Source organism: Columba livia, chromosome 11 (assembly GCF_036013475.1).
Source record: "Columba livia isolate bColLiv1 breed racing homer chromosome 11, bColLiv1.pat.W.v2, whole genome shotgun sequence".
Classification (NCBI taxonomy): domain Eukaryota; kingdom Metazoa; phylum Chordata; class Aves; order Columbiformes; family Columbidae; genus Columba; species Columba livia.
This window is the reverse complement of record NC_088612.1, coordinates 18,954,967-19,479,261: the sequence shown is the minus strand read 5'-3', so window position 1 is coordinate 19,479,261 and position 524,295 is coordinate 18,954,967. Positions and strand designations below refer to the sequence as shown.

General features: G+C 44.7%; 22 protein-coding genes and 3 long non-coding RNA genes across 81 annotated transcripts; 11 read left to right on the top strand and 14 right to left on the bottom strand.

Annotated features, from left to right (window-relative positions):
• Positions 1-24,825: 24,825 nt before the first annotated feature.
• PPCDC (phosphopantothenoylcysteine decarboxylase) lies at positions 24,826-40,815 on the bottom strand. Of its 4 annotated transcripts, XR_010475473.1 has the most exons (8): positions 39,515-40,815; positions 38,378-38,544; positions 33,982-34,077; positions 31,568-31,696; positions 29,484-29,652; positions 28,429-28,519; positions 27,809-28,129; positions 24,826-26,073 (listed from the first exon to the last, which is right to left on the bottom strand). XR_010475473.1 is itself a non-coding variant. In XM_065077061.1 (6 exons), exons 2-6 carry the CDS (start codon positions 38,528-38,530, stop codon positions 25,988-25,990), a joined length of 633 nt encoding a protein of 210 aa, XP_064933133.1. In that variant the 5' UTR covers positions 38,531-38,544; positions 39,515-40,815; the 3' UTR covers positions 24,826-25,987. The 4 variants fall into 4 exon arrangements, 2 of the variants coding, with proteins under 2 accessions (XP_064933133.1, XP_064933134.1); XR_010475472.1 differs by lacking the exon at positions 27,809-28,129; XM_065077061.1 differs by lacking the exons at positions 27,809-28,129; positions 28,429-28,519.
• Positions 40,816-40,965: 150 nt separating this feature from the next.
• Positions 40,966-48,580, bottom strand: SCAMP5 (secretory carrier membrane protein 5). Its single transcript, XM_065077060.1, has 7 exons — positions 48,426-48,580; positions 46,974-47,050; positions 46,597-46,725; positions 44,745-44,901; positions 43,921-44,022; positions 43,625-43,742; positions 40,966-42,953 (listed from the first exon to the last, which is right to left on the bottom strand). Exons 2-7 carry the CDS (start codon positions 46,978-46,980, stop codon positions 42,759-42,761), a joined length of 708 nt encoding a protein of 235 aa, XP_064933132.1. The 5' UTR covers positions 46,981-47,050; positions 48,426-48,580; the 3' UTR covers positions 40,966-42,758.
• A 5,539-nt stretch (positions 48,581-54,119) lies between these two features.
• Positions 54,120-57,430, top strand: RPP25 (ribonuclease P and MRP subunit p25). Its single transcript, XM_021283353.2, has one exon. It carries the CDS (start codon positions 54,522-54,524, stop codon positions 55,167-55,169), a length of 648 nt encoding a protein of 215 aa, XP_021139028.2. The 5' UTR covers positions 54,120-54,521; the 3' UTR covers positions 55,170-57,430.
• Positions 57,431-58,591: 1,161 nt separating this feature from the next.
• Positions 58,592-64,801, top strand: LOC102098993 (cytochrome c oxidase subunit 5A, mitochondrial). The gene is made up of 5 exons (XM_065077056.1): positions 58,592-58,862; positions 61,648-61,764; positions 62,506-62,627; positions 63,819-63,939; positions 64,639-64,801. Exons 1-4 carry the CDS (start codon positions 58,607-58,609, stop codon positions 63,930-63,932), a joined length of 609 nt encoding a protein of 202 aa, XP_064933128.1. The 5' UTR covers positions 58,592-58,606; the 3' UTR covers positions 63,933-63,939; positions 64,639-64,801.
• Positions 64,802-65,339: 538 nt separating this feature from the next.
• FAM219B (family with sequence similarity 219 member B) lies at positions 65,340-71,302 on the top strand. Of its 2 annotated transcripts, none has more exons than XM_065077058.1 (6): positions 65,340-65,440; positions 68,355-68,457; positions 68,703-68,793; positions 69,210-69,287; positions 69,567-69,615; positions 70,129-71,302. In XM_065077058.1, the coding sequence occupies exons 1-6, from the start codon at positions 65,387-65,389 to the stop codon at positions 70,285-70,287; spliced, it is 534 nt and encodes a 177-aa protein (XP_064933130.1). In that variant the 5' UTR covers positions 65,340-65,386; the 3' UTR covers positions 70,288-71,302. The 2 variants fall into 2 exon arrangements, with proteins under 2 accessions (XP_064933130.1, XP_064933129.1); XM_065077057.1 differs by having other exon boundaries at positions 65,341-65,440; positions 70,132-70,514.
• Positions 71,303-71,475: 173 nt separating this feature from the next.
• On the bottom strand, positions 71,476-74,695 carry MPI (mannose phosphate isomerase). The gene is made up of 8 exons (XM_065077054.1): positions 74,591-74,695; positions 74,155-74,282; positions 73,707-73,907; positions 73,483-73,624; positions 73,134-73,316; positions 72,854-73,027; positions 72,500-72,708; positions 71,476-72,246 (listed from the first exon to the last, which is right to left on the bottom strand). The coding sequence occupies exons 1-8, from the start codon at positions 74,604-74,606 to the stop codon at positions 72,028-72,030; spliced, it is 1,272 nt and encodes a 423-aa protein (XP_064933126.1). The 5' UTR covers positions 74,607-74,695; the 3' UTR covers positions 71,476-72,027.
• Positions 74,696-75,148: 453 nt separating this feature from the next.
• SCAMP2 (secretory carrier membrane protein 2) lies at positions 75,149-86,639 on the top strand. Its single transcript, XM_065077055.1, has 9 exons — positions 75,149-75,307; positions 78,768-78,848; positions 79,505-79,594; positions 80,306-80,423; positions 81,066-81,194; positions 81,722-81,881; positions 82,405-82,506; positions 84,309-84,426; positions 85,164-86,639. The coding sequence occupies exons 1-9, from the start codon at positions 75,251-75,253 to the stop codon at positions 85,308-85,310; spliced, it is 1,002 nt and encodes a 333-aa protein (XP_064933127.1). The 5' UTR covers positions 75,149-75,250; the 3' UTR covers positions 85,311-86,639.
• A 45-nt stretch (positions 86,640-86,684) lies between these two features.
• On the top strand, positions 86,685-90,787 carry ULK3 (unc-51 like kinase 3). 2 transcript variants are annotated; one of them, XM_005515465.3, is made up of 16 exons: positions 86,685-86,844; positions 87,066-87,206; positions 87,396-87,516; positions 87,597-87,701; positions 87,792-87,935; positions 88,024-88,106; positions 88,205-88,360; positions 88,437-88,542; positions 88,644-88,684; positions 88,793-88,895; positions 89,015-89,079; positions 89,200-89,278; positions 89,359-89,399; positions 89,474-89,521; positions 89,596-89,650; positions 89,816-90,787. In XM_005515465.3, the coding sequence occupies exons 1-16, from the start codon at positions 86,743-86,745 to the stop codon at positions 89,830-89,832; spliced, it is 1,407 nt and encodes a 468-aa protein (XP_005515522.2). In that variant the 5' UTR covers positions 86,685-86,742; the 3' UTR covers positions 89,833-90,787. The 2 variants fall into 2 exon arrangements, with proteins under 2 accessions (XP_005515522.2, XP_064933124.1); XM_065077052.1 differs by having other exon boundaries at positions 89,474-89,650.
• Positions 90,788-94,363: 3,576 nt separating this feature from the next.
• CPLX3 (complexin 3) lies at positions 94,364-96,635 on the bottom strand. The gene is made up of 3 exons (XM_005515436.3): positions 96,269-96,635; positions 95,836-95,923; positions 94,364-94,593 (listed from the first exon to the last, which is right to left on the bottom strand). Exons 1-3 carry the CDS (start codon positions 96,427-96,429, stop codon positions 94,369-94,371), a joined length of 474 nt encoding a protein of 157 aa, XP_005515493.1. The 5' UTR covers positions 96,430-96,635; the 3' UTR covers positions 94,364-94,368.
• Positions 96,636-104,226: 7,591 nt separating this feature from the next.
• On the bottom strand, positions 104,227-114,299 carry CSK (C-terminal Src kinase). The gene is made up of 13 exons (XM_065077051.1): positions 113,852-114,299; positions 108,678-108,754; positions 108,200-108,313; positions 107,666-107,778; positions 107,157-107,376; positions 106,731-106,824; positions 106,589-106,654; positions 106,362-106,461; positions 106,128-106,218; positions 105,801-105,874; positions 105,506-105,701; positions 105,234-105,320; positions 104,227-105,161 (listed from the first exon to the last, which is right to left on the bottom strand). The coding sequence occupies exons 2-13, from the start codon at positions 108,690-108,692 to the stop codon at positions 104,979-104,981; spliced, it is 1,353 nt and encodes a 450-aa protein (XP_064933123.1). The 5' UTR covers positions 108,693-108,754; positions 113,852-114,299; the 3' UTR covers positions 104,227-104,978.
• A 7,393-nt stretch (positions 114,300-121,692) lies between these two features.
• On the bottom strand, positions 121,693-125,587 carry LOC102094392 (cytochrome P450 1A5). The gene is made up of 7 exons (XM_005515438.3): positions 125,435-125,587; positions 123,966-124,832; positions 123,409-123,532; positions 122,757-122,846; positions 122,545-122,668; positions 122,355-122,441; positions 121,693-122,133 (listed from the first exon to the last, which is right to left on the bottom strand). The coding sequence occupies exons 2-7, from the start codon at positions 124,809-124,811 to the stop codon at positions 121,827-121,829; spliced, it is 1,578 nt and encodes a 525-aa protein (XP_005515495.2). The 5' UTR covers positions 124,812-124,832; positions 125,435-125,587; the 3' UTR covers positions 121,693-121,826.
• Positions 125,588-129,486: 3,899 nt separating this feature from the next.
• Positions 129,487-134,595, top strand: LOC102094567 (cytochrome P450 1A4). The gene is made up of 7 exons (XM_005515439.3): positions 129,487-129,642; positions 130,536-131,402; positions 131,633-131,759; positions 132,027-132,116; positions 132,205-132,328; positions 132,674-132,760; positions 133,495-134,595. Exons 2-7 carry the CDS (start codon positions 130,557-130,559, stop codon positions 133,799-133,801), a joined length of 1,581 nt encoding a protein of 526 aa, XP_005515496.2. The 5' UTR covers positions 129,487-129,642; positions 130,536-130,556; the 3' UTR covers positions 133,802-134,595.
• A 1,050-nt stretch (positions 134,596-135,645) lies between these two features.
• On the top strand, positions 135,646-161,365 carry EDC3 (enhancer of mRNA decapping 3). Of its 3 annotated transcripts, none has more exons than XM_021283356.2 (7): positions 135,646-135,793; positions 138,586-138,767; positions 140,180-140,493; positions 146,761-147,096; positions 154,818-154,971; positions 156,537-156,754; positions 157,830-161,365. In XM_021283356.2, the coding sequence occupies exons 1-7, from the start codon at positions 135,770-135,772 to the stop codon at positions 158,162-158,164; spliced, it is 1,563 nt and encodes a 520-aa protein (XP_021139031.1). In that variant the 5' UTR covers positions 135,646-135,769; the 3' UTR covers positions 158,165-161,365. The 3 variants fall into 3 exon arrangements, with proteins under 3 accessions (XP_021139031.1, XP_064933116.1, XP_064933117.1); XM_065077044.1 differs by lacking the exon at positions 135,646-135,793 and adding an exon at positions 136,306-136,446; XM_065077045.1 differs by lacking the exon at positions 135,646-135,793 and adding an exon at positions 136,352-136,446 and having other exon boundaries at positions 138,564-138,767.
• A 185-nt stretch (positions 161,366-161,550) lies between these two features.
• On the bottom strand, positions 161,551-169,302 carry CLK3 (CDC like kinase 3). 3 transcript variants are annotated; one of them, XM_065077048.1, is made up of 13 exons: positions 169,209-169,302; positions 168,545-168,693; positions 167,788-167,995; positions 165,613-165,706; positions 165,264-165,330; positions 164,422-164,538; positions 164,039-164,205; positions 163,790-163,884; positions 163,320-163,449; positions 162,795-162,877; positions 162,367-162,446; positions 162,141-162,231; positions 161,551-161,945 (listed from the first exon to the last, which is right to left on the bottom strand). In XM_065077048.1, exons 2-13 carry the CDS (start codon positions 168,691-168,693, stop codon positions 161,760-161,762), a joined length of 1,467 nt encoding a protein of 488 aa, XP_064933120.1. In that variant the 5' UTR covers positions 169,209-169,302; the 3' UTR covers positions 161,551-161,759. The 3 variants fall into 3 exon arrangements, with proteins under 3 accessions (XP_064933120.1, XP_064933121.1, XP_064933122.1); XM_065077049.1 differs by lacking the exon at positions 169,209-169,302 and adding an exon at positions 168,972-169,102; XM_065077050.1 differs by lacking the exon at positions 165,613-165,706 and having other exon boundaries at positions 169,209-169,285.
• Positions 169,303-173,181: 3,879 nt separating this feature from the next.
• Positions 173,182-174,481, bottom strand: LOC135580585 (uncharacterized). The gene is made up of 2 exons (XR_010475471.1): positions 174,389-174,481; positions 173,182-173,650 (listed from the first exon to the last, which is right to left on the bottom strand). It is a non-coding gene; the product is annotated as an uncharacterized LOC135580585 (long non-coding RNA).
• Positions 174,482-174,589: 108 nt separating this feature from the next.
• LOC102095118 (uncharacterized) lies at positions 174,590-197,451 on the top strand. Of its 2 annotated transcripts, none has more exons than XR_010475469.1 (5): positions 174,590-174,872; positions 179,972-180,143; positions 182,715-182,861; positions 183,993-194,640; positions 196,054-197,451. It is a non-coding gene; the product is annotated as an uncharacterized LOC102095118 (long non-coding RNA). The 2 variants fall into 2 exon arrangements; XR_010475470.1 differs by having other exon boundaries at positions 174,600-174,872; positions 183,993-184,777; positions 186,316-197,451.
• HERC1 (HECT and RLD domain containing E3 ubiquitin protein ligase family member 1) lies at positions 185,544-296,207 on the bottom strand. 12 transcript variants are annotated; one of them, XM_065077001.1, is made up of 78 exons: positions 295,910-296,207; positions 261,130-262,085; positions 259,769-259,864; positions 259,260-259,454; positions 257,325-257,636; positions 256,548-256,644; positions 256,216-256,359; positions 254,731-254,858; positions 253,773-253,917; positions 253,507-253,678; positions 252,377-252,511; positions 250,592-250,757; positions 249,885-250,010; positions 248,487-248,708; positions 247,623-247,775; positions 247,325-247,457; positions 246,647-246,838; positions 245,542-245,763; positions 244,505-244,678; positions 242,686-242,800; positions 242,474-242,594; positions 241,891-242,062; positions 239,515-239,821; positions 238,377-238,497; positions 238,061-238,112; positions 230,356-230,627; positions 229,976-230,191; positions 229,770-229,890; positions 228,583-228,820; positions 227,433-227,626; positions 226,662-226,817; positions 226,321-226,427; positions 225,971-226,081; positions 225,713-225,889; positions 224,502-224,741; positions 224,221-224,304; positions 222,618-223,138; positions 220,266-221,041; positions 219,037-219,235; positions 217,951-218,111; positions 216,302-216,418; positions 215,903-216,134; positions 215,119-215,243; positions 214,669-214,889; positions 213,212-213,480; positions 212,638-212,690; positions 211,254-211,454; positions 210,492-210,666; positions 209,508-209,778; positions 208,580-208,793; positions 207,585-207,844; positions 206,905-207,032; positions 205,848-205,975; positions 204,433-204,633; positions 203,436-203,566; positions 202,208-202,407; positions 201,613-201,727; positions 200,931-201,077; positions 200,290-200,391; positions 199,304-199,477; positions 198,691-198,984; positions 197,881-197,946; positions 197,587-197,712; positions 196,888-197,026; positions 196,227-196,408; positions 195,485-195,640; positions 194,897-195,019; positions 194,217-194,319; positions 193,376-193,545; positions 191,904-192,042; positions 191,461-191,630; positions 190,926-191,095; positions 190,598-190,763; positions 189,276-189,352; positions 188,592-188,844; positions 188,212-188,364; positions 187,097-187,402; positions 185,544-186,198 (listed from the first exon to the last, which is right to left on the bottom strand). In XM_065077001.1, exons 2-78 carry the CDS (start codon positions 262,057-262,059, stop codon positions 186,013-186,015), a joined length of 14,646 nt encoding a protein of 4,881 aa, XP_064933073.1. In that variant the 5' UTR covers positions 262,060-262,085; positions 295,910-296,207; the 3' UTR covers positions 185,544-186,012. The 12 variants fall into 12 exon arrangements, with proteins under 12 accessions (XP_064933073.1, XP_064933072.1, XP_064933075.1 ...); XM_065077000.1 differs by lacking the exon at positions 295,910-296,207 and adding an exon at positions 277,954-278,111; XM_065077003.1 differs by lacking the exon at positions 295,910-296,207 and adding an exon at positions 277,954-278,111 and having other exon boundaries at positions 207,585-207,841.
• Positions 284,366-288,653, top strand: LOC102095240 (uncharacterized). The gene is made up of 3 exons (XR_272662.3): positions 284,366-284,565; positions 287,005-287,136; positions 287,538-288,653. It is a non-coding gene; the product is annotated as an uncharacterized LOC102095240 (long non-coding RNA).
• A 253-nt stretch (positions 296,208-296,460) lies between the features above and the next one.
• DAPK2 (death associated protein kinase 2) lies at positions 296,461-344,857 on the bottom strand. Of its 7 annotated transcripts, none has more exons than XM_065077033.1 (12): positions 344,699-344,857; positions 338,642-338,739; positions 320,490-320,711; positions 313,548-313,686; positions 311,546-311,675; positions 310,377-310,425; positions 309,694-309,720; positions 307,582-307,734; positions 306,234-306,279; positions 300,292-300,381; positions 300,037-300,117; positions 296,461-299,541 (listed from the first exon to the last, which is right to left on the bottom strand). In XM_065077033.1, the coding sequence occupies exons 2-12, from the start codon at positions 338,716-338,718 to the stop codon at positions 299,467-299,469; spliced, it is 1,089 nt and encodes a 362-aa protein (XP_064933105.1). In that variant the 5' UTR covers positions 338,719-338,739; positions 344,699-344,857; the 3' UTR covers positions 296,461-299,466. The 7 variants fall into 7 exon arrangements, with proteins under 7 accessions (XP_064933105.1, XP_064933104.1, XP_064933103.1 ...); XM_065077032.1 differs by lacking the exon at positions 344,699-344,857 and adding an exon at positions 343,517-344,579; XM_065077031.1 differs by lacking the exon at positions 344,699-344,857 and adding an exon at positions 343,517-344,587 and having other exon boundaries at positions 296,461-300,117.
• A 338-nt stretch (positions 344,858-345,195) lies between these two features.
• On the bottom strand, positions 345,196-378,508 carry TBC1D2B (TBC1 domain family member 2B). 9 transcript variants are annotated; one of them, XR_010475466.1, is made up of 16 exons: positions 376,848-377,272; positions 370,263-370,416; positions 366,432-366,597; positions 364,251-364,408; positions 363,261-363,487; positions 361,962-362,354; positions 360,866-360,976; positions 359,599-359,792; positions 358,615-359,109; positions 356,957-357,074; positions 356,332-356,517; positions 355,073-355,194; positions 352,311-352,546; positions 346,211-348,589; positions 346,054-346,107; positions 345,199-345,402 (listed from the first exon to the last, which is right to left on the bottom strand). XR_010475466.1 is itself a non-coding variant. In XM_065077015.1 (14 exons), exons 1-13 carry the CDS (start codon positions 377,190-377,192, stop codon positions 352,351-352,353), a joined length of 2,865 nt encoding a protein of 954 aa, XP_064933087.1. In that variant the 5' UTR covers positions 377,193-377,272; the 3' UTR covers positions 345,196-348,589; positions 352,311-352,350. The 9 variants fall into 9 exon arrangements, 5 of the variants coding, with proteins under 5 accessions (XP_064933087.1, XP_064933089.1, XP_064933086.1 ...); XR_010475464.1 differs by having other exon boundaries at positions 345,197-346,107; XR_010475467.1 differs by lacking the exon at positions 346,054-346,107 and having other exon boundaries at positions 345,200-345,402.
• Positions 378,509-393,133: 14,625 nt separating this feature from the next.
• Positions 393,134-439,833, bottom strand: CIB2 (calcium and integrin binding family member 2). Of its 12 annotated transcripts, none has more exons than XM_021283324.2 (8): positions 436,306-439,817; positions 435,100-435,270; positions 434,353-434,479; positions 422,733-422,767; positions 410,455-410,566; positions 400,444-400,591; positions 400,154-400,349; positions 393,134-394,249 (listed from the first exon to the last, which is right to left on the bottom strand). In XM_021283324.2, the coding sequence occupies exons 2-8, from the start codon at positions 435,147-435,149 to the stop codon at positions 394,228-394,230; spliced, it is 690 nt and encodes a 229-aa protein (XP_021138999.2). In that variant the 5' UTR covers positions 435,150-435,270; positions 436,306-439,817; the 3' UTR covers positions 393,134-394,227. The 12 variants fall into 12 exon arrangements, 11 of the variants coding, with proteins under 11 accessions (XP_021138999.2, XP_021139001.2, XP_021139000.2 ...); XM_021283326.2 differs by having other exon boundaries at positions 435,100-435,261; XM_021283325.2 differs by having other exon boundaries at positions 435,100-435,250.
• On the top strand, positions 439,713-453,630 carry IDH3A (isocitrate dehydrogenase (NAD(+)) 3 catalytic subunit alpha). The gene is made up of 11 exons (XM_065077036.1): positions 439,713-439,846; positions 441,856-441,918; positions 444,073-444,156; positions 445,501-445,615; positions 446,178-446,365; positions 446,622-446,755; positions 447,462-447,564; positions 447,643-447,707; positions 449,449-449,533; positions 450,019-450,171; positions 452,001-453,630. Exons 1-11 carry the CDS (start codon positions 439,820-439,822, stop codon positions 452,082-452,084), a joined length of 1,101 nt encoding a protein of 366 aa, XP_064933108.1. The 5' UTR covers positions 439,713-439,819; the 3' UTR covers positions 452,085-453,630.
• Positions 452,449-493,784, bottom strand: ACSBG1 (acyl-CoA synthetase bubblegum family member 1). 10 transcript variants are annotated; one of them, XM_021283331.2, is made up of 15 exons: positions 493,095-493,784; positions 491,559-491,590; positions 478,913-478,995; positions 470,132-470,349; positions 469,370-469,458; positions 468,887-469,007; positions 467,705-467,785; positions 464,746-464,895; positions 462,454-462,630; positions 461,761-461,942; positions 460,515-460,748; positions 459,721-459,938; positions 457,054-457,193; positions 455,796-456,042; positions 452,449-455,105 (listed from the first exon to the last, which is right to left on the bottom strand). In XM_021283331.2, the coding sequence occupies exons 4-15, from the start codon at positions 470,261-470,263 to the stop codon at positions 455,029-455,031; spliced, it is 1,848 nt and encodes a 615-aa protein (XP_021139006.1). In that variant the 5' UTR covers positions 470,264-470,349; positions 478,913-478,995; positions 491,559-491,590; positions 493,095-493,784; the 3' UTR covers positions 452,449-455,028. The 10 variants fall into 10 exon arrangements, with proteins under 10 accessions (XP_021139006.1, XP_064933096.1, XP_064933097.1 ...); XM_065077024.1 differs by having other exon boundaries at positions 460,515-460,745; positions 493,095-493,761; XM_065077025.1 differs by lacking the exon at positions 491,559-491,590 and having other exon boundaries at positions 460,515-460,745; positions 493,095-493,706.
• Positions 493,765-499,738, top strand: DNAJA4 (DnaJ heat shock protein family (Hsp40) member A4). 2 transcript variants are annotated; one of them, XM_065077034.1, is made up of 8 exons: positions 493,765-493,990; positions 494,085-494,222; positions 495,843-496,023; positions 496,957-497,061; positions 497,798-498,025; positions 498,105-498,335; positions 498,859-498,959; positions 499,058-499,738. In XM_065077034.1, exons 2-8 carry the CDS (start codon positions 494,091-494,093, stop codon positions 499,274-499,276), a joined length of 1,197 nt encoding a protein of 398 aa, XP_064933106.1. In that variant the 5' UTR covers positions 493,765-493,990; positions 494,085-494,090; the 3' UTR covers positions 499,277-499,738. The 2 variants fall into 2 exon arrangements, with proteins under 2 accessions (XP_064933106.1, XP_064933107.1); XM_065077035.1 differs by lacking the exon at positions 495,843-496,023 and having other exon boundaries at positions 493,871-493,990.
• A 776-nt stretch (positions 499,739-500,514) lies between these two features.
• On the bottom strand, positions 500,515-507,687 carry SKIC8 (SKI8 subunit of superkiller complex). Its single transcript, XM_065077038.1, has 11 exons — positions 507,532-507,687; positions 507,254-507,297; positions 507,132-507,159; positions 506,672-506,777; positions 505,632-505,804; positions 504,384-504,532; positions 504,171-504,264; positions 503,343-503,436; positions 502,577-502,669; positions 501,882-501,960; positions 500,515-500,797 (listed from the first exon to the last, which is right to left on the bottom strand). Exons 2-11 carry the CDS (start codon positions 507,263-507,265, stop codon positions 500,708-500,710), a joined length of 918 nt encoding a protein of 305 aa, XP_064933110.1. The 5' UTR covers positions 507,266-507,297; positions 507,532-507,687; the 3' UTR covers positions 500,515-500,707.
• Between the last annotated feature and the right edge of the window lie 16,608 nt (positions 507,688-524,295).

Below are 524,295 nucleotides of genomic sequence, written 5' to 3'. Positions count from 1 at the left end.
CCCCCACACAGCACAAAGGGTCGAGCCCAAAGTCTGCTTGCCAGCGTTAACATTCAGCGTCGATCCAAGGAGTCGTGTCTGAACAGGTCCACGCAAACATTCCCCAACTAATAATTAACCCTTGTAAAAGGCCTGCAAATACGATTAACCCAGTGACACAGAAGCTGTGAGATTAAGTGAGTTGCCCAAGGCCACAGAGTGAAGTGGTGGCAGAAGTTCAGCTCCCACTGAGAGAGAGAACTCAAACTTTCCAAGCGAGAAATAAAGATTTTCACTTTTCAAATTGCCTTTTCTTCCAATACAGTCCAAGTTGCTCCTTCTGCAGCATGGAGGTGCCTCAAAACGCCATCGTCTGAACAGGGTTTTGTTGGAAACCAAACTCTCCAAGCACCTTCGGATGGCAGGTGGCAAGAGAAAGGGGAGGAAAAGGGTTCCCTTGAAGGATTCCCAAGAGAATGAGCTTTACATTTGCTAAATGTAAAGGCAATGCAATGATTATTGATGGGGAGTGGGCTATATAGATTGTTTCAGGAAGGGATCTAACCCAGCCACAGCTCAACAAGAAATATGAAGCTGCTCAGAGTGTTTTTGGCCCCGATTCATGACAGGATTGTGCCTTATTACAAATACAGGTGATTAAAGACCTTATTGAACAAGGCCCAAGAAGCCAGTGTTTGAATTCTCCTCTCCTTGGCCTCACAACCATCGTTTTTCCCTTATGGCTTTATTTAATTTATAGCAGTTTTGTGGCAGCAGCAGTTGATTCGTGCAAAGAAAACAAGTAGCTGGGAGGAGCCGGCTCTGAATTTCCAGTCCCTTGACTCTGATGTTTACACAATTGCTTTGTCTCGAGTTCATCGATCATGTGCTGCTGTATTATTTTCTTTGGTCAATTGTAATGCAATTATAGAATAATGATTATATATGTAATTTTTAGATGTTCTTTATTAGTATGTAATATATAATAGTTATTATGTATTAAAATGAGCAAATGGGCGGATAGTAAAGCTTATTATTTGGAGTTATGGTCATTAAAAGAAATCAGTGTTAATTTTTATCTGGCTGAACAGAATCGCGGTTCACTTGAGGTGGCAGATAATCCTTTTAAGCTTGAGGTGTTTAATACATTGCTTAACTTTACACCAGAAACATCCTTCCTCGTCTGTATTTGGACACATCTCTGCTGCCAGTCATTCAGCTGGACTCCTAAAACCAAACCTCACTAAAACCTTCTCCCTGGTTTTTGGTCTGATGGGGCTTTGTTTTTATAACCTGTAATTTCTGCAATATCCTTTTCCTCTTGAACAGGCTTTTGAAACGCTGTGACGTGTGGTGTGAGTTTTCCACAGCAGCGTCCTCTCAGTTCTAGAGGATGTTTTCGTTTTATGATTACCTATTCTAAAACACATTTTTTCCCATACAATCTCCCTCTTGAAATAACTCAGGGTCTTGCATTTCCCCAGAGCAGAGAGGGGGGTTTCTACCTGTCCTCTGAGCAAACACCTGCTCTGTTTTCTTCTTTCCGCTGTGAATTTCCTTCTCTCTCGACTTCCTGTGTGATTCATTTCTTCATTAGCAGCCCAAATGGGCTGAGCAGCGATAAATCTGCCCCTTGCTGAGGCAACAGACCTGCTGGCACCATGAGCACAGGAGACACCTGCATCAAAACAAACCAATATTTTTTAGTTTAGTTTAGTTTAGTTTAGTTTAGTTTAGTTTAGTTTAGTTTAGTTTGTTTTGTTTCGCTTTGTTTTCTTTCATTTTGTTTTTTTTTTTTTTAATTTTACTTCATCCTATTCTATTCTATTCTATTCTATTCTATTCTATTCTATTCTATTCTATTCTATTCTATTCTATTCTGTTCTGTTCTGTTCTGTTCTGTTCTGTTCCGTTCCGTTCCGTTCCGTTCCATTCCATTCCATTCCATTCCATTCCATTCCATTCTTCTATTCCACTCCATTCCACTTCTATTCTATTCTATTCTGTTCTATTCTATTCTATTCTATTCTATTCTATTCTATTCTATTCTATTCTATTCTATTCCATGCCATTCCATGTAGAAGATTTTTTGAAAGAAAGAGCTCACCATCTATATCAGAAAATATCTTATGAACAATCCTGCGCGTGACACACCGAAACTCAGCAGCAGAACAAAGCTCATAGATAGTGAGGAACAAAGAAGCGACCTGAGCTGGTTAAATCTTACCTCTGCTGAGGTGATAAGATAATGAATGTCGCCAGAGCGCCGGACAATGCATGGACAACTGCGAATGACTTATCACCTTGGGGGTTGGATGTGTGATTGCTTTGTATTAACCAACCATATGTCTGTTGCTACGCCTGAGTCTGCTGTAGAGAATATAAAAACCGTGCCAGTATTTTACTCAATTGACTTTGACTGCACCTCATATTGAGTCCACGTCTCTGTCCATCTCCAATCCGGTCATGAGCGCTCAAAGGACCTCGTTGCAACCCCCTTTTGCAAGCTTTAACCAAGCTCACTCTCCGCATCTGGTAGAAGAGAATGGTTCATGGTTTACCGACGACAAGCAGCCCTGGAGTGCCGTCTCTGCGGTAAGCAGAGTGCGTTTTTATAATTTTACGCGTACTCAAATCGGAGTTGCAGGGGAAAAGCACCTTTCCCAAACTAAGGCTTGTGCCGAACGAGCTGATCACTCAACCCTGCTGAAGACCGCTTTTGCCTAAAAGCATAAATGGAGCTCGAGGCAGCGGCACTGCTGACGTCTGTTCTCTCTAAGAGAGGTATTGAATCATCACAGAAAAAGTTAATTGAATCATCACAGGAAAAGCTAATCACATTGACTACATTAGTCCAGAAATGGGGACACTTTAAAGAAATTCCACTTTTGTTTTCCCCAACGGAATGGACATTATTGGGGGACACTATGTGGGATAAGAGTATCAGAGGGGAAGAAGAGAAAGAAATCAAAGCTCTGAGAGATTTGTGGAGAACCGTGTTAGAGACATTAAAAGTTATAAAGACAGAGCAAAGTGCTGCCATGGCGTCTGCGAAAGCATTTGCCCTCGAACAGACCTGTGCTGATCAAAGTTATCAGCCGAAAGAGAAGAAGGGTCTGTGGTCTACTCTGTGGGGTCTGCCTGCTATTCGGGGTGGTCGAGGGGTCCTGGCTCAGCCAATATCTGCGGCTGCGACTGCCGCATGGGGACTGGGGCCACCCCGCCCCCAACTTATCCCTGCAATTACATGTGGAGGGATCCTGTGAGCTTCCTTTTTACATCATTGGACTCACTCCAGGGAGTAGAGCATTTACTGCAAGTTATTACCAATAAGCTTGAACAACTTGACTTGCGAATATCAGATGCAGAGAAAAATAAGAGACAAGTTGGGTATCAAAAACCAGGTTGCCTTCCACAAACAATGCAACCAAAGGTACCCATAGAATCTACTGACCAGCTACAGCCCCGACGTTCAGAAGCTACCAGACAAATACTGCATTGGATTTTACCGCTGACTTATTGTGCCTCATGGACTGCCACAATTTAATGTGTTTATTACTAACTCCAGCACAATTCCTCCTGTGAGAATCGGCCTGGTATCAACGAGCGCAGCAAGCAACAGCCAAACACACCAGTCCAAATGACCCATTAACCAACGTGGTACCCGATGGCTATACAGGTCGCGGACAGTACGCTACAGTAGAAGTTCAACTGTGACTCGGTGCTGAAGTTCACCGGAAAGCTGCACAACTTGCCCTAGATGCTTTCTTAACTTTACCAGGACCCTTAACTCCCTCATTCAGCGGAATATGCTAAGGCACTACAGAGAATTTTTTGCATTTTATCGATCGACTACATGAAGGAATTATGCAAAACCAGTCGCTGCCATCAGAACAGTGACTGCAAAAAGCACATGAATTAGTAGAAGAGCAACTCATTGCAGGGCATGTTAAGCCTTCTACTAGTCCATGGAATACTCCCATTTTTGCAACCTCAAAAAACCAACCAAACAAACAAACCACCTGTAAGGGGTTTAAATCTTCCTCCATACCAGGGTGGGTTCAAGTCCCCGCCTTGCTGCAGCATGTTTATAAGTGTTACGTGTGTGGCCTGATCAGTATAGAGTGCACATTAAAGGGGGTTCAAGTCTCTTTTGAGAATGGGAAAATATCCTTTAGACATAAGCTGTTGACCAAGTCTGAGACTAGGACTGGATCCAGCCGCACCTAAATTCCTCTCTGAAGGAGTTTAGAAAGCAAGGGGGTCCTTTCTGAACCTCGTGACTCAACGAGAGGGTCTCCCTGAATTTTTTAGTGATGGAAAATAAAACTCGGCATAGAAAAGGGGACGCCCTGGGCCGAAGTATTGAAAAATTGGGAATTTTAGCTGCAGTTGGGAGTAATTTAACTAAGGTGCTTGCAGAGCTGGTCTCTGCTCTCTGTGTCACCTCTTGATTCCCTCCCCAACTGTCTTTGTTGTCCTTACTGCTTTTGCTGGGCTTTACCCTGGCATTGCTAAAGTTTTTAGTTGGTCTGTCTTTTAAAAGAATGTGGAACTAACCCTACAGACAGGGGGAAACTGCCTGGTGATTCTAACTGAGATTATAATAATCAAATGGACATAGTTGCCAAACAGTGGTTAAAAATCTGATAAAAGCTTTCGAGCTTTTGAGGAGATACAAGTAAACTGAACTGAAGTGCAGGAACATAGACAGAAGCCAGAGGAGCACCGATTGGGGGAGATTTTTGGAAGGCTTTGTAATGAACGGGTAGCAAGTGTGTTCGTGGATCTATGGAAGTATTTCAGAGAGCATGTGCCAGGCTAGCAGGAAGAATTTGCAAAAATTCTGAGTGTGGTCATGTTTGTGTATGATGGTCGGGAAGAGAAGCGGAAAGCTGAAGGAGATTGATTTGTTAGCAGCAGCTTTAGCTAGGAATTTGCAAGTGAAAGATAAAGATTGGAAAACAAACAAACAAACAAAACAATAACAACAACAACAAAAAGCAGAAGATTTAGACCCAAGTCGGTGATAAAAGTGAGAGAATGAGAGAAAATGGAATGCTATTATTGTGGAAATCTGGGATATTTACCCCGAGGATGGCAACTGTTAGAAATGACTAAAGAAGAAAACTCAATACATTTTGGAAAATCAGAGGGGCTGAAAATATTTTTGGTGTTTCTTCTTTTTGGGGGGGAAACTTGTTTAAATCGCAAAAGGGCATATAATTGGTAAAGTAGGAGGTAATGAGGTCTAGTTTTTAGTAGAAACGGAAGCTACCCTATCCCTTCTAAATTCTACCCTAAAATAAAATTAAAAAATCTAAAACTGAAGAAAGAGTTGTAATAAATGGGGTAGCAGGGGGGAAGGAGAGACGATTATGAATAAATTCCTATTTCTGATAATAAGAATTAAAAGTGTATGGGGAAGGAATACAGTAGTGGAAGATTCCCCAGCTCATTTACTAGAGAAGAATCTTTTACAGACTCTGGGTGTGGAAACACAGTTACTGCCTGGGGGCTGACAAGGAGAAAATTTGAAAGCTATTATATTACCTGGAAGTTTGTGTTGGTTTTGGCTGGGGTGGAGTCAATTTTCTTTGTGGTACGTAGTATGGGTCTATGTTTTTTGATTTATGCTAAAAACAGTGTTGATAGTACAGAGATGTTTTCGTTATTGTTGAGCGCACAGAGTGGAGGGTTGTTCTGCCTCTCACACTGCCCCACCAACAAGTGGGCTTTGGGGGAAGCCAGTGACACACTCACCTAAGCTCTTAGACACAGTGTCTTGAGGTTGGCCAGAGTGTGTGCAAACTACAGCAGTAACCGCTCTTCTGATGAAAGAAAGCAGGAAATTAAACCCTGCTGCTTTCCTGTGGAGAGATGACAATGGGCTGCACCTCTTCACAGATGGGTCCTCAAGGGTAATTCAGGGGAAAGACACAATGGGTGTGCCAATATTGAAGGTGTGAGCGGTGAAATAAGAAACGAGAAGGTTGCCTAATAACTGCTCAGCTCAAACATGCCAGCTATAAGCTCTCAATCAGGCACTGCAAATGTTAGACGGAAAAGAAGGTACCATCTGTAATGGTTCTAGATATGCATTTGGAGTAGTGTACACCATTGGGAAAATCTGGAAAGAATGTGGTCTGATTAATTGTACAGGGAAAGAAGAATTGGTTCATGAAGAACCAGTTGGACAAGTGTTACGTAATCTGATGTCACCAATAAGAAGTGTCTCTAGTACATATTAATGGACATCAGAGGGGAAATTCCTTTTGTGTCAAGGGAAATTGCTTATCAGATGAAACGGCCTGAGAAGCAGCCTTAAAACCTGAAGTAATAACTGTAAGCTATCTCATGCTTGAGGTCCTGGCCCCGCAGGAAATTCTAGTTTTCTGATGAAAAATAAAAAGAAGTCCTCCAAGAATTAGGAGCCAGGGAACAGAATAGTAAATGGGTACTCCCAGATGGTTGGGAAATGTTAAATCAGATGCTCAGGGGTAGTGAAAAGCAATGGATAGGAAAAAACAAATACGGGACGAGATCCAGATATCATGCACTTGCTATCAACACGAGTAATTGATTTGACAAATATGATTCCTGGCATGACCATCTCCCTATCGGCCCAGAACCTCAGGAAATAGAGCTTGTAGATTCCTCAGATGCCTCCTTTTTCTTCTTTGTTAGTTCTTCGAAATATCCCTGTAATGAAGGGACTCAATATCCATGTAATATTACTATTCAAACCCCTATTTATCCAGTTGGAAATGTGTCAAGATGGGAGAAATGGTGCAGCAGACTTAGCTCAAACAAAAGTAGCCCATTCCCTGGTACCACTTTTCCGAGAAGATTGCCAACCGGATTGTTTCTTATTTGCGGTAATAGAGCGTGAAATGGGATTCCTGTCCGACCCATTGGTGGTCCATGTACAACTGGCCACTTGAGTCTGGCAATGCTGCATCATCATCCTAATAAAACTCATCCAACACGCTGGAAAAGAGAGGTAGCTACCACTTTAGAAAAAGACTGTGATGATGAAGTAAAATCATGGAATTATTGGGAAACCTTTGCTGCTTCACTGTTTCTCCCAGGTTTAGCTGCCAGTAAAGAGCACTCTAATCTAGAAAAATTGTCTTGTTGGGTCGTTAAGCAAACAAATATGACTAGTAGAATTTTAGGAGAAATAGCAGATGATTCAGCACAGACCCAACATGCAGTCTTACAGAATTGTATGTCGATAGATTTTTTGCTTTTAGCTCATGGGCATGGTTGTGAGGAATTTGACAGTCTCTGTTGTATGGATCTGGAAGAACAATCTAAGTCCATTCATGGGCAAATAAAAAGGTTAATCGACCATACTAATAAGATCAAAGAAGATAAAGGATTTTTTTGTTCTTGAGAGTCTTACAAGTTAGTTTGGCCTGTCAGAATGGATCAAGAACATGCTTCAGAGTATTATACTTATCATAATTGTAGTTGTAATAGTAATAATGTTATTATCTTCTGTATTATCATGTATACAAAAAGGCTTAGATCGTGCTATAAGTCAAGCTTGGATTGTCCAAAAAGAAAAAGGAGGAATTGTAGAAGATTTTTTGAAAGAAAGAGCTCACCATCTATATCAGAAAATATCTTATGAACAATCCTGCGCGTGACACACCGAAACTCAGCAGCAGAACAAAGCTCATAGATAGTGAGGAACAAAGAAGCGACCTGAGCTGGTTAAATCTTACCTCTGCTGAGGTGATAAGATAGTGAATATCTCCAGAGCGCCGGACAATGCATGGACAACTGCGAATGACTTATCACTTTGGGGGTGGGATGTGTGATTGCTTTGTATTAACCAACCATATGTCTGTTGCTATGCCTGAGCCTGCTGTAGAAAATATAAAAACCGTGCCAGTAGTTTACTCAATTGACTTTGACTGTACTTCATATTGAGTCCACGTCTCTGTCCGTCTCCGATCCGGTCATGAGCGCTCAAAGGACCTCGTCGCAACCCCCTTTTGCAAGCTTTAACCAAGCTCACTCTCCGCAATTCCATTCCATTCCACTCCATTCCATTCCATTCCATTCCATTCCATTCCATTCCATTCCATTTTTTTAATTTAAAAAAATACATTTTTAAAGACACAAGCACTTGGGAAAATGGCCTTTGGGGACCAGTGGGTGGTGATTCCCAGCTCTGACATACCCAGGGCACGGCCAAAACTCTTTACCCCTCCAGCCACCCGCATGGCCCGTAGTGGGTGAGCGCCCAGGGGACGTGGGGACCCCACTGCTGGGCAGCAGCACAGGCAGCCCCGATGTGAGACTGGGGAGGTGAGGGTTTGACCGAATTAGTCAAATTTTGGCTGTGTGGTTTTCAATTTTCTTTCTGAGGCTTCGCAGCCCCGGCAGCGCTGGTGTCTATCTCCGGGTTCATCGCTCGGGTGATTTGATCTGTGGTTTGCCGTGCTCGGGCTCAGGAAACCTGCTGCCTGCAGATTGTCGCTGCCTCCGGTGTGCCAGCCTGGGACGGGTCCCCAAATGTCATGAACAAGGGGGGTGAGGGGGCTCAGGGTGGGGGTTTGGGCATCAGGCTCCCTCCACCAGGCAGAGCTTTGAGCTCATCGCTGCTCCCCAGACGTGCCACTTCTCCTGTAGCCCAAAAAAGGACGGTTCTTGCCCCAGTTTGTGCTCTCCAATTTGTGCTAATTAAGCCCCTCAAGGGAGTTAATCCCCCTTAGAAGTGTGATACAGGCCAGAGGTGACTCTGGGTCATGGCAAAGACATGGTGAGGGGGCAGATCCCCACCCGTCTCTTCTTCCCTTGGCAGATCAGTCCAGAAGCATCTTGTCTTTATTCGTTTTCCCTCCTCTTTTCTGTTTGCTTCCCATGAAGTCGTGCTCTAGCTTCTGGAGAGCTGGTAGGCTTTGGCTGATCTCTCGGTGACAAGGAGAGATGCGATTTCAAGATCATCCGCTGCCCACAAATATCACAGCTACCAAGTTTTTAAACGTAGCATCTTTCCAAAAAGGCCTTGGGTTTTTCCCTTAGTACGTGGGCAGGCTTTGGAGCGGGACCGGCTACTTACACAGCAATGAGAAACTCCCTCTCCCCTCCTTGAATCATCTAGTGACACCCAAATCACTCAAGGAAGCCCAAGCAGAGAATGGGAGATGCCTGCTGAACATGTATCCCTGTGGATGCCACCCTAGGGGACGCCGGGAGGTGGCCAAGGAGCTCCCCACCGTTTCAGGGGCTCAGCAGCAGTTGTTTTCTCAGGGAAGATTTTATGTCCGTTTCTTCAATTCGTGCTCAGCACCAACAGAAGCGAGCGTGGGAAGGTGGCGATGGGCTGGCTCCCGGCCGGGCTGTCTCCAGCGGCAGCTGCCTGCCCTGCCCATGGCAGCTCGGGGGGCTCCCGGTTGAGGTTTTTCGGTTTGTGCAGCTGCACATCACCCCTGCCACAGAACACGGAGGCATTTTGGGCTCAGGAGCCGTTTCCGAGGGAAGTGGGGATGGGTCCTCTTCTGCATCCAGAGCACATCCCGTGTGGGATAAAGGCCGATCCCCTGGGCCCATCACTTTGTCCAAGGGGACAAGAGGTGGCTTTAACTCCACCTCACCACACCCAGGGACTTTTCAGTCTCATTAACAGCCCTCGCTCTGGAGACGTCCTTGGAGGCAGCAGCGTCCTTGATGAGGCTCTAATTATTGAGATAATTGGAGTAAGAGAGCCGCACAGACAGTGTAAATTTCTTCTTTGCCTGTTGCCCACGCCCAGAGGAGAGGGGATTTTTTGGAAATGCCCCGAGGGGGTTGTTTGGTGGCAGGGGACAGCTTTACAGCTTCTCCCACTCCTCCTTGCTCTGGAGCTCCTTCCACTCAGGGCGAGATGATCTTTTAGGATGATTTAAGGAGAAAATAAGGCACAGACACGTTGCCCAGCATTCTGCCAACTTTAACGCCTTCGAAACTTTGATTTACACTGCATCAGGGCCTACAGTTCTTTGTAAATAAAATAAAACAACACGCACAGCTCACTGCCCCAGGAAAGCAATAAAGACAAGACCCAGTAAACCATAGATGCAGTTATCTCATTATCTCTAGATAATTATCCATAGATAATGAGATATCCGATCCACAGCAACAGCGGAGTGGGTGTAAGTTCCCAAGGGACTTGGGAACTGCCTTCCCACCCAGAAGATGGGCAACACCTACGTGATGGCAGTGGAAGTGCCATCACTTCTCTGTCCAGGGTGGGGTGGGAGCAAACCCAACTGGCCAAGAGGGTTTCTCTATGCTAAACCGTATCCTCAGCGAGCTGCTCTCAAACGGGCCTGGAAAACAAAATTGATCCTGTTCTCCCAGGGGGATGAAAACAGAAATAACCCAGCAGATGAATGAGCAGCAAAAAACAAACTGCTGAGGCTGGGGATAGAGTCTGGGAGCTGAAAGCTCTCCAGCTCCGGGTTCCTGCTTGAGTTATTGCTTCTGCATTCACACACTGTTCCTCCACTTAAAAAGCGCTGGTGTTTCTTTTCTCTTTTGTTTCCCAGTAAGGGAGCTCCCGCAGGAGGTTCTGCCCTGAAAGACCCTTGGGGAGGACTGCAGAGGGAGAAGCCGAGCAGCCCCCAGGACACCGGGTGCTGCCACTGCCGCCTTTCCCCAGGTGATGGAGCTTGCAGTGGAATTATTTTATAGTCCTGCAAAACACAGCCTCTCCCCTATTTTACTCTTTTCTTTCTCGAGTGCAAAAACAAAGCCACCATTTGGCAGTTGGGGAGGCGATGAATTAGGGCTCTTGACAGCTCCCCGTGCCCTTGGCGGAGGGGAGGTTTCCTGCAGAGGGGCTGGCAGGAGCCCGGCTGCACCCCTGCCAAGGGCCCTGCTCTGAGATCCTGCCCAAAATCCTCCCGCTGGGATGTTCAGGCTGATGAAACCCATCCAAAGCCAAGGAAAATCACTCTTGCGTCATGACGTGGGCTCGAAAGCCCGCGGCACTGGCGCTGAAGACCGGCAGTCAGACTCGTTCGACCTTGGTGCGTTTGGATTCTTCAACCTCGGGAAGTCCCAGGGCTGGGGCAGCCTTGGGGATGCTCCAGACACACTCCTGGCTCCTTCAGAGGACAGGACAGAGTCACCAGGATGGTTCACCCGCTCCCTTCCTGTGGGAAGGAAACAACCCCAAACCCAGCGACCCAATAAATATCCAAGGCAGCTCCATGGCACAGCTTCTCCCCAGCACCAGGGCTGTGAGAAAAGGGCTTTTGCAGGAATCCCACACCCATGATGGAGGTCCCCAGTTCAGGGTTCCCCTCGGAGCTTCTCCTGCTTCCACCGCCTCCTGCCCCTCCAGCCCACAGATGCAGCCTCCTGGGTTTGTACCCAGCTCCCACCACCTCCAGGGACACCCCCAGCTTTCCCCAAAGGCTGCTTGGGAGGAAGGCTGGCAGCAAGCTAAGAAACTGCATCCTTCGAAAGTACAGACCTTGGAAGACTGTTCCAGCTGCCATCCTGTACCCCACAGCACCCTCCATGTAGGTGCTTTGGGGTCACGGTGATGCTCAGGAGCTGCCCTGCTGCCAGACAGAGCGGTGTGGAGTCCTGCTGCATCCTCCAGCAGCAACACCCATCCCTATTGACCTGCTGTCCTGGAGGGGAGTGGGCTCAGATACCAGTGGGCATTAGTGGCCAGGCTGTGTGGGGCTGTGGGGAGGTGGGGGGGGCTGTGCAGTGGCTGTGGGGTGCTGTGCACACCTCCTCAGGGCAAAGGAGCTGGAGAGGGGTGTCTCTCCATTGGACCCCCATGGGAGCACCTATGGGGTCCCCTGCACAGGGTGGCTGCGGCTGCACTCCCAGGCAGGGGCAGGAGGAGAAGCACCCGAGGCTGCAGGGGCCCCAGGCTGGGCTGCGGACTCCAGCTGCCGGTCCCTGACGAGCACCATGATGTAACTCTGGGCAAACCTTGCGAGAGATCAGCCTGAGGAAGCTGCTGTTTCTTCGTCAGATTTGTTTACCTCTTTTTTTTTTTCCTTCTTTTTCCACGCTGCCTGAGGTCACGAGGGTTGAACCTCAGCAACACAAGGACCTTCCTCCCCTTCTCCTCCCTGATCACTCCCAAAGAGAAACCCTCCACCTCTCTGACGCTTTCTGCGCTCTCAAGACCTACTGGGGATTGCATTTCTTGCCAAACTTGTGGTTTGGTTGCCTCTGAAATGCCACCTATAGCCACAAATGAACTTGATGCAATGACTAAGGAGGCAACCCTGGCTTGCATGGCCCCTGGGCTATTTTTGCTCTCAAAGGAGCTGGGAGAGGACAGGTGGACCTGTAGGAACCACAGGACACAGGGATGGAGGCAGAAGTCAGTTGTGTATAATACAGTCCCTGGGGCCTGGGCATTGCGCTCCCCAGCCCAGGAGCTGCTCCCCAGCAGCTTCAGGACATCCCAGACTTATCTGCCGCGTTCCCACCTCCAACGTGTCCTTGCCCATCTGCTTCTTTATCTTGCAACGGCAATAACTGGTGAGATTAGGGGGTGAAAGTGCCCAGGAACTGATCTGTATGGAAGAATCAGCTGGCAAGAGGGGAAAAAGAAAAGTTCTTATTTTCAACTCTACCCAGTTCTCAACTCCAGGGCAGTTTGCAGCCCGTGCAGCAGACCCACAGGGTGGGAATTGTTCAGTGGGTTGGGTTTGGTTTGGAAATGGTTTCCAGCAGCAAACACTGAGGATGCCGAGTTGTGTCTATGCCATGGGGGTGGTACAAATGCTGCTACACCTACCTAAATCCCAAGAATGGTCCATTTATTTATTTCTATATGTTTCCCCGTCTGAGAATGGCTGTGAGACTCTGTAACCTCTGGACCCCATTCTCCATCATTTATCTCTGTGGTCATTCAGGCCAGTCTGCAGCCATCGACCTGGGAGCTGCACAGGTCACTGGGCACACAGAGATGCTCCCAAAGCCTTTGCAGAGGTCATCTCTTCTTCTTCTGCCTCTTCTCCTCCCAGACTGCATGGTGCGTCGTGAGTGTTGCTGGTCCCAAGCAACCAAAACAGAGTGTGATAGAGGTGAAAAAAACCCTCAGAGCTGGTGGGAGAGAGCTGCCTTGGTCCCAGCACCACCTCTTCAAGGAGCTCCACGCAGGAGGGGATGTCACAGGAGACTAACCGGAGCCACATGGTTTTCCTCTTCTGTACACATACGAAGGCACGTTGCAAGAAGAGCCAGAGGCCACGAGTGCATTGCAAAGAGCAAGTTTTATTTTAGTTACCTCTCCACTGGGGGATCTCCGAATTCGCACCTGAGCTCCCAGGCAGAGGTGACACCAGCAGGGACGCAGGCGCTGGTCAGTAAAACAATTAGTGTGATGTGTGTGCTTTTTCTACAGACAGGTGCAAGTCACTTGGGCGTATTTACATTTAACTAACCTCCTCGCCAAATCTATCGCTATGTTCCATACACATGTCCTGGGTGGTTTGGCTTGAGGTCTCACCAGAGGAGAGCCTAAGACCATCCTACCATCCTCTCGACCTGCTGGGGTGGGTCAAGGCTCATCTCCTCCAGCCTGCAGAAACGCAGCGTAGTCACCGAGGTGGGACCGGGAAGAGGAGACTTCTCTGTTTACTCACATAGTTTCGAGGTGAATAACACAGACATAGCCTGGCTCCGGCTTGGCTTCGGTGGGGCTGTCAGAGAGTAAGACCTTCCTCACCCAGCTCACCCAGCACTTGCGTTCTTAGGATGGGCAGAAGAACCTCTTAAGTGGAAGGACATGGCCCATCCCAGCCACAAACCCCTCAACACCAGGCACAGCAGGTCTTTGTCCCCTTTCCCTCTTGCTCCCCTTCGTTTTGGCACGCAGGGAGCTGCTCTGATGCCCTCACAACGCAGATTTTCCACTGATAGCCAACCCTTGTGGTTGGTCCTGTGACCAGCCCCTACTGAGTCATTCCTCCTGCTGAGAAATCCCGGTGGCTCCAGCTCCCTCTGGCCACCTTGGGAATGGGGACATCGTTTTCCCTCATCTCCATTAGCAGCAAACGACCCTCCCCTGCTCCCAGCCCTGCTCAGGGCTGCAAGACATGACCTGGGGCTTAGACCACCCTTGGCCAACTTGCCCCCAGGTCTTGGACCACAGTGTCAGCACGAGAGAGCAGATGTGTCCCAGCTGAGCCTCAAAACCCACCTTTCTGGTGGGTTTTCTTGCTCCCATGGGCTTTTCTTCTTCCTCCTCGTCTGGAGCAGACAGACAGGGGAAAACATAAGACCTTGGCGAACAGAAGTTACTTCTGCACCCCTCATAGCACCCAGCAGAGTGAGCTGGAGATGGTCCTTGTGTCCTGGGGGGCTTTCTCTTCCAGGCATGGCTTTTTGAAGTCCTCCTCAGCCTTCTGCATCATGCTGCCCCACGGCAAAGGGCTCCACACCTTGATGGTATGGATAAGCATCTCCTTTGGGTCACTTTGAACCTGCCAGCTGCTGGATGCATCCGATGGCCCTGTTTTTTACTAGGAGCTAGCTGCTGGGGGAAGGATGCCTGTGGGATCTGGGGAACCTCCCATACTTGCCAGGGTGTGAGGAGCTCTGTCTGGGAACACCTTGTGCTCTCAGCTGCTGGCGAGGGGTGGTGGGGATGGTTCCCCACGGTTATTGCCATACCAGTGGAGTGAGCCGGATTAGTGCGGGGCGATTGGGAAACAGACCCTCTCGCCTGAGGTTATTGTGCATGCAATTACCACCCTGGCACACCGGGACACCTTATTGCCCTCAAAAACCTCGTTTTGCTCATCAGACTAATGATTTTTTTTTGTCTGGGGCAATCAGAGTCTCCTAAAGGGACCGCTTTCCACCTCCCTCCCATTGCCACATCCCGTCAGCATTACAGCCTTTGGTGAGGCTTGGCTGTGAGAAGAACCACGTTTTTTCCTTCTCCTCCCCAAGGCAGGCTCAGAGCCATCTGCTCTGCAGGGAGAGCGAAGAAAAATGTCCCCCAAGCCCACAAAAAGGCCATTTTTTCCTCCCCTTTTTGTCTTGCACCCAAGTCGGGGTGCAGGGAGCTGTCAGAGCAGGAACACTTGGGGTTTAGGCACAACGGGTGCCCAGCAAAATGCAGCTGGCCTGTCCCATATATAGTGCTGCAGCATCCGAGGAGCCCACGTGGAGCCAGCGAAGCTGCCAGGGAGCTGGAGATCAACCTGGAGCCGTTCCTCACCTTGGCAGCCAGCCAGGCTCTATCGGCCAAGTGTCTTCTTTATTCCCTTCCAGGCTATTGTTTTCCGTGCCCAGGTGTATTTCCACAGCACAGAGGTGAGTGGAAAATCACTGGTGACGAGCCGGTGCCAGGTCCCCACCCTGGCAGAGGTGAGCTAAGGTTGCACATTCATTTGGGGATCTCCTCACCGCGGGATGCTGCTGGGGCTGTGACACCTTAAAGCAGAAGTTAAATCATTTAGGAAACAAACTAGAAAGCTATTAGAAAAAGAAATAATCTATTTTTTATTAGAAACACTCCTCTGGAGAGATCTGCATGTCGCAGCTCATGGGAGAAGGTTTTTTGCAGCCTGGGACTTGCTCCTCAGAGGTAACGCAAGAAACTACAAATACATCCCAAATGGCACAAAGCAACAGATGAACCAAGATAAACAGAGATAAAGGATGCGCATCAACACCAGCAGCCCAAAAACCCAACCGAGGGCCTTGCGAACAGCAATGGCAAAGAAATGCTTCAAAGCCGAGGAACAAACAAGCCGTCAAGTTTCAACCTGCAACCTCAGGTTTTGCAAGAGGCTTTTCAAGCAAGCAGATGGCTGGGGTTGCTATCAGGAAGGGGGTATATATACTTCATATATATATATATATATATATATATATTTGAAACCCCAAATACCCCACCCAGAGGGAAGATGACAAGAGAGCTTGGGGTGACAGGGACCAGCTGGTCTTAGTGCAACGATTTGTGGATGGATGAATGGGTGGATGGATGGATGGATGGATGGATGGATGGATGGATGGATGGATGGACGGTTACAGGAGAAGGGAGCAAGCCCTGAAGATCTCCTTTCTGCTAACCAGGGTGTGATTCACAGACCACAAGATGCTGCTCCTCTGAGAACACAGGGGGAACATCACAACCCTTCTGTCATGGGAAAACCCTGATTTCAACACACAAACCAAGGAGCTGAGACCTGGGTGCTCCTCTCAGCTTGGGCGCAGCATCCTCATGACCTGGGAGCACCCACCCCCGCACGGTTCCTTGTGGAACCTGCACCCACAGCCTTTGATGCCTCCCAGCACCTCTCCATGGGCATTTTCCCCATTCAAGGGGAAGGTATGGGACCCCCTTGGGCTCTTTGCAAGGGCTGAGCGGGCACCTCCGGGCTCAGGGATGCTCGTTCGACCTGGTTTCTGTACCGCATTGCCCCGGGGGTAGCAGAGCCAGGGCCAGCGGGAGGGATGGAGCATGTCCTGCTTATATCCAGGTCACTGGAAAACCCCCTTGGCTGGGACAGAAGCAGCACATGGACATCACATATCCCAGAGGGCTGGGCTCAGCCTCTACCCTCCGATCCTGTGCTCCTCACCTTCCTAATTTTCTTCTGAAACTACCCATTTTTGCTGGTATTTGTGAACAGTTTTGGGGGAGTTTGCTCTTCCAGCCAGGAAGGGCAAGCCCAGGTGGGTCACTGTGCCCTGCTGGTTTTGCCTTCCCCAGTATCACCATCATCTTCCTCGCCCTCAAAAAGTGTAGGCAGCACCTGGGGAGCTCCTCCTCCAAGTCACCTGGAAACACATCTTGGTACCACCTGTGAGACGCAGTTAGAAGCCCAAGAACAGAAAGAAATCCCAGAGAATAAATCAATACACTGGTCCCCAACACGGTTTTAATTATCATTATTAATGCTGACTTTGATGGGGGGACAGAGAGGAGAAGTGCTGGCCACATCTGGCTGGCGAGGCCGAGGAGCAGCAGCAACTCCGATTTGCTTGGCGAAGCAACGCGCCTTCAACTCCAGTTGTCTGCAGGGAACAAAGATTGAGAAACAGATTGATTGCGTAAAACAGATGTTAACACATTTGCAGCCCAAGAAATATGAAAAAAATACCCCAAACCCCCACATTCCTGCAGTGACACCCATCAGCTCCTCCCAAACACACGTGGCTGCAGCTGGGTCGGTTCAATGGGCAGGAGCTGGTGGAGGAGTGAGCAAGATGCCTTCCTAATTTCTGGGGGCTCTTGCCAACCCCAGCTCATCTTGGGCATGATCCCCCCATTATCTGTGGCTTCCCCATCACCCCCGAGGCTTCTCCTTCGCCCCATGGATCCAGCTGGGTGGCTGCTCCTTATTGGCATGGGACAGGGAGCACCGCTGCCCTTCTCCCCTCCGCATAAGTGTGCTGGGCGAAATAAGGATCCGCTGGCTCCAGCACTGGGGTGGGGAGGGAAAGAGGCTCCCCAAAACCATGCAGGTGCCTCGCAAGGACCATCCGGCATCAGACACCCGCTCTGGTGTCATCCCGAGGGCACCTCGCACCGCAGCCACCCGCCTACACGGCTGTCGGGCACCCATCGCCCGGGCATGCCTGTGAAAGCTCATGGGAAGGCAAAAATTAACGTAAAATGAGATAAAACCAACAGAGGAGGTGTGAGAGAAGTGTTGTGCATCACTGGTCATTTCTAAAGCCCTTCATCCCCGGCAGGATGCTCAGGAGATGGGGAGCCCCAAAACCCAGCTGAGGGGTTCCATCTCCACCACCTCTGCAGCCAGGAGGGACCCTGCTCCTGTTTTCCATCAATGGGGCAGATGTTGGGGTGGTGAAACCCCACCTGGTGACGCTCCCCACGAGGGTGTGACAGATGAGATGCTGCTCCAGGGTGTTTTGGTGATGCCTGAAGAGGGTTCACGGGGAAGCACCGGGGCTCACCAGAAGCTGGAGCCAAAAGGCAGCTCCCCCGCACGCCGGGCAGGCTGGGATGTGGCCGGCCGGGATTTTCGGCAGCTGAGTGACACAGCAAAGCAAACATTAGCAAAGAGCTCGTGAGTCGTGTAAACAAACAACCAATTAAAAGATGAAATAAATCTCCCAGGTACATAACCTTTCCATTTAAACACCGGCCAGGCCTGGAAGAGCTCCAGAGCATCTGACCCCGTGCTGCCTGTGATCAACGTGCCGAGCTCCTGCGGTACAAAAGCGGCTGAGTTTCAGGGAGTGGCTTTAACTTTTCTGCCATTTGTCCCCCCTAATTATATTATTCTTTCTTTCTTGCCTTGGTTTAATTCAGAGAGAAAGCCCCTGGCCCCTTTCTTTCTGTGTCCCCTTCCACACGCAGGGCAGGACCAGGCAAGTGGCTGCCTCCCTCCTCATCTGGGTTCCTCCAGCTCTGGAACAGGATTGGCCATGTCGAGCTGTTAATTATGGGATTTAAGGCTGGTACATAGGAAATGCGAGGGCCAAATTAACCTAGCAGAGTGGGAAGAGAAAAGTAAGGCTTTAAATGGAGAGCAGACATCCCTGGGGAGAGTTCAGCATAAGGTTTTCCAAGGATGAGGACGCTGCTTCCACAGCGGGACAAGCCCTGACTGTTTTAAAGCCAGAAATGGGCTAAAAATGATGGATAAAAGTGTGAGGGATGTTGATCTTTTTTCCCCCCTTGTCTTTGGGACATGTGCATCTTCACCTTAAAGATTCAGGGTGGTTTGGCCTTCATGCCTTATGCTGGCTGGACAGAGCGAGCAAGGAGCTGTTGTCTGAAACAGGAGCCAGGAAAAACAGCGAGGAAAAGCAGCGTATTTTACAAAACTCACGGTCAGGCAGGATGAGCTGGCAGCACGGCTTCACAGCTGTGCTGTCCCAAAGCATCCTCACCAGAGCTGCTCCCCGCTTGCCATCCCCGTGTCCCCATCTGTAACCAACAACTCCCAGCGCCACAGGGCCAAATAAGCATCGTTCATTCCATTGGTAGCCAAAGGCGATGCTCAGTAGCCATGTGCTGGGAGGTGCGGGCTTCTGGTCCCCTCTAAGGTGCTTGGCATGATGCTTACTGGGGGTGTTCAACAATAAATATATAATAATCCCTTAAAGGAACAAGAAACCATCCGGGTCCGCATCCTCCATCACGGAGGTTCAGCAAACAGTGACACCCCCCTAAAGATTCACCCTGAAGATTTCAGGGTGACTCCTGTGCCCTGCAGCTCAGCTGACAGACCCAGGGACCAGCGCTCTGAGCCCCGCAGCCGCTCCACCCTCTCAGCATCCAACCCCAGACCCCTCGCCCGCTCTCAGTTCATCCCCGTGCAGCCGCTCTGCTGACTCAGGACAGCGGGGAACCCGCCCCAGCCGGCTTCGGCACAGCCTCTAATCCCAGGTTTAACTTTAATCCCAGTTTCGGGTCCCACAGAGGACAGCGGGCTTCTCCCTGGGCAGAAACACCCCAGCCAAGGTCACGGCCAAGCCACACTGACTCTTTCCAGGGATGGTGGGGGGGGGGAATGCACTATTTTAATGAGGGTTGCTAATTGGTCTTAAATCCGCACACCTGCCCGCTTTCATTGCATTGCATGGAGGCTGCAGCGACAAGGACTGCTAAGGGGAGCACATCACTGCTTTTCGTGACTGGACATTTATTTCCCGCACCAGCGTGATGCCAGAGTCTCTCCACAGCACCTGCACGTGGGGTTGTGGCCATTCTCCTCTTTTATTTTTTGAGAAAGAAAACACTTGCTCGACTCCAGACTGAAAGCTGTTCCAACCCTTAGTGACAGTATTTCATCTTGAACAAAAATAGCTTCTATTGAGGCGCTCGATGTACCAAAGCGCTCCGCTCTGCCCTGCCACCAGGCCTCTGCTCCTGCACGAAATATTTGGGGGGGCAGGGACCAACGGGAGATGCGGGCTGCTTAAAATACTAAAGTACCTCTCAGCTTTGGTCCTCCCCAAGCCCCTGTGGTGGACGGGACACCCACCTCCAGCAGCACCAACCCCACCTGCCCCAGGCAGGAATTTATGAGCAGAGACTGGGGGGGGAGAAAAATAGACTGAAGCCAAGAAAACCTGCCCAGACAGGGAAGTGAAAGGCCCAAAGATAGCGCTCCCACTCTTTCACATCGGGGCTTTCAGTAATCACAGCTGCTTTCGCTTCTCCTTTGCCCCTCCGCCTGTTCCTCCACCGGTGGGTTTTGGTTCCTCTCCGCTCCCCTAGCACCTTCCCCCTTTCGAGGCCGAGCCTGCAAACCGCTTCAGCTTTTATCTCCAGCTTCTAAACCACAGGGGTGCCGCCGGTTCCCATGGCCCGTGCTGGGCTGTGAGGCACCGTCCCCTGCGAGGAGCTGGGGACACGGCGGGGCTGGGGGACGGAGCTGCGGCCGTGCCGGGACACTTCCCGTGCGGTGGTCCAGCTCGGATGGATGCTCTGGGGAGCACGGATGCTCTGCGGAAGAAGAGAGGGGTGAGAAACACGAAGCAGAGCAGAAAGTGGATCTCTGCTTCTCCATGGCTTTTCTCACATCTTTGACTTCTAATAAAGCCCAAATAAACACAACTAATTTATTTATTTATTTATTTATTTATTTATTTATTTATTTATTTTTAAAGAATCGGCAAACAAAGCCCACAAAGGGAAGTGCAGGGCTTTGTTCTGCTTTTGGTAATTTTAGTTCCGACACATGCAAATGCTGGCGAAGGGTCAATATTGACTTTCTGCTGGAGCAACCGGCAGGGTTCATTGACTGGAGGCTGCGGCTGCCGCAGCCTCGCTGAGGGCCATACCCTGCCCGCATGCTGCCTGCGCCCTGCCCTCACCCTGCCCGCACGGCGGGAGTTATTGCCCTTGCTGTGAAAATCCTTATGTTTAAAAGTAATTTAACATAAATGCAAAATGCTGCAGTGAATAATGTCCCCATTTCAGGCCAGGGCTTTCCCCACCACCACCACTGAAGGAAGCCTTGACTGCAGCAGATTTGGGGGACCTGAGCCCAGGCAAAGCGAGCTGTGGTCTCCTGCAGCAGCGATAGGTCGTTTCCAGCTATTTTTTTGGGCACATGTTCCCATTTTGTCCCCTTTTACGCCCGATCCCCCATCCTGGGGCTTCTGCCAGCCACAGGCTGGGCTCTCTACCGGCCACATTCCTTTGGGTTGACGTGGCTTTTCTTTCTTCCCCCATCCTTATCACGCCTGAGTTCCTGAATCATATTTCTCCAAAGCCATAAACAACCCAAGCAAGCCGTGTAAATCAAGCGAGACTGAAAGCAGAGCCAAGCACGGGGGTTCGGGCCGCTCTGGGGGTATGGCTCTCCTGGGGAATGGCTCTTCCAGCCGTGCAAAAAAGAAATCCCTTTTATAAAGCTTTTATCGCTGTGCTTGGTGCCCCCAAGGCCAGGAATTCTGCTTTCCCTTGTCTGGGCGGTGGGAAGACGAGGCGGCACGCTACCTGCCCCGGCACGCTCGCCCGCCGTGCCAGCGGTGCTGGAGGCAGGAGGCGGGGGGTGTTTTTTGGCTGCCTCTGCCACGGGCAGAGCCGGTGCCGGGGTTTATCCGGTCCCAGGGATGCTCAGGCCCCGTATGGGGCTGGCACCGGCTGTCGGTGATGTGTTGGGGGCTCGGAGCGCACTGGGCTCTCCCAGCATTCAGACTGGGGTCTCTTTGCAGTCGCGTTGATGGAGCTGGATTTCCGCAGAGCCCATCTCGCTGTGCTCCCTCCAGAGAACCCAGGGGCCTGCGGTCAGGAGCAGAGCAATCTTATCCTACCTGCGATGACTACATGCCTAAAAGTCACCTTTATTTTTCATCTCCCCGGCCAGCATGAAGCCTTCCTGCCAGGCCTGCCCCCTTTATCCTCCCTTTTCTTCCCAGAGAGACAGAAAAGCGAGGTACAACGTCAAAACCAGGATTTCCATTACACAGGCAGGAGAGAAATAAATCCCAGCGTCCATGTGACAGACAACATAACATCCCCGAACAAGATCCCAAACAGGGTGAGACCCAGCAGGGCACAACTGCCCTCACGGGATTATTTCTCCGCCGCCTCCCTGCATCTCTGAGCATCTTCAGCCCCTGCATGACTCTGACAAGTACAGAAACCCCGAGCAGCACAGCCTTGGGGAAATTCAACCTTCTAATTAAGCTCAATTACTCCTGGAAACAATTTTTAAACTATTCACCGAGGTTGCTGGCCAGGGCAAGAACACTGCACCTGCAAGTTTAAATTGCAAGGTTGTCACCACCAAAGCCAAACTATCAGCGCAGCTGGTGCCAAGGAGTCTGTGCCGAGTGGTGCTGGGTCCTTTGGCACTGGCCTTATCACAGGCCAGGGCGGCTCGAGAGGCAGAAAAACTGATGGAAAGCAAAACTGCAAGGCTCTGGAAAGGCCCCAGCTCGTCAACGGGCAGGTTAAAATCAAAGAAATACGATTTTATAGTGACCTCTTTCCCATGCCCGGTGCTCACTCATAGCAGGGCGGCTTTGGGTGGGACACAGGATGAACCCCAAAGCTGTCTGTGACACAGCCAGTTACAAATAGGTGGATCAGCACTTCCTTTGCAGCAATTTGGAGCCTGAGACCTAGAAACCACCTCCCTTTGCCGCTAAAAAAGTCCTTGCCCATTACCCAGAGAGAGGTAGCGAGTCGTTAGGCTGAGGACAAGGAGCAGGGCAAGACTTTGCCAGGCTCATCCAAGGTCCAGCTTTGCAATAGCCTAACAGCAATCCCACACTGCCAGAGTCCTGCAATCTCTAAATAATCCATAACCAGTCTTGCAATCACTGTGTAAACCTCACAGAAGCAGGATTCACTTCTCAGGGCTTTATTTGGGGCTTTTAAATTCTGTCCGAGCAGGGAGAGCCCACCTGTACCAGCACCCCCACCTTCTCACTTGTCACCACCGACTTGTCACCCCTTGTCAGCCGCCGCCCTCTCCCAGCACCCGGCCCCGCTGCGGTCGGGGAGGTAAAAAACGCTTCCTGCCACCCTGCGCTTTCGAAGATCCGAAGCAGGCGGCATCCCCGCCTCGCTGCAGGCGGGTGTCAAATCCGGAGCCCCGGGTGCGAAGCCGCTGCACGCTGGCTCTCGAAACCAGGAGCAGCACGGAGACGTGACCGCTGAAGGTCTAAAAGTGGGGAGGTTTTGTCACACTTTTTTTATTTTTAAACCAGACTTTTTCCGCCATCTGTTCAGGTGCCTTTGCTCCTGCAGGCTCGCAGGACAAAGGTGTGGGATGGGACAGGGACGTGGGATGATGCGCATCCCATCCCGAGTGACAGCGGAGGGACCGGAGATCCGGGGAGCTGACTCCTGCCCAAAGCACCACGCTTGGAGCCAGGAGCATCCGGACACAAAGCATCACCACGGCATCTCCCTCCTCCTCCTCGACCTCGGGAAGGCAAGCAGCAAAGAGATCACATCATGTTTGGGATGGGGGAGAAGCAGCTGGAGAAATGGATGCTCAGAGTCACACCCGAGGCCAGGCGAGGAGGAGACGTGCTGCCTTCGCTGAGCTTTTGTCCCGGCTGTTGATCGCTCCCCAGTCAGTGCTGAGAGAAACAGTTTTAGGCGTGAATGAAATCGCAACGCAGCAGGTTTCATGGGGATGCTGCCTCGGTCATCGGAGACTTTCCTGGGAAAGCAAAATAAAAAAAATCAGCTTGCGGCTTAAAAAGAAGAGCTGAAGGAAAAGCAAAAGCCTCCTGCACGAACCTGAAGCACAGACAGCGAGGGATAGAGATGTCGGCATGTCGGACGGGGCTTCTTTTCCTGCCAGTTTCCCACACCGGGGCTGGCAGCTGCTCTTGTTTCACCCCTCTGCCTCCCCAAAGGCATTCAGCTGTTTCTTCTCTTTGCCCTGAAAGCAAGGCAGTTTGGGCATGGGTTTATCCCAACCTGGAACACTATCATGACCTGCTGCCAATCAGAAATCGCAGCAATTACGCCGAGGATCGTCTAGCGGCACAATTAGTGCATGTTTCTGCAGCAGTGATGAGACAGACAGGGAGCCGTGTTCTCCACGGAGGAGTTATGTGGGTTTTTCGGCCACTGTGAAGTGCTCCTCATTCCCTCAGGCTCTACTCAGCCAGACCTTTCTACATATTTGCAGGACAAATAATTAACTCCCTTTATTCCAGGATCTGTAAGTTCTTTGCAAGCCTTAACTTAAGCCTCTCAACGAGGCTGAGAGGCAAATCTCACTTCTTAGCAGAGACTGGTGCCACGATCGCCAACACCAGATCTGTGCGCTATCAGGCGACCTGGCGTAAATTCTCAAAACAGAAAGGCCACGTTACCTCTTTCCACTGAGTTATCAGACCTTGGGCTTCGCAGCGTGTGCCGTCCACTTCTCTTGCCCGCTCTACAGTTCCAGGAGAAGCCAGACGATGCCTGCCAACATTTCTGGAGCCAGCGAACCAGATTTGTAACAGATGAACGCTCTTATCGAGGACTTGGTATGAAGAGCTTGTCAGATTTTTCTGCATTGCCAAGTCATGGACAAGGAGGAAGGATAAGCAACCGCGGCCACGTGAGAGACCGCCAGCAGAGCCAAAGAGGAGCCCAAGGTCGAGTTATGGTTGCAACTAATGGAACACCTATTTCTCTGTGAGGAGAAGCAACTTTCACTACAAAACTCACAGAAACCAAAACGCATTTCTTCTGCTGCCTTCAATCAGCCTCCAGGAAGATCTTCTGATAAGGGAAAAGCTTTCACCACACTGAGAACATGAACAAACACCAGGAAAATGCAAAGTTCATGACCACGGTACCACCACCCTTTGTGAGAGCCATGAGCTCTGCTCCCACAAGGCTCCTTCTGACTCGATCCCCAGAAGCTTTGAATCCCCGGCTCTCTGTTGGTGAAAGAGCCAAAAATGTGAAAGTTCAGAGGCTTTTATTTGTGTGGAATGGATAAGGAAAGCAAACACACCCCGATAACCTATTACCTAGTGCACAGAAGTCTGAAGGTTGCCCCCATAGGCGAGATGCACGTTCTGTACTGAAGGCCTTAAATTTGCCTGGGTCTAGTTAAAAAGAAACTTTCTTTGTGCTCTGCTATAGCGACGTGTTCCACAGTCCCAGTTCGCTCCCATTCCCCCCCAGAGTGGGATCATGTTTCCAAGGAAAGGCTGGACTGGGAAATCCCCAGCTGATCTGGCCCAGGAGGTCACAGGATTTCCCAATTTTTTCATGCCAGTCAGTTAATTTTCAAGCCAAAAAGGACCGTCATCAGCAAAGTTTGACTTCGCTCCCTTGGGAAACACCCACCCTGGCTTTCCCTTGAGGGCCCAGCCTGCTAATTTCCTGACGGGAACACCCAGACAGGCAGGTGTTGGTTTGGGTCACAGTTGACATTCTGCATCCCTATCCAAGTCAACAGACACAAAAGCGCAAAGGCTAAGCTGCTTTTAGCCATTTTTTTCCCCATTTCTGAGAAAATGAGCTTGCAGACACAATGATTTAACAATTATGTCAGGCACAGCTTCCCCCCAGAGCAGCTACAAGAGGCAATTCTTCAGAGATGGAATTAAAAGCGGTTTTTTTATTAAGTTCCTGAAGGGAAAATGCTTTTTGGACAGTGACTCCTGCTGGAAAGGTGAAGCCAGGCAGCTCTGGAGCCGACAGGCTGGAAAGGGCTGGCATAATCCCCATCACCATGACTTGCACAGCTCTCACCTCTCTAGCATCCCTCGAGGGAACCACAGGAGCAGAAATCCATTGGCAGCTCTTTCTGCAGCCTCCTCAGAGACGAGCACATGTGAAATACCTGCGGCCGAGTGGCCTGGGGGAACGTTACTCCCTCTCTACAAGACACCACAGAGTTTCCCCACACTAAAGAAACGTGTTCTTGGCTTTGGTTTCTGTAAGCCTGCAGTGATGTACCACATTTCAAGTTTGGCACCAGCTGGAAGACGACCGTTTCACTCCTTCGGTTGAAGAGCACACGACGGGTCTGCGCGCCGTCTCGACTCAGCTTCCTGTTGGGTTTATCTTCAAATCATCAGGGAGGCACACAAATACAATTTACACGCCAAACCATTAGTTCTGCGCTGGCAAGTCCCGTTCTCCAAGGATCTTTTTCACGCTCTCCACAATGGTCCCCACTTCTGCCATGGCACCTCGACCTACATAGCGAGAGCAAAACCACACGGTGAAATCCACAGCACAAGGCACGTGCTTCTCCTACCCCACCTCTTCGCTTCTCCACACACCGCAATACTGTGGAAAATTAAATGTACAATGGTGGTATGGCACAGCAGAGCTCAGCGACTATCTCCCCACGTGTTTCCTTGTGACTCGCCCAACAGAAAGTAACTGTGGGGGACAGAGGATCTGCTCGGTCCAGCTGGTTCTGCAGGGGTTTTGTGGTGTGGTTGAATGCGATCGGGGAGGAGAACGAAAAGAGTATTCGTGCTGACTTAGTCTGGCTCCTAATTCAGAAGTCTAAGCAGAAGCACAAGCTCCTCAGTCAATGGAGAGAGGCAGGAAACCTTCAAAGGCAACTCATGACCTTAATAAGCACCTTATGTTCTGAATCATCCCCAGAGGTGTCTGCACATAACCCATGGCCGCACAGGGAGCCGCTGTCTCAGCTCACACTGACCTGGGCACAAGGGGGTAAAAGTGCCCCAAAATACCCTATTTCACCTCCTTTCTCCTGGGTAAACATTGTCCGTGTTCAGTATCTTTTTGAAATAGTCTTTGCCTATAGAAAAGATTTGCCAAATTCCTACCATTCCCATGACTTTGCAGTTAGGCCCACGTTAGAAAAGCTGTTCTGGATTTGCACCCATTTGAATCTTGGAAGGAATTCTTGGAGAAGATCGAGTGCTGGACAACATAATGTAAAAGCTTTTCTCTCCCACTTGCTCAACATCTTTGGCAATTCACAGCTGGATTTTTTAGGTTTAGCAAAGCAAAATCTTGTAAGCAACTTGTCTTAAAGCACAGCTCATGCCTACAGGTAGAATCTTCCAGGCTCTAGAAATCCAGCCAAGGATGATGAAGATACCAGCAGTCTGGAAACGTTTTTGCAAAAGCAAATTGCTACAGGCCCATTAACCTCTCAACATGGACATTATCAAGGCCAATAGCCAGCAAGTTACACTTAACTATCCAATCAAGGAAACATTTTGAATGGCGACTTGATTTAATTTGTTATTGTAACTCACTTTTAGCTGGACTCTATGTCTAAAACCCACCCATTTACTATAGAAGAAAAATAAACCAGGTAAAGCTTGTAATGCAGAAATTCGGTGGCAGTCAGGATCTGGCCCATTTCAGGTGACACCAGCCACACGAGTGGATGAAGATGAACGTCTTATACAGCAAGATAAACCACAGTATCAACAGACAAAACTGATGCAAACTGAATCTCCTTTCTTCTGCACCAGATGCGTGAGCTTTGCTACCCACTGGGCAAACTCCTTTGTGGATGAAACCCGCAAAACTGAAATTAGTGTGGAAGAGGAGGCTTTGAGATGAAAGGCCTGAAAAAAGAGAGGAAGAGTGGAAAAAAGTCCATGGTGGAAACCATCTTGTGTCTTCAGAGACGTGGAGTCCACTACTGTTGTGCTGGTTTTGGCTGGGATAATTTTCTTCCCAGTAGCTGGTGTGGGACTGTGTTTTGGATTTGTGCTGCAAACAGCGTTGATAACACAGGGATGCTTTGCCATGATTTTCCTACCTACCACCAGGAAAGTCCTGGAGCTTGCCAACAGGAAAATCTTGTTGTGAGTTGACTCACAAACACAAGCGGAGTCGAGTCAGACATGGCTACGGCTGCCCCAGCTGTCTATACCATCCTTCTACACACTCCTTCAGGAGCTTATTCTCACAGTAGAGACAACTGAAGCATACCTGAAACAGCTCCCAAATAACCGGCGGCGGAATGAGGTCACTCCCAATAAACACCAGTTTACTTTGCCACTTTGAGCTGCAAACCACAGCAATTCACGTGCTGCCTCACGCGGCTCACACCCCCCTGTCACAAGGGCAGCAGCCCCCAGGAGAGGGGCAGGGCAGCGCAGGGCAGAGCAGCAGAAGGTGGAAATCGCGTTCACCATCCAACTCGACATCCATCCATGCTGGTGAGTCAACTCATGTGGCCCTTTCGCAGCCTAGATCCCCGTCTGTGAAACGGGGATGACAACACCACAGCTCTGCCGCAGGTGCATGAACCTGAAGGAATAAGTGCATGACCCATGAGGAGGCAACTCAGCTGCTCACTGCAGCAATAATGATCCTAGATATGGACTAAAAAAGATGAAGGGAACAAAATAAAGGATAAAAAAAAGCTATGCCAGATGGCTTTTCCACTTCTGCCAAGATGTCTGTGCAGAATGACCTCTTTTGGGCGTTTTCCCTTAACATTATTACAAGTACATAAGAAATTTGATATAATCAGGTCTAAAATCCCAGCTGACGCATAATTGTTCGGGATATTTCAACTGATGCCTGAGTTACTTGACTACACTTACCTAACTGTAAATATTTCTTGGTCTTCAGCTCCAAAAAAAACATTCTCCAGGAGCACTGCATCTTCCTAAGAATTCAGAAACTGAGCCAGCCCTAGAATTTAACCATCAAGAATATTTTAACATCTTGTCTTCACTACAGGCTGTGCATTGAACTACCTGACAGAGCAGTTAAAATCCTGCTAGAGTTGGGGTTGTTCAACAAAAGTGTGAAGGTAATAGCACATTTACTGTTATGGCCAGAACTGGGGGACATTTGACAATTTATCTAGGAAAATTTTGACAAAAAGCAAATCCATTCGATCAAATTCCTTGTAGAAAAAACCTTCTCAAAACATCCCAAAAGTCAAAATACCTCCGGTTAAAGCAGCTCTTAAAATATGAATGAGTCCATTTTAGTAGTACTTCTTAGCACTGCAAGTTAAACTGAGCATGACAACTTTCTCTACCCCCCTCCTTCACTTCACAGGCAAGTCTGATGTCAAAACCCCAAATCAGAACTCCATTGAGAAGCTGAAAAGTAACCCAGGCAACAAACAACAACAAATGTTAAATGCACATCCAGCTACACGCTCAGCCATGTCTGCAAAGCCCTTTTTCTCACTGCCTGCTCTCGGGTCTAAGATATTATCCCCATGAGCAGGCATGAGGAACTGAGGCATGATGCAAACAGCCCCCAGTCACAGCAGAGGGCAAGGTAAGGACACCCAAATCCCAGGCTGATAACGCTTACCGCAAAGCCTGCCTTTTCTTTGATCTCCTCTCTTCCTGAAAGAGCATTCCTTTTAAATATCAGGCCTATCTAACGTCTCGTTTGAAAGCCTGGCTTGCACGGTCTCTTAAGACTGCGTAGAAATGAATGAACAAGAATAATAGATAGCAGCTAGCACAAGGCAAAGCTTCAGGTTGTTTCTACAAACCCTGGCAGTGAGACCCTGCTCCCTGCAGTCCAACATCTTGAAGACCACATGGCGAAAGAACGCACGTTCCTTCAGGAGAAGAGCAGCACTCGTGCAGGAAAACAGTCAGAAAATGTGCAAAAGGACAAAAGGACTGACCTTCATCTCCACACACCAGTTTCTTCACCACGCAGGGGATCTCTGTGTAGCCAAAGCCTTTCAGCTGCTCCACCTGCTGAGCTGTGAGGGGATGTTCCCACATGGCCGTGTTCATGGCTGGGCAGAAGAGCAGAGGTTTGCTCAGATCCCAGGCGCGGATGACACAAGTCTGCAAGAGAAGCCAAGAGGTTTAGCTTTGGGACGGGCTGTCTCTCCTCATTCCTTCTCATCACTTTGCTGCACGGAAGTGCTTTCCCAGCCCGCGTGTCAGCCAAAAGCCTCAATCTGTCAGTGCAGCTGGAATATAATACAAATTAATAGCAGCCCTGCGGATCTGCCTTGTATTATATTCCAGCACAGCTCATCTGTGATGGGCAAGAATGAGGAGGGAGGCTACAAAGAGGATAGATCCCATCCTACTCCGGCTTGGGGCCATCACTGGAGCAAGCCAAGCTGGAATACACCACGTGCAAACTGCTAGCCCACGTGGGAGAGCGAGAGCAACTGAGGGGTGGCCACAGAACATATCAGCTATAAAGAAGGCCTCAGGCAATGCTTCAGATAAGCCAGTTGTAGAGCTAAACAGAAGAAGCTGGCAAGTGAGTCTTTTTTTAAATGATACGCCAACTGGATCCGTAACTGCTCACAAAGGAAGTACTGCTGCTTCCAGGCTCCCAACAGAGGATAACGTGAACACATCTGGGCTGCTGCAGAAGATGCTGGCAGACCACGAACCACTTGGCAGCTCCTGCAAGCTACAGGGTATCAGAGGTTCCAGATCACTCAGTGTTACCTCATCTCCTTCAAAAGAAAAACATTGGTTGCTCTTAGTGCAAAGCCCATCAGTTTCCCCAGGCCCAGTAGTATTTAAATCATGCAAAGGGAGCTTCTCAGGTTGCAACTGTCCCTGGTGCAGGGTCTCTGCTCAGACCACACAGTATTTATGAGAACTCTGCCCATCTTTTTTCATGTCCTGTGATCTGAACCCTTCCCGGCACTGGGAAGTGTGCTAGCATTTGTTCTAACTTGCCAACCAGCACCTCCAGCGCTTGTTTTCCTTGGCTGGAGCTCTTCCCTCAACATGGCTCACCAAAAAGACCGGCAGGATTTTGTGTGAAGCCATGTGTTCCTAACATCCTTCCTGAACTCCTCCCTCTGCTACCACCATCACACATCTATGGGACCAAGGGGACCCAGATGGACAAGACATTGCTTGTTGCCCTCACAGCTCCTTCTGGCTTCTCACTGATGCTGTTGCTCTGGGTGTATTTTGTTCACCCATTTGCCTCCCTTCCCAGTTCTAGCCTCTCTGCATTACAGAAGGGTGATGCACCACAGAAACACTTGCAGATCTGCAGCTTCCTGGCAGATCTTTTGAGTAGTTAATACTTATGACTTCTAATGAAGACTTAATAGCTGGACACAAAGCATTCAGCCGCACTGAAGGTCCCCATCACCCAACAGAGAAGCACATTCTCTTTTAGTACCCTTTCTGATCAGCCTTTGAGCCAGAGCAGTTTTAATACCAGAAAAACAAGCCTGAACAAGCAAAATCCCCCATAACTGAAACTGGAAAGTAAGTAAGTGTGAGCATGTTTGAATTTCTGTGCTATGCAGCGAGGTGAGGGCGGAGGTGAGGTAGCAGGAAGTAAACAATATTATCTGATCTCACAGGTGTCTTTCCAGATTACATCTAAAAAATGCAGAGAGGAACTCAAAAGTGAGTGCGAGTGTGTATGCGCACGTGTGTGTGTGTGCACATGCATGACAGAGAGAGGGGAGGTAGAAAGAGAGAAATAGCACCCGTCAGAAAAAGCAGGAAAAGAACAAAGCGGAGACTAGGAAATAATGGGAGAGAGTGACGGAGCTGAGGAGTGGAAAGGGCTGTAGGTCGGGGAAGGAAAGAAAAACTGATTGAGAAGGAGTAGGGGACCATACCAGAGGAAGAGAGACAGAAGCGTATGAAGTGGGAGCAGAATGTGCAAATCTGAATGTTCTCGATGCTGCAGAAGCACAAGAGTTTCCATGAAAGAAAGGTCAGACAGTCTGACACTGGGAGGTGAGAGAACTCTCCGGTTACTCACCAACAGGTTGTCACAGATGCCGTTCGCCAGCTTTGCCAGCGTATTTGCATCAAGAGGTGCCACCAGCATAAGGTCAGCCCACCGTCTGAGCTCGATGTGCAGGACTGGGTCCGAACGGCCGTTCCACAGCTGGGGGTGAGAGCAGATGCGGATTAGTGAACCCTCGCAATGCACACTGTGAACAACGGGAACTTTATCAATCCCTCATTAGTAACCACCATATAAACCGCAGGGGAAAGAATTACACTCCCATCAAGCAAGATCTGAGAGCGAGGGGAACCAGGGACTGCAGCCACAGTGCTCACTTTTCTGATTTTCCCCCTTCTCCAGAGAAATCTGCGTGTTTAGGAAGCGCAGCTAACGGACAGCACCGATATGCTGTCCACAAAGGGTATCCTTTCCCCACAGAGACAATTCACATATCCACCAAGCACAGACTTCAACTCACAGGAAAGATCTTTCCCCATTCTTATCATCCCCCAGCTTCAGAATTGTTCATAAGCGCTCCCTCAACACGTAGAATATCTCAGCAGGGAAACGAGCTCCATCCTGTCAGCCAAATGAAACGAGACAGGACCAAACCAGTGGTCACGTTTCCTGAGGAACTCATGGGATTTAGAAACTTCACATTTCTTTGAAGTGAAGCTGTTCTCTGCCTTTTAACGAGGTATAGACCCCTAACTGCAAAACCACTTCCAATTAGGAGGGACACTCCTCAGCAGCAAAGTAAACCCTCGTAACTACAGTAGGGAACAGTCCTGTTGGCTTTTTCTGGGCTGGATGAGGTTTAGCCAACTGGGGTCTTCTCTTGGCTCTTAAGTGAATATTTCTATTTTCAGTGGAGCTCTAAGATGCTCAAGGGAACCCTGGTCTTTTCTTAAGAGCACAGTTAACTTGGAAAATGTCAAGAGAAACAGCAAACAGCATCAGGTGCTTAATCCTCAGAGGACACACACAACCACAGGCCAGCAAGAGGTGCACCAAGGCCACAAACTGTTCCTTCTCTGAGTCACTGGAAACCACAACAAAAAGACAGCATCCGGAAAGCTGCTGGTTCCTGACACCTTTCCCAGCTCCTCCACTCGCTTCTATTTTTTTCTAGAAGCACTGAAAACTGTAGTTTTATCTTCAGAGGAAAATATCTCGCAAACAAATGCTGTGCGGGCTTATTTCCCCACCCTCTGTCAGAACGGCGTGTTATAAGGGCTTCACACCTGCTTTCCAGCGTGCCAGCAGTCCTCAAATCCCAACCTGCTCCTCTTCCAGCACCCCACAGAGGGTTCCTCAGAATTAAGTGGCTGGAGACCCAGTAGATCTCCAGCAGTCTCCCAGACCAGCCAGAAAGCTTCCTGGCCATTGCCACTAGCATGTCTCTCTCCTCATAAAAGTGATGCTCATGTGTGAGTGGATTGGTAAGAGTAGTGGTAAAGAGTAGATCACCTTGTTCTCAGATTGGTACAGTGAAGTAGGCACAAAATGTATAGAAAAATAAATGTTGATGTTTATACAATGAACCTCTTCATACCCAGGGACTCTGAAAGCATGTCAGCAAGACTGTAATCAAGGGAAAAAATAATTCACAGCCCTGACAACTGAGCTATCCCTTGCTGGAACGGCTCTTTCATGTGGACACAAGAGCACAGACACAGACACCTCTGAGGCAAACACCCCTTCCACCAAGAGAACCTTTCTAATTTCCAGCCACCCATCACAATGGTGCACAACATCTCCAGGTACTGGCCTTCCTCTGCCCCGCGACACCGGCACAAAAAACCCCCGTCAGACACCAGGCTGTGCTTTAAAGCAGTGTGGGTAGTTTTGTGAACGTCAGCGATGTCCGTAGTTTCAGAATACGTCGTGCTAAGCAGAATTAAGCTGTTGACTTGGTGACAAGTGTGACTCATGACAAGCACCCAACATCCTCACCACGACTCTGCAGTGGCTTTTCGTGACATTTCCTGATTCTTCTCTCAGAGCCGCGGATAGCGGCGGAGCCCAGCGTGGTGAGAGACCACTTCTACCCTCACTGCCTGCTGCAAGTCTGCTGGGGATGGACAAAATCCTGCTGTGCAGCCAGGGCAGCCTTTCTTTTCTTCCTTGTTTGCAGCACGGTTGGAACCACGCTCTTTGAAAGCCGTATCCTAAAGCATACGTTACCAGAACAAAGAAGCGAGTCTTGGCCCAGGATTAAAAAATAAATAAATGTGGTCTCCTGCAAAGAAACCTAGAGGAACGCTTCTGTTCCTCTACGTGAATCTCCCAGAGAGCCTGCCTTTTTTTTTCTGAAGCATGACCCGCTGGCCTTCTGGAAGCAGGAGGCATGAATGCATAATAAAACTACTTGAATTACAAAACACGTAGCTAGTGGGGACAGGACAGAAGCCCTTGCAGTCTCCAAAGGATGAACAACTCACCCGCCACTCATCTTCGTCACTGTAGAGGGTGACAGGAATCTCCTCGGCTTTGTAGAAATGCTTTGCTCTCTCAGTAGTGACCACCTTCACTTCGAGCTAATCAGAAAAGACAGAGCAATGGTTAGAGTTGAGGACAATCCTGTAAAGCTGGGTAGAGGCAGAGGGCTAGCGCAACAAAAATTTCGAAAGCTATGTAGATTCTCAGAGGACCTTCACAGTTGAAAGGTCAGGCCACTGCAGGTGTTCACAGCAGCCAATGACTCATTTCATGTCACCCTAAAATGGGCAGGTGATTAAGCCACCACCTGCCAAACACGTTCACATGGCCAGTTCACAGCAGGGACAGCGGAGAGGACAGGGAAGGTCAGAATGAGACGCAGTTCTGCACCGAACTTCAAAGAGACAGTGAGAGGCAGCAGACCAAAGCTCTGTGAAAGATGCCCTTTAATCTCCAAACACACCCACCAAAAGTAGCCAGCGAGCACCCTGCTCCGTGGATTCCCTTTGCCGCAGCGCAGAGGAGCGCCGAGGGGCGGCATGCCTGGACAGCATCGGCAGGATCGCCCTTCCCGCACTCGGAGCCAAGAGGCAGCACTGTGCCAACCATCAAACCAGCAGCCCAGTGGCTCCTCCAACAGCAGGAGAGACTGGGTGAAAGTATACGAAGATTCTCTCCGGAACCTTAAATAAACTTGCCTGCCTTAGTGAAAGCCAGTGGAACCTTCAGTTATATTGTGTATCCTGGTGAAGCCCGATCATCTCCATTGGATGTTTCAGAGGTGCTACGATGCCCTATGATGTGAGATCCTTTCATTCCCTCCTGCAGGAATCTGAACAAGTGGGAAAGGGGAGAGAAGTTTCCCATTTTCCTTGTTATTGGCCACCTTCAACCACTGTCTGCTCCTTCACGAAGCTGACAGCACAACCCACTGCATGGTTCTAGCAGCCCAACAGAGAGATGGGGAGAAACCAGCCTCACCAACATCTCCTTCCCACCAGAAAACTGAGGCCTGAGGAACAAAACTGATGAAGTGCTTGGTCTGCACGCTCTTGAAAAAACAGACTGCCAAAAACCTCTGACCTCCAAGCAGCTATCTTCCACAGCAGCGGTTGAAGTGACAAAACATGTTAACCTATCTCCCCGACACCATCTAATATCTGACGGGGAATGGAGCAGAGTTGGTTATCTGCACCTGACGTGACTAGAATAACAGCTGGGAGCAGGGGAAAATCCCCGCCTTAGCATACCGTGGTCTTTGGCAATTTTTCCCATTTCCTGAAGAAAAAGTAATGGGAAAAATATAGCTGCGCATGATGCCAGCATTTGCTACTATACATTTGGTCCTTCGTCTCTTCTAAATATCTGATCTTTTTCAAGCAACCCTAGTTTGGAATCACAGCTGAGTTTCTAGCAATTTCGAGTGCGAAGATCATACTCACAGCAACCAACCACCTTCTTTCCATATTCACCTCACAGGAAGCTGTTTGGAGCCAAGCAGCAACACCCACAAAGGTGCTAACGCTGCTCTCTGCTATGCCACAGCCTTTGGGGAGGTATTAAGGTGAAAGATACTATTTATTTGGGGATTTTAAAGAGCAGTATGTAGTTTAAAGGGGCATGTTCTGCTCTCTGAAATGGTATGAGTAGGCCAGGTCTGCATCAAAAGTTTTCATCAGTAACGATTGTTAGTGGTATTCTTATTTTACAGTTAGTCATAACAATACAAGGATTTTTAGGTGACCCAACCCCATCAACCTTATGACATGTTTTGTAACTTGCTACTTCAATTGCATCATTATTCAAAATCTAGACCAGAAATATCTAAGGCTAAAGGATACACAGAAACCCCAAAAAGACACTCTGCTATTTCTTCCCATTGTTTAAAGGTAGTTCAGGAACATGGAATAGTGGGCTATCGAGTACAGCACCCAACGCACCACACGCTCTAACATACCAGAGGGATATGCTCAAGGCTTCTGAGCAGTGGTCATCCCACCACTCCCCCAAGAAACTCCATTAGTTAGAACTCTGATGGTTAAATATTCTCCCTAACTAAGGTTTTCTGCTGGGGTGGGCTCCTGGATCCCTTGTTCTGAGTAAATCCTTCGAGTCCCTCCACCTACGCTGGAAGGAGATCAGTGTTCTCAAGATCACTTTAGCCTACACAGGTTTTTTTTCTTTTTATTTACCCGGCGCACCTTTTGTTTGCCTGTGGTTATACCTCTGCTCAAACAGTGAAGTCAGCCTAGCCACACTCAAACTCCTTTTCTGGAGACAGTTTAGACTAGTTAGGCGTTCTTTCACTTGGACCATTTCAGGCAATTCTCCAGACAAAGCTTCACTGCTCAACTGCTCTCCTGTGTTCACACAATATTGTTGGGCTCTGGTAGAGGATTCTGCCGTCATTGCTGTTTCTGCTGAGGGTATCCTGCCAATTTGATTTTTGTCATTGAATTCCTACCAGGCCATCTCAAAATCCCAGGAATCAGCCTGAGACAAGGTGCGTAAGCCTGGCACAACCAGGAGAGTTACCCACAGTGTCCTGACAAGACCTTGGGTGCTGCCTCCCCACAACACCAGGTGTGAGGGGAATAACCCCAAAGGCATACGCTGCTGCCCTATAAATTTCCTAGATCTTCAAAGAGGTTAAACAAAAGGCAAGAAGACATAGTCACATCCCTTACCACCCTCAGGGAGATGTTAAAGTTTAATGAGGGCAACATCACACCGGCAAGCTGTTCATCGTAGTCAAAACATCAATTAAAACAAGCCACTCTGCTTTCAAGCCTCTGACCACATCTCCTCTGGCAGCAAAGCCTTCCCGCGCTCCTGCCCTGCTTCCACCGACAGCTTGTTCAAGTTCTGCTCCATCAGTAAGGAAGCTGATGCAATAGGCTTGAGCAAGACTTAAACTCAATGGTAAAATTAAACTGATTCAGCAGGCCTTGAAATCACACCAGAAATTAGTAAATAATTTTAATTAGTAAATTAAGTACCCAAAGCTCCTGGGCTGGATGTTTTACCTTCACTTTTTATGCAACTAGAGCTTAAAACTGGTGGCCACAAAGCCTGCAATGGATGTCACAGAACCTATGGGCCTTCACAGAGAATTTAGGTCCAGCCCTCTGCAGTTCTTAATTAGCAACCAAACGCTCAGAGAGAAGGAACATGTCTGACCCAGATTCCTGCAGCGGATCATTTCCATCCTTCCCGTCACCTGTCAAGGACATTCCGAGCACGAAGAGCAAAGGAAAAGAGACAACAGGCAGACAGAAGATCCCTGGCTCTGCTCCGCTCACTCCCCTTCCTTGGTAGCATTTTTTCTTTGGCCCTCTTACTTCAGACAAGGACTTTTGGCCCCACTAATCATTTCGGGTCAAGTAATAAATTAACTGAGGCCCCTCTTTGCAAACCGCAGTGCCAGCCCAACTGGCAGAACTGGTACCTAACAGCTTGCTGCATCTCCAGTACCCTTTCCAGCTTGGTTATCAGCATCAGAGGCTTCAGAGTTACTCAGGGTCTGTAGCTCTTTTGACTCTAGTTTAATACATTCATAGATCTCAGGTAACGCCTCCCACATCATCCAAAGCAATAATCATTAAATAATCTAACCAATCTATCTGGATATGTAAGTGTACGCTCCTGCTCCTGCCACCTTCACTCCTCTGCTCCAAAACAGACGCTTTGTTTCTTAAAAGCTAAAAGTCTTCTCTAACTTTATTCTACAGCAAACCTCTGCACATTTCCCTCTCTGCTAGTGGCCTCTACCGGACACCTGTGTTACTCCAGAAAATACAATGTAGTTAAAAAAAAAAGGCACAGACACATACAGCGGTTTGTATTTTCTATTTCTGTTTTTAACAAGCTCTGTTTTCCCTTTGCTGGTCACACAGCAGCATCCATACTTGCCAACTCCACATCTCACCTATGGAAAACAGCAAGGTCCTAATTAAAAATTTCAAATTCCAGAAAGCATCCACCTGTGTCTGTAGCCAGATCTGAGAACTTGACTGACAGGACGTAGTCCAAAAGAAAAACAAAACATAAAAAACAACAAGACAGGACCTATTCAGTCATTTTTGAGAGAATGCGGCAAGCTGAGCTGAATGATAGTGCTTTGATATTCCAGACTTTAAATGTCTGCTTATGGAAACAGCCAGGAACAGTTGCTGCCCTTAAAACCTGATTTAAAGCTAACTCTTAAGTATAAAGAAGTATGAAATTATAGGAAAAAGTATAAATAAAAAAGTATTAATCAGGAGTATCCATCCCACAACACACTGTCAAACTAAAGGGCTCAAAGCCAGAAGGAACTTTTCACTTTAGATTTTCCCGCAAAATGAGAAACAGGATTACCATCAACTTCCCGAGACTTCTACCGATCAATTTACTCACCCTGGGGATTTTCAGCAACTCGGTGACGAGGAGAGGCAGCTTCAGGGCAGCCACGCTTCCAGTCACTCCCACCAGGACACGGTATTTCTCCTGCGGCGCAGACGAGCTCTTTTTGGCAGGAAACTCTGGTTCTGGCGGAGAGAAGGGCTCCATGTTCCCAGCAAACTCTACGAGCAAAGAAAAACCAAAGACCCGTGGCTAACGGTGCCTCCGACGTCTCCCCGAGGGCACAGATCTAAGCCTGGACTACACCAGCCCCAGAGTAATTCAGCCCGAGGATGAAGCCGCAGCCTCTGCTCTGCAAAGCTTTCAAGCACCAGCAGGTTTTCAAGCACAGCAGCAGCCGACTGCTCCTGTTTAATTACAATTTTTTCTCAGATACCAGCAAACAAAAGGGTAAAACGCATGCAGGGAGAGCCACAAAAGCATTCTGGTGCAGCCCACGGCCCCCAAAACAGAGGCACGCTCTCACACGTTGAACATGGTGCAGAATTAACAAGAAATGCGCCTTTCCCACTGATCGCTGAGAAGACACGCGACCCCCAGCTGAGCTCGCCTCCCTTCGCACTCTCTGCTGGGGAATAAATCGGGTGAGAAAAATCTGAAAAGTGTGTTTCTAGCAGAGACATGACTCTGGGATTCGGTACAGCTTGTTACCAACGTCCTCATAGTTTGATGAAAATTACTTGGGCCCCCGAGGTTTCTCAGTGTGTTTATTAGAAATTGCTGAGCAGGAGCAGGACTTCAGCTGGAGCTTCCAGCTGCTGATTAGCAAGAGTAATTAGAGGCAAAGAAACCCAGCGTGCATACTGGCTAGGTGATTTCAACGCTACTGCAACACTTTACATGTTTATCTATATCTAATTAAAATTAAGTTAATGCCATCACAGCAAGGAAAACATCGTCTTCATGATTATTAAATAACAATTAGATCACTTTCCTCTCACCCAAACGCAGCTCCGGGGAATCAGTTAAGAGTCGATTTGGAAAGGAAGCAGTTTAGAGGCCCGCTTAGTTATTTTATTAGCTTTAACTCCGCAGTTACACCGAAAACGGCTTCAAAAGGCCGCTGAGGCAAAGAACAGAACCGAGGAACCCCGGAGATATCCCAAACGTAAACGAACGACGTTTCTATACCAGAGACAGGCCGCAGGTCGGGAGGGCGACACCGGCCTGAGCTGCAGCCCCGCTGAGCGCAGGGCCCTGGCCGCGGCCTGCAGCCTCCGCCCGCCGTCACCTAGCAACGGCGCCGCGACCAGGAAGCCGAAGGGCACGCTGGGAAACAGCGCCCGCCCTGCCCAGCGCTGATTGGTGCTGGCTGCGCATGTGCGGGGGTGGCGGGAGGAGACCCAGAAGGAGTGTCGTGGCGGCGGCGCTGCCTGTTCCCCAACCCCGGCCACCCCTGCCCGCCCCGCGGTGTGTGGGGGGCAGAGTGCCCCAGGGCTGCTCCGGGATCCCCCCAGGAGCCAGCGGGCAGCTCCGGTGGCAGCCGAGCACGGGAGGCTCCGCAGCCCAGGAGCGAACGTTTTCCTGCGGGATTCAGACAGAGTCTGAGAGGAGCCGCGTTCATTGTCCAGAGCAGAAACCCGGGACAGCGGGGCGTCCCCCTTGAAGAAGGAACGCTGGTTTTGAAAAACTGGGGACCTGGTGCCTGACCCCAGCCAGGGGGAAGGACTGAGAGACATCAGACTATGAATCCTTAATATAAAACACAGTCTCTTCGAACTAATTCCAGAATGCAAACTGAGTCCTATATTTAAAAAGTTAAGCTAGGGGGAAGGGTAACCGAAGAGCCAGAAATCCATATTTTAAATAAATCTGTAAGGGGAGGGGATTGTTAGAATTGGATGAATGAGATCGGTAAACTGAGGCAGGGCCAGGTGGTCTGTAAAATCTGAAGTACCCAATTAATGGGGAACGGGAAGGAATTTACAGTCAGGATTAGCATGATATAAGCAGGGGCTTTTTGCCTATCCCATGTGCCTGCCTTTAGGTAGAACACCCAGTCTTGCAAAATCGTTAACATGTTTTGCTGAGAGACGAGGGAAGGCTGAGGGAGCTGGGGCTCTGGAGCTTGGACTGAGGGGTGACCTCACTAATGTTTACAGGTATATAAAGGGGGAGTGTCAGGAGGATGGAGCCAGGCTCTTCTGGTGACAACCAGTGACAGGACAAGGGGCAATGGGTACAAACTGGAACACAAGAGGTTCCACTTGAATATGAGAAGAAACTTGTTCCCAGTGAGGGTGGCAGAGCCTGGCCCAGGCTGCCCAGGGGATTGTGGAGTCTCCTTCTGTGCAGACATTCCAACCCGCCTGGACACCTTCCTGTGTAACCTCATCTGGGTGTTCCTGCTCCATGGGGGGATTGCACTGGATGAGCTTTCCAGGGCCCTTCCAGCCCCTGACACTCTGTGATTGTTTCCTACACCCTGTCCTTCCCAGGGTGCTCTCTGGGCATCTCCCTAAGGTCGGCGAGAAATAAACAGCAGGAAAAGCAAGAGACAGAGGGCTATGGGAAACAAACAGCTCCCGCTCATGTGTTCGGGAGCCGCACCGGGGAGCCAGGTTAGATGCTGAAGCGATGTCTGTTAGTTACAGCTTGTTACAGTTATTATTGATGCATCTTATTGTAAATGCAAAAGGTGAAGTCACTTAAATCCATCATTTCTCAGACACAGATGACAGAGCACGTGATTTGGCATAGTAAGTTTTAGGCTAGCTATAAATGAATTGCACAATATTTAAACCTGATTAAGTACATAATAGGCTCAGCAAAGGATTACTTTTCTCCTTAACGTTTTATACACATATATACACGCACACACAGACAGGCATTTTTATCAGTTTAGTCTTGCCAAGAGACGACTGCCTACTGCAGAACGACTGAAGTGATACCCTTTAAAAGGAAACTATTCTTGGGGTGCTTTGCTGGGAAAGAGAAGTTGCTCTTTGGGGGGAATTCTTGGGGGTGGGAGTCACAGACAAGCATCACCAGAAGGGACAGGCTGGGGACTCGTGCAGCCCTGGCGAGCTGCAGGCACAAGCTTGAGAAACTCGAGCCACAGGGATGGATCTGCTTCTGTTTGGGCTGCTTTTCTAGGACTAGGAGAAAAATTTGTCTTACTTAAAGTGCATTTAGAGTCTGAAAAGCATCCGGGAGAAGGAACTTTCCCCCTCCTGCCCCGCAGTGTCCATCAGCCCCCATTTCCGAGGTGATCGCCTTCCCCAGCTGCCACAGTCCATGGGGTGTTAGTCTGAGCTCAGCTGCCTCCTACTAAGGCCCAAGATCATTATTTAAACCAGACCTGGGCAGGGATTTCTGCGCCAGTAAAAAAAACACAGCCACGTTTCACTGCACTTTTTTAGAAGCACAAGCCAGCGGTAATATCCTTCCCAGCAGCCCTAAAGAGCCCCAAAAGCTAACGTGGACAAAACTCAGCCTCGCTGTTTACAGTGAGACCAGTTCTATGTGTTTGTGCACGGGGTGGCACAATTTGATCCGGAGCCTAATGCAAGAATAGATCCTCCGAGAAACGCTCTGCCCGTTTTGTAGCCGCTTTTCCAAATAGAAGCCTTTAAAAAATGCATGGAAACGCTGTCCTGGCTCCCCAACACACGCGCACACGCACACAGAGCGCGCCGGGGCTCCTGCCCACTGCCACGCACAAAAATTGGTCTTTCACATCCAAATGTGAACTAATTTAAAACACGGCGCACTGAGAGAAGTTGTAGATCCTGAGCCAAGGTGTAGATTAGGAATCTCTTGGCTTCCAGCATATCAACAGCAGGTTTCAGCGTTGGTTGGTTGGTTGGTTTGTTTCCCTTTTTTTAAAATGCTAAATCAGCCAGCCACCTCCTAGTTAAAAAGCAAAAGAAAAGGGAGGATTCCCAGGATTGCTGAGACAGTGGCAAGTGAAAGAGAAAACTCACACACGTCGGAAACCTGTGGTTCAGGGCTTGTTCCAAGAGGGGAGGTGGGTGCTGGTTGCTATTTTTCTCTTCCCCTTTTGGGGGGATTTTGGCTGATGTAGTTCTAACATACACCTATCACCACAGGAATTAAAAAACCGCCACCACACACTGTTTCACAGGGAAAAAGAAGACACGTGAACATACACTTACTACCACGCACAACAAGAGCCCTGCAGGTCAACTCACAGCCTCTTCAAGATGAAAAATGAAAGAGAAAAGAAGAGATAAGACAGTGACGGGGGGAAGGGAAAAAAAAATAAATCCAAAAGTATCTCGTTACAAAGAATAGGGAAAGGAACCGTTATGGTACACTCTGCCTTTCTGAAATAGCTGCACAAACTGGGCTCAGCCGTCCTCCTCCTCCTCTCTTCCCCACGATCTCTCGCCCGAGGCCAGAGTCCCGCTGCTCACATCTCGTTGGAGTAGGTGTAGTTGGGGGTGGCCGAATACGGCGTCTCGTGCTGCATCATGGCCCCCTGCGCCGCCCCCATGGCCGCGTTCTGGGCTGCCTGCTGCACGTGGGGGTTCTTCCAGGCCCCCGTGGTCCACTCCTCCTGCGCCTTGCTGAAGCTCCCGCCGCTCCCCCGGTAAAATTTATGCACCTGGAAAAGAGAAACAAAGCAGAGGTGCTGAGCGGCCGCAGCTTGCGCTGAGCCCCACTTCAGTATCTGGGGATGTAGGATTTGGGGGTGCAGGGTGTACAGGGAAGGATCTGGTGGTGAAAGATTTAGGGGTGGGGGTTTTGGGGGATTTCAAGGAAAACGCGTTTGGATTTGCAGGATTTGGGGAGGCAGAATTGGGGGTGCAGGGTTTGGGGGTTCAGAACCTGGGGGTACAGGGTTTGGGGTGCAGGCTGTTGGGGGAAGGATCTGAGGGTGCAAGATTCAGGAGTGCAGGGTTTGGGGGCTCAGGGTCTGGGTGTGCAGGGTTTTAAGGTGCAGGATTTGGGGGTTCAGGGTTTGGGAGGGCAGGATCTGAGGGTGCAGGTTTTTGGGGTTCAGGCCTTTAGGGTACAGGGCTTGGTGAGGCAGGATCTGGGGGTGCAGTGTTTGGGGGTTCAGGGCTTTAGGGTACAGGGCTTGGTGAGGCAGGATTTGGGGGGAAGGATCTGTGGGTGCAGGGTTTTGGAGTGCATGGTTTGGAGTATGGGCCGTGGGGAGTCAGGATTGGGGGGCACAGGGTTTGGGGGAGCAGGATTTTGGGGTTCAGAAGGGTTCCCTGATGCAACACAGCACCTAAAAATGCGGCACCCCCCTCTCCTCCCCGCCCGTACCATCGTGAGAGCGATGAAGGAGAAGACGGCCATCACTGTGAATAAGATGGTGGGGATCAGCATCACCACGGCCGAGCCCACGTTGGTCCCGAAGAAGGAAATCGCTGCGATCCAGCCACTGCGGGGAGATTAAAACAACCAGCTCAGGCTTCCCCCGCTGGCTCAATGCACCCCAGCTCCTCAAACCATCTCCCCAAGCAGAGAAAGCACTAAGGATGTTCAAACACCGCAAGCCCACAGCACCAGCGCAACAGTGACTGTCCATGCGTGTGACACCAGAGCAGCATCTCCCTTACCAGACGCCCCAGCCCGGGATTCCCACCGCCTGGATGATGCTGATCACCAGCTGCGCCATGAAGGTGAAGAAGAAGGCCATGAAGCTGAAGGAGCTGTCCGTCCTGCAAGAGAAGGCTGGGTCACTCCCTGCGCTTCCATCCCCATGGAGATGCTCCCACATCTCAGACCCTCGCAAGGCAGAAGCAGCCGTGGTTTAGTGAGAGGAGGGTGAGAAGCGGAGCTGCCCACGGATTCCGGAGCAAAACTACAGGCAAAAGAGGAACTGTGGGAGGCTGAAGGTGCTGAAGGGGGCACCTGGGAAAGCCACGGGGCACCAGGCCCTCCCCGCACCAGGCAAGAGTGAATCTGCGTTGGGACACAGCTCTCAACGCACACCACCCACCGTCAGACTCAACCTTCCCGCACAGGGAAGAAATACACCCCCAGTTTTGTACATTTGGCGATACTGCTCTGGGAATCGACCTCGGCAGCAAGAGATAATCAACATAAGCACCTCGAGGGCTCGTGGAAAAACAGAAGCCTCAAGGACAGGCAGGAGGGGAGGGAAAGTTGGCACCCCAACTGTATCCTCACCGCTGCCCCGATGCTGCTCAGAGACACATACCAGGTCTTTCTATTGCCTGGTTGGGGTTTTGGACCTTCGCAAATCCCAAACACTCTTGCTTTGAAGGTTAGAAAGTCACACTAAAGGGCTGGACAGAAAGAGCAGAAACTCCCCCAAATATTCAGGAAATGCCCCAAGCTAAGTGCTAACTGTTTAGGAAGGAAAACAAACAACAAAAAAAAAGACCACGAAAAGCCGGGCTCAGGCGTGACCACTTACTTGAAAGCTTTGTAAATAGGTCTAAACCAGCAGACATAGGAGCAGGGCGTAAAGAGAATGAGCCAGAGAATTGCCAGTCCAAAATTAACAGCTCCGCCGCCTCCAATCAGCCATGCGAGGCAGCCCACGAGATTCACCGCCAAGGTGATGCTGTTCACTGCAAACACACACACACACACACGCACAGAGGGAGCAGAGTAGCGCGTGTACGCGAGGACGTCGGTGCGATACCGGAGACCCCGACCCCATGGATGCCCGTGCGGGGCTGAGCTCCAGCAGTGTGTTAACCTAGACGGGTTTCCTTTAAATTAACTTAAATTAACTGGGCGGCCCCAGGCTCAGCCAAAGGGGGTCTAACCTCAGCTGAGCAGCAAAATGAAAAATATATATATATATACATTGCTCAGAGTTGTTATGCCTTAAGCAGGGCCGGGGCTCTGGGGACAGAGAAGGGCCATGTCCCCCCGCTGCTCACGAGCTGGGGCACGTTTCCACCAACAGAAAGCAACTCGTATGTTTGCTTCTCCCACCACTGCTCAGGGTTAAGCGAGACAAGGGCTGCTACTATGAAGCCCAGCTTAGCAGACACAGGACAAAGCCGAGAAGGCTCATCTGCATTCTGATGCCTCCGATTTTTGAGAATGATTCATTATTTCTTCGAGAATTCCAAGCCTCCCACTGCCGCCTGCGAGAGAGCTGCAGCTGGCAAGAGAGGGAGCTCAGCTGGCCGGGCTGAGCGGGCGCTCAGCTCCCCGGAGCCCCCAAGGACACCAAGGGGACCTGTCAGCCTCTCTGTGCCCCTGTCTGGCTGGGTGTTCGCGGGGGAGTTGGGGAGAAATGATCCAGGGAGGAACTCTGGAGAGAAACGGGTTCAGAGAGCTGGTGCTTGCGCTGTGGGAGAGGCTGGAGCAAGAACCGAGCTCTGTTAAATTAAGAACGGCCAGATTGGGACGGGGAGGGGTTTTAACATCCCCAAGACAGCTTCTCTAGGGAAACACAACATTTTTTTCCTCCCACTTCATAGAAAAGCTCCACTAACCCTCCTGACACAACACGGGAAGTTACCCGGCACTAGCTCAACCCATAACGTGCCTACAAAGCACAGGGTGCGCCCTACGCGCTGATACGCTTCCAAAGTTCGGGGAAAACGCCTAATTAAGGAACTAAGTTCTTTGAAATAAAAACAAAACGCTGGTGCCGGCTTGCCCTGAGTACGTTTCCACATACATCAGGGTGCGACCTGTCCCTCTGGCTCTTCTCCTCGCACGGGGTCGGTAAGGAAGAGAGACCCAGGCTAGTTTTAAGAGTTAGAAGACAGTGACAGCTCTGTTAGCACAGCACGGCACACAGAGGCATGCAAGAGGAACAGGCAAGAACAAGGCGCAAGGCTTTGGGAGAAGCCCTGTGCTCCCCTGTTTTGGGGAGCAGGCACCCTGGCCCTCCAGTCCAAGCAGCATCTCCGCCTCAGGCTGCTGCCAGAGGACTCACAATGGCAGAAAAAGCCCTTTTCCCCAGCCTGGCTGCCAAAAAAAGCCAGAGGAGGCTTGGCAGCTCTTTTGGGGGACACGGTCGGCAGCCGAGCGAGTCAGTAAATCTTTGGGCAGGAGGACGTGCGGGTGCTGAGCTCCAGTGCGACACTAAGGTCACCAACAGCCCTCAGGTGCTGAGCCAGCTCCACACCCTGGAACCGCCTTGGACCCTGGAACCGCCCAAGGGATTTTAACAGGGGACACTGAGGCTTGGAGGGGCAGAAGGACTTCCCCAGGTCTCACTCTGCTCTTTTGACCGGTGCCTTCCAGAGGAGAACCCTTTGGAGAGGGAAACGCGAACCCACCCGAGCCCACCGACTCACACATCCAGAGGTAGTAAAGCCGCTTGGCCATGGTCCGATGCTGCGGCGGGATCTCCGCGTCGAAGTCCTGGTAGAAACATGGCTTCAAGGGGATGAACTTGGGCAGCGGAGGGAAGTTGTTCACTTTTTCTGCAAGAAAAAGGTTTCGCCGCCTTTGGGCACTGCATGGAGCTGAGCGCAAATCAAGGGGCTTCCGAATTAGACTCGTTCAGCCCCAAGAATTGAGGGAGGAATTGGGGATTTCCCCTCACAACCACCCACACGGATAGACACAAATTTAGCCCTGCAGATCCTGCAAACGCGGACACCCGTAACCCACCAGGGACCAAGGAGGTGACATTACAGCCCCAGGCCCTTTTGGAGACCCCCCTCCGTACCTGCCATGCTGGCACACACTCAGCCTCTCCGTTCCACAGGAAAAATTAGGGATAAAAACCTGGCAGCTTTACCAAAGCTGGAGGAAAACAAGAGAAAAAGTGATGTGAAGTGGTCAGGGACCTCCCCAAAGAGCCTTCACCTTCCCCCCAGCTCCAAAATAGCTCAAGGACAGCGCTGTAAGAGGCAGTTTGTTTTATTTATGCGGACACTCTACACTATTCACACATCCGGGCTTACGCCGGCACCTGGCTGGCAGCAGAATAAATCCCGGCCCCTAGGGCCCGAGGCTTTATGCACCGGGTAAGGCAGGAGATTAAGAGAAGATCCAGCGATGTGGGGCAGGGCACAGGCTTAACCTCCCACTCCCGCCTGACCTAGATCCAGCCCTGGGAGATGCAGCCCTACCGGAGGCAGCCGTGGGCAGCCTGAAATCCTCAAGTTTGTTCCTTGGCCCAAAACCAATTTTTTTTTAATATTGCTTTTTGCAAGGAGAACCAGCACAGGGAACTACCGGGCTGCCTCCTGACGGCTTTGCAGCTCCCATCTCTGCAAGCCCGAGCCAGAAACCAGGCCGGGAGGGAGCAGGGAAATAGCTGAAAATATCAGCTGGGAAGAGGAAAAAGAAATCAGCAGTGATTGTCAGTAGTGAGTCACTTGAGTGCTGGCTTGACGATTACTCATATCGTTTGGCACCTTGCGCGGTGTCTTGCAGGTGGGAGAGGGGGGAGCTCAGCATCCCAGGATGGTCCCAGCCCGTGCCCTGCTCAGCTCTGTCCCAGCAGGGAAAATTAAGCAGAATGAAAGCAGAAATTAAGCGCTGAGGTTTTAAATACGAGCACCAAGACGGCCATCCTGCGCGTCCCCGCGGGGTCTGCCCTCCCCCGGGCACGTTTCTCCCGACACGGGGTGCCTGAGGCTCTCGGAGGGGGTTTGGGGGCCTCTACCAGGGCAGCCCCCCCCACCAAGCGTCACGCAGGACACGGGACGGGCAAAGCAACGGCGACACCCGTGGGCTGCCCACGGGCGGCTCCGCCACCTGCCTGCTGGCGTCTCCGCAGGCAGCGCTCGGCTACGCGGCCCCACGCACGTGTGCCGGGAGCGGGGACGTGTGGCCGCGCGTGTCCTCCAGCCCACACCGGCCCCGGCGCTGTGCAAAAAACAGGGGCTTTGGCAAAATTTGGGTGGGTTTTATTTTTTGTGTTCTGTTTGTTTGCAATGCACCACCGAGGAGAAACCCCAACAACCCCCGCGCGGAGCGATGCTCAGGGAGGGCGAGCAGAGCTCGGTCCCGGCGGGGCATTGCACCCACGCGTGGGCGCCTCCACGCCGCGCACCCACGCCCCGCAGTGGGGTGCAGCGGGGGGGGGTGATGCAGAGGGCGGCCGCCCCCTCGGGGGCAGCATCCGATCGTGTGTCCCCCCACACACACACCCCACGGCCCCGGGACTCACCCGAGTGACGTGACGTGACCCGGCCGGTCCCGCGGCGGGTGGCGGCGGCGGCGCGCCCGCCTGGCGCTGCTCCTGCCGCAGCGGCCCAGATCTCGCGAGACTACGGCGACCGCCGCCGGCCCCGGCTACGGGCGGCCGCGAAATCTCGCGAGAGTGGTCGGCGCTGTCCAGGGTCCTGGCGCCGCCGGCGGGGAGAGGCGGGGCCGCCGGGAGTGGGCGGGGCCACACAGGCTTTGGGGCTCTATGGGGTGGGAAGGGACCCAATTTAAGGGACCCCAGGTCTGCCCCCTAGACTAGGGTCCTGCGGTGTTGGACACCCTGCTCTATGTGTCACAGCTGTCACACTGTCCAGCATTTTGAAGCTATTACTACTTTTTAATCCACCTTAATAATCCTTTAACCAAGCACAACGGAGCTGCAGCAGCAGGTAATGCACCCACGTGTGTGCACCCCACAAAACACACAGGAGATGGCCTTGCAGGGCACGGGCTGTTTGCAGTCCCCTGCAAGAGAGGTCAGGGAAGTTGGTATTTTAATGAGAAAACAGCCTAAGAAAAGTCAGGTGCTGCAGCAAGCGTGCTGGTGATACAACGGGAATTATCTGTCCCTCTGGGTCACCACCAGCTCAACCCCCAGGCCTGCCAGAGGAGCTGCCCTGCTGTTATTTTTCCCATCTCAGCCGTGCAGCTGCAGGGCTGCTCCCTGGGATGGCAATAATCCCATGTCACTGTTTCCGAGAGCAAGAAGTTTCCCACTGTCCCCCCGACCCCTCCTGGGTCCCCACAGTGGTCTGCCTCACACCCAGTGCTGCTCTGTACAGTAATTAATTTCATGAAGGCCAGAAGACATGTTGATTGCTTTCCCAGGTGATGCTAAGATTGGGAGGCAAAGGACAGGGGATGGATTGACTCACAGGTGGTCTTATGATGGGAACAAAAAGCTCCTAAAGGGGACATAAAACCCGAGTCACCCTGAGGAGGCCAAGCAGCATGAGGAGGACTCCACAGGCAGTGACTCTTGTCCTCAGTGTCATCACAAGGAGCACTTGGACCTCCTGCCTTGGTGCTTGGGAACACGTCAGTGCAGTGCCATGAAACTGGTTTTATCTGGCAACTAAACTGCCCTCCTTTCTGGGGGTACAGCCTTGAGCTTCAGCACGCTATCGTAATTTATTGGGCATGAAGGGTCAGCAAGGACAATGTCCCACCATGGGAAGGGATGAAGAGCAGGGAAGCAGCTAAATCACCACCAGTGAGCCTTGGTCACCAAACATCCCTGGCAGATGAACAGCATCACTCCGCGGGGATGCTAGGAAGGAAACCTGGCAAAAACAGGGAAAACACCTATTTCACAGATGGTGAAATAGGGGGAAGCAGGAAAATAAGCATGCCACAGATGACCCCGTATCTGAGGGTGCAGCTGTCCATTCTAAGCACCTGCTGGGTCTTGGGCCCTGAGCTGCCAGTCCCTGCAGAGAGCAGAACCCCCTTGCATCCTTGTGCAACGGTAGGAGAGCAAGGAACAGGACACCAAACAGCAAGAGGTGAGGGTATGTGGCTGTGGATCCCCACTCTCACCAAGTGCCACTGCTCACCCACAGGCAAAACCTCACAGGGGTGCTCTGAGACTTGGGGAGTTGTGCTGGCCCTGCCTGCATGCCCTGGAATTTGGGGTGGCCACACACCCCAGCTCCACCCCCTGGGGAGGATTCCTCAGCAGACTCAACTCAGTCCTGATTTTACCATCCTTACTTCTCATTTCTTGGGTTTCCTCTGATCAGGATTTGCTCCCTATCTGGTTCTCTGCCTGTCTCAGGTCCCCCAGCACCTTCATACCTCAGTAAGACTTTGGTGATGGCCACATGCAGCACTGTTCCTTGCCCTCAGCACCACTGCTTTTCCACCTGCCTGCAGGTTTTACAAGAAGAGAGAGTCAAAACCAAAGGGGTGTGTGCTCCTCTTGCTTGCAGGGGCTGTTCAGGAAGCCAAGGGGATAACTAGAGTTATTCAGTGCCCACCCCACACTACTTGAGCTGAATCTAGATCAACAAGCAAACAGAGAGCTTCAAAGCCAAGCAGACAAAGTCAACCTCCAGGTCAGGTTCAGTCCATAGGTTAGAATCCAGACACAAAGACAGCTGCAGCTAACCTAGAAACCAGCCCCAACAGAGCTCAAAGTAGGACCGAGCACCCTGGGCTGAGCTTAAATAGAGTTCCCGGCTGTGGGCAGGATAGGGGTGAGGTGTCCCAGATGTGGCTGATCAGGATCATTAGGGTTTATTAACACCCTTAGGGGCCTTAGAGTGTTTCCTTGCTCATTGTGCTGCAGGTCTGCAGAGACTTGCCCTATGAAAGGTGGTTTTCCCTTTTTCTTTTGCTGCTTGTTTAAAGTAAGGGATATCTTGAGCTCTGCTCTTTTCTGTTTAAGGTAGGGATGTGGGGTTTCTTTTGTTGGCTTAGCTAGTAGGGAGCTGCTGCCACCTTAGGGCTCCTTGAGCACCTGGAGCTTAGGGTTGTGTGTGCTGGGAAGCAGCAGGTCCCGGTACCTGGTTAGGACTGGGGCAGGGGATACCCACAATTGCAGCACTTTGGGGGACCATCTGTACCCCCAGGCTGGAGCTCTAATCATCTTGGGCATCAGCCTGCAGCCGAGTGCAATGTGATGAGAGCCTGAGACCTGAGCCGGGCCGATGTGACGCAGAGATGGATGTTGGCGCCAAGACTTTCCTTGTATCGGATGCTTCAACTTTCCGAACTGCTCCCATGAATGGACACCTCAGATGAAAGAAAATATAGAGAGGGCAGGTGGAGGATAGGGGCTCGGGTTACTGCTCCTCTCTAGCTGTCCTGCTCTCCATTAGGAATATGTCTCTGGGTTTTTTCCCTCCCCTTTTCCCAGGTTTGGCCAGGTCCCCTGTCAGCTCTGGCTCTGCACCATCCCCTGCAGCTTTCTTCATCCCTGCCACTGCCAGCCCTCCTCTGCCAAATGGTCCTTCTAAGCTCATGCCTGCTGGCGGGGGGGGCAGGGAAGAGGGTCCTGCAGGGATGGGGCACCCCCCAGAATGGGACCTCCAGCACTGCAGGGTGCTGGCAGCACCTGGCACTGGGATGTGGGATGCTCAGAGAGAAGTTGCAAAGGGAATGAGAGGAAGAAACCAGTCTCTGGGTCCCAGTGTGACCGGAGTGGGTGCTCAGGGAGGACAGACATGATATGCAGGGTGTACTTGCTTTATTCATATTTTTTCTCCATTCTCGCCTTTGCCATCTGTCTCTTCTCCATTTTATATGATTCCACATCCTCTCTCTCTGTGTTTTTCTGCTGGTCGCCCCATGGCTGGGGCTGCCTGTGCCTTTGTGTCCCCCCCATCCCCGCTCTCTTCCCTCTCACAACCCCTGCTCCCTGCCGCTGAGCTCATTTCAGCTATTCCTTCACTTGAAATAACCGATCCACTCTGTTGTCCTCCAACAAACAAGCTGACAGGCTAATGAATGGCTTCAGAAGGTAATTAGCGATGGAGTTGCTAATAATGAATTGCATTTACATTTTAAGCACTGCAGAGGAAAAGCAAGACCCTGTCATTAATGCCCCCCCACCGTAGCCTTAGCCATGGGGGAATGCACCCTCCGCAGCCCTTGGAGGGATGCAGAAAGCCTCGGCTGTGATTGCACCTCCTCTGCCTCCATTTCGGAGGCTGCAATAAGCAGAATTTGTTAAGCAACAATTAGAGGCGGTGGTGGGGAGAAGCTGCTGCTGCTTCCATTGTCTGATGGGTGAGGAAGGTGCCCTGATGCCACAAAAAATGGGTCATGGGAGGCAAGAGCTGGTCCTGGGCCAGGAAAGAAGGGCTGGATGGTTCACCCTGCTCCAGGGATTCATCCGGTGCCAAGCAGCCCTCGGTGGCCGCAGAACCCTCCTGTGCTGCCGGCAGCTGTTTGCACACTTGAATAACCACTCGGAGGGATTTCTCGGCTCCCTCAACCACGCATGCCCTGCAAACGGTTGCTAAAATCCTTCTCGATTATGTTCCTAAGGTTTTAGCATCTTTTGAAGGCAGCAATTTCCCTGAGAGGCTTAATCCATCCCTGTCTGCCTGAGGAAGGAGCCAAGTGCCTTCAGCAAGGATGCTACAGATAGTCATCAAGTGGAAAGGGGGAAAAACCAATGTTGTTTTGTCTCATATGAGTGAGGGATTCATGGTGGAAGTGCAGTGAGCAGGCATGCTCGCTACCACTGGGCTTGGGGGATGCTCAAAGCATGAATCCAGCGTTGGGGGTGAGCCTGGGAGTGTTCTGTGCCCTGCCTCAGTTTCCCCTTCTGTGTCAAAGGGCCCGGCAAGGTGTCAGCTGGGTCAGGAAAAGCTGCTCTCTGTCCCCTCGAGTTTTCCAGCACAGTGGGACACTGTGTGGATGGAGTGTACCATCCCATGTGGGTGACACACTGGTGCTCTCCTCCCATCGCCTGCAGAGACACCCCAAACCCCAGTTTGGTGGATGGATTGGGGGGTGTTGGACCCTCCTTTTAGGGTAGCGGTACCCACAGAAAGCTGCTCTGGGACCCCTGGGATGCAGGGGGTGCATCCACTCCCTTGGCCGGGAGTGGAGAGCCACATCGTGCCCTCACCTGTGTGGCCATCGGATCGATTGATTTATTTATGTATTTTTTCAAGCCCTGCTCGGAGTGAAAACAATCCAGGGGCCTCTGGAGGCCGATAAGATTTGACTGCAAGTCAATACTCGGCATGTCTTTCCACTGTGCAATGATCCCCCCAGTCTGCTGAGTGGAAGGCTGGGGGTGCCAGGGGCAGGCAGGGGACAGGCAGGTGACAGGAGCAGGGACATCGCCTCTGCCCGGGGCAGAGACTGGGGGCAGAAAGGGGACAGCTTCTGGCCTGCAATAGGTATCTCCAGGGTTGTATTGCAAGGGGCTCAGATAGTAAATATGATGGTGACCCATGTTGGGGACATGAAGATGAGCAAGGGACAGGGTCTGGGAAAGCAGTGGAGAGCGGGGATGGGAAAGGAGGAGGAGGATGGAGGTAAATTGCCCGTGAAAACCAGCTCTGCCATGACATCTGCTACTCGGGGCTTTTGGGATGGAGACGTTTTCCCGTGGGCAGAGCAGGGGCTGAGGCTGTGGGGCCCAGGGGGAGCAGAGTCCTGGCGTGCTCGGTGCATGTCCCAGCCCCGCAGCCAGGCACAGCCGCTGTGCCATCTGCCAGGATTTGTCCTGCCTGCGTGTCCCAAGTAGCTTCTCTGATGGCTGATAAGGGTTGAGCTCAGGCTGCTGGTGTTCTCCAAGTACCTCCTGCATCTCAACATGCAGCATGGCCAGGACCCCTTATCCCTCTGGGGATGCTGCCAGGGAGGCAGGGTAACAGGCAGGGTGACAGGCAGGCCCGCTGCCCACGCTCTGCTGACATTTGCAGTTAGCAGTTGGTGTCCTTGAGCGGAGCAAGCACCCAGAGAAGGGACCAGGTTCTCTTTAAGAGGGCAGGACTCCGGGAGCATCATGAAGGCAAGAGTGAGCTTCTCCCTTTGCCTGTCACCTTCCTCCCCTTCACTCCCCTGCCTGCTCTGGGCTGGGCACCTGGGCTCCCTGCCCTCCCCTTCACCTTCCCCGGCTCTGGGTGCTGGCAGGGATGAAGGCAGGTGCTGGGATGGGAGGCTGAGCGAGAGGAGGAGGAGGGGAGAAAGGGGAGAGAGAGGAGGGAGAGGGGGAGGATCTGCTAATTACACTGAACAGCTCTGGGGGCTGCTGAAGTCCAGAATGAAGCAAAGAGCAGCAGAAGCGAGCGCTGCAGTGGGAGCAGAGGAGCCCGAGCATCACCGAGAGCCAGAGCCAGTCGTTCTCCCTGCTGGGAGCGACCGGGGGCACCCGGAGGATCCTGCAGCCCTGTGTCCCCTGGGGGACATCCTCCGGCACAGCCACCGAGCCCCCTGCCAGCTCTGGGCAAGGAGAGGGGAAGGGGCTGGCAGTCCCGGGGGTGCAGGGTTAAGCTCAGCCATCCGGCGGGCTGGGCTGGAGGGCAGCGGAGTCAGCCCCACCATGGTCCCGGGGCGCTAGGAGCCCAAGTGGATCCCTGAGAACGGGAGAAGGATGGCTGCAGAAGGAGGGGGAGCCAAGCCCGTTGCCCGGTCCAGGATGGAGAACTTCCGAAAGGTGAGGACCTCGGAGGAGGAGAGCCCCTTGCCCTTCCCTGACCTGCCCCCCGACGTGGTGGAGATGAAGGTGAAGGAGGGCAGCAAGATCAGGAACCTGATGAACTTTGCAATGGCTCAGATGGAGCTGAAGGGCAGGCGGCAGATTGTCTTCAGCGGCTCTGGCAGGGCAGTCACCAAGACCATCACCTGCGTGGAGATCATGAAACGGAAGCTGGGAGGTCTTCACCAGGTCACCAAGGTGCGCTACAAAACCCTGTGGGAGGTCTGGGAGAACCAGGACCCGCTGCCCGGCGGCACGGCACAGAGCATGACTGTCCACAAGAATGTCCCCTCCATCTGCATCCTCCTCTCCAGAGACCCCCTGGACCCCAACCAGACAGGCTACCAGCCCCCGGAGCCCCAGAACGGGCTGGGGACACAGCCTGGAGATGCAGAAGACACATCCAGCTCCTCCACCAAGGGGCTGAAGCGGCCCCTGCCACCTCCCCATGAGGAGCTGCTGACCAAGAAGTTGCAGGTACAGGCACCCAACAGCCCAAGGGGCTCGGGGACCCCGGACCACCAGCCAGAACACCACCACTGACCCCACCACCTCCTGCCCTGACCGCTGTACACCGGGTGTAGAGGCAGGAAAACACTCCCTGTATAGGCAGGGAATTATATGCTGAAGAAACTCTGGGGGCTTTTTAGCTGCTTTGCTGTAGATAAAGGCACGGTGCTTGTTTTGAGGTCACTGATGTGCTGTAGGGTCCCCCACCTGCTGCTCCAGGTGACCCCCATGCATGGGGGCTTGCAGCTGGGGGGGCACCATGTCCCCAGATTTGGGGTGGGGGTTAAAGGGTTAAACCTGCCAGCCCTTGGTTATGGACTGAAGCAGGGAGGCATGTGTTTTGGGGAGCCGCTAGCCCCACATTCAGCCCCCAGAGGCAATGTCCCCTGCAGTGACCCCACGGAGCCAGAGCGCCTGCTGCCTGTCCCCAAGGGCTGCCCGGAGTGGGGACGGCGGCTGCACATCATCGCTCCCCACTGCGGAGTCTCAGCCATCAGGAGCGACAGTTTCACCCCAAGCCCGTTGGAGTAACACCTCCATTATCAAAAACACTGCAATTACGCCCAGAGAGGAGCTGTCAGGTTTATTAATGCTGGGCTCAGTACCCCATGGAGCCGCGATTCATCCCGAACAAAACACACCAACGAGCAGACCAGTCGCTCTCTCCCTGGGGGACAGCAGAAGAAAAGAAACCAATCCTTCTCCTCCCCACATCAGATACTCAGGTCTTTGCTCGCCCAGAGGTGTTTGCAGGGACAGGGGCTGGGGTGAAGCCCCAGTGTCAGGAGCTGGGGGCTGGATGTGGTGTCTGGAGTGGGATGGAGAGGTTTTGGGGTGGTGGGCTTGGCTGCAGAGCCCTTTGGAGCAAATCCCTTGTTCCTTCAGTGGGTAACGAGGAAACAAATGGAAAATAAAAGCTTTTTAGATATAGTTGAAATATGTTTATGGGAAAATGGTGGGATCATCTCAGCTGCGGACCACAGCACAGCAAGGTGAGACTGTCGCTGCTGCTGAGCCAGGATGAGGAGATCCCGGCCAAACCCTGTCCCGAGGGGGAATGGGATGTGGGAGGGTTTCTCCTACATGCCCTGGCCTCGCTGGCATGGCGAGCCTGCCAAAGCCCCTGCGCTGGGGACCAGGGATGGGTTTGGGAGGCCAAGCAAGCCCCGAGCCCCCTCCTCGCCCTCCGGGGATGGTGAGAATCCCCTCTTTTGACAAGGGCTTTGAGCGGGCATGAAAGGAGACAAGGGGAGTGAGGAGGAGGAGGAAGCAGGGGCTGTTTTGTTTGGCAATGACCTTGTTCTCTCCCTCAGCAGCAGCTGCTTCTCCGGGCCAGAGGCTTGTGCTTATCTGCCCTGCCACAGATTGAGTCGCTTCACTTATCTGCTGCCCTGTAATTGAATATTAATTTCCAATTGTGTGTGTGTGTGTGTTGTGTTTTTTTTTTTCCAATGACTATTTTTTTGTAGGTTTAGGGCTGGGAGAGCTCTGGGCTCCATCCCACCCAGCGATCGTCATACCATCGTCCCCTCGCAGGTGTGGGCGCTGTTTGGGTTCAGCCCTCTGCCGGAGCACCAGGTGTGGGCTCCTACCCCACATGCACTTAAAATCATTTTAATCAATAAAATCTTCTGTAAATACACTTATCAGAGCCTAAAGACTGCCCTGAGAATGAACAGCCCTTCACCTCCCCAGTGCTGCCCCACTGCTGCCATCTCACATTGCGCACAGCAAAGAGAAAAAAATGTATCATTCATTTCTTATTATTTTGTTGATGTGCAAAATTATTTTTAATCTATTTTATATGTGGGCAATTTCCAGTCTTCGAGGCAAGAGGAGCCTGGGGATTTAGCACTCCTCACTTTGTTGACTGTGGACCAAGGATTTCCTGCATGAGAAGATGTTTAGAAAAATGACTGTAAACCAAAAAAATGAAGCATTTAAAATAGTGTGATGACACCTGGCTCCACAGGGTCCTAAGTTGACATGATGATCTTGTGCTACGGCGCTGAGGCACAGCCCCAGGTGTCCAAAAAGAGCAATTTTGGGGTGATTTTTTGATCCTGGTGGCTGGTTCAGCCCTGACCTCCTGCTGGCCCATGGGGCGATGGGCACCGACAGTGGCACCTGTGAGGTTTGGGGACAAGTGAGCAACTATTTGATGCTTTATTTTCCTGATTGTGTGCCCTCACACCTTGCTTGCCAGTCACATTCAAATAATTTTCAGAAGACAGAATTAATTTCTTTGAAGTGTCTTTGGCTATGTTCATGTCAATAAAATCAGTGCTTTACAAGCGTTTGTTAAATGCTGTTACACACAAGAGGGACTATTCTACCCTCTTGTAAAGCTAAGTACCCTGGGACAAGATTAAAATGTCAAGTGTCTGCACATACTGAGGCCCTGTTTGACATGTGTAGGGTCTCATGTGCCTGGGGGAGGTTGGAGTTCACAGTATTTTGCACGTTCAGGCCTTGGTGCGCCATCCTCAGATGTCTGGTGTCCTGTCCAGTCCCGTGTCACCAGCCCATGTCACCCATGGGGAGAGCACAGAGGTGTTTGCTGCCTCAAGCTGCAACCTAAACAACATCTAAATTCATTGTGTGAATTTCGGCGTTGTTGTATGCAGGGACAAGAGTTGGAGTTGATGATCCTTGTGGGTCCCTTCCCGCTGTGGGAAACAATTATTCTGCAAATATAATCATCTCAGGCAGGATCTCTCAGCAAAGCAATCTTTTTAATAACGATATTGCAACAATGTGTTGTACCTAAAGGTCGGCACACATAATAGGGCAAAATGCTCCTGTTAATATCCCCCAAAATCCCGGCTGCCATTTCCCTCCCCTGTTCCCCACTGGCTGGTACTTCAGGGTTTACAGACCACCCGACCCTGCCTCTGTTTATATAAAGTAATACATAAAAAGGGGAACCCCTATCAATCTATTTAAGATATGGATTCCTGGTACTTTAGCTACCTTTCCCCCTAAATTAACTTGTAAATGCAGGTGTCAGTATATATTCTGGGAAGAGACTGTGTTTTACGTTAAGGATTCAGTCTGATGTCTCTCCGTCCTTCCCCCTAAATTAACTTGTAAATACGGGTATCAGTAAGTATACAGGTATCAGTATATATTCCGGGAAGGGACTGTGTTTTACAGTAAGGATTCGTAGTCCGACGTCTCTGGGTCGTTCCCCCTGCCGGGGTTAGGTGCCAGGCACTCAGTTGTGTAACAACAACGGTTCTTGGTTAAGCGTCCCTCACACCGCTCAGGACACGTGTGACAGGGCAGGTGCATGGGGCAGGGCAGGCGGGCAGAGGGAAGGCCCCGCCTCGCCTCCCTGCGGGCCCGATCCACGAGGGGACACGGGTGGGAGCCCACACTATGGCCACAGTGAACGGCGCCCCGGACGCCCCCACAGCGGCCGCCATGGCCGCTAACGCCTCCCCCGCCCGCCCCGAGCCCGCCACAAAATGGCGGCCGGCACCGCCCCGCGGCTGCCGCACCAGGCCCCGCCCCCTGCGGCCTTCCCGCCCTCACGCCGTGTGTCCCCGCGGCGCCGCCGTAGCCGCTGCCGCCTCCCGCCGTCCGTGCCCGCAGCGCGCGGTCCGGTGCCCGGTGCCGCCGCCGGTGCCGCTCCCGCCGCCATGCAGGCTGCCGCCGCGCTCCTCCGCCGCTGCGCCCTCTCCGGCCTCCGCGCCGCCGTCCGCCGCCCCGCCGGCCCCGCAGGTGAGCGGCCGCCCCGCGCCCCTTCCCGCCCGCCGCCACCCCGCCCTGGTGCGGCTGGGAGCCGAGGGGCCCGGGCCCGGCGGGTGCTCGGCGGCGGGGCCCGGCCGGTGGCGCCGTGTCCTTGTAATGACCCGGCGGCGTCACTCGAGGGCAGGCCGCGCCTGCGGCCTAGCGCGCCTCGCCTCCGCCGGGCCCGGCCGCTGCTGCCCCCGCCGCCCCGGGCCCCCCGCGGTGTCCCCGGCCCTGCTGCATCCCGGGGGGACGGATTGCACCCTGGGGGGTGGAGCGGGGGCCGGCGGCGCCCTCCCCGGGCCTCCCGCGAAGGTGACATTGACGGAGGTCGCCGGTGACCTCCACAACCGGCACCGGGGACACCGGAGGCAGCGGGCCTCCCCCGGGCCTGCGCTCGCTTTCCCTCTTAGCACCCCGGTTAATAAGAAAAGGAAGAAAAAAAAAAGCCATGGACAGTGCAGCACATGCTGGCCAGAGCTCAGACACCGGGACGGCGGGGCAGCCGGTGCCTGTGCGGCTCAATTAGTAGCTAATTAACAGCAGCGATCACGTTTAAAAGGCTCCGAGACCTGTATTTGCCTCTCCTGCGGCATATGTAAATTAAACCGCTGCCATAGAGAGCGCATTGCTGCATTTGCTTCATAAATGCAAGCTAATAAGTGGTGGTCGGTCTGTTTGCATGCCGGGTTTCCTTGGATACTTCTTAAAAACGTATTTTATTATTTTTTTAAAATCTATTACAATTCCGTGCTCGCTGTTCCTTTGTCCCCCCGTGGCTCCTGGCCCTCGCTCCCCTTCGCTCAGGGCCGGGCTTTGCGTTCCCCTTCTCCAAGGTCTTGTCTTACAAAGCCCGGTTTAACACATCTGACCCCGTTCGCCTCTGCCGCTGCCCTTGGGGACGGTGTTTCGGCAAACCGAATGCACTGGGTTCATCTGGCCAGCCCACGCTCTGCTCTTCTCCCTGCAGCTTTATTTTTTACAATATATAACACCCCTGGGCTTGTCGTTGCCAGTCTGGCCTTTTCCAGTAAATGGATGCACCTCTTGATAGGTGTTTTTCTTCTGTGGTCATTAACAGGGAAGATTTAACACGTGTTTGTGTAGTATTAGATGATTATAGGCTCCTCGGGCTCTCGAAGCTTGTTAAGTTGTGTTGGAAACGCGCCTCTGCAAGCGTCCGTGGCGTTTGCCCGTTCCCTGGGTTGGGAGTCTCCGCACGGGTGGTTTGACTGTCACGCACGTCGAGCATGTGGCCGTGACCTTGCTGGACCCCGCTGAAACGTGAGGCGCCGGCGGCTTCTGCTTCGCTGGGGTGGCTCACGGGCCGGAATAGAAATGTCAATATTAGCAGGGAAAAGGGGGTAAAGAAATGCAGCAGCGATTCAAAAACGCCTCCTGGAAATCCAGAGTTCAAATTCTTGTGTCCTTTTTATTTATTGTTCTTGAGGATCCTTCTACTCTAACCAAGTCATTCCTTTGTTTAAGGCTAAAGGGAATGGTTTTGTTTTGGCCTCAGTGGAAAGAGACGTTAGTTTTTTTGACTTAAAGGTGGCGTGGCAGGGTTTTTAGCAGTGTCCTCTCGCTCCCCGCACGGGCACAGGCCATTTACAGGAGTGCTCTGGCTCGGAGCTCAGCCGGGCATGGGATTTATTGGAGAAAGCAGCGTCAAGGGTCTGGTTTGGAGCTGAAGAGGGAATGGGGAGTCTCCCTACACAACAGCAGAGGAGCATCAGCATTCTGGCTTGGCTTGCTGTTTATTTTTCTCTTACCTGATTATGTAGATCAAACAGGGAAGAAATTAGTTTATAATCACATCAGCCTTATTTGCCTGTTGGAGTACAATCCACTTTAGTGCCTTATTAATTATCAAATATTAATGCGATTATGACCCTTAAATCCAGGAGTTTTGGCTTGATTAGATACAGAGACAGCAGTAATTTTATTTTCTCCTTCAACTCTTCAACAGCTTGTCGTAGCTCTTGTCCATTGTGCTCTTGAGAGACTTGGGCACGGGTCATTTTGCATGGATTCCTAAAAACACTTTGCAACGAGCGTTCATCAGCTCCAGCTTCGTGAGAGAATCGAAGACCTGCAGCTCTTTGCTATTGAGTCATCCCATCAGAGTCTGTTGGTTGGGAAATCTGCTTTGCCTGGATTACGAGATCAGTTAGGGAGCAGTTTCAGGAGTAGGAAGTTAGTCCAGGGTAAACCAGTGGATTCATCTGAAGTGGATAACAGTATAACTAAAGGGCACAGGGGTTTATTTCTGGAAGGAATGGCTCTGCAAGACTGATTCATGTAGCTAAACTCACGCACGGACACGTCCTGTGGTTTTGCGAAGGGTCGAATGCGGGGAACAGAACAGTCGTGGTACTTCGAAGTGTCTGATGAAGTACATCTACATTAGGTTTGTCGGGCTTGCTTGGCTCTGGACAGAGCGAAAATTCCCGTGTCTTACAGAAACAGGGATCCCAGAAAACCTCTCTGAAGGACCAGTTATATGGAATGTTTTTCTCTTGCCTTTCCCTCTCTCATTAAATAATCCTGCCCTTACCAGAGGGTCTGAGAACACTTTGAAAGTCTGATATAGAACAGAAAATAACACTTTGTCACAAAAGAAGCAACTGGTATTTAATAAGGTATGTTCATCCCATGCTTATCCAGGCTGTAGTGAGTTAAATATAAATTTTGTGGCTTTTGGTGTCTTGGTCAGGAGTAAAGTGCAGTTATTTTCTGTTTTTTCCAAAGCCTCTTCCTTTCTTTTTGCATTCAGCTGTACTGCCTGCCCGCTGCTACTCTCATGGGTCACAAGAATCAGATGAGGAATTTGATGCTCGCTGGGTGACGTATTTCAACAAGCCAGATATCGACGCCTGGGAGCTCAGGAAAGGTATGTTGAATGACAAGGGAAGAGTAACCTGGAGTAAATATAACTGCTTTGTAAGAGGTTTGTGTACAGAAATAACAACTTATTTTTACTTGGCTGTTGGAGAGCAGAAATAGTGAAAACGGGGAGTTTGGTGTAGGAGAGCAATCCTGTAAATACCCAGACTGGGAGGAACCGTGCACACAGAAGGAGGGAGGGGGGATTACAAGGCAGAAGGGGTCCAGGCTTTGTAAATTTTAGTGCCCCAGAATACGTATTTTAACACCTGAGCGCGAGGGAGAGAAACCTTTGCTCTGAGGAAAGTGTATGTGAGCTCAATTGTTGCGTAGTGAATAACTGCACACATTTTTCTTTGGACTTCAGTTTAATGGCTTGACCATAACTCATTGTGGACTGTCTGTCTGGTTGTCTTCAGTTGTTATTTGCTGTGGACTTGCCAGCTCCTATTAAACTACCCCAATTAGGGTTTATAAACGTGTTTGCATAACAGCCAGAGGGGTCATTCCAGCATCACCCGGATGACTTATGTGTTGGGCTCTTCCCTTGGAAAGGAGAGGAAGGGAAGAGACGGCAGCTTGAATTCTAATTTCATTACACCTGTAGGAATGAAGTCATTTGGATTTCTTAATGATTCCATAACCAGTGTGCTGTGGTGCAGACACTTTGAAAGCGTGGATGAAACTGCCCTTTGGCAGCACAGTGAGCTGATGCCAAGTTCCTCTTGGCGTTTCCTTCTTTTCGTAGGCATAAATACGCTGGTGGGTTATGACCTGGTTCCGGAACCAAAAATCATCGATGCAGCTCTGAGGGCGTGCAGACGGTTAAACGACTTTGCCAGCGCTGTCCGCATCTTAGAAGTTGTAAAGGTGAGTGGGACGGCAGCCCAGAGCAGAACTGCTGCGTTTGCGTTGCTGAGAGACCGGCAGTGCAAGAGGTTTCTGTTCCTTGACTTACCTTAGCGGTGCAGAGGGAAACCCGCTGTTTCCTGCCGCCAGAATCAATAGCTTTGCTGTGAGCACGTGCTTAGTGGCTTGAAATAATTGGTTTGAGGTCAAAGTACTTACCAGCGCAGCTTCACAGGTGTTACGTTCGTACTTTCATATTTTACTTTCCTGATGTTTACTCTGAGGGGGATGTCTCATTTTTCTTCCTTGTTATTTTTAAATATGCGTTACTAGGAATATCTCAAGCAAAGTAAGCTCACTGGCTTCTTACAGCTGGCTGGGAGTAGTAACTCGGGAAGCTGCATAGACTTGAAAACCAACATTAAACCAGCACCTTGAAACCCCAGGTCCAGCCTTCACTTATCAGGGAGTTAAAATGGATGGAGATTTCAGTCCTAGAAGCAGCAGTTATGCTCCTCAACCTGTTTCTTTGCCACAGCAGAGGGGGACTGGCACGGAGGTCTTTGCTGACTATTAAATCCAATTGCTTCAAACTCTGCTCCACAATCAGTTGCTTCTCAGTTTGCTATTTCTGCACTCTTCTGTAGAGCTGAAACTCTTTCAGTGGTTTTAGAGATGTAAGACCAAGGGAAGGTTCTTCATGTTTTCCTTATCTCTTTATCTTTTCTTTCCTGTCTGTTTGTCCCCTCAGCTAGGGGACAATCCAGTTTCTCAGAACGTGAGGACAAATGTGTGCTTTTCCTGGAGCTCCACCTTAATATAACTTAAGGGATGATGTTTTTCCCCTGATTTCCAGCAAGTTTAATTTTCTCCCAGGTCTGCCCAAAAGCTGATTTTATAGGGTTTTTTTTTTCCCCTTTTACTGATCAAATGTCATTTGCATTCCATTTATAAACATGTGAGCGGTTTTTGGGGTGGTTTGCAAAGCTTCCCTCGTTCAAGGAGCTTGGCTTGGCCTTTAGTTTTGTGTGGTGTGACACACACATCGTGGGTCACATCGGTTAAGTGTGGGGAAAGGTGCCAAGTGTTAAGAATAATCTGCAAATCCCGCGAAGGGCAGTTCAGACCCTTTTGCGAACAGGCACCCAGCTGACGTGCGGTGAACCTTGACAACAGCTGGCTGTTGAATTAACACTCTTCCTTTTCACCTAGGACAAGGCAGGACCTCACAAGGAAATCTACCCTTACGTTATCCAGGAACTTAGACCAACCTTGAGTGAACTGGGCATCTCCACTCCAGAGGAACTGGGGCTGGACAAAGCATAAACTATCGGTAAGGGATGCAGGCACCACCCAGCGCTGTTGCTCAGGAAGAAATAGGGTGGTTGACAACCACACCAAACCTCGCAGAAATGTCTTTTTCTGTAATTAAACGCTAATTTGGAGGGCCCTTTGCTTCCAGAATAAATAGATCAGCTGTAGCCCAGCCAGAGCTTAACTGCGCAGAATACTGAAGAGCTTCCGTAGATAATTTCAGAAGCCTCGAAAGCCACGTTTTATTGTCTTTTTAGAGCTGAACTTCTGAGTACTTCCTAAACTTGGAAAAAGCAATAAAAAAGGCATTTACATAATAAATACCAGGCTCTTGCATGAACTGCAGCACATGAAGGCGTTGTTACCAGCTTCTCTGGTTAATGAGGATCTGTCATGAAGTATAAGTGAGACCTAATGTGCTATAATCCCAGACTAAAATGAAGCCCTAAATAAAAGTCCTCATGGAAGTCAAGTTATGTACCGTCTCTTAACTTAGTTCTTTCTGGAGATGGCCGCTGTCATATTCCAGCCTTTCTCTTTTTTTAGTATTATGCTTAGAATAGAGCTGTCAGGTGTCAGACTGCAAATTTGGAAGCTGCGCAGGGTTAAATTGGGCTTTGAGTGTAAAAGCAATGAAAACAACGCACTGGAGACTTGATGGAAACTTTGTGGGGGTAATGGGCTGTTTTAATGGCTTTTCTGTTGTTTTCTGTTCCAGGTGCATTACTCGAGCATTTTCCTGATGCTACCTGATTGTACACAGTCGCCTGGAGACACAAATGTTAAAATATTACCTTATTTGAGAGAACTTCTTCCTTTATTGAGTCACAATGTACGTGATGTGGCGTTGGACCTAATAAAGGAAAAACCGGTTTGACTGATGTGGTTGCAGTGGCTTGTGTGATTATTTTTTGTGTGCTTTTGTGGGGCAGTGGTGACCTTCTCGCATGCACAGATTTGAGGAGGAGGAGAACAAGGACTCACAAAACTCTCCCTGCCCTGGGAGGAGGAATTTCCCTGTGATGAAGTCGGGGCTTAATGAAGCTGCTGAGGTGGCTCCTGTCTGCAAGGGCTGCGCTTGCCATGGTGCCTGTGCAGGCTGTGAGTCTGTTCTGGGACAGATGTTGCTTCAACGAGCCTGTTTGCCACCTCGTTCTGGTGCAAGCAGGGATTTTTTGGCAAAAAAGGGGAAATCCCTTTATTGAAATTTAGAAGGAAATTAAAACAGAAAGCAAACATAACCAAGAGGAGTTGGGGCAGGGAAGGGGCTCCGCGTTGCGCAGGGGGCTCACAGAAGGGGCGAGGCGGGACGTCCCGCTGTCCCCGCGTCCCCGTCCGCTCCCGGGGCCCGCGCTCCGCATGCGCGGCGGAGGGGCGCGCCACTTCCCCGTCTCCCATTGGCTGGGGCTCCGCCGCTGCGCGCTGCCATTGGCGGGCGGCCATGGCGGGGCGGGGCAGCGGCGGCCATGGCGACGGGCGGCGGAGCCGGGAGCGCTCAGGGCGGGCGGCGGGGAGCGGGGGTACGTGTGGGGTGCGGGGCTGGGCTGTGTGCATGGGGGTGGCGTGGGGCAGCACGGGATGTGTGCATGGGGGATGGTATGGGGCAGTATAGGGTATGTGCATAGGCGGTGTAGGGCTGGGTACGTGTCTGGGGCAGTATAGGGTATGTACATAGGGGCTACAGGGCCGGGTATGTGTGTGGGGCTGTATGACGTATGTACATAGGGGGTATAGAGCTGGGTATGTCTGTGGGGCTGTATGGGATATGTACATGGGCAGTATAACTCTGGGTATGTGTGTTGGACAGTATGTACATGGGCGATATGTAGCCAGGGCGTATGCACAGAGGAGCAGTATGGGGCAGAGCACGAGCAGGAGTGCAGGGGCTCTATAGGGAGGTACAGCACACACAGGGGTGCAGGGGCTCTATAGGGAGGTACAGCACACACAGGGGTGCAGGGGCTGTATAGGGTGGTACAGCACACACGGGTGCAGGGGCTCTATAGGGAGGTACAGCACACACAGGGGTGCAGGGGCTGTATAGGGTGGTACAGCACACAGGGGTGCAGGGGCTCTATAGGGAGGTACAGCACACACAGGGGTGCAGGGGCTGTATAGGGAGGTACAGCACACGGGTGCAGAGGCTGTATAGGGAGGTACAGCACACAGGGGTGCAGGGGCTCTATAGGGAGGTACAGCACACGGGTGCAGAGGCTGTATAGGGAGGTACAGCACACAGGGGTGCAGGGGCTGTATAGGGTGGTACAGCACACAGGGGTGCAGGGGCTGTATAGGGAGGTACAGCACACAGGGGTGCAGGGGCTGTATAGGGTGGTACAGCACACGGGTGCAGGGGCTGTATAGGGTGGTACAGCACACAGGGGTGCAGGGGCTGTATAGGGAGGTACAGCACACAGGGGTGCAGGGGCTGTATAGGGAGGTACAGCACACGGGTGCAGGGGCTGTATAGGGAGGTACAGCACACAGGGGTGCAGGGGCTGTATAGGGAGGTACAGCACACAGGGGTGCAGGGGCTGTATAGGGAGGTACAGCACACAGGGGTGCAGGGGCTGTATAGGGTGGTACAGCACACACAGGGGTGCAGGGGCTGTATAGGGTGGTACAGCACACGGGTGCAGGGGCTGTATAGGGAGGTACAGCACACAGAGGGGTGCAGAGGCTGTATAGGGAGGTACAGCACACACAGGGGTGCAGGGGCTCTATAGGGAGGTACAGCACACAGGGGTGCAGAGGCTGTATAGGGTGGTACAGCACACAGGGGTGCAGGGGCTGTATAGGGTGGTACAGCACACAGGGGTGCAGGAGCTCTATAGGGAGGTACAGCACACGGGTGCAGGGGCTGTATAGGGTGGTACAGCACAGGGGTGCAGGGGCTGTATAGGGTGGTACAGCACACACGGGTGCAGGGGCTGTATAGGGTGGTACAGCACACGGGTGCAGGGGCTGTATAGGGAGGTACAGCACACAGGGGTGCAGGGGCTGTATAGGGTGGTACAGCACACGGGTGCAGGGGCTGTATAGGGTGGTACAGCACACAGAGGGGTGCAGAGGCTGTATAGGGAGGTACAGCACACAGGGGTGCAGGGGCTCTATAGGGAGGTACAGCACACAGGGGTGCAGAGGCTGTATAGGGTGGTACAGCACACAGGGGTGCAGGGGCTGTATAGGGTGGTACAGCACACAGGGGTGCAGGGGCTGTATAGGGAGGTACAGCACACAGGGGTGCAGGGGCTGTATAGGGAGGTACAGCACACAGGGGTGCAGGGGCTGTATAGGGTGGTACAGCACACAGGGGTGCAGGGGCTGTATAGGGTGGTACAGCACACAGGGGTGCAGGGGCTGTATAGGGAGGTACAGCACACACAGGGGTGCAGGGGCTGTATAGGGTGGTACAGCACACGGGTGCAGGGGCTGTATAGGGAGGTACAGCACACAGGGGTGCAGGGGCTGTATAGGGTGGTACAGCACACGGGTGCAGGGGCTGTATAGGGAGGTACAGCACACAGGGGTGCAGGGGCTGTATAGGGAGGTACAGCACACAGGGGTGCAGGGGCTGTATAGGGAGGTACAGCACACAGGGGTGCAGGGACACGGGCAGAAGTTCGCTGCCCGCCCGGTTAATCCCGCTGGCTCGGGCAGCCCCCGCTCCCCATGCAGTTATTCCCGTCTGTAAGGCTCTGCCCTGCTAATTCTGGTTTAAGACACTGATGCTAATCCTGGCTGTGCTCTGATCACCACCCCAGGTCCTCTGCCTTGTTTCTTCATTATCTGCTTCCTTTAATTCCCTGTCCCTCCTGCACCAACTCTCTGCTCATTTTCTGACCCTTCCTCTATTTTATTTATTAGTTACTGTGTTTGTAGAACTGTTTTTTCTGCCCATTCCCATTCAGCAGTTCCAGGTCTCCTTGAAGATAAATACTTTACAGACAGGGGAGGCTTTTCCATAAAGCCCTGACTCTCAGACCCAATTATGTGACACTGCTTTCATTTTAATGATGTGGTTTCATCATTGCAATGGGGAGAAGCTTGAAAGGCTTAAAACCCGTGGAGAAATTAAAATAAAGTATCCTTATGTTCTGTTTTATGAACCTGCTAGTTAAACCTCCCCTGTTGCATCATCTCCCAAGTGTTATTGGAGTTAGGCTTGCAAGGAAACTGCCGGTCGCCATGTGCGCTTTTAATTTAGCTTCACCATTCCCAAATAATCCCTTCAGCTGCTATTAGATCTGCTTATTCCTTTTCCTCTCCCTCCTCCGGCTGGGGAGGAGGTTTCCCCCCGAGCCGGTGTGGTGGCACATTTCCCCACTGATACTGAGTCCCGAGAACAACCAGATGCTCTGCGATGACTCCGCTTGACTTCATCCCCATAGAGAGATGCTACCAAATTTGCTTCTTTCCCTCTTTTTTTTCTAGCTGATTCGGGCTGAAAGCAAAAGGCCAAACAAGCCGATGGATGCGGTGGAGAAAAGGGGGCCGTACATCATGAGCAAGCCTCCCTCCCTTCACGCCAAGCTCCGTAAGTGACGTTTGGTGTTGTCCCAGGGGCTCTGATGGGGTTCGGGGAGACATCTGCACCCCCCCGCCCAAGGCAGGAGTGACCGAAAGAAAACAAACCACATTTAAAAACCGGCAGGCTCTGCGTATGGAAAGCACTGCAATGCCCCCGTGCTTTCCCAAGGACCTACCTGCAATGCCCCCCCTCCCAAAAGGAAAAAGCAACCCTTGGGTGTTTGTAGCTCTGTCCGTGTGCTTGTTTTGCAGAGCGGCAGCGCGAGCTGGCGAAGGCAGCGCTGCGGAGACAGGGGCTGCTGGGGGGACCCGCGCCGCACCAGCCGAAGCCGGCGCCAAAGAGGTCTGATCCCGTTTCTTCTTCTCCCAAAATGTTGTTTGTTTTGTTTTCCACATTCTGGGGGAACTCGGGGGATTGAAAAGTGAGTTTGGGACCTTAGTCTGCTGGCTCTGTTCCGGCCAGCAAGCATCTGATATGGAATCAAATAATAAGAGAAAGCCCTTCCCCTGCAAAAGTTATGAGTTGTTCTACCAGGGGTCACACTGCTGTTTCTTGGTTTTGCTGTTAAGGATTTAATCAGGTAGCCTAGAGCATGGATGGAGTTTATTCTCAGGCCGTGGTGGCCCTGGACAACGGCTGGGTGGATAGGGACATTTGGGACAGGGATTTCTGCCCTGGCTCCTCAGTCCGTCAGCTTTGTGTCTGCGTTTTCACACCAAAAATGTCTGTTGTGAGCTCGCTCTTCTGTTTTCCTGCAGGTCAGTGAAGTTTAACAAGGGCTACACGGCGCTCAGCCAGGCGGTGGATGAGAACCTGGTCTCCCTCGACTCGGACAGGTGGGGAGCGGGCGAGTATCCCAGGATTTTGGGTGGGGGCGTGTTGCAGGCTCACAGCGGGCTCTTCGTGGGGATTGATTTTCCTTGTAGAGCATCCCCGATTGCACTGGGCACCTCTCAGCAGCGAAACACTCCTCTTGTCCCAAATTGTGCCCAATTTAACAAATCCCTTGGGGTTACGCTGCCGGCTCCCCTTTTCCCCCCTTAGATTCCCTTGTCTGCATCCCAAGCAAAGACTCGGCTTCCCGGCTGGCTCTGACCGTTTCCTTCTTCTCTCAGTGACGGGGAGCTGGGATCCAGATGTTCCTCAGGCTACTCCTCGGCCGAGGCAAGTCCAGGGGTTTCATCCTGACAGCGCGGTCCCCGTTACATCAGGGTCCATATAGGGGCTGAAATGAAGCATCACCCTATGGGGTGTGTATGTGCATGTCCATCCCGCAGAGCTCTGCTTTGCGAACTGTTGCCCAATGTAGACAGGCATTTAAGCCATGCATAAATCTCCCTTTTGTAAGCCCCAGCTGGCTGTCACTGCTTTACCTTTTGCATCTAAAGCATCATTTCCCCCCACACCCTGCAGTGGAGCTCTGTCCTGCCAAGGGGTCGCAGCCTGCAGGGTGTTTTGGGGTGCATGGGGTGTGTTGGGGTGCTGCAGCCCAGGAAAAGTGCTTTGGTCTTTTGCTTTAGACTTCTCTGGTCGGGTTGTGCTGCTTCTCCCTGTGCAAAGGCACTGGAGGGAGGATGTGATGCCCTTCTTGCTCACAGCCCTACCCTCTGCAAGACCTACATTTTAACTGAACTGGGACTAATTGTAACCAACTCCACCTCCTTTGTTCCCCCCCAGCAGGTGAACCAGGACCTGAGCCGGCAGCTGCTGCAGGACGGGTACCACCTCGATGAGGTCCCCGACGATGAAGATCTGGATCTCATCCCCCCGAAACCCGTCACCTCCTCTTCTTGCCCCTGTTGTTTCGGAGAAAATCTCTCCTGCGTGATCCAGTAGACGCCGCTCAGCTAGGGCCGTGCAAGAACAGGTCACAAGCCAGCACTTTCTTTGTCCCGTGGGGTGGCTGTTGGTGTCCGTGTCCCATGCTGGGATGGGGACACAAGGACTGAATGATGCTGCAATGTCACTCGTGGTGAGCAGCACCAACCGAACAACCCCAGAGGACTTTTCCTTACACTCAGCAATATCAGGGAGAGGTGGGACGGTGATATTTAGGTGGCCTGGATGGGACTGGCTGGGGTGGGAGGGAGGAGAAGCAGAGCCCGGGCACCTCTATGGGGTATAAAGGGAAGGAATTGGGAGGTGCAGCAGCAAATGCTCTGGGGTTTGCCTGACCTCCTCTTTTCCTCATTTAACCAGCCACCTCGAGGATCAGCCCTCCCTGTGAAGGGGTGGTGGATGGTGGGGTCGTATCCCGTGGTGTGGGACAGGGCTGCGAAGCCCTGAGACCCCTTTTCTATTTATTTTAGCTTTAGTTGCCCCTCTTCCCCGGTTGGCTGAGGCCAAGCCAGCGAGGTTGGGGTGGGCTGGCAGAGAGCTGCTTCGTTTACCAGTCTCATGCTGCTTGCGATTAATTGCAGCCGGGTTTCCTTCTCCCAAAGCCTGGGCTCATCTGAACCAAAGATTGCAGCTCTGGTGAAGATGGGGGCAACCCAAGGGGCTGGGAGCTCCGCGCTTTCTGCCTCTCGAGGGACCTGTTAAGTCTGAGGGCTCTGGGTTTGGAGCTAATGGCTTGTTCCAGTTCTCCCCAAAGCTTCAGGCGAGGGGCAGCACAGACCCCTGTGCCCGCTGCACACGGGTCTCGGTGCAGATTCGGGGTGGCCGGGGAGTCTTCCTGCTGTGAACCTTCAAAGCTGCCTTAAGTCATGGTCCTGCTCTACTACATAGAGGACAATCAGCTTCTTATACAGAAACCTTATTTAAATATTTCATGTCTAGACATCTGAACTGTTTTGGTTATTTTTTGTATTTTCTGTGTTGAAGGGAGCACTCAATAAACTGGATCTCATTACTCGGATTGTGTATTGGTGCCGTGGCAGGGGGCTGAGCCCCACTAAGGAGAGCTCCCTCCCCACCCTGGCACGTTTTTGGAACAATCTGGTTTCCCTCATCCCATTTTATCCTGAGATGCCACAGCTCCAGTCCCTGAGCCCTGCAAGCATCACAGCCTCTCCTCACACCACATTTCCCTGCGCTGAAGACAAGGTCACCACTTTATTCACGGCACCGGAGGCTCTCCAGGTCCATCACCCCACCACGCAGCCCACTTTTACAGCCGGGGAAGGGGTGATATGGCTCAGAAAGAGCCTACCAGGCACCCGGGAGCAGCAGAAAACTTCAGCGTCACATTCGCAGGAGGGAGCAGCAGCTCCTGGAAGCCAGAGGTGCTCCAGACCCAGGGTGCAGACCTTGGGCCTCCCTGCTGCTTCTTGGCAAGAAGGAAGTGGGTTAAAAAATAATAAAAGGAGTCGCCATGTGGCATTAGCAGCACCCAGAGGGGATGATGCTGCAGGGACCTGGCTACCGAGCTGCGAGGGGAGATGCTTTTCCTCTGCCCGCTCTGCTCTGTGCCACATCCAAGGAGTCGATTTGTGGAATTGCTCTCTACACATCAGGTGGGGGCTGTTTGGGGGGATTTAATAGATGGAGGGGAAACTTCCAAGTGAGATGGCTTTACCCCGGCCAGTTTCTATCTACTCAAACGTGGAGCGCTGGGGGAAGCGTCCCGGGTCCCGCTCAGAGGAGACAGCAGGCTCGGAAGAGCAGCATCCCGTCGGGCGAGGAGAGCTGGAGGGAGATGCTCTCGTTGGCAGAGATGAAGAGCACGGAGCCGCGCTGTAGGGTCATTTCGGATGCTGCGGCCGTGGAGGTGCCCACGGCTGTCCCTTGGATCACCAGCAAGATGCTGGCGGAGTCCACGGCGGAGACGAGGTACAGCTTAATTGAGGCGGGGATCTGCAATGGAAAGGGTGACCACGGTGTGAGTGAACCCCTGAGCTGTAGGCAGGGGACAGGGGAAGGAGAGGATCCTGCAGTGCTGCTCAGGGGTGCCACCAGCATCCCCAAGCATCCCTCCATCCTCCCTGGAGCACGAGATACACATGTGAGCAAACCCAAGCAAGAAAAGCCCCCCAAAACCCAAGATGTTCTGCTGCAAGATGGGGAAAAAGCTGACATCCCCCGCTCTGTGTCCCCTGTCGCCACTCACCTCTATCCTCATGATGGCAAAGTCTGGCACGGGGGGGTCGTAGAGGTAGACGCTGGGGTCGAGCGGGCTCTGCGCAGCCGGGAAGATCTTGGAGCTGCTGGGCGCCGGCGTGTAGTTGAGCATCTCGCACAAGGTGAGGACGTCGATGAATTTGGGGGTGAGCCCGGCACGCACCGTGTTATCTGAGCACGCCATGCACTCCACGCAGTCTGCGGGGACCAGGCAGCGCTGTCAGCACCCCCCAGCCCTTTCTCCCATCCTGGGGGGGGTCTAATCTTGTGCAGGAGACCGTGGCCACCGTGGGGGACAGTCCCTGTGGGGTCCTGGGTGAGGACAGCCCACCGTGACGCTCACCTCCGTGCAGGTAGGCGTGGGGCTCGTTGGCCCCCAGGAACATGGCCTCCCCCGGCTCCAGCCGCACCAGGTTGAGGAAATAAATGGTGAAGCAGCCGATGTCCCCTGGGTACTGCGAGTGCAGCCGCAGCAGCAGGTCCCCATTGCTCCCTGACGTGTCCTTCCCTTCTGCTGCTGCATGGGCAGAGCAGGTGCAAAGCTGGGGGGTGCCCCATCCCCTCCCCTTAACGCAGCCCCCCCAAAACTGCACTGGGGGGCTGCGGCGGGGGGGAGGACCCACCTTCCTGGGAGATCCTCTTCACCAGCATGTTCAGCTGGTCGACGAAGAACTTCTTCTCGCTCTTCATCAGGCGGGTGAAGCAGACGCGGAGGGCGGCCGAGACGCCGCGGGGGTCGTCGCTCCCGCTGCGCTCCAGCTGCTCCGCCGCCACCTCCCCGATCAGCGCCCGCAGCTCGGGGACGGCTGCCCGGGGGGTCAGCACGAGTCACCCCCCGTGGCTGCCACCACCCGGGAGCCCGGCACCCCCAGCCCGAGGCACCAAAGCCACCGTCCCTACCCCAAACACACCACAGGGAGGGAAGGTGGCACTGGGGTCCCACCTCGTGACCGCCCCCCTCGCCGTCCTTACTTTGAAGGAAGGAGACGATCTCCTCCACCGGCCGAAAGCCGCACAAGCCCTCGAAGGGGGTGAGCGCAATGGCCATTTCAGGCTTGTGGTTTGCGTCGGGGTAGTGCTCGGGGAACTGGGCATGCAGCTTCGCCGCCAGCTCCTGGAGAGGGGGTAGAGAAGCTGGGTCACCTCCCCAGGGACAAGGGGTCCAGCCAGGGCTGCCCCCCCGGGGGTCCCCCTACCTTGTTGGGGTGCGCCTGGATGGAGAGGGCGGTGTTGACAGACAGCACCTTGAAGAGGAAGGGCAGGCGGCCCTGGAAGGTGTCCTTCACCTTGGCTCCCAGGCAGGCGGGGTTGTCGGCAATCCACTGGCCCAGCGTCTTTTGGGGGATGCGGTTATCCCGGATGAGGGCATCGCCCCGGGGGTGCGCGCCCATCCACAGCTGTGGGAGACAGACAGACAGACGGACCTGTGAGCTGACAGCCAACTTTTCTCCAGGCTGTTTTGCCGTGAATGTGGCCAAGGGATGTCCCTGGGGGGCTGAGTCACGCCGGGCTCCTCTCCTGCTCCCAGGGCTACAGGGGACAGGCAGGGGACCTGCATCCCTCCCAGCCCCGGAATGGTGAGAACCATGTGGGTTGGGACGGACACGCGGCCAGGCCAGACACACGGCCAGGACGGACACTCACCTCTGCGTAGGGCAGGTCGGGCTGGATCTGGACCAGGGGGTCGCCGCTGGCCAGCAGCTGGGCCACCTCGCTGGCCAGCCCCAGCTTGCCCCAGGAGTAGCTCTGCACGGCACAGGACAGCGGGAACACTGCGGGGAACCCAGCGTTACGGGGCACTAACAACCCTCTGCCCCCCAACCCTCCCGGGCAGCCCCGAGGCCCCCAGTGTGGGGTGCGAGGTGGTCCGGGCAACACGGGCTTTGTATTTTGGGGTGCGGGGAGTGTTTAAATCATCATATGGGGGTCTCCAGGCTGCGAGCGGGCGGCGCGGCGCCTCTGCCCGTGGCCGCGGGGGTGACCCGCCCGCCCGAGTGTCCCCACCGCCCGGGGCGCCCCGCCATAGGGACAGTCCCGCGTCCCCCGGGGGTGTCCCCGCCGCCCTCCGGGCCGCGCTCACCGCGGATCTCCGCCATGGCACGGCTCGGCAGGGCAGGCCGGGAGCCGTAGTCCCGCGGCGGCGGCACCGCCTCCCCGGGCCGGGCAGGGCGGGGCAGCGCCGTACGCGCACCCTATGGCGGTCGTGGGGGGGGCGCACTCTATAGCGTCCGGAGCACCGGCGCTGCCCGCCCGCTCGGACCTCTGCGTGGGTTGTGGGGTGGCTATAGGGGTCGCGATAGAGGGTATTCCATAGGGTTGTGATATGGGTGATTTGGTATTGGCGACGTTATATAGGGAACGGGCTATAGGGGACAGGTTATAAGCCCTATAAGGACACCCCCTGAAGAGCCTACCCCTCCTCCACTCCTCCATAGGTGTCTCTATAGGTGAACCCTGTAGAGTGCGGCCGCGCCTATAGGGTAAACCGCGCCTATAAGGTTAACTGCACCCATAGGGTAATCGCACCCATAGGGTTAATGGCGCCTATAGTGTTAACCGCATCCAAAGGGTTAACGGCGCCTATAGGGTTAACGACGCCTATAGGCGCTGCCCGGAGTTGTGACGTCACGCGGCCCGGCCCTGCGAGTCAGATCACGTGGCTGGCGGCGCAGGCGCCGCGGCTGCCCCGGAAGTGCCTGGCGCGGCGGCAGCGCGGAGCGGAGCAGCGGGGACCGCGCCCATGTCGGGCTTCGACACCAACCCGTTCGCCGACCCGGTGGACATCAACCCCTTCCAGGTGGGCACCGGGACCGGGCGGCCCCTTCCTCCCCGGCCTTCTCTCCTCGATCGCCGCCGAGACGTGGCGTTGAGTGAAGCATCGCTGGCCAATGGCGGCACCGCTCTTCCGCGCTGTGGCCAATCAGCACGAGGAGGCGGGGTTGGGGGGGCGTGCTGGGGCTGGGACCCCCGAGTCCCCGGGGCCGGGGTGTCCCTGGGGGTCCCCGCGCCCCCTCCCCGGGGACGGTGCGACCCAGATGGGGCTCCTTCCCGCCCCCCGTTTCTCCCCTTTCCCTTCGGGGAGGGGTCCCACATCGCCCCGTGCCCTCAGCCCCATCGCCCCTCGCCCCCCCAGGCTTTGGGGAGCGGGGCTCGGCGCCAGCAGGCAGCCCCTGTCTCACTGGATGCCAAAACGGTGCTTGAGTTGTCGAAATATTAAAAATAATCCAGCCTGAAACCTCTCCTGGCTGTCCTGCGCGGGGGTCTGACCGGCTGCTGGGCTCTGGTGGGTCTGGTTTTATCCTGTCATAGTGCTGGCTCTTAAAACCGAGCCTACGAGGCCGAGCGCATCCTTTGGCCGTGGTTTCAGCGGCCAGAGCCTTTGGGGTTGTCAGAAGTTTCTCCTCTGTGGGACTGATGGGGAGATGGTTGGAATGGCCTCTGGGACCCGACTCGCGTGGAGATGGAGAGAAAATGGACATTTGGCGTCGGTGCTCGTCAGAGAGCGGCTGGACCCTCGCTGCCTGCCCGGGACGGGATCCGCAGGATTTCCTGACCTCTGGGTTCGCAGCCGAGCCAAAGCGAAGCTGTTTGTAGGTGGGGCTCAGTGTTTTGAGGAAACAAAGTGAAATCAGAAGGAAAAAAAAAAAATATCACTTTCAAATTAATGTGTTCTTATGCATCTCGGGGTTTGGATGACCGTGTTCCTGTGATATTCCTTCTGTGGGGGGAATATAGGGTGACTCACGCATACCGTCACTGTTCCTTTATTGCTTTGGCACTGAGGAAGTAAATATTCTGCTTTATGCACATTTTAGCTGCCCCGGTATCTGACTGAACAGGGCCGTGCTCGCACTTTACTCACTGTTTAAACAAAAAAGATTGGAGGCGATTTACAACAGGTGACTGTGATGTCAGGCTTACTTTGTAACGAGGACAAGTGTACGTTGCACTGTGGATGCCTCTGCGGTTGTGTGACGGCTCCTTGGAGCTACAGGTGGTGCTTGTGGCAGGTTTTATATCCTGGGCACAGCCCCGGGGTTGAATTTCCTTGTTGTGGATCCTATTATAGCGCTTGGTACCCTGTGAATCCTGAGTTAACTGGGGATCTTTGCCTTTTAAGGAGACGGTTTCATGGCGTTCAATATGCTTGGTGTAAAGTTTGTTAAAAATATCTCTGGCTCTTCTTTCTGTTGCTTATTGTAACCAGAGATTATTAACTGCCTGCCTTTATTCATTAACCTCCTATAAGTGGCAGCTACCTCCGAAACTTTGATGCAAGCTTCAGACAGGGCTGGAAACTCCCATCTTCTTTAGAGATATTGATAATAAAGCCCTGAGGTTTCTCTCTGTGCATCTCCCAGGCAGTGCTGGCTGCAGGACTGGCAGGATTTGGGGCAGTTACTGGGATATTTAGAAATTAAGTCCCAGCTTATTCCACTTAGATATTAAGTTTCAGGTGATTCTTGCTTGAATCCTCTGGCCTTGATCACGTCTAGAGAGGCATCTTGTTTTGTTGCTTTAACCTGTGGGAACAGAAAGAAAAAGAATCACTGACTTGCGAGCACAAGCTGTAAAATGTGATATTTGTGGGCGATTTCTCATTCAGTTTCCCCTCCTTGCTGTCAGTCCGGGCTTGCGGAACTGGTGCCTCCGTATCGCCCTCGGTTTTACAGCTGCTGCTTTCCTCCCTGCCCCATCCAGGGCACAGAGACACGTGTCCAAACACACTTCAGCTTTGCTGCAAACTCCCTCCTTGTCTATTTTAGACACACTTGCACAATAGCAGGAAAGCTAAGCTAAGCTCAGCTGCCTTGCCTTAAAAAAATTACTTAATTATGCAGTATGGTTTTTTTTGCTTTCCTCTTCTCATACCTTTAAGGACGTTTCTCTTCCTTGTGCGCTCGTCTCCTGCTGGACTTTAGTCAGGCTGGGACCTCGCCTGGGCTGGATTAAAGGGTGTCGCGCTAACACGCGTTGACTGACTTTTAAGCTTGTGTCGACAGCCCGTGTGTCTGCAAAACTCTTTAAAGCCTCCGGAGGAGTGAATAGTGAAATAAAACCCACGCCTCAACTCCTTGCAGCTCCCGTTTCCAGTGTGGCGATTCTATGGATGCTCCCCGTTGGGGAGTTTTTCTTCATCCAGCATCATCCAGCACCTTGTGTGAGATCCCTGGGTCGGGGGGGTGATTCACAAACGAGTGTTGCGTGGGGAGCGCTGGCTCTCGAGGAGCTGCGCGGTTACTCATTAACCGTCCCGTGGGCACCGTGCTGGGCACAAGGCTGCGCTCAAACCCCGGGAACGGCTGCGGCGGGTTCCAGACCAGCCAAGGGAGGTTTCTGCAGCGTGCGGTGCCGGGCAGGCTTGCACGCCTCGATTGCTTCTCACCCCATTAACCACCAAATCAAAATGACTGAGCTCAACACACTGGTTGCTGCGGGAGAGAGGGATAAAAAGCCACTCTTTCTTTCTTTTCTTCTTTTTTTTTCTTTTTTTACTCCCACCTAGCTGTCGGGTTGCCAGGCTGTTCTCGCAGTAGGATTTCCGACTTCAAAAAGTGCCTTGTTTTCTTTAATAACTGAGGAGAGAAGCGCTCTAGAGGTCAAGCTCTGGCTAAGAGGAATCTTTTTATGGAAACCAGTGTGTATAAAAGAGGAGATGAAAATAGTGAAGTGCGTTGCAGGTGAGGGAAGAAAGGCGTTTTTGGCAGAGCTGCCGAGAGCCTTTTTTTCAATAACCAGGCTATTTGGTGGAGGCAATTGGGAGATGCTGTAAGTACAGGTAAATGTGGCTTGTATTGTACCCGGACACTCATTTTATGAGGCTCCGCTGTGCCCTGAGTCCTCACTCACGTTGTGGGGCGAGGGAGGTTTGGCAGATGGTCCTGGGTGTTCACAAGCTCTAACCACGGGGTAATGAATCCGTGTCCCTGGAAACGAGGAATAACTGGCTGTAGGTAAGTGGTTATAATCTGCAGAAAGGGCTTTCTGAAAGCATGCTGTAGTTCTTCAGATGGACTTCTTGGCTGAACAAGAGATTATTAATACTCCTGCCCACAAATCTTGCCTGGCTGATGGTTATCTCCTTGGTTATTTAAATTAATTGCCAGCCAGGGCCATGCCCCTCCAGCAGGGGTGCGTTTCACCCCATCCCGATCCCAGCTAACAAGGGGATGACAGGCAGGCAGAGCGGGTGATGTACAAGCTGATGATGACCCGTGACCGCTGCTGATCTGTCTTTGCTCTCTGTCTCCTTGCAGGACCCCTCGGTGACACAGCTCACAAACGCCAGCCAAAGTGGCTTGGATGAATTCAACCCCTTTTCCGAGAGCTCCCAGCTGGTACGTGTTATGTGTCTTTGCACTGGGCCTCTTGGTGGTGGTTTTAGCTGCATAGAAGGCCCCTTGGTAGGTCCAGCTTAAAAGAAAGAGTGAGGCTGGTTTACCTGTGGACGGTGTAGCTCATGGTGTGTGTGACAAGCTGCAAACAACTGCTCCTGCACTGGAGCACTGAGAAACACCCAGCCTGAGCTCTCTGCTCACACGGAACAGCTTCTCTCAGACTCGCTGCTGGCTCACAGTAAAGGTATATGAAGTGTAAGGTATATGAAATGTGAAGGGGAAGATGTTTCGTGGCAGGACACGTCAGTATTTATTTGGGCTCTGGGCTGGGAGCTGAAGTGCTGCAGTGGTATCGTGGATGGGTTGCTGCAAAGAGCCTTGTCTCTGTTTCCTGGCTGCTGCTGTGTGTGAGGCGGGAAAAGGAGAGCAGGAAACCAGGGTAAAGCAACATTTGCAGTTCAAACTACTGATCAAAATCCCTTTTCTTTTTCGGCTTTGCCTAACACCTGTCATCCTCAGGTTCCACTCCCCTGGTGCATTAAGGAGCTAATAAACTTTTGAAAATGCAGATTTCCTTCCTGCTAATGCTTTCTGTTTCTTTGCTAAAAGATGGACTATGTAACATTTTTGCCTTTTTGCTTGCGATTTATACACAGACAAATGCGGCACGGACGACACCAGCCACGCAGCCCTCTGGCCACTCACAGCCAGCGGTTTTGCAGACGTCCACGGAGCCCACTCCCCAGGTACGGCAGCCCCAGAGCTGGGCTGGAGAACGTGGGGAGCTCCCGGGGGTCTCTGCAGATCTGTGGGAATAGGAGGGGAGCAGGATTCTCTGGGGCTGGCTGTGGGAAGCTGCAAGTGATCTTTGAAACTTGCATTTATACCTGCCCCGCGAAGCGGATCTCTACAGGGAGTACATACAGGCGATTCTTTTTACGCCTTTTCCCTGCTGCTCTGGTGGCAGAGCTCGCTTTGCTTTGTGTCCTGTGGGCTCTGGCTTCCCTCTGCGAACACCAAAACGGGTCCTGCTGATGCTTTGAGCTCAGTTCTGCTGATTGCTCAGGCACGCTGGGTTCCAGGAGCGTAAATGCAGACGAGCTCAGCCAGGCCGGCAAGTTCCTGACTGCCAGGGACCACCTCATGCAAAGAGCAGAGAAGCCGAGGCTGTAAGGAGAAAGGATCAGTTCTCAGAACAGCAAACAGAAGAGATGCTTAAGAGGTGCGGAAGGCAGCTTAGGGGAGTTCTGCATTCATTGATTTTGTCCTCCAGCAAGCGAGGCAAAAAGCTTCAAAATATTTCAGCTCAGCCGTGGATGTTCAGCTTTCCAATTGTCCTCAACCCTTGCTATCGCGTTGCCTTTGCTTCCCTCCCAGTTTGGCGTCTGGCATGTTCACTGGCGCTGTTGCCACTGCCATGGTGAGGGCAGGACTTACCTTTTCTCGCTCTGCTTTAGGCTGTGGCCGCGGCGGCGCAGGCTGGGCTGCTTCAGCAGCAGGCGGAGTTAGAGAGGAAGGCAGCAGAGTTGGAGAAGAAGGAGAGGGAACTGCAGAGCAACGCAGCCAGCATCAACCGTGAGTGCCGCTCCCCGCAGCGAGGGCCGTGCCCTGGGGAGCCTGGCTTGTCGGGATTTGAGGGGGGCTCAGCCTGTCCAAGCGTTCGCAGCTTTTTACAAGCCGTGTGTCTTTCCTCTCGCCCTTCCCAGCAACACTCTTGCGACTGTATCTGTCATCCCATAGCCGACAAAGTGGGAAACAAGCTCAGAATTGACATGCTGGGGACCAGCTCTGCTGGGTCTCTGCCCTCGAGCGTGCTCTCGGCATCCACATTTGGCCACGTTAAGTTCTTCAAACACCAGTTTCGTGTCGCTGTTGTGCCACGCTGCCTTGTTAAGGCTTTTCACTGAGAGCAATAAAGCTTTTTGTAGCAGTATTTTCCCCAACCTTGATTTTTAAATGGCTGAATATGGCTTTGCAATGCCAAGTGGCAATGGTTGTGATGGTCCTTTGTCCATCGCAGGGGAATTCTGCCTCCCACCGAGGAAAATCCTCGGACCAGGCTGATCTCTGCTGTGCTCCCTGCTCACACCTAGTTACTCACCAAGACCGAGCCTCTTCCAGGCTTTTCATGTCAATATATATGAATGGCTGCTTGCAAATTGGGGCATGAAAATGAATCTTTCAAGTGAAGAGCTGCTCCTGCCTTTTTTTCCGCAGCGAGGCAGAACAACTGGCCGCCTCTTCCCAAGAAGTGTCCGATCAAGCCGTGTTTTTATCAGGATTTTTCAGCAGACATCCCAGCTGACTACCAGCGGATATGCAAGATGCTGTATTACTTGTGGATGCGTAAGTAATGGCTTGAACAGCAATAAAAACTCTTTTGAAGAAGATTCAGTATCAGATGCTGAGCTTTGACCTATGGTAAATTCCATCGGTGTTGCCTGCAAGGGTAAAATAAAGTCTTTCTTCCTTTTTTTATGAAGGCAAATGTGAAGGACTCCAAGTTTATACTTTGGGAATAGCTCATTCATGACAGAATTTTTATTGATGTTTAATGGGGACTTGAACAACTCTCCCAAGACTTTGAAAGAAAGTGGATAACACAGTTCAGAGATCGCGTGCTAAACAATCTCAACCATATTTGTCAAGCTTGGTGCTCTTAAAAGATTTAAGAGTTGGTTGCAAGCAGCAGGATGAGCTGAAGTTCTATAGGTTAAGCTCCGTTTTCCTTTCAAGGAAGAGAAGGAAATTAGATGGCCCGAAGTCATCTTAATTTCTGAAAGCTCCATATGTTCAGTGAAAGATTAGGGATGGGAATTCTGAGTTCTCCGAAAACTTACTGATGTTTTGTTTCTCTCTCCCATCCCGAACAGTGCATTCGATTACCCTGCTCCTAAACCTGCTCGCTTGCCTGGCGTGGTTCACAGTTGACAGCAGTAGAGGAGTAGACTTTGGTCTCTCGATCCTGTGGTTTGTTTTATTCACCCCTTGTGCCTTTCTCTGTTGGTACCGACCAATTTACAAGGCTTTCAGGCAAGTATGGTTTTCTTTTATAAATGGCAAATATCTCTTAGTGGGAGGAGCTTTGGGTTTATCTCTTCTCACCATACATTGCCTGCCGGGTTTTTCCAGTTCTTTGCACTGTTAAATAGATCAAACCCACTTGTTCCTAAACCTATTGCAAGTATCTGATAGAACTTGCTTATGGTGGTCTTTTCTCATCTTGCAGTCCAAGCCTAGCCAATCATAGGGTCCATAGGGTCCTACTTTTTATTAATTTCTGATAAACTGGTTGGTACATTAATGCGTTGAGCACACTGCGTGTTAAGGAAGCTGCCCTCACCCCATTTTGCACTGGGCAGAGGGGTGGTTTTGTGATACACAGTGGCTGTATTGTAAATGGTGTTGCTGTGCAAGTTCCTCCTGAAATCACCTCCCCTGAGCAGCTTTGCCCGGTGAAAGGGGTTCCCTGAAATTGTTTCCCTCCTCTTAGAGCAGGGACTCTGTGCGAGGATTGCATCCCCGGGTCTCACTCCTGCTGCCTTCTCTCCTGCAGGTCTGACAGCTCCTTCAGCTTCTTCGTCTTCTTTTTCGTCTTCTTCTGCCAAATAGCGATCTACATCATCCAGGCTGTCGGCATTCCAGGCTGGGGTGACAGGTGAGCTTGGCTTGGCGGGCTGTGTCGCAGCCCCGCACGGATGCTTTTTGTCACCAGGGCTGTGCCTGTCAGAAGCTTTGGGGTCCATTACTGCTCTGTTTCTGACAGCTGTCTGTTTGTTCTCTAGTTTTCCTCTCTCTCCTGACACACAGCTTTGGCGGGTCCCGGCTGGGCTGGCTCTCTGTCCTCCAGTCCCAGCAAAGGCACGAACTTCTGCTGCAGGACAGTGCTGAAAGGAGTAAATGCAATCATCCCCTGCTGCCTTCCCAATCACTTAATATGTATAATATTTACCTCTTCTTGATGCTGAGCCTCTAGCATTGATAACAACTGCTCTGTGTTAAAATGGAGCCATCCCCAATAGAACCTGTAGCCTCTGACCTGGAGTCTGGGTAGGGTTTAACTCCGCGCTGCTGCCAGCAGCCTGATTCTGTCCCCAAACTCTTCCTGAACTTCTCTAAGCGTGTCGTCGGTGGGTTGTGCTTAAAAAACTGAGCAAAGGAGGTTTTATCCTCCCATTTCCTTGATGGTATTGTAGGGAAGGGTGAGTCTGGGCTTCTGGAGCGGCTCTTGTCCCTGCAATGAGAGCACTGGCTTGCCTTTTGCCTTGCTGCCTTGGCTGCTGATCAGATCCCCGAGTTGCTGTGAAGGGTGGAAAGGTTAACAGCGAGCGGTTTTCCTCTGGAGGGGGAGCCTTCAGGTGATGAGCACAGTGAAATTGCTGTCTATTTTTGCCCGCTGCCTGCAGAACCAGCTCCTGGGCAAAGCTGTCCCCGTGTTCCCTCCCCTGCCAACTGGTGCTGCCTTAGTCATGGGGCACAGGGAGGGGCCGCTCCTGGTTTTATTTTGACTTCGGAGAGCGTGCGCTGAGCTTTCTGCTACATTTCCTCAAGCCAGACAGCATGTTTATTTTTGGCCGTAGAGCCTGGTGTGCCTTTCCGCTTCCTTGTAATGAGCAAGAAGTTGCACATCAGATGGGATGGTCGGACTCGCTGCATCCCCTCTGTCCTGGCAGCACAGGGCTTGCTTGGCTTAGCAATTGCAGTGATTCCTTTCTTCAGTGCTGCAGAGGGTCTTTTTGTGCAATCATAGAATCACTTGGGTTGGAAGAGACCCTTGAGATGAAGTCCAACTGTTACCCCACCCCTGTCACTGCCCCATGTCCCTGAGAACCTCATCTGCGTCTGTCCAACCCTCCCGGGATGGTGACTCCAGCACTGCCCTGGGCAGCCTGTTCCAATGCCCCACAGCCCTTTGGGGAAGAAATTGTTCCCCAGATCCAACCTCAACCTCCCCTGGCGCAACTTGAGGCCATTTCCTCTCATCCTATCGCTTGCTAATGAGGCATCTTGGTATTCTCACCCACAGCCAAGCACATATAACTTCCAGCATCGTTCCTGCCCCGTCCCTCAACAACTGCCAGTTTTCTCCTAACTTTAGCCCTTCCTTCCTCTTCCTCCCCATCCCAATACTTACATCTCTGGCCAGGCAGGGCTGTCACGGTGACAGGTAGTTTCTAGGCTCCAGATCTGCCAGCTGACCTCTTCCAATTTTGTGTTACCAGCTTTATCTTTACTCTACTTGGCTGAATTTTGAGAAGATATTCATGGAAATGACTCGATTTACAACGAGAATGGAAATTCTGGCCCCAAACCAAGTGCTGGGATAAGCTCTGGATCCCCGTTTCCACAGTTCGGGGTTGCGCTTCTCTGGAACCTTCCCCCAAAGGCTCTTGCGCAGCCGTGGGTGCTTCACCTCCTCCTGCGAACCCAAAGCTCACCCTGTTCTCTTCTCTTTCGCAGCGGGTGGATCGCGGCGCTGTCGGAGCTGCGCGGGAACCTGGCCGTGGCCGTGATCATGATGGTGGTGGCAGGATTCTTCACGCTGTGCGCTGTTCTCTCGCTCTTCCTCCTGAAGCAGGTGAGCAGCTGGGAGACGAGGCGAAATCTGTGGGTCAGGGGGGCTCCAGCTCCTCTTGTCCCTCTGGGGATTCGTTTGCTTTGGAAGATGGAATCAGGGCACTGTCAGGTCGAGAGCTTTAATAAAAGCATTTTTTTGCTCATGCTTCCTGCATTGGTGCCAAGTCATTTGAACGCTAAGGGTGCTTGCAGGGGGGAAAGTGGCCTTTTGGGAGGGAACAGGAGGCATGGACGCTTCAGTAAGGCACACCATGGACTGTGAGCATGAGGGACCTCAAACACAAGCTCCCCTTCCTCCTGATCGACTGCACGAAGGTTCTTTCCTGCAATTGACTGCAGAAGTGTAGCTTTGGGGAAGGCAAGGACAGACCGAGCTGTTGCTTCCTCCTGCTTTTCTCCTAAATTGTATCTTGAAGGCAAGTACCTGATGCTTACAGTGCCAGGTCCTGCGCTGCGCGTGTCTGTAAAGGTCAAGGTTAATGCTGGGGGTGCGGGGAGAGTTTTTGCCTGATCCCAGCTGTTTTGCTGAGAGCTCCACATTTTACAACAAATGAGGATCTCCTGAAATCTGCGGCATCGCGCTGGGCGAGATGGAGCCCGTGGCTCCAGCCCGTCCTCTCGAGCTGCTTAGCGATGAAGCCAAGGGAAAAACAAGCTGGCAAGCGAGGTGCGTGCAGCAAGTCCACAACTACATGCTGATTGTTTTGGGTTGTTTTTTCCTCTTTTTCTGTTTCCCAGGTGCATTCCCTGTATCGGCGCACGGGAGCCAGTTTCCAAAGGGCCCAGGAGGAGTTTTCCCAAGGCATCCTCAGCAACAGGAGCTTCCAGAACGCGGCCGCTGGGGCGGCCTCCTCAGCCGCACAGAGCGCTTTCCGGGGAAATTAGCTCTTCCCAGGCTGCCTCCCCCTCGCTTCCTCTGCCATCGTCACCCCAACCTTCTTTGTTTTGTTTTGGTTTTGTTTTTTTTCTAAAGATGCACTTTTTGGGGGTACCGTGTTAGCTCTGTGATGCTGGTTCCAGATGAGATCTGGGTTTTTTTAGCTTCAGCTGGTTACGTTTATGATGGTTAGTTTTCCCTGTCTTATTTTAGGGTGTGGGGAGATAGGGGAGACATTCTCTGAAGCAAATATATTTCCCTATCCAGGACATACCGAGTGTTTGTCTCTCTTCCCTCCCTTGCCCTGTCTATAGCAGGAAGGTGAGGGGAAGCAGGTTCTTTATTTTTCTCTCTCTCTTCTATTGACCTTTACTATGAAGAATTTGATTATCTGCTGTTTGTGGGTGGGTGTAAGTTGCATGTAGTCTATGTCTTTAATTTTGAGAGCAGGAACTGTACTTTTGGTTTATTACACTTAACACAATGCTGCATTTTGACCTGTTAACTGCTCAGCTTCCCAAGAGTCGGGGTAGTGAGGCATGAAGGAAAACCTGGGAGCAGGGGGAGTTAGAGAGGAGGGGAAATGTCTTTCTCCGTGTCCCCCCATGGCAAACCCCCCGCTCTGCTGCAGCCGATGGGGGCTCCCGTGCACGAAGAGGTGGAGAAGGGATCAGTAGGCGCTGAGTCTTCACCGTGGCCTTAAACCGGGGGAGGGAGGGGAAAAGGGATTTTTCTTGGCCTCAGCAGGACCCGTGGCACTGAAGACTTGGGCTCAAACACCACGCGATGTCCTTCTCCAGCTATCCTTGAGAGCCTGCCCGCCAGAGCGTGAATGGGTTTTTCTCCAGGGACAGCTCCTTCCTGCCTTCCTCCTCCCACATATTATCTTCTTCAGCTGGGAAAGAACTGCTTTGGATTTTTTTTCCCCAGCTAGGAAGGAGCCAGTTTGATGTGTTTTTAGATTCGAAAGCCGTGTCCCGAGGTGCAATGTCCCTGTGGATGGGGACAAGGTGCCTGTTCATGTGCCCGTTGTGGCAAGGTGTGATGGGGACGGTTTCCTCACCCCCCCCCCCGCCCTCCAGCACCGTTCGCGTATCTATGCAGGAGGGGCGTTACTTGCAGATTTAACTTCGTGTTGCCCCTTGTCCCCTCCTGCCCTGGCGGGGTTCATTCTGTGTCGCTGGCCGGCAGGGCTGTTGTCTGGGGATGTCTCCTCACATAGATATCTGCATTTTTACACCCCCTTCCTCCTCTGTTATTTTTTTCCCCCACATCTGATCTTTTAATGTAAAAGAAAAAAAAATTAATAATAAATTGTATATGTGCTCAAAAGAAAATCCCCGTCCTGCCCGCGGAGGGGGCGGGGCCAGAACGGGGGCGGGACCGGGGGCGTGGTCAGCGGCGCGCCGGGAAGGCGGAAGCGGCGGGGCCGGGGCGGGCATGGCCGGGGCCGCCTGGGCTCCCCCGCGGCTGGACGGCTTCATCCTCACCGAGCGCCTGGGCGCAGGCACCTACGCCACAGTCTACAAGGCCTACAGGAAGGTAGGGCCGGGGCCGCTGCGGGGTGTCCCCCCCACCCCGAGGGACACTCCCTTTTTGCAGCCCTCCGTGTGCGGCACCGTATGGGACCTGCTGCCCCCAGCCTGGGGTCTGCCCCCTGTCACCCGCTTGCCGGGGGTTCCCACGCCGCTGGCAGGCTGAGGAGGGACCCGCAGGGTGGCGGGTGGAGGCGCAGGGGGCTCCAGGGCTGTGTCCCCTGGCAGAGGGACACACGGGAGGTGGTGGCCATCAAGTGCGTGAGCAAGAGGAGCCTCAACCGGGCCTCGGTGGAGAACCTGCTGACGGAGATCGAGATCCTGAAGACCATCCGCCACCCGCACATCGTGGAGCTCAAGGACTTCCAGGTGGGACTGGAGGGTTGCTGAGCCAGCACTGGTCCGGCTCGGGTCTTGGGGTCCCTCCTGGCTCCCCAAGGGTGTGTCAGTGGGGCTCGGTGCCAGCCGCTGGGCAAACCGGTCCAGGCAGAGCCTGTGTGGGTGGGATATGCAGTGGGAGCGGCTGGGACAGCACGGCAGTGTCCTCTTGCCTCTCAGTGGGACAGTGACCACATCTACCTGATCATGGAGTTCTGCGCCGGGGGGGATCTCTCCCGCTTCATCCGCTTGCGCAGGATCCTCCCCGAGAAGGTGGCGCGCATCTTCCTGCAGCAGCTGGGTAAGGACCCCCTTCCCGGGGGTTTTGGGGACCGGGCTGCTGTGGTGTCCCCCCTGCCACGTGCCCATCTGCCCGCCCAGCCTGCGCCCTGAAGTTCCTCCATGACCGCAACATCTCCCACCTGGACCTCAAGCCGCAGAACATCCTCCTGAGCGCCCCGGAGAACCCCCAGCTGAAGCTGGCAGGTCAGGGCAGGTCCCCAGCGAGGGGCTGGTGGTGACAGTTCCTTCTGCCCCCACCCCTCCCTGATCTCTCCCGTCCCTCTCCCGACACAGATTTCGGGTTTGCGCAGTACATGTCTCCGTGGGACGAGAAGCACGTTCTGCGGGGCTCCCCGCTCTACATGGCCCCCGAGATGGTGTGCCGCCAGCAGTATGATGCGCGGGTGGACCTGTGGTCGGTGGGCGTCATCCTTTATGGTGGGTTTTCACCTTATCCCCTGGGGCTTGGCTGGGGGCTGGTTTCCCCCTCTCCATCCCCACCCGCTGCTCCCTTTTACCCCCACAGAAGCACTTTTTGGGAAGCCACCCTTTGCCTCCCGCTCCTTTGCTGAGCTGGAGGAGAAGATCCGCAGCGACCGGGCTGTCGAGGTAACATGGGATGGCACAGAGCTGGGGGGGTTCTCGCAGCCCATCCCCGTGTGGGGGCTGTGTCTGGGCTGGTGGTCTCAGCCCCTGTCCCCCCCCAGCTTCCCAACCGGCCGCCGCTCTCCCCGGAATGCCGGGATCTCCTGGGACAGCTCTTGGAGAGGGACCCCTCGAAACGCATCTCCTTCGAGTGCTTCTTCACGCACCCCTTTGTAGATATGGAGCACGTCCCCGGCCCTGAGAGCTTTGGCAAGGCGGTGAGGGGGGTGCTGGGGTGCTAGTCCCTGGGCATGTGTGGTGGCCAAGCCCTGAGCCCTCCTTTGTCTCCCCCAGACCGATCTGGTGGTGCAGGCGGTGAAGAAGGATCAGGAGGGGGACGCCTCTGCCGCCCTCTCCCTCTACTGCAAAGCCCTGGAGTATTTTGTGCCAGCTCTGCACTGTGAGTCCACCCAGGAGGGCTGTGTGGGTGCTGGGGTGTGAGCAGCACCCCGGAGGGGCCAGTGGGTGCACCCCCCTGTTCCATTGCTCTCCCCCACCCAGATGAAAGCGACGCTCGCCGGAAAGAAGCCATCCGGGCCAAGGTGAGCCAAAAGTCCCTTGGGGAGGTGGGGGGCAGCATCCCTCTGGCTTAGCACAGCAAGATGCACCTGCCGTGGCGGGGATCCCCTCACCCCCCATTTTATGATCAGGTGGGTCAGTACATCTCCCGAGCGGAGGAGCTGAAGGCATTGGTCACATCCAGCAGCAAGAACCTCCTGCAGCAAGGGAACCCGGCCAGAGAGCTCCTTAAAGGTAGTTGTTTTCTGGGGACCCCCTAGTGTCAGAACAGGAAGGGGGCACCCAGCAGGATTTGGGGCTGAAGGGTGGCCCCCCCTCCTTGGGGTGCTCCTCATTGCAATTTACGCTTGCAGAGATGGCCAAGGACAAGCCTCGGCTCTGTGCTGCACTGGAAATGGCTTCTGCTGCCATCGCCAAGGTGAGTTGTGGATTTGGGGGGCCCCTCTCCCCTTGAGTGGAAGGGGAAAGAGCAAATGTGGGTGGGGAGGGAGCCAGCGTATCCCCCCAGCTGCAGCGTGGCCCCCGGGGTCTCTTGCAGGAGGAGGAAGGCAAAGATGACGGTGACACCCTGGAGCTCTACCAGCAGAGCCTGGGCGAGCTGCTGCTGCTCCTGGCTGGTGAGTTGTGGCTGTGACAGGGACAGGGACGTGTCCTGCACCCGTGGCTGATCCCTGGCGTGTCCCCGTTCCCTCTGCAGCGGAGCCGGCGGGGAGGCGACGGGAGCTGCTCCACGCGGAGGTGAGTGCCAGCCTGGGGACAGCGGTGTGTCCCCGGCGCCGTGGCCTTGAAGGGATTTCCATTCTCTCTGCCAGATCCAGACTCTGATGGCCCGAGCTGAGTACCTGAAAGATCAGATGAAGGTACAGCTGCTTGGGGGTGCTCTGGAGCGCGCTGTGGGGGTTGCAGGCTGGAAAACACTCCTCTCCCCTGGCAGATGCGGGAGGCACAGTCCATGGGCAAGGAGGCACTGGCAGAGCCCGTCCGGAGCGGTGAGTCCCCTCTCGTCCCATCGCAGGCGAAAGGGGCCGGGGGGAGCGTCCTTGCCCCTGGGTAATCCTGATGCTCCATGCCCTCCTCTCCCCCAGCGTGGGGTCACCTGTGAGCCCACCCGGGCTGGGTGACAGTGTGTGACAGCGCTCTGTCCCCCCGCACAGTCTGTACCTTGCAGTGATGAGCAGGAGCCAGCCGGCAGGATGCTGTCACCGCCCCGGCGCTGCCATGCAAAGATGCCGTCAGCTTTCATCCTGGCCATGGTGGGGTAACCACCTTGGGGGGGGCTCATCCCCGGGCTCACATCCCCAGGTGGGTCCATAGGGCCATCTGCCCCTCTCCCTGGACGCTGGTGTCACCTTGTCCCCTCCCAGCCCTGCCTCGACCGTCTGCTGCCACAGCCTCCCCTGCCTGCAGCAGGCAGGTTATTCCACTCTAATTCCCTCCACTGGCTGCACCGGCCTGGGTATTTTTATCCTGGCACCGGGCTCCGGCAGAATATCCGCCCCCCCGCCAGCCGCATACGGCTCTTGCCTTTTCGGCTGGATGTTTCTTACACTTCCCAAATTCTTCTGGAGCATATGTGCAGCCCAGACCCACAGCACCCTGCCGCCAGCAGACAGGGGGTCAGGGACGCTGCCTGCTCCTGCCCGCTGTGCCTTTGTCACCCCGCGACTACCTCTGAGCCAGCCTGGAGCGCTGGCCCGGCCCAGCGCGACCTCCCTGGAGTGTTGGGGTCAAGGCTTTTGCTTCCCAAACCTGTCCGTGCTGGAGTCTGGCAGGTGCCGAACCGTGAGCGTCATTTGTGTCACGAGGTGTTCCCAGTGCTCAGCGCGCTCCTGGCTGTTGAGTAAAGCAGATGAGCAGAATTCAGTCACCTTCAGGGACAGTCGCACGGCTGTGAACAGCGATACCTCCCCGAAGGCAGAGCCGGGGCGTCCTGCCTGCTCTGCTCCTCAGGGCTCTGACAGCCCCCATTTCTGAGTTCTATTCCTGGAGCTCCCCAGCCCTGCAGAAGTCACTTATCTGGGGTGGTGAGGTCCACCTGTCCTGTAAAGCAAGGGACTTGCCTCACAATCTACTGTATTTCAAGGGAATGTAATTTATTGTCTTTATTAAACACTTGGTTTGGTTTCTCCAAGTCCTCCAGTCTCAGGTTTGTGTCCCCGTATTCCCTGGGGACACCAGGCAGCCAAAGCGAGGTTTGACCTTGTTTTCACTTCAGATATTTTTGTGTGTGTGTGTGTAAAACATGGAGCAGAACAACATGAAAGATTATGTAAAATCACATTTTTCTCCAATAGATTTTTGTGGCGGGTGAGGAAGTGCTGGGTTGGGCAGGGAGGGCTGGTGGGAAGACAGAGGGGCTGGGGCATATGGTGAGGAGATTTTTGGGGGAGCCTGAGGATGGGCACAGCTCTTCCTGAGGTTTCTTTCCCCTTGGATGCTCTGCCATAACATGGGGTCTTTACCCCTTTGCTGGCTGATCTGCGCCGCTGCCAGAGAGCTTCCCAGGCAGATGTAGCAAGGCATTTTTGTGTCCTTTTTACTATTATTATTATTATTCTGAGCAGAGATTATATCCTGAGGCTTTAAAGAGCTTTCAGACCCCCTGCCCTCCCCCGGCCCGTGGCGAGCGCAGCGCCGCCGGGGATGGCTGAACCGGCTGGCTGCGGCAGCCGGCGCGGATAATCGCATCTGCCTTCACGCTCTGCCGAAGACGCAGCCGAATCCGCAGCCTTTTGAGGCAGGGAAAGCTCCGGCTGCTTCCCCGGGGGGTGACAGAGCTCGCGGTTCCCCAGCTTCGGCTTGGGGTGGGTGCTGCCCAAATGTCGCTGCCTGCAAAGCGAGCAGCGGTGGCCTCTGTCAGATGGGTTTGTCACCCTCCTCCTGCCAGCTTCTGGGTTACTCGGTGATGTTGAATTTGAGCGCACACTGGGGTTTAAAGAACAAGAGGGTTGGGGAAAGTTGGGTCACTATGCGGAGCCTCCTGGGATCTTTAATCTGGATTAATCCCCGTATCTGGACCAGTGACGCTGCAGTGGGATGGACGGGGCCATCCCTTCCTGCAGCAGCTCGCAGGGAGATTTAATTGCCTGCAAAAAGAAAAACGCAGCATTCAGAGCGGAGATCCCCCATCCTTCGACGGCGGTTTATTTGCTTCAGCACTTAAAACAATTGCTCATGTAATGCTTTGGGGAAGCCACTCGCATCATCCTGCGCTCACCAGCAGAAAGGAGACCTGATCCTGCGGCTGTGTGATGGGGGGTTGTTCCACATCTGGTGCACGAAGCTCTGCCCGACCTCAGGGCAGTTATTTCGAAGCTCATCTGCCCTCAGAGATCCTCCAGCACCCAGTTAAGGGCTTGCTTGGACAAATCCCCCCTAACCTGGTCCCATAGGTTAGGGAATTATATAGAGATTTATGGCATAGAAGAGGAAAAAATAGATTTTCTGCTTTAATCCGCACTAATTCCTCGCTCTAAGATTTTAGCCCGTGTGTTGATGCCTGGAGCGGTTGTATGGCGTGCAGGCAGGTGGGATGACTGGGGACCCGACCGTGGGGGTTGCTGGCAAATGGGATGTGTCTCTCAACGGGCAGGGGACGGGCAGGAGAGCTGCCTGCTCCCCCTGCACCCCATCCCAAATTCTGCTTCCCAGTACAGGCACCAGACCAGTGATGGGAGCAGGGTTGTGGGCTCAGAGCATCCTTGGAGCTCCAGGCGCTTCACCGGGAACTCTTCACAGAGGCTTAGCACATCGTGGAGCCGAGCGGGGCGAGCGCGTGCTGCTTGTTTTTCACATGCCCGGGGGTCATGGTGCCTCCTAAAATAAACCCGCCGAGCTTCACGCGGCCTTTATGTGACGGCACGTGGGTCGGGAGTGAGTGTGGAGTGGAGCTGTGGGGAAAGTAATAAAAGGTGGGTCCGAGGGTGCAGACGGTGTGTTTTCCTGAGCTGCGGCCAAGGGGTTGAGCTGCCTCTGTCTGTCTGTCCTGCTGGCCAAAGAGGTGCCTGGTTTCTTCTCAGAGGTGAGACAACACCTGGCTTGGGAGGGTATCGGGAGTTTCTCACGACTCCCTGGCCCCAGCATGCTATTTCCAGGGTGCTAAGGGCAAAAAGCAGTCTCCTGGCTGTCCCAGGCATGGCCTGATCCAGCATCCCTGCTGCAATAATAATAGTAATGAAACAGCTTCCAAGCACCCTCCCCTGCATTTTCCTGGATGACCCACCGCCCCTGCAAAAGCAGATTGTGGTTAATCGGCTGTGCTGGGATTTGGGGCAGTGAATTCCCAGCCCGTGCCAAGTCTTTCCAGGAAGCCGGGCTGCAGGAGCCCACCGCCCGTTGGGATGCTGATGGGCTGGAGCCGCTTCGGCTCCAGTCACACCTGTACTTATCACGGTCTCGTTCCTGCAGAGATGTGTCCTTGCTCGGAGCAGCGTCACGGCCGCCCCACAGCGCCCGTGAGACTGAGGCGGGGAGCCGGGGAGTGATCTGAAGGATTTTGACTAAAATAGCCCCAAATCTGTGAAACCTGGGGCTTGTGCTTGCTTTTAAACCCGGCTGCTGACGAAGGGCGACTCGTAGCATCCCTTCGGTACAAAACATGGCAAAACACCCGTCCACAACCAGGCGTGATGCTGCCTTCTGGGTGATGCTGCAAGAGGTTTCTCCCTTGAGTTCCCATCACTGCTCCCCCCTGCCCCTGATCTATCTACACCCCTCATACCTTGGGGCACCCCAAAACCTTTCTCAGGAAAGTACTGCTGGAGGAGAGAAATAAATGCATAGACATCTCCTGGTATTTATTCCACCGGTTATGACAGTACCATGGCACGGGGACAGCATAGGAGGTGGAGAGTCACTCAGCACAGCACACAACTACAGCACAACGGAGGAGAAGGAGATTTTCCCTTATCACTTTGTTCTTCTCCTGGAAGGAACAAGCACACGAGTGGACCCCAGCCCGGGAGAGGGAGCGTTTGCCACCGCCGCTCCGGGGAAGGGGTGGTGTGGGCTCCAGTGGGCACCAGGGAGGGTTTTCTTTCTCTCTGGCATTAATTCAGGTTTTAGCCCCCTGGCCCTCAGCACCCCCCTTCCCTCTGGGCTGGAGGGGATCAGGTAGCAGGTCCTTCCTGCTGGCTCCTACACTCAAGGGCAAAGCGCTTGGTGTTTCTTTTACGGATGGGATGTTATTTCTCATGTGATGGGTATGAGATGCGAGGAGCGGGGCGGGGGGGGAATGTTTCTCATTGTGCCTTGTCCTTGCAAAGCAAACTGGAGCCTCCCTGTCATTTCTAGGAGAGCTGTGTAGGCAGAGACACGGCGTATGGCCACCGCGCTGCTGGAAAGCCTTCGCCTTCGCGTTCAATAACACTCCAAGGTCACTCGGGGCTTTCCTTCACTGCAACCCCCCCAGCTCTGGCTAAAGACACCTGCTGCCACGGGCACAGGGGGAGGCATTGGGGACGGGGGACATGCTGGCTCTTTGCTCTGACCTCAGAGTGGAGAACGAAACAAAAACCACACATCAGGGACATGAGGGTCAGGGACTCGAGGCTTCACATGGCTCAGAAGGAGGACCCGACTCACACAAGGCAAGGGTGACAACATCAGTGGGGTCCCTGCCGCGGGCGACAGCCACCGCTAGACCCTTCACTACGTCCCCTCCCTTCTCACCCATCATCACGTCGATGGGGAGGGGGGGTCAGCCGGGTCACATCACGGCGCATTTCTCGGCCGATTGCTTCAGGTCCTCTAGCGTGGCTGAAGCTTTGTCTTTCAAGGAATCAAGGTCCAGGTTCTGGATGTTGCTGAGCTGGCCTATCACTGAGTTCTTCTCTTCCTCCTCCTCGTTGTCCTGCTCGATCATCTTGGCCAGCTCTTTGGGCAGCTCCACGTCACCCCCCACCAGCTGGATCTGGTTGTCATCTGTTTCGTTCTGAAACGGGCCAGGAGAAGGTCAGGCACGGATGCTGTGAGGAGCAGTGGAGGTCTGGGGGGCACTAAAGACATGTGCAAGCTTCACAGCGGGGTCTGCATGGGCTTTGGGCTCTCTTCCGATTTTAAGGTCTGTGTGGGTTGGTCCCTGGGGCTCCCAGTCATCCTGGTGCTGTGGGTGGGATGGTGACCCAGAGGGGACATGGCTGAGCAGAGCCCAACACTCTAACCGACACAGCGAGAACTGAGGTGACAACTCAAGTGTGCCAGCATCAGTGTAAATTGGCTTCCAGCTCGCATTGGAGTGGTCGGGGAGGTTTAGGCACCCAATTAAGCTACACGTATGCTTAACGATCGTGCCCACCGGAGATCGGGGTCAGCTCTGCGCTGGAGAGCCACAGGGAGACTTTGCTGCCAAGCGGGATCAGTAATGAGCAGAAGAAACTTGTCGAGAGATTAGAAGGGACATCTCAAGCATGAGAAAGCAGCGAAAGGATTGGGGGACAGATCTGAACAAATCCTTGTTTCCCCTGGAGAAGAAAAAAAACAACCAAAACCTCCAAATCTTTCTGCCTTTTCTTGCTTTTGGCAGGGGGAAAATACATCCTCCAGCTGTTTATTTGCTGGCAATGAAAGGGACGTGAGAAGCAGTGGGGTGGGCATCCAGGCTGTCTGAACACCGTCAAACAATCTGAACAATATCACTTGGCTTAGCTGACCTTTCTCAACTAAAATTAGCCCAGCTCCAATTTAGAGTATTCACCACTGAGAGACTCGCACTGAATAAAGGGTGGGTTTGAGGGCAGAAGAGCTTGTGGCAATTCCAAGAATGGCTGAATTATCCCTTGATTGAATTGTTTCCAGTGAATCATTCATTGGGCAGAAAGTCGAAAATAGGAATTTGGCTGGGAAACCCTTGCCAAATAATGTGGGGAGAGGAGCTGGCTAATCCAGCTGGGAAGGTGTAACTGTGGCTCCGCTCCCGGCTGCAGGGCTGGGAGTCTGGGGTGAAGGCGCCTTTCCCTCATCCAGCCGGATTTGGGGGACAATAGAGCAAGATCAAGCAAGGCAGAGGGTGTGTGTTGGGGGTCCAACTGTTTGGGGCTGGTGGCTTGCAGTGCTCAGGAGTGATGGGAAGGGGCTGAGATTTGGGGGAAGGATGCTTTTGAGGGGAACTGGTTTGCACTTGGGCTTTGTAGCTTAAACCCCCACCCAGCCGAGGGAGCCCAGTGCCCAGCCGTACCTTGGGGAGCCTGTACTTGTCTCGGAAGTGGGACCTGACCGTGGCCCTCTCCGCCTTGCGCTGGGCAAACTGGGCATCTCTCTCCATCCTGCGAACCACACAGGGCAGTTACCCAGGGTTGCTGGCCCTAGTACCTGGGTGTGATCATCTCTATTCCCCCCACCCCAAACCCAGGTACCCTCCATCTCCCCAGCAAAGTCCCAGTTCCCCACAGTTTCTTTCCTCCTGAAAGGAGGAAACAATCCCATCTCGCATGCGAGGAAGAGGATTAAGGGATTAGGGGGTTCATTAAACTCCCTCATAGCCCTGCTGCCCCCAGTGCTGTCTCCCCCCCAACCCTCCCATGCATGGGGGCTGCGGAGGGAGCGACCCATCACCCGCCGTGACCTCGGAGGTCCGACCCATCCCAGTACCCAGTGCTGGTCACACTCACTTCTCCTCCACCAGCTGCCGCTGATATTCCTCATACTCCTCGCGGGTCATGCCCTGCGCTTCGGCTGGAGACTTCTCTCCCTCGCTCTTCTCTTCGCCACCCAGGCCACCCGTCAGGTTCTTCAGCTGCCCCCCCACCATGCTCTTCACCATGAATGCCATGGTTGTGGTCCCGGGGGACCGGGGAGCCTTGTGGTCAGGGGAGCACAGATACCGGGGAGCTGGGGTGTGGAGTTAGGACAGACCTGGGATGCTGGGAGAACTGGGGTTAATGGGGAGATGGGGACCTGGGGTGCGGAAGAGTGGGGAAGAAGGGGGTGCTGAGTTATGGGGAGCTGGGCTAAGAGGGAGCCAGGGACATGAGGTATACTGGGTGCTGGGGTGCTGGGAGTAGGGAGTTACTGGAAACCTGGGGTGCTGCAGGTATGAGTTCCTAGGGAGCTGAAGCACTGGGTTATTGAGGAGCCAGGGTCAGCAGAACCTAGTTCCAGGGATGCTGGAGTACTGAGTTCCCAGAGAGACAGGATGCTGTGGAAGTGAGTTCCCGGGATGTCAGGATGCCGTGGAAGTGGGTTCCTGGGATGCTGGAGTACCAAGTTCCCGGGATGCCTGAGTACCGGTTTACCGAGAAGCCGGAATGCTGTGCAGGTGGGTTCTCAGGGTCCCGGAGTACCGGGTTGCCGAGGAGCTGGGATGCTGCGGAGCCGAGTTCGAGGGGTCGGGCTGTCCGGGCTGCCGGGGATCAACGTTGCCGCTTCTCCCGGCCGCCCATGTCGGGGCCGGGCAGCGCGGGGAGCGGAGCGGCGAGCGGGAGCTGCAGCACCGGCGCTCGGACAGCTCCGGTGTGCGCGGGGCGAGCGGCGGCACCGCCTCCCGCCCGGCCCCCCCGCCGCCCCCCGCCCCGGGCACGGAGGCGGAGCCGTCGCCGTTCCAACCCACTCAGGGGACACGGAAGGTCCCCCGACCCCCCGGAACGTTTGAGAAGGAAGGAGCCCCCAGCCCCGCGGTCCGCCCGCACGGCCGGCCCCGGGGAGGGCTGGAGCCCGGGGGGTGCTCCGTGAGCCCTGCCTGACCCCCCCGGGGGCTCTTCTCCTCCTTTCGGGGGACAGCAGCGATGATGCTTGGCTGTGTGAGCCCATGGAGGAGCTAAACCGCAGAAACATCTTTTTTTCCCACTCCATTCCCCATCCCCGGGGTCCGGCTGGAGGCAGAGCCGGGACTCAGCACTCTGTACAAGCCATATGGACCAGCCACGAGTGGCAACTGTTGTTTGCTTGGAGATGTAAGGGCTGGCATGCCCAAAAGCTTGTTCCTCTCTTTCCTAGTGGTATTAATGATGTTAATTAATTTGAGGAATAGCTGCTAGCGGTGCCCACAAGCACTGCCTTGCTGATGTACCAGAACCGGCCCAGGTCATGCAGTCATCAGTCACCTAAATCAGGAGGCCGAGGACAGAGCAGGCATTGATTTCATTGTGTAATTCCCTCGGCCCCTCCAGCTTTCCCTGCTCCCATCCTGCCCTCACTCCCACTCCTGCTATTTCCTCTGACTGCAGCCGTATCGCGGGCCTTGGGGAGTGAGCAATTAATGGCAGCAGAAATGCACCTCCCTTCCAGATGGCCAGTCTGGCTTTAACATGAGTTTCTCCCTTTTTTCTTCTCTGCTCACGAAAAAAACGAGTGCGGATCCCAACCCCAATCCCAGCTTGCAAGAAATCATTTCATTTCCGAAATTTAAAGACAATCTCCGCAGATTAAAATGATGGAACAGCTGTGATGTGATAGAGAAAAGTGAAAGAGAGAAAAGTGGGAGGGAGGACTGGCCCATCTCCTCCCTTCCCTCCTTGCCCAAGGTAGCACCAAGTAAAAATTTGTCTTAAAATGAACTTTTTTTTTTTTTAAATCATGTATTTTGCTTGGATAACATTCCAGGCAGCAGTTAGGCAGTGACCACTGTTGTTACAGAGCTGAGCCCACTTTTGGAAGTGACAAAGGGGATTTGTGCCAGTGAAGGCTTTGCAGGGCTACAGCTGAATCCCTGTGGAGCAGAGCCCTGAAGGAGTACTACCTACTGTTTGAAGCCATGGTTTTCACTTTTTACAGCAATCTGCAGACCTCCTAAGTGTTTTCCCTCAGACAGCCCATGGAAAATGAAATTTAACCCAGAATGAGCTTCCACAGCCGGCTTGGAAACAGGCTGAGAGCCCCAGGCGCTCTGCAGACCTCACATTGCCAACAGAGTGTGTTCAAGTTTTGGCTGTCAGTCAGAGAAGAATGGGATGAAAAGAGAGGTAGAGAGGAGGAGAAGCGTCCCTGCGTGTGTCCCAGAGCCCCTTTGCCCTTGGACACCAGACCATTTGAGCCTCGGGTCGGTTCAGAGCAGACTTCTGATGTGGCAGGTCCCGGGAGCTTTGCTCGCTCCCAATTCCTAAGCATTCACTAATAGTAAGAGACTTGAAGTCAGGACCGATTTTTTCCAGCTGGGTTAGACGGGTCAGCTACCACGTAGCCTCCCTGTCTGTGAAACCAGGAGGAAACAGCTCTTGATGAGCAAAAGTGCTTGGCCAAAGCAGCCAGGTGACAATTAGCACGTGCTTAGCGGCTGTGGCTGGGACTCCGTCACTTGTGGCAGGGACGTTCACTCACCAGGAGCTGGACGTGCCCCATGGAAGGGGATCATGAGGTTCAGCTGCTCAGCCTCTTGCAGCCCAGGGTGGCTGGGGAACTGGTTTTATAGGGATTGAGCAAAAAGCAAGGTCTTGGAGCTGCTGGCAGCTCTCCCATCCCTTAGGCTCTTTGGCCTTTGTTCTTTCCAGAGAGGCCAGTGTCCCATTTTGGGATGGGAGAGGGCGACCAGAGGATACAGAAGGCTGGTGGTCAAGGCCACAGCAATGCTTCAAGGTGGTTGATTTCCCACTTAGTTTTCTTTGGGCAGCTGAACTGTTCCTTATCGCTGAAATATATTCCAGTAAGAATGACTCATCCTTCCTCCCAGGACTCTAACCTGCAGTAATGAGATGTAAATCCTTGCATGACCTATTATATTAGCTTATGCTATATCACACATCTCCGTGGATTAGAGGAGAGTGAGATGAAACATCCTCCAGCAGCAGCCAGCCTCAGACAAGCCGGTGGGAGTTAAGAGGATCCTCTCTCAGCATTGACACCTGATTTGAATAGGATGCAAACAGTCCCGTTCCCTTTGCTGTGGTGAGGGATCATTTCAGCTCTTTTTTTTCCCCAGATAATGGGAGAACTGGCTCCAAAGCCACACCTGGAAGTTTCAGGGTTTCCTAGGATGCTCCAGAGATCCCTGAAGAGGACCAGAAATGGCCAGTATTTCCTGGAGTGGCTGGTTCTCGGAGTTATCCCATAGATTGTACAGCAGAGGGGAAGGTGCTGTGACCTTGAGTTGCAATGCAGCAGCAATAAGACCATCGCAGGGCAGCGATCTGGTCCATGTCAGCCTGAAATCCGGGGGAGCACAAAGGTTTAAACCTTTGAAGACCCCGAGGAGGTGAGTTGATCCTGGAAAGACGTGTGTGTGCGCGCAGGAGCCGCGACGGCGGAGGAAATGAGAAGGCGTTTCTAAATAAAGCCGGCAGCCTCTCTGCCGGGAGAAGTCACGCTTACACTCGGCGGCTGATTGTCACTTCTTGTGATGGGGACAGGCACTGCAAACACAGGGACCGCCCCTCCGCACTCAGCCCTGACCCTGGGTGCACAGGAGCAGTCACCTCTGCTCTTCCCACTGTGGACGGGGACACTCCAACGGGACAGGGACATCCTTATGCGCTGGGGCAGCCACCTGCTCTGAGCACAGGGATAAGGCACAGTGACATCCACCCTGTGATGGTGACACCTGGAACAGGCTCCAGAGCTGAGCGTTCCCTGGGCAAGGAGCTGCTGCCAGCCGGGGGGTGGCTCTTGCCTTGGGGACACTAGGGGACATTCTTTGAGGTCTCCACCAGCAAAAAAGCAATAGAGCAGCCACTGATGAAACCTCAATACTACTTAATCTCTGCTGAAACATTTTTTTTCCACAGAGCCGATGGTGAAAGTATATTGTGTATCCTCACAATCAGCTTCTCCATGTAAACTGCTTAGCAGTAAGAAGGTAACTGTTACTCCACGACGGTTATTAGGAAAAAGCTGAAGTGCTGAAGCATTGGGATGTGGGGGGGAAAGAGGGACCTCGAGGGGGACAGTGAGGGTCCCATCACTGCTCTGGGCTACCACAGGCTTCAGCTGGCAAAGGGAAAGTGAAAATATCCTGAAGTCTTGAGCATAAAACCCCTTCAAAGGGCAGCGAGTTCTCTTTTGCCCAGTTCTCATTGGGGTAAAAGTGCCACCGTGTCATTAACATAGAGAACAAAGGAAGTTTAGGGTAGGGGTGTTGTAAATGATCAAATAAAATGACTTCCTTTCATGTTACTTGAATGTAATTAAATAAAGCTGGAGTTTGTCTCAGCTGAGGAAGATGAAACACGAGGCAGCAGTCAGCTTTGGATGGAAATGAAAGCAAAGCTGCCTTTTCGTGACCCAGGGAAGCCATTTCAATGTAAAGCCTTCCTACTCCTATAGAACCGAGCCTTTATGTTCAGAAAATCTGTCATCATCGCCTAAGGATGAAGAAATCCCATAGAGGGAAGTTATTCCTGCTCTTATTTGATATTAAGCCTTAATTATCCTCAGGGAGAGCTACATATCACACAGGCTCTGTGTCACATATTGCGTCATGTAATGCATTTTTATTTTTTTAAACCTTAAACCTCTAATATGGGTGGGCACACACGCATACACACACATCTGTGTGCACTACACATTATTCTGTTCAGCTGCCAGGGTTTAATGTCAGCCCCTGGCCGGGATCGGGCCATCCCCATTTATTTATGGGCAGGAGATGTGGCAGCCGGGTGCCCTGACCAACCTGTCCCCCTCCTTGCCTGGGGGTGTCCTGGCAGAGCATCCCCTGGGAGATCCCAAATGGGCCTGGGAAAGGAAGCCAGGGGTGGAAATGCTGCTGAGCTGGCCCCCGCTTTCCTCTGAAGCACCATCGTTGTGTCTGACTAGATTAAAAATTAGGATTTGGGGAGGATTTGGTGTGGGTGGGATGGGAATGGTCCTGCAAAGGCTGTGTGCAGGGGGACATGCAGCCCCTGCCCCAGGGGCTGGGGCGTTTAGGGGTGCCATGGGTACCTTATCAGAAGAGGAGGGTAACCGGGCAGGGAGCAGGTCACAGCACAGAGCAGGGGGTGAAGGTCTGGGAGGAGAGATGCGGTTGGGGGGTGAGGAAGAAGAGGGAGGCGATTGGGGTGGGGGGGGGGGCACCCAGTGACACAAATACAGCTGGACAGACACCCAGAGCATGTAAACAGGCACATGGGGAGAGCATGTGCTGCTCTGCTGGCGGTGACGGAGAGCACGCCCGGAGCAAAGGCACACGCAGCCGCCACACGCGCAGCCGCTCACACGCACAGCGTTCCCACGGGGGCCTGCCCAGCCTTCCCTTCCCGGAGCGCTCCCAAAGAAAAACCAGAGAGCGGAGCTGGAGCGGTGAACGACACCGAACGGTGCTGGGAATGGCTTTGTACATCACACTGAAAATAGTCCTCATGACAAAATAATATCACAAAGGGAGAGGAGGCGCAGGCAGCGCAGGGATGCTGGCAAGGGCTGCCAGGGTTTCGGAAACACGCACGTCAAACACGGAGCAGAAGGAGCCTCGTCAGGGCATAATTAGAGCTGGTAATTAGCTTCAGGCAACACTGAGGGAATTAAGTAGTGGGCAATTTGGTTTGCAGCCCTGGGAAACGGGCAGCAGTGAGCAATCGCTGCAGCTGGAATTGCGCTGGGAACAGCTGGGAGCTCTGGTTTGCTTTGGAGCGAGTCTGAGTCTTTATTTGTTTAGAAGAGGGAGGCTCGATGCATTTCTGGGGCTTTCTGGGCAAGGGGGATGCTGAGCCCCATTCTAAGCAGGGATCTCAACCAGGGATGCAGAAGGGAGACACATGAGGGCTGCCAGAACTGGAAGCTGAATTTTCAGGAGCTTTTTAAAGCCTGTGTCTCTGTCATCTTTGCATGGGGTGTAGCAGCACTGCAGGGAGAGGCAAGATGCACGGCCTGGCATGGGCACCCTGGTGTTGGGCAGCACTGGCCGTGCAGGCAGCAGCAATCGCTCCCTGCCCGCTGCTGCTCGTGATGATTCACATCGCAAACTGGAGGCAGGATGGGAGCTGACACAACTGGGCCCAGTGCCCATCTCGTTGCTGAGGGGAGGAAGAGGAGGAGGAGGGGGACACATTGTGAGCCGGCACCCGACAGCCATGGTTATCCCCTGGGTGTCACACAGGAGCCGGCAGATTGTCCCCTCTTCCCACGCGAGTGGCGGGGAACAAAGCTGGTGCACAGCCTGCTGGTGGGTTCATAGCTGATGAGAACAGCCCCAGAATCCCCAGGGATATGTCCCCTGGTGCGGTACAGCCTGTCTTGGGCTCTGCATCACAGGGCAGAAGCCCAAAGCCGGGGGCATCCAGAGACAGAAGCCAGGAGCAAACAGCCCTGTGTGGGGGAAACTGAGGCACAGGCACTGGCAGCAGGAGGGGCTTGGCAGGGTTAAGTTCAGCTCTTGCCCTCGCATGGGGTACAGGGAGTCGTTCCCCCTGGATCTGACATCTGTCCTTTCTCGGCATCCTCCAAATACAGCCCAGGGGATGGTGAGGATGTCAGTGCAGCACCAAACACCCCCAGGCTCCCCTCTCCTGCCCACAGACCTGGTGATCGGCACCATGGTGCCATTTAGAGGAAAACCAAAGGTGTGAATGAGTTTGGGGTGAGGTTTCATCCCCTTTTTCCCAAGGCTGGTGGGGTCTGTCGGCCAGCAGCAACCCCAGGTGAAGGGAGCAGAGGGGATGCAGTGGGGACCAGACCAAACCTCCTCTCTGCTTGCTGATGTCTGCCGTGACATGAAGCTGCTGCTTATTTCTCAGGATTTCAAAAGCCATGTTTCTTACAGGCTTTGCCTGGAAATGACTTTAATCTTCATAAGCCCAAAAAGTAAAGCTGCTTATACCGCTGGGGCCTGCACTAGGAGGAATGGGGGAGGATGTGGACAAGAGGTGGGGGGTTAGTCTGGGGGAAACGAAACCCTAAGGTGCATCAAGCCCCGTCACATCTCTGTCCCATCTCCTCCAGACATTGGGACATCCGGAGGCCTCAGGAGAAGGGGTCAGGAGCACTCAACCTCTGCTGCCATCTCCCCCTGCACCGGGGGCTCTCAGGGGCTGTGTCACTCTATCTGCCATCCCAGCCAGACCTGAGCAGTGCCTGCTGTCCCAGCATCCCCTGTTTTTATCTTTGACCCCCCACAAGAAGAGTCTCAGCCCCAATACTGGCCCAAAACGGATCGAGAGCTCCCTCCTCCCCACCACGACCCAGGCAGCCACTGAAGCCGGTGCCCCGCGCATCACTTAACGCTGAATAATTCCCTGTGGATGAAGGGAACTATTTTAAACCTGTGTGCCAGACACCACCTCCACTCAACACCCTTCAAGAGAGCAGGGATGCTGTGGGGACACCTTTGGGTTCAGGACATGAGGGGTCCCATCTTTAGACCCTTCACTGAGGCAAAGAGGGCAGGGAACAAGGTCTGCAAACTCCAGTGATCAGCCCCAAAACACATCCCCAGGTCTTCCCTACCTGGTCCAAGCATCTCCAAGGGTCGAAGATAAAGCCTGGCTTAAAGAGGAGCATTGCCATCACTCAGCAGCTTCATCACTGTCACAGCCTCACCAGTTCTCATGGCTGGGATGGAGCCAAGTGGTGCCCAAGGTGCTCGTCTGACCTATGTGGGGATCCTGGGCAGAGACGGGGACCGTCCCCACCTTGCACCCTGCCCGGGGATCCCAGGACCCCAGGGTGCCGTGTTCCCCCCGCAAGGGACCAGAGCCAGAGACAGATGGGCGTTGAGGCGCGATGTGCCGCGTCCGTATGGAATGGTTTGTCTTTATTACAGATTTAATCTCACAGTCGGTAGCATTACATGAGAATAAAGCACTGGACAGGACTGGAAAAAAAGGCCTCTGGAGACAGCATGCAAACATTGCAACGAGTTTAAAGCAAAACAACCCAAAAGAAAAGCGTCTCGCGGGGACGCGGCCGCGCTCTCCTGACCGGGCAGCGAGTCCAGCGTCTCCCCTTTAACCATCACTTCTGTCGCTGGGGTTTCCTTTTCATGTGTCCGTTTCATTGGCTTATTTATTTTATTATTATTCTTCTTTTATTAAGCTTCTTCTCTCTCTTTTTTTTCTTTTTTTTTTCTTCTTTTAATTACATTAAAAAATAAGATTCGTACTTTAGTAAAACACCCAGTGCTCAGCTGGGCCCTGCTTGAAATAATAAAAAAACAACCAAAAAAACAACAAAACCCCCCAAAAACTAAGAAAACAACAAAAAAACCCCCACCCCAAATTCCAAAAAGAAACGAGCCTGGGAGACCAAAAAAACCCCCCAAACACCTGACTGAAAAACAAACAAACAAAAAAGACCAATTTGGAAGTTTGGAAGCAACCAGGAGAACGGGGTGCGGGGGAACACCCCCGGGGCTCCCTCCCAGCCGCTCCTGGTGCCGGGGCCGGGCAAGGGGGACGCCCAGAGCCCGGTGTCCCCCCAGCGTGGGTCCCCTGCGGCTGGCGGGGTGGGGGAGCCCCCCCCTCACAGGTAGAGCTCCTTCTCTTTGATATGCACTAGCTGTTCGCGGAGCTGGTGGAAGGACGGCCGGTGGCTGGGGTCCAGGGTCCAGCACTTCTTCATCACCTCGTAGACGACAGCAGGGCAGCCGTCGGGAGCATCCATCTTATAGCCCTTCTCCACGCGGGGCACCACGTCCTTCAGGGGCTGGGGGGACAGGGGAGGGGGTCAGCCCCCCCGAAACCAAGCCCTGAGCGGAGGGGGGTGGTCCTCACTTACGATTCTCGGATAAGGCACTCGCCCGAAGGAGTAGATTTCCCAGAGGAGGATCCCAAAGCTCCACACGTCCGACTTGGTGGAGAATTTCTGGAGAGGGGGGAGAGCAGCCCTGTCAGCAGGCTCAGGCAGGTGTGGGGGACAGATCTTCCCCACCCTCAGGGCATCTGGTTTTGAGGGTCGGGCAGTGGAAACTGGGGCTCCATCTCTAGGTGGGCAACCCGTGATGTGCCCAAATGTGGGTCCTTGTACCCTGGGACCCTCTGCTTGCTCACCTTTTCTCTAAGTGCTTCTGGTGCCGTCCACTTCACCGGCAACTTCCCCGTGTCCTGCGTGGATGAGGCTTCCTTGGTCAGCCCAAAATCGCTGACCTTGGCAATGTTGTCCTCCGAAACCAGGACATTCCTCGCTGCCAGGTCCCGGTGGACAAAGTTGTTGGCTTCCAGGTACTCCATGGCTTCACAGACATCTCTGGTTGGGGCAGGGGGGAGAAGTGGCTTAGCCAGGCAGCCCCAAAATGCTGGGGGCTGCAGTGCAGGGCGGTGAGCATGGCCAATGTGTGGTACTTACAAGGAGAACTTGAGCAGGCAGTCTGCACCCAGGACTGACCGCCCGCGCGACCGCAGGTAGTCTACCAGGCTGCCCTGGAGAGACAGAGACAGATGGTGGCACCAGGGCCAGCGTCACACCCACCACCCTGTCCGATGTGGGGCAGGACCCAGGGACAACATCCCTCCTTTGGGGCCAGTGATGGGGTATGGAACAGCACCCTCAAACACCGTGGTGGCCCCAGGGAGATGTCATCTAAAATAGGACAACCCTGGGGTGAAGCCCTGAGAGCATGGGGGGACAAAGGGGGCAGAATGAGAGGGCAGGTGCCCAGGGTGGGGGTCTCACCTTGGCCATGTACTCGGTGACGATGTAAAGGCCGCTCTTCTCCTCCACGATCACCCCCAGAAGCTGCACCAGGTTGCTGTGCCGGAGCTGCCTGCGTGGTGCAGGAGGGCTCAGGGTTTTGGGGAGGAAAGAGGCTCCCATGGGCCCCACAGAGAATCAGGGACAACCCGCTTCTGCTCATACGCAAAGAGGTCCCCCCATCCCATGCACTGTGTCCTCCCCAGTGACACTCACGTCATCACGGACGCCTCCGCCAGAAAGGCTTGCGCTGTGGCGTCATTTTTAATGCACTTCACGGCGACTTTGTTCCCCCGGTAATCCCCCAGCATCACATCTGTGGGAAACAGAGACAGCCACAGGAGGTGATGAGGTCACCACGGTCTCCCAGGGCCCCACCATCACCTGGGGGGGCCCCCACCCCCCACTTAGGGTCACTGCAGTGCTGGGGCCATGGGTCTCACCTCCAAATTCCCCTTTGCCAATGATCTGCAGCAACTTAAGGTCCTTCATGTTGAGGGCCCAGCCGCCTGCGGGGGGTAAAGGGAGAGTGAGGGGGGGCCTGGAGGAGTCCCCAGGGGTCAGGGAAGGGTCATGGACACTCACTGCGAGAGAACTCGTCCTGCGCTGCCACCGTCCCCTCCATCACCTTCGGTTTGATGAGGCGGGTACAGAGCCCGTCCGCATCTGTGGTGTAATGCTGGGGGGGAGATATGGGGGTGAGAGGCAGAGCTGCCCTGGGGCTGACACCCTCGGGTGGGGAGGACCCGACAAGGCCATGCCAGGCTCTGGGACCCCACCAGGTGGCAGCACAAGGCCTCAGAAAGGCGAGGTGGGGGCTCGGAGGGGTTCCTGTCCCTCTGTCCCCAGCACATCTTGCCTTGCCCCGTCCCCCAGGGATCTGTCCCCAGCAGCCCCATGGGGTCACAGAGAAGGTCTCACCATCTCCTGAGCTCCAGACCCTACAGCCCCCCACAACCTCAGCCCTATGGTCCCCAGGCTGGGGACAAGGAGAGGTGGCAGCTCCCTCACCTCCACCAGCTGCATAAGGTTTTCGAAGTAGACCTCCTCGTCGATGCTCAGCTTGCTGGAGGAGTAGATGATGCGGTAGTGCTCCACCTTGCCCTCGCAGCTGACGCACAGCGTGTAGTCCCCGGGGTAGTTGGTGCTCTCCCGCACCAGGAACAGCCCCGTCTCGGGGGGGTACAGCAGCCGTTCCGCCTGCTCCCGCGTGATCTTCCCGTGAAACCACCTACCACGGGGCGCACAGGGCAGCTCAGGGACCAGGGTTGTCCTGGCCCAAGGGTCGGACCCCTGTGGGGCCGGGTTTGGGGGTGACGGGTATGTGGGACAGCTCTCATCCCCACCCAACCAGGACACAGCTCCTGTCATAGCATCCTGCTCCCTCCTGGTCCCCAATGTGGGACTCGGATCCTCCACACACCCCTGGGGGCCTCCCCTCTAGTTCCTCCAGACTGGGGGTCACTGGTGGCACTGGAATGTGGCAGGGACATCCAAATGATCCACCCGCAGATACTCACGGCATGAGGCTGAGCTTGATCCCAGCTTTCACTCCTTCCCGCTTCTGCACGTAGTTAGCGGGGATGATGCCCTCGCGGCCCACCTTGTTTTTCGCCTTGTACCAGTTGGGGTCCTGCAGGGACAGCAGCGATGTCATGATGAGCCTGTGGCCCCTGGGAAATGCAAGTGCTGGTGGCCCCATGGGGGTCACTGTGATCCCCCCCCGGCTGCTGGGCAAACCGCAGCCCCCTGACCCACAGCCCCTCGCTTTTCCTCCTCCCGGAGCTGAGCACAGCATCGTTCCCCAATCGTGAGCCTCATCCCTCCCTCCACCTCCCAGGAGGCACTGACATTTCGGGGAAATTTTAACTAACAAGGCTGTGAGTTAATTAACCGAGCGCATGGCCCGATTCCTGCCCTGCTGGCTCTGCGGGACTTCCATCGGGACGAGGGGATCCCACTGGCATGGCAAATGCAGTGTTGTGCGACACAGAGATGCTCCCAGCATCCCATGGAGATCCTGGGATGGGGCCGGGGGGCGGTGATGGCCATACCTTGGTGACAGCGACAATGGTGAGGACATCTCCTTTGCTGAAGGGCAGGTCCTGCTCGGCAGTACCGTGGAAGTTGTACTTGGCGATACATTCTGTACCGGACGGCCAAACGGCCTGGACGGGGAGAGGTGGACGGTGTCAGAGCCCGGCTGGGCACATCTCCCACCCCTGGCCCCTCAACACTTGGGACCAATCCCCCCACGGGCATGCGGGGCTCCCGTCCCTCTGAAGCAAACCCAAATGGGATTTTTGGCCGCACTGGGAACTGAGAACGGTGTTTTTTTGCTGGGACGGGGACAGGGAGAAGGGGGTGCCACACAAAACTGCAGGTCCCCATGGCTCTCGGCTTCTGCAGGGGCACAGGGGATGGGGACAAGTGTCCCCATGTCCCTCCTGAGCCCTGGGGCCATCTCTGAAGCGGATGGAGAGGCTGGAGAGCCCGCTCCATCCCTGCCTCTCCTCTCCGCCCAGTGCTCACCTGCATCCCTGACATCTTCTCAGGAGGTTGGGGGGGTGAATCTCACAGCGGGGACACGTCACTGGGTACCATGAGACCTGGAGGGGGACAAGACAACTGAGGAGCAGGCAGGGAAAGGAGGGCTGTGCAGGATGAAGCAGATGGAGCAGCCCCCCACGAAGGATGCTCCTCAGGCCGCAGGAGCATCCCTTCTATCATCAAGAAGGGAACGGGGCCTGTCCAAGGCGCTGCCTCCAAAATGTCCACAACCTGATGTGAAAGCGGGAGCTCCGGGTCTCCTGAGGGTCCCCCGCAACCGGGGACCGGACCAGCACAGAGCTGCTCACCTGGGTTATCAGGTACTTGCAAATAGAAAGCTTCTTCAGAGGGGAGACTCTACATGTTGTGCTGCCACATCAACATCAACAATCCAAGGAAAAAAACAGTATATACGGAGGAATGGCGGTGCCCATGGATGGGGAAGGAGCAGAGACAATCTCCAGGCCCATTCCCCAGCCCAGGGCAGCGACTGCACCGTGGTGACCAGCTGGGAACCAGCACTGTGAAGTTCCAAACCCTCTGCCTTGCAGAATCTCCCCAGTCTCATCTCACAAAGCCTCCTCCATCCATCTCCGGGGGCTGCCAGCAAGGCAGCTCATGGTCCCTGCAGCACCAAGGGGGAAAATGGGGCACAGGGCAGTGAGGGGATGCAGGCAGCCAGGAGCAGCTCCCCCAGGCCCCAGGCTCACACCTCACTGAACATCCCATTCCCCTCCCTGGCACCCCGGGGGCTGCACAGCCAAAACCCCGCTCTCCCACGGCGCCTGGTGACCCACGCGTGGAAACATCCAGCCCCAGGACCTTCCCAGGCCTGGGATCCAAAAGAAATAAAATAAATCTATTTCCTGCAGGATAAAACCCATCTGACACACAGGAGCCCCCGCCAGCTCTGAAACCCCAGGGGGTGCACTGACGGGGGTGCTGTGTTCCCCCCCAGCAGCACCCCGCAGCCCTGGGCTGGGTTGCATCCTGCCCCGGTGTGTGGGAGGGGAACAAACCCGGCTTTATTCTCGCCGCTTCGACCCTCGGGAAGGGATGAAGTCAGCAGCACCAGCATCAAACCCGGCTTTCTTGGGCCGGGGCAGCGGGGTCACAGCGGGATGGGGGTGCGGAGAGGGATGCACAGGATGCAGGGGGGGCATCTCCCCCACACACCCCAAAATCGCCCGTGGGTTCAGTAACTCATTGCATCGATTCGGTGCTACCAGTGGTCACCGGTCCCAGCCCTGCTGTCAGCAGCGCATAATATTCTGGGAAGGAGGAACCGAAACAAGGGGCAAGGCCGGCAGAGGCAGGAGGAGGAAGAAGATAAGGGGCAGAACTGTGGGGAGGAAGAGCACGAGTGCAAACATGGCCCCGTTTCCACCACAGCCATGACTGCACCCCTCTGGAAAAGGCGTCACGCTGCCACCACGTCCCTCACCGTCCCCCAGAGCGGGGACACATCACAGGTTGCTGCATTTTTGGTATCGGAGAGGAGAAAGCGAGGCTCAGACGCTAACCCAAAGGACCGAGTTTGGGGACCCGAGCGCTGGGGTTGCCAGTGAAGCCATCACTGCAGCATCTGGGCCCCATGTGTCAGGTCAGTGCTCTTCCTAGCCAACTCCAGGGCTGTTGATGAAGAAAAGCCTCTCGAGGTGGCACCCAAACCCAACCTGATGGCACCAACGAGCCTGGGGACGCTGCCATGGAGGTGGCCAGGACTCCAGGGAGGGATGATGCTGGACCAGAGAGCATCAGCTGAGAACACTGCTCCCCGAAATGGCCCTGGCTCAAACTCTCTTCGTTTCCAAGCTGATTTTTGGTTACAGTCTCAATTTACACCTGGCATGGAGCAAATATTTCAGCAAAGGGTCTGGATACTGCCCATCAAAATGCAGCCCAAGAAAAACAGGGAATAAACTACCCCCCTTCATCACTCCTTAGAGGAACTGCGCTAAAGCCTGGAGGGAGCTGGTATAAGAAGAGGTGCCCCATTCCCCATCCGACACCCCCTGGGATGCCGAGCAGGAGCCAGCCCTGGGTGTTGCTCAAGGAGCTGCTCATCCCCAGAGCGCTGAGTCAGCGCTTCCCAGCGGCTGGGCACTCCAACACCGCTATTTTAAAAGAACTAAAAGAGAAAAAGCAGCAGGATGGAGGCTTCATCTGAGATGTGACTCCAGCTGGAAAATCCTGGACAAGCTTTGCCCACCGGAGCTGGGTCGGGATGCCGGGAGCATCACCTGGGTGCCCACGGGTCCATCCCAGGACCGCAGCCCATCTGGCGTTTGGAAAACCCATTTTCCACCCTGTGTGAGAGCTGGATCTTTCCAATCCTGATGGCCAGTTGTTTGGGCTTTCAGCTCACGAATGTCACCAGCATTTATATTTTATAAGCGCAGAGAAGATACAAAATTTATAGCCTGCCTTTGGGCCTTCGAGCCATTATAAAGAGTATCTTTTCTCCACGCGCTCCAGCCGGCTCCAGCTTCCTGGGACCATGGAAATTCATGGCATCGGGCGGTGGCATTGTTATAAATATAGCACAAGAAATTTGCTTATCAGTTTGACGGGGGGAGGCGGTTAACAGCACTGGGAACTGCCCTTTGCAGAACCCCGGACGCCCCTTCTGTATTTCAGCACAGCCCTTCTTCCTCCCGAGGGCGACTTCTAAGCAGCAGCCTGATTTTTTTCTTCTTTAATCGTTACCTAATTTCTGCCTCATAGCCGAGGCTTTCCGAAGAGGAGGAAAACCACACGCCCCCAAAAGCACCGAGCTCCGGGGCCGCTGCCAACCGGCCCCCTGAAGGCACCGCTGCCTGCGGTGGCCTCATGTGACAGCCAGCGGTTCCTGCCGAGCGCGTCACCCGTTGTCACCCAGGCCGGCCCCAGCCTCGTGCCTGCGTCTGCTTCCGCCATCCCGGCTTCTCCCTGCGGGATGCTGAGGTGGGAGAAGGATGCAGCGATGCCGGTGTGGATGTGGAACCTAAAGGCAGCATCCCCTGCTTTCCCCGCCAGGAAAACATCGGCATGGCCCCTTCTCTCCTCAAGCAGAGGTGCTTCCCCAAAGGGGGTGCGTAGTAGCAGAAGTCAGCTTGAAAAAAATAAAGAATAATGAAAAGAAAGAGGCAGGGAGCCACCCAAGCAATTCAGCACAGCCAAGCGCCAGGTTGGGCTGTTTTCTGCCTTGCCAGGGGAAGGTTTCACTCCTCCTGGAAACTCCCCATCCTCAACGACAGGGTGGGTTGGGGGAAAGATGCTCCATTTCCATCTCAAACCCAATTAGCCAGAGGGTAACGGGGAGCAGATCCTGCCCAGTATCAGTTAGGACAACCCTGTTTTAAATAAAGTTTAGTTGTAGACAGTAGAAAAGCTTAATTCCCGTCAGAAAGAGGTGTGTGGGCACCATCCCCATCCACCTCTCTCTGCTCATCCATCTCACCCTCACCAAAGCATCTCAACGATCAACAACCTGAGTTTCTTTAAACTTCGACAAAAAACCAACCCCAAAACAGACAACATCCTCATTCTCTCCAAAAGATCTTATCGCCTGTTATTACATGTTACATCTATGATTACTCTAATCGAAAGAAAAACGTTCCTCCTTTATCTCATCAGCGAGCTGGCTGCGCTCACAACGGAGGGTTTTGCTGCTGGTCTCGCAACCCAGCCTCAACTGCGTGCCCCGCCATGGGAAAGGGGGATGGCTTCCTTTATTCTTCATTTTTTTTTTTCTTCTTTTAAAAAGAAAAAGAGAAGATGTTGCTGTTCAGACCACAGAAGGCACCTGGGGGATAGTCAGAGGCAGGTGGAGGCCTGCAGAGATGCTCCCGGCCTCCCCATCGCCAAGGGGTTTTCCTGGTCCACCTCTTTCCTACAAAAAAACCTCATCGAGGTGATTTTGCCCCCTTGTTACCCCACAAATTGCCCCAGCATCCCAGTCCCTGGTCCCGGAGGGTGTCAGGGTGTCCCCAGGGATGGGCACGTGGCGTGCAGGGGAGCGGCTGCTGGGGAAGCTGCCCCAGCGTAAGTCTGGGGCACACCAGGATGCAACTCAAAGCTTTTCTTGCAAATACCCACCCAAAATGGAAAAGATAGGGGGAAGCAGCAGTTGCAGGGCAAAGCACACCCCAAAACTCCCTGGGTTCACAGGGGATAAGCCCAAGGGGCTTATCCCAGCGCTGCTCCCCATCCTGAGGCTTTGCTTCACCACTACCCCTTTCTCCCAGGGATGCTCCTGAAACCTCCTGCATCCCTCTGCCGCACTGCCATGGACCGCCCCAGCCACTCTCCACCTTGCCATGATTGGGACGAGCTCCTGCGTGGGTCTGGTGGGAACAAACCCCACAGGAACGTGGGGGGCAAAATCCCCTGGTCCCGGGGGGAAGGCAGCCGTCCCCCTCCTCCTGCTCTCGCACCTTCAATTGTAATCTCTTTTTACTCTTTTTTTCCGCACAATGGCACAGCCCGTTTCACTCTCAATAAACCTACGACCAACAGCCACTGCTATAAATAACCCGTCACCGCCTTATTGACCAAAAAAAAAAAAAAAAGAAAAGACAAAATAAAACCCCATTGCTGCCAGCCCATTTTGACGCCCGAACTGAGCTCCCTCCTTCCACCCCAACCGCTCTCAAAAACCCCGCCAGCAGCTCCCGGTACCCAAACGGCCCCGGCCTTTGTATGGGATGGGGATGGAGAGGGAGGAAGAGGAGGCAGCCCCCTCTCCCGGGAGCCGGTCTGGGGGAGGCGACAGAGGCGACAGTCTCCTCGGGGGAAGGGGATGCTGCGGGGTCCCTCGCTCGCTCCATCCCCGGAGCTGGAAGGATGCAGCCCCCGCGGCGGAGGAATGATGGGGTCCCTAGGGACAGTGGCTGAGCGGGAGTAGAAGCGGCCCGTGATGGGGTCACCCAGCGGGTCAAGCGGCACGGAGGCGGCCGGCCTCCCCCGCATCCCTCCCGCAGCCCCCGGCCCGCCCCGCAGGCCCCATTGTCTGCGCTACGCCGCGCTCCCAGCCCCCGATCCGCATCCCCCCGCAAACACAGAGGGATACGGGCTGGGGGGGGGGGTGGGCGAGCACCTCCCGATGCCGTGTCCCCCCCCTCCCCGGGCAGCGGGGATCCCCGGTGCGGCGGGGGCCGGGGAACGGCACTCACCTCCCTCCGGGCAGGGGGCTCAGCCCGCCGCCGGCTGCTCCATGCGGCGCTGCCGGGGGCCTCCGCGCTCGGCTGGGCCGGCGGGGGGGCGCGGGGGGGCGGAAGGGGCGGAGGAAGCCGGAGCCGCCGGAGCAGCCGCCGCCGCCGCCCGGCGGGGCCGATCCCGGTGCGGCGGGGAACGGGTGCGGCGGGGCTCGGGGGCGTGGGGGTACGAGGGGAATAAAGGGGAGAGAGCGGGCGCGTCCGCCGCGCACCTCGGGCCGGACGAGGGGCGCGGGGTCCGCCCGGGCCTGCTGGAAGGAAGCGGCGCCCGGAATCGGAGCGCCCGGAGCAGCGCGCCTGCGCCGGCACGGCCCGGGTCGGTACGGAGCGGCGCGGGGCCGCCACCTGCCGGGGACCGCCGCACCGCCACCGCGACCCGAACTGGCTCCGGGACTGTGACCCGCACCGCCACCGGGACCCGAACCGGGAACTGCACCGCGACCCGAACCGGCACCGGGATCGGGACCCGCAGCGGGAATCGCACTGGGACCCACAGCGGCACACGGCCCCGCGCCTTCGCTTGGGTTCCTGCATGGGCCAGGGCGCCTGCTCGGTGGGTACTTGCGTGGGCACAAAGTAGTACTAATACTACGTAGTAATACAAAACCAACACCAAATAATAGTGACCCAACAATAAATAATAATAACCCATTAATAAATAATAATAAAACAATAATAAAATGCTTAAATATCAAAATAATATGACATGATATCATGATGTATGTGATATAATATCTAGATGCTCTTCAAGGTCCTTTCCAAGCCAAAGCATACCGTTCTATAATATAATCACTACAATGACGGTAATAGCAAAAATTATGATGATGCTAATAGTGGTGAGGGTGGGGGCTCCGGCTGTGGCAGCGGGGACAGGGAGCAGGGGTAGTCTTCGTTTGGGCACCTCCCCATGTCTCCTTCCCGGGCTTCACTGGCACCTTTGGGAGGCCATGGGGTGAGGGCAGCACCTCACTGCGGGCAGCTGCCTGGGCTCTGGCCTCCCTGAAAATGTGGTTTTGGTGTCAGGGGCTGTTCCAGCAAGTGAAGAGGATTGAAGGAGTGATGGGAGAGGGGAAATGGCATTTGGACATCATGGCACGTTTCCTTATCCCCCAAGGTGGTCAGGTGTCTGCTGCATCCCCAGCACATCCATCCCTGGGGAAGAGTGCAGGCTCACGAGTGCTGGGCCCAGGCAGCAGGTCCGGCGGGGACCAGAGACCCCCCGCTTTCTTCCACAGGCTGCTGAAACACCGAAGCGCGATGGTACCTCACAACATGGAGGTGCCTGTCACTTCCTGCCCTGGCGCTGCCGCAGCCATGTACGGCAAAGCAGGAAGCCCAGGCGCTCACCTCCCTTCACTTTTTGGCTACCTCTTGCTTCTCCCCATGCTTCAGCATCCCTCCCACTGAGGTATGGGTGACCAGAAACCAGCCCAGCCAGAGGGGACAGTGCCAGCAGCTCCAGTAGCCCAGGGAAGAATGCCATTGCGTGGGAAGAGATTGTGGCTGACTTCCCTGCATTGAGTAAGATACTCCCAAGGGTTGGGGTGGGGGCAGGAACCTTTCCCACCTGCCTTCGCCCCTCTCCTGCTAGATAAGGGGCTTTGGGGGCTCAGGAAACAAGCCTGAGTCCTAGGATGGGAAGGGAGGATGCTCTCCCTGGAATGAGGGGACCAAGAAGACTTGATGGAGAAGTCTGTGAGGGGGACTGCAGGGAACAGGGAAGGTGAGGGGACACAGAGAAGGAGATTCCAGTGGCTCAGGGGGTGGATTGCAAAGCCCGTCTTATATTTGGGGAGCATGTCCTTGCTCCTGCAACGCGTGGGAAAGAGCCTGGGACCCACTGCTGGAGTCAGGCACCCCAGGACCTTCATAGCCCCAAGCTTCCCCTGGGGACTCGCAGGTTTATTCAGCAGCGGGGAGGTGAGGAATGGGCTCATCTTTGCGCAGCCCCTGAGCAGAGTGGTTCTGGGAGGAAACGAAACCAGCTCCTGCATCTGTTTGCACCAGAAATGCTCCCACAGATGCAAGCCCAAACCCACCCATGCGCGCATCGCTGCACCCACCCAGGCTTGCACATGCATCGCTGCACCCATGCACACTCACAGGCACAGGCCAGGGACCTAGGAGAAAGAAGGTGAGACTCAGTTTTTTTCCCTCTGGGTATTTCCATCAGCGGGTGGGAATTTCGAGCAAGTTTGTTGCGTGACAGTAGCTAGAAGTCTGGAAGGACCCTGAGGCTGGGCCATGCAGGAGATCCAGAGAGAAATCCTCTGGGCGCGGCTTTGTGCAATGTCCTAGATGGGATTTCTCCCAGGAAGGGTCTTGGCTTGAGGGTGGGTGATGCCCTCGCTGGAAGGATGGGTGTGGAGGAGAGGTGGATGGCCACCTCCTTGCCTTGCACCAGGAGAGGGGGCCCTTCAGCTGGTGGGAATCAGCAGGAAAAGGAAAAGCAAAAAAAATGCAAGAGAGGAGGAGCTGAGAATAAAATCCCGACCAGGCGATCTTCCTTTGCTTAACGGAGCAAAGCATGGGCAACAGCCCGCCCTGTTGATCTGCCTCTTCTCAGCAGCCACGGGCTGATTTAGTCTCTGTTGAGCAGCAGGTTTGGTGCCTCCGAGGGATTCAGGCAGCACAGGCTGGATGAACAGTGGGCAGGGAAAGGGGAGGGTTACTGCCTTGGATGTAGGAGACAACAGAGAATCCACAAGCACGGGCTAGGAACATCAGAGGAAAGCTGGCCTGAAAGCTCTCAGCTCATTCCACCCTCCAGAATTTACCTTCGAGCTGAAAAAACCCCAAAGGGAACCAGGTTTGACTGGTTCTGTGCCTCCCAGAGCTACAGGGGTGATAGGGAATGAGGGATGCTCTGCAGGGGGGTTGGTTCCCTATAGATCCCCCTCCCCAAATGTGCCTCCCCCCAGAAAACTTCGAGCGGGGGTAAAACCCCTCGCTCGCCCTTGCTCAGCAGCGAGAGGCACTCGTGGAGCTGCTGTGACAGATGCCACGGGAGGGCGTTCATGGCCCAAACCCCAGCGGGAGGGGATAAAAATGCTTCAGAAGTGCCAAAGTGAATTAGGATCCTGCCTTCCCCGCAGCACTGGCAGACAGCCCTGGCTCTCTGGGGGGCTTCTTGCTGCTGGTGCTGGCCCCAAAAACCTTCATTTCAAAGGTTCTTCCAGGGATCCCTTGTTCCCAGAGTGGTTTTAATTAAAGCAGAAGGGGAGCAGGTTGGGGACGTTGCCTCTTGCTGGGTGGCTTTTCACCTCCTGTGTGGGATCAGGCTGGACGCCCTGCTCTGCCTGTGTCCCCCCATCAGCATCGGGGTGGGGGGGGGCTCAGCACTAGCCCTGTTTTACCCACCCCAATGAGGTTCAGGGAGCTGATTTTAGGGGCACAAGGGCAGAATGGTCAACTGGGACCTCTTATTATGGGGCCAGTCAGTGGGTGGTATATGGAGGGAGACAAGAGCCCATCCCCTGTGCAACCCTCCTGGATCTAATCTTGCTCCGTAGCAGCCAGTGCTGCTCTGTCACCAGCACACCCAGCACCAGCTTTGGGGACACACAGGTGACTGCCAGCCCCGGCTGCGTCCCAGCTGTCCATCCTGTGTTCTGGATTTAGGAAGTCCTTGAAACCCCACAGGCTTTTGGCTCACACTGCCAGTGCTTGCAGGACTTGGTGGCCCTGTAGGGATGTGTCTCCAGGGCAGCTCCTCATCACAAGCTCCGGAGTCCCCTGTCCCACTCTTTTCCTTCCCATCGTGGAAAACCATGCCCATGCCAGGGTTGGCAGACAGCCAGATTTAAGGCTGTTCCATTTCTCCAGCAGCCCTTTGTGTGCAGGAAATGGTTATCTCTGCATCCTCATTGATCCCTTCTTAACCGAGGGACAAACTCCATCCTTGCCTGCCTTCATGTTCTCTGACTAATAGGTACCTTGTACCTCTAATAACATGGGGCAATCGATCGGCCCAAACACCATCTCCTTTCCAGAGTGAAGATGGCGGTGAAGGGTGGGAGGAGGAGGAAGGACTCGTACTGCTTTGGAAGCCCTCACAATGTAGAGACAGAACCACTTACCAGGTTTAATGTGTCCAGCTCTGTCATTTCAAGCTCTGCTCCATCCACAGGTCCAGTCTGGTTTGAGCAGATGACCAGCATCCTCTCCAACCCACTGCAGAAGGAAACTTCACCAAGGGAAGGTCCCAGCCAGATCCAACACCCAGAAGCTGCTCAGACTTGGAGCCTAAGCAGAGATTTTCTCCCCCAAAAGGCAGAAACCATCTGCAAAGCAGCTGCTCCTGGGGTTCAAAGCATGGGGGACCCAAGCATTGTTCCAAGAGTTGAGCTGCAAGGAGAAAGGTACGCTTGGGGCTTTCCTTCTCCATGGGTAGGAGCTCCCAAGGCCTGATGGTGCAGCAGAGCAAGCAGGACTCTGGGACAAAGCCCACCAGATTGAGAGGATCGGGTCTCACCAGCTCAGAAGGAAGTGTCCCCAAGGCCACTGGCAGAAAGAAAGCACACATGGCTCAGAAATAGAATTTAAGGTGTGATTCAGAGCCTTATTGTAAGCTCTAGGGCATCAAGAGATGATATTTTTGATGTCAAGGGGCTGTCACGGGTGTTGGGGACAAGCAGCAAAAGGGAGACACCCAAGAGTTAATCCCTGTGGGGAGATGATTCCTGATAACAGATCTCACAGGGAGAATAAATAAACAGCCAAAGGAAAGAAGTTAGAAATACAGGATGCACTTTTAACAGGGTGGGTCAGTAAGTGTTGGAGCAAATCCCCTTTTCCTTCCATCCAGGAGGAAGAGCCACAAGTGATTCCTCTGGCCTGTTTTGGGGCTGGATATGGACTTTTCTGGTAAGGAGATGCCACCACCCCAAATGCTGCAACCAGGCAGGCGTCTGGGCTCAAGGGAGGAGGTGTGCGGCTGCCTGGACCTTTCCCTGCAGGAATGAGGGGACTGGAGGCATCCCTCAGCTTTGGAAGTGGAGCTGGAGCCCAGCTGCGTGGCTGATCTGTTGGGTCATTTTAAAACCCCCAACAAAACCAGTTGGACATGAAGTGATAAAAGCTCCCCCAGCTTATTACAGTCCTGATTTCAGTAATGAAACTGTGGCACTTGCAAGCTACCTGGGGAGTAATTGGAGGGCTTAACTGAGGAAGATTGTTAGGTGAAATACAAAGATAGGGGAGCCGGAGTCCCTTACCTGCTGTAAGCACTTGGGGCTTTCATGACAATGATCGATGGATTCATTTATCAGGAAGCAGTGGGGGAGAGGAGGAGTTGAAGAGCTGAGATCCTGCACACCCAAAGGGAGCAGGATGTCCCCATCTCTTCCTCGCAGAGGGTCCCTGGGTGGGGATATCTGGGGGTGCAGCTCTGAGCAAAGAGCAGTGCAGAACTGGGCCACCTTGTCTGATGCTCGGGCTGTGCTCGCCGCTCTCCTCCCTGCCTGTTGGGACCTGCCAAGACACCCGACAGAGAAAACATCTGGTGAAGGAGCCCACGCAGCTTTGATTTTCCAACCGTATTGTGCAGGAGAAGGTGGGATGCCTAAGTTTGGAGTCCAAGTGGCTGGGACTGAAGGGACAGTTTGACTGCAGTGTCCTCAGCAAGAAAGGGGGACCTGGGGTCACTAGGCTGTTGAATGGGTCAGCAGTGTCCACAGGGGAGGCAATCAACCCTTCGTAAATGCCTCTTGGGAAGACCTTCCACCACCAAGGGGTTATTTCACCTCAGTAATGTTAATATTAATCTGCTTATCTGCCCCAGGGCTATAAAACTTTCATGTCCCCAGGGAAAAAAAAAATCCCACTGTTCTTTCCTTATATCCGCACTTGCTTATTGCGAACCTTATCAGCAAACACAGGAAGCCTTCAGGGCAAGAGAGTCACGCAATGGCTCCAGCAAAGTGGACCTCTGGTCCTACACTAGTGTTGGCATTGCATGTTCCTGCTGCAGCTGGAGTCACCGGGCCAAGTCCACAAAAGCTTCTCCGCCCCATGGGGTTGATGTAACACACTGCTGCCGAGTCCCTGTTGGTCCCAGTGCTCTGGGTTAGGCACTGAGAGATGAAGATCCATGTATAGGATTGTTCCACCTTCCCTGTGCAGTAAATGAATGCTGGCTTTGTGATGTCCCCTGTGGAAAGGTGGTTCATGACTCTGTTGCCTTGACACATGGTCCTTGTCATAGGTAGTGGAGATGTTATTTGGCTGATGGACCTCTTGAGCTGTCCTAAACCATCCCTTCACCTTTCCTCCAAGGTCTCTGGTATACTGCTGCTCAAACCACGGTTTGGACTTCCTAGTCCTCAACCTCTCTTTTCCTACAATATTCAGATTATGACACTAAGCAGTGAAGGCAAAGCCAATGCGATATGGAGTGAAGCTCTTCGGGTGCTTCAGTTAGTTCAGGTGGGTCTGAGGCTGTGTCATCTCAGTGTTTCATCACAAATTGGTGACCAGGCAAGACCTAGACATACAGAAACAGTTACTCCTTTTAATTCAGGCTTGTTTAGCAGGTCTGAACACCTCCTTGCTCTAGCTGGAATCTCCCTGAAGTCTTGGGCAATCAATTCCCCCATTTTCTTCCTTAACACTCTCTTTCTGCCTCTTCTTGGAAGTTTTTGTGCAACACATGATGAGTGATTGATATTTGGACATGAAAGTTCTCATCGGTCAGGGTCTGAGGCTATGGCTGAGCAGATGCCACCCATGGGAACAGATTCAGGAGCAGTGCGTGTTGCACCAGATGGTTGTACTTGTTCCTCTATCATCGCTTGCCAGGTACCGGGTGGCTAATGTGGCTTTGCGTGCAAGTTGAAAAAAAGGAGGCACCTGGTTCTACTGGCATGGGTTGACTGGCAGCCAATGTAAACTCTTGGGTTTGAGTTGGAGAATGTCCTGTTCTCCTTGTGAAAACACCCTTGCTCCAGTCTGGAATATCAGCAGCTTGACTTTCTCAGTATCAAGGGGTAAAAGTGTCCTTCCTTGTAGCCTTCAGGGCCAGCGTTGACTCTGGCGGATGAGGCTTCAGGTGGCTGAAGTCCTCCAGCACGCTGGGAGGCTTTCCTCCAGCTCACTTCATTTGGAGGATCCCTCTCATTTTTCTGAAGAAAGGAATCTGAGCAGCAGGAGGACCCCTGGTGCAAGGTTGACAGATTCTCAAAGAGGCTCCAAGGTGCTTTGAGCTCCTCTACGGACAAAGACAAACCTCTTCCAAATGGGATCTTAGAGTGATGTGACAAGTCAGCTAGGAAATTAAAAATAGAGTGTAGAAACAAGGGAACAGGCTGTCCTTAGAGGAGTTGGAGAAGTATTAGCATTTTTCTAAGATTTCCAAGGTTTGGGTTTTTTTCCCCTGCACACGTATCTTCAGTTAAGGTAAATTTCAACCAGGGAAAATTTATCCCCTGAATAGTTTGGAAATAGTGATACTGGCTGGACCTCAATAACATCATCGTCATCTCCACCCAAGCTTTGGGCATCGCTTCAGCCGAGATCTTAAACATCAATGGAGGCCGTGGAAATACGGCATGGGTAGGCTGTCCTTCAGCTATCAGATGGTTCTAAAAGGATACAGCCCAGTACTATTCAGATGGTCTGGTTTGGGGTACATTCCCTTTGCTGTAGCAAAACACAGTTTGCACACCTCATAAATGTGCTTTTTGGTACTAAGACTAGATGTGGTGGAACATCCAACATTTGATGGAATATTCAAACCCCAGAAATGCTGGGAAAAGGCAAGAAATGCTACAAAGTGAACAAGCTAAGACTGGAGTTTCAAGGGCTTCAGTTTATTATATCATCCCATAAAGTTGTACCAATCCCAGCTTTGCTTACAAAGATACCCATCTTTGCTTACAAAGATACCCAGGTCTTTTCCCCCTGGCGATATCCAGGCAATGGAGAAGCCCACTGCTCAGCTCATGCTCTTCATGGGGAAGCGCAGCTTGACCTGGAAGTGCTCACATCTTTTGTGCTTCAAGGTCAATCCATAGAGCGGCGTCATGTCCACCTTCTTGCCGTTGCAGACACTGAACTCCAGCTGCTGCAGCAAGGTGGTCAGGAAAAGGAAGACCTGCCACCTGGCAATGGGTTCCCCAATACACTTCCTTTTCCCTAAGCCGAAAGCCTGCACTTTCTCCCCATCCACTTTTTTCACTTCAGTTCCTTCAGCATTGAGGAAACGCTCAGGGTTGAAGGTCTGTGGATCCTTCCAAAGTCTCCTGGAAGGGAAAACATCAGATGCTAAGACGGTGTCTTCTGGCCACAGGTGTAGCGGGGACACTGGCAGGTGGAGCTGTCAGTAAGGATATCCCTGAATTTAGTATTTACGTCACCTGCCCCTTTTCTCTTAAAGCAGGTTGACCCCACTTCTGCTCCAGAAGATCACTGGTCAGGAAGAGGCCTGCCTGTTGCTGCAGGAGGTACCTCGGAAGGTACTTACTCGTCATGATTCACTTGCCACTGATTGATGAACACGCAGCGGTCCTTGGGGATGTAGTAGCCATTCAGCACCGTGTCCCTGGTTGTGCTGGAGAGAGAAAAGACTCTGAAGGGTCTGGAGGCAAAAAGGTTCTTCTGCATCCTTAGAGGGCTACTAGTTTGCTCCTGATGCTGCTGAAGTAAGGACTTACCTGTGCGGGATGGTGAAGGGCAGGAAGGAGGAGTGCCTGAACATCTCCAGGATAAAGGCTTCTGTGTAGGGCAGCGAGCCCCGGTCCGACAGCCGCGGTCTCCTCTCCCGGCCGATGCGCTGGTCTACAGGACAGAGAGAGGGGAGAGTTGGTTGGGGTCAGCCCCTGCCAGAGAGGTTTTGGTCCCGGAGGCAGCAGGTTCATGGACTCACCTAGTTCATCCTGGATCTTCTTCTGGATGTTGGGATATGTCACAAGATACATGAGGCTCCAGGATAAGGCGGTTGTCACTGTGTCGAAGCCTGGTCAGAGAGGAAAACAAGTAGATGAGGTTTGTACAATATGCAGGGCACATGCCTTGACTTGCTGCCTAACCATCAGATGAAGCAGGCTTGGGTAGCTAAGAAGGTGGAGGACATCTTGGCGCACAGTAAAACTTGGGTTTCTATCCAATTGGAGAAAACTTTGCTAAAATATTCTGCTCTCATGCACCCTGATCCACCCTTGGATTATGTCAGGTTTGTATAACTTCTCTGGAATTGAGGGAGTTTCCACAGAGTAACTCAAAGATGAATCAGTCAGTAGACATCTCCCTCAAGCAGGAAAAGCCACACTGTTGTGTGAAGCTTGACTGAGCTATAAGCCGTGCCCTTCGCTTTTCCCTGGAGCCTCTCTCCAGAACTGATGGCCCATGCTGCTCTCCAGGGGTGTCCCTGGAAGGTCCAGGAAGACCAGTGAGCAGGAGAGCAAGTGCTTAGAACCAAAGTGGCTGCCGGGTGTTGGACAAAGATGGGTGAGACAGGGCAGCATCACGAGGGGCCTGCAAAAATCTGCAGTAGCTGAGGGACCGAGGGGAAAAGATACCTGCTCCAAAGAGGTCATTCACAAGGTTGACGATCTTCTCCTTAGGGATCTGCGTGGTAGCATTTCCTTCTTTTTTGTCTAGGCACTGCTGAATGAGGGAGTCAGTGATGTCTCGGACATTGTTCTGAGAGGAAGAGAAGACAAGTCATGGCAGCAGAACCATCAGAGGGATGGGTGTTACTGAGCAACAACTTGACACTGAGGGAGCCCAGGTTCTTAAGGGGTCTGGAGAATATAATGTTTCAGCCCCCGTTGTCCCTACTGTGTTTGTCATCTATGAAAATGAGGAGATGGTTCTCCAGGGAAACTGTGTCACAGATCAGATGTTCAGTCATCAAACTGCCCCTATCACACAGGGCCGTGGAGGAAGACTGCAGTACTGGGCTGCACATGGAGAGGCTACAAGTGGGTGACACTTCCACTGGAGTTGCTAAATGCAGCAATAGCTGCAAGAACACAGATTGACGCTTGGCTGCAAGAAAAGCAACTCACTAATAGAGAGGGGCAGAGAGCCGGAACACATCTCTGGTGCAGATGAGGGACCAGCAAGCTCTTACCTTGTCATAGGTCTCATAGTGCTCTTTGAGAATCTTCTGCACGAAATCAATCATTCGCTTGTTGAAATCTTTAAATAAAGTCATGGCATGGCTGGGAAGGTACTGGAGCACGGGGATGAAGTCAGCAGGGTTGCCAGCAGCAGCCACATTGACGAACTTCTCGCTTTCATTCACTACTTTAAGCAGCTCTTGGTCATTGTGGTCATAACGCTTGCCAAAGCACATGGCACAGATGATGTTGGCCACAGAGACCACCAGGTACCGAAAAGGGTCAAATCTCTTCTCCTCCTCCATCAGCTGCAGAAACTTGGTGATCACGTACTCAGCTTCCTTGGAGACATGCTCCTCCAGGAGGCAGGTGGAAGAGGAGGTGGGGCTGGGGGCGATGGAGAAGGTCTTCAGGGCATTCTGGGCCAGCTTTCTGCGGGCTTTCCACACCTCCCCTGAGTCGGGGCTGAAGGTCAGGCTCTGGCCATCTGTGACATGACGGAAGGTGTAGAGGTCAGGGCGCCCCATGAAGTCTTCTCCTTGCTTCACCAGTGCTTGCCTGATGGTGTCCAGCCCGCTCAGCACCAGGACGGGCCGAGTGCCGATCCTCACCTCCATCACATCCCCGTACTTCTTGCTCAGCCTGGTCAGAACCAGGTGTGGATCCTTCCTCAGCTCCAGCATGTTGCCCAGGATGGGGATGCCTCTGGGTCCGGGGGGGCTCTTCAGCCCCTGGGGCACGTGCGGCCGGCGGGACTGGGTGAGCAGGAAGACCAGGCAGAAGACAGCAGCCATGAGGACAACCTCAGTGGCCGAGATAACGCCTTGGCTTCCCACCAGCGACATCACAGCCTTCATTGCTGCCGGTGTGCAGGAACCCTACAGGAGTTAACCAGAAGAGCCAGGATTAGTGAAAGGTTGAGTCCTGCAGATGTTGCTGGTGGGAAGAAAAGGCTCCAAGCACCCTTAAGCAGTTCATGGGGACGGAGCTGCCTGTGCAGCACTTTGGGGCTTTCAAGGAACAACAGTTGGAGACCTACATAGACTCCAAACATACCCACTGCTTAAGGGGAACCTCAGAATCCCCCAGACCTCTAAGTGAACCCCTTCCCCTGCAGAAGACCCCAGTAGCCTCTTGCACAACCATGGCTCCTTCCCAGGGGAGACAGTCCATTTGCAACAAGATACAGAAAACTGCAGCTCAGAAAAGAGCAGGGAGGCAGGTGGGGTGGAACAACAACCCCTCAACGAAGCTGGCCCCATCTGCATCAAATCGGTGAAGTTTTATGGCCAACAGTCTGGATTTGCTGGGTGGCCACCAGTGCGTGGGGGCACAGGGAGCAGGGGTGCCACAGGACACACGGCTCATTGGTGGACAGCAGGGAGAGTCTGGTGCATTAATTTCTCTTTCAGACTCAAATATGACCTTCCCGGTCCTATATCCATGTTCAAAACCAAAATAGACACAGGTTGTCTCCTACCTTGAGGTACTCGGGGTAGACAGGGATGGGTTTTCTGCCAGTGGATCCCGGCAAAGATGGGCAGAAGGTGTCTGGCCCAGGGAGCAGAAGGGACCCTCTTTTCCTGCCTGGACCTTCTTCTTCTGTCTCCTGGACCCTCCTGTCCAGCCAGCTGGAAGGCCATGGCTTTATATGTGCTCCTTTCGTGCCACAGTCATGTGCTTATCTCGGGGGGATCATAGAACAAGAGCGCTGGGAATAGGTACCCATTAACAAACTAGGCTGAGCCCAGCTGGAGCCAGTCCAAGAAACCCAGGCAGCTGTGTCCTCAGCTCCAACAAGCTCTGGGGACGAACTTTGAATTCTGACAGGGCTGCCCAGGATGGGGAGGCAGAAGGAGGTCCCTAAGCCCAGCCCTGGGGAGGACAGGGGAGATGGTCTCAGCCTTGCTGCTCAGTGGGTGCCATCATTTCCCCCAAGGCTCGTCCTTGGACTGTTCCTAGCACCCACTTGTCACCTCCATGGCCACTCTGGAGGAGCTGGGAGCTGCAGGCTCCACCGCTTCCAGCACCAAGGGGATGTGTTTGCAGCAAGGCATCTGCTCCCACAGTCCCCTCCGTCCCCCGGGAAATCATGTGGCAGGTCCCCGTGCCTCAGGACTGGTGGTGGCAGGACCTTCTGGCCCCATGGCAGAGACAAGCTCAGGTTAACGATTGCCTAGGCTTGCGTGAGAAGGCATCTGGCTCACTTCCCCCGGCTCCTCCGTGGCAAACAGGCAGTGAGGGCGAGGAGTGGCGGGGCCGAGGGGAGGAGGAGAGCCAGAGAGATAGAAGAGGTGAAAGGAACAGCACGGGGCAAGGCTGAGGCAGTTCATCCTCCTGAAAACATGGTGTGACACCCGGCAGGAGATGCAGGAGTGAGTGGGGCTGCTGCTTGAGCTGGGGCAAAATTCAGGGCTTTGGGAAGTGCAGCCGGGATGGGCTGGAGGAGCAGGAATGAGCCAGAGCTTTGGGGTTTGGCCCTAGGTTTTATTCACTCTTTGAAAAGTACAGTGGGAATTTGGCCCAGGTAAAAGCTGAACTAATATTTATTAAAGGCTTTCAACATCTGGTTTAATCAGACTCATTAATAGCAATGACACCGTTCATTAATGCTTGGCAAGAACAGTTACAAAACCCTGGATGCTAATATTCGTCCTGCTAATTGCCAGACACCTCACAGCCCTACCAGCCCCAGCTTTGCCTGGCGATGCCTACTGGTGAGGAAGACTCTGGGGACCACTTCTGGGGAGGCTGGCCAGTGTTTCACAGGAGTGGGGTGATGGAGGTCTGGATCCGGGTGGTGTCTCCCATCCCCATGGAGGCAGGGACACAGACTGACTCCCACCAGGCAGCATTTTGGACCTATGTGGCCATGCACTTAATGGGGAATGCACACCAGCCTCTCTATAATATCCCAAAGTGCTGGGAGATGTTGGGGAGGGTCCTGGGGCCACACCAGGACCCCCAGAGGGGTGCACAGGACCCACTTGCCCCGCTTCCACCCCCCGACACCCGCTTCCCACTTCCCGCAGCGTCCTCTGTGCTTGCTGCCAAGCCCTGCTAGGGCAGGGTGCCTCCTGATGATGAGAACAGCGTTAAGAGCTGCTGCCTTGCGTGCCAGGCAGCCTCACGCCCCAAACACATCCTCACCCAGCGCTCGGCTCCCACCCCGGCCACCGCCCCTCCCTGAGCCCTCGGCTCCCGCGGCTGGCCCGGAGCGGGGGGCAACCAGTGGGTCCCCTGCCCTTGGTGAGGTGGGCACACATGCAAGGGATGCACCTTGCTTCCCTGTGTGTGTGGCAGAGGATCCCGGCTGCATGCGGGTGTGTTAGTGTATACGGTCGTGCCAGCACGTGTGTGTGCAAGGATATACGTGAGCAAGAGGACAACAGTACCTGCAGGCGTGTGCACATGTGGCAGAGCACGTGTGTACATCAGCATGTGCAAATACGTCCATGCAAGAGCATGAATGTGCTGTGTGTTTGTAGGCAAGTAAGCTATTTATGCGTATATAAGAAAAAATAGCGTGTTCGTGTGCATTGCACCAGGTGTGTGTTAAAATGCAACTTTGTACACTGCAGGCAAGCATGGATACACTTCAGCTCTGTCTGTGCAACATGCGTGCATAGTCTGTATGTGCAGCAACGCGCCTGTATAGGTGTACATATAGATGGGGTGAATGCACATACACCAGTCTCACACATAGCAGGAGGGACGTGGGTTCACTGGGAGCCGTGGGTGCCTGCGTGTGTTTTATGAGGTGCTGCAGTGTGTGCATGTGGTGTGTGGAGACATCTCTGCCTGGGGTTTAGGGACACATCAGTGTGTCCCGCATGGTCCGTGTGTACTGAGCAGCCCCTCTTCCGAGCCGCGGGGAAAGGCAGTGTGGAGGGCATTTGCATTCCTGGAGATAGACAGCCCTGACTGGGACCATCGGAGCAGCCAGGGGCTCTGTTAATTGTCCCCTGGATCCTGAAGGGGACATTCCAGGTGGCATAACTGACACCCCCACTTTGGACTGTGGGAAACCACCCTCTGTCCCCCTCCCCATGGTGGGAGATGGCTAGGATGTCTGGGTCCTGTCAAGGGGAACACACGTAGCGGGTGGGCTGCTGTCCCCTCGCAGGTGATGGCAGCATTCCATGGTCGAGGGGACCAAGCTGATGATGCCGCAGTGCTGGGGAGCTCCCCAGCCACCAGCCAGCCCCGGGGGGCTGATCCTGAGTGGCTCTGGCGCCGCCTTGACCCCGGGCCAGGCTCCTGGACGTGGGGCCACCGCCCTGGTCCTTTAAAAGTAATTTCCCCCCCACCCACCCATAGCGTGACTGCAAGTGACCGGGGCCGCCCTCCCAGGTCTGTCCAGACCCCCTTCACATGCGATGTCCCCAGTGCCACCTCTGGGATCCCCCAGTGGGGCGGGACCCTCTGGCCTCTCTCCCATTCTGCTGTGGCCAGGCTGAGGACAAGGATGTGGGTGGATGGGAGGAGATTTAGGGGTTGTTTGGTCCCCCTTGTCCTCCCTGAAGGGCAGGTCCTGGCCTGTCACCTCATGGGGACATTGAATGAGGGGGCTGGAGTTGCAAGCTCTGCCTGAGACCCCCCTTGGTCCCCTGAGCATCCCCCTCGACGTACCCTCCATCTTTGGCTGCACTCCCTGTCCCATTCCCGCGTCTCCTCACCCCCTGGCCACTGTGTCCCCAAGGACAAGAGGTGACAGAGGGCACAGCCACTTCTCACGCAAACCTGGACAATCTTTAACCGGGCAGGGGCAGCAAGGGCTGTGACCCCCAGGGCTCCCCTGCTGCCCCCTTCCCCACGGGGAGTGGACCGGGGCAGTGTGCCAGCAGAGTGGTCCCGCAGCGAGATAGGGGACACGGAGATCCAGTGACCCCCCGGCTCTCCTCCCTCTGTTTTACCGGGGAGCACCGGTGCTGGGACGGTCAAATCCCCCAGCCGGCCGGCGGGACGCGGCGGGTGTGATGGCGGTGCTGAGGGTGGTCCACGCTCACCCCTGCGTGTTTGCGGAGACTCGGGGGTGGTGAATCCCCCCTCCCGCCCGGCACCGCGCACACCGGGGCGGTTTTCCCACGCTCCCGCTCGCCCCGCGGCTCCGGACATCGGCGACATCGCGGGGCTGCGGCCACCGGCGGGGAGCGCGGGGCTGGATGGGGCCCGGTGCCCGCAGCGAGGGCTGGGGGTGTGTGAAGGGGGAGCGGCGGAGCCGGGGGGGGGCCGGGGGACGAACCGGGGCTCGGGACCGGCGCCTTTAAGATCCTACCGGTAGCGTGACTGGAGTGACCGGGGCGGCGCGGGTTGCCCAAACATCCCGCCCGCTTCGCACGCGATGTCCCCCCCCGGTCTGGAACCCACAGGCGGCACCGGCACCCCCTGCCCGACCCGTCGGGAACTCCCTCCCCATAGCCTCCCCACCCGGGACCTACACCCCACGCGTGGGAAAGCTGAGCGGTCCCTCTCCTGTCACCGCGGGGAGGGGGGTGGGGGTGTGCAGGGGGGGGTCCGGATGAGTTTTGTAGGAGTTTGGACACACGTCAGCTTTGATTAGACTTTAGTCACGTGACGGGAGGTTGCCGGGCCAATCAGGGCGAGCGACGATGCATATAAAGCAGGAGCGAAGGGCCAGCGGGTACCTGTCGGGAGGATCGGGCCCCCAGCCACACTGCTCTCTAGGTGAGTAACCACCTTCCTCTTCACCTGCGAGACACGGCTCCCTGCCCGGAGGATGGAGAGATGTGGGGAGAGGGTCCCACATCCCTCCCAGGTACCCTCGAGGGATGGAAAGCTGGGGGGTTCCCTGCTGTGGGGTGTCTCTCCTCTCTGCACCCCAGATCTCCCATAGAAGCCTTCCTGGAGCTGTCAGAAGATGATTTCTGGGGATAATCTTTCCCCCACAGCTCCTCTCACCCTTGGGTGGCCACGTTCTGGGAGAAGGTCCCAGCCAGGTGGCACCTACTGTGGTGCAGGGGTCCCAGCAACCCCCCAGGCTTCTCAGCCCTGAGCCCTAGTGGGGTGTAGTATGCTGCCAAATGTGAGGGGAGGTGGAATTTCACACCCAGCCTCTTCCAAACCCTTGCCTTGGAGTTTTCTGAAGGATTTCTGACAGAGCTGGGTCCCCACAGGCTGTCAGCCCCATTCTGTAGCCACAGTTAGCTTTCACGGCCATCGATCTTTGGGAGGATATGTGGCAATGCCATATTTACTTTGCTGCTGAGCAGTGACCCAGCGTGAGCCACCAAATGACTCAAATAAGAAGGATTCAGTTCTGCTATAGTCAAGCACTCTGGAAAAGACTATGCAGCATCAAAGAGAGATCCTGTAGTTAAAAGACCATGTTTCCTACACCTGGTACAGAGAGAAAAAGCCATGGGATGTGGTCCTTTCAAACCTGGCTAACAAAGAGAAATGGCTTTAAAGCAGTTTCCTAAAGTGCAGAAAAAAGTGCATCTCTGCATCAGAACTTAAGACCAGCTTTCCTGCCTGTGGTCACTACTAAGAGTTTCTCACACTAGAGATGCTGCATGGACCTTCCCTCCTTCATAATGTCTCTTTGGTTTATTACTAAGGTTTTCCACATACCAGCAACGATGAAGGCTGTGATGTCGCTGGTGGGAAGCCAAGGCATTATCTCGGCCACTGAGGTTGTCCTCATGGCTGCTGTCTTCTGCCTGGTCTTCCTGTTCATCCAGTCCCTCCGGCAGCACGTGCCCCAGGGGCTGAAGAGCCCCCCCGGACCCAGAGGCTTCCCCATCCTGGGCAATGTGCTGGAGCTGAGGAAGGATCCACACCTGGTTCTGACCAGGCTGAGCAAGAAGTACGGGGATGTGATGGAGGTGAGGATCGGCACTCGGCGCGTCCTGGTGCTGAGCGGGCTGGACACCATCAGGCAAGCACTGGTGAAGCAAGGAGAAGACTTCATGGGGCGCCCTGACCTCTACAGCTTCCAATACGTCTCAAATGGCCAGAGCCTGACCTTCAGCCCCGACTCAGGGGAGGTGTGGAAAGCCCTCAGAAAGCTGGCCCAGAATGCCCTGAAGACCTTCTCCAGCACTGTCAGCCCCACCTCCTCTTCCACCTGCCTCCTGGAGGAGCATGTCTCCAAGGAAGCTGAGTACCTGGTCACCAAGTTCCTGCAGCTGATGGAGGAGGAGAAGAGATTTGACCCTTTTCAGTACCTGGTGGTCTCTGTGGCCAACGTCATCTGTGCCATGTGCTTTGGCAAGCGCTATGACCACAACGACCAAGAGCTGCTCAAGGTGGTGACCTTTGGTAATGAATTTGGGGAGGTGGCTGGTTCTGGCAACCCTGCTGACTTCATCCCTGTGCTCCGGTATCTTCCCAACCGTGCCATGAAGCTCTTTAAGGACGTCAACAGGCGCTTTGACATCTTTGTGGAAAAAATTGTCCAAGAGCATTACATCGGCTTTGATAAGGTAAGAGCTTGGGTGCTCTTGGATGTGGGCAGAGATGCTTACAACTGGCTGCCTGCCTGGCAATGGGGGAAGAGCATATTCCCTTTCCCCTTCCATCTGCCCAGGAAAGCTCCTTGAAGCTTTCAAACCTGCAGTTAATCACCCACAGGATCCACCAATGGCTGGGGGAGGAGATGTTTCCCCAGCCTTGAATGTCCATGATGTCCCTGACCCACTGGCTCTGTCCCCAGGGGCACATTCGGGACATCACTGACTCACTGATCGAGCGCTGCCAGGAGAAGAGTGGAGGGGAGGATGCCTGCCTCCCGATCTCCAATGAGAAGATCATGGGCATTGTCAGTGACCTCTTTGGGGCAGGTGGGAACATTTCTGAGGGTAAATTCTCTGTTGGGAGGCTGGGTGGGGGAGCCGGGGCTGTGGAGGTGAGACCTTGGCCATGTTTAAGCGTTTAGAGCTGCTGCTGGGCTCATGGGTGCTCTCCTGAGCAGTGACCAGAGCAGATGGCTTTTCAGTGAGAGCTGTCAGGGAACTGCTCCATGGCAAACATCTAGAGTGATGGGGTCTGTAAATATTTGCTTGCCTGTCACATTCTGGTAACTAAATGTCTTTTTCATGGCTATTCAGGCTTCGACACAGTGACAACTGCCTTATCTTGGAGCCTCATGTATGTTGCCTTGTACCCTGACATCCAGAAGAAGATCCAGGATGAACTAGGTGAGTCCATGAACCTGCTGCCTCCGGGACCAAAACCTCTCTGGCAAGGGCTGACCCCAACCAACTCTCCCCTCTCTCTGTCCTGCAGACCAGCGCATCGGCTGGGAGAGGAGACCGCGGCTGTCGGACCGGGGCTCGCTGCCCTACACAGAAGCCTTTATCCTGGAGATGTTCAGGCACTCCTCCTTCCTGCCCTTCACCGTCCCGCACAGGTATGGACTGGGGATGCTGACACCTTATTTAGGGGCTTTTTTTTTTGGAGTCGTTCACTGGGAGGTGCCATTTAGGCAGATAATTGCCTGGGAATCGATCCCTGCTATGCAGAAATATTCTGGTGCACAGCCTGAATCACTGGTGTTAAAAGCTCCCCGTGGCTTTCATGCTCACCAGCAGTGCTGTTTAGTCTCCCAAATACAAACTGGGCTATCTCTTAGCCAGCCCTAAGAGTACAAACAGGACTGAAATGAAAGACCCCTAGGACTTGCCAAGCTTTGCTTTGCCATGAAGCTGCAGGTCTCCTCTTAACTTCTCTTCCCCTCCACCCATATCTCTTTCAGTACGACAAAAGCGACGGTGCTGAATGGTTATTACATCCCCAAGGGTACCTGCGTGTTTATCAACCAGTGGCAAGTGAATCACGATGAGTGAGTACACCAAATCCCCTGTGCTTATCCAGGCTGCCGTGGCTTTGCTTAGCATGAACACCACTTTGATCCTTTAGAGCAACATGCCAAATGCTGAATAGCTCATGAAGGCAGGAAAAGGCAGACGGGACCAAAAATCATGTAGTTTTGATGCTGAGACCTTTGTATCCCAATAGTCCAGCAGAGCAGAAATATTACGATGTTCCTTCAGCTCCTGCATACGCTGGTAAGCATGGAGGAACAGTTTTTCTCAAAACAGAGGGGATTCCTCAAATCCGAGCAGAACTTCTCAGCTAAGGCACCGGAAAATGCCGCATGGCACCTTTCAGCAGCCAGGCTGGGAAGTTTTGCTGGGAGGATTCAAGGTGAGAAAACCCTTACATCTCCATCCTTCCTTTTTAAGAGGTGCTGGCTGATCTCTGTGCACCAATCTGCTTTTTCTCCTTTTGGCTGACACTGCAGTATCTCTTGTTATCCCATGTTGAATTAAATCCATCCCCAGTATCTGCACAGGCAAACACAATTGGAGTTTGAAATAGAGAATTCAATAGACAGAAATGATGAGGTCCGTCATGTGGTTGGCATTTTAGAACAGGGATAGAGGTTGCCAAAGTTTTTGGATGGTGAAAGGAGAAAGCAACACAATGCTTCTCTCTGCGACGAGTTTTTTGACTGCTTTCCCCATTGCCATGGGTGAAAACAGCTCACTCAGCTCTGTCTCCTTTCTGCTCCAGGAAGCTTTGGAAGGACCCTTCAGCCTTCAACCCCGAGCGGTTCCTCAATGCCGCAGGGACCGAAATAAACAGGATGGAGAGTGACAAAGTGTTGACTTTTGGCTTGGGGAAGAGGCGCTGCATTGGGGAGTCCATCGGCCGGTGGGAGGTGTTCCTCTTCTTGACCATCTTGTTACAGCATCTGGAGTTCAGCCTCTGCCCCGGCGAGGAGGTGGACGTCACTCCTCAGTACGGACTGACCATGAAATACAAGAAATGTGAGAGCTTCCAGATTAAGAAGCGTTTCCCCATGAAAAGCTCTCCATAAGCTGCAGGAGGAAGCATCATTTTGCAGAAGAAAGCCAGGGCTTGGAGTTGGATGCTTAGCTTGTGTTGCTGCGCTGGAGGCTTGTTCATCTCATGTAAATGCAAGCAGGGAGGGATAAACCCAGCTTTGTTAGGCTCCTCACAGCCCCCCCCCCCCAACCAGCTCCATTGCCTTTGCCTGCAGAAAATCTCAGCCTGGGGACTGCAGCCCTGCAGAGGGGAGGAGGATGGTTGGGGCTGGGAGCAGTGGGGGGGATGCTGGAGGGCTCTGGGGGCAATGCGGAGCCCAGACTCCCCCCACAACACCCAGTCCCAGCTAAACTCCCTGAATATAAATTAATGAAATGAATGCTGAGCATTTCTACCAACCCTTAGTGACAGCCTGCTAGAGAAAAAAATAAATCTCTATAGCCATAAGTTCACAAATGGAGATATTTTTAATGAACTCCTAACAAGAAGCCTCCTGGAAAATATCAAAGGTGAATAAGCGACAAGCAGCAGCAAGAGGGACAGCAGAACACTTCTGGCTTTCAGACCGTATTTGCCGCTTTCTCTTTATTACTAGTGTTTCTTTTTAGCAAGTCTATATTCAGACTAACAGAAGGAGCGAAGGTTTGAGAAGTGCAGGAGATGCACTGCCTTATGTCACACTCTGCCTTAGCCAGCACCAAGGTGCATTCTCATGGCAAACAGAGCATCGATTCCTGCTTGGTTGTACTTCTGTAAAGTGCACCTGTATGCTGGGATATAAACTGCACAGTATTTCTAACCCAATAAATACTTAAGTGAAAGTTTCTTGAGTTTCTTGCTGGTTTTATTCCACCGGGAAGATATTTTTGAAGGAAAAACAAACAAAACCAACAACAAACCCCAAAACCAAACACACCTTTTTGTTTTTATCCTTAAAAGTCTGAATTGATTATGTTTGATTTGAATTTCTCCTATAGGTACATGAGCTGGTTGTACTGTTTCCATTGGGGCTGTGACACCAGTGGTATTACAGGGAGATTTTAGTCTTCAGGGGTGCTGGCTTTGTATATAGAGAAGCTAAAAGCTCAGCTGGGATTTATGGAGAGTCAAAGCCAAGCTCTGGTTCAGTTCAGGATCTCACTAAAAGTCAGGAGTAGCCCTTCTATCCCCCCAAAAAAATGAATTAATAGCTCAAAACCAGTATTTTACAACTCTCAGGGAATTGATCCGCAGGGAGATGCTTCGTTTCCCCAGCTCAGAGCACAATTCTTTCTGAGGCTTTGCCTAACTTCCTTTTAAAAAAGGCAATAAACATGAAATTGCCACGCAAATAATAAAAGAGTTTATTGAAAACTGGGGTCTGTGATTAGCTGAAGTGACATCCCTGCAGGGACCAGCCCTCTGGGGTTTCTGGCTCAGGGGGGTAGGAAACTGTTCCTTTTTCACATTTTCACAGGGCACAAATATTTACCCAAGCCACCAAATGGGGGTATAATGTTAGGAATCTGGGCAAAATTCATTCTCCTGCTGAAAAGTGTGTTTGTCCCCAAATCCCTGCTCTGGGATGCTCTGTGGTGCGAACTACCCTTGCCCCACACAGGGATAAAAACAAAACAAGCACAGAAGGGTTAATATTTGACTCTATCCATCACTGGGACATAAAGGACAGATGAATAACTCAGCATCTTTTTTAATGTTCATCCATAAATTGCCACCCATTGTATAATACCACGAGGTTATTTTTAATTGTGTGCCTGTGCTGCGGAAAGGCTGGAAGAGCCTCCCACCGTGACCTCGCTCACCTTTGCAGTATTGTTACTGGCCACTGTTGTAATGATTTGGTTTTTAATTGGCGTCCCCAGCAGAGCCAGCCGGGAAGGTCAGCGGCCGCACGGATCCACCACCCCACCCACTCCTTCCTCCCGGTAACGAGCAAAACAGCTTCTGGCTTTGGAGAGGGGAGAAGCAGATTTTAACGGAGCTGAGGAGAGAGCGGGAGATGAGAGTGTCTGTGTCACTGCCGGTGAGTTTATGGGGAGGTGACAAGGGTCTGATGGAGGTAACAGACGTGTAACAGAGGTGACGGAGGTGCGATGGAAGAGTGACAGAGCTGATGGAGGTGTGAAGGAGGTGATGGAAGTGTGATGGAGGTGATGGAGGAGTGATGGAGCTCACAGAGATCTGTCAGAGGTGATGGAGGTGTGATGGAGAAGTGATGGAGGTCACAGAGATGTGACAGAGGTGATGGAGGGGTGACAGACGTAACGGAGGTGTGATAGAGAAGTTCCGGAGCTCACAGCGACGTGACAGGTGATGGAGGACAGGTGGCCGCGGTGACGGGGGTGATGGAGCCATGACAAGGACGCACGGCAGCAGCACTACAGCTGTGCCGGAGGTGATGCGGTGGGTGTGTGACAGGACGTGTGCCAGCAGTACCGGCCCCGCCGCCGGTGACACCGGCGGCACCGGACCTCGGTACCCGCTCACGCCGCTCCAGTACCTCCAGCCGCGGTACTGCGCATGCGCCAAGCGTCAACTCCTCCGCGCCTCTCTATGGTGGCCTGCCGCTGGCTGGAGCGCCGCTCCCAGGCGGGCCGCGGGGCAGGAAGTGACGGAGTGCTGAGCGTCGCTGAGGCGGAGGGGCCGCGGTGAGGCGGGAGCGAGCGGCGGGTGCAGGTGAGACGGGGTGGCCCCCCCCCCTCGCTCCCGCCTCTCGCCCCGGGGGGGCCGGCGAGAGCGGGTCGGGGCGAGCCGAGGCTCTGAGAGGGTGGTTGGGCCTCGCCCGGCTCTCCCGTGAGGCGCGGCTGTGGCGTCGGGCCCTCCTCGGCCTACCCGGGGCCGTCGTGACGAGACCGGGGAGCAGCTGGGAAGGAGAGGGCCTGCGGAGCCTGGGCCGGGCGCCTCCCTCCCCGGGCTCCGAGCCTCGGCAGGCCGCCTCCTGCGGGGGTCCAGGCGGGCGGGGAGGCCCGTGTTTCCCTGTGGGGCTATTTGTTTCTTTATAGGGCCCCCGTGTTTCCCTATGGGGGGTATATATTCTCCTATGGGGATCAGGCTGGAGGCAGCCCACCCTGCTCCAGCTCTCCCGGGAGCCCGTGTCCCATGCCAGCTTGTCTCTCATTTATAGTGCGGGTGGGCTCGATGGCTGCTTTCCTCAAAGTTGTATGACAAAAACTCGGAGTGTAAGACAGAGAATTAGACTTGAGGTTTGACTTCCCAGGTGTATGTAAACAAATGTGCTCAGGTTTGTCACGTGCGATGAAGTAAATCATTCACTGTGTGTGTAGGTCATTCTCTCTTCTAAAGGATTTGCACGTAAAGTAGCAGGGTGAGATCCTTTGAGATGTTTTTCCCTTGTTTTGGTTTGCGTTTGTGCACAAACATAGAGTTTATGGGGTTTTTTTCTTGGTAAAAGGGGACCGTTATTTTTGAAAATTATCCTTTTACGATGGTGACATATACTGAACTTTTTTTTCCTTGTTTTCAAAGAGATACAAAAAGCATGAAAGGAAATAAAATTTTAGTTTTACTGCAGATACTTGGGGGCGTGTTATCTATGTTTGGAAAGTGCTTTTTATCAGCCATCATCTTGGAATCCGAACATTGTTATATTGGGTTAATATAAATACGCAGAAACAGAAAAGAGAGGAGGCTGTTCCTGAAGAATTAATAGCTTAGTGACCAAATTTAGCAGTTTCTTCCCTTTGAAGCATCCCCTGTTTTGAGTCCCCTGAAAGTTGGGGGAAGTGAGTGTTTTCTGGCAGCATGTTATTTCCTTTTTTTTCCCTTGCATCTTTTTCCAAGAAGCTCAGCACAGGAAAGGCTTGAAGAGAATTAAAATTACTCTCGCAGAAATGTGGTTTATATGTTGATGTTAATCTTCCTGGGTTATCGCCTGTGGTTTCTGTCCTTGCGTTCCTTACGGTAAATATCAAACCTTCTCCCTTTTACTGGTGATTACAGCATGAAAAGCAAATATGTACGCTGGTAATTTTCATTTATGAGCTTGTTGGCTCTTTTGTGCTACCGTGATGTTAGTGAGCCTGTCATCTTCCTCTGTTCTTTGTCTGGAGGAAGAAATCTCAGATCAAAAGATGTGCTTAGCTACTTCAAAGTGTGCTGATAGGAGTTCAGTCAAGTGTCAAAGCTGAGGGAATTACATGGGACTGAGCAACTAACTAAACAAAGTGTGTTTTCCCCTGTGTGTTCTGGTAGAATTTGATGCTGGAGAGAACAACTTTCTTTTCTCATTTATCTAATTGTGGCAGTAATGCTAATGCTTCTGGAGAACATTGCGGGCTTTTGTCTTGGACTCCAGTGTTGATTTTTTTTTTCCCCTCCTCTGTATCTGTTCCTTTATAGGTGTTGTTTTTTATTTGTATGGGCAGAGCTCAGTCTTCTCACTGCTGATTATTCACAAGCAGCTTTTCCATTTGTGTGCCAAAATTTTAAAAAAGAAGTGAAGGTAAATTCCCTGTTTGGAATAACAGGGAGAATGTCCGCAGGCAAAACTAAATAGTAAATGTTGCTGTTGGAAGCTGTTATTCTTGAATTCAGTTAGAAAATTCTTCTTAATGATGCAAACAGTGATCTGCGTTACAAACAATCGTACAGACGAAGCCCTGTCCAAAGATTTACACGCTCGCTGTGATCCCGGGTGCCTGTGTGGATGTTATTTCCACCTCACACCAAAGAGAGAAGCTGACAAAGCCGGAGCCTGGGTGGGCGCCAGGGTTGTGGGTCGGGGGATGCTGTTGATGCTGATTCAGGTTGTCACTTCCTACATCTTGTCACAGCCAGGCCTGTGTCTCTTCACAGCAATTGTGGGCTGGAAATATGGCTACAGACTGGCTGGGAAGCATCGTGTCAATTAATTGTGGAGAAAGCTTGGGTGTCTACCAAGGCCGAGTGTCCGCTGTGGATCAGGTCAGCCAGACCATCTCCCTGACGCGGCCCTTCCACAATGGGGTCAAGTGCCTCGTGCCAGAAGTCACCTTCAGGTTAGTGGCTGTCTTGTTTGTCCTCCTGCCTTTTTCCAGGCAAGATCTGTTTGGTGCTTTGGGTGTTTTGGGTTTGTTTTACCCCAGTAATGGGCTCTTTGCCTTCAATCTCTGAACTGCTACTGAGCGTCTTTGGATAAGTGCTGTTTCTGGGAGTTTTTGGGCAGGAGGTTATTTTTTGGCTCTGTGATCCTCTTGTTGGAAGTGGTGTAGCTCATACTTGGAGGTTATTTGTAGGTGAGGCTGTTTGTGTGTGTGTGTATATATATGTATATATATAAAATATAGTGTATATACATTCTGTTGTTCAGTTTTCAAGTGGTTGAGAGGGCTGGCATATTCTCGTAAAGGCTTACCTTCAGCCTGTAATATGTAATTAAAGCGTGACAGAAGGGAAAGCAAGAATGTTAGATCAATTAAAATTCTTGCCTCAATGCAGTTAAATTAAGTGCAGTTATTAAATCCAACTCCATCCCCTCTGTCTCCTGCTATGTTCTTTCTCTGTGTAGACAGGAGGGAGTTTAGAACCAAAAAGCTGAATCAATGCAGCAATATCGTAGCTCCCATGAATTGTTTCCCACCCGCTCTTGGTAACACTGTGCTTTAAAAGAATAAGAGTCACTCATGGCTGGACATTTTCCCATTACCTGACAGATTACAGTAGTTAAGATTCTGAATCACTGATTTTTAAATAAGATGGATTCATTGAAATCAATGCTTGTAGTTTTTTTTCTTGGATTCTGAAGAGAGTGAGTGGAAAAAGACAATGACCATATTCTTCCAGGAGACGTGTGGAAGTCTGCAGCAAGCTCTTGATACTTTTATATCCCAGCTGGAAAAACGCTTACTAAATTTATAGTAGAATGCCCTAACTTCTGATTTATTTCTTGCAATCAGTGCAAGTGGAGGCCTGTGTAACCACTTCTTTGTTTCCTTTTGGCTCATGCTCGGTGCTGTATTAGTTTTCTTTATACTTTTTCTGAGGAAAAAGGAAGTGCCGTCCTTGACTGAGCATAGAAATGGATTAAAAGTAATAGTTGCCTCCAGGCTGAGATTAATTATATTATCTAGAAACTGTTAAATTAATGCAGATTTCTGCAAAGGTCTGTGCCAGTTGATTCAATTTTCTGCTTGACTGATTCCTGTTTCATCTAGGAATAGAACCTTTCAAACACAATCCAGGTGCAGGATAGAAATATTCGAGTTGTTATTTTGAAGATTCAGTAGACTATTTTGATGTCTGTGAAAATATCCTCTGTGTTTCAGTATTAAGATTTCTTTTTTTCTTGTTTCTGTGGGTAATGGTGCCAGAAAAAATGAATGGTACAATGTTTTTCTTTAGGGATTTTGCTTTGCGAAGATACCTCAAATGCTAAATTCCTAAACGTCTGGTTTCCTTTTCCTGTTTTTAGGGCAGGTGACATTACTGAGCTGAAAATTCTGGAGATCCCAGGGCCAGGGGAGAGCAGACAATGTGGCGAGCTGCAGCAGACAGAAATGGGCATCCCCGGTGTTGGTTGCCAAGTGGGTCCCAGTCAGAATGGCACTGGAAAAGTGTTAAAGAAGCCCATCTCCAGCAGTGCCCCACAGAATATCCCAAGGAGAACAGACATGAAGAATCAGGATATTATAATCTCTCCGCAGCAGCAGTGCTCCAAGAGCTACATGGATCGACACGTGGAAACACTGACTCAATCCAAAGGCTTCCGCCGTAGACACAATTCTTGTGAGTATATGTGTTATCCTGCAAACTTTCCTATTTACGTACCTGGTTAAGCACTGCCACATCTACCCTTCTGCAGCAAGGACATTTCAAACAGTGCGGGAAACTTTTTTTTATTTGCTTTTGTGCTTGTATTGCCACCTGAAGGTCTGGAGAAGAGGAAGATAAATTGTGAGGAAAGAGACTTCTCATGCAGTGCCTCAAAGTATTACAAGAATAGATCTTCCAAATGTCTGGCACTTACCTTTAAATCTGTAATGGTTAGATAATGAGGCAGTCTCATTCATAATCTTGAGCATGCAAAGAGCAACATACTGGTGTTTTCTTTACTGCAACATTTCTGAGAGAAGTGTGCTTGACACCTATTTATGTAAAAAGCAAATAGTTCTTCAAGAATTTTTTGTTAAAGTGAATATTCACATTTAATTATCGATGTGGAGATATTCTTGGTCCCACCCTGTATATTATTCTGCTTCACCAGCATCAAATGTTCAGAAACGTAGAACTGAATAATTTCCTCATTCCTATTATCTTTCCTATTTACCCAATTGCCAGCTTCCATTTTTCCTCTAAATGGAACTGGAAACAAATTGCAATATCATAAAGTTTTTCTGTTTAAAGCCATAGTATTTGTACGTACTTTTAGGGTGATGTTATGTTATTTGCTGTGTTGTTAAAAATACAAAATAGTAGGCTCTAATGAGGATGATGTAAAGATACAATCAGCGCATCTCATAGTCAAACATCCATTATTTTGGTTTCTGTTCAAAAAATCTTCAGCCAGCTCTCACACTGTGCCAAAATTGGGTATGTTTTTGTTTTTTTTCTCAAATCCCCCTGGGCTATACTCCTTTCCAGATCTTCATCACGCATCAGTATACATCCAACATATTTCCATGACTTAATCATTGAAGCATCAGTATCTGTCCAGCATATTTCCATTACTTCATTTTTTTTCTCCTTACTTTTGTGTTTAGAAAAGAAACAAACCCAAGGTGGGCAAGGACTGTTTAAACAGGGAGATTCAAAGCTGTATTTTTGTGGAGAAGTTCCTGGACCTCTCAAGTCTTCCCTCCCACCATCAGCTGTGTTATTTTCTGAAAGGGTTCTAACTCTTTCCATATTCACTTTCTTTGTTGTTGTTTTAAATGATTGCCAAACAGGGTTGATGGGAGGAGGAAGGCCAGAATGATGTGGAGGGGGAGGCACGCACTCCTTCGTGACTGTCTTCAAACCTGTTTGGTTTTGAGTGTTTTGCGTCTACCCAGGCCTAAACACTGTGGTACTTGCTGTAGGGAGAGAGTTGTGGTTTCTTCAGGTTGTTTTATTTTTTTTTATTATTTTTCTTTGACTCTTCCTAAATTTAATTAAATTGTTTGAATACGTTACTTTGGTTGGTTTTAGGAAAGCTTTGAAACTTCAGCATTAGCTACCTAAATGTCCAGAGTAACTTCTGCTTTGCTTTATTCTGGCTGGCTGGAACTTGTAGGAGGATTATCTCGCTTTAACGCTGTTTTACCAGCATCTAGTAGAGCTGGGGTGAGCAGTGAGAGCTTCAAACTGCTTCAGCCCATGAACAGCTTGTGTTGGTTTTACATAAGTACAACAGCAGGTCAGATTTTATTTTACAAACTTTGAAGCAAATTGAGCATGGTGCTAGATGTAGATTATTGCTAGCTTAGATTCGTTTTAGGATAAATGAAGTAGAAAAGTGAACTCTTACCCCCTAAAATGTGTGTGATTGGAGAGGCGGTGAAATGATGTGTGAATCTCACAGGGGGGGACAGAAGAGGTCCTGGCTCTATAGAGATGGTGGGTACAAGCGTCTGGAGAAGAAAAAGCTGAGATGTCATCTGGAACTTAAGTCACATCGGGTTTAGTACAGCTGAAAGTTGACCTCCTGATGCCCTTTAGCGTGCTAAGTCAGGGACGAAGTTCCCACTTCGGAGTTCTTGTGTGATGGGAATCAATAAACAGCAAATATCAACACAGGTTTCACAATGGCTTCTGGGCTCTGCTGGCACTGGGCTCGTTCGTGCCAGGGCTGGCAGCAAAAGCTCCCACAGGGATCTCGCAGGAAGGCAGCCAGCTCTCTAGAGACTTCACGTTTGCTTGTGTGCTGTACATAAAAGTTGTTGTGTTTTTTTTATTTTTCCTGAGAAACAAAAAAAGCCTGGGAAGTATTGTTTATCTTTTGAGGGAGGTGCTTTTCTGTGCAACTTCAGGCTGTCAACTTGACAGGGAGCCATGTGCTGTTCTCCTTAGTAAACTTCACTTGTGCACACACAGGGCAGAGACACTGGAAGTTGTGCTTCAAAAGGAGCTGGGCTAGAAGGTCTGGATTTCTGTAGCTGTGTGGATCAGGCTGTGGAAGCAAGTACAGCTGTGAAAAGCAGCTTTCAGGCAACGATGTGTCCCGGGAGTGCCCTGGAAGGCAGTGGACATGTCTCCTGTTACCCTTATCTCACTTTCTTCTGCTTGAATTTTCCCTTCTCTTGCCCTCTTTTTAGGCTTTTCCCCTTTTTATTCTGAACGGCATCAGCTACCCATCATCTTCCCTGTTCAGGTGGCGATACTTGAGGAGGAGCACTGCACAACTTTGCTCAAAGCTAGTTGGAGGCCTCTGCCATGTTTCATGCAACTCCTGTTCTGAGGTTGTTACACAGTCGGTGGAAACACAGCCGGTTGTGTGGGTCAGCAATATTTGAGTTGGCACCCATCAGTATGGATTAGAGAGCTGCCCACCACCACGCTGGCACGGCTCGTTTTGATGAGGTATGGGTTTGGCCCGCATTCATTGTGTCTACAGGGGAGCTCGGGCGGCTTTCCAGCCGTTGTTCTCCCAGCTTTTCTAGTGCAGCTTTTGATTCTGTCAGCAATTACACACTGCTCACATCAGCTGCTTCTCTCCCCCGAATCCAGTGCCCATCGATGCATCTATCCCCACAGTTTGCTTTTCAGGTCAGCTGAGTGGAGTTGTTTGCAGAAGAAACTGGGACCGAGTGTAAAAACTCTTGTTGGGTAACAGGAACAAATGGAGTTGCCATGAAACTTGATGTTGAGACAAGAAGCAGGTTTGCTTTGCCACTCCGTTCAGCGTAGGCTCCAGCTTATTCATCTGAACTCTGAGTCCCTTGGCTGTTTTGTTGACCTGGAGTTTGTGAATGTTTGGAGAATTAGGCCTGTTGCGTTGGGCTGGGTTTGTGTCTCTGTGCAGCTGATAACAGCGTTGGGTGCGATTCCCCTGTCAGCAGTGGCAGTTGGCAGCTCCATGCCAAGTTGTGTGTAACTTTGGAGTGATTTATATGCCAAATCTGGAAGTTGTGCATTAGTAAAAAGCTTTTCCTTTCTTTCAAAACTGCACATGTAAATGGTCACAGCTTGTATACTGGAATCCTCCTTGCAGAAAGACTAACTATTCTCTCTCCTAAATTGTAGTTTATCACCAGCAATTCTTGAATTCTGCTACCTGTCCTTCAGGGGCTTCTTGGCAAAAGGTGTATTACAGTAGTCTGTTCTCACCCAGTTGTTTATAAAACCTCCTAGATGTCTCCAGCAGCTTGAAAATCACTGTGTCTGAAAATAAACTACTTGCTGTAGTTAGTAGAAATTTCAAATTATTATAAATAGAGACTCTATAAATAGAGAGTATTGTCAAAGTGTGGTGAGGCTGACCGCTGTGTGACTAGTTTCGGTTGCTCCAGGATGCACAGAGTAAATATTTCATGCTGGCTGTTGTACTGATACCACTGTTTCGGAGAGGTAAGTGGCTTTATGCTGCGGTCAGTGGATTTTCACCATGCAATAAGGTTAGAGTAAATCTAGTAGGCTGGGTAGCTGTGTTGCTGCGAGACACGCTGTTAGCTGTCTGACTTTGTAGATATTCTTTACACTATTTTATTTAACATAGCAGCGCTGTAGCTATAATGCTATAATGGTGTTGGAAGAGAAAGGGAAAAGCCAACATCTTTCATTAGGCCAGGTGATAAAGCTGAGGAGAGTTGATATTTTCAGTCTCTTCAGTGCTAGTTGGGCAAAACTGTTTTGAAACTAGTATAACTACACCGCTCAAGCTTAGGTTTAAAACAAAAAACCCACCAGAACAGCAAACTGCTCACATTAGGAAAACTGTTATTGTTGGGGGGTTTTGCTTGATGATTCCACAAAGCCTTGAAGATTCGGGGTCTTATTCCCTGCTTTTCAAGGTGGGAAATACTGGACTCTGACTTCTTGTGTGCTACTGTGCTATTGCTGGACTTGTGAATTATGGCGTAATGGGAGACTGGAGGTGCGGTGGCTTTGCCAGGGAGTGTTTTAGGATATTCAGGTCTGTTTTGTTTGCTCAAGTACTTAAGACAGGGCTCCAGAGAAGCAGCTGCTGACCATTTCAAAGAGCTGGGAATGTTTTCAGATTAGTCACTTAAACAGTTCTCTAGAAAAAACAGGTGACACGCTGTCTAAATAAAATATGGGAAAAATAAATGGGGGGAAATCCTTGCTGAGACAATGCATTCCTAATTGAGAATAAAACCATGTACATATCCTTAGCAAACCATCTTTCAGCATGGCATAAATTAGACTTGGTGCTAGGTGAACATCATGCTGTTAAACAAGTTTGTCAAAGTTTACAAAGTCCTTTGTCAGCATCTGAGAACTCCAGGTGAGCCAGCCTGTATCTTCCAGGAAAGAGCTCTCTGCTCTGGTCTGGTTTTATAGTGTTTTCTGTAAAGGCTTCAGGTAATCATAAGGTTGTTGTAGAGCTAACAGCTGTGATTTTTAGGTTTTGTGATCGAGCTACAGAGTAACTTTGCTGCAGAGAGATGAGGTCTGTTTATTAATTCGGTCGAAATTGGCACACTGATCTTCAGTCTTGGAGACGTGGGAAGTCACACCTCAGGTTTGTTAGCGAGGTTGTGGCTGTTTGACCAGTTTGACCCTAGTTTACAAATAAGCTTTTCCAGGCAGGGAGGAGAAGGGATTTGCCAAGACCAAGCTGGATTTGTCTGCGCTTCTGAAGGTGACAAGTAACTTTACAGAAGGCCACGAGGCTTGTGCCTATTGCAAATCTTTTGGGGATGTTTTCTAAGTATTCTTGACATTCTTCCTGTCTCCTCTCACCGATTTGCAATAATGGGTAAAGACAAAAAAATGCTGCTTTTTCATTTATGGAGGGGGAATATAAAGGGCACACATTGTGGTGGTAATTTGGTGGTGATTTGTTTCTCTGTTACCAACTGGGTTCTGTCAAACTCATTCATATAAATTACCCACAAAGGTGATTATCTATGAGAAATATTTTAGTAGACCAGGTAGTTTTAATGTGGTAACTCTTACTCCATCTGTTGGACACTGTAGGTGATACCTGTGATTGCTGGAATTGACCTGAAATATTTTCTAGTAATTGCAAATTTAACAATGGGTAGAACAAACAGATTAATGTTGTCTGGACCTGAGTTTTTATGGGTGACCTGAATAATAATGTAAGAAATAAGGAAGTAGAGGGATATGGTGACCTTGTAATTGCACATGGGTTTGTATCACTCCTTGATCTCTAGCCTTAAGCTGGGACTGAAGAGACTTTTCGTCACTCTCCAGAGAAACTGGCCTTTCATGATTACTTGTGATTGGAAAGAAGTGTAATTAACCATGCAAAATGACAAATGAGTAGAGCAATAAGAATAAGGAAAACGACTTCATATCAGTACAGGAATGTGTACCTATGGATAGCAAGTGTGAGGAAAAATAAATGCTTTATATTCAGGTTTTTAAGTTCTCCCTTACAGCTTATTAACAGGTAGCCAGCCTGTTATGGAAGAAACCACCTACATTAGCTGCTGAAATTTAGGGAAATTCCATAGAAGGTCTTGGGCCACATGCCTCTGTGAACATGAGCTCAGTATAGGAGGAAAACTGTTCTACATCATGGCTCGCTTATTAGCTTATCACTAATGAAACAATATCTTGAATTAAATAAAACATGGAGAAACACTTAATTGCTACTGTTATCAAGTTTGTTTTTCTAACCTTGCTAGTGGAAAGTCCCTGAAAGTCTCTCTCCCAATGCTCCTGTTCTATTTTCCGTTAGCTTATCATAGCATGAGTAATGCCAAAGATGAGGTCTGCAGCTTCTTTGGGAAGCGAGCATCCCTTGAGTCAGCAGACTGCAAACAAAAGCTTCCCTCTCTTACAAAATTCGCTGAGAAAGTGTATGAGCAGACGTGGCTGTTTCCATTTACGACACACTTTCAACTTACTTTTATCTTTGTTTAGGGTCATCTAGTAGCCGTCATCCAAACCAAGTGACTCCAAAGAAGAGTGGCCTGAAAAATGGGCAAATGAAGAGCAAAGATGACGAGTGCTTTGGAGATGACATTGATGAAATCCCAGACACAGATTTTGATTTTGAAGGGAACCTGGCCCTTTTTGACAAGGCAGCTGTTTTTGAAGAGATTGAAACTTATGAGAGGAGGAGCGGCACTCGTTCCCGGGGGACACCAAATGAGAAACCAGCTCGTTATCGGCACGACGAGAACATCTTGGAATCGGAGCCCATTGTCTACAGAAGGATTGTTGTACCCCAGAACGCTAACAAAGAATTCTGCACGGGTATGCCACATCCCTTACTGATAAGGATGCAAACTCTGCTGCTTTTTTGGGGCATGTGTGGTGGATTTTTTTTTTCCCCTATGGGATGTCTACCAGCTTAATGTGGTACAAGCAAGGGCATTTGTTTACGTAAGATTGGATCTATGTCTTGAATCTACATACCACCTTTATGTGCGATAGTTCCGAGATAAAAAATATTTGGATAGGGCAAGAAGGTAAGTTTTTGTGCAGTAGGGAACCAAACTGATGGTTGGGTAACAAGAATGGAAACTAAATAGGAACCATTTGAATCCTTGCTTTGATTTCAGTAGCGTGACGAACCTGCGTGGACTTGACTGCTGGCTCTTGAGAGAAAGGGATGGTCTTAGGATTCCAGTATGTGGTAGCATGTTGTAATTGGTGCTTTTTTGGTAAAAGGCAGGAGATATTGTGTGTTTCTGATATTGTTTTGGCCAAGCGCCAAGTAATGGTGGTTTCACCAGGAGCCAGTTCTGTGTGCCAATAGATTTTACTATAAGGAATCATTTTATTCCTATACATATGCACACTATGAAGTGGAACAGGTGTACTTTATGCTACACTTGGGTGCAAATTCCCTGGAACTTTAGCCTTGTGGTTTGGTTTGCATGGTTTCTGGCACTTGGAAAATATAGGAAAATGGGCATGCCAGGCACATTTCCACATCAGAATAAAAACAAACTTCAGATCTTTTTGTAGAGAGACACTAAAGAGCTAAAATCCCAGTGGTCTGAGCACCGAGCAGAAGTGTGGTCAGGTCCTGGATCTGTCATTCTTTCTCTGCCCAGAAACTCCATCTGAGGCGTGAAACACTTCAGAGAAGGAAGCTGATTCATTTGCAATGATTTGCTGCTTTTTAGTTTTAAAAAAGGTCGTTTTTTAAATGATTCTGCGATACAACGATGCCTTGGTTTTCCATTTGTGTCATCCATTCTCCTGTTGATCTGTTCTGCTTTCGAATGAGATAAAAACGTACCGCATCTTATCAGAACTTGGCCGGCTCAGTATTGTGTTTCCAAGAGTACTTCAGGAAAAGTAAAAGAACAGAGTAAACACGCAGTGAGGCTTTCCCCTGAGTGCTTTGTCTTTCACAGTTTTAAGACTTCCTGAAGCAGAAGTGATTGTTTAATATTAAGACCTTTTGATGAGGTTCTTTTTTTTCTTCTGCTTAATTTAACCTATTGCTCTTTATATCTTTGAGCCTTCAATATCTCTACAGTGTCCTGTGGCAAGAAGCTCCACCGATTGCGTGTGTGAATAAGCGCTTCATTTTCTTATGTGATTTACTTTGGTTTTTTAAATTTGCTCTTAATACTTTGTGAATTCATCTTCCAGCTGGTTTGTTTGAGGGGAGACAGGGCCTCTATGTATGTCTAGTCTGAAACAAAAGCTAACCTACTGTTAGCTGCCAATTTAAGAAGGATGGCCGATACCGTATTCCAGCAGTACAGTTCTGGGAGGAAAACTCTTGACATGCAATAAGCAACAAGCATCAATAAGTAAATGCAGGGGATGCAAATGAAATCATGTTTTCCTAAACTCCATGGTCCTTTGCTACGGGAACTCTTGGCTCGCCGTTTGCAGCGTGCTGAAGGGAGCAGCCCGGTGAAAGGACGGCTGTTTTCTTGTTTTGCTCTTGGCAAGCCTGCACAGGGAGGGTGGCAAACGACTCCCCTCTGTAGTTGCAGGGTCTCTCTGGCCTCATTAGTTACTGTTGGGTGATTAGTCTCCTGTACAGAATTCTGGATTTGTTTGGAAGAAAAGCTGCCGTGTCACACAACGGGCAGAGGACTGACAATTACAGTTCCCCGTCGCCTGTGCTGAGCAGGGCAAATTCACAGTCCTGTGAATGATGATAAAAATGTCCCAGTGCTGCCTCTCTCTAGATGTTTTTCCCACAGAAAGTGACTTCTTTTGTGTCCGCTGAGGAAGTTTATTTTTGCTTAGGAAATGCTACTGGGTATCTAGCAAAAGCTCTTGTAAACAGTTGTAACTCGCCTGCTGTTTCTGGCATTCAGTCTAGCACTTTTCATAGCGAGTCGGCCCTTGGAGGGACAGAAAGATATTCAGTGTGCTCCGAGTAATGACAAACTGTCACTTGAAAAAAGAATCCTGATTTCTTTTGTTTAGCAACTGGAAGGAAGACACTAAGCTGTAGGCAGCCTGCCTCTTGTAGTGGCTTAAAGAGCAGCAGCTGCTGAAATTAAATGAGAGTGCCGATAGCCCCAAAAGCCATGATTTTGGATATATCTGTGGCAGGAACTGTCTTTCTGCTTCTGAATTCTCCCTACAGAGTTGTCTCTGGACTCCCAAGGGGGTCTCTACTTGCAAAAAGCACTTTGTAGTTATAGTAGAAATAAAGTACTTCATATTTTTTTTTCCCCTAGGTTGATCTTGAAGATGATTGTCTTGAAAGAGCTCTGGCTGAAAGAATAATTATTCTGTCTGCCATAATAGCACAAACAAAGTGATGCTGGTGATTGACAGTGAGCTAAAATGTAGCTCTTGTCACTGTGGGAGAGGAAGAGGTCTGTGAATCCTTGCATGCTCTCTTATGTGATGTTTCCATGGAGCTAGGAAATAACCAGGATTGTGCAGTAGTAAAAACCAGTGAACTGTTGATGCTGATTCTCCAGAAGACTAACCTACAGGGCTGCTAGTCTGTGTTGTTATTGCTGACTAACATAGGTTGATCTGTGTAGGATGTAGGCAAAGCTTGATAAACATTTCAGTCCACCGGGATGCTTTCCTGAGAGCTAATTTCATGGAGCCAGTCCGTCATGTAGGTGTAGTAGCGTGTGTTTTAGAAGCCAGCAGGGAATGAAGGTAGGGATCTGTTCCAAACAAAACCCAAAACTTGAAGCTAATAGAGTTTGCCAGGTCTTTGATCACGACTGAGCTGAGTCCATCCCTGGGGCTCCATGTATGAATCTCTCCCAAATATTTAGTTAGTCTTTACTCTTTTGGGCTGGCTGCTGTTGATGTGGGTCTCTGCTGTTACTTGATGCTTGAAAGGGCAAGTGTAGCTTTAATCCAAATCTGCTTCTCTGGAAAGGCCTTTTCTTTTCCTAAGGTGTAAGCTGTCTTTCTCTGCTTGCAGAGCTGTCTAGCTAGAAAATGGGATGTTGGCACGGGTCTCTCTCTGTTTCTTCTGTTGTCTGTCATCATTGCAACGATATGTGTTTGAACAGCATGGTGGTTTGGGATCAGATCTTGCAGTAGTAGCTGCAAAGCCAACGTTGTGCGGTTATGTTGAGCTCAGAGGAGTTTGCAGTAGGATGGAATATCTCAGTTTGTCATCAGTGACTCTGTAGTATAATCACAAGCACACTAGGCTCTCCAACTTGTTCTGTTTTTTTTTTAGTTCAGCTCTCCTTTCCTCTTCACTTTGTTTCTGCCAAGAAAGTGTCTTTATTAGGACACCAAGATGAATAAAGAGGAGAGCTGTATGCCACGTAGGTAAGGGATGTACTTCTTTCCCCGAGAGACTAGTAAGGCTTTGTCCAAAGCAGGTTCTCTTCTCATTAATGCTGTTAGTGTAGAAAATATGCTGTTTCCATCCCAGTGTCTCTTCTGGAAAATAAGTGGGATTTTTCAAATTCAGCTGGTGTAGAAATTTGAAATAGCCATTTGTTAAGTGAAAGCAGGACTAAGTGTCAACATTTCTCGGTGTTTCCCCTAGCCAGACTTCAAGCCTGTCCTTCAAGAAACCTTTTTTTCCCCCCCACGGTAAGGAGATAGCAAAAGAAAATTTGCACTTAGAAGTAAATCAATGTAGCAAGCAGAGCTTGGGTGCCATGGTCGGACTACAAAACTAAGGCGGAGTCTGTTCTGTGAGGATGATGCTGACATTATGGCTCTTTTTTTGGTGTGCTATGTCCTTGACTGACTTCTCTGCTCTCTAGCTTTTAGCTCTTCAGTCTATGGATGGCTGCCTTACAGCGATTGTGTATATTGAATGTGTGAAGTGTTTCTGGGATCTCTGAGTTGAGTGCAGATTAAGTTCACTGTATCCAACCGCAGCAGAAAACAAAGTGGTCATGGGGGAAAAGTCTCTTTGTCCCTTGGACAGTTTTTTGCTCAGCCAGAGTGAATTGTGCACTAATGCTGGGAGAGGCTGACATGCCAACATCAGCCAGATCTCCCACAGAATTTGTCGTAATTAAAAATAACGATGATTAAAGAAAAAGGCAAACCAAGCCCTTAAGGTTGTGGAGAAAATAATTGAAGTTTGTGGGACAAGTAATTGTGTTACACCCGCTTCATGTAGCTGAATCTTAGACCACGAGCTGTGTGGCTCTGCAACCTGGAGTGAAAGGAGAAAGTGGATGGCTTTACGTACAGCTATCAGGAAATCCTAAGTCTAGTTCCACCTCCTCCATTCCTGCAGCTTCCATGTGTTTATTTTAGCAGCTAGAGAGGAATAGTACATTGTAAAAAAACCCAAAACCCTAAAATAGTAAAGATGGGGCTTACACACTTGATCTAGTCTAAGAGCAACCCACTCTTTTTTTCCCCTGCAACTGAAAGCACAGAAGGCATTCACACTTCTGATAGCAATGTTGCTCTGGGGAAAAAACTCTTGATTCTGTTAACTTCTGCAGAGTTAGCTCAGTCCTTCAGCAGGCAAAGAACGTTTTAATCCACCCAGTATACGTGTAACATTGCACAGTGAAGCTCAAGGAGATAACTTGGTCGCAGTCACAGTGCCCAGGACAGAGTGTGCCTCATAAACAGAATACTTCGTGTCTAATCAGGCTTCAGCAATACTCTGCGTGTCACGAAACTGTTTAGTCTGGATCTGCCTTTTTCTTTTCCAGGCAGCTGTAAAATACATTTATTTAATATTAAAAGGCCTGAGCTAATTTATTTTATTACCTTCATTACCAAACAATAAAGATGCACTGTCCAACCCAAACATAATTAAAGTTGGCAGGAGTTCAGGTTTGTTGCAGTAGTGTTATTGTTTGTGGGTTTACACTTTCTGCCAGAGTTTATTTAACTCCCTCGACCTGGTTTTGATAAGCCAGTCTGACTGGTTGGACCTTGCGTGAGTGCGAAGAAGGGAAGTTCACTTGGCATTTAAGCCTGCTCTTGAGAGGGAGCAATTAGGACAAAGTGTAGCACTGGCATGCAAAATGCAAGTTCATCTCATGCCTCCCAGTAACCCGCTTTGCATTAACTCACTGGGCACTGGATTGCATCTAGGTGATGGTAAATGCGGGCTTGCAAAAGCTCTTGGTCTGGGGGACGTGGTTGTAAATGGTTACAGAGAAGCCACTGGTGACGGTTGTGCAAAATTGGACAGGTATGAATATAGACTTGGGAGTTTGTGCAAAATTTAAGCTGGGAATTTGTGGCCCTGCAGTTTGGAAGGAGCAAACCCACAGTTTGGGAGCCCCCTGGTTCAGGTTAGTGGAAGCTGCGTGCTGTCAAACTGTTTGCAGAGATCCTGACCTCAGGTCACTCATTCCACGTCCTCCCTCAAGCTTGAAAAAGCACGACCTGATGAAGTTACAAAAATATGAATGGGCAAGGGGCAGAGCCGAGCCTTGCGTGACTCCAGAGGCTGAGAGGGTGTGTGAACGCAGGGCAGGTGCGTGACTAGTGGGGCGGGTTTAGGATTATTAGTGACTTATGATTCCAAATGTTCATCGGCTGCTATCAGGAGGCAGAAAGGACTTTGATAATGTGCATGCTCGCATGTGTGCTGCATGTAATGAAAGACTGTTAGCGGCGAGAGCTTAATTGGCAGTTAGCATGCAAGGTCAAGTGTGTGAACACGTTTGGGCCCTCTGTATCAGCAAAGCACTAGCCGGTGAGTTCAGAAATAAAGGCTAGAAGGATTCAGCAGGATCTGCTCTCCACAACTTTTTACTGTTACCGTGCAGGAATACCTCCAGTTTGACTCTGAAAACCTCAAGATGTGCAAAACCTGCCGTTTCCGCTGTAACTTGACTTAGCGGTTTGTGAGCGGGGCACCCTGGGGAAATACGGCAGCACAAATAATTCCTCACAATCAAAATACACGCTGCTTTGCTCATTTGAATGTGGCACTTGCTCGTTGCACCTAGTTCTTGCTCTGGTTTTTGCCTGCAGAAGAGCCCGAGCCTGCGAGGTTTCCTCTCCGAGCGGATATGTATGCTGCAGCTGTTCCCCTTTGAGCTCGTATTGCTGCAGAGCGTTTTTGCTGGGCCGTGTCACGTTCCCACGACTCTTTCCCATTAGCGCGGGCGATCCCAGTCCTGCCGTGCTGCTGGGCGCTGGGCTGCCCTCAGCACCCTGCTGGCCGCCGTCACCCCGAGCTCAGCGGCAGAGCAGCTGATGGCAGTGTGAAGGTGTCACCTCCCTGTCTTGCAGAGCAGGAGCTAAGTGTATTTCCCAGTAAATTCCCAGGGCCTTGTACAGCTGGACTCTGCTGGGATTGCTGGTTTAGCTGGGAGCGGTGCTTGTGAACGATGGGGGAGGATGTTTCAAGAGAAGAAGGGACATGGATATCAGAATTATTTTGGAAAAAAGCTGGGATGAAGAGGCTGATTTCTGTGGCTGAAGATATTCAGGGATATGCGGCTGGCTGCTGCAGCAGTTTTCTCCCCTCTCACTGATGTTTTGTACTTCTTTCTCCATATACCATGAGAAATTCTTTTCAGTTTTCTTGTCCTCCACAACTCAACACACTGTCAAAAAATTGCTGGAGCTCACTTCAGACTAGGCTGCATTTTGGTGGCAAGAAATCCCCTGTATTTATTTGTAGGAGAGTTGACGTGTGTTACTGCAGGGTTTATTTCTGTGAAGTCAGTGCCAGCCTGGCCTGCTTGGAGAATGAACATATAACGAATTGGCCAGAATGGTTTATTCAGGTTTGTGCTTCTCTTACCTGCTGATTCCAGGCAGCTTTGCTGTAGAAGCGAGCAGGAAGGCTCGTATTGCTGCCTACTGCAGGCACTGGTCTCAGCGCTTAACAAAACCTCTCTTGTTTGTTTTCTCTTGATCCACATGCTGGAGCATTTCCTGGCTCGCAGACCAGGCTGTCAAAAATGTCTGGGAAGTATTTTTTTGCTGACTTTATTCTTTCAGCTGCAATATTCCCCTGCTGCTTCAGTGTATCGTGGTGCAGCTTTTGTGCCTGCAGCCAGCCCTTCAGCTCGGGTGGTAGGGACACCTACCCTGTAAATGTGGGATGTCTTGTTTTGCTGTGATATGTGGATTAGGGGCTGGAAGGTTGGGACAGGTGTCCAATGTCAGGAAGCATAATGCATCCAGGCTTTTTTTTTGTGGGAGTATCTGGTTCACAGCTTCTCTTCTGACTTTCACAGAGATTAAGAACACTCATATAGGTGTGGGTTAAAGTACTGGTGGCCTGGAGACCATTAAGGAAGATCTTAATATTAATTCTGTAAGTCAAAGAAGTCTTCTCAGTCCACATGTTGCTAAAATTGCCAGCTGGCTGCTGAATTTTTGTGGAAATGTCCATTATTTCAAGCCCAGCAGTTGTGTTTAGCTGTCACTGCTTCACTCAGAGTGATCTGGCTGGATTCATTTGAGGGCCTCAGAAGGAACCTGAATTACTGGGTTAAGCAGACCCTTGGTAACAGCTAACCGGCCTTTTCACCGTCATTGTTTCTAAGTGCTATCATATAAAACTTTACCAGTCCATGGCATTCTGAAAAAATCTCTGATGAGAGCCTCTCTTTCAACCCTAGACTCCGGGCTGGTTGTTCCAAGCGTCTCTTACGAGCTTCACAAGAAGCTGCTCTCGGTTGCTGAGAAGCACGGGCTGACTCTGGAGCGCAGGCTGGAGATGACGGGAGTGTGTGCGAGTCAGATGGCCCTGAGCCTCCTTGGAGGACCCAACAGGTAAACCTTTTCCTGTGCTGGGGGTTTGCTGCCACTCAGCAGAGCTTGACTTATCTTGTTCTGCTAAGTGGGGGTGAGGTAAAAAGGCTGAGAGGTTACTTTTGAAGTCAGTATAATGTGGATGCCCGCTGCCACTTTGCTAGTCCCGCAGCTGTCACCTCTCTGCCTTCCCTGCGTCTCAAAGAGAAAACTCATCCCAACACCGTGCAGACGTGTGTTTGTAACTCATGCATCAGCCTGTTCCCAAATAATCGTGACAACAAGTGTGAGGCGCAGGCTCCTGAAGCAGGAGGATTGCTCAGAGGAGGTTTCCATGCTCACATTGCTTTTTTTTTCCAACTCTAGCCTCTCTGGAAAAGAACTGGCTGAACATACCAATGTGGATGAATGGCTTACTAAGGGCTTCTCTTTGGCTTCTGCATCCCAGAAGCAGAAGTGCCTCTTGGGTCAAAGACAGAACAGAGCTGAGATTTTTCTCTCTTCTTACTGGGCATGTTTTTCAGGGAACTGAGCTTTGCAGAGTAAACTGTTTCAGAATTTCTGACGAGCTGCTCCTTCTAGCAAATAAGTAAATCTTTCCTTTGTTGTTTTTATGTGGTACAGTTTTATGATGTCAATAAAACCAAAAGTCAGCTCATGAAAACGAAGTGCTGCTTAGCTTTCCACAATGCTGAATTACCTTTCTACACCTAAACCGAGAATATTCTGCTCTTTTGGAGGCTCAGTTTCTGAGCAGGTTTGGAGTGCACTTACTGCTCTTTGCATGAATATGTGCTGACTTTTTTGAAGAGGTCCGCTCTGTGCCTGCACTTACCATAGCTGTTGATGCAGGCAGACAATTGCATGTGTATTTTTATGTTGTTGATAGATGCTCCAAATGATTTGCTCTTGAGATGGAAGGTGAGCCCTTACAGATATCCATCTGTTTATGCAGCAGTACCTACCTGCAGTCCAGGACCTGATCGTTTGATCGAGAGCAGTGAATGACAACACACCAGGCAGCACTGAACCTATCAGCTGAAAATCCGACTGTACGCCACCCTTGATGGCTTGCAAGACATTTAAATAAATCCACTTTATTTTGCAGTTGATGAGGCTTAAGGAGTAGAAAGTATTTTTTCTTCTTCTTTTTAACTGTGGCTCTGCTGATGGGGTAACTCACCCCATATTTTTAAGGCTGTATATTTAGCTTTCTTCTAAAATCAGAGGGGCAGAGAAAAATGCGTCCTAAAAGTGGAATTGCACTGGCTTCAGCCTTGCTGCATGAGCAGTGAAAATGCCCCCTGCTTTGAGAGTCCAAGTTGGCTGTGTGCCGAACCAGGATAGAGCAAGACCTTGTGCTCTCTGCTGCGGGTGCAAGGAAGCCTGGCGGGAACCTGCAAGCAGAGCAGCTCTCTAGCGTCAGCGCTGCAAAAGGATGTGGGTTCCTTCTCAGAGGCAACGGAAGATTTGCAAAACACCTGAAAATTTGCATTTTAGAGGTTTTTTTTTTCTTATTTTCCCTCTTACAGGAAGAAGGTAAGAGGTTCTTGGGTTTATTAAGCCCCTTTTTGTCTGTGTTTTAGGCTAAACCCGAAGAATGTGCATCAGCGGCCCACGGTAGCCCTGCTGTGTGGCCCCCACGTGAAGGGGGCCCAGGGGATCAGCTGCGGCCGACACCTCTCCAACCACGATGTCCATGTCATCCTTTTCCTGCCCAACTTTGTCAAGATGCTGGAATCCATCACCAACGAGCTGAACCTCTTCAGCAAGACGCAAGGCCAGCAAGTGTCCAGCGTTAAAGGTAAGCGAGCAAGGGGCAGCTCTGCTTTCCACCGACCTGCGCTGCTCAGCTCCCCAGCACTTGCCCAGTTTGGTGGCACCATCTAGTGGCACTACCACAGGCAGGTGGCTGGTGGGACAGAAGACTCGAGAGGTTCAACAGTGGAGCACTTGTGCTGGTACAGATGTTTCCTGTATGAACAGATACAGAAAAGCTGCTGTATGGATCTGAGTCAGAGCAGCCGCTCTCTGAGGATAAGGGCCTGCCTTGTTCAGCGTATCGAAACCGCAAGTAAATGAGTGTCCAGCTGCTGCTTCAGACAGAGCAGCCGGCTTTGCTGAACTGGTCCCAGCAGCTGTCAAAATTCACATCTTTTAGTGCACCCTGGAATCATCAGCTGATGCTCCAGCATCTGGGAGAGAGCTGGCTTCTGTTTGTCCTTTTCAAACCTGTTTCATTTAAACTTCTTGGGAGAAACAAAGCTGGGAATTAGGGCACTGCACAGTGTTTTGTGTTATGAGGGGTAGAGGGGGCTCTGCTGTGCTGGCTGAGCTACTTGCCTGTTATCAAAGATTATAAAATACTTTGCACCGAGGACTTTGCGGTACAGAGCAGGTGAGTGCAGGGAGCCCTGCAGAGCTCGGTGGGGCAGGCAGCAGTGCAGCACACAAGCTGCCTTTCCATAGCAGAGGTAGCTGGCAGATTCCAGAAAAACAGACCTGTTTTTCACCTTGTGGAATAGCAAATGGTCTTTTTATAGTGGAGAGAGAACACCAGTTCTTCCCTGGGCTGGTGAGCCAGCTCAGCAGCAGCATCTGGGGCTGCTCAGGTGCTGAACTCTTGGTGAGATTTTGTACCGAGAGACTGTGAGTGTTCTCCAGAGTGCTAAAGAGCTTTTAAATATTGGTGACAGTGTGTTTTGCAGAAGGACAGCAATAACAACAGGCAAGGTCAGCCTGTATGCAGTGAGACTGAGAGTGCTAGAGGGAAAAAGAAATTAAATATCTGCTGGCAGTGCAAGGAGGGAAGGCACTGAGCCTTAGTTTGTGGTTTCAGGCTGGTCCTCGGTGCTCAGCAGTGTTTTTGTTTCTTTCAGATCTCCCAGATACCCCTGTTGACCTAGTGATCAATTGCCTGGATTGTCACGAAAATGCCTTTTTGAGAGATCAGCCTTGGTACAAAGCAGTCGTGGACTGGGCTAACCAGAACCGGGCACCCGTCCTCAGCATAGACCCTCCGATCAGTGAAATGGAGCAGGGCATCGACGCCAAGTGGTCGCTGGCCCTGGGTCTGCCCCTGCCCCTGGGTGAGCGGGCAGGGCGCGTGTACCTCTGTGACATTGGCATTCCCCAGAAGGTCTTTCAAGAAGTGGGAATAAACTACCACTCACCCTTTGGTTGCAAATTCGTCATCCCCCTGCACTCCACTTAGAGCCCAGACGGCCACGTGGCTCTGAAGGGAGAGAAGAGAGAAAGGAGGAGCTCTGTCAAATAAGCTGTCCGGTGGATCTTGACTAGTAAACTCGTGACGCCTTAAGGATGTGAAGTTCTGGGGAGTTTTCCTTCCAGAAGAAACATTGTGTATTAAAAAAAAAAAAAAAAAAAAAAGAAAAAAAAGAAAAAAAGAATAATCACAAAATGAAACAAAAAAAGAAGGAAGCGAATGTTCCTGCAAAGCTGTTTTTGTTCTTTTGTGCCATTGTATGAAGGAACATGCAGGAAGATGATGGTGTCTGTCCCTGGCAAAGGCGGGTGCTGCTGCCCAGGCCTGGCCAGGAGGCTGTTTAATGAGGGGGTGTATGTGGAGGTCGTACAAGTGACACGTGGTTTGGAGATTTGTGTTTCTTGGTACTTCTGGGCGGATAGACCTAGCAAGGACATCCTGGTGGGAACAGCACCCCTTGATTGTGTAGAAATAACCTTCTGTTGCAGTTGTACCAGGAGGGAGAGGATTTGTTTTCATTCCATTGTTCTTTCTCACTCCCCCTCTCCTGTTTTCTGTTCCTGAAGGCAGCTGTAGCTCACTCTCCCTCCTGGCCCCTCAAGGAGAGGGTTCCCTCTTCGAAGAGCTTGTGTCAAGAGCCAGAAGCTCTCAGGTTGCACACGCTCTGGGAACTAGGCTAGGCCTTATTTGCTTATGTACTCTGGCTTTTTGTTTGTTCATTTAGTGGATGAAACCCAGGTCTATGGGAGCGAGGCATGTTTTGGAAAAGAACTTTTCCAGGATAGTTGGTTGGTTTGGATTTTTTCTTTCTTTCTTTCTAGCACAGCAAGTGGCTGAATCAGGGAAAGGATCATGAAGCAGGGCAGTGTCACCCTGGGTTTGTTGCGTGGTGTATGGTGCAGGTGAAGTTTGGGTGCGTTCCCCCAGTGCTTCCAGTATCCCTGCTGCGCTCAGTGTGGTTTGGGATGTAGGTCAGGGATCCCTTCATTCCCTTTGGGCTCAAAGCCTGAGTGTAGGGTGGGCTTGTGTGTGTGTCTGTGTGCTGGGAACCAGCTTCAGGCAGGAAGGACTTGGGTCCTGCTGCCCTCCCAGAGGGCTTTGCTCTGAATTACCGTAGGGCATCTGCCCCAGGTTGCTTCCCATGCGTTGGGTTTATCTTTTCCTGTGTTCATTTTCTTGGCCCGATGGGGCCTTGGTGCGGTGCCTGGGCAGGGACAAGCTGAGGAACTGTCAGCTGGCTCTGGGAGCCCATCACACTGGCTCTGGGCATGTTCTCTGGAGGCTTTGTGCACAGGAGCTGACCCAGGGGAGTGCAAGGTGCTTGGCTTCCTTCCTGCTCACTCCTGATACCCTGAGCATGGACAGGGCTTGAGACTCCACTGTTCTTCTGTAACCTTTCCCATCCCCAGAGCTCCTGCAGATATCTTGCACAGACCCTGTTCTGGCAGCTGGGAGAGCTTCAGAGCTTCAAATGGAGCTTTTTCTCCAGGGGAGCTGGATCCCTTCTGAGTCCAAAGTGCAGGAAATGTGTGGAAACAGTCACCTTGGTGTAGCTGCTCCGTCACTGTGCTCTGCTGAGCAGGTAGAGTCCCACTGAGCAAACCCACTTGTGTGCTGAGTGGTGAGGATTCACACATCAGGCACTTTTTTTTCCCTTGCATCAGCTTAGAACAAAGGCCAAGTATATCAAAGGAGGAGAGAAGAGACTTCCCTGATTGAAAAGCAGCAATAGAATGACGGGGCTTTGAAGCCCCAGCCTGCAAGGCTGGAAAGCGCTGGGCTCGTCCCCACCACCACCTGAGGTCTCTTCACCTGCCAAACCTCCTGCCCGCTGCCGTATCTACCTCAGGAGGACCAAGGGCTCTGCCCCTCTCCACAGCCGGACCCCCAGCTTCCCTGAGATTTTTTCCTTGATGAGGTTTAGATGACTGACCCATGTCAGTGGGCTCACGCCAAGGGGCCTTAGATGGCCAGGGGACCCTTGGGTGCTGCGACAGGTGTAGCTTTGTCCTTGAACGGTTCCTCTCACGGAGGAAGGGCAAAGCCCCAGCACCTCTTCCTTGGGTGACCCACATTTCAGCAAGGCCTCCGATGGCATTTAACAAGCTGTGGTTGCGATTCGGCTGCGCTGGGAAGGGGTAGCGATGTGGTTGGTTATTTCAAATGCAAATGTGAGCCTTCCCTCTGCCTTTCTTGTTTCTTTGGCTGTTTTGGCTTCTTTAGCCAGGCAGAGGAGCAGCAGTTGGTTTAGAAAGGTGGAGAAGTGTCCCTTGGTTGTTGCTGTAGTACAGTGTTAGGTTTGATCCCCTTATTTTCACTTTCCTTGCTCACGACACTCGAGAAGAGAACTTGCTCTTTGAGTTTTTGCTTTTCTGGCCATTTCTGGGTTTGGCTGTTCAGCTGTTGATTGTACGCACCGAGCAGTAACAGTGTAGAAACGTTCAGGGCTCCATCACTGGGTCCTTTTCTGCCTCTATGCTGGAGTTACACACCCAGAAGGGCACTGGACCAGGTCAAGATGGGTTTTTTTCAGGGATGGCAGCTGGGAACAGGTCTTTACTCACTGCCACCTGGTGCCAGGGAGCACTAAGGCCCCGTGAAGCAATAGGTTCCCCATGTTTAAGCAAAAAAAACCAACCAAACAAACAACAAATGAGCAGTGTTGCTCCACAGGAGGGTACAAACCCTCACCCGTGCAGTGTTTCGGGTGCAGCAGGCAGCTTTGGGCTGTGTTTGGCACAGTTAAACTTCACAGTGTGCTCACTGGCTGGAGAGGAGATTACATTTGGGTACTTGGCCGTACTTTCTCTCACATAACAAGTAAGTTTTACTTGAGGAAGTGCTGCACTCACCCACGTGAAATGCATCTTTTGTGCAGGTCTGAGCTCTTCTTCTGGAGCACTCAGAGACCCAGAAAGGGGTCTGGGTCCCTTCTTTTCCCACATTACTAGAGTTAATTCAAAGAATGGCACACTTAAGAAAAATAAAAATCTGTGTTTGAGATAGTTTCTACCCCAACCTTAACCACCATCATAGGAACTGCCCGCAAGTGCTGCTCTGGTCACTAACGTGAAGATCACTGCACTATGTCACTGCTTGATATTCCATTTGTGACCTAATGTTTGTAACGACTAATTCCTGCCACTACTGGGGGATGTCCTGAAATAAAGTGCAACTATTCATGTGTGCTATTCGTGTACAGCTATTTATTTGCCGAGGTAGAGTTCGGTCCACTCGCCCTCGCTTTTCACCCTCCAGTGAAGCAAAGATTCCTGCTGCTTTGTTTCCAGTTAATTTTTTTAACATCTCCATCTTCCTTTGCAGAAAAGGCAAAGCTGGGAGCAAAAGAACCCTCTACCTGTCTACAAGGGAAGTATCAAACAATAAGAAACACTTTATTTTAACTTTACAACATATAAATAGACAAATCTGTGCTCTCCAATGTAGCTTTTCTTCCCCTCCCCTATCCAAGGTCTTTATTGCAGCGCCCCAACCCCTCTAAATTTGGGGAGAAGAGAGCAAGCGGGGCTGAACTGCCGAGGCTGGACCGATCCTGTATGTACAAATCCAGCAGACATCGCTGTCATCTGCTGAGGTCCCGGCTGGCGCCTCGACCACACAGCATCCTTTCCTCTGCAGAGAGGCCAGCAAAGAAGGGGTGCAGGAGGGCTTCTGAGAAGGTGATCCTCCGGGAAGGGTCGAATTCTAACATCCTCCTCATCAAATCAAAGAGCTGAGCATGCTCCAGCGAGTCGTGCAGCATGTACGTCTGAAACAGAAGGGCGCTGAACCCTCGGCCCTGGTTTCATGATGCGCAGCAAGGTCATAGCTGTTTCTCTAGTGCCTGTCCTGCTTCAGCCAGACCAATAAAATCCTATTTCCCAGTTACTCCCATCCTCAAGCCCCACTTAACTGATCTCAGGCAGGGAACCGCAGAGCAGTTCAGCCCCAGAGCAGCACCTACCCGCAGGGGCTTGCAGTTCTCTTGGACATATCGCCCATCGGACGTGTTCTCATCCCATACCAGGTTCCCATTGTGGAAATATTTTTGCTTTCTGGAGAAGAAAGATGATGTTCAGTAGGGCTACACCCATGTAGTTAAGACTCGATGTGAGGATATAATTGGTATCCTGAGTCATTAGCTACAAACAGTTAACTGGACTGTCTTAAGTTCAGGAACAGGTTCTTACCGAGTCCTGTGGATCATGTGAGATGGAATTGGCCCGAGGACTTTTTCCATCATGACAAGATGCTCACGATTCTCATGGGTCTGCAAAGGGAAAGAGCAATGGTACATTAATTCAGAACTTGGAGATCTGATGGCAGAAGTTTTGTCACCTACACAAGTACAGGGAAGAATGGACAAGCCTCTGTCAGGAATGCTGCAGCTCCTGTCCACCTGTACTTCTTGATTTTTCTGTTCTTCACCAGAAGTGATCTGAACCTCATCCTTCCAGCAAGGCACGAGTCCTCAAACCAGGGGTTGTTCGGGGCTTATTTTCAAACTTGCCTTTTGATTTTCTGTGCCTGCTCTGCATTTCCATTCCCTTCACCCAAGTCTGAGCCCTTTTAGACACTAAGGATTTGTAGGGGACGGTGTCTCTTGCACGAATCATACCTGGAAAAGCGTGAAGCCGCGGTAGTACTCAAACAGAATGCAGCCGGTACTCCAGACGTCGCATGGCTGCGCCCAGCCCAGCTCTGCAAGGAGAATCACGTTAACGTTGCTCTCCCAACAAGCCCCACTAGATTTCTACTTGCTCCTCACTGAAACTGCCGGGATGACACGGAGGCAGCCCTACAAGTTATCCATGTGATTTCCAGCATTCTGCACACTGGCAAGAGGACTGATTCAGTTTCAACTTACGCTGACTCCATGTTCCCCCAGAACCAATTTGAACACTTCCCAAGTCTCACAGGTTTTCCTTGGCTCTCTGCGCTGCATCTCACTATCTGCAAGTTCCTTCCACACAACCAGGACCTCGAGACCACTGAGGTGGTGTTGCAGCAACGCACAGGCTGTCCCCAAGAACTGGAGCATTCTCAAGCTGGTTTTCCTCTAGACAGCACCATCCTACAGCATCCCTGGGACAACTGTTCTCCTCCACCTGCTCGAGACTCCCGAAATACCAGTGACACTCACCCAGAATCACTTCTGGCGGACGGTAGTGCCGGGTAGCCACGATAGTGGTGTGGTGCTCGTGATCGAAGGTGGCACTTCCAAAGTCCGCCACACGAATGCTCGTGTTCCGAATGGATTTCTCCTCACAGCTCTGCAAGCAAACAAGAAGTCCTCAGAGCTGCTAAGAGTTGGTTCAGGATTAAGCTGGGCTTTGACAAGAGCGCTCTGACCCCAGAACCGCTGTGTCTACACTAATCAGAAGGATTATACTGAAACTCTGAGCTCTTTACATCTTAGATCACTGTTAAGGAAAGCTGTTCCACTTCATGGCCTGGAGCTTTTACAGCTTTTAGAAGATAGAGAAAGAAGAGGTTCAAGTTCCAGTTTCCTCTCACTAAACAGACTTTTAAGGCCCTGTGGGCACGTATGGAACACGGACGCAAAGGCAGGCTATTCCTGGTCTAGTCCCTTCTCTATGGGACATAACCCACCTTTTTCTCGTTGTACAGAGTGTCAAAATCCGAGTTGACAAACAGGATGTTTTCTGGCTTGAGGTCAGTGTGAGTCAGCTGGTTGTCATGTAAAACTACACAGGCGGCAGAGAGAAAGAGAGAGAGAAAAGAATATATAGAAGAAGCAGACACTGCAGAACCCACACAACTCTGCCCATCAAAGCACAAAGCCAACTCAGCTCCCTCCCGACCCGCTCTGGGGGGACACGGTGGCCCTGGGTGACGTACATCTCAAGGCATGGCAAAGCTGGTAGGCCATGTGCCGGATCTGAGGAAGAGGGTATGGCTGGAAGTTATTCTCCTTCAGGAACTCAAAAGTGTTCTTGCCCAGAAGCTCAAAGGCAATGCACATGTGGCCGTGGAAGTTGAACCAGTCTGACATCAGGACACACAAGCTGTGGGGAGAGAAAGACGTGAGGGACTTGACACAACAGTCGTTCTCCCTGTTTCTGGCTACTTCAGGAGCGGTTGATGAGCAAAAGCTCTGAGCCAGCTGACTCGGAAGCACGCTTTTGGTTAATTTGCCCCATGTTTCTTTGGATATCACCCAAGCAGGCTACTTGTCTGTAAGGGCATGGCACTGCCTACCCAAAAGTCCTGCAGGAACTTACAATTTATTCTCCTTGTCCTTCTCTTTGATTTTTTTCAGGACATTAATTTCCAGCCTGGCTGCTTCTCGGTACTTTCCAACATTTTTTATGATTTTCAGTGCCACCTGAGATTTGCCTCTGTAAGGGAAGAGACCAAAGGATGGAGTCAGAGAAAAAGCCTACATCTGGATGTCCTCAGTCCACAGAGAGAAGCCACATCCCAATCACCTGAGTCACGTTTTTGTGTGTTAAAAGGGTCCCAACAAAGCTCTCAAGGTCTGCCAAAGACTTACGTCGCTTGAACAGTAGTTAATTTGAAGCATAAAGCTATTGCTGAGTAACAACGCCCCAGGGAGAGCTGCAGCCGGCTCTGCCAGCCCAGGTTCCTGACACAGCAATCTGTAAGGTCACTGTGCTTCCAGCAGCCACCTCCCCGCTCTGGCAGTGCCAGAAAGAATTCGGAGGAGGCAGGAGCTGCCAGCAGCTCCTCCACCGAGCTGACCTGGTGGCTCGGAGCCAGACAAAAGGTCAGGAAGAGACAGGGGTCAAGTGAAATCACAGGAGAGGTTAAAAAAAAGATAATAAGAGAAGGGGGAGTTCACAGCCTGTGCTGAAGCCCTCAGCCGTAGAATGAACTGCCCTGCTTCCCTTAACACATCAGCCTGCAAACTGAGGGGCTCAGGTATGAACCAGGCCACTTTCTGCTTCCTCTGCAAAGTAACTTCTGCCACAGCAACAAGTGGAAGGCGACAAGAGTTTGGTCTGGCAGAGTCCCAGGCCAAACCAGCAGCATTAATCCTGCCATGCTCGTGAGTGTGACGCAGAGGGGTCACACGACTCGTCTGGAAGAGAAAGACGCCCACCTGGCATGGTCCACACACTCCACTACTTTGCCAAAAGTGCCTTCGCCAAGGCTGCCGACAATTTCGTCTAGGAGAGAAAACAGGAGCGGATGTGAACTTCAGAGGCTTGGCGAGAGCTGAGGTCCTGCAATTTCACAGCAATCAATTGTCAAAGCAAAAAAAAAAATAAAGTCTCTCACTGCTACACTCTTTAAAACTCAAGGCTCTATTGTCTGCCTCAGGCAATTTACTGCTCAGTCCATTTATAAGCAATAAAAACACTAGAGACCCCTCCAGTACAATACGAGAGATCTCGTCTAACATGGGGATAGAAAGTAGAGAGGTAAAGTTTTACGAAAGGTGGCTGTACATCGCTCTTGAAGCCAATCGCCGATCCTGCACACCAGGTGGCCTTCCTTGTCATCTTCCACGCTCCTGCTGCGCTTACTGCTCTGTTGGCTTCTCTGTACGCACCGCCCCCCGAAACGGCATACGACCAAGCGCGCCCAGTTCCGAGTGGCAGGATTGTGTTGTCATTCAAAGGTGGAGATGGCGGTGCGGCGGTGGGCGGATTTTCCAGATCCCAGCATTTCATAAGGCACACAGCATATATAACGATAGGGATATTGCAAGGGACACGTCAAGACACAAAACTAACTTCAAAACAGAAAAGTAATCAACAGCTACAGGTATGTAAAGAAAAAAATCTCTCATTAGCTACGGCCTCGAGTGCCTCTGAGGCAGGAACATTCCCCCTCTTCTCCGAAGGGGAGCAGCAGCTGTGGAGCCGCAGGGTCAGGGTGGCTCAGCTGGGCGCCACCGTTCCCCACAGCAGAGCAGCTCCCTCTGCAGCACCCGAGGATGCTGCCGGAGGCGGGAGAAGAAGGAGGGTTTTGCCAGAAGAACATCATTTTCTTTGCTGGCAAAGGTGACGCAGAGTACGCGAGCTATCAGTTCAGACAAGTTGTCCAGTAGAAGCCAGGGTAGCAGTTCTCCCTCCCTCCATGCAGCTCACTCATTTGTACCTCGGTTAATAAATCACCAGTGCCCCAGAGCCGTATCCTACCCCCACTACAAACCAGCCCTCCCCTTCTTGAGGGAACCAACTACCACAATGATCCCAAATCCACACATCCCACTGGCTGCAAACAGACCTGGTGTTGCACAGTGCCTTTGGGATGTGATTTGAAGCCTGGGAGAACTTTTAGGAAGAGGGATGGTTGAGTGAATCCCCAGGGAACGTTTCACTCCACTTCAGGCGTCTTCTTCACCCCTGCTACTGCGAGCTTCTACTGGAAAACCAGCCAAATGCTCCCAAAAGGACCTGGGGTCCACAAAGCAAGCTACCCTAATTCCTGATCTTTTTCTACTTTTAGCATTAAAAATAGTTACAATCTCTACAGCCAAAGACATTAATATAAAGCTCTACATTTCCATGCCTGAGCTTCTATCAGGCTTCTCTTCTGCGCCTGTCACCTCCATTCCCCCCCGCCAGCTAATCCAAAATAATGAGCTACAATGAAATCCCAAAAGATGAGCTGAAAGGGAGGAGAAGGCAAAGGGGACAGTTGAGACAAGCTGGGAGACTTCAAAGGATTGAGATCAGGCCAGCCCAAACCTGTTCACTGTTATCACTGCATGCAAACCGCGCTGGAGCATTTTCCTTGTAACCCTGGCTCTTTCTAAAACTAAAACTAAAAAGTCAACTGGGAATAAAATGAGGAAAGCAACAGACAGTCAGAACCTCCCAGCCGTACAGATCTCCACTCTAACTACAAGGATTTAACTCAGTCATTTAAAAGCAACAAACGTGGGAAAGATGGAAACGTTCCTTACAGGAGCAAAGCATCAGACGTCTGGTCTGACACCTCAGAACACTTCAGTGTATTCCCAGTTCATCCTTGAAAGGAATACTACATTTCAGGGTGGAAAACAGGGAAGTTTAACTCAAAGCAGCCGAAATGCAAGGACACCTGTGTGGCACTAGGCAGAGAGGACACGTGTATATCCTTGGGGAGTGGGAGCCTTTCTCTGAGCACAGCAGGACAGGGGTTAATCACCGCGGGGAGCACCGGGCTGTCGGATCCCATCTGGGATCCCGGCACAGCGTCCACCCGCCCTGCCTTCGCGGGAGCGCTCCGTACCAAACCCCCCCGAGAAGCGGCGGCGTGCAAAGCGAGGCCACGGCTGCACTAAAACCCAAACAACGCCCGATCCCCCGCAGCAGCCGGGCTGGCCTGCGGCCAAGGCTCACCCTGTCAGCCTGTCCTGTCTGCGCCATTTCCAGCTTTCCTCATCCCCTTCTCAACCATAACAAACGCAGCTTAGTTTCCTAACCTATTAAAGCTACAGGGGCTGGACTAGTAAAAACCAATAGCTACAAACGCTTCCCGCTTAACAAAACACAGATTTTTGGATTATACATTCCACGTAATGAAAACAAACATAAAAAAAAAGAAAGGGATTAGAGGTACTCACCCAGTGTTCAGAGCTGAAAGGAGGTAAGAGCAGTTAAAACCCTGATCTCATTTTGGATGCTACTCACCGAGGAGGCACTGCTACAAGACCTGGTCCTGTGTTTCCGGCAGTAGTGCGGGTGTTTCTTTGGATGGTGCTGCTCTCTGCCTCGGGATCGCCGCCAATTCCGCGAGCGGGTCGAGTAATAATCCTCTCCAAAAGATGGGCTTCGGTCTTCGAATCTGTAGGCGTCGCTGTCCCGTCTGTACCTCCTGTGGTAAGGCATCCGGTCATGGCTGCAGCACAAACAAGAACGTGTTTAAAAGCCTGGAAAAAGCACGAAAGGCAGAGTCCGGCTCAAAGTAAGTGCTCTTGGTCCCACTGCCTGTTTGCAATAGCCTGTTTTAACCTAAATCAGAGCTGAAGCAGGAAAGATCAGTTAGTGACACTCAGATATTTTCTGAGAGCGTAGGGGTGGTGTTACTTTAAATTAGATTTGTAATAATTTCAGAAGGAAGCAGGTGGCTGGGGAAAAAAACAACTTTAATGCCTTCACAGCATTAGAACTGGGAAACATGATTCCAGGGCACTTTCTCTCTTGTTAATATTAAAGACATGGCTCTGGGACGAACTTTTGGCTAGATAGAGAGGCAGAAATGTGTCAGGGAAGCCACATACGATTAAGCCCTTGACTTCCATCCCTAGGATTTATGGGTTTAAAGCTGATCCGCGGTCAGGAAACCAAAGCTGCCGCTGCTCAGTGCCAGCTCCCAAACACAATCAGGAGGGAGGACAGGGGTCTCGTCCCTCCCTGCTCGCTCCCCCAGGCCCCAACCTGCTCTCACCTTCTGGATCGCGATCTCCTGCAGAGATCCCTGCGGGGTGGGTATCGCACCCTCCCCTCGTAGTCCCTGCTCCGCGATCTCCTCCTCTTCCAGCGCTGCCCCAGGTAGCTCTCCGGCTCCGGGGACCGGTATCTCTTACAGTGATGCATCTGAGGACAGACGAGAGGTTTCCCCGCTCCAACCGGGCCCGGCTCAGGGGCTCCCGGAGGGGACAAGGCCGTTCCCAGCCCACCGGAGCCCCCGACCCGGGGGGTGTGGGCAGAGACCCCCGCAAAGGGCGCAGGCAAGGACGGAACCGGGGAAGGTTTTAAGCCGGAGGCCTCCCCTGGGAAACGGGCTGTTTATAAGAACGCTACGAGTTATTTCCCCGCCGCCTCCTACAAACACCCCGGTACAAACCGGCCCCACCGCCCCTGGCCCGCGTCACCTGCGCCAACGCTTTGGCAGGGGGGGAGCGGAGCGCTCAGGGCCACGGCACCGCCCGCCCCGGCACCCGATCTCCGCCGGGGACGCAAGTACGACAGCGGGGCGCTGCGGCTGGGCCCAGGCCCGGTCCCATCCGCCGGCCGCCCCAGCCCCGCTCCGCGCCCCCGGGCCGGCCCCGCCGGCTGCCCCGGCCCCGCTCCACGCCCCAGGCCGCCCCCCGGGCCTTTCCGCCGCTCACCGCCCCTCCGGTCCCTCCGCGGCTGCGGCCCGCCCCCCCGGCCCAGCAGCGCCGCCGCTCCTACTTCCGCTTCCGGCGCCGCCCGCCTCTCCCCGCGCGGCCAGAGCGGCTCCGCCCCGGGCCGCTCTCGCTGCCTCTCTATGGCTTGGAGGTCGCGGTTAACGCCCGCGGCGCCGGGCGATGTCAGCCGGTGTGAACAGGCGACAGGGGCTGCCCCGGCACGGCCCTCTGCACCTTCACACGGCTGTCCTCACCGCAGGCTGCCGCGCCGTCACCATCCTCACCGCCACCGTCCTCGCCATCACCATCCTCACCATCACCTTCCTCACCAAGGTCTGCCATGCCATCACCTTCCTGAACACAGCATTCCTTTCGATGGCCTTCCTCACCATGGCCATCCTCCCCCTCACCAGGACCTTTACAGCCACGGCCTTCCCCACTATGGCCATCCTCACCGTCACCTTCCTCACCGTCAGCTTCCTTACCACTGAGCCTTCCTCACCATCACCTTCCTCACCACTGAGCCTTCCTCACCATGCTCATCCTCCACTCAGCCTTCTTCCCCATGGCCTTCCTCACCATGAGAATCCTCACAATGATGATCCTCGCCGTGGCCTTCCTCACCATGGTGACCCTCACCATGGTGACCCTCACCATGCTCTGCGTCGCTGTGTTGTCCCCACGGTGACCTTCTCTTGGGGCTGGAGATGGCTCCTGGCCAGGTGGGCAAGGAGCTGCTGGCAGAGGTGTGGTGTCCAGCTCAACCTGCGAGGAATGAGGGCCTCAGTCCTGTTTATTTACAAATTAGCACCACAGGGGGGTTACGCGGATGGGGCTTTGCTGTCACCCACCCATGCGTGGTGCAGAGCAGTTGGACTGGCGTGGTGGGTTTGAGGCGGGACTGGGCTCCCCGCACCTCTGGCAGGGCCATCACACGCCGTGGTGCCGGGTGTTCCCTCCTGGTGCTGGTTCTGGGCTGGTGGGAGCCCCGGCTGGGCCATCGCTGTGGCTCTGGTGTCCACCAGTGTGTCCTGCCCTGGGCAAACCCCGCTGACTCCCCTCTATTTATCGCACACCCCCGTATGTGCCTTCCTCACACAGGGGAATTTGCAAAAGCTTCTCGATTAACGGGCGCTGCTTTCTTCCAGCTAAACCAAGTGCTGTCCTCCTATGAGACCTTCCTGCAGGCCAACGTCCTCGAGTTCCTGTGAGTGTGCGGCTCTGCCCTGGGGTGACACATGGAGAGGGGTGGGTTTGGCTCCAAGGGAAGGGCTGGTCCAGCAGAACACCCCAGAGACAGCAGCGGGGGCTGGGGGGCTGTGCTCCCTCCAGGGCACCATCCCAAGGGGTCCCTGGTGGAAGGTGTTTGAGGCTGCAGATGAAGCCTCTGGAGACCTCTCTGTGGGGCGGGCTTCACCCCAACAGGCACAGCACCCAATGATGGGGGCTCTTAGTGCTGCCTACAAGGTGAAGATATTCAGCCAAAAGCTTGTTTATGGGGTTTGTTGTTGGTTTTTCCCCTCCTCACCACATGTTTTTCCCCAGTGTGGGACTGGGCTCTGTGTGGAGGCAGAAGGCAAGCTGTACATGCAGGCACACACACTCCAAAAGGTAATTTCGATAATTTATTTTACAATCAAAGGTCAGGCAGGGCAGAGCCTCTGTGCCAGCAAACCCTCACAGTGCTGCAGCCTGGGGGCTCCTTCCTCCGCCTCCCTCCTCCTCCTCCTCCCCAGCCCCGAAGTTGTCACTGATTACAGCGCGGTTCTCCCTGCGCTTCCATGCCTTCCTCATCCTCCTCCACCTCCTCAGCAGGTTCTCCTGGGCAGGAGCCCGGGGCTGAGCAGTGGAGCTGCCCGGCCCCATCTGACCCATCGAGCTCTTTATTTCAGCTCCAGCCGCAGCCCTGCAGTGATTTTTTTCAGCTCTTTTCCCACAAGTTGTTTTTTTTTTACTCCATGCGATTTCAGCCCCATCCCTATAGATTTTGTTTCAGCTCCCGGCCCTGCAGTGATTTTTCCAGCCCCAGCCCCAAGGTGTTTATTTCAGCTTCATCCCTACAGATTTATTTCAGCTCCAGCTCCATGTCTCCATCAGTTCAGCTCCAGCCCCGCAGGTTTCTCTCAGCTCCACAGCTCCCGGCTGCAGTTCAGCTCTGGGATGTTGCAGCTCCAGCCCTACAGTGATTTTTCAGCTCTGGTATTTTTCCCACAAGCTTTTTCATCAGCTCCAGCCCTGCACTGATTCTTTCAGCTCCAGACCTACAGTGATTTTTCAGCTCTGACCCTGCAGTGGTGTGTTCTACTCCAGTATTATTCCCACAAGCTTTATTTCAGCTCCAACCCTATGGATTTTATTTCAGCTCCAGCCCCTTCCCCAAGATCCTTATTTCAGCTCCATCCCCAAGATCTTTCCTTAAGCCCCATCCCTATAGATTTGTTTCAGCCCAACCCCCTTTTTTCCCCCAAGCTTTATTTTTTTTTTAACTCCATGAGATTTCAGCTCCTGCCCTACAGTGATTTTTCAGCTCCAGTGTTTTTCCTACAGCTTTATTTTAGCTCCAGCCCTATAGATTTTATTTCAGTTCCTGCCGCAGATTCTTCATTTCAGCTCCGTGTCTCCATCAGTTCAGCTCCATCCCCGCAGGTTTCTCTCAGCTCCACAGCTCCCGGCTGCAGTTCAGCTCTGGGATGTTGCAGCTCCAGCCCTACAGTGATTTTTCAGCTCTGGTATTTTCCCACAAGCTTTTTCATCAGCTCCAGCCCTGCACTCATTCTTCCAGCTCCAGCCCTACAGAGGTGTGTTCAACTCCAGTATTATTCCCACAAGCTTTATTTCAGCTCCAGATCTGAAGAGGTGGTGTTCTATTTCAGCTCCAGCCCCTTCAACAAGATCCTTATTTCAGCTCCAGCCCCAAGATCTTTATTTAAGCCCCATCCCTACATATTTGTTTCAGTCCTAACCCCTTTTGTCCCCTAAGCTTTTATTTTTTATTTTTTTTTTTTTTACTCTGTGAGATTTCAGCTCCAGCACTACAGTGATTTTTCAGCTCCAGTGTTTTTCTTACAGCTTTATTTCAGCTCCAGCCCTACAGTGATTTTTCAGCTCCAACCCTACAGTGGTGTTTTCAGCTCCAGTGTTTTCTTCCCACAAGCTTTATTTCAGCTCCAACCCTACAGATTTTATTTCAGCTCCTGCCCTATGGTGTTTCAGCTCCAGCCCCTTCCCCAAGATCCTTATTTCAGCTCCATCCCCAAGATCTTTCCTTAAGCCCCATCCCTATTGATTTGTTTCAGCCCAACCCCCTTTTTTCCCCCAAGCTTTATTTTTTTTTTAACTCCATGAGATTTCAGCTCCTGCCCTACAGTGATTTTTCAGCTCCAGTGTTTTTCCTACAGCTTTATTTTAGCTCCAGCCCTATAGATTTTATTTCAGTTCCTGACGCACATTCTTCATTCCAGCTCCGTGTCTCCGTCAGTTCAGCTCCATCCCCGCAGGTTTCTCTCAGCTCCACAGCTCCCGGCTGCAGTTCAGCTCTGGATGTTGCAGCTCCAGTCCTACAGTGATTTTTCAGCTCTGGTATTTTCCCACAAGCTTTTTCATCAGCTCCAGCCCTGCACTGATTCTTTCAGCTCCAGCCCTACAGTGATTTTTCAGCTCAGGCCCTACAGTGGTGTTTTCAGCTCCAGTGTTTTTCCCCACAAGCTTTATTTTGGCTCTGGCTCTACAGTGATTTTTTTCAACTCCAGTATTATTCCCACAAGCTTTATTTCAGCTCCAGCACTACAGTGATTTTTTTCAGCTCCAACCCTATAGATTTTATTTCAGCTCCTGCTCTATGGTGTTTCAGCTCCAGCCCCAGGATCTTTATTTAAGCCCCATCCCTATTGATTTGTTTCAGCCCCAACCCCTTTTTTTCCCCCAAGCTTTACTTTTTTTTTAACCCTGTGAGATTTCAGCTCCAGCCCTGCAGTGATTTTTCAGCTCCAGCCCTATAGATTTTATTTCAGCTCCATCCATGCTGCAGATTCTTTATTTCAGCTCCAAGTCTCCATCAGTTCAGCTCCAGCCCCGCAGGTTTCTCTCAGCTCCACAGCTCCCGGCTGCAGTTCAGCTCTGGGATGTTGCAGCTCCAGCACTACAGTGATTTTTCAGCTCCAGTGTTTTTCCCACAAGCTTTATTTCAGCTCCAGCCCTATAGATTTCATTTCAGCTCCAGCCCACATTCTGTATTTCAGCTCCAGCCCTACGTTCCCCGTAGTGATTTCAGCTCTGTGCTGTCTCAGCTTCAGCTCTAGAATCTGTCCTGGCTCCAGCTCCTTCCTCCGGCAGCTGCTCCCGGCGTTCCCAGCGGCGCTGCGGGCTGTTGACAAGGTTGTCAATCACTCGCACATCAATACGAGCTGTCACCACTGTCCCGATATCACCTTGAGGGGCATGTCCTAAATAGAGCCTTGAATCAGCCAATCGCAGGCGCTGGTGGGGGGCCCCGCCCCTCTGTGCCCCACCCAGCCCGGAATGGCCGCTGGGTCCCCGGTTCGCGTCCCCGGGGGCAGCGCTGGGGCCGGGGCTGAGCCCCGAAACAGCCCCGAGCCCGCACCCCCCGTGGGTTTCCAGGCCCGAAGCGCAGCCCTGCGGCTCCGCTCCCGGCTCTGCGAACAGCGGGATCCCCCTTTGGGGCTGGAACCCCCGGCGTGATGGGGAACGGGGAGCCAACCCAAAGTGCTTGTGAACTGGGGGCACCTGCATGGGGAGGAACGGGCAGGGGCAGCACCTGCCCCGGGGAAACTTTATTGGGCCTTATTATACTTTGTTATTTAAGTTGTTACACACTGTGCTTATAATGATGTAAGAAAATAGTAACAGTTATTATTGAGTTATATTATTTGAGCCCCGCAGTCACACGGGGAGCCGGGTCTGGCCCCCGCAGCGCCGCCCGGGCCTCCCCCGATCCCCCCACCAGCTCCCCCTTCGGCCCCACTCGGGACCGGTCCCCTCACCGCCCCGACCTCCGCTGCGCGATCCCAGCGGGGAGCAGCCGGCGGGACGGGGCCCCGCTCCTCCGCCCCGCATCTTCCCGCGCCGCTCCTGCCCTCAGCCGCTCTCCCCGACACGAACCGCGGGCTCGCGAGCAGCGGCCCCGCCGCCCCGCTCCCCGCGCTCCCGCTCCCAGCGCTCACCGGCGGCCTCAGCCCGCGGAGCCGCAGCGCCACCAGCTCCCACGGGCGCCGCTCCACAGTAACGCCGACACCTCCACGCCCACGCACTTTATAGTCCCCGGCCCCGCCTACCTCACCCATTCAGCCAATCCCGACCAGAGGCTGCTCCCGGCCCCGCCAATCCAGCCCCCCGCCCGTTTCAGTTCCACCCAATCGCGGCCCGTCCCTTGGATCCGCCCGCCGGGTGCGGAGGTGGGGCGGCTCGTTACCGGCCGTGTGGGGACAGCGGGACGGGAACGGCGGTTTGTGTGTTTGAACTCGGTGCTGGGTTCGCAGCTTTGCACTTGTTTGCATGTGTGGATGAACCTCTCTGTGTGAGCCGGCTCCACTGAGCACCGCGGTGAGACATCAACTGCTACGTGTAGGCAAAAAGAGCTGATGAGCTCGAGATGTTTTATCGATTGCTCTGATGAGAATTCAAATTACTCCTAGGGTACGGGAAAAGGTAAGTCCTTTTGAAATAATATGTGTGAGACCTTATTTTGTGAATTTGGCTGGAAGTGCAGACCAGATGCATATATCTGGAAACCAGATACTTACAGAATATGTTCTGTTTTGGGGAAAAACTCTCTTATCCTTGAACGGGTCTATCCAGGAGGCAGCACTTTTCCCCTCGGATGTACCAGTGCATCCTTTTCGGCCAGGAGATTGAGTGTGTCTTTGAACCTGGAAGGACAAAGCTCTGAAAGAAAAGCGGAAATGCCCATACACTGGTAATTAATAACACTGAGGTTAAGCTCAAGGGAATTGACTCTTGGATAAATTACTGCAGGGTTAAGAAAAGTCCTGAAGGATGGCAGGCCGCTTGGGAGACTGCTCCATAGAAACTGAGCATCAGAAGAATGTGATGGGCTGTGTTTGGTCTAATAGCACAGCATATGTTACCTTAGAGTGTTTACAAGAAAGTCTATAATTTGCTGTTGGAATTTTTGTCTTTTAAACAATATTATTTTGGTGTTTATGTAGCTATGAACCTAGGTTTGTCAGGAATATGTCTGTTGAGTATCATAAAACTCCAAAGCCAAAGTGGCATCCATGGACCTAAAATGTCCACCTTACGATGATTCAGAAAGCTCTGAAGATTGCAAATAAGACTGATTGTTGGGTGTATACTCGTTTTCCAGAGCAGAGTGATAAAGAGATTCCTGTGGGGACCTGGGCGCGCACCGCTGGGAGCTGTAAGTCCGCGGAGGCACCAAAGCGCCCGGACTACAACTCCCAGCGGCCCCCGCGGCAGCACCATTTAACCAATTTCGGCTTTTTTTCCCCGAAAATTCCCCGAACAGACGCTCCCACCCACTTCAGCCCGGAGATGGCGGGAGCAGGCTGCCGGGACACGGCATAAAATAAGAGAGCGCACAACTAGGTTTGATTTGTTTGTTTCCTTCATTTCGGTGAGTTTTTGGGCAATGAGCACTGCAGATCTGTGCCCAGGCTTGCTGAGGTCTGGTGGCTCAAGTGAAACGCGCTCCCAGGAGCGCTGGGTGAAGTTTGAAGCAATTATTTAAAAACGCGAGACGATGAACTTTGTATACCAAGACTAGCAGAGTAGGTACCTGATATGCACATAAAAATTATTTGAGGCATAACTCCTGTCAATTGGCTCCTTTAAATAGTTGTATAGTCGTTACCACTTTAAAGAATGATTCCTGCCGGCAGTAGCTAACCTAAAGATATGTAAAACAGTTGTAGGTCAGCTTACTGCTCTAACAAAGAGCAGAGTGACTTGCAAAACAGCAAAACAGAGACGACCTCGCAGCTTTAGACACTTTGGAGCCTCACAATGAGTTTAGTCTTGGTTTAGCACATACATATATATCTCGAGACTGACAGATAGTGTCCTTTAGCTGAACGTTGCTCGTTACAGGCTGAAATGATTATGTAACCAATACGCAAATGTGAAACCAATTTGCTCTTTAGGACCGACCAGGGTAGTGTGTGTGTGTATGTATGTATGTAGTGCCTGCTATTTTTCTTCCTGGCGTGCTGGCTTCATTCCAGCATCCGCACTCGCGCAACTCTGAAAGACCCGGTGTGTCCGCCTCCGTGTGTGAATTGGGCCCGTTTGCCTGAAAACTAGGAAAATAACGCAGTTTCTGTGAAAACGTTTGTGCAAAACTGTTAATTTGCGGGAGCGCCGCGCGCACCTCGTGTGTGCGCGCGCCCGCCGCTGAACGCGCCGCGCGTGCCTCTCCCCGCTGGCCGCCGCTTGAGGCGGTGTCTCGCGCCGCTCCCGCCCTTTTCTCTGAGGGAAGCTCGCGCGCCGCGGTAGGTTCTCGCTTTGTGATTTTTGTGTGTATGTTTTTTATTGTAATACTTGGGGGGGGGGGTGTGGCTTGTGTAATTTTTTTTAGTGAGTTTTTCGTGAATATCCACAGTTGTCTTTGATTGGAGGCAGAGGTTCCGCATCTTCTGCTTTGTAACATGGGCTGAAGTGTTTTCTGAGTCTCCCCAGAGGTCCTGCTGCGCTGCCTTCACTTGCATGTTTCGAGAGAGGTGGTTATAACAACGAATATATACCACAATTGCAATACTATGTGTAAAGTATGCTTTTTGTTATGACCTTATTATTTTTGACGTATTTTTCCATCTTCCTTGTGGCCGATGAGGCTATGGGTCCTGATCCCGAGGGAACGTTTGGTGATTACGGAGAAATAAACTTAACAGCAGAGTCAATTATACTGTTAATTATTTTATTGACGGTGCTGGGGAGCACTGGGGATTACCCTCCATAAGTTCTTCCTAGACTGGCTGCTCTTGCGTTGCTTATACTCACATAATTATCACATATGCATTACGATTTTTGAAAGTTTTTGTATACATCTATACTAAGAAATGATTGATGATGTTAGTTATAATTGTTTAATTTCTTACTAACAATGCATCTATTAATTATTGGTTAAATATAAGCACTCTGCTTCTAAACAATATTATTACTTAATCTTCTGTCTCTCTCTCTCTTCATGCAGAAGGATCTAAAACTTGAAAAACATCCCCTCGTTTTGCAGGTGGTCAGAAAGTATTTATCATGTCAATTAGTTAATGATGGGTGCACCTTTTGTAATTTAATCACAGTACACATTAATTTAGCAGCTTCTCTTCCATTCCCTGCTTTTCAATATAGTTGCAAATTCTTTTGCAGTATAGATCTACAAAATATTATAATCTAGTGTTGCAGTACAGCATGGTTATTTGTTACCCGATAGCAGTACCAAATAGAACATTGTGGCATAATGCAAGTAAAAATTATTAGCATTAAAATTAGTCACAAGATGTATCATTTTTGGTGACTTAATGTAATACTTCAGTTTATTCACAGAAGGATTTGCAATTGCTCATATTTCAATACTGTCTAAGAGTCTTTAATTCGTAACAAAACCAAAATTCGTTATTGTCAAGACTATAATGATCACCAATAATGCCAACAAGGGATAATTTGCAGTTTCAGATTTGACCTGTGCAGACATTTGTTTTAGTTCATTTTGGGCTATAATAGTTTTCAGTAAAGATTTGTGTAAAAGCGTTTGTTACTACAGTTATACTTTTAGAGTTACTAATATCAATGCTGAGAGAACTGTAAAGTGGTACCTCTGGTTCTGACATCTGTTTCTTATCTGGTGCTTCAATAGTGAATCCAGGCAGGTTGCTCGTTAATCCTGATTGCAATAAAGGCTGCCAGCAGCACCTGGAATGGTCTATTCCACTTATCTTCTAAAAAGGTGCACCTGAAAAAACTTTAACATAGACTTAATCTCTTGGTTTAAAAGAAAAGATGCAAGTTTTCCTTGGCTCAAGGCTTCACTCTAATTCTGAGCAGCACTAAAGGTAGTGTTTGATTCCACTTCAAATTAGCTTCTTGACAAATTTTATTTAATTGCTATTTGATTATATGATTCATTTTCTTTTCTACCTGCCTACTTGCTTCAGTCTTGTAAGGAGTTTGCAACTGCCAGTCTCTAATTTTTTACTGACTTGCAGCACTACCTGTGTAACAAAATATGGCCCTCTATTGGAGGACATCACAGTGGGTATCCCAAATGGGGTATAATCTCATTTAACAAGTCTTGTCTTAGTAACAGTTTAGGAGACCCAGGCATATATAAGAACTTACGAATTCCAGTTTGTTTTCTCAATTTATATTTGTTTGACTGTAAAAAGGAAAGCTTTCTCTTGTTGGCCAGTAGCTTCCACTACAGTTACAAAATCTTTATTTAATGGTATCAGTTCCTGATTCAAAATGAAATAAGATGCTCCAGTATCAATTAAAAACTCAGTTTATTTTCCTTGTTTTCTTCTTCCCTCTCCGAAGCTTCATCTTTCGTCACCTCAGAAGGTGAAGACACATGATCTTAAATTCTTCCCCCCTGTGGGGGCACGTAATCTTCTGTTCTCCCCTCTCATCAGGGGAGTTTTCTGTCTGATTCTGCATGGTTCAGCTTCCCCTGTACTTTGTTTGGCTCCTCTTCCAATGTTAAAAAACCAGGATCCTGTGGTGCCAAATTAATACCACATTCTTTCTGCCACTCTGAGTGATTTTTGCAAAGCAAAAAATACCAGCATACAGAACTTGACTCCATTTTACTTCTCTCTTTAAGAATAATATTAAAGTATCATAACTCAAAGTTTTGTTAAGAGGCCACTTTTCCTCATCATCTAATTTATACAATGGCCACTGATTATAATGTTTCATAAAGTTTTCTCTATTCACATTATCACCAGGTGGTTCCCCAATCTCTTTCCTGTGAGCCAAAATACACCCTGTCAGGCTCTAAGCACTACTGTACTGTCCTCCCATTATGCTTTATACAGAACAACACAGCTAATCTTATAACAAATAAAAACTAGGAGTATTAATACTAAAAGCTACCCACAGCATACAATCCTCACAATTTGTACTCCAAGTTTATCCCACTCACTCCAAAACTTAAAACTAACACAAAACAATTGAGGGACACAGCTCAAATCTTTTTAACACTCAGCACTACAATTAGGACACTTTACAGCCTTTGCCTTTTGGAGAGTACTTCCATTTTTTGTCCAAGAGAAACGAGTGGACTATTGATGTGTGCTTCTGACAAGATTTGTTACAAAATTGTTGTTGCAGTCGCAACAGGTGGATGATTCTGCTGTCTGCAACATTGCAGCTTATTGGCAAATGGTATAAATTTGTCTAGAACTAGTTTTGCCTCAAGGATGGAGTTCTGTGGCTTTTACTAACATCAATTTGAGACACAAGAAATCTTTGTTAACAGACAGGCTTTTTCTAAAGCGAGAGAGTCAGTTACTTCTTACCAGCTCTGGCTGCTGCTCTTTGATTACTCCGTATGTTGTGAGTGCCTGGTTACTGGGACTCTATTAGAGTGCGTTTGCCTGATTTTCCTTATGGAATTCTCCCTGGAGGACAGGCCTCATACCCAACAAGTGGTTTTCCCCATTTCCTCAGTGTTGTCAAACAAATAAGTGTGCTTCTAAGCTGGAGTCTGTTAACAAATTATTCTCCTGCCTGACACTATTCTTATTCTCTTGCCTGTGTCCTGTTTTCAGATCACTACATCGGCTCCTAACCCAGAAGAGCTGGGAGGACTCACTCCGCAAATGCCCAGTGACTGTGGGCATTTGGCTCTCCAGGGCTGAATGGCTGCAGCTACAGCAGAACCAGAAGAACTCTGCAGTTTCAAGACATCTTTATTCCCTGTACATGGTGGCAGCAACATGGGTAAGTAAGTTTTTACTATAAAGAGTAAAACAAATATAGAGCATCTTTATTCCCTGTACATAGTGGCACCAACGTGGGTAAGTTTTTACTATAAATAAAACAAATATAGAGCAAAGTGACAAGGGGCATTCAAAGCGCTTGGGTGCAGCACCACAATTGCAGCCATTGCCAAATGTGATACATCCCTTCTATGATCAGACAGATAACAGGTTTCAAACCATTGGGTAACGTGTGTTCTTTCAAATGTCTTCTCAATGATTCTAAAGCAAATGCAGTGAACGCATTTCCACTGACTTTGCTTCCTTCTGCACACGAGCACTGTGATTACAGGATTATCATTGCAATAAAGTTATAGTTAGAGAAAATACCTTTTGGGATTTCTCTGTGCACAGAACAAATGGGCCCTGCAGAAGAGAGCACAGCATTGCTTTTAAAATAACTTTTTTCTGTTTGTTTTTCTCTGGGGTATTTATAATTTTACCAGCTGTATATTGCATTATTACGTGATGCCAGTGTTTCCCTTTTCTGCTTGTGCTAATAGGAATATTTCAAATTTTTCAAGCAAAGTGTGGAGGAGTAGCATGCTGTAATTTCTGTGGTATTTCTGAATAGAATATGTGTTCGTGTGTAAAAGTTTGGAGGATGAGGAGGGTCAGAGAGGAGAGAAGTATCAAAAAACCTAAAGGCTGAACAAGAATACCTGAATGTTTTAACCCTTTTTAGTTAATATGTAATTAAAGTTATTGAGCAGGAAATACTGACTTTCCACTAGTGTTATTGAAACTGGTGAAACTAGGGCTATTGGGTTGCCACGCACGATTTCTAATTCTATTCTGAAAGCCTTTTACTTTCCTGTTGCTCTCAAAACCAGTTTCAAATCTAACAGATAATTACAAATATTTGCTTTTGTTAATTCAACCCAAATCTAGTATTCAAAAATGCAAGACTTAAATCTATTTGATTTAGTTTATATAGACCTTTTAAAACAGGACTATATAAATGTAATTACATTCGGCCCTTTGAAGGCAACCACGGGGCTGGTATGGCCCCTAGTGAAAATGAGTTTGACAACCCTGGTCCATATCATGTGTTTCTCTTGGAAAGAGACACTCAGAACACGGGATGGGACAGCACATCTGTTCCCAGAAGAGTTTCATTTGGCCTCCTATCACTTGATTGAAAGTGTGACGTGAGCCAAATCAACATTATATGCATACTTATTGAACGTACGCTCAATAAGGCTGTACAGATCTGTCTCTTTCATTATCCGCTTCTGGTTTTGCTAAAAGCAGACTTTAAGACACAAACTATATGCAGAAAAACGCTACTGCGTCTGTTGTCGTTGGACAGAAAGGAACCGATAAGCACAGTGAAATTGTGTGTCTTTTCAAAATGCTGTGTTACAGCTTAGTTATTTACATGTACGTGTTGTAAGCACTGCTTCCTTCTTCCGGTTTGTGGAGAGATACCTATTTTGGCTTTTGCTTACAGACAGCTTACAAAGGAAACTGAATAATTTATCGCTTTCCTTTGATCTTTAATGTTTTGATGAATTACAGAGCTATACACATGCACTTTTATCTTGCCTGTAAGTGATTTTAAGTGTAATTTCCTGTCCTGAAAGTGAGGTGCAGGCAACCAGTAGAAGATGGAGTAAGAGGGTATCTCACCATCACTGGATTTATCAGATTATTTAGATAGAAAACCTTTAAAGAGTTTCTGCATCTGTAATTACATTCCACCACTGATGGACTTGAGTGTTTTGTGCTCTGTAGCTATGTGAAAAGTAACGGCTTGCATTCAGCATTCAGGTTGATATTGCTAAATTGAATTACCATTTCTGCACATTACTTTCTGCCTCAAGTTGAAATAATTCCATTTGTGATACTAATTGCTGCGATTCCTGTTTATTTATTAACCTCCACACCCACCTATATGCCTAAGTACATGCAGGTACTAAAACTACTGTGTTTTTAAGCAGGGCCCATGCAACTTACGCTGTAGAATTATTAATTAATCAGAAGCAGTGGGGGCAGGATTTTCCACGTGTCAGTGCTCTGTATGTGCATGGTCAGTTCCGGAGAGCTGAGACTTTATGCAAGATTCAAAACCAAATAGTTTGAGTTGTGCTTTTTGACCCAGTTTCAGCAGTGTAAATGTGTACTTTTTACCCATTGTACATACCTTGAATACAGCTCATGCTGACGGTACAGTTCTGGTAGGTGAGGTATTATTAAAATGTGGTGTTGTGTGTGCTTTAATTATGTACGTTTGACTTGGGTATGTGCCTTATGCCTTTTCTTTCCTGGAGTCCGGTTCACTAGTGCTCCTGTTACATCAGTAAGCCTTTTAGAGGGTTGTGCTAAATAGACAGATGGTATTACATCTGTCCCATCTGCAGACAGTATAGAGGTGGGTGGAATATTGCAAATGAGGATTGACCGGAGTGACCATGTTTCCATTTGTGTTGATACAATGTACCAGCATAACATTTATTTACATTTTTATTCATTCATATATTTATGTGTTCACTTTTGCTTCCTTTTTCCCTGTTCCTCCTTTACCATCTAGACACGGTTCCAGATCAGGACTCAGGTGCAAGAACTCGGCCATGGCTGTTTCTTTCTTGTGTGAAAAACTGGAGCCCTCCACATTTGCCCTCCGGACAGCTACACCAAAAGGGAGTTGACAGAATGTGCTTGTGCTGTTAAAGAAAAGGTAAGACATCCCTGTGTGCTGCCCCACAGTGTTTGTCTACTGAGATTCCCCAGGGAGTTAACCAAATTGTTTGGGTTTAGGAATTTATTTTTATTTTTACTTCTAGTGTTCAGTGCAGTTCATGTGCTAGAGTAGCCCACAATTAGGCCTTGCTTGGGTCTCATAATAAACTTCAGCCTCATGCCAGAGGGAGACTGGTCTAAAACAAATCCCTAAGATATTAGGTGGCATTTGGGCCATATGAGGCACTCCCTTGGAAGTTACCAAGATGAGGTTGGTTAATTACATTCAATTTCATGTAGCAAGGTCCTACTCTTAAGACTGGGCCAAGCTAATGCACTTAGAACTGCATCTTCAAACTGTCTAGGCTTTTCCGGTCTTTGGAAATGTCGACTTCCAACAGGCTGCCTGAGTTCAGCTTTGCTGAACCTTTTTGATGACCTCTCTCCTTTTGTTAGGCACAAACACTGAGAGTCAAATGTTAGTTACTTTTAGATTTTACCAAACATCACTTGTTCAGCCTCTGTTAGTGTGCTCTCAGCTGTACAAATTTTCCATGGTGTCGTGCCCTGGAGTATCGGCAACTCCGAATTTCAGCAGGGGCAGACAGCATCTTATAAGACGAGTTAATGCTGGTCAGGATACTGAATCACAGGGAATGTACTTCCTAGGTGTGAAAAAAACCAAACCAACCCAATAAAACACTAGGAAAAAGTGATTGGAAACATCAAAAGTAGTAGAAAATAAATTCTCTAATCTCAAAGTAAAAACAGGATAAGAAACAGAAATTACGGGCCTGAAGTAGCAACAGCCTTATAAACCAGAGAGAGTGAGTGCTTCTTGAGAGTTATTTGAGGTGTAAGGAAAAGGTTGGGTACTACTCCTGCACAGCAAAAAATAAGCAGCAGCAAATAGCAGTCATGTTCAACAACAGACCTGGGCTTTTGGCATCTGTTTTCCTGTAGAATACATGCCCAGCCTGTTACTTCTATGGCTAAAGCTTTTCAAGCTGTTTTCCTCTAGTTATGTTTAGAATTTAACACTTCTGAGCTCACTGTGCCACCATATCTCATTAATTTGAAATGGATCTAGATAAACACATTGTCACACACCTGTCTTTCCCTTCGACAGGCATTTGTTAGCACCGATACTCTCTGCTTCAGTCACACATGTACATCCCGTCTGATGCTGAAAGGTGGGAAGGAAACTACGTCTGACGTTTAGAAACTGCCTGCCGTCCACCTTGCTACAGCCAGCTCTGCTGAGAGCAGCAACTGGGCTGCTGGAAGGTTGGTTGCAAAATTCAACTGCGTATTTTTTCTTTAAATAACTGCCTATACAACTGACTTACACTACAGAACGCAGATGTACACTGGTAATAGTTATTCCCCTTTAGGGAACAGGCTTGCATACATAATGTACCCGTAAACTGACATAAAGTTAGAACTTTCTCAGCTGGTCTCCAGTAGGAGGACATAATCAGTGCTGGATGTTCTTTGTGTGCAATTACATACTAGAAGTATTATGCCAGAAACTGGAATGAGATTCCAGTCTTGGCTCAGATGCCTGAGCAACAGGAAAATGTCAAGTTAAAAGGAACATCTACACAATACAATGACGGTGAAAACAAACAGTAGGGTAAAATAAAAATATTTAAGTGCTTGATAGTTTTAATGATGCTAAGATAGAATATTCAAAGGACAGGCATAATCAATTAAAAAGCTTCAGTTAAAGCAATCAAGCACAATCCTTTAATCAACACCACTATTGTTATCTGGCAGCAATACACGTGTTCAGTCCTGGGCAACCAGCACGTTTCCTGCTCAATCCCAGCTAAAGTACAATGATCACTGGAGGGAAAACAACTGGAATTTCTGTCCTTTTCTCCAGACTCAGACGGACCAGTCTTATCCCAGGTGAGATTAAGTTAATACGTTCTTGCTAGCCCTCAGGCCCCACGAGAATGAGGGGGCAGAGCAGCAGTGACTCACCTGGGGACAGACTCTACCCTCAGCCCAGTTAAATATTGCTCCTGAATACCAACCAAATAATGTTTTTTGATAGAGACACTGGGGAATTATCTATTCTTCTGTTCTTCCCTAAGACACAGAACAAAATTTTCTTTGTATGGTACCTTAGTGTCGTAATCAAATATGAACATTACAGTGTAAGCTGATCAGAACACAATTACAACTGCAAGGAAATGAGACCAAACATGAGACATTTACTAAAATCCAAGGCATAAACTTTCTTTTTTTTTGGTACTTTGATCAGGAATCAGCTACATCCATCTGTATATTAAAAAGGTGGGTTTGTGGGTTTTTTTTCCTGACAAAAGAAAGGTTCTGAGTCAAGGTGGCAGTATGTTATTATGGTGAAGAACTACTGCTCTGCAGGAAAGAATGTTTAAATGAAAATCAAGAAGTAACCAAATACAATGTTAACTTGTATTGAAGGTCAAGGAATAAATAGCAGTATACCTGAAAAAGCCAGTACCTCAAAGACATTAAGAATGCAGAGCACAGTACTACACCTCAGATTCATTGAAGATAAACATTTTAGGATGCTTCAAATGTCACATCCTGTCTAAACACTTTAATATTATAATTTCCTGAGACAAAACATAAAAGTATGAAGACTGAGTAAACCAATCACAGTTCACAAATACATACAAGCAACCAGTTCTTGAATTTGCTTTATTTTTCTCTGCATAAGGAACCCTGCACAGGCAATTCAAATTAAAACAAAATAAATATGTGAATATTCCTGTAAAACTGTCCTTGCTAATGAACAATTATACACAATGTACAACTCTTCATGTTCACTGGGGAGGGGCTTACAAATGTACTATTCCCAACAAAAACGCACCAAAATGTCTCCATGCAAACTTATCAAAAGTGACCAAAAAAGGAGAAAAAACTTACCAATCATACTTTTTGTTTTCTTTTTTTTTTTTCTTTTTTACAATCACAAAAAAATAAAAACATCTAATTTTTTGTTACATTTAGAGTAACTAAAATGTGGCCACTGTCTATTAACATCTGTTTTTATGTTCCTAAAACATCTATGGTTACTGTAAAATTATGTCAACAATGAACTGGATTTAGGGCACTATTTGTAGTAAAAGGAAGCGGATTTTGTTCACAGAATGTTAATAATCTGTGTCCGAGCCCTCTGCATTGTCCACATTCCGTGAGAGCATGTAATTGTCCATATCTATAGACCTGCAATTATTGATTGCATAGCGCAAACGCTCTGCCATGATTAGTTGATTGGAGTACGGTGGGAGCCTCAGTTGAAAGAAACAAGTCTGTGAGGTAGGCAAGCTGTCATAAGGCTGTGGAAATGAGCAAAAGAGTAATAATTAATAATTGTTAAATGGTGAATGAAAGAAAAAAAACCGCAACACATCCATATTTCATTGCTCCCTCCCTTCCTTGTCTCTATTATTCAGCAATTTCCTTTTAGGAAGCAGACGAATCTTCCTTGTTTGCAACACTTTTTTCATCCTTAATTATGTGCAAAACTACTGCTGTATCACCTGCTCTGTACATAATTCAACTCACTTATGAAAGTCAACTATTTGAAAAGTTGATTGCACTACTATTTAGCAGCACACTGGAAGATACCAAGCAACATTCAAATTACATACCATAGTGTGCCTCAACATGAAGTAATTTGAGAGACACCTAACCAACGGTGACAGTCAAATCAGTGCTACTTTAGATTTTGCCAAGTTTTTCATTCATGTATTTCACAGAACTCTTGTGCTTTCACTGCACAAAACCCAAAAGCAATGCCAAATGAATGCATCCTGTAAGTAAGTAATATACTGTAAACTCATTACAGTGGTTTTAAGGGACTACAGTCCATTAGTGGTCACATGTTGCTGCTTACAGAGATGTAAAACTTTACAAGAGTGATAATTATCAAATGAAAAAGATGGAACAGAAAATGACTATACACAAGTTACAATACAAGAAGGTTTGTTTCTTGCACAAGAAGTTGTCTTCACCTCCGATCATATAACTATACTGAATGCACCAAATGAGTTAAGATGCACTCCAAGTACTTCTACACGATTAAAATGTTTGGTTTTAATGGCATAACCCATCCCATACTTTCTCTGTAAATTTACAATTACAGAAATCTCTTTCCTATTGTCAAAGAACGGATTATACTAGACAGGAATTTAAAAAAAAAACCCACCAAAACAAATGAAACCAGCATCTTACCCTATCAACCTTCATTATTTGGAATCGCTGAGAGATATCAGCTGTGTTGGCTGGCAATCGAGATCTTCCTGACACAAACCTCATGAAAAGGACTCTCTCCTCATTTGAAAATTCTTCAAGGGTATGCCAGAACCACTGTACCAGCTGATGCTGCTCATCAACTTCTCTGTATCGCACAACTTTCTTCAGCACTTCAACAGATATTTCTGGCATTCCACAGACCATCTGCTCCAACTGCTTGGCAGTCAGCAGAGACAGCAAAGGAACAGGAACAATCCAAGACATTCCTTCTCTTACAGCAGCCACCTATTGCCCAAAAAGAAGACACGTTTGAAATGCAGTCCTCTTACCTCTGCCACTTATTGTACCATCCAAATGCAAAAGTAACATATCAGCTGATAAATGGCATCAAGAGAGAGAATTACAGAACATCTGTCAAATACAACTTACCACACATGCATCCCCTGTAAGGGCTGAATCCTCTCTCAAAATCCTCGATAGTATTAAACGTATTTTAAATTGTAATTGCACATTAAAAACCATATTTTATTATAAAACAGAAGAACTTTAAAAAGTACAAGTTGGCAGCACAAATTATGATGGTGAAACCAAAAAAAACGGTGTATATACACCATATATCTGAGCTGGAACAAAGTCATATTTGTAACAAATCAGCACTTGTTCTAGAAGACACAGGAGTTAGTACCTCTGATGGGAAAGGTACTTTTCTAATGCAAATAATATCATGCATGCATCTATATCTTGAGAAAAAGCAGAATTTTCCTAGCATATGTTGCTATAATGTCTAATTGCAGTGCACAGCATGCACAATTACAGGTGCATGTGGGGCCGACAGTTGCAGTGGGGCTACTCTAACAAAAGACAAGTTCCGATTTCTAATACTCTTTTGTCAACTGAGCAATTACTAGGAAAAACAGGACTAATTTAAAACAACACTCCAAAACATTATGTGGGGGGGAAAAGCCATGGGGATCCAGGCAAGATGCAGAAAACCAAACTTTTTTTATTCTCTAATAAACTGCAATGGAAACTTGCAGAAATCAGATTCACTGTTTGCATTAACAATGGGGACAGGGTCACAATAAGATCCTTACCTGACGGTCCATTTCATGGAGTCTGTACTCAATTGCCCTCTCCACATATTCTTTCCTGTTTGAAAAGGTAAGTGGGATACTGTTCCCTCCAGGGATTATGGGAACCATTTTACCATCAGCACTTTGGCCAACAAAAGAATCTAAAGGAATCATCTGTTATGCAAAACAGGAAAAGTATGTTCAGTGTCAGTCACTCTAGTGATCCAAGTTTAATATTTTACTATCAGTCCCCTAGAGCTATAAGAAGATGACAAACTCTTCCAAATACATATAAAGTGCTTGTTATCCCAATAATGCAGACATTGAATTACGTAAATGCTGAAGTTAAAAAAGCGACGGCTGTCAGAATAAACCTAAAAGCTCCACCTTTCATATCTTACCTCATGGAAATTTTCTTCAGTAATCCCACTGTCTTCAATGTGAAGAATGCTGTTGAGGGTCTGCACATAGAGCAGATCTACCTCCTCCAAATCCTCCAAGATGAGTGGGATACAACAAAGTTGCTTCCAGACCATTGGAGCCAAATGAAGATCTAATGGCTTTTTTGTACGAATAGCTACACCCATGAGAATGCCCAAGAACTTAAACTGCATCAGATGTTCATCTAAACATGCTGAAGGGTTAAAGAGAAACCTGCGAGAACAAAGAAACAGTGTAAATACTCTAGTAAAATTTCTATGCTAGTTTATTAGAAGTAAAAGACAATATTTCCAAGCACAGCATAGTAACTGCCAACACACTTATCAGCAAGGGGCATCCAAATAAGAAGATTATTGTTGTTATATTTAGCTGTTAAAATAATGGAGGCTGAGATAGGCAGAACTAACTCTGCCCACAGAGGCTGGCATCCTCCATGTTACTCTCACTTCTGCCATCAGCCATCCAGAAGTTCATTTTATTATAAAACCGTACCCTCTCCACAATAAAGTAACATCACAACCTGAAGGAAAAAAATATACTAGAGACAATCATGAAGTCTCATCATTTGGAATAAAACGGTAAATAAAAGATTTTAGTTTTCACCTGCTAACACCTGCAATAAAAGCGAATCCCAGACAACTTACCTATCTCTATTGTAGCCTACTTCAGCTGTAGCATTTGGGGAAGGAATAAGCAGGTCTACTATTCCAGTTTCCAGTTCCTTAAAAAAAATCAACAACAGAACAGTCAGCTTAGACACAGGGATAACAAACCTATTACAGAAATATTATGACATCACAGCATTACAAGACAGAATATTCCCTTAGAGTGATGATTACTTCTTATAAACTAATGTGAAACATTTAAGAGAAACTAAACATGGTAGGGATGATTTTTAGTAATAAAATCATGTTTATTTTGAGACCTGCCCTTACGTCAGACTGTAATGGTTATTTTACTGTTGCTGATCTGGGATAAATTCTTGGTACCTGTTTCAGAAATAAGCATAAGCCATAACACCTTACTGGTGTGGCTTTTTCAAGAACCAAAAATGAAGCAAATTTTTCAATGCGTTTTGTTCTGAACCCTCAGCACACCTCATTCTTAATGTCAGCTGCCTAGGAAAGAGCCTCAAAATTACATCTCAAGTCCTTACCTGAATCAACCCTACTCTGGTCTTACGTGGTTCAGAAATTCCATGAATAAATTGAGTTCTTCAGTTTCTTCCATTCTGTATCCTACCTCTATCACCAATGCCAGCTCCAGCACTATCCATAACTATTGCCCTGTCCTAGACCAAGGAGATACACTAATTAGCTTCACTAATCTACATATTTTGGGTTTTGAGGCTCCTGGAAGACTTGAGGAACAACCAAACTTCTCCAGCCAGCATTGTCTTGAATCTTCCTCCTGGCTACAATCACAGCTGTGTCGCAGGGCTGAGACACACCTTTAAAACTACAAGCAGCACACATTAGCATTGACCAGCTTTATCTTAGGCCTGGTAGTCTGAATTGTTCAGTTTCCAGGAGAATCTGGAAAGACAGCTGTGTTGATAACAGCAAAAGTATCCTGGTTACAGACAGTCATTAAAGTGCCCTTTCCACTACTGATCTCCTTTCCAGCACCGAACCTGAGAGGTGACGCATATGAGAAACACCTACTTGAGGTGTTTCTGTATTGTACACATGGAATGTACTGTCACAATGTGTAGAGGCCATCTCTGAATTCCAGGAGCCTGCTGTAACACTAATTATCTTGTGGCCTTATGGTAACTCCTTGCAATCCAGGGACATTGTTTTACCCTCACCGATGTCCCTAAGTTGGCACCTCTACTGTTGTGCCTTAGGAATGAAGAAAAATCATTTGTTAAGCTGCAAAAAGGAAATGTGAAAAACACCTAAAGACTCCAGAGAGAAGAAGAACTCTACTGATGCATTTTGAACTAGTTTTTGACTTTTCATACCTGACACATTTCTGTAATGGTGTCATCGAATACTCCACCTGCATCATCAGCTCCTTCTCCAACCAGTTTCACTTTCCAGGCACGGGAAGGTAGGCGAAGGTCTGATGCATTGAGTTTTACCACTTGTCTTGCTATCTGTACAAAAATGGGCTTGCATTTCCGACCTCTTTCAAAAAACAAACAAAAAAAAGATACAGCCATACAATGTAACTCATAAACACATAATAACAAATTTGGACAGAGCTAGCTCAGTATGCCAAAAGTTATGGAAAATGTATCAATGTCAGTATTTGAGGTCTAATACAATGCCTGTGAAAGTACTACTGACCTGGTAGATATCCTCTTCACAGTAATCTGCGGCCCGTAGTTCTTCCCCTGTACCATCGTTTTTCCTATGGAGCGGACCATGGGGAGCGTGTATACTCGTGGTGCTAGCAAGGGCCTCAGCTGTCCTTGAACGATTCCCCATGTCCCAGCATTGTAATGAGATGTACTGTTCTGCAATAAGGTGGTATGAGAAGAAACTTCTTAATAAAGGATATTAATTCCATTCTTTACAGAATAAAAACCTTCTTAATAACCACTAGCACTTTCTGGAAACAGACCAGTTAGTACTTTCTGCTTTTACCTTTGAGGCTAGTGAGCTTTTAGAAGCTGAAACACTGACACATCAATGTTAGCATAAACAAAAATATGTAACAATGTCTCAACAAAGTTTGGTTTAATCTGGATTTACTTTTTTTAATCTATTACAAAAAAATGACAGAAGCTAAGATCCATCTTGATCTGGTCAGAAACTCTCCAGTGACGTGGCATAACACACAACACAGATAAGCTGCTTTTTTTAACAAATGGAATTTTACCTGATTATTGGGACTGAGGTTTAGTAATCTCCACGAAGAGTACATGAGGTCAGAAAAATGGTACAGCAGTCTGAGCCTTGCTCGTACTGTGTGAATGCTCACTTCTTTCAGTGCCCCGTACTGTGGTGGAATGGCATCAGGTAAACCAAGCTGTAAAGGCACGGAAACACCTACCACAGAAAAAGGGAAAAACAACATTATTTCATAAGGGGTAGCTGTGATAGAGTTGATTTTCTTCGTAGTAGCTTACATGGTGTTTAGGTGCCTCCTGGAGTTAAACCAAGACAATAGCAAAATTAAGAGGCTAAGATCATTTGAAAACTTGCACAGATATAAACCAGAACGAATTTAGTCCCAAATGTTCAGAAGTTCTTGTTCCACTCATTGCCCAGGAAACACAAAGACTAAACCAAATGACCAGACAAACGATCTGAGTTGTTTACCTGGAGCTCTTGGTGGAACCGCTGGAGCGGTCCAGGCAGCGCTGTGGCAACGTCCCGCTGAAATCTGTCGGATGTTCTTTCCTTGCAGGACTGTTACGAGGGTTGGTTCTCTGACGTGGTTGGTATGGCCCAGTCCAAGCTGACAATTTATAACAGATGTAAAAGGGACAAAGAAGAATCAACCGCGATGATACTTCTAAAAGTCTCTAAGTAACACTTCAGAACAAATGGTACAAAAAGGGATAAAAAATACCATATACATCTTTTATTATGCTAGCATTTACCTTTTATTTTTGATAAAACATTGCATTCATACTCGATGGGAGTAGCAGATTTAGGTGTCAAAGAGACCTTAAAACAGTCAGAGATTTTTGGAAGCTTTTCTGCACACCGAGGGACTAATCCATGCTGCTGAATCATCTATGGTGCACAGTCTTCCTCATGAACCATCAAGAGAGCTCATATGTCTCTTCTGTGCCATTTAAACACCATTTTTGCTCTAGCACACAAATTGTTACAATAGCTGATGAAAATACAATTTGTTTAATGTTCACTGAAGCTGTTCTGACTTTTTACTGATAGTTTCATATCATGTTCTAATTTCATATTCTACAAGTGAAAAGTTCATTTAAAATAGAATTTTTTTTACCACTCCATATAAAACCTTTTTTTTGCACTGCAACAAAAATAATTTAAAACAGGCTGTCAGAAGGAAGTTTCTCTGATTTTTTTTACCCTATTTTTCTCTTCCAGAAACACAAAAAGCCCTATAAAAAGAAACAAACAAAACCAAACAAGTTCCTCTCAGAAATTATTCTAAACAACTTTCTCAACAACCCTTCTCAAAAACTGAATCCTGAAGTAACCAGAGGATGAACTTTGCCCAATATTCCTGAAACACTAACAGCCAGTATATATCAAGAGGCTTTTTCTTGTGCTTGTAGCATACAAAACCGTCAAGAAGCTGAAGTGCTTTCAAAAATTTCAGTTATACATGGGGCAAGGGAGGAAAATGGACTTTTTAATGGCAAGGATAAAATTAGGGTCCCAAAGCAAAGAGAAAATTTACTATTCTTTTTTCTGACTGTAAAAAATTACTCTCTAAAAATGTTACTCTCTATCTTCTTTACGAAAAGCATCTAAATCTGATTGACATCAACCATAAATGTTACGATATTGAAAAAATTTATGCCAGCTCAAGAATTAGGTAATTCGTAATTTTCTAAATAAACCCTTTGATTAGAATAATTGGCGTAGAATGTTTTCAGCGCTTTCCCAAACTACTACCATGTAGGGCATAGGAAATAAAATAACAGAAATGCCTGAAATGTTCTTATGGCTGAGGAGGTGGGGAAGGAGGAGAACCAAAATGAAAGCTTTCTTTTCCCCCAAAATAAAGTCATTCCAAATGTGTTTGCAAAGCACAATTCCGGCCTTACAGAGGTCAGAAATAAAGAGGGCCCAGGACATACCTGCCCCTCGGAGTTGCTCCCCCAGGCGTACACGTCCCCTGCGGATGACAGAGCCAGCGTGTGCTCCGCTCCCACCGCGATGTCCTCAATGAAGATTCCGGACAGCACGGGCACTTGTTGGGGTCTGTTGTGATTGCGAGCGCGACCTTCTGGCAAACCTATCAGGCGATCTGGAATGGCAAGCACACATCTGTGTATGTAAAGAACAGCAAAATGTTAATGGTACTTGCAGGCAGAAGTCAGGGAGGGACAAAACGCAATTCTCCGTGGCCTTGGAACCGTGACACCAGTGCAGCCGCTCAGGGAGAAATCTGGTGTACGTTTCCTACAAACCAGCACTTCCTACAGTGCTCATTTAGAGCTTGTATTTTCACTTAAACAAAATCAAATTCTCTTAAACCAAGACTTATAGATCCTAATGTATGATTTTATAATGCGTGTGAATTAACTGACTTGAGAAGTTTAAACATGTTTAATTTGCACATTTGCACATTCTCCTGCCCACATTTTTAAGGCATAGGCTTCATTAGACCAAGTGAACTTTTAAGTAACCCAAGGTTTTTGGACATGTGAAATTCAATGAATGAAGTTTTAGGAAAACACTCTTCAAAAAGTAAATTAGTAAACTGAAAGGCTAGCCTGAGATCAAACTAGATAGAGCTACAAATCTGGATTGTAGGCCTATGTTAAAACTGCATTGTTGAAGTTCCAAAATTCAGATTAGGTCAGAACAAATGTAAGATGTAGCATTCTGTCAGTCTTATGTCATATTGTTCTCCCTTTTCACTTGCAGTATACAGAAACCTATAGATGGAAAGGTCCAAATACCAGATTGTCCTACCTTGTCCAAAAGTATATACGTGACCATCTTTTGTCAGTGCAACAGAGAATTGGGTTCCACAGGCAACTTTTTTTATTCCAATTCCACAAAGAATATCCACTTTCTAAAGGGTAAGTGAAAGGAAAAATTGCTATGGTATTGTGAGGATCTAAACAGAAAGCAAACGTGAATTTCATCTGTAACTCCTGCTTCCAAAAAGAAATTTTACAATGCTCACTGTGCAGTGCATACATTGCAGGATTACTCTAATTAATGCTTGTAAATTAACGCAGGAAACTGAGATGCAATTTTTTTCTTTAGTGGAATTAACACTTTATTCTACACACAATGATTCAAAATACCTTTTTTTTTAGTAGGAATAAGTGGGGAGTGGCTCCGGAGGAAGTCAATGAGTGTGTAAAGAACCTTCCCCCCAAATTCCAAAGTAAGAAAGCTCTTATCTTTAAGCTAATCCTAAAATTTTCACTATTTGTATTGCCACTGAGATAAGGTCACTAGTATTGACATGAAATCCTTTAAAGTGTCAGGCTCAGCATAACATATCATCAGAACGATTTATGCCAGATTGTGTCAGAACAGTATAGTAGATGGAACTAATAATTTGCTTCCTAAAATTTAGACTCTGAACACTGTGTAACATATTTAACAACACTGAAAATGTATGCTCTGTGAATTCTAACCTGAGGCGAGGATTTTGCAGTGGAATTTCCCAAACCAAGTTTGCCATAATCTCCGTCTCCAAAAGCCCAAACCATTGAGCCGTCTGTTGACACAGCGACAGTATGATTGAGTCCGCAGGCCACCTGGGTGAGAAATACGTTATTAGGACAGTTTTTGCTAACTTGCTACTAACTCAAACACCCCAACTGCCTTTAAGTGAAGAAAAATGGTGTTTTAAGAAATAAGTATTCTTTTAAAACCATTAAAACATCCATTGCTCAAGACATTTAGGACCATAAGCAAAGGAGAGTATTAATGCTGCATGTGCTCAGTTTAAGAATACAAAAATGTTAAAAGACATGGGCACTTTTGCAGAAAGAGGATCAAAAGGGTCAGGAAAGTAATTATATTTAAAAATATGCATCATAATCACAATAAAAGCCATGGTAAAAAACACCACCACCACAAAAAAACCAAAGACCCCACAAACAAACAAACTCAAACCAAACAAACCGCCAAAAAAACCCACAACCCCAACAGAACACTTAAATATGTTGAAAACATCGGCTTTACACAAAGATACATGGCTAGTTTTAGATAAACCATGCCTGTCCAATCTGGTAACCTTCCAGCGCCGTCACTCTTTCTGGAAGTTTCTTATTGGAAGTATTTCCAAGTCCTAATCGACCATAATCACCATTTCCAAATGTGAAAAGTTTACCATCCGCTGTCACCACAGCTGAGTGTTTGAAGCCACATGACATCTGGAAGCAAAATAATTATCATTTTTTACACACATAAATTTGGGGGGGATAATCATATCAGCTATTCCAGGTAATTACGTAATACTTTTTCCTCCCATAGACTACATTTACTTAGTAAAGAGCTAAAATACAGATATTTTATTATTAATGACTTCTCCAACAACCTCTCTCTTACTCTCAGCAGTAACGTTAAGGAGGAGAACAGGTGAGTATTTGGGTGAGGAAAGGCTTTCAGGCGTTTCATTTTTTAATTTATTTTTATCAACTGCTGTTTTCTGCCAGTAGATTGCTTTTGTTGTAGGAATAGTTTATATTTTATAAAGAAACCTCCAGTCAAAGCCAAACACATTTTTGTGCATTGTTCTAATGTACATTTAGTACTTCGGAGGAGGTCTCAGACACTGGTTTTGTAGATCAAAGTCACCTGACAAGGACCAAGGGAATCTTCTAAATTGAGAGAAATAAACAGCCGCCTGTTTTCACTCAGTATATGAACCCAAACTGCCAAGACAAAGTGGTTCTGGAATGTTCCTAGCACGGGGCTACCACAGCTGCAGTGTGGAGGAGACCGTAAAGATTTTGGCACCTGCACCACTTCTTCTCCTTGCAGAGCCTCGATCTGCCTGGGCCTGCGCTGCCTGTCGCTGTTCCCATGGCCCAGTTTGCCGTAATCTCCATCCCCCCAGCTGAAGACTTCCCCGCTCTCTGTCAGAGCCATGGAATGTCCGTCAGAGCCACACGAGGTCACCAGCTGGGTCACCACGAAGCCTGTTAGAGAAAAATCAGAAAACGTAGTTTAGACTAAATTATAATAAAAACGATCATAAACTTAACATGCATTCATCCAAGTGCCCTGGTGGCAGCCGAATAAGTCTGCAGAAAGGAACCAACCACCATAACAGTTCTCTTCTTATAACAATTTGTTTATTCTTATTTTGAACAAAACCATCGTCTTTTCATGTATGACCTATGCTTCTGGCTTGCCATTAGTTTTGAAATGAAACGCTCCCATCTTGAGCAAACGCTTTTCCCTGAAGACTTCTTAAAATTAAGGAATTTTAACGTATTACTACTTCAGTCTTAAGGAGAGATAAGCATCTAGTCTATTTGTTCAATTTTTAAGTTATAGACGACAATATTTTGATGTATAAATCTGCACAAAGAGCATCAACACAAATAATTACATTCACTATGAAAATGCTTATTTGGGTTTCATGACCGGACTCATCTCACCCCCGGAGTCTCACCTTGCAGTGCTGAGATGACTGTTAACACATGAAGATCATCAGAGTTTCCTTGTCCCAGCCGCCCATAGCTCCCTTCTCCACAAGCCAGAACCGTGCCATTGGCTTGAATGACAAAAGTACAATTCTGACCACAAACAACCTGGTTTAGAAAGACACAAAGGAGTTTGAAAGACTTTCTGTTAGATGCAGAAACACTGTATCACCTGTATTACAATATTCTCTTTTTTTTTTGCCTTTGTAATTATATTGAGACAGCAGACTCTTCTGCCACACCGTTAATACCTATGTGACAACATAAATTACTTCGCTGACACTTGCTACTAGTTTTGCAACCCTTCTTCCAGTGAGAGAAATCAAAATATACTCCTACCTGAGATTTAGTTCTGATGTTCCCATACTCAATATCAACATTATTTCATAAAACAAGACTGGCGCATGTATTATGTCAAAGCTGTGCAGGAATTTTCAAGTCGTGCTTAGATCAAACAATTTCGTTTTGTCAGATACTAATGGCTTCGTGATTTGCCTTTGTCAAATAGAGACTTTGTCTTTAGTGAAAACACATGTTTTAGGGGTACTTTATAGTAAATTCAAACAACAAATTGAAAAGACATTTTGAGAGAGATTGTGACAAACTGTACAACCAACACATGCTAAATCGTTACAAATAAAAGCAGGTGACTGTTTTTAGATGATCACCTGCTGAGCCTGAGAGAAGGAAGGTGCGGCTACTGGTATCATGACATTTCTCCCAGCTTCTGCCAGCTGTCCGTGTCGTCCTGCTCCCCACAGGTACACGTCACATTTGCCTCCCAAGTGCCAATCCTATGGAACAGCACGAAACAATGCTTTACAACACCAGTACCAATAGCTTACCAATGTTTAAAAATAATTCAAGTAAACTAGAATACCCCCCACCTGACAAAAAAACTCAGAATAAAATGAACAAAAAGCTGACAACAAAAATACCCCGAACTCATCAACTTGACTAACCTCTGGCCTTGATGTTGCCCAAGACATGATCTGCTCGTCCATCCCATTGATCCATTTACTGTTGTCCTACACAACAAAAGCCACAGTTACCACATTCAGTGCAAGAAATGCACATTCTTTTGCTGTTATGAAATACATGTTTTCCTTTCTAACTAAGAACAATATTAACATCCAAATTATTCTAAATGGTATAGCAGTAAGAATGAATGTGGGCAGGCTCAAATACTTTAATTTTGTCCCCAGGCCAAGTTTATTTCCTTACTACATCTATCTAGCAACGACACTCTTATGCATGACTTGCAATCAAAATAAAAACAGAAAAACAAACCAAATTTATGATGAAGTAATCTTTCCCTGATCACTGATGCTTCGGGCTTTTTGAAGTTTTCATTGCGAACACTGGCTTATAAACTTGCTGATAAAAAATTCTTAATCCAAAATTTCTGCTTTGGTTTACATATCACAAGAAGTCAAAGACAATTGGCACTAGCAAAAAAATTCGCTGTAGAAATGTGCCAAAATGTTACTCTAAAAATAGCATTGTAAAGCTCTACATTTCTTGATTCTGTCACATATGAAAATCACTGTCACAGTTTCGGGTTGTATTTTGCAACTGACTTGCGCTCATGACTACACACACAGGGAGCAATCGTCACAGTATATTCAACCGCTTAGCTAAAAACTAAACTTACTGTTATTGCTGGTGATTATGTTAATGATTATTAATCTTTACAGTTCAGAGATGTTAACTGCATCGTACCACACGCTCAATAGCAACATGTTTTGCTGAGGCAATGTAGCACATCTTACCATTAAGAGAGCAAGTTCATCCTCTGGAACAGGCTCCAGGTCTGGGACACAGAAGGATTCTGGGAACTGAGCCCCCTTGGCCAGGGCTTCAGCAGCTTTGATGGTGGTGGAGAAGCACTCAAGCCAGGCCCACTCGGTGGGATTCCAGGCCGAGGGATCGGGGAGGCAGTTCTGGTGGTGGGGTGGCACCGGGGGGTTGCACAAGAGCTGGTCCAGGTGCAGACCCACGGCGAGCGAGGCCAAGCACTGCATGTACGGGCTGTGGACGAGCTGGTCTCCACAAACAACGTGGGGCTAAAGTGGGGGGGCAGTGGGAGAGAGAAATTGAACACGCAAAGTTAGAAATATATATCAATCAACTCAGAAAGAGGAGTCCTTCAAAGCTAGTACTGTAGAAAAATACTTTCTTCCATGCTTAATCAAAGTTTTTCTAATACTGTAAATACTCTCAAATTAGGAGACTACCAGCTCTGAGAATACTGAAAGATATTTGCAAACAGGCTGTGGCAAAGTCTCCCGGGTTCTCTGTGGGGAAAGACTGAAACCAGCCAAAATTCAAGCAGTGACCTCACGTCAGCCATGAATTTTACATGTTCGCATTAGGTGTTCTTACCTTTTCATAAGCATACTGCTCCTGAAGCATTATCGGCAAACGTTCCAAGAAAGCTCGCATGCAAGGAGCCATATTTAATCCCAGAACTCCTTGCTGTTTCAGTGCCGTCCTACACGTGGCAAGCACGTGGTTGGAAGATATCCACTCTGACGTACAGTTCACTACCAACACATCCTGTTCAATAGCAGCCACAAGACACACGAGAAGTTAAAAATTCATAAAGCGGGATTATTCAGCTCCACTGATTTATCATCAGTTATCTAAAGCAGAGTTCATTTCAGTGAATGCTGATGTAGGTGATGATAGCCGTGTGCAGTATCCTGAATAACCACTGGCTCAGAACGGTTCCACCCGCCCCTCCAAATTAAACACAGCATATACTATTAAAAGAACGCCACTCTTTTTAGGGTCAGATGATAGCTGAAAACCAAAACAATGTGTCTCAAAAATATAATGCAGTTAGACAGATATTTTTATCTGCATGTTTCTAAAATAAAGAAAAAGGGAAAGAAAAAGAGAAAATGGAAAACAAAAAGAAAAGGGAAAAGGGAAAATGGAAAAGGGAAAAGGGAAAAGGGAAAGGGAAAGGGAAAGGGAAAGGGAAAAGGAAAAAAAAAAGAAAAAGAAAAAGAAAAAGAAAGAAAGAGAAAAAGAAAACGAAAAAGAAAAAGAAAAAAAAGAAAAAGAGAAAAAGAGAAAAAGAGAAAGGAAAAGGAAAAGAGAAAGAAAAAGGAAAAGGAAAAGAGAAAGAAAAAGGAAAAGGAAAAGGAAAAGGAAAAGGAAAAGGAAAAGGAAAAGGAAAAGGAAAAGGAAAAGGAAAAGGAAAAGAAAAAGAAAAAGAAAAAGAAAAAGAAAAAGAAAAGAAAAAAAGAAAAAGAAAAGAAAAAAAGAAAAAGAAAAGAAAAAAAGAAAAAGGGAAGACAGACAAATGGCGTTTTCTTTTAGTCAAAAACTTTCAAGAACATGAATTTAGCACATAGTGTCACCTTTGATCTGTTTGAGCAAGCAGCCACTCCAACCTCAGGTATCCACACCGCAGTCTGAATTGCTCCAGACCCGATCACGACACTCTGTAACACGGAGCCATCCTACGCACAGAAGGGTTGGAGTCAGTGCGGATACACAGCTCACTTCTGTTTAAATGCATACGATTGTATTCTTAAGGATGATATTGTCTCAAGCCATTCAATAACTATTTAAAAACAGAAATGTTTATACTAAAAGTGAAAAAATATCCAGTGTTTTATCATACTAAGGAGATAAAGAAACTAAGGATTTGGAAGTGTTTGATAATCCACATTATCTGATTTCCTGGAAAAGCTTTTAAAGTATGAGGATATTGTTTCCAGCTACAAAGAGGGCGGCTGGTTCTGCAAAGCCTGACTCACACTACCAAGCCTACAGCATGAATCAATTGTAGAACCATAAAATAGAAAATCCTTCAATGTTGAGTACAATTTCAATTTAGATTTTATTATTGATAATTTTATACCATTATTTTATACCATACTTTCTCTAATGTTTCTAACATACTGGAAGGAAAAAAAAAGAAAGCTAGCTTGATGCCCTGGCCATTTTAGATATCCAGACTCAATGAAGAATCACATCACATCAAAGGTGATCTTACCCGTAAAGACCAAATATTCATGAGGCCACCGAGTCCACCAGACACTAAAGCCAGCCCATCAGGACTGAATGCAACAGTCCGAACCGGAGTGATGTGTCCTCTCAGCTGAAATACACACTTGACTTCCACTGCTTTTCTGTATCCGTCCTGAAAATCAGTTCAGAGTTATGGAACACTGTGAATTATTGAGAGAAAACGGAATAGCGTAACAGCTTCTGTATTCTGCAATAACTACTGATCATCTGCAGAGATGCAGGAATTTCCACAAGATAATAATAAAGGCTATGATCATACTTTATAAACATCTTCATCACGTTATCTTTTGTCCCTTTACAACACACCATCAGCGTTAAAGACCACATTACAATTTACGTAATGACTTATTTTTATCTAGAAACAATTCAAAACTCTTATTAAATTTTAGTATAAATTTATCATCTTTAAAAAAAAAATTAAACCAGAACAAAATATAATTTTTAGCCAAATAAAATTCATTTAAACCTGTGATGTTTCATTTCCTGTTCTGAAGATGCCCACACATACACAAATGCAAAATAAACTTTTTTTAGCAAATGTCTTTTCTCGAGAAATGGTGAGATTTGAGGAACTTGCTCACACTCTTCTCCTCCAATTTCAGAATGAGCGAGGAGAATTTCTGAAACGCCAGGTTTACTCCTTTTACCTTGGCACTTGTTTCTGGGTCCCACCATCCTTCTGAGCAAGCTGGGCTGGACTGCAAAGCGATCACGATGTCCTGCGGAACGGTCCAGACGCACACCAAGCCGTTGTGGCATCCGCTGAAGGAAGTCCGGAGAAATCAGCAAAACAAAGCAAAGGTATTAACTAACAAAATAGCAGTGGTCTGGTGTTAACTTATCAGTAGCCTTCACCACCGTCCTATAAAATGGTATCACTTAATCTAAGGTGGAAAGGCATGCTCCCACAGGATTAATGCTTTTTTTCCTATTCCACCCTACCCCACAGCTTTTTAATTTTTACTACCACCATACTCTCAGAAAAAAAATATTTGGATGAAACAGAACAATTTCAGGCAGGACCACCATAAATGGGTGTCATAGCATGGAGAGAACAGCCGGCAACACGACCAGAGCTGCTCTTTCCATTTGGATTCTGAAGCCTTACGGATCTCATTACAACTGGCTTACTGAATTAATGTTATTTTAAAAAAAAAGACCAAACTTTCCTTTGCTCTGGGCACTGGAGACTGGTAGAAAAGACCTGCAAAAGAGCTATAAACAATTAAAAAAACCACATACGTAGCCAGTAAAAGCTGCAGCTTGGGTCCTTTCCCTGGCAGAGCGCACCAGGCGATGCCGTTGACCAGAGCTGGGCTGGCCAGCGAGTGCAGCCGTCTCCAGCAGCCGCCCACGTAGCCCCAGAGTTTCACTGTTTCTTCCTTGGCACACGTCAGGAGAATCTTCCCAGTCGGATCCCACTTCATGCTAACAATCATATCCTATTGGATTGCAAAAAATTAAACGTCAGTATGAAGTAACGCAGTGCGAACTGAGAAAATTTAACTCTCAGAGCTAAGGTAATGTTTAATTATTAATAATAAAGAACATTTTATTCTCAAATCACTACAGAGATAGTGAGTTTCAATTATGAAATCATGATACTTTTCAGAACTATCAAATTATAATAAAATCCTGGGTTCCTATGAGAAACTAAAGGGAAAGCACAGAAAGAAAATGTTCCCTTTTCGCTGGACACCATTCTTGATTTTTTTTCCCCCTAAGATGTAGCCAATTTTTCCTTCTTTTTTCATATTATGAAATTGTAGTATGAATTACCTCAATGGTCCATGGTTCATAAACACACCAGGGCCAGATGTAGCTTGGGGCTGAGGCAGGAGAGCAGAACACCCCCAGGGGAAAGGGCCAGTAGAGCTTTATGTCCCAGCAGGCTCACTCCTGTCCCTGCCGTGCTGCAAACAGCACCACCAGTTCACAGAGCACTCGATGCTTTTACTACACCTACACTTGCAGCATTCTCCTCTCAGCCTAACGAATCATTCATGGACTATTAATAACTTATTAATACATAGTAGCCAAGCAAAGGATCTAAACCACTCTGGCTGAATGTTAGAGAAACATCTTGTGCTCTGCACAGGAACTTAAGCTTTACAAAAACTTGTGACATAACCAAAATTAAAATTTATCACAAGCACTTTTACAAAATAAAAGAACCACAGTCTTTTAAATCAAGGCATGCATAGCGGTGTCCTTAATACACCTCTGTCACTGTACATACACACACTTCACAATCTCTAATAGCAGAAAAGGCTATAAAATTTGCTTTTCCCTTTTTAAAATGTAGTAGACTGTTCCTTTAAAATATATTGTGTTTAATATGTGTATCAGAAATAGGTATGTCTTCTTAAAATAATCTGCACTTCATGAACATCTTTCAAATACAGAAAATAGCTTAAACAGATCTTTACCTACAAAAATTATGCATTAGCTTTCACAAGATGAACTCTACCTTATGTGCATCAACTAGAACAATTCCTCCTTTTTCAAGTGGTTCCTTTGTTCCTATGAGCAATTTTCCATCTGAATAGCCAACTGCAAAGGGTCTGTCTTCACTGAACCAGGCGAGGCAGGTGACAGACACTACGGAAACAGACAACACACACGTGTATTAAACTCAGCTGAGCCTCACTCCTGCCAAAGAGGTTTGTGTAGTGCAGCCGTTTAAAATATGTAGCGCATAACAACTTCCCCCACCAAAAAGGTGAGTTTTGGTCTGAAAATTTTCTTGAATTTGTATGGTAAAGTTAAACGGAGTGCCGCAGTTTGTTGAGAATATTTTGTAATAGTTTTTCCATTCTTCTTTTTATTAAAGTAATTTAATTTATGTTCCTGACATGGTGAAAAGAACTATGCTAGGGGAAAAAAAAAAGTAGCTGAATCCTATACATGTGTCTAAGCTAGGGATGCTTCAAAGAACAGCACTGAAAACAAGTGGAGCCCTTCCTAGCACGTAGGTATTGCCTCACTTGATTCTGCTACAGAATCTGCAGATTTACCAAGGCAGCAATGGGCAAAATCACACAGTGCTACCAAAGATGTGCTACTTCATGTCCCCTGGGACTGGAACTACCACGGAAAATTGGCAATAATTCAGTAATTCAAGTGACGCTGACTCCTGCTATCTGTAGACAAAGGAGATGCTGCACGGAATCGATATGGATTTTATACGATGGCAGGAACGCCAGGATTTGAGCTGGTAGCTACAACTGTTTGCTTCTGCTGCAGGAGAACCAGGGTGCAGGTGGAGATCCCACAGACTTTTCTCCTCCCATGAATGCAACTGAATGACGCTTGCGAGTAAATTACCAGAAGTCATATCCCATGAACAACCATTACAAATTTGAGATTATATACTTAATTTTTAAAAAGGGGGAGAAGGTTTGCGAAGGGGAAGGGAGCGTATTCATGATTTTAATTTCTGCTTAAATACTGCTACAGTCACCTACCATCCTTTCTGTAGCAGTGTTCCAGTTCTAGTCGGCGCATGGTTGAAATATCTACAACTTCGATGAGACCAAGAGATCCATCCATACGACCGATTAACAATAATTCCGGAGCATCTCCTGTCCACACTGCAGCTGGCCCTTCTTCTGGCCAAGCTAGAGCAGATACCCAGTGAGGCTGAAGGTCCAATAGTCCTTTTCCTCCTAGGAGACCAACAAAGCTTTTAAAACTACTTCATCTTCATAAAGAAAAGAAAAGAAAACAACAAAAATACTTTACATGGGAGAAGATCAAGAGATCCTATTTAGAGCGAGGACATACTACAACTTCATGGGAGTTACAAACCTACGAAGTAATGATCCACTAATCTATGCAGACACCAAAATGTAGCTCACAAATCTCAATTATCAGTCAAGTTACACAGTTTCGTTAAGGAAGGAAGCAGAATTCCTCAGTACTCAGTAAATGTCCACTTCTCCTGTGGCCTGTCTGTTAACATGGGCCGTGCAACTGGTGATTTTCATAGGAGCAAAACAACAGGATAATGATTCAGAAATGACAAAGTGACACTTAGAGGAGTTCTAAAGGTTTCATGCTGGATTATCGAATTGAAGCACAAATGAGAGTAAAGGTGTAAAAGAATCCACTTAAAGATGCCGCAAACTGAACCAGAGAATTGGAAAGGGTCAGGTTCAGTCCTGGGTCAGGTTCAGTCCTTACCACAAACAATCTCATGAGTTCAGCTAAGTCATCCTATAGTACTTCTTCCCTGGCTGTCTTTCCTCCTTATATGAGATCACAGTCTTTGGAACATTAGAAACTTTCCTGATGTTATTCACAGCCAGTTTATTTGCATTTCGTCTTGTGTCACCACTGTCCACTTGCTTACATAGCTGCTTTTTCCCTGGGCTTCTCATGGAGATTCTCTTCCTGACGTATTTATTTATAAGCCTCCCCCCTCCAAGACTCTTTTGTTCAAATAAATAACCAAGCTCCCTCCTTCCTCTCTCATGAGAAGGCATTCCATATAGCTGATCATTCCAGCAACCCTTTCCTCCATCTCTTTCAGTCCATTTTCACATTCTCCCTGTTGCATGCAGAAAGGGAATTCTTGCCAACTACAGGGTCGTATTTACAGACAAAAATTTCTAAGTGTGAACAAGCCTCACACCTAAACACTTCTGATTCAACAAGCTGATCAAGTTTTCTACTGAATTAATTGTAAATCACACATCCATTTGTGGTTAGTGCCTTCCTCTAGTTACACAGCTTTACAAGATATTCTGGAAGATGGTTGGCATTTAAACTGGAGAGCACACACACTTAAATTCTCAGGCAAACAAATACCCACGAACTTAGCGGCTTCCCTAGGAATACATTACATCATGAGGCGCCACAGGTCACTAAGAGCGCGTACCATTGACTTGCCAGATGTTCACCATCTTTTCCGTAGCTCCAGCCAGATACTTGCCACTGATGCTCCAACACACAAGAGACAAACTGAGGTCACTGGGTGATCCCAGACTTTCTTCAGAATCACCTTCTCTGCAAGAGAATGAAATAATGCAATTTAAAAAGGGCATTTCCTTTAAGCAGACAGGAAAACATAGAATTAATGAATTACCGGAGTTAAAACATGGAATCTTCCGGCCTCCGCTGCATATTTATGTAACAAATTTTTCTGCTCACAGTTCTATATTCTATTTAAAACCAGTTCAAATGACAGAATGAGATACTAGTTATTACCAGAGTAAGAAATCTGAAGTTAGGTTTCAATTCGAAAAATAAGTCTAATTATCTTTATCTATTTGTATCTCGAATGTAATATCTTTGGTGAGAGCAAAACTCTCTGGGGATTCATGAAATGAAACAGCTTTGACAAAGGACATGAAAGATGCATCTTGCTCTCAGTTCTGTCTTAGACTCCTTCTCCTGTACAATCTTGTTGCACTGTTCTAATATTCTATTTTAAAGTTTGCCTTGGGTAACTGTAAGGGGACCACTGATATGTTTTACTGCCCTTAAGGTCATACATGACAGGCACAGTTTTTACTGATTTTAGTAATAGTAAAATGAGGGCTATGACACGCCAGGATGCATATTTTGGCCCCAATACAGTGTTACCTCTATTTTTGAAGACACAGGAGGCAAACCTTTGGTGTGCTCTTGCTTAAGCAGGAGTAACAGGATATTAAGCGGGTAACAGGATATTTTAACTATTAATGTAACACATGTAACAATATTCACACTAAAAGTTAACATAACAGGTAGTGATACTGTATCAGCTTGATATTTAAGTTCTCCTTTCAGTTTTAAGCTATTTAATTTCCTTCCCATGCTGTAAGGACAGCAACAGCCCCAGAGGAAAAATGAGAGAATGTCTGTGCAGGAGACATTGCAAGGTTGGTTCTTTTCATGATCTTGCACAATTACAGCTCGAATTCAGTATCTGCTACCATAAAGAATCCACTTACAGCTTGTTGAGCACACACGTTTGTTGCAGTGAATACTGCTTCTTGGTGACGTTCCACACTCTGATGGTGCCATCATTGCCACTAGTTGCCAAAAGTCCCTTTTTATTGCACCAAACGCATGTCATGACCTACAAATACCAAAGGAATCATGGCAAACAGGCAATTTAAAGCTAAAGCTTAGGTACATTTGTTCTCTAATATTAAACAAACACTAACCAATGGGACAAAGCATTAGCTGCATTATTGAAACACACTTTACAATCAACCCAAAGATACTGTTTTACGGTATCACGCACTGTAATTCATCACGCTTTATAAGGACGCTACACTTCATTCAGACCTGTGCCCCACAATCGCACAATCGCACACAATACTGGACAAAGACGTTAATGACTATGACAGACAAATCAATGCCAATTAAGATCTAGTCTAAGGAAAGATGCTGGGTGATTCTGCTGGCTTCATGGACTGTGAGAACACTCCTATGCCCCCTTTAATTCAAGCTTCCAAGCAGCTGAGTGTTTTTCTGCATCAGAGGGACCCTCAGCAATAAATCACCACAAAATTACTTCTTGTGGGAGATCATTTCAGTTAATATATTTGTAAAATACTAGTATTTTTCTGTATTCTACAAAAGAGAGTACTGAAATCCATGCAACTGCGGGGAAAATCACGCTTACCTTGTTCTGATGAGCCTCCAATTTGATGAAGGAACATTTTCGTAAGTCTCCCCCCATATCAGCGAGGGTCTGAGGAACAGTTTGATTATCTCGATCGTGCGCTGCCAGAGTTCGCACCAGCTGCTGAGCAGCCCACTGCCTGTGCTGGGAAGATAACCTTGAGGAGAGGCAGCAAGCTGCCAGGGCGTTAGCCAGTTCCAGAGGGCCTACAGCAGAAGGATCATAGGAAGGATGGGCATACAAATGGGCAATTAAACCTGCTTAAACAAAACAATGAGATGATGCCTAGATGAGTGTCAAACAGAATTACACAGATGAACACAGCATTAGCCATATTTTCCAGAAAGAAAGGAAAGAGATTACTAGAGATCATGTTAACTATCAGAAAAAACACTCCTGATACTAAGAGAAAAATAGCCCCCTTTAAAATGTCACCAAAAGCCCTTAAGAATAGAATTACAAATAGCCCTATTGCCACCATATGGAAAACGGTTGTTCACAGAGCAAGTGCTCTTTCAATAGGAAAATAAGCTGCTGTCACTGCAGCTGCTTTTTGGCTCCCCAGCCTCTCCCAGCAGAGGCGGCACAACTTTCTCCCTCAGGGACAGACCAGCCACCAACTGTTATTCCCCTAATCGCACCGGTGGCACAACCGAGGCTGAATGTCTCAGCCATATGGCTTTGAATCCACACAGTTCAGGGGTTTTTTTTGAAGTGGTGGCATCTATGCAATAAGATAATTTTTCTAAGTAAAACTGTTGTACTAAACAATAAGATTACTTTGATTAAACAAGTTTTGTACATTGGTTTAGAGCCAGAGCTACATTAATGGTTGGACTTGATCTCATGGGTCTCTTCCAACCACAACTATTCTATGATTCTGTGATTTTTGAAAGTATATCTATTTCTATATTATTTTAGGAAGTCTCTCCTTAAATATAAATGAGGAATACAAGATTTAATAATCAACATTTAAAAACAAAGCTATATCATACCTTTCTTTTCGATTTCTGCTTTATCATAATTTGGCCTCAGTTTGGCCCCTTTGTCTGCCAAAAGCGCTACAAGTGCTTGAGTAACCACAAAATTCGGAGATGTAACAAGTTTGTTTTCTTCTGCAATTCCTCTTAAAAAACTTGGCAAAAATTTCCGCTGAATTGGATCATCAACTGTTGTCAAGTTTACACCAGTTGCTGCAGAAATCAAATTCTAAAAATAAACAATTAAAGACAATAAATAACCAGAACAAACAGAAAAATCAAACTTTGGGAAACATTTTTAGCTGAACAAATCATGCAGAGTTTTAAATACTTCAATTTATTTTCAGAAATTCTCAGCTCCCAACTGCTTTTATTTTAACAGGCAGGGATCATGTGCAATATGGAATCTAAGTCTCCTGCCCTTAATGCAGCCAAAAAAGGAATTACCACCAAGAACAAAGGAGCTTAGAGAAGAACTTTTTATAAAGTTGTGCACCTGTTGGTAACATAAGAAGCAGTAACACAAGAAAATCCAGTATCTCATCCAACACTTGTATTTTTTCCAATTTCAAACTCAGAAGAACAAAACAATTGCTCTGACGGCTTAGAAGTTTTGTGATGCGTGGGAAGTCCTGCTGCATGTTCACAGCCGCAGATCATACGTTTCTAAATACAAGCAACCTGTGCTCCACATAGAGTTGACTCAATTAAAAAAGCCAAACACTTCAACAGAAAAAGCCTGTTGATACAAAAAGCACATCCATTCGTCTCCACTTGAAAAGAGCACTCAGACCCATAAACAAGAACTCTAAAGAGATCCTCAAACTGAGGGCGGCCTCATCACACTCCAGAAGATAAAAGCACAGATATGTACAAACCAGATTGCTCCATCTCATGTATAAGTAGTTTAATATAAATATGTACATTGAAATAACAGTCCTACCTGTGTACATAACTGCACCAGCAGTTTGGCAGCACTAGGAGTGTTGGACGCCAAACAGCCCACGGCCGTACTCAGGTAGGCCAGACAAGAGATGGGTTTGCTGGTTTTGCTGTGGATTCCTCGGGACCGCTCTGCGGGACTGGAGGCCGTGGCTGGACTGGTGGAGAGCCCGGCTCTCCCCGCCGCCGCCAGGCACATCAAACGCACCAAAGTTCTGATGTCCGTTAGTCCCAAGGATTCAAGGCCAGCCGCCAGGCTGCAGCTGGAACCGCTGTCAAAAGTGAATATAAATGCTCTTGGTTTCGTTAGTACATTTTAAAAGAAAGTTATGTTTGGTTAAAGCTATTCCCAAGCCATTAGTGAACATGGCCTGCTGGACCAGCTGGACATTGTTACATGCAGGGGGAAGGAGAAAGAGAAATGAAGCTGCAGCTCTTCCACTCCTTTTCTTTTAAGCTGAACACAAAAACACATCACAGACTTGCCCTTGCAAAAATCCACGAGTTTCCTTGGAATCACTCAAATTTTATGGATAACTGGTGTTCAGAGTTCTGCTATGGCAATACGCACAGGTACATGTCAGATCTCTGCGATGGCTGCACACCTATCTTGTACAGAGCCAGTTTTTAAATCCTCACACCCCACCATCTGCTGCACTTCAACTGTGTTCCTCTAAAGTTTACCTCTAAGTCCTGACACTTGCCATGAACAAAGCCTCACTGACAAAGCCAGCATCTTTGTGTTCCAAATGGCTGATACTACTGGAGTTCATTTGCCACATAAGATGCAGAGTTTCTTTCATAAAGTTTGAAGATAGGGTTAAAAATAATAGAATCATCTGAACTTTTTCTCTTAATAGCATGACGCAAGTACATAAAATGAAAATCACTTTCCCAAACAGCTTAAAACCACATCTCTATCAAACACAGCTTGGTAACTGGTCCCAAACGGAAAGGTGGAAGTGTTGCCAAGGATGCCACAAACCTGACGGACAGGAGCGAGAGCGCTCTCATCACCATAGTTCTTGCCAGGAGGACCTGGGCGGCAGCTGTCACTCTTCTGAGAGCCATAACGCGGTCGTGGGGATTCACCAGGGCAGCTGCTTGTTCTCCTAAGGTTATTCTGCCGGAAGAGCTTTTTTCTATAGAGCCGTGACAGCCTTGGAAATAATGATGATGATTTGTGTTAGTGTTTAAAGAAAAACCAAACAGTATCATACAGAAAAAAGTGCAGAAGCAAATTGGGCCCAAGTTTGCAAATTACTCATTAATTTTTCAACTTTTCAGACATACAGAACTCCAGTGATAATGACCGAGAGGGAAACACACTCCTGAAATACACTCCATAATTTAGTTATTCCTTGTTTTCAAAGACAGATGAGCACAACTTGACAGTACTCAAGTTAATGTCGATTCCTCTCTTTTCCTTTAGAGGGGGCTACAAACACACATGTTGATCCTGCATTTCAATAGGCTGCTCAGTAAGCCCAACTTAAATCCATGAATCCATCTGTAGGACTACAGTCACAATTTCATGAGTAAATCAAAGCTTTGAACCTTCTGCCAATAAAAATACCTCATATTCCTCTCTCTGATTCCCCCAGAATAAAAGGGCAATTTAGAACTCTTGTCTGCACTTGCCCATGGCGAGAGGCAGGAAAGACTCAAACTATTCCTGCACTGCCCCTATAAAATCACACCGAAGGAGGGGTGTTTCTGCTTTGGATAAAACTCATTTCAAATGTACCTATTTGCATCAGTGTCTCTTCCATACTGTTGGTGGCTGTCACCATAGCAACCGAAGCACCCAGAGGGTCGCTGTCAGGGAACTGGACAGGCTCAGGTACAATACGTCGATCGTTCAACCCAAGAGGCCCAGCCAGTAATTCAAATTCCTCTTCTCCTGTCAGCTTTTCGTCTTCGTCTACATCTAACATATCCCAGTCTTCTAGAATTGGAGAAACGTAATCAGACTTGGTTACAAAAGCTAAAATATTACATCATTTCAATTAATTAAACCAGAAAACAATACAAGGTAAAAAATGTGGATTGCAATCTGTAACATACTAGTCTTAATAACTCATCTTCTGATGTTGACATGGACACCACATTGTGAATCAGAAAATCAAAAACCCGCTCTTGCCCCCCTCCATTTAATTTGGTCCTTATTTCTACTGCAGAGAAGTTTCATAGAAGATTCTCTGAAGCATCAAACCAGGTTTTTTTTCCAAAACGCAAAAATGAGAGGTTGTGACATCTCAAAACCTGGAATACAGTGTAAAGTGTAGACATGCAGTTGTGCTTTAAATCGTGATAACAGGTGCATGTTCCAAAGGAGTCAACAGTGAAGACAGACACCAGAAATTTCTGGTCTTCGTACTTCTCCAGAAAGTATGTATGTAGTTCTTAGGTCGCAACTGTACACCCAGGATTTTGTTTCTCATTCCCAGGAAATGAAAAAAAGCACTATAATTGCAACTGAGTTCTGCATTGCATTCACTTCCCAACTTGTATTTTTACCTCTATTGGGATTTGGACTTGCTGTTAAGTTGTGGAGCACCCATTTACTCTTACACAGACAAATGTGCTAGATCATACAGCTGGGATCATGCAAGCTACAGAAAGGCCCAGAATCAAACAATCATCTGGGAAAGGTTTCCTGCAGTCACCAGAGAAACAACCTGTTTAAAGAGAAAGCCGCCCTCGGGACACGCTCTGCTCGTACTAAGGTAGAAAAAGGGAGACCAAGCCTAATGGCAGACTTCTGAGACTCTAACTTTCGCTACTTAACCCCTACAAAGTTAGCTGAAGAAATGTATTCCAACATAAGGCTTTGTATGTGCAGGTCTGGATATAACACACACCCACAAGACCTTATCATCCAAAGTTAAGTATTTGCCATTTCAGCTACTTAGATGAAAGATGCCAGAAAAAAAGTCACTGATTTTTTCCCATTTGAACTAAAAAAGGAAAAATAACCCAACCAAACTACAGCTAGAGTGAAGAAGCTTTTAAATACACCTTCCCGTTCAGTGTCGCAAGAGGTTCATTTGCATGAAGCACCTTCATGTAAAAATAAAACACCGTGCAAGTGCAAAGTATTAAAGATCTTCAGCAACTTAAAAACGTACCTTCATAGACACTGTCTTGTTTACCTATTAAATCAGGAGCCTGGCCTTTGTACCTGTATGAAAAAATAACAAAGAAAATATCTAATACTCTACATATACGCATAAGAATGTTAAACTTGGTCTACTGTTAAGTTACTTTACTGTTAGATCGGTGTAGATATGATTTCTGGAAATGGCGAGTAACAGAGAAAGAAATAAAAGGGCGTCTGCAAGTGTCTTTGGAGAGAGAAAGCGTCTTGCAGTACTAATGTGAGAAAGGCCCATAAAAATACTGCAATTGTCAGATGAGATTGAAAAAGGAAGTTTCTGAAAGTCAACAAAAGTAGGCAACGTCCCAAGAAATAATTCCTTGTTTTTCACTTAAAAATAGAAATATCGAGACAACTTTTTTTTCTAAATATGCATTTGTTGAATATAGAGAATGATTTTAAGTCTCAATTAAAATAAATAAAGACGAATTCTGCTAGGAGTTTCCATTTCTTCACTCAAATTCTTAAAATGCTAATGCCAGTAAACATTTTAAAGTAGTTTCCTTTCTTCACACAGGGCATCCCACCCTCGTGTACTTCTGTACCTTTCAGAGGTTGACGCTTTAGTTTTGCTCTTCAGGGCTAAGTACTTCTCCCTGCAGACGCCGCACAGTAAATAATAGGGATTTCCGCTGCCGCATTCCCCGCCGAACCACCCGTCGACGTAGGAGCCGTTGCTGCGATAGCCCTGCCGGTTGGCGCTGCGCCCGCAGCCCGGGTGGTTCCTCTTCATGTGCTGGTTGAAGCTGACGACGCTGGACTCGCACAGCTCACAAACCACCACCTCCTCCCGGTCTTCAGAGTCGCACACGTGCTGCACGGCCAGATTTGCACATGTTATTTGTGCACGATAACTATCTTCATCTTAGTTATAAAGGAGGCCAATATTCTTAGGTGGATGTTCCTCCCTGTGTCTGTTACACGCGCGCAAGGATATTTAAATGGGTAACTTGCACAAAAGCAAAGCAGAAATAGACAATTTATGACATAATGAAGAACAGACCACCTCAGAACAGGGAAAACATTCCCAGGTAAAGCTTCAGAGGATGAGATTCTCTTATTTCATTTCAGATTTGATGCAAAATTCTAGACAGTCTAACTTGTCACATATAACTCTGCTAGTTCGCATTCAATGTTGTAAGTTCTCTGAATCTCCTCAGAACTTGACTGGATCCAACAAAGAATCCTTTTTTTTCCAGACAATCAGACTTTACATTTACTGAGCAGCAACAATTATCATTTGTGTCAATTAATTTCAAGGCTTGGTCTGAATCTAAAGTTCATTCTTCCAGAACAACATCTCTGTCCTAAGTCAGTAATCCCATTGTGATGTTCCAGTGAAACAAGCTCTCTGAAAAATTCAATACACATCCTGAAACTTGCTTCCATATGAGTCAGGGGACATTGTAATTAGGAGCTGAAAGCTCAGTCTTGTGGGTTGCTTGTCTAATTTGACATGGATAATCCAAAGACTAAGAAGCTGCTGTTACTATGTTTCCTTTCCACCTCAAAACTATTTTAGTGGGCTGTACAACAGCTGAGTGAGGGCTGTCACCACAGTTTTCCCAGAGAATGAAGTACATGACATGATTAAATTAAAACTGATTCAAATTCAAATTACTTTGCTATAGATCAGATTATATTATTATTATTATTATCATTAAAGTAAAGTGTTCATTATCCCACACAGCTAAGCAATCTGAAACATCCACTTAATTTCTAAGTGATATCACCAAAACAACTACTCTGGTTTTGTTCTCATCTTTCAGCAAAGGGAGAAGAAAAACCGTGTACGTGTAGAAGTACAGAGCAAGAAACACAGGAAGGCACCGTTCTTAATCTAAAAGTGAAGCTACAGGATATAAGAAAATTTTAAGCATTGCTGGCATTTAGTAAGATATTTTCAAACAGGCTATAAGCATACGCATGTTACTTTAAATGTAAAAACATCACCATGCAAAAAGCAGTAAGTTGAAGCAGCCCCCGCTGCAGTCACACACACCCAGGTAGGCCAATCCAGTACCTCCGGGATCCACATTCCCAGAATATCATTATCACTGGCCAGGTCTTGCCCGAACATCGCTTCCATGGCTTCGTCATCCAGGTCGATCTCCAGCTCCTCATCCAAGTTGAAGTCATAAAGTGCCCCCGGGTCCTGCTGTGCAGATATCCCTTCCCTTCGGCTCTGATTCCTGTGGGCCTGCACGGAGCGGTATAATCCCGCTCAAGTGAGAAAAAAAAGGAAAGTAGTACTTTTATTTTGCATGTAATTAGGATGACTGCACTTTCAGCTCCTTTTGCTTTAACTCTTCTGCTAAACATAAGCTACTTATTACCACAGAGAACACTTCAGTTAAATACACACGGATACACATTTGAGGAAGAGTTTTGTGACTCTCATGCCAAGCACTAATCCCCATCCTCTTCCCGGAAAGTCTCTCCATGTCCTTACCAGCACGTGCCAGCAATGTTCGGGCAGCTAAATCAAATTTGTGCCTTCTGGTGACAGCTGATCGACTTCTACAAGGAGGTCCGCTTGCAGAAGCCGCATTATCCACGTGATCCATGTTATCAGGGCTACAAGAATTGGTAATTTACAGGTAAATCAAACCAAGTTGTGAAAGCCACATACAGTAAGTAAGGAAAAAGAATAAGATCGTATTTATTGGTATTTTTCTTTCACGGAAGAAAAAAAAAAGAATTTGGAATTCCACTGCAGCACATATTTACTGTCTTTTTGCCCGCAAGATTAACCTCAAACAAATGAGATGCAGCAATGTCAACACCTATTCAATGCTTCCATAGCGCCTAAGCACTGCAGAAATGTTGGGAGAGCACTCATTTTATGCTGCCTATGTTAACTACAGCTTGAACTAGGTTTCTTCTCCTTTTTCAAATGAACCTTTCTGTTGTTGCTACCTCAGTCATTTCCTCTTTCGCAAAACAGGAATTCGAATTACTCAACCACTACTTTTAGGATTAAAAACAAACCAAAAGAAAAACAGTCCCTCTCCTCCTCGCTTAATTGATAGTTTAGATCTAAGGTTGTGAAGGTGACTGAGAAAGGAAACTTCAGTTCAAACCAAGAATTCATTTATAAAGAAAAATGTAGAAAAATGCGGTAACCAAATTCAAAAGTGTCATTACAAAGAAATGTTCTGTCAGCAACAAAGAACTGGAGAGATTTCCAGTTTCAGTAGCAGATTACAAGCAACTAGAAGAAAATTACATGTTACCTTTCGCTAAAGCCTTCCTCCATTTCAGTGGCATCGGCAGAAGGGATGTCACCCGGTGACTGCAAATAACAATAATCACTGGACTTTCCACCGCTTCCAGAGACTATTGTCCCATGCCGTGAATCTGCTGTCCCTTCTGACTGGGGCTCTTCATCGTCCTCGTTTCCAGGGTGCTCGATCATCCACATGGCCAGCACCGTGATGTTCTGCGCATCTGCTTCTCCTCTGGCACCTGAAAGCAGAAAATCACCCTTCACAACTGTATTACATCACTAATGAGGGGAAAAAAAGTATTTTTTTCCATTAATGGTTATAGAACGTACAGATTAAGTATTCCAGTGGAAAAGAAGTGTTTCATATTTATCTGATTTTTCAGTTTAGACTGATATTATCGCTTACCTGTAGCTTCCATGGCCTTTGCAATTTGTCTGAGGGAGAACCCCATTTCTAACAAGGGAACAGCAATGGCAGGAGGAGGGGGGGATGTTGAAAGTCGGCTGCTTGGATCGGACAAAGCTTGAAAGACAGAAAACGTTCAATGTAAAGTGCAGAAATCCTTCTTTCGTGTTACTTTACTAGACCTTACTTCGATATTTTAGATTCAAATGAGGGAGTAATTGCCCTTAACAATTTTCCAATACTTTCCACAAAGCGAGACACTTTCTGAATTAAACCAGACAGTGTTCATTTTTATTGATAAGATATAGACAATGTAAGCTTCTGTTTAATCAAGTAGTGATGATATTCAATGAGCTATTTCTTTTAAGGTATTTCTAAGAAGTTGATTTCTATTTAAAACTGCATCGATTTAGCCATTTGATTTATATTTAGGTAAACTCGCTAAAGTTATCCTTGTCCAAATCATCAAAATTCCCAAATGTTTTGAGATTCCACCAATGCACGTTCCTCTTAAGGTACAGAAAGAGGCCTCAACTAAGCTGGGGCCATATCTGGAATGTCTGTTTGCAGACGACAGCTGTATTTCTGTGCAAAGAGTCTTTCAAGGGACTCTGAAAAGGTCGGTTACTGACCAAAACAGCACAGTTTCCTTATCATGCCATAAAAGTGAGGTCTGATCAATGAAGGCACCGACAATGTTCTAACAAACCCTGTTGTACAGACAGTATTGTGACCAGCATCAAGTCATCTTAGGAAAAAAAAAAGGATTAAACTAGGCAGACATGTTGCTATGCAACCAGTGAAACAGCTAAAAGACCCAACTAACAGCGTGGACATAAGGCAAGAATAAGAAGTTGTATCAGTCAGGAATTTTAAAGCATGGACTTTGTTTCTCAGCACTGAGAATGAAATCTGGAGAATACACTCTAACCCAGTCTCTTCTACTCGTTTCATACAAAACATACGGACTTCTATTTTTCTTTTTAGCATTATCTCCTTTGCATCACAACACTAATTTGTGCTCGTTAGAAGCTCAAGACTCTCACGCAACAGTTTGCTCGGCTCCTAGCTGCGTATGCTGGAATGGAGCAAGTGTCTGTTTTGAGCAGTATGGTGCAGGCAGGGATAAAACTTCCTCGAACAGAAGCCTCCCATTACCTCCACATGAGGAGCCCAGGAAGGCTGGACAGCCCTTTCCATCTCATTAAACAAGATTAACTGGAATGAGCTACACTGGTGTATGTATCATAAAATACACCAATTCTTGTTTTCTGCACAGTATATGGTCTAACAAAAGCCAGAAACTGAGTGCACTAAATAGTGACACACACCTAAGGAAACAAACCCAAATCGGATTAACATTTTTAAGTAATTACCAATTACACTGCATTCTCGTTATGTACATGTAGTTTGTAATCCATTCCACAGCTTTTAAAAGCTAATTTCATTTGCTTGAGGAAGTCTATAGCCAGACAATCTACAGTGTTTTTTCTTAGGACAGCCATTAAAAGGTTTCCAACAACGCTTTGCATGTTAGTTTGCATTAAAAAGAAATCCTGTTGGTTTTCAACATCTTAAAAACACTACACTAAACTTCTACAAATTTCCTAACTTGTCCACGTTGCTATTTACGTGGCCTACACGTTTACCTGTACGATTGGCCGGCCGAGCCGACTGGGAATCAGGAGAAGTCAAACTTTGTCTCCTTCCAACTTCATCTGAAGGAGATGTTGGTAACGAAGATATGGGAGGAGTCTGAGCACGTCTTGCTGGAAGTACAGTTGTAGTTGGATAGCTGGAGAACATTTGCCTTTAAAAAAGAACAAAATACATTTATATTAAAAAGAGCTACGCTGAAAACGGCCTGACACAAGGAAAACACCTAATTAGAGTGTACACACTGAGTTTTGTAAGGGTACAACGCAACACAGACACTGGGGTGGGCAGGAAAACCCTGCTGGAACAGCTCATTCCTACCACCTCTGCTTGGGAACTTCAGTTCTAAGCACGCACCTAAAAAACCCTCCTAGACCAAAAGCTGTCCTAGGAGATGAAAGAGAAGGAAACACTAACCATTTCCCTGCTTTGTTCAGAACTCAGCCCGACTAATAAATCAGAGGAGTATTTTACTTTCACTGTCCCGGTAGCAGGACATCGTTCTGGCTTTTGTCAAATTATATCTGCAAAAGCTCTAAGAACGGAGGTCAGATACATCAACAGAATTAATAAACTTAGAACAGGACTCTATCGAACGTAAAACAGGTTTTCTTCTATGTCAGAAATAGCCTCTGCAGTTTAACCAGCTGTATCTTCCATTTCAGTATGTGAGGGTAGGATGAACCGAGGTTTTACCTTGCAGGATGTCACCTACAAACTAAGATCTACTCTAGTCTGAGAATCAGCAACTATTTGTTAAAACTACAGAATTTCAGACATTTTTAGTTTAAATACGAGAACTCAAGGACAACATAAGGAAGGTATTTTCTCCTGTCTTGAAGAATTCAGATGTTACATATATATATATATATACAGTTATATGAAAAGCTTAAGGGCTTTTTATTTCTAGTAACACTTGTTCTGTAAGGCAAGGTAACAAATTAAATCCTGTGTTCTGCAGAGGCGGTGCCTGCTGGGAAACACAAATACCAGCATCTTCAAGGGCTTAGACATATAAACTACACAACTGGTTCCCTACACCCACAAAGTCACACATGCTGACAATAAAGCTTTTTTACCTAAGCAGACTGAGAGGCATCACACCAGGCGATTCCGAAGCTGGGACCGTTTCGGTGTCCGTGACCGGGGTGGTAGCAGTGGTCGTGTCCTCCAGAGAGCTGCTCATGAAAGACGTCGTGCTGGAGGCAGAAGGGCTGGTTGTAACCGGGGTCTGGGCTTGCTGCGCCTGGTCACCTTCTTCTGCTTGTTGATCTACGTCTGCAACAGAAAAAGGACATTACAGGAACATCAGTATCATTGTGTAGAGCAAAAGAGGAGCTGAAGAAATCAGTCTACTGGCTCTTACTGTTGTCATATCGATACGAGGTAAATACTAAACAAGTCTTTCCCGATGAAAATAGAAGCCATTTACTTGGTTAGATGTCATGATATTTAGATTTAGAGGGTTAGATTTATAATTCTGACAGCTAGGATTATTCTCTTAGGCAAAAGGGAAAGAGGTGTCAGATATGGAAATAGAACTGACTAACTATAAAGCTATTTTGAACTCAGCTGTGTAACCGATTTTTGAAGGGTTTTCTTGGTTGGTTTAGAAGTCGTCCTCAAGACAGCAAAGAACCAGATAGTGCAGTAATTAGCTTTAATATTTTAGATTCTTTTTGTTTAAATTGATTTAAATGGTTTCCCTGAAGATTAAAACTGTAATAAATGTATTTTTAAGAAGGAAAAAGCATTTTCTTTTCAGCTTCTGTTAGTGCAATGCCAAATAACTCTGAAAAAAAACCCTCAGAAAACAGTATTTCAAAATCAAAGCCTTGCAGCTGATCTAGAGATTTTCACAGACAGAAACACAGGCTCCTGACACCCTGAACACACAGACACACACACGCTCAGCATCACCTGTTAACATGACTGCACACAATCACATCTAACAGCAGTGAACTTGATGATATTTGTGTCACATCCAAATCCTTCTGACATGTACACACAGAACTGCTCATTTTATTTTAAAAAGTATTAAAAACAAATGAGAAACTTATGCTTCTGATTGACTGATATGCATTTGCTTTTTATTAAAATAGGAAATTGGGAAAAAGGCAAAAAAGTCGGTATTATATCTAAAAACAGCAAAACATCTTTGTAAAACTTCTTTGTCCAATTAAGATTCCTCCAAAGTATAACCACTATAAAACTAGAAGACTGTGCTACTTGTATTATTGTTACTACTAATTTTAAGAGAAATAAAAAAATAACTAAGCACGATACCTCCATAATTTTGAACACGTACCTTGTTTAAGTCTGGCACCAAACTGATCCTCCAGCAGCCCATGAACCACTAATTTGTAGATCATGGCTTGTGCTCGTTCCAGATCTGCCAGTCCCAGAGCTCTTTTGATGGGCGAGCGCATGACCGCCCGTTTCACCATGTGCCGCATCAGGAACTGCAGGGCGGCGCGCATCTCGACGTCCTCGTGAACTACCGGAGAACTCGCGCAATCCGAGTTGTGACCGTTTTCTGCCAGGACTTTTGGTATCAACAATAGTTCAGCATATTTACTACAACTGAGGAGAACACTGAGTGACTTCATAGCACCGAGATAAAGGTAAGACAGCTGTACTGCTCTGATTTCTGACTGCACTATATCATGATTTCTTGGAGAATGTTCGTGATTCTTCTTTCTTCCTTCAGCAGGTTGGTGTTGGGATTCCATACCTAGTGTTGATGCTTCTAAAGAAAAGGAAGCAATTTCATTTTCTGACTTAGAGCTTGTAGCGCCATGTCCTTTGTTATCATCAGCACTTTGTCCTACTCGTGTATCTGATCCAGCATCACCCTCCGTTTTCTGGTCCATTTCCCCTTTCTCTTCAGATTCGTGTCTGTGTTTCTTCTCATGCCTCTTGGTGCTTTGCCTTCCCATATCTTCATGAATACCAGTCAGATAGGTAAGGTCCAGCAGCACAGTAGCTGTCAGTCCACGAAATCTTGCCACATCAAAAGGCAGCGGTTCACAGGGCTCCAGATTATACAATGGAGTATCACTAGGCGACCAAAAAGTTGGGAAGCTTTAATAAAGATCAGAATGACACAGGAAAAAGCAAGTGAGGGAGAGACAGGAGGAAAGTACAGGAAATAATGTAGGCAAAGTAAGATGTAAAATATATTTAATAAAATAAGCAAACCAATTGCAAAAATTAAATGTAAATGGGAAAATGAGGTTATGAACAGAAAATGGGGAGACGTGGTATCAGAGCAAAGGCAAAAGGCAACAAAGCATGTACAGGTTTTCAACAACAAGCATTAAAACCCAGAAGCATCATCATAGCTATGGATTCTGTGCTGACTGAAGTTTCTGCTATATTATTTAGAAAAACGTAACAGACTTCTACTAAGGAAAAACCACCTTAAGCCAGATTTTACAATCATACCTGAGCTGAATTTGTGAACAGGTATACAAGCTTACAAATAAAACTCTCCTGAACTTTTAGCACATGAAGGAAAAGCTTTGATAGACCTCACAGTCCTGTTCAACTGTTCATCACGAGCAGCACACTGCTCGTGGCTTATTATAACTCTGGTTATGTCAGGACAGGTTTCCTTAGAGGACAGAGACTTCAAAAAGTCAGACAGGTCAGATAACACAACAGACACACATAAGATATGTCAGTCTATCTGTCCATCTATAGTCAGTGATCATCTTCTGTAATTTTCTGTTCCTCTAGAAGATGACGGTTCAACTACAACCAGAAGGAGTTTAAGATATTTAGTGAATCAAATCTTTTCCAGACAAGAGCACCAGCGAGCCCAGAGGAGCCCCGAGCTTCAGTTCAGAGCTTCCTTCCAGGTGCCTTCCCATTGAAGGCACGTCTGCAAGATGGGTGGAAACAGGAGCAGCTCCCTCCAGCTCCTCCCCAGTTCTCACCATCATCTGCAGAAGAGCTCTGGAGCGTTAGTATCTCAGACAGGGGCATTCCTTTAGCTCTCTAGGGCAGGTCAGAACGAACAAAGACTCTTGGAGGCAGCAGTAATTTGAACACCACCATCAACCTACCATTAAGAAGAGAGAATCCTCCCATCTCCTGACCTGAACCACTCCTCAAGCCCCATGGAGCAAAGCAATTCCCAGTCCACTAAGAAGCGAATGACACTGCAGCAAAGACACCTCAACTCTGATAAACCCAACCAGGTCTCTCTTCAGAACCAGCTTCACCATTTACCAAAGCATCACTGAGCCCCAGTGAAAATCTGTGTTCTTTACAGACATAACCACGGAGCTGTAGCAACTTAAGACAGTAACAATGTTCTAGTTAGCCCACACATACCAATTCTAAACTACGCAATCCTCATTTCAATGTAGGAAAACTGGCAAGCTGGTCACATCCCAACTAGAGGCCAAATCTAAGTCTAATGATGCTCATCAACTGTAAACTATCAAATATATTTTTGATATACAAGGCATTTTATAACTACAGGGCATAAAAAATTTACTCATACTATTTGTTTTAAAAAAACAAATGTTGACGTCTAAGTTTAAAATAATTGATCAGCACGACTCTAGTGTAAAATGTATGTTACTTCTGAAGATTTATTTCCGAGCACAGACCACTGCTAGATTGTGAAAGGTGTAGGATCGGAGCATACCTGATAGTAATCTCTGCTTCATCCCACTGGACCTTGGCAGATGTGCTGCCCTCCTTCACTACTCCAAGCAAGGTGGCATGACGGCCCGTTTGCTTGTGCACACATCGTCCTCCAACTCTAAGACCGGCATCGACTCCACCAATTACCGCCAGAACAGGCCACACTTCCACACAGAGCATCTTCAGCTGCAGCTCCGAAAGGTCAGCCAGGCCGTGCCGACTGTGTTTGTTTTTCTCTTCCTCTTTATTTTCTTTCTCCTCTCTCACCTCATTCTCTTCTCGACTTTGAACTGAGCGACTTTTCTTCAGCTTTTGGCCTGCTTCTTTAAGGCATGTTTTGATTTTGTTCAGTCTTTCCATCATTTTTTTATTGATGCAGTGTGTCCAGCGGTCTGTGCGATGAAGGATACGGATGAGCTGGATAGTGGCTTCTGCCAGCACTGCGGCAACGGGACTGCAGATGGGGTCACCAGGCAGCAAATCTCTTGGTGTACCACGCATCTGCATGTCGCAGATTTTCACCTAAGTGTTTAAAGAGAACAGTTTAGAAGTTATCTTCCCTATGTACCTGAAGACACTCATTTTATGGAAAAAATCACTAGCGCTTTCTTTTTTTTGCTCCCCAGGAAATCCACCTTAACACTGATCAAAAGCTGCATCCCTTCAAACTCAAGGATGCTGAAATCACAACTACTCATGGTTTCTCACATACGACCACCTGGAATTCCTAATCCTACACTCTCCCTGGTTTCTTGGGAATGCAATTTTGTATGTAAAACATTAAGTCTATAAATCAATTCTAAACATTAAAATACATTTTAAATTACAATAGATTGCGCAATATAGGAATATATGAAAAGTCTGGCTAGTCCACAAGTAATGTAGTGCGATGTACATCATGAACCAAAATGAATAATCAGTGACATTCTCAGCACTTGTTAGCTACCACCCCTCTGCCCCCCAAAAATCCAACATCCATAACACTGACATGGAGAACAGAAGGGAAAGGAGAAACTTAGACCTGTTGCTGAGGGTTAACCCTGGTGAGGCAGCAAAGCCCCACACAGCCACTCGATCACCTTCCTCAGCAGGATGAGGAAAAGCATCAGAAGGGCAAAAGTGAGAAAACTCATGGGTTGGGATAAAGAAAGTTTTGTAAACAAAAGAGAGAAAAAGAAAAAAAAAAGGGGGGGGGGGGGAACAAAATAAAACAAAACAAAGGAAAACAAGTAATGCAAAATGCAATCGCTCACCACCAGCTGACTGACGCCCAGACAGACCCCAAGCAACAGAAACCCCTGGTGAACTCCCTGCGGTTTTATTCTGTACGTGACGTTGCACCAGACGGAAAACCCCTTTGGTCACTGTAAGTGAGCTGAACGGCTGCCGCCCCTCCCCAGCCTCCTGCGACCCCAGCGTGCGGCTGGGAGGGACACGGCCTTGATGCCACGTAAACACTGCTCAGCAGCAGCTAAAACACTGGGCGTTATCAACACTGCTTTGGTCATAAATCCAAACCATAGCACCATACAGACTGTTACGAAGAACACTGACTTTACATCAGCCAAAACCAGTATGCCTATACAAATAAACATTCAAGTTACCTTTTCTCCTGGATTACTGCTATAGAACATAACACAAGGATATAATTCTGCTGCATCCACATCTTCAAAAGCTAGTTTTGGCTCCTAGTTAAAACAAAAACAAACATAGAACACCTTAACAAGCAAAAATATGAAATGTGACAAAATTATACGTGTAATATAAGCCTTGTACGTACTGAAACTGTCACATGTCTTAAGTATCATGTCTCAGCTTTATATAAAACATCCATGCTAAACTACTGTTGCAAAAAACACCAAAAGAACCGATTAATGTTAAATACCTCTCCATTTTTACCAAAGGAAATAGTTCTTGCTTCCATATCTAATACGCATGTGATGAAATCTCCTTGTGTAAAGCTGGACAACGTCAAAGTCTGCTCTCCATTGTGATAGAGGTTTCCACTATAGGCTCTATATAGCCACATATCTGAGGTGGTGCGATGGTTAAAATCATGTACTGGCCAGCGAGAAACTCCTACACATGTGCCTTCGTTGCCCCGATTCTCCTTCACAATGTAGAACTAGGAGGCAAAAGGAAACAAACAAATGGGGAAAGAAGTTAAGAATACACATTTTAACACAATAAAGCAATGAAGATTTACTTTATGCATATTTATGTATAGTTTAAACTGGTTTACTTGGAAGTTTTAACAAATAAACAATAAATAAGCTAATATGCTAAAATTATGCTCTAGCTCTAAAATGACATTTGGTGTGTAAGGATAGTTATTAACAAGTCATTTAAACTTAAACCATTAATAGTTAAGAAAACTGTATGGAAATATATGAAGTTGTTGGCTTTTTTCCGGACTCAAAACATACACACACTGAAGTTAGAATACAAGTGCTAAAAATAATATTACAGAAACAAGTAAGTTTTGCTCCTCATGTTCACAGTGAGTGATGTACACAGATTCAAGTGAAAAAAAGGAGGAATAGCGTTATACTCAAAGACGGTACTAACAAAGCCTCAACTCTGTATGTGTCTGTCTTCCTAAAACAGTCATTCCAGATGAGGTATTAAGAGGCGGTCTTGTCACTCAGACAGGCTGATGTCTCTTTTTGCAAGAAAACAAAATGTTTTGTGAAGTGTTTTTCTAAAGAAAAAATTCAAAATCTACACATTTCAGTAGGTAACTTTTGCAAGACAATGTACATTTGTGCTGAGTATGGATCTCAGGGACAAGTACTATACCATCACAGCTCCAAATACGCAACGCCTATTTGCAGCCTCCAGTCTGGGTACTGAAATGCCCAAATGGCAATGCTCAAAAGCAGCCACAAACTCTTCACGTTGGATTCACAGAATCCTTTAGGTTCAAAAAGAGCCTTAAGATCGTAGAGTCCAACCGTAAACCTAACACTCCTAAAATGTCATTTACGCAAGAATGTCACCATAAGGGAAAAATCACAGGTAGCTGTTGTTTACGGATCATAGTATGTTTCCAAAACAAGTAGCAGAAGTTAAGAAATAAACTTTTACACAACGTACCTTCCACTGGTAACATCCCGAAGTAACTCCAGTGGACGCTAACCCGTATCCTTTCCCTCCGCTGCCATGAGTCAGGATCTGCCCGTTCTCCACGATGCAGCACTGAGCCTTCTCAGGGTCAAAGGACACCTCCTGGATGGGAAGATTCTCATCTTCATCTTCAGACTCCCCTTGCTTCTGGCAGAAAAAGGAGAACGTATTTGTGGTAAATGTAACTCAGCTGCGTGCAGCCAAGAGAGAAAGTAAAAGCACCATTACCTGTAGCTTCATTTCTTGTTCCTTCTCCTTTATCTGGATTGCGTGTTTAGCCTGAGCTATTGGAGTCTCCCACATGCAGTCAGACAGAAGGGAGAACAATCGTTCAACCACCTGGTGTGTTAGAAAACAATTCGGATCATTTTACATCCAGAATGAGGACAACAAATAATTATATTGTTTTACACTGGTTTGTAGGTATAAGCGTCAACATATTTAGTGCTCTTAGATAAGCAAACATCTACACTGAGCCTCACCTGATTTGAATTCAGAACAAAACCATGAAACATTTAAAAGTTTAACATGACTTTTTGAAGAAACAGATGCAAAAGCATATAACAAAATATAAAGACCTGAGCCATTTGATCATCTTCAACGCCAGATTCACAAGCAGGCAATACAGCTTCTAGTACATGAAGTGCAAGAAGTCTCGTCCTCAAATTGCCAACCAAGGGAACTCCTAAAGATGGAACAGTGTGTTAGCAATCCCAAAGTGACTTCTGCACCAGGAATGCACCCCCAATGCCAGCTGCACACCCCCAGCGCACAATTTTCCAAAGTGGAGCTTGCGCACAGCTACTGAACTGAGATTTAGCTGCTCATGACATAACACACGTTCCAACAGGGCCAGTAGTCAGGAACTGCACCCACAGGAACTGCAAGTGACCACGAGCACACTGTGAAAAGGTCCTACCTGAGCAACACTTCTGAGAAGCGATGTTCAGAAGTACTTCTGTCCACTTGGGAGATGCCATTTTGGACTGAATCGCTTTAGAAGACACAACTCTACGCAGGAACACGAGGAAGTCTCCCAAGTGCAATTCCGCTGCGTGTTGCTTTCGGAGGGCGGCTACAAAGTTAAATTAAAAGTTTTGATTTACGACCTTATTATTACAATGTTATTAGCAGTCCTTGTTACTGGCAACAACTTCCAAAGAAATTCAAAATTTTAATTAATGGACTGCAAATTATGTAAAAACATAAATATTTCAGAAAATCTTTTGTTGCAGATTTTTTAATATGACAAGTAGGGTCAACCTCTTCCCACCCACTCAGACTACAAAACTGCATCATACAAAGCAAACACAACTTCCTGAATTAAGTTATATTTACTTGCAGTTTGAAATTTAGGTAATTAAATTCCTATGACCACATTTATAAAAAACACTACTACCAATAACTCATTTTTTGATAAAAACAGTATTGTCCTCCTAAATCCAAACCAGCTGGAGTAATTCTTATTCTCAGCCTGCTCCTGCCCTTAAATTGATTTATGTATCAAGTATATATAAATCCAAACTGAGCAGAAAATGATGTGATGACTTTATTTAATCTGATCTACAGAGTTAAGAACGACCCAACAACAATCAAAATACAGTAGAGTGGGCGAGGGCCTCAGCGTTCAGTGAGTTGTTACGCTTTCTGCTATTCCAAACCTGTAAGAGAAATGATGCCAGACAATTACCTCTGAAGTCTCTCTTCTCATTTTCCCCAGCTGAATCTGCCTTTTTTGATTCTGCGTCATCTTCCTCACCCTCCCCTTCTCCAAAGGAAGCCATCAGCATCACGCCAGCTTGTGATAACAAGTTCTTCAGCTGACTGCACAATAAATCCAGCAGCGACTGGACCACCTTGGGGCTCAGCTTGTCAGCGTAGGTTCTATGCACACACACACGATAAAGTACAAATACCTGAGAGCTGATTCAAGGAACAATCACATAAAGAAACAACCACAACCTCAGTGCAAACGACAACTGAGCCTAACACAGCACTAATTCTCACACATCCTCTTGCAGCAGGTCCCTTTTTCCTCATTCTTGCAGATTATTCTTATTTTAACCCTATTTTTAAAACACTTTAAAACTGCTCAATCTTTGGAATCAAATGATACATTTCCAGAACATCCTTGGGGAAAAAGAACAACTTAGTCAATTAAGCACAATCCCACTGCAATTCCAAAGGTAGCGTGTTGGGTTTGTGGTTTGGTTTTGGTTTTCTGGTACATAATGGCTATGGCAAGTAAATGCCATGTGTGGTATGAACACTGAAATGAAGATCCATGTACTGAATATGAAATAATACTCTTGCTCTAAACAGAAGACACTTTCTCTGCTGCTTTTTTCTTTACAGAGTTAAACTAAATATTTACATGTTGGCAGGATTTGGATGCAGTTCCCTGGTCTAGCAGAGGCCGGTATTCCTCAGAAAATTACTTTATATTCGGAAAAGAAGCACAACATCCTGCTCTGAAGAACTCCTGCCATGTTATTGGTGTGACTTCTACACAAACGACTTTTACTCAGCAACATTCCAGCCCAACAGATCTGGACACAAAGCCCAACTAGAAAAATGGGGAATGCTTGAACACAGAGTTTACAGAGCATAAAGTTTAGCTATTCTGGTCCAAACTCCTCACTTGCAACTTAAAAACATTTATCAGTCTTATATGCATCTTTCTTATGAATAATGTGCCTACTTGCCTCCTCCTCTTCACATGCTTCTGAACAACATTTATCGGCCTAAGGAAAGCTCCCACAAAAGAAAAGTTATTTTTAAAGGTGCTGAAAAGCTCAATAATGAAGTTTCCTGAAAGCAAGGGTGCAATCCACACTCACCCCGTGGTGATGGCGAGGATCTGAAGGAGCCTGGTGCTGGCGACTTTCAAAGCTGTGCTGAGCTGAGAAATGCCTGTTTTGGGCAGCAGCTGCAGCGGTTGCCCCAACAGGGTGTCTGTGCCACACAGCTGGGACAGCACGTTCAGCAGCCCCGTGGAAATGGCCAAAGAGACGTCAACGGGCTGGTAGTGCACACTCAGAGCAAAGACTGTGACCAACAGAAGGCGCTGCTGTGCTTCTAAGAGGAAAATGAAGTTGGTTTTCATTAGTAAGCTGTTCAGAGTAAGAACAGTAAGACTGAAGAACAGCAGATTAGGTTTAAAATAATGTAATGAATTAAATTCTCAAGTAAAGAGTTTGCCTTCTCTGTCAGACGCTTTGAGTTAGTCTTTCTGATGTACCATCACAGCTCCCTTTAACTCACTGCAGCCTCTATGTCACGGTTTTTCATGGAAGAAAATAACGTACATCTGGCTTGTGATGTGGATGTTCTGAGGAGAAATCTAAACCAGAGTCTTCTCTCTAGGTCAAGGGTAACTGGGTGAAATACTGCATTTTCTACTTGTGCTCCAAGCTGACTGTCAATACATTTCTTTCAATTCCACTTTACATGAAACAACAAAACAATTCCGGTGTGAGCGTTTGTCCACCGGGCTCTCCCAACAAACGGAACTCCAGCACTCTCTGCTGTGCTGAAGCTCCCAGCCCGTGAGTGTAGGACGGCACAGAGAGCTGCAGAGCTCCCGCTGTCCCTCACGGAGAGAGGCCCACAGCAACGCTGGGGTGCAGAAGGCCAGGGAGAAAGGGCTTCCAAAACAGGCAAGAGAGCCTGTGCTTTGGGTTTAAAGAAAGTTCACTTGAATTAAAGAAATAAGATTGGAGACTGTTCGTCGCTTGAGAAAACTACTTAACCCTGAAAAACCTAAAAATCATTTTGAAGCACCAAAGACATGGGTGACTGTGGAAGACCGTGGGAGGCAAAACAGAAAGGCTGACAACACTTACAAGTGTCAAAATAAGAAGGGCTAACACTTGAGGAAAATATAGGCAGAAAAAGGCTAACAAGCTGCTCTCTCTTAGGGAAAGATGTCAGACATAGTTCAGTGAATCCTGGTCACTAATATCCAAGTCTGCTTTGTTAAACACATAAGCAGGGGATGTAGTTTGCAAATGTGGTTTTCACTTACCAATGTGATGCTTATTAGCTTGCAGAGCCCTTTCTAATGTAGCAGATAATTGCTGGTAAATTTTGTGCACAGCCACTTGGATTTCGATTTGAATACTTCTCTTAGCTGCTCTGATACCATCCTGGGCCAAACAAATAAATGTTATAAGGACTGATACATTTTTATCACCCACTTATTGAAACAGCAGCGATTATTAAAGTACGTACCTGGTAGTGATGCAATCTGACACTCTCCCCTTTGGCACCTGCGTGTCCTACCGTGCCCAGACCAAAGCAGCCAGCAAGGAACTGCAGTCTGACGGAAGTAAGCAATGAAGAAGACTGAAATCCGGGTACCTGACGGCTCCCCATTAACGGCACACTGCTTTTCTCCTCCATCCCCGACAGAAGCACTAAGATCTGATGAAGTGCTTCCAGACGAAGCTAAAAATGAAGGCAGGTGAAAGACGGTGTGAAGCAAGCAGCAAGTATCCTCAGGAATTAGAATGAGATCATATTCAGCCACAAGCGGGAACAAACGAGGTAGCTGCTTTCTTGAATGAGCAGAATGCATGAAGAATAAGAAAAGGCGTTCAACTGAAACTTACCTCAGCCCTCAACTGCTGCTGCTCCATTGCAATGACTGACGCCTGGGGACTGGTGGACATACTTTCCTCTGGTTCCTTAAATCCCGGCGAGTTCCCCACATCTCCACTTACAAAGCTGACAACATTTTCTATCAAAGTGTGAACTCCAAGGGATCTTGAGAGATCAAAATCAGACTCGACGAATGAGTAGGAGGACGTGTATAACCAATCTCTGCTGTGTTTTAGTCGAGCCCAGGAGTCACTTAAAGGATCCACTTGACTGTGTATTGTTCCTAAAGACGTACATAATGAAGTTTCATAAATCTCAGTTTGTCAGGTAACACATTTTGACAGTAGGTAAAGACTGAGCTGCTGCTGTTCATACAGGTGGAAAATGGATATTTATGTTACTTATCCCATGCATTAAGCAGCTTAGAGCGAAACACTTGATTCAAACTCAGAGCAATTTCCCTAAAGGAAAGGTTGTATTTCTTTTAATTGTGTTAAGCAGTATTGCAAGGTGCTGCCAAGGGAGAAAACAAAAAGATAGAAGCCACTCAAGCTGCTCAGCTTTAAGCCAGAACACTGAATAAAAATGCTTTGCAGCTAAATGACAAAACAGTAAAGAAAAGATGTGCTACAACATAAATTGTGCACTTTAGATATTTATTTTAAGGTCTAACCACCAAACAAGAATGTTTTTTTGGTTTTAATCACGCCACTACATATTTTACGGTTTTGAAAAAGCACAATGTCATTTTGTAGAAAACATTTATGGAATTCATGATTGAAGAAGGGAACAGAAAATTTCTATTTTAGACTAACAGAGAGCACTTACTTTGTTAGGATTCAAGATAAGAAGATACATGTATATTAAGTACTATCTGCAGCATGTATTAGATCTATATCTTCACCATCTGGCAATCTGACAAGTCTAGTTTCCAGTATTTCCTATTACATCAGCCTGTCATTACACTACCTGAAACTTGGCCGTCATTAATAAATGCCCTTCACGGGAGCCTCAGTCACCAACCTGCAGCACTGCAACTTACTGACCACCACGCATTTGAGCTCATTTCCACAAGAGTTTTGCTAGAACTCTACACCTGGCACAAAGAGTGCAATGGCACTGAAGTCACCTCCATCAGCAGTCAACCGATACACATCACTTAAATATATATAACAACACAAGAGTCCATATGTTAGTGGTTTTGTAAATGCTGTTTGCCGACTTGGAGATCTGCAAGGTATTGCGAGAGAGCAAACCCTTCAGAAAAGAACCTTCTCTCTATGTAGGTAAGTGACATCTGGAGACCTATATAGAAACCTAGTGTATGTTTTAATTCACTTTGACACTCTAGTTTGAATTATCTTAAATAATCTACATAGAATCTTGAAATATTAATGGCTCTTGTGCACAATGAGCTACAGATATAATTTGGAGAATCACACCCCAGCAGTCATACAAATCTACAGTAACACGTCAGTTCTGTAAAGCTATCTGCAGGGCGCCAGCCTCAAATGTTGTGAAACAGCCGTTTTCAGGAAAAAGTCACACCAATTGATAGCAATGAATGTGCTGAAAGCTCTCCCATCGGTGAGGCCGAGTTCCGACGGCAACTGCTGGACGCCAGTTCCAGGACCTCCTGTAAACGCAGCCAACCCACAGCAGCTCTCACTGCAGCTGCTCACGCAACAAGGAGACAAGTCAGGTTTTGAACTCAGAACAGTGTTCCTGGCAACTGTTCTACACCGTTCTTGTCTGCAGTAAAGGCAAAATGTGATTATTCTGTCAATCTGCTCCTGCAGGTCACAATTTGTACCTTCACACAACTTAAAAATTCAAAATACTGTGAAATGTTGCTTTTCCTGTGTAAGTAACGTAGTTAATGTCCACTCAGTTGCCAATACATGTAGTTGTCAGGGCTATGAGTTACGAAAACCTGTTCACATTCCATTTCCTTTTCTGTAAATAGTGTTCAGGCATTTGCATGGTATTCCTACACTTGCTACTGAACAGACTGCAATGGCTTCAAAAAGAACCATCACACTACTCAGGTCTTATTAGGCAGTTGACAAAAATTTGGCATGCAAATTTATTTTGAATAATGCAAAGATGAAGTTTAAACACCCCTTTTCAAAGTGTAATCAAATTCCTAATTTGTGCTGGTTTATGTAATACAGCGGTATTACTTGGTTTAGACAGAACTACCTATTTTGTCATGAAAGAATTTAAGGAAATCACTTTATTCAATTTTACAATTTATACTTGGTGACAATATTTAAAACAAAAGTAAAGACAGATACCACCATACCCTAAATTTAGCATTAATTCTTAAAAAGCTTGTCTTAAAGCTCTCTATTTAAAACTAAGTTATGTGCTGAAATGGCAGGTGAGACACAGAAGCTAAACAGGACAGAGCAGGATAACAGGGTGCTAGGCTACTGGGGTAGATGCATGGTGAAGGGAGAAATGAAGCCCGACCGCCTGCAGGAAGCAGAGCTGAACCGTGCCCCAGGCTACAAGATGCTGCCCGCCTGGCAGTTTCCAAAGCGCCGCCGCCCCCCGCTCCCCCTGCCCCAGTTGGCGCTGGGCCACGGGAAGCACAGCACACAGCAACGGGTTTGTAAAGGAGCAAAAAGCGATTCCAGCGCCTTCAATCAGAAGCTTTAGGGACCTTTCAGGAATCAACAGAACGGAAGAAAATTTAGTTCTGGTAGTCAAGAAACCTTATAAGACCCCACCATAAAAAACCTAAACTGTTTCAGATTTTAAAAAGGCAATGTCTTCGCTAATCATTTTAGTATTAAATGAAAGAATGATTACATTAAGAACAATTTAAACTTGTTCCAAATTAGGAGAAAAGTCCAACAATTTTGAGATACAGATTAAATGTAAAACAGGAGAAGCTGTAACTAAAAGTATAGAGTTTAAAAACAAACATGGCAGAAGTCAAAGTAGTATGCTTCAGAACCAAAAACATTTAAGATTTAGGGCACACAAATCTGAAATAAAGCAATTATTTTGTTGAAGAGTTAAATATCGACTGAAGAATCAAAAGTATGATTGCGTATCAGAGCTTTGCTTGATTCTGTGCAACGCCAATCACACAGAACTGATTGCAGCTTAGCACTTCCATAAGCCTCTACAATCACAGGAATAGTTGCACATAAGAATAAGCTTTAAGCTCACAGTACAAAAAAAAGTTTACTTGTACTTATAAGCCAGCTTGTAACAATGAGTTTTCTACATGAATGTGGCACAGCTGCAATACACACTCCAAAAAACAGAAAATATGTAGGGAAGCTATAGACAAAAAAAGAAACATGCCATCAGTTACTTGCTTGAAGCTCTTCTTTTTTCTGGGGCTCAACTGGCCAAAGAGCAGTAAATACACTGCACCACACAGGAATCGGAAGACAAAAGCAGACATTTGAAACACAAGGCAACATATTCTTAAAATCTCTTCCTCGTATTATTTTGACTTAGACTTAAACCATCAGTCTCATCTCAATCAATATAACAATACATCAAGCAGCAAAGTTTGGGGGGAAAAAATATTTACTCTTGTTTTGAATTAGTATAGCCTAGGTAACAGACTTTCTAAATTCTCCACCTTCTTTTCAGGAAAGAAATATATCCCCTTTAGCACAATTACATGCGAACACCAAGACATGTTTACATCCCTTACTCTAACACGACCTTGCAATTTAAAAATGCAGAACTCACATTATTACAGGCACCCAAAATGATTTCAACTTAATTTAGATTTCATTTAGGTTGCTGTTTTTTTCAGAGTTGCTCAATTGTGTTAGTAAATACCAGAGCGCACACAAGCACACCAGAATTCACTGAACTAAACTTTATGTGAAGTTAGGAAAATCCAAGACCGGAGGACTCTCGTTTATCTGTCTGTACCTATGCTTACAGTTGCCCTGCTAATTACACGTTCTTTATTAATGCAGCACACAGTATCCCCCAGGTACTGTAACGGAGAGGTACATTTTGAGGCACAATCTCAGGATCTGCAAAATGGAAAAAGCCGAATCTAAGCAACAAAAACCCCCAAAGGGCTCTATGAGGGGAAAATATTTATGTGCTCATCACCCCTACAGCAAAAGTACTGAAAAGAACTTTTTCTGGAGGAATAGAAGGAAAGTTTACTAATTCAGAAATAACTAAATAATATCAAGGATACCCAAAGGACCCCTGGGCTGAAGCAGGAATAATGCATCATGTTTCCAAACAGATACAACAAATGAAGACGGCAATTAGATTAAAGATTGGACTGAGTGGCTAAGACATTAATTACACACAAAGAGAATGCTTTCCTTTCATACTCATCTGCAAGACCATAGAAACAACTTAGAGTACGTGATGATTTTCTACTGCTAGTTTTCTATACGGCAATTTATGAATAAGAACAGCTTTCATACCATAAAAATCAGACTACAACCAACAGTGAGATTCCATTATTAGGGAACTGCTATCTGAATTTTGAATAAGGAGTTACTGCATCTAATAAACAGAAACTAAACTAAAATAAAGCAATCCACTCCAGAGGGAATTACTCACTTGCCTGTTATAAAAGAACCACTCACTGAAAACCTATACGCACGCCATTATTTTAACAGCTTTTCAAGGATGTGTGCAGAGGGTATAGTTGGGCATAAATTAACGCTACAAAACCTCCGCTGGAAACATCATGTGTGGCCACAGTTCTGTAACAAGTAGTGTGGTTAAATTCTAGGTAACTTGTTAAGAAGAGATGGGAGGAAGCTCATGCCCATATCTTATGGAAATTTCTTAAAACAATGGTGATAGAAGGAAATTTCTTCAGGAAATAACCTTGCTTTCCAATCAGCTCTGCTTCTCATATTTCTTCACACAGTTTATGGCAACACACTTAAAAGAACAAATACTTTCAAGGGACTGCTGCAAACTGCAGTTAAGAGCTTCTAAAAACCACACGTAAAAGGAAATGTGATTGAATCTGTTGAACACTAAACTTCAACTGAAAGAATGAGAAGTGGTTCCTGTGGTTCTCCAGACTCGCACCTAACACTGCCAAATCTACATTCAATCCAATAAAAATTCGAGAAGTTCTGCTCTAAGTCCCTTAAAGCAACCACAGTTATTGCTGTTTTGTAGAAACAGGGACAAGAAACAAAAAGGAGGCTTTACTTTCTGCTAATTGCAATTCAGTAAGTGTTTCCCATGTATACTTCTGCTGTACTGCACAACTGTCAAAACAGACATCCTTTAGCATGTATGGCATACACGTTTCCTTTCTCTCCTTCTCCACATTTAGAAGGGCAGAAAACCTTCCACATCTTCCACTGAAAAGCAGATTGTATGTGGAAGTGCTAGGAGCACAAGGTACAAACATGCGTATGGAGAGAACACCTCAAAAAAACACCCAACAAATAAAAATCTGCTGCTTGTTTCTCATTAAAATATCTGATGGTTGCTTCATGGGAATCTGACTTCAGTGGCACTTAAAAATCCAGCTGGAGAACATCCTGAGGAGCAATGCTGTCATCTTCTGCAGGTCATCTCTTCCACAGTGGTTTACCTGCCATGAACAGGAAACCAGGCTTCTTCTCATCCTTCGATTCTTAACAAATGCAGCAAATTCAAATGCAGACAGCTCATTCTGGTGGAATTTCTTCATCTCCTGCCAGCAACTCAGGATGGAGCCCAGCACAATGCCAATATGCTGTAAGAATTTAGATTTCTCCTGTTCTTCAAGCTGAAGTAGCAGTGAATGTAAACGTGCCCTTTATTAGTCATGGCATATCACAAGAATAAAGATCAAACTGAAGGCGTTTTACCAGTCAAAATCTCCTTGACAGGGACTGTGGTATTTTTAGCACTTCAGCGTCCTGTCTGTGTTACCGGGGCTGGACAAGCCCAAACAGCTGCAAGTTCCATCTTCACCAAACGCTGGGCCACGCTGCAGATCAACCAGGACTCACAAAACCAGACATTTCCTAAGAAATGAAGACCTTAAATAGCACCAAGCTGAACAGCTTGTCCACCTGGTCACACAGACCTTTGTAGATCTTTTCCTGACCCCAATACGAGTATCAGGAATGTTTCCCTGTAAATGCACCCGCATTCACTGCGTGAGTCTGGTATTGGGATTGACCAAATCTGTCATATATATCATCCAGCACAAGGAGAAAAGTTTTAATTATCATATGCTGACTAACTTCCAGTTGCCAAAACTAGACAAAAGAAATCTCTAAGTACCATGAGACAGTAAATCCATCCTTCAGTACCAGAAAACAGATATTGGTACATACTGTCCCAGTGTTTGGTTTGCAAATGAGCTATGTGAGCTTCTTTAGGCTCTGGATAGTTCAACTGCATTTAGTCGTGTTTCTCCCCAGTGTTAACACACCCAGTTCAGAACCTTCTTCTCTAATGAAAAACTCCTCCAGACTGGTTGGTTGAGAAAGTCTATCGTAGCATTATTCCTTATTTCCTAGAGCCCATGACCATAACAACCTCACCAGCCCAACCGACAGTTCAGGAACCATGATCCGTATCTCACACTGAACCCAAGGTGAGGATGGCGAGTGAAGAGTTCTGTGTCAGATGGACGGCAAAGCTGAACACGGTGGCTTCAGAGAACAGGGTGCAGAACAGGGTGCAGAACAGGGTGCAGAACAGGGTGCTGACAGAGGCTGTCGGGTCTAACACTGAGAATCCAACATACACCCTGCTGTCACACTATGAACAGCTCTAGGAAACTTATTCACCTGCTCACCTGGTTCAATTGGTTATCCAGGCACAAGGAATTCCTTTCCACATTATTTACAAATTGAAGTGCAATGAGTGCTGCCACTGCAAGTTTGCTTTACAGTTCCACAGGACTTCAAAAAGCAAGTAACCTCTCAGGACTCTGCCTAATGAGGAAGGCTATTAAACCAGAACTCTCACGCTACCTAACACTATTGAGGCTTCTGTAATTAAAGCAAATCATAACCCAGCCTAACTCCTGTTAACCTTTTCCCAAGATTTTTAAAGATACAACAGAGATAAGCTGCGATTCCAGCAGAGACTCTGCATCATCCAGAGCCAAGTGGGACTTTTTGGTCTCTGTGTAAACAAACACCCTTTGCTCCCCCCACCACCTTCTGTGAAGAAGCTCATTGAGATTCCCCAGAATGAAGGGGCGACAGCCCCAATGCAAAAGCTAGAAATCTGATTTATATTGGAGCAATGGAAGCAGCAATTGCTTGGTTCTGTAGGTGCACTGGCGTTGAGAGGATGCAAAAACCGAAGCGGTATTTTCTGGATACAAGTTCTCCGTGTTCAAGTCCATTTTACAGTGAAGCTGATTGTGACCACAAGAATAGAGTGTTTTACTCGATATTAAACTTCTTTGCCGATTTTTTAATTGCTGAAGTCACACAAGTGAAAACAGAATGAAAGTTCCTTGACCTCACAGAAATCCTGACTTGTTTCTAGAGAGCACTGCAATTCTAAAAACTAGAATAAATAGTGAAAACCTAGGAAATGCTGTAACCAAGCCACAAACCAACAGAATTTAACAATAAACAAAAGGTAGTAATTATTTTAAATGTTTTTTTTTACATATTCAGTTTTAACATCCCGATTGCCATTATGCACTGTATTTAACCGCAAACACATTTCAACTTAAGAAATACTTAACTTAGTTATTAGGTCAATACTCACTAAATTAAAAAAACTTACCCCTCTTTCTGTGAGATGACGCCAAATCCAAATCAACATTCCGTCTTCCACTCTAGATGAAAAGATAAATAAAAGCCTTATTTCTTGAGGCGCATGTATATGGTGCATACTATTTGAGTATTTAAAATGCATCCCTCACCCATAACAGTGAGAAAGTTAACAGAGCTATAATAATTTCAATTGGTGTTTTAGCACCATTACTTTCTCTTAACAATGCTGGTTATTAGAAGAGACCTCTATACTGAAACACAGTACTAAACTTCCCACCTAAACATGATATTAACAATCTCTAAATACTTAATGCCAGTTTACTTACCAATGAATAACCTTCCTCATCTGATTCTGGCTGAGATAAATCAGATTCACTTCTTGACTTCATCAGTCTGTAGCTTGAGTTTGCATGGACTGAGCGATTTTCTGCAGTAAGACTTTCACTCCTGCTTCAGGTGCACACACATGCGTGCACACACACAGAGAAAAAGAAAATACTGATATTAGGCAAAAGTAAGAGTCGATAGTCAAATGTAACAGGTACCACAGTTTTATTTGGGAGCAGACTATCACAGACCATCACAAGACCACAGCAAGGAGGAAAGAAAGTGGTCTGATGCCTTTAGTTACTATGGTCATGAAGGGTACTAGTAAACTTTGTTACTTCTTAATACCCTTATTGGTCAACTCAACAAAGGGCAGCCGCAAAGGACCGAGCACTCGAGTGCAGCACTTCAGAGCCGAGGACAAGAAACACAGTAGGTTGGTGAAAAAGTACGCAACTTATTAAAAACCCACCCATAAAATGTATCCTGAAGTTGATATGCTGGAGATGAAAGCCACTTGGACAATGACAGAGGCATCCACCCCTGCTTTAGGGACTACATTTCCAAAAAGAGGCAAAAAGAATAAAAAAGTACTGAATATATATCATCTCCTGCTGAACTCGCCGTCAATATCTTCATTTAAAATATCAGAGCAGGGTTTCTGGACAGTAGAAGATTAAGCAGACACTAAATGCAGGTCAGGTTTAGAATAAAACTGTGTTACCAAGAATATTTCAGGTTATTAAAATTAAAATGCATTAGGTATCACTTATACTATTTAAATGATACACTTCTCCAATTCAATGAGCTGTCTGGCTTTATTTTGTTATTCTCCTGTACCTAACGACAGTGTCTTGAGCAAGCCAATATGTTAGCAATATTTATATAAGTTCTGTACACCTGATAATCTGGATTTCATAACTATTCATCACTAGGCCCAACTTTGAAAAGCAGCTGTGGTCCACACAGAAAAAACTCTTACTAAGGTTTAAGTTAAAATCGAGAAAAATCACTACTGTCAACAAAAATATAACCTCGCTCTAGACAAAATTCTTCTTTTTTAAAAAAAATCTGAGCCTGAGAGGAAAACTGAGGTTATTAAATCAATTATAAAGGAAGCAGAGAAGAGCGAACCACCTTGTCATGATTCCAACGCCCTCGGGAGCAGTAGAGGGAGGCTGCTGTAACTGTCCGTCCTCCCTGCGTTTCTGGAGCTCCTCAAGAACGGGGCTGACCCCCAAAATCAACAAGGCACATCTGTGGATCACGGAGTTGCAGGCAGCAGTGTAGACATCCTGACCTTCCGTCAGATCAGTGCTGATCCTCCGTTCCTGCTGAGACTGAGGAGCTGGATCGTCAAGTCTAGTCCCTGTCCCAGTGCTCAGCCTATCTCGATCCCGACTGCGAGCTACTTCACGGGCTGATAGGAAACATTGAAATATTTCTGTAACGTGCAACACAAAAAGAAGGTCTTAACTTCTAGACAAAGCTACACAGAATGAAAAATTAATTTACATCTTGGGTCAAAAACTGTCCCACTACAAAGAAGAACAAACATTTTTCTACCAGTAAAAAAATACATTAATAATTCAAAGCTATAAAAGAAGTCAAGCAAAAAGGTTAAGTGAAGTATTTATACCATGTTAAGTCTAAAATGAAGAGGACAATGCAATCTGACAGAATATTGAACACTCTTAGTGTCTTACTGCAACCCAACTCCTGTTTGGATGGCATCAGACAGAAAGAGATTATTTCATGTTTTCCTTCCAGCAGATGTATATAAAGTAACGTTTCTGCAAATCTGTATGGCAGATACCAGCACATCTGACATTCAGTACTGAAACAGCTTCAGGCTTTTATTAGCTTTGGTCAGTACAATAAAGATCCTATCAAAATTCTAAGCCTTCACTTGGCTTAATTCTGCTGCTGTCTTATGTGCCAGATTCTTCTAAAGAAGCTGTGTGAGACACTGCATCATCTCTGTCCAAAGACCCAAAGCTCTCTCGACTCAATAATTGTAATTTTAAAGGTTCAGTTTTTTTGGAAAGGCAAAGGTAAATCCAAACCCTCCTTTCATTTATATTAATTGTCAGAAGCAACAAGGCATCAAGGACACAAACTGATCTCTGCAAGTCAGGATCAGCTTCCCTTAGGATCTCCAGTAAAAGTGTCATCATCATCATCATCTTCCTACCAATTTGTGCTCATAACATTACTGTCTGTCTGGATATTTCTGGATGCATTTCTTTCATTGTACCCAGAACCTCTGCCCAGCTGGAATGTGAGAACACTGAGCACTTGCACAGGACAACTGCACATCGAGCACAACAGCACTTTGCATCTACTGAGCAGGTGCCACAGCTGTATCCTTCTGGAACCGTATGTCACCTCATGAACGTGAACCGCCACTCCATAGTGCACCTTCAGGAAAGCCCAGTGCCTTGTGGATATAATGACACATCACATAGAGACTAAAGCTGTAACATACATTTTGGTCTCTAAGATCCCAAAAAGGAATATGGGAGCCCTAATGGGGAATATAAACCCTGACGGCAAAACAGGTGATGACAGCAGAGGCTGGAAAAGGTAAACATTCGAACAGTATCTGGAGGAACGATATTTGGAAGAGAAAAAAAAAAAGTCTATAAAAAACGTTTCAAGTCCACCAGCTTTCTTTTTTAGGCTATATTAATTCTACAGCAATTTTCAGAGGCTAACACAATCTCTGTCTTTGAGAACACTGGGGTAACAACAGAAAAAATAACTGAGTGTGGCTGTGTGCTGCCTCACTAAAGTTGGAAAAACTAAGCATTAATTAGCGCATTTAACCTGATTACAAGCCCAAGTCAGTATAACAACAGCTTGCGAAGTTCACCTTTTTCAAGCTATCTTCTGAAGAATTAAACAATTTTTTTAGACAACCAATGTACTGCAAATTGCGTTACAACCAAAGTACTGCAAATATGGTAAAATGCCAAACTTTGACTAAAACCTGAGTTTTTAATAGATTCAGGAGGAGATGCTCAAAGGTACAAGTGCATTCCAACTCAGTCAGCCCACTGTTACCAACAGCAGTTTTGTCTCCAAACTTCAGAATAACATTACCCTTCAAAGCTTATTGCATGCAAGATAACACATAGAAACACAGCAAAAATTCTCTATATAACTACAGAGGAATACTCAGAGATCTATTGCAAAGAAGTTTAGAGAAAACAAAATGAAATGTATTAGTTTTGTAGACGATGCGTATAAGAAATGTTGGTGTATGTCAGATGCCCTGAGAACCACGCATGAGGGCAGCCTGTTGCCTGGAATTCATATTCCCTCGTATCAAAAGGCTTTTCTGACCCAAGAAAAGCACTGCACCATTTTATAAAAATAAACTTACCACAATCTTTACGCAGAGAAGTATTTCGTCATCTTTTAAATAACTGCTATGTTTTACCTTGGATACAATAATATATTGTCCTTCCAAAGCACACTTCATTATTGATACACATAACCAGTACTTACTACCAGCTGTCATAACTTCATGTTCTCTTTCCTCCTCTTCATCTTCTTGTTCTGGGTGTCCCTCTTCTCTGTCGCGCTCTGCCTGCTCCTCCATTTCTGCTTCTTCATCAATTGTACGAGTAAAAGAGTGTTCTTGAGTATCAACATCAGCAGATTCTTGGTTATCTAACATCTTGATGTACAAAAATATACATAAAGTGATATTAATTTCATCAAAATGGAAGATGAACATAAAAGGACACAGGTATTTAGTAAGTTTTTTCCCTATCAAAAAGATACTTCTGATGTTGTGTGAAATAAACAACAAAAAGACAAGGGCTTTAAATACAGAAGCTGGAACTAGGCTCAGGCTGTGCTTGAGTCAAATACTGTTGACCAATAATTTCCTTCGACTGATTTAATACCACATGTACTACAGATGAATGGACTCCTAATTCAACATTGTCCATTTTCACTTGAAAGTTCCTGAAAGTTTTTTGACAAGATAGAACCAAAGTATTAGCAAATATGAAACCAACATTATGCAACATTTCCTTAATACACAGTAAAGCCTGAAGAACTGAGAAGAGCTTTACAGCCTTACCCATCTGTCTCTTGAGGATGATCTGGTCTGAATAAGTTCCATGTTCTTACAGGCAAGCAAGCGACTCCGAACTTTATATACGCAGCGGTAGACTTCTGCCAGGGCTTTGCCAGGCTGGTACCTAATAAAAGAGATCCAGAAAGGAAAAAAATCATGCAAACTTTCTTTTAAAAACTGAAGTTGAACTTGAAAAGTAGCTCTAAGTTACTTGCCTGCTCTCCCCACAAGCCTGACTGAGTAAACTCGTGTGCTTCAGAAGAGCTGCAAGGACAAACCTGGACACAGTATCCAGGAGGGACTCATTACTCAAAGTTGCAGTATCCCAGTCTGAAAAGAGAAAGGAAGAAAGGATTCATCAAAACTGGCTGCTGTTTCCAACCAAGAAATATACTTTCAATGACATCTTAAAAAAAAATCTTCACTCATTGCAATCTTCCAAGTTAGAAGCAGTTTTAATGCGTAAGATCAGCACTAATAATTCATCAATATGCTGCTTCAGACAAATGCAGTTGGGTCTCTCAGGGCACTGAGATCCAACAGCCCAGGGTCCGACACAAACTGTGGCCTGAGCCCCAAGGAGCTGAACTGGGGGTGCGACCCCTCTGTCCAGCAGCTCTTCTCGTTACCAATTTACAGGGAACTTGCTCAGAAATGTGCTGGATCAGAGACTTTCTGCTCTTTCACACGTGGGAGAAACCACATTCAAGAATTAGTCTGCAGACCCACTTACAGTGAAAAAGCCTCATCTCCAGCAGGAAAGCCAACTGTTAACACAAGCACCAGCTTAAGCACCAGCTTCACTGCTAAGATTAACAAGAGACACTTTCAGGTATCAAAAGTAAGGTTCATCCAGTATTTTCAGAAACTGACTTTTGAGGTCTCCAAATATAATATTTTTTCCCCACTTTAGAAAGAACCATTATGAAAGTGATACTGTTCTACTATAAAATAACCAAGTGCCAAGCAAACCTCAACAAGGAACCATCATTTTTCAGGGGGAAAAAACAACCACTATCCCACTTCCTCACAAATAAATTCGGAATACTTTTTCAATTAAATATTATCTATTAATAAATATTACCTATGCAAGCAGCTGCGGAAATCACAAAAAACTTACCTGGCTACACAAAGTTCAGTCTAACACACCTGCTCTTCAGCACGTTCCATTACTTTGCATTTGATGCTACGCTAACCATAACCATCCAACTGTCAGCCAGGTGGCATTGTGAACAGAGCAGAACCACATCCACTCCTAAAACACCCAATTCCGTAACCAAAATTATACTTATTAGCCCATTCATCTCAGATTTTATAAACACACAACCAGCATTTTTACTGCAATTCCTACTCCGGTGGAATTCTGCAGAACTCTCTGTGTTGCTCTCAAAAGGCACACAACACCTTCTGCTCTGCTCTTGGTCTGGCCTGCTTGGCCAGAGCTACAGAAAATTATCTCTGGGTCCAACAGAAAGTTACAGCACAACCACAATGCTTAGTGGATCTCATTAAAAGGAGACTTGGGAAGCTTGAGCAGGAACGCAGATTTTAGGCAACCACCATGAGGAACCATTACAATTGCCAGGCCAGCCTCCCAGAGACTTGAAAAACAAGAGATGACTTACCCCTTCACCCCATTCCTAACGTATTTTGCAAGCTACTTTGCCTTCCCCCATCTCCTCCCCATCAATTTTTCTTTTTAATTACAAGTTTCAGTCTGCTCTACTAGGAAAACAGAAACACCAACAACTGAGTAAGCAAAAAAGAGCCTCCTTATTCCAGTTCGGAGCAAAAAAGAACTTCGAACTACATGTTTGCCAAACACCAGAACCAATGTCAAAAGTGAGTAACAGAAAAGGCAAAACAATGACCGTGGAACCTGACCACAAATTAAGTTTATCATGTCGCAGAATTTAAAGTCATTGCCAAAGAAAAGATGGGATTCTGCTAGGCATCTAGTTGATGCATGCAATACGCTTTTAACACACACACACACACACACACACATACACATATACATATCCAACATCTCACCTTTACTAACAGCATAGTCTTGCATACTGATCCAGAGGCTCCTTGCTGGCTCTTTTGTACAACCCAAGGCCAAATCAACATAAACAGAAATCTCAGGTCTCAGCTTATAATCAAATGGCTTCTGTTCCTCATTTCCAGACAGGGCCACTTCTAGCAAGGAGCTCATGCATTTGTCTAAAAGAAGGGAAACACCTGAGCAGTTAAACTCATGCATCTGTCTAAAAGAGTACAAAACGACTTTCACTCTCCATTAAAAAAAAAAATCAAGACATTTCATTGTCTGCCTACAAACTCATGTCAGGTAAGGAACAAAGTGACTCAGAGTTTCAAATTACCTAAAATGCATGAAGACTTAGAAGTATTATCCAACTCTGCTTCAATAGCACAATTCTGTATCATTAATTCTACCTGAACTATATAGCCATACACTTGCAATTACTGTATCTGGACCCATTTCAAAATACTGTGTCTCGTAAGTATGTCTTGAAGTAGTCTACCCAGAATCAGAGGAAGAAGAAGATATGAAGCAAGAGGAACAGGCCACACAGAAGCAGAAGTATGTGCATTATTCAGACAGGAACGGATGACTAAAAATACTAATTCTGAATCCTTTTAACATTTCTGGTAGATAAGAAGGACTGAAGTTTGTTATTACTAGAATTATTTCTAATTAATAAAAAATCCACTTTGTAAGCAGAATACAATTTAAGGTAATATTTTTCAATAACAAACATGAACAATGGAGCCCCTGGTGTGTCTGTTCCGTGCTGAGCATCTAAGAGTAAAACATTTAAAGTTACCACAGTGAAGACTGTGTTACTTCTTTCACCGAGAAATTGCAGATTTTTTCCTTCCATAAGCATTTCCAAGACCCTTTGTAAACTACAGCATACACTTAAATACCCATTTTACAACGTTTTGTGTCACTACCTGAATAGACAGGAACACTGAAAGACAAACTCTTATCCAACCAACATGGGAAATTTCAAAACTGAACACCAATATTTACAATGTCAATTAGGCATTTAACAGCTTACCTAAATGAGGAATATCCATTTCCACCCCGTCACTGAACAGCGGGGTTTTCAGCCAGTAGGCCGTGTCCTGCTCCTCGGGGGACACGGCCGGCCCCTGCAGCATGCCACCCAGACAGCGCCCGATCAGCAGAGCCACTGTCCTCTCCAGATCAACCAGCCAGACCCAGGACTGGGCAGGCTGTGGCAGGGGCACTCCGGCAGGATCAATTAATTCAGGTCCACCTCAAAGTAGGAGCAACGAATTGGCAAATTAGTCACTGTTGCGCAGATGTTAAAACAATTCCAAAATTAGTAAAGTTAATGGCAGATCTTGTTAATGTTTCCCAGTTAATAGCAGATTTGTCCCTCAGTCAAGGACTTATAAATTGAAGAAACACCAGTTAGGACAGATAGATCAGTTAACGGCACAACATCAGTAGAGCAGAGGCCATCACCTTTCATGGGACAACTGCTCGCACTCAGTGAGGTAAAGGCTCTTTCAAACTCTGCACAAGGACCTATTCTTGTCCAATACGTATTTCTTTTTGTTCTGATAAACATGCACGGATAAATGATATTAACTGCAAACAGCACTTAATAAAAGCATAAAACCTTGCAAAAAATATTAATAAAAAAGTCAATGAATGGCAAATAAGCATAGCACCTCCTATCACAAATTTTGGTCACTTTACCACTGTTTTTATATTTCTGTTTCACTGGCACCAGAAATACATTGTGGCACATATTCAGGAATTCGGCAGGTAAGTAATGAAGTTAAAATTCTATTACGCTATGAAATGGAAAGCAGAAGTCAAATTTGGACACGGAAGTAAACAGATTATGACAAAATCATCTATTAGTTGCATCAGAGGAAGTTCAGATCAGACATTAGGAAAAGGTTCTTCACTGAGAGGGCGGGCGGGCGGTCACTGAACAGGCTCCCCAGAAAGCAGCCACAGTACCACGTCTGTCAGATCTCTAAAAGTGTCCAGACGATGCTCTCAGCCATATGGTTGAAAAGCAGATGTAGCAAGATGCTTAGCAGGAAATTTAAACTTCCACTATGAAAAGATGACATGCCATTATTTGTTTTTCAGATTAAAAGTGTGCTAGATATTACACTTACCATGAAGTGGCCACTGTAGTTCTTGATCTTCTAAAAGGGCTGCAGCAGGTAACAGTCTGTTAAGACGATCTAAAGGTGGCAACAGATCTAGCAGGTAACTCAACAAAGGCCGAGCTACTGATACTGGCAGTAACAATAATGAGTTGACAATCTGAGACAGCATACTACCAGCAGCCGATACATAAATAACATCTACAAAGAAAGAAGATATAACTATATAACTATAATTATCATCCAGAATATAATTACATTCCAAGCACAATTTAACAAGTCAGAAAGAACTGCATAAAAATTTATCAGCTACCTCAAAATGTCTCAATTGCACATGTTGAACTGGGCTGCTTGTTTAAGAATTATTAATTCATTCCATATTGTAGCTATGTATTTTTCAGAATTCTCAAGAAAAAGGTACTTTTAAGAAGAGAAATATAGAACTGACAAAACTGAAACAATAATGCACAGAGACAATATCCTCTCTAGTCTGTATTTTTCCTATATGCAAAATGTTCTATTAAAAACATGGAGCAGATGCTACCCTTGGGTAGCCAATTGATCTCCTTTGAGGGAGGCTTGGGCAGATATGGGGAAAATAAGATATTTTATTATTCAAAGCTAAACAAACATGAACTGCCCTAAGCTTACGGTGCCACCATTACTGATTTTTCCGTGAACACTGACCTCTCAGTTTTTCCCCAACACTACCATTCCAAGAGCTTTCCTTAAGCAGCGTTGCAGAACGGGAATAGATATCTGTGGCATGAGGCAATAAAAGCTGCAGGTGTTTGTGAAGCAGGGCCACACTGCTGGAATTCTGGAAGAAAGCAATCAACCAAACATAAGAATGACGCTGTAAATATATTTAGGGGGTTCAGTATTTAAATCAGTTTAGCTTTCACATACTTAGAAGCAACATTCTGTTGCTCATGCATATGGAATTAATTTCCCCACCCCAAATAATAAAAATAAGGACACACACCTCACTAACACTGTTGATGTGGCAATAAGCCAGCAACTGTTTCTGCAGTGAACACAGAAGCTCATGAAGATGAGCAGGCTGGCTGTTTTCTGATGACGATGTACCCAGTAAGAATTTATCACTGTTTTTTTCCAGTTCTCCAAAGGCTTGGTCCTATTAAGACAAAAAGGGGGGGGAAAAAAAGAACAATTCACTCTGCCTTCAAATAGAATAACATTTTACTGTCACCTTAAAAAGCTTTTTTTACCTTTACCATTTGCACCTGTGATTATCAAAGACATCGGATAACGTCAAGCGGATTATGGGATAACCAAATTTGAAATGACGATCATTTGGAATGTCACCGTAGTGACGGCGACAGCTGTCAAGCGGTCTGAAAAGGGTATTTACAGATGCAGAAATATTTTTCTTTCAACTCACCAAGGATAACTGGATGAAAGAACTTTTGCCCCACCCTGACCCCCAAATGCTAAAACCCTATTTCTCACTGGTTTAATAAAAGTTGTTTTGGACCCTGTTGTCCCTTAAACTAACCTTGGGGTGCCTCTGTGACATTTACATTCTATCTTCCAAAACATTTTGAAGCCAAAGTCAGAGAAATACAATACTTCAGTCTGATATGAAACCATCTACATAAGCCAGGTTAAACAATAAATACCACTACAATAACATTAGAACCATAATGTTAGAGACTGTTTAACTGATTTTAGTCCACTGCAGGACAAATACATATGGCAATGCTACTTTCGATAAACAAGAAGAGCACCATTTTCTGAAACTGGGGAAAACCTTCTAACCCTTCTAAGTACCCAAAATTCATTCCCATTTAAGAAATAAATAAATAAACCCAAGTCCTATACATACTGTATAAAATCCCAAATTTCTTAGAAGAGTCTTCATTAAGATTTCAGCCAGATGAGTATCCGGGTGACTGCTCTGGACAGTGTACGTTTGATCAGAGAGATTTCCGTAGCTGATACACAAGGAGGACGTTTCTGTGGCATCAGAGGGTGAGCTGTAGCCAAGCAGGGAAGCTACGTGGGTGTGATCCTGCAAGCTCGTCAGAATAATATCCAATTGCATTCTCTAAAGAAAAACGTTTAGACACAAGAAACACTCTTCATTAACTAAGATAAAATAATGAGCTAAGAAGAAAAAAGCATCAGGCACAGTTATGCAATAGAAATATTCTAATGAGATGTGAAAATAAGCTGGAGAACTTCAGCAAAAAAGTCCAAAGTTTTTTCTGCAGATTTGTAGTATCAGGGAACAGATAAAGATACTGAATTATAAAACCATACCTATTAAAAATGTGAGATTAAGAGAAAGAGATTAGACACTGGACCAAATGCTTTCTCCAGTTTGTTCTAGTTATCTGATTGTGGATGGGGGGAAGTGGAGGGTCATTATTCCAATTTATACATAGGAAAAAGGAAAGGGTAAAAAGCGGGACAAGCATACAAGGGAGGTGGTAGATGCAGAGTAATGACCTTCGATTTCAGTATTGTTCCCCACTGTTGCTGGTTATGACTCCTCAAAAAACTAAACTTGCTCTACCCTAGTAATTGTCAGGGGTTTTGGTTTGTACTGGTACAGAAAAAAATCTTCAGAAAGTTACAATTAGAAGATTCTATTTCATAGTTTTAGTATCACTGTAAACCAGTCTATTTTATAGTTTACAAAATAAAGGATTTGATGAGGATCCTGTGCTACAGAACCGAATAATAGTTTCTCTCATGTTTTTAACCCAAGGCTACTGCTGAAGCATCAGTACCTCCTGCCCTCAAGGACAGGAATGGATGCTCCTTGAATTTCTTTCCTTCCATTTGTAGGACACTGGGTAAGTCTCCCAACCTGCACTGATTCTTCTTCTTCATATTCAAGAAAGAAGAAAAAAGAAACGTCCCAGTCATCTTTGAGAAGTAGGGTAAAATCCATACAGGCAAGTATTCTTCCCAGAAAACAGTAAATTTTCTGTTACCAAAACTTGCTCAATCAGTCTAGTATTCAAAAATATCTAACCTTCAAACTTATCTTGATAGGCTAACACAGCAATTCCTATCCTTTCTGTAGTGAAGCTTCACTTGAGAAAATGTAGTGCTCCTTACATCACTGCATCCTGATTTAGCCAGGCTACAGATTTTGTCAAGTTGGGCTTTGCACTGTATCTCATCAATAATGTGCCTGCACTCTGCAAATGAGGCTCATCTTCAAAAAAAACAAAACAGATTTTAAGCACCAATTAGTTTTATTTTACTTTACCTGTCCTTTTGATAAGCTTTCCCATCTATCAGGACCTTGTGGTAGAAGAGAATGTAGCAATTCCATTCTCTCTCGCAAGGGAGGAAGCAGCATAGTTGCTCCTACTGACAAAGTCTCAATTACAACCTAAAATTAGAGTAGCAGAAAATACTTCTTCAGTGGGGGAAAAAAAAAATCAACTCAACTGTACCTTTAAAAAATACAGTACATCCCCCACAAAATATCCAAAACTTCCACTTAATTTCATTTACTATCAGTATTCTAGCACACAATAGCACATTAATGTTTTGTTCTGTAATGCAATAACATGCAGCACACTGAAGGAGTGAAATGAGACCAACATGTTGTCAAAACAATAAAGAATTTGTTCTAAGTTGCTATTTCCTGTAAGAGAGCTGTCTTAGGAGAAGTTACTCAACTAAGTTAGCTACTCAATCCACAACATTAACATTTTAGGCTACTACAAGCAATGATAATTAAAATGTTACAAAATAAAAGCAGCTTTTTGAAATTCTCATTCAAACATTCTCCTCTGCTTTCAGATCATGGAACAGTGATGGTGATTGAATTTTTTATCTTCAATGAGTAAAACTGCTACGTCAGAATCACGTTCATCTGAGGGCCAAGTTCAGAATGAGAAATCTCTAATCACACAGTCAAAGAATAAAAAACAGTCATAGAATTGTAAACAAAAAAGCGTTACTTACTTCCTGAATTTCATCAGGGACAGAAGAGTCCATCAGTCTAAACAGCAAATTTCGAAGAGGACCGGCTTGGCGGCCAAGAATGCTGGTAGCTACACCGCCAGCCAGGGCCAGGGCAAGGTGGTTAGAAAGCAGCTTCAAACACAATTTAAGAAAATTGTGATGTTCCCTGTAAAAAGAAATACATCCTGTTAACCTCTCCAATTATTAGCCTTAGTCCCCTTGCACGCACTTGTGCACTAAGCTTTCCACTCTTGTTTGATTTCGCATACCAGAAAGATAAGTAAATTACAGCCAGGACTTTAAGAAACTCCTCTGAAAACCTACTGCAAATCTGCCTAAAAGAACAAAAACCAAAACCAGGATAGAGAAAAGTGTCGTTGTGGTTCCGAGAGGCATCCAGTTTAGAACAGTCTTCCCACAAATCAGGAGATCATCCCAAAGCACACAAATAGACAGACAAATATATGCTTCACATAAAAGAAAAAATAAACCTTGCAAGAAGTAACCAATGCAATCTTCTCTCAGATGATTTAAGAGTACAACCATCAGATTAATAATGAAAGTTGTAATATTAATTTCTAGTCTTCTTAAAAAAGAAAACTTTTTAATGACTTTGTAGCAAATTAAAAAGATTCAAGAGGATCTTTGATATTTACAGTGGTGTTTGCAAGCATCAGTGAGGAAACACTCGCACTTAAGTTACCTAATAGCAACACATTCAAAACATCACCTTTGGTAAAAAGACTCAAATCTGGAAGCTGCAGTAACAATTACTGATGATTGGTCAGGAAGCTGGTTTAATTAACAAGGCACTATCAAGACAGCCTTCGTTTTGTTGCATTTCATTTTCTGGAGAACCTTCCAGAAAAGAGAAATTTGTGGAAATGTGTGTCTATATGGGAATTCACGTCTACGAGTCTCATGTTTGTGAGAAGCAGCCTGCATTTTCAAAAGTAATGGACTATCTTATCTTAAAACATACAATGAAATAAAATAAATAATATCCCACATGGAACTGATCACAAAATGTCCCAGATGTCACCACTGACCTCTGTCTGCAGCAGAAGCAAACTGCTGGAACTGTAATGCTGTGCCTCATTACAAAATTTCATAGACAAATCAGTTCCTGAAAAAAATTAACTGCCTTTCTCCATTTTGATCATTCAGCTGGAAAACAGTTATGCTACTGGACATAACCGGAACAACAGAGTCATACATGACCTTTAAAAAGTGTTTCATGCATTCTGAACAATTTCTGTTTCTGCAGAGGTGACCAGAGACCTTGAGCTGCATGAAGCCAATGGCCCACGCTCACGTGCTGAAAACACTTGTAGGAAAATATCCTAATCCCTTAGATAGAAACAAGGTAATGGCAGCTATGCAGCTCCTGGTCTGAGCATCACACGTGTGTTAGTCAGGACTGAATGTATGCGTTGATGGATTATCACCTCAAGAGGGGTTTTTTTCCCTAAACTTATCAGTAGATTAGAACTTGCAAAGCAGAAATAATGTCAAGAAGCAGTAAATGCATTTCAACTACATAGGAAAATGTGTTTTAAAGGATAACTCTGAAATAAAATATTTAATTCAGTGCATAATTAAAATAAATTCCAGACAACTGTTCCTATTGCATCTGAGGCGCTGAAAAGCTCCCCTGTCATACAAACAAGTAAATAAACCAGACTTACGGTTGTTAAAGAGAAGACTAACCAGGACTAAGCCATGCACCACTGCTGTGAAGAAAAACATTTGTAAAGATCTGTAACATGCATATGCTTTATGTACCTTGATGAAGGAAAAGGAAGAGGGGGTATTTCACTGTTAATTTTGTCACAGTAGTGCTCAAGGAAAGAACGAAGATGCGAAAAGGTACTTTCTTCAAGGTCCACACAATAGGGTCTGTGCCATGCCACAACCTGCCTGGAATCCAACATCAAAAGAAGTTACTATGAAAATATTCCTGTGAACAGTTTAAGCAGGTTGAGTACACGCTTGACCAAACCAATTTCTTATAAGAAAACAGTATTGATGCTGACTAACTGCCTCAGCCATATGCATTTCATCTGATTCATGCAAAAGCTGACCAATACTCACAAACCTGGTTTTTGTACAAATGCCAGATTGATAAAGAGACTTTGGTACAATGTAGGGAGAATTCAAAAGGAGTAGTACCACTTAGTACTATTTGAGGCTATTTTCTTAACTGATTTTTCTAAGATAGCTCCCTTTAAAACAGGGCACTTGAAATTCTTCCTGAATTATCTTCCAAATATTGTTTTTCTATCCCTTTGTGTTAGTCCATCTATAAATCTAAAGTTTACCAGTTCAATCATTTGCTCATGTCCTTGGTGTAACAAAGTATTATTTCTGTTATTGTATGTTAATAACCAAATTCTTTCTTTAGGTACCTGGTTTTAGGTCAGCTTATCAACTAACCATCCAGGAATTGGTTAAAATGTTTAAATCCACATTAGTGGTTGGTGTAAACTTCCCCATTTCCCCAAGTCTTGTTCTTAGTTTACTCCTTGTTACACTAAAGCAAACTGCCTAAGCCATACAAAAAGTGAGTTTTTTTCTCCTCCCACTGCCTAACTTGCCAATTTTTAGTAAACAGAAGTAATTTTTGTCTAACAGCAAGTATGAAATCTTCATACACAAGTAACTAATAGCCAAATCCTTGGTGCTGCTATATTTTCATTTGTAGTCTCCAATAGTTTAAAAGGAAGGAAGAAGAGAAGGAAATAGAGGAAGAGAAAGAGAAGGTGAGGAAGAAGAAAAGACTCTCCCCTCCAAAACATTGCAAGCAGAATACTTGGAACGCGTGACACTGTTAACACCTCCAGGAAAGACGTACAGGTATCACAAAGTGGACTTGTAGGAAAAGAATGATCCCTGTCCCCCAGTGTCAGTGTTACCTGTCCCTTGGGAGAGCTGTCCAGGCAAGGCTGTGGGACGTTCCTGCTGAAATCTGTTGAATTGCAACTCCATCTAAACCACTTACTTTCTTCGGTTTAGTAATGGGACCGGTAGAGTTTCCCTGACCACACTGTCCCATTGAATTGTTACCCCAAGCATAAACTTCGTTATCTATAAACATAAACAAGGCAGAAAGCAAAACCTGAGATACAATTGCTTTTGATCAAGAGGAATACTATGTATTTTTACACCTTATTCTATTTACCGTGAGAAAGTGCCAAACAGTGACTGTCACCAATCGAAATGTCAACTATTCTTGTAGCAGCCAGCTCTTCAATAAGCTTAGGCCTGAGAGCAGTTGCCTCCGAAGAGCCACAGCCAAGGCACGCACCGCAGCCCCACGCGTAAACCTAGAGCAAACCAACCACAAAACATCAGCGCGTCGAGTCTGTATTACTGGTGACCACGAACAAACAAAATACCAGATAACCCCCTGCACATTAATCGCAATTACGTTTTCAACAAAACACGAACAGTGCTTTCCCGGTGCTTTTTTTTCTGCCCAACCACTCAGATCACTGGCCACATCAATGGGGAGGCTGTTGCAAGAAATGAAACTGCTACAGTCACTTCAGCACTCCCAATTCCACCCTTCAAACCACATTGCCTCAGCATCAAAGCGGGGTCACTTAGGTACACGTAGAAATGCTTATTGTCTTACATGCGTACACATTAGAGCAGCAAGGGCTCCTATTTACCAACTAAACATTTCTCTCCAAGCTCTCCTGAGATTTTACCGACTAGAAAGAAAACTCTCTGTTAACACCTATATTTAAACTCACATGCATTTAAAAAGCTATTAAATCACTTAACTAACTAAAAAATTACAAGCCTTTCACTGCTTTTTTGCTTCCAGAACCCACTTTACTTCCGGAATCCAATTTGGTTTTGGACTGACTACATTTCCTAACCTAAAAATAATTTGTTTTCCGTGGCTAAGCAAGACTCTTGAAAAGTATATTTGTAGATGACTCTTCAGCATATTTTTCATTACTCTAGTGCATTAGGATCTCAATACTGCAGTCAATCTCTAATCAAGAACTCTACTGATATTCAAGTGCTAGTTGAATATTTTCTCAACAGTCAAATTAAATGCTGAAGTAACGAACCCACACCGTCTTCACCAACTCCCATCATTTGATTGGACACTTGCTGTTGCCTACCTGCCCTGTTGATGTCAAGGCAAGTGAAGATTGGCTCCCAGCACAAACTTTTCGAATAAACATTCCTTGCAGGGCTTCTATAACTTTAGGTTTATATACTCTATTTGTATCACCATGACCAAGCTTGCCTACAAAAGGAGGAAACACAAGTGGAAAGTATTTTTAGTATATAAACTACAACAATTCTAAGCACCTAAAAAGAATTCTCTTTGGATTTCCAAAAATGTCAGTGTATATTTTTAAAAGTAAAACATATTACAAAATCTATTCTGTTTCACACAGAATCACAGAATGTTAGGGACTGGAAGGGATATCAAAAGCTCATCCAGTCCAATATAAAAATTTCTCTATCCTACTTTATGAAGTGATTTGAAAAAAACCCAACTTTTCTGCATTGTCTCCTAACAGCTGTGTGCATTTGTGTACACATTAATATTTTTATTCCCATATTCCTCCTTTAAGTTTCTCTTGAATACAGCTATTTGTCTCCACAACTTCACCATTTTCAATCAATGACCTGAAAAACAAGGACCGTCACTAGACCACATTAGAGTGTTGACAGAAAAGCATTCCTCAAAAGGAAGGAGAAAGAACCAAAATGTGAAATACATTACAAAGACTGATAATTTCTACAAAGGTCGTGCTTTGATTCATGTTATTTTAGCTTTCCTACAACAATATTTTAGTATCACATCATTAATATCCAAAAGGCAAACTGTTTATAATTTACTGAAACAAAAGAGCAAACTCCAATACTTCGTGAAGGTTACGGTGTCTGTCCCATTAAAAAATGTTTTTTCTACTGAAATTACAGAAGGAGGGAGACAGAGGAGCGGGAACAATTCTATATGCGCATGTCAGAGCTTGCTTTTGAATCAAATACCAATTCCCACCAGTTCCATTAACCAGCAATTTGATGATGAGATTTCTGTAGGCTGCATTCTCCTCTCCTCTCCTCTCACACCAGGCTCGGCAGCAATAATACAGCAGTTCTCAATTTTAATTTTATCCAGCAGCCTAACCAATTTCAGCTAAATACTGTAATAGTAGAAAATGAACAACTGTGTGTTTGTCAAAGCATTTACTGGCAATAAGGCTTAGAAGCCTTTCGTTTTTGAGACGGGAGACTGTCTCTTCAAGAGGCAGTTTAAATGCAACAGTTTTAATAGGTGAATACAGTTATTGCCACATCAAATAAGTGAGTTCATTTGAAGGTTAGCAGCAAAACATTTTTTCCAGAATTGTTTATGCATTCAGTGAGCTTTCTGTTCTGTGAAACCCCTGTTCTTTTTGATAACTCATTTTTAAACTGTATAATCTTGCAGTTGAACTTCAAATATTGTATTCAGATGTTACTAAAATCCTTTTGTTGAACAGCTACTAAATGACAAAAAAAAAAACCCACAACCACATGCAAGGAGTACCGAGGCTATGAAGCAGATGAAATAAGACAAAAATTACTATCAAAACGTTAGTTTTACCTACCATTATCTCCTCCTCCAAATGACCATACTGTTCTCCCATCCTTGGACAGAGCGATTGTGTGTGAACTGCCACAGGAAACCTCCCCTACATTGCTAATGTCTTTTACTAAAGTTGGAATGTTACGGCTGTTGCTGTCACCATGACCTAAAGAAAAAAGAAAAATACATTTTCTTTTTGTGCTAGTTTAAATACAGTCACCTATATACACACACCTGTGGACACGTATATGTGTATTCAGAGAAAATGATGAGAGAACTGGGCAAATAAACGTATAGGATTATTACCAGACACAGGAATTCTTCCAAAAGCACCATATGACATTTTAAAATTACCTAATCTTCCAAAGTCTCCTTCTCCCCATGTATATAGCTCTCCATCTTCTGTAACAGCAGCGCTATGCCTGTATCCAGCTGATACACATACAACAACCTACAAAAATAAAAATCAAGTGTTTATACAAATCGAATAGGAAGTCTGAAAGCTTATGAAAGTCAAATTTCAGAAGCAGTCTATGTAAATCGACTTTTTCACTCGGTTGGAGCAAGTACACACGTAAATTAATCTTTGCAATCTTTTCTATTTAGTATTTGGTAAGCAGAAATCAGTACACAAAGACACAGGTTTACATACAAAACTGGTTATGATTTATCATGCAAAGTTAACATAATGACATCCTAGTCTTACAGTAGCAAAAAGCATCATCAGTGGATGTTTAGAACACTGGCCACAACACAGCCAGGGAGGAGAAGGCTTGTAGCACAGCACCAAGCCACTCTTCAAATGAAGCCGCTAAAAAATCGTATATGAAAAGCCCTAACGTTACAGCTAACAAAAGCTGCCATCCCCGGCAAAGGCACCGCAGTTCAGCAAAAGCACACGAGCAGGTTTCAGTCTTAAGACTAGGAGAAGGTTTACTGGCAATGCCATTGTCCAAATCACATGCCTAAAGGCAAGCCTAAACTTCAGTGCTTTGCTGAAAGCAGACTCAGCTTCAACGAGAAGTCTAGACAAAACACACAACTTTTCCTTCAGATTTTGTATCTTTCAAATGTTACTCATCATCACAACTGAACAGAACACAAATAGGTATTCTACTACACAAAACATACCTTTCCTTGCAGAGGGCCCTGAATAAGTTTGGGATATTTCTGAGTTGAACTATTGCCATGTCCCAGTTTTCCGTAGTCACCGTCACCCCAGCTGAAGACCTCCCCTTCTGTTGTAAATGCTAAAGTGTGACCATCAGATCCCTTTGAAGATGACACTTTTTTAATAGACCTATGAGGCTCGAAAGTCAATTTTTTCAACGTGGACTGATTATTGGAGTCACCCAGTCCTAGTCTGCCATAGCTGCCTTTACCACAGGCTCGAACAGAACCATCCGTAGAAATAACAAAAGTACAATATTGTCCGGCTTCAATCTAAAACAAAAAGGTTAAAAGAGTAAAAAAGAAACATTAGGTAAATGTAAAATTCACATATATATCTAGAAGTTGGCATTTTTGAACAGAATGACAGGCTTGTTTACATAACCCTATCATATAACGTAATGCAAAATTACAGAGAATTGGGACTCAAGCAAGCAGCAAAATTCAAATTATTGAAAAATATTTTGAGTAAATCTGTTCTGGAGGCAAAGGATATAAATAGTGATTAATCTATTTGATTTATTTGCATATCTTCTACAGACCAAAGAACTCAGACTGCCTTCAGATCTCCAAGACCAAGGAATGGAAATGGACAGTCTTTGAAGGCATCTTAATTTTTTAAGATTAAAAAGACAAAGTAACAGCTTGATAAAGCAATGTAGGTTTTGCTTCATTTTAACCAGTACCAAGCGGTAACCTTAGGGAAATATGTCAAATGCTAAAAATTCACTACCATTTGAGACCATGCATTTAAACTACATAAACCCCAAAGACATCAGACCAAAACTTTCTAAGAAAGTAAGAACTTGCTTCTGTTTGGAAGTCAGCGGACAGCTGAACAATGTCCTAATAGCAAACCAGCTAAGCCTGCAATAATTTCCTACAGGAATCTTAATGCACTGTAAGTGCAGAGCAGGTTCAAATCGAAAGCATTAAGGCACCACGCGTCCACGCCATTCAATGGCACAAAGCAGGCGGTGGACTGCACGGTGACAACCCTGTTTACTGTGAATTAGCTTCTTCATATAGGCAAATCCTACAGAAATCATCAATAAAGGTTAAAGAAAAAAACTCTTTATTCCAGAGGGAAATTACATAAATATGCCTCATGGGTGCGATTTAAAGAGTAACTCATTCATTCAGATTACTCATTCCACTCTTCCGTATCAGTGTTTTGTTTAAACAAACTGTTTTGAATGCATAAACTCACTTTATGGTGCCTGGTCCTGCAGAACACTGGCATACAAAATATATCAGTGATGTCAATACAAACAAATTCAGAAACTGTACCTAAATTGCCTAGTGACCAAAAACCACTTTTACTTAAGTCAGTGCTGCAAATTCAGTTTAATAACAGAAAAGCACACTATTCTATTGTGTGCCACACATCAATGGAAGTGCTCAGTTGCAACTGCAGAATCTGTGACTGAGCAGAAAGAGCACACTGTATACTGATTTTCACAGAGCTAATTAAAGTCACTGTGCCAGCAGTTAGCCTGGTTCAGACTTGAAAACTAGGCAACCTTAGTGTGAAAATCACTAATGGAAAAGAAGACTGAGCAGTTAAGACACCTTTTAAACAACAGTAAAAACCAAAACAACACAACCCTACAGGCAAGCAAATGCGCCTCTGCAAATGCATTTCATAGCAAGTTGGATAATTCAATCAATCTTGTTACATGGATATCGATCTGTGTGAGTCATTAAAAGAAACAGAATGTTTTTTCCAAGCATCAATAAAAGTAGTGAGATACTTTCAGTAACTTGTGACTACTTCTGAGCATCACACCTTCGTTATGACTTGAGCATCAGAAACCAAGTACTATTTTCCAGTTTCACACTATAGCCACGAAGCTGTTCAATGTTATATAAGATATCACTATAAATAGTACTCACCGTCTGTGCATCAGAAAAACTTGGAGCAAGCTTGGGTTGAAGTATTTTCTCCTGAGTTCCCTCTACCAGTTGATGGCTGCTGTTGCTACCCCACACATACACTTCACAGGTCTCAGAAACAATGGGTGTATCACCTGTTTGAATGCTGTCGGGGCTGGCACATGTTCTTGAATAGTCTGATGCCATTCGACAAACCTATCAAAATGAGAGATTTATTACACAGCAGCATTTTCATTTATTTCCATATGGTCACAATGTTTAATGCAACTTTAATATCCCCCAATATGATCCTCTACCTAAAACACAAATCATCCATCAACATATCATTAGCTTGTCCACGTTACTGTGTTTCTCTACGTCTTGGTTTTTCACCTTTTTTTTGCCTTCCTCTTCTACTCCAGAATAACTCAGCAGAGACTGGACCATACCTATATGCACACACCAACCTGATGTGTGAGGGGGAAGTAAACCAAAATTACCTTAAAGTCAATGTTTGCTGCAAGACATACCTCTTCAAATAGACACAGAGCTGCCTCGTAGAGTGAACACAAGCCATCAGATGTTCTAGTCGGCTCTCTCCATTGGCTTCGATCAGCAGATGATCCCTACAATTTTCAAGTGTTGTTATTATGAGAAAAATACTTCCATACAGCAACAGTGCACCTGTACAAAATACATTAGGGATTTGTTCTTATAGATAAGCAAAATTAAAAGCTCTTTCTATAAGCCTAAGTACCTTTCTCCCCTGAGCTGTCATACCTGCATACACTGCATCATAACAAAAATGTGACAAGTGCTAGTTAAACACTCTTAATCAGTCATCGTTGTGAAAATACCTGGGTTTAATTTCTCCTAATACTGTTTTGTTCTGAAGTGCATGTCACTTGTGTTTAATTTAAAGTGATTAAAATTTAATAATGATTAATTATAATTATTTTTGTGTTTACATATCTTCCATATTTTGGTCTCCTATTTTAGGTCTAGTCCAAAAACAACAACAAAGTTGCCCATCAGGACATACAATTCAGATCCTACCACTGTCATGCCCTTCTCATGGTCGCCACTCTTTACATTTTTTAGTTTCTAACATTCATGTGTATTAGCAAGCATCACAAGCCTGAGAGGACACAAAAGAATGACCACCTCTGGGAAAAAGCCCTTCCCTGTTTCAGTCTGAGTGTATGAGCCATAAGCTCACTGGAGCTTCTGATTGCATATTGTGCAATAATTTCATAGCTTTAAAAAGAATATTCATCTAGGACCAGAAGTAATCACTCAGCATATAAAGCAGTGTGCCATACTCCCAAACAACTTAGCTCCTTTTCTTATCACGTTAATTTCTGAGCAGCAGTAAAAATGTTAAACATCTCAAATCTTACTGATTCTCCAAAGATGTATAAGCAGAGGGCCAGGTTAATTTGAGAGCAGGAATGTCCAATGTAAATAACTCTGAACAGGAAACAAGGCATACTACAAAACTTTGAATTCTAAGCAAATTCAGCAAAGCAAGCCTAAAAAAATGGTTCTGTATTTTCTAATTTTTTTGCTATGAACTTAAATGTAAAGTGCAAGTGGATCAAGTACATCCTCGATTCTTTTCCTGAATTTAGAGCATAATGCCAGAAGTGATAACACAGGGACTGCTTTGCTGTTTCATCTCCTTTACCTACAAGTAAATGGGTGGGCAAGAAGGAAGAGACAGTGGGCAACAGATGAAATTCTGAAAAAAATTTTTAATCAAAAAAACCCCATTCTTTTTAACATAGTGAGTAAACTGTTCAGCAAACTGGCATTAAGTGCTGAGAACCTATTTAAAGTTAAGAATGCAACTACATTTGCTATGTAGAAAAATCAAAGCTGGTATACCTACCAAAGATCGTCGCATCTGCGTCAATATACTCATAAAGCAATCAAAGCTGATCATCCCTTCTGGATTCTGCAGTAACTTGGTTTTCTCCATGGTATTCACTACAGCTGAAGCACCTAAAGCCATTTCTATCCATTCCAGAAGATATCGCAAGGAACCTCGTTGGGCAGCCAAACCAAGAAGCAATTCAGAAGCTAATCTACGACCTAAGGTGTCTGCCCCAGAGTTTGGAATCGTTACTCCTTTCAGAAATGTTGTTACTTGTGATAAACAGTCCAACCCCATTGGTGGAATCTTGCTCTCATTTGCTAAAGATAAAGGCGGTAAAGAGCTCACGACTTCTATCGCGGTATGGATAACGTCATTGCAAAGACTGAGGCCAGGTCCTGACGCGGGCATCATCCAGCTTTGCCTGAGCAGTGCAAACAACAAGCTCAATCCAGTCCGAACCCCCATTTCTATGAGTGCATCTGTACTGGACCTAGGACGTTCGCTGACAGAATGCACATCTGCGGATCCAGAACTGCTTTCTGGTGAATGCTGCTGTTGTTTCACCTTACCCTTGTCATGATATTTATTAGAAAGTGCATAGAAGACACGCTGCAACACAAGGAGACGTTTTCGAAGCGCTCCAGCAAACGGAGAGTCTGAGCACACCATCTTCGCCAGTGCCAGCTGGCTGCTAAGAAGGGCATCCAAGTAGTGGTCCTGTTCATCACTAGACAGAGATTCCCGCTCAAAATCTGGTAACTGAGGTCCTTTGAGGCACAAAACCTGCTGGGGCAATGGCACTACTTCTTTATTGCTGACTAACTTAGCGTACAGGACAGAAACTCCCTCCCTTGTTGCAATAGATTCACTGTCTTCTGTGATCCAGGAGCTGTTCAGATGCTCAAGCCACTTCAGCTTCACCGGTGGGACCATAGCTGCCATGTTGGTTCACTCCTTTGCCATTAGTCCTGAAGAAGAAAAACACTGTCAATAGGTGGGCAGCATTATCTGCAGAACTTATTACAGCAGAACAAACCCTAATAATTCTTTAAGAAAGCCAGTAGCAAAAGGTTAATCACTAAATCAACCAAAGTTCCACCATTTGCCCATCTAAGTTCTGCAACCTTCCAACACATTATGAATCATGACTCAATAAAATATTATTATGAAATTGCCACAAAATTCCTTGGAATCCTGTGGTTAAAATGGGACTCCTCACCACATGGCACAAAGCTTTTTTTGGCTAGCGCTAGTCCCTGGAATACAACTCTTTTCTGACTTTTGCACTGCCTGAACTCAAGCCAACATATTTAGCTAAGCAGAAAGATCCCGTTTTCCCTGGTTATTCCCTTGAGAGACGCAGCAGGGTCTGAGTTGTGCACAGGTGGTCTACAACCTGTTACAAAATCCATGTGTGAAACTTGGAATGCTTTGGTATTAAGACACTTGTAACTTGGCTTAAGTGCAAAGCAGTTTCAAAGCTTACAATTCATTACAGGGGAATGCATTCTTTGTTCACTTTTTTAAATTCAAAATGTAAAATAAATCAGCAGATGGAAAAGTTACCCTTAAATTACAGAATATCAGATGTTATTGGAATTTAACCTGAGTACATCAACTTTCAAACTGAACATGGCAACATGTCCTCTTTGGTCACCTTCAGAAGGGAGAATATAGTGTTGGAAAAGCAGATTATTTTCTCAACATCACCCTTCTTCCAGGATAACACACCATAGACGGACGGCACAGACAGTACGGCAAACGTGCATATGGCCTTGAAGTTCCCCAGTGCTCGGTCACCGCAAACTTTTTCACCATACTACTCAAAATGAAAGCGTAAAACATTTCTTAAAAATTATCAGATGGGCATCTTACATATTCAAAAGCATACAGTACAATTTAGGCAAGTTAAGCTGTAATAAACTACTTCAAAAATTAAGTTGGTGTAAGTTTATAAAGAACTGTAGGTTAGGAACACAAGATTTGGAAGTAAAATGGGGGGAAAAAAATCAAGCTGATTTTCAGTTAAGTTTTGAGAGATCTTCTCTATCTTGAAACCAACAATGTAATACTTTGCTTAATGAATGGGTAAAACAACGACAACACAAAGTGCAGAGCCAACTCTATTGCTGCAGATGAGAACATGACATGTGAAAAACTCTATGTAGATGAGAAGTAGTGAGATTAATAGCTTGAAATTTAATGGTGAAACATGAGAGCTTATACAGTCATGGAATAAAAAGTTCTCCCATAAGCAGAAAATCTACTATTTGGAGATTGAAAAGCAGAAGAATCTAGTGAATCACAGAAGGATCATGAGTCACCATGAAAGAAAATACAATGCTGAGCAGCATTAACAAGCATTTCCAGAATGGTTAGGGAAGCATTTTCACACAATTTTAGAAAATGCCAACCAACTGGATCAGCCAGCTGGATTTCTATCACCTATATCCTGAACTCATTAAACACTGACACTGCCTTATGCAGAGAAAAACATCATTCCTCTGATCTAGCACAATAGAGAATCTAGCCTGAAAATCTCAGAAGTCTGTTCCCAGTTAAATTCTGTAACGAGTTTCTAATGGAAACAGCAAACACTTTTGAAATGGAGTATGATAAATTCTGATAGTCAACAGAGAATTCTAGTCTCATGTTGTCATTCTCCTAGGAAAACAATTATTTCAGGCTAGCATGAAGATCTTCCCTGAAGAGATTTCTATCACAAAAAGAAACCCTAAGCAATCTGTGTCACTGTCAGGCAGAGGTAGGGGACAGAAAAGATGATGAGGGTTGGAAGCAGGTTCCATTTTGGGGCCATGGGCACCCCCTCCCCCCCCCCCCGCTTTGCTTCCCCAGGCGCCCCTCCGTAATAGGTTTGAGGTTTCTGTATTCCAATAAAATGACTTTTTATTCTTGTTTTGCCCCTCATTTTAACCCTCATAAACACAGTATTTTCAGTAAACAGCTTTTGAACTCACCAGCAAAAACAGAAACTACAAGAACTATGTTCATGCGACATAACAGAATAGTCATTAAAATCAGTGTTTCTTAGTTACCATTTATATAACATTCAAGAACTGCAAAAGTAAAAGCATTGATAATGTGACCAAAAAAACGCCCAAATTCATTAAAAAAAATAAAAAAGAGAAAAGAGCTTGACACTTTCCTACATACAAGAACGCAGACTGATCAAAACTAGTTGAGTCCAGGGCTTTCCTATGGCTAAGTCTGAGAAAATTTTTAAAAGTGAATAAATAAAAAGAACACTATGCTCCCAAAGAGACACTTCAGTTAATAATTTTAATGCTGGTAGCAGTTAGAACTCCAGTTTCTTCAAGAGGATTCTTGATGCGAACTGTCATAATAATAATATGGAAGTAGGCCCTTTCAAAGCAAAAGAGTGTTTTTAAACTGCCCTTTTCAGAAGAAGTGTTGTTCAGAGTAACCTACAAATGCTTTACCTCCTACCGTACAGAACAGACCTGACTCCTGTTTTATAATCATTAATCATGGTTTACACAAGTTATGAATGATCAGCTTCTGTTCTTTGACCCTTCAAGTTCTAATGTACTACAATTTCACCAAAAAGTAATATAATATTCTGAAGGAGATGTTTGTGTTCTTTGGTATTCTGAGCCCTATTTGATGTAATTTAAAACTAAATCTCAGGGGGTGGAGGGAATCTCTCTGCCATCTACTGAGAGAATGGGTGTACTACATCTCTAGTGCAATGGAGAACACATAATGCAACCTGGTTCTCTCTCAGAGTTGACTTTTCACATTCAGAAAAAAAAATAATCGGAGAACTACACTACAGCTCTTCTGCCAATATACATACAACACACATCCAAAAATCCATTTCTCTAAACTAGATTAGCACCTGCATCAAAAGCCTTATTCGAGCCTCACTGAACATTGCCCAAGTTCGTTCAGTTGTATTACAGCAAAATCCTTACATGCACCGTCACACAACTGTTAAGCACCATTCAGAGGCAGCAGCATTCTTTGCATTTCATACGAGACACACCTTCCGTTTCCTCGTACTACAAAACACACCAACAGCTTGGCCTCCAAGTGACACCAATGGGTATTACTACAGCTAGGACCTTGCTCACAAAGAGAAGGCACCATTGTTTCATTTATCAGGAAGAAAGGATTCACTAACTACCATCTGACTGTGAAGTAAAAGAATGCAAACTTCCAAACTCTGGTCTTCAGTGACAAAGCTAGTGCCTTCTCAAGAGGCAATACATGGGAATTTAGCGGCATTAAGAAGTTACTCAAATAAAGACTTGTTTGTTTGCTTTATGTTATACTTACACCAGCTATTCTTCACTCAGAAATTTCTAAGTTTGCTCATGTACCTCCAGGGTGCAAATAATGCTCCTCTTACTGAAAACTGTTAGACTTTTTCCCTTCCCCTTGTACGCACCTCTAAAAATAGAGACTGAAGCTTGAATCTGAGCTCTTAGTAGTGACCTACTCTCCTACCGCAACTTTCAAAAGAAATGTGTTGGTCCTTCTCGGAAACAACATTCATTATCTCTGTCTCAAGCTTAAGCGTAGTAACTACATATCATTGTAGTCAACCAGAAACTAAGTGACAATGGCTAGCACAGTTCATAGGGAGGGTTTATTTCCTCCAGCTTGTTGCTGGAGAACCACAAATATAAGGTTTATAACTGCTTTGGAGCATGGGCAAAGGCATTTCTTTCTATGTGCCGGCAAAAAGAAAATACACAGAATCAGAGTCACAGAATGTCAGGGATTGGAAGGGACCTGGCAAGCTCATGCAGTGCAATCCCCCCATGGAGCAGGAACACCCAGATGAGGTTACACAGGAAGGTGTCCAGGCGGGTTGGAATGTCTGCACAGAAGGAGACTCCACAACCCCCCTGGGCAGCCTGGGCCAGGCTCTGCCACCCTCACTGAGAAGAAGTTTCTTCTCAAACTTAAGTGGAACCTCTTGTGTTCCAGTTTGAACCCATTACCCCTTGTCCTATCACTGGTTGTCACCGAGAAGAGCCTGGCTCCATCCTCCTGACACTCACCCTTTAGATATCTGTAAATATTAAGGAGGTCACCCCTCAGTCTCCTCTTGTCCAGCTCCAGAGCCCCAGCTCCCTCAGCCTTTCCTCACACGGGAGATGCTCCACTCCCTTCAGCATCTTGGTGGCTGCGCTGGACTCTCTGCAGCAGTTCCCTGTCCTGCTGGAACTGAGGGGCCACAACTGGACACAATATTCCAGGTGTGGTCTCCCCAGGGCAGAGCAGAGGGGCAGGAGAACCTCTCTGACCTACTGACCACCCCCTTCTAACCCACCCCAGGTACCATTGGCTTCCTGGCCACAAGGGCCCAGTGCTGGCTCATGGTCACCCTGCTGTCCCCAGGACCCGCAGGTCCCTTTCCCCTACGCTGCTCTCTAATAAGTCATTCCCCAACTTACACTGGAACCTGGGGTTGTTCCTACCCAGATGCAATACTCTACACTTGCCTTTGTTATATTTCATTACATTTTTCCCTGCCCACCTCTCCAGCCTGTCCAGGTCTCTGATGGCAGCACAGCTTCCAGTGTCAGCCACTCCTCCCAGCTTGGTGTCACCAGCAAACTTGCTGACAGTCACTCTATTCCCTCGTCCAAATCACTGATGAATATATTGAATAATACTGGCCCCAGCACTGCCCCCTGAGGCACTGCACTAGATCCAGGCCTCAACTGGACTCTGCCCCATTGACCACGACTCTCTGGCTTCTTCCCTTCAGCCAGTTCACAGTCCACCTCACTACCCGATCATCCAGACCGCACTCCCTCAGATCAGCTGTAAGGATGCTGTGGGAGACTGTGTCAAATGCCTTACATTTGACTTTGAAAGGCCACGTGAATATACTCACTGATGCGTTTTGAAATAAAAGTTAACAGAACTTTCTGGGATTTCTCTTCTAAAAAAAAAAAACAAAAAAAAAAAACAAAAACAAAACAAAAAAAAAAAAAAAAAAAAAACAAAAACAAAGCAAAAGAAGCAATCAAAAGATCTTTTTGAAATTGCAACAATTGTTCCTCGTTAAAAACAGCCCTATCACATTTTGTTATGTGTTTGTATTTTCATATTCTAGGACTCCAGCTAGAGAAAGTGCTCCTTTCAGCAATCTGAAAATAACTCACCCTGCTGTCAAATCACTAGCCAACATTTTACATGTAATAAACCTCCAAATCTTCCAAGTGAACAGCTCTCACTAATTCAAAAAAGCTAGGACTTAACCAAGATGCTGCCTTGAACATTACCTATTGCATAATTTCCAGACATGTAGGTTTTAAAATTAGAATTATTAGAGATTTTTTTTATATTCTACTTTATATAAAAATGTATCTGTCCAGCACCAGGTGGAGAAAAATCTATTCACCTTAATAAAACATGAACCACGAAAGCCCAGTTTTCTCTTATTCTGTGTTTTCTACTGCTCCTCAGTAAAAAAAATGAAGTAAACAGTAAGAATTTCCAACACAACTCATTTGTCCTATCTTTTATAACCACAGTTCCTGTTGGGCAAATAGCCATTTGGGGTGAATAAATACCCACATATATTTTTACTGTTGCTGATCAGTAAGTCAACTAAAAAGGGCTTAAAACTCAAGCTGAACAAGGATTACAAGACAGTCTTACCAAATATAACACCTATTTTAAAAGCTTGTTCTAGGGAACAGTTAGGACAAAACTAAAATACCAAACCCTAAAAACCAAGCTCTATATATCCTGGAAGTAGATTTCTTTTTTCAAAATACCAGTGGCAGCAACTTGAGCTGCAGTAGAATAGATCTGAAAGTAACTAAGGCTGCCTTCAGAGCTTGTTTGCTAACTCAGAATTCCAAGTTCTTTGTCATAACACTAGAAACTAATCTGGCAAAGCTCTGCCTAAGAGCTGACTCTAAGAAAAAATAATCAGAAACACAGTTAAGTGGGAACGCTATTCAAGTGTAGCCAATGAAACTTAGTTACACCACGAGTAAACAAGAAACATGAAATAAACTAAAGCAAAAATACAAGCCTGAGACTACCCTCAGCAAAACCAAAGGGAAGGTCATCAACTTCACTCCTTACAAATATTATTTGGACAAAACAATTTGGGTATTTCTTATCCAACTTAATGCCAGCCAAGAAGGTGGTTTTCAATTGGGAGACTAACCGCTGGTTTTTCCTTACATCATATGAAAGGAATTGAGAAGAAAATTACTCTAAAATGAAGCCTGTGAAAATAAGAGGAACATAATCAAGAGGGTTTTTTTCCTGAGATAAGGGGAGAGCAGATTATTTAAATAGCAAAAGAAAATATGCTTAAGAGAGCTCTCAATATTATAAGAAACATGGAACTTACATGCAGCACGAAGAATCTTTTTTATCAGTCCACCATTTAAAGTGCACCCAAAGACGAACATACAGCTTCCAAAGCTACATCTCACTGCACAATGAGTGAGTACCCCCTACGTTTCAGATTCTGTGTTTTCAAGCACCAAAGTACAAACCAGCTGCCTCTTCTGGTCTGTTCATGGTTTGCCCCATTCTATAAACAAACTAACACCAAATATACAAATTAGCTTATGCCATTATCACTCAAATTCTAAGCTCAGGATGAAGTCTTCACATCTTGCAATAATTAGTAAGCATAAAAAGAAGATAATAGGCTGCATTTCAAATGCAAATAAATCAACTTACAAGCAATTATAAGCATTATGAAATTACAATAATTACATGGTTGGCACGTATTTCCACATGGCCAACAATTCAGAGAGAATGAACGTTTACAAAAAATGTAAGTTCCCCTTTTTCCATATTGTTCTGTTCTGTTTCCTTACATGATGATTTTTAAAAACGTTTTGGTTTAGACGGTGTCAAAAAAATAAAAAAACACCAAAATCCCACAAACAAACAAGAACTTACAAGTGTCTGTCAGCAAGACAGAGTAAATGTTAATAATGATTAATACATCTTCCCTTTTGAGTTAAAATATAGAGAAAAAGATGGAAGTAGGCATATTTCACAGAGATAATACAGTTTTTAGTGGCCTAACAAATATTTCGAAAGGATTTAAAATATTCGGTGTTATTAAAGAGTTTGGTTTTCTCAAACAGGAATTAATTCATCCTGAAACCACCCACTACTTCTTACAGATCACAAAAAACATTCATTTCTGACATGTAAGCTTGCCTAAAATAACTAATCAATCACATGTATTAACGTGTGAAAGGCCTGTTGTAAGTAATCATTAAGTACAACAGAATATTGAACAAATAAGCTTTCAATTTAAGTTTTTGTCACTAATGAAACAGGCCAAACAGTAAATGCTTTTACTGAGGAAACCTACGTATCTTCTAAGGAAATAGAAACTATCCCTCTATCTTGAATAAGAATAAAATAAAGGACTGGAGATGCACGTAACTAAATTTACAAGTTTCTTCCATGAAACAGAAATAAATTATGAAATGATAACCTAGAAATAGTGCTCCTTTCTTCTCTCTGTCACCACAGCAATTCAAACACTCAGAAACAGAAAGGGGAACTTATCTTGTAATTAATCCCAGCTTGTTTATTTTATATATACAATACCAAGCCACCAACTGTATGAATGCATGAGCAATACCCTGAGGTAAAACTGACTAGGAGATATAACAAAATAGGTATCCTGCTATAAATGTTTTTTGAGGGGGGAAAACAATAATTTTTAAAGGACTTTAGCATGGGGTTGAAGGTCAGAGCTTATAAGGTTATAAAGATCCTTTTTCTGAGCTTAGCAGGGAAGATTTGCCCTGGACAGAATGTGTACACAACCTCCCAGAAAGAATTTCCGTAGTCTTCCCTTTCCATGGCAGCTTGGAAATTATGGGAGACGCTTGAATTTGTCACCCAAGAGCTGCTTCCACATAGCTGACAAACTCATCCTAATAGAAGTAAACAGGAAGCTCCTTTCTATAGTTCAGATAAATAAAAAAAACTACAGAGAATGTGCTACGTATAGATCTAAGAGGAAGATTTCTGTGATGAATTAAAGAAAGGTGGAGATGGGACAGAAGCTATAGAAAGTGTTTCGAAATAAACCCCCCATTTTTAAGAGATTTTGCAAATATTTCTTTATGACAACCAAAAATACTGGAAACATTGTGTCTTGCACAATGTCCATCTCTTTAATACAATTATCTCATCATGAGTTATATGAGTGAGGAAGGTTTGACTATCAGGTCATCATCACAAACTCCTACAAGTATAAATGTATACAAGACACAAAAACCTCTTACTTGAAGATTTGGAAAACACCAGCATATTCTTCTGCTCAGAAAAAGCATGCCATGCCAGCCAGAGAAATAAGAGGAGAGAATTATTTGTTGTAGGAAACAATATTATGACTCAATAGTAAGTTAGTACAATGCTTCTGGAGAGAAAAAAACAGAGATATTATCACTTGTAATCATAAAAAAGATTTGAGCAACTCTTAGAACAGTAGAAGAAAGAAATTTAACACTGTCAACTGAATAAAATGTAAGATTATTCACTCCCTGCATAAATATTATAAATATTTAAATAAAGCAATTAAAACAAGCCTCGACAGCCTACCCTAAAACCTAGAAGATATGTGGGAAGAGCTAGAAAATTACTTCAGCATTTACAAAGGGTTAAGATCTAATATTCCACAGCAAAACCAGGATTAATTTCTGCAAATTAACAGATTAAAAAGGTAATGAAAAAAACCCATTTAAGTATTATCCAGGAGCTTCTGAATTCTGGAAACAAGATGACAGCACCACTTGATGAACCACAATCTAAGAATCAATATGCATAAGATGAGATACAGTATCTCAAATCAATATGAAGAAAACACATTTTCTTAGGGCAGTGACTCTAGCACACACACCGAAGACACTAACAAGGTCAGAATTTAACGAAGCTATATATTACTGCATGGTTCTTTAACGTGGTCTGACTACAGTAGAAATCAAACACAGACAAACCCCATTATTCTGACAGACCTAAGTGCTCAGACTCCTACAACTGCTACAAAAGCAGCTGAAAGCTTTACTTTCTGCAAAGCTCTTGAAAAACTGCACCTATAAAGCTGCACACATTACATGTCCTAAAAAACAAAAGTTTCCTCAGAGGAAAAATAAACCTCACAAGCACTCACTCTCTCCTCTCTGCAATTAGCGATTTCAGCAACCTTTGTAAGACACTGACCACATTTAATTTTACTTTATGGGAACCTGATTACAAAAGCTTGTAACACAAGCAGCTGGAAGTCCATACAGTCTTTAATACAATCAAATACAGTCCATACAGTCAAATCAAAGGCAGAATACAGCAAAACTAAAGATCATGTAAAGAACTGGTTATGAAACTCACACGCCTGAATTCTATTTAGTGCCTCACAGTAACATTATACCACCTTTCCCCAATGGATAGGTAAAGATATTTTCTGAACGGAGTGCAAGAGAATAAAAACTTTAAGAAATAAACAGATTAGTGTATTTCTGCAGGACAGAGTTCTTCAGTGTGTGTTCACGGACAATGATCTTTCTCAAGTTCACAGCAGTTCTGTTTACTATTTTCAACATGAGTGGTCCCACAGCAAACTGTGCCAGAGGTACTTCAAGCATGATGTCACCTGGGAGGTTTCTGAAAGGGATTAGAAAATTTAATATTTAAACAGATGGCAGCCAGGGCGTACTACAGCTCTTCATACTGGTAAGAGTAGTTAAATCTTCGTTTGCAACAGTGAGAAATAATTTCTGCAGATGGGCAAAAATAATCAACGTTTTTGTGGCTTACACAAAACTCAGGAAAGATTTCGCAATCAGAATAATTAGGTAATTCTACTAGCTCATTAAGAACGTAATTAAATTAATCCACTGCAAGTGAGACTGACTATTCAAAAACTTTTTACTGGGATGTTTTCTTAGATGGGTTCTTAATAAAGCAGAAGTTCTGTATACGTAGCTGATCACAGGTCTGGAACAGTTATCTATTTGAAATATGACTGAAAACCTGATGCAATATGTTTCTATTTGCTGCCTCACTTTGATGATAATACTACAATTCTATTATACAAGTAGAATCTCTTCAAAGTCACATTTCAGTTTGGCAGCATAAGCACTTAGAACCCTTATACATTTTGTTAATTCAAACAAATGTAACTTTCTTAGCAGTAAAACAAAGATTTTGTTCTGTATCTAAATCTACTAAATTATTATCTTAATACTCTGGCCAATTCCTAATACAACTGACACACAAAAAATGTGGTTATTTATTTCTCCTGCGCGGCATCAACTGAAACCAAAGATTCTCTCCTTCCACAGACGCATTGCATCCCTCTAATCATCCACACCATATTTCTTTACCACTTTTTTGGTTCCTTTATTGCTATATTATCATCTATATTGATATAATCACATACCTGCAGTATCAGTATATTATCTGTATGTTCATCTGTATGACTCCAGAACTGCATGCGGAACTCAAGATCCAGCTGTACCTTGGATCTGTGCACAGAAGGGCTGTTTTCTGGTTTTGCTGAGTTCCAGTCCTAACAGTTCCTAACATGCCATAAAATGACGCGTCACCTGAACTTTTTACCAGTGCAGTCTCTCAGACTTCTTACAAGGCAGACACTACTGTCAGAATGCAGCAATTTTTGCAATCGTTATTCAAGTTTTACTATCTGAAAGTAAAACTACAAGAAAAGCAAACTGTTTGATTTGCTTTCTTTTTTTTCATAAATAAAGGGTGGTCTATATACAATTTAGCAGCATATATCAGGGCTCCAAACATTTACAACCTTTTTCTGCAAAGGTTAATTTAGAAACCAGAAATACATAAAATTAATTCCAACCCTGCCTTGTCATAGCCCAACAATGTAAAATCTGCAAGCAACACAAAACCTGCAAGATGTTCCATATTGCTCATGGCCAGGGCAAACTATGACAGTAGAAACCAATAGTAACATGATATACTGTTGCCTAATAGAGTTATTTATTCAGAATTTTACTCATGTATAAAAAGCACTGTAGATCACTGTGCAAGGTAACGTTCCTCAAAGGTTCTTTTTTGGCCAATACATTTAGTCTATGTGCAGTGTCATGACAGATGTGAGATGAATGGGGATCTATACAAAATGGCCACGGAAAAGAAAAAGAGTAAATGATAAATCAGAAAGTACTGACACAGCAGAGATATTACTACAAATCAACAGAGACCTGAAACTAAAGAGACATTAGAGCAAAATAAAAAAAGGAAAAGGAGAGAGGTGCTAGGTAATAGGAGATGGGCAGTAAAACAAGGCAGAAAAAATAAGCCATGGTCCCCTACAAATCTGGAACAGGAGGATGACGAGCAAAAGGAACGACACCAGAAAGAACAGGCAAGAAGAGCAGCTACAGCAGATTGTTCTTCACTCATAAGAAAAACATTACAACAAAGTACACACTAACATTAATTGATCTGTCTGAACATCTGTCTGTACTGGTCAGAATGTTCACCAGCTTTCCTCCTTGCATTAGCCTTCTGCTCAGCATATGGAAACCAAATTACTGATAGCCTAATTCAGATTAATTCTACAGCCAACTATCAACTTTGCTTTCCAGTATACTGAAACAAAAGCTGAGAATGTAGAAGACAAGTCCACATACATAATCATCAAAAGCAGTTAGTAAAAAGAGGAGCTCAGAAGCAGAAATTCCCATTCCAACAACTGGAGAGAAGAAAGGTGCCTGATCTTGCACTGGGAAAGGCCTGAAAACCCTGGGGAGGTTTTATCACTACCACTCTCCCCAAAGGTACGATCACTTGTACTGCTACTAACTTGTACTACTACTAACCATGTAGTCTTGGTGCTTCCAACCACAACCACAGGAACAGACATTATTTTTACTAAAAACTAGAAAAATTACTAATAGATTTTTTTACCAGTAATCACTATTTTAAATCAAGAAAGTCAGCAATGGATAGGAAACTGTAAAATCTGCACAGGTGTAGATATTCAAAATTCAACCAGGTCAGTGATCTCATTTAACTTCCAAGTCAGGTCTGCTGGCAGCAGAGAGGGGGACTGCAGCCCTTCTGGATACAGGAAAGAGGCAGGTAAGCAAGATGGAGAGATGCTTTTTATCAGGGCCTGTAGTGACAACGGGTTTAAACTGAAAAAGGGTAGGTTTACACTGGACATAGCGAAAAAATCCTTTATAATGAGGGTGGTGAGGCACTGGAACAGGTTGCCAGGGAAGCTGTGGATGCTCCATCAATGGAAGAATTCAAGGCCAGGTTGGACAGGGCTTTGAGCAGCATGTTCTAGTGAGAGGTGTCCCTGTCCATGGCAGGGGGACTGGAACCAGATGATTTTCAAAGTCCCTTCCAACCCAAACCAGCCTGTGACTCCATGACTGTATGACCTCCAGGGGTGACTTATAACCTAATTATTTGATGGTGCTCTTAGCAAGATTTTGAATCACTTCTTCCTCTGGCATACAGTGAATAAGGTGTAGGTAATTCTACTTTAAAATACAACTGAGCCCATTTTTACTTCAATAGGCAGCTTCTTGTTTCAGAGTGTAAAAAAGAAAAAAGTCTCAAGAGCTAGACTGCAACTTAAATGCAGAAGTATACACTTTGTGTTAACATTTCAACTTCTTGACTCGAAGTACTCCCAGTATAACTAACTAAAAAAGAAACTTCTGTTGTATAAATTCATGCATTTGTAAGGAAATGTTTGAGGATGAAATTTCTGTATTATGCAGTGGTGACAATAAAAACCCCCCTTTATTAGTAGTAAGGAGGACTCAAACAGTAGGCTCTTCTTTAACAGTAAATTAATTCCAGCTTCCAGCAGAGAACATGATTGCTTGAGCCATCTGAACACCTTCCCAACAAGCCTGATGACATCAGGTCAATCACGACAGGCAGTCAAGTCCAGAGAATATACCTGGCCAGGGCCCAGGCCACCATTACACTTGCTGCTCACTGGCAAATTCCATAGCCACTGGGTTCTGGGTTGTTGTTTTTTTAATCTTCAGAAATTCCAAGGGTTACAGTGATGCCCAGTGAGCAGCTGCACCACACGGCCAGTTACTTTAGCAGCCCCAGGTAAGTGGAGCTTCATTTCCTGAGGGCTACTTTACAAAGAGAAAACTCGTGCTAGATTTGAATGTTCCACATGACTGTCAGCCACTACAGCGAGACAGAAAAAAGGAAAGCTGGCCACAATTTCAGAGTATGAGTACTTCTGAGAACCACTCATGAGAAAGCAACATAACCAACACTGTACTCACCTCTCACTGCGATGACTTCAACACCAGGAAGTCAAATCAGCCATAGACAAATGCACCCTACATTTAACTAAAACATACCAGCACGAGATAAAAACCTTTCCAGTTATACAAACAGAGGAAGATTTGAGTATCTGTACAGTATCTAAATGAGGACTGATGTATTGAAAGGATAATGACTTTGTAACAACCCATGACCAAAACTCAAATGCTTGCTCCACTAATATTTTTTGTCTCCAGTACTTATGTCTAAAATGAAGATAAAAATACTTCTCTACTCCATAATTATAAGAATAATTATATTAAAAATGGAAAGAAAGATTGGAATAGTAAAAGTGAATCTTAAACAGAAGTATCTAAATGTATATACTTTTAATTTTACTACCAAAATACAAAGACTAATTCCACATCTAGTTGTCTCCATCTGTAAAATGGTGCCACTTCAGTCACCACTGATACTTTAAAACAAGCAGAACACCCCTGCACTGTTTTCTCCAAAAATGAAGATTATGGTTATTTGTAACTGGCAAACTAAAGACAGAAAACAACTGAGATTTTTAGTCAGGCCACTTAAATCCTTTTCTAGTCAATTAGTATCCATTTAATTCAGTTCTGAAATAACAGAAAAAAAAAAGGCTTTCACTGGTAAACTACCTTTCAGTTCAAGGGTTAAATTAATTTTAAAATGCTGTGTTACATTCTTACTATGCCAAGCAGTCCTTCAGCAAAAGTCAGTCCAAGACTTTATATCCCTATTACTCTTAATTAACAACTAGATATCAATACCTCCTTTACACACCTTGCAGAAAAAAATGTCAACACGCCCACTCCCCCTTCAACTTACACACAGCCACAAGAAAATGGTTATCCTTAATGTTAAGACAATGAACAAAATAAACACAATGCGTTTAGATAAGAGCAAAGAGTAAAGCCTCAAACATACACAGTTTTGTTCATGCTTGGAGAGGAAGAGCCCTAAAATGTTTCATTCTGAGAGACGACTACCGTGTACAAAGCCACCTCACAAATTCCCTGTAAGTGCAAGGATCCAGGAGACTGGCAATGCCCTTCTTCAGTCCTGTAGCATGTTAACATTGCACAGCTTTTAATCTTTCATACCAAATGGACAGATTCCTCTTAGCATACTGGGAAGCAGCAGCAGGCTGACCACATACACAATCTATCTTTTCAGATTTAATGTCTATTAGATTTTTCCCCATAATTATGTGAGACTCAACCCTGAGATCCAAGCCCTCCACAGTCCCACAAGCCCGTGCAATGGAGATAATGTGGTTTATATGGGGCGTCTAACAAGGACCGTTAAAATCAGTATGCATAAATTTATAGTTTTGCATTTTTGTTATGAAGTAACAACATAGAATACCTTGCTAAACTACAACTCCAATCAACCTCATGACACAGTGAGAATACACAGGCACATATATGTATGCAATATGTACGCAATATGTATGCACGCATATAGAGCACGTGGTCCCTGCTACAGCAAATTAAACAGTCCATGAAGCAACAATCAGCTTAGATATGTGACATGAAGAACAGGTCTAAAGCAGCAGATGAAGATGTTTCACCATGTGCACATGAACCTCTCCTATGTACACTGTGAATGGGAGAGAGCGTAACAATAGGGTTCTGCCCCTAAAAAAAGTCAAAAGCAGCTTGGATACAATAATTTATAAAAGAAATTAACTGTATGCAATTTAAAAAAAAAAATACACCTGCTAAGGCATTGCTTTACAATACAAAGTAAATAATCTATATGCAAAAGTATAGGTATAATTTTTCAGTACTGCAAATAAGAGCCAGCAAATAAGCCATGGGGAGCCGATGCGATTCAAATGACAGATGTGGAGATACACGGAACACCTCTAGTCATACACATAGTTAACAAAGGCCAACGTGACAGATTTCAGGCAGCATTTTGTGACAGCAGCCAGATCCACCCAGGATGCACACAGCCAGAGGTGCATTTAACATTGGGGAAAGAACGTACAGCCACGCTACAACCGCGCTCATGAAGCTCAAGGGGAAAGCGCAGGCTCCGCGGATCCCAACGCAGATTTTGTACAGTTGATACCGCTCTGAAGAGGCACAAAAGCCCCCTGCTCCTCCTCCTCTCCCTACAAAGGAAGAGCCGCCGGCCGCCCGCCGTCCTCCCACCCTCAGCAACAGGGCGCTGGCAGCTGCGGGCCTCCCTGCCTGCCCGTGTCCCCGTCCCCGTCGCACCGACCCCCCGGCCCGGCCGCTGCAGCCGGAGCTGCGGCCTCGCCCCCCGCGCTCCCCCAAGCCCCCTCGGCGGCACAGGGGGTGCAGCCTCCGCCCCACACGGCGGGGGGGCCGTGCCGGGGTGCAGCGGGGCCGCAGCTGCCCCCCCGCGGCCGCGCCCCGCACGACGGCGGTTGGTTTCGGTGGGGAGCGGCGCTGAGAACCCCCCTCCCCCGCCGGGCTCGCTCAGGCCCTCCCGCCCCTGTGCGCACCGGGGGCCGAGCTCGCCAGCCCCCCGGCGCCGAGCGCTCACCGGGCAGCGGGGGGAGGCGGCGGAGCTTAGCCCGGTGCTCCACGAGGCCGTGGCGAGCGGCGAGTCCCCGCCGGCAGCCGCGTCCTTTGCTGCGGCGGCTTGTCAAAGGGAAAACATGACGCGGGCGGCCGGGGGAGGGCGGCGCCGAGATCTCGCGGGGCTACCGCGCGCGTCTCGCGAGGCCGCCCGGAGCCCGCCCGCCCCCGCGCCCGGGGCCTCGAGCCGCCGCCGGCAGCGCGGCGGGAAAGCGGGGCGCGTGGCCGGGGCGAGCTGCGCGGCCCGAGCGAACGGCGCCGGGTTCGGGCCGCGGCCCAGCTCCGCGGGCAGGAGGATCGCGGCCGCGGGGCTCCGGTCAGCGCCGAGACAAGCTGGAGAGCAACGCCCGCGCAGCGGGACTGTCGGCAGGGACGGGGAACACGCAGCGTCAGCGCAGCCACAGTGACAGGCCCGGAGTGCATGCGGTGCAGCAGCAAGACAGCGGGGTGCACCTGCACAGCCCCTGGCCGAGGCTGCAGGAGGCCGGTGTGGGGAAGAGGCTCTGCCGGGGCCATCAGGGACGCTGTAACAGGAGCCACTGGTGTGCAGAAGAAAGAGGGGCCCGAACCCCTCGCTCAGGGAAGGGCTGGAGCAGGGGATCCGTGTGCAGCAGGGCGGGCTGTTCCTCGGGCAAAACGGGAGCGGGCTGCTTGCACTAGGAATGAAAATAGCACCAAAACACGTGTGTGTGTGTGTTTCCTTAAAGACTGAGGAATAGCAGACAGCTGGTTTTGCATAAAAGCAAACTAAAAAACAGGTTAAAGAAATTAAATACCTATTTAGATGAGGATGCCTGTTGAATAGATGTATTGGAAAGTCCGTGAAAGGAAGAGAAATGGATGCTCTATGCACAAAGTGCGCAGAAAAGGAAAAACAGGTCACGTTGCTGGACGAGCAGAAGTAGATTGAAAAATAAAGCTTTGGCTTAAACAAAATGAACATGGCAACAATAAAAAGTAGGAAAAGTGTCACTGGGGATTGACATTCCGGGTCTAAAATAGGTGAAGTTTACCATCAAGCCTGAATTACAGGCCAAGATGGTGTCAGCAACAATGACGTCAGTGAGGCCACACTGGAAAGAAAACAATGCAAAATTTCAGATATACCCACATGGATTGGTTATTGTCCACACAATGGTAGGGATGTCATGATTTAATTGGTATACATTGTTAAAGACCTTTATGAAATAAATGGGAAAACTGACATGAGAAGCAAGAGAAAAACTTCCTTGAAAGGTGCAATTGTGTGCGTTTGGATACATCGGCCTAAGGCAGGAAGAGAACAGAATCTTATCAAGACTGGCGACCAAAAAAGCCGTGAACAGGGAACAGTTTTTACTGCCTCTTCCGACAGAAGAGCTAGAAGCTGACAAGTGGAACTAGCAGATGTCAAATTCAGAACAAGCAAAAGAGAGATTATTTCTTAATACGTCACTAAGTAGCAAAAGTTCACCTGGGATCAGAAAGGGACTGCAGAAAAACAAGAAGGATTTCCAAAGACATTTCGTCTGGTTGAATAACGCCTTGGTCCGCAGGAGGCCCCAGAGTATTGGGGGGCTCACTACCATGTGCTCACTCCTGCCTTTTCTTCCCTAGCATCTGCTGATTGCTGTTCTCAGACGGACCCGGGCTCCCGTCCATGTCCTTGTCCTACAGCCCATCTTTACTGCACCTCTCCCCTGTACAAGCCCCCTCAGCCCAAAGCACGTATCCATAATAATCTATTCTGAGGTATAAAGTGGGTAGGGGATTTACCAGGGGTAGATCTCAGCTCCCCGCAGTGGGCGTTGCACTTCACGACAAAGGTTCCAACCAAAAGTAGATCAAATGACACTGGCAGCTTTGGGGGCAGATCCCAGCTATTCACCGCTTTTTAATTCTGCCCCCCTAAAAGGCTACGCATGGATTCATAATTATTTGCAGCGGAATAAAACCCAAATGTCTTGCTTTGGAAATAGTCTTTGACCCACCCAGGCTAAGAAACACACAGCAAACATCACCAAAAATGGGGTAAATCATAAAAACATTTTAAAGCATTCTTTAAGTATTTAAAATATGTCCACTAAAGGATACTGGTAATAAACAAACTTTAAAAATACAACAGATGTGTCAAAATACACTAAAATCAGAAATGTCCAGCAGATCTGCCATTCCACAGAACAGAAAGCGGAATAAACAGACACATTCTACAACATGCTGACACGTCCCACACCCACATACTGATGTTAACCACAGCACGAAGACAAACCTTATCATTAACTGCAGGTTTTTATGGCTTGCAGGCTCCACCAGCAACCGCGTGTTGTACAGTTCTCAAGGAATTTCTTAGGTTTGCAAATGTTTAATGTTTTTATGTACACCTGGATATTAAGTTCATAAAGCTGCAAGGTTTTCTTGTTTTGTTTGTCAAGTCTTGATAGAGCTTGTCAAGCACCTTGCAATACTGCGAGTGTAGGCCTCTCACCCTGCAATATGGCTGGATGCAGATGTATCTGTTTCCACAGAGGCTCATTTATTTCAGTCTAAGCTACACTGGAGCCATTATGCAGCCACTCTCCAGACTGGGACCCGAGGTGCCAAGAACACGCAAAGACTCAAGGAAGCAAATTAATAGTAATGTTCTAAATGAAAAATCTTCCTGTCATTTTCAAATATATATCTTTTTAAACATAAATGATGACTATAAAGTAGACTGTTGTAATCAGAGTATCTAATTCTCTAAGATGGCTTGAAAATCTTTGCCACGTGATTTCCGATGTTTACTATTGCAAAATAGTATACTGCCAACTAAAGGTGGGGGTAAGGGGAGGCAATAAAAAAGAAAGGAAGATCAGTTTGGCGTACCAAACCTTCATAAGGTTTCAGCCCATAGAGAACTGCCGACATCCTCCAAAGGACCACTGCAATTTATCTTTTTGAATTCTCACATGAAGCAGGAAAGTATTGTCAAAATTCCTGAGAACCCAAATGAAGTCAACAGCATCCCAGGCTACAGCAGTACCAGTAGGTCAATAAGGATATAAATAAGGGGACCAAGCTCTGCATTTGCTCTGGCATCGCCTATGGCTGTCACTAGAAACCAGCCATCTCATTTGAGAGTCAAACTATCATTAAATGAAAACTTAGCACTTCCATCCTTTGGGAATTGCAGAGGCTTCTGAAACTCTTTTGGGCACCCTGAGGACACATCAGAGGAAACATTAGTCCTGTAGCGGTCTGCAGCTACAAATTAACAGGGTGAAAACAACAACAACAAAAATTGACAAGAGTTGTATGGGAGAACCCTTAATTACAGATCCTCAGTGGGCAGCATCATTCATCTTCTCCCCTTCCCTCATAGCAAGCCTAAGCAGAAGTCTTCAAAACCTACACATTTCAAGAGTTCAGCAGGTAATGCCCCTGACTGCCTCTCTCTGGGCAGAATGCTCGGTTTCTATTTCCAAGATGGTCTCCAGCTTCATCTCAAAGCACAGAGAGAGGCCAGAAGAGCTGACCCAACCATGCGGGTTTCAAGGGAAAGGAGGCTGGAGGTGCTGCCTCCATGAGCTCTGTGCTCCCACCTCCTTTTGCAAACAGAAATAATCCCTCCTGACAACTGCAGATCGCTCAAGCCCCACCCCACTGGCTTTCCTCCTTCCTGCCTTCACTGGGAATAAGGCAGATTTCTTCTAGCATCAAGCTCTACAAGACCCGTTTTACATCAATGATTTCCTATTATTTTGTATGAATTGCTGAATTATTTATCAGTTTTGAACGTATTGTTATGTGATCTCATCAAATATACTTCTAATCTTAGGCAATGATTGAGAAAGGTATGATAATGAAAGAACATCAAGTCTTTTTCTAAAACTGATAGTAATTATCCGTTATTTTTAGTAACCACATTTAACTCTATCATCTTCTGATCCAGACATTATACCAGGGCTATGACCAATTCCAGTCTCACTGTTTTTCTAAGATCTTTTTTTGTGCCTAGGCCAGGACCAAACACTCAGCATTAGACTATTTATCTAGGGCTTGTTCTTAACTACTTCTCCACAATGCTGCATAATTTTGGATCATTACAGAAAACTGGATTTTCATATGAAATATCTCAATTAACTGAGTTTTGCTTTTACTGACATTTTTTCCAGCAGACATTGCTAACATTGGCATGCCTTGCTGTTGTCATGGCAATGAAAGGAGCCTATATGTTTTTGGATGTGACACAGAAATCATTTTAAACTGAAACGGGACAACAATTAGAATAATGGACATTGGATGTTTCTGTGCCATCACTTAAGAAATCGTCAACAGGAAAAAGGGAAAGAGCCCAAACCGGGAACAAAAGACACTGAACATAAGCTCCTTGATTGGATACAAGACACCAAATTGCTACTTGTGACCCCACACCTTGCAATTAGGGCTAAAACTTTCTTGTTCTTGAGTGTTATTAAAATCACAATGATCTGCCTGTGCAGTTACTTAATTAGACCAGGACCCAAATTTGCCCAAATAAATGCTGCCCTTAATATTCAGACATACATGAGAAGAGTCCTGTATTGTATACTCATCCAAAAAAAGGTCTTGGAACAGTCATTCCTCTGTGATGGCTCATTCAAAGGCAAGACACTTCCCTTGGCCCATGAGTTCACGATTTACATGAGGCAAAAGAAAAAGAGAAATCTTTTAGAGAGGCAAGTTTACCAATTTAAAGATGAGGAAAGAAGCTTGTGTCAGTCAGTGATGAGGTGCAGAAGCAGCCGTTGTGAACACTAAGAAAGATGACTAAAGCCTGCCTACACCAACCTATGAAGTGTCTCAAAATTTGATTGCTGGGCTAAAAATACCACTCACCTATGTCTTCTGTACGTTTCTCATCACAACACTAGCTCTTTTTCTGTGGATCCAAGGTATACAAGGGGAGCTGTTATTAGAACATTTTGCCTGTGCAGGGATGCCAGATGTGGAGGCATAGAAATATATGCATCTGTGTCAGTCACTAATTTCATGTTCTGCCTCACATTCTGGAGTGACAGTTCTTGTGCATGGCACTTCCCATTCACACCAAGCTGAGCCACACTAATTGTTAGTTATTAGAAAGCCACCTAAAGCCACATCCACAGGGCCAGCTGGCTCTTACCCCACTGTAAATCATCGCTGCCACATAACCAGCACTTGGGGAGCTTGGGATTGCAGGTGGCTGCGTCACTTCCCTTCTTCCACTGCTGGATCCTGACACACTGTGAAATGTGGAGTAGCAACCAGTCTGAAGTAACCTCAAATTTAAGATCTGGTTCAATCCATCACCATCTCTCCCTTTCTTTAGCTAGCTGGTAACTTTTTCAAACTGTACAAGCCAGGCTGGGTGAAACTGTGTTCTGCACTTCAGAAATGACCTTGGCCAGACCAAAACAGGACACGTGCCAGAGAACAAATGGGAAAAACACATGGGGAACAGAAGTGGTTTGCACCGGAAGACAATGAATGAGAATATAAAGTGGAACATAAAAAGATTATACATAAACAACTAAGTAATATTAAAATTCATACACAGGATGAATTCCAAACTAATCTATGCATGGGTACAAAACATTTTGAGCATATGTAGTAAGAAGATTATTAGAACTTCAAAAGGATTAGTAATTCACATTAGTTCAATATTACAACATCCAGTGCACATCCAAAGTGCAGCTTAAATATTGTGTCGTAACAACAACTACATGCACAAAGATACTAGAAAGAGTTAAACAATAAATGACCAATGGTCAAAGTACAATTAACAGGATTGCCAGTTCCCAATACCTTTAGGGCCTTATAAGTGAGTTTTGGTCCTCTGCTTTCTTTAAGAACCACTGTTGCGCAATCCCGCAGTTGTGTCTTTGCTTCGTATCCCTTTAGCAACACAGTTCGGAAAAGGAGAGCACCTGTCACAATTGCTTCAGCCCCTCCACCCTCCTGCCATGGTCTTTCCTACCTGGGGAACAAGACAGACCCAGAGCGCTGGATGGAATCATGGCAAAGAGACACTGCAGAGCTCTAACATCACCTTTGTGCTTACTGTTGGAGCACACAAATGCAAACAGACCGAGACTTGTTGTCCCTTTGCATTAAAAAAAAAAGAGAGGTTATCCAGCTGTCATGGCCCTGGAGCAACAGAAGCAAACAGACAGGTTGGTCTTGGCAGGACACAGGGGGATGAACTGGAGGACTGCCAAATACAGTACGCAAGAGATGTGTGCCTGTACTCATTAACTTAATGCACAGCAAGCTCACTGCTGTTCCAAAAACGAGTAGCCACTCACAAGTTAATATTTACGAAGAGTTGCATCATGTGAAACTGAACTCAGTAGCAAAATAACGCTTGAGCTGTTTTTAGCAAGTGCTAGTATTTTGTTTTGCTGCAAGGAAATTCTAGAGAGGTGAAAAATTAAGGAATAAAGATTAAAATTAAAGTTTAAGCACTCATAAGCCCAGCCCTGACTCAGTCTCCATTTTCATACGGAGAAAAAGAAAGTAAAACTTCAGTAGTTTATCTAGAGGGCTTCAGTTAAGCAGAGATCTTCCATTTTTTTTCATTGAGGCCATCTGACCTTGGGTAAGTCCCCTTCTTCTTTATTCCTCTCTGAAATGGGCAAAATGCTACTAGCTAGGTGTATAACTTGCTTTCAAATTACTCACAAATGCAAAATATTATCGTACCATAATTGCTCCATACAAGATCCTATGCATGATTTCTTTCAGCAAGAGGCATTTAGTTTTTTAAGTCACAATATGGCATTAATTTTATAAATGCCATTAATAAATATTAAGCCTAGGAAATGAAGCATTTCTTTCCAGTTGTGATTTTCTTTTCTTTGTGGAATACAGATGCTTAAAAATGGTAAAGCTATCCTCAAAACTAACAACACTCAAACACCGCGGAGCCACAGGAAGCCTGAAGGCCTGAAAGATGTTGTAAAACACCTTGTCTGTTCAGCATATTCTAATGCAGTGTTTAGCATTCTTAAAAATAATGACTACTTCTATTTTCTCTAGGAGATCATTCCTCAGATTAAAAAATATTTTCCAAAAAAAAAAAAGAATTTTGGGAAAAACACCACCTCTATTTTCATCCCAAAAGTGCTTTTCTGAACCTGGGCTACAAAAGCTCTTCATTTCTTTCTGAGTTTATCATCTTTTCCAACTGACAGTCATGTCACTTTCTTGCTCATGCTCCATTCCACCAATTTGCCAAACTGTATTTTTTTCTCTTTTCCTATTAGTTATTCCTCCAGTTCCCTTTTTTTTTAAATCAGTAACTTTTCCTTGGCTTCTGTCAGTTCATTGCTATTTTTCTAGTCTTTAACTGGAAGTGAATATTCTAACTGTTGTCTGAAAGCTGTACAATGAGGAATTATCCTTCTGCTTTCATGAATCAATGACTACTCTGTAAGGCAAAAAGCAGCTTTTCTCTTCCCATTGTTTTCACATTTCCTCTCATTCCATTTGTTCGTGCGTTCATTTTTTTTCCAGCAAGTACCACAACACAAATAATACCCTTGTGCACCTTTCACTTTGAGATATCAAAATGTTTTTTAAAAGGAATCATCTTTCCCTTAGATGGGGAAAACATAAGGTATAAATAGGATAATCATGTCTGGGACAGGTTGTGTTCCAGCTCAGCATGTTGCCTGACATTAATATAAGAAAACCCCTGCTCTTACTGGTCTCTTTAGAAAGATCCTGGTGAAGCTCAAGCCTTGATTTTGTTCTGTCCCACACAGCTTGTGGGCTGCTACCACTAGGACACCTCACGGCTGCTGAGGAAAGTGCCCACGCACAAAAGAGATGTGGAAACATAAAGGTCACTTTCAAAATGAATACTGGAAAGAAATCTTACACATGGAGCTCTAACAACATCTTCATTTCACAGAGGTATAAAAAGCAACTTTTCCAAGGCTATCCTGGAGTTTCTGGGTACAACTTGGAGTAGAGCCAGGAATACGGCTCCAGTCTCCACAAGCCAACTCCAGGGTTTAACCCAAAAGCTCAAAGGTCCTGCCCATGGGCATCTGGATTTGTGTGTGCCATGAAACCCTGGGCTTGACAGACAGAATCACAGAGCAACCAACAGGTATTTCCTCTTTGCCATAGCTAATTCAGCCCTAAATCATCCAGAAAAGAGCTAAAACATCTATATGGGAAAACACTGCTCATTATGGGTAGTACTTTTTGAATTATCTGAGTAGAGAGCAGAAGTGTTCTGCCAGGCTGGGAAAGAGGAATAAGCAGCAAAAAGGAAGAGGCGAGAAGCCAGCCAATAATTTGCAACAAACTGTAATTTGTGTGCAAACAGGTTACTTGATGACTGAGACCTTTTTTCCCCATTTTTCTAGAAATAGAAAAGCCAATAAAATCCTACCATAGACATTTTTAAGCAGGTCTAGCAGGTAAATGGTGAAACGTTATTCTTTCTTTGACTGTACCTTGTCTTGTAAGGAGAAGCATTTGCTTGGTCACACATTCAGGATATGGTATAATCAATCCCCAGGCCCAAACACTGCGCTGAGGGGCAAATACATATGGCTGGCTCCACTCCATTTGATCCTCCTTCTCAGCATTGAGCTGATTATTGAACAGGTTTTTTTCTCTGTTATTTTTAATTCCCTCAAGCTGCCTATTTTTCCTCCTTGCCAAACAGCAGGAGTGTTCATCTCCCAAAGGCCCTGTCAGGCTGCTGGATTCTGCTGGTTGGGCTGCAGCCCTGCAGGTGAGGACAAGGTGACAGCAGAGCACCCAGGCACAGGCACCGGAGCGTCACGGCCACATGGTCTATGTCAAACATCCTTACATGCCATTTTATGGCCAATCCACACACCAGCCCACTTGCCGCAACCCTTACCCACCCCTCCAACTTACAGGCATATTTCAGAGACATATTTCTGAACAATATGTAGGGTCTAGTGGGAACTACTTCTCATGGCAATTTTTCCTTCAATTCTTGGGGACAAGCTGCTCGTCTCAGCCACTCTCAAATTTCCCCTCTTCATTTCAGAGTGAAATCTCAGGGAGAAAGTACCAGCTGGACTGAGTGTGCTAAAACCAGAGCCACAGTCTATCTTAAAAGCCGGTCCCCTCGTATCAGATCTCAGCAGCAGCTGCAGCAACATGCACTCCATCGATGCAGGTCAGCAGCTTCCAGCAGAACAGCACAGCTACGGCAGGAGGTCTGATCTAATACCAGCTGAACATGGCTAGAACAGCTTCTTAATTTTGTGTGATGTTTGATTTTAAGTGCTGTTATAAACACAAATGTAATAATAATAATATTTTTTTTTAAATAAAGATTCCACAAGGAAGATCATGAAAATGGGTAAGAGCTGGTAAAACTATTATTAAAAAAAAGGCAAAGTAAAAAAAGAACCAGACAAATACACAAAACCAAATTCAGTTAAAACTCCATCCTACATTTACTTTTTAATTTTCTCCAAATGTACTATCTCAAGTTCTAGGGAGATAGCGTTGAATCAATTTAATTCCATGATCACACAGAAAGCAGCATTAAAAACATTTCACTCCTCTTCCCAGGAGCAGAACCGAAGTATGAAACTGAAGTATGAAAGCTGTGCCAGAGCTGAGCACTGGAAAGCAGATTAGGCCGTCACATATGCGGAACAGGAAGACGATATGGTGAAACAAGAGCGAAGAAACAGGGAGAGCAGGAGGGATGGTACCTGCCTGTCCATCTTTCCAGGTACCGACATGGGGCATTTGAAGCTTCAAATCAGTGCTCATTCCATTCCTGGCTGCTCTAACATGCCCCAGGATCAACAGTCATGCCTAAATTGTGGCAAGACACATAGAAAGTCCCCGGCAATGGGAAGAGCACGGGCAGGGGCTCTTCTCTTGAAGCAGGCTGCTGAGGAGGATTTTCAGACTTTGCAAAGAAGGCCAGAGACACTTAGATCTAAATTGAGAGACAGAGCAGCACAGGTCAAAGATCCTTTAGAAGAGCATCTGGAACAGGGGCATGATCCCATCCCTCAGAGAGCTCAAGGCCAGGCTTTTATTTCAATTCTAAATGTTCTTCTCCATCTGAAAATAATGGTTTTTACAGCATGAGGAATCAGGCCGGGCTGCGCAATAGTTTCACATACAAATGTGACATGGGAACAGGACAATACAGGGAAGGAAACAAAAGGCAGACGTTGCATCCCATTGAAGCAGCAGGGCACATCCCAGGCATGCCAAAAGCAATTACTGGAATGGGAACGCAGCCAGCCTGCCACAGCCAACAGCTATCCTTAGAAAATAGCCATACGGCAGCAGGACTGCAGCTTTATGTTGTGTCAAAGATGGGGCACCTCCAAAACCACACTGTTATGTAATATTTCAGGATACTGAAGCAGAGAACAAAAGTAACACCTAGCAAATTATCAGTAGCTTCCCAGACCAGGGAATTCTGTATCAGGGTGATCAGAAGCTTAACTTCTCCTGAAGTTACAGTTCAAGAAGATTTTAAGCCTATATTTAAAAATAAGCATGACTGCAATTCTTTTCATGAGCATCAGGGGTTTTTCTCAGCCAGAACCTAGGTGACAAAAAAAGTCAAGTTCATCAGTTTCTTGCTAATCCTTAAGAGGATATTTCACACCATTATGAAAGCTGTCCATGACGAGAAGGTGCTCAGATACCATGGTTACAGTCATGGTATGAGATTTTAAACAGAATACTATAACGAATTTGCTAGGTTCTTTTATGTTTTAATTAGCTAAGATATTGGAAATCCAAGCAAACTTTTATTATATCTCTGCTCCACTGACCTTTAGCATTTGGATATAAGAGGTCTTCATTAACGTTTTGTAGCTGTACACAAACTGTCTAAACTAACTGCCCTGTAAATCACAATCCTATTTACATTTTTACTGAACAAAACCAATCAAAAATGGTGTGTCACTTCCAAGGTACTTAAGAATTAGCATGTGGTCTGGTGCAAACCGCACACATCTGGCGTGACCTGCGGTGCCTAAGAAGAGTTTGAGTAACGGACTTATTTCAACAGAGCGGAGAAAATCTTTACTTCATGCAGTTAGAACAATACTAAGACATTAATGTGGCCTTTCTCTTGGCTGGCAATAGTTGTAAATAGCTATTAAGTACAGGATAAGTCTATTATACACAAATATTATGGAAGCTTGATTATGAATTATGAAGCTTGATTATTGAATTTTGTTGCATAACAAAAATTATTTAAAAAGCACATAATATTTTCTAACTTTTCATTGTTTTCTAATTTTTGAAAATTTGGGGGGTTCATAAACTTTTTTTTAGAAAACGTTTATGTAATCTTTTGTTCAAGTTCTCTAGGGAGTTGATAAGCAAAACTGCTTCAAACAGAAGAATGCACAAGAGGCCGAGGGTGGAAATAAAACCCGTTTCAAAGAGCATTTAAACATACTCTTCGTTTTCCTTTGTTACCAAATAAAACATCTGAGGTTGATATCAAACAAACATTAATATTGATTCACTATAGAAAACTGCTTTTCAACTGATTCTAAGCTTCCCATGAGAATGCCGGAAGTTCATTTTGCTCAATTTCAAAAAACAGTTTCAATTTCTTCTGAGAAGTTTTACTATATATTCTGAAGGCTTAGAGCAAGTGTAATACATGTTTGCCCAGAGACCATGCAGAAGCATGAATCCAATGTCACACTTGAGAAACAAGCAATTCGACAGTCACTGGAACAAAATGAGCATGTGTCCACACACAGTGTAAGATTCCTGATTGCTTCTAATCTTATTTTCGCTATTTTTTTTCCTTCAAACTGAGCCATTCACACATTTTGGTTCCCAAGCACGTCAGAGGCGTGACATTTTAGAGAAGTTTCTTCTAATGTAAGCAAGCGCAACAGTACAAATTATTTTAAGAATTCCGAAATGTCCTAAACAAAAAGCTTCCCAACTGGCCATGCCGAGGAAATGAGAACTCATGATATGCATGACCAATTCACAAGGAAGGTCTTTCCTAATATTGTGCATAATATAAAGATTAAAACACACTTTTTTGTCATGCTTTACAAGTACGCAAGTGTAAGCAAGTAGACCACTAAGATGCACATCTTCTTACAGGTGAAGGCTGCTACTGTATCCAAATACATTGAGCTGTAATAATACGAAGCCTCTGATAACAAACAACATTTTCTTAAGCCTGAGTCAGACCATTATCCTTCTTCTGTATACTTGGAGCTGGGAAAAAATGACCAAACTTAAAACAAAATAACAACATCAAGCTAGGACATTGATTTCACCTGTACACAGTTAACCTGCTTTGTACCCTGCTGTTAATTCCTGCATTATCGGCACTTATCAGCAAAAACAAGCAAACAATATGTTTCAACAAGTTGAAAGCCCACTCAAACTCAGAAACATTCAAAACCCATTGCCATCCTGCTGGCTGGCCAGCATTCACTTAACAATTACCTCAAGAGTCTTGGCTTGTTGCTTTGCAGACCCCTTCAGTGCTTCTAAGTACAGAGAAAACAATTGTAAAGATGCAGAATCTACCAAGTTTGTAATTTTATCACTTCAGAATCCAAGGCTTTTCACTACTAAAGAAACCACTATAATAGGATTTCTAAAACTGAACTTCAGAATGTATTTCTAAAGAGGGTTTCACAATCGTGTCTAAATTAACCAGGCCTTACTGCATCTCAGTATCAAACTAGGCTTGCTGTTTTTTATAATTGAAGGCTTTGAGATCCAGTCATATTTCCTAATGAAAGACAGATTGTTGTTGTTGTTATCACACCAATATGTTTTTCATTACCACAAGTCACTTACTCAGACCATTCCTATGTGACCGCACTCATCATCTTTTATGAGAAATTGCACTTAAATCAGAACAAATCACTCCTGATTCTTGCATACTTGTCAGGTGAGCATCAACTCCCTGTCCACAACCAGAACACTGGATCCAGTCACATCGGAACGCCTACCTTCCCTGGACCTCAGTTTTACTGTGGAGAGTGCATACTGGAAAAAGCAGCTATTTTTGTCAATCTTTACTTATTTTGATCAGGTGCCCTTTCCTCAGCACAGTCCCAGAATGACTATACACTGCAGCTTGTCTTGTCATTTGTTATGCCCTCAAGCCTAGATATATTTTTCTTAATTACTGCATATTACCTTGGGTAGGCTTAATTAGTTTCAAAGTAGACTGAGAAAGACACTGATACTTCGTGAGGCCAAGAGAAAGAACACTTTAGCTACCTCTTAATAATGCTTACTATACAATGGCTTAATTAAACTCCTCCACAAAAAATAAGAAAATTAAAGATTAGTTAACTGCCTCATCCGCCTTGAATTCAGGTGCTGAGATTCAAGAGGGAAAGCACCTCTCCCAATGCACTATCAGGTCTTTGTACAGGTATAACACACAGTATGAGTTGGTACGATGTGCATTACACATGAGCAGTGAAGTGAAAAGGAATCAGACTGGTTTACAGTTATCTAGGGTCATGTGTTCTATCAGTTTTCCAGGAAAGCCTCACTAAGCCCATTCCACCGCTCTGGCGCCTGAAGGACTCCCTCCAAGTCAGTCCTGTTATCTGACTGAACCCAAAGCCCCGTGGCTGGAGGCCTTCTGTCAGGGGACAGTGCTATTTGGAACAATATGAGTCTCATCACTCAGTGTTATTTCCAAGCTACACTCTGCAGAACTGGCGACAGGAGAAGAAAGAATCATTACATCCACCACAGTCTCAGAAGAGTATCTATCTGCCACCTGCAGGTAAATAATACCTTGCAAACGTGTAATACCTTTTCAGCTGCTTCCCCTTCAATGTACTGTCCATTATGTAATCTTTTAGGGGCAGAGAAAACTTCCTCCGTAACGAGCACCACTACAGCAAAGGCATACAGTTGCTTCAGCTGTATGCAATGAATCACGTCCCTGAGATACATATAGCAATTTGTGAACAGCCGTCAGCAACCCCCAGAACTCAGCCCTTGGATTTTTCAGCATGTTTTCTAAGAAGCTCCAGTGTCAGCAAAAACACTATCAAGGACTGGTCAGTCACCGTCCTTTCTAAAATTCACCTGCTGGGGCTGGTGTGCTGATCCGTGTCTCCCAGATTAACCCTGTTCTGCCCAGCGTCTTTCAAAGTTCCTGCAGCTCATGCACTGTGAAGTTTATTAAAGGTCAAGTGTGTGGTTATACATCAGCAGTAACAACAGCTGACAAAGGGAGAGGCAGACGCTTCAGATCACAGCAGGCCGTAAGTATTTTAATTAATGTTAATTACAGAAATTGCTTGAAGCTGGGGCATGACAGACTTGCAGTGCAGACTTTGTCATGAAGAGCATGCCTTGCCTGCCCAGAAGTTTCTGAAAGTCACATCCCAAACTTGCAGGTAGCATTGCCGTTTTTGTCACATTCAGGTACCATTTGGTTTTTATTTCAGGTTGAAATTGTCAGAAGAGACTTATTTCCCTCTTTTTTTGTTAGGACAGTTCTCTAGTAGCAGGTACATTCAGTGGTCTGATTACACCCAGCTTTGTCTACCTTTAGCATAGGCCACCAATTATTTGCGTAGACAGTTCTAACCTGAGACAGGCAGGCGAGGCATGACATCCCGTGGTGAAACAGTCTGTATTACCCCATGCGTTTCTTTGGCCTGTGTTACTTTCTGTTACCTGACCTTCTCCAAAGTGGAACCCATCTGAACAGAATTTGCTTCACTCAGTGGAGCGAAGGCCATTAAATAGAATAATCATTATATTCATCATTAATGGAAAAAAAAAAAAAATCTCAGTCACATTTCTAAGTCTGTAGCCTCTTGAAAGGATTTTTAAAATGAAGAGGATGAATATCTGGAATTCTCCTAGTGTGACAGGTAAGTCCCAGTGCTCCTTGAAATGAAAAATCGGAGTGGAAGTACAGTTTGGGTGAGGAGAACGAGACAAGAAAGCTGCTGTAGGAAGAAGAGAGCGGGAACTCCAAACGCCAGACAGTGAAAAAGGAATGTGCATGGCCTTGAAAACTACATTATGTTTGAGTTAGAAAAGTGTACTAGCCTGTTTACCTTCATTCTGTTTCCTAGAGAATTTGTTCAAGGGTCTTCTCCTTCCAGATATTCTTACAGAAGGCCCTACATTCCCTGCCCCATCTGCACCAAACCATCCTGTACTATATTATATATATCAAATATGCATTTTCAATTTCCTTGGCACTTATGCTGCAAAGCCAAACTTTTCATTTGCATGAAAACTGCATCACTTTCTTTCACACGATTTTATGAAAAGTGCAAGCTGGCAGATTTTCCTTATGAACATATGGATCTTGTTGATAAAGCTATCTCCAGCACGTAGTCTGTGCTATGGTATGTAGTCTGTGTCACCTCAGGTGCATCCCACCCATGTTTGGGAGGCTGGGAGAACTTTTCCACTAAAACAAAACAACAACTTTGAGATGTGCTAATGTTCACAACACTTAGTGCAATTCTACAATTACTCAATCAGTATACTCAAACTGCCTGCTCGCTGAAGTACATTAAAACCCATGAAACAAAGAGTGAAGAATAATCTTGCAGTCCCTGTAGAGTGATTCTAGGTGAAGTGGAGCTTTTGACCTAGAATATCTTAAGTACTAAGTGCGGTGACCTGCTACATCAGGTTAAAGCTGAACAGCTAGAGGTGTTGTTCCTGAAAGACAATGAATGCTTTTCAGCACCACAGAAAACACATAACTCTTTTCAACTCCTTCTCAGCACCTTGTCATAGGTTCAAAATCATTCTAAACATGACAGAAAAAGATTGCCATAATTAATGGGTTCTAGATGACTCACAGAGTAACAATAAATTACTACCGCAGCACCCCCATGCCCTTCAAATGCTGTGACTAGTAAGGAAGGTCACACTTAGTAGCCAAAGAGGAAAAGCAACGATTAAAACAGCTGACAACACTTTCCTGAGAGGGCTCCGGACTGCAACGAGCCTACCATTGCAGCAGCTGTCAGCCAAGTCTCTGGGATCCCTTTTACATTAACAGTTCATATCCAGAATCAGCCAGCATAAAGGAAAGCAAACTCCTTCCTCTCCCAAGCATTCCTCCCTCTGCTGAAGGGCAAAGACAAACCCTCCTTGAAAGAAAATTCACTGGTTGAAAACAACAGGCTGTAGTGTGGCACTTCGATGGGCCACAAGTCTATACTTGGCCACAAAAACAGGAGGAGGATGGTTAGGGCTGGGTAAGCCCTTCAGTCATTATCTAGTAAGCACTTAGACTCCCACCTTCCATCCCAAGCTGGCAGAAAGCACCTATACCCTCTCTGTATTCCCTGAAATTAGCCATTCCCAGCAGCAGTGCAATGAATGTGGAACTACCCTAAAAAGATACAAAGAGAAGCTGAGAAAAAAAAGCGTATCTGACACCTAACTCTTCTTCAAGGCTGCTTTCCTTCAGTGCTGTACTGGACCGTGGAAAAGTGCCTGCGTGTCCTTGGAGGCAGTCCTGAACTGCCCTCTAGAACCAAGCATCAACCTTCTCCTCTGGAGAAGGTCAAGTCTTTCATTCAGCACACCTGAAAGAGATGCAGTTGCTTCTGTATTGCATACAGCACTTAGAGGTTGCTCAGACCAAAGGAGTGAACATTGTTTTCTACCACAGTGATTAGGGCTCTCACCTGTGAAAAGGTGAGAACTCCGGCAGCCACAAGCCACACAAGAATGCTTTATGTATTATATTTTAGCTTAAAATGCACCAAAAGCACGTAATGTTGCAGGCTGAATGGCGTCAGCTTTCAAAGCAAAGGAAGGTTACATCAATTGATTCTGAGCACTGAGACCCAGGAAATCAGTTTTGCAATGTAGCTATTAGCTAACTGGAACAGAAACTACAGGAAGGAAAGAAGCAGTTACTGCTCCAGAACACAGAGGCTGACAGACAGACCTGGCTCAGCCTCACTGTGTGCAACTATGAGACATCTCTGCACGCACAAAACACAGATCCCTGTCCAACTGCAAGCAGAATTACCCAGGTTTCTCTGACCGTGGTCTGAAAAAAGCTGTATCTTCCCACAGCAGCTTGCTTTACTTGTTTTCCCCACCCCAAACCATACTGCCACTCAGATTCTTCATGTCAAGGAGCACTGGCTGTTTACCTCTTTAAAAAGTCACACTGGGAGAATTCCAGATGTAACACAATTTTGCTTACCAGACTTTGTTGAGCTGATACCTCCCATCCTAAAAAGAACCGTAACTGAGCACAGTTCCAAGTAGGATAGAAGAATGTTGATGCTCCGTGACACTCTTCACCTAACCCCTCAAAAATAACAGCAACCTACCCCAGCTCATTCCAAAGTTATCCATGACTTCTCGCACACCTGAAACCTTGATGTTCTCAGCTCACCACAGGCTCTGCCTCCAGACCAAACCTCTGCCCCCGAGCCTCAGCAACACACCTGGTCCCACAGCTGGTGCTCAGCTCTGGCCATCCCCATGAGCACCGCACCCTTCCTGCCGAGCCGGCCGAGTGCTGCTGTAACGTCTCTTCATGCCTGCACAACAGCGAGGTCTATCTGCCCCACCGCTGCTTTTAGCTCCTCTCACTGAAACGTGCATGCTAAAATGAACATACTACCCACTGCTCAGGCACTGAGGTTGATAAAGTGTTGAGGTTTATGGGAAACAGAGTAGACCTTTAAGTGAAATATATGAAGAATGACAGACAGTTCACAGTAGCCATACAGAAAATAGGTAAAATAAATGCTCAAATGAACACCGTTAAATTTATACCTCTGTTTTTTCTGTCACGTACACGCCTTCCCTGATCTACATGCCAATGTGGATAGGAACAATACCTCTTATTAAAAGTCACCAGATGCACAGTAAATGGAGTCAGAGCGCCCAGACCAGAGGCAACAACAGCAGGAATAGTGCTCGGAGCTGGCGGGTTCACTCACCTCGCTCCTGGGGCTGTGGGACACGGACCTGGATCCTGAGGAAGGAGCACGGCCCATGACGGCCCTTCGCTCTCTCTTCAGCAGGCCGAGCCGCTCTGGCTGCCAGGCTGGCGGCTGCTGGGGTCACAGCGGCTCCGCGCTCCCCCTGACACAGCCATTCTGAGCGGCGTTCCCCGGGAGCTCACCCCAACCCCAACCCAGCCGCCCGGGCTGGCAGCGAGCGCCACCTGCCCGCGAGGTGCCACCAGGGCCGAGGGGAATAACGGAGTCCCCCGGCAGGGAGCCCCGCTCTCGGCTCCCTCAGCCGCCCGCCCCGCGGGAGGAGGCGGCACAACCCCCGCCCCGGGCAGCGCTGAGGGAGCAGCGGCCGCCGCGCGCGGGCAGGGCGGGAGGCGCGAGCGCCCCCGCGAGGGTCCCGCGCCGCACCGGGGCACCCGCGCCCCCTGCTGGGGACAAACCCGCACAGCACAGGCGCTCGCTGCGCTGGAGTGGCAAGGAGAGAACAACCAAAACAAAACAGAACGAACAACAACAAACAACCAAGACGCTCGTCCCGCTTTGCAGAATTTTATTAGCAACTCAGAATAACAAATGTGTTGTTGTTCTTGAGAGTCTGCGCTGTTCCCAGGCACGCAAAAATCAGTATTTCTCTTAATAAAAATACAGGCATGTGGATTTTAAAAGACATCACCACTGAAATAATAATAATAATAATAAAAATAGACTTATTTTAATAAAAAATATTTGCCTTTTTTTCAGGCTGTCACTTCAATTATCTCCAGGTTCCTTCCCACTCAAAAATAATACACAGAAAACAGATTTTTCTCTCCCACCGAAGTAAATCCTGTAACAACCTGTTTTACTGACATGTACCACATCTCCCCTCCCTTCCATGACTTTTTTTTCTTTCCCTTAATGAAAAGAACCTCTAGTTTGTTCCTCAAAAACCACCAATGGTAAGAATTAAACTAACCGCACACTGAGGAAGGTCTCCAGTGCTGTAAACAGTTTAATTAGACTCTGCCGTCCTAAAGCTGGGCTGGATTTCCACCTCAATGGGTGATAAACACACATAACAGCACATTTGGAAAAACACAGTAAAACTTCCTAACAGATCGCAAACACTCCTCCTGAGAACAAGAGGTTATGCACACACAGCGTCCTCCTGTCTGGAACAGTTGGGGAACGGTTTGGCTGGACACGAGCTGCTCTGTGTGACCGAGCCAGCGCTCCCGGCCTCAGCCGACCTGGGCAAAATCATAACTGAGGACCAAACGCCATGAGCTGCCTGCTACGTCTTTGTTACAACGCCACCTTACACGTTTATTAATGCAGAATTAATAAGATGGAGCTTACGGCTTCACGCTGCCTCGCACTCCTCTGTCTGCCTTTCCACCGCATCCCATCTTGCTCAACAGTCGCTGGGACTTTGCCTAAGAACAACAACCTCATCTCTACGATAGCACAACTCTGATGCAACGACCTAACAGCTATTTTAACCAGGCCTTAGTTTTCACAAGTGCAATTCATGTACACATCCCACAATCTCTAATTTGGAAACTGAAGGTGTTTTGAAGCTCCAGGAATTCAGAAAAATACAACTGGCTCAGAGTTTATTTAGTTTTCCATAGCCCAGGGAAGGAACTAATGGTAACGCATGGGACAGGAAGAGCAGGAAGCAAAATCTGGTAGGTTAGCTGGGCAGCTTTTTATCCAAATATATGCTTTTAGTGTTCTGTTTATGAAAGATTGCCTCTAGACACTGCTTCCTCTTAAGAAATACGTTACTACAGCACTTTTTGAGGATTCTGCCTCAAAAATCACACAGAAAGCTCAGAAATACACCTTTTAACTGAATGTGAAGAGAAACCCAGGGCCTGCTCTTTATCCCTTCACCAGGCACATGTCACAGACATGAAATAAAAGGAAATTAAATAAATAGTATCAAAATGCAGAGCAATATTTGCTGAAACCTTCCTTCTCCTGCTTCCACAACTCCTATGGCTACATTCCCTTTCCCCTCTTTCAACCTTCCCAGGCCAGCGTCACCTCTGCTCCCTACGTGTCCCTTTTACACTCGTCCCCCTCCACTGCCTCCCACCCCACATCGCCTTCATTTTACATTTCTTCCCTCACATCCTACTTTCTGCCGCCCTCCTCCAATGCTTCTCTTACATTTCCTTCCTTCAACAAACACTTTCCCATCAACTGCATTTTTGTCTCTGCCTAAGTGAGGATACAAAGCTACAAATAAAAGTAGTGTATTTTTCTTTCTTTCTTAGAAACTGGAAGACAGACAAAATCAACCTGATAGCAGTTTTCAACACCAGTTCACACTGTGAGCTCCACAACCTAAGCCTAGAAGTGACAACCATAAAGCCAAACAAAAGCAGTTTCCATGTCAACCTGCAGTTGTTTCTAGTAGGATTGCTTTCTGATTTTTAATGTATTAAATGGCAGAATAAATATGAACTTCTAACAACTAATATAGTCAATGAAAAAAATAACCTAGTCTACGCACATTTTTTGGTACCAATTGAACAATACCGGCTTCAAAACTAATATAGTTATAAAGATGCAACTTCTTCACACAAAGAGGTTACATCAATATCAAAGTGCATACTTCCTCAGTTTTGGACACAGCCGTGCGAATAGCACCTCTAGAAACAGGTGTTAATGAATCGCCAATTTGCCAACAATAAATTAAAACAATAACAAAGACTAGTAAAGGCTATTTCTCCATATACCTTGGGGTTTTCAAGTGCCCTCTTTTGGTGAAGCATCCTGCCATCGTTCTGTAAAAATGTTGTATTTGGCTGCACGTAAAGTCACTACAAATGTTTTCTCTTTTTCATCCAAAAATTGTCCTGGGCTGTCTCATCCTCTCAGGGGCCAGAACCAGTTGTACTCAAAGTGACAATGGCAGCTGTGTTAGTCTTCAGCCAAAAACGATGGCCAGAGCACAATTCCTATTGCAGCGCAGAACACTTTACTGCCAGCTTCGTGAAATCAAGGTTATGATACACAACAGCACTACGATTTTCTCTTCAATGACAGCAAGAACGGAGTACTGCACACAGCTAACAAAACCTCTCAGATATCTGCCATCAAATATTTATGCTATTAAAAAAGATTTTAAAATGTATTAAAAATTTTCCATGACTCAATAACAATTTCCCTGACTGAAATAATAATGCACATAGCATTAATCATTGTGTGGAATGTGAATTATTCTGCAATAAAAGAATATCAGTAGAAACCCTACATCCTGAGTGCAGTTGATATCACAAATAGATTGAAGTATCACTGAAACGCTCGATATAAAAAAGCACTCCAATCGGTCCTTGTGCTCCGGATTTCCCTGGGAATCTGGATCCCCAGTTTCCTGAAACGCTCAGCAAGCATTTCATACCATCATCCAGCTCTCGGTGTAGTGTGAGAAGTGAGAAGCATCATACCACAGATTCAGACCAGAAATCAAGGTCTGCTGTCAGGGCTGCTTTTTTCAGCAAGGATGAAAGTTTCCTCTGTCTCCTACCCGTGGAATTCTCCTGACATTACGATACGCTGCTTCTCCTCTGCTGAGTGGCTTTTCTTTGTGACAGATCCTCACTGTCACTTTCACAGTTTCTCTGAAATAGAAAGGCCACAATATTTCAGTCACATAAATGCTCCTAAGCATGATGTTCAGTATTATTAACACATCATCTATTGAGAACAGTGGAGCTAATTGAAATCTCACAGTTTCATTCCAGAAGGCCACATGTACCACAGGGGCCCCACACCCTCCATGCCACTGCTGGGCAGGAGAGCAGCACCGCAGGCCCCTCCCCAAGCGCCCATTTCTCAGTCAGACAGCACGGTCACCACGATGGTATCCAAACATCATCCGCAGTCTCTGTGCTGCTCCTTTACAGAAGTCTTCAGCTCTCCCTGCCCAACATTTCTGTCACAGTAACGCAACTTACAGCAGCACTGAATAAACTCAAGGGATGCCATGGGTCTGTTTGGTTTCTCACTCAAAACCATTGTCACCCTGTTGGGCTGGGCATCCGTATGAGGACGGCAAAAATCACTGCAAAGTAAAGTTGATCCTTCTCCTCTTCCCATTCGAGCAATGTACCTACCAAACCTTCATCCTGTATCAGGACCTTGTTTACCAGTGAACGGGATAAGTGGTTGCACAACGAGACGATATGGTAAGAAAGCTATGGACAGAGGGAAGAATGAGATTTTGGAGACATATGCAGTACAGACATATCCAAACACATTTCATTTATCTACTGCGTATTACGATTTTACATTCAAGCTCTATCTTGCCCTCCGATCCCCTCAGGCCTGGGAAGCCTTACATGAGAAGGATTAAGGGCTCGCTGTCATACCTTCCATCGCCTTCTAGTATATTGCCTTTTGAAGTTTTCCATGTTAACGACAGATGCTTGCCGAACCAAAGCCTGTCGCTTGTCCACTGGCTGGAAGAGAAGAGAGCAATTTTATTGCTGGGCTCGATTGTGGCATGAAACACATAAAGATTATTCACATGCTCTGGAGCTGTCTGGGGAAGCTGTGAATTCATACAGGTAAAAGCAGAAGAAAAGTAATTAAATCTAGTGCCTGGACAGGACTCCTTTGATTTCAAACAAAATCCTAAAGCTATTGTACAGTCAGTGGTCACACTCGGCCTCGTGTACAACGTTGTTCTGAGAAGTCCCACTGCTGCCTTTTTCTAAACACTCAACCTGGCACAAAAGGTGTACCATGTGGCACAGACTTTACTCTAACATTCCCTTCTGCTTCCTAATGATCCACTTGAATATCAAACCAAAAGTCTGGGAACAGCTTCTCTAGCCAAAGGATAGGACGCAGACAGCCAAGCAACAGACAGGTAATTAAGGGGGTACTAGAGGGTGCTATGGCAATGCTTTCACCTTGTGTAGTTGCTAAGGTGCTGCTCAGTGCACACCAGCACCATCCCCATTTTCTGTGGCCTGAGCTCATATCAGCCTTTATTCGTGTCCCTCTTTCTGAAAGGAACTGGGAGAGCAATGACAAGGTTCCTCGGAGGCCCGACAGAAAGGAGATGGAGCTGCTGTGAGTGCATGAGCTGCGCTGCAGCACACTGCCGCACGGGGGTTTTGCTCTTCGTTTTATTCTAGCACATCTTTTCTGAATTGCGTTTTTCAGGTCTTTCTCTTACCTGGCTGATCTCAACATCATAGGTAAGTTTGAGGCAGTCATTTCAGATCGGAAGATGGAGACCATGTGAATTCACGTGAATGTGAAAGATTGAATGACTTCAGAGAGTGCCAGCTGTACTTTACAACCCCAATATTAAACTGGTACCAGAGAGCAACTCTATTCCTGTGGCTCACAGAGCTGGGCAGTAAAACCCCTTCTGTTCACCAAAACCTCAGGAAGGCTCAGGTAACCTGCCACTGGGAGCAATCCTCTGCTATTTGTCTGGGAATGACAGATGCCAAGCAAAATTAGAAGGTGGCCCAAAGCAAGCAGAACCACGACCGGCTTTGGTCAACACTGGACTCACCAGGAACCACACAGCAGTGGAGTTTGGAAGGGGCCTCTGGAGATCACCCAGGGCAGGGTCAGCTCCTGCAGCTTGCCCAGGAATGAGCAAGGAGCAAAGTTTCCTCTGCTCTGTTTCTTCTTGCTCTCCCTCTCTCTCTCAGGAGGGCCTGGTCTCTTTACTCCATTTCCACCACATATTTATACAGATTGAGAAGATCCTCACCAAACCTTCTCTTTTGGACACTAAATTCCAGCTCTCTCAGCGGCTCCCCCTTTGACACTCCAATCTCTTAATTGTTTTCACAGCACTCCATCAAGCTCACTCCAGTATGTTTTGCTGATATCACCATAATAAAACGGGAAAAAGTTACCTGTCATTCAGTGTTAGTGACAAGGGTACATGCTACAGCATATCTGAAAAAACTCAGGCTTTGTCCTTTAACCATGCCCAGAGTACGAGAGCACAAGACATCGATACCCTGGCAATAACTGGTGTTAAGAAACAGGTGTTCCACAAACCCTGACACAGCCCTTCTGAAAATGAAGCTACTTTCAACTCCAAAACCCCATCAAAATTTGCACAGACCAGAAAACTGTATTTGACAGACTGAAGGGAAAAAAAGTTCAAAACCAGATGTGGTAAAATTGAAAAGAGAAAGGCCTGGAATCAACTCTCTGAAGATTATGGAGTTTATGGAGTGACAACCATGCCAGTAGTTCTGATCTGCGTATTGTAGGAGGTGGATAACTCAAATATTTGTACTGAACTGGACTGGAATGCAACCAAGCCAGACACCTAAAGAAGCAAAAGTACTAAAGGAGAACAGAAAACGCATCAGTGAGGATTTAAACATTTTTTTCAGCAAAATAATTTATAATGCTTATGAGACAAAAAATTCACTTTTCTCATCAAATGCTCTATGTCTAGCATTTGTGCAGATATCTCAGCAATAATTCAAGGAGCCAAGCTGTCAGCTAGGCCTCTCTCATATTTAGATCTCTACACTATTTGCATGCAACAGAACTGGGACATTTCAGCATTAAACACCATTTCCTCGTGCTGCAAAGGGCCAGCACAGTGCAACCAAACACCAAGAAGAAATCAATTGGAAGTGGAAAAAATGTCACTGGCTACATGTCAGCTGTACAATCATCATGAAAAATTTCTGAGTGCCCTTTCAGCAGCAGAACCATTGCTGAATCCAAATAGCTCGTTCTAGCGCACTCCAGACTGTTAAGAACTGCCTCTCAATTGCTAAGCAGCCTGCAAACCAGCACCTTCTCGTTTCCTCGGCCATCAGAACAGCTTCTCAAAAGGCGTGTGGCAGTGACCGCCTGCAGCTCGGGGAGCACCAGCCTCAAGGACAGAGTCACAACAACATTAACCTCACCCGAACATGCTCAGGAACAGAGTGGCCTCATTTCATGGTCCTTCTCATTGTGCCAGTGCATTTGTTCATAAAGAAAATCTGCATTAACAGAGAATACGAGATCATGGCTAAGGCAAGGCAGACTCTCTTTCTTGATAGTCTTTTCTGCAGATACTAACTCTAACTAAGCTTTAAGTTACTTTTTAAGAATTAAAACTCTCTCCCTCATTAAAAAAACTCCTGTGTTCTGGCTCCTCTGGACAGTATCTTGTGGGTTTCCAGCTCTAAGGAACCTGCAGAAATGACAACTGAAGCACTTTGAGAGAATAAAAAATGGACGTAAGTAAAATTCTCAATTCTGTTTGTCACAGTGGAGCCCAATTCTCCCCAGCCATCAACGCCAGCTTGCCAGGGACATGTCTTGGCTATATATACACTACTGTGAGACTTGAAAACTTTACACCCTATGCAAAGAAAGATGCCAGAGAGGGGACATCCAGTTTCCATCCTCCACTGAGTACCACGACAGGAATAACAACACCCCTATTTAATAACTGTTTTCAAAACTCTGAATTTTCCCCAGCTTCTGCACGTCTTTACGAGGATACGGCAGTGACGGGTCCGCTGTACACTACACAAATATGTGTGTATATATATGTGAAAAGATCCACACTGGATGGACTGGAGCAGCGGCACGGGGACCCCTGGCTACTGTCACACCAATTCTTGTAGCTGCGTAACAAGTTCCTTGCAGCAAAGCACAGGTGCTGTAACTTAGCCCAGAACCTGGGCAGCAGCTCTTGTCTGCAGACAGAAGCTCCACGTCTTTTTCAGTCAACTAATTACACCATTGGGGAACAACTGCATCCTGAGTAACTATTTATTGTGTCCAAAAATAAGATGGATACACCTCTGTATATTAAGACAGCACAACCAAAGTACTACTTTGAAATACAGGACAGCAGGGCATGATTCAATTTGGAGCCAACTTCTCTTATACCCTGTAAAACTTAAGAATAAAGAAAAACTTCACAGCAAGAACACTAGTCTCCAAGCCCACACCATAAATAAATTAGTTGCAGATTTGTCATCTTTACTGTAGAAAGTAAAACCAGAGGTCTATGTTACCATTTATCACTCACAAATTAATATTTGCAGTGTAAAATTACATACATGGTTAATTGATCGGGTCGTTACAAGTTCCCAATTGTGTCTTTTGAATAGGATTTCTTTGGTACAGGACAGGAAACTCAGTTGGATTTTAAACTAAATTATTAATCAACAGCTAACACCTTTGATGGTGAAATATTTCACACTGCTTAACTGGCCAAAAAATAACTTTTCTTCCTCAGCAGCCATTTCACAGACAATTTCCACAGTACTATAATAGCTCAACGCTAAGTTACTACACCATTTACTTCTCTTTACAGGACAGATTTAACCCTTGCAAATATTTCCATGGTCTGTAGAGCTGCCTGCAGCAAACACACAGCTGTTTTCTTCATCCAACCAAAGATGCTATCATGAGATTTTTATTCGTTTCCAGGCACCCAGCTTGTAGTGCATACAGTTGGACCTACTCTTTATTCCAATTTACTACTTAGTAATCTTCAGGAACTGTAACACGTGATGAAGTCTGATATAGGCAACGCAAAAGGCTGTAGGGTTGGATGTGTGTGTACTGCTGTGATAATGTAGTTCCTTTAAGTTCAGACACGGAACATGGACAACACCAGCAACCACTGCGAGTTTCTGGTTTTGGTCAGCATCTCGTGCACTACATCGGATTGTCTGGTTGAGTTCTAGGTGATGATTTTTTGGTAGAATCTATGCACTGAAAACTTTTTAAACCGCTGCACATTGAAACAGGTGAACCCTGCACCTAGCCTGATCTACAACATTACTGATTTGATTCTGCCACATCAAGATTCAACCCTGCAAGGAATTCTTCACAGCGAGATCTATTTAACAGCTCCATTAGCGATTCATTCATATCTTTGTTGAAAACAGAGTCAAAGTTTCCATTCACACAGGCTTCATTTTCCAGTTGAAAACTACTCATTAAATCCTGTATCCACTTGAGCTCCTCAGACAGCTCTTGGCTGAGAGATTCATACTGACTCTGCAGACCAGCGTATTTCCCCGTTATGCCTGTAAGACTAGCGCCTACAGTCTCGATATCATCTTGGAGATGTCTTTTCAGCGACTCCATTTTACGGTATTCATACTTCAGCTGAGACAGCTTGTGCCTCACGCTTTCGTTCTCTTCTTTATACCAAGCTTCTTTCTCGTTGTAAATGGAAACCAGAGCATCAATGTCCTCCTGCAAGGAATCGTGGGATGCAGCCAAAGTGCTGAAACCCCGTTCCGTAAGTGAAATGTCTTCTACTACGCGGGCAAAGCGCTCGAAGTTGATGTAGGTGTTGTTGGGAGGCATGCTAGAATGGCACTTTATGGTGTACTCTCTCAGGCGTTTTGTCTTCAGTTGTGTGTTGTCAACCTTCTTGTTTTCTTGGACTTTTGCTTCTTCTTTCAGCTGGTGAGTCGTCAGACAGAGGAACCAATATTACCGATCGTTCACAAGACAGTGCAGTAATTCAAAAACTCTACACAAAGGATGCAGTCTGAACTTCCACAATGCTGGGAGATTCTTTGCTCCCACAGATTTTCCTTCATGCACTTGATCAAACGAAAAAAAACCAACCAAACAAACACCAAAACGACACAGAAGCATAAAAGTGAATGTGACAAGTGATGTGCATTCATTGTGATGGGATAAGTGTAAATGACGGGGCTACAATTTCTTTTCATGCTAATTTTTAGCCATTAACAGTCTCAAAGCTACCAATATTTGTAAGAGGAAAACCAACAATCCTGAAAACAGTCCGGTTAATGTTGTGTGCAATGCAGAGCAAAAACTGAATTTCAAACATCCTCATTAGTCATGCTGAGATTAGCTAAATGTATTTTCAATAAGAGACTTATCCACAAAAGCAAGCAACGTTTATGATGGAAAAAATGCACAAATGTAAGCAAATCAACACTTGACATAGCAGTTATATCTTGAGAGAAATTATATTTTCCACACTGACAGCAGTCAACTCTCAACTCAAGAAAGCACTAAACCCCAGGTGTAGCGTATGTGCATGCAAACAGAGAAAAATGCAAAGCCCAGTCTAATGCAGGATACTGTAAGTGCAACAAACATCAAAGCTTTGTCCCCTTCTGTTTGAAAGTTATGGTAATAAAAAAAGTCATTTGCAGAAATCTAATAATTTAGTCGGACCCAACCAGTTTCTTTCCAGTGCAACTCTACGACACGTAGGGTCTCTAAGTACTTAGAGGACAGTTTCCCACCAATGAGCGAGACCACGATCTCTGCTTTGCTCATGGTAAAAAGCAAGATCTGTCTCTTTATTCAGTCTTACCGTTATCCATGGATGAGACAGAGCTTCCTGAATTGTAAGCCGTTTCCTAAGAGAAAAAACACAAAAAAAAGCCCTCACAGACTTGAATGAGAAGCACCTTGTACGCAAGTCCACTGACTCACACTTCTGCCAGGCTTCGTATGAAGCATTTATCAAGATAATGCCAGGACTAACTCAAATTTCAGGGTTATGTTTCTCCATTAGGCATGCGCTGCTCTAAGTTTCCGTAAGGATCTGTCCTTACTTGATCAAAATCTACCTGTATTTTCATGCATCCTTCCATAAAAAGCCACAAAACATTACTTTGTTACGTTCATCCTACATGCTTAGAAAACAAATTCTTTCTATGCACTTTTAATACAATTGTGTCTGAATCAAGATATACAACATTAATTATATCAAAGCTGTCCTTTGGAACACGGTATCACATCTCTGCAGGAGTTGCCATTTCCTGAAAGCAGCAGCTCTGAAAGGAATACTTCAAACCTAATAAAATCTGATCAGTCCTATCTGGCTTCTGCTTTGGGGCAGTTGGGTGAACAGCACATTAAGAGCACTGAGAATCCCAGGCAGAAACACAGCATTGCACAGGGACTACGACTGAGGTTGCTAGAGCTGTGCAAACCTCTTGTTGAACCCCACCCACTCTAAACTATTCTAAGGCCTGAAGATCTGCAGAAATCTTGACCAAACAGCTTGCCATCTCCTCTCCAACACTTATTTTTTCCCCTAATGAAGCCATTAGAAAGAACTGCAACGGCCTGACTTCGCCCCAGCACAGAGTTATGGGAAGGAGATGCTACTTGCATAGGTCTGTGGTTCCTATGAAATGGGAATAAAGACCTGCAAGATCTGCATACCTGAGGTGCAAATTCTAGGCTATTGCAACAGATGCAGAGACTTAAGGAAAAATTCCACTACGAGTATATGTGAAGATTTTCCTGCCCTTGCACCACTGGGAGCAAATTCTGGGTTCCCCTCACCTCCTTGCAAGTAGTTCATAATAGATGGCAATATTGGAGTGGTAGTTATCCGGAACTAGAGATTTTGCACACCATTTTCAGCCCTTCACTTTTCAGGGCGTTTCAAACCCTGTTGCACCAGCTTGACTCGGGTGAGAATTCAGTTCTGAAAGTGAAATTTAACCAAGGAGGCTTTGGTTCCTTTTGTCAGGGCTTCCGGGTGCAGTGATTAACTAGGGCACAGCAGCAGAATTTTACCTCCTGTCTGGCTCTTGAAAGGCAACACGCACTGCAGGAAAAGCCTTTCAGAGTACTCGTCAGGCTCCATTTCACCAGGAAATGGTGAAATCTTAGAGACAGATGGATCTTTCTGAATTTTCACTTACCGTATATCTTTCACCAGGAGTTTCTGAATAAAGTCTTTTGCCAGGTCACTGGTATTGCTGAAAAATTCTTCATCGAATTCATAATTCACAGCTGTGATGTTGGCAAGCGTTTCTTGTTTAGTTTCTCCAAGGAAAGGTGATGCACCACTAAGGCTAGGGAAGCCAGAAAGAAGAATCAATTGGAAAATCAATAGCAGAGGTCCCCTAATGAAATTACAGTGACTGTGTAATATACTCATAGGACATTTGTGGACCTTGTGTTGTAGCAGTCGTGCCATGTGGGAAAGAACAGGTCCAGCTTTGGCTTTCTACATCTGTGCTGATGAGTCAGACTCATTCTGAAAGTCTCTAAAGCAGCACTAACGGGTGCACGCAGCCAGAAATGCACAGATTCACTGAAGCCATTGCTAACCCAACTAGAAAAACCTTCAGCTGAGGAGAGTCTCACCCACAGACTCTACCAGGCAGAAGCTTCTATTGGTTTCAAGTAGATGAAGTAGCATTTCTACAGACTGCCTTGGGTTAGGAAAAGCCCTGTCCCTACTGCTGCTCTGTCCACAAAGCTGCTGACAAGTTCCCTGCACAGTGGGGTCAGCCAAGAGACCTTTCTCAGCTGGAACCAAAGCACAAGGCGTGATGGGAAGCCAGGTGTGTGGCCTTGCCTAGGGGCCAACTCCTCTGGAGAGGTAGGGTCATGCTGCTCGTTAAAAGGAACCCCCAAACAAAAGAACTTTGGCTGCAGTAAAATCCAACTGGTTTTGAACAATGCAAAATTCACTCTGTTGGCACTCTGCTCCAACTGCAAGGATATAATGGAGCCACCATCATAGTAAAATGCTGTTCAGCCACCTTTTACTTAGACAGAAAAAGCTTTCATCCTGCTTTGCCTGTCTCTCAACTGTGACTGATGACCTTCACCTTCGATGGCTATTTACCTCTGCTCCATAAAACTCAAGTGTCAGAACAGCTTCATTGCAGCCTCCTCCTGCCCTGTCTTCCCTCCCCTTCCTCCCTCCCCAGTCCAGAGGGATGCTGGCTAGCAAAAGTCTGCTTTACAGGAAATGATATTTATACCAAGGAAATTGATCTCATCCCTTTTAAAAATCTTCTGGGCTATTATCATGCTTATCTATTATATCTAGCTTTGATAGCACAGTTTCAGGATGCAGCAGGCTCAAAACAGGACTGCAGCAAACTCCTGGGATCTAAATTGAGGTTTTGCATACTAAACTGCTTGCTTACACAATCCTGCTCAGCAGACCTTTTCGCCCAGGCTGTATTGCCACTACCATGTTGACTGGGAATTTGGAGGTAAGCAGAAAGTTAGACAGGACCACCTGGGCCACTCAGCCCAGTCCCCAGCTACCACACGTGGTTTTATCCACAGAATAAACACTGGCGTGCATAAAGTATTTCATCTCCCTCTACAATCACACGACAACACCAAAGCAGCTGACACAGCACAGCAGTATGAGTGAGGTCCTCCAGTTGACTTTTATGCAGCAAATTTCACCCAGAAGCCACAGTCAACCTCACTTCTTAACAGGTTTTACATAGTCCCTCTTAAGCCTTTGCTCCATTTCTGTGGGCCACAAAGAAGGTGAAAAGACAACACTTTGCTACAGATCATGGGCCTTGTTCCAAAACTAAAGCTTGGAAACCTGCCCTAGAGCCTTGGTTTCTTTTTTCTTTCCCAAAACTGTGCCATGAAGCAGCTGTAATTCCACCTTCTGGACCTTCACTGGAAGCCAAAGCCAATAGTGCTCTGTTCTCTGATGCCGGTACTATTATACTTTCTGTTTCTAATCTCTCCACACAATGGTAGCTCATAGCTCTTCTATGAGCAACAAATACATTTGGGCTTTTCCATTCTCTACCTTTTGGAGCTGATGAGGTCCCACAAGAAGCAGACATGCCCAGTGATGCTGGAGACATCTTCTACCCCTTATTTTAAACTTGAAGAGGTTGCAGGGTTACGTTTGCCCTTCAGACAAACCACTTCCCACCCGTGTGTGCGCAGTGCCCTACTTAACTGACTAAAGGAACAAGCTGTTTCATAATAGTGCAACAGAGCTTTAGGAACGCTTCCACAGGAGAGTCTATTGTACTCACAGTATGTAGGTGATGACTCCTATGCTCCTAGAAAACAAAGGCGATTAATTACAGCGGTTCTACATGACCGGTATTCTTCTTAACATACACAATAAGAGAGCTGCGATACAGGCAGGAGAGCAGCGGCAGCTTTAGATAACTGTTAATATGTCTCAAAGAATGGTGTTTCAGGAAAAAGGTGAATTTTACATACGCTTCAATTAATGTGGATATTTGAAGTCTCTTTACATATTTTTCCTCTAGCAGGTATCTACTACAGTGCACATCAGAAATACAAAGGAACAGAAGGCTGTTTTCTTTGGGGTGACCTCTCTGGCCTGCCTTCTCAGCAGATCAGATTGGTACACAGGTCTCCTCTGCATGCAGTGCTGTTACAAATAAAGCTGCCACAAGCACTGCAGGGACATGTTCTCTTTCAATAGAGCTCCTGTGCAGTGGACAGTGGCAAACTGTTAACTCTCAACTGCCGTCACTAAAGATTTGCATTGTGATTTTGCAGAAAACAAATACTTATATCTTCATCAAAAAGAATACATAAAAAATGGAAAGCGAGAACAAAGACTTATTAATGGCACTTAAGCTTTTGGTTTTGTTTTGCTGCAGTAGTATGGATTCTATTCGGAGCAAATTGGGGAAAAAGTAAAAGTAGAGCAACCTGAAAAAAAAAGACGTTAAAATCTTACCACATATCTGCAGCTAGTCCAAGCGGTTCATAGTTCACTATTTCTGGAGCTGTAACAAAAATTTAATCAAACATCAGTAATTGAGGTAACAAATTTTTACCAGGCTGAACTGTAGCAGGTCAAAAATTACCGAGAGGGAAAAAGGAGACAGGAGGGAGAAGGAAAGGTAGTTACAGGATGTACTGTTTATAGCTTGATAGTCCGCAGAGAAATCTGAGTTCACAGGCGTCCAAAAGAGCATAACGCAACTCAAGAATAAGGGTGAAGCAGATATTATACAGTAATTACAGGGCAACTTATACCAAATAGCAAATAATTTCACCTCCCAAGGATACTGTCACCACTAAGAATCTGAGCTTTTGTTTTGTTTTGAACTGGTGCCATTAAAGCTAGTTTCTAATGGTCAGTCAGAAACAGCCCTTGGGCAAGAGATTGAAATTACACACCAGACTACATTTCTGCCCATGTCAAACACTACTATCTTGATAAGAAACATTTCCTCCTTGGAAAACATCCCCATAGGAGACTGCATGCAAGAGAAAAGACCAAGGTGAGGTCATGATGAACAAAGGTGTCTGTAACAGTTGTATTTAACTGGAATATAAATGACAATTCTTTCCCCGCCTCCGCTATCTCCAAAAACCAACCCCAAAACCTCTAACTGAAACAAGTAGAAGGATTAACCTAAAATCCAAGGAAGAATTATGATCAGTGAGTAACAAGAATCAGGCAGAAAAATTTAGGGGAAGGTGAGGGCTTTGTACTCATCATGTGTACAGTGTGAGGCAGTTTTATGTAGAATGCAGTGACAGAGATGCCAACACAATTGTGTACCCGTGCACTACAATGCAGAGACCTTACGTGCTCCAGGGAACAAGTAAAAAAATTATTAGAATTTGTATTTGCAGAGTTTCACAATCTCAATCCTCAATTTACATCTCTAAATACTTATTTGGCAGCAACCTGCTCTCACAGGAGTGGCACATGTGATTTATAGAAAGCATCTTTTGGCTGTTTCAGAAAAATAAAGTAATCCTCTAGATTTAGGTCACCTTGGTATAAATGACATTGAAACTACCTCTTTTTCCCCCTTCTTAACTTTGAAAAGTTGTTTCAAGTCCCTCATGGAACTCGAAATACAAGACAAAGGAACAGGGTTGGTCACTCACCTACAAATTCTGGAGTTCCAAAAATGTTTTTAAATTCAACTCCATCTTCTATTTTGTGAGCCAGGCCAAAGTCAATGAGTTTTATGTGTGGAATAGGGATGTTCTTGTCTAGAAGCATAATGTTTTCAGGCTAAAAATAACATGAGATAAATCTTTGTTATTATAATAAAAGTATCTTGGGAAAGTAACAGAGGTCCCAAGTGGTGTTTTCCCTTCACATATAAACACCGCAGAACAAGAAACACACCTGTGCATAACCATTTACAACTCTTTTGAGAAAGGGATGACAACTGTGAAATTTGACGTCACTGAATGGACCAGAATTTCAAAAAAGCAGAGCAAATCTAAGAAGAGTAATACTTTCATTCCTCTCATTTTACGTTATGCAAAAATCTGCCTTTCTCTATCTTCCTGTTAGCACACCTAAGCTTATTTTCTCAATGATGGCTATTGCCAGGATAAAAACAAGATACCAGATAGGAAGGACATTTCATCAACTTATATCTCCAACTAAACTTCTCAGCATTATTTACTCCCTACCGCGGCCCTATTTCACAGATTTCAGAGTAAACTATAGCTTCAATTTATCTCCCATGAAGAGCTTTAATCAGTAATTTGTCATAACTTAATCATAAGCTCAAGAGCAAGAGTGAGACAGTTTGATTCCCTGCTGGCAGCTGCCTGGCCTTTCCACAGCAGCTCCTGCCATGGAAGCAGCTCCTGCTCGTCAGAGCTGCACTGGGAAAGAGAGCAGCTGAATAATTTATTGTCATAGCCATCGGACCAAGGAGATTTTAGCCTCAGGCTAACGAGTCTGGTTTTCTTCCATGGATCTAAGACATACGTGTTCACCGCAGATACACAATGTGGATTAAAGCAGATAGAACAGACTGAAATGGCAAAAAGTCACAGTCACTATTTTATTCCTGATGTAGTGTAAGTCACTGTAGCTTCACTAGAGTTGATGGAGCCCTGTCAAGTGACGAGATAATTATGAATCATCCTCTATCTAATCAGATCACTGCTTAAAAATACATGTCTTAGTTAACACTAGCAAAACTCTGAACCCAGTCCTATAAAACCTAGGACAGTTATTCTGCAAATATGTTTTAGGTCATTTGATATTCACTATCTGCGAAATGATTCTTTACTTATCCTTTCTGATCTGTAGCTTGCAATTCTTCTAACATCTTCACTGACCACCTGACATATCAAAATTAGTAGCTAGCAATCAGTATAGAAAAAGTTGCACCTATATTGTCACAATAATTTCATGCCACTGGATATTACACTGTTCTCTAACACACAGCAGAAACTTTCAGTCTTTGGCTTCTGGATTCATGTAGTAATTTCACAATCAAGTGCACGTTCACATATCTCCTCAAAAAAAGAGAGACAGTTGAGAGACAGTGCATTGTCCAGGCCAGCTGCACTGACAGCAAAGTCAAGGACCAAAGCTACAGACGTCACCTGCTGTGGTAGGAAGAGAGCTCTGTGTGACGTGCTTGCAAGGCCTAATTAGCTAACAAAGCAACAAGTCTTTCTGTTAACCAAACTGCACCAGATAACACAGACTCCTCACGGAATTCTAAACACAGTGGGGAAGGAAAGCACCAGCAGTTGTTTGTAACTGGACCTGGCCCTCCTCTTCCCAAAAATGCATTTCTTCTGTACATCATTACAATTTCTTTATTATTATTATTATTTTAAAACAGCATGCTTTGGAGGACACCACAAATGCAAACAGCTGAAGGATGAAGACTTAGAGTTTCTTTTTCTCAGTCACTAAATAGAAGCCCATCCAAAAGTTATCATAGGCCTGATAAAGGGGGTTATCTTCCTTGGAGCACTCAGCTGCAAAGTACATTTCAAATGTACTTACCATTTTAGTCTTAGTCCTAAATTTTAGTCATGTTATCAAATACAGATATCTAACGAATTGTAGAAGGTACAGTCTGTCATTAAAAAAACAACAATAACAGTTTTAAATCAGCATCTTTACCTTTAAATCAAAGTGAGCAATTTTCTTCGAGTGAAGGTAATTCACACCATCCAAAATCTGCTTGATGAATCTGGTTGCTTCTTCTTCACTCAAAGACTCCTTCTGTGCCAGGAAATCAAAGAGTTCTCCTCCAGAAACCCTGCAAAGCACACCAGAAAACATCCTGTTATCTACTGCATTGTAAGACATAGAATAAGCATAAGCACAGAAAACTGAAGTAGCAAAAAGCCTCCATACAGTCAGGAAAAGCCACTCTTGACAATCTAGGACGTTACGTTCTGCTCCCAGGTGTGCCAAAACTTCCTCTGGGCTTCAGCCCTCTCCCCTGTAAATGAAGGACTAGCTTTTCCTAATTCATTGATGCTGCAAAGGTTTGATTCATCAAGGATGATAAAGGACCAAAAAAATGGTACACTGACGAATCTAAGATGTACATATTTCAATAGGCAGACTTGGATGTTAACCACTTTAACTGCTATTGTTCAACATTTTCATTTTGGATGACACAGAGGAAACAAGTTGTAAGAGTCAACAACCGTTAAAGAATTACTCCTCTTATCACTTACCATCAGAAACATGAGGCAATAAGATCTGCCAACAGAAACTCTCTTCTTTCCAGAACAGTCATTACATCGTCCTAATACAGATTCTTGCCCGACTTAACTGATACGAAAGCACTTCTTTTGTGCTGAATTTAAGAAGAAAGCAGATTGCAGCAGCTTGGAAGGTACCTAAAGCTGTCTTGCCAGATCGAGGAAGTGCTATTAGTTACCATGAGTTCTCACATCAAAATTGAAATACATTCCATGCATATTTAGTACATAAGACTTTTATTTTCATTTTTGTGCCTTGCATTGAGAGCTCCAGTGCTATTCTTCTACGTATTATGTAATAGGATGTTCTTTCGTGCAGCCACCCCTTGGACCCCAGGCTCCTACACAGCACTAGTGGTGACAAGATGGTGATTCCTACTCTGCCTCTTTCAAACGACTGTGAACAGCTACAAAAACTGCCAAGAGGAATCAACTGTGAACAAGAACATGTCAAAAGCCACAAAGACACTGGGTTTATTTCTCAGCTTCTACTGTTGCTGAGGGTGACAGCAAACCTTGGCGTTCCAAAAGCAGAGATATACGCAGGGCCTCTTGACTTGAGCATTGATCATTGCACATTTTTTCACAGCTCCCACACAGTCAGGAACTTTCTAAGCAACATGACGCAGGACACTTCACCTGGGCAGAAGTCACCTCACTTCACCTGAACGGAAGTCATTTGATGCTTTCATTGTTACAACTAAATGGCTGGCAAACAAGAATAAACTTAGATGACCCGGGAATATGTTGTAACCGCAGTCTCTCGCTGCCGCCTTCTCCTTCCTATTAGTTACTCGGCCTATGAGACGCTAATTCAGCCTCCGGTTTTCTTTCTAGGTGACACATTCCGAGGGTCTCAGCACTACCATCATCCTTGCTGGACAGTTATTTTCTTTTACCCTGTGCATTTCAGGAGCCAGGGAACATCGTCTGTTTTTCATATTCTAGTAGGTTTAGGGGGCCTTGCTTCGTTAGTTTAAAAATTATTACAGCTGACTGCAATAATGTGACAAGCCAGCAGAGAAATGTGTAAGTAAAATCTGGTGGTGTTTTGGTTAAATCTGTTTACAGAGAGCAGGCAAGTCACTTTTGTCCCATTTCCTTAATGACTTACATTCAAACGGTGCTTGAGCAACCACCCCGGGCCAGCACTATGGCCCAGTCCCCAGGAAGTCAGCTGCACCGGGACACTTTCTCCTACTTTGCTGGAATTTAAGCATGTAGGCACACCACTCTCCCTTCCTCTTTCACCCTGTAAGACCTGTTGTTCCCTGGACTGCGCTAAGGATGTCAGAGGAGCCTGGAAACTTTCTTTTGAGGAATCTCCTTTGCTACACAAAGGAATGTCAGAAGATTGTTTAGCTGCCCAGACCAGAGGCATTTAATTCCTTTTCTCTCTGGCTGCCCCCAAGAGCGCTCACTTCAAACAGCTGGGGTAGCTGCTTGGGGCACACCAGGGATTTTGCCCCAAGGCAACCTCAGAAACATCGCAGGCAACCAGCTACACCTAAGGCACCGCTGAAGAAACTGCAGCCTGCAAGAATGAGGACCACAGGAGACTGACTTGCTAGCTCCTTGCTGTATTTTCCCCTCTTCTTTCTAGTTCATACTAACCCTGAATCAGGGGAACTTCCAAGGTACAGAATACAACATAAAAATGAAAAAGGAAACAACAACAACAAAAGATTCAGGAAGATTGAAGTACGTCTGTTACTTTCTCAGCTAAAGACTCTCCATCTTACATCTACTACATGAGCGTTTTGTTTTCTGAAGGTCAGAAATGGGCATACATTACAAACAGTACATTAATCTCCAGCCTTTCATGGTATAGCCTAAGACATTAGCCTAAGCTGCAGGCATCTTAGTACTCTAAAGGAAAATTCAGTAGAAAAGAGGCGATGAATTCTTGTTAACAAAGACTCGGGTTTAAAAAACAGGTTTGAGTAAATTGTATGAAGAAAGTGATGAACAGCTCAGGGCAGGACCATTCTTATCCAAGTTACGCATCTGAACTCAGAAACTCTCAGGCAGAAGAGACTGAGCAATCCCCAAAGCCAGCCACCACGGGATCCCAGAAAAAAAGCACATCAGCACTAACTCCTTTGCAGTAAACCACTCATAACTGCACTACAAGTTACATTTGAACACTCAGGGAGGTGTGTTTTCTAAATCTGCACCACCTGTAAAAGAGCAAATGCTCCTGTCTCAAAGGACCTTAGGTTACAGAAAAATTCCTCTGTCTGGTTCCATTTCTTTCCCTTCTACTATGTCACCTTATTTCCACGGCAAAGCAGCAAACAATGGATACCTTTGCTCTTCCTTCGAAGTCCAATAAAAGGCAAATGAAAATGCCTTCTTGCTTCTTGGGAACAGCTGTTTATTTTGTGTACACAACCTTGACACTTTCCAGTAGAGGAGACTGACGTATCAACCGAACCTGCCCTGAGGCTGCTCTTGTTCTGGCGCAGCAGGCTCAAGGCAGGGCCCAAGAGACAGTGCAGCAAGGTCACAAAAACCTGAGCAGAGCATGTCCCTGCACAACGTGCCCAGGGACGGGCAAACTGCGTACCTGCCACCCTGCACGTAACAGCAGCGGAGCTGGCAACGCTTTCCTGCTCCCGAACAGGAGAAACAGCCTGCAGAACCAGGTCTTGTCTGTGGCGGCACAGTGAGTCTGGGAGAGGGACAACATGGTAGCCAAAGCCTCCTTTAAACATCAGGGTACCTTCTTCAATTAATCAAGAATACTGGGGACGTGCTTTTGAAACTGAAGTCCACTGTAGCTTAATTAATGGGCCAGGTGCTGTAACACATATTTTGATAAACTGCAGGGAGTATGAGGCTCTGATATCAGAGCATCAGGAGGAGAGATCTGTTTATAGAGATAACTAAATTATATTTATTAGCAATTATTATCATCCTCAAAGTGTATACAGCAGTCAAATGCAGTGGCCTTAATCAGGTCAAAACTTTGTTTCACTCAGCCTTCTAAAAGTGCAATAAGCTACAGCCTGACAATAGGACACACAAAATGCATTAGGCCATGTGAGGACAGGAAAAAGCAGATGGTAATGAAATGGGAGGTGGTTTTAGCACCAAGTAGCTGCCAGTCAGAAAAAGCAAGCTCCTTTCCCATCTTCCAGTGCGTGGCTAGAGAGACTAACATTTGGCCATAGATATATACTGAAAAATTCACAGATGTCTATCATCACTCATATGCGATCCGCCAGCAGTCACATCAATCTCCAGGAACGCTCCCCGGCCTCACCGCCGGCTCCCCGGGAAAGCCTGCAGTGATTTCAGCTCACTCAGGGATCAAAGCCACATTGCCCGGATTCCATGCACAAGACTGAGGCAGCTGCCCTATGGAACACATGGTCTACATAACTTCAGCCACAGTGCCTCTGTATTTCATGCTTCATACATAAAGAAAAATTGAACCATTTACTCCTTATCTAAAAACGGTAGTAAGTAGGAGATCTCAGGCTGTCTCCTTCTTTATAGCTTTACTTTAGTACCATGAATTGACAGCTGAAGGATATGTCATCTTCTGCACAGCTCCTCTAAGACTCAGAGCTTTGTAACCTAGATGATATTAATTCCACAAGAGAGCAGGGGACAGCCCCCAAAAGCCTAAATTGATGTATGCCTTCCCTCCCTACATGACAAATTTATTCTCCTTAGGCCATGACCATACATTCTGACAAGCAAAGCTGCATTTATTAGAACTGTTTCCATTCCTGGCTCTCATGAGTACAAGCACACAACTCTACTCTCTCCATTATGTGACAATGTTGAGGTTTCCCTGAGTTCTCAGAGGAGATGAGGAAGGCTGAGCCACATAAATACACACAGATACAAATCTGCACATGTACTAAGAATTTACTTCCTTCTGAACTCCTTAAGGTAGACCAACAGCACACACTATGAATGTACACAAGGAGATTCTTTGGACATAGGTCATCTGTGTGCAGTTACTTTTATTACAGGCTTGATCCTCAGCCATGAAACACCCAGAATGGCAATAAGTCAAGTGCCAAGTTTCATCCAAACTCATTATCTCAGTATAAGTTTGGGCATAAAGAGACGAAGTCACCTGGGGCCTCCTCTGTTTCATTTCTTGAAAAAGTGAAAGAATTTTATCATGGCAGATTATTTTTAACCAATAATTGACATTACCCAACTGCAAAGTTTGCTTAAAATGACTCTAAAACTAACGTATCGACAGTAACACTTATATTTGGGGACATCCAAATGTTTGACAGCATTCAGCTGTAATGCAGAGATGCAAGTGATCTTGCTGTGACCTTGCAGCTGCTACAGGTCAAATCTAATATGCATCAGAATGGTGGGCAAATAGCACTGAGAACAGAAAGCCAAACAGCAGCAGGCGACTTACTTCCCCTCCTGACTTCCCAGTGAAGAACTTGGATCCCTGGCGAGCGCAAGAAGCTGAAATGAATTACATGACCTAACTAAAGTGATGACAATTTCCTGTAGCATCTAATACCTCAGCATACTCAGTCTGACAGATCAGTTACTCTAATAATCTTCCCTTGGTATTGCACACTGGTAAGCCTAAAAACAGCTGCAGCTGGTCTGTGTGTCCTGCTCTAGCTCAGAAAGAGCAACTCTCTGTTCTTTTGGGATGTCACTTGCTCCTTCTTACAAAACACCTACTTCAGCCTCTCCAATATAAGCTGAAGCCACGTAAACAGGAGTAACTCTTCCAGTGTCATTTTGATTCATATTGGGTTGCAAGGTCAGGAGGCAAAAACGCTGTTTACAGAGAAAGGCTCTCCCAGCCAGGCTGGACAGAGGTGGTACTTCTTAAAAAACCAAAATCGACCTCCTATTCCTCTCCATTTGTTAGGGTCCTTCTACATCACATTACATTTTACAAAAGTGAAGAAATTCCATCACACATACATTAGAGTCAGCATTGAAGTGACTGTGTAAACTTTAACCTCCACATGCATTTCAGACTAATGTCACATAACCCACCCCTGCATGCAATCCCCAAAACATAATGACTTTGAAATACTGTTAAAATGATACGACAGCTTTCCAAAACACGGTTGGGCACGTCTGTCCAAATGGCGGCATTTAAGAATCTCGAGCCAGGCAGCAGAAAGAGACAGAACACATTCAAACAAGTTGTCTTATAAGAGATTACATTATTAGCCTGTGGTCTGCATCTGTCTCCAATGTTTCACCTCAGTTCCATCCAACACACAGGAAGGGCAATGGGATATAAGAAATAGAGTATTTCTAGGCTGATGGAACAAACAGCCAAACATAATTCATACAGGCAATTTAAGAGCTATAGCAGAGACTGGCAATTTTGATACTGCTTTAAATTCCAATCAGCTGGCATTTCTCTATATAGTAACACCTATTAGCCAGGTTCTCCAACTTTCTTTCACTCAATAAAATTAAATACACACAAAAGCACCAAAGCTAACTCCCCAAAATGCAAATGCATGTTCCAACTAAGCAAAGCTTCTTAGCCAAGGCTTGGTTAAGATGATTCCTCCAGTTTCCCTGGGCTGTGCACCCTTTTTTTCCAGGCAGGGACAAGCACGTGTTGTGCAGAATGAGCTGTTGTCCCCTCAGCCTGGACAGAGAAGCGGGTGCTTGCTGGCTTTAAATCTCTTCTTAAACAGTATAAATCAGTTTGCATTACAGAGCCAAATGTGTCTGATATTCACCCTGAACCAGCAGCCTGGCCTTCCAATTGGTCACAGCACAGGGGTGAGGCTATGGCACAACCTAAACAGAAGGGCTTCCCCCATCACATGGGGAAACAGCACTCTGCTGCTATTCATCCTCCATAGCCAAAGTCTGGGGATCAAAACAAAGCCTCCCCTTGCCCTCCTGCCTTCTTTTCCCCTAGTCTCCTCTAAATGAGGAAAATCCAGGAGTAGTAAGAACGGCTGCAAATTTTGCAGAGGACTTGATGGCTTCACATGCATTGGAAAAGATCAAAGCAGAACGAATAAAGAAATGAGCATTCAGTGGCCATTTGTGCTGCCTCCAAGGTCCACGTCAGGGCAGCACCAGCAGACATGAGGTAATCCCTCTGTTAGCAAACTGTTTTCAAGTTGAGAACACTCCCTGGCTCACTAACAATGGCCTCAGCTGATGTTGAAGTGCACCTGCATCCCCGGGGCGCATGGATGAACTGGGGGCCTGTTTACCAGCAACCTCATTCAGTTCTGCTGCCAAGATCTATGAGAACACAACAGCTCCATTCTAAGAGCTGCCTGATGTCCTGGCAGCCTCCGCAGCCCTTTCCAGTTCCTATTTCCCTCACTGTACCACGGAGTTCAGGAAGCCCCTTACTCACAGCTCCAGGATGAGGACCACATCTGTCTTGTTCTCGTAGATGTCATGCAACTTGATGATGTTGGCGTGCAGAATCTGCTGCAGAATAGCAACCTCCCGTTCGATCTCCTCACGCCTCACTCCACGACGGCTGGCCCGACTCTGACGTTTCTTAATGAATTTAGCAGCATACTCCACACCGGTGCTTTTTTCTCTGCATTTCTTCACTATAGCAAACTGGCCACTGCAAGGACAAGAAGATAACAAATATTTTCTTAAAGCTTACATGTAATCACAGCTTCCCAAGTAAGCCATTCATATACAAAGCTTGATCCTGCAACCCCTGAGCAATCCTGCTAACCATACAAGCTTGTTCTTGGTACAATAGTGAGGACTGTCAGAATTAATCTGCTACAGTCACCAGAGCATAACAAGGCAGCCTCCTGCTGTGCCCAAAATTTAGCAAAACCAGGAAATGTCTTGCAAGAAGGGAAGACAGATGTTACAATCTCTAAAACCCAGTTCATGTTTAAATGAATAAGATCTGCCTCAAAAGGTTCGAATTACCACTCCCGCACTGGGTAATGCTTAAGGCATTCAAGTCTGCAACACACCACTGGATGTTCTGAAAGGACACACACCATTAAAGTGTTTCCCTTAAGAATAAGCTCTCAGAAAAGAACTCAAAGGATTGATAACCTTTTGGAAATATAAAACTGGCCTCCAGTAACCAATTTTCAAACGACAGAATGGTTTGTTCATATTTCTCCACTGCACTTGATAATTTAGCTGTAAATGTAAAAAACAGGGTATGTGCAGCTTTCTCACTGCACTGCTCTTTAGCTTCACAGACAAAGAATTTCCTATTGCGCCAAGTAGTGAAGTGGCCATGTTAAAGTTTAAAAGACATGCAGCTGCCATTTGCCCATAACATTTTCCTCACTGTGGTTCCTAAAGTAAGATATTTCAGTCCAGCTGTAAAATCTCTCCTGTATCTCCTAAGAGGGAAACACTTGGAGGTCAGATAACAGTAACCCTGCAGGTTGCAGCCTTATGTCAGCAGTGGGAACCTTTCGAGATGAGACAATTGCTACTGACTCTTCAATAGTCAAGTAGGGGACCCTGCTTTGTTGTTCTTTGTGTGAGCTTCATCTTCCTTCATCACGCTCTTGAGAGACACTGTTTGAACTTAGAGAAGGCACCATCTCCACAGAGTTATGTTCCCCCCTTCTCTATTGTCTTGTGAAAAAATAACTCAAGCTGAGAGATATCAAAATTAAGAAAGAAAGGTGGTCTGCAGCTAAGCAGGATTTGAGCGATACCAATTCTACATAAGGCAAGAATGTAGAATGAACCAGTGATTGTTCAGAGGATCCTTTTGTTCATCGCATTTGGAAGGGACAACTTTGTTGTATCTGTGTTGCACCTTAGAAATGTCTAATCTAAAATCATCACAGACATACAAATGAAGCCATTAAATCATAAGTGATTACCGTGTGTCTGCATTTAGTCTACAGAGGACATGCTAAGAGAGCTACTTCTACCTTATAAAAACGAAGGGAAAAGGATGATCTGCAGCTAAAGTACTGGAGGGATTTGAGGGATCCCATTTCTGCCATTTAACAATTCACTTTTGCCCCACCAGCAAAACAAGAAGGAATGTTTATTTCGCACAGTCTATGGACACTTGTACGGTACTTGGCATAGAGGTGTCTGTTTCCATTTGCTGCGACAACCAGTGCTGTGCCATGCAGTGCAATAGACACTCGTCCAAATTGACTCCGAAAAGCAGACAAAAACCACACTTAAACAGAAATACATCTCTTCTCATGAAGGATCACTCAGCATATTTATTATAATAAAATACCTGTAGCTTCTTAGGTTTGATTTACATTTGTAATACTCGAGCAAAGTATAGTGGGTATATAGATTTAAATTTATATTAACTCCTTAGGTTGAATAGTGAGGATAGCTAAATACTTGTTAGTCTGAAGTTATGTGCAACTTGTATGGCTTGAGATTTCATCAGAAACTCTAAATTTCAACTACTCTTTACTAAAATAGGATAACAATTTCTCACAGAATTAATGCCAAATTGCCTTGTTTGGCCACAAACACTCTCCAGTTATCAAGTTTTCCTTAGATCTTAAAAAAGCAAAGCTCAAAAACTGACAGGTTTGGAAAAAAGAAAAGCTAGGTTAAAGCACAAAAAGCACTGATGTTAGTTCCTTCAAATAAAACTGATGGCCACTCACCGTTCTCCCAGCTCAAGCACTGCTCGCTCAAGTAATAATGAGTAAGAACATTTGGTCTTGACAGAAACACCAGTTCACACATAAACAAGGTCAGTCCATTCCATTCAGGATGAGTCTCATTCACTTAACTGCTCAATAAGAACCCCAGTATTCTCACAGATTCAGTGAAATCAATCACTTTCATGCAAAGTATTAAAATAAACTGCGTATTTTTAAATAAATACGCATGTTCTGATGAACCTTCTTGTACCTAATGGCATCTCAGAATTTTTTTACTTTACGTTTCCATGCTAGTGCAGACCTGGATGTAATGATGTGTAAGGTACATAATAAAATGGGATGAGGAATTTGAGCTGGCGGACAAGGAGCTACTGGGGAAGTGCTGTAGTGGCAAGAACAACCATCAAGGAAAATTACTCCGCTAGCAGCATTTGGAGATTGTGTTTGATAGGACTGACGGAGAGCTGCTGCTGACAAGTCTTGGAGCAATATCTCTGCAGGAAAAGCTACAAGAATGGGAATGGAAAGAGGAGTCGACTACTTTTGTTTGGACACTAGTTAAAGGACCTCAGGATCCACCTGAGTACATCTGTGATTCCAAGTAGCAAGAACACTTTATTACCGCCCTAAACCTCTTCTGCCAGAAGCTCTAAGCTGAGGGTTACTGCTTGCTATTTATTTTCCCAACTACTAGATTACAGGAGGGATTTATCAAACTTCCTTTTGGCAGAGGGAAAGAAAAGGAAAAGACACAGAATCTGCCTTGCAAACAGGCCACGTATATCCTGTTACAAACAGGACCATGGTGGGGATGTGCACCAGACAGCTGGAGAACTGAGCCTATAGAATACAGTCATGAGCTTCAGTTGGCTTTATTTAAGTGTACAATGCACCTTGTGGTAACAGTGAGATGAAAAACTAGCAAGCTGTAAAGACAGAATGGGACTATAGTTAAACACATTTTGGCTAAAACTATTGTTTCATGAAAGCTGCATTTTGTTTTGGCAACTTGCTATCAGAATGGGGGCAGAGGGAAGCAATACCTGTATCATCTCAGGGATTTGGAGGCAAGAAGCACCAGCTCAAATCCATGCTTCACCCTTCTCATAATAATTGGAAGGAAAAACATGAAAACTAAGTACCACATGTGAACCCTATATCCTACCAAGCATTCCTTAGTCAGAAAAGGCTCAGGTTTTATCAATGAATATTTGACAGAACTATACTTCTGAAAAAAAAAAAAAAATCAAAAATATTTCATCACATTTCCACCATGAAGCAGAAATAAATGTTAAAGTTCTAGTAAGCTGTATGGCCAGGAAGCCACAGGAGAAACCTCTGAGAACAGTACAGATAGTCACCCTTGCCTGGCACGTGTAAAGCCTCACAGGTCTGCAAGATCTTACCACCAAAAAAATAACACCTTATCAAGCCTTGTCTCCTCAGAATGAAGAGTCTCTGCTGATGTCCAACCACTTTTCAAACAGACAGCACAAGACAGTGAGCTCCTTTTTACCCCCAAGAGCAGCCCGGTCCTCCCCTGCCACAACGCACTGTATGTCTGACAGCTCACTCTGCAAGAACTGGCGGGTTTCCAGTCCCAGAACACACATTCAGTATCAGACATTTCCTTACTCAGGGCATTACATCCAGACTTGCAAGGAAAAGACTCATCTTACAGATAACCTCAACCTTTAGCTACTGTGATTTTATCAGCCAGGATTTCTGTATACAAATCACAACAAACTCAGGAAGTGCAATCCCCCATGACTACACTGCAGAAGCACTGAGCTGTTATTGTTTTCAATATTATTATATCCTTCACTGGCTTGGTGAATGAGAGATGCAAGAACAGTTGGAACGTAAATTATGCAGCATACACTGCAATTATATTCAGAACCTTATAATTATATAATGTACTTAGTGCTTCATTAACACAGATGTCTGGTTGGAGTCTGTCTTAAGCCTACAAAGGCAGAGAAATGAAAAATTAAGGCTGTCACTTGGTGCTTAAAAGCTAACACTCCATGGCAGAGGCGGCCTCTCATTTCAGAGGGTTCGAACAAGGCCAGACAGCCTGATATATTCCTTTTTGGTTTTCATTTTCGTGTGTATCCCTAAACACTTCTCAGGAGAGAGGCAGGAACGATGGGACAAATGTACTTATCCCTTTAGGAATAATCAACCAGAAATGGAATTGAGACTGGAGCTGTTTGTCAAATCCATTAACTCGTTCGTATTTCTGCCTCCTTGATTTTATCATTATGAGCAAGCCCTAGAGGACTCGAGAGAATGAAATTCCTGCTACAAAATCCCCAGACTTGCCTTAAATATCCTACTAAAAGAGTTTGTTCTGTAGTGCTGAGAGCTGCCTGTATAAAACCATGTGGGTTTCATGTTTCTGTTTGATTTTTTTTCTTCATTTTTCACAAGAAACACATCGTGCTTGGTCCAGACTTTCTAAAGAGGCATGGTACTAATGTTGCCGTGTTTGCTCCCTCGAATCCTCTCTAGGGACATAAATTCTGCCAGCAAAGTTCAGGGAGAAAATATATTATGAGTGCTGATTATGGGAATGAACACAGTCACTTTTGCTTTTAAAAAGCCCAGTGATACTGTGACACAGCATAAGAATTCCTGTCTTGTACTTTTACATACTTCAGGCTCCAGGACAATTGTTCATTACAATATCCACTCCCTTGTAATCTATTTCCCCGCTCCATGTGCATCCACGAACACACACTTTACCTGCTCCTGTCCCCATCTTTATGGCGTTTCTTTTATCCTTTAAAGACAGACTTCCGCAGACAGTCCCTACTGAGACAGCTTGTGACCGAGAAGAGGTTGCATGCCACAGGGAAAAACACAATTGCACTATTACTTATCCTAGCACATTTAAGCCAGTTACAATGCAGTTACCCCCAGCACTGCCCAGAGCCCACTTACCCATTTCCCTGCTCACTGCAGAGCACCTTTGCTTTGCTGATTCCAGGGTCTGCATTACAGCATCACAGGGTAATGCCAAAGTATTTTCTGACTACCTTAAAGACTGCTGTCATAGGTCCTGTGGAGACCCATACAGCTATGGAGAAATTAAAAACAAACAAACAAGGATGTCTCACTCGTATTTTACAAACAGTCAGACACACTTTGGATTTCTTCTTAACTATAGAGCTTGTCAAGTCAGGGACCAAGACAACACCATTTCTGCCCCTCCTAATGCATTTGCATTCAGCAAACATCAGTTTCCCAAAATATTCAATCTAGGCTAGGAAAAAAAAAATACAACACACACAAAAAAACAAAAACAACAACAAAAAAATCACACACCAAAAAAACCCACAACAACACTATGTGTCTCTGACACCTGAATAACAGCACTGAGAAACTGAGCCATTTACTTCATTACACATGGGGAGTCCGCGGCTGATCTCAGACTTGAAACTAAATTTCACAGCTCAGATGTGCACATTTCAGCCAAATGACTTCACCAAAATTCATGGGGTTTAGTATATCGCTGAAATGAAGATGACTTGGATCATCAACAGCAGCATTTACAATACACACAAGATGAGCGCAGAGGCTGACACTTCCCAATTTATCTTTAATTAAAAATAAAAGTCTGTTCCCATCCAGAAATACAGAATGTTTCAAAAAGATGGAGCCCATTTGAAATCACTACTGCTTTGAAACTGGGTCCATCCTTTGAAACACCCTATATTTTGGCCAGCTGTACAACAGCCTTGTCACTGGTTCAACATGGGCCATCCTCAACTGTGGCAACAGCTCAAGAGTATAAACAACAGCAGCTGCAACCTGTCACTTATAATCTAATTGGGTACAACATCAAATCTGTCCATCATTAATAAGGAAATTTATCCTAGCAATGAAGACAACTTATTATTTGCATTGCTACTATTATCTAGGAGATCTGTCACTGAACAAGAACACAGAGACAACATCCCTAGGTGGTGCTGGAGTCTATTTCCAGAAGCATGCTTTAGAGGAGCACGACTTCAGCTTAATTGTTGCGCAGTTCAGGAGAGGATGTGGAAAGCGTGTAGGGAAGAGAGAAACTGGACAATCCAGAATAACTTCTTGCTCTTTTTTCAAAGTTTACTTTTAATAGTGGTTCTGGAGGGTAATGCCCTGGGGCAGATTTTCAACGGAGAGAATGACAGAAGTGCAGCCTGCCCGTTCTGAATGCCCCAACGCGGAACAGTGGTACTGCTACGGAGCATTAGAATAAAGCAACTCTTCGTATAGGTTATAGGTACGGGTTTATACAAACCTTCCTCTGATGTGCCAGAAACACCACATCGCTGAGTTGCTGTCATGAAATGCTGAAAATATGTAAACAAAATACTGAGCGGCCAGCCCAGGTTACCTGACTCCAGCCGGGCTCTCCAAGGCCAGAGCGGGGTGAAGTCAGGAACCTGATTCTGCCATTTGAGAAGAGCAAACCATTTCTTCCCCAAGCACCTTCAGTCTGTTTCTTTATGTCCTGTCCATATTAATCTTAATTCACTAAAGAATTCTAAAAGAGAAGATCTATTATTTTTGGTAGTTGTTGTAACTTGAAATTCCCATAGATGATATGTTAGAATGTGTCAACAGGTACACTTCACACTAGAATATGTTTTCAAGTTGTTCTTTGAAAAGTAAGTGAACCTGGCACAGGACAGTGCTCTGGCATTCTGCTGGTAAAGAGGCCCAGATGAGCCAAGACAATTTCCTTTGGAACTGATCTGCAAGGCAGCAGCCTCAACAGCTTCAATGTAATTAGGTTCCTACACACTTGATGGAAAATAGCACCTTAGTCTTTCTGTACTTGATTAGTAAAGTCTGCAAAATGCAGGTAATGCTACTGGAAAAATGAAATAAAATTATAAGTGGTAAGCACGCAACTGGACCTGCAAATTAATTTCATACCTCTAGACACCACTAGAATTGCAACTATAATAATTCATATTTTTATTCACTAGGTATTCCTGTACAAGAATACATGACCAGAAGGGAAACTGAAGCAAAACCTAACAGCATCTCAACTAGTCTTTTCACTGCCTAGATGCACATGCAGACTACCGCAAATACAAGATATTTTAACCCTTCTTTTCATGGAGCACCTGCAAACTCAGTTGTGGAGATGAGCATTTAGTTGGGACCCCTTTTGTTTGCAGTTTGGGAGGTGTTTCCTGGAGGCTGGAGCTCGCAATGAGAAGCTGCTGAGCCCAGCGATCCCAGCAGTGCACGGCCAGGCTGCGGGAAGGGAACACTCATGGCCTATTGCACAGCACAAATCACCGCAATACTTCTTCCACACAGATTTTTTGCTTGAATGGTACCATAAATACCTATTACTCTTTTTTTGACATTGGTTTTGACCTACAGCAGGTGTTGGGAGGTGAAAATTCCAAAAATGGTGAAGGTCTGCTCTTTTCATTTAAGAACAGAAAGTAGCGATCTAAAGCACACCAAGCTACAGCAGTATGAACGTGGTCATACTGACATCAACACGTTTGGTACTGCTGCACCAGACAGAAAAGTACATTCAACTGGCGTGGACACAAGCAAATGCTTTTAAGGGAAGTGGAGATGACCTTCCATGCTCCCTGACCTCCTCCTCCCTCACATGTTTAGTTGTTGGTCTTGCTCAAATATGCACTTAGAAATTGAAGCAGAGTTAAAGAAACTATGGTTGGTATGTCAGCCAGCTGGTTTTAACAGTATCATTGCATTCCGGATGCTGTAATGGCCTTGAAGAAAACTTCTCACACCAGGGTCTTAAAGCCATACAAAGTAGGAAGGCAACAAAACTCAAGCTTGGTTGCAATTCAGAATTACATTAGGCGCTGGGAAGGTAAAAGACACACTGGAGAACTTCCACATTATTGAGCGATCCTGTTTAAATTGCTTCTTTGCCACATCCCAAGGAAGGCAGAAACACCCAGAACTAGATGGTTCTGATTTGTGTTTACATCCAATTGCAAACACAATTCTGATGTCAGATGATTTTCTACAGAAGAGCAGGGTAAATGTTTCAGTCCCACAGCATCCTTCCCCACTAGCCAAAACATGCTCTAAAAGTGACATGTGGCACACAACAACATAGACAAAGCATGAAAAAAACCAACAGCCTGCTATACGAAGAAGGTACAGGAAAACAGAGCTTTCGCAACATAAGAAGGTGTTGATGGTTTGAATAAAAACAAAGGTTTCATATTAGTCATTTTCTTCACGTAGAAGACATTCAGTCATGAGAACACATGGCAAAAAGGGTTTATTTGCTATTACAAACCCTGACCCAAACAAAGACAAATGATAAGTAGTTGCCTGTGCTTAGGAAGCCAAAACACAGCTTAGAGATCTAATTTTAGGTTTACTAGACTTCAAAAAGTTGGCCAGTCGTTGACTCTCTTTCTCTAATTGGATGATAAATTGTTTGGTCCCTTGACAGCAAGAAAAAAAAAAAGTGACACCCTATCCAGTGTCATGTATTCTCTGAGTCATTAGGATATGTTTAACCCTCAAAACAATTTTATTTATGTTTACTGACAGCAATTCCTTACTTCAGTCTATGTCATTGGTCAAGCCAGCCTCACCTTCCGTTAACATCGTAGTCCTCTGTCCAGTGAATGACCTTACAGCATCCTCTGCTTTGATTTTGTAAAATCTACATTTAGAGGCAAGTAAAAACACTAACAATATATTATTAAATCATGATGTGTACATTAAATCTCATGTGTACACAATCACAAATAATTGTGTGTAGCTAACCTGAATGCAGGACTTCTCTAGATTCAAGAGGTTGGTTTATTGAGTTCCAGCAAAAAAGGGTAATTGATTCTCAGTTATAACAATTGGGTTTATGTCAACAATTTTGTTCATCATGCCTTTTTGATGCTATTAAATTCAGATTGCTGTTTTTTAACTGGCGATCTCAAGCTTCAAAAGTCTGCATCTTGTTACTTTTCTATCTTTTTCACTCCTATTTCCTTTTCTTGGAAAACCTACATTAATAATTTTATCCTTTCATGGCTGGATTTTGTTAACTTCCAAAACAAAGCCCTTGAGAATCCTTGCTGAATGCCTTTCTTAAAAAAACATCAAGCCTGAAAAAGCTGTTTTCCTCTCAGTTTTAAACGATTAGAGCAATTGCATGTAATTTTATCAAGCTAAATACTCTCCTCCCTCTCTCCTTACACTCCAGAGCTGACTTCTGCTGGCTGTCATTGCACCGGATGCTCTTCCCAGCAGAGAGGACAGCAATCTGCTGGTAACTTCTCCCACAACCCAGTTTTCAAACAAAGTGGCCACCTTTCTTAAAGCAACCACGCAGAACCTAAACTATGGCAGATTATGACAGAGCGATCTAAAACTTTTCCTAACAGAGCATTTAACAGGAATATTGCTTGGCTACCAAAAAGCAGATAAGCTCTTAATGTGTGTGAAAGATCCAGAAGTAAATCCAACTCACCGTATATTATGGTTCTCTTTTGAACCTTCCATACAAGATTATCATGGAAATATCACTGACCACAGCCCTGTGATGTAGACTGGAAGAAAAATATTCTTATACAAGTAACGACTAAGATGACTTTAATTCAGGCTCAGTAAGTGCCTGAGCAGTGTCAGGGTGACTTCTAACCAAACCAGCTAATGTTATAGACAGAAGTACCACAATACCACTACTCTAACAATACGCTACATTTGAAACCTAACGAGATGCACTATTTTACACAGAAAAAGGAACAATAAAAATCAGTGGCCACTTTTAAACACACTGGCATTTTCAGTATTTGATTGTGCAGTACTCTGGAATACAGTGAGTTTCCAGGGTAAGTTTCACTATTCAGGACAGGGAAGTGCTGAGCACCTTTGGGCATAGGCTGTGTCTGACCAGGTCACTGTCTGGCACCTTTCACCCACACCTCTTTACAGCTCGTGCAAAGGTGACCAACGTATCCCAGCCCAAAAATGACCCCTGTGTCCACTGCCAGAGGAGAGTCAGAACAGCAGAGGAATATGGACTTAAACACGAAGGTTCTGGTTTACTGGAATAAGTAGAGAGCAAATAAATCATTTGAAATCCAAAGCAAGATTCAATAAATCTAATGTTTCTAAGCAATGCTATGAATTATTACCAACTATCAATCAGGTATGTTATCTGCACTACAGCCAATTAATGCCTTTAACACCATTTTGGGTCATTAGCCCTGAGTCACAAGAAACCATGTCATTTACTGAATCATTGCCAGCGTGTCCTGAAGCTGTTGAATGGTTTTGGAAATTTCCCAACCATGCAGCGACAAGCAACATGGCCCTTATCAGCTCCTGAGGTTGGAGGAGCGGAGTCTGCAGCGATACAGCACGAGCTCGGCAATTCTGGTGAGTTCCTGAGGGCCTGGCAAGCGTTTTGTGGAACCTGAAGCTCAAGAATAAAATGCACACGATAAATTTTTTTCCTCACTTATCGCACTTAGATTGAATATCAGCTCCCTGAGTGGTAGTGAACAGAGTCCAGAGACCTGGGGAAGGTCAAAGCTGACTCATGCTCAGCAGGAATAGCTGGTGTGATAAGCTGTCCCTTCTGCTATGTGGAGCAACACCAGTGCAGACATAACACGCACACAGGAGGTTCGAACACTGTGCCTTTGCACTTAAAGGTCCAAACCCAGCTAGATGTGGACTGAACCTAACATACAGATACATCGTACAAGGGTAGTAGTACTACCGTTAACCAATTTTTCTCCTTCCTCATGTATAAAACAAATAGAAATCACGCTGGCATTTTAATTGATATTTTAGGAAATTATCTATAAGGCCAAACCACAAAGGGTCACAGAAATTCCCACTTCACTCTTCTTTGTGGATTCTTCTGCTCCACTAAAATAAAGAGGTGGAAGTTATCTCCTCATCTTATTTAATCTTTACCACATTGAAGCAAACAATCTCTTCCAGCAGCAGGACAGCACAGAAGCTACATTAATTCTCTCCACTCTTCCTACATAAGAAACAGAGAGATCAGTGGGAATTCTTCCTTTGTGAGGATGACACACCCACAAATCCAGGATATTGATGGTAACAACAAAAGTTGTAGATTCTGTAGTAAGTAAAGATTCCAAGTCCTGGCTTTGGGGTACACAGCCACCTACTTACGGGGTAACTAAATGTGCACTACGGGCTGCCCAAAACCAAGCCTGTGATTCCCACCCAAACGTGCTGGCACCAGAGAGAACAAGTGGAGCTACTGGAGTGATTTTACATCTCACCAAAGCATCACTGCGCGTCATGCTCAGCTATTACAACAGGTTTTGACTCCAGCTCAAAACTGCTGATGTTGAGTTTTCAAAATGATTAATAGATGTCCCCTGAGCTAAATGAAGCCTGACCATCGGACAAGTGTCTGCGAACCCTGTTCTGCATAAGATGCTAAGAACTTGTCCAATGTTTTATCATTGTCAGTCTATAGTGAGCTGCACTATGTTTATTTTATGTGTATTTTTACTCATAAATAACATTTTTCATTTCAAGAGCATGGAATGAATACCATGCAGATAGTATTTTCTCAGCTGTTCAAATTTCCATCTGCTTTCTACCGCAATGCAAAGCAGAAAAAATAGTTTTGGTTTTACAGAAACGGCAAAGCAAGGACTGGGATTAGGCTCAATATTCAATAGTTAAAGATATTACTGCATTTGAGCTTTCTGAGCACATCCACTGGGGTCACTCAGCTCTAGTTATACTTTCAAAGCCAGATATAGAGCAAGGAGATACACTGAGATCACTTCTATCACCAAGATGGATGCTGGCAATATGGAATTCACTTGAAAAAAAATCTATTTGTTTCTAAGGTCAAGGCCAGTTCTAAATAACCAAGGCCAGTTTTTCTCAGTTACTGCAGGCAGAGCAGCTTTGTTATTAGTACAAACAAAATACACAACAAAAACTCCCACTCTGTTCTCTGCACTTTCTGTAATGAATGAAAGATTTTGGAGAGAGCTGAAAGAACACTGAAAACTAGCAGGGATATCTGTTTAAAAAGGAAAAAGCTCAGGTCACTTACTCTACCAGAAGGAATTAAAAAAAAATCCAAATATAGTGATTGTATCAGAGAGCCAATTATAATCACAGTGATGGTGACCAAGTACCAGATGCCAAAACTGTTTCAACAGAAAACACATCAAACACATGACACAGAAGATTTTTGTAACAAGATGTATTAATAGAGGTGCTGGTTAGTGCGCAACAATTAAACTTGCATTTTGCATCAAAAGCAAAGAGTCACTTGTGTGTGTTATAGGAAAAAATAATCCAAGGTTATTCTTCCAAATTTAAAGAATTAATTCAAAGTAAAAAATGATGTAAGAACAGAGTTAAGTCTCATGTCTGAGAAAGCCCAATCTTCAACAATTTGTATAGATAGAAAAAGAATTCCTGGTATGAAGATACTGTGTAATGTGTGTCAAGGGTAAATTTCCCAGCTGCAATCCCACCCCCCTGTTTACTGGGGAGAGTCCACCTGGCTGGGTAACATGACTTTGTATCATAGACTTCCAGGTTCCTGCCCTATAAAGAATACCTGTTATCTCTCCTCCTGTTTTCATTACGTAAATAAATATTTACTAGCTACACCATCAGTACAGCCGTTACGTGCCAGGCCCCAAGGTCCCTTTACCACTGGTAAAATGCTGCATTTGCTGTTCTTTCAAGCTTCACCCAGACAAAGGTTTTGCTTGTCTCAGTGAGCAGAGCTGATCCTCCCCGCCCAAGGGAGCAGGAACCTGTACCTGGAGAAGGAGAATGGCACGAGGAGCCAAAGACCGAGCTTGGCTTTAATCACAAAGCCGCACCCCAGGTCAGCAGGGGCTGAGAAACTGGAGGCTGGATTATGCCCAAACTAATCAACAGAAATCACTTTTGCATTAAGGCATTGAATGAATCATGTGGAATTGCTTCCTGTCCCGGTTACACAGAAACAAATTCAACCAAAGTAAACACCTAATGCGTGCACCTGTTTTAGTCTTCAGTGGAACTGGTATGTACAGTGATTTCTCTGAATTATACAAAGAAATGAGGCACCTTATCTAAAGAGGAAAAAATACAGCAATCTCTTTGAAGTCCAGAGAGTGAATCAGAACTCCATGTATTCTAAAATCCCACCGGAACATGAAACACTGTCATGTAAAGGCAGGAAACAAATACAATCATTCAAAAGGAGCCTGAAAGAATGCTACCACCCTGAGAAATAATGGAGGCATCCACCACACCAAATACAATGAAGACTTGCAGCTCAACAAATCATAAAAACTTTTAAAACCAAGCTAGATCATCCAGGGCAAGGAGGGGACAGCAGTAGGAATAACTCTGCTTGCTCACCAAAATGACCTTTCATCTAGCACATCACTGACACAAAGTACAATTTCACCTCTTCTCCTGCTGTTCACCGGACACTCGTAAATTCAAGCAGCAGTAGAATAAGGAACAGCCACAGAAACTCGGGAGGGTTTTTTTTTTCTATATTATGAATAACTTTTCCTACAGTAACATATTGATCTCACTAACTCAGCAACCTCAATGCTAAAAATATACATATTTAGAGACAATTAATATCCCTGAGTTTAGACTCCAAATAAGAAAGCAACAGGGGAGCTGCACACTCAGTTCTCGCTGTTTCCACAGCGAATAAAATGCAGAAGATTAGGTAATAAACCCAGTGAAACTATTAAAAAAAAAAAAAAAGAATCACGAGGAAACAACTAGGTAGCAATATTTAAGCACGTACAGCACAAAATTCCACAAAGTGAAACACAAACCATCCTAACATGCAGAAAAACGTCACAACCTTGCTGTAAAATTAATTTCCACGGTCTAACCCAAATCCACTCATATTTAGCTCACCTTTTGCATAAACCAGGCACTAGCTTTGGCTTCTAGGAACTCTTTAGGTATAGGATCCCACTGAAAACAGTTATCTCAGTACTCATCTAGAAATGAGCATAGCTCCCAGTTACTGAGATGGGCAAGAGACTGGAATGGGAGGCAGTCAGGCTGGCACACACTGGGGAGGAAGGACAGTGTGAAAGGACAATGGGAAGACTCCCTTACCCAGATACATCACTGCAAGGTTTGTCTCGTTTAAGTCTGACCAAACTCCTTGTATGTTGCAGAGAGCTGAGCTGTGCTGAGCAGGACGCTGTCTCAGGACTGCAGGGCCATCCTCACAGGACCCAGCAGGAACACGCTTTCTCAATGGGCACTGTCACAAACACATCCAGACAGGATCTGTGACACCTCCTTCCCTCAGCCCTGACTTGACATGTAACGGTGACACTGGCCAGAAGGCACAAATGTCAACAGCTCTCTACAGCCTGGCTGGCAACACATTTAGGTGACAGACTAATGACTCCATGGTACAACCTTTTATAAGTGACACTGCACATCTCTGAAATTCTAGCACTCTGTATGCACCTACCACCACTGCCAGTGTTTGCTGGTACAGCTGGAAAAGGCTCTTGCAGGTTTGTACAGGAACTCTTTTTGTCCAGCCAGCCAGAACTACCCATGCAGATCACAAGCCCTGAAACATTTTGCTGAAAGGCTCTCCAGGGAGCTTTACTGCGGCCACTTTCCTGGGAACTCTACCACTAGCTCAGCTGGCCAGTTCTTCCTTCTCCTGGCCTGCCTTGGCCTCAATGAAGCTTCTATTCTTGGTTGTCACTTGCTGCCACCTCCCTTGCCACAAGAACCAGCAGCTATTGGACCTGTTGCGTATTCCCAAGTCAAGTTAGCCTTTGCTTCCTCACATTTTTCAAGAAGCGTTTCCATTGCTTTGGCGTGATGTTAGAGCGACCTGCTACAAACACTCCTGCAAATGGCTGACATCAGGATCCTCCTCAAAACAGGTAAAATTCTTACTAGGTTTCTTAGAAAGTCGGCAACTTCTTATCCCTAATGGCACATGCCTGACTTTTTGTTCCCAGCATCTACCCTTTGGAGTAGCTGAGCAACAGAAATGTCAACCTGAGATTAATATCTGAAAGCCTGAGGGAAGTTGAAGCTAGGCAGCTAGCGACAGTGCAGAGCTGTAGCTATGGAAAACCTGCTCCCCCTTTCTGCAGAGTCTCCTCTCACCCCATTGCCTTGACACAGGAGACAACTGTGTTTCCAGCATCCTTTGAGTTGCTTCTAGCTCAGCAGTGATTCTGAGAATGATCTGGTTGAGTCTACAGATGTGGCGTTTGTGGGGTTTTATACAGCTGGATCTGCAGAGCCTGTGCTGCAGCTCCCTTCAACGCTGCACAGCAACAGGAAGGGTCTGATTCCATGCCCAGACCAGCTGTATCTAAGCCTTGTGAAAGACCGTTTGCAGTATATAATAGGAGCCTCCTCTCCTAAGTGCTGTGCAAAGACTTTCAGATAAACAGGTGTTGGCTCTTCCAGCAAGGTCCTGTATTTTAACTTCTGACTGAATGTGAGCTAGAACAAGCATTAGGCCTTTATCAATTATTACTTTTAGCCTCAAGAAATCACAAACTCAGTTAGGAAGACACGAACAGGATAGAATCTTCACAGCCTTTTTTTTCAAAACCTTTGTTTTGTAAGTGACTTCTGCTACCAGAATGAGAGCAAATTAATCCTTTTACCTGTCTGTACCTGTCAGCAACTAACAGCTTGTTGCAAACATACTGAACTAATAAAAGGCATCTACAAGTTCTAAGGGCATCAGTCAGCATCAGAAAAGATTCTTGCGTTTCAGTCACCACAACTTGTCTAGTGCGTTATTTGCCTTCTAACAAAGAAAGACATCATTTGTCACCAGCCCTAATCAGCAGTTACTGCTCAGAGATTATAGAGGCATGATAACCCAGTGACACTCCACGTATCACACACAGTTGAAACAAGAGGTCTGCAGAGCTCCTCGCCAAATCTGAAAGTGAAAATACGCTGATAAAGACAATGTGACATTATACGGATACGTGTAGAGTATACAGCTTGAATGCAGAGGAAGGGAGCTAATTCCAAGCTTGCTGCCCTCTTCTCACAATTTATAATTACAGGGCTTTCCCTGAAAAATTCCAACAAGCAGCAGAGGCTTGCTTGTTACAATTTGCTTACCTCCTTCAGATCTTTCAGGGAACATTTTTGCCTCCAGATCTCAGACTTGAATTTCTCATCGAGAAGTATTACACATAAAACACTGCGAACTAGAACATGGTTCTGTAGTGGAGTTTAATACCCCTTTGTCACAAGAAGATGGCACCTGCTCATGTATGCACCTACTCCAGCCTTATCTAGGGAAGGCCTTTCTTGCAGAGAATACACCCATTATAAAAGGCCACAATTTCAGATTCCACGTCTGAGTGTAGTCTCCTCTGAACCCAGCCCATCACCCAACACGTAGCAGGTGCCAGCTCCACAGCGTAACGCTGGGACCAGCCACGTTTCGATGACACGTGGCCAGGAGTGGATGGAGAACTGCTGGGACCACGCAAGCCTTTACCAGCTTGAGGCCTCTCAGGCAGATTCCAACAGCAAGCGCCAGACTTTACCACACTGTTTCAACTACACTTCCCCATGCAAAAGGTCTAGTTACTATCAGTTTGAAGAGAAGACCGAGGTTCATAATCTCAAAGGACACTGGATTTCCAAATCTAATTCACGAACCAAAGTAACCATATGCTACTCAGTTTCCAGTTTCTCATTTTAGCAGTTTGTTACAGCACATACCAGGGCCTCCTAGGTTAAAAGAAGCAAACCTTTTACACCCTGCATACACACACTAAACTGAACTGCTTTACTACTCACTGTGATCAGACTGTCACTTTCAGGCTGATGTTCTCAGGACCAGTCAGTACTCAAACCTAAGCAGTTGCAGAAAATTTAATAGTTGAGGCCTTCCTGAGAAGGGAGGGCACGAAGGAAAAACGAAATGAAAAACCCCAAAAAATCCAGCCCTGCCCCGAGAATCCCCCCCTTAAAAGAAATCTTCTCAACACCTCTAAAGATGAAATATCTGGGAGTAAAAAATTAGACTTGTCAGGGAAACAGCTTCAACTGAAGTGTTTCAATGTAACTAAATGACTGGCCCTTGAAAAAGGGGTAATTGCACATACAGAATCATTTATCAAAACCAACTGCCAGATATTTGGAAAGAAGCCAACATGTGTATAGCCCTAATTTAGCTATTTGCATATTAAAAAGAAAATCACGAGAGGGCTGGACCCAGAATGGAAACCAGGTATCCTCACCCAGAGCACTGTGTGTCGCTAAGTGATTGGGGGAGCCCTGGGTCACACAGCTCACAAACCCAGCAGAGTGCTTAAGCAGGTGCTTATCATTAAGTGTGGTAATAGCCTATTAACTCCACCTATAATTAATACTTGCCGATAAACCTTTGTAAATTAAAAGCTATATATAGGTATTAACAGGTCCAGCTGAAATTTTGCCCAGTAGATCTTTTCAGGAATACATACATAGTGTTTTGCCAGCAGATATGAACGTGACCTGTCAGTGTTCCAAGCCAGTTGAAAATAACAGTTCTGTCAGCACTGTTCAAAACAACAAGCCAAATTAATGCGCTGCGCCTATGACGACAGCACCATGGGTTCCCATTTCCCAGCTGGGTCAGAGAATGGACAGGAGAACTCAGCCTAAAGCACAGACACAGATGACACCTATCTACAAAAGACAATGTAAACACACCTTCCGTTGTCATGGTTGCAAGATAAGAAATAGGAAAATAAGTTAGCACGCTTTTAAAAAAAAATCCAAAGTGCAGTTTTTGTAAAGGTATGTGTTTTTGTTGTTGTATATTACAATTGATTTAGGCTATCATGCAGAGTCATTGTTTTAAGATGTAGGAAATACCCCGTGTGTCAGCTTTTAGAACAGTGTGGTGTCATCAGTACAAACTTACCTGCCTAGCTCTTCCCCAATTTCATACACGTCCTCCACCTTCTGTTGCTTGAACAAAGCCATATTTGGACTTCTCATTGATGCACAAAGATGATGCAACTGCAATATTAAAGAAGAATGACATCCATTACAATCTTCCAACAGGCAAAGAATCAGTAAAACATATTTCTCGTATAGCCACTTTAGATCCATTGCAGCTCATTCATGCCAAAGTTACCATTGATCAAAAGAATTAATTTAGCAGTCTCAGCCAAACAGTGAGGGTCCAAATCTGGAAAGAGGTGAGTGCCTACAATCAAAGAGGTTTCTTGGCTCTCACTGACACACCTGAGCACATACTTAATCAGAAGCACAGAACACACCCTGAAACATAAATGTGATAGAAGTAAAGCAACTAATGAATAATTTGACAAACTTATGGGCAATAAAGCATCGACACTACACCAAATAGAACTAGCATGAGAATCGGCATTACAGGCTTCTTCATTAAAGTGCCAGCGGGCAGACCACGAACCAAGGAGACCACAGGGCAGAGCTTCCTTCTCCTCGTGTCAGGCAGTGTTTCTGAAACACACAGGCAGGGCAGCAAATGGAAATGTGACCCACTGCTGCAAAAAGGCATTGTGAATCCATCTGCAGGGCTTTCAGCACATCTTTCATCACACACTAGATGTTTCAAACGAGAAAACATGAGCAGCATTTGCTGCATGCATTACTTTGTGGAACTGTGAAATTTGTTTCCTGAACACAACCCTCTAAGATGATAAGCTCTGTGAGGTCTGGAAAGACAAGCCTCGCACTGCAGCATTTGAGGATCTGAGAGTGCATTATGCTGTGCTGCTTTGGGAGAAGATCAGAGATCACATTATTCCTCAAGATGCTCCTACACAACAACATACACTATGTTAACAGAATGGATTTTAACACAATAACTAGCTGACCAGTTTACAACGTTTGGTGTTTCCTGTGTAGATAAACACTAACATTATCCCCACAGCCCAAACAATATCCACTATTTAGATCAGAACATGGAAAGCAGCTGTAAGGCCTCTACCATCACAATAAAAATCTAACTGCAGAGCCATGCTGTTATTCTCACACACCTCTAGGCTTCAGCAGCACATCTGTACGTCTCAATGCAATGCATATTTCCCTGTGAATCCAGATGTTGCTTGCTTCACAGCACCGGGGACTTCCAGGTTCTATATTTCTATACAGTTCCTGCCTGTTTTTAAATAGTAGTCTTTGGCATCTGACTGTGGCACAGCGCAAAGCATATTTGACAAGTAAACAAAGCTCTGTTTTGATCCTTTAGAAATAAGCTCTACTCAATGTTGCAAGAAGATCCAGCTATTTTGATAAATCAGCAGACTTGTAAAATAGGACAAAGTATCAAAGAGCAATTGCAGGGTTCCAGCCAAGTTGAAATTCATATATTTCTTAAGATTTCTCTTTAACAAAAGCATATATCATAAACAGCAAATACACTGGAAAAGTCTACAACTTGCCAAAACGTCCTCGTTAGGTGGGGAGCTTCTAATGGCCCACAACCTGCCTACAGCCGGCTCTCCTCTGTGCTCTGTCTTCCAAGAGGCAGGAGAAGGTACAGAGTACATGCATTATTCTATGTTCTTTTTTTTTCCCCCTTCACTTCCACTTTCCATCCCTATACTTTCTCAGACACTTTCTGGCTGATGTTTACTTTGCCTGTATTTTCAGAGTTTTTCACGATGAAGCCAGGTGACCTGTTCTGCTACTTTGCTCATTAATTCCCTTCCCAAAGCCATTTTCATGCCTGGGAAAAAACATGTTTCTTTTTCCTCTCAATGAAAATAAACAACTCCAATTCTGCTTTGTAAGCAAATTATTGCATTCCTCAAGCAACCTTTCATAATCTCAGAGAAAGCTCATTGACCAATATTGCTCAGAGCTTGAAATCACAGTCAATAAATGCCTTAACAGCACTTAGGAGAATGAGGACATCTGGGTTACCGGCTGCATACTAAGCTTATATTGCTTGCAATTGTTCAGAGCAGGGTTTTCTGAAGTGTTGGTGCGAAACCTACCTCAACGCTCACAGACTTGAGAAACAGCAAACAAAGGACAAAGCCAAGCGTTGCTGAAAACCCCAAACCTTTCGCTCATCCTGAATTGCAAGATGAAATTCTGATCGCATGTACAAGTCAGACATGGGAAAATGCCCATGTATTAAGAGATACTGCTGAGACTTGCCCAAAGACTGTAAATCCCTCAAGCTGACTCCTCCCTTCATCAGAATCCAAGGTACGTGGCTATAAAGAACATTAACGCAAACACACCTAAAGGAAACCAATTGTTCTCATACAGTGAGAGGGTTCGTCATTCAGAAGAGCAAGTTGAAAACATTGCTTTGAGAATGGGGAACCCGCCCAAGATGTCTCTGGGAACATAGCTCCTTCGTTAGATTGACAGGTTTACTCATTTTCAGCATCCTCCAAAGAGCACACTTACTTCTGCAGATGCATAGAATCCATGCAATATTATCTCAAAAATAACCAGAAAATTCTCATCCCTTTTGCTGATCTTTAACTTCTACCCTTGTTGTGCCAAGGGTAAACCAGCAAGTTTACTCTCAACACCAAGGAACCATTGGAGCATCCAAGTCAGCCTAGAGCCTTGTTTTTGAAGACTGAACACAAAACTATTCCCAAGTGTTCAGACCCTGCAGTCGTACCTCTGGTGTGCTGGTGTCTGCCATGTCTATCACTTCACGTTATCTTGTAAGCCCTTGCACTCATTACTTCTGCAGAGATCTCCCACTGGCTTTCACCCAGCAGCCATGGAAGCCCAAAATAGGTTACACGCTTGATGATGCAAGACAATTGTCATTAGCAAATACACACCATAAGGGGGATAAGATAGTAAAAGATAACCTTCATGCACTTAAAATTCATCCAAAATAAAAAAATGACATTCACAAGCATAAACATAACCCTCCCCAGATGTTCTATACTGATCTTAAGAAATGAAGGTGACTTCACATTCAAAGATTTAAATTACAGTGGTTTTGTTGGACTCCATTTGCAAATACAGAGCACAAGTATTAATATATCAAAGGAGGAATGAGTGCCTTAATTTTTTTCTCCAGTCAGATGGTGATTTCCTTATGCCGGTCAGCAAAAGTAGACTGAATTAGAGATGGTCATACATCGACTGTCTGTATCCATCCCTTTGCTCTAGGGTTCCTAGCAGGGAGCATTTCAATACAAGGGCAGCTTCTACTCAGCATTCATATTACTTACATGTTTTCATAATGACACTGCACACTACAGTACATCTACAGTATAAGCATATGATGCTTCACCTTTTACTCCTGCATCCAACTCCCCTCTACACATCCCATATATCACAAGTTGGCAAAGTAATGTTAATCCTATGCGAATGATTTTCCAACAGACATGCAACAAAGCTGTAGCAAAACCAGAAAATAAAATACAGACCTCCGAGACTCCAGTTTCAGGCACTTAGAAATACGTCGCCACTTATCTCTTCATGTTCCTAAATTCTGTCATACCATAAAATCGGCTCTTATTTACCTTAAGAAATCATACTTTCCCATTGTGATCTATGGAATCAATTTAAACACATATTTTATATCAGTGCAAACCCAGGATGTAGATATTCTTATTCCAGTACAGAAGTGTCTTTTTAGTGCAGCTTGTGCTGGGTGTAAAGAAAATTAATCTAAAGAAATCCACTCTTTGAAGAGGGTGACAGAATTCACCTCATGAGGAGCAGAAGAAAGTAAGTTCTATTTTGCTCTTCTAAGAAAGGTTTCCCTGCACAGATAAGTTATTAGCCTGTCATCACCAAATTATTTGATAAACAATGACTGGTCTACACATGTCAAATCCTTGATAAATGTCCACCCACTGCTGAACGAGGGCAGGATTATAGAAAATAGAGGTGAGGACAAAACCGTCAGATCACTTGGCTTGTCACCAGCCTTGCATTTTTTTCCTTAGGGTAAATTATACCCTAAGGAAACCAGTTTCAAGTGACTGAGGTAATAGCTGAATAATCTTACTTTCTCAAGTACACCTGACATGAGCTGAATCACTAAATCCTTTACCAACCTCAGAAGCATCCCCTGTGGCATGTTTTGATATTACAAAACAAGTTACACTAAAGGAAAATCCAAAACACACATTAGAACAGAACAAAGTAACAATTCCCTTATAAGCTGTTTTTTAAATACTGAAAAATGACCAAAACAATTTAGAATCAAAACTGGACTGGTTTAAATTAGTAATTAAAAACAAACAAACAAACACCAAAACCACCGCACAACCAAAACAACAACAAAACACTACAGCACCCCACCAAACAAATTCAAGTGATATTGTCTTTTCGTCTTGGTGCCTTATGCTAAAACTAAACAGGTTTTCATAAGCATTAAAGTGTTTTCCTCTTTCATCCTTCTCACTCCCACTGAATTTTGTTTCTCTTCTTTTTTTTGTACTAGAAAAGACTGAGCAACTCCAACAGAAAAAACGAAACAAAACACACAAGTAATTTTTACCCTCTGCTTTCAAATAAATGTAATCAAATCACAGTCAAGACACATTAATTTCAGCATATCCTTATTTTCACCTATTTTCATGTGAGAAAAAAACAGTAGCCTAAAAATTTTTGTCAGAAATCTGAGGGAGCTATTATAAATGACACAAAACACACCCAACACCTGAGCACTTCAGTCCCATTACAGAATCACTGTTCCTGCCCCTGACTCCCAAGGGATCCCCTTCCTGACCTCCCACACTTACTCGGCAAGATATACATGTGCGGTGAACAGCCTAAGGCTTCAATTCCAAGCCTGCACTTGAAGCACACGTACCAAACACGTTAGCTCTGCAGCTAATTCCAGCTCCCCAGCACGCAGGCAACTGCCAGGGCTGCCGCTGTAACTGATCCACGAGTCCTGGCGCGCTGGAGCGGTGAGCGGGGTGCGAACGCCCGGCCAGGCAGGGCGCAGGGGATCCCGCAGTGCCAGCCGCGCTGCCAGGACATCGCACAGCCCGGCCCTGTGGCGCCTTCGAGGATTAAACATTGCTGCCCCAGAGTCAAGTGAGATCTAGCCCAAGCAAACTACATTTCTCAGACAAGCAGATAAGGACAGAGGAAAGTCTGAAGCCTACCAGTGTTTCGGAACAGACTCCTCTAGACAGGGGCAGAGTTGAGGTTTTTCCCCAAGCGTCAGGCAGGTGAGCATGCCAGTTTTAGTCTTTTTGCATCAGGTGACTGATCAGCCAAGGCAGCAGCAATTGCCACACATTTGCACCCTCTTATTCACATCTTCGTTCTTGACTGTCCTCGAAAAAGAAGCAGGCTTGGCCAAACCGGCCCCCACTGTGCTGCATCACTCGGGACACCCAGCCCACAAATGCAGGTGTTGAGGAACCTACCAGATCCCAAATGAAGCTGTTTGAGGGAAAAGTCAGGAAGGAGCTTAGTGATAAACGCGATGAAATCGCACAGCATTTGCTGAACAACATCAGCTGAGGTGTGAACCCAGGACCAACTGTCCCTGACGGCTTTGGTCTGTAACACCAAACAGCATATTTCTGAAACTATGACATTCCCCAATCCTGCGGGACCTGCTCAGGGATAACTGACAGCTGCTCACCGAGATGATCCGGGGAGCCCCTTTTCCCCTGGCTGACAGCTGCGGGACAGCTGGCACATACACTCTGAGGCGGAAACACCATTAAAGACGCTGTGTGAGCGGGATGACCGAGTCCAAACCACCCCCGAGCAGCTGACAGACCCGCAGCACGGCCACCAGGCTGAGACCAGCCCGAGCTCCCCCAGGATGCTGCGGAGGAGCCGGCTCAGCCAGCGGGGCTTCACCGCCCCGGCAGAGCGGGAACACAGTCAAAACACCTCAGAAACCGGCACGGGGCGGGGGGGAGACGGACGGAGAGAGAAACAAGGAGAGGAGGCCGCCACCGAGCGGAGGAGCCCCCGGCCCCGCAGAGGCTTCGGACGCCGCCGGCTGAGGGGAGCAGCTCCCACTTACCGCCGGGCACGGCCCGTCCGCGGGGCTCCGTCCGGCGCTGCCTCGGCGCGCAGGGTCCGTGCCGGGCCGCCTCACCGCGTGTGCCGGGAGGAGGCTGAGGGGGCGGCCCGGTCAGCGGAGGAGCCGCCGGGGCTGCGCCGCCCGCCTCTGGGCGTGAGGGACGGGCGGGCGGAGGGAGGGGCCGCCGCGCCTCGCGCCCCCTGGCGGCCCGCAGCGCCCAGCGCGGCTCCGTGAGGTGGTTCGGCGCGGGGGGTCCCCCCAGCCCGGTGCACGTGTGGCGGGGAGCCGGCCGCACGGTCGGATCGGCGCCCCGTGCTCCGGAAAGAAAACCTGAAATAAACCCATTTCCCGGCGCGGGTGCTGGTGCGCCCCGACCCCCGCGGCGGCTCCCGGGGCGCGAACTCGTGTCCCTGTGAAGGCGGCCGGACCCCGCGGGGTTGAGCCGCCTCCGCCCGCCCCCGCGGCTGGTCCTACAGGAAGGAAATGGGGGGACTGCACAAAAATCCACACTTGCCATTGTGTCCGGGTTTGTGCCTGTGCGCTCTGGCTCACGGGATGGAGGGATGAACACCGGCTGCCTCTGGCGAGCACGCAGGAAACAAATGCAGTGTAGTGGGGCTTCTTCTGCAGCCAGACGGGACCAGGGGTTCACCTGGGCATCGCTCATGAACCCACATGGGTCGCTTGCCAGGCATCGGCCTCTCCTGCTGGAGAGTCCAAAGTTTAGTAAAGAGCTGACACTGTCCCAACTTTCAGCAGCAGTCCTACACAGTGATACAAATCCATTCTTTATTCCAGAAGTCAAAAGGCCCCACACCTCTAAAACAAGCTCTGTCCTCACATGTTTGTTCGCTGTTTAGCTGCATTTCATCAGCAGACAAGCAGAGTTACTCTGCAATGAGAACAGAAAGTTTCAGGAAGGCCACACGGACAAAGGCAACGGCTGCCTGACCGAGCTTCGACACCACGATTTGTAGATGAACGTGTTGTCTGTGGGCAGCAAACAGTAATTGCAATAAATATTGTGTGGTCTCCCTAAGTTTCTTCTGGGCAAGTTAATAGCCAGCCTTTATTAATGAGGAATGATGTGGTATTGTTCACACCTTCAAAATCAAATGTAAATGCCAGGTCATCTTCACTTCCAATTCCCTATGTGGTTAAGATAATGCAAAGCTATGGCAAATTATCATACATAAATATGCAGGCCGTTTCCACTGCAGTAAGCTGCAAAGATAGATACGTTTAAAAATATTTTTATACTAGGCAAGTGCCTAAAGGCAACGCTTTCTATTATCACAGAAACTCTGCTTCGGATTTGTTACAAGCCAAGAGGACTGACCTGTGCCCCTGCTCACCTGCCTGGGGAGTTTCACCCTGCTCTCCCAATTCCACAAGGAAAGTGGCTGCATCTGATATGGAGAACAGGAATGGGGATCAATAGTAAAGGTTTCAAAGGGTATTGGAAGAATTCAGAAGCCTTTCAAAGGGAAATACAGATATTTCATTCCTCACCTTTAATGTGACATGATCACATGAAAACTCACTGCTATCCTACAGAATTCCCAGAGGAAAAGGCACATGAGGAAGGTCATCTCTTCTGTTTCCTCCTACCTGCAAGGAAGGGGACAAAACAGCATGGTTTGCTCGGAAAGGGCACAAGTGCTTTTTCAAATCAGGACAAGCCCCCCGAGGCACTGAAAAACCCCTATTTGAATTTAATATCTGCTGGCCAGCCATGCAAGGTCTCCAAGGAGAGCAAGGGTACATTGAATCTCACCCCTGGCCATGCCCACACGGTCTGCAAGCCAAAATACAGGTTCTGCATAAATAAAAAGTTACTCTTACATGCTTCTTCAGTTATTGACCCTTAAAACACTAACTCAGACTTCTTTTTAAGAGCTTTAGCAATCAGGGCAAAAGCCTTTAAGTGCATACAAGATATGAATGGAAAGGAAAACTCAAAGCCGAGTAGCATTTGAAGCAGGCGGCACAAGCAAACACTGCAGCATCTGTTGGCCATGCATTTACCAGTCTCCTTTAGGAAGCGATAAAGAAGGAAGCCCATACCTTATGTTCCAAAGCGGGAGTCTCAGGCCTAGATACCACAAAAATACCACCTGCATTTTTAAAACCAGGCAAATTGCTCATTTCACAGTTTAATCACAAATCACAGTGCCAGAAGACATCACCGAGTCAGCTCATCGGCTCACACCTGAAGGCTTCGTGGCAGCTCACTGCAGAAACGTAACTGTTGTGCACACAAAGGTTCACCTCATGTGAAACATGGCCAGGATGCAGCCACTCAAGGCTACGAGTATCTTAACGAAGGCCAAAGTCAAACTCATTTTCTGAGGTATATTCTAGTGCTGAATGTTTTAATTACTTCTCTTTACAACACCCCAAACTAATTTAGGGTGGAGAGCAAGTGGGTAAGCTTTCATTAAATAACTACTTGTTTTTTTAATATCACATTCACTACATAGTCCTGAGTTTTGCTTTCTAGTCTAATCCTCTGAAAGGCTGGCATTGTAGGTGGGTATAACTCTAGAGAAGCACGGTTCTACAGCTTAGGATCATGAGGAAAATACCGCTCTACTAACTGCCTTGTGATTGAACCTTTTACCTTCTTTTCCAGGGGGAAATTTCCAAGGCAGAGCACACCCTTCCTTTGCATTATCTTAGTGAATGCACTTCATGTGTGGGAATTCTTAAAGCTTCAGCACTACATGGATTCTGCTTCCAGTGAGGTCAAGGAGCTGCAGATAAGGAAGCTATGTTTAGCATTTCTGAAAATCCCATGGAATGAACACCTGATATATTGTAATACCAGCAGACTTGGGTGAGTTTTCTCTCTCTCTGAGGCACCCGGCACAGAGAGTGAGGCTCTGCAGGTATCTGGTCTCAGTTCAGTGCAGGAGAGCTGTGTTTATCCTTTTTAAGTTAACGTATTTCTTAGGAATAAGATATTTAACAGTGTAAGTCAGCTAAACACAAGAGCCACACTCGCACCCTTGTTGCGATTCCACCGAGATGCCTTGAGCCCAGTCCCAAGGAGGAAACGGGAGCCTCAGCTGTTCTTTGAGAGGCCCCAGCAGCTGCTGGGGCAGCACAACCCACTCGAGCTGAACATGCCAAGTGTCTACACGAGGACATTGCTCCCTATGTACTCCCTTCCCAGAATTTTCTGTTTACTCCTTTGACTTAACTTTTCAGCATACAGGACAGGAGTTCCTTAGGCCTCTAATTGCTGCTCTTGATCCTGTTCCGCAGCCCCTTTGAACAGATTTCTAGCTGTGCCACTCTGAACAGCTTGTCACCCTGTGCCAGAGCCAGAGGACAAGAACTGTGCACTGTTCACCTCTACTGGGAAAGATCTGCTTGGACAGGCGATTTAAGTGATCTCCCAACTCTTATTTTTCCTCCCTCTCAAACATTTAGCTGTTTAGTTTTATATCTGAAATTGCTGACATACTTGATAGAGGGAATTAAGCTAACTCCAAAATGCCAAAGTCTTATGTGAGAGGCAGACATTGAGGCTAGATTTCCAAATTAATTCAGTACTTGGTTAAATTTTCAAAGCAGCTGCAATTATGCACTTGGCTACTACAGGCTTTAGCAGAACATCAGCGCCCAGCCTCTAAAGAGGCTTTTGGTGTCAGGAGATATCATACAAATACACATTTCTTGGGAAGTCATAAACTAAGGACACCACTGACAAGTTTACCCAGTTAGCATCACCTGCATGCAGCATGTCTATAGTTCACATCTTCATGCTTCAAAGCCAAATGTGCAAATATGTTCTTCTACAGAGACTCTCTCACATCACATTATCAGACAAAACCACCAGCTTTATTACTGGCTTGTTCTGATGGCACCTGCAGTTATTTCCATCTGTTATAAAAAGAAAAAAAGAACCACCATAGCAAGCTGTAAAGGAATAAACAATTTATTTTTTTCTTTACAATCTTTATGAAAATAACATCACTTACGTTTTGTGATTCAAATTTCTCGTACCGCGTATTGCTGATTTCTAACATGGCACTTAAGGGAATATTCACTTAAACAGCTACATTTATTTAATGAAATAAATTGATTAATTTCCCATTTCTCAGTGAAGCACGACAGAACGTGACTGAACTGTGGCAAATTTGAGACCACTCATTCATTCCTGATGTCTTAAGGAAGAAAACAAATCTTTCCCTTTCTGCTAAAATATCTGACCATGTTTACAAAGGCTGAGTGCAAGGGGAAAATCTCGCACAGAAGACACCCAAAGGGCAACAAAAAAATCTTTTCTATTGATTACACAGCTGATAAAAAACCAACCGAACAAACAAACCAAAACCCACCACCTTACAATCTGATAACACTGGATGATAACACTGCCTGTACACATGCACAGGTAAAGCTGAAATACTGTGCAGTTTTAATAGCTAGAGGTGTAGTGCACCAATTTTTTTACCTATTTGAGAGAAGATAATGGAACATTTTAAACAAGTAACCAGAAGTTTCACTGGAAAGCCATGCTTGTGTGTATGAAGACAGAGGAACGTTCTGCAAGATGCAACGTAGTGGTTTGGCTTCCATCACATATACAGGGAACCATGCATAAGGAACTCTTTGCACATATGTGCATGATCTTGAAGTTCAAAAGACAGTCTTAGTAGCCTGTATTTGCATTAACAGGTCAAGTTCCTACTCAGTGGTTTGCACGAATCTTAAATCCTCATGCACTGGTTCGGGACTTTACCTCTAAAGGCAAACACTTGGTACCCATGCAGTTCAGCTTTTGCAGGCCACCAAGTCACCCTGTATTTTCACTGGGATTCGTCAGCTTTAAATTCTGCTTGTGTATCTTGCATGTCTCTAATTAGTTACTACTCTTCAAAGTTAGCAAATCAAGCACCACTAGAAAACTAACAGTCACCCAAAGAGACTTGCAACAGCAAGAGAAGCTTCCCCTGCTGTTGTTTCCTGCGACATGCAGCTCACTTTTGTTCTACGTAGACTTCTAGTGGCCAGAGGTTGGACACCTCTGCAATTTTTTGACCTTTTAATGAAGGCATCAGTAATGATGCTTAACCAAACGAAGCCAAGAGCTCACTGGGAACTTGAGTATAACAGCATCAGCTCATTTCATATTTGCAAGCTAACAAAACACCCAGAGACAACATGATTTCAATGCGCTTCCTCACATTCATGTATTAGATTCACATAGTGGCGTAGGAAACAGAGCTACTTAGTTTTACTGTACAATTGTGTAACAACTTCCATGAAGAAACAGCAACACTCACACAACCATCAGCACAACTGTAAAAAAGAAATGGTCCTGTAACACTGCAAGTCACGTCTGTCCACTAGAGAACTTCCTCAACAGTTGCCATGGAGTTAGTTTTATCTTCACAGCCTAAAGACTTCCATGAAATCAGTTTGAAAACATCTCCTAAGTCACAGGACTGGTTCATTGTGAAGACTCAAACCCCAGCAACTACAGACGTTTAGGAATAGGGCAGGAAGATTCTTCAAAACTCTTCACCTTACCATTTCAACCGTTGCCACTGAAAGGAAGATCTTCAGCTTAGAAAGATTTCATTTAACACTTGAAAACAAGACTAAAAAAAACCAAAACAAAAAAGCAGACAATACGGATTGATTTAGAGACCAGCTCTTTCAAAACCAAGACAGCATAACTGGAAAATTAGAACCTGGTCCCATTTTTATATTCAAACACTGATTGTAAGTAAAAAAAGAATACAGTACATGCAATAATATGAAAAACCTGCCTAATAAACTCAAGTACACAACCAAGAGTAACTGGGGAATAAAAACCAACCCAAACTGCTGCTCACAATAAACAAGGTAGGGGACATTTTAGAAGACAAATGACACACAAATGAAGATGATCATAGCATGTGTCCCTCATTGGCAAGGATTTCTTGGCGAATTAAAAATTGTACGTCATACAAGAAGCACACGTTTTCTATCAAAAGCAGGCCAGTAAGTTACAATGTTCACCACTGATTAAATATTTCCCTTCCAGATAAACTGACTGATAATATGCTTATTTAGAGAAGGTTACAAAATACATTCTCAAAAAAAGTGCTGTGAAACAGAAGCAGGATTTGTCCCTGCATGCACTTCAGTTTTCCAAAACAATTCCATGAGTACACCTGACAAAGAAGTCCAAATTCTTCTCAGAAAACCAAAAGAACACAAAGTAGAAGCCTGATGCACTTGACCATTCTCAACCACTAGTTTTGGGGTGTTTTGCTAATTAACCTCTTCCCCTGAGCCAAGTGATTTGCTGCCTAGTATCTGAATGCTGGTTTTACCATGACGCACCCAGACACAAGACCTCAGGCAGTCCAACAGCCCAAGAAAGAACACTGCAAAAGTCCAGAGAACAGCGCAGGAACACGGGAGCCCTCCTTGTCCTCAGAGCCATTTCAGAGCACTGGGAGTCACCAAAGGAGAACCAATGGCCTCCAGTCACACTGCTGTGGTCAGAAACATGACAGCTGAACACCCCAAATGCTTCCGCACAGCTGTGCTGTAGGACGGGCACGCAGCACGTGCGGCAAAGCTGCACGGGTGAAGAGAATATTGCATTTGTCTGCTGGAAAAAGGACCTTGAATTTCTGGGTGCATGCTGCAGCCTTCAGGCTCCTTTGAGTGATAAATATTTGTTTTAGGAATCCTAGCTCTACCACTATTGTACAACAGTCATACATTCATGCAAAAAGAGTGACTTCATCATATTGTAAGACCTATATAGGAAGAAACATTAAAAAAAAAATGCACCTTCAACAGATAGACGGCTAATTACTAAACCATGGTACTCCTGCGGCAAGTTCCATTCTTCTTCCATAACAGCTGAGTTTTGGTTGTGGCTTTTTGAGACATTGCAATCAAAAAAGTGAATAGCAATAAAATCAGCTAAACAGAATTTGACCTATAAACCTCTCTGCATTAATGAGAATCTTTATCAACACAGCTGCCCTGAAAAGCATAAATGGAGTTTGATATCGCTGTTTCAGTATACACTGAACATTCAGTCACAAACAGGGACTTATTTTACCTTTAAGTACATATATTCAAGTGTTCTGTTTGATGATCCATTTCATGTCACTTCAGGAAAAGACAAAGGAATGTGAAATTTCTTCCTGTGCTTCATTTCGTAGTTTTCTAGCTAGTCTAGTCAAGGACAACATGATGAAAGCCATATATTGAACCAGCCTGAAAACAAAAAATAATGTCCTCCCACACTGAACCTGCACTACAAAAAAAGAGGATTACATTTAAAAAAACCCCACGGAATGGCAACGAATGTAGTAAACAGAGCATGGACGTTTCTTACTGCTGTTTCACATACAGGCACTAAGAGTGCGCCGCAGGAAAACAACTGGCAATTCAGCTGGTTGACTAAACTGAGAGTTTAAGTGCTCTACATACAACTCCATGAACTTCAATGTAAACAGAAGTGTTTGGCCTCCATGCAAAGCAATATTTCTGAAAGTGCTGGGGTTTGGAAATCTGTCCCGCATATTTCCAAAGGCAACTAGTTTACATTCTGTTTGACAGGATTCATAAAGTGTTTTGGAGATTAACTCACTTTGGTCACGATCCCAAAGAAAAGTTTATGTTGAGCAGTTTCAACTATCCTCCTCATCATCACTAATAAGGTCTCTTTTTTCTACACACGTCTCTCGTTCACGCAGGAAATCCTCACGAATGGCTTCTAGTTCAGTTAGTTCAAGGCGCACTTTCTCCAGGTGGTAAGTCCTGCGGTTCCTGATCTGACGTAATGGAAAAGGATTCAGGTCTCCAAAAGCAATCCCAGTCAGTTTCCTGTAAGATGACACAATGGTACAAGACACTCATTTGTATTTGGTGTTTTCAATACTTAGAATATGGCTGATATCTCTGGTGTGCTTCGCATACCCAACAAGTCTCAGAAGCTATAAGTACTGTGAGGAAGTTCTAGAAAGCACTCACTTTTAAAGTTATTTCACGTGAGAAACTGTTACCAAATGCTCGACAGTTTGCAAAGCCACGTGCAAACTCTATAAATGCTACAGCAATTACAGCCTTGACAAGACTGAACAGAAGATGTAAGCTTGGCTTATCAGAGCTTCATGGGCTCAACTGAGTACTTGGTACAGCCAGTACTCGATTATGTATTGGATAACTTCCCTCATATAACTCAATGAAACACCTGCAATCTCAGGAAGCTATCCAAGCTAATGAGGTGGTGTAAGAGACCAGATAGAGCCTGGGATAATACAAATACAGACAAGGATAATACAAAATATAAGCCCAACTTTATGATACAGTGAGAAAGCTGTGGGATTCTGCTGGCTGGAGCACAGAGGACTCTGAGCTGGTGCCAACTCAAGCTCATCAGGTCACACAGCAAAGCACCACCTGAGTACCCATTACCCTCTCAGCCATGCTGCATCATAATATCATTCGGTCACGGCAAAACTAATAACTGCTCTGCCTAATTAGTCCAAAGACGGAGTTAACTACATCATTACTGTTTATCTACACCTAAAAAGTATCTCATTATTTAATAAGCAAAAAGGGGGAACAGGAATTTAACCTTGTTCAGTTATCAGATGAACCCAAATATTAAGAAGGTTTATTTGGACAGATAATTTACGGCCAAGATATCCCTAAGTTCATATTTTTTGTGAACAAGAACGATTTCCTACTATTTATAAACAGAACGTATTCCAACACCTTCTCTACCTGTGCACAACGTGCTATGGAACACAGTTGTCACTGTAGAAAAACCTAACTCTGACATCCTATACCCTCAAGTATAATTATGCACATGGCTGTACAGACTTTTCTCTACTAGAGTGCTTAAACTTAGAAATTCTGTGTGAAATCACTTTCTAACCCATTCAGGATGTCCAGGAATTCTATAAAAATAATATTTCTGATTTCTTCCTCTGCAACAAGACGACTTTTTGTCCATATCAGTAAAGACATCATTCCACATGCTTTTGTACTGTTTAAATTGTGATGCTGTCAAACTTGTACAAAAATGGTCTAATAAGAAATCAAGTGGTCGGAATCCCACCTTGTCAGTTCTAGCAGGCAAATGGATAGTCCCCGAGAAAACAGACTGACAGACCAGCAGAGTGGTTTGTGTTGTAAATATCACTGATGCTCTGAATTCTGGCCTCACCTGAACTCACCTCACCATCTGCCAAAGACACCAGATTAGCTCATTTGGTTAGCACCAAGACAAGATATTTTCCAGCAATATTAGAAATCTTTAAAATAGGTTATTCCAGCACCAGAGGGTTTAGACAGGAGAGCCAGGCCCTAATCTCCTTCACATAATTGGAAGGGTAGGCCAAAGGGTAGGCCAAACCTGCAGCTCTGATTAAATATCAAAACTTGGTTCAGACTAGGTAAGAGCAAAAAACCTCGAGAGTTTTTGAAGAGGTTTCAGCAGAGGAAGCAACATCTGTTATCAAGACTTTTACCATTTAAGTCAGGTGAAAAACATTCTCCCTGTATCAGTCCTAGCAATCCTTCTAAAGCACCGAGTTAGGATTATTCTGTTTTAACTTCTCTCCAGTCAAAACTGTAACACTGGAAGTAAAAGTAATAAATAGCCCTTGCAGTCGTAGCCAAAATATAAGCCTAAATTCATATGGAATTTATCATGGTAAAAACAAACACCTCTGATTCCAGTATATGATTTTTGCATTAAATTCTAAATCAGTGAGTTGCAATATCTGTGCAAAACATTTTCAGACATTAACCCAATCCTGATATGACTTTTCTTTTTAAGATTAATCTGCTGCTCTACAGAGTCTGGAAACTAGGAGCCTAAAAACAATGGACCCTAATGTACAAATTGCAATTCCTATGCAAAGACTGAGAAGATTATCTTCTATGATTCAGTATATCTTAAAATCAGGTGGAGTTACGTTGGCACTAGCCTATGCATTAATGACGCACAAGAGATCCAAACCTAGTTGGGTCACCGCTCATGTTTTAAATAAAAACACGTAGTGGTTCAAGTATTAATCATAAGACATTTTACAGTTGAAGCTGTATCCACATGCAGGGGGAGACTTCACCTATGGTTGAAATTCTTAAGTGTTGCTACTGCGATACAAGTGCAAGACCAGCCTGGCAAAGCCATCTCTATCGTGTCTAAAAATTTAGAGCTTTGTGCTTTTGTCTCCACCAGATAAAACTACTCATGAGACATCTTACTAGTTATTTTCACCTCTGGTTGCTTTATGTCTAAATTAAGATCTAGATAAAAACAAAACAAAAAGAACCACAAGAGACTTCTCCATGCCCCACTGCAAGCCTTTCAATCACACACAAGTTTGAGTTACTCACCTGGCATCAAGTATAGTGCGTGTGAAATACCGAAGGTACTTGAAAATGGACATCGAATCTTGCAGTTTTAAGATTTCTTCTTCTTTGTATTTAAAAAGCGCCAGGGCAAATCGGAATATTACCTGGAAGACACACAATGGTTGGTTCTTTCTAAGAACAGGATGCACTGATTCTCATTATTATCTATTAAAAACTCAAAGGAAAAGCGTTACTCTTCCTGCAGGCTGTGTTTGAGCGATCTAATCACACCTCGCTCTATCTCCCCTCCCTGCCCTGCCCCACTGTTCCAAAAGTTGCAAAAAACTTGTGTTGTGGCCTGTAACCAAGACAGCGTCCTGCAGTTCTATCCAGAATAAAATACTGGGTTTATAACATAAAAATTTGAAGTTTGCAGTTGCGAATGCAGTTGTAGCACAGAGAATGCTGACCCTGTTGAATGCCTTTACGGTCACTTCAGAGGTACAATTTTTACTTTTTAAACAGGTTGTTTTCCAACACCTTGAATTTTCCCAACACATTTGGGCACCGATGCTGAAGGAATTTGATACCAGTTTGCCAATCAACTTAGGCAGGAGCTGGAAGAAGTGTTATTATTTCACTTCATTCTGAACAGGCCTAATTTGTGAACTTTGCCAGTTTTGCTGGCTGCCTTCACAAAATACCATGATGCATAAACACTGATTTGAATGAACACACAACCAAAATACCACTGTGTGTTAGAATGCGCAAGACGAGGCCAACAAGAAATCTAACAAACACACAGTTTTTGTCTACTTATAACTCTCCTGTTCTCTCCAATTGCCTACAACATCTGCTTTATGAGATAAGAGCCCAGATAGCCATTGTTTGTCGGCTGTACTTTAAATGTCTGCACAAATAAAAGAAAGAGTTGCTGCAGAGAAACACTAAATAAACATCAACACTTGGTTACAGCTCATTTTTACACCTCTCAGTACTTCCAACTTCTGCCTCCACAGCACTGCCAATAGCTTTATTTTTCAAAGGTAACAAACAAAGGTGGTTGGGGAAAGGAAAATACATCACCTTTAGAATCCTTCCATGTAACTCAAGCTTGTAACTTGCACAGATAAAGTGGAAAATGTTTTGACTGGTTATTTACACATTTCCTCCCCTTTTTTCCTACTAGCGGTTTTAACGGACGGTTCTTGTTAAACAATCTACCGCCACCCTGGACTCCAAAAGACTACCGTATTTTGTTACTAGGCAACAACTGAAAAAACTTAGCTCGTTCAGTTCACCTTTGGTCCCTCGTACAGGAAGGAGTCCCAGATTTTAAAAAGGATGTCGCTGACCACACTGTCCACAAACACCACGAGAAACCAGTTGAAAGTTATAAGCGTATAGTCAACTTTGTATTGTTCAAAATGAGCGTGCAGTCGTGGAAGCTTCTCGCTCATTAAATCCTTGAATACTCGCTGATCAACCTAAAAGAGATGACAAATATGACGTTATTGCTCCTATATTTTCCAACACACACGTGGCTCAAAGTAGGGCCGTTACCAATCTGCGAGTGCAGGTTTTTCGAGAGTTAACCACAAAATCCAGGGCTGTCTAGCGAACATTTGTAAGCTAGATCCACCCAAAACACCCATGGCCACCCGAACGCATGCTGCCCCACGTCAGGTTCACAGGGCTCCTGTCAATATTGTGATGCTAATGACCAGGAGAGGGGTTAAGGGCTAGAGCTCCACGCAGGTCACTGAACGGTTATTTCAGTGTTATACTCTGAGTTCTTGTCCAAACAAGGGCCCTGGTGTCTGGAACTCAGCTCTGATAACTCCACACATCCCCCAAAAAGTCCTATCAGAGAGTTTTAGGGCAAAGTTTTTGAGTAGCTGTAGTTTACAGGACCAGAGCACGTACCTGAGATCCTAGCAGAGTCTTAGTATAATAATCACGAGGCATGAAAACTTCCACTATTGTCACTAGACACCAGAAAGCATCTTCCTGTTCCAAGTACAGAAGTGCAATCGCTACCAATCTGAAAATAGGGTTTATTTGGACAAAAATATTGTTATAGTATCACAACGTGTATTAAGAACAATTATAATAAAGCCTCTGTTTCTGTTCACTGGAGACAAATGTTTTAACAGGAGAGCACTGAACAGCAAAACTGTTAATGAAGTTTAAGATGGGGTAATGAGATGTCTTCTCAGCCACGCCAAGTATTTTTATTCAGTTAAATAAGAAAACAGATAAAGGCAAAAGCAAAGTGGTTTGCTAGAAGCCATTTTTCCAGGAACTAAGGCAAAATAATTAGAAGATTCCAAGTCCTAAATGTACTACTCTGATTCCTAGACTTTTGTCTCTCTTTTATTAAAGAGGAGAAAGAAAAGATGGTTCTCGCATTTCACACAAAACTGATTTAAGTTTAGAAAACCTCTTTCTAGCAATTTTACTTTGTGTCCATTAAGATAAATACAAGGACATTTTGGGAAAAGAAAAAGCCTCAACATTTTTCAAGGACCAAACCCATTCTAAGAGTTTCTTAAAGTAGAGAAAACAAAGACTGAGCAACTGCAGCATTCCTGGTTTTGCCTGTTTCTAACCAGTGTGATTAAAGAAAAAAATCAGATAATAACTTTTTGTTGTTGATAACTGTTAGAATATGAAAGGTTACCTCAAACCTTTCTACCACCTCCTGGTCACCAGAGCCACGGCAAGAGCCCTGTGCGTCACGCGTGGCTTGTGACGTGATGTGCTGCAAAACCTCCCATTTACCTGCACAACGTAACCTCTCGTGAGGAATACCCAGAAAAAGAACACTACTTCTTACTACATTACTCACTACCTCTACTACTATCACCACCATCTCTCTAGTAGATCATTCACTGCCCCTATTCTACTACTTCTTCAGTGCAGTTTCAAAGGATAAAGCTGCTCTAGTTCCAAAGTCTCTTACCCTATTCTAGGACCTGTATTAGCACACAAATTGATATCTATAGTATCATATCATGGGGACGAGGAGGGTGTCAGACTAACAGACCCTCTCCAGAGAACATCTTCTTTTACTACAGATCTCAAAGTGCCAAAACCATTTTGGCAAACGCCAACTGCAACGACTTCAAGTTTTTCTTGGCTTGGCAACACGAGAATCATCCTTAAATAGATTACTGGCATTCTGACTGAAGACGTCCCAAGGGAAATGCTGAGATTTGTGGCCTTAACAGTACAAAAAGCTTTCAAACGCTTATTTCTGTTTGCTTAAAAAAAGCCCAAACTCCTAACAAATTCTTGCACGCAAAAGCAAAAAGATCCCCTACAACTGACAGGAAGACAACATAAAACTACATTGAAGTAGCTCATTTCTTATGAGTTAATCCCAGTTCCAGTTCTTTTGCCAAGCTGATTTTACAAGTCTTCTGTTTTTTAAAAAATGTAATAGTTATTTATTTAAACATTATAAATTATGAACTTAAAACCCATATGGGTGTCCAAAAGCGTGTTGCTATACATGTGATTTGAAAGGCTCGTTAAGTGTTTCACTGTATAGTTATAACTCCAGATTTGCAAAATCTCACCTGTTGAGCCCTTGGCAATATCCTATATCAGGATTTCTCCAGGAAAACGCCAGCAGCACATTTCGCAGCTTCTGGATTCCATCAGATGTCGGTGAGGAATAATGTTTGTTGTTTGGCAAAGTTCTCAAGAGATCTAACTCAATTTGTTTAGATGCAGGATTTTGTTTTTCCAGAGCATTTTGGAGCAAGGTTTGGAAGTACCCAGGAACGGTGCTGTCCTTGAACTTCTTAACATGGAGATTGATGCACCATTTCCAGATCTTGGAACGATGTTCATGTGGAATTCCAGACCGAATAAGATTCTTTAGTTCTACACAGCGTATCATCTCTCTATTCATTGTGCTCGCAAGATAGTTCTCCCATTTTACCCCTGCGGAGATCTCTCGATTTTCACTGAGAGAAAGCGATCTCAAGTCCAACGCTCGTGATTTTGCTACTAGTTTCTCCTCATCATCATCCTCTGGGACTGTCTGAAAACCATATATATCATATTCACTGAAATGGGAGGGAAAAAAGAATAAATGCTTTTAGAAATGTGTTCAGTAGCCCCGAAACTCTCAAGTTCCCATCCTATAGTTACTTCAAATACCCCTCAAGCCATTCCCCAAGTTTTAACAATTACTATTTAAACAAGTATATCCTTTATTGAACAATTATTTTTATAACCCCTATACAAAAGCCTTTGTGGCCATAGTCCGATATATATTATTACACAGATTAAGCAATGTATTTAAGATCACGGCCAATCTCAAATGAACCCACCTCTTCAGTAGCTCACCTTCAGCAGCTACATGGCAACATTTGAGTCTAAGTTGTATATTGTGTCTCAAATAAAATAATAAATGTATTTATACAGCCAAAAGGATGCTTGCTGGTACTGTTATTCATGAAGGGAAATACATAAAAACCCCCAAATCCTGCAAATATATCCCCAGTGTGTTTTCTAGTGTTAGAACCAGGCCCACTGAGCAAGGACCAAGTTACCTGACAAGGTGTGGTTTGAAAAACGCTTGTTCTGGTTGTTCACTGGTTTCTGCTTTCAAGGCATCCTCCAGTAACTGTGTGATGACCTCGCGAGCAGGACTCTGCTCCTCAGAACAAACAGGAGTTTTCATTTCTTGAAGCAAGATCAAGTATTTACTTTCTATCTGACACAGTTTGGCCTCCAAGCTTGTATACTGCAGAAAACAATATATAATACGTCTTCAGAAACTTACTTCGTATTATACTTCTTTCAAATTATCATTCATTATTATTCTACTAGTTTATGTTGCTTAGAAAGCTGCAAGAACAGTCAGCTTTACTTTCCATTTTCCAAAAAACATAAAGCAACACTTACATATGGAAAATAAAAAATATATACACATTTTATTACACTACTGTAAAATTCTGTATATGAAGTTCTTGGGATAGAAACTTCAGAAACCTGTGGCTTTTCACATAAGTATTTTAAGGCAGAATAGTAGAGCAGAGACTTTCTACCACATATGGAAAATCTGAGCAAGCTTTACATTGTACAAAAGGCAACTCAACCATTGTGTGCTTTTAAAGTAACATCTTTAGTCTATCCATGTTTGAAGAAAAAGAACTTAAATGGAATTTTAAAGATATGAGTTAGGTAGTAGCATGTAGGAATTGTAAACACACAGCTCCATGCTGAAAATAGAGCACTGAGACCTGGCCACTGTGTGCATTGTTTCCACAAAACTGAAAGCAAATCCTAACAAAACGTAGCAGGTATCTTACTTTAGCTACGGATGTGTGCGTGTTTTCATAAGCCAGGCAATGGAAATCTTCTTTATTTACCCACAACTTCTCTACACTGCAGTTCATTTATACAGAAACACACTTCAAAGTTCCATTCACCTCCCTCACGCTCAGAAGGAGAACGCTCTGCTCAGTGGCACAGCAAACCCCCACACGGCCTGTCTTTTGCACACTTCAACAAAATTACAGCCCCGATTCTGAGGAAACAACGTTTCCAGAAAGACACTGGCCTCTGGTCATAACTCATGAAAAAGGTCCACTGGTTAACATGAGTTTGAAGTCAATTACTTATTTCAAGAATCCATTCAGAAAGATTAGACTGTAAGGACTCAACTGGGGGGGATTTTTTGGGGTTTTTTTAAGCTATCATGTTTAAGTAATTTCATTTCCACTCCACAGTTACATTCCCGAGTAGATTTACAACTGAATTTTTGAAAACTGCTTTAGACATTTCCAAAATAAGAACAGGCCGCGTTAGTCTGACCTTTGCCTGCCATTCTCTCTCTCTCGCTTCTGCATTTCTTCGTAGGGCAGAAAGCTCCAAAATCTCCTTATTTAAAAATTTATTCTGGGTCTTATAACCCTGAAGATTGTCCTGTTGATAAAAAAACCAAACAAACACAAACTGGATGTTTAATAAAAATACCTCACAAACAGCCAGAGAAGCCCCACAGGTTGTACCACCAAAGAGAAGAGAAAGGCGGAGGAGAACGCAAGCAGAGCGGTCAGGGTGCTGTGCCAGAAGCACACCCCAGGCAGTACACACAGCGGGGGCACGCGCCCCTTGGGTTTTGGTTACCCTCACCAGTCCTGGTTTAAAGCACCGGTTTGATGTCTGTCCCCATAGAAAAATACAAAGCCTCAGCAATAAGCTTCTTCGCCTACTCCCCTCAGCTCCAGGCTACACATATTATCTGGGAAACCTGAGTTTGTGGGACAAGGGAATGTTGGTGCTGTCCCAACAATCACAATACTCCCCCGCTCCACATCACCTACAGGCTTTGATCTGCTTTCTGCCAACACCATGGATTTCTAGTTTCAATTCTATTTCCTAAAGCTTCCCATGCTCACATTAAGGGAAAAAAAAATGAACATTTATACATATTTTAAATGACTGATTTGTATTCCAAATCCCTTGGAATGTTAATTAATTCATCCAAAGGCAAGAAAGCATGTTTAGAGCAAAGTGGGTAACTTCAGCAACTCCATTAAAAACTCATCACACGTTCACTGAGGTAGGTTAGAGAAAAGAAAAGCATTGATAATATCTGGAGCAGCATTAATAAAACAGGTTTTTATACACCTTCTCCTTGCCATTCCATATGCTCTTTGTTTCCTCACTTTTGATATTTAAAGAAAATTTATACTATAGATGTACAGAGCAGCTCAAGATACCCAAGTCCTGTTTAGATTGCCACACAACAGTTCCAAGTGTAGTTTCCAAGCAGAGAAAGCCCCAGCGGAGGAGGCGCTTGGAAAACTGCTGCAGTGATCTCCTCAAGCAGTGTAGCAGACCAGAGAGGAGTTTTTACAGGCAGCAGAGATTCCCCCATCCACCAAGACAGAGACATTGCTCTTACTTTCAGTCTGTCCAGTTCCTGTAGCTCCTTATTAATACAGGTGGCCGTGGAAGAATTTACTGCTCCACTTTGAGAGGATGTATTGTCCTCAGATTCGCTGAGCTGATGCGAGAGTTTCATGATCACTTCATCTTTAGCTTGAATAGTTTCCATCAACATACCCAGCTGCTCATTGAGTTCTCCAACTTTACGTTTCAGGTTCTTTACTTCCTGCTGGAGACTATCTTTTTCCAGATTTAACTTTTCAAGCTGGTTGTTGAGACCCAAAATCTGGTCATCTTTTTGGTGCAACAGCTCTAATTTGTCTTTGGGAACCCCTTCACAAAGGCGGCTTGCAAAATATTTATCATATTGGGAAGACCGGACTGTTTGCTGCAGAAGTCGCACAAGTTCCTGAGAAATCAAAAACAATATATTGTAATGGAGCTTTTTAGTTTTATAACTTCAAGCAAAAGAAAGCTTTAGAATGGGTTTTGCATCTCAATCAGTTTATAAAAGATTTCAAAGTGGTGTTTTAAGGAAAAAAGGAAATGTATGACACGAGTTCTAGCAGGCCGGCACCTTACAGTGACTGGCCTAGAAGGATGGATTAAACACTTCACTGAGCTAAGGATCCTGCCTAGAAAAGCTACAACAGGTTTGGGAAGAGTAGCTGACAGCTGTGGCTCAGCAGTTACTTGAAGGCTAGAAAAGGGTCACCTGTAAGAAGCCCTATTGTAAGAAGAAAAATACGAAGAGGACTTAGGCCAAAAAAAATTAAGAGGTGAACGTCACAGAATGGAAAAGAGAAAGATAACTAGTAGCTCTCTTAACTAACAGATGCAAACAAAATTAAAGGAGAAAAAAAATACACACTGCTTTGCTGAAAAGGAAGTCTTTGGAATCGGCCAAGTAATGAACTGACTTGTCACAAGAGAGAAAAGGAGTTCCTGTGGTCTTTGCAAGAAAGACATCAAGGTTCTGAACTAGAACTTTATTTGAAAACGAATCCATCTAACAATGCCTCCATTTTCATCTTCCACTCCTCCACACTAAACAAGGTCAAGTATCTTTGCTGATAGACACCAAGCTAATGAACACTGTGCGGATGGAAGTTTTGCTCAGAGATCTAATCTTCAACAGACGTAAAACTTGGTCCTTCTTGTTTGAGGACTTTTTGTAAACAAAGGTTCATTCAGCACCATTATTTTCTAACAACCAACCAGCTCTTCATGCAGTTAGATGGCCACAAAGGGTAAACTCACTATCACCTGCCAGATCCGTTGGATTTTTGCGCACTTTGCCGGAAGGCTTAATTACCTTTTGGCTCAAAAGATCTTTCTTTAGCTTTTCCAGCTCTTCTTGCTGGCTTTGATACTTCAGCTGCAGCTCCGAGACCAGTTTGTTGCCGTTACCAGAATACCACTCAGTCGGAGAAGAGTCGCTGCTGTTCCGGTGTTTGCTTGATCCAATCATGTCTTTTAACGGGCGCCTTGTTTTGTGTGGGATGCGGCCAAAATCGAACGGAAAAGCTGAACTAGCCAGTCCTGCATAAAACAATTTCTTCTAGCTCAGTTCACTCAGTAAAAGGGTGTTTCAAAACATTCAGATTTCCTTTGAAAAATATGGTCATTAAAATTAAATTCTAAGCAGCATTTAAACAGCCCAATACAATAGTGTTAAACAGGCCTCATTTTCCGAGTCGCTTCCTTTGGTGGGAAGAGTGTCCAGCTCAAAGTCTCCTGCCCTCCCAGAAAAATGATTTAGCTCATAATTTAATACTTGTGCAATAAGACAAGAAGAGAACTTTACATTACAGAATATAAAAGGTACCCCTAACTACAGCAAAGTCAACTTTGCTTCAAACAATTAAGAGCTCAGAAGTGATCAGAGCAAAACCATCACTGATATCACAGCGTACTGCTCTTGTAAGAGGCATTCAGTGTAAGGTTTCACCACCACCTCTATAACCACGGGAGTGTTTTCGGGGAGAAGGATGTTTTCTAACAGATTACTCAGTTGGATGGCAGCTGAAGTGCTCTTGAGGAGCTGTAAAATACTGGCAACGTGCTGAAGGGACCCAGAACAGTGGACAAGGCGGCTTCAAGCTGATTCTATTTTATCTGAATGGCAGGGGATGCCAAACACATTGTAAAGAAGACATTTTTTTAAAAAATCATTTACAGAGCTCTAGATGTGGTTTACGAAGAAAATCTAAGTTTTCACTTATTTCCTGGAGAACCCCACAGCACAGTACACTATAGTAAAGAAGGTAAGGCGTATGCTGCCCTTTCCTCCTCCCGCTTGTACCTTTACTTCCTTCTGCCACGGGTTTTCTCTTCTCTTCCAGGGCCATCGAGTCCTCCAAGTCTTTTGGGGTTGGGTCCAGCAATTCCCACTCTTCGGTGGTATAAAATATGCTTTTGCGGTTTTCATTATTTCCTTTTCTTAAAGAGGACATTGAATTTCTGTGAAAAAGACATCAGGAGAAGTGACAAAGATGTCTCCATTTTGCATTCTTTTTATACAGGGATTTCAAGACAACCACTGCAGTTGAAACAGTGCAAACTACAACTCAGCTACAACACAGACAAAACCAACACCAAATAAAAGCTCAAAGAAAATAAAGCATATCCTACTAAACAGCAACCCGCTATCAATAGTGTTATGCTTCAAGAACTAAATAATTATTTGGCTTTAACAGGATATTGATACCCAGGAGACCACTATGGTCTTGTGTGTGCTTTATCCTTGTTTTGGCAGTGGGGAAAAAACCAACCAAACAAAACAAAATTAAGACTTAGAAGCAGCATCTCTTTATTGATCAGTTATTGTAGCTTGGAATTTTAGGACAGCTGCCAAGCATTAAACACAACTGCATGCAGTCAACACGCATGTGTGTTATAGTTTCGTGTTCTGGATTAATGTCAAACTTGGGCTCATCCCAGAGACCTGCTGTAGCTGAACGGCTGACGACAGACTCCTGAGCAGCTCTCCTTTCCTACGGTGGAACGTTGCCAGTCGTCTGCAAGGCCATTTCAGAGGCAATGTCTACAGTCCAGACAGATAACTCTACAGAAGAACAGTACGTTTCACGAGCAGGATGAGACTGCCCTACCCAGCTTCCCCCACAAGCACCATGCAGTCAGAAATGGTGACGTCTACACTAATGTCCACAAGTATTAATGTAGCTCAGAACTGTAAAGTTCAACTACAGAAGGAGATTCTACATCAATCCATTTGAATCAGTTTAATATTTTAGGTATGAAGTTGGAAATATATGTAGTATCTCAGCATTTTGTACAGTCTGTGTAAGATGGAGGCCCACAAAGACGCTTTCACTCACTCAGCCACATTCTCTCTTCTTACTCTTCAAACCTTAATCAGAAAGTAACCCGTATTATACATTCAAGATCATTTGATGACCCCAAGCCATCAGAAGCAGAGCTATACAGAGAGAGGCCAACTCCTGAATATCATGCTACGATATCTGCTGCGCCAGTGCCACCGGAAACATTTCCCTCCATCCAAAAGGGCCTCCCAACCCACCACCCCACTCTTGCCTTTCTGCTCCATTACAACAAAACATTAACACAGGCCAACCAGGCAACACGGAGAACTTTCCCCTGACGCTGCCCTTCCAGCTACATTGTCCCAAAGCACATCATATGCAACTCAGGAAAAATTTAAAATAAAATAAATAAATATTTAAAAAAAAAAAATCGAGCAAATTTTTAAAAAGTTAGAAACACTCTTTCAAGTATATAGGAATTCACCTAACAGAAGCTGTTTCATGTTATTTTCCTTCTATTATGACTAAATTTAAGTTCTATCAAAGCAAAGTGGCTGCACAAACCCAAGAAACCATACGAGACTACCAGTTTAAACAAGACATGTAGTAACAGGATCTATATATTTCTTAATCCAGCCATAAAGTAAAAAACCAACAAGACACACCACAATAACACTTTGTAACCTCTCAGCTCTCTCTGCTTAACAGGAAAGCTTGAAAAGGAATCTGTTTAACTCAGCACTGCTGATGAAACCTAAGAACAATGTTTTACTCGCAGCTCAGAGGGATGTGGTCTAGTTAAGCAAAGCTACGCCTCCGCTTTGTAACTGCTTTGTGATCTTGGAGTAGACGCAGAAGATTCCACTGTGTGGGCAGAGCAAAGCGTGGAACCATTTCGAAAGAAACCGTACACAGGAGAGCTGAAAACCAGTAGGGCTGCTCTCCTTAAAGCAATTAACACTAAAGAGTAAACTCATTAAGCACGATGGGTAAGATACGGGTTTGTTGTTGTTCAGAAGGGGTCTGCCACATTTTTGCTCAGGAATTCAAACTACATTAATTTTAAATCTGCGCAAAGTGCTTTTTATTTTTTAAGAAGAAAATTAAGAATGATTTCTATTGTTTCAATTTTCATCTTTCAGCAGGAAAGATCTCTGCCAGCAACTACGATAACTCCTTCTCCCACATCGCCAACTTACTTGATTTCGGTACTCCATTGCTTAAGCGAGAAATTGATGGCACTTGGATGGACTGGTGCAGGTTGGGAAGCTGCTTGTTCCCCCACCAGGTCTGTAGGAGATGTCTCCACAGCTAGAATATTTCTAGCTCTCTCTGCTGAGGCATTTTGACTGAGGGTACTCACATCTATTAAAAAAAAAAGACAGAGAAGGAGAGGAAAAATAGGCAAAACTTTCAGTAAGTAAAATAATAGCAGCTACATAAAGTCATATACTACTGAGTCTGCTAGTAACGTAGTTAGGTTTTTACTTTAAATTGCAACATAACTTTACAAAATGTTCTGTTCAAATGAACTTTAAAAATAGTAAAGTGTTTTCCTCAGTGAACTCTCACTGCAGCCCCATACTCCTGATAACAGGACCTGCGTGATGCTCATGAAACATTATTTCATGAGTGATCTACAATCTCAATTGGCCGATATTGATTCACCTAGCTTAAGCAGCTATAAAGACGCAAAAATTAAAGTGGATTAATTATATTAATACACAAAACCACCTTGTGAAACAAGTTCAGGTCTATCAGAACTCAGGAATAGGGTCATAAAAATACTGTGACCCAACTTTCAGGGTGTGCTTCATTCTAAAAGTGACACGCACTGTAGAACCTGTGGTATATATGGTACCTCAGTGTTTCCGTTCGCCCCTCCTCCAGCAGGAATAGGAAATGCAGAGTACGGAATACTCTATGAATAGCAAAAGCTTTATAGAGAAGCATAAGGTGGCCTTCTACAAAACCCCTGAAAGGGCAAGTTAAAAACAAGCCCAAATGTAATTTTCAGACTCTTCTCTGTATCATTCACAAAGTACTCAAGTGGATCAAAACATTTTGAGAACATGCTCAGACTTGATTCAGCAGTTACATTGGTAAGTAACACACTGGATGGGTTTCTGACTTAAATTATTCACTGCCGGAAGGGAAAAACCCTGAGAAATCACGATACTCTGTTTTATCACTGGTGAGCCTTTCAGTCTTTGTTCTGAGGTTTACTTGGCAGCAGCAGCGAGACCATCTTTAAGCAAGCTGCACCCTCCAATTACTCAGCAGATGGTTACGTTATTTAGCCCATACTGAAGATAGCAGTACAAAGACAAAGCATTTTGTGATAGCAAATATAAAAGATCATTGAGGCTACAAATCCCTCAAGCCCTTGAAAATGGTATCTGAAACGGAAGTATATCATCCTTCTAATGTAAGTACAAACTACATTGCCTTGACTTATTTTATGAATAGTGCTGATAGAAACTTCTTTGGTGCCTTATCAGACAAACTAAATTCCAGATTCTTCTGGACCCTGGCTGTTTGAGTTGAACAAAATTCAGCCACGATACATCAGATAAAAACTAATTTTTTTCATCAGATTCACTGTCTAAAAGAGGAAAACCAACACACTGTCTAAAAGGAGAAAGATAACAGAATAGGTTTCAACTAAAAAAATAGAAACACCTCCTCCTCCTCCAAAAAAAAACCCTGCACCAAAAACTTACAGGGACCCAAAACCAGGCTGGAATACTAACATTCTGCTTTCATACGTAGAGCTTGTTTCATCTTCTAGCTGCAGGATTTGACAGGACTACGTTGTACCTGATGCCCTGCTTACACCAGCCAGCTGATGGTCAGAGGTCTGCACTGCACAGCAGGTACAGCTCAGCAATGCGGTTTAACCGCAGGCTGGCCCTGCAAGGGACGGGTCTGCTCGGCCTGTGTGTTTTATGTTGATGTGCCTTGCTCTGGGTTTTAATAACAGTAATAAAAAAATAAATAAATCACGTCAGCTTGCTGATCCAGCACACCCCTAGCAATCGACAGAGACAGGAAAACGTCAGATCCATGATCTAAAGTGACTGGATTACGACTGCTAGATCTGATGCAACACAGGAGTGAGGGAACAGTATCTACACAGACTGCACAGACAGCAGGTTCACTTCACGTTGTACCTGAGCTCTGGGGGAAGCAGCAGAAACAAGAACAAACAGAGATCTGGGGCCAAGCTGCTTATTATAGTTGACCTGATCCAACACTTTGCTGCCAAAAGAGGGCAGCCCTGCCTACTGCTTTCCTCTGCCTTCCCATTCTTGGCCACTATGCCTTGTTCCCTGGCTTCCACCAGCTCTGGAAACCACCTCATTGCATAGTAAATATATTCCACTCATCAATCTAGCAGGAAGATACAATCGAAACAAACCAAACCAAACACACACACAACCACACAAATCCTTTTTGGGTTTTTTGGCTAACTTTTGAACTCAACCAACTCAGCACTGGCTCAGATAGACACCACAAAATGCAAAAAGGTAGACTACACAGCAGGGAATAAGAGGCTAAAAATGGAAAGGCAAAGCTTTGAAAAAGCAAAATCCTTTTCCCCTTTCCAGCATCTGCAAGCTGTTAGATCTTTGCACAACAACACACTTATTCTTGCAGCATATGGTTTGAGAACCTGCTAAGCAGATCCTCTGCTGCCAGAAAGGTGGTCTCAAAACACCCATTTGCCTTCCCGACAATTCTGGTGGGCTAATCCCGGCACTCAGCTGTCCCTGCAGTAAATCCCTTCGGGAAGCTACACTGGGCAAAAACTAACGTGAAGAAAAAGAGGTTTCGTGCCAGTCGCAGTCCCTGCACCAGCGTAAGGAGATGTGAGACCAGCAGCAGTGCCAGACCAAGGCAGAGAGCTGCATATTTCTCTACGTAGCAACTCGCTGCTGGGCTGCTGCAGCCGAACCACGGAGCGGAGCCCCTGCAGAAGCACACGCTCCGAGGCAGCTGCGGGTGAGCGAGCGGCCGCCAGCAGATCGATCTCAAACGAAAGCAGTGAACTGGGTTAGAGGCCGATTCTGCAGCTTGGGATCTGTGCTGGGGGCAGGGAGGAGGAGGGCTTAACATTTCTGGTTACACAGTATGAACCAAAGTCAACAAAATATGCAATCTGCTGATGAAATACGTCTAACCTCAAGGCTCTGTTTAAACCCAAGAGAGCTCTACTAAGATGTCTAATTTGGCACAGAACAGGATTTTACTCAGCCTTATTTACAGATAACAGAAACCAGCAAGGAATCCACTTCTGTAATGATATGGCAATATAACAATTCAGAAGTGCCTGAGCAACATAGTAAAAAACACAGAATAACTTTGTATAATACACTGATACATTTTTATAACTGGCCCTAGTCTAAAAATCACATTTTGCCTGGCTGAAGGCGTTACAGAAACTGAGTTTCACTTATCAGCTTCATCAGCGCAAACTCTCTTCCAGTTTTAAAAGGCAGAATACTTTTATCACAGTCAGGTAGGTCCACCAGACCACACTTCTTCAGGGACAAAGTACAGTCATTCAGAATACAAAATACAGAATCATAGAATAATTTTGGTTGGAAGAGACCCTCAAGATCATCAAGTCTGACTGTTACATACCTGTTCCCATTAAAAACTGGGGTTCACATCTCAGGATACTTAACATGCTAAGCTTTTAACATATTGCAACCACTAAAAGCCAACTTATGTAACCTACACTGTACTTTACCACTTAATGAAACCTAGTCATAGGACTACTCCATTTTACCTCATTTCTAACAATCTGTTTTTAAAGAAATCAACAAATTTCATAAGAAGTATGAAATCTCACTCAAAATTAGCTTTATGTTACATAACTTGCAAAGTTTACACAGTGTCACCTGATAACAAGATGCAAAAAATAAACCTCATAAGACTGTTCGCTACCCCAGCGCCACGCGCCTTGAACTCGCTAACAGCGACTAGAAACATGCGTTCTGTTTTCACTCAAATATTCAACCTACCAGGATTGTCTTTGGCAACAAGACCTTTGGAAAAGTCACTTGGTGTAGGGGAAGTCCGGCTGTCCCTTTTTGCCGCGTCAAGGTTGTTGCAATACTCCCACCTCTTCTGCTGGAGCTCCTGGAGCCAGTACGTCATATCCTGACGGGTCGCGGCCTGCAACACAAACCCCACACATCACTGCGTGTCTGTAGTGGATGAATGCACTAATTCCAAATGCAACTCAAAAAGCCCAATCCGGATAATTAGCCGACAAGCAAGGTATCGCCACCCAAAAGCAATATGATTTAAAAGAAATAACCACCTGTGTCCTCAGTGCATCCTGTGCACATTTACACATTCCTGACCTTCACGCCAAATCCATTTTCCATTAGAAGTAGTCACATGCATTTTTTTCTCCCATTTTACACTTAAATATTAGAAAACACGGCAGCATCTTTTATTTTACACACAAAGAGTTGTTTAGATATATAACTGTGGATCTGTATTATGGGAAACAAAGTCCCATATACACTCAGGAAGACTCTCATTTTCTTTTCTACTTCCTTGATTACCATCAGAAACCAACAAATTAACAACGCATTGTAATGCCTCCTACTTTAACGACTCAATCTACATACTGTACTGCTTGATGATCCCACTAGCTAACTATCTTCTATAGAAAGGTTGAATTTAAAACAAACCAACCTACGTGAATATTTAATCTACAAACCTACAGTCATTAACATGAGCATGCAATAAGTGAGCAAGAATTCAAACATCTTCAAGCTTCAGAATCACAGCGGTACAAGTCATTTCAAGTGTGGCAAATGACAATCTACAGTAATCAACAGGGAACTAAGTGATAGTAACTGACATTGCTCTTGGAAAAGTCATTTTTATGACCGCACTCAGCCACTAGTGCAGAACAAGCAGCTGGCACTAGAACAGGGTGAGCCTGGGAACCAAAGGGTGACACTTGTGAACAGACGCTCACCTACGCCCTTTGGCTGTGAGCACCCAGAGCACTTACCTCTTGGCCAGCCTTTTCCCTCCCTTCTCCCAAAGCGCTTGGTGGCATTACCAACTAAAAACTCTCATTGGGCAAATGACCGTGTCTGCTCTTTAAAGACAACTTAACTTCAAAGAGCTCTGTGCTCTGTTTATCACACCTGCAGAGGGTATCTGCGCAGGGCATGGCTGTAAAAGAGTGAAGAGCAACCAGCAACACACATTTCCTTATGAAGGAGCTGCAGTAAGTGCTGCACAAAGCACATAAACAGCACACAGACTTGTCTTCATTTTTGTGATGAGAACACTTTTGGTCTAGTCAAGCTGATGATCCATTTCCCATCACGTTTTGACCCCAAGAGCAGCTAATTACAAGACAGAGCATAAGCAATACGGCAAACAAGAACCGATGCTTCCCCAGGGTGCTCCCTCTGGCTCAGCAATCTTCATGTTTAACAATCAGAGAGGGATTTTATTTTACAATTCGGCTTTTTGTACCCACATGAGCTTTCACATCCACAACACCCTACGACAAACAGCTCCCAAGCACTGTGCGAGGAAATGAGCCAGAAAACAGGCAATTATTCCCAGAGCTGCTGCTCCAGTTCCAATCTGTACATCACACACAGAAGAGATAACATACGTATATCAAGTAAACATTCAAAAATCAAATCAATTAGTGAAATAAACCAAAGAGTGGTCCAAGAGGACACTGCAGGTTCACTTTTCTCGGTTGGTAAAGATAGGAAAGAAAGACCTTTCTAATCTGAAAAGGAAATCAGTTTCATATATTTACTCTCCTCTTCTCACAGGAAACTGGAGGAAAACACTTCCCTCATAAAATAGACATGGGAAAAGAATAGTTTAGAAGTGTCTATGAGGTTTCTCGGAAAGTGTCGAAGAACTGGACACTGGGAAACATCCATCCACACAGCTATGACAGGCAGTTTTGGAATGACCACAGCAGCAGGCTTGAAGTCTGCAGACTTAAGCCACTTTTTGCAAAGAGTAAATGTCCCCCCTTTCTATTTCTAGTGCAAAAGTATTTCCTTTGGAGTTCATCCAGTGGCAAGTCTTCATTTCTGGTAAATCTGAGAGCTCACCTTCCCTTTAGCCAGACTTGCCCACGGGCCCTGTAAAGCAGTGTTCCACTGTGCTCCAGCAGGAGCCACCAAGAATTCAAAGAGTTTCCCCTAGCACGGGGTGCAGGACTTACATGGTTCTCTTTGCTACCACAACACAGCGCATGAGGCAACCTCAGTTATACCTACAATTAAATTCTGCCCATGACCAGTTCAACTTCATGAGCCTTTTTCACAATTTGTCCCATTATCCTTTCCCCAACAGTCTTTAAAAAACCATTGACTGGTTTTGTTGGAGTTGCTCCTGCTTGTTGCTTTTAAATTCCCAGTTGCACTTGTTCCCTGCTGAGCAGCACATCCGCATCCTCACTTTATACGTGATGTCGTCGTTACGCATAGGGCCGGTTTGTCGTTCTGATCCTTCAGCGTAAGAGTAAAGCAAAGCAGTACAAGTTTCTCACTCCCCTATTTAAGTAGTTCTCCCAAGAATTGCTCAGCACCCTGCTGCTGCACCCACCCATTACTTTGCCTTCTTCCCTTCCCATACACGGTCTTGCTTCTCCTTTCCGCTCCCTTTGAACAGTTTCTGCTGAGTTTCTGTAGGCATCTTAATTATTTAATTTACAAGCAAAAGAGTATCCTGAGAATCTGCTGAGTTTTGTTTAAACAAAATTAATCTTTGAAGCTTGTTGTTTGAAATTGACTTTTTTTCTAAAACCACACCTAGAATATTTTCAGGCTCCCTCTTTCCCTCCTCCTAAACAAAATACAGAACGGAAAACACTTTCTTAACTCACTTGACCTGTCAAAGAACATTTCCAGGCTTGCTCCATTTCTCATGACTTCTCTTAAGTATTTGGCTAGTGCTCACCATGAGAGACAGAACATTTTACTACGTACAGCACCAATTATATTTCACAAAAAAAAAATCTTATTTGTACTAAACTATTGCATGGCTCTGCAGCAAGAAAGAACTTTAGCCAGTCACGTTTTAACTGAGGCATTTCCGTGAGAAGAAAAGCCACCATAAATGCCATCTGAACCAGTGCAAGATAAGGTATTATTATTGCAAACTTACAGACAACAATAGCAACAAACGACACCGTAAGTGGAAAGACTCAGTCCCACGCATTTTTCAATACAAACGATGGAAAAATATTGTTTACTTAAAACCATGTCCCGATACTGTCCCGCTAAGGATGCTGCAGGAACCGCCACCTTCCAATGCACACATCACACAAACACAAGAATCATTTGGGGAAAACAAGCACCCCCTGGCACACTCTACCTGGACCCAGTGCTGGAACACGGATGCCAATAGCAAACGCTTTCAGGAAGAGTCCAAGGGAATGCAACAAGCACATGTGCCATTTGGAGGAAACTCATGAAAATTCTTGCCACAATCCTTTTCTGAACACAAACTCTCCCTCAAGCTTTTTTGTAAAAGGCAACATCACTAGAAAGTTCGCATTTCCGCAGATTTGTTAATCCTGCTGCGCTCAAACGGCAAATTTGGAGCCAGACGGCTTTGTCTGGAGGGCAACCCGATTTTTAATTAAAGCGGTGTAACCACCAACCAATAAAATTAAAAGAACAACAACAACAAAAATAGGATCAGCTCAGAAAACAAATCACCTTCACTGTCGAGCTTCCCTGCAAGCTGAGTCGGGCTCTAACGGTGTTAGGTCCTAAGACACTTGAGCTCAAGCACCCCATTATTAATCACTGCCACATCCTTACGAGATTAGTGACAAAATAGAGTAAAAGCCCCTACTAACCCTGATTTCGGCAAGTTCAGTGTCCAGTACTTTCAAGGATCTGGGCTCCCAAATCCAATATCCCAGAAAAGGTGTTTTCTTTAAGGAAACTGTGTGATTTCTGTTCCACTCCCAATTCACCACTATTCGCAAACACAATCTATTCAGTACCGTTTGCTCTGCTTCTTTACCTAAAGTGATGATACCTGTTGCATATTTTAAATCAAAAAGCTTTGTACACACACTTAGCTTCTTCTAGTGTACTTTAACTGTTGGAAATATACAGAAAAGCCACAATCGTGCAAGTGTGAGGTTGGTTATCTACATTTCTAAATTACGAACAATTTGCTTTATTTACTGTAAAGGCTACAGAATATCTTTTTCCTGGAATTGTTCTTGAACTGAGAAATAAACCCCAAGTATGTCACGCAGTCCTCTGCTCCCATTAAATGACACAGACTGAGCAGCCCAGATGATGAAATCATTACATTAACAAAAAACTGAGGCATTATGAAGAAATAATGCATTCCTCAACAGCACCATCATTCCAATCTGGAATTCTAATTGCTTATTTCTCATTGCTCTTCTCAGCTTATAATGCTGAATAGGAAAGAGCAGATCATGGGATCTGGAAATTTTGACCAGGCTGCAAATTGAGGAAAACAAGGCATGTGAGTTAGAGGGTGAAGGCTGCATTTGACTTTATTCCTCGTGCTCTGTGTGTAATGTTTTCTTGATAGAATAAATCACATTTGATTTCAGCAGATGCTGGGTCAGTCAGTGTGGGGGGGGGTGGTTAGTTGCATTTTTTTGTTGTTTGGTTGGGGCTTTTTAGTGTTGATTTGGTTTGGTTATGTTTTTTTGTGGGGGCTGTTGTGTTTTGTTTGGGTTTTTTTTGTTTGTTTGTTTTTTGAATTTAATATTTTTAATTCAATCTTAATTCTATTTCTACTTAATCCAGCTGAAAGATGTTTTAAAGGCCTTAAAGCACTATTACGGTGGGTAGAAGGAAATGAAATCCAGCTGCAAAAGCCTTATGCCTTGGTGAGTCACACAGAAGGCCAGTCGGTCCTGCAATATCCCTTAAGATTGTCATTAATTCTTTATTTGTTATACAAACACCTCTAATGTACCAGCGCTTTTACGGACAGTGAGTTGGCCACTGTAGGGCAAGCATTGTAACAATAGGAGAGGTAGAAGATAGTTATTTTTTTTCTGCTTATAGCAGCAATGACCTTGACTTCCTTACCTGGCACCTTTTCTCAACCCCCATAAGCGAAACATTAAGAGAACTCCAGTCCATGCAGGTTCTTTCCCAGAGAGCATAGGAATAAAATGAATACAAGACATATGGGCAGAACAGTAACACCACAGACTAAGATACCAAAAAAAAAACCCCATGACAAGGAAACCCCCTGTTCATTATGCTTGTGCATCAGTATTAAGTATCTTCATGACTGCAGAAAACACCCGAGGCTGCTGCTGGCGCACTGTTTGACACACTAGTAACTTATCACACAAGTGGTATATACTATTTCCCAACAAAGGCTGTGTATTGAAAAAAGAATCCTCAAAACCAAACATAGATTATGGATTTTCCTGGAGATTCCCACATTAAAATAATCACTAGATACTAATTAAAAACAAACCTCAAACTATCAAAAAATCAAAGCTCACACCAAGTCTGCAGTTTTAATTTCTGTAATGTAAAAACTCAGGCTAACAAGGCAGGTTCTTGGAAAGTAAAAAAACCTTATTACAGCTATACAAAAAACCCCATACTTTTTACACTCAACTGCATGCAAGACTACTGATTATACTGCTTTTCCTTAACCACATATACTTAAAATCACAATCATACTAGTTTTCCAGTTAAACAACTTGCTTATTTAGCAACGTATGTTAACGATTCTTTAACAAACATTTATACTTATCAAACCAGAACATTGAAGAAGTTTACACAATCATGTTCTAGAACCTCAGCATTTATTACTGCTCAAAACTCCGCTGTTAAGTGCATAAGAAAGATCTTTTCCGATTTTCAATAAGAAGTTTATTTTACTTTAATAACTTCAATGATTGTACTTAATATTTAATATTAAATATCTTGCTAAAGAACATAGTTCACATGACAACTCACACTCAATGCACAACACCACTCCTTGTGGGAAATAGGTGCCTTAATAGCAATAAAAAATAATGCAGAGTCTATTGAGTGGAAATGGTTTCCTTGGGGTTTTTTTTCCCGGCCGTGACAATAAAAGCAAGATATGCAAACCAAACATTTACCTCTCGGCCCACGAAAGCCCAAGTCCCTGCACAGACAATGTGATAAGCAGCCTCTGCTCCTATCAGGAAACAATTCTCTCTCCTCCTCTTCCTTCCTCCCAGAGCGGACCAGATGAAAACTTCTGCACACACCAGCTTTTCAACATAAACACCCCAAAAGTGAAACCCAACCGCTCCCTCCCAGCTTCCAACCCCACAAGTCACCGCATCTCCTTGGAAATCCTGTTTCCACCCAGACGTTTGCACAGAACCTACTCGGTCCTGCTGCAGCGGGAACAATCTTCTTCCCCCTCAGAAAAGCACTTTTAAAACGACATGGGGGTCGGGATGGACCGCTAGGGATAGCCTGGCATCTACTCTAGGTTTGCGCGATAACACTTTTTGACTTAAAAAAATATACTGGAAACGCAGCGGAGGGCGGTCCGGCTTCGGGGGCGCTTGGGGGAGGGGGCCGGGCCCCCGGGCCTACCTTGAGCACGGCCACGGCCCCGCCGGGACTGTGCACCTCGAACGCGGCGGCCTCGTCCCCCGCGGCGGCGGCGCCGGCCTCGGGCTGGTGGTAGCTGAAGCAGGCGGAGGCGATGTCGAGGTGCCCGAGGGGCAGCGCCTCCTGCGGCCCCTTGAAGTAGTAGAGGTAGCAGCGGCGCGGGTCGAACACGAACCAGCGGCTGCGGAAGCCGCGCAGGGGGCCCTTGCCCGACAGCTTCTGCAGGTACCCGCAGAGCTTGGGGGGGCCGGGGCCGGGCTGCTCCCCCGCCGAGCCGCCGCCGGCCCCCGCCGCGCCCTCCTCCCCCTCCGAGCCCGCCGCCGGCATCGCCTCGCCCCGCAGCCGACGCCGCCGAGCCCGCCGCGCAGGACCCGCCTCGGCCCGCGCCGCCTCACGGGACTTGTAGTGCGGCCGCCGCGGCGCGGCGCGGCCCGGCCCAGCCCCTCCCGCCGCCGGGCCTCGAACCCCCGCCCCAAGCACGGCTGGAGGGCCGGGCCCGAACCGCCCCCGCTGCCCAGCGCGGGACGGCGAGGACGCAGCCCCGAGCGGCGGCGCCGTGCTTCGGCAAGCCGGCACACGCTGCTGACGTGGAAGGGCACCTACCGGGGACACCTCGGGCCGCCGCTGCAGCGCCCGGGCTGCGCTGCTACTTGGGTGACCGCATTTAAAAGTGTTTTCCGAATCGTGGCCTACGCCACAATCAGATTAAAACCCTTCTCGTGTTCAGTTGTAGCCTCCTGTTCTGAACCGCATCTCTGCCCCAGAGCCTGCCTGCCTTGCAGCAGTAACCAAAGCCGCACAGCACCGGCACCGACTCTCCGCAGGGTTGGATCCTACTTACCAAACCCTCACTGCTCTGCCTGGGGAGGGGAGTTTAAAAATCACTCCCAAATCCTCTTGTTTATGGGAAAAATTATGGAGCATGCAGGCAGCAACAGGTAAAAAGCTGAAGCTTACAGTGTTTAGACTTGTGAATGGCTACAGGCCAAACTGTTCATGTTTTTATGTTTCACTGAAACATCTAGCACATTTTGGACTCTAGTGAGCTTCTAGCGTTAATAATAGAGAACATCTGCAACAGAAATCTCCACTGCTAACAGAGTGAGCTGCCACAGGGAGGTACACATCATTTCACAGAATTTCTCCCTGTGTTTGGGACACAGTACGTGCCTGTTTCCATTAAACATGCCTAAAGCTCTGGGTACAAATAGAGAAAAATAGTCTGATGTGGCATACCAATCCAAAAATGGGAGGAGACAATTCTATGTGAAACAACATTCAGCTTTTCATTCTCAACCTTAAACGCAGCACAAAGGTTTGCTGTCAAAGTAGTTGTTGCAATGGTTGGAGCTGATGTTTGCAATGGTGTTTTTATTAGTATTATGCTACTTATGAACCAAGTTTCACTGAATTCTGACAGTTTGGAAATTCAAGTTATCCAGAAATCCTAAATTTCCCAGAGCTTGTCACTCTGCCCTAATTTTTAAATATCTTGATTAATTTCTCAACAAAAAGTAACTGCCTCATCTGCCAGACAATATTTTAATTCTGTGCTAACAGATGTAAAGGATATAAAGCACCTGAGTATTCAGTGTGGTTGTCCATGGGTTCCACTTTGATGTTGACATAGGGATTGCAGTATTCTTGAGTCCTTCCCTCTGGATATCACCTACTGATAAGAAATGTGTTGAGTGAGGAAACAGCCAGTGCTCTGTTAACAGACAAACTTGAGTAATTTGTTATACAAACTGAGGTGTGGAAGTTATCTCCCCAGGCAGCTCACATGGCTTGAAGTGTGATCCACTGAAAGATTTAAGTATTGCAAACTAAGGCTAGACAGGTTTTTAAATTTTTTAAAATGTTTTTGTTTGTTTGTTTCAGACTAGAATGACTGATAGTGCTTCATTAAAATTTGAGGCTTTGTTAGTCAATGTGGAAAGTGAGAAGGGCTGATCCTGCTTACTCAACAGGTCACAAACATTTCTTCCATATATTCTGCTTGGTTATCTTCTTCCCCAAATACAAAGTGTTCTTGGTCTCCTGGTAGCATCACACTCTTTCTTGGCAAGTGTCATGTGCCAGAACATGAGTTACACAGGGAAAACACTGATTCTCTTTAGAAGCTTCCAGTTTCTTATCTCAGTCCTCTAGACAAGCCTAAGTGCCCCAGCATTTGTCACTGATGTGTTACACTATCTCATCAGTTCAGCAAGGCCTGGCCTTGTTCTTGTGCTGAGCGCCCATGACTCCTACTCGCTGTCAATAACTGCATCTCCCAGCAAATCACACAATCAACTCCCAAATCCTCAAAGCTTTTGCTGTCAGTACTTCTCTTTTTAAATGTGCTGTTCAGCTTCCTTACAACACTCAAAGTGGGAGAAGCCCCTAATTTCACAGCTGATTCATGTAAACAGAAAGTTCCCCTTCTTGGGAAATAAGTTCCTTATTTCATGTGTGCCTTTTTTTTTCACAAACAGATGCGCATGTGGGCTGGTAAAGAACTTACGTCTAAGTTGCTGTGGTGAACATAAGTGCAAACAATGCTTTTCCTTTACCTGCTTCTTCCTTTCCTGTTTTCACGTCCAGAATGCGCAGATGTTATAGGTGACAGTCTGTTGTTAGTGAAAGTCTAGAAAAGAAATACAAATAACATGTCAGAAGACAAGATTTCCCTCCTGCCCAGAGGTGAGGGCCAGTGAAGATTTTGGTCTTCATAACCACAGTGCAACAGCCAAGTGAATTTTACACATAGCCAAACAGCAGTTATACTCCCAAAAGAACCACAAGGCTTGTCAAACATGAAAATATTTGAAATACCATTCTCCTGGTGTGTTTATCTCTTCTAAAAATTAATTAATGTTTTAGTCATAGCACTTTCAGCTGAACAAGGCCATCCACTATGCATAAAAAAGGAAACTGTACTTACTCTGAAAAATGAGATACTGGTCTAAGTCATTACAATTGTAATGGTTTTCTCTTACAATGAACATAAGCATTCATAGTTCTTGAATAAGTTCATAATTTATCCTGAATAAGTTCATATTTTATCCTAAAAAAAGGTAAATATGCAAGAAAAAGAGAGAGTCTATCCTTAGATACAGAGGCAGAGAGAGCAGAGCTGGTGTATATGCCCAACTTGTGCTGTCCTGTTTACTGAAGTGCAGGGAGCACCGATAAATTAGAGCCAGCACACCTGTAACCGTGCTTTTGGTTAAAGTGAGACTATAGCTCCAAAATTAGAATGGCTGAGAGTGTAAACTGCTTCCTTTCACAAAACAGAAAGCAAAAATGACTTTATTTCTTATCTGATACCTTCTGAGATCTAGGGTTTCACTTAGAGATGAAAGCCAGAAGTTTTCAGAGCTTGCACTAAACATCTGCTGGTTTTTGTTTTTCAGAGCAATGAAACTACAGACAACTGTCCCCCTCAAACCCTCTCGCACACAGTATCAGCCCAAGCCTGTATACTGAGACAGAGGCGGAGCAGTTACTTTTACTCTATTTTAACAAATATTTGGCAGGTTCTTGCAGAATGGTATCTGTGACTGTCACTGCCAATATAAATACTGCCACTCAGCTATAGCTTGATTATGCGGAGTACTTGCATGTAATATTGCACCACATTCTTTCAAATGGTGAATGGTTTTGCCCTACTATTATTTCAATTATTTGGATGTCAGGAACCAAAAGCTTTCCTAAGTTATTTTTAACCAACAGAGACAAACAGGCAAAGCAATTCTCCAAATTACTGTTTCTGATGCAGTCTGACAAGTCGTTCTATGTTTCCTTATATGCAAACAAGTCATTCAAAGAATTCCATGGTCTATATATTTCAACTGATAGGCAATGTTTCATATTCTTTCCATTCTCCAGTATTGTTCTTTAAACACTAGATGGTGCTGCTTTTCTGTGTCACATTTGCCATTTCTGTTCCACTCTCAAAACAGAAAAAAAAAGATACAAATGGTGAATGAGCAGGGAAGCTTATCTGTAGTTTCTGATTCAGCAGGAAGACCTAATTTAACTTCAGCTGTCTCATATGAAACCAGCTGAATATGTGACATTAAATGCATTGTTCTTACTTATTTGTTGCACTGCATCTTATCAAGAACTCTTCACTATGAAAAAGCAATAATTATAAAATTCAGTGAATGGCAGCATTGATTCCTAGTTACGCATCTGGGATCTGACTTGTAAAGATATCCAGGCAAGTTGGGAGCCATGTAGAGGAAAGAGAGGAAAATTAGACCCTTTCTGAAGAGAAAAGCAGGGACTACTTAACTGTAGCAACAAACTGGGCAATCCGTATGCACATAATTGTTGGCTTGTCAGCATTCGTGGAGATGCAGCCTGGCTGGAGGACTGCACAGAGCCTGGCAGGGATGCTGACGAGGACAAGCAGGAGAACTCAGAGTACTGTCGTAGAGACAAAAAGATGAATGGGCAAGAGATATAAACACAGATAATCACATAATTAATAAAACACAATTATTTCAGCTGCTTACAGTGGAACTTAGTCCCAAGTGTATACTTGATTCCCAGTGGAGAATATGTATGTATAATGGGGACTTATGGAAATGTCTAGTAAAAAGAAAGATCAGAGGAGACCACAGAATAGACTTTAACAAAAATCTTCATAAAATTCTTTTTTTTGTGTGTGTAATTGTTTCATAATACATTAGATATAACAAGAATGAGGCAAGATCCAGTGGGATAGAATGGATCACAAAAGTTCTATATCCACTGTCTCACAGAGTGAGAAATAACTGAGTGAAGGGGTGCTTAAGGTTACCTTTATTCCCTGTACAGCAGCGTAAGCAATGCTGGGCTGAAGAGTTTAAAGATGAACCCAGAACATTCACTCATGGGATGCTCAAAATCACTTTTCGTAGTCAGCCAGATTTTCTTGGAACAGGAAAGAAGAAGATGTTGGAGAACGATCCTGCAAAGTATGAGCCAAGAGAGAAAACAAAAGACAATTAATGTTGGAGTCCGCCATCCATAAACGTTCCTGTGGTCAGCAGTCTACCATTGCACTATCAGACGGACAAAGGGGATTTCTTTGGGACTAGATGGTCAAATCAGAGAGGTGGACTAGTAAATAGGAAGATAAACTGGTCTTGAGCTGCAGGGATTCCTTGCCTTGCTTTATATAAATTGTAATATTCTGCGCAGGGTACTAGTTCATAACAGAATTGCAAAATGCGTAAGAGAAGTCCCCAGACTGCAGACTTGAGTCACCAGATTAGCAAAGTTTCTAGTGCACAAGACAAACTACCTCGCATAGAACCAGCAAGAGGAAAAGAGGTGACAGGGAAAAGTGTATCAGTACTGTACAAATACAGGGATGTTTGTGCTTGCGTTTACCTACAGCATTTAGTGGAGTCGGTTTTTTTTTACTATTACTTGCTCCTATTTAGTTCAGAAGGACAATTTTAACGTGTAGATACTACAGGTCTACTGGGTTATATATTTGTCTGTCAATCTCACCTTGCTGAATAATCTACAAATATATGGTATTGTTTACATAACAGTTCTGCAGCCCATCAGTGTTCTATGATATCACATCTCATTAACATTAGAGATTTTCATTTATTCCTATTAAGAGTTTACATTTTCCCAGGTGCAGTGGCCGCTATGAACATTTGCACAACCCGCCTGCACTAGCAGAGGTGGCACAGAACTATTCTGACTCACAGTAATGCTATCACGGCGTGTATCTAGTGCAGTGCCTCAAGGGTCAGTGCTGGGGCCAGTACTGTTCAATATATTAATCAATGACTTGGATGAGGGAATAGAGTGCACTATCAGCAAGTTTGCTGGTGACACCAAGCTGGGAGGAGTGGCTGACACTGGAAGCTGTGCTGCCATCCAGAGACCTGGACAGGCTGGAGAGTTGGGCGGGGAAAAATTGAATGAAATATAACAAGGGCAAGTGTAGAGTCTTGAATCTGGGCAGGAACAACCCCAGGTTCCAGTGTAAGTTGGGGAATGACCTATTAGAGAGCAGCGTAGGGGAAAGGGACCTGGGGACCTGGGGACAGCAGGGTGACCATGAGCCAGCACTGGGCCCTTGTGGCCAGGAAGGCCAATGGTACCTGGGGTGGATTAGAAGGGGGTGGTCAGTAGGTCAGAGAGGTTCTCCTGCCCCTCTGCTCTGCCCTGGTGAGACCACACCTGGAATATTGTGTCCAGCTGTGGCCCCTCAGTTCCAGAAGGACAGGGAACTGCTGGAGAGAGTCCAGCACAGCCACCAAGATGCTGAAGGGAGTGGAGCATCTCCCGTGTGAGGAAAGGCTGAGGGAGCTGGGGCTCTGGAGCTTGGAGAACAGGAGACTGAGGGGTGACCTCCTTAATGTTTACAAATATACAAAGGGTGAGTGTCAGGAGGATGGAGCCAGGCTCTTCTCCGTGACAACCAGTGACAGGACAAAGGGCAATGGGTTCAAACTGGAACACAGGAGGTTCCACTGAAATCTGAGAAGAAACTTGTTGGGGGTGAGGGTGGCAGAGCCTGGCCCAGGCTGCCCAGGGAGGTTGTGGAGTCTCCTTCTGTGCAGACATTCCAACCCGCCTGGACACCTTCCTGTGTAACCTCATCTGGGTGTTCCTGCTCCATGGGGGGATTGCACTGGGTGAGCTTTCCAGGTCCCTTCCAATCCCTCACATTCTGTGATTCTGTGATTCATCCCTTTTCAGGAAGTAAATCAAATATTCTAGAAGAGGGTAAATGTATTTGTCAAAGCTGAATGGGATGAAAAAAAAACCCTAAAGATGGTAAACTGAAAGACACTTAGATGTGTCACTTATAATCTATAACTGATATAACCTTATCTAAAAATAGGCAGATTAAGGCAGGCTATTTGGTCTAGAATCCAGGCTGCATTCATTACAGGAAAATAATTTTGCAAGAAATCTGTCTTGCTATTTGTTTCTGCTCAAGACAAACATTACCAGAGCAGCTTCTCCTGTGGTTTTCTGTTTTGGAACTTCTGGCTTTGGCTTTGGACAAAGACAGGAAGCACGTGGAAAACTGAGGAAATACAGATTCAAGAGTCAGTCACAACATTCAAATCTGGAGCCAAAGAAACCCAAGTCCTTTCTAACTCAGACAGATATCCAATAATAGTATTATCTAAGAAAATGTGAGGGGGAAATTATCCCATCATATCCAGCCAGCTGCTCACCTGTACCCTATTTTGCTAGCAATATATGCCAAATTTTCAATTACATTAAGCCACTGGCTTACCTGCCAGTAACAAACACTTGTTCTGACCCTGCTACATTAGTGTCCATGGAAATTTTGCACACGTCTAGAAAAGAGATCTGTGCCCTAGAAAATATACAAAGTACAGATGATTGAGAAGGGGGAAATGTTAGTCCTTAAACACTAAGCCATGTTTTTGTGGCATGTTTTCAGAATTGCTCCAAAACTGCTTCGGTTTATTGAAGGCAAATGTTTTCCATTCTCCCCACCTCAAATGCTAACTGCCTCTTGCAGCACCACCTTTTATGCAGTTACAGGTGAATAAATAAGTTAAAGAAGAAATAAAACCCAAAAAAAAAGGCCAGTTTGGGGGAAGAAATCAAACCTTCTGGCTCATTCTCCTCTTCATTACGCTACTCTCACAGCAGCCAAAAGCCAGGACTTAGAGCAGAATTACGTGTTTTTAATCAAGAAAAGGCTCTTTCTCAGTATTTAGACTCCCTCCTGTGCTTTCTGGAGGACTCTGCATACAAACTATACTTCTTATTCCTCTTCAATAATGGACAAAATACAACCCTTCATAATAAAGACATCTGCAACCTCACACACACTTCAAAAAGAGCTGGTGACATAGCTGTTTGGGCTCATCTTCTGTAAGAATCTATCTACAATTTTGACCAAAATATCTTATATCTTCTTGCACTCTGCATTTTTGCAATACAACTGTATTGAAGACAGAAATCCAATTAAGAGGCATTTCTGCTCCTTAGATCCCAAAGCAGTCGGAATGTTCCAGAAGTGCTTTTAGCTATTTCCATGCTGTTCAGTTTGATTTCACTGACCACGTGCATTCAAAGCAGCATCAGGCCAATACTCCATTCTCTGCGGTTATTGACATTTGACTACAACTTTTTCTGGTTTTAAACAAATTATTTTTATCAGCTCATTATGCTAATAGATGAAAGATGCAAAACAGTCAAATCATAAATCTCTGCCACACATCACAGGTGATTATAAATCAAAGCTGACAACAAAAGCCCAAGCTTCTCTTGTGAGCCAACAAAACCATTACAGTAAAACAAAAAAGGGATCGAAATTATTTCATGAATTCAAGAAGAAACATGCAGCTACCAACAGTACCACACTGTCACTACTAGCAGAAATGCTAAAGAGAAGGATGATATTAAATAGAAAGCAAATCCCATTCACAAAAAAGAAGTCAGCCATGAATCTTGATTTAAAATTATCACAACTGCATTTTCCTCCTGTTCCTATAATGGATTTCTAAGCTAAAAAAGAGTTTAGAAATTGGCTGCCTCAGCAACCATAGAGGTGATTGAAGGTCCTCCTGAGGGGCAGAACGAATCAGTAGCTGACCAGGGAATGTCCTTGAGTCTCTTCCCTTCTGCACACAATTCATCATTTTCCCTCTATTTTTTTAGCGGGACATAAAAATTACAATTACAATTACAATCAAATCCCATTGATTTGTAAATTATTAGATTCATTAGCAGTAGATTACTATCAATTCAAAAATTCCACCTGCTTTATAATTTAAGGTAAATAGGACAGGGAAAGGCAGGAGGTTCTGTAGGTTTCAAACCCCAGGTGACTGAATCAAGGTGCTCGGGTTTCAGCACAGGATTCATTACCCCTCAGTTTCATTTTACTAAGTAATGATTTTTACAGGCTCTTCTCACATAATAGGCTTAATTTTCCCTGCGCACCCTACCTTTTCTCTCCACTTTTAGACCCAAGATTTATGCAGCAGACAAACAGCGTTCTACCAGTTTTCTGCTGGAAATGAGCAAAATCATGAGAATATCCCATAAATAGGTCACTAATTGGTATGCTCTTTAACAAAACTACACTTTTCAATACGTGGATGCAGTGGACTCTATTTCTACAGCTGTCTGAAAAAGAATAAGCCCCAAACTTCTTGGCAGACCTGAGAGATTTGAAGCCAAACCTCTGGCACTACATTAGTTCTCTGCCTAGCATAAAATACACAAGGAAGATTCCCAAATGCACCTTCAAATGATACGCTGACATTTTTGAAGGGATATAACACATCTCAAGTTTCTTCCCAGGAGGAGTTTGGTCAAAATATGAAGATGCTGTTTCAAATATTCGCTCTGGCTTTACCAAAATGTTTTATCAAATGCTTACGCATCATGTTGAGGCCAGTGGTGTTTAGTGGTAAGCCTGCAGCCGCTTCTTGTACAAGATGTACTCATTTCAAGCAAACAAATGCAAGGGAATATTGGCTGAGTTCACTGTGTGGTTTTACAGAAACAGCAACGCAGCGCAAACTCAGATGTCTGCGTTCTTTACGAGACCTCAAATAGTCTATGTTTAGATCAGTAAAGCAAGAACGTTCAAACAAAATGTGTAAGGCACAGATGATGTGTCTAAGGAAGATTGTTTGCATTTTTCACTAGGCTCAGATTAACTGTTCCTGTTTTAATAAATCAAAGGGACATCCTAGAGATAATGGTGCTGTTTAGCACAAGTGGCATCGTACTGGATCCTTACATCTAAAGGCTTGTTGCTCACAAGATTTGCTTTGACTTTTTCCTTCCCCACTAAGGCGCTTTATTTGATTAGATGCTGAGCACCATTTCAGCTGAAGCTGAAAATCCCTGTCTGCAGGGCTGGAATCTGAGGCACGGAAGATTCAGCTTCCAGACTTGTGAACCAGAATAGATTTTCAAATCTATTAAACATTTTGTGAACTTGAAGAATGTTTGCTGATTACACCGTTTGTTACATAGATTTCCTTCAGTTCTCCTGGCCACTATTATCAAACATTTCCCTTATCTGTCACATGCAGCTGGAATATTTTCTTTCATTTTAGATATTGTCTCGTAAGGACAAAGACAATAAAAATATTTGCAGTATATCTGTTTTCCATCTCTGACAGTGCCTGCTTATTAGTATTTCTTCAGAAATAGAATAATTTATTATCTGCAGTTTCTGTTTCGTTGTGTTTGCATTCCTCGCTTGAACAAAGCAAAATGTCATTTAGGGACTGGATCTGAAGGCTGCATGCTGAAGTGAGGAGGAGTCGTCTTGTTGAGATCAGGCCCTCAGGGATTGCTGGTTACTGCAGAATTATTACAGTGAGAAGAAGAGATTCCTCTAAGCAAATCAGGCTGGACCTACTGTATTAATAACCCAGTATTTTCAGACCTGAAAATACAAAACTCCTCTGGATACCAGCTATTCCCTCTACTTTTTCAGCTACATAACTGGAAATGGAAAATACTGAGAATGAGTCATGTGAGATTAAGTCATCCTGTCAGGAATATTTGCCAGAAAACTCTGCAAAAGCCAAAACTTCAAAATGTCTAATAAGAGTGACTTGGGCAGCTGTAAATTCTAGTGCTACTGTCATTATTAGTATATGTGAAATGCCAATAGGGAATATATCTATATTCCCTTATCGTATTTGGTTTTATCATTAAAAGAACAATATTCACTAAAATCACCATAAAATATATGAAAACTTTTATGCATATGAAAAGCCCCACTGAATCTCCTGGAATTTAATTTATTTCTGTGAATACACACATTAATTAACCTATCTGTTTAGGCAGAGCAAACGCAGCCTTTCAGTTTCAAATTACACCTAGAGCGAATTCGCTCTGAATCAGCAATGTTTGCCATGTGCGAAATCTTCTATCTGAAACCAAAAAAGACCATTTTGGTTAAAACCCCAATATTCTTTTTCCTCTCAGGGTCTACTAGGCCATAATGACAGAGTTGAACAGATTCCTAAGTAGAAGATAATTTCCTTTTAATGGAGGGGAAAATATCTGCTGAATATCAATTTATTTCTAAGTGCCACTGAAGCAATCCTGAATATCAGATTGCTAAAACCAGATGACTAATGGTCAGCCTGAGGTCCCTCGAGGAGCAGCCCGTCCCCATGGGGGTGGAAGGCCCATTAAAAAGGGGGATCTGACCTCCCCGGCAGGACCTGTGCAGATCCATACTTGCCCAGGCTGAACTGAGAACTGTTTCCACCAGGTGAACAGAGGCACCGTGTACCTGCTTTTCTCACGGAGCTTCTCCTGAGGGACTGGACCAAAGTCTCCAGTTATCCCCCTTCCACGATGAGCTACCGTTCCGTACAGTTTGTTAAAGCACAGGATGGACAGCAAGCTTGGTCCGAGCTGAATTGCCCAGGCTGTGCTGAAGCCCACAGCAATGAGCCACCTTGCTCCTGGCAGGCTGCTGCATCCACTGATCTCACTTGAGAAAAGTTACAGTAAAAAAGGAGCAGGCTGGACTGGTGCCCATAACCCTCTTTAGCAGAGTTTAGAGACTCTGGCCTACATTTTCAATCAATACAGCCTCAGCCTGCATGTGCACGAACTGGAGAGGAGTCGACAAGTCAGCATGCACGCCAGAGTAATCATGCACACACAAAATAGATACAATGAGAGTCATGGATTTATGTATAAAAATATTTGGATCTGAGCAAATCTTAGGTGAGAAAGAACAGAGGGAACGAGTAATCTGCATTGCAACAGCAAAGCTGATGCGCTTGGCTTGTCATTAGGCTTGCAAATTAGGGACAGCATTTGCAGTAGGGCATTTCATGTGGTGTTCAGAGTGTAAAAGGGCTTTTACAGACCAGAATGGCAGAACTTCCAGTTAAATAAAGGCACTTCCATCTGTAATGCTGATGCTCTTTTAATTCTGCCAAGAACAGTCTCTTCCTTTTCCCTACCAAAGGGAATTCGATAGTCACTGGGTGTCATTAAGATCTCTACAAGACACCCAGAACTGCAAAATGATACAGAGGAAAAAGCAAAACATCTGTTCACTATGTCTTTCACTTCTGTCTCAGACACACACATCTTTCTAAGGGCACAATTATAATTTTATTACCTTTAATGTCTTCCTCATCAAATTTCATTCCACTATCTGTCCTACCTGAGGTGTACTGGGCAATAACATTATAAACTCTCTTTAATCCTGCTGTTATTTCAGCCCAAATTGATTTATTAAGGATGCTGAGCTGAGCAGTGTAATATTTCCCATTCCACAAATGTATTGTTACCAAAAACTCTAGCTTACTTTATATTCTGTTATTTCAGAATATAATCTGAGTCTATCCAGGTCTCTAGAATATGAGTCTTTTGCAAAAAAAAAAATGCTTATTTGTTTAATTTTTATGGACATTTCAATTTTCAGGGATTTTAATTAAAGTCATTCTTCTTATTATGCTGTTTTCATAAAAACCAACAAACACTGGAACCGATTCCATCTCTGCAAGAAGATAGTGTCATATATGGTGCCTTACCTTAAGCTTTACCTTAATTCAAAGAAAGGCTTCTAGTCAGAACAGCACATTTGCCACATGTTGAACAGCTGGCACGTGAGCCCCGCTGAAGATGACATACATGGGTCATCTGAGACCGAGATGTTCCACAGCAATCAAATATAAATCTCATTAACAAAAACATTGTGGCAGACAAACTGCAAAACATCAGATAATGCATGTGTAAATAATAAAAGTTGAATTAATTCATTATTGTGTTTTCTCATTAAAAAATAGCATGGATCACCTATGAAGACTTCAATGTAGCACTCGTCACTGTTGTAAGGCAAACAAGCCAGTGTAACTCACACAGGATAAGGCAGAAAATACAGGAAACTTCCTGCAAATCACCAGCTGTGGCTACCGAATTTCCAGAGAAAACAGGAGAGCTGATAGGAAATAATGATGTTCACAAACAAGAACCCATGAGGCGCTGCTATCACATGATGAAGAAAATGAAATCCAATGATACTGAAAGACAGCAAAACTTAACAGCTAGAATTAAAGGTACATTCAGTCACGAAAGGGAAAAAAGTTAACCCATTCTACTGATCAATATCAGATATTACTGAGACCAACATCACACAAAAGGAAATGAGTAATTGTATGGAAAATTAAAAATCTACATTTGAGACAGAGTTGAAAATTCTGCAAAAGGAGTGTTGTCATTATAGGGCGTCACAGTCCAACTAGTGTGTGTATCAAGAAAAAAATACATACTGAAACTGTTCTATAAAATCATTAAGTTTTCACCTAACCTGCTTCAAAAGTGTTTAAGTTTGCCCTTGAAAGAATAACTTCATGAATTTGATAAAATTTGAAACTTTCTGTGTAATTATCTACAGTTTTAAATCAGTAATTAACCACAGTTTCATATTTTTGTTTCTGGCATCATAGATTCTATACGGAGTCCTGTATTGCACGGCCAATGGTACCTGGGGTGGATTAGAAGGGGGCTGGTTAGTAGGTCGAGAGAGATTCTCCTGCCCCTCTGCTCTGCCCTGGGGAGACCACACCTGGAATATTGTGTCCAGTTGTGGCCCCTCAGTTCCAGCAGGACAGGGAACTGCTGGAGAGAGTCCAGCGCAGCCACCAAGATGCTGAAGGGAGTGGAGCATCTCCCGTGTGAGGAAAGGCTGAGGGAGCTGGGGCTCTGGAGCTGGACAAGAGGAGACTGAGGGGGGACTCATTCCTGGGGATCAATATGGAAAGGGGGAGTGTCAGGAGGATGGAGCCAGGCTCTTCTGGTGACAACCAGTGACAGGACAAGGGGTAAAGGGTACAAATTGGAACACAGAAGGTTGCACTTAAATCTGAGAAGAAACTTGTTTGGGGTGAGGGTGGCAGAGCCTGGCCCAGGCTGCCCAGGGAGGTTGTGGAGTCTCCTTCTCTGCAGACATTCCAACCCGCCTGGACACCTTCCTGTGTAACCTCATCTGGGTGTTCTGGCTCCATGGGGGGATTGCACTGCATGAGCTTTCAAGGTCCTTTCCAATCCCTGACATTCCGGGATTCTGTGAAATCTAAATAGTTAAATGAAGTCATGACCTGTATGATGTTATGGTGCCACCTTGTGATGTTGCACCAGAAGCGCCTCTCTAACATGTGCAAGGAGACAAAAAAACCAGCCCTGGGGAAAAAAAGGCAAGGAGGCTGTTTCTATGAGATTACAAGAAATTGCAAAAGATTTTTTTTTTTTCTTTTTTTTAGTCTGTTGACAAAGAGGAGCATGTGGTCAGTGACTAACAAAAGAGCAGTCAGCATGTTAAGAATATATTAAAAGGGCACAAGAGCACAAAGAACTGCAGCAAAACAACCAGCTGCTTGCTTCCACACAGATCCAGTTACAGGCATATGAGTTAATTCCACTGAAGTCAGCAGAGTTCCTGAAAATTAATATGGAAGTAATGAAGACCAGATTTTGGGCTGCAGGATGTTCTAAAGCTCGACTTACGGTATTCCCTTAAAACAGTAATAATGTGTGTTGATATATAACTTAGTTATGACTTGCTTTTTGACACTGTTTTATTCCCTTCCACCAGCTCCTTTTTGTCCCTAAGATGCTTTGACTCTACACAAACTAGAGATAACACACACACTTAGCTATTTTAATAAAGGCATTAGGTAATTGTTTTTCTTTGTCCATTTTTGAAGGCAAATACAGAAATGTCCATTCATATTTAAGACCTTTATTCAATACAAAATGTATGTCCTCTTGCTTTTAAGGCCAAATCCAAAATTCTTTTAAATCTAAATACCTTTTACTGTTTCAGCTTCTTTCCAAATTGCCTGATAGTTTGTTTTGAACAAGTAAGCCCAGTTGAAGAAACACTTGCTAGTGAATTCATAAGATTCTGTCAACTAAGAGAGTGCAAATGCAGAGCTGCTTTAGAAATCTACCCCTTACCTTTCCCATCAGGTGGTCTCATAACTTGCCTACTACAAGGTAGAAGCGTTTTGCTCCAGCAGCATTTAGAGCGTGTATCCCTTCCAAACTCCAGGAACATCCTGTGTTGCTCAGGTTTTTGTTACAGATTAACATAAATCCAAGAAATAAAGTGTTAGGAGAACTGCATATATTTGTACCTGCAGCAGCCTGCAAGAATTCTCCTCTACCTGTGGACAGATCACTCCTCCACAGGCTGCTCCTGATCTCTGTTGTTTCTCAGCTCCAGGTTAACAGCTGACTGCAAGGCCAAGAGTCTCTTCAACTGCTTGGTGACATTCAGGCCAGGGAGGACAGAGGGAAACAACACACCAGCACATCCCAAGGCAACTGATGTCTTCCTTTAAGTGGGGAGGATGATCTAATTGTGGAGTGACACAGCATCAGGTAATAGAAATTTTAAAACATAGAAAAAGAACACTGCTGTCAAAGGGAACTGACCTATGTCATCCGCAGCAGATCCTTTTTGTCTGAATAATCGGATCCAAAATCTTGCAACCTGGTATTTTACAAGGCATACTAATCACAACAAAAAAAACACATCTCATGAGGATCTCAAGATTAAATATGTGTCTTGAAAGAAACAAAAAAACTATCAGGCTGACAATTCAATGAATAGGAAGTCATTTAAACATAATTTCTCTTAATGCCAATGTCTTGTAAATTGTTGGAATCAGCCAATACATCTAACTAAATCTGCTTAAAATGAAAAAGATTGAAGCTTGAATTCTCTTCTTAATCAGATCTGAATAGCAGGACTGATTTATACTAATTTTAACTTGGGTAAGTAAATCAATTCAGGCTCTAATTCCTTTGTCTGAACAGAAACCAGTAGGAAGAAAGATTAAAATGCTTTAAACATCACTGAATATGATCACTCTCAAAATATTTTTAAAATAAATGTTCTTACTAACATACAAGTTTCATTTTCACTCCGCTACCTTAAGCAATTCTGTCCTGCATACCTTGAATATCCAAAATTTCCATCAACAGTTTCAATGTTCAAACAATACTGCTAGACAAATGTTTCTTCTTGATGCATACTGTGTAAATCCGAACAGCGAGCTCCATTGCAAGCTCACCATATGTAATAGGTTCCGACGTAGATAAGCATCATCATCCCTACAGAAATGGTAAAAAGATTAATTTCTCTACTTTAACAACTTTTTCAATAAGAATAACACATCCCGTCCTTCGACAGATTTAACTTTACAATGATTGGAATAATGACTGCAAAGGAAATTAGTGTGTGCTTAGCCCAAAAATTCTCAGAGCACAACAGAATGCGTCAAAAGTTTTAATTGTGATGACTTTGATACAGAAGCCATGTAAGTGACAGAGCCCTTCTATTGACTGTTAGAACAGCAATACACATCTGATTGTCTTCAGGCCCCAGTACCTGAACAATACTGGAATTTAAAAAAAAAGAGCTGATTTCCAGCTGGAGAGGGAAGAGAAATATAGAGCTGCATTCATGCATTTTATGGGAAAGATTGCATAGCTGGTTTAGAAAGAAAATGTCTTTTCGTGTCCATAGTAGTAATTCTGTGCTTCTTTAACTTCTTCATGAGTTACAGATGATCATATTCTTCCACTCAACATTATCAGCCCATAGAGTGAGTAAAATGCAAGACCCTTTTGAGAATAAGGACACTATTTTAACATTTCTCTTGGAAAGAAACAAATCTTGTATGCAGTTATCATATACAAAAGGCAAATATTTCAAGTTTCATAAGGACATGACAACCCATAAAACACTGGTTGAAGGTCAGCACCAAACCCAGCAAGTGCCGTTTCAGGGACCGAAAGGCAAACCTGGGCCGTGGTTGTCTTCAACACGGGGAGCTCCGCCTTGACCGCAGTTCTGTCACCTAAGGGAATTTCCACGCAAGATCCCCAGCTCTACAACACAGTGATAGAGGCATGTCATTATTTAAGGCCCGTGCTTGCTTTCAAATACTCTTGGAAAAGTCAAAGCTAATCTTTCTGTCATTTTTTTTTTGCGTTTTTAAGAGCAGTATTAAATATCCATAAATATAAAAACTATGTGGAAATACCTTTAATAATATTCTAATTCTGTATGTTTTATAAAAGAAAAAAGAAAATAAAAACAGGGAAAAAACAAAGAAAACCCACAACCCAACGAGCAACCACCTTTGCCAGATTGCTTGGCCAGCAGCAAAGATAAAAATGGGACTGATCCAAATATCCTGTAGATCACATGATGCGTCTGTCTCTGTGGACAAGAATTATTTCAGTACGTTCTGCTGAGTTCTAAGAAGCCATAATTAGAGGACAAAAGCTCCCAAAGTGCCTGAGATTCAGAAAGGCTGGACTGGCAAGTCATTTCTGATACCACTGGCTCACAGAAACGTCTTCAGATTCTTATGTGGAAAGTACTGCAAAGAAAAGAAAGATAGAAACACGTGTCATTATGCACAACAATTTCCTCCAAGTACAAAAATGAAGGTGCTGTTTAATGAATCTGAATCTCTTCTCTCATGCTCTCAGGAACATTTAAACATTCTGGGAGAGATTTCCATCTTCTGAAAACATTAGCTCAGGGGACCAAGCTCAGCACCAGATTAAATCAAGTATAAATTGACCTATGGATTGGATATACAGCAGAGCTAAATGTTTCCCACTTGCACTTTTGCTATGCTGCAGCATTTGGGTTTCTAAACAGGCCAAGTTAGGCAGATGAATTTGTTGTTTCTCTTGCTAGGACCAAGAGATCCTGATTGCTATCTTCTTTCTATCTGCAGGACGATGAAGGCAAGCAGCAAGCCTCATTACTGCCATCGCTTTTCAGAAAAGCTCTCGAGCATCTTAGCAGCACAGTAAAAGACAATTTAAAAAAATACTAGCTAGTAATCTCTGTTCGGTGTCACGACAATATAAACAGTATGTTTCTTTCTTTCTTGGCTGAAGTCAGAAGGGATTATTGTGTATTTTTTTGAATGTAAATACCATAATTTTGATGCCTACCATTGAAAGAAAACCTCAAAGGTTTGGAGTATTTGAGATGCTGGAGAGTTCTGGATGTACAGTTTGGGGATTTTGTTTTACAAAAAGAATGCTCTAATGTAATCACAGCAATTTGATTTGAATCAGGAGTTCACTGGAGAAAGTTCTGTGGTATGTGGTATGTATTTGGAGGAGATAACATTTTACATTCACAGGGGTGCCTAGGAACTCCGTATAAAGGAATTGATTTAATCTGTGTGACACTAAAAGCTGTTATACAGAGCAGCCTGGCACACTAGCCTACATATTGTGATGCACAGAACTTACCGGCACTAAGGTTTTAGAAGAAAATCATTATAAACTTTTTGTTCACAACTCAAGAAATGTCTAGAGCCCCACGTTAATCCAAACTCTTGAGAATCTAAGGCCCACACAGGCAATATCTAGGAACTAAAAAATCCACAGGATTGTATGTGAAAACATTTTAGACATAACTCCTTAAAAAAATCCATCCAAATCCAATGCACTGGAAATCTATTTGTTGGAACTTTTCTGTATTTCTATCAAAGTGTCATTTTATGAGATGCACGTTTCCTCTAGGAGAGCTTCTGTTAGTTCAGCTCGAGGTCAGACTGGAGTCAGGACAAACTGCTACATGGGCAAAGGCCCACAGAGCTTTCAGAAATACTATATTTCTGATGACATCTTTTTGTTGAATCTGTTGTTTCTCTGTCCAGTTCCGGCAGCTCCCAGGCGTTACTAACACCATATTCCTCTCAAACTCCATTTCAAATTGTTATAGTGTGTTTCACCCTCAGGCATTCAAATAAGCTTAAACTTCCAGGATGATTTATAAAACAATTTCCTGTGGAAAATGTAACCAGTCTTGTAGAACAGAACACTTAGCTGGTGCCAGTTCAGAGTGCTAATACTTACATTAAACTATAAGCAGCTTCTTAACGGTACCAATTTTGAGTGAAATAAACCTACTGTGATAAAATTTTCAAAACTAGCAACTGTCATTATCATTTACAGCTTACTCGAGCTTCTGGAATAACAGCCAAAAAGTATATCTCTTCTTCCCTGCTCAACGATTACCAGTGTTTTCTTCTATTCTTTAAGAAATTCCTCAACCATGGCAGTGCAAATCAAGCAACAGACTTTACTGCATCTTCATTTGCTTGACAGCAGAACAAAGCTTGCAAAGGCTGCCTGTAGGAGATTGAACCTACACAGGGTCATTAAGTAAAGGCTTGAGAAACGAGTGATGAGATAAGAAAAATCAGCCAATGTACAGTGAATGAACTTCAGCTCGTACCAGGTCAAAGCCTGGACCATGGTGCCAAAATTCATGCCTGCTGTGTACATTAAGTATGCATGATAGTATGACAGCTTAAAAACACGACCAACATATTGAGCTGTGTGAAAAAAGCACTTCAAAAACGGAGTGTACACTGTTATAGGAATCTGGCCTTCAAAGGTTTTCAACAAGCAGGGTAAGGAAGGTGTTCCTCTTCAGTAATTACATCCCTCATTTTAATGATGATGAGATTTCACAATTGGAAAGTTCATATTATAAGAGTTGTTAATGTTTGTCAGAAGTTAGGTAAGCACCGGTCCCATGTCACAGAGCCAAGAGAACAAAATGGTCTGTGGCTTAGCAGAGATCACCTGCTCAAGCAATGGCAGAGCCAAGGATAAAACCCAACTGCCTTGCACCCTGAAGTTCCTACTCTTACGATGTGAAGAAGCAGCTTTTGGTGGGGGTGAAAGGCAAAGAACAGAACAAGAAATCCTTTACTACAAATAAAAATCATCTGGAGTCTGGTAAGTTAGTCAACGTTTTCCAAATGATCACATACCAGGTGCCAGGATGGTATTACAGCATCAGCTATTCAGAAATGCTGATTGCTCAGAGCTGAGCAGTCTCAGAGATCTGCAGTTACCCAGCATCGCCAATTGCTCACTAGCACTCATTTTCAAAAGCAGCTATTGTCTTGGTTCCTGGGGGTTTCATTTTCACAGCTGCTGAGCAGCTGAAAGCATAAATCAATAGGCACTTAGGCTTCTTTGAAGTCTGGAAGGCATTCAGTCGGGCACAGAAAGTGGAGATACGCAAAACCAAATGAAATTATGACCTTCCTGGGACATTGATGGGTTGGTATTTCTTCCATGTGTCTGCTAAAGATTTCAAAAGGGACCATTTTACTTAGATGAAAGCATGTTTTCCTATCCTTTTACCATATTATGAAGACAGTTCAGGTGTAAGTTTACCACTGGCATATAGGGTTGTTGATCTACTATTAAGACACTTGCTGTGCTTTGCATGTTTTGTTGATATGACATGGTAAAACTGCACAGCCCTGTCTCCAGGCCGCACACAGCCTGTGGTTATCACCTCGGAGCAGCACTACAGCTGAAGACACAGAAGATAGGAAAATGAGAGGCCATGAATTGAGCTGGAAAGCAATTCAGAAAGACCAAAGAAAGCATTGTTCCATTAAATCAATAGATAATGTGTCCAAGACTCTTATGGTATAATTGAACTCAATGAATAGGAACTGGGGTTTATGTGGTGAGAGATGAACTATGGGACTCTCGTCCCACGTCACACGTTCTGTCTCGCGTTGGCACACACTGGGTACTGCCAGAGAGCGCTGGTTTAGTTGCCCTGGTGTACCTATTGTGGCATTAAAATTCAATAGATCTCATTCACAAAAGTCAAATCACTGTCTCCCTTTATAATGTAACATTTACACTGTATTTAAAACTGAGAGTAAGTGGCTCAGATGAGGAAGTTCAGTATTAACAAATATGCCAGTCCGTGATGCACTGCATACAGCAAAAATATGGCTAAGAATGTCCTCAAAAAATAAAATACCTTTACAGGTAAAAAGAACAGTAAACCACAATAAGGGAGAGGTATCAAGTCTTCCACACAGGTAGGTTTGAATAAAAGCAGTCTCATGACCTTGGCATTTTCTTGTCCTGCAGCTGTTAACTCTGGCTGAAACAGAAACCAAATCAGAGAAACGGCACATTCTCTTCTTGGCTCTGAGACTCTTCCCATTTACATCCTCATTCTGCAAGTTAAAAACATGTGGCTGAGTTAACAGTCAGAGGCTCTAAAGCAGCGTTTCAGGTAGAAGGCGGAATTAAACCTGTCTTTGGGTCATGTCACAGCAGGAGCTCTTTAGCCTGACAACTTCAGCGCTGAATCCTGTGACCCAGCCAAATCTCCCAGACCTGAGCGGCGAGGGAAGTTACCATTTCCCTTGAAGCCAGGGACAAAAAAAGTCTGCTTTAAATATACACATTGTCGCCTTGAACAACAAAGGGATATCCTGATAACATGAGTTCACCATATCACACACACAGATCCATGTATATGTGTTTAAGCTGAGCAACTGGAAGATGAATCTTCCAATACTTGGTAGCCTGGTCCTTTGAGATTACCAGTATTGTCAGTGATCCCTCCCTCTCTATTTTCTCTTTATGCAATCTATAACAAGCTCTCTATTTTTCATCCCTCTTTTTACTCATCTTCTTGCCCTGTTGAGTACCCAGCACTCAGGTCTTTCCACCCATCTCCTCGGCTTCCCAAAACATCACAAACTTGGAAGAGAAAAATGACGGTCATTCCAATAGCTACAGTGGCAACTATTACTGTCTGCTACTTGCTCAGGAAATGACTGGACAGCAGAGCATCCTCAGCTTGGGGTTCTCAGTCAGCACTTTGCAAGCCTCTGCAACACGGCAGTAAAGTCAGTCATGGCACAGGAAACTTTGGAAACTGCAGCTGCTGCTGAGTCCTCAGATCTGCCTTCGATTCTTCACATTTGATCGCCGCTCTCTACCAGATTTGTAGGCACAGTGCAGGCTTCTTATTGATTAAAGGAAGCTCTACCTGACCCCAGCAGCTTCTATATGGATAACAGTATAAAGAAAATATTTTCTTAGCTGGAAATACATGTAAACAAAATATTAGACTACCTACTCAGCTGAATCTCGCCACAATGATGATACTTATCTGGTTCTAAAAGAGTTTCTTCAATAAACTTGATTAGTCAAGGAATGCCTGATATGTTTCTAATGTATAGAAGACATTCACATTGATTTTTGTTAGCATATCTTCTTGAGATGCTGATGTTTCTCAGAGTTTGCAAGGATCATATCCTCATACTTTATTGTAGAATCATCTTGTTATAATGTCTTTCCTTAGAAAACATTTATGAAAGAAATAAAGTTGTGTTCTGCAGGACCCTCCAAAGTTCTGGAACACTGCTAGCATTAAGATTAGCAGTCCAAATTTTGATCTATTTTAATTCTATCCTAATGTTTAGCCTTATTTCCTATGAAAACACGGTTTATTGTTAGAACTTACCTTTTATTATCAATTCTCACCAGACAAACAGCAACACTACCAACTTAACAACAATGTTCTTGAATAAAGATTATCAAAAAAAACATTTTCAGATTATCAAGCATTTACTACTAGACATAGTTAACCCAGACCACTGAAATTTGGGGAGAAATCAGACCTAGGTTTTAACTTCAGCCTGCTTGGCCAGCGGACTCAAGATTCCCAATCTGGGAGTATCTTATTTTGCTGTCTGGATCGCTGTAATTTCTTAAGGAAGGTCTATCCTTGTATGACTTAAGTAACAGCCTTAACTATAAGTTCATGTAGAATGTTTTATTAATGTGTAAAGATAAAAAGTCCTTTTTCGAAAGGTCTTTTAAAATACGAAACACGCAATAACGACTGGCTTAAGATAGCTGGGTTTTATCTACAGATTATTAGGAAACAAAAATAAAAAAAATCAGTTATTAAAAAAATCCCCTGATCAACAGTGGATCAAATTAAGACTGCGGTAATTAATCATTTTAATTGACACTCTGCAACCAGCATGAACTGTACCACTGTAATGCTCTCAAGCTCTCACCTTCTTAGCACAAAAGATCAATGTGTATCCATGTATATTTGTAATATGTACGCAATATTTATAAACATTCCTATCCAGAAAGCAGGGATCCTTGATATAGGCTTGAGAACATACGAATTTGAGCTTATAATAAATGAAATTTTCCCAAAGAAACCACACAAACAGGAAGGAAAGAAACTAGTAAAAGCCACTGTTCTTAGTCTTCAAATTAGGAAAGAGGTGGAATATCCTCTAGAAGAGTAAACTGAGTCAGGGTGGGAAGTCACCCTCTAGTCAGCTCCCTGATAAAGTACAAGAAATGTCCGACATTTCTTGTATTGCACTACACTGGGATATCCTAAAAAACCACCTAAAAATATGCAAGAGACTATCTTTTCCTTAAAAAAATACCTGAGAAAGTCCGGTGCTTTGGAAATCATGTTTTCAAAGTCTGCAAATCCTAGTTTCCCATCGCCATCCATATCGGCTTCTTCTATCACTTTCTCACAAACTAGGGTGATTTCTTCTGCTGTCAGCTCTTCTCGGGTCAGCTTATTGAGGGTTTTCTCCAAGTCTGCTTTACAAATGAAGTTATCTGTGTTAAAATCTAAACAATAAAAGAACCAAAGATCACCAACAACTCTCATACTCATTTACTTCAAACAAAAAAAGGCATACAAAACAACATCCCAATTCAGTACCATAGATCTTGAAGGCATAGATCGCTTTAAGCTCTCTGGGAGCCATTTCACTGAGCACAGAGAACATATCCACAAAATCATTGAAGCTGAGGCTGCCCTCTCCATCTTCCGAGAAAGATTCCACAATCCTTTCCTTGAAGGGATTCTCCTGTGAAAAACAGATACAGATATATATGGTTTAGTATTTGGAAGATCAAAAATCCTCCATACTCCTTGTTATTAATGACACATATTTAATTCTACGGTTGGCTCTTTGAAGAAAACTTGTTTTTTTCCAAAATGCATCTAAAAATTTACGTTTGCATGCTTTAGCAGAAAGTGTCAGCAGAACACCACTTCTCGTCCAGATTTTCTCAGCTCCATCGTTATTCCTTCTTATAAACGTTAAGGTAAAAGCAGTAAGAGTGTGAGGATCCTTTGCAGGCAACGGGTGCCTGACCCGGCGTCAGACTGACATGGTCGGGAGGGTTTCAGCTCCTACCTTAAGAAACTAACACAGACGAACAGAGGATGACAGGAGGGGGAGAAAACAGAGAGACCGAGGTGGGAAACCAACAAAGCAAACGGGGTCTTTATGTTTTCTGGTGGCACCTGACTGGAGGAACAAATATTGTTTATTAAATCAGCTTAAAGAGTAAATATCTGCATTCCACACCGGATTGACATGGAACAGTCAACCAAACCATGTCTGGTCATTAAGGATGCAGAATCACATCCCAATACAATCCTGAGATCCTTTTCTAGCACCCTACGAACCCAGCTGGTGTCAAGGCCACTCCAAATAAGACTGCTTTCTAAAACATCAACACACAAGCAGGCATAAGAAAAGCTGCTTTAGTACTCTGATATCCAAACCAGATATTTTTATAGTAACAAAACCAACGTTTTTCTCACAGCTATATAAAAACCCCAAATTAATTTGTAACTATGTCTATAAAACTGGGAAAATCAATTCGCTTCAGTTGAACATGACTGAAACACACAAATATCACTTGGGCTGTGAGCAGCATCTCATCAAAGCTGTTTTACAGATCTTACTGAAGCCAAGACACCAATTAACATGTTAATCTCCTAACATGCAAACAGCTTTGATGGTGGCATATAATTTTCATTATTTTTAATATGCATGCAGCATTTTACTCAGCTTTAAAATAAGCAGTATTGTGAAAGCTCAGAGCTCAAAAATATATCTATTTAATTTCCTTTTTTCTCCCTGTAAGTTTAATTAGCTAACAGGTATTCATAAACCATTCAATTATTTCAAATGAAAATCCACAAAACCGCTATATTTGAGAGGTATACAACTGAAAAATGTTATTTTTTCAGTTTACTTGAATTCTTTCTTGATAATTCACACAGAACATATGCATCTATGCATTTTCTGCATACCTGTGGAGATTAAAGAAATACAAGCAGCATGTACAATGCAGAGTTCCATGGACAGATTGATGCTTTATGTTTATGTAATATTGTTCATCTGAAAGGAACACAAATCACCTTAGAAGAATTGGGCTACTTACTAATATGCAGCTGCCTCTGAAGTGAAATTCAACAACAGTTAAATGGTGTGCAGCAGCTTACGACAAGAGCTGAAGGTAAGATGCTCAACTGAAATCACAGCAGGAACTTGGAAGCATAATGAAATTTATCACCCACACAGAGATAACATTTAAGATACATTTTGTTATAGCCTTAAAATAATGAAAAAGTTTTAAGGATTCTTGTTTAAAGACAAGCATAACATACAACAGCTTAATTTCTCTAAGAGGAACACGAGGTTTGACTTCATACGGGCATTTCTAAGGATGTCCAGGTCCTGGAAAGCAGCTTCCTTTTCACTTCAGGTGGTTGGCCAACGCGTGGATTCACACTATGGGATGTCCCTTTCCAGTACCTAGTTCTGAGATGCCGGTACCAAAAAGTCAGACGTTTGGGTACAAGATGCGGACCGATCAAGACTACACCACGCTGACCTACATTCGGCAAGTCATGTCACCTGGCACATTTAAGAACAGATTTCAGTGGAACTTGGAGATACTTTTCTACACAAGCTTTACTGGCCCTTCATGTCCTCAGGGAGCATAGCTTATTGTGTCAGGACATTTCTGTTTAACAATAAATAAGAAATTAGTTGAATCTGCCAAAGGGCAAATATCTGCCTAATGACAAATGATATAAGAGTATCAATCTTCTGAGGATGGGTGAAACCTGAGAAAGAGACATTGGAAGCATAATTCCCTAGACAATCAAGATTCAAAATTCAAAAGGTAACCTTGCCCAGAGATTTTAGCGCTACCAAATGCCAAGATGGCTCCAGTCCTTCTGGCTGAGATAACGGCCAGGAATAAGGCTGATTTAACGGACTGGTGAGGTAGGAACCACAGAGCCATAGGCTCAAATAACTGTCTGTTGAGGGAGTCAATACTAAATACAAACTCTCATGCAGGGTTTGATGACTGAAGTAATTCCACAATAGGGAACATGTCTATGGATTTCAAAGGGTAGGAGATGAATGAGCTCACTGTGCTCTGAGCTGAATATGGAAGGCTGAACTCACTGTGCAGATGAAGGCAAAATCAGGTCGAATTAAAAAAAAAGACACTAAATAGAGTAGAAAAGAGGGATTCCTGAAAATAAAAAGACAACAGGCTCAAAACAAACAAAGAAAAAAGGCAGCAGGGTCACACCTCTCAAGTTTAGAACAAAAAACAACACCCCAGAATCAGCCAGATGGCTGAGAGAAAGTCACTGTAAAAGGATATGTACTGATCACTCACATATGGAGAGGACGTATAGCAGATGCGCATCTGTGGGTACTAAAGTATCTGCCCTGAGCACTTGGCAATACGCCTGTTTGTGATATGAACGCACATACAGACACCCAGTGGAAAACAACCGATGCTATTGTTTCAATAGTCAGATTATTAAAAAGCCAAAGTAAGTTTCAGGTGTGCTGAAATACAAGAAAGAGGCCCACTCTCTTCCTAAAAAGCACATGAGAAAACCTTCTGTATCTGTGAAATGTTTAATTTTAGAGAATGCTAAATATCAGAGTGGGTGAAAAAAATGTTAGAAAAATGACCTTTCTTATTTCTAACATTTCTACATTGCTTTCTGCAGAACACGCCTCATCAGCAGTGTCATGGAACAGTTGTAAACTGACATCTTAGAGGCAGCATTGGGTGGCAAACAAGGAGGAGACAGATGCAAATATCCTTATCAGCTGGGCACGATCTCTCTGACCAGATAAGTATATCACAGTTGCATAAGATGAATTATCTATTTGGCACGTCAGAGATCTTGAAAATACAGATGAATTAACAATGAATGAACAACCTCAGCATACTTCTTAAGTAACTCTTTGCCAAATGGATCTCTAAAACCTAAGTGAAAAATAAAATCTTTCCTCATATTGATTTCTTTCCTTTAACTTTCTCATATTATGTGTCTTCAGGCAGTATATCTGTGGTTTACAGAATGGAAAGTATTAGCTTACCTTCGCAGATCCTTTTCACATCCTTGCTGTAATTTCATTACCTCTAGTCTAAAGAGCACAGATTAGGGTTCCATCATATTTAAAGGAAAAGCTATTGGGGAAGGGAGTAAAAGGGAAAATGATACTGTTCCTTCCTAGATTGTTTTCCTTTAAGCACTAATTGTTTAAAAAGAATCCTTTTAAAACTAGAAACTTACACTTGTCTTGTTAAAAACCTTCTTCTGTCCTCTCGCAATAAAAATGAGAGGGGAGACAGAAACAAAGAATTGTTACGGCTAAAACTCTGCTGTTTTGCAGATTGATGCTGCTTTAGTGGCTTGAGATAACATTCCTAAATGCATCATCCATCTTAACCATCACTTTTCCTGCTCAGATAATTGTGTTTCTGTCCATTTTTGAATGTCATGTGGCATCTATACAGACCTAGAACACCATACAATAAAACAGCCACTAGTTTTCTAAGGAACTGTTATGGGTTTGTTCCGAAGATTGCAGGTAAATCTTACCAAGTCACTTGCTACTTTTTCCTGTCCTGCAGCTTCCATCACAGGCTCTAGGACAGTGCTGTGCTGTTCTTTTGCCCTCTCCATTTTGCAGCTTGGTGAATTCATTTAAAGCACTGTAACCTATTTTCACAAGCTGACTGCATTTTGGAAATAAGAGGTTGCCAGGAAAGCTGTATGACAGGTCAAGAGAACTAAGCTGGAGAAGCTGGACAGTCATTACAAAATGTTTCTCAGTTTTATATCCACAGAAACATGATGATAGTTTTCTCTTTTGTATTTGGACGCAAGTCCCCAGAGACATTAGGGAAGATGTTTAAATGCACAAAGCAGTCTGCTTTGCAGACTACTGAAAGCCAGAATCCCTTTGGATGCTTTCATCAGGACTTGTTCAGAACTCATCAGAAGCAAACCTTTCTCAAATGGCAGGAGTTATTCCTAAAAAATTAGAAATGAACACTTATCAGACAAACATTAATGTAAAGATAGCTAAAATGTTCGTTACCAGTTCTCCAGAGGAGAGGCTGATGCTTTGGAAGGGAAGTATAAATGCAACAACAAACTGTCCCTGGAGTGGACAAAAGCACTTTTTGTTTCTCCTTTTCTTCTTTCTCAAGAACAATAATTTGTTTTCATGTGTAGATAATCATATTAACGCCATCAAACTTCCCTGCAGTGTCTACAGAGTACTGATTAAGAAAACCCTGCACAAACCAAAGCCAAGACCCAGCTAAACTGATACATTTACATCCACAAAATGATCATGTCATTCTGTCAGAAGGCAGAAATGTCAGACAGTTCAGCAATGGGTTTACCTTTTTACTGAAGCCTGTGCTATGGTCACAACAGCCAAATAACCACATAGTCTATTATGTGCTGTAATATTTAAGCAATACTATCACGGGGATATAAGGTATTTTAACAAAACCTGATTCACTAACCATAGTGTGAAATTGCACACAATACTGGTAGAGGCCACAAAGCACGTACAGATCTGGAGTTCACTGGGAGAAAAACAGCCCTCACTTACTGCACTTGGAGGGCATACAGTTGACTGAGACATGCAGTTCACAATGGGCTTCGGAGAAGCAAGAGGAATTGTCTGAAAGGAGTAAAACATCCCAGTATAACCAGAAACAACTCACAGGATGCAGAGATGAGCTCAGAGATGAGTGGGATGAGCTGCAGGTGAAGACTGGTCAGACAGAGAGGGGGCAGGGGGAGTATCAGCCTGCTCTCTCAGGTGTCATTCCTCATTACACAGAAAGCTTTATAGCCAAGGACTCATTGAAATGACTTGTAAAATTTCACCCTTTTAAAAGTGTAAGAAGTGTTTTTATTTTATTTTGAAGCGACTTGCATGCATTCATGTTTCAACTTACCAAAAAATAGGGCACTAACATTGGTTCTGAAATGTGTGATCAGTTCACTGCTGCCTGTGTGCCCTTTCTTTCTCCTGAGTGATTCCTGTGCCCGCTGGTCACTCTGTCTGAGGAGTGCGCGGATTTATGAGCTACCTTACTCATCACTGCGGCTCGTAACAGGGCCTGGGAGGATCAATGAAGTTACTGCATGAGCCAAAAAAAGAAAGCAACAGACTGTAAAGTGAATGGAACAAAAACGGCTCCCCTCCAGGAAGTCCTTTTATGAGCAAGTCCCGACAGGAGGACTGCTCTGCACCACAGCCAGAGACAGGCCAGACACCACTCTGAAAATTCTGACCATTAGGGATGTGTGTGTCACAAAGACGATGGCTACATACCCCCTTCTACAGATCATATGGGATCTCCGCCATCAGGTTGCATTCCCACACCCGGCTCTGCAGAAATGACTGGCATAATGTGAGTGAAATGGGTTTTCTTTTGAAATGAAATCACTCTTGCTGTCTACACAGCCTCATCCCGAACAGCCCATATCATTGCTACAATTTTGCAATACTAATTGTTGCTATCTCACAGGTGCCCATATGCCCTAGAGGTAATTTATTAGATTGCTGCCTGTGTAACCAAGATTGTCAAGACTGCCGTGGAGTGGAGTAAACCACCTCTGTTAACTTCAGTGTAATGGTAGAACTAATCAGCTTAAAGCATCTGCCCCTTCTTTATTTATTTATTTCTTGTCCTGACTTTCAACTTTTAAGACTCATGAGTTAGTGAATAATTCATTACCAATTACAGTGAGTGACCATTAGCCTTTTTTTCTTTGAAACACAAAAATCCCGGCTCAAAACATTAATGCATGAGGTAAAGATCTTTCTTTATAGTAGCAGAATCTAATTTGGAAAAGTGCATTATTGATTCTATCCATTTGTCAGAACCTGCAGTGGTATTGAGCTCAACATTGCCAGTAACCAGAAATGTAATGTGAATATGAAAGAAGCCAGGTGCATTGAAAGTAGCACTAATTTTATTAAAATCCAATAGACATTTAGTTAATTTCTTTCTATTTTAAGATTCAAATGTTGGGTTTGTCTTCACCTTGATGAAAATTTACCGAAGAAAGAAAACACCACAACAATTTATTTAGCAATCTGGTCAAGTTGTAAAGGTTAAAGATATTTTTTTCTTAGTGTTCGAGCTAGAATTACTACCTGGATTGCTTGGAAAATGAACTCTAGGAGAAAGACTCTCTCCCCATCCCTGCCATCTGCACAGGAAACCGCAGCGTGCCCAGGTGGCCAAGAAGGCCACTGGCACCCTGGCTTGTATCAGACACAGTATGGCCGGCAGGCCCAGGGCAGTGACCGTCCCCTGTGCTGGGCACTGGGGAGGCCCCACCTCAAATCCTGGGAGCAACACCTTGAGGAGTTGGAGCGAGTTCAGAGAATGAAGCTGGTGAAGGCGCTGGAACATAAGTCTGCTCTCCTCTAACTGGTATTTTCCTGGAAACAAGCTCTCAGTACTTTCTCTGGGAACTGCTAGAATTCCTGACATAAAATGAGTGGTTTGACAGCAATATTTCTAAGGTTCTTCCACAACCTTATGAGACTTAGGAGATAAAATTTGACACTGAATCTTCTCTTGGTGCTTTCATAAAATCAAGTTCCACTGCCCTGGATACATCTTCTAAAGCAGAGCCAGAAAGCATCACAGTCTTTATGTGGCGCAAGAAGACTGACCGTGATCCACTTTACTTACAGAAGTCTATTAGGAAGTCTATTATCATTACCACCTAAGTTTGCTAAAATAGCAAGATGCGTCCTCCTGTATCTCAAAATCCAATCATGGTCCAATATAAAATTTCTGTTTTTTATGTCAGCTTAAGTACCAGGCTGTCTTGTAAATAGAGTAGTTCCTTAAGTCTTCAGTCCTGTATCACTGAAGCCAAAAAGAATGTGTATTATTTTTTCTTGCTTTCTTTTCTGAACTTAGCCTTGCTTTTTCACAAAGCAGCTATGAACTCTTTACAGACACATAACTGAGCCATGGAATTTCATACTGCGCTATCAATACCTCAGAAATAACAACATAACTTAAGGAATACCAGTTATTCATAGCACAAGTGCCAGTACGAGCACCTATGACACTACAGTGATGAATGGGTTTGCAGACATGTTAGAGAGATACAAAACTAACTACAGTAAGGAATGAATGAATCAAAAACTCTAGAACAATAGATTTTATCATAAAGATAAGAATTCAATATTTATGCGTAAGCAAAACCAGCAGATGACTGAAAACTATCAGAATACTTCAAGATGCTGCAAGGTATTTGGACTTTGTGAAGCCCACGCTATTTCATCCTGCCAGCTACTAAAATAACCTGATTAGTTTATTTAATGTTCACACAGGTAAGACCATTGGTAACTTGTGTTGTGTCCCATACAATGTTGATTTGCATTTTGATATACAGCTGTCCATCCAACATGACAGCACTTCCGTAAGTCAGGCAAATATTCCTATTTGAAGAGGAAGAAACTTCTTCCTTTTGTAGCAGCTGCTAAGCTTCCAACGATTGGTTCCAGGTAACTGCTGAGAGCAGGTCCTTGACCTAAATCATCTCACACACCTCACAGGGGCATGGCAAATAAATCCAAGGGATCCAGGGATTGCTTCTAAGGGTGAAAAAAAGTATGATATAGAACTCTCATAATTATTAGTCCATCCAGCCCACCAGCCTAATTCTGACTGGAACCAGTAGCGGATAAGGCAGGAATTTTTATAAAGATATATACACAGTGATCCTTCCCATAGTATATTTTGAGATTAATGCAACAAGCATTTCAGGGACTCTCCGACTTAGATATTACATCCGGATCATAAAACTTAATAGCAATCTGTGGAATTCCACTCCATAAAAGCACTTTAAATTTAATTTTGAAGACTAATGGTGTCTTTGCCAAAGCGTCTTGTGGCAATGAGTTCCTCACTATATTCACATATTATGTCAGCTGTCTATCTGTAATTTCATGCAATCCTTCCTCGCCCTCGTGAACAGCAGCGCATGGTTGTTCTCTATTCACCATGGTAGGTAAGACAGAGATGACTTCGAGCAAGCATTTCAATTCCTGACTATCATCTTCATTGAGTAATTTAACACTAAACTTCAGAACACAGCCTAAGGGCCTAATTAGGTCTGCTTGTGCTAGCAACTTTCTGCAGGCTACTGACTTAGATGCCTAATTATGCCTTAAATCTAATTTTAGATAATCATGTTTGAAATCTTTGTTGTTCTCTCCAAACCAGACTGAATTTGAGGTAACTACAATACAGGGTCTTTTTGCAAAGTATTGTTAATTTTGCCTGTTGCCTAATGTCCTTATTTGTATAAGAGAACATATGTGAAATTTGTATTAGAGAACATATGTGAAATATTTATATCTGATCGGTTAGTAAGATATAGTACGCAACTGAATGAATTGAAAAGAACTTTTCAGCAAGATCTTTATACCCCCTATTTTAAAGTTCCATGAAGACTTGTCTGAGTGCACTTATTTCATCATTAAGTATACAGGCACATAATTTAGGCTCTTTCATAGACACTTCAATACATTTAAACACATCATAGTGTTGAAAAATGATGTTTTATTGAATGCTGCTGACACTAGAAGTTGATATGCAAACAAACCTTGAATTACACTACTTTCCTATCCTGTTCCTACTTCACGCTCTGTAACATAATGGGCAAAGATGAGAAGAATTTTTTAAACTATGGTACCTTCATGCTTTATCATTCATTTTAAGGTGAGCTAGGAAAGCGCACTTTGCGAGCTGCAGAGGCAGGTATTACACTTCTATCCTTGCCAGCCAAGGACACACACTTGGAACATGCACACAGCTGATCTGAAGCTCATCTGGAGCTGGATTCTAATCAGGGTTGGCTTATGAAGCTTCAGGAGTTAAAATGCTCAATAGTTTTCAACCAGCCGATGAGACAACCTTTGTGTAAGTCCTAGGAGCTACTTGCAGCACATCACATCACAGGTTTCAATTCTGCAAGTCTTTGTCCTGTTAAAATCTTATTCAATTGCTGAACTCATAAAAGAACAAATATTTTCTTTCTCTTCTTTTTTTTTTTTCCACCAATTGCTTTATGCCTACTGCTTCTCTCATTTGTAGTTACATGGACTTTCTATCCACTTCCTATCACATAGCTCCATGAAAAAATGAAAACTCCTGATAATTTAGAAAAGTAATACTTATTGTGCTCTTGCAGCTGAGATAAAAAAAGGGGGGAAATCTGTTTTTGATCTGCACATCTCTAGCAAATTTCCTATCAAGACACTGAGATAAGAACTGATTTCTAACCTGTTCTTTACACAGAGATCTCACTGGCTTCTAAGGAATCAATACATACAAACTGGAAAGATTGTTAAACTTAATTTTATATCCTTTAACGTCTATCCCAACTTATTTTCCAGTTTCTGGGTCTGGTCTTGCCCTTGAACAGTCATGGGAAGGGGAAGACCTCAGCATGCCAAATTGCTTTCAGATATCAAACTCACTTGGCACAAGCTCTGGCAGATGAACTACATAATTTAAGATACAGTTCGTAAGCAGTCAGAAGTGATACCTTTAGCTCAGGCATGTTTATTATAAGCTGCATAGGTAGTTTAACATCTGGGTCCTTTGTATAGTCCATGGGCACAACGTTTGGTGCCATTTCATGGTATCGGCCATGCAACCTGTAAACAAGCAGAAAAAAAAAAGCCAATAACCAATTCCATTCATACAGTAATCAGACACAAATTTGTCTTGCAGCTCTAATGATTATTTTTAGTGCACAAGTCTGAGCCTACCAAATTCCCATCTTTTTGGAAAAAAAAGAGGGCTTTGATGCAGTATCCTGCGTAACTGCTACTGACACCCGTGCGCAACTTGAGGTGTTTCACGCTACCTGTAAACAACATTGAAGCACCATATAGGTCCAGAAGAAGTAGGCCTGGAGCTACATACTAACACTGTGAGTATCACCCAGGGGTCACATCCTGGTGCAGATTATTGGTTGTCCTGCACTACACAAGAAAGAGCTGCTGTTCAACAGCTCCAAGAATTTAAAAGCCAAACAACGTGCAAATATGATGCTATAGACAACAGTATCCTTGGGACACCTTATCTTCTGAATGAAAGCCCTTTTCATATCTGTGCCTCACTGATGTAGCAGACGTAATCTCACCATTCTAGCACTGGCTGACACCAGCACACAGACCATTTCCACTTCATTCTGTTTCACACCGTATTGTTCCATTCTTGGCTCAGCTTATTCATCAAACCAGCATATTTTAAAGGCTACAAACCTGAGAGATGCAGGTCCAACATTCATAAACCTAGCTTCCCTCTCTAAAGTTTGCTTATTATGCCAACAGTAACGCGTTATAATTTTGGTTAAGAAGTTGGGAAAGGAAGAGTCGAAGCCCATGAAACACATCAACATTTCTAAAGGTTTAAAAGCTGAATACCGGTAAATTATAAAAACTGTCTCAGTCTCACACACTCCTTGAACAAAGAGTGCATAAATGTTTCTAGGACATGGCTTTAAACTGCTGACAGCTCAAAAGCCAAGAGAAAACAGCCACTTGCAACGAAAATATCAAATTAGGTACGATGCAAATTTGGAAAATATTTCAGCACATTCATTCTCACTCATATGCTCAAACTAGGAATGAAACATTTCAAGTTAAATGGGTATCCAATTCAAACTCAATCTCCATTTTTCCAGCTCTCACACAAACCACAGACAGATATTGCCTAGTAAGTAAAATATTACCTGTCTAGAATCAATTAATGTATTAAAGAGACTAATTCTTCTTGTTTTCTGTTTTTACCAGTTCTGGTGATATCTCATTCTAGCAGAGAAGTATCTAGAATCCAAGATTCTGTCAAATAACAGCACAAAAAGGTTGGAGAGGGAACACATGTATCCTAGCACTCAACAATTAGGCAGAGATCAATATATTTAGCATGAATGTATGACCTGCCAGTCCTCTGCAAAATATCACATGTAAAAAGAACAGGCACATTAGCGAGTTGCTGTTCACAGAACGCTTAGAAAATGTCATATACAATAAAATGTAATTTTTAGATGTGAAAGTGTTGCCTTGCATCTAATTCATGAAGTGCTTAGGGCAGAAAGTGGCCATTCTGCCATGTTTGGTGTTCAGACACAGTATTCTGGTCTTTCATTAGGTCACATGTACTGGTTATACACATTAAGAAGCTGTATCTATTATTTTGTGACAAAAAAGATTCTGCCTGCTTACCAGGAATACTAACAATCACAACTAGAGATTAACCTGTTTTAAACAGCAGACCATAAACAAACCTGTAATATAGGAAGCAACACCTCACCAACCCCTTCACCTGTCCAGTTTCAGCCTCAGCAGCCCCATGAGCAACTGAGCTATTTCAGATTCATCTGTACTGACTTGCAAAAAGTAGGTTAAAGTAATCTATGCGCAGCTCTTCTCTCAGCATCTCTTCGGTCGTGATTACGATGCATCACAAGAAACATGAAATACAACACAAACATGTTGTGTCTGAATCTTAGCAAACTAATGTCTTTACACCGTGCAGCAATATATTGTGCTATACAGGAAATTAAATATCCACTGATCTAAGCGCATTTCAGCCGCTTACCATGGCTCACCCTGACATTTTATAAATACTGTGTAATTCAAGATGCAATAGCCATTTCCCACTCCAGCAGCTGATTTCTCTGTTAACAGCAGCTACAAAGATGCCCCTAAATACAATGGAAAAAAACAGCTTTAAAGGAAAGTAAACCTTTCAAATTGAATAGCTAAGGATTTTTTTAAATCCCTAGCAATCCCTGCTTATTTTAACTGCTCAAATTTCATTTGCTATCTTCTCTAGTGTTAGACTTTTCTGTCTTTGCTCTGTCTCCTCCAACAGGACCATGAATACAGACACTGAGTCGGGCATCTTAAAGGAGTTACCCACAATATCTTTCAGAAGACACAGAAGGGATTGGAACCAAGTGATCTGTGTTTCATGGTTTACTAAGCTTGTTATATTCATCTAAAAATGCAACATCTGGGATTTCTCTTTGTTTTCAATAAATGACCAACTATACAAGCCTCTTGTGTGTTAAAAAAAAAAAAGCTGGGTCAATTTCTATTGGGAACAAACATATGACAGAAGTCAAAATGTTGTGGGAAAATACCTGTCACTGAAACACAATCATATCACAAGAATAAACAAACACCTGCTAACAGTAACAAAACCAGCCACAATAGTGCAAATTTGAAGTTCCTTTGGTACTGGGAATAACACAGTGCTGCAATAGAGACTGAATACTAGGTGACAAATAAAAGGTACTTACTACAGCTCCATAAAGAAGCACTTCACTGTCACCACTGCGGCTCTCAGTGATCTGGTACTCAGTACTATTTTGCTATAAATACTGAAAGTTTCTTATGAAAATAGGAATTAGAAATACTGAAGTTTCTTATGATGTTCACCAAATTAAGTAAGAAATTTTGAAACAATATCTACAGAGCAAGCAATATTATTCTAACATGAGAAATTCCCTTGTAAGGCAGGTGGCAGGTTGCAATGCTGTGCCCCAGATGCCATTTGCTGCGAAGGAACAATCTTACTTCAGTGATCAAAGAAAGGGCAGCTCTTTCCAGTTGCTGACTGACATTGCTGTTCTCCAGACAAAGGTTTAGCCTCTTCAGAACATGCAGTATCAAGGAAAAATTAACCCATCATTTCTTGCATTTCTTGTCCACAGTGATGAACACAACATATTTATACTGAAATTAATCCAAACTCCGCAGTAGCTGAAAGGAGGAAGATTTTGTGTTGATAACCGCAAAGCACTTGGCAGAGCGATTGGGTTTTGTACAGTTATCTGACAACTGCCTCTCTTGTCCCGCAGATACCAACTCATGTATGCCTTCCAGTGTATGCCAACAAAAGCACTGCTACTTTACTGCAGACAAGGCACCTACATTAACTGTAAAGAATATAGTGTGTCCACCTGATGGCATCATGGTAACTACAACCACCCAAGACTGACACCTTCTCTCTTATTGTGCTTTTCCTACTACTTCAGGCATTGAGGTTTTGCAATTCCTTTCAAGAATGATACTACTCTAGCACATTTACACCTCCATACAATGTAAATACACCCATTTCAGAAAGCATCTTTAAAAGATATTGACAGAATCCCTCAGAATGGATTAGGTTTTAGCTGAAAATATTGCCATAGGACACGGAATCAAATCACATTGCTTTGGTTTGCTGCCACTGATTATAATAAAACTAATTACTCTTTCCTTTCTGTACGAAGTTACACACAGAAGCACTGAGTTGAACAACATCTGCTGACAGAACCCAATTTTTAGAATCAAAAAGGGAAACTTATGCCCAGGGACAGGAGGCAGGGAAAAAACAACCAAAACAAGAACTCCCTCTGCCAAACATCTTCACTGTAGCATATATATGTCCCTACCTATACATGTTAACGTGTAGTTTCTACACCTGTGTTTTCTTCAGAAACATCCACAATGCAGACAGTATTGATTTTTACAGAAATCTGTTAGGATATTATGTTTTCAGCCCATCCACTTGAAGTTAAGACTGCCTTTTCTCTCTGGCGATGAGCAGAAAGGAATTGCAGGCACCAGTGAGTGGAGAGGCGCGCAGCAGCCTGCCCGGGGCTCAGCAGGACGCCGCTGCGGTTACCTGGGAGGTGGAGGATGGACACAAATGTGCAAGCAACGAGCAGAGCTGAGGGCAGCTCTCATATCCTGTTCTCCTCCCGCTAACTCTTCCATTAGTTCTCCAAATCGCTCAATGATCTGTAGGTACAAGAGCTTTCCACCTGAGTGGATTTCACACTAAAGCATCCAAATGAGACTGTAGGAAGTGGCTATGATCCAGCTCCTGCAAACTAAATTACAGCAATAAAATATCACATGGCACGATTAGCTAATATCACAATGAAAACGCCGTAAGATATCTCTATCTTAGGTTCTAAAACCAACATGCAGTACGTTGCACAAGCTCCATCACCCTTTTAGTATACATACATACAAAAACCAACAACAAACCGAACAACAACAAAAAACAGTACCACCTTTTCCCACTGAAAGTCCTTTGCGCTGTAAAGTTCTTCAGGGACACCATGCACTGCCTTATGACAAGCTAAGCACTGGTTTGCCGGTCTCTCAGATGACCGGACTTTGCAGAAAACAGGTAGAAAACTAACAGAGCTGCCTCAGCCTCTTGCGGGATCCTGAGAAAGCCACATATCACAGTGAAACACAGTCCCTTTCGCATCAGTGCTAGCACCTCCCTTGTACAAGTACTAACATCAAGAAAATGCAGTGAGGTTCAGGGAACGATGAGTCTGAAAATACAGAAGATTTCTCAGTTGGCTCCTTGTTGTAAGTGATGGAGTTGCAACAGCAGAACTGCCTGTGCAAGTACATGGAGGTATACTTTTATATTGAATTAATCAATTAAATAAAGGCACAATAAGACTCCTGCAGGCAGCATAAGTTTTAAAATCAACTCGGCTGCCCATCAGCCAGTGAAAATCAAAAAAAGCCGTGTTCACAGAAGCTACAGGACAACAGTACTGCACCCACAGCATAGTTCTTGTTGATGCTAACTTTCATTCTACCACTTGTATTTAACATGGTAAAAAAGGTGGGTCAGAGTCTGTCCCCACTTCTTAAGGGAGCAATATCCTGGAGTCAGCAAGGGTGACACTTGGTGGGTATTTGCTGGACGCAGCGTGACTGGGATGTCTCCAAATTCATAATAGAACCCTCAACTATACCTGTGTAGACCTGGAAAAAAAAGATTTCCAAGCTTATACCCTGCAACGATTGTTTTAATTTACTGTTGAGCTTTGAGAGAAAGTCAGATTGTACTCAAGGTCACCAGTGGGTGTGTTAAAACACAGAGAAGCTCTTCCTTGGCTTGATATACATAAATCACCACCATTAAATGGGGTGCACATTACAGCTGGCTGGGCCGCCTTTGTAATAAGAACTTGGCACTAAAGGAGTGCTGAAAACAAAAGGTAAAAGCTTGTAATGGCTCATTGATTAGAAATAAGTAGAGGCTTTAAAGTGGCCTTTAGAACTGAACAAACTTCTCACCAACTCTGGTCCTGCCTTCATAGTACCTGCCACTTGATTTATATTGTAGCAGGGAAACATTTTTATTTAGCAATATATAATATATCCTATTTATTCCTAAATAACAGGAACACACTCAAACTTTAAGATCACAGTCAAGGCCATGCCAAAGAGTAAAGTCTAGATCACTCTGCATATTCACAGAAAATAAATAACAAAATGGCTTAAGTGGAACAACGAAGCAAAGCAGTGAGCACCGATGGACAGTCCCAGAGGAGCTGACAGCCGTTGTGCCGTGACCACAGAGACCAGCTCTACAGAACAGAATAAACTCTGGCAGCAGCAGGTCTGTTGCTGTTCTGTTGGACTTTCAGTTATTCACCACAAGCAAAACTACAGGCTCTCGTCCAGATGCCAGGGTTGCATGGAACAGCTGGAGAAGGGCTTCTTGTAATCTGCAGGGAAGAACCGAGCACTGCAGAGCCCAGCAGGAGCACTGACAAGTGTCTCCATAGCCCTGGAAACGGACAGAGCGGAGCGACCAGCCCTGCTGAGCCCTGGAGACACACAGCACGGGAAGCAGAAGCACCAGCATTCGAGATGGGATTGCACAGACTGCAGGAAAGAACACCTCATGCCGATGGGAACGGATTTACAGTGATGCTACAAAGGCCGTAGCCCCCCACCAATGCACACTGTTGGGGTGCACATACTCTCTTCTCCTATAGTGCTATTATTGCAGGTGTACAAATGTGTGATCGGAGAACTGGCGAACACATCCAGACAGACCTATATCCATACGTCAGCCACACACAGAGGAAAAGCTGCTATAGCTCGGAGAGTTCTTCAATCTGGGGCTGAGAAACTAAGGAAGGAGGGGCCTTCAGGGCTGTCTGCAACTGATAAGGGTCTCAGATTTATACCGTAAATTCACAAACTGCTTTTGTAACAACAGTTAAGTGTTGCACATGGTAACTAAGACATAAATCTCTGTGCTGCAGCAATTGCTCAGTGAATTATTGCTTCCAAGGATTCCAACAGTCTGTTAGAGAAAGGGCCCTACCATATGAAGCTGCAACCAAAATTAGAGGAAGCTTGGTGAAGGCACCAGCCAGGAATGTCAGACAGAAACTAGAAGCACAACTCAGAAAACTGCCAGACTTCAACAAAAGGATGAAGAACAAAGAATAGTGAGAAACACAAGCACCAAGAGTTGAAAGGTAAAAGATTTTTGTTACTTTTCTGTTACTGAAATGCCTTGTGCCTTCTTTGCTTTCCAGTTGAAGTTATTTTCATTATATCAATAAAATAAAATAACTGGACACAAATCAGATCTATAAAAAGGCAGCGTAAGAAGAAGAAAAGGAGTGAATAGATGAGCCCTCTGCCAGCTTTTAGTTAACACGCCAAGTCTTCTTTCACCTCTGCAATGCAAAATGAAACAGTACAAATTAAAGACAATACTAAATACCCTCCTAAACCATCTGCAGTAAAATTAAAATTAAAAATTCTGCATGAGCTGTTTTTGGCAGATGAGTGATAATAAATTCATTTTGAAAGATCTAGTCATACTTGGGAAGGCTTTGCCTTTCAATACATGTAACACTGCTGCCCACAGAACTACACAATGCATAGTAAATATAGATAGAAGCAGTTTATAGTGCTTCTTTCTGTTCAGATAGAAGCTCCTGTGTTTTGGTTTGTACCTGGTACCAGGCTCTGTTGTCTTTGCACCCTCCAGATCCCAGCTCTCTTGGCCTTTCCTCATCGGAGAGATTCTCCAGTCCCGGAACCACCGCAGCGGCCCTTTGCCAGACTCTCTCCAGTGGCTCTGGCTCTCTGCTGTGTCAGGGAGCCCAGACCTGGACATGGTACAGCCGTACAGGTCAACACCAAGAATGATGTTGTCCTCACCTGAGCCTAGCAAAACAGGTGCAACCTGACTAAAATATAGCAAAGGAAAGCTTGGTGGTACAGGAGGTGCAAGAATTGTCTAGAAGCCTTTTTTTTCCCCATTCATAGAGGATACAGAAACAGTAACAACAAGAATACAAAGCTCACAAGAAAATCAATAGCAGCTTCAGGATACACATTCTTCCTGTATGTAGTTTCTTGCACAAAATTCATGAAGATTCCCAATTGTATAGAGTTCTTCCAAACTTTATTCTCTTGGCAGACTCTCGCCCCCACCCCCCAAGCTGACAATATGGGCATCTCCCCCTTCTGCATATGAATCCCTAACTCTTTGAAAAATGGAATATGTTAGAAAAACAGAAGCTGTGAGCTGTGTTCTAACCCTTCCGCCATCTGCACAGCAACGTGCTCCGCAGGGAGATGCATCTCCAGCAGTTTGCTGCGTTTGCTCCCTTATAAGGAAGGCTTTCCAGACACTTGGAGGAAAGCACTGCTTATCCCCCCAACCTCACGCTCAGGCAGCTTTCCGATCTAAAATCTAGCACAAAGCTGGACTGCCTAGAAGCACTCCTCTGCACCTCACCTTTCACCTGTCAAAAGTACACCAGAAACAGGCAGAGAAAAGAAATGCAACAGAATTCCTCATCTTCCTCTGCAAAAAGGTTCAAAGGTTCGTTGACTGTCCAGATGTTGCCCAGCTTGGTAATTTAGTGCTATATTCCCTCCCCGGGAGTTAAGCCAGTCTCAAGCTTTGTAGATGTTGTGCTCTTTGGCTAGGTCAGACATCCAGGAACACCTGTGTTTGAATGCTTGGGTATCTGCCAAACTGTGCTAGTCTACAGGGAGAAATAGAAACAGATGGGCTGGCTAGCAGATAAGCATTATTACTGGAGTAAAAGCTTGTCTGCTAGAAAATCAGATTTACAAAACTGAGGAAGATAAATACTGGCTGATAAGAGACAACTCAACCATTTGTTCCCATTTACAACCACAAAAGAGGCACACTATATTAAACAGATTCATCACCATGAATCAAGTGCTTTTCCAACCTTTCTTCATATGTCATTTTCTCCTCTTTTTCTTGATTCTCTCTACTGGACTTTTTCCCATTCAAAGCTTTTTTGAATGGTGATGCCCAGAACTAGACAGTCTGTTCCTTCTGAGGTCCCACCAATGCTGGCTGGAATGGAATTGTCCCATTTTATATACAATACTGAGGTTAACACATCCTAGAACTACGTTTACCTTTTTTTTGCTAGATTCTCAGGATGTTTTGTGGGTTTTGTTTGTTAAAATTATGCTCACTTTGCTTCGACCAACTAACCCTGTGCCACATTTCTTGCTACATTGCACTCTGCACTTCCAAATTTTTTTCAGCTCTTGGTACTCAGCTGTGTGAATTTCCTGTTGCTCATTTTGGATCTAATAATTTCTCTAATACACTGATCACTGTTGAAAAACTCAGTCTTGACCGTCATAGTGTCTGAAACCCTCTTCACCTCAATGTTTCTTATCATTCTTACAAATTTTCTAAGTATGTTCAACAGTACCTTAGCCAAGAGGTCAGTGCACTTCTGCAGGTAGAAAAGGACTAACGCATACAGAAATATATAAAAGCCTTTACAAAATAAAGATACATTGCATCATTTCTTCTCTCTTATCCACAAGAGCAGCCACTCAAAGGAAGAGAGACGCTTTGAATAAATGCACAGTGGCTGCCTCAGAGCACAGATTATGCTCTAGGCACTTAGGAAGTGGTTGTCTACCAGTGTGTTCTGGCATCTTTCCATACACCAAATTGTGTCCTGGAGTTAAGCACGCTGGCCTCATTTCCACATTCTCCTTGCCTCTACTGCAGTCTAGCTTACTTTATTTTTTCCTAGATCCATTTTCATTATTCCATGTTCATTTCTTCTTCACCTGAAATTCATAAATTCTACTATTTCCTGATAATTTGCAAACTATCCACACCCACATTATCAATCAAGAGAATGTGTCCTCAACTCCTTTGACCACAGCCGGTGTTTGTATTGGTACCAGCATCAGCTTAAGACAAAGTCTTACATGTTCAAGTCAGGCTAAGCCAATCTAACACCTTACTGGTACTGAAATGCTATAATAAGTCTTGGTCTCCTCTCCTTTCCTCATTTTCAGATGCATTTGCTCGCTCCAGCTCTTGTGCCAGCTTTAGCACTCAGCTGATCGCTTGGAGAGCTGATTCAGCTCATTCAACCAGCAGAAAATAGATTGGTTGTTGTTTAGGCTTTTCGATGGGCTGCTTCTCCTGTAGGGCCAGATAAAAGCACTTGGCCCATTTCAACTAACTGCAATCTCATGCTGGTTTACATCAGTTTAAAACTGATCTAAATTGGACCTGCCATATTCTTCCCTTCAGCAGCACCTGCTAATTACTGGGGGGTTCATAACCCATTTTATTCATACTCAGTAAAACTTCAACTCAGACATGCACAAATACCTCTCGATTCTACTCTATTCCTTAGGCAGCAATAGGTTTCAACAGTACATATACAGCAAATAAATGCTATTGATTGTCTTATCTGCCATATCAAACTGATTACGTATAAAGGTCCCAAAGAAGCAGAAACATCACACTGTGGGGATAAGGCAGAAGAGGAAATACAATGATTTCAAGTGACTATTCTTTCTTTCATGATTTTAGGCCTTTACAGAACTACTCCATGATTTAAACATTTTACATCAAACATTAATAAACAGTTTTGTACACTGAACTTCTCAAACAGAGCATCTATTTTTCGCCATCCATTAATCTAGTCTTTTACCCCTAGAATATATATTTTTCACAATCATATTCTAAGGTTGCACTGTTTCTCATATTTTTGGTTTTGCTCTTTTTGAAACAGATAGGGTACAAAGTCAGGCAGGCAATGGCTCCTTTATCTCCTATACACAGCCCATAAGCAGAAAAGTTTTCTCTAGCCTACCATAAACAACGTAATTGAGTCTAAGCGCATGCTCTGTTCTCGTCCCAGGAAATTAATTGTTTCCTTAAAACTTCAGTTACTAAACACAAAATGTATTATTAGGCTTTCACAGTGCTCAAGCTGAGGTCCATTACATGTTTCTTATCGCAAGAAGCTACACTTCTATTTCACAATAAATTATAACAGCTCTGGGCATTATCATTAGCATCACTCACGCCGTTTTACGTTAGCAAAGAGAGAAAAGCAAACCAAGATAAATTTATTACTTTACAGTTCTATGCTTTTTAGAGAAACAGAGCTTACTGAAAACCTGTCAGGGTTGTTTTAACTTAAATACTATTTGCCACATTCAACACTTCACTGTTCTTCAATTGTTCTATTTAAATGACCAGGTCTAGCACATGACAACGGCACCTTTCAGAGATACCACAGGCCTCAAAAAAATATCCAAACCAGATTTTTCTCTACTAAAAGGTACAATTAAGGTCAGTTTTAGCGCACTGCATGTAAAAATAGTTTAAGTTATCCTTACCAAGCACAGCTTGCAAACTAAACAGACAACAAAACTATTATCCTCACTCTCATTCTTTGCTAAAGGACTTACACCCATGCTGTTGTAATTCACTGCTGTGATGCCCAGACCCACTCCGAGGACCCCAGTATCTTTGTTGGAGCCAGCCTGCATTAAGCTTAGCTTATCTTTGGGCCAGCTATCAACTATCACTGTGTACATTCTGACTCATTCAGTCACGCTATCACGTATCAAAAAAGTACTCCAATGTGACTACATTTTAAACCATAACAAACCAAGACAAGAGGGACCCAGACCAAATTAAATCCTGGCTTGGGTGGTGGTATCGTGATGTGCCCACTGCACAGTGGGCTCAGAGATGTTGTGCACTGCTGCGGAGCGAGCACATCATTTCTCTGGGACTAATGAGAACAATGTGTGCAAGAAATTAGCTCAAGTGACACCTTTATTTGTTCAGCAAAAAAATAAAGCGCCCCACTCAAAGCCACACCGTTAGTTTTTGCCCTGACAAAGTCACTGAACGTCAGTCTTGTTGAGGTTTACAGCAACAGAACAGAGGCAAAGAACATTTATCTCAGAGCCTGTCTTTTTATGATCTCAGTGCAGTTCCCAATGTTTATGGAAACAAACACTTTTTATGTCTGAGAAGCTATTCCAATTTGAGAATCCAGCACTGGGAGCTCCTGTGCCTAGGTACATACCACAGATCTGTTCTCACTCCCCAACGGGGCAAAAATCCTCCAGAAAAACAGGTGCTTTGACAGGATCTATGCCATAATTTTACAGATACTTAATCCAAATAGTTAGAAGATGAAGCCATGACAGAATCCATGGCAATAAGTCAACATATACACGTGCAGAAATTACTTCAGTTTGGCTCAGTCCATCACTACCGGGGAAAAACAAGTCCAGACTATTGCAAGTAGGGCAAGTTTATACAGAAACAAACTGCAGAGCACTGAGAATGTTTAAGTTCCATCAGTTTTCCCCACACTTCAGTCCATACCAAAACCTGTACTGACTGAAGTACGTGCCCTCTTTGGTATAACTGAGCAAGAAAGCAGCAAATTCCTTTCATAGAGAGCCACTGGTTCTCAGCTGTTCAATGCCTTAGCCCTAGAAAAGCCAATGACAGTGACATTAGGCCAATTACCATCTTTTTCCTTATATACATTTACATATTATAAGTGTAGCTTGAGTCCGATCCTACACTCATTCATTCATGTAAAATAACTGGATTTATTTGGTTTCCTCACAAGTCACACAGAAGATTTAGTCCCTTCAATATGAATCATGAAGGAAAAACATAATACAATTTACTTACCGAAGAATTTCTTTCCGAGTGAAGAATGTGCAATCCTGTTAAAAAACAAAACACGTTATTGTACTACAGAAATATTGAAAACAACTGCAAATAATTATTTTTCAACCTTTTGGGAGGAAACTCAGATCTGGCAGAAAAACATTCAAGATATCACTTGTGGACCATCTGCTTTTGACTCAGAAAGCAATATATGCTATGAACTAACTCCGATATCCTAAGGACAGAACTATCAGTAAAAAATATTGTTAATGTGAAACTTCAGGAGGAAAAAAAGAGCTTGCTGAAATATCATACATAACACATTAATACTTCTCCATTGTGGAATGACCAGGAACAAAATTAAATCAAAAAAGTGAGGTACAGGCCAAAAACATTCAATAAATTGATCTAGAAATCTATAAATAACACAGAGATGAAGAAAACTATCTTCTAACTTGGAGTATTCCTCTATTGGAGACAACTGATTACAAGTTACATGTTTATTTGTTATTAACTCTTCTTGCTAACAATTGCTGTACACTGTGGTCACTTTGGTGAAGGCTGCAAACTCCCATTGTTCATGGATAAAAGGACAACCCCTGGTCCAAACTGCAGGGAAACTCTTCAGCGTTCCCTGTGCTATCACAGAGTTTGAAATAACTTACTAGAATGCAAAGTAAAGCTGGTTGAACATCAAAGATGAGCTTACAAGTATTTGCTTGTGTTCTGAATGGCTCTGTGGTGGGACTGCATCTACGCTGGTTTAATCCACTCTTTATGAACACCTGTGTTTTGCTAGAAGAATCATGCATTTCACAAAAGAATCATAATATAAGCAGTGAAATAGTTTGCGTTTCATGTATTTCTACATCTGTCACAAAACAAGCTATATCTTCAGGTCCTGTGAGGAATCATAACAATCAGTTCCATCCCATTAACAGAAATATCCCTAATCCTCACTATCTTATCTGAAATGCATTTAGGGCAAATTCTGCCCTGCATCCAAAACTATGAACATTGGTGGCAATGAAATACCAGATCATCAGGTTAGAACACCGTTCAAGTAACAAATTCAGAGAATTTGCAGCTTCTTGCCTGAGCACTGGTGGTTGATGAGGGTGTATATATAGGTAACCACCAAACCACAAAATTCTTCCTGATCATCTACCTCTCTCACAGGCCACAGTGTGGTGTGCCAAGATATTTGCCTAACAATTCAGCTCTGAGTAGTTGAATGTAAACATATTTAAGATATATCATGCTTTTAAATCAGCTAGTAACAAGATAACAACAGACTCGGTAAGTCCTACTTAGGAGTAAAGACAACTCCTACAACTCCCCCCGGTCTTGCTTTTCAGTCAGATAGTTGAGAAGCGTTTCTTTCCTAAGCGGAGACTCATCCTGGGGAGAAAGCAGATGATGGCAGCTGGCTGAGGCAATCTTGTCTCGGGTATCCAGGTACACTATCCAGCCCGCACAGTATCAATTACTGAGCTTGCTCGCCCTCGTCCGTATAAAGTGGCAGGAGAAGCAGCTCTTCCTTTAGTGTATCATAGCAGAATAGTGTTACAAGGCACAGCAGGAAGCACCTTGTGAGCTGCTAACACTGATGTCTCATTGTCTGGGACTGCACAAAGTGAAATAGGAGCCAGCTGGTTAAGTCTTCATTAATTCCAGCACGCGAAACACTTCACTTCGGCTCAAACTGCCACTTAAGGATGCTTCATTTACTAATGAAAGGCAGGTGCAATCCCACAAATAATTGTCATGCTGTCCACAGCAATCATCCTGTAATTATACAGGCTTGAGAAAACAGCAGACACTTAACTAGAAAGCTGACAGGGAACTGATACGCAAATGGAGATAAAGATGAAAAAGAAAAGTTACCCTTGGCCTTCCAGAAATCATGCAAAATGCCACTGGAAGACACATTAAGAGGTCAGATAAACTTTAATTTGCTGAAGGCCCACAATTTTATTTTCTTTTTTAATCCGAGTCACCTCACATCTTCAACAACAAACACTGTCTGCCCTTACAAAATTTTTACTAATATAACCTAAACCCCACTGGTATTGAAAACCTTTAAAAGAAAAGTAGTTGCAAGCACCTGCCTGCAGTATTCCAGCTATGCAATGACATGGAATTGTCTGTTAGGGATGGGGGGTGTCAAAAAAATCTACCATACTTTCACAGAGCACTTGCAGAGATCTTACAGCTACTCAGGGTCAGAGTGGAGACCTGGCCTATAGTTTGGAGCCACAGCAAGATCTTACACACCGCTTAAGAAATGCTTTCCCATTAAGAAGCCAGTCTGGTCTTAAATGGGAAATGTAAAAGCCAGGGCTCCAAGCTCCCTCTGCAAGGCAAGTCCGGCCATCTCTGTCACTCCGCCCAGCTGCTTATTTCTGCCTCTTCCTTTCTGCAGGTTGCACATCAATGAGCGGCGTAACTGCACCAGAGAACTCCAAAGGAACTCATGTTTGGAAACTAATCTAGCAAAAATGGATTCATTTCCAGCTTGGATCATTTCCTTTCAGAATACAGCTTAGAATATAGCATTGGTAGTGCTGGTACAAAACATGAAGCTAAAATAAATATAAAATAAGTATAGCAGGAAAGAAGAGCAAAACTGCCCCCTTTTTTTTTTTTGAAAGCACAGCCTGAGTTGGATTAAAGTCACAATAGAACAGAGGTCTAAATAACATAATTACATTTTATGGTTGCTGGAACTCCAGCAATTTAATTCCAATTTAATTAAAGAGTTTGGGCCAAAGAAACACGGAGGTGAATCATCCAATTTTCTTCTGGCTACTTCATTCATACAGAAAATACACAGTGATGCACAATAAATAGTAAACTAACATGTTAAATTAACTCCCTCATAAAGAAAGGTGAAGTGAGTCCTGGAAAGCATTTGTAATTTATGCATATGATGATATTAATCTGCCTTCAAGTCAGAGATATCATAGAACACATTTGCTATTATGGGGATCATAACTGACTTTATTACGAACTTTAAAAGCAACCTACTTATTCTGTTTGCACACTGAAGTCTTTGGGAGTTCTGCTAAAAAAACACAAACTATACACTGAACAAATAAATGTCAGAGTTTTCATAATTTTTACAAATTTAAGATTTCTGGCAAGAATTTATCCTCAGAATCGTTGTTTTTATTTCTAATGCTATACAATAGCCTGAAAAACCCCTAACAGGAGGCCCCTTGTGGCTTTTAGGTTATTTAGAATAGAGGGTTTGCCTTCACAGCTCACTCAGTCCAGCCCCTGAGAAAATTCATGCTCCTTTTCCATGATCAGCTGTTCCACTCAGTCTGCTCTTGTGCCCTCAATAACCAAGTTAATTAGGAGAAGAGGAGAATAAAGGAGCACTGCTGATTTTTTGGAGGTTAAGATATCACTTAAACAAACCTGCAATTGTCCACCTAACTTCCTTATGTCCTGCAAAGTGAATAAAATAAAGCGAGCAGAAAATTTCTCTTTCATTTCAATGAGCTCATTAGCTTGTATAATGGGATTTGGTTCTCAGATTTGGCATTTAGGCAACTTAACTGGTTCTTTAAAAATATTGTGCAGAGAAGAGAGTCAGCTTGTATATGTAGTTTCTATAGGTAGTTTTGCTGTTCTTTGCTGGTAGCGTGACTTTCTGTAAGTCACTCAATGTTGCTTATAAATCAGGGCTAATGGCCTCTGCCCTTAAAATTCCCTTTAGAAAAGAGCAGAATGTTCAGGCTGTTAGAAGAATTGTTTGATTTCCTACATCAGGTGAATACAGGTTTAGGCCAGAACAGGAACAGACTGAAACATGGTGGCCCACCACCTTTTCCACAGGTCTGTCAGACTGGAAACTCCCACGCTACTTCTGCTTTACGTCTAGTTCTACAGGGATATGAACAAAATATAGACTAGAGGAAACTATGCTGAGAGTGTTGATACTTAACGTGACGCGAGGTGTGGCTCCAGAATCAGAGCACGTGTCATTAGTTGTGTTGGATCTGTCAGTGACACCGGAGCGCAGCGGGCAGGTCATGAATGGCAGCAGAGTCCACTGAATGAAACTTTATCATTTACCACTTTTAGAAGCAAACGTCATTGTGCATAAAGCAGAGTTTTCAAATCTCACATAGATAAGCAAAACACTTTTCCACAGAAAGGGAAGAAGAAAAACTGGAGAAAGGAAAAATTAGAATGAAATAATAGCAATGATCAAGTATGCAAAGCTACTGTGAAATGATATTTCTTAAACCCATCCAATGCATATTTCTCCTCTAAGATGATACATAATTCTGCCTTTTATATGTATAGTTTCATCAGGGCAGGTTTATTCTGGTCCTGCAACAGCTTCATTGGAAAGCTCTATAAATGAAGAAATAACATAAAAGTCTTAGCAACACAAAAATCACTCAAAAATAATTTAAAAACCCAAACACAACAACACCACCACCACCCCACACCAACAAAACCTCAAACAAAAGCTAGCAAGCCACATATAAAGTAAAGCAATGACTAACAGGAATTTTGACAATACCCTCAAGGCAAGACAGATTTGATCCACATAGCTGTCATACTGAGCAGCTCTGAATAAGTAAGTAGTACTGAATGCTGAAACATTTTGAATGTTAATATTTCTAACTACTTATTTCAGAGGTTTCTTTTTAAAAATTGCAAATGATGTTTTGTACTGTGCCAGCAGTACGTGTGTATAAGAACGTTTAATCAAAACGCCATAAATAGGCCACCCTATGAAGGAGTTGAAGAGGTGCTGCATTAGAAGCAAACTAATTTTCATATCAGATCTATTATTCACTCCGTTCTGGTACAATTTTATAAATGCGATGCTTTTCTTCTAGTTGCCATGCAACTAAGACGGATAGAGAGTTGTGCAAGACTGAATCAGCAAGGTACTTCAGTATTTTCATCACTGTAAAAACAGGGTTACTGGAAGCCAGTGAGACTAGCACCGGTCTTTAAGTTGCATGGCTGTGCAAGTACTTTAGCGAATCCTAGCTAAGGCACTAAAAAATATCCTGTCAGAGTTAGTATCTGCATTAATAATAGTATTGATATGTGGACTTTTACCTTGCAAAATGCTGGTTGAATCAGGGTGTCAATGGAGATTTTACCATCCAGCTTATCATTATTTGTATTCATGTGTATTTTAGAACCACAGCCAGAACAAGTAAAAAGCCTACCGAGTTTTGAGAGGAAAAATCTGCAGCTATAAGCACCAGTTTATATATTTATAGTGCAACATGGGAGTAAAAACAGACATTAGCAAGGGCTGAGGAAGAAACACACTGTCACCAAATGTAATTTTGCTCAATCTATGTATGCACCAAATGGTAACATGAAACCAGAATCTGACTAGAAGATAATTGCACAAAACCCTTGTTCCATTATTATGCTGCTTAAAATTTGCACATCAACAGCAATATCTTATCAAACTGAAAAGTAGTTTTTACATAAGATCCTGGACAACCTGTGAATACACTTTGTTTGTATCCTTGCAAAGGTTCGTTTTCAGAGATCCTGGTTAAGTCAAGCATAGCTTTTTAAATCAAAAGATAACTCAGTGCTCTAGTTTCACTTTATAAACGGCATTTCTCGACAGATCATAACATCACTTGTTTCATCTGCTTTTGTGTAAGTCTCATGAAATATAGTTGAATCTCACTTAGACTAGAATTTTATTAAAAGAAGTTACTTTGGGTAATAGACAAATTCTTGTGTAAAAGTCATTATTTCATATTACTATCTTTTATTGCAAAATTCCCTACAAGACAGCAAGATAAACACCAGTTTCTTTTGAGGCTGCATTAAATAACGCAAATAACCCATTAGTGAACAAATACAAAGAGAAATGGCTTGCAATAAAACCAATAATATCTGATAGAAAATATTTGTGCCCTATATTCTTTAAGTTCTGTCTATAAAGAAAAGAATAGAGTTAAGTTGGTATCAAATTCAGACCACTAATTCGAGTAACCCGAGGAAAGGCAATGAGATTGATTGAACAGATTGTCCGTACCCCAAGCACAGCTTCTGTGCCTTTCCTATTCAATATAACTGTCTCTCTGTGAGAAATGCAGTGCACTGAGGCCAATATACAGCCCTGACGTCGCTTTATTGTATACCTTGATTTTCTATTGCTCCAAGCACCTTTACACAGCATCACTCAAAAAAATCCTCTAAAATTCCTGTTTGTTTTCTTTCCTCGTTATGAGGTCTGACCTCTAAAATCTGCAGACAACTTTTAATAGCTTAGCTTTAAAATGTTCTTTGATTGCAATGATATACATCTTTCTTGCTGATTAATACTTACCCTTTCCCTAACCTGACCTTGGTTAGATTTTGCATTTTATGGGAAAACACCCAAACAAACCCCAAACAAAACAGTCAAGTACTCAAAGAGCATAAGAAGCAGAAATCCCCAGCAGAACTGGTTTTCTTGCAAGGCTAACTTCTTAAATGAGGTGAATCTTAATGAGGAAACCAATGTTTGCAAAAGCCTCATTTCCAAACCATTTCACTAAGCTTATGAAAATGTAAAGAGCTGCCAACTAGAACTCCATATTAATAACAGGTGATGTGACAAGGCATTATGAGATTTGCAGCTTTCCAGTCTTTCTTTAGATAATTTGCCTCTACCTACTCTGAATCAAAAAAAGCGGTGAGAGGTTCAATGCTATCAAGTCCCATGATGTATCTCTCTCACAATTTCAACCAGCCACTCATCAGCAGTCTTAAAGAAGAGTATTTAAAATACCTGTCTATTAAAAATGTTGAGGTCATCTTGTGGGTGACCAGATTTACAGTTATTTCATTTAAATGGAAAGGTTCAGCTAAGAAGTGAGTCTTCAATATGACAGTTTACACACAAACAAAAAGTTTACACAGGGGCATTTCAGAAAGTTTTAGACAAATCACATAGGGTTTTTTTTCATTAATATCATACTAATGATCTGGCATTTATGTATGCTAGCTCTTCAAGCAGCTGGTTTTTTTGTAGCTTAATCTCTACTCCTGAAAATCAAAGCCACTTATATATGGGTTTACCATATTTTAAGCACATTAACATGTGTCACTTTTCCACCTTCCTTATCAGCAGTGTTTCCAATGGAACAAGTGCTTAAACACAATGCATTACAAAAGAAAAATCACTACTAAAGTAGCATTCAGGTGCTCCAAGCAATTCATGTTAAACAAAAATGCTAGAAGTTACAACCAGATAACACAATAAGCAAAAATATACTTAAATGAAGAAATACGTCTAACCAGGAGGGCAGTGAGCTTTGACCGATCTTCTAATAGGAACTGTGGGGATTTTTTTTTTAATCTATTTTACAAAAAGGATTAAGTTGACACTTTAGCTTCTGCCATACTGATACTATGGACTCTGTAACCCTGGGTATTATTGTAAGGAATACAGCACCAACTCTCAGACATACAAATTCACAAGAAGTTGCCTAGTTCTCATTTCGGGAAAAAAAAAAAAATTAAAGCAATGATCCGTTTTAAAAGCACTTTCTATGTAGAAGCCTGTCTGTACATTGGGGTACAGACGTGCACAAGAAGCTGTTGCAAAGTGGACTCTAGCACAGATTGGTTTATTTTGGTCCAGTGTTCAGAAGATGCATTTTAAAAATTATGGGACTGTCACCCCACTCTCCCCTTCTCCGTTCTGATGGAATTCACTATTCTAAAAAGGCACAGAAAAGCAACTCCAAATCGAACAGCTCCGTTGGTATTACAGCACCCGCATACCCCCCAAATGCCGAGGAGAGGTGAGCTCTGTGTGTGGGCAGCTACAGCAGTGACCCCAGGATTTTCCCGTTTAGAAGATCCCGAAGGTTGCAATAACTCACAGATCATAGGGAAACTACCATCAAAACAAGGACTTTGTCCGGTTTTTTACAACATGAGGTTAATACTCCTTCCTGACAAAATTCTGGAAGTTATTGTCCTCAACCTTGTTATTTTATTGTACTTCCCACATATAACAAGTGCTATTACTAGTCAAAAGTTATCCAGCACTATACTAATGAACTACAAGTCCTTCTGTAACAGAGAAATCCCAGAGGCTCAGTGCACTAGGCCCAACTCCTGCCAGGCTCTGAGATCAATTACCCGGCGTTATGAAAGCAGGGGCTGCAAAAGCCATTAGAGAAAGGCAATTTCTACATGAGGAGTAGTGAATTAGGGATGACATTTCAGCTCTTGCATTTGCCAGGTTATGTCAAGAAGACAACATTAATTACATTTGGATTTTGTTTTGTTTCACTGCAGTTGGGCTCTGTTCTGTGTTCACTTTCATTGGTAATGGGAAGGCAGACACTGGTGTTTTCCAGGTCTTTGATTTCCCTCTCGCCTATTCAGCAGGGATGTAAAAAAGCCTTTTTGGATCTCAGACTACTAAGTCTAAAACCACTTAGACTACTATATTACAGTGACAGACTGCTGGTGAGGGTGAGATGTGTGACAAACTGGAAATTAAAGAAGCTCCATTTCCACATTTCCTATAATTACAAGAAAAAGGCTAGGCATTTAATAAAAAGCATGTAATTTAGGCCATATTTTCAGCATGGCATAACATTTAAAAGCATTTTAGTTTATATCACCAGCCTGACTCCCTGTGGCTAATTATCTACACCTGTAAAAAGCCCATGTCAACAGTAACTCCAAAGAAAATTAGATTTTAAAATGATACTTTCTACTTCAAGGGCCTGAGTCAAAGATCCTAAAGGTAAAAGGAAAGTTATCTACTTATTTGTGCACTGGATCTGTCCTTTGGTTATCATGAGATAAAGTAAATCTTGATTTCCTGTGCTGTTAATTCTATGTTTACCACTACATATAAGAAACAGAGCAATGCAGCCAGCCCTGTCTGAATCTCCTAAGAAAAAGTCAGCTGCCCCTGTCTTCAGCACACGTCTATTCAATATATCGCCCCACTGTATTTTCAGAAACTTGTTCAAAGTGCCCACTGGGCAGATAGCTTCCCGCAACCCATTTCAGTAAAATTCAGTGTGCTAAAACATGACTGAAAACTGGGAATTATTTTGTTTTCACACTACTGAAAATTCAATCGATACAATGAGAATAAAGAAGTACCAACAAGCTATCCCTGGGCATAAAACACATACTACTTCTGTCAAGGCGAGAAACTGCTGTCCAGGAATGGATGTAAGCATAAGGATACCTATTCTGGAATTACATTAAGCATATTCCTCTGACTTAGTCTTAGAAGAAGTTAAATTAGACAAGACTTTTTTTTTTCCCCTCTTTTCCACTCTACTGACAGCAAAGGTATCAGGTAGAGAAAAAGAGGTAACTGCTACACTTTCTCCTTTACAAAACACTCAATAGAAAGATTCTACTAAAAACCCCCTTGTCAAGCTAGTCAAAGTCTTTATCCTACTTACTAGTCCAGACACTGAAGATTTGACTCCTTTCCCTGTATAGAGGGAAAGGAATCAAACTGAGTATATTTAACAACCCAGCCTCAGAATACTATTACAATTGCTAGAAGGAACAGTGGAATATATGCATGCAGGCTACAAATGAAGTTTACATTTATATTTGGAAAAAAAGAAAAACTCCCCTAAAAAAAAAAACCAAACAACCCAACCAAATAAAAAACAACCCGCACATATGAGGATTAGTTCTTTCCTTCCTCTAATACAAATGAAGATATCTTACCTGGTAGGCATCTAGCTGTTCATCAGTAAATATCGTTTGCTTATTACCCATCTTAAATCAGGAATTCTTCTTCTGTGCAAATGCATCCCATTAGAAGTTGCTGGATTCCTCTGTATTGTAGGCATTTAGAGCACGTATACTCCGTGAATGTGCCGAAAAAATCCCACAGCCTGCATTGAACTGGTTTTGATTGTACCTGTCCAACGAGGAAGGACGCAGTACTGGGAAATCTTTGCAAAGGCTTGACTTGAGTGTGCCGGGAAGGAAAGTGTTACAGTGACAGGCAGGTGTCGCCCAGACCCAGTCATGCCATTCTCCCCCTTTTCAGATGCTTTTCTAAGAGGCTCACAGAGCTTTGATGACATAAAAACAGAGCAGCCAGTACTAGAAGAAATCGGCTCTCTACTGCCTCCGTGTCTCCCTCACTTGTTCTCCCTGCGTCTTCAGAGCGCTCCTGCTCGCAATCTTCATGTTTTAGAGCAGCTTTGCGTCACCCGACAACGCTTGGTAGCGCAGTCGTGTTACACACCCACAGCGCAAATCTGGGCACTAGCAAAACAGATTAGCAGAGAAAACGTTTCTGCAGCTGCTCTCCCCACAGTTAAGAGCACATCCCAGCCAGTGCCTGGATCTGAGCTGTACCAGGCTGCCAGTGTTAACACAGCTGGATGGAGGCTCCAAAGCGCCCAAAGCGTCCCCACAACATCGCAGGTGCCACGGGGGCTCCACGGTGAATGCATATGTCTGCACTGTGGCTGCAACCAGCTCTGGCTACCAAGGATGCGAGCTCACACCAGAGGTACCAAGCTCCAGGGACACCAGTAAAATGTGAAAACTCCTTCTCACATTAAGTAAGACGATTTAAAAAAAGAAAATCAGGAAGATTAAAGTAGTTTACATATACGTTAATCTGACTCCTTCAGCTCAGGCAAGCACAGCTGGAAAGAAAAAAATGTTAGGACAGCCTAAAGCAAAGGTAGAAAGTACCACTAGAGGGCTCACTGCATTGTAAAGCAATACAACCCTATTGCCATATGTCTGGGAAAATAAAAGAAGAAATAAAAGAGCATGTAAAAGATGCAGGCAGACAAAAACTTACAAACTCGAACAAAATTACACTACCAGACATCTGCACAAGGATGAGCTGTCATAAGAACGGTAAGAAGAAGGCTGAGTGAGAAAGGAACAGGAAGGGAAGACCTTTAATGCGTAAAGTTTCTCTGGACGGCTCACGTCCCGTTTGTGCGCACAGGAACAGGACAGCGTAGAATTCCTACCTTCTTTATTCAAGGACATTCTTTGCAACCTTCTGCAGAAGCAATTCGATATTAGCTCTGCTAATGTCATTATTTACTCAGCAAGTTAGCATGTTTAATAAAAACGTCTGGAGAATTCTCACGCTTTTTCCTACAACTTCTAATGATCCTGACCCAATAACAACATTGGCTAATACTTCAATTTGCCTGGCATATAACAAAGAAACATTTAACAATAATACTGAAAGTAAATGTATTGTATACAGTAAAAATATCCTATGAAGTGTGCTGGATATGTAGAAAAACAGTGAAGAACTGCTGAACTGCAGACAGTTCTAAGGGACCATTATTTAGAGTGTAACATTTGGAAATGAAGATGTGATTAGCTGCAAACCAGCACTGCCCTGAGCTACAAAACCACAACATATGGCTAGGATGAGAAAGTATTCAACAAGGCTTATTAGTGATAAGCAAACATCAGAATTTTAACAGTGAAGGAAACTGATTCTACCAACACAATATACAGTAGCACCATTTCACAGTAAGGAGGAAGTGACAGTTGTAAGGACAATATAAACTCTGAACGACCTACCAGCCGATCAAGAGTGCAGCAAGCACCTATTCAGACATCAGACGGCTGAATCGACTATTTGCTACATGGCCAAACTGACCTGTTTTTCTAGCCGGTAGTGTCGTGGGGTTTTTTTTCTTTTCCCCAAGGTATGGTGGCATTGGATTCTTGTTACATTCCAAAAGATTCTCCACAAGTAAGAATGTAAAGAAGAAAACACACCAAATCTGCAAAAGACAGTATTTCAGTTTATTAAAAGTGCTGTTTTAACATGTTTGCGGTTTTTTTATTCCAAAAACAACAATCCACAAGGATCCTTTGAGATTAAGAATTTCCACAGTTCTGAAAGTCCTTACACACCCTCAACTCTGAATAAGCTGCATCATTGTCTTTAGCGGTTACACACATAACCAAGCATGTTTCTCATCTATGATCTGGTGCTACTGAAACGCAAGAGCTACCAGTTGTTCTCAGTCAGACCAGACCAACACTTGTCAAGTGATTTCCATGAAATAGCACTCCATTTGCAGCCAGCTAATTCAAGCTGCCTGTCTACGCAAACCTGATTAAATATAAAGCCCAAATTATCCATAATACCATTACATACAAGCGAATTGACACCACGGGTGGACTTGGCTCCATATATTTTAATATTGTGATTCTGTAAACTTAACAGTATTCTTCCAGTGAAAAGACTGACATCTCATTTCTTCCTTTTTTCACCACCTTGGGTGGCTGGCCCCACTGTATCCTAGATGACACACATATCAGCTACTCTCTGTCTTTAGAATCAAAATAATAAAAAGCAGAAGGGCTAAATGGAAAGCACCAACTAGGTGAGACTTACTTGTGGTTACAAAGTAGGTCAGAGGCCGAAATCCTGAGGTCCACAGACATATTCCTGTTTATTCCTTTAGGCCTGGCTTTCCACACTGCCACCTCCACTTTTCTCTTGCATATTAGAAAACACTTTGGTTTTTCTCTGATGTAGAGAAATTCTGCAGGAAAACTGGTATGGCTAAAAGAGTTGATTGCTTTAAAAGAGTTAGCAGTTCTTGCTCTACAAGAAAGACTCAGCCTACTAAGGGAATGGCACCCACTGAGTACCCAGCCAGAAAATAAACTTCCTTTTTTACTTCCATACTCTGAAGGGTATTTTTATTAGCAAATAAAAGTAAAATGCACAGATTTTTTAAAAGAAGATTCAACTACTGATTGTTGAGGTAAAATTTAATGACAGTATAATGCACAAGCTTTTTCACTCCTATCTCTGTGTATCAAATAACAGATAATTTTCCAGCTGGCTCTTTTTCACCTCTTCTATCTGTTTGTATTTAAAGATTAGTTTTGTTTGCCAGTTGGGTGTTAAGCAATATCTACCGCAACAATTCAATACTCTTCTATGTGCACAGCAAGAGCTGACCTTACTGCTATCAGTACTGGTCTTTCATCACACTTTACTGTATTTCAATGTCTCTAAACTGTTTGTCAAAACAAGTAATTTTCAGCTATTAGCAACACGCAGCACATACTTGCAATCAATTGCAAAGTTTATTAAGGGGAAGAGTATATGTACAATAATCTTGCCATTACAGTGTTCGTTATACTAGAGAACATCCTTACGTAGCAACTCTTCACCTGCTGTAAAAGTTTAATGTATGGAGCAGAAAATATACTGCCAACTTTGTACACCAGATTTAATATTTCATAGCAAGATGGCTGTCAGCTGCAACAGCTTAACACCGCCTAAGGCTGGAATTGACCCCCAGCTGCAGGGACATTACCACAGCCGCAGCTCAAGGAGGGGGACAAATCCCGCCGGCTCCCCTGCGTGCCTCCCGTGCAGCCGCTGCTCTGAACCACTGCTGCTACACCAGGGGACTGGGCTCTGGTTTACTAGTACAGGTGTCAGCTCAATAACCTCCAACAGACAGGTCATACTACCTTAAATTGCCTCTGTAAATTATGCAGTGAGAATGTGACTGTGGTTTAAGTATGGCAGCTCTTACTCCTCAAAGGAAGGTCAAGCTACTATGAACAGAGATCACTTTACCTGTTAACGAGAGGATCCACACGGAGTTTCAACAACGAAGCTGCATATCTGCTGCCTTCACTGCTCAGGTTGATTTGCTACAACTTTTAATTGGGGAGAAAGAACCTGCAAGATTTCATGCCCTCTGCACCCTCTGTATTCCAACAATTTCTCTCCCCCACCAATGTTTCCTCACAGACGAGCTCTTCCTAAAGATTCACTCTGTCAGCAAAAAGAATAGTTTTGATCTAGAAGGGCTGCTTGTACATTTATTCTGTTGCTACTTTCCATGAGTCATTAGGGCCCCCTTCTGCTGCAATGATCACTACTTGCAACAACTACAAGGGGAAAAGTTCTGTCCCTCCAGATGCTGCAGAAATTCCCCGCAAGTCTTTGAGGCTTGTTTTATTTACTTGAAAGTTATTCACAATTCTGTTTGCTCACAGGTAAATGAAGAATAATTATGTTTACCTACAGTAGGTGCTGTGGAGATAAAATAATTTAAATGCTTGTGAGTTCTTTAAACAGAGATGCTACAGAGCTACAGAACATGACCAGTGTAATATGCTACACAAACTGTCAGAACTTGCCTCCTCTTTTAACAGTTATTGCAAACTATAAATAAAAAATGAACTGTAAATACACGGTTAGAAAACAGAAATCCTAAAATAAGTGAAAATGCCAGTTTGATGCTACTGCAATGGATGAAAAAGTTGCTTTTCCAGCACATGAGCAAGAGGAGGATGCTCAGACGCCACGACATTTGTCTGGAAGCACTAACCTATAGGAGAATGTTTCAGGGGACTGAGCCCTGTTTTATGAACGAGTAAAGGGAACCTGAGAAAGATGCAAAACTCAGGGCCCTCAAGCCGATGAAAGATGCTGACTATCTGACTGAATTGTATTTATTATGATGGGACGAACCTTCTGTAGAGACTTTTTGAACCTAAAGAAAACAAACAGAAAGGAAAATCTTGTGCCAGATTTGTTGGGTTTATGATCTTATCTATCTTAATGAAATACACTGTCTTAGAGGATGGAGGTTTCCATCTGCATTTCATGAAGCCTAATTTATCCATAAATAAATCAAGTAAAAATTACCTTTTTTTTTAAAAAAAAAAAAAAAAATAGATGCTTTGCACAAGACAAAGTTTCCTAAGCAGACTGAATTTAATATAATTAATTTCCTCACATGGAGTCTCAGTACAGTGATCACTAGGGAAAAGAAACTACTGCTATCTATACAGGCACCTTTTTTTAGGCAGAATAACTACTGATGGTTTTATTGCTGTGTTGTTTAGCCCTTTTCAAACCCAAATGAGCCCCTATTAATGGCTTATTATTGTAGTATTATTATGGCAGCACCTATAAGACACAGATCAGAAACCTGTTGCAATAGCTGTGGAAAATATATGTAAAAAATAACTTCTCCCCAATTTCTCCCCTCCCCTCAGTGTAAACCCAGAAAGTACATGCAGATACAGTCAGAAAATACAAGTATATTCACACTGTTTTCTAATCAGTGTAGTATAGCACATAACCAGCTTAACATTTATGGAGTCCTTTGGTAAGCATCTCAACAAAAGAAACAAGAAATACAAAGACATTAGTATAACGAATGTATATGCCTCATGGGAAACAATACAGTAAAATCATGGAAAATTTAGCTATAATACTATGTCCTAGAGATATCACAGGTAAATCTGAGACAGGAGCAAGCCTCAGTTTACAAGAGGGAGAAAGAAAAACAGAGAATAGGACACAGAAGCTGTGGGAAGTAAATACAGCACAACAAAAGAGCCAATGGGTGCAAAGTACAATCAAGATTTGAACAGAAAAAGTTATTTTACAGAAACATTATAGATATCTACAGGGCCAATTTAGATTTTGAAGACTAAGGTAAAAAACCAGCAATATCTAACAGAACTATCAAGAGAACTCTGCCAACTATTCTCACTTCAAACCACTATCAAAAAACACACACAGGTTAGGGAGTTTCAACAGGGGAAAAACGTGAGTTCCACTGTGCCCTATCATGAAAAAAAAAAAAGAATATTAAGTGACCCCCTGAAAATAGGGGCTGCTAATGCTGTATATTGTCAAACATCAATTCTGATAATTTCTACTCATGCCTTCCAGACAAGAGCAAACCAAGGACACAATCACAGCCCTTAGTTTTCAAGCACATACAGGACAAAGGTAACTAAATGGAAATCCTGCAAGTAACCTGATAACTACCACCAAAAACCGTAACAAAATTACACTGAGACAGAACCCAAATATTTATGTTGCCAAAGAAGCGTAAGAAACCAAAGGTAGTTTTCCTCTTCTTTTAAATTTACACTTTAAGGATGTATTAGGCTCACGTTTAAATCACTCTCTGCAAACACTGAGTTTTGAAATTGTCTTGATTTTGTATCAAAGCTAAGAGAATAATTTATTCCTAAGATTAATTGTCCAAACTGACAACAGAACAGTTGACATAAACGGACTGAACACAGTCTCAAGCAATGGCAACACTGTTATTCAGCCATATCATAAGAAAGAGTCTCCGCATCACTATTTGTCTAAGCAGATCACCCCGGAGGTGGAAGTATTGTCACCACTTCACAGGGAGGAAAATCTTTTCGAAGTCAGAGCTCAAACTGCCTTAGTTCCAGCTTGGTGCCTTACTCTCAACAACATCCCAAGCTACCTCACCGCCCTTAAGCATAGAAAATAAGCATTTCTTAACCGCTTTTGGCGGGACACGGAGACACCTGCCCCAACAGCGCCGCCCCCCGCCGGGTAGGGACACCACATCATCGGCAACTTTCCGAAATAAAGACACAAGTACCTCAAAAAATTAAGGCAAACCTAAATTTTGAACTGCCCATATTTCAACACCTTTGCTTTTTAACACCTTCAAGCGCATGGCGTCTTAGTCGCTGCAACAAATACCTCACACTTTTAATGATAACTCATTTTTTTTTTTCCTCCTGTGAACGACCTAATTCTATACGTTGAGACTTTATAAAATCATCAAACATATCAAGACTGCGAAACTGCTTTTGTGTGTCGCTACGTGGCTGCCACAGCGGTAACTCCTCAGCCCCGCAGCCGGGGCTCCCCGCCCCGCTCCGTGCTCCGGCCGCACCGGCCCCGCGCGGCCGGCCCCTCACGCACCGACCGAGCGACGGTTCTGCGGCAGCACCGGCCGGGCCGCGGCCGCGCAGCTGCCGGGCGCTCCCCTCAGCGAACCGCCGGGCCGGGAGCGAAGGAGAGGGAGGAATGTCTCCCCCCGAGGCGCAAACGGACGAGGGCAACCCGGCTACCGGGAGCAAGATGCAGGAGGCTCAGCGCGGGGTAGCGGCTGAGGAGCTGAGATGCCGAGACACCACCATTCCCGCCTCCCCCTCAGCGCTGCCGCATCCTCCCGGAGGCGGGGCTTTATGGCGGCGTGGGCGGGGCCTGCTGCTCTCCGCGCGCCGGTTCCGGTCTCGCGGCGGGCGCGAGCGTTGCGGGGCCTCAGCGAGCCGCGCTGCCCGGGAGCATCATGGCTGCGGCCGCGTGGATGCCTACGGTGAGCCAGGAGGGACACGCCGCGAACCCTGCGCCGCGCGGGGCGCGGGGGCGGCCGGGGCGCGCGTGTGACCTTCCCCGGGGCGGTGGCGCCCGGGCGGTGTCCCCGCAGGCGGTGTCCCCGCAGGCGGTGTCCCCGCAAGGTCGCGGTGCCGCCGGGCCCTGGCAGCGCTCCCCACGGCCGCGGGGCTGGCGGCCGAATGGCGGCCCCGCCGTTAGTGTAACGGGCGCGGGTGGCCGGGCCGCGGGTCCCGCCGCGCCGGCCTGGCGGGGAGGTCGCGCCGCAGAGGTCACGGCAGCGGCCCGGGCCCGGCCCTCGGGTGCTGCTGGGAGCTCCCCCGGCCGCCTGCTGCAAGTGACGGCTCCAAACGTCACCGCTGACGAGGGCGAGCGGAGCCGGACACTGCGGAGCCGCCGCGGGGACCGGGCGTGCCGCTGCTGCCCGGCCCGGTGCGTGTCCTCCGGTTTGCCGGCGCTGAGCCGGTTCCACGAGTCCTGCGGCTGTCACGGGTGCTGCTGCTGCTTTTTGCCTTGAGTGGCTGAAATTCGTATTGCACATTAAACAGCAGCCTGCGGAGGTCAGCGAGCAAGTCCCGCTTCACACGCCCGCCAAAATGCGGGAGACCTGCCGAGGGTGGATCACCACGCGTGACTTTAGGGTGGGAATGGATCAGTTTTGCCATGCCTGATTGTCTTCTAGCGTTACAGGTGTTGAGCTTAAGTATCAATAAGAATAACATGCCAGGCCCCTGATCTCTGGCAAGGGGATTGTTCGCTTTTGGGGCTGCCCTGGCTGGGTGTGCGGAGCTGGGGACACCGGCACCCGAGCACTCGGCTGCACCTCCTCACTTGGTTGCTCCAGCCGCTGCCTCCAATCCACGGCTTGCTGTGGTCAGCGCCGCCCGCCTGTTGCGCTGCCCCTGGACATCCCACGTTGGGTTACAAGGAAAAATAAATCCTGGCTTAAATTACTTCTCCCACAGCATCGTTACAACGTACGTGAGAATTGTGTTGTTTCTGTTAGTCCCTTTTGCCACATGGCGGTGTTTAAGCATGCGTGTCGGTAAGGATAGGAGATGACAGATACAGGTTGGCCAGGAGAGGAACACGGACTGTCAAATACATTCCCGCGCAGCCCGATCGCTGCAGACAGGCTGCATGGGTGGGTACGGTAGCAGTAAAGTAGTCTGTTTACACTTAGAAGTCTTCTGATTCTCAAGTCAGGCATGAAAAATCCTGGAGAGGAGGGTTAAGACTGGCAGGCTGTGATTTTTCTGCAGTTATCGATAAGGATCCGACTGGGGATTTGTGGCGCTCAGCTAGGTGAGAGCTCACGCCAAGAGACCATCCCAGCTTTGAAGCCTAATGCCAGTTTGGAACATTGAGCTGTTGGAAAGTGTAACTCTTTGGCTGTGCTGCGTAGCCTTGTTGCTATGGTGAATTTTGTCTTTAACTTGCATTTCAACTATGGTTTTTAAAAACTGTCATGCACACAGAAGGCAACAGGACAAAACCTAAAGATGTAAAAGGTGGAAGAATAAAATTCACCGCGGTCTGAGTGGAAGAAGCAACACCAATGCAAAGGAGTTCTGGAAACATTACCTCAAACGTGTAAAGATACTGCCCACCCAACTGTTGGCGAAGGTGTTTGATATTTCACGTTGCTTTCCACGGATCTTAATCCTGAGTTTAGTTGGAGTCGGCGCAGTCTTATGTCAGATGTGCAGTGTGTAGGGGCTGTGGTTATTGTGCAGGATGTGTCCCTCGTGGCGCGCTGTCCCGGCGTTACCTTGTGCTAAGAACACCCGGCGAGCTGTCGGTGCGCGGAACGGCAGAGAGCGGCTTGGCACGGCGTTCCGTGCTCCTCTTTCACTTGGGTTTTTGTGCTAGTTCCGGACAGCAAATTAAAAGCAATATGATTTTCAAATGCGGATTGGCTGCGATATTGTTAACTTTTAAAAATCCCATTTGTGTAGTAAAATAGCGTCTTTTTCTTTTATATTCTTGCAGGTTTCTCGATTGCTAGGTGCTTTCAAAAACCAAAAACAGGTGACCAGAAGTTTTAGTAGTGCTGTGAGTATAATAGTACCATTTTTTCTTTTAAGAAGTTTCTCAAGAAAGGGGTTCAGAAATTTACTTCTATAAGATTGCTGTTGTTATTTTTACATTCTCAAAAAATAAAGGCTAAATAAATGAACATATATGCTCTTACTGCCATGCTGTATTTCTGTTGGTTAATTACTGTCTTGGGCAATTGCGTATTAAAGTGTAAGTCATAAAAAAAAGGCTTTAGCAAAAGATAGAAGTGGCGTGAAAACTTTTCACAAAATATGGACACAAGCCAGTTGTCTGAAACGCATCTGGAAATGGGCAAATATTGGGCAAAGTGCAAAGATTGTTGAGAAGCTTCTCATTTTCTTTATTTTGCAGGCTTTCCCCCAAGCACTAGATTTACTTTACTGCTGCTTTTAGCATACCTTGCATCCGAAGTTCTGCCTTTTCAAGGCCCTCTTTAAAGTATTTTAGACACCAACTGTGTATTTCCTTGAAGATATTTTACCTTCTTTATGTGTCTGTGTTTGAAGTCCACAGGACATTATTTTCCAGCAAAGGCGGCCTTGAAAACTGTGCAGGCAGAAGCAGAGCTCAGCACCACCGCACGCACCCTTAGGCGCGACTTAATGCTGAAGAGGAACTGTGGCTTTTAATTACAAGTTTTGTAGAACAGCTAGAAAAGAAACGGAAGGGTTGCTCATATCCTATAGAGTATAAAATTGTTTCGAAGCTGAGGCACCTCTGGTTCTGTCACAGAATCACAGAATCAACTGGGTTGGAAAAGACCTCAGAGATAATCAAGTCCAACCCTTGGTCCAACTCCAGTCCGTTTACTAGATCATGGCACTAAGTGCCATGTCCAATCTCAGTTTAAAAACCTCCAGGGATGGTGAGTCCAGCACCTCCCTGGGCAGCCATTCCAATGCCTGACCACTCTCTCTGTAAAGAATTTCTTTCTAATATCCAGCCTAAATTTCCCCTGGCAGAGTTGAAGCCCATGGCCCCTTGTCCTATTGCTGATGCCTGGGAGAAGAGACCAATCCCCACCTGGCTAGAACTGCCCTTCAGGTAGTTCTAGAGAGTGCTGAGCTCAGCTCTAAGCCTCCTCTTCTCCAGACTAAACAAGCCCAGCTCCCTCAGCCTCTCCCCATAGGGCTCGTGTTCAACACTGTCGATAGCACGTCAGTGTTTCAGAACTCAGGAGTCCTGCTGCGCTGTGAAACACCAGCACCACGCGGCAAAAAACTCATCTCGTGTTCTTGTACCTGAAGCGCCGCTTCTTTTGCTGTGCATAGTGAATTTCTTTGGTTCAAATTAGTTTAAAAATATCGGATAGTAGATGTTGCAGTTCTGAATATTCTGTGTGGAGAAGGATGGAAACATATCTCGCGAGTTGATTCTAACTGGGGTTTTGCAAAACACGCTGTACCCGAGCTGCCTTTTTTGTAGGTAACAATGAGCCCGTACAAAACTCTTGGGAGTTTTTAAATAAAGCAAAGGGAGCTGGGGAATGTATGATTAGAATAGCGATCATAACTTATTCTTTTTATCAAAGCAGAGAACTTTCTTCCCCTGTTACTCAGTGAGCCCGAGCGGTGCAATTTATTTGATCTGTCTGATGATGATAAAAGAAAGACTGAAAACATTATGGGAGGAACATTACTTGGTATTGTTAAAAATGGGTCTGAGATTTTTAGGAAGCCACTTGAGAAGTTTAGGTGTGTGTGAGTTGGGTTTTTTTAAGGTGAATTTAGCTTTTTTTAAATTTAGTCTTTTCCAGCATGTGTCAGTATCATGCAGCGTGTTGATAATATTGGAGACATACGGGTAGCATGGCCATAACTAGGCAATAGTATCTCCAAATTTCAAGCAGAAAGCATGCTGAGATCCTTCATTTCACGGAGCACTGAGCAGGAACCCGCCTTTCGGGTGGAACCGTGGTGTTTGGAAACAGGAACGAGAGCAGGCAGATTTGAAACGATCCTCTCAAAATGTTTGCACGCTGCCTTTGAAAGCAAGCTGGGCGTTCTCGCTATTCTCCACAGTGAATATTTGCTAATCGAAGCTTTATTTTATTTTCCAGTAGTTACTTGGTTCCTACAACACATGAAAATGTTTTCTACATGGAAAACGAGCATTCATTTGTTGTACTGCTGATATTTCTTCACCTAGGTACAAACAGTAACTTTAATCCCAGGAGATGGCATAGGACCTGAAATTTCTGCTGCTGTCATGAAGATCTTTGATGCTGCCAAAGTAAGTCAGATTTGTCTTGCCTTGCGAGTTTAGCTTCAACAGGTATTAAGTAGGTGTATTGAAATGTTTTCTCTTTAACTTCCAAAAGATTGGGTCATGTTTAAGCCATTAAAGCTTCCTGACAATAGAAAGAGTCTGAAGGTTCAGCTCATAAAAGATAGGACTGTCAAATGAAGGCAAGGCTTGGGACTGTTGGCTGGCAGAGGAATAGAGCACTCAGAGAAAATGCTGTGTTTAAGTTTTGGAAATATGAACTCAATATATCATGTGAAATCATCTTGTTGACGTAACAATCCTGAGCAGCTGATAGAGGTTGTTCTTTCATTCATTGCGACTTCCAGTGCAGATGAAAGTGTTTGCGAAAGGACGGGGTTATTCTTAGAAATTAAACTGCTGCACGGCTAAATACATTCACTTAAGTGATATGAAAACTATGTACACCCAAGGAGTGTTTTACTGCCTGTCTGAGGAGCTTCACCAGAATCTGTTGAGTTTCCTTGAAAAGAACTACAGCTATTCAGGAGAGATTCCAGTTAAACTCTTCCACATAAGTAACAGCAGTGAGGCATATTCCCTTTCTGTTGCGGCCATCTGACTTAGATCTGGGAAAAGTGAAGTTCTCTTTTAATAGTTTGGGTTGTTTCTGGGGTGTCAAGTAGCAGGTGTGGAGGACTGAGACCTAAGTTCGTGTGTGAGTGCATGCTTGCAACGCTGAATCAGACGTGTTGGTTTTAAAGGGGATTCTCTTGCATGTTGTGCTCAGATTGGTTCTGGTTCTTCTGCAAGCCCTTGGATCTTTCCCTTTGTGGTCCTTCCCAATAAAATGAAGGGGAGGCAGCCTGGCTCCACTGAGGAGATTGCCATGGTGAATGCAAATCCAGAGAGCATTGTGGAACATTTGCAGAATTTTCAGATAGATAACAGATACATGTCTATGTTATGTACTGTCTTCCAGGCAGTATAGATGATGGGTTCACAAGTAATTCAGTTTTCAGTTTTGACTCTTGTGTACAAGGGACTCAACAGCTCTGAGTTTGAAAGAAATAGCATGTATATTGCATCTCTGTGTATTTGATGTGTATTTCTTTGTATATGATGCCTAGGAAGGCATCACTGTATTCAAGTCTATGATATGCTGCTCATTCTATTTAATTTTTACTAACTTAATCCTTTTAAAAAGTTTATTTTTGAGTTCGAACATCTCATGCTTGCTCTGACTCACCAGAGAAAAATTGCTGAAGAAGTCCTGGACAAAATTTCTTACGCACCTTTTTTGTGAAAGGGAAGTTAAAGCTTGAAACAAAAGTAATGCTATTTAAGTTAATGTAGAGTAAATGTGTTTAGGCTCCTATTCAGTGGGAAGAGAGGAATGTTACAGCTATCAAAGGACCAGGAGGGAAGTGGATGATACCCCCAGATGCCAAAGAATCCATGGATAAAAACAAAATGGGATTAAAAGGTACTTGAGGGGTTAATACAAAGATATTCAATACTGTTGTTTTTATCGTGAGTCTGACATAAAGCCAAAGTCCTTTATCTGTAGCACAACAAAATGGCTAATTATAGGGGACAGCCTGTTCTGCAGTCTTGGAACAGTCCTTCATTCCAAAGCCATAACTTTCATAAATCTTTTAAGAAATATGTTAATTGCAGGTATTATTATGTACCAGCCTTTGGACTCCATGCAGAACGCATTTCTAATGCAGTTGCTATTCAATAGTATGCGGTAACTATATTCCTAACGACTAGCAACTTCTTAAGTTGTTTTCAGTGAAAACCTTTTGTAAAAACTGCTACTCCACGTAAAGGATGTGATTTGGCCTTTAAGCAGTTGATGAACATCACTGGGTAGTGCTCTTCATAGCACAGGGAATTTCCATGGCATTTCAGCATCAGGGTGAAATAGAATTTGGAGATCCCCTGTAAGAGTACTTTACCTAGAGTCTCAACTCTAAAATTCACGGAGGGTTTTATTTTTTCGCTCATTCTGGTATATTTGTTTTGTCTTGGTTTTTCTTCAGGGCCTTTAAAGACGCCAATTGCTGCCGGGCACCCATCAATGAACCTGCTGTTGCGTAAAACCTTTGACCTTTATGCAAACGTACGTCCCTGCGTCTCAATTGAGGGGTACAAAACCCCATACACAGATGTGAACATTGTCACCATTCGGGAGAATACAGAAGGCGAATACAGTGGAATTGAGCACGTGGTACGTTGCTGGAAGTCGTGTGTTCCGGGGGGGTTCTGTGTTTCATGGACGGGACCTTTCCCCCTCTCAGTGGCCTCGTACTGAGAGGCTGGGTGGTGTTTCTTGAGTTTGCTACCCATAAAAAAGGTATTTTATTGTGAAATGCATTGTTGAGACTGCCTCATTGAGAATTCTACTGCTTTGTTCCAAACATCCATACTAGTGACCTGAAAAATGAGCTTACGCCTTTCCTATGGACACAACCGCTGTCTTTCAGATTGTGGACGGTGTTGTGCAAAGCATCAAGCTGATCACAGAAGCAGCCAGCAAGCGGATTGCAGAGTTTGCTTTTGAGTACGCCCGAAACAATCAGAGAAGCCACGTTACTGCTGTGCACAAGGCAAATATTATGTATGTTGACATTTATTTTTGAGAAGAACAGCCAATGATAATATGCATTCAGTTATAAATAGCTTTAAAAATCTTCCTCAAGTGTATACCTTCTATTGATGCTAGTGGGAGTACATAAAATGGGCAGTATGTAAAGGTCTCCTAAGGAAAATGGACAATACTGCCCTACTATTGGTGGGGCTGTAATCATTGCATACTGATGTTTTTATTAGCAAGTTTATAGTAATCCTGTGACTTACCTTGCGAAGCTCTTGCTTTAAAAATAGTCTTCAACTAGGAAAATGAATTTTAAAACTGAGGATGAAGATGGCCAGTGTCTTTTACTGTTCCCAAGCCCCTCTGTACTGCACTGAGTGGTGTGTATATATATATATATCTCTCTATATATATATATATAATACCCATGTGGTATTATAGACACCACCTTTACAAACCCAGTGCACCTTTATGGATATGAGCCATTCTGAGAACTAATGTATGCCTGTTAAACTACTGATGCAAACATTTTTTAGGAGGAAATTTAAAAGGCATAAGTTCTCTGACTGTAACATTTAAAATATTATTTATATTTAACAGAAGGGGTAATTAGTCACAAATTAGGTTTTTGTGCTCTAATATTTAATCCTCTGTTGCATGCAGTTTTCTTTATCCTTCAGTATTGCTTTCTTTTAATAACTGCAATATTCTTGTGCTTCTTTAATTGCAGGAGAATGTCTGATGGGCTTTTCTTGAGAAAATGCAGAGAGGCAGCAGAAAACTGTAAAGATATTAAATTTAATGAAATGTATCTGGATACTGTGTGTCTGAATGTGAGTATTTACATGTTTTGATTGTGGTTATCTTTTAGTTGAAATTCTTCACCTTCATGAAAGTATATTTCTTTCTAGATGGTTCAGGATCCATCACAATTCGATGTGCTTGTAATGCCCAACTTGTATGGTGACATCCTCAGGTATGGAGATTTTCATTTAAGCTGTCCCAACGTGTAAAATACTGTTACTTGCCAGACATGTATTCAGGTGATTTGCTGGCCAGAGGGGCGATGATTTTATGCATCTGGAGTTTAAAACTTTATAAATCAGACTCTAAATGGAATGAAAAGATGGTATTATTACACTTCAATCATTAATATACTGTTGGGACAACATGCTTCTTATTCAAGAAGAAACGTTTCTGCTTATGGAGGCTATGAATATTGTTCAGATGGGGCAGGAGAGAAATTTCTCCAAACACGTGAAGAATGTAATGGCTTAAATTGTAATAAAGAACACTTGGTTAGATACTGGGGAAAAACTTTCTAATCTGAAGCACTAAAATAGATGGTGTGCGATGACTGAGAGACCATGATCTTTGGAGCACCTGGCCGTACAGTTACATAATGCTGCTTCATCACTGAAGAATGAAACGTGTGGCCTCTTAATATCCTACCAGATTGTTTGACATATTGTATTTTTCCTCATCTTCAAATTGAATGAAATTAATTAATTAGAATTAAATTGAGTAACGTTAATACCAGAGGTACTTGATATCTTGAAGGCAAAATCCGTCAGCACACATTTTCCACTCTGTAAAATGTTTAGGTGGAGTGTAAATTCAGTTAGATACTATGTGTAAGATTAAGTATCGTAATCTGAACTTTTAAGTGTACAACAAAACGTTGTTTCTCCTTGCACCTCTAAGAAAAGATTGAGAAAACAGCCTGCATTAGAATTTGTCTATAAATTCCGCAGCGCTTTACATCTTAGAATGCACCTCCTGTTTTTGTACAGGTGATAAAAGTAAAGGTGACTTACGTATGAGAAGTAATGCCTGTTGAGGTTCTCTCGCAGTTGTAGTCTCTGATAAAGCTGGCTGTCACCTCCAAATAACACTTCTTGCTTTAAGAATTGGTAGAGAAGTCTGTAGGGCCCATCATCAATATTTCAACTCACCGTACCTCGTTCACTATCACCGATTTTAAAGTTCTCATAGAAATTCCATAAAGAATTCCGTAGTTCTAAAGATTTTCACTGACCTTGTTGATCAGCGTGTTCAGCTTTGAGGGTACAGTATGATAACAACACGGTTGGTTTGTCCTTCCCCATGTTAGTTTTGGAGCAAACCAAATGCAAAGTGCTTATATCTCATCATCTGGTAATGTCAGGCTTGGGACTTAGGGGCTGCTCAGTATAGAGAGGGGGAAAGCTGGGCTGGTGTCACCTGGAACATGTTCCTTAAGCTACATACAATTAACTTGAAAACTACTAGTAATTTGTCTACCTGAGCAACATTCTTCCATGTGTTTTAGAAGGACTTTACTTACAAAGAGTAGTTCTGCCGCCTCTTCAGGGGCAATAAGACTTCTGGATAGTTACGGGGAACAGGACATTACCATTTTTGCTCCGTTTTGAGACTTCTACAGGTATTCTGTGCTCTGAATACCTTTTGTTGTGTCTATGCCTTAATTAGTTTTATTCTAGTGTTTGGAATTTCCTTTTAATTTTATTCAATTCTCTCCTGCTAGTAGTTATACAAATTTTCACATGTTCCAATGGAGTACAAGCAGCTAACAGCATCTGTTCTTCCTCAATTTTATTCTCAGATTGTGTGGGTATATAAAATAAGTTATAGTTGCAAGAAAATGAGAAATAGAAACATTTTAATACCTTGCAGAGATGCAACTGTAGATGTAAAAACTTGTTGGTTTTTTTCAGTGATTTGTGTGCTGGACTGATTGGGGGGCTTGGAGTAACACCCAGTGGAAATATTGGTGCTAATGGAGTTGCGATTTTTGAATCGGTAAGTCTTCGTGTGCAAGGTAGAGTAGTAATAACTACTTTATCTCAACTTAAGAATATGAAGCTTCGCCATGACATCCAACATGCCTGTCATTTAACTAAGTTCTCCATGAAACTATTTTGTACCATGAAGATGCTGAAACTTCACCCAGAGAGAGCAGTTGGTGTATTGCACATAGTCTTTTGCACGTCCTTTTACTGACACTTTGTTTTCTCCCTTTTCATAAGATAAATACCCTCTGTGAGACAGAACTTAAAGGGGCACAATTGGGAGATATTAGGTGACCTGGTTCCCTCTTTCTGATGCGTTTGAACACAATTGTTCTGATCTATCTCCTTTCCACTATATCACAGTGAATTACGTCCTACATTGACATGCTTGTGCATGAGGACTATGTTTCAGGTTGCTCATATACGCTTGAATTGCCTCGGACGTTTTAATCAGCACATTGACATCGTAACAAATAGGTTCACTTGTATTTCTAGGTTCATGGAACAGCACCAGACATTGCAGGAAAAGACATGGCAAATCCAACTGCCCTCCTCCTGAGCGCTGTGATGATGCTGCGCCACATGGGACTGCACAAACACGCCACTAAAATTGAGACAGCTTGCTTTGATACAATTAAAGACGGAAAGGTAATATGAGGGTGTGCAAATAAATGCAGGGAATTAAAATCATACTCTGTCACAGCAAAAATTAACAACAGAATCAGGGATGACCTGCTGTGCTGGCCTGACACATGGGCAGTGCCACTCTCCTTCTCTGACAGTAATTACATGATCTGTGGTGGTATTAAATCTGCCCAACTCAGTAATGAGGACAGGCTGTAGCATTCCTTGTGTCTCAGTAATGCTCGTCTTATATTTCCACAGCTTTGTTAACTCTAAAAGCGAGAACTGGATGTCTTTTTCATGAAGGTGATTAGAGGTTTAAGTAGCTAGTGGTATTTCACTTGTGAAGTTTATCATGCCTATGAAGCACATATATTTAAATCTGGATCCTGAAGTGAAGGACACTCATTTGCCTTTCACAGGCTTGATCATCCAGCTGTAGTACTTCTGCTCCCATTTGCTCAGGTCAATCATTTTCTTATTTCCCCCTAACCGCTTCCACTCATTTTTGGACTACAAAGTAACAGTTTTTATCTAGTATTTACATTTTCCCTGAGATTTCCCTTTGGCAATAAGTGTCTCGAGACTCCCATGGGATATTTGGGGGGGATAACAGGGACTTATGGTCCGAAACCTGACGTGAATTTGTGCTCTGTTATTGTTTCACTCATCTGCTTTGACATCCTTTGACATAGCTGGAAAGCTCCCAAAGATTGCAGTTAAAGAGAATTAGCAAAAAGCCATGCTGGTTCAACTATCCTGGGCAGGAGCATAAGAAGCTGCTTTGTAATGAAAAGCAACAAGTGTGCTTAAACAAAAAGCTGTCATCATTTCATAAGTGGTCTGTTTGCAGCTATCTTACTGTGTGTAGGAGCCAGTTAAAAAAATCTAAACTTACAAGTGAATAAAGAGGTGCTCCTGTAAAGTTCCCATTTACTGCTCTGGAAATGAAATCCTCCATCTGCAGGTCAGTAATTCTATGGAAGATAACACAGTGCAAGTTTTGTGACATGGCTACTTGTTTACTAGTTACTTACAATGTCATGATTCCGTGCTCACAATAGAGAGAACATTTTTAAACCGAAGAAGCATAATGCAGTTAAAATGACAAGATCCTAAAATAGTAACCTTTATTGCCTCTCCTGCTTGCTATTTCCCCCTCTGCCCCAGCCAATTAATCAAGGTCTGTGTGCGTGTCCTGTAAGGGGAAAACTAATGATTTTCAATTACCTCCGAGACTGCTTTAAGTTGGACAAGCGATGTTGCCCACCCTTGGTTTTTATCTTACTGTCTTCATGCTGCCAGACAGAAGTTGTCCTTGATGAAAACTCTTTTAACTCTGCATTTTTCCATCTCTTAACTAAACTAAGCAAACTTAAGGAACTGTTAACATGCAGCATTAAGAGCCATGTGTGTTTCTTCTGTGTGGGTTTCCTTTAAACAAAACCAAACCCCAAAACCGTACTGAATGACTCTCAATTAGTTGCCTTTGTGCTGAGCCTTCATATACGGGTTTTACTTCCAAAGGACAAACTTCTTATCAAAAACATAGGGCTTGGCCATAGGATTGGTGAGAGCTTTGGCCAAACGCACGTTCTTCCTGTAGCTAAAATAAAATCATGTTGGGATCTGATAACATAATGCTTGATGTTCCTACTCTGGTTTTCTCCACCTGCGCCAGTCCGCATGGTCCTTACTGATGAAGGGATACAGAAAATCTCAAACCTGGTGTTTTCCTTCTCGCCCCTGTTTAATATCCATACACAGCATCTAAGAACAGCATATAGAAGTGTTCAGAGACAGACTAACCCCACCAAACCTTTTAGTAATGCTATTTCTTTTCTTTCTTTCAGGTCTTGACGAAAGACTTGGGAGGTAGCGCCAAGTGTTCGGAATTCACAGAGGAGATCTGCCGCAGAGTCCGGGACACAGACTAAACTCTTCTCGTCCTCCTTGTCGTAACTCCAAAGGACACATCATGCAGAGTACATTATGTATAACCTCATGTCCAAACGCATACGGTTTGTCTCTTAAGAGGGCAAACTTTTTCGTTAAGGCCCCTCCATTAATAAATTTACTCCAAATGGCTACAAAAGATGCTTGTGCCTGCTTTCAGTGGACTTTTCGAAGTGCTTTGTCTTATTTATTTCTATCATCTGGTGAACGTTTTTATGTAAGTGAAGTCTCTTATTGCCACTGTAATTGTCTACTATTTTCCATTTCAACTGGAGGTTTTTACTTTCCGCAATGAAAAATTATGCAAATAAACCAGTAACAGAATTAGTGAAATGTAAAAGCACCTTAATGGTTAAAACCTACTTTATTGAACTTACTGAAATTTAGAAGATAGGTTTTCAGCCTAACAATAGCACAAGATGACCTTCATCAACAGAAACGGGTATAAAATAACTTAAAATAGCAATTTCATGTTAAAAGCAATCCAAAAGCCACTGTAGATACTCTGGTGAATCACGAAATATAGCCTTGCCCTCCGAGGGCACAAATAAAGAAATGCAAAATTCTAGAGATTTAGTCTATTTGTGTATTTTTAAGAGCCCACAACCGTTAACCAGCATGGGCTGACACTTGAAGTAAAAACTATTTTTCAAATCTGTCTACCAAAATAACTCTTACAAGTTTTCCTCTCTCAAACACACTTTGCAACAGAGTTCTAATGAGATTAAATTATACAAAATTACTTCTGCCATGTATTGTGAGGGGAAAGTATTAACTTTGCAAATTTATACTGAATATCTGATTACTTCTGCTAGAAAGCTTTTTGTGTTGTACTTTTATGCATAGGCTGTTCAGTGTGTCCTACTGTATTGGCTGGTCATTTTCTTCTAGAAACTCTGAATGTAAGGGACTGGTCCTAAGTGGATTAAGACAAATTGAAGGTTTGGCTCTGGTGCCTATATTCCAGAAATGCATTTCATCCCTATTCAATGAGACTGGAGACTATTTTTTTCCCTGCTTACTAAGCTTAATGGGTGCAAAAGCAAATCTGTGCCCTCCCTTCTTCATCACCTACAGATCATCCTACGAGACATTCTGATCTGTATGTCTTAAGGTATGCTGCCACCCGACGAGAAAATGTGTATTTTAAAACTCGTGACTATAGCACAAGATTGTCCCTACTGCCAGAACCAGGCTTCTTAAAGCTGAATTCTATTAATAGATATTACACCACTTAGTTACTTTCTATTAAGAGTGGTTGTTTCGGAAGTAAAACCAATTTAGAGTAAGTTCTGGCATCACTGCATGAGGTGAGCATCCCAGGGTTTTTTGTAGTCTAAGAGCCTGTTGGAGGAGGGACAATGAGCTTTATTCCTCCTGCACACTGCTTGTGGTGAACAGGGCAACATTTCTTTCTGTGTTTTACAAGCTGCTGCTTCCTTGTTTCCTTTAGATTAATATTGTTAAAGAACTTATGAATTACCATCAACGCACAAAATGGGGAAAAATAAACTTTTCCAAGTCCTATTGCTTGTTTTGTTTTTATAATTCTAGGCTGCTGTCTTGTCAGATGTGTTCAGCTGATTGTTGGTACTCGCAACAAACTGTAAGTGTAGAAGATGTGTGAGACTGGTAATGGAGCTCTCCTGGAAACAGCGCCCTATTCTGCATGAGGTTTTTGAGCACGAACAGTGCCTGGACCCTGCTTGTGTTTGCCATTGTAACACTGCCAGAGGTCGCTTACTAACAGCAAACCCTTTAGACAACTTTGTCAAGTACGTCCTTCACTTAATACAACCTTTTTCTATGGGGAAGAAGAAATGCAGCTCACATTGGTCAGAATTAGTAAAATGTGAATATTGAAACATGCAGATACACATTGATTAACATTGCTTCTAAACTCCTGATTAGAAAAAAAAAAGTGCTTGAAACAATTTTAAAGAAGTTTTATAATAGCACTTCAATGTGAGAGCTCCTATATTTCACAGAACCATAGAATCACTTTAGTTGGAAAAGACCTTTAAGATTATCGAGTCCAACCACTAACCCAACACTGCCAAGTCCACCAGTAACACATGTCCCTGAGAACCTCATCTCTGGATCTTTGAAACCCCCCCAGGGATGGTGACTCCAGCACTGCCCTGGGCAGCCTGGTCCAGACCCCGACAGCCCTTTCCAGGAAGAGATTTTTCCTAATATCCAATCTAAACCTCCCCTGGTGCAACTTTCGTATTTGCTACCTTATGTCTTTCAGTCCTAGGGAGCTATTCCTCCAGCTTCTTTATTATTCATTTTTATGATAAATAGCAATGCTTATTTCAACATGGATTTAAGAAATTATGAGTGGCTGTTTTCACAAAAGTCTTCATTCCAGCCACTATAAAAATGGAAGAGGAGTGTCGAGGTTCTGAAATTTCCTGTTAGTGAATAAAAATAAACTCTGGGACAGGAAAAAAAACAGCCCTTCTGATTTTTTTTTAATAATTACCACTGGAGTGTATAACGTTTTCACTAAGCAGTATTGCTAACTACTGATCTGCCAAATTATATCATGAGCTACAGGCAACATCCTGCAGAACACAAAAAAAGGGGAAGATCACTATAAAAAATGTTAGTGTTTCAGTCTAGAGGAACTAGGTAATTATACACCTTGTGTTTATACAACACAAGAAGATGTTTTTAACCTTAATCATTTGTGGCATAAGTAAAAGCAACATTAGAGAGCGGACATACTGTGTAGATGCTTCTGTAAGAAGAGGACAAAACCATCAGGTGAGAGGCAGGAACAACTAAACTGACGGCAGCTTTCTAGTGGTTCAGTTCAATGGACTACACAACCAAAACAAGCAGAAATCTTCATTAATGCTTTCGATTAGGAAATTCTTCAGCCCATACATTGATCTTCATGCTTGGCTGAAAGACTTCTTATTCTTCATAGAAGGAGTCTATTTCTTTTCGGTATTTCTCAAGCACGGTGAGCCGTTTTAACTTCATTGTCGGACCTTAAAAGAGGGAGTTAGTCACAACAGCAGAAACACCAACGAGAATTCCTACTCTGGTTGAGCTTTGGTTCCTAAGATTTTCTATGGAAGCGCCTGTTTGGCAGAACATGTCCCACTAATTGTAGATACCTGCTGAAAGTCAGAAGCAAGTGTAGTATGTAAGGCTGGCTCCACAGGAGCATCAGAACTTCAAAGGGTGCTGCAGATAAGAGGGTGATGACTCGCTACTATTTTCATTTAAAATAGTTTAAAGGATGATGTTTTTGAAAGCTTTTAAACATCTCCCAGTTAATTCAAAGAGTCTGGTAATGCCCTGGGGGCTCTGATGTCAGATTTTCACTGTCTTGCTCCTCTCTTTTTTTTTTTAAACAAACAAGACATTTTCAGTATTATTACTAGATGTTATTAATATTGTAATGCACAAGGAATTAACCAGAATTGATTGTTTAATTGACCAAAGCAATCTGAAATGTAAGTATAGAGATGTACTTGTAAATGAGCATAGACTGATGCACACGTACACAGCAAAACCTCCAGTTTTTGTCTTCTCGAACACATGCTGCATAATGGTTTTGCCTTTCCCTCTAGGGGCTGTACCCAGAATTTGGCATACAAAACCGTATTTGAATATTCTTAGATCAGCAGCCTCTTTCCTGTGCACATACCTCAACGGAAACCAGTAAATCTTACCTAGTTCTCCCCCAGAAATGGAAAAATCCCTTGGCAGGACTATCCATTTTTGAATACAGTGAACTCTATTAGTAGCGTTCCTGTTGACTCTGTCGATTCCCTCCTGAATGGCCTGGTAGATTGCCTGGTCTCTTGTAGCTACAATCTCGGATACTTTAGTGGCTTTGCTGCCAGTCTTCTGGCAGAAGTCCCTGGCTTGCTCAGTGAGAACGTCAGTGGGATCAGACGTATCTGGGTCCAGCACGCTCTAAAATACCAAATCAAGTGAATCATTAAATGTTCACTCTTACATGGCACTACATGTTTCCTCTGATCAGGTCCTCCCCGACTAGTGAGGATGAAGGAAGCTCAGCATCAACACCCAAACATTCTGTGAGCATTAAAAAGCAGGAACAGTGTTTTTCTTTCCACTTGGCTACCAAACACAAATATTTCTGGCTTATATGCAGATGACATGAACAGACTTAAAACCTGTCCATGAATTAGGCAATAAAGTCTATCTATAGACCTTGAATTTCTACTATATTTTCCAAATTACTTCATTATAGGAGAGCGTTTAGGTCATCATTAGATTGAATTACTGTGGTGTAATGTAAACAGCTTGAGATAGAAGCATTCTTTGAAATCAGACTTCTTAAATTAGTATTTCTATTGTACCTGTAGATAGGGAGTATCATTGGCAAACATGAGAAAAGCTGAAGGCTCGTTCCCTATGTGCATACACAGAATAAAGTGCAAATGTTGTAGAAAGAAGTGATGTCTCAATTGAAGCATATATTACAGCAAAACTATTAATTATTTTGTTCTACAGTCATCCTCCTCGTGTTATACAAAAAAATTTGTAGAGAAATGTTTCTGTTGGAAAGTCCATTTCTGTCAAAAAGTTTCTTTTAGGAACCGGTTTTGCCCATAACAGAAACGTTTGCTGGCTTTGCTCATCTGTAAGAATAAAAGCTATTACTGTGCTCAGTTACACAGGCTCCTCATTCTTTCAACTTTTCTTAGTTAAAATTTTGCATTTAAATAAAAAGTGTCTTTTATGCATAGGAGAAACAGCAGTAAACATGTAGATGTTTAGCAGATAATCTAACCAGAAGTTTAGACCATGAGGATGTGGTTTGTAGCTGCTATACATTTTTATTTTCACTAACATCCTCCTAACTAATTTTGAGTCTTTTTACAAACAGTTCAAAATTCTGCTTGTTTTGTTAGGTGCAGGTGTATAATTTCACTGAAATCGGTATTAAAACTGGTGTACCTTTAGTGTCAGCAACATCGACAAAAACTTCTTTTTATCTCCAATCACCATAGCATTACTAACAATGGGGAGTTCTTTTTTAACAGCATCTTCAATTGGAATTGGAGGCACGTTTTCACCTCCAGCTGTAATAATCAAATCTAGGTAAAAAAGAAAGGCTATTAGTTGAATTCAAATAAATTCTGAAGGTCAGGTTAATGTCTGGAACAACCCACTTTTCTTATTCTTAATCAGAGAGATGTTTGTCAGAGATGAAGTTTTCAAAGAGAGCAAAGTCTATTAATTAATTTTCTTTAAAAAAAAAAGCTAGTATTTTTCAAATATGTGCTCAAGTTCTCAATTCTCTCTCAGTACAACATATTTGCTCCAGGTAATTTTTACATCACCCAGTAACAGGTTAGGTATTTATTCTCCAGGCACTGTTGCATAACGTGGAATTTTTCTGTGAGCAATCATCTCTTCCCAATTAGCACAGGATTCACTCTCCATTTTACTGTTGCTGTCTCACCAACTTCACGCTTAAACTCATGATTAATTCTTAAAGCCACCAAGAGGGGTCAGACAAAAAGGAGCTGGAAAAGCTCCATAAAAGCAACACGGCAAGAAGTGAGAGAGGAGAGTGAGGAGGGAGAAGACAAGATCTCAAGAGAGGAGTTTTGCAGGTGAAGAGAGGAATATAATAACACACTGAAACCTTAATATTTTTAAGGTTCGTAAAAATGGTATTGAAACCTTATTCTATTGATTAAGGAATGTGCCTTTTATTTGAATGCATTCGTTCTGAATTATAATACATATATATATCGGTGTTATTACAAATTTGAGTATTATTTAAGTAAATTCCAGCTCTCTGCTTTTATTACACCAGTGACTTCTCGCTGTCCTGAAAAATCAGTCTTTCTGGCTTTTCAGAACGTGCTCCAATAAATAATGCAGACAAACGATATACCAGTCCTTTGTGTGATAATGCAGCTGACTGTATTAGGGATGGGGCTGGTACCTCATTCCCTGTCAGCAATAAACTTGAAGATTTGAGGCAATCAGGGAATATAGCACCTTCCTGCAGTCACAGGTTTGGGTCTTATCAATCCTATATACTATACTGTATTACAGTATACTAAACTATACTATATGCCATCTATACTGCTCCATGAGAACTACAATGAGAAGTAACTTCCAGTCTATACTCAGCCTTCTGGCGTGGAATATACATTGATCTCCTAATTATGAAACTTACTTCTCTCCCTGGTCCCCACACTGCAGACATTTGAGGAAGCACAAGTAGCGTTTATAGAATAAGAAACTTCCGTCAAATCACAGATACGTATCAAAATGAGTGGTGTATCCAAACTATTTTTTCCTTTGTTTTTTCCTTTCACTCCCTGCTCCCTTTGCCTTAGTCCTGTCTTTGTCTTAGATCCTCGACCAGTCTCTCTGGCCCTTGTTTCTTCATTGTCTGTCAGCTTTTTCCCAGCTGATCCAGACAACTGTAATAATTATAACGACATTTTCCACACCTCTATAGATACTTCCCCTGTACAGACTTCTCTAGCCACATTTTTGTGCTTCCTAAAACTCTTATGACCCACAGACCAAAAAGAAGTCCTGTTTCAGCCATTAGAAGAAAAGCATCTTTACTGCTTTCTATTAGCTTTTACCTTGTTTGGACTTGGATTTAAAACTCTAGTCAAACTAGACAGACAGTTATTTTATCCCAGATAGTCTACCTGTCCTGTAATTTAGAGCAACTGTTATTAGTTCAGCAATCAAGGAAGATGTAAGTGAAATACAAAAGTTATGACACAACATGACTAGGAGTTGCTAACAGCTACACTAAAGGAAAATGAATCCAACAAGAAAGCAAGTTAAAAATCCAAACAGCTGCACTTGGTGCAGGCTATTAATGGTATCTACTTAAGTCCCGATTCCTAACAGGACACTGTCATCCTATGACGAATTCATTCATCCGTGTTACTCTCCCTGGTGATTTGCCATGTATTCCATGACAGCTACTCAGTTTTCAAATACTCTTCAGTTACATCTTGACTGTGACCAATCCCACTCACTGAATATGTCTTGTGAAAATTAAGCAAGTGACTAGTCCTATTCACAGGAGACTTCAAGCTGTGTGCTCTACTTGTATAATATGTAGGTTCACTGCTTTAGCTTTAACTCGCCCTTCTGCTCTCGAGCCTCAACACTAGTCTTACCAAACACACCACCTAAGGCATGAGAGGAACCCAGCTCTGACCTACAGCAACAACTTCTATATAATAAAGGGTTGTCAGTGTCTAAACATTCTGAAGTGCAATTAAGACGATTTAGCAAGATTCAAAGAGAAACTGCACAGCTTAATGGATCATTAGAATCAAAGAAAGCATATTAAACCTGTGCTGTTACTTTATATTAATAATTGTAATGAATACTGAATAGAGGCCCGGGAGACAAAAAGCCTGATTGACTCCTCTCCACCTACTAGAGACTAGCGGGAAACCTTTCCTGAACATGGCACACCATTGCTTCCTCATAGAAAAGTCTGGTTTACATTCCTATTAGATCAACACTGCTGGCATCAGAGGAAAGACACTTAATTAGGTGTGGCACATCTGACATGTGACTGAACAGTGAACTGTTACCATCAACACAGAGCAAGATTTTGCTTATTACCTTTAATTCTTCCAGTGACATAGAGAAAGCCATCCTTGTCTAGTTTTCCTAAATCTCCAGAACGCAGCCACCCATCCTCATCAAAAGCTTCTTTTGTTTTGTCTTCCATATTTAAATAACCCATGAAAACAGTCCTTCCCCAGAAACAGATTTCTCCATTGCCTTCTGGATCTTCATCCACCAATTTGACTTTGCAGCCAGGTGTTGGTTTACCACAGCTACCGGAGAAGAGCAGAAAAAAACCCCAAGGAGCACAGAAACATTACACACAATACTGAGAAGACATCTAATATTCCAAATCCCTGAAGCTATGAAAATATTAGTGACTGTAAGTAACACCTTGCTGTAACTGCTTGGAAACTATGGAACATTAATTCACTAGGGCAGATATGTTAGGAGTATATAAGCACTTTCGGGCTCTTGCCCTGTGCTTTCTGGTTTTTGTTTTGTTTTTCCTCTCTGTATCTTCAGGCATAAAAACACTTTTATATTTGAGGTCTTGCATTTGAAAATTATCCTACCCTGGGCCAGGGCTAGGATGTACATCAGATTTAGGAACTGTGTTCTGCATGTAATGCTGTAGATTACTATAAAGGGCTCTTGGTGTGGTATGCTATGGAGGCGATGGGTTCAGCCGCTGACCTGGAAGTTATTTTGCCTCCAAAAGTCACAACAGAGTGGAAACGCATTGAGAGAAAATAAAATAAACAACAAGATCTTGCTGAACTTAGTAAATAATCTTCTCAGAGATATAACAAACATATTCTATTAAAAAAAGAAAAAAGTAAAATTACCTGTGCTGCCTGTACACGTAAGGCCCAGATAGGCAATGTGGGCCTGTAGTCTCACTCATCCCATAGGCCTCGTACAGGGTGATGTTCAGACCCAAGAAGAAATACAGGGTTTCTGTGTGGAGAGGAGCAGCACCACAAAAGTGCTTCTGACAGGAAGAAAAACCCAGTGCGTTGCGTATTTTTGCAAGCACGAGGTAGTCTGCTAACCTTGCCCAGAGCTGCTTTAAATCACTGCTGAGTACAAAACACACAAGAACAGGACACAGGAAGTCAGAGCAACCTATGAAATGTCCAGAACAAAACCAGACACAAATTTTGTTTAGACATATATTTGCCATTTGGGTTTAGGTGTTGAAAAAAGTTACGTCAGTTTGAACAGGGTCAGTGTCTTTCATTGCTAGTGAACTCTAACTCTTGAGGTATCTGAATACTGCAAATACATAAAGAATCTATCAAAATGTATTGTGCAAAACCAAGCTCTTGTATTCCTGATTCTTCCAGCTAAATGTGCCTCTGAGAACCTCCACCACTAAAATCTGAAATTTGCAGGACCTTAGGAGCTGAATGATCACATAAGCAAAGCAGCATCACTGCATGATCTTGTGGAATACCATTTTCTGTGAGCAATTCCTCACTTCATTGTGTGACACGCTTTAAAGAACTTTGGCACAGGAAAAAATTGTGAATTAAGTTAATATTCAAATTTTTACAACATTCTTTATTTGAACAATCTTATGGAGTAAAACACCAATGTTATTCAGAACAGAGCTCAGGGAATTCACAGAGGCTGTCCCTGAGTTTCTGTGTGAAGATAAGATGTCCTTACTCACACGGTGCACATCCCAAACTGTCACGAGCCAATCTGTCTGGGCTGTCCCCCCAAATTTTCCCCCTCTCATACACCTCCTGCAAATTCCTGCCCTTTCCTCACACTAGTAACTAACACTTGCACAGTCACATGGTGCGCTGCATCAGGAAACGCTCCCAGCTGAAAATTCACAGAAGACACAGAGCTGGGGGATGTGTTAGTGGAAGTACATTCTCAGCGAGGACAGAGGGACACTTTTAACAGTCGCCCGTGTTTACGATCAGCCTACTGTAATTGATAACTATGCCCCTGCATTTGCTGTGTTGGCAGGCCAAATTTTACCCATTTACACTTAAAGTCTCACTGATGCTTCACAGATTATAACAAGCAGATAGCTACTTTCAGGCTGACGGAAATCTCATTCATTATAATACATACCTGCTTGAGCAGTTTAGGTTCCTCTCTAAGCTAAGCGACATGGCCCATGAGAGCATTCTCTTCTTCATAAATCCTGACTGAGCAAAAGCATCCTTTAATTTCTCCATGATTTTCTCCCACACACGGGGAACTCCCATGTGAGACGTTGGCTGCACTTCTTTCAGTGTGTTGACCAAGCTGCCCTGTTAAATCCATTAAATCATTTCAAAACATTGCAAAAGGTCCACAGCAGCGATAAAAAGGTTTGGTGCTGCATGCAGTCTGCACCTTGCAGTGCTAACATGTAGAACATCACTAAACATGTAGGATATAAAAAAGGAGTAATGAACCTACTTCTGTCAGACTAACGTGTCGACTCTGACACATCAGGGGAGTTAGGTATACACAAAAGAAAGCACGCAGGTAGTTTAGGTCCTTCTGCCTCCCTTTCCTTCAAAAATTGCTTATACTTCTTTTGCTTTAGATGCATATTCTTCTGCCTTAATAGAAGCTTATGGGTCTGATTATACATTTTAATTGGAGTATAGAGCACTGGATCAACCAGTCTGATGGATTTTGTTTTTCCATAATTCTTAAAATAACTGAGTCTCAATTTTCATCTTCTGTTCCTCTTCAAAGGTCATACTCTCTCCTTGGGATGTTTTCTAATAGGAAGAAGTGCAAGCTTAATTAGGTGCAATAAAAGACAGATACCTTCAAAGCATCTGGCTCAGCAAAGTAAACTTGCTCTCCCCATTTGATTCCAGTCCACAGGTCATATATCTGCGCAGCTATGTGGCTGAGCGGGAGATAACTGACTATAGACTCCTGCTGGACTTCTGCAGGTTGCATATCTCCTGCTCTGCTGCAATGTGCTGATGTCCAAGTTATCTGTTTAAATAAATATAAAACACATTAGGTATGAATTTTTTTTAATTTTCTTTCAACACAAACTAAGGATCCTCATGCTATGCTAGTGTAACCATGAAGAATCTGTGCTCACGAAAACTGCTGAAGACATTGCAACCTCTGACAACACACCAGACTGTCAGTTCTCTGTGGAACTCTATCACAAGCAAGATGTACTTAGCAGCAACATAGAACTTGCAGATCACCTGGCTGAGCACTAATGAGGAAGATCATAGGTGTGTTCTGCTCCTCTGGAAGCCTCTGGGATATTTCCAGTGGTTCACAAGTGACTCTCCCCACACCCTTTCCCCTTTCTTCATGAGTGGCACTGCACATGTGAATATTTTTGAAGATGTGCTGCTTGATTTCTTAGTGAAACTGTATGATGATTCCCCTCCTTCTTCCTAATTCCCACCTTGCCTTAGAAGATGCAGTTTAAGAATGCTAAATATGCATGTCTTCATTATCAGAATATACTATGTGGAAGACCCACAAGTATATATATAATGGTATGAGTGGGGGCAAAAGATACACATGCAAGGCATACGCTACACCAGTAAGTACAATATTGTACAGTAACTGTTAATAATTAACAGTTACTTGCTATTCAACATAGCAAAAGAGGATTATGATTAAAACATGTGCAGCTCTTTCTCAAAGGAGTTTGTAATCTAAAACAGGTAGGGCAGGAGACAGAAGTGAGATTATTCAAGATATCAGGGGAGAGATACACATCACATGCAATACCTGTTATCACATTATGTTCCTGCCAGCTCCTTTTCTTTGTAATAAATTATAAGGTACAAGCGTACATTTGGTCTAAGGAAATACAGGTTCTCAGGAGAGGTTTGTAAGGAGCAGCATGCTGTCAGAGCAGGACACTTCCAGTTGAGATGGCAGCACTGGACAAGTGGCTGTGGAAGACTCACACGGCTGGCAGAACGGGATGACTTTGAGCTGCACCTGTATTGCTTATTGATTCCTTCCCCTCCAAAGCCTGGCAGCGTGCAGGCACACTCACTGCACATTTGTGTGGGTGCACATATGACTGACTCAGCACTGGTTTTGTACAGACTGTGGGAAACATCTTTTGACTAAAGAAGGCAGCAGCGCAGTTACAGACAAGGCATGTTTTCCACTGTTCGTCAACATAAAAATAGACCGTTAGTGATCAGCAGCCAGAAATAGTTTGGCAGCTAACATGGAAGTGACACCAGCTGCAATGTCAGATCACTCTTTTTGTCTATCAAGTCCACTGTGTTCTGCTTCCAGATACTCCTGTGCTGATCTCCTGCTCCCCACAGTGTGCTTGTTCTCAACAGTTTCTGCATTATTTTAAGAGGAGAGGCCATAACTTAGACCAGCCCTTTCACAGACTGTGTGTTCAGAAAGGCTCCCTACCACTTCCCACTCAGGCACCTTAAGAAAAGATATATATATATATTAAAAAAAAACAAAACCCCTGCAGTTCAAATCTTTGCTAGCAGACCTCTGAAGCCAATCCTTTCTGCAAATGACTTTGCTTTCCTCTATCACTGAAAAATTTCATCTTAGCAACAATACAGGTAGGGCTATTTTAAGTGCCCAGACTTTGCACTAGAGTTGTATTGTCCTCCAGTGACAGATGTAGAAACCCAAGTCTAGGAATATAACAATGCCAAAGTAAAAACCACACACATCCACCTCCAATTTTAATCAACTTTACAAAAGCAGTTTATCACACTGTTTTGATAGTGGCTGACTGATGTTTATAATGTATTTAAGATGATCTGTGACACCACCTGAGAGATTTTTTGGCAATCTGTGAATAATGATTTATAAATATATGCATTATATCTCACAAAAAAAACCCAGTGAATATCTCTAACAAACTGTTCAACTTTGTGAAGTGCTAGTTTGAATGAAGTTTCATCTTTACTATGCTTCTACTTTATCAGACATAGCCAATCACGTTCTGAATATTGCTCTGTAGTACCCTACGTTGCAAAAGCAAAAGGATTTCAAGATTCTAACATGTACCAGTCATTTCAAAACAAGGGAATAAATATCTTCCTACTTTTCTATTTTTATGCTAAAGGAAGAGCCTGAAATACATACATTGTCGTGACTCAGCATGGCTCCTTTCGGCTTCCCTGTTGTTCCGGATGTGTATATTAGTACACAGCATTGATTTGGCTTTTGAGAGTTAATAATATCATCCAAAGTAGTATCAGACACGTCATCTCCCAGCTCCAGAAACTCTTCCATCTAGAATATGTAACAGAAAATACAGGATATCAAATGGTTTCCAAAGTATGGGAAAGATGCAGCAACTTATCAGTCTCAAAGATGGCAGAAAACATCAGTGCCTTGCTCTGAACATGTTTCCAAGACAAGCTTCCCCAGGTCTTGCCTATGTAAGAAATATAAGGCTAGTGTAAAACTTTATATGCAAATTGCAAATAGACTACCTCAAATTGTGCTGCCACAAGACTTTTCAGTGTCTAAGAAGGGAATGGTAATATAACACTATTCCTACTCCAAGATGGATTTTATGGACAAGTCATAGGGGATAAAATTCTGTTACTCCCTCTTGCTGTTGGAATGATTTCAAGTCTTATTTGAAAGAATCTGGATATATCATTTTTAAGTAAGAGTACACTTGTGACTTTCCATCTATAATTCCTTGTCCTCCATTAAATCCCAATATAAAGCAATTGGATGAAAACTTCTGTGCAAAAGCATCATCATCTACATGTGTGAATGTTTACCCAAATTATCTGCCATTTTATAGCAAACTGAGCATGTGATGCTGGTCGCAACTTCCATTCAAATTTGGCTCAATCTAAAATGAGCTGAACTTCTTAGGATGTTGGACTTCTGTGCAGCATAAATCGGCCCAGGAGAATGCTGAACCTGATCCTCTGTGTTATATTGGTTCTCCCAAATACTTCTATTACATGCACGTGATGTGCTGCTGCATGCACCATTGATTTCAAAGCTGAAAACCAGGGTATAACAACGTTTTTTAAGAAAGTCAATAACCAGACTGTCTGTTTCCCATTGGAATCAGATGATTCAGACTTTGCTACCGAACTGTGTGACTCAAATGCATGATGCAGCACCTCCATTCTTCCACAATTTCTTGGAGCCCTATCTAGGACCACACTGCAGTAAAGGCGATGACGTGAAGGACAGCAGAGGTAAAAAATGAGAGCCTGTGCTTGAGGAGCTTCTTGTTTCCTTCAGACCTTTGCCAATGCCAGCATGCTACCAAGGTTCCAACAGTCAGCTGCTGTGGCACCTAGACTTCCTTTTCTTAAGTGGCAAGGCTGTCCTAAGGACTCTTCTAATTACCAATCATCAGTTTTATACTTTCTTCCAACAAATGTCATCCCTGAAAAGAGAGGTGGTACGATGCACAGCCCTGTCAGCAGCAGAGGACCTGTCCCATCCTATCCCTTCCCACAGAATGTGGCTGCATTGATTTCACTAGCTCCTGGAAATCCGGAGGTGTCAAGGATGCAGTTGTTTCTTAGTGACTTAGCAGTTGTTTCTGTTTTCCTGACCTTACTGTCCTCTCATACCAGAATGCGTTAATCACTGTGAATTTGTTGCCTTGGCTTTGTTTACTGAACAGGACCTGCAACAGACAGCGTTCCCATTCCAGGGAGTGTCAAAGGTACAAACAGTCACACACCCTACAGACTTTGCATTTGCCTTCTGGAAACGCACTGATCAGGGAACAAGGGCTCTGCAATTGCTCATTACACATTAGCTGTCAACTTGCAGCACAAATCCCTTTTATCAAATGCCATGTGGTTCCGGTAGTTTGCTTTACATCAAACCCAATAAACAATCATTTCTGTCTTTGGTGATTTGTTCTCTGATTTATCCTTTAGAGGACCTAAACTCTGGCCACCGTCAGACACTCACAGCTGCCCTTCTCCATTGAGAAGACATGTCCAACATGACACCTGAACAGGGGCATTTTCAAATCTATCAGTTCTCAGGTATCTAGGTTTCAGCAACTGAATGTTGATCCAGAATTAATTGCTAGCACTTATTCCTTCTACTAAGAAATATAAATAGTAAGATCATCTTTGTATTTTTTTTTACTGTGCAGAGATGCAAGGCATGCTCTACACTAGTACATACAATATTGTACAGTAACTGTTAATTATTAACAGTTATTTGCTATTCAACATAGCAAAAGAGGATTATTATTAAAAAACGTGCAGAAGATTTTTTCTGATGCACCTAATGACCCCTCAGATTTTCAAAATTGCAAATATTTAAAAATACTTCTGCACTGTTCCCTCTTCATTAATCTTTTTTTCTCCAGCTGAAGTTTTTCAGCCCAGAATCTCATAAGCTGTAGCCCACTTAAAATGTTGACTTTTTCACTCCTATTACTTCACTATTTTCAATTCTATTTTCAATGTATATTGGAATTACATGTTTACAAAAAATACGTTCTGCTTAAAGTCCTCATATCACTTTAATTAAAGGCTGGAACTCTACCATTCAGAATCTCGGATTCTGGCTGTCCTTTTTTTCTGCTTTATTTTTACCATGTGATACAAAGATCCTACATACATTAAGAAAATGTGCCCCATAGTTATTTCTCTTCACTTGTTGCCTACCACCAGAAATATTCAGTGCAAACAAAACGCAACTATCACCTTCTGTAAAAGTACAAGCATTTTCATGTTCTTGGATTCAGGGTAACTGACCACAATTCAGGTTTCACTAGCAGCAGTGGACAACCTTTATTTTTAATGCTTCATGAGTCCACATTCCCACCTGAAGCCTGTAGGGCTAATCCAGACAAGTAAAAACCCAGGAAGACGTAAGAAAAACAGTTAAGCCAGGTAGCTCTAATTTTAAATGCCAAATACCAACCTGAAGGTACAGGTAAATTAAACAGAAAAAGCTGATTAAGCTTTTGAATGTGTTTGCTGGACCACAGACATACATTCTAAAGGGTAGACATTTCACAGATTAAACATACTAGAAATTTATCAAATAAACAATATCCCATGAATTATATAACTCAATTCTAGCACTCACATACCGTATACAAATTTGGATGTCTCTCTGGAACGGAATCCTTGTAGAGCACAACGGCTTTCAACTGTGGCAATCGACTCCAGATCTGTGGGATTTTTTAAAACAAATTTATTATTTATTATTCATATCTTGTAGGGGGGTTTTTCCACTACAATACTGCCAAAATTGTAATGGCTTGACAGTCACAAGAAACCTCCTGTTTCCCTCCATCCTCAAATATTCTCCTCTAAACTCACAACCAACTGGCTCAACAAGGCGGAGGGGAAGGGAAAAAAATAAGACACTACACAGTCTGCTCTATCTATTTTCAGTCAGAAGATTTAGAAAAAGAATAAATCAGAAATGGCTTCTCAGCATCCTTTCTCATCATGCACCAAAGAGCACAGCAAGGAACAGTCTGGGTCAAGCTAGAAGCTGCCCCTGGCTGCTGTGGTTACCAATAAAATCCAAAATTTACCAAAATCCTCAGCAGAAGCTGTTAAACTGCTAACGGAAGAAAAAAAATAGTTCGACCTTCTTAAAGAAAAGGAAGCCATTATGCACATTTAAGCATAAATACAAATATCAAGCTGCAGGCTTACAGGCAGACCGCAACGGCTGCTGCTTTCAGTAGCTCTTGCTCTGTTTTGCGTGGCCTGCAGGGAGCATTCGTCTCACTGAACTTTGTGGGACCATGTGCCTCACAGATGCCTTTGAATTAATCACATTCTGAACTGACTGGATCAATCTGCGCTAATACAAAAGCAGTGGCTTGATGGTGGCCATTATGGAAATATTATCAGAAGGATAACAATTGAAATGTTATTATTTCAGCCTTGGGTTCTGCCAGAAAAAAAAAGTTTCAAAAATCCTTCAGCTGGATAAAGCAGTGTTTGCCACAGCTGTCTTTTCTTTTTTACATAGAAACATATATGAATCAAATCCCTCAAGTTCTTCAATTTATATGCTTCTGCCCATGTTTGTGACAGCATAGCCTGTGATTTACTCAATGACACTGCAGGAAGATTTGTCTGATTGTTACGTGAGCCACAGACACCACAGAGAACACCAGATACCTGATTTCTGAAGAAGAACACTCCCATGAAACATTTGATGATGCAGATAGTGAATATGTTATTTGGGACCAATATAGCATCAAGAAATGGGGAAATTATGGCTTTTTAGTAACCATTCAGCCACCTTGTACCTGCATTATCTTGTCCAATTGTTTCCGGTTTTCCACAACCATGATATTGGTTTTGCTGTCGTAAGCAATGTAGTGGCAGGCCTCTGGAGAATTGGTTGTATATATGCCTGTGACGATTCCTCTGTATCAAAAACGTATAAGAACACATATTTATAGACGTGCACTTAGTATAAAAGAAGAGAATAGTCAAAGATCAGATGAAACCTGAACCAGTATGAAGATGTGTAAACAGCAGCACAGCTGTTGTGGTTGTTTGAAGTATTCTGATGTACATGAGTATCTCTGATATGTGCACACTGCAAAAATTAATCTCTGAACTCTATTTAGCAGAAGCTCCCATAGTCAAGGATTTGGCACTTTAACCCACTTGAGGCTACAAAAGAGTTAACTCAGAAGTGCTGAAAACATAACCAAGTCCTCTTTCAGTTCAAGCTGCACAGACACCAACACATCCCCCACAAAACCAAACCAAAAAAACCTTACCCAGCAAAAACAGCTCCAACGGCTGAGATGAACCATTCTGGAGAATTAAATCCAAGGATTCCCACACTGTGGAATCGTTCAAGGCCAAGCTTAAAAATAATAAACATAAGGTTACACAATACAGGCACGCTGGAGAGAAACATAGCATGAAACATACATTAACAAATATAAACCATGGAAAGTTTTTATTTATTTATTATTTTGGTCCTCCCACATCTCTACATTGGTATCAATAACAAAACCAGTATTTATCAGCAGTCAATATTGTGTAAACTTTCCACTACCTTCTCCGGTCTGGTTGTGCTCTGCTGTCCAGAAAGGCCCAAACCCCAGAACTTTTCAATATGAGCAACAGCATATTGAGTACTAATCCCACCCTCTATTTAGAATGTTTTTGTCTTTATCTTGCCCAACTCATTGACAGTGCTGCTTTCACCTATTTTTCTCCTTTTAATCTTAAGGTTTCATGCTGGGCTTTGCACCCATGCTTGAGTGAGAGAGCGTAACGCAGCACCTCTTCACTTGCAGTCGGGTTCCCCGGACAGCAACGTTATCTCTTTGACCAAAAGCAATTTTCATCATTATTATTTCAATAAAGAATATGACCTGCTGACCTTCAGTTAATGGGAAAAAACTTTTATACTGTGTTTTTGGGGTTGGGGTTCGTTTTGGTGGTTTTTTTGGGGGGTTGGTTTGTTTGTTGGTTTGTTTTTAAGGAGACAGAAAAGAGACAAATGAATGGGTTTAGTTTCCTGTACCTACCTTCAAGAAGCTCTTGGCTGCTTTCCTGGAAAGACAATAGTACTCTGAAAACGTTATCTTCTCCCACTTTCCGTTCTTTTTGCTGGCCAAAGCATGAAGGGGTCCATATTTTTCTAGGCTTTCCTTGAACATCTGATGAACTGTTATGGGAGTCTGCGGACACGAGTTATCTATTCTCAGTCTGACTCTGCCATCAGCGAAGGAAGTCCACAGAGCCTCTGGAATGTAAAGCATTATCATCAGGGTATTCCAACACTGAAAAATAGCGTGGGACTGTGCACCAAAAGATGAGCGGGTTGAATAAAGACTGCAGGACTAACCATAACTCTGGCACTTCCCATTTTTTGAGAAAAGGGCTTTCCAATTTTATAACTATCAAAAACTCCATGTAGACAAAGAACTCTTTCTTACATTTTGTTCTGCATCTTGTACAAAAGTACCACCATTCAAAATTATAGCAATTTTCTGCGTGTTACAGGCACATCACCGATTCCCAAAGATTTTGTTTGTCGTTGCTCAGCCCCGCACAACCCGCTAGCCCTTCGCTAAGGGAGCAGTAGCTGGCAAATCAGAAGGCTACAGAGACCTGAAAGCTCCAAAATCTCTGTCCCTGTTCAGCATCCAAGCTCCTTTTGCTTGTCACAAGCTCTTTCCTTGCTCCTTCACCCCCACCCAGCTATTCTGCTTTGTCCTGCCCTTGTTCCCCACTAATCCCCACACTTTTTTCTTGGTCATCTGCCCTGTATTCTGGTGTGCATATCCACTCCACTCCACTCTCTCCTGTCTTGCCCTGTTTCCACATCATCCTTCACCTCCTCTGCTCTTGCCTTTCTCACCCTGTCTTTCTGCCATCTACTTTTTCCTCCCTGTATTTTTCCTCCCCTTCTTTGACAGGACACAGACACAAAGCCCCAAACAATGTCACTCGGCTCTCACCGCTGGTGCCAAGGACTGGGGCAGTCCCTGGCATTCACAAGTGGTGACTGTCTCTCAGATTCTACTTGGCTCTTGCAAACCCAGCAAGAAGCCGGCTGAGTACAAATACGCTCCTTAGAGAATCTAGGGGTTAGTAAGTTGGCACAATGTAGGTGAATTCTCACAAGGAAGACAAAAAACCCACTCACAACTCCCCTACCTAATGGTTAGTTCCCATACTTCTGAACAAAATAGTACAAGATCATTTTAAGAACATTTTTTTCCTTAGATTTACTTTCATGAACAAATAAATATTTTTAGCATAAACGTAAAAAAAAAATATATTCTACAGCGAGCTGGTGGAAAATTTCAAACCAAAGAGCTTAGATTTGTGAGAGTTAAGAGTAACAGAAAATAGGACTTTTTGAAGTTTCTGACACAAGTTAATAAGCACAATTGTCTTTTACTAGACTTATGGAAAGCAAAAACTGCAAAGAAAGCTCAGCTAATATCTATACTGTTTCCTGGGACCTCAGTGGCCAAAAAAAGCAGTTCTGGACTATTCAAAAGTGCAAAATGCTTCGCATCCCTCTCAAATACTCATCCTCTAGTTGCTTCACAGAAGGTCCAGAAACCACATCTCTGAGCATTTCTGGCAATACATGAACACGTCAACCACAGCTGGATCCATGAGGGCTTTGGAACTCCCGTGCAGCCTCCCCCAGGTCAGGCTGCAACCTGCACACATAACCAGCGGCACAGCCGCTACAGTACGCTCACAACTGCACATTAAAGAAAACACGCTGCTTCTTCTTGCAGCAGAAACAGTCTTATTTCTTATTACATAGCTGTGGAGAAAAGCTCATTCATAATCAGCTGATAAAGTACAACTACTAAACTGAAAAATACTAAAACCAGTCTAGTTTGCTGCCAGTATTCCATGAAACTGTTTCTGAAGATTTCACAGCTATATCCTAGCATGTGGAAAAAATAATTTCGCCTTTCTACCCCCTCTCAGGTAAGAAGATAAAAACCTGGTGCAGAAACTGAACTGAGCTGTCAAAGCTGTGATGGGTGTCAATCCAGGCTTAATGTTCCTGACTCACATTATGTTCCATTCACATTCCTGACTCACAGTCTTGTGTTTGTTCTCTTGACCATCCTGACAAACAAAGTAATAATGACAGCAATAAATACAAATAAAGCTGCTTAATCTCCATGTGCTTTAATTTTCTCATTTGTAAATTGCATATAATGATTTTCAAAACATAGGTGTGGAGCTTCGTTTCGATCAGTGGCAGAAGGGCATCATAAATCTGGTTCAGAAAACAAGCAGCTATGAAGGATTGTAGGTAATAGACAGACTTTATCAAAGGGCAAACACTGGCAGCCAACTAATGTTTTATTTGAAGACAACACAGGTGTTTCTGCACTCAATCCCAGTCCTGATGTGAAAAGAATGAGAGATAAGAGCTGTGAGAGAGAGAAGCCAGCATTAACACAGATGCTTATTTTCTGCAGTGACACAACAAGCGCAGATGAAAAACTCTATGTGATGTTCTGGCTTCTAAACCAACAAAGGTGGGAGGGATTGCAAGTGTGCCTGGGCACAGGTGGGTGGCTGCTCTGCTGAAAACAAAATCATACCATATAGAGCTAAAATAAAACATTCTAGTCTATGTAATCTAAAAATGCTCTTGAGCGTCACTTTTCAAAGGAAATGAAAATATTAGCAACATTCCTACAATAATATTACAAAAGTTGCATAATTATTTCCTTTTCATTGCAGATGTAGAGTAGCTAGAATAGTTTACAGAGACAAGAGTGATAATCAGTTAAATCACTGAATATCCATACGCAGAAACCAAAACTGTATTTGAAACTGTGTGTCCTTTTGCTTTTCCTTATGCATTTTTTTCTGGTGTCAAAAAGGCATCTTTGATTCATACTGAAGACTAAGAAAAAAACCCAATTCAGAGAGACTCAGTGAGTCACCTTAATAATACACAATACATATTGCAAAGGATGCTGAACACCCATTAAGTGTCTGTTTCTGGCATGTATTTGTAGGTAGAACTCAAATCTAAAAACGGTTTCTAAATCTAGATAGTAAGTTAAAAACATCTAATGACCTAACTAGTCTGTCCCAGAGAATTTGTAAGAACAGCAGAATATGAATAACATATTCTGCTGCCAGTTTGCAGAGGGATTTTGAGCAGAGGGCTCGTTCTTCTCAGAAAGAGCCTAGGAAGGAATGCCTGGCTAAACACTGAATGAACCAATTACAGACGTTGGGAGAAGGAAAACTGGTGCTCCGCCTCACCAGCATCTGAAAGTCAAACTGCAGTGTCCAGGGTTGAAGTGAACTCGGTACTACCCAAAACCAAAGTGGAAATCAGAATTCAAATCCTTCGAGCCTTGGTATATTATACACCCATAGGCTTACAGAGCATAAGAAAACCAAGTCAAAATACTTGGACTTTGTACAAAGCACACAGCTCAAAGTGCTTAATGCCACTGAAGTTCCCTGTGTGCAAGGAAAGAGGAATATTTGTTCCCTTCCTCTTTCTTCTAGTAAGTCCTGATACCCGTATTACACTTTGTACCCCAAATGCTTTTTGTTGACTAATTTGTGACCTTGGCTCACGTCCTTCATACAAATTCACTGAGGGTCAGAGATGGTGTGGAAACATATGCTCCTAAAGAGAACTATTTTGTCAGATAAACCAAAAAACGCCAGAGATTTTATTCAGATAGTTAGTCTTGACTTTCACTCCTGGAGCCTCTTCAAGTGTTTCTTTCCCCACATTGTTCTCCTCTAAGGCCAAAAGCCACTACTAGACTAAATTTTCCATGATTCACTGTCCTTGCTGCTGAAGGAAAAGAAGTCTCGGAGAAATCTCATACAAACAGTGTCTAACAGGATGAGTGCACTGCAGTTGTCCAAAGAATTGCTCTAACAGAAGCTGATCTAAATAATTGGGATTTTAAGTGTGCAGTTTTTCCAGTAAAGTTTTCAACAAGAAACTTCACAGGAGAAAAAATGGCTTAAAACTTTGTTTACCATTTAAAAAACATTTTGAAAGTTTTCAGCTGATCTTTCACAACACAATCCTAGACTTGTGAACCATTTCCATGTGAAAACTGATTTATAGAAGTACATTTGTTATTCAAATATTTTCTACCAAGTTTGATCTAATACACCATATAAACACATTAGAGTTTTGGTATTTTTATCAGCCAGTTGTTATTCCTTTCCACCGTGTATGACTTCACAGCTGTGACATGGTACAGGCTATCTCTCCCAGTCTAGACAGCAAAAATTACTTTAACCAGATAAACAAATAGCAAGTTCATCTATTTTTTCACATGGATAATCAGCCTGCCTGAAACTGCTGGACCTCTGGGATATATGAAGGAGTCTTCATACTAGTAAAAAAATCCTACACTAATCCTACAGTTAAAGCTAATATAGGAATGAAAGGAGCTGATCTGCAAGTATGCTGCCGACTGCCAGAATGGATTTGTGAATGTAAATGAGTTCTGATGTTTATGGGAGAACAATGCTGAGCCACAGAAAATGCAAAAGAACCAAGGTCACCTTTCAGACAGGTAAACCTGCTACAGAGGCTGAATGTGGAATGGCCCTGCTGCATGACCTGAGGAACTCCAGGTGATATTCCATTGATGCGCCCTGAGAAATAAAACACTAATTCAACTTCTGCTTGAAACTGATTCAGATTTAATTCGCAAAACAGTATTTTGATTATATGCCATTTCCTGCAAAACACCACTCTGCTCTAATGACGAGAGAAGGCATTCAGCTCTTTGCTGGAGGCGTTTCTGACAGTCATCATCCCAGATTCCACAGTTATGATGCTATCACATTCTGCTGACAACACAAACACATCATTCCTCCTCTCACCCAGGATTTTTAAAATTTTCTTCAAGATGTCTGTAGCCCTGAAAGCTTAACTTCTTTTCAGTGAAAGCTGGAGCTGAGTACACAAAGGTTGGAGTCTGAGAGCTTGGCATCTGTGTCAAACTTCCCCTTGTGCCAAGGAACAGATTAAACACAAGTACAGAACTTCTGAATTTCAAGTGAACCTGAATATATCAGTCAGAATACATACACAGTGAGTTAAAAAAACACACACAGAAACCAGCTTCCTGTTGCTTGCCTTGCCACAGTTGGGGGAGGAAGAAGGTTTTCTGTTATATTATCAATTTTCCACAATAAATATGCAACTTGAAATTCTCAAATGGAAAAGACTGAACAAATAGCTGAGATCTTTTTAAATCATCCAAAACATACAAATATTTCAGTATATGGAAACTCGTACCTTTTCCATTGGAGGAAAAGGGAACATTTATGAATTGCAGCTGCTCTTCACATCAGTAAACTACTACCAATACGGATCAGACAAATAAGATATCCTCCAAGGAATGTCTCTGCAAACCGGCATGGAAGGAGTGGTGCCTCAGGACGAGTATAAAATAAGTTTCATAACAATACTGACGCTTCTAAAACTGATTACGATGCACCAAAACGGAAGCGTGTGGAGGGTGTAATCAGGGAGAAATATCACTACAGAAGCATTGCCCAGGCATGCAAGAATGGAAAGTCAAAACTCAGTCGGAATTGCAACTGGTGAGTGATGTGTAGAGCCACAGGAAGGGCTTCTACCACCAGGGATACCATGGGCAACTTGCTGACATGGGACATGGAAAGAGCTGATGTGCCCTGTGCCTTCTACACATTGTTTTTTACTGGCAAAACAGAGCTTGCTGTGCCTTTGCCAGGTGGGAAGTTTTACCTACAACAGCAGAGGAAGCTCAAAGTCCCCACTTAAGTGAAGTGGATATGTACAAAAATGTCAGTGGGCCCAGACGGGACACTTCAGAGCGTACACTGAGAGACAAGGCCTAAGGCACCACAAGGCTGCTCACAATCATCTTTGAAAACGCACAGCAATCTCGTAAGGCCCAGGGAAAAGCAAATGTCACACCTGTCTTCAAAAAGACAAAGGAAGAGGATTCAAATAACTAAAGGCCAATCAGAGTGGCATGTTGTTTATCTTTAACAACGTCTCCCCAGCATGCTTGAAAGGTTTGGATCAGATGGAGTTGGAGTGACAGGTGGATTAAAAGCAAGATAATTAGTATTTGAGAACAGTGGTCAACATTTCTATGTCTAGCTAGCAGTCAATTAAAACTTCTTCAGGAGTTAGTCCTGAGAATGATACTGTTTAACAACTGCATTATTGTTTTGAACAATGGAATGCACCCTCACCAGCTCCACAGATGACACCAAATTTGGAGAATTGGCCAACATGCCAAAAGGCAGGGTGGTAAGTGAGTGCGTGAGTGAGTGGTAAGTGTTGTGTTTGGTGTAGGGTAATCCCAACCAGCAGCACAGACTGGATACCGGCTGGCTCAGCAGAAAAACCCCCGTGGTTTCTGGTGGACAAACTGGACTTGAGTCAGCGGCACATTGCGGTGGAGATCAAAGATAACTACGTCCCAGGCTGCATTAGCAAGATTACAGCCAGCAGATCAAGGAAAGTAATTATCTCCCCCTCCTTGGTACTCCCGAGGGTGCACCTGAAGCAGAGTACAGCTTTGGGAGCCCCAGTGCAAGAGAGAGATCCAGACAAATTGAAGCAAGCTCAAAAAAGGGACTCCCAGACAGTCCGGGGCCTGGAGCATTAAAGGAGCTGGATTTCCTCTAGTTTGGAGAATACACAATGAACATAGCTGCAATCTGCTACAGGCCAAAGGGGAGCGCTATAAAGAAGACAGATTCTTCTCAGAGGCACACAGCAGAAGAGGCAGTGGACACGAGCTGCAGAAAGGAAAATTCTTGCTGGAAAAATAATTTCACAATGCAGGAGGCTCAGCCTAAGACAAGGGACTGTGAGGCTGTGGGATCTCCATCCTTGGAGGTTTTCACAACGCAGTTGAACAAAGTCATGAGCCTCCTATGAGCAGAAAGCTGGACTAGTTGTCCGTCAGTGGTCTTTTCCAAAATAAATTATTTTGCAATTTCACCAGTAAGAAAAAGCACATGAATGAGTTCTCTTTTAACTTCACACTGGTGTTAAGCCAATATAATGCTTGCTGCCAACAGTAAGGTTACTCTGGTTTTACATATGCATTAGAAAAAACAAAATCTGGCCTGGTTCCACAGGAATGAGCTTCTATACATTGGTGGAAAAGAATGGGGAAAAAATTCCAGAACAACCTGTGGTCTTCATTAGGCAAATTTACTCCTGAGGCTGCAGAACATATTGATTATAAAATGAGAAGGACAGTTCTGCACAAACAGAAAACATCAGAATCTCCTTCTCTTCTCTTGATATATAATACAAACCAGACCCACCACAACTAGACACTGAGCTTTCTTCTCCCAAAAGATTTCTGGGAGAAGTTTTTGACCTTCAGTCCCCACTCTACCGTTCAGCATCTGCATGGCTGTGTGTTCCAAGCCAAGCACTGCTTCTCATTTAAATGGATAACAAGTAGTGCCACAGATTCCCAAAGTCAAGTAAAAGACGAAGGCTAACTCCAGTTGTAAGCTCCTGATTCATCAACTTAGGAACATACCTAAACTCAAATAAAGGAACTGCTTAATTAAAATGGATGGAGTATGACTCGTGTTTGCAAGAAAACTATGAAGGAACAGTTTCTACACTCAGTTTCTCAGCTCACCTTTCTCCTAGAGGTTGTAGCCACCTCGGCAGGAGCGGCTGAACAGCATGTGTGTTTCTTAAGAGCGCCCAGCACATTAAACTGCATCAATGGCAACCTCTGGGAGCAAAGCAGGGCGGACAGCTGACAGCAGTAACCAGTGGCCCAGATAAATTCTTAGAAAAACAGGTCAGAGCTTTCAGGAGCGCACCGTAAAGCACTCTGCAGAACCACAGCCTCAGTAATTACCAATGTATCCCATGTGTGTCTCAAATCATTCAATAAAATACCCTGGAAGTTTGAAAACAGAAGTTAGTTATCACCTTTATCCATCCAAATTTATTTCTAGCTTGATGAAAAACAAAAAGCAAATGTCTAGCAGTTTCATTCTTTGAAAGAAACCTATTGTGTATCAAATAATTAGCTTTCTAAAAATAAAAATACACACATAAAGATATATATCATACGTATGTATAAAGTCTTCATGTGAGATTCCTACATAGATCTGTTATTTCTTCGAAATCCACTTGCAGTCATTGCTTCAGTTGTCTCACAGAACAAATGAACAATGTTTAAATGAACAAATGTAGATACCAGCAGCAGCTTCACCAGGTAACAGGGAACTCCTGAAGGGCTGCAAACCTTCCAAAGAACCTCGGAAAGTTCTGCTAGTAAACCTCCTTTAAGCCACATGGTAGCCCAACTAGGTTAATTTACCACTGCGACTGGTTTAAAATTACAGTAGTACACATATGCTACAATGCAACACAGAACTGACCAAAGTATAGATATTCCTTTACAGCCCCCAGTTATTACACAGGATGCCAAATCCTCAATAGCTGACAGCTGGTGAGCAGCCTGTGGTGCCAAAGGTAACACAAGAACTGCTATGATTTTCCATGGGATCAGACTATTTTTCACTTTTATCTAGTAATCTTCTCAAATACAGACAGAAACTGGGACAAACTACTGAATTCATGCAAGTTTACAGAAGGCTCCTGGGAATTTTTCAGTTGCCCAGATTCACTTTGGTTTAATTTTATTTTTGGCTGCCCCTCCTTATCCCAGGCCTGAAAAATTGTCAGTCATAATGTTCTACAATGGACACAAGAATTACCTTAAAAAGAAAAATTAGAAAGAGTCTGAATTTCCAAGGATCATTTTTTACATGCTCACCTGTTGGCTCTGTGCCTTCATCTCGGGTCTCCTCCAAATGAGGCCGCAAACCTCTGCAGACATTCTGTGCATCTGTCAAGGTTCTAAGAGAAAATACACCTATTAAAAAGTTATCCAGGAGTGCAAGTAGGATCCACTATAATCAACACACAATATATCCAAGGGAGAACAAAACCACAGCTTACAAGCACTTAGAAATGCAAACAGGAGAAAATAAAAAGCTGAAAGGAACAAAGAATAGTTCGTCTCTTTGTTAGTAACTCCACTATGATCAGGTTAAACAGGGAAATGCCTTCACTCTAAGGATGACATTTGCATTTCATACAGTGGGTTTTTGCTTTTAATATCATGGAATATCCCGGATGGAGACACTAACTTTGAATCTTGACAGAAAGGCCATGAACCACACAAGAACGAATTGTCAATCTTAACCTTGATTGTATCACCACTGTACTCACAGCACAGTACTTTGTAAATTGTTACTGTTGATACCCGTTCAAGCTGTGAAGTTACAGAGTTTTGTTATTGTTTGTTTGCTTGTTTTAAGACTAGCAAAACATGGAGATTTAGTTCCTAACAATAACGTTTCTCAAAAACGTCACCAAAGCAACAGATTAACATAATCACATGGACAAAATTAACATTCTTAGCTTAAATCAACCAAAGTTTAAAGCAAAGATAATGCAAACTCAAAACCAGACTGCAAAGAATTATAAGTAAAAAATCTAAACAATAACCAAGCATTTAGAAACAACTGACTACATAAATCAATGCACTGCAGATTATTCATTAATAACAGCATGCAAAATTTTTTAATTTAGCTGACTTCATATAATAGAACAACGGATGGGAATTACTAATAGCAGCCTCCAGAGGCCAAGAACAAGGTTGGATTACCTTCATTCCCTCCCAACAGGTACAACAGAAGAGTCTTGAGTGAAGCTCAGGAAGTCCTTCACCTCCACAGTGTCATAAATTAATTCGAAATGTAGGAAGTCCAAACAATGCCCTTCCCAGATTTCAAATAAATAACAAACAACTTCAAAAGCATTTTTTTTTACACAGCAGTGTCAGGTAGCAAAGAACAAGAGCAAGCACTATGTCGGACATTATTTCCTATCTCATACTACCAACTACATTTTGTAGAACACCTATATGCGGGACACTCCTTGAATTTATTATTGTTAATCACAATGAAAATCACACTTCAAGAAAGTCCTAACCAAGCTGGACCCCATTTTTAAGAATTTAGCGGACGGTGTAATACTTGGCAGCTGCTCTCCTCCCTCGCTCCCACCGTGCTGCACGTCTCTGTCTCAGAGCCAAGGGACAGGTACCAAAAACAGCTGAAGGAAAACAAGGAGTCACCACGAAACTTGCCTGCGAGGACATTACCTCTCTTGTTAATGGCATAATTGGACAAAACACGAAAGGGCTTGTCTGATAAGCAGAGTGTTAAGCTCTGAAAATAGTCACCGGCTTGGGGAAGGCGGATGTTGATGAGAAACTGAGTAATTTAAATATAGGGAGGGATTATACTGCACTCTGAAAGGTAAATCTGTGTTTGATGCATGGGAAAATGGTGACTTAATGAAGTGGGAGTGCCAGGACAGAATGCAGAGCAGGAAGACATAGCTGGGAAAAAAAACAAAACATCTGAAATAATTTAAAAACATGCATTTGTCATCTCAAAACACTTAATAGTTCTTGACATTTTTCCTATAAGAAAGAAAAACTACATTTGATGTTTAGAAATCTAGTGCAACTTTCTCCTTTAAACAACTTCTGCATACTAAAGCTTTCATTATTTTACAAACTGAACCAAAAGCTTAGTCGAAAGATAAGTGAATGTTACTCTTCCCAAAAACAGCAAAACAACTCTCAGAAGAAGAGTTTTGTTTAGTAATATATTGGCAGAGCCTCCTGTGAGGCTACTCAAAACTACTAATAATCATCATTAATTACTTTTCATGGATGAAAATCTCTTTAGTTTGCTTTGTCCTCATCCAACTGTTACAGGATACTGGTTCAGTTTATATCACATTCCCTTAATAGAAAAATAATCAACCAAGTCTGAACTCCTGTACTCGCTCTGATAACACTTCAATGTGCAAATGTCATATGAGGAGCTCTGTGCCTCTGATATCATCAAAAGCATTAAAGTCAGTAACACCACGCACAAGCTGTTGGCACCTGCCTCTATGGACCAGGCAGTCTGTGTGAGTGGTGTCTTTGTGTGTGTTTTGGGTTTTTTTGTTTGGCTTAGTTTTTTTCCTCTGAAAGTAAAATTAAGACATCAACAACCTATGTGCATACTCTGAACCATTCAATCAAGAGCTTACTGAGCATACTGCAGCAAGGAGACAACACACGGCAGAATTACTGTTTGGTGGTGAGACACCCCAGCAAAACCAAAATGCTTTGGAAATCTGGACTTCAGCTGCTAAATTTGCTATTAAGGTTGAGGTTCTGCATAAATTATTTAATGTTATTAGTGTGGGGGCAGCATGTTCCCAAATCCAACTACAAGTTTAAAAGGGGATTTTCTACATCCAATTTTTGCTTAAAAATAAAGTTTATGATTCCAAAGGTAGTACATAAAAGCCTCTGCAAAGTACACAGAGAGGATTTGACAGTAGAGGTCACCTTAGCAAGCCAGTTAGAACAAACTGAGTTCATGCCACACAACGTTGACTAGCTAGAATTAAAGACACACTTCTCTGTAAAGCTCCATTGGCAGGAGCATCTTTTGAGTGACAATATTTCCTGATGGAATTTAGGATTTAATGTTAAGGTACCATTCTATTGAATGAGACCTCGTTTACTGCCTGAACTCACTGCACACACACTCCCCTTCACCTGAGAGCAGCGTACAGGCCGCTCAGGCCGATGGCTTCACCCAGAGGATCTGGGGCAAACCCCAAACCTGCAGCTGCCACCACTGCCTGTTGTGTTCTACTGAAGCTGCTCTCACCCATCAGGCCAACCTGAAAAGCAAGAATCTGAACATTTTCTGTATTCTTTTAGACTTCAGAATATTTACCCAAACCCTTTTATATACTTTTATCAAGTTGTAGTACCTAAAGTCTACAAATCATATTCACAACTGCTCACAATAAAGATTTCAACAAACACTTTTTTTTCAATTAAAACAGTCGGTAGCTCAGCCTGTGGGTTCATCCAGAGTCCATTACCTCAGCTCCCAGCCCTGTGCCACCTGCATTCAAGATGATGCCACTGTCTTCTCCTCCTCCCTTTCTTGGCGCGTCTGATGCAAGCAGAGGCTTCTCCCATTACACAGAATCACAGCTTGTTCCTGGATGTTCTGGTGGGCTCTCCATCCAGTGAAAGCATTTTTATGAATGAATTTCTTCTCGCTTAATGTAAGGGAAATGCTCGCTGTTGAAGGTACTGCATTCATATATTATCAGATAAATTGAGATTAATGTGATGCCTAGTTTTAGGAGAGCAATGTGTTCAAGGTGCAAAGCTATGGGTATGGTCAGCCCCAAAGCTTTATTATAAGCTGTTGCATGATTTTTGTCCTTTCCTTCAAAATCCATTATCCTGCAGATTGCCCGCAACAAAGAGCACAGCCCATACTGAAGGCATGCTCAGGTACAGTGCTGAGTGCATTCGATTTCTCTGCCATTCCATGCTTTTTCCCAATGTTCCTTCCAGCAGCTCTGCTGCCAGAGCCCTGGGGAAGGCTGACTGGTGTTCTGCCCACGCTGTGCTGACCCAAAGCAGCGCAGCTCCTTCACCTGCTCCTCTGAGCATTTACAAGCTCACCCACCAGGCTGCTTTCAAGCAGCAGTAAGCCTGTTACTACGTATTGCTTACAACAGTCTTCACCTCATAACTGAACTCCTTTCTCTGCTTGCCCTGCCCAAGGAAATATTTTGAAACATGCAGATGTTTATCTTGGGGAGGAAGGTGTGCAAAATCCCCATTTGCACAACTACTATTTTCTCAAACACTTTTGATGAATTTGCTTTCCTAACTATCAAATACGGATCTTATTTAACACATTAAAAACTAGATTGAACTGGAAAATATGCATTTTTTCCACAGCAAAACTTCTTCATAATTTTTCTTTTAATCTCTGACTGCTTGCCTCTCCTGAGGATCACATATTGAATTTAATCTCTAAACTCCTAGGGCTTGGTTGTTTGATTATTTAAGTAATCCATAATACAGCAGATGAACAAAATCCTTCTTCCAATCAGAGTGCATCTTTTGCTACTTCATTCTTTGTGACAAGCGTTCTAAATATTTCTCTGTCTTCCAACAATGGGACCTTTTTTTTCCCCTTAAGCTTTTGTTACATGGTCTCCAGGACAACCCAGCTATATACATTCCACCACCCTTAATCTACGTCAGAGCTGCGTTTGATATTATAGTATGTATTTGGTCTACATCTGCACATTCCAAACTACTTTTCATTGGGTGTTAGGTGTTTTCAACAGCTTGCTGAGGAATTTGAATTCAAGATGAAATCATTAAGTAATCATCTGAGAATTCTTCTGGCAGCAAAAAGAGATGGCTTAAATTACCTACAGGCACTTTAATGATGCTGGCACTTTGCCTAAAAAACTACAGAAACTAAATATCTTAATCTGGATCCCATTCACGAGTAATCCTTTCCCAATTCTCCAAGCATCCTCCAAGTGCTGAATCCAATCTTACAACAGAGCTCTGGGGAGAGGTTGTAGGAGAATTCAGAATCATGGATCTGTCCTTGGGTTCTAGTAAAAGACAATAAAGTCACTCTGATTTAAATTAACATAGCACCAAAGCTTTCATAGCTCAGCAGCTAAACAGAAATCTGCAACAAACACAGGAACAGCCAAGTAGCAAATAATACATTTCCAGACTCTGAGGAGCTTCAAATTATTACCAGAGACATTTTGAAGATGTTTTCTCATTTTCTACAGCATAAGGAAAAAAATCCAGTGTAATGACACACAAGATTAGTTCTTTAAACCCTAATCTTGTATTACATGTAAAATTCTTGCTATATAAAGGAGCAAAGTAAAGAGTCACAGGAGGTCCCCATGGTCCTTTCACAGGGACATTGCTGTCTACTATGACTGGTCATCTTATTTATTAAGTATTCCTCTATTCAAATTAGGACAATATTAAAATACATTCCTTATTTGTTCTATTTAAAATTTCCCTTTGTCCTTAAAGAACAGGTTATATTTAGCTTTTAATTGGTTTTCTTTCCCTCATGAGACATAAAAGGGGGCCACGAATCAGCCCAGGTACGTTCCTGCTCTTGCAAAAAGGGTCAGCTGATTCAACAGTCAGTTTGCTCACCATAGTGCACAAGAAACCTGTCTTTCCCAAATTAATCGTGTAACTTTTTCCCACACAAAAGTATATCTAAAAGCAACACAAACACTTAATATAAGAACAAAGTCCTAAAGCTGGAGTTAACAGCTGAGCCCTATTTCACCACATAACACAGTTGGCACACACCTTCTAGTAAAACCTACATCTTCACTCACAAAAAAAACCCTTTTTTTCTTTTGTTATGACTAAATATCCTCAAAAGTCAGGCCATTTAACTTGCACAAACAGACCAGTTGGGAACTAAGTGGGTGAACTGGAAGGAACGAACAATGTATGAAGACATTTTTTATTCTGTCTCAAAAAGGCTCTCTTGAGCAGCTGGGAGTGTTACCACAGCCCTCACTGACCTTGCTGCAGATTTGCTGGCTTCACTCTCCCCTGCACAGCAAAACCCCCGATCTGAAGCTGAAATCTTGCAGTAGCTGCCTCTGTCTGGCTCTTTGCAGAGAGTGAGCAGAGTTAGGTCACGCAAAACTCTGTTTCATCTCTTCCTCATTTTTAGGTCACGCTGATTCAATTTCAGCCTTATAAAAGGTCTTGTTTTCCTTCTTTCCATTTTGCCAGTTTCACTTTCTTTGCCTAGTTCTTTCTACCTGCAATAGTACTTACAACATACAAAAAACCCAAAAAAAGTATATCAAGTTTGCTACCTGACTTCAAAGCACACGAGGTGGACAACACTATTTCACAGGACAACATGCACCGTACTTCTTCAAAAACCAACAAAGTATTTATGCTAAGGACTTTGGATGCACTGGAAGTATTTGGAGTTCTAGTCTCTGAGATACTCTTTCAACAGAAATTCAGAAAGAAGCCATATGCTAAACATCTTTCTATTGTATTCAAACAAAATACAGGAAGCTTAAGTTTCCTGTTTGCAGTGGCTGCAAATCACTATATGTTCTTACATTTTCTTTTAGAATTTTTTTTAATAAAGAAAGCCTGAAAACATTTTCTTTTCTGCTTAAACACGTCACAAATTGAAGTATGCACGGACTAAAATACAGGCAATAGTACTAATTTAGCAAAATCCAACTTTCACGAGTCCGTATGTACATACACCTATACTGATCACAAGCCAAATACTGTTTTATGATCTTTGGACAGATTACACAAAAAAATGACAACTCTAGTATTAACTGCATTAGGACTCCAGATGCAACAATAACAAATTGAAAAGCTTTCAGATATTTCCTAAAGGTTGTTCTTGTCCAAAAACGTTAGGTCCACAGTTTGGTCCTAATGATGCTTATCCCAGATTACAAAGCCCAGAAGAGAAAACACCATTATGGTAAAAATGATCCCAACCAACCATTTACCTGAAAGAGTCAAACAAATCTTCCAAGTGACATAACATACAAGTTGCTAGCTCAACAAATATGAAGTTAGTTTAACTTAACAGAAAAGTAAGCATTTACCTGCTACAATAGCTCAGTCTCTGAGAATGGCCAATTAGTACTCAGCAATATTGACAAACTTAAAATAATCAGAAGTTAAAATATTTCCTGAGAGATGCGTTGTTCTATTCTTAAAACAGGTATTTCCAAAAAAAAACTGCTAGAGATGGGGAGCTTTTTCTAAGAGAGGACAACATTCCAGTGACAGCACAACAGGAAAAAGAAAGTATTTTTCCCCTTTTGTGCTACCTAGGACAGAAAGATCACAGCAGCCGGCAGGGTTATCTTGCACGTAAAAAGGTAATATCAGCCCTAAAACAAACTCTTCCAAAATTAAGTTACTCGCTCCCGTCTCTAAGATATGGGCTACGTGGTCAAGTTCTGTTGCCCTTGATGGGAAGAAGATGCTCAACCAGAAAGGCCGACTATCATCTAAGGATTATTCCCCCAAATTCAGAAGGGGAGACAGACTTACTTCCAGAGCTGCAGCTCAGGTATTTTTGGAAGCCCATTCAAAGTAGATTATATACATTGTAATATCTGCAGAACAACCAGTATTGAACTTGTAGAGTCTTCAGTTATCCCTTTCCCATCAGAGACACACAGAAAGATGGTACAGGAGCACTGTTTTTTTTCCTTGAATATCTGAAATTTGCTATTTTCTGGTATTTGAGAATGCCTATAATCTCACCACATGGTTGAAAAGCCATTAATCATTTAATTTACTGAAGCATTAGAGTCCTAATTCACCAGTATTTTCACTGGCATTCCAGGTTTTTGCCAAGTTGCGAGCGGCTGAGGCACAAGAGCTGAACATACATCTTATCAGAACTGCTACACACAAACTTCTGCTAAGAGCCTCTGTGCTATAAAATGAACGCTATACAACTATTAATAGATACATGCAAACAGGATACAAACAACATAGTCCATGCTGAATGGTGCTATTAATGCCAAACTGGAAGTTAGCATAGGAGAATAAATCCATTTAGAATCTTCATTATGATTTTCTCATTCCAGCCTCTAAAGTTTCACCTTATTCTGTATAAGAGTCGAGACAAAATTAGGCAGACAAGGCTCTTGTGGAGCTGCACAGTAGTAGAAGACAAACTTAAGTTGCAAAAATCTGGTAAATCAATTTGTTAAAATAAATACTTAAACTATTTTACCTGTTTTCACAGCTTTCTGAAATATTCATTGCATTTTCCTCTTGTAATTTTTTCGTAAGAGTCTCTCCACTGTTAGGCATGCTGACAAACCCCCTAAAGCTGGACACAAATATGCTAAAGAACTGTGCGGGTCAGGCATAAATAAGCTCCTTGGACAATTGAGGAAACCAACCGTAACTGGTTATTTGTTAAAAAAAAACAACACGTAACACAAGAGGAGGAGACTACAGCTACAAAAGCTATTTCTTTCTGATTTTAACATGCTTGAAATGTCGCAGTGCCTGTGAGCTGCTTACTGTTAAACTTTCCTTTTACTTCACTTTTCTTTAATTATCCATGAGAAGAATTTTAATGAGTTTACAATGCTTTAAGATGCAAATCTTTTCTTTTGCCAAGATTTGCAACAAATTTGTGCACAGAAGTTGAAGCGATTCCAACTTTATTAACTTTAGTTTCAAAAAAGAACATTCAAGGAAGTTAGTTTCTTAAATAAAATGCAGATTAATTACATTAGGAAATGCCCTCAAGTCTCTTATACCTATGAAACCCAGTACTGCCGCAGCCAAGCACCTCCTCCAGCATCACAACTACACCAGCACTTTGGCTTCACCAAGCCAGGCCTATTGCATACGGTACAAGTTTCTACACACAACTAAACAAATTACTTCCCAGGACGTAAGAAAGCCTCGTTTAGCTACTTAGGCTAATTCTATATTAGCAAACAAAAATGATCCAGGGAACGGCTCAAGCCACCCACCGTGAGCACCTTCCCTGGGATGGTTTTGGTCTGTGTGAACTGACATTTCCCTACGCCAGTGACAACCACCTGCCTTCAGAGCCACAGAACAGGATCTAGAATGTTTTATTCAGTGGTTCAAAGACAGCCACAGTGATTAGGAAAATGTAAGACGAGTAAACATTTCACTTTATAGAAAGATGTGAATTTTATTTTAGAGTATTTTGCAGCGTATCCAAATGCCTAATTGTAAATAATGCAACTGGAAATGAAAGGAAAAGAAAGAAAACTTCACAGTGGGATTCTTAGGGGTCTGTTCTCACACCAGACACTTGCTTTGAATATCTGAAGACAGAACAGGGTATATTTCAATGGTAAATATGTGTCATCTTACACAGCTAAAATCCATTTTTGTCAGGATTGATTTAGCTTCTTTGTTTGGGGATAATTCTCCAAATTCCCACTTGGTCCTAAGGATTCTTTTCAGAAAGCCACTAGGTATTTTCCACGGGCTTGCAACTGGGTTTCCAGGAATATCATAAAGAAAAAATAGGATTAAACTCTGTTGCAAGAAATCCCCTTGTTTTTTTCTGGTTATCGAAAATGTTTTACATGCTACACTATACGAAGGAATCCCGTAATGACCAGTAATTACCTTGCTTGGGTTGCACCTTGGGTGTTGAGTGGCCAGATAACAAGCTGCTCTCATGGAAGGAAAATGGCTGTTGAATCTGTAAAACTCCTTCTTTCAGAGAATAAATAGAAAACCTCAAATATACATCTCTTCTATACATACTGTGTTGAGAAAGGATTATTTGTTTTCTTTTTCATATAATTTTCCTTAAGGTAACTGGCGGTTAGAAAATTATTTTGATGCAATCAAGGATGCAATCACTCCCCCAGTAACAGAAGTGGCTGCCGAGCAGCTAGGCTGTGCAGTAAGAGGCATTTAGCAGGGAGACCGGTGGGGGAGAGTTGCTTTTGGACTGTGTATTGTTGGACTGTAACAGAAAACTCAGATGAATTTCCTGCGATTGTCAGCTACAAAAAATCCTGTTACGTTAACTATGGACTTATGAACATCACACTGAAATAGTCCCCACACAATTTGCCATTGTAGTTCTGGTATAACACTTCTGGCTACTCTTCAAGTCTCAAATAATAAATCCTAACAAATGAGGCCGGCAACTTACACAGAGTTCAGTAAGGAATGATGTTCACCTTCAAATGATTTTTACATGCTGCAGTTTACATGCTGCTATTAGCATGGTCCTTTCCTTCTATGCCCGTATCTACCTGCATGCAACTTCACAAGGCTGCACTAGACTCAGCCTGGATTTTTGTAGCGGGATGGGCTGCATTTTCCAGCTACAGGTTACGATTTCTGGGCCATGACAGGCTCAGAAAGCTATGGAGGAAATTAAGAGGCAAATAAAGCTCACGTACAGTTCATGTCCGTCGCTCTACCATTATGATCAGTATCTTTCAGGAATTAGCGACTGATATTTTGAGTTGAAGACACTGTCACCACAAACTTGTGCTGTCACAAGATCCCAAACAGAATGACTAGAGAGGCCAAAACAAAGCGATGTTGTTACCAAGGTCAGTAACCAATGGAACCGCATCCCGCAGACCAGCCTCAGCGTGGGTGGACTGTATGGCACCCCTTCATGCTTGGGACCGGATGGTTCAGGTTTAATTCACGATGCTGCTATGGCAACATGAAACTGCCCATAGCTGTGTACTCCCTCATTTCTGTACTTGTAAGGCAAGAGTGTTCGTTTCACCATAAAACTTGTATTTATTTAAAATTAATGGAGGAGTGTACTAATTCTGTATGCTTCTTGCTGTTTATGCCACTTAGTTTAAGTAGTTTGTTGATTCAAGTAACAAAACTGTGTGATTGGCACTTTTTTTTTTAAATCATGTAACTGGTAACAAATACCTCAGTGTAAAACAATGCTTTCTGGTATAACCATGATGTTAAAGTGATACTCCTATTATTATTCTGGACTTCTACCACTGAGTCTAAAACCGACAAAAACCCACCCCACCATAACAACCAGTGAAACATTAATAGCTTTACAGTCTCTATTTCAAAGCTTTGTTTATTTATTCACAAAAATGGCACTGCTTCTACTCCTTTTTCATTATTTCAGAGAAGTCCTCTTAAAGCCTGGCAGTTTTTCAGCTTGCTACTAACTGCAGCCGGCTGTCTGCTGCGTTCCTGAATGGCTGTTAATTGCATTTACTGTGATTATATACAGCTCCCATACAAAATAAAATCATACTATTTTTTTTTTCCAGCTTCTCATAGAATTAAGGGTTAAATTTTGGCCCCTAAAACGCTTTTGCTAAAATACAAACATAATAACTCCACAGTTACTCTTAAACTAGAGTAGGTTTCAGGGCTTAAGCAAAATTCTAAATCCAAATGTCTTCAAACATCGCCTGTGGCTATGCCTCCAACAAGTCTTAGTAAACAACTGAGTCTCAAAGCAAACCTTAAAGATCAACAAATGTACACTGGCTTGGGCCAAGGAAAAGGTGCTGAGGGCAGATTCCACAATGAAAGGCCCCAGGCAAGCATCATCTTTTTAAACTCTTGCACACACTTTTTACAGTAATTAATTTCTAATGAAGGAGTTCAGATTTAAAAAAGGACAACATTTACCCCCAGCTGTGTCTCCCCATACTTGCAGAACTGAAGATAATTTATCCATACTCAAACCAGCATTCCTAGGCAAAGCCAACGAGACTACATCATGTACATTTGTCAGGTGAAGTAGGGTTTATCGCACAAAACGCTTTGCTATCCACAAGCAGAACCAGCTGCACGTATTAATATTGTTGTCTCTCACTGACCATGCCACAGCAACTGGAATTTCATTTTGCTTTTCTGAACAATGATTCTGCTTTCTAGGAAAATGCTCCCCAACAACATACAGAAGAACATAGATCAGTTTCTGCAAAGCTTCTGGAGTCTGAGTGCCAATAACAAAAGCATCTTAGACTTGCCTGTAATTATGAGTTTGTACTAATCAAGGAACAGAATCATAAGAAAAAAAATCAAAAAGTAGCTGCGAATGCACATCTGGAGAAAGAGGCGGATGTTTCTGAGCAACTGGAAAAAGGCAGAACATCCTGTTGGGTCAAAACAACAGTTGATCTGAGGACACGCATATCCAGAAACAATTTTGCTGCTTCTTTCTGAGGAAAAGATTGTTTTAGACTCAAACCAGCTTGCTTTTTCACATTTACAGCCAAATTTTCTACAGGTCTAAACCACTTAAAGATGCCCAGCCTTTAATCAATCAAAACTGTACTACAAAAATAGGTCTTTTTTTACTCCTTCTGTATTGTTTTAACTTAAAATCAGTTACTACAGATTGATGCACATTTTACTTAAAACTTCTCTCAAAAAAATCCTCTAAGGATCACCCACTATACACTTCCCTAAAATAACTTAGGACAAATGCCATCATTTACATTTTCTTGCAGGTATAGATCTTCCAGATCTAGATTCTCCTAACAGCTTGTTTCTGGACAAACCCTCCTTTTCAGACATTAATCATGGGGAAAAAGTTCCAGTATCATTAAAGTCCATTACATGAAACTGTTATACCTTAAATAGTACCTACTTTTTCAAGCATATTTTAAATAAGACTAAAAATCATAGGTTAAAAATATTGTTTAAAGGGTGTTTTCCTAACAGCTTTGTAGAAATCGTGATACCAGTTCAGGTTTGGATGCTGAATTAATCCAGCTTAACAGCAAGGAAAATCTGTTGTGATGCTCAGGTCACCTTCCTGAGGAACTATTAAAGCACTTTATGCAAATCTGGTGTGATTGAAAACAGACACAAGTTTCAAGCCCTCAGATTCCTTTTTTTTTTTCAGGTGTTTGTAATGAAAGTTATTCATGGAACTTCTTCACAAAAATCAAGGGTGCCGCAAGAAACTCAGTTCAGCAGACTGTACTCTTACCTGTGTCTCCAGGATGCTGCTTCCAACAACAGCTTCACAGTTGAGAAGGCACAATTAATGAGAGATGGTAGTACAGCCAGATAAAAGAAGGAAATAAAACAAGTGAATCTATGAGTATTTTGCATTGCAGAGATTAAAAGATAAATGCATAATTCTTGTAGCAGATGAAGATGCCGTACGCTCCCAAGGCCAGGTGGGAGGTGGTGTTCTGACTCTTGTTTTGTGCTAACAGTGGAAATATCTATTTCAGAGCCAAAGGCAGAGTCCTCTGGTGGTTAAATAAAACAGGCAGTAGGAGCTAATTACTCCCCACTCCCACTCCAGTCCTGCCTTCTTGGAGAGAATAGAAAATCTCTGCTTGTCTTCCTGTTTACACCTACATGCAAATTTGATACTGTATAAGTAGAAAGTGAGAAAGTGATTAATAATATTACCTGTGGTAGGAGGGAATGAAAGGAAAGAACAGTAAAAGAGATCAGCTGTTCACCCAAGAAACGGGTGAGGAACAGCCACGGATTTCAGGAGGGAAGGTGGGCAGCAAAAGTCACAGAAGTGAGCACATACACACTCCATCACCAGGCTGGTTGAGTAAACACCAGCCCTTACTACTTTTTCCCACTGATTCTTTGAATAAATAAGGACTTTGGTTGTACCATCTGGAACCAAAGATGAAGAAAACTAATACTTAATATTAAAGATAAACATAACCTGGTAGCTCCATCTAATAAAATGAAAGGAAACAAAGCAGGAGCCTCTTCAGCAAAGATCTGTACCAACAAGTTTTTGACTGTTACTATTAGTAACAACTACTCCTAGTAAGAAACTGCTCAGAGACTGAGTTCATACTATATTTACCAATATCTACGTATACCTGTGCGAGGGTTTCTACTCACAAAAACTACATACTGTCTCTTTACAACATACTATACATTGATCTTTGAAATTCAACACTCAGTGACATTCATTGTGCTTTGAAGGCCTCTCATCTGCTGAAGTATCCAACTACTACAAAGCTAACAGACTTCTCTATTCTTCTTAAACAGGAACATTATCCTCAGGACTATAGGATTATAGCTAATTTATCTTTAATGTGAAGACCATTACTAGAATAAACTGGGTTTTTTCCACCCCCTTAAAAAGGGATGTATAGTTCCCAGCCTACAAGTTTACAGAGTAACTTATTACAGTTATTTTGGAAAATAATTTCTCTATTTACTTGTCAATATAACTTCACAATTGCAAAACACAGATTTACATGTTCAGCTACTAACAATTATACTTAGAGATAATAATGGTTACCAACACTGATCACTTTCTTGTGGTTTTGAACTGTGAGCAGAAGTACACAAAGAACAGGTTGCATTAATGCATCTTCTAAATCTTCTAATAGTATTTGCCTGATATGCAGTAAAAAGTTCATTATAAGGTCACTAGGGCTTTAAACCATACTTTTTTTTTCATTCAAATCCCACATTGCCTTTTTCCCCCTTTTCTTTTTCTCCATTTCCCACTGTTATTATAATCTTAACTTTTTACCTGTACTACGGTTGACAGAGCATTGCAGCCTTTGGGTTATCATAACCACAGGAGATGTTCTTGGTTTATAAAACTGTTTCCAGGAATGAAGAGCTGTTTCCTGGAACAAACAGCATCTTATGGGCATTTCTGCTCATCGCCACTTGAACAAAAGCTGTTCTTAGTTCACACAGTATTTTTCACGTGATTTGTAGCATCAATTTTTCTTCTACCAAAAATACACTTTTACTTAGCTCCACACCAGGACCAGTTGTTTCCTTTCACCTGAGTAGTAAATAATTAAGTAGAGACCTTCGGTTGCCTGGAGAAAAGATGAAAACTACCCCAGCTTTTTAGCCCAGTCTGGTGCGAGGAAAAGGTGAGCGATGGATACAGAGCTCAGTTAATTTTAAAACGCCCAAAAGACTGAGACAGAAGGGTCAGAAATTAAGCCTGTTAACTGGCTAAGGCGCAACCAGGCCTGGCGTTCACAGGCTGGTCTGCAGGGAGGCGTTCACCAGCCTGTCCCCAGGCCGAACGGGAACTAAACGAAAAAAAAAGTGAGACAAAACTGCCGCCGCTTAAGAACGGTGCCGTAAAATTATACCAAAGGGACTCCGACCGGCGACACCTGAGGGAGAAAACCCGCCCCCTGGAGCACCGCCCCCTCGGGCGGCACCTCCGCGTCCCCCCAGCCCGGCGCCGCCTCCTGAGGTGCCGGGCGGAACGGGCGGGAAGCGGCTCCTCCCCTGCGCGAACCGGCGGTGACGTCACGCACGGCAATTCTAGACCGTTCCAGCGCCGTGACGTAGGGCGGCGTCATTCCAGAAGATTCGGCCGGTGCCCGTATAAAACCCGCGGAAGAGGCGGGGCGGCCGCGATCGTGAGCGGGCGGCAGGAGCGGGGCGGCCGCGGCGGTGAGCGCGGCCTGGCGGGCCTGGGCGGGGGGCGGCCTTGCGTGGGGGGCGCGACGCGGAGTAACGCGGAGTAACGCGGAGCGTCCTCCCGCAGGGCACCATGGTGAAGGAGACGGGGTACTACGACATCCTGCAGGTGAAGCCTAATGCTTCCTCCGAGGAGATCAAGCGCGCCTACCGCAAGCTGGCGCTGAAGTACCACCCCGACAAGAACCCCAGCGAGGGCGAGCGGGTAGGCGGGGAGCCGGGCTGGGCCGGGGGATGAGGCGGCAGCGCTCCCGGCGCCCCCTGCGCAGGCCTGGCTGGCGGGGCCTCCCTGTACCGGCCGGGCCTCCTGCAGGCCTCGCCGGGCCTCAAGATGGGCGACTCGGCCGGGAAACCCCGGGGCTGCTGCCTCTGCGGGACACCGCGGGTCATCCGCACCCCGGTCGCTGTTAATGTACAAAGGCGGAAAGCGCGCCGTTAATTTGCTTTTAAAACCCTGCTTTGCCTTAAGGATGGGTCTAATGGCCTTTCTGTAGCGTAGTGCGGTTAAATGGAGGCTCTCGTTCTTCCACAAGACACCTGGAGCGGGCCTGAGGGCCCGGCTGCGGCAGGAGGGGACCCCTGGTTCTGCTTTTTGGATGCAGTTCCCACCGGTCCCGTAGTTGCCACTGGAAGGTCGTCCTTGGTTAAAACAGGCAAAGCTGAAGGGATTTCTAGCGTCCTGATGGCCATCGTGCTGTGTCAGACGTGGCCAAGGCCGGTGGATCCAGCTGCCGGTGCTGCTGTGCATGCTGCGGTTGCACTGGGTTGATTTGTACCCGTGAACAGGATGAGTTTTCTTCAGAGAAATTGGTAATGCAGGTGGACAGGGTAACAATCCAGAGGAAACCACTGGGCTGCACGTGGGTGGGCTGTGTACAATAAAACCATTTGATACGCTCATAGCACAGACCCACTCAACTCCGTGTGATGCCCAGGAGGATAAATGAGCACCACAATTGGAGAACTATGAAAAACTTAAACGATAGGATTATTTGTCTAAAAGCTGGTCTGATAAGACCATAATATAGGAATAGAAACTCCATATTTGTGTATCTAGTATACTAATTTACAAAACTGGAGCTAGTCAAATAGTAACATCATCAAAGGTAGCCTTTTCTGCTTTTATATTTGGCCTGCTTTTTTTGCTTACACCACTTTACCTGGCCGTAAGTAAACTGTGTTTAAAATTGAAGCAGTCATTTCAGTAATAGCTAATTGTCTTTAAAAATTGACTTTGTCATTTTAGTAATAAGAAATTCTTGATAGCTGTTAACAAAGTCCCTTATTTTTTCATAAAATTGTTGCTTTTATTTGTATCTAAGTCTTTCTATTTGCAATGAGTAAGCAGCACCAGTGTCTGGTCACATAAATCTGTTTAGTTCTAGCTGGATGTAGCAGCTGAAGGATCCCCACGTAGCTCTAGAACAATGAGTGCTGCTGTGGCCATTGAGCATCTGGTGACCACCAAGGCTTTAGGGATAGTATCATATCCCTTTCTAAATGGGTTCTTAGCAGTGTGTAATGATGACAACTAACACCACAAATTATTGAAGTGTAGTTTGCATATGCTTGTAAGTTTGGTGTGACTGAATTAAGCCCTCTTGTAACATGGGAGGAGGGGGGAGAGGGAGAAAAGGGGTGGTTTTCCTGGACAAAAGTGTGCTATTATAGCTTATTACACGTTTGTTTAGGGAGTTTCCTTTTTCCAAAAGACAGAATGCTACAAGGGTGTGCTGTAGTGGCTCAATCTGAAGATGGAGTTGCATATGAGAGGGTTACTTTTCCTCTTGGTCATAGTTGTTCAGAGCTTCTTTTTTCTTTTTAGTTTAAACTCATATCCCAGGCATATGAAGTTCTGTCGGACCCAAAGAAAAGGGACCTCTATGACCAGGGTGGGGAGCAGGCTATTAAAGAAGGAGGCCTGAGTGGCGGCAGCTTCTCTTCACCCATGGACATCTTTGACATGTTCTTTGGTGGTGGAGGCCGAATGAATAGAGAGAGAAGAGGTACACGGTTCTAAACAAGTTCTAGAAACTCTAACCTTGCACTTAAGCATAAAACACCTGTGCTACGGTACTGCTGTTCTGCTGAGTGCACATAGTGTGGATATTACTCTTTGCAACAGTAGATCAAGTAAATTATTATTTTATTTATTTTTTTTAGTTACTCTAGCATTAAGATTCTAATAAAGTAGATAACATGACATAGCCATAGCAACATTTCTGATGAGTTCTGTTTATTTTTTTTGTTAAAGTTGGTGTGGGTAATCTGTAGGGGAGGGGGAGACATTTAGTAGGTTAGAGCAGCTGAATTAGACCCATTTTAAGTTACCTTTTTTTTTTTCTAGATCTGTGCCTCACTTGCTCATATGCTTTGGGCAACTTGCTTCAAAGGACACCATCAACTTAAACTTCAGTAATGTTAAATCTCATGAAAATATTTAGGAGAAATTATGTGAAACTCAGTACAGAGTGCTGCCGGAAGCACAGAATGATTTTTGTCTTTTTCCGTGCCCACTGTCTGTTGAAGGAGCAAGTAGTAACTTGCTAGAAAATCTTTGAAATTATGCTATGAAGTGGCATGGAAATTTATAAGTAGGCATAATAGAAGCTTCTAAATTGACTAGATCTGAAGCTGGTAGTGTCCTTGCATCTTGCTGTTTCAGTTAAGCTTGTAAACTTAGAAATAGGAGCAGGGTGGCTTTAATGATGCTTTGCGTAATTACAGCTAAACTGTATGTTGTGACATGAGTGGGTGCAGCTCAGTGGAAGCTGATGGAACTGCACATGCTTTTAAGGGGGCTGAGCTGTGTTCAAAGTTTGGAATGAACTTTACATTCAGACTGTGCATGTATGAACAAGTGTAGAAGCCTTTAAGCATTGGTTCTCACAACAGCTGAACCACAGTTAATCTCTCTCTCCTTTTTTTTTTTTTTAAAGGCAAAAATGTTGTGCACCAGTTAGGTGTATCTCTTGAAGACTTATACAATGGTATTACAAGGAAACTGGCGCTGCAAAAGAACGTTATTTGTGCAAAGTGTGAAGGTAAAAAAAAAAGTAGTAGTTTCAAACACCTCTTACTCCAAGGGTGGTTTTTTTTGTTTGTTTGTTTTAAATAACATTGCGGGAAGGGCTGTGAGTAAAGTGTGTGTGTGTATTTTTACTTTTCAGTCACCTTCCATGCTGCCCCCGAAAGTCTGACAGACTATTTAGTTCTTATTTATGGTTATCCAAGAATAAGGTTCTCTTAAACACTGTTCTAATGGCAATCTTGAACTCCTGTGAATTATAGTTAAGCGTACCTAAATTAAAAATATCTTGATCCAGAAATCTAATAAATGGCTGTTTAACTTTTTAATTGCTGTGGGTAAGTCTAGCTTGTATTACACAACTCATTTTGCAGCTATTAAGTATCCATAACGACTGACCTCAATAAGGTCTCTATTAAATATTTGGCCAGCAGATGCTTTCCAAGGTATTAATGGAATGTTTAGGTCTTGAAGTTGGTGTGCTGATAGTTCCTTGAAAACCAAGATGTACTGGTAGGTAGGTCAGAGGCTAACGAAACAAGCTGTGCACAGAAAATGTGACTTTCCTTTGTGCGTAGAAACTTCTGACTTGGGCATGTTTTGTGATGGAAACTAAATTCCAGTCACATTGGAAATACTTTCCAGAACTCCTCTTAAGTTACCCTAAAGGTGCTCTTGAAGTCAGTGAGTTCCAGCTTGCCTACTGTAGAATAACTTTTCTTTTTTACTGAGATGTAACTCTTTTGTCAAAGGTTATGGCGGAAAGAAAGGGGCAGTAGAAAAGTGCCCTGTGTGTAAAGGAAGAGGAATGCAAGTTCTAGTTCAGCAGATTGGACCTGGCATGGTGCAACAAATCCAAACCGTGTGTCCAGAATGCAAAGGCCAAGGTGAAAGGATAAACCCGAAGGACAGATGTGACAACTGCAATGGCTGTAAGGTTGTGAGGGAGAAAAAGATCATAGAAGTTCATGTTGATAAAGGTAAGAACTGTGTGTTTGTTCTGTGTCCCTAATCATAATCTGTAGTTCTGCAGAGAATAAACGGGTTTCTTCTCTGCAGGTATGAAAGATGGTCAGAAGATAGTATTTCATGGAGAAGGGGACCAGGAGCCTGATCTGGAGCCTGGTGATGTTATCATTGTGCTTGATCAAAAGGATCACAGCGTCTTTCAGAGACGAGGGCATGACTTAATTACCAAAATGAGAATCCAGCTCTCGGAGGCTTTATGTGGTTTCAGAAAGACCATTGAAACTCTGGATAACAGAGTTCTTGTCATATCATCTAGGCCAGGTAGGTCTTTGTGCTGATGCTAATTTGACTGCTTGCCTGCTTCATTGTGACTGGGCTGGTTGCTGTTGGTTGTGTTGTCATTTGGTTTGTGTTGTGTGTTTTGGGTTTTTTTTAACTGGTTGATGCAAACTACACTTACAGTCATTTAGTTGGTTCCTTGTCATTCTTGTGACTTTTTAAAACGTGCAGGATTACAGCTGGAACTGTCAAATGCTTCTTAATAAACTTCAGCCTCAGTCAGTGGGTAGCCAGGAAAATAGTCATGAGGCCAGAAACTTGAATTCTACTGGATAATCTGTTAGTTGAGCCTGAAGGTTGTGCTGAGGAAAGCAGATTCTCTTACAGTAAACAGCCTAAATGTTCTTAGTTGTGTATAACTTGGGTCTAGCACTTTGCAGACTTGGGCCTTTTCTATGTGTTGCTTATTGGTCTCCCTCAGATGCTGTGGGAACACTTCTTGTTATAATCCTGCTTGTGAAATGTCTGTCACGTAAGCTTACTTACAGCTCTTACCTCCGTGTAGGTGAAGTGATAAAACATGGTGACCTAAAGTGTATCCACAATGAAGGGATGCCTATCTACAAATCTCCAATGGACAAAGGCAGCTTAATAATACAATTTTTGGTAAGATGATCGCTTGGTTTTCTGTAGCAGAGGTATTTGTGGTGGCATCAGGAGTAACTATTAATTAAAAAAATATATATATATATTTAAAATTGTAGGTCCAATTCCCAGAGCACTTCTGGCTCCCAAGGGAGAAACTGTGTCTGCTGGAGGCTCTGCTCCCTCCACGAGAAGATGTTATGATAACAGATGAGATGGATCAGGTAGACCTTGAAGATTTTGATCCAAATGAGCAAACCTACCGTAACAGTGGGGGAGAAGCATATGAAGAAGATGAAGAGGGCCCAAGAACAGGAGTACAATGTCAGACATCTTAAAGCAAGGTGAAATGGATGTCATCTAAAATGTAAATTTTCACAATGAAAACTGCATGGCTGTAATAGCCACTGCTTGTGGTTTTTGTGTTCAGCAAATTGAGTTGCTGCGCTGTCAGTATCACCTTTTTGTAACTAATTTATATTGTGTTCTTCTAGTCTTTTAAGCAATTGTCACACAGCTGAGAACCAGTGGAGTTGGTATACATCTTCCTTTGCTGTGAAGGTTCTCAATGTATTTCACCTATGCTATTTATATAGGACTTTGGCAATACAGATAGAGGCTAAGTGGAGTGTCTTATGTAAATACTTTCATACTGGAAAATAAATTTCATAGGATAAAACATAGCAGAAATAACTTCTAATAAATGGAACTCTTCACATTTTATCATGCTTCTCTTGTACTTTCTAAGCTACTCTGGAACCTCCTCTATTTAAATAAAGCTCTCTAAGGTCAGACTCGTATCACCTAGTCTAGGTTGTTCTCCATTTTCACCTTTGTGTTAGCTAAAACACTTAGTATTTGTATTTCAGAAGCAGTTTGTGCCTGCCATATTCCTTGCATAACAATATTCCCTGTGTTCTTTTGCTGGATTGGAGTAGCATTCCTTCAGCTGCTTAGTTCTATGGAAGTGTAACTTAGGGTGTATCCCACATACATTTAATTTACATACAGGCAAATACTTCCAAATAAAATTTTTATCTTTCAGAAGCTCAAGCTCTATATTTTGGCCTCTTTAAAAAGGGTTTTTACTTCCTCTGAGGTAGTGTGTACTTCCCTTAACTGATGAATAAACCAAAACCACATGTGCAAGGTATGCTGCTGATGTCATGTATTATGACAAGAAAGAATAATCCCATTAAAGCTTTTTTTCCCTTTTACCTGTTCGTTTTCCAGGAGAGTTTGTATTGAGAGGGGGTTGGAAACAGCTACCACCCTTTAATTAAAGCATGATAAATGTGCTCCATGTCACTACACAATTGCTGTGACAGGTGTTGAACTGAAGTGACCGCATGGCACTCATGGGGACCCCAGCACTGAGGACAGGCTCTCATTCCCATGTGTACAGCACATCGCCTCGGCCGCCTTCCCTTTTCCCAAAATAAGCTGCTGTGAGACTTGGGCAATGCTTTCCAGCTCCAGTCTATTTATGTATAAAGGCAGGGGAGATTAACTGAGCAGTCACCTCACCCATGACTACATATTTCCAAAAATACATTTTTCAAGCATTAGACACAAGTTGCTTGCAGCTGTAGCTTTTATTTTTAAAAAAGTAAAGCCTTCTCTCATGCTAAACAAAATTGTATGTAAACATATCTGATGTAGATTAGCATTACTGAAATGCTTTCATCGTATTAAAAAAAAAATACATAGGAGAGTGATACTCCTAAAAACTGCCACAAGAGTTAACCAAAGGATCTGAGTCAAGACATCTAAACTGGACAGTCATAAATGTGAATTTCTTGGTCATCTCCAACAGACACAATTTTGGACCCGCTTCCATTGTATTTCACTCCCCAAACCTGCAATTAGAACACACACAAGGTTTTCAATGTGAGACTTGAAAATGCCTTCAGAGCTGTCATGTTAGCTACAAGAAGCAGAGGAGGATTATTTAAGATCACTTTAGCAGAGCTGGTCCAATTATGGCTCCTGTGTTAACAGCAGATGTGGTTGATGAAAGACACTGTCACCTAGTCGCCTGACATTCTGACATTTCTACTGGCACTGGATTACACAATCTAAAGATGCTTAAAAAAGGCTGAAAAGTACTTTAATTTGCATAAATTAACATTTTCACTCTTACCCATCCTGCCTTCCTTTCTGAAAAGAGTATTCTGCTGCCCTTTCAGGACAGGAAGAAAGGAAAGATTTTTCGTGCAGACTGACACACCTGGACGGACTGAAGAACGATCCAGTTTATCCTTGGGCTAATTAAGAGAACCATTAGCTTACCATGCAAAACTTAGAAAAATTCAGGTCAGTCTCTGCCTTCTATAAACTCCAGACAAGGGCTAAAACAACACTGGAAATCCCGTACTATGGAAGAAGAGTCCAAATAAAATCTCAAAGAACTTCCTTTGTCAAGTCTTCCTCTATGATCCATTAAAAAATACCCTTGTTCTATTTAACACCTAACATTTGGAAAAAAAGAGTAACTTAGTAGATAGCCAGCTTCCTCTTTCCTCAAGGGTAGAAGTCATTCATAAAAATAGTTTCAAGCCTGCTTTCAAACATCTTTTTTTACATTAATTTCGTCCTTTTAAATAAGTATTTTCCCCACTGACACAGGCACACACTGTGTAAGTGGTAGAAATAGGAGCATAGACGATACAAAACAGAGTCTGGAAAGAATCCTTGTGGCCCGTCAGGATTGCCGTTATTTGGGCCTGAAAAAATGAATTACGTGGAAGAGATCAACCTATGTGTTTGGAACATTGGTTCAATATTAAGTGCCAAATAATTACAAACATCTTTTAGGATTTAATTACAGCAAGCTGAAGTCCAACCCCGAAGCCACAGCACCAACCTGGAGCACAGGTGTGCACAACTACAAACTACAGTTCTGTGAACATGGGGACATAGGGAAAGCAGAAGCAGACACACCTGATCCTGGTGGTCAAAGAAAGTGTGAACACAGGTTCTCGTCCCAGCATCCCAAACTTTTACGCTTTTATCAGATGAACTGAAAGAAAAATAGTATTGATTGATGTTTAAATTAATAGATGAACTATAGTTTAGTGCAAAACTTAAAAGAACTCATACGGTAGACATAAGAAACTGGCTTCCAACCATCAAATACAAAGAAGTCTGTCTTCCGCCAGATTCCAGTTACCTTTAAAATACCTTGACTGTTTCAGTAGATGCACTTGGAAAATGAGGACTCCTGATTTAGCCAAATTTATTTAAACTTCTTTGGATAAAGAAACTTCTGCTACATATCCTAGGTCCCCAGCTGCCTGAGCTGTGGTAAGAGTTAACACTAAAGTTCAACTAGATCGATGTACTACTACATTAGGTTGTACTTATTAATTCAACAGCAAATTTTTAGCTATTTAGAATCAAATGCCCTTCTCTTGGCTTCAGATGTTCTTCACCTGCAGGAAGCTGCACTGCAGTGAGATGGCTTACACTATATAATACTACTCACTGCAACTGGTATCACATCACAGACTGGCTCTTGAGTCTTTAACTGTAACATACATTCCATTGCAATTTGTACACATTTACTTTTCATGACCCATCTCCTTTTATAAACTCTTTTTTTCCGTAAGCATAAACAAGTTCAAAATCCTCAATACCTGGAAACAAAATGTGTATCATCGGGACAAAATGCTACATTTAATACCCAGGATCCATGACCGCTTAATGTGCCAGCCAAATTCGCATGTTGCCTGTGGAAAGAACAAATTTTAACACATGGTTTGTGAATTCCAGGGAAAAAGCAAGAGGAATATGCTCTAGCTACTGCAAACAGGAATGGTTCAATACAAGGCCATAGAAGGTGACTTCTGGATGTCTGTCCATCCAAGCTGAACTGGTGTTAACAACAGATTCTGGTTTTCCATTTGAAACGGTTAACATACAAAGAAGTCACTAAGAGGATATACATTGGTGGACAAAACAGTTTCACCATGAAGAAGGGGAAGCAACGCAGGTTTAGGGGAGTGAAGGTCACTGAAGTGGCACCTTCTCCTTCCCAGAGTCTTCCACGTTCTTTGCACAATGCAACAGAAATGAGTAATAAATATAATTTGTTGGGTACAAAACAAACGTTTAAGATGTGTAAACACAAACACCCAGGACAGATACAGAAAACAATTAGCCTGTTGCCTACAGGGCAAATAACGAGGAAAGTAATTTGTTTTCAAGTTAGGGCTGTCATCCACCTACGCACTTCTTAAAAACTATCTAAGGATAGTTTTATTTAAGATTATTTATTACATAAATAAGTCAACAAAAGCTGAAGGGAATTACAGAGAGCAGAGGGCTCAATATTTTTTTTTACAGTAACAGCCTCTCTGAATAGTTGTTTTCCTGTTAGCATGTCTTGCAAAAATAACTTACACATCGTAGATTTTGATATAGCCATCATCTGAAGCAGTTACAAGTAACTGAGAATCTGGAGAAAATGTCAGTGACCGAATAGGCATCGCATGACCTGAAATTCAAAGTTATATATGGCTTAGAATGTAGCTATTGCTCTTACTAATGACAGCGCTTAAGAAGGTACACCAGAACAGCATTCCCTGTTAAAGGGAAGACTCTCCAGAGGTTGCTTTCTCTCTGTGCCTCTACAGGCTTCTTCACACAACATCAAATGCAAACTGACAGTGATTCTGAACTTTGGATATTAAGGCATGTCCACTACAACGCAAAAGCATTTATGTTTTCAGCTGTGGGTCTTTATTAGAAGTTATGTCATAGTTTTAAATATTATTTCATATTGTTTGAAGTGCTAGAGTAGATGTTAGAAAAATGCACATCTTCTAGAACATGAAATGTTCCCTTATTTTTAAAACAGGAATAAATTGCTATGAAACGGATGCCACAGCACAAAGTCATATGTATAGCAGCACACACTTGGCTTAGCTTCATTCCTTTGTACTGCACTGCAATCCAAGAAGCAACTGCAATTTAAGATTTACTTAAGCATTACTGACTCTATCTTTTGAGACTGGCATTTATGATGCAAGCCTGGGTTTACAGTTTGCCTCTAATATTTTAAGTGGTTGAAGTTACAGCACACTGAATAACTTAATACTGTCTAAGGGCCAGAAACATCACCTTGTTAATGCCACGGCTGTTGTATCTTATTCTGACTTGTGTTATATCCTTTAATTTTCTTGAGGAGTGAAGCCAAAACTTGTGTATTGCAAATACCCAAACCATTACCTTCTAGCGTATGCAGAAGTTTTCCAGTTGCAATATCAAAAATATTGATAATTCCATCTATTGCTCCACTGGCTAAGTATTTTCCATCTGGACTCTAGTAAAACACAAAAGGTATACATTTAACAACTGCATGCATATAACAAAAATATCCAATTTACAACATATTACAGCAACAGCAATTTCATATAAGAAATTATCACTTGTGTTCCTTACATATGCAATGCTAAGGATGAACTTTCCTCTGGTGTCCAGAGAATATTCTTTCTTTCCGGTTTCAACACCAAAAATATTTACTTTTCCCACGTGACTTCCTGTTGCAAGGTACTGAGAATCGGGTGAAAAAGCCAGGGACCAAGCATCAACTGTATGAAACAGAAAAAGACAGTAACCTGAGTACTGCTTCTAGTTCTTATCCAAGAGTCTCAGTTCTGTACACTTCTGTTTAGATATTTAACCCCCTAACTACTCTTAGTCCTCTCAACTCTACTACATACTCTAAAGAAGAGTTTACAAGCTCATGAAAGTTAACGTCCTTCTATATAATTAATGGAGCAGCTCGAGCCATTTATTTCTGTTCAGTGAAAGATCACAGTTGTTAATAAGACCTTGGGCTTATTAGACCCTCCTGTAATAATAAATTCAGAATTTGAAACTGTCTGAGTTAAGTCTTACTTTTCCCCTGGTACCCAAGGATATTAAACCAGTAAAAGAAAGCAACACTAGTATCTAGCAAAGCACAGAAGATGCAGGAGAAACGCAGACATCAATGTAACATAGATCAACATTCCTTGCAACCAAACTTTAAAAACCCATACCTTTTTATAGCAATGCAATGTATTTATCTGGCACAATGCAATTAATAGTTTTTTTTTTCTATGAGCTTAATATTAATTACCTAAAACACTGCAAGACGGTTCTTAAATTAAGGATTGACAGAAGACCAAAGATATATTTAGAATCAGATCTTAGGCCCTGAATTTCAATTTGCAAGATGCAACACTGATCCAGACTTCAGCTTTACAGTGTTTTAACTTGTTCCCTTGGGCCTGGAGGTACTGCACAAATAAGCATCACAGATATGTCCCAAACTCAGTGCAGTGCTACAAAGAAAGCTCAGTCCTTCCTTGTAAACCAATTTGAATAAGCATTTTAATTATTTTTTAAAATATCCTTTTATCAATACATCTAGAAGAGCACGCTGGTTTCCATTCTGCTTTATGCACCTCGCACAAAGCATATCTAAATGTATCTGAAAAAGCGTAGGTAGTGTAAAAATAGAAATGAAAAATTGTGTGATACCACTTTACGCTGAATTCATAAAAATCACTTAAATTTTTGCAAACTATGAAAGATTAAAAACCAAAACAAAGTAGTCATCTCCCGTACCCTAGTAAATACTCCACCGTTTATCTAGAGTAAACACAATTCTTATGCAAAGGCAGCTTAACACTGGTATCTTACCAGGGCCGGCATCTATTGACTTGATCTGTTTGCCAGTTTCTAAATCCCAAAGGCGAATATGGGCGTCCAGGGAGCTGGAGGCTGCGATGGAGCCCGTGTGGCTGATATCCACAGACACCACGCCCAGCTGGTGACCCTCCAGCGTCCATTGGAGATCTAATTTTTCATCATTCCTTTCGTTCAAGGGAAAGAAAAGCCTAATTATTAATAGCTAGGGGTACTTAACCCACCTCCAATCTCAGACAAAACAAACAAGCCAAGCCACATTTCTCCATTTTGTTCAACAAAAGGGGAATCCAACTTCACCCATGAAACGTGAAGATGGCTACGCACACCTTGTTCTCTGTGCTTAAGGAAAAGAACCAGCAAATCAATCATTTAGCATATTTCTGCAGAGCATGTACCTCATCTTAAGTCTGTAAGCAGTCCACTGAGATGCCAGTTGCACATGAGCACAGCAGACTGTTCATCTGGCAGCAAAGCGTGAAATGCAACGACCAACATGTTTATAACTACCATAACAGAGCTACTTCTGTCCTTACAGTGAAGCACATACTTAATACTGCTTTGGCTAAGAAACAGAACAATTCCCTTCCAAAAGCACGCTTCGGTGTCACTTGTATGAGGATTAGTTTTCTTTTAGTAAAAAAGGAAGATGTCATTTCTTCTTTTACTCTATTCCCATTATTTCTTTCACAGTACACATGCTACCGGTGCATTGCCTCATAAAATGCTACATTTACAATTTTTTGGCTCAGAAATACATGAAGTTATACTATTCTCTGGCAGAAAACATGTAAAATCTGATGGCATTTTCAAAAGGTTTTGTGTTCTTTGAAAGCTGAAGCACACCAGAATGCTACGAATCCAAGAGAAAGCACACATCCACAAAGATAAGCTTGCTCAGGAGTTCTGCATGCCAGGCCAACCATTCCCCGAGCTAACTTCCAACACTCCTGCAGATTATGGAGCTTCAAGACTGCTGTATCTCCACACTGACTACTTCCAAGGCTTAAAACTGGTCAATACAGAGCACTTACCACTTCCAAACCTTCACTAGATCATCCAGAGAACCAGAGATCACTGTTTCAGAACCATCATTTTTATTTTTTCCCCAGGCAACTGACCAGATGGCATCATCGTGAGCTAAAAGAGAATATAAGCACAGAAATTAAAAATTAAGGAGCTTCTTTTGATGCAAGACAACTACATGATTTGATAATGGTAAAACTGCTGATTGCAATGTTGGCAATAGCCCTTTGCTCTGCGGGTCCCTCAGTGCTCCAAGAGCCCTGTCACTGTTTTCATTGCTTCTAAACACACGATGTATTTTGTTCACCAAGGTCACTGTTGAAGAAACAGCACAGCCGTTTTTGCGTTATTCAGATTTATACTTAACATAAACATAATCCAGGTCAGCTCGCAAGTGTATCTGCCATTATCAATTTTACATCATCCAAAGAATCCAGTATTACTTAATACACGTTAGTGTTTTCTCACCTTGCTCTTGCTTGAAGAGAATACCGTACTAGAAAGAAAAAATAATTAATATTACGTATTAGCAGCCTAAAATAAACCATCAAGCTAGCGATTAGTTTAATTAACGTTGCGTTTTTATTTACCTGTGCAGTCATGTCTTTATGGAAGCAATCTTAACAGGAACGCTCTGCAAGGAGAAAACCCATTAGGCTCAGCAACAGACTCTGCCTTGGTAGACAGCGCTGGGACGAGACAACCGGGCAGGCCCGGGAGCGGGGCCTGAGGGCTATCCCGCCCTGCTGGCACCTCCGCTCGCACGGCGAGACGCACCCGCCACGCAAGGGCCCGCAGCCCCCGCCGCGGCCTGGCCTGGCCTGGCCTCCCCTCCGCCCGCGGCCGCCCCCGCGCTCCCTCACGGTACCGGGCTGAACACCGAGCTTCTCCCGCCGCCGCCGCCGTCGCCGCCGCGCTGTGATGACGCTACCACCACCGAGAGCGCGGCAAGAGCGCCTCTTCCCGGAGCCTTTCTCTCCGCCACCGCCGCTTCGCGCTCTCTACCGCCGCCGTGTGGCCGGGGAGGCTCTCTTGTCCCCGGCGGGAAGCGCGTGCTGCCGCCTCACGGTACCGACGGCCGCGGCGCGACCTCCCCGCGTTGTGCCCGGCCGTGTCACCTGCCCCGTGAGCCGCCCTCGCGGTGCCCCCGGCAGCAGCAGGTTCTCGGGCAGCGCGTGTCGCAGCCCGGCTGCCGCGCACTCCCTCTCCCTCAGGGGACGACGGCGGGACTGATGCGGGTCCCCCCCAGGCCCTCCATCTCCTCACAGCGAACCCCTTGGGCCACTCACTCCAGTCGTAGCCGCCCAGAAGCAGGCGGCATCTTCTGTGTATGGTATAAATAACAGTAACACCCGTCGGCGCTGCGATGGCGCGAACTGTGGAAAACGTGAGGGACTGGGGAGCACGCTCCCATCTGCCACCTCAGCAGCCTGGAAGTTCCTTATGGAAAATCGGATCTGGCGGCGCTTTGCGAAGGCCGTGGAGGAGGAATGTCAGCCAGCCTGGGAGGACTGAGCAAAAAATATACTTCTTAGCCCGGACTGTTGCGTTATTTTATGAACAGCTGTCTCCCGGGGTCCTCGAGTTGCCGTAAGAGTTGAGCAGTACTGCCCGTTCCACTCACCTCAACGCAGAACCTTCTTTAGTTTCACTGGAGTGAGAGGAAGTTTCCCTACTGATCATCTGGTTCACAAAAAAAAAAAGGTATGGCTTTTTTGGAAGTTGAATATTTTAAGTTGCTGCCTTTGCTTGAGTTACAAGTGGAAAAAATGTCAGAATTAAAGTTCAAGAGAATAAATCAGATTCCCTGAAGCTTAAACACAAAGGATCAGTGGCCTTTCACAGCTTTTAATCAGTCTCTATATGTACACAAAGCTCTTTAAGATCAATAGAGCTTGTCTGCGTAAGCAAAGTAACAACCAAACTAGGAATTCTGAATGCGTATTAACACAGTTCTGCAGTCAAGAATGAAAATCTGGGTAAAACTCCTACATATAATTACATATAATTACAGAGTCCTTAGTTCTCTAATTATTTAGATTGAGCTCTGAGAGGATTTTAAGGCACACTACTTTAATATACTGAATTTCAGAAATGCTCATTTTCTTGTAATGATGCAATAGCAAGCATTGTCCAAGAAATGAGAGAATTTATTGTTTCTCTTCCTTACCAGGACTCTCCTAAAAATTCTTGTTTAAATTTCTGCTTAAAAATGTAATACGTTCACTTTGTGTTCAAGTGATCAGGGTTTCGTTTTGCAATTCACAGAATCACAGAATCCTGGAATGTCAGGGGTTGGAAGGGCCCTGGAAAGCTCATCCAGTGCAATCCCCCCATGGAGCAGGAACACCCAGATGAGGTTACACAGGAAGGTGTCCAGGCGGGTTGGAATGTCGCCAGAGTAGGAGACTCCACAACCTCCCTGGGCAGCCAATTCAGTATAGAGTACTGCAGTACTCTATACTGAGTGTTTTGAATCCCTCGAGTTTTCACATCATGCAAAGTGCTCCTATGCACTTCTGTGTATTTTGTACATGGAACACCTTAGGCCTTTGTGGGAAAAGATTGTTATTGTTCTCCTGCAAGCGCAGAGTGAGATTGGGGGTTATTTCCTACATTGCTTGTGACACAAATCTGTATTTGTTGGAGTGAATGCTGATGAGATGCTGCTCTGGTGCATCAGGAAGATAATCTGAAGGAAATTGTGTCACGTTTGATTTATGGATACACTGCTTCCTTGGAATGGTAACTGAGAGCGTGTTTCTACATGTTTGTCCTTCTGGAGCAGCAGCATGCTTTGTACCTATATGAATATTTCAGCCCTAATCAGAATAATACTTTATGAGTGTCTATGTGTTTCCATGACAGTTTTTAAACAGTGTTGCAAGGGAAAAAACCTGATGTATTTAAAAACATTATGATCACCCTGATATTGTGCTAACACATAGAAGTGAATTAGACCAAGACTTTGAGGTGCCATATAAACATTGCAAAAGGCACTTCCCAGCCCAAAGCTCAGTTGTAGAGATGAAATTGAAAGCAAAACACTGTTTCAAAACGAATAGGCTGAGAGCCATTGTGGCCAGGTACTGCAGCCACCGTTCAGATCAGCATTCACTGTTGAACACCTGCCCAGCCTTACACAGAAGCCAAATGCCAAGTAAGCCTTGATTTATTAAGGTCTTGAAGACACATGAGCTTCCATAAAACAGTAAGGCTTGATAATTAACCGGGAGCTTCAGCTCTGCAGGTACATGGACACTGCAGCATTCCAATGTTTTCAGACATGTCAACTCCTCTCCCCTCTCCATGGTAAATAATTCATTTACCGATGGGTTTGAGGAAAATGATAATGGTATTTGAAGTTATGTGTGGTGTGTGCACAAGTGGGTAATACATGAATATGGGATTCTTGTGGTTATCGGGATGGTACAACCTTGTCAGTTTAGAAAAGGGACTGTGTAACAAACTGTACCTGCAGAAGGCTGGATTAAGTTACAGGTCCCTTTCAGGGCTGATCCGTCAATTTTGGGTTTGATTTTCCATCTTAAGGTTCAGTGTGGGATCAGTCACAGAAACCCACAGGCGCCGCAGAAACAAAGGGCGACTTTTCACAGAGTGTGGAGTCTGCGTGCAGATTTATACCGTCTGCCCATTGTGGGGCAGCAGCATCAAGATAATCTCCACCTCTTTCCAGTAGTGACGGGTGTGCATTCACAATGGAACATTAATCCTTCTGCATCCTTCTTTGTCTGGAGACTCTGAATGGTTGTGACAGGAGCGAAGAATCCTCTGCTTGTGTTGCCTGATGTGCCTCTAGGAAACCACTGAGAGACTGTGCTCCTGGGGGTGGATTGGAATGGCATTTGCACTGGTCACTCATTCATTTCAGGTATCTGTCTCCTCCATCAAGTTCCAGGAAGGCAGTAACACACAGTACATACACCTTGTTCTTGAAAGACAGTGTATGGGCAGGTATAATGCACCCATCAGCAGGGTAGTGCATTAGTGTCAGGGTAGTTGAGACAAAAGCAAGAACTACAGAAAATCAGATCCTGATACGGTCTGTAGTTCCACTTTTGAAATGAGCCCAGTTGCTTGCATGCCATTTTTATAGACTTTCAGCTTTTGTTTTCCTCTGCTCACCTGTTTCTTTGTTATACCTTTTTCAGTTGCAGTCCCTTTCTTCCCTTTTCTTGCAACTTCATATGCATTTTCATGGGTGGGTTTGATGGTCCAAACCAGCTGAAGTGGGATGTGGAGTCAAGTGTGAATTTTCCTGAAGTTCTCCTATTTTTCACAATCTCCATTGTAAAGACACTGCATGTTCCGGGTGATGGCACCACAGCCAGCAGACTTCATAGGATATAGAGTTGAAACTACAGTCACATCTTCAGTCCAAGTGCTGGCCCAAACAGGGAAATGATGTAACAGAAAAGCTCTTCTTCAACAATCTGAAACCAAGCCCAAATATTAGTGACATTCTAGCCCTGTGAGTTAAGGAAGGGTCATTATCCCATTTCATGGATGGGTGAAATGTGAAGCAAGGGGGTAGATCGAGGAATGGAACCTTTCCTCAGCCTCTTGGTGTGTGCTCTCAGTGTGTGCCTACACATTGACGCTTCTTCAAGCTTACACTTATATACTGAATTACTTCTCTAGCAAGAAAGCAAGCCTTTCAATGTATTCAGTCAACAAGCAGTGGAAAGTTCTTGGGACAGACAAAAATGGAAAAGAAAATCAAAACTGCCAGAGACTGAGCCTAACAGGAATGCAAACGAGTCGTAGCACTTGCAGGAGCAAATCTTTCTCTGACTGGCACGGTGCAGTTCCAGCCCGAGGTGGCCTTGTGGGGTACAGGTCAGATAAAAGCGTTTTCCTTCAGAATGGATGAGGTGGGCAGTGAGACTGGAGTGAATGAACAGCTGCTTCTAGGAAGAAAAGAAGAAAATAAAACAGTTAATTAAACAAATAAATCCTAAAAGCTAGACTCCCTCCTCCATGGAAGCAACCCCACCCCCACTGTCACCTGCAGAGAAGCCAGAATGGTTACATGTAATTACAGGCCTTTTAATCTCCTGGTTACAGCATTTGTAGGTCAGAGGGAACCTTTCAGAGTACACTTGTTTTGAAAGGAATAATAAAGAAAAAAAACCCCAAAAGCATTGTTCTTCGTGAGAGATTTTGTAACAGTTGGTCTGTTCTTGATTATAAGTGAACCCAGATGTTATTCTTACCCTGTCTTCTCTTTCTCCTTGTGGAAAGACTTCAGTTATTCTTTCATTAATTTGCTGCATTTAATAAGAATTATTCTATTTTATTCTTGATTTTGTTCTCTCTTGCAGCTTCTCTTTTCTTTATGGCACAAGAGGTGGGTCAGGGAGAGTTTGTGAGACCTTAACATGAGCCTGAAATGTTGAATGTCTATAAAAAATGCAAGTACGATAAAAGAAACATCTGGTGCTCATTTGTCAGGATGGAAGTAAGGCCCTTTAAAACATCATGCATGTGGTTGGGACTTGCTTTTAGAAAACACCAAGTTTCAGCCCATACATCAAATCTAGCAGTAAAACTTTTCTTTCCAGAATGATGGATCTCACATGTTTTACCAAATTAATGTATCGTGGCTTGAGATACACATGACAGCTAATGAGGACCTAATATATGACTTTCTGTACCAAAGCTGAAGTACTTGAGATCTAGGAAAACATTTTTGGCTGTTAGTTAATAACTGGCTGTTGTGAGCAGCTAAATCATGATCACAGAATCTAAACTACTGTTTTAAGCCTGATTGTGTACTTTTTACTTTGGTATCCATACCTGATGCTACAGAAGGAAATTCTGTCACACATGCACATTGGTCAGCTTTTCTGTGTCAAGTGTCACCCAAGGGATGTTTAATTCTCAAGTGTGAAACTGTCTGCAATCCCTGCCTGTACTAACCAAGATACCATTCTCACAAAGCAAGCTTGAAGGCATTGGGGATCTCATGCACCTTTTACCCAGAATGCTAGTTCTGCTACTTGCATGTGAAGTTATGATGGGTGATAGCAAAGAAGACGAGAGAAAGCATTATTTTTTTCTGATCCTGGCAGACAAATGTTTGAATAGGTTGCTGAACTGGGAGATGGGGAGGAGGGCAGGAGTTTCTTCCACCTGCTCTGCAGCATTCTCTGCCTGACCAAGCTGCTCACAATTCACTAATGATAGAATGAAGGCATAATGGTTCCATTCTCTGGATATGTTGTTTGCTTCACTGTAAAATTTATTAATTTTACGCTTCTTAGGGATTCTCTTTATAAAGTCACAATCCATTAGGCTGCGTAAATTGGCCTCTAGCCTACTTTTTGCTGGAGTGGGGAGCTAGAAACTGAGTGGCAATGTGGTACCTTTGTAACTTCAAAGGTCATTTTGATATGAAAAATTCTTACACGATCAAATGTAGAGGGTGCAACTCTGTCTTTTTGAGATTAATTAGTAAGAAAACTCAGGAAGAAAACCCTTCATTCATTGACAGTAGGTGCAAAGCATGTTTGTAATAATCGGCTCAGATACTCTCAGAAGCCTCTAGTTGTGTTCAGTGTTTGTTCGTATGTATTTTTGTGTCACCATCTAGAATATATTTACATAATCGACACTTAGATCTCCAGTGCCTAGCATCCATTTGCATGGGCTGCTGGCAGGCGGACTATATGGATACACTTGGCTCAACCAGCCAATTACTTTACCACTTATCTTCATGTCACTGCCCCGCTTTGTTATTGCAGCCTTCAATGCCACTTCTGTCTTCATCAACACTGTCTCATTCATGCTGTTTGCTTTGATGACTTTGCTGGGCAACGTCTTTCGTGTTCTTGTCTCCTTGTGAGAGAGGCTTATTCTTCTTCAGCTTGCCTGTCTGGCTCACAGACTCTTGTGAATCGAATTGACAGTATTAACCTTACACAGAGGTTAATACTGTGCTGGAAGATCAGTGCCAGTGCTCCGCACGCCCTGGCTCCCAGGGAAGTCGGTGGGAGGAGGACTAAGCATGGCACATCACGAAACATTGCATTCAGCCCCCTCCGGATGAGATGCTTGAATCAAACCACATACATTTGTTAAATCATTGTGTCAGTTGCTGGCTGTGAAACCCATTTTACAGCGGTGATTCAACACGCTATTTCTGCACAACAAGACCATGTGTTCATGTCTCATAGATTTTACTAGATCCTGAGCACATGTTCAAGTGTCTACTGAATCAGTTCCATAAATACCTCATGTAACATGCTGGACACTTTTCTCTGCTATTGCAAGTTCCCATCAAAAGTACTTCATTCATATTTGGCATTGTACCAATGATGGGTGCCTCATATAGTGAAAAAAATTCCTGACTGCTAATGAAATGATTGACTGTTTTGGGCCACCTATGTCAAGCAGTGTGTTAATGACATGAGCAGAAGCATGGCATGAGGAAATAATAGATTTTGTATGTGTGGTAATCATAATCTAGGTCTCCAGCTCTCAAAGTCAGACATAGAACCAAAAAAAAAAAAAAAAGAGAAGAAAAGCCTCCCGATTTCAATTAATTTCAGATCAATGAATGTCACAGGAGGATTGTTGTCAACAGCACAAAAGATTGTATTGGATATTCCTGTGATATACAGTATATCACAGTAATAGTATATGGGATTGGTACAAGTCCATAACTGGCTGTTTAACATTAAAAGCTGTTTCATAGAAATTTTATCACCAAGCAAGGTGGCAGTAAAAATATGTGTTGGCCAGCTCAGCATTCCCCAGTCTAATGCAAAGAGACAAACACAGGACCAGTTCTTGCCCACATGAACACAGTCTTAGAAAGCGGAGAACTGTAGTTTTGGCCCAGTAGCTCAGTATCAAACAGGAGAAGGGACAGCAGTGGTCCTGTCTGGACTGCTGTGATAAACGGGGATTTTATGAGAATGCTCAGAAAGTAGAGGGCTTTGTCTGGCCCTTTGGCACTGCTGAACTAAGCACATGCACTGTGCTCAGGTACTAATTCAGCAGAGGATTTAAGCATACACTAAATGTTTTAGCATTAAAGTAAAAATATTTTGAAGCATGATGTTTTAGTATTTTGCTGGTTCCGAGCATCAGTAACAGGAGATGAAGGTAATAAAAGCTCTCTCCCATCTCCTCAGGAGACGTTGCCCAAATCCTGAAGAATCAGTTTTAAGGAGATACTTTAAGCTGATGTTTTTCCTAGGTCAGATTCTTCAGTCTCTGAATTGGGGAGCACCTAGTAGTGTGTCTCCATGCATTTTGATAAAATGTGTGTGGGTTTTGGGGCCCTCTGTGAGTAGAGTCACTTTTCAATATAAAATGTGCTCTATCAAACATCAGAAGAGAGAATGGGAAATTCAGCTTCATAGCCGGGTGGTCTAAATATTGGCACATGATCTTCCGCAGCAGTTTTAGATTTTGAAAAGCAGCTTTTCCAGCACATGTTCAGAATTGAAATATTTACAATGTGAAGAAAAAACAAATTACAGGTTTCCAGTGTAAGTATCAAGGACCAGTCATCTCCAGTTTCCATATACTGCTTCTTGTGCCAGGTTTCAGCTTCTGAGCAACTAAGTAATGCCCAGGAGAAGGCCTTTGCTGGGAGAGTAATGCACAAAAGCTAAAGGCGACTTGGTAACGTGATCTGCAATCTCACATAGTTAAGCCCTGGATAGCTAGAATCCAGTCATCCTCCTCCTGACCCTGCAAGTGGATGAGCAGTAAACCCCAGTGCCTGCTTATCCTCAGCACAATGGCAGCCATGGCCCGTTATGGTGCGTGTGTATTCACCTCTCCTTCTGTGCAAATCACGGCAAGAACAGTTTAGCTTTTTCCCCAGAGGTGGCGAGTTCCTGGGTTTATTATATACAGTAATAGCAGCTTATATATATACGTTATAGCAGGTGCTGATAAGGTGCCGATTTAAAGAGATGCAGACTGTAGGTCGTGAGTTCCAGGGGACAGTTTTGCTTTAGAAATACCAAATAAAAGCAGAAATGACAGTGATCAATATCTTGAATTTGAGAGCTACGTTTCTTCTAAAAGCAAGTGGACAAAATTCAGTTGTTAACAGAGTGACTTTGTCTGTGAGGATTTTACATGGTGTAGCTCCTTAAAGAAAATAACAGCTTGCCTTGTAAACACAATCCCCTTTGCCATCTTTGCATTGGTGTCTGCACAAATTCTTGTTGTTGTTGCTGGTCTGGGGTTTTTTTGTATGAATAGGGTCACTTTCCAGTCTCCTTGCATTAGAGCACGGTAACAAAATCCAATGTGACAGTTCCCCAAATGTTCCAATGTTTTGAAGAGGGAGGTGCAAGGCAGCAAAGAAAGGCTCTGCCCTCGAAGGCATTAAATCTCTTGGAAAACACATTCTCAGGTCCTTCCAAGCGCTTCATTGACCGACTTTTCAGCAAACTGCTGAAAACCTAATTGGACTATGTTTTGATTGGTAAAAGAGATCTGGGAGGCAGTCTGTAAGCAAAGGGGCAGACGAGCGGGGAAATCTGAGACACACACGGAGTTAGTGTGGAAAGGACTGTCCTGTCAGGCTGATCTGAAGTTTTTCAAACTGCTGCACTGTGCAAGAAGAAAGGAAACAGCCCCAGGACACCAGTGCTTTCTCTACCTGCTGCTCTGTGGTGAAGCCCAGTTAGTGCCAGGCACATAGACCACTTTGCTGAGGCAAGAGGAAACAAACTGGGCAGTATGGGCAGATACTGGGCTAAATCCTAGGGTTTGCTAGATGGTCCTGCCCTGATGCAATCGTGTCAAGACAACAAGTGTTTTTGACACCATCCCCAGCTCCTTGCAAGAACAACCTTTCGTTTTTAGAGTGGCTATATTTTGTTTTCACCTCTGATGAAACCAGAATCCATGACCCATGTTTTGAAAAATGCACCAACTTTGATCAGAGACATGTTTATCTCAGGGTTAAAATGTTCAGAATGTTAGTATCATTGCAGTTCATTCCACTGCAAACACACAAGCTCAGATAACATAATGCTGTAGGCATAATAGTTGGGGCTTGGATGCCTATTTTCTTGCAAAATTGTTGTAATTAACAGCCCTGACATCAGAGGTCCAGGAATTTAGAACTGGCATCCCTTTGCATCCTGTATGGGGCCTGTGTGTGATAAAGCGTTCATGGGGAGTGTAAATAAAGTTTGCACCACAAGACAATGAGCATTGCAGAAAGTCAGGCTATAAACATACAGCTGAAATAGAGAAGGAAAAACAAACCTCAGGATTTAGAACGAATCAAAGGATCTCATTCTAGTAGGTGATGGCAAATTTCTGCTGGAGATCCCCATCTCTCTGTAGAGGCAAATGTCTCTTTGATGTTTCTGACTCCCCATTATTTCAAAGGAAATACATTCTGTGTGTAGCTGTAGTTGTTCTGTTGTACTTGCAGGTAGAACTGACCTTGTAAAATGAGTGTAAAATTAGCAACAGCACATAAATATTACAGCATATTTGTTGAAGTAAATCTTTCTTGCTCATCATACCTTATGTCTGCGTAATGTCATTTCCCCCTACAATTTCAATTGGAATCACTGTACTTTTATCTCCTAGATCTAACTTTTTTCATTAAGGTCTGACAACCAGCTGAAGTTTAACCTAGCCTAAAAGAGCTCGTTATCTTCTCTATAAACTGTCTCCCTTCCTCTGCCTTGTGTCCATTCTTTGTCTTTCCCAGTCACTGAGGAAAACATGATCATTCTGTGTGTTTCTCAGATCTGTTTCTCGGACTTCACATTTGACATCTCTTTTCGATGCTACTATATGCCTGTCTCTAAAGCTTATAGAGACTTTCTCCATAATATCTCTATGATAATGACAGCCACATGGCTGAACTTTTATCCTGGGTCTTGAGCCTCTGCCACTACAATATTCTTTTCTCTATTTTGATGATTGGTATTGCTCTATCCAGAATTATTTTGCTGTAACCATTCTGACTCATCCGCACAGACTCACTTGGTCTCCTATCTTTATCATGCTAAGCATAAGCTACTTGTCTTCACTCTCAAGACCATTCATAGCCACAAACTCTGTCCCTTTTCTCGTTTGTCACTCAGTATAATAGGTTCTGCAACAGTCGTGGTAACAACAGCTGTGGGCTGGAGTCTGCTTCTCTTTTTCACGTGCAACAGTATATTACTCCTGCAGTACCTCTTCAGTTTCAATGGACATACTTGACAGATTGCATGCAACCCATTCTGAGGAAGGGTAGGAAAATCTGTTCTGAATTATTATTATATAATAAATAATCTCCATATGAAATCATTGGATCCATTTCAAAATCAGTATCCTTTGAAACAGTAAAGTAACAAGAACAGATGTATCATCATGTTAACATGCATTACAAATGAAGTAAATAGCTGCCTGTGCGTGAATGCCCTGACTGTTTGAACATCCATCAGCTCATGTTTTGTAATAACCGGGGTAAGAAAACTATGAATATTTAGCCTAATTAAATAAACTTATATACAATGAGAACTAGAATACTGCCCCATTAGCTAGTTTAGAAAGCTTTCAGAGGAGGATATAGATAGATTTGAAATTGCACTGCTGAAACAATAAGCTGATTTATTAATCTTTGATGTTCCTGTGCCCAGGGCTACCCTCTTTGCAGTTAATAGTAGGCATTCTTGGTAATGATGAAACTGCTTAAAAAGGAGCATTTATGGGGACTTAATTAAATATCATTAAATAAATTAGAAGTCGCTCACAGAGAATCATGCAGTCATTGAGAGACTGTTGTATTTAACAGATGCTCTGAACAAAACAGCTTCTTTCAAGTCCAAAATTTAGACTGCCCTAGAGCAGCAGTTGAAATTCATTGCTGTGATCAAAAATAGTACATCTTTAGTTTGTTTATTTATATAGTGGGTAAAGATCTGTTTCTGTGTGTGTTCTGCTGTATCAGAAAGATAGCATTAACTGCTTTGGAGTAGATAATAACCAAAAACCTGGAGATTACTAGAGTTCATTTTTTAAATGGTGTAGGGTGGAAAAAAATGGCTTACATAGAATCTATGATATAAAAAATACACCTTAAACACTGAAAGTGGCACAAACAAGTAATTAGCTGCTTTTCCCTATCTTTTCCCTTTGAGTATATCCCCCCATCTTCAATTGCATTAAGAGTTCATTCATTTAAGAGTACCTTTCAAAGTTGGTGGGAATATATTCTTTGTATGTGAATGTGGCATGCATTTAATGAAAGTGATAGCAAATTGCTCAATTTTCATGATGTTCCAGATGAAACACTACCTTTTTATAAAAGCTGGCTTAATAGTGAAATCGATCTCATAAATAAAGTAGTATTCTAGCTGTGGGATTGCACCATTCTGTGTATAAGGGAAAAATTGTGAGGACGTGCTGTATACAAAAGTGTATATATGTGAAAGACATTAATTTGGGTTTTTTTCAGCTGGTGAAGTTCTTAGATATCAGTACGGTGACATCCATTCTGGTAGGAGTTAATCTTCATAGAACTGATCCAAGCAGTAGAGAAATAATGATTTCCTAAAGCAGGAGACCATATTGACATCTGCAATGGAAATCTGCATTTCTGCCACAGTGCCCGCAGTGCTTTATGCCACAGGGCTTCCTCTAGAAGCGTGGAAGTGCAGTGGTCTCTTCTTTATTTTCTACTCTTGCCGGGCCCAGAGGCTTCTTCTGTCAATGTGTGTTCCTAGGAGAACGGGCATATCACAAGGATTTTTAAAATTTGATTTCAAATTTTTTTTTTTCCTTATTAAATTCCAGTTCTGGCATCTCACTACAAGTATGAGTTTGTTTTCATGCTGTTGCTCTAAATATGCACCCTGGTGAGATACAGCTGGTAGCAAACCAAACCAATTTAAAACAATGCATTTAAAACTGAAGTAGGTGCTGCACAGAGTCCTCCTGCAGGTCTGTGGCTTTACTACCAATTCTCTTTTTTTTTAATGCTTTTCTCTATACTGTTTATTTGGAAAAGATACAAAAGGGGACATGAAACAACAAATACCGTGACCCTGCAAGTGTGTGCTCACAGATGACCATAGTGACCGTGCATAGTCTTGGTTAAGATTCACTGGATTTCCCTCCCATCTCCAAACTGAAACTAACCCTATAGGGCAGAGCTGCCTCCAAAGAGAGGTTAAAGAAAACACCAGAATTTGATGGATCCTACAGTTCACAGTTTAAAGAAGTTGAAAAGTGTATCAGAAGAATATTTTTTCTCCAATTCTTTACATTTACAGGAATTTGTAGGAAAATCACAGACAGATATGATCTCTTTTCTTGGTTTGTGGCACCGTTAAATTTTATTAGTTTAATATAAACATAATATTCAGCTAGTATTAAAACATTAGATTGCTACAGTACCGTTCTTTTAAGTTGCAGGCCAAGGGAAGTAATTTTTCTTTATATTCTTCTGATAAAATTCCAAAAATCAATTATTTCTTTTTGTCCCAGAAGTGAAACCATTAGCCTGGAGGAGATGCAAAGGACTTAAAAACTGTTCCAATGTGTTGGCCTGTGTGCCTGACGGCTTTGTAAATTAAATGTTTCTAATACTCCCATCATCTTTCTACACATGCACACAGTGCCATCCTAATATTCTCATCTGCTACAACATTGCATCGTATCTAGAGATCAGAAAGAGTCAGTCCAGCAGAGCTACTCCAAAACAAGCAGTGATATCATGAATAAATGACCTCCTCTTTTCCGTTGCTATCAGTGCCCAAGGTGAGGAAATGAAAGGTTTTAATCTGTTCTGAAATCAGAGTATTGATGTGCTGCTGTTGGGCTGTGACAAGCAACAGTAAACAGTCTTGTAATAGGACTGCCATGCACTTAATTAGGGCTATATGAGCTCTAGCTGGCCTTACATACATTCCACTTTTGATACGCATTTAGAATTGGGAGACCGTGGTGCAGATTATTTTTTCCAGCTTGCTAGTGGGTTTATTGGGAAGAGCTGAGGTCTGTGCCAAAAAAAAAAATCAAGTTAGAGTTCCTGCAAGGTACTGAGGACTTTTAATTCTTGCTTTGGGAAGCATAGCACTGGTAGCATAGCTATCTGTTTGTCCTTTCAGTGTGTCACTTATCCTGTCTGCTCCTGTCTCGCCTGTCATTGCCATTGTGTTTCCCAGTTAGCGGGGTGGCCCACCTCCTCCTCTTGTCGGCTGTACTTAATGTCACAGCACCTCCAAGAAGGGATGACATTTGAGAGCTGGCTGCACGGCCTGGGCCCCTCAGCAGGATCATACAGTGGGACTGCTCAAAGACTTCACCTATTTTTTGCCGAGGTGGGAACTCTACCTGAAATGTGTGCCACCTGAAATGTGTGGCTCCGAGTATTTTCAGATGTGTAAGACAATGGCTTAAGCCCATAACACATTACATGTATTTATGGGGTTTCTTCCTACCCAAAGTGCCTAGTATAGCATACTATTTATAGTCAGTGTCAGACCACTCACTGCATGTGAGCATGGCACAAGCAAGCCTTCAGAACCGTCAGATAAAACAGAATTTGAAACCTTGAGCCAGCAGCAAACTATGCTGTCACAGTCATTAGACTGAAGAACATGGGAAGCGCATTCGAGATTGTTGTGGAAGTATAGTCTGTCTAATCACAGCTACAGGCAGTGTCTTTGTGAAGCAAGAAATAAATAATCAGAATGAAGGTCTGATTTAACAGCGGAAAGTCAGGAGGAACTTACATGCTGTTAACTTAAAAGGGATAGTGAACCTTGGAGCTTGTGTCTATAATTGCTCTAATGAGCTAATGTAAATGTCTCATTATTAAGTCTGTGGTGCTTAGCCCATTTCCCAAAGGCAAATGTTTATGGAACTGGGGTGTCCCCAAATCATAAGCAGCAAGATGTTGCTCTTTTGCAGAGAGGTTTGCTGGTGTCACTTGAGAAGACCAGCAAACCTCTCCCACGAGGAACAGTAGACCAAGATAATTGTAGCTGGTGTCACAACCTATCCTTGTGCGCCTTGCCAGGAGTGCCCCATTCCCTTGTGCCTGCACCAAAGTGCTGATTTCTATCCAGTTCGTAGTTGCCTCCATTGATCAATGCTCCTGCCTCTCAGTTTCTCACTTTGCAGGTTCAGCTCTCGTATCTGGCACCTGGAAGTGGAGCTATTTCATACCCCATAGGCTGGCTGCCTAAGTGTTATGCCACCTATGCCACTGTCTGCTGAAATGTGGAGTGTACCAAGTCCTTCATGGAGAGTGAGTTCAGATTTCTGGAGCACAACAAGCTCCTGAATACAGTTTAGTTTCCTTGATAGTTACCAATCTCTCCCTCTTGCTTCAGGTCATAGGCAGCCCTCCCAGTAATCTTGCTTTGATAGTGGAACATCAGTTTGTTCAGGAAAGTAGCCTCCATTACTGAACTCTCTCTCTCTTGAAATTGGTTAGTCTAAGTCTTTTCCTTTCTTTATTAATACTCTGTCACTAGATAATGGAATTTCAGAAACAAAACAAAAAAACATTAGACAGAGTCCATTCAAAATCAGTGATATTGTGGGCAGAACCCCCTCCTGTTCCAGAAAGGAAGATGCATTCAGCTTAGTGGCTTTCTGTCATAGCTCATTAAGCAAAAACAAAATTAATCAATATACTACCATTTCTTCATTTCCAGCTGTGATAATGTGAAGTTATGTCTCTGACATATGGACTCCATTTCTCTTTAGAAATTCTGCTTAGGCTTGTAGCCTTCATTTTAGCTGAGATTCTGCAGCCTGGATCCCAGATAAATATGTTGATTTGTTTGTGCCAAGAAAATATCATTCACAATTATTTATGAATGAAAAAATGTAGACTGTGTTACATCTATGGCATCTGGCATAGAGGAGACTTTGATCTTGGGAGGGCCTTTTTTCATGCAATATTAAAAAACAGTGCATAGTTGAAAAAGATTACTGTTGTCTGTGTTCATAGGCCCTTTTACGAGTTAGGTCTGGCTGTTTACATGGAACTATTGAATTTTTATTTTGGGTGTAGACTTAGTATTGCTTTTAAAATGTGCACGTAATGACATTTCTGCTTTAATAAACTATCTGCCCAGACACAAACACTCTAAAGGGAGAATCTCTTGTATGGGCTGGAAAGCCATAGCCGTCCAACACTCTGGGGGCACAAACCGAGTTCAGATGAGGACAGTGCTCTTTATTCGGTGACCCGCAGCAATCAATGGTAAAAAGAACTGTTTAGCTTTTTGCTCTAAAATCTGTAGTTTGGGATTGTCATTTAGATTTCTGAAATGGAAACACGTTGATGCTCTTTGTGAAATAAACCAATATTACATTAAAATAAAAATGTAAATATCCCTGCAGCTTCACTGTGGCCCCTTTTTCTGTCACCTCTGTTCTGAAAAGTAGAGAGATTACATCAGCACAAGCAAGTTTAAAGTTTAATAGTTCCCCTTTAACAGTGAACCTATGTAATAAATTTTCTATTGTTTGTATGTCAGCTTTTATGAAAATACTGTCCTGAAATGCAGTTGTAGTATTTCACTTAACCTTACTTTGAGAGCTGATATCTTGAAATTACTTGACATAATATCCTGTCCTTCTCCCATGTTTTTCCCGTTAACATTATTGATGGAAGATGCTCATAAGAAACTGCTCAAGGCTGAACGCATCTGGGATACAGATGGAGGAGCTACATGTGGGTGCAGTGACTGGAAGCATACTCTGCACTAGGTGGTGCTGATGGGAGAAACTACAGCCTCCTTAGGATAATACTTCAGGAAATTTACTGCCATGATCTTTAAATAAGAGGAGTTCAAAAATATTTTGCGGTGTACAGGACCGATTTCTTTGATTCTTAGATTTTGAATGGGCTCTTTTGAGGAAGGGGCTATTGAGAAAAAGCAGACGAATTCTGTAGAAAGTGGCTTATTTGTCCTAATGGGTTGCATGAATGTAAGATTGTGTCTGCTGTTCCTAAGGGACTGAAGCCGCTGGTAGTACGCCCCTGTATCTTGACCAGAATTTCTGCTTTTCTAAGATGTATTATACAAAGATCCCTCAACCTGTACAATCATTCAGAACATCAGACTTTTCTTGCCTTACCTAAAGGGAAAGAATTTTCAAAAATAGCACTTGCTCATAAGCGCTTTTGAAAATCATGTGGATCCTAAACTATGAATTTAGAAGCCTAAATATAGCATCTTCTTTTGAGAATTCTGTACATACTTTCCAAATTTGATTGCTTTCAGCCATTCATCCAGGCATGTAGTGAGGCACGTAAGTAAAAATATTGCGATTCCTAGAGGTGCTGAGCACCCTCTCCTTTAACAGCCATCACTGGGAGTTCAAATTATTATTTATTCTTTTATTTAGATACCTCATTATATAGTTTGCTACAAATTTCAGTATCCAAGTTTAAAAATCAGGGCCATAATCACTTAGGTCCTTAGAGATGACCCTTCTAATCTTAATTGACAAGGAAGTGGCTTGAGTTATCTTGATGCTTTCCAGATAATGTTTAGACAGAAAATGTCTGCATTACTCCATTTCAGTCTGAAATCTGCGGATCTAGTACTAGAGAGGAGGCCTGGAAAACAATAACCTCCTTGTCAAAGAGTCTGGTTTCAGT

What these genes read in the sequence shown, in the direction of transcription:
- PPCDC (XM_065077061.1), bottom strand. Translation starts at nt 38,530, where the DNA reads ATGGAGCCCTTCTCTCCGCCAGAACCAGAGTTTCCTGCCAAAAAGAGC. An exon ending in GTGACGAAGATGAGTGGCGG is followed by an intron (nt 31,697 to 33,981) that starts GTGAGTTGTTCA and finishes TCTCACCCCCAG; the next exon opens with CTGTGGAACGGCCGTTCGGA. An exon ending in ACTGGTGTGTGGAGATGAAG is followed by an intron (nt 26,074 to 29,483) that starts GTCAGTCCTTTT and finishes CTCGCTATGTAG; the next exon opens with GTCGAGGTGCCATGGCAGAA.
- SCAMP5 (XM_065077060.1), bottom strand. An exon ending in GCTTTACTACCTCTGGATGT is followed by an intron (nt 44,902 to 46,596) that starts GTGAGTCGGTGG and finishes GTGTGTTTGCAG; the next exon opens with TGAACAGCATCACCTTGGCG. An exon ending in ATCCCGGGCTGGGGCGTCTG is followed by an intron (nt 43,743 to 43,920) that starts GTAAGGGAGATG and finishes ATCTCCCCGCAG; the next exon opens with TGGCTGGATCGCAGCGATTT.
- RPP25 (XM_021283353.2), top strand. Translation starts at nt 54,522, where the DNA reads ATGGCTGCAGAAGGAGGGGGAGCCAAGCCCGTTGCCCGGTCCAGGATG.
- LOC102098993 (XM_065077056.1), top strand. Translation starts at nt 58,607, where the DNA reads ATGGCGGCCGGCACCGCCCCGCGGCTGCCGCACCAGGCCCCGCCCCCT. An exon ending in CCGCCCCGCCGGCCCCGCAG is followed by an intron (nt 58,863 to 61,647) that starts GTGAGCGGCCGC and finishes TTTTGCATTCAG; the next exon opens with CTGTACTGCCTGCCCGCTGC. An exon ending in CGCCTGGGAGCTCAGGAAAG is followed by an intron (nt 61,765 to 62,505) that starts GTATGTTGAATG and finishes TTCTTTTCGTAG; the next exon opens with GCATAAATACGCTGGTGGGT.
- FAM219B (XM_065077058.1), top strand. Translation starts at nt 65,387, where the DNA reads ATGGCGACGGGCGGCGGAGCCGGGAGCGCTCAGGGCGGGCGGCGGGGA. An exon ending in GCGGGCGGCGGGGAGCGGGG is followed by an intron (nt 65,441 to 68,354) that starts GTACGTGTGGGG and finishes TTTTTTTTCTAG; the next exon opens with CTGATTCGGGCTGAAAGCAA. An exon ending in CAGGCTACTCCTCGGCCGAG is followed by an intron (nt 69,616 to 70,128) that starts GCAAGTCCAGGG and finishes GTTCCCCCCCAG; the next exon opens with CAGGTGAACCAGGACCTGAG.
- MPI (XM_065077054.1), bottom strand. An exon ending in CCGACCTGCCCTACGCAGAG is followed by an intron (nt 73,908 to 74,154) that starts GTGAGTGTCCGT and finishes TGTCTCCCACAG; the next exon opens with CTGTGGATGGGCGCGCACCC. An exon ending in GAAGAGGATCTCCCAGGAAG is followed by an intron (nt 73,028 to 73,133) that starts GTGGGTCCTCCC and finishes CTGCCCATGCAG; the next exon opens with CAGCAGAAGGGAAGGACACG.
- SCAMP2 (XM_065077055.1), top strand. Translation starts at nt 75,251, where the DNA reads ATGTCGGGCTTCGACACCAACCCGTTCGCCGACCCGGTGGACATCAAC. An exon ending in CAACGCAGCCAGCATCAACC is followed by an intron (nt 80,424 to 81,065) that starts GTGAGTGCCGCT and finishes TTTTTTCCGCAG; the next exon opens with CGAGGCAGAACAACTGGCCG. An exon ending in CCAATTTACAAGGCTTTCAG is followed by an intron (nt 81,882 to 82,404) that starts GCAAGTATGGTT and finishes TCTCTCCTGCAG; the next exon opens with GTCTGACAGCTCCTTCAGCT.
- ULK3 (XM_065077052.1), top strand. Translation starts at nt 86,743, where the DNA reads ATGGCCGGGGCCGCCTGGGCTCCCCCGCGGCTGGACGGCTTCATCCTC. An exon ending in TCTACAAGGCCTACAGGAAG is followed by an intron (nt 86,845 to 87,065) that starts GTAGGGCCGGGG and finishes GTCCCCTGGCAG; the next exon opens with AGGGACACACGGGAGGTGGT. An exon ending in GGTGGGCGTCATCCTTTATG is followed by an intron (nt 87,936 to 88,023) that starts GTGGGTTTTCAC and finishes TTACCCCCACAG; the next exon opens with AAGCACTTTTTGGGAAGCCA.
- CPLX3 (XM_005515436.3), bottom strand. Translation starts at nt 96,429, where the DNA reads ATGGCATTCATGGTGAAGAGCATGGTGGGGGGGCAGCTGAAGAACCTG. An exon ending in CGGCAGCTGGTGGAGGAGAA is followed by an intron (nt 95,924 to 96,268) that starts GTGAGTGTGACC and finishes TGTGGTTCGCAG; the next exon opens with GATGGAGAGAGATGCCCAGT. An exon ending in ACAAGTACAGGCTCCCCAAG is followed by an intron (nt 94,594 to 95,835) that starts GTACGGCTGGGC and finishes GGCCCGTTTCAG; the next exon opens with AACGAAACAGATGACAACCA.
- CSK (XM_065077051.1), bottom strand. An exon ending in CCATTGTCGCTGTCACCAAG is followed by an intron (nt 107,779 to 108,199) that starts GTATGGCCATCA and finishes CTGTCCCTGCAG; the next exon opens with GACCCCAACTGGTACAAGGC. An exon ending in ATCAAGCTCAGCCTCATGCC is followed by an intron (nt 107,377 to 107,665) that starts GTGAGTATCTGC and finishes GCCCCGTGGTAG; the next exon opens with GTGGTTTCACGGGAAGATCA.
- LOC102094392 (XM_005515438.3), bottom strand. Translation starts at nt 124,811, where the DNA reads ATGAAGGCTGTGATGTCGCTGGTGGGAAGCCAAGGCGTTATCTCGGCC. An exon ending in GAATGACCTCTTTGGAGCAG is followed by an intron (nt 122,847 to 123,408) that starts GTATCTTTTCCC and finishes CTCTCTGACCAG; the next exon opens with GCTTCGACACAGTGACAACC. An exon ending in TGGCAAGTGAATCATGACGA is followed by an intron (nt 122,134 to 122,354) that starts GTAAGTACCTTC and finishes TTTCCCTTCCAG; the next exon opens with GAGACTTTGGAAGGATCCAC.
- LOC102094567 (XM_005515439.3), top strand. Translation starts at nt 130,557, where the DNA reads ATGAAGGCTGTGATGTCGCTGGTGGGAAGCCAAGGCATTATCTCGGCC. An exon ending in CCCTTCACCGTCCCGCACAG is followed by an intron (nt 132,329 to 132,673) that starts GTATGGACTGGG and finishes TATCTCTTTCAG; the next exon opens with TACGACAAAAGCGACGGTGC. An exon ending in TGGCAAGTGAATCACGATGA is followed by an intron (nt 132,761 to 133,494) that starts GTGAGTACACCA and finishes TTTCTGCTCCAG; the next exon opens with GAAGCTTTGGAAGGACCCTT.
- EDC3 (XM_021283356.2), top strand. Translation starts at nt 135,770, where the DNA reads ATGAGAGTGTCTGTGTCACTGCCG. An exon ending in CCGCCGTAGACACAATTCTT is followed by an intron (nt 140,494 to 146,760) that starts GTGAGTATATGT and finishes ATCTTTGTTTAG; the next exon opens with GGTCATCTAGTAGCCGTCAT. An exon ending in CTCCTTGGAGGACCCAACAG is followed by an intron (nt 154,972 to 156,536) that starts GTAAACCTTTTC and finishes TCTGTGTTTTAG; the next exon opens with GCTAAACCCGAAGAATGTGC.
- CLK3 (XM_065077048.1), bottom strand. Translation starts at nt 168,693, where the DNA reads ATGCATCACTGTAAGAGATACCGGTCCCCGGAGCCGGAGAGCTACCTG. An exon ending in GAGTGTGTGGACCATGCCAG is followed by an intron (nt 164,539 to 165,263) that starts GTGGGCGTCTTT and finishes CTTCCCTTACAG; the next exon opens with AGGCAAATCTCAGGTGGCAC. An exon ending in GCTTTGCCATGCCTTGAGAT is followed by an intron (nt 163,885 to 164,038) that starts GTACGTCACCCA and finishes CCGCCTGTGTAG; the next exon opens with TTTTACATGACAACCAGCTG.
- HERC1 (XM_065077001.1), bottom strand. Translation starts at nt 262,059, where the DNA reads ATGGCAGCTATGGTCCCACCGGTGAAGCTGAAGTGGCTTGAGCATCTG. An exon ending in AGCAGCAGTTGAGGGCTGAG is followed by an intron (nt 230,192 to 230,355) that starts GTAAGTTTCAGT and finishes CTTCATTTTTAG; the next exon opens with CTTCGTCTGGAAGCACTTCA. An exon ending in AAGGAGAAGAAGTGGTGCAG is followed by an intron (nt 195,641 to 196,226) that starts GTGCCAAAATCT and finishes TTTTGCTTCCAG; the next exon opens with ATGTCATGTGGCTTCAAACA.
- DAPK2 (XM_065077026.1), bottom strand. Translation starts at nt 343,729, where the DNA reads ATGTTTAATCCTCGAAGGCGCCACAGGGCCGGGCTGTGCGATGTCCTG. An exon ending in CTGCAGAGCTAACGTGTTTG is followed by an intron (nt 338,740 to 343,516) that starts GTACGTGTGCTT and finishes TTAATATTGCAG; the next exon opens with TTGCATCATCTTTGTGCATC. An exon ending in GGACTAGCTGCAGATATGTG is followed by an intron (nt 309,721 to 310,376) that starts GTAAGATTTTAA and finishes TTTGTTTTCTAG; the next exon opens with GAGCATAGGAGTCATCACCT.
- TBC1D2B (XM_065077015.1), bottom strand. Translation starts at nt 377,192, where the DNA reads ATGCCGGCGGCGGGCTCGGAGGGGGAGGAGGGCGCGGCGGGGGCCGGC. An exon ending in GGGCCGTGGCCGTGCTCAAG is followed by an intron (nt 370,417 to 376,847) that starts GTAGGCCCGGGG and finishes TTTGTGTTGCAG; the next exon opens with GCCGCGACCCGTCAGGATAT. An exon ending in AGAGAGAATGGCAGGCAAAG is followed by an intron (nt 359,793 to 360,865) that starts GTCAGACTAACG and finishes TGTTTTCTGCAG; the next exon opens with TATACAAGCTTGGAGGCCAA.
- CIB2 (XM_005515446.3), bottom strand. Translation starts at nt 435,149, where the DNA reads ATGTCTGTGGACCTCAGGATTTCGGCCTCTGACCTACTTTGTAACCAC. An exon ending in ACTACCGGCTAGAAAAACAG is followed by an intron (nt 422,768 to 434,352) that starts GTCAGTTTGGCC and finishes GTTTTTTAACAG; the next exon opens with GATTGCACATTCTTCACTCG. An exon ending in AAAGCACCGGACTTTCTCAG is followed by an intron (nt 394,250 to 400,153) that starts GTATTTTTTTAA and finishes TTTTCTTTGCAG; the next exon opens with TACTTTCCACATAAGAATCT.
- IDH3A (XM_065077036.1), top strand. Translation starts at nt 439,820, where the DNA reads ATGGCTGCGGCCGCGTGGATGCCTACG. An exon ending in CGGCCGCGTGGATGCCTACG is followed by an intron (nt 439,847 to 441,855) that starts GTGAGCCAGGAG and finishes ATATTCTTGCAG; the next exon opens with GTTTCTCGATTGCTAGGTGC. An exon ending in ACAGTGGAATTGAGCACGTG is followed by an intron (nt 446,366 to 446,621) that starts GTACGTTGCTGG and finishes GCTGTCTTTCAG; the next exon opens with ATTGTGGACGGTGTTGTGCA.
- ACSBG1 (XM_065077019.1), bottom strand. Translation starts at nt 491,683, where the DNA reads ATGCAAAATACTCATAGATTCACTTGTTTTATTTCCTTCTTTTATCTG. An exon ending in GCAGCATCCTGGAGACACAG is followed by an intron (nt 478,996 to 491,558) that starts GTAAGAGTACAG and finishes ATTTTCTCTTAG; the next exon opens with AACCTTGACAGATGCACAGA. An exon ending in CCATGCTGAGTCACGACAAT is followed by an intron (nt 462,631 to 464,745) that starts GTATGTATTTCA and finishes TTATTTAAACAG; the next exon opens with ATAACTTGGACATCAGCACA.
- DNAJA4 (XM_065077034.1), top strand. Translation starts at nt 494,091, where the DNA reads ATGGTGAAGGAGACGGGGTACTACGACATCCTGCAGGTGAAGCCTAAT. An exon ending in AGAAGTTCATGTTGATAAAG is followed by an intron (nt 498,026 to 498,104) that starts GTAAGAACTGTG and finishes TCTTCTCTGCAG; the next exon opens with GTATGAAAGATGGTCAGAAG. An exon ending in TGTCATATCATCTAGGCCAG is followed by an intron (nt 498,336 to 498,858) that starts GTAGGTCTTTGT and finishes ACCTCCGTGTAG; the next exon opens with GTGAAGTGATAAAACATGGT.
- SKIC8 (XM_065077038.1), bottom strand. An exon ending in GATACACATTTTGTTTCCAG is followed by an intron (nt 501,961 to 502,576) that starts GTATTGAGGATT and finishes TTTTTCTTTCAG; the next exon opens with TTCATCTGATAAAAGCGTAA. An exon ending in TCTTTGACCACCAGGATCAG is followed by an intron (nt 500,798 to 501,881) that starts GTGTGTCTGCTT and finishes TTCTAATTGCAG; the next exon opens with GTTTGGGGAGTGAAATACAA.